The sequence below is a fragment of the Diceros bicornis genome, chromosome 7 (assembly GCF_020826845.1).
Source record: "Diceros bicornis minor isolate mBicDic1 chromosome 7, mDicBic1.mat.cur, whole genome shotgun sequence".
Classification (NCBI taxonomy): Eukaryota; Metazoa; Chordata; class Mammalia; order Perissodactyla; family Rhinocerotidae; genus Diceros; species Diceros bicornis.
Genome location: NC_080746.1, coordinates 86303694 through 86880409, shown reverse-complemented (window position 1 = coordinate 86880409; position 576716 = coordinate 86303694). Strand labels below are relative to the sequence as shown.

Genomic DNA, 576716 nt, shown 5'->3' with positions numbered 1-576716 from the left:
GTTATTAGGCTGAAGATTTTCATAATGTCCTTTTATTATCTTTTAATGTTTGTAAGAATTCTGGTGTTGACTCCTCTTTTTAATCCTGATACTGATAATTTGGATTCTCTCTCTGTTTTTTTCTTGATCAGACTTGCTAAAGTTTATCAGTTTTACTAATTTTGTTAAACAACCAGCTTTTTCTTTTATTGATTTTGCTGTTGTTTGTTTGCTTTTTATATCATTGATGTGTGTTCTTATTATTTTCTTCTCTATATTTTTTATTTTAATTTGTGTCTTTTTTTTATCTTCTTGAGATAAAAGCTTAGGTAATGAATTTTCACCCTTCTTTTCTATTTTGTGCATTTAAAGCTATAAATTTTCTTCTTATCATGCTTTGGGTACCTCTGACAAGTTATGATGTGTCATATTTTCGTTATCCTTCAGTACAAAATGGGAATTTTTAAAGATACGTGTTCTTTAAAATTCATCATTTGCAAATGTTTAATTATCCTGTTGTTAGTGATTTCTAGTTTAACTCTTAATGTTAAATATTTCACAGAATATGCTCTGTGTGATTTTTCAGTTCTTTGAATTTTTAAAATCTTTTATTCTTATGAAATTTTTTTTTTTGTCTCTAGTTATTACTACAGCTTAACGCCTGTTTGATCTTGTATTAATATGAATAAATGATGAGTCTGTGTGAAATATCTTTTACTCTCTTCCTTTTTGTGGCCTAATATTTAAAGTTTGTGTATAGGAAATGTGTGTGGGCTTTTTTTTTTTTTTTTTTTTTTTAAATCTAGTCTGACAATCTTCATCTTTTAATTTACATATTTCTTTTAGATTTAATGGACTTAATATTTTTGAGTTAAGTCTACTATCTTTCTATTAGTCTTGTCTTTTGCCATCTAGTTTTATTTCTTTCTTGTCTTCTTTTGGAATTAACGTACTTTTTTCTCAAATCTTTTTTTCTTCTATTAGCTTGTTAGTTATATCTTTCAGTGTTCTTTTAGTGTTTCCCTGGTGTTTATAACATGAATCTTTGGTTTTTTATCAATTTACGTTTTTTTTTTTTAAACACTTTTATTTATTTATTTATTTTATTTTTTTCCCCCAAAGCCCCAGTAGATAGTTGTATGTCATAGCTGCACATCCTTCTAGTTGCTGTATGTGGGACGCAGCCTCAGCATGGCCAGAGAAGCGGTGCGTCGGTGGGCGCCCAGGATCCGAACCCAGGCTGCCAGCAGCGGAGCGCTTGCACTTAACCGCTAAGCCGCAGGGCCGGCCCTTTATCAATTAACTTAAATACCATTTTAACACTTCTAGATCTGTGCAAAAACATTAATTTAACTCCCTCCTACCTTTTGTGCTATTGTTGTCATAAACATGTACTTTAACATATGTTTTATAGCCCTTAAAATATTTTTGTCACTGTTTTAAACAGTTCCATTATCTTGATCCAAATATGTAGTCTGAGTTCTCTTTGTTCCTTCTTTCTTTTGCCTACCTCATTTTGTTTTTGGGTGAATTACTCCCTTTAGTATATATTTTATTACAAATGCGCTGGTAAAAATTGTCTCAAAACTTGTTTTCTGAAAATGTTTTCATTTTTACTTTAGCTTTTCAGGAATGTTTTCACTGTGTATAGAATTATGATTGGCAATTTCAGCACGTTAGAGATGACATTTTATTTTCGTCTGGTTTTCATTATTTTTTATAAAATGTTAGCCATTCTTTTCTGTTGAACAGACAAAATTATTCCTTTGAAAATAAGATCATCTTTATTTCTGACCAATTTTAAACTGTTCTTATTGTCTTTTTTTTAAGATTGTGTTTTTTAGAGCAGTTTCAGGTTCACACCAAAATTGAGGGGAACGTACAGAGATTTTCCATGTACTCCCTGCCCTCACACATGCGTAGCTACCCCCTGCTATCAACACCCCCTCCAGATGGTACATCTGTAACAACTGACGATGCTGCACTGACACATCGTAATCCCTCCGAAGTCCATGCTTTACATTAGGATTCACTCTTGGTGTTGTACATTCTATGGGTTTTGACAAATGTGTGATGACATGTATCCATTATTATAGTGTCATAGAATTTTCACTGCCCTAAACTCCTTTGTGCTCCTACCTATTCATCCCTCCCCCCAACCACTGATTTTTTTACTGTCTCCATAGTTTTGCCTTCTCATTTTCTTAATTTCAGCAGTTTGTACTGTGCCTGGATGTATTTTGTTTGTTTTGTTTTATCCTACTCAAGGTTTGCTAGGTTTCTTGAATTTGTGAGTTCATGCCTTTTATCAGTTTTGGAAAGTCCTCTACCAGTATTTCTTCAAAATACTGCTTCTGACCTATTCTCTTTTCCTCTCCTTTAGATCTCTGATTATACTCGTTTCCTCTATTATCCACCTGTTTTCCTCTCTGTGCTGCAGTATGATTACTTTCTCCGAAATTGCCTTCTGGTTCACTTGTCTTCTGTTAGGCTGAGTTTAATCTGCTACTAATTCCAGGTAATGAATTTTAAATTTCAGTTATTTTTATTCTGTGGTATGGTGTTGTGTAGAATTTCCATTTGACTTTTTTTATAGATTTCAGTCTCTGCTGAACTTCACCATCTTTTCCTCCATTTTTTTGGAATGCTGATCTGTTATTTTCAAGTCTTCATATGTTAAATATCAATATCTGAATTACCTGTTTATCTGTTTATGTTGTATATTGTTTTCTCTTTCAGTCAGTTTGTTCTATTTTTATAACATGTTTTGACTGATTGCAGTCACTTGTTCCTACTTTATAGCATGCTTATAATCTTTTATTTAATTAAATTAAAAATTATAATAACCCAATTTAAAAAATGGGTGGAGGATTGAATAGACATTTATCCAAAGAAGAGAGAGAAATGGCCAATAAGCATATGAAAAAGCTGTGCAACATCACTGGTCATTAGGGAAATGCAAGTCATAGTCAGCACGAGTCACATGCTCTCTAGGATGGCTATAATCAAAATGTGGACAACAACAAGGGTTATGGGCAAGGATGTGGGGAAGTTGGAACTCTTACACATTGCTAGTGAAAATATGAAATGGTGCAGCCACTTTAGAAAACAGTTTGGCAGCTTCTCCAAGTTAAACACAGCATTTCCATCTTACGCAACAATTCCACTCCTAGATATATACCCAAGAGAATTAAAAAGATATGTCCCACAAAACCTGTACACAAATGTTCATAGCAGCATTCTTCATAATAACCAAAAAGCAAGAACCCAGATGTCCATCAACTGATGAATGGATAAACAAAAATCATATATCTATATGTTGGGATATTATTCAGCCATAAAAAGGAGTGATAACATTGATACATGCTACAACATGTGTGAGCCTTGGAAACATTATAACTGGTAAAAGAAGCTAATCGAAAAACACCACACATTGTATGATTCCATTTATGTGAAGTGTCCAGAATAAGCAACTCCGTAGAGACATGGTTGCCAGGAGCTAGAAGGAAGGGAGGAGGGGATGAAGAGTGACTGCTAATGGGTAGAGGGTTTCTTTTTGAGGTGATGAAAATGTTCTGGAATTAGATAATGGTGATGGATATACTAAAACCCTCTGGATATACTAAAAACCTCGTGGATATACTAGAAACCACTGAATTGTACACTTGAAAAGAGTGAATTTTATGGTATGTGAATTATATCTCAATTTTTTAAAAAAGCCTTCCCACCCCAAGGTTATAAAAAGTATTGTAGGAGTTCTAAATAATGTTGCATTCTTCCTATGAAAGTTAAGGGTTTTTGTTTTGCCTTATTTTCCCGCAGCAGTTAGATAGGTTACTTGAATCCTGTCAAGTGTTGGTCGTATTCTTATTAAAGCTGATCTATTTCAGTTTTGCCCTCAGTTCCAAGGGTAACCTTCCTGTAGTCCTAACCAACATGGCTAACCTTGGAGGCTCTACTGGCATCCACAGGCCAGGGATGCTGCTAAAATCCTACAGTGCATAAGATAGCTGCCCACAGCAGAGAATTGTCTGGCCGCAGATGTCAGTGCTGCTGAGGATGAGAACCCTGCTCTACTGCTCACCTTCATAGCCAAGCTTTTCCGAAGAGTTGACTGCACAAGTTGTCTCCATTTCCACATTTCCCTTTCATACATTTTTTTCAAGTTTTCTTTCCCCAGATAATACTCAGGTGATTTTTAAAGGTCAAATGTTACTACAAAGCTTATACAGAAAACAGCAGTATTCTCCAGCACCATTGTACTTGGTCATATAGTTTTGGCCAGTTAGATGTAGAAGGAACAAAGGTGTTTTTTTCCTGCATAAAAAGACAAAATTAGTAGAGAGTAACTCTTGATACTTCTTCCTTCTTCCTGCCTGTAACTTGGTTGTACCACCTCATGTTAGAAAATAAACCCCTTGTTTAAGTTACTGTTGTTCTAGTTTTCTCTTGTTTGCAGTAGAATACCATCCACACTCGGATAGGATTATTTTTTCAAGTCTTCCCATATATGAAACTTCCTTTGAGTTCCAGAGCTGTAGTTTCATAATGTCCATTTGGATATCTCACAAATATATAAAATTTAACGTGACCAAACTGGACCCTTGATTTTCTATGCCCCATATGGTACAAGTAGAACCATGTGGATAGACCTCCATTTACCTGGTTACTCAATCCAGAAACTTGAGTGTCGTCTTGATTCTTTCCTTTCCTTTGCCATTTGTCTTGCCTGCTAAGTTTCTTAAATCCACCCATTTCTCTCCGTCTCCACTGCCACCGTAGGTGATCTCTTGCTTGCCTGACTGCCCTCCTAGCATTTCCATGCCTGCTCCCATTCCAGGTCTTTCTCTACATAACAATGAGAGTGATCTTAAATTGTAAATTAGATCATGTTACTCTCCTGCTAAAGATCCTTCAGTGGCTTCCCATTACTTAGAATAAAATCCAAAATTCTGCCATACCTTGAATAATCTTACCTATCCCTGGAGTCTCATTCTGTGTCCTTCACACAGTGCTCTGGCCTCTTAGTTCCTGAGCCCACGTGTGCTGTCTCATCTGCCCCTTGAAGAGGGTTCTTCCCACCCTTTCCATAGGTGCTCTTTTCTTATGTTTCAGAAACCAACTTTGAGTATGTCCTTAGAGAAATCTTTCCTGATTCATCCTAAGGAAAGTATGCCTCACCATCATTCTTTATCACTTTATTTTTTTATCTATGGAAACTACTTAATATATTTATGTGTTTATTTGTTTACTGTGTGTGTGACATCTGCCCCAATAAGCAATAAGCTCTGTAAGGGCAGGTGTCAGGTTCACTACTGTATTTCCAGACTGAACACAGTATCTGGTGTATAGTAGCAGCTCAATAAATATTTATTGAATGATTGAATGGCTGAATGGCCATAAGGACACCCTTTTCCCCCCAAGTGTTTCTTTTTAAAAAATTCTACTCTATGATAAAGTTGAAAAAAATAGCTTTATGCACATTCATATACGTTCCATCTGGATTTAAAATAAGCATTTTGCCACATTAGCTTTGTCTGTTCCTCCATATATCTACGTATAATTATACGTGTGTGTTTGTGTGTGTATATGTGTGTTTATAAATTTTCTCTGTGTACATCTGTGTATCTATGTTGGTAGTAGAAGTAAATTGTATGAAAGGAAGTTGTGCACATGACATTCATCTCTAAATAATTCATTGTTTTTCTCCTATGAACAAAATCGTTCTGCTGCATAACCATGATGAAGTTAAGAAATTTCACAGTGAAACAATGCTATATTTTGATTTACAAGCCTTGTTCAAATTTCCCCGTTTGTTCCCAAAATGCCTTTTATTGCCTTTTTTTCTTTTGCTCTAAGGTCCAGTCAAGGATTTCATGTTGTATTTGGTTGTCATGTCCTTCTATATTCTTGTAATTTAAAACAGTACTTTTAGCTATTTTTTCTTTAATTAAATTTATATTAAGTGTCCAAGTTGTTGTCTTATAGAATGTCCACAGTGGATATGTGGAATGGATGGGTCTGAGTGTTCATGCTTAGATTTAGGTTATACATTGTGGCAAGAAGAGTACACAATGATGATGTACTTGTTGCATCATGTTGGGAGGCTACATGATATCAGTGTGTACTGTTACTTATGTAACTAAATTTGATCACTTAGTTAAGGTAATGTTTACCAGATCTCTCCTGTAAAGGTATTTTGTTCCCTTTGTAAATAAGAAATTATTTATGTTAATACTGTGCACATATCCTGTTTACCAACAACCTTTCACCCAGTAATTTTTAGCATCTGTTCATGCCTGAATCAGTTATGACATTGATTTAAAGAAGTTTGTTTTGATACCTCCAACTCATCCCTAATCTCCCTTTCCATATTTGTAGCTTCTTTCTCTCTCATTGAGAATCCTAATTCCAATAATTTAATATATTTACTCATTCGTACTGTCTGAAATACACATAGAATACTACAACCAACAACAAGCCTACTAAGAAAAGCTTAAGATTCATTTGCAAATTGTTTTTGTTCTTAGAATATATCTTACTATACTGTGTTCACAATACTTGAATTAATTCTTTATTCTGTATGGTAGTGTTAGCAATTTGATTATTCAGATAGGCTCATTTTTCTTGTTTGTCTTCAATTTTAGCGTTTTCTTTTGTTTACCTTTCCGTTTTGAATATGTAAAGCATTTTGCTCAGAACTGTATACGGAGGTGTACTCAGAAGTCTCATTCCTATCTTTTTTCCTGCCACACTGTTCCCACCCACCCCCTTATAAATGTAACCATTTCCATTATTTCCTGGCATATTTTTTCTTTTTCTCTGAAAAAGATATTCTTTTCCCTTCTTTCAGAAATGATAATTTACTATAAAAACTCTTTTACACCTTGCTTTTTTTTTTTTTTAAACAAAGAAGTTTATCCTGGAAATCATTTCTCATCAGCTCATAGAATTCTTCCCTATTTTTTAATAGGTGTATAGAACTCCTTTGTGTGGATGTACCATAATTTAGTCAACCTGTTTACTATGGATGTGTATTTAGCTTGTTTCCAATTTTGCTATTTCAGATAATGCTAATATAAAGAATCTTGTATTTGAATCTTGTGTTGTTTGAATCTTGGAGTTGTTTTTTTTGGGGGGAGGGGCGGCGGTAAATTCCTACAAGTGGCATGGTTGGGTCAGAGAGAATGTATCTGCAGTTTTGATAGCCAAATTACCCTCCTTAGGGGTTGTAGTATTTTGCACACCCATCATCAGTGTTATAAGATGTTTGTTTATGAGAATTCCTTCATTAACATCAAATATTGTAAACTTATACATGATAAGAATTGTCCTTTTAGCAAGTGGTGTAGTGTATCATCAGGATCCCTATGGAAAACAGCTGACACTCAAATTAGGCTAATTCAAGGAAGGTTTATACTCAGAAACTAATTACAAAGTTGTGTGCAGAACATAAGGGAATCACCAGGGATGGTACAGGAACCAGCATCAGTGGAGCTGTTTTCACTCCTAGACCTGAAGGGACCAGGGGAGGGAAAGGTTGCAGGAACCTAGGAGAGAGATTCCTGTGTAGCAGACTGCCTTTGGAGATTCAGAGACCTTTGGTCCAAAGACATAGCCAGCCTGAGAAGACTCCACAGGGAAGGAGTCAGGGAAATGCATAACCCTTCCTTCCTCTGACTTCCTGGAGTTCACTCAAAGGGTGCAGGAGTACCTTGATGTAGTTCACATGGGTCAGTTTTCAAGGGCAGAGAGCAGTGTGAGAAGAGTGGAGAGGGAATCTGAAGGGACAGACAAGATATCCTGCACAGGTATGCACGTGTAGATTCGTGGACCCTTGGAAAGAACTGTGCAAACCAGAGGTTTGGACCATCTGTCTTAATCCCCTTCGCTGGTAGAGCTGCCGAGTGCCAGCAGTGTGTGTGGCCACGTCTTATGTGAATGCTGCTTTCCACTCTGAGTTTTCTCTTAAAAAATCCATCAGCTCTTATTCTCAGTTTCAATAGTTCTTAGCAGTGCTCCTCATTGGACTCTCTAAGTATAAAGCCAAATAGTCTTTATCCTCCGATTCCTCTCTAAATAGCTTCAGAGCTCTCTCTTCACCTTAAGAGACTAAGATCCAAAGTAATTTTAGACCCTTCAAACTCCATCCTGTTGCTAGTATCTGTAGGGAAGAAACAGTGTCTGTTAAGCTCTTTCTTCTGATTGCTCTCATCTATCTATCAGTTTTATAATTTTCTGAGATAATTTCATTACAGATATTGTATTTGGAGTTGGACATTGTCTGAGTAATAAAAGAAAAAAGGACTTTTTGGCCCCAATTACTTCTGATCGGAAGTTAATTACAAGCCTTCTCAGTGAAGCAGACCCACTGTATATATAGTTACAGCATCTTTGTATTTTTGAGTGTGTTTTTAGCCAAGTGGATTCTCTTCCATAATCGAAATGATTTAAATTTTGGTGGATTGCTGAGTGATTTACCCTCTCATTTCACCTTTCTGTATTAACCTACTGTATTCACAGTATCTTGTTGGTAAGTGCCATGTGTTTCCTCTTGTTTCATATGTCCCCTCTATAACAGCAGATAAGCTCATTTTTATTTTAGTTTTAAAATGTCATATCCATTTCACTACTTTTTAGGATTTATTCTCATAGATCCCATTTTCAAAGTTAGGCTTTAGGACTTAACCCCACTTTTTCTCTAATTTTATAGTTGAAGCAAAGTAGTATTTAGACAACCTAGTTAACTCTATAGATAATATTTATTCTATTATTATTTTGTCATTTCTCTTAAGAGTCTGTTTGAATTAATAGAGCTTCAGTTATGAAGTTTTTATTTCTAAATAGCACTTATTATTAATTTATTGAAGTCTAAAAATCACTAGTTTTTAAAGTGCATCAGTTATAAATGTAAGCCAGATTCCTGCTGATGGGGGGAGTTGATTTTCATATTACCTGAAAGATTTAATGAGAACACTTTTTAATATGTTATAATTACTTTCTTCAGTGAGTATGACATTACCATGTCTCTTCATTAACCAAAAATCTCAATGGTTCTGATCATCACTTCAAACATTATAACTATTCTATCATACTGAAGGTGTGGAAGGTATAGGAGATTTGGGTTCAGTATTCATTCATTAATTCAGTCAGACAAGCCTTCTATTTACTGACTTCTTTGGTAGGCCCTGAGGATTCAAAGATGAATAATCACAGTCACTGCCCACAGACATAGAAACAAATAAAGTATGTAATAAGGGGAAAGATGTAAACAATGTAGTGTGGTAAGTACTAGAATCAGTGTGTGCTTTAAGGCGGGTGAGTGACACAAAGCCTAAGTAACATTTCCTGGGATGGTATCAGGGAAGACTTGTTAGGGGAGAAGACGTGTAGATGCCTAAAGGTGAACAGATGCTAATTAGTAGTAAAACACTAATAAAAGATGCAGTCCTGTGCTTTGGGCTCTAAAATTCTATTATTTTATTTAAAGATAAGTTAGCCAGAAACTTAGACACTTGAAAATACAACTAATGTTATGAGGTTATAAGGTGTATGCTGATTGCCAAGTGAATGATAGAGTAACTAACATTTATTGAAATACTCTGCTATGCAGACTTCATGTCTTAACACGTGTAATCTTCACTAACTGTCTGATAGGTTCTGATATTAAGCTCATTTTACAGATGAAGACACTGAGACTTACAGAATAACCTCCTAAAGGTCACACAGCTAAAATATGGAACTAGGATACAAACTCCGACAGAATGACTTTAGAAACAGTGTTCTTAACCATAAAAAAATGAACATTAAGGACCATAGGAACTCAGAGGAGAAGGAAGAGCTTGCCTATTGAGAGCTTTTGGAGAAGAGTGACAAATTCGATAGATGATAGATATCATGAAGAATATTCCAGGCATGGTTATTGGCATAAATGAGTGTTCATTGGGCAAAGTGTACCTGCAGGACAAAGCAGTATGGTGGGTAGTCTGCTCATGTAGGAGCATCAGGGAAGGTCAGGCTGGAAGCTGAAGAACGTGAAGGGAAGTACTCTGTGTGGGGTCTCATAGAGAGCTGTGAGGTTCTGGGAGCAGGGGAGTAAGAAGGGAGTCGGTGTGACCTGATGCTTGTCCTGACTCCATCAGTTCCCAGCTCTGGGCTGTTCAGCACATCAGTTTACTGCTCTTAGGTGCCTTTTTCTTATCTATAATGTAATGTTACCTTACAGAGGTTAATTTGTAAAGACTAACAGCAAGAATTGAGCAAATGGTACTTATATTATTGTTGTTGTTATTATTACTGATATATTTTAGTAAATTTAATCTCAGAACAGTGCATAGTAGCCTAGGCCTAACCCTTAGGCCATTAGTTGAGAAATGCTTGAAACATAGTTGTAACAGGTAAATAGGAAGAGACAGATACTAGGGATATTTTAGATGAATATTATTAATAGCTCAAATTTATATAGCTTTTAAAAATTCTGTATATGGTTCTTTATGCTGTTCCATAGTATTGAGGTGTTCATTATTGTATCAATAGTGTATAGTTGACAGATGAATATAACTTTATAATTTACAAAGCACTTGGACATGTTATTGAATTTGATCCTCAGAACCGTTCTGTGAGATATTATTTCCATTTTATTAAGACCCAGAGAGGTTAGATAATTCCTTGAAGTTCACACAAGTTAATAAAAGAGCCAGTTTAAAACTTGAATTTCTATACACCTATTCTAGTGCTTTTTCCTTTATATCATATGATAACATGACAAGAACTGATGTAGTACAGTAAGCGACAATATGGAAAACTGTTATTAGTACCCTGAAAGAGTTAGGATCTTTTCTGAGGTATCTGCCTTAATACCAAGAAATAACCAAGTAATGAAAGGAGACAAACAAGTTCAAAGTCTGCTAGTTATTAATTCATGTATAACCCAGTGATATTTGAATATAATCTTTGTTCAGTAGATCAAAATATTAAGTGGCTCTAATTTACCATTTAAAATATCTTTAGCAGAAATGAAAATAAGCTCTTGGTTTTTTGCACCAAACTGTATCAGGCTTTTAGTACATTCTGGGTGATTGAAAAGTATTTTACAATAGAGCTATTTCTTAAGTGTTTTTAAATAGTACTGATCATGAAACTTTTTGAAATTTACCATCAGGCCAATGGTGGCAGAGCCTACGTAGAACTATGCTTCGTGGTGTTCTGGGAAAAACCTTTCGACTTGTTGGCTATGCTATTCAGTATGGCTGTATAGCTCACTGTGCTTTTGAATACGTTGGTGGTGTTGTCATGGTAAGCTTTTACATTCAAGAATAATCATTTTAAATATACACTTTTTTTAATTGAGGGAAAATGTGTTTTTTCCTTTATTATAATTGAAGTTATTAATTTAATGAATGAAGTATGAATGTTAAAACAAAATCTTTCTAAATTTTGGGATGTAAGAGAGTATGTTTGAATTGGCACTAATATAAAATATAAAAACCATTGCTTTAAATATGGTTCTGTATTCTGTTACTGACAGGGGTGCAAAAGGCCCTGTTAATAGTCTAATAGTAATAGTTTTCACCATTTATTGAATGCTACTTACTGTGTTCCAGGATTTGTTCGATGTTTTACGTTTATTAACTCATTTAATCTTTTCTGCTCTGTGAGAGACTTACTAGAAATCCGTTATACATAAGAGAAAACAGGCTCAGAATGCTTCAGTAACTTGCTCCAGGTCTCACAGTTAGTAAGTAGCCGACTTGGAATTTCAACACAGATTTCTCTGGTTTTCAAAAGTCCTATTCTTTTTTTTTATTGTGAGGAAGTTTTATTGTGAGGAAGATCAGCCCTGAGCTAACATCCATGCTAATCCTCCTCTTTTTGCTGAGGAAGACCAGCTCTGAGCTAACATCTGTTGCCAATCCTCCTCCCTTTTTTTCCCCCAAAGCCCCAGTAGATAGTTGTATGTCATAGTTGCACATCCTTCTAGTTGCTGTATGTGGGACGCGGCCTCAGCATGGCCGGAGAAGCGGTGCGTTGGTGCGTGCCCGGGATCAGAACCCAGGCCGCCAGCAGCGGCGTGCGCACTTAACCACTAAGCCATGGGGCCGGCCCTCAAAACTCCTATTCTTAACCACCGTGTTTAACTGTTGTTAAAACAAATGATTATTCTGCCTTATGTCAGTATGGCAAGGCTGCCCCACACCAGTGCTTTTTCTTCATATCGCATCACGAATCTATCAGCTGTGATCGTAGTAACCTTTTGTCATGTAAATGAAAGAATAAGTTGATTGAATGGCTAGTCAGTGGGTTTGTTGTTGCTGTTGCTGTTTTTATCCGGTTTACCCCAACAGATTCACAGTCGTACAACCTCAGGTTGAGCTGGAGTGATGCAAATAAATATATTTAACTGAAACTCCCCACTTTGATGTTTTAAAGTTGCATCGGTACTTCTACTGGGCTACAGAGGTAGCGCACATAAACTTGCCTTGTGTTCTTTGTTGCTGCCTGAGTAGGAAGTTTGAGTAGAAAGTTTTATTTACCCATAAGTGGAGTAAGTGGAGACTGCCGTATTTAGATTTTTTTAAGTGGCAGTGATTGTTTATAACAATTTTGAGGTATAGATGAATACTATTGTTTTAAGACATACTAATATGAAAATCTTTAAAGTGCATCTCATCATGCCAGTATTTTTCAGTAGAAAATATAAGTTGCAGCCCCATCAAATGAGTAAGCTATTCTCTTGGAAGAGAAGGAAAGGTATCAACTCATTGGGAATAGTATGATGCCACTTAATAAATTACCATCATGGGCACTGCATGAAGTTTGACAATAGCAGGAAAATAAATAAATCATTCATTTATTCATTCAACACATATTTATCGAGTATGAACTTTATGCGAAGCGCTGTTCTTGACCGGGGTTATACAGCTGGGAACACGAGAGACCAGGCCCCTGCCCTCATAGGGCTGACATTCTACAGGACAGCCAAAATTTGGAAGCATAGATAATGTTATTTTATTTGTGTATTATAATGTAATATCAATAAACCATTTTTAATGTATTTGCCTGTGTTTCCAGACTGTGTGGGCACTCTGTAGACTTGAACTTATCTGGGAGCTGCCAGCTTATTATGAATCATCTTCCAAGCTTGAAGAACATTTGCTTGATTTTCTTTCTTTTGAGCCTGCTCAGATGATTTATGTTAAATTAAAAAAAGTTTTGAACTCAAATTACAAAATTACCTCTCTTTTCAGTGTTCTGGACCATCAATGGAGCCTACAATTCAGAATTCAGATATTGTCTTTGCAGAAAATCTTAGTCGACATTTTTTTGGTATCCAAAGGTAAATTTCTGTCATAGATATATAAGTTTATGGTGAAAACACACACACATTGTGTCTTTTCTGCAGTTTAACTTTATCTTTAAAAGCTCTGTTGTAAATAACCAAATTAATGACCATCTAGATAAAATTTTGACTCGAATATTTTCTCTCAGTTTGAGAAATTTTAATAGTTTCTCTAAACACATACAGTCTCTTGGGTCATTGCGTCTCTTGCGTCATTATCCAAAATAGATAGCAGTCCCTTTATAATGTACATTTAAGCCTACTTTCCTTTTTGGGGGGAGAGGGATCCTAGAATGTTTTGAGTTAAGAACTAGGGACTTAGGAACTACATTTACTTATCCAAATCAGTGGTTTGTTTTTTTAGTATTTTCAGTAATCCTGTATTTCGATTAATGACTCTCTTCTTCTCTATAGCCTATGATGAGCACTCAATTTTTTTTTTTTTTTGAGGAAGATTGGCCCTGAGCTAACATCTGTTGCCAGGCTTCCTCTTTTTCTTTTTTCTCCCAAAAGCCCCAGTACATAGTTGTATATCCTAGTTGTAGGTCCTTCTAGTTGCTCTATATGGGATGCTGCCTCAGCATGGCCTGATGAGCGGTGAGTAGGTCCTTGCCCAGGATCCGAACCGCGAACCCTGGGCTGCCAAAGCAGAATGCATGAACTCAACCACTACACCACCAGGCCGGCCCTGCACTCGATGATTTTTAGACTGTGGCTGTCTGTATAGCTGGGAGCCAGAAATCTTATCTATTCTGATTCTCCTGATTAATTATATTAAGTTGAAGAACTCCTTGGCAAATATTGTTTGCCACTCAACCTTTTAAAATCCTTTTCTAAGCAGTGTTTCCAATCCTTGTGATGCTGTTCATTCTACTTAACTCTGTATTATTCCTTCTGAATGAATGTCAAGTATTAATAATTTATTGTATTTTCTAAAGAGCACCTGTCTGATTCCCTAAAATCTTAGGTCCATTAGTTTTCATAATTCTGAAAAAATAAACCAGCTTTCAACTCCATAAACTACAAATTTGACTCACTTGAGCTGGTATTTAGCTTATGGCATAAGTAGTTTCATTATTGACCTTTTCTATATTCTGTTGCACATTACTGAAAAATCATCAAGAATAGGGTAAAACTGTTCTTTGCATTTGCTGATCTTTTACCATCTTAGATTCTTTAGATGGAAACTCTTTCTTGGTCATGCTGTGTGGTCTAGCATGGTCCCTGGATAATAATTCTTCAGATCTTTTACCCATAACAACTTTAAGACACCTAATTGATAGATATGGGGTTATAAAATACAATTTACCCAACAGGCTGTGTTCTAGCTTCCTTTTCTTTGTAATTTATATCAGAATAAGTTAATATAGTCTTTGGATTAACTGGAGAGCTAGCCCCTCTGTAGCATGAAGACAGGCTTCTGTTTTCCATGCTAATGACATGACTTTATTCTAGAGTCCTTGAGCATCCTTAACCAGGAGCTGAACTTGTTGGCTAAGTAGTTTTTGAATGAATAGCTCAGTATTGTCTCTCTCTCTTTTTTTTTTTTTTTGATAGATACTCTTTGCATTCAGATGAGTACTAACAAATAACTACATTCAGTAAGTTAAGATTTTTTGAAGGATTCGTTTTGTATTCTGTTCATTCAGGGAGCCCATTAGGTTGCAGGCCAGCTCTAAATCTGGTGTTTGTATGAGACATACCAAAGTAACTTTTACAACCAGCGTAGTCAGTTGGTAACTTCTACTTGGGAAATACTACTGTCCTGAGTATTCATTTTCTCTTATCTGCAGTACAGAATTCTGAGATTCCTCTTGCCAGCTGCCTGTTTCTAAAGCTAGAATAGCCCTCCACATAGTTGGAAAGTGAAAGTCTGTGTATCTGCTGTCTAAAGCGTGTGGATCCCTTGTACAGTCAAATGCACAGAACACTCATGCTCGAGACACTCACAGTCTCCTCTTGCTGCTTATACGTGATTGTACATTATAGAGAACATGAAGACGAACTGACCCTTTTCAGAAGTTTACCATCTAGTAGGGTAAAAAGGATGTTTATGACTATAAATGAGAAAGGAAAATTTAAGTGTTAGTTCTATTAAGTTCCTTTTTAAACCCTATTTGAAGGAGTTGAGAGTCCAAGGGATATATATTTTGATCTAAGCTCTATGCATATATCTGGTTAGACTACCAGAAGTATAGTCTACATTATTATTGCTTTCTGTAGGGCCGGCACAGTGGCGTAGTGGTTAAGTTCGCGCGCTTAGCTTCGCGGCCCTGGGGTTCGCAATTTTGGATCCTGGACGTGGACGTGTGCACCACTTATCAAGCCATGCTGTGGAGGCATCGCACATACAAAATAGAGGAAGATGGGCACAGATGTTAGCTCAGGGCCAATGTTCCTCACAAAAAAAAAAATATATATATATTGCTTTCTGTAAAAACACCTTGACTAAATTATTTTTATATTGCCATTCAAGTGCACTTTGTTTTTTTAAGGGTCATCTTGATTGTTGGGTCAAAAAACTACCCAAAATCAACTTTGTTGGTATGTTACAATCTTTGCAAATTTGTTCATCTGAACAGTTCCACTGACTGATTCTAATTGGTTGGAAAGAGAATAGTTTATCCCATTTTCAAAAAAGGGCAGCCTTATATCGCCTCCAGATTATAGAATTTAATGTTTTAATGGCTTTCAACTCTTATCAAGAATAGCCTCAAGAAATGACCATTCTGAATACTTTTTCTGTATTTTCTGTAAGATTTCTCATGAAGATGGTGTCTTTTATTCTCTTACATAAGAATCCTTGTTGTATATCTCTTTGATTTAGTTAAGAAAAATTTTGTCATATCTCCCAAACTAAACTTTATTTTGTTAATGATTGCCATGTAATCAGTCATAATTTCTTTTTTGACCTGCCTACCAAAAAGTTGAGAATTCATTTTAATACTTATATATATAGCAATAACTAGGTTTCTGAGTTAACCATCATCTTCCTTTTATTTTTATGGCTTTTGTATTATTTTGTTATATGCATCTTTTATTATAAGTAACATCAAATTATTTATGGAACTAGATACAGATAATAAGTAAATATATTAAATCCTTTTAAATATGTGTCAGTCAACAGAATTCACTGAGTGCTCATTTTATGCAGAATGAGCATTGTGTTCTGTTTGGTTGGGGCATCAGTCCAATATTTTTGTCCCCTTCTTCCTTTCCACTTTTAAAGATCTTCGTTATTCTTCCATTACATGTAGATTGTTACTTCTTCCATGAATCGTGCCTTCCATATGTAATCGTACCCATATTGGTTTTATATGTTGGATATGCCATTTTATCTATCTTTTGTAAAATATGTTTGGGCGACCATTTTATTTGGTTGTGTCTTCTGATACTTTTCTTCAACTATAAGTCTTTGTGTGCTGTACTGTAAATTATCTAGGTTATATAATTTATATGCTATAATTCCTTAATTCCTTGAGCTCTGGGAAAACATAGATGATGTTTCTATCTTTTTATGTGCTTTATAGTCAATCATTACTACTGACTGGGCAGTAAAATTTACTTAGTTAATTTTGTGGTATTTACATAGAATTGTTTTTCCGTAGTTTTGGTTCTAAAAGTTTGGATGCAAAAGTAACACAATAGTGGATACAGTACAAAAAGCTAATTCTTGTGGAATTATCAGAAATCTGAGAATCTTGTGACAGCTTTTCCATCACTCTCATTGTTGGGTTCTGACCCATAAAGGTCCATCACAAAGGTTCTCAAAGTGGTTAGATGTATGGGAGTTGCTCTATGAAGTTGCTTTATAGAAGAATTATAGCTATGCCATGATGTGTTCATGCTCAACAAATAACACTGACATTTCTTTGACTTTTTTCCCTTCAGAGGTGACATTGTGATTGCAAAAAGCCCAAGTGATCCAAAATCAAATATTTGTAAAAGAGTAATTGGTTTGGAAGGAGACAAAATCCTCACCAGTAGTCCGTCAGATTTCTTTAAAAGCCATAATTATGTAAGTAGCACTTCAGTTATGTTACTCATTGGTGTCATGGTTGATTAGCAGTAACTGAACACACAAGGAAAGTGACTTTTATTCATACTTTGAATATAAGTTAAAATGCTGCATTCAGTAGAATTTAAGTATGTTTTCATCAAGAACAACTTGGCCATTATATTTTATACATTTTTAGTTCCTTTTAAAACTCTATATAAACTTCTCAGTAATCATTGTTGCAGGCAGGATTCACCAATGGATGCCAAAATTATTGAGCAAAACTTTGAGGAAAAATAGTATATTTGCATAATGTCAAAGTATCTCTCCCAAGATATTTATTACAAAGGGAAAAATAGTAAGTTCATAGAGGAGAAACCTGGCAGACACCACCTTAACTGAGTGATAGGGGTTAACGTCACCAGTAATAAGATATATCAGTGTAATGTCGCCCCTGAATTGAAGCAGGAGAGGGCACAGCACTTCTGTGTTATTCTTGCAAAAGGGGGTATAATTTCAGTCTAAGCATGAGAAAACGTCCGACCAGCCCTGGTCGAGGTCATTCTGCAACGTAACTGACCAGTACTCTTCAGAAGTGTCAAGGTGATGAATACAAGGAGGAGACAAAGGAGGCTTAAATGCAGTCTGGGATCCTGGCTTAGAAAGTTTTCCCACTGACTTCTTACTGGAAAATTGGATAAAATTAAATAGGGTCTGTGGTTAATTTTTAACAATCCTACTTAAATTTTTAGAGTAGAAATGGTATGTAGCTTTGGTCTGGTCAGCTTGCCTCTCTAAGTAGAAGAGCAGAGCAGGAGTGGTGGTGGCAGAGGGAGGAGCCGATGGCACGTGCCCGCTCCTTTCAGCAGTCACAGGGCTGCTATGACACAGCCATGGCGGGGGAGGCTGGCCTTTTGTGCACTCAGCATATGCTCTTCTTACCTTAATAACTATAACAAGTTTCTAGTTTTCTTTAAATTTTCTGTCACTATCAAATTATTAATAGAGCTGTTACATCTATTAACTCACTTTACCTCTGTCGTCATCCCGTGTAAGCATATAATTGAGTTAAATTGTCTTCATCATTGTAAATTTATTTTGAACTATAATAGCCTCTCTTTGCCCTATAAGTAAGTTTGATCGATAGACTATTAAATAATCTATTATTTATTTACTATCCATAATAGACTGTAGTTCAGCTGTGCAAATGTTTAAATGTTTATTACTACAGTGCTAAACATGCTAGTAATTGTTAGTGGTTGGTGATAATACTGTTGAAGATGATAGTGTGATATCAGGTAACCGATTTTTCTGTGGCCTTTATTATGGACACTGTATCCTATTATTCTTCAAAAATGTCAGATTCTGACATAATGGTTTCAGTTTCACATGACTCATCGTTTCATGAGGCATTCTAGTCACTTCTGAGTTCCTTTGGCAACAAGCATATACTTGAGAACAGAAATAGTTTTGTAGTAGACAGAACAACAGAACAGATAACCGACAGCATCCCTCTCTGTGTACTCACATCCCACACCTGTGTCGTTTTCTTTTGAAGAGTTATTAGAGGAGGAATGTCAGGACAGAGGGTTTAGATAAAATCTCTGCTAAGTAATCAAGAGAAAATGACCAGAGAATTCTGTTTAAGGAGAACACAGATTGAGTTTTTATGTTAAGTGAATGGATAAATTAGAGGAACTGCCATTTTGTCCCAGGGATATTCCATTTTCTTTGGTTTGCATGTTTTTAAGTGTACAAACAATTGTAATAATTTTGACCAGCACTTATGATGCATTTACTCTATACCAGACGCTGTTGAAACTCTTTACAAGGGTTAATTTATTTAATCATCACAACAGCAGCGCAGTGAGTTCAGCAGTCATCGTATTTGACAGATGGGAGAACTGAGCCACAGAGGGTTACATAAATGGCCCCATTTCGCAGAGTTGGTGAGAGGAACAGTTGGGATGCAAATACAAGTAAGCCTGGTTGCATCCAGGAGCTGTGCTCCTGACCGTGCCACTACGTTTCCTCCCCAAATGTCCTTTGCTATCTAATTCTTATTTCTACTCCCGTGTCGTCAAATTGTACTTCCCTTAAAATGTGTCTTCATTATTTTTAAAAAGAAAGGGAACCTTTTCGATCAGAGGCAATGTTGGTTCTGAAAGAGAAGCCAGTGATTTCTGAAGGGTTCTCCACCCTCCAACCCCCCAAGTTTTTCTAGGCTGGGTTATTCAAGCCACAAGAATTGTGTAGCTATTACAGAACCACTTTAGGAAATGTGTTCCATTAATCAAGGTGATTTATAACAAAAATTCATCCAAGTTTGGAGCACTCTGAGAAGATACTCAAACTGTTTGCAGGTCCAACCTCTAGAGTGTTCCCTTTTTCGGCTCTCTCTGAAGCACACTGGGGCTGTGTTTCATGAAATAGGTTTCTTCCCCTTACCTGAGCATCCTCTTAGAAAAATCATTGTTGTTTATAAGATAAAGACATTGCTATTCCGATCTTGATTGAGCTGCATAGTAAAGATGATAAATATTAAATGTGTTTTGAATTTTAGTCAAAAAACGTTTCTTCTCCTAAGTAGGTACTTCAGAAGGCAAAACACAGAAATTGTCACTTGGAACCTAGAATATAGAGTTTAGCATATGAAAGAAATTGCATTGTTCACAAGTTGGCAAAAAAGAACGTAAACAGATCTTTGGTTAAGTGACGTGGAACCATTTTATTCATTCCGGAGTTCTGAAAGTCCACGTGGCAAGCAGCACTTATGCAGCGTGATTTACTTTTTACATTAAGCGTTTGGGAGCTAAGCAGGCCCTGTCCAGGTGCTGCTGCAGTGGGTTTTGCTTATTTCAATGGTGTTGAGGCCAGTAGTTCTTCCCTTGAATTATGGGCTGAGTGTTGCCCACCAGGATATGAGCTTAGTTTGTGACTCTCAAAAGAAACAGTTGTTCTCAGCTCAAACATCTGGATAACTTGCCTGTCTGTACTGTAGGAATTCCTCAGTTTGCCCCTAGAAGCCACTGATTTGCCAAAAGATAATTTAATTGGAAGTGGAAGCTTTCAGGAAATAGGAAATACATAAGATGGACTGGCATTCTCCCGTTGATTTGCACAGCAGGCAAAATGCAAAAAGCCTCGCTACGTTAGTGTGGTCTCTGTCCCCAGGGAGTATAGGGCCAGGGCTCGGGAGGACAGCAAACTTTTGTTGTGAAGCTGATGAAGAGACAAGAAAACGCTTGGTGATCTTTTTGAGGATAACGTCGCGTGGCCCAGGGCTGTGAATTCAATCCCTAGTGTGGCTGTGGTGCTGTTAGGCATTCTGAAGTACAGTAAATTCCTATCAGCCAGCAGACGCGCTCAGACACCTCCCATCTACACAGGCTCCTTGGACACCACAGCCTCCTGTGGGAAAGAGCTGTGCACACCGACTCCACTCAAGACTTTGTCTTCTCTCTTGAACTCATTCTGGTTAGGCTGTGGTCCCCACCACCTCACTGAAACAGTGCTTGTCAGGGGTCCCCGACGACTTCTCTGCTATCAGTCCAGCGTTCACCTTTCTGTCCTCAGCGTACTTGACCTATTGTTACTATTTGAAATAGTTGTTCTCGAAGTCTGGTTTTCCTTAGTTTTTGGGACACCACTCTGCCTAGGTTTTTTTTTTTCTCTCTCTGCTTCTTCTGAGTTTCCTTTGTAGGTTCTTCCAAACATTGGAATAACTGAGGGTTCATATTTTAAACTTCTCTTGTTTATATAAGCACACACTTTACATGACCTCATCCTGTCTCAGGGTTTTAAATACTAACTCAGCTTGCCATTTTTTTTTTTTTTTCACTGAGGAAGATTACCTGTGAGCTAACATCTCTTGCTAATCATCCTCTTTTTTTTTTTTTTTTGCCGAGGAAGATTGGCCCTGGGCTAGCATCCATGCCCATCTTCCTCTACTTTATATGGGATGCTGCCACAGCATGGCTTGATAAGTGGTGTGTGGGTCCACATTCGGGATCCGAACCCGTGAACCCTGGGCCGCTGAAGTGGAGCGTGCGAACTTAACGGCTACACCACTGGGTCGGCCCCCTCAACTCCCAAATTTTTATCAACCACAACCTCTTCCCTGAACTTCAGAATCGTATATCTAATAGGCTGCCTAATATCTCCACTTTAGTATATAATGGTCACTTTGAACTTAATATGTCCAAAACTAAACTCTTGATTTTCCTTCCCAAACTGGCTCCTCCTGCACACTTCCCCATCACAAACAGGCAACTCCACTCTTCTGCCTTCTTAGGTCATAAACCTGGGAATCATCCTTGACTCTCTTCCTCTTTCACCCACATCCAGTCCGTTAGCACATCATGATGACTATCTTCTAAATATAATCAGCATTAGACCACTTGTCACCATCACTGCTGCTATCCCGGTGCAAACCAGAGCCACCCCTCTTGTTTTCTTGCAGGAACTTCTGAACTGCTCTTTCCTGTCCTTTTACCTCCACTGACTATTCTCCACCTTGGAGCTGAAATGATCTTTTTTTAATAATGATGCCTTTGTGAGTAATAATGTTACTCTTCTGCTTAAAGACCCCACTGGCTCCCTGTCTCACTATGGGTGTTAAAAGCCACAGGCCTTACGATGACCTACAAGACCCTACGTGGTCACTCTTGCTGCTGCCTGTTCTTGTCATTAAAGTTTTATTGGGACACAGGCACACTCATTTGTTTACATTTATCTGTGGCTGCTGTTACGCAGACAGCAGAGCTGAGTAGTAGCAGAGACTGCGTGGCCTGCAGAGCTTAGGCTGCTTACGCTCTGGCCCTCTGCAGAGCAAGTTTGCTGACCCTTGCTCTGGAATAGAAGGTGTTGATGGCAGGGGTTTGTTGTGACCATGGCTGATTCCCCAGCACCTAGACTGTGACTCGGCATCTAATAGGTGCTTAATACTTGAAGGGTGGACCAGTGCCTGTATGATTGGTGCCTGACGTATTTTCTTCTGGTGTCGATTCTACTTCTACTCAGTTTCTTCTACTAGTTTCTTCTGCAAACTTGCTCCCCAGTAAATGCGTGATGTTACTGTTTTTCAGTAAGATGGGTGTTACTGTAACCCACCACACCCTGTGCTACTGCTGAACTGGTCAATCTGTGGTCATTCTGGTCTTCATAGAAAGCTTGCAAGCTAAGCTACTTCCATGGTGGGGCTGCCTGACCACCTTCCATAATTGCAGGTGAAAGCTGTGGAAAATATTGGAGTGTCCCTGTTACTTTGTACAGCAGAGCAGAGTGCTGATTAAATGTTTCTTTCCCCAACTGACTTCTGTTTGGACTGAATGATTTTTTTTTTGCTGAGGAAGATTCATCCTGAACTAACATCTGTGCCAGTCTCCCTCTGTATTGTATGTGGGCCCCCACCACAGTGTGGCCACTGATGAGCAGTGTAGGTCCACGCTCAGAAACTGAACCCGGGCCACCGAAGCAGAGCGCACCTAACTTAACCACTAGGACACAGGACCAGCCCTGAATGATATTTTTCAACCCTTTTATTGAGCAGACTAAAAATTCACCTGGCTCTGAATTGACCTGTCAGTTTGGAGTACTCTGAACTAGGTCTAGTCTAAATCTTCTAAAGGAATGGTGGAATTGAGGCACCCTGGACCTACCTTGCTCTCATTTTAAGGGAAGTTTTGGTACCCAGAAATGCTGTGGGGGTTTTGTTACGATGAAGGCTAAGTTGCCCTGGCACCATGCACTGCCTACTAATTAGGTGTGTGGTAATGCGAGTTTCCTGCATTTCCGTAGAAAGGCGTGTGCCTTTTTGACATATTTAACTACTAGACAGGTATTTTGTTCTTTTGATCCTCTAATGGGTTGGCAGATCAGTGATGGGTAAAGTTGTTACCTGTAGTTGGTAAACCTCTGCTTTCCAGTGGTTGTTCATTACAAAATGAAGAATCATTTTTAACATCTTTGAAATAATTAAAACTTTATTGAATTTCAGTTTCTCAACCATAGCAGCCACTCTGTATTGAAGATGGACATATTAATAGAAATAAGATTATGGAGATTTCAGTATATTCCTGTAGTTAGAGCATAGCAATCTTTTGCTGTTGTTACAGGAAACATATCTGTACTTATGAGAAAAATTATGTTTTTACTTTTATCATCAGCCTATCAAAATATCAGGCTGTTTCCAGCTTTTTGGTTCTTGATACCACAGATTGTGGTGTCACAGACAGAAGGTGAAATGTTGCTCACCGCATGATGGTCTGCACCACAGTGGAGTGGTGCTGGGTGAGTAAGGAATGTAGCACTTCTTACATTTTTCTTTTTGAATTACAGGGTATGTTAATAACATCATTATTTTTACTGGCAGAAATGTAGGAAATAGAGACAGTTTTACATTTCAGAAAGAACTGATGAAGTGTCCTCAGGACGCACTGGTGGCATAATGTTCCAAAAGGAGGACTTGGAAATGGGACAGTGTGCCAGTAATAAAGCTGTTTACAGTATGTGGGAAAATGTTTAAATTGATTGACAGACTGAAAAACAATCTTGGTAATTGCACAGCATCAGAAAATGGTCACTTTCTATAGTGACCACTAAGAGCCCCTGAATGTGTCCTGTTTATTTAGGTTGTAGTTCACATCCTTGAATATCCTAATGCTGTTTTTCTGTTTGTTTAAACGTCATTTACTTTAGCTAAAGGTCACAGCCATATGGTCTTCTGTTACCACCTGTATTATAACAGAAGAGGTACTTCTGAGTGAGAGAGAGGGCTTGTTTATTATAAGCTGCTGATCCACTAGATCCTTATGTCATTTAAATAGAAGAACTGCCTAATAATGTCACTTACTACATCACACGGCTAAACAGGGGCCTTGCTTTTTGCAGACTGTGGTGATAAAAACCTGTGCTGCAATCCATTTCTCAGCAACGCTCCCAGGTAATTGATCACGGCACGCTGCTCCCGCCCTGATTGCGCTGATGTGGGGGATGTGTGTTTACTCACTTGCTCAAGTGAAGCTCGCTGCAGAGATGACGCGACTGTTTCATCCTATAACACAATTCTGAAGATAAATTTGACTTATTGTTTACAATTCTGAGGTGTTTTTCTTCAGATGTTAATGCTGAAGAATCATCTTTGAGGTCCCCACAGCTTAAGTATTTTCTGAATGTTCTCTGAACATTTTCAGAGTAATTTGATCTTAGTTTAACAATAATATGTAGTTTACAGCATTTTATTTTGTATAAATGTATTTTATCTTATATGAGTTATATGAGAGCTCTATACTTTAAGCTTGCCTTGGTGATTGGGAGAAATGATGAAGACTGGAATTGTAACGCTGCTGTGCAGTGTGAGCATCTGCGGCCGACCCCACCTCTGCTGTAGTGAAGAGAGTATTTTCCAGTGTCTTGTGGCTTCCTCGTTGGATACAGGGGTCTGTGAGGAAGCTGCTGTTGACTAGGCGGAGTATGTTCACCTGTCTTTTGAAATAAGCAACTAAGTGAAGTTCTCATGTTACCACTTTGGGTAATTAAAATTCTGCCGCTTTCTGTGACCCACTTAATCTTAGTCCCTGAAGGTGTTCTGGCTCCACCAGACCATTCTCTACCTAAGAACAGAAAAGAGGAAGAACAGAAATAAAAGCAGGTGTGCATGTTACAAAACAGTTGAAGATAGTTCTAATAGCAGAAAATATTGGCATTACAAGCCATGTTACTGCAAACCTAGATATAGCCACTTTAAGAAAACTTGGGGTCATTTAGTCTGGCACAGCTAGTGCTTGTGTCCCCACTGAACACCCAGGTAGAGCCAACAGGGAAAGGAGACGAAGTACTTAAAACTACAGGGTAATTTAGAATTCTAAGACACGGCTTAAGATTCTGATCTACTTCCTGTGCACTGTGTGTATCAATCTCTAAATCAGGAGGGGTGAGAGAAACCTGTTGTGTGAAGAGACCTGAAATGTGACCTGACTTCCCTATGTGAAGAAAGTCAGAGTAGGTCTCGGGACATGGACCGATATGGACTTCTGACCCTGACTGCAGTGTCCCTAACCCCAAGCCAGTCCCAGCATTCCGGCATCCTCCCTCAGGAGGCTGTGCCTCTGGAGCAGCCGGAACCACTGGACCTGGGGGGCAGGGGCGTGGGGTGGGAGAGAAGACTTACTGGCCTTCAGGAGGCTATAGGGGTGGGCCGAGTTTGCCAGACATGAACTTAACAACTCTCCTTTGACTTTGATTTATTCGTGCATTCATTCATCCCACAAACGTTTATTAAGTGCTTGTGTCAGGGCCAGCGCCATGTTAGAGCAGACCAAGTCCCTGCCTACAGCGCCATCCACCAGAACTTCTACAAAGACAGAATGTTTTATATCTGTACTGTCCAGTATGGTAGCCACTAAGCACATGTGGCTATTGAGCACAGGAAATGTGGCTAGTGTGTCTGAGGAACTGAATTTTTAGTTTTATATAATTTGTAAAATTAACTTAGCCACATGTGTTACTAGTGGCTGCCATATTGGACATGACAGCTTTAGGAGCTTATAGTCAAGCTGCAGGAGCAGACAAGGAATTACAGTGTGGTGTAAGAGCATTATATGCAGTGATGAGACACAAGAGGGTATTTAGCCCAGCTGGGGAAGCAGAACTTGAGCTGAAGTTCTAGAGGGTAAGTAGGAGTTAGCCAGAGCAGGCAGCATATTCAGAGGCCTGGAAGGGAGAGAGCAGCGTTGTGCTTTGGGCACAGCTGCCAGAAGTATGCTGCTCTGTCTGGAACTTAACAGCAGGCAGGGGTGGGTATTGAGAAGAGATGGAAATGAACAGGGCTGCTCAGTTCCTTGTATGTCTCAAGGAGGGGAGTAATATTATCAGACTGTGTGAAAGGTCACCCTGATATTAGCATAGACTGATGGAGGATGGTTTGGAGTGGGGGAGACCGGAGGCTGGCAGACCAGTTAGTAGGCTGTGAGTAAGAATAATAGAGATGATAACATTAAGCGTGGAAGGCAGTACAGAGTCTGGAGAAAGACTAAGGAACTACCTAGACACGATTGGATGCCAGAAGAAATGGAATTGAAGGGCTCAAAACTAACCCAAGTTTCTGGCATTAGCAATAGGGTAGGTGGTGCATTAAATAGGGGATTCTGAGTGAGATGTTAATTTGGGAAATGGAGAAAAGATATATTCAGTTTTGGAGTAGTGTAGAAGCCTATCTAAGAAGCCTAAATAGACTACTTTAAATGAATGTAACGGCAATTAAATTATTATAGGAAGTGGGAAAAAACAAGTGGTTTTCCCAGAGTGACGTCTGGATGGTATACTATTCCCTCCTTGATGTCCACAGTGTGTTTCATGATCTGTTAGTCAAAATAATGTTTTGATGCTCTCAGCCCCCAGAGAGCAATCATTCTTTTTAAAGATCATCAGCTATTTTCTTTGTATCTTATATCACAAAACAAGTAGTCTGTTATCCACCTACCTAATCTGCAATTTTGTATTCACAAAGCTAGATTTCATTCTAAATAACTTCCAGGGTGTGGAACATGAGAGTTCTGGTTTGGATGAATAAAACACAAGTAGAAGTGTCTGTCAAAGAAAAACATGTAACAATGCTTTTTTTAAGGCATTAGTAACATCAAGGACAAAAAGATGTACGTGTTTTATTTTGATCATTTCCTTTGTGGAGTATGGACTCTTTCCTACCCCTGATCTTCTAGTTCTAATACCATTTCAGGTGTAAATCATATTTCTAGCCAGTCTCTGTGTGAAGCAGTTATGCCTAGGGCTGCAGAGATTCAGCTATAGGAGTAAATCCAGATAGGGGTGAGTTTTCACTTTGGGAAAAATTATTTGAAGTCCCAAGAATCGAAATTTTGATGGAAACATATTAGTACATCTTTTGTACAGTATGAATCTGATTTACCAACTATTTAGACTTTTTCTGAGAGAATGGGAAAACTCATTATTACATACTTACCACTATATTCTGCTCTCTGGATACCCCGTGTTTCATTAAGTTAGGCTCATCTTTTGGAATATGAGAACCAAAGTGTGTACATCAGGCTATAATACAACAAAAATACAGAGATAGTCTTGAAATGACAATATAAGATGCTTCTTTTAAATACTAATCCAAAAACAGAGCAGGTAACATTGTTTTACAGATAGAACAGAAGAGAAGGCAGAGAGCAAAATAATCCGTTGTCCTAGGAAAGTCAGGTGGGATTTGGACAGTAGTAGATGGCTTAGATGGAAGGGCCTGTTTACTGGCTTCACTCTCAACACTTCCCCTTCCTCTGCCTTCTTACTAGTTGGTAGAGGGTTCTGAAGAAGTGAATGCTTCATAAGGAAGAGCCTGAGCATTTGATATTTAATAAACATTGCTTGATGAAGATGCCTGTTAAAAGAATAAAAATGTTAGTCTTGACTACATTTGGATGATTTGGTCTTAAAAACTGAATTTCATTAAATTAGCATAATTAATATGGTACTTGTTCACAATTAATGCTCAATAATGAAGGAGAACCTGTTAGGAGGAAGCATCCCCATCATTACCCCACCCCAGTAGCCTGCTGGAACTTTTGTGTAAATTCCTCCTTGGTGATAATTCGCCATGAACCTAAGGTGGCACCCTTTTTAAGTAGGGAAGGACAATAACAGTCCCCAGGAATGATGTGGATAGGATGGTAAGTCAGAATTTAAATGGAGAGAAAAAGCAGGACTGCATAGAAATAGTCCCCATTGAAACAATCAGTGTGTTAACAGTCCAGGCCTGGTCATCATAACGGGAGAACCTCCGTCAGGATCCAGGTATGCCACTTGGGTAGACCCGTGTGGGCAAGGAGTTGAGGCCAGGAGAATGTCAGTGAAGATAGCATACTAATGGAACTGTTCCTTGAGTTTCGCTTTCAAAGATACCCATAACTGACACTTGAGACACTCCCATTTTTTTTTTTTTTAATTAAAGATTGATAATGTTTTCTCAGCTTTGTGTTCTTAAGAGCTCTTCTACTTGGTTGCCTCTCGGGGGATTTAATGCTTCACGTTTTGATGTGTAGTCTTTATTGCTTTTGTTGGTATTACAGGGTAAACTCCCACGATTATTTACTGAAGGTGTTTCTAATTTTGCTGTTCATGAGTCAAACACTGGCTTTTATGAAGTTCTTTAGAACTTTAGAATTAATAAATTAGTTCATTTTCCAAATGTTCTCTGCCGTAGTTTGTGTGCACAGCGTCTTAACTACTACGTTTGGTTATAGGAGTTGGGATGAAGCAGAGCATCATCAGCCACATGGCGCTACGGTAATGTGACTTGATCCTGCTTACCTGGAATATAGCAACATAAAGACAGTTGTACGGGCGTTGATTGTTGGATGAAGATGACATGTTGTGAATGGATAGTCATCATATGGACTGTCTTCCTGGCAGGGAAATTATGCATTTCATATTTCACATTTATCATTCCATTAGACAGAAAACAAAATCTTTAAAATATATGTGGAAAATGAGATACTTTTAAGATTACAGTGTTGTTGATATATTGCTGCCATTTGCTTTTGCCAAAAAGAAACAAGGCTTTATCTGATTGCTTCTGTAAAAGGTGTGTGCTCCTCCTTTTCAGGGAAAGGGAAAAGTAAACCTGTCAAAGAAGGATACTGAGAGCTTTGCCCCTCTCCTCGCCCCTGTGATTTGGGTCTGTTTCTCTAATAACCACTGTTTCCTCTCCCTGGCGTCATCTTGGAGGAAGTGCTGCAGGGGCAGGAGCAGTTGTAGCAGGGCTGGCGCACACCCTGCTCCCGCTGGTCTAAATTATAAAACACAGCAACAGGGAGTTGTTAAAAATCAGCCTGTTATTAGGATTTTCTGTTTTTTGAAACTTTTGAAAGGGGAAGCATGCAAATATCTTACTCTTCAGTCAGAACTTTTTCTTAATTAGATATTCTTTGCTTAATCAAATAAATGAGTTTGATTACAGTATAGTAAATGTGTTACTTGATATTGTGGACTCTTTCGTCAGATTTCACTTGCACCAAGAAAGGTAACACCTGTGGGTTGGTTCACAAAAGCCCCTTTTGTTAACTGGACACCCACAGGCCCTGAGGCAATTACGTTGTTGCCTGTGCCATAAAGGAGGCTCTTAACAGACGGACGTGTAAGGAGAGCTGAGGACTGGGGGCCCGTTCTTTGTCCAGCCCGAGATTAGGTTTGGTCAGGGCTCAGGGAGGAATCTCTGACGCAGAAAGGACAAACAAGGATGATTTAAGAGTTCTTTTAATGCTTTAATAATTAGCCCTAAAGTTGGCTATCTCTGGACCCTGGGAAAACTCAGATTTGAACAAAAGTAAAAATGTCTATGTGGCATTCATTGTAAACATATTCATATATTCTTATTCAGTCTCATGCATTCATTCAAGTTGGCGTGGCAGATTGACCAAAGTATAAAAACGAAAAGTAATCTAGCTATTAAAAGTTTTGATTATAAGAAGTAATGAGCAAAGACATGGAATTAGGGATTTCCATTTTTGGCCACTTGCAAGACATTTATTATAACTGTGTTTATTGGAGTTCTTTTTTACTTTATGGGAAAGTTATAACAGCTTTTTAAAAAATACGTTTTAAATGTATTTTTAATCTACCATTTTATCTGTTAATATTATAATATTGCTATGGAATTTTTTTCTCTTAGCTGGTCTGAATTTTCAATTTAGTGATAACCAACAGGTTAATTCAACAGATAGTAACTGTGTTTCGAGATAGAAAGGAAATTTTTGTTCTGTTCCTTGCCTCACTCCATACCAGAAAGGTTAGGTTTTGAGTTTTGGAGCCATAACAAAAATGTGTTGTGCTTTCTGTTTGTTTAAATAAATGAGTTCTTAGCTAGACTAATATTTTAGTTATCCAGAGATCTGGTGACAGTACTGCTACCAGTCATTTACTGGTACCATACCACAAAACAGAGCCTGCTGTGTGGACTGGAGATCAGGGCCCTCTCTTTCCACACTACCAAAGAAAAAGCGATTGTTAATTCAACAAAGCTCTTCCTAACCTGCATTGTGATGCGGATGGACAGTGTTCCCTTTTTAAAACTGCAAGTATCGCTGAAGGGCTAGGCGTGTTACGACACACATATATGTGTGTGTGCGTATATATATGTCTGATTTAAAGTTATCTAAGTAATACATGCTGGTCACAAATAAAACCAAGTTGTGTGGGTCTTTTAAGCATTTATACACATTGCCCTGCAACTTACTTTTTTCACTGACTATATTCCTGTAAATCTTTCCATTAGCTTTTTTTTAGCCAGCTGTCTACTATTACATAAATAAATTATATTTTATTTAACCTCTGCCAACTGAGGCGTATTTATACTGTTGCTGAGTCTGAGATACAAGCAGTATGCCACGGCGAACTTCCTTGTTTGTACATAACTGTATGCTGAGTTTGGCAGGTCTTTTCTAGAGGTTTTGATAGGGAAAGGGTAAAAGGAAAACCCACAGGGGATGCCACTGAAGGGGATGATGGTGGGAGTGCCCAAGGCACACTTGACCTTCATCAAAACTTGCAGTTCTCACCAAAAGGATTCTTCTCTTCCTAGAGTTATGAAGGGTGATCAAAAAATAATAGTCTTCAAAAAATTAGATAATTTGCACATCTGCTTTTGGCAATGATGGAGTAACTAGTGCTGAACTTGCCCTCCTGCCATAAAGAACTAGAAAATTGGACAAAGTATGTGAAACAACTGTTTTCAGACATGGCACAGCAGGCGTTTCAAGACAGATCCCCCAGAAGGGAACCAAGACAAGCCCTACACTCGCCCCGGCTTCTGCCTAAGGCAGAAGGTACAGGAGGGACAGTTCAAAGCATGGTGGTCTTGCTGAGTTGAGGAGACAGAGACTAGGGTGGAGGGAAGTTAAGTGTTGGAATTTATGGGTCAAACCACCAGGGAGGACAGAACCACAGAAGGGCCTCCAGAAATCCACATGGGTATTCTCTTGGCCCTTAGGCTAATGCTCAATTGTGCCTGGGAAGAGACCCAGCAGAGAAGTAGTGAGGGCCGAGAGTTCCTGAGCTCACACGCAGCTGCGACGTGCCGAGTGGACAGATCTCATGACTACCTGGAGCATTCAGCAGAAACCCCGGGATATCAATGGCTAAAGAAGCCCATAGGTGTAGTGTGAGATAGACCCCACCTAACGAGCTTCAAGACAAGGCTAGAAAGGAATGAGCTGGTCCACAGCTAACCTAACTGCTTCCACACTCTCTAAAGAGAGACAAAGGAATGCCCAGCTCAAACCACTAGATACGTGAAGAAATAGGAAAACGTAACCCATAACCAGAGGAAAAATTAGTTACATAGATCCGGAAATGAGAATGGGATTCACAGGCATGCGCTCTAAAATACCAATTCTAAATATTTTTCAATGATTTAGAGGATGAACATAATGAGAAAGAAATGGTAAATACAAAAAAGAACCAAGTGAAATTTCAAAAATACATTGTCTGGTCTTTACAGTAGATTGTAAACTGCAAAAGAAAAGATCCCAGACTGGGAGGAAATATTTGTCAAAGGACTTGTACTCAAGGTATATGAAGGACTCTGAAAATGAGTAATAAGAAAAACAACCCATTTTTAAAATGGACAAAATATTTTAATAGACATTTCACAAAAGATACACTAACAGACACAAGGAAAAATGCTCATCAGAGAAATGCAAATGAGAACCACAGTGTGATACCAGTAGCCGCCTAGGATGGCAAAAACTGGAAAAACTGAAAATACCAAGATTGTGGGCACCAGGAGCACTCGCATGTTGCTGTTGGGAGTGTAAATGGTATCGCCACTTTGGGAAAGTTTAAGGTTAAGCATTCACATATGACCCAGAAATTCTACTCCCAGGTATTTACTGAAAAGAAATAGACTTATACATGAATGTTCATAGTGCTTTATTTGTAACAGCCCAAAACTGCAGACAACTCAAGTAGCCATCAACAGGTTCGTGGATAAACATTGTGATTTACAGTGGAATACTACTCAGTAGTAAAGGGAATGAATGACTGATACTTACAGCATGGATTAATCATAAGAAATTGCTGAACAAACGCCAGATATAGAAAGTATATACTGTGCAATCTCATTTATATGAAATTGAGGAGGGCCGGACCCGTGGCTTAGCAGTTAAGTGCGCGCGCTCCGCTACTGGCAGCCCGGGTTCAGATCCCGGGCGCACACCAATGCACCACTTCTCCAGCCATGCTGAGGCCGTGTCCCACGTACAGCAACTAGAAGGATGTGCAGCTATGACATACAACTATCTACTGGGGCTTTGGGGAAAAAAAAGGAGGAGGATTGGCAATAGATGTTAGCTCAGGGCCGGTCTTCCTCAGCAAAAATTAGCATGGATGTTAGCTCAGGGCTGATCTTCCTCACAAAAAAAAAAAAAAATAGAAATTGAGAAACAGGTAAAACTAGTCACTAGTAAAAGAAAACAGATCACTGATTGCCTGGGACCAGGTCCAGGGGTGGGAGGTTGACTAGAAGAGATGGGAACTGTTTTGCACAAAAGAAAGTCTACATCGGGATTGTGGTTGGTGGTTACGTAGGTGTGCACATTGTTCAAACCAGTGTCACAACTTAAGTGCGCCACCCTGGATATAAAGTACACCTCTATGAAATTGATCTCTGAATGTCCACCCTTACCCCATACCAAAAATAATGATGTTTCAAAAGTGGAATGATTTCAAACATGAATTTTTTACTGGGCAACTGAGTAATTGACAGAAAGGTAGGTCAGCAAAGGTGCTGCTTTGATTTTAAAAGACCCACTAAACGTAGAGGTTTTCCTCTTCGTAGAGAAGCTCTTACTAGATCAGAGGTACCCTCAGTGGTCAGTTGTGTCCTCGATTTGTGTCCTTTATATCAAGCACGAAGTCTGAGATGCAGAGGTTCTTTGTTGCCTGTGCCGGCACAGGGGTTATTCCCGAGTGTGGGCTCCAGGTGAGGAAGTGGTATGTCCCCTATCTGCACCTGCTGCTGCTGCTTCTAGGAAATATCACTGACAGACTTCACAGGTCGTCGTAAGGATCAAATGAGGGTTTTTTTCCTTAAACCGGAAGGTCCTGTATACACACTGGTTTGTGTCATTCTTCCTCTTCCTCCCTTTGCTCCACCCCTGCAATCAGGGATCAGGGACCAGGAGTAGACAGCCCAGGTCACACCCTCCAAAGTCTTCAGGGATGTGTTTGGCGTCCTCTAAGCAGACTCCTTTCTGTACTTGTTAATTTTATTATACCAGAGATAAAATACTTCATCACTGCATTTAGCTAATTTGGAAGAAACTTCAGTCATAACTGACACACAAGTGATTGCACTTTTCAAGAATTTCTGCTTACTTTGGTTTATAAAGAATTAAGATCATGACATGATTACTCTGTTGGCTTATTCTGTCATAAAATAGGTAAGACTTACACAGAAGCCAAGCAGGTGATACGATGTTATAATCCAGGGCCCCAGACAAGGCCAACTTGAATATGGCAGGTGCTGTAAACAGTCGAGAGGATTTGGTGCAGGCAGGCAGGGCTGGGGAGAGCTTCGTGGAGAAATGGAGTGGACATTGGATGCTGGTTTATGGCCATGAGATGGGCAGAGAAAGACCTTCCTTGATTCTAAGTATGCTGCCTTACTGGTTTTTAGAATTTTTTCTCTGCTTTTGCTTTTACTGGTGTCTCTATCTTGATGATTTTATGTAACTACTCATATATATTATCTATTTTTAGAACTCAAAAACAAACTCATACTCAAAAACAAACTCATATTAAGGAGAAACTATGGAAATTTAAACATGAAAGATGTAGACATTATAGCTTCTCCCAAGGCAGTACTTCAGGATATGCTAATAACATGGCTTTTCCAAATACTGTTTATTCATTTCTCTACTTGAGCACTTAGGCTTCACTGCACAAAAATCCACTTATTATATAAGTAGGAACTAGACTTGCTGTTGGCCCTAGAACCTATAACTAGTTCCCCTAATAAAAGTGAGTGATCTTATCTGATAGTCTTTCAGGAAACTTTTGTCCTTTCTCTACAAATAGGCAGATTTAACATTTAAGTGTATCTAAATGAAAATAATTAACTTTATTCATTCTTGGCAAATATTCTACATGATATAAGACATTCCAAAATTATATAATCTCTGATGTAAGATTCAAATTTTACATGCTTGTATAAATTTGTTTTTCCAAAAGGTAATGTGGGGCAGGGGTGGGTAGAATGAATAGGCAGAGCACAGAGGATTTCCAGGGCACTGAAAAGCCTATGATACTAGAATGGTGGATACATGGCATCATACGTTTGTCCACATCCATAGAATGTACAGCACCAAGAGTTAACCCTGAGGTAAACTGTGGACTCTGGGTGATTATGACATCAATGTAGGTTCATCCTTGGTAACAGATGTGCCATCTGGTGGGGGATGTCAATAATGGGGGAGGCTGTGCCTATGGGGGGCAGGAGGTATATGGGAAAGCTCTGTACCTCCCTCTCCAATTGTGCTGTGAACCTAAAACTGCTCTAAAAAATGGTCTGTCTTTTGAAGAAAAGTAATTTGTGACATTTGAAAACAAATGCAATCATTTCTTATTAAACCCATTAGGAATATTTTCCTTCACATAAGGTTTCCTATTGCTAGTCAAAAGAACAGTGAAAATTAATTCCTTCCCAATAGGTCATTTTGGTCTGGTCAATAATTCAACTTTCTTGGGTAACAAAAACTGTAAAATAAAAACTTTCAAAATGCAATTTTAAAGATTGTTGCTGGAGAGTAATTTTTGAAGTTTATATTGGACAGATATTAATGGGCAAATGTCTCATATCACAGAAGGCATTATTTTTTAAGTAATGTGTTCTGTTCTAAACATGCTTGTGATTGTCATTGAGTAAAAATTTAAACTCTTATTTACCAATTAATATATAGGACATGGAGGAGTTAAGGTCTTTTCATTTAGTAGAAGGTCACCATCATTAATTTTACAACTGATGATTTCATAATAGGTCTTTCTGGTTCTTGATGGTCATTATTGAAGTATAATGCATTGAAGATACAGCCTGTACAAAAGCAGAACAAGGGTCTTAATTAGAATTCTGACAGGCCCACTCCAATAAAATGATGAGATTATTTGTAATTGATGTCACAATCAATTACCATTTGGTTCATCATGAGCATTCTAATAGGTCTGGCCTTGGTATTGGCCCCAGGATGTTGCTGAGCAGTGGCTGCCCTGCTTATGCTGTTCCTGAGACAGGAGGGCACATTTTCAGTCAGCATCCTAATGACCTCTTTTGAAGTCTATTAAATTAGTGACCCTGTCATACTGTTTTGATCTTTTATAACCTCAGTTCGGGGTTTGTGTAACAAATTAATGTTTGGGAACCATGTGGCAAAAAAGATAGGTCTTGTAAAAAGTTGAAACCTTAATATTATTAATATTTATAAAAGTTATTTTGTTGGCCAAGAAATAAAAGCAAAAATGCAAATCATAGGGTTTGTATATATTTTATAAGAACTTCAGGACATTTCTCCCTATCTCCAAAAGACATGCTTTTTATTTATAGTACCCAAATTGTTTTTTTCTTTTTTAAAGGGCTGCTTTTCTTCTCTAATTCTAGGTGCCAACAGGTCATGTTTGGTTAGAAGGTGATAATCTACAGAATTCTACAGATTCTAGGTACTATGGACCTATTCCATATGGACTAATAAAAGGACGTATCTTCTTTAAGGTACTGTTTTCTGATGAAAATGTAGGCTTTCTTTTCTGAGCTGGAAAAAAAAAAAGTGTCTTTCAAAATGAATTTTGAAATCTTCTGGCTGTCAGTGAACGTGGCTGTTGCAGTGACTGCATGTTATGAACATGTTGGCCTTCACAGCTATAAACATCACCCCTCCCCACTGAGATGGGTAATTGAGAATAATTTATTGTCTGATAATCAAGTTCAGACTACCTTAGTTGTAGCATAAGAAGCCTTTAATTTGAACTTCCAAAAATTTATTCTCATACCACTTTTACAACCATATTCCTATATATTTGCAGAAGAGCCTCTAGCGTGAGACCGCCCGTCCAGTGCAGTGAGGGAGACAGCGAGGATCATGGCTGTAGTCAGTACCATTCGGAGGAAGGAGCGTTGTTTTCACTGGCTCCTCCTCTTTGTCACAAGTAGTAAGGAGAGAAACAGACCCGAGTACTTGGGGCAGTTGGATAATTTACAAGATTCTTTACACTTGAGCAGATGTTATATTCAGGTACTTAGATTGGAAGGTTTTAGTAAAAGAAGACACACACATTCACACATATATATTCACATGCCACACACATATAGTTTCTTGTATAATGTTTGAGTTTAACATTTCTAAAGTCTTACTTTCATGTAGAAAATGTGTTCTCGACTGAAGAATAAGGAGAACGTGTTTAATTATCTGGCATAGAGAAAAGGGATAAATGAAACAAAGGGAATTCAACGATGCTGTAACATCACTTTCATTAATTGTCTTCAATCCCATTTTTTACAGATTTGGCCTCTGAGTGATTTTGGATTTCTACGTGACAGCCCTAATGGCCACAGATTTTCTGATGATTAGCAAGCATTTATTCTTTTGATTTGATTATTGTCTCCTGCTCAAGTGAACTTATTATTGCCACTGAAACCATGTATTTACTAATAAACTATTTGCTATTCAGTTTTAGTTAGTTTTATTATTTATTTTTGGTGAGGGAGATTCACCCTGAGCTAACACCTGTGCCAATATTCCTCTATTTTTGTACGTGGGACGCTGCCACAGCACGGCTTGATGAGCGGTGCGTAGGTCCACGCCCAGGATTCGAACCTGCAAACCCTGGGCCACCGAAGCAGAGCACGAAAACTTAACCACTACACCACCTGGCCAGCCCCCAGTTTTAGTTACTTTTAATTGTTAAATGTAAACAATAAGCAACACACACTCTGCAAGCTATATTAGTTCAAAATATATGCATAAAAATGTAATCCAAAATAAGTCATCTAAATTTTATGATATAAAAATATTTTTAGGGGGGAAACCTGGATGACCACCTCACTTTTGAATTTTTTGTTTTATAGGTATAATTATTACTCCTCTTGAATATGCCTCATATTTTAGCTACATCTGCAAGTCAGAGTAGTAACTTGTCTTATTTAGAAGTCCAATAGCAAATACCAAGAGTTCAACCTCATAAAAAGCTGCTAAGTCAAATGCATGGCTCACTCATTTGAAATTAAGAAAGTTTCAGTGATCCCATAAAGGACTCCTTCAAGTTTTTTAAATGAGTTCTGACTTACACTGTACATAATATTAAGAATATAGAAAAATAAAATCTTTACAGTCTACTATGATCAATAATAGTCAATTTCATCTTATCAGCAATGCAGTGGTTCCTTATTCATAAATATAGGCATTTAATACTGTATTTTAAATATCAGAAACAGAAAGGAAAGTAATGCACCAGTTTCTTTTTTTTTTTTTTTTTTGGAGAGGAAGATTAGCCCTGAGCTAACATCTGCTGCCAATCCTCCTCTACTTTATATGTGGGATGCCATCACAGCATGGCTTGATGAGTGGTGCGCATTTCCTAAATTACATTTAAAGTTCAAAATGGCAGTGTTCGAGAGCTTACTTATATAGCCACATGAAGAATCTGGAAATAAGAATCTGGATTGGAGTCAAGTCAAGTCTTCTGACTCCAAAGCTATCTGCCGCTTCACCTTCTTTATTCACTCTGAAATAATTTCATGAATTTATCCAGCCTTCATTATGGAGAACTAGGCTCACATGTTATTCACAAAGATTCTAATTTAATTCTAATGACCTGAGAATCGGAGATAGTTGTACAATAGGCCTATAACTAGCAGCTAGAAATATCATGTTACTTTAGAAACTTAGTAACTACAATCATGCATCACTTAAACGAGGGGATGTGTTCTGAGAAATGTGTCGTTAAGTGATCTCATCGTTGTGCGAACATCATAGAGTGCACTTGCACAAACCTAGACGGTACTGCCTACTATACACGTAGGCTATATAGTAGTAATCTTATGGGACCACCCTCATATATGCAGTCCATCAATGCCCAAAGTGTGGTTATGTGGCGCATGACTGTATAAAGGAATATATATTGTGACCCATTAAAAGAGGAGACATACGTGAAGAAGAGGAAAATTCTTATTTTGTACCAAGGAGAAAATGAACCAATAATAAAGCTCTCAGATGGGAATTCACTAAATATAATTTATAATTCAAGTCCCCTTATTTGGTGATCTGTAAACATAAATACATATAAGTAACTAAATTAATTTTCTATTAGTCTGGGGTGGCCTTTGCTCGACCACCTTCTATTTTCTCTGCAAATAACAGAGCTGACAAAAAAAGAACCCTACCTCTTTTTTATCAGCTTTATACATTTGCTTGAAAGGACAAAGTTGGAATGAACTCTCCTCTATGTGTCTGAATATACAGTTAAAGGCTTCCATTTAGTGAACAATTTCAGCTATAATGAAGGAGTTCTATAATTAGTGAACACGTATCACAAGAAATCAGGGTAACAACTTCTGCTTCGTCCTTGGAAACACGGTATTTTCCACCACATCGGCAACTCAGAGAAAAAGAGTGATCATCTGCAAAGAAAACAAAATAATGCTTCAAATGCTTACAAGTAATTACTTTAACACCGTTTTTAAAAAGTCAGTGTATTCCAAAGAAATTGCAAAACAAAAGAAAGAAGCTCAGCAAATATAAAATGTATTCAAATAAGAACCTGAAAAAATTTCTTGTATAGGGGCAATGTTTCTAAAAATTATCTACCAAAGAATCTTGATCTGTAGAAGAGATGGATTGAAGCTATGAATCAATAGTCCAAAGATCCTGGGGGAGAGCAGATGCTCAGAAGCAACCCATGAAATTTATTCGAAGTCTTCTGTTAATTTTCATATAAATTTTACATTATTCTCAACAATGTGTTTGTCTAAAATATTACAGTGAAGGAAAAAGGAAAAGAGCCCTACCTGTCTTACTGTTAAGGAGCACACTTTTGCCTGAACACATTCTTCTAGAGAAAACTCGACTAACTTGACTGTTTATTATCAACTTCAACATCTGAATACTGTCTGATCTGGTATCACACTGCTTCAAGAATCCTGACCCAAATATGTAAACACACACTATGGTGTTTTTCTGTGGGATATGTGTGTGTACCTGTTTGTTTGGTTTGATCTGTGAACAAGAGGACAATCGGTGAAGTGAGATGCCTGAAGGGGGCAAAGTGGTGCGACGTTCAGCCTGCTGGTGCGGATTTTATTCAGTGTATCTTCTTCCTGGGAAGTTGAAATGCTTGTGTCCTTTGACAGAATCTCTGATCCACTGGTCATTCCAGTTTACTGTCACTGAGAAGTGACTGTCAAAGAAAAATCATGACTGATCACGTTATTTTACTACTGTCATAATTTTTTATTAGGGATAAATGAACTAAGCCTTAGGAGACTTGAATTCCTGCCATCAAATATCTTCCTTCAATGCTCAAACTTCATTTCTTAGCACTTAGATCTCATCATATGCCAGTAAAAGAAGAAAGGAAGAAAGGGAGAGAGGGAAGAGAAGGAAGAAAAGCAAAATTCAGTTGCTTTGTATTTGTTCTCTAATAAGTTCAGCCTAGGAAAAATCACCAATTAAATAAGCCAACTTTAAGAGTTTCTTTCTTTTTTTCTTATCAGTAAGGAAAACATGAATTCATTTGCCCAATCCTGGCGTTTATTTTTCACCACAATGCCTTTTTTCTCCATAAAGAAAAATAATTTAAACTTAAATTTAAAAATGTTAGCATCTTCCCTGAGCCAACATATATATGTAGTGGAGCATGCTTTCAAAGTGAATTGTTTTATTATTAAATTGCCTAAAAATGTACATATTCTAAGCAATGGTTTTCTTAAGTTAAATCTCCCTCGTTTTTTTACGACCTCATTGAACAGTGAGAGACAATGTGAGGTGACGTGCTTGGTAAATGATGCAGAGGGCACAGTTTTGTCATAGATGATTCCAAATGTTAATGCTCACTAAAAACTCACACCTTGTTATATTTCTTCTTATAGTATTCTACCATCACTTAATAAAGAAATAATTTAAAATATACCGAGTGAAGACACATGAAATGACCAGGTTGCATGACGGCTACCCAGAAGGGGAAAGGTTCACGTCAGTCTGAGCAGCTCTTCAGGGATGCCCATTAAGCATAACTAAATGCATCACTTCATACTGTCCTTGGATTAGGAAGCTGATATGTCTAAAGAGTCTAAAGGACACTAACACGTTTGATAATTCTTGACGATTTTATATTGTACATTTCCTTCAATATCTTGGTATTTTCACTTGTCTCAAAAGCTCATATATTTGTTGACTGAATAGGTGCTTGAACCACCAATCCATATTATTAATGTAAAATAAAATCTTATATTAATTATATTTTTAAAGGGTTACTGAAGACGGAAAAATTACAAAAACCAGTTTTCACTATTTTCACATTATCAGGAATCACTAGGAAACAAAATATATTAGTCATATCAACCACAGCAAGAACAACTAATTTGTCTAATAAGAGATCAAACTACACACAGACTGATTGATAAGGTAGCAATACTATATTTTCAAATAACATATTTTGCTGGGCAGGTTCTAGTCTATCCCTCTCACGCACCAGCAGTGACAACCCATGTCACTAGTGTGTCCTACTTCTACAGCAGTGGCTCTCCGCTTACTCTGATGAAGCTGTCACCACCACAGAGAGCCCCAGTTACACAAAACCCCAGGTTTCCCAATCACTCACTGCAAATAAGAATTTCTATTCTAGGATTTCATTTGGCGGTTTAGGAGCAGAGTAGCCCATAGGCAAAAACGTGATTCCCCTTCTATGTCAATATAGCTTGTGACCCAACTTCCTAAGAGCACTAAGATTTTGCCATTAAAAAATATTCCAGTAAACTTGGTTTCAGGAAGGATGGGCTGTTTATCCTCTTGCCTATCCACACTCAGTAAATTTTTAGGAATTTGTACCCCAGGCTGAACAGTAAAGTTATAGGGTTAAAAGTATATAAAAATTCTAGGAAATAGTAAGGTTCTCTTCATTTGCCCAGAGAAACATACAAGTGTGGTACTGATGGCTTCCATTTAGTAAAAGGCATTTTCCCCACGTAATGTCTAACCAGAGCAATTCACAGAATATCAGAAAAATGGAGAAATTAGACTTAGGTTTTAAAATTCTAGTAACAGGAAAAGGAAAAAAACATGATGTCATGGAGGATAGAGAGAGTGACAGATTTTTCTCTTCCTCCTAAGATGTAATCAAAGTGAGGGTAAAACTCAGGTTCCAGGTAGAAGAATATGACCTGAAAAGCCCTGCCCTGACAGTTTATGATACCACAGAAAGAAACAGATGTCCTAATAGGAATTCATCTCAAATGTCAACACAGGAAAGATGGAAAAAATGATCTTTGACTTTATTTCCCATATTACACAGATGGAGAGTAAACCAAAGTAGTTTAAAAAAGAAAACCTTATGTACCTAACATCTAATTAGAATAGACCAATAACTGGAAATGAGTCATGTATGGGAACATCAACAATTGAAGTTTAGAATGAAACAAAAATATTCCAAACAAAAACACCCACATGTATATAGTGAGCCAAGCTATTATTTCTTCTTAAGATTTCCAAATATCCTATGTGGGTTTTTTTTTCCTATAGAAAATTGCTGATGTTTTTCTTCACTATAGTTAAGAGAAAAAAAAATTCCAACCTTCATTCCAAGACATTTCTTCAAGATATACTTGAGCATCTACTGGTCCCATATTTCTTAGGTGATCTTCTGTAAAATATAAAATGAGACAATTTTGATGCTTGAATCATAAGCATGAAGAATGCTGAGAAGGCAATGCCAGTCTCATCACTACAATTCTAATTTACTTACCATTTAAAAACTTAGCTTACCAATCAGGGAAGAAAAATAAATAAAAGGTATCAGAATTGGAAGGAAGAAGTAAAACTGTCTCTATTTGCAGATGACGTATATAGAAAATCCTAAAGACTCAACCAAAACATTAGATTTAATCAATGAGTTCTGTAAAGTTGCAGCATACAACATGAACATGTAAAAATCAGTAGCGTTTCTATACACTGACAACAAATTTTCTGAGAAAATAAATCGATCCCATTTATAATAGTATCAAAAACAATAAAATACTTAGGAATAAATTTAACTAAGGAGGTGAAAGATCTTGACCCTAAAAACTACAAGACTGACGAAAGAAATTGAAGACGACACAAATAAATGGAAAAGTATCCAGTGTTCATGGATTGGAAGAACTAATATTATTAAAATTTCAAAACTACCAAAGGCCATGTATACATTGAATGCAATCCCTATCCAGATGCCAGTGGCATTTTGTACAGAAATAGAAAAAAACACTCCTAAAATTTACATGGAACCACAAAAGACCCAAAATAGCCAAAGCAATCCTGAGAAAGAGGAACAAAACAGGAGGCATGACACTTCCTGCTTTCAAGCTATGCTATAAGCTAGTCATCAAAACAGTATGATACTGGCATAAAAACAAACAGACCAGTGGAGCAGAACTGAGAGCCCAGAAAAAAACCCCAGCATGTACGGTCAACTAATATTTGACAAGGAAGCCAAGAATACCCAATGGAGAAAAGTCTCTTCAATAAATGGTGCTGGGACAATTGGATATTCACATAAAAGAGAATGAAACTAGACCCCTATCTTACACCACTCACAAAAATTAATTCGAAATGGATTAAAGACTTGAACTTCAGACCTGAAACCATAAAGCTCCTAGAAGAAAACAGGAATAAAGCTCCTTGACCTGCGTCTTGGTAATGATTTTTTGGATACAACATCTAAAGCACAAGCAAAATAAAAGATAAACAAGTGGGAGCACATCAAACTAAAAAGCTTCTGCACAGCAAAAGAATCCATCAACAAAGTGAAAAGACAACCTACAGAATGGGAAAGAATATTTACAAACTACATATCCGATAAGGGGTTTAATATCCAAAATATATAAAGAACTCGTACAACTCAGCAAAAAAAAAAAAAAATTAAAAATGGGCAGGCAGAGGATCTGAATAGACATTTCTCTAAAAAAGATACATGAAAAGCTAACAGGTATATGACAAGATGCTCTGTATCACTAGTCATTAGAGAAATGCAAATCAAAACCATAATGAGATATCACCTCATGCTTGTTAAAGTGGCCACCATCACAAAAGGCAAGAGAGGAGGTGACGTCAGCATCATGGCGGAGTGAGCTGCCCTACTGAACTCTCCCCCTCTAAGACACAACAAAAAGGACATTCATATTCCAACAGAAGCTACTCACACCACACAGGGGATGTCTGAGGCACCCAGACAGCCATACACCCAAGGACTGAGGGGCTGGAATTCCCAGAGTAAGTGGAAAGAGGTAAGAGGAGCTCCCTTCCTTCCCCAAGGACTGCGACCCAGAGACTGAGACCACGCGGCTCTCAGAGCGGGGAGAGGGGTAGCTATCTGTGGGGAAAACCGGAGCTCTCCAAGACCCCTCACAGCCTATGGGGAATCCCCCTACGGAGGGAGCGGAAATGTTGCGAGGCTACTTTCAACAAGCTAGCCCCTCAGGAGAGCAGAGAGCGACAGTGAGACAAGAAACCTCTGAGATCGAGGAGGCAAAACTAAGTGCCCCTCCCCTTTCCGCCCACCTGGTGCTTCTGCACAGCAGTGCTTCAGCTCGGCCCCGCCCCCAGACGCAGCGGCCCCCACCAGTGGCGGTGGCATGCCCCCACCCCAGCACCAGAGGCAGAGGCCCCCAGACCCCCCAGCAGCAGCAGCATGACCACACGCCCCACCAGAGGCAGTGGCCCCCAGGTGCACAGGCCCCACCAGTGGCAGGGTGTGCCTGCGGCCCTGCACCAGAGGTGGCTGCAGCTCAGGCCCCACCACGCCACAGCACCAGCTGCTCCAGCTCCACCGCACCACGGCCCCAGCTACATCAGCTCGACCACACCCTGCACCCAGCACCTTCGGCTTGACAACCCCCCCCCCGCTCCAGCTGCTTTGTCTTGGCCATGCTCAGGCTCCAGCTGGCTTGGCACCAGTAACTTTGGCCTAGCCGCACTCCAGTTCCAGCTTCTTTGGCCCAACGGTGCTCCAACTCCTGCTTCTTCAGCCCAGCTGCACTTCAGCTGCACCTGCTTCAACCCACCCGCACCTGAGCCCCAGCTGCTTTGGCCTAGCTGTGCTCCAATCCCAGCTGTTCCCACGTTCCAGCTCCAGCTGCTCCAACGCTTCACCCCCAGCAGCCTCCGCTCAGCCTCACTTCAGATCAGCTGTGCTTCAGCTCAGCCACACCTCAGCTCAGCTGGGGGCCGACCAGAGTGCCTGCAGGATGGAGGCAGGCACAGAATACACAGCCCTTGACCCCCACCCAGTGGTGCCAGGAGGAAACTGCAATCATATATTTTCACTATGAGGAAAAATAAGCCAACACTGACAGGCACTATGCAAAAATATATTAAATCTCCAGACCAACAGGAAAATGACAAGCGCCCACAAATAAATCCCGAAAGCACAGAAATGTATAACCTTAGTGACAGAGTATTCAAAATAGCCATAATAAGGGGCCCCGTGGCTTAGTGGTTAAGTGTGCGGGCTCCGCTGCTGGCGGCCCAGGTTCAGATCCCGGGCACGCACCGAGGCACTGCTTCTCCGGCCGTGCTGAGGCCCCATCCCACATGCAGCAACTAGAAGCACGTGCAACTATGACGTACAACTATCTACGGGGGCTTTGGGGGGGAAAAAAAAAGGAGGAGGATTGGCAATAGATGTTAGCTCAGAGCCAGTCTTTCTCAGCAAAAAGAGGAGGATTAGCATGGATGTTAGCTCAGGGCTGATCTTCCTCACAAAAAATAAAAAAACAAACAAACAAATAAATAAAATAGTCATAATAAAAAAGCTCAATGAAATACAAGAAAACACAGATAGACAATTCAGTGAAATCAGGAGTTTCTTCACAAGAGAGAATGAAACTATAGAGAAAAACCAATTAGAAATCTTCGAGACAAAAAACACAATAGAGGAGATAAAGACAAATCTGGAAGCCTTAAGCATCAGAGCTGACAATATGGAGGAAAGAATAAGTAATATTGAGAGCAGCAATGTAGAAATGCTCCAGATGGAGGAGGAAAGAGAACTAAGACTCTTTTAAAAAGAAATGAAGAAAGTCTCCGAGAAATATCTGACTCAATTAGGAAATCCAACGTAAGGATTATATGTATTCCAGAGGGAGAAGAGACGGAAAAAGGAGCAGAGAACTTGTTCAAAGAAATAATAGCTGAGAACTTCCCAAACCTGGAGAAGGAGTTGGAAATACCAGTGATTGAAATAAATAGATCTCCTAAATATATCAACATGAGAAGACCCTCTCCGAGGCATATAGTAATAAAGCTGGGAAAAGTCAATCACAAAGAAAAAATACTACGGGCAGCTAAACAAAAAAAAATAATGTACAAAAGGAATTCCTATCAGGCTCTCAGCCGATTTCTCAACAGAAACTACAGGCTAGGAGAGAGTGGAATGATATATTCAAAATTCTGAAGGACAAAAACTTTCAGCCAAGAATACTCTATCCAGCAAAAATATCCTTCAGATATGATGGAGAAATAATAACTATCCCAGAAGAACAAAAGCTAAGGGAGTTCATTGGCACAAGACCTCCATTACAAGAAGTGCTCAAGAAGGCCCTCATGCCTGAGGAAAAAAAGAGAAAGGGGATTCAACGTTTTGAACAAGGAGGAAAATAGGTCGACAAAAACAGAAAAATTGCAGCTTTCTATCAAAATAGATTAGCAAACACTTAATTATAAAACCAAAGATCAAGGGAAGGTGAGGCACCAAAAATAAATATAACCTCATCACGTTAAACACAACCTCACAACACAAGAAGGAATAAGATGTGACAACAATAACTTAGAAGAGGAAGAGGAAAGGGATCAAATCAATTTAGTCTAAGGGAATAAGAAGCCATCAAAAAATGGACTATCACATCTATGAGATTTTTTATACAAACCTCATGGTAACCACTAACCAAATAATCAGAACAGAGTCACACACGATAAAGAAAGAGAAAACTAAGAGAACCCCCATACAGAACTACCAAACTGAATTGGTAGTCCAAAACACACTGGTCAAGAAACAAAAGAAATTCAAAAGAACTGGAAAATGAGTGATAAAATAGCAACAATAAACCCTCAGATATCAATAATTACCCTAAATGTAAACAGACTGAACTCTCCAATCAAAAGACACAGAGTAGTGGGATGGATTAAAAAACAAGACCCAACAACATGCAGCCTCCAGGAAACATATCTCAGCTCTAAAGACAAACACAGGCTCAGAGTGAAAAGATGGAAGACAGTACTTGAAGCTAATGGCAAACAAAAGAAAGCAGGTGTTGCCATCTTATATTAGACAAAGTAGACTTCAAAATAAAACAGGTAATGAGAGACAAAGAGAAGCAATATATATTGATAGAAGGGACACTCCACCAAGAAGACAGATCACTTTTAAATATATATGTACCCAACATAGGAGCACCAAGGTACATAAAACAACTATTAACAAACCTAAAAGGAGATATTAGCAACAACACAATAATAGCAGGGGATCTTAACACTCCACTTTCCTCAACAGATCATCCAGACAGAAAATCAATAAGGAAATAATGGTCTTAAACAAAAAACCTGACAAGATGGACTAATAGATACATATAGAGCACTCCATCCAAACACAGCAGATTACACATTCTTCTCAAGCGCACATGGACATTCTCAAGAATAGAAAAAGAATGGGAAACGAGGCATGCTTATACAAATTTAAGAAGATTGAAATCATAATAAGCATCTTTTCCGACCATAACACCAAGAAGCTAGAAATCAACTACAAGAAAAAAACTTGAGAAACAAAGTTGTGGAGACTCAACAACATGCTACTCAATAACCAATGGATCATCAATGAAATTAAAGGAGAAATCAAATCATATCTGGAGACAAATGAAAATGAAAATACACCATACCAACTCATATGGGATGCAGCAAAAGCAGTCTTGAGAGGGAAACTCATAGCAATACAGGCCCACCTTAACAAACAAGAAAAAGCCCAAATAAGCAACTTCAAACTATGCCTAACAGAATTAGAAAAAGAAGAACAAATAAAGCCTAATGTTAGCAGAAGGGAGGAAATAATAAAAATCAGAGCAGAAATAAATGAAATTGAAATAAAAAAACAGTAGAAAGGATCAATGAAACAAAGAACTGGTTTTCTGATAAGATAAACAAAATTGACAAACCCTTAGCCAGACTCACCAAGAGAAAAAGAAAGAAGGCTCAAATAATTAAAATTAGAAATGAAAAAGGAGAAATTACAATGGATACCAGAGAAATACAAAAGATTATAAGAGAATACTATGAAAAACTATATGCCAACAAATTGGACAATCTACAAGAATTGGATAAATTTTTAGACTCATACAACCTCCCAAAACTGAATCAAGAAGAAACAGAGTACCTGAATAGACCAATCACAAGTAAAGAGATTGAAACAGTAATCCAAAACATCCCAAAAAATAAGAGTCCAGGACCAGATGGCTTCTCTGGAGAATTTTATCAAACATTCAAACAAGATGTAACACCTGTCCTTCTCAAACTATTCCAAAAAATAGAGGAGGATGGAACACTTCCCAACACATTCTATGAGGCCAACATCACCCTGATACCAAAGCCAGACAAAGACGATACTAAGAAGGAAAATTACAGACCAATATCCCTGATGAACATAGACGCAAAAATCCTCAACAAAATATTGGCAAACCAAATACAGCAATACATTAAAAAGATCATACACCATGATCACGTGAGATTTATACCAGGGACACACGGATGGTTCAACATCTGCAAATCAATGTAATACACCACATTAACAAAACAAGGAATAAAAAGCATATGATCATCTCAGTAGATGCAGAGAAGGCATTTGACAAGATCCAACATCCATTTATGATAAAAACTCTCAACAAATGGGTATACAAGGAAAGTACCTTAACATAATAAAGCCTATTTATGACAAACCCACAGCCAATATCATACTCAGGGAAAAACTGAAAGCCATCCCTCTGAAAACAGGGACAAGACAAGGGTGCCCACTCTCACCACTCTTATTCAACATAGTACTGGAGGGTTCTGGCCAGAGCAATTAGGCAAGAAAAAGGAATAAAAGGAATCCAAATAGGCAACAAAGAAGTGAAACTCTCCCTGTTTGCAGATGATGTGATCTTATATATAGAAAACTGTAAAGAATTCATTGGAAAACTATTAAAAATAATCAACAACTACAGCAAAGTTGCAGGATACAAAATCAACTTATAGAAATCAGTTGCATTTCTATATACCAACAACAAATTAACAGAAAGAGAACTCAAGAAAACAATCCCATTTACAATTGCAACAAAAAGAATAATATATCTAGGAATAAATTTAACCAAGGAAGTGAAAGTCCTATTCAATGAAAACTATAAGACATTACTGAGTGAAATCAATGATGACATAAAGAAATGGAAAAACATTCCATGCACTTGGATTGTAAGAATAAACATAGTTAAAATGTCCATACTACCTAAAGCAATCTACAGATTCAATGCAATCCCCATCAGAATCCCATGGACATTCTTCACGGAAATAGAACAAAGAATACTAAAATTCATATGGGGCAACAAAAGACCCCGAATAGCTAAAGCAATCCTGAGAAAAAAGAATAAAGCTGGAGGTATCCCAATCCCTGACTTCAAAACATACTACAAAGTGACAGCAATTAAAACAGCATGGTACTGGTACAAAAACAGACACAGATCAATGGAACAGAATTGAAAGTCCAGAAATAAAACCTCACATCTATAGGCAACAAATCTTTGACAAACGAGCTAAGAACATACAATGGAGAAAGGAAAGTGTCTTCAATAAATGGTGCTGGGAAAATTGGACAGTCACTTGCAAAAGAATGAAAGTAGACCATCTTCTTTTGCCCTACACAAAAATTAACTCAAAATGGATCAAAGACCTGAAGGTGAGACCTGAAACTATAAAACTCATAGAAGAAAATATAGGCAACACACTATCTGACATTGGTCATAAAGGAATCTTTTCAGATGCCATGCCTACTCAGACAAGGGAAACAAAAGAAAAAATAAACAAGTGGGACTTCATCAGATTAAAGAGCTTCTACAAGGCAAATGAAACCAGGATCAAAATGAACAGGCAACCCAACAGCTGGGAAAAAATATTTGCAAACCATATATGCAACAAGGAGTTAATCTCCATAATATATAAAGAACTCACACAACTGAACAACAAAAAAACAACCCAATCAAACAATGGGCAGAGGAAATGAAGAGACACTTCTCCAAAGAAGATATACAGATGGCCAATAGGCACATGAAAAGATGCTCAACATCACTAATCATCAGGGAAAGGCAAATCAAAACAACACTAAGATATCATCTTACACCCGTTAAGAGTGGCTATAATCACTAAGACAAAAAGCAACAAATGCTGGAGAGGCTGTGGAGAAATGGGAACCCTAATTCACTGCTGGTGAGAATGCAAACTGGTGCAGCCTCTATGGAAAACAGTATGGAGATTCCTCAAAAAATTAAAAATAGAAATACCTTAGGATCTAGCTATGCCACTACTGGGTATCTACCCAACGAACCTGAAATCAACAATCCAAAGAGGCTCGTGCACCCCTATGTTCACTGCAGCATTATTCACTATAGCCAAGACATGGAAGCAACCCAAGTGTCCCTCGACTGATGATTGGATAAAGAAGATGTGGTATATATATACCATGGACTACTACTCAGCCATAAAAAAAAGACAAAATCATCCCAGTTGCAACAACATGGATGGACCTGGAGGGTATTATGTTAAGCGAAATAAGCCAGAAAGAGCAAGACAAACACTGCATGATTTCACTCATATGTGGAAGATAAACACGGACAGGTAAAACTGATTGGTGGTTACCAGGGGCAAGGGGGGTGGGGCATGGGCACAAGGGATGAAGGGATGCATTTATATGGTGACTGACGAACAATAATATACAAAAATTTCACAATAAAAAAAAAAGATGAAGAAAAAAAAGCAAGAGATAACAAATGTGGAGAAAAGGAGACACTTGTGCAGTGTTGGTGGGATTGTAAATTGGTGTAGTCACTATGGAAAATAGTATGGAGGATCCTCAAAAAAATTAAAAATAGAAATACCATATCATCCCACAATCCCACTTCCAGGAATACAGCCACAGAAAGCAAAAACACTATGTTGAAGAGCTATCTGCACCTTCATAGCAGCAATATTCACAATAGCCAAGACACGGAAACAACATACGTGTCCATTGATGGATGAATGGATAAAGAAGTTGTAGTAAATATATATACAAGGGAATATTATTCAGCCATAGGAAATAAGGAAATCTACCATTTGCCACAACATGGATGGACCCTGAAGGCATTACGCTAAGTGAACGAGAAAGACAAATACTGTATGATCTGACATAGAGTAGGATAGAGTAGGGAGGGGGAATTGGAGGAAGTTGGTCAAAAGGTACAAACTTCCAGGGGCCGGCCCGGTGGCGCAAGCGGTTAAGTGCGCGCGCTCCGCTGCGGCGGCCCGGGGTTCGCTGGTTCGGATCCCGGGCGCGCACCGACGCACTGCTTGGTAAGCCATGCTGTGGCGGCGTCCCATATAAAGTGGAGGAGGATGGGCACAGATGTTAGCCCAGGGCCGTCTTCCTCAGCAAAAAAAGAGGAGGATTGGCGGATGTTAGCTCAGGGCTGATCTCCTCACAAAAAAAAAAAAAAAAAAAAAAAAAAGGTACAAACTTCCAGTTGTACGATAAATAAGAACTAGGGATGTAATGTACCACATGATAACTATAGCTAACACTGCTGTAGGATATATATGAAAGTTAAGAGAACAGATTCTAAGAGTTCTCATCACAAGGAGAAATTTTTTTCTTTTTTTTTATTTTATCTATACAAGATGATGGATGCTAGCTGAACCTACCGTGGTAATCATTTCACAATATATGTAAAGCAAACCATCATGCTGTGTGCCTTAAACAGTGAAGTATGTCAGTTATTTCTCAATAAAACTGGGGGGAGAGGGACAACCCTAGCTTACCATTTTTGGCAGTAGTTTTAAGGCTACCTGACTTCAGCTGACTAAAAAATCCAGAACATACCACTTCTTATAAACAGTCAAAATGTATCCTATTTTTCACAAATACATAACGTGTAAAACGAAGTTGGTTTTGATAATTTCTTGTGATCAACTAGTGACCTCTATTTTGTGAGAGATAAGGAAATTTTTTGTCAAACTATACAGTCATGAGTTGCTTAACAATGGAGATGTGTTCTGAGAAATGCCTCATTAATCAATTTCGTCCTTGTGTGAACATCATAGAGTGTACGTACACAAATCTAGATGGTATAGCCTACTACAGACCTAGCTATAGGGTACTAATCTTATGGGACCACTATTGTATATGCAGTCTGTCATTGACTGAAACATCATTATGCAGTGCATGACTATCTGTAACTAAAGAAGGCAGCACACAGGTAAAAATAACTGTATTTGAACCCTAGTTGTAATATTTTACTACCTTCCAATCTTAGGTATCTTGAGTTATCTCTTCCTTATCTACTTCAGAAGCGCTGGTATGGACTGAACTGTGTTCCCCCCAACTTCCTATGTTGAAGCCCTAACCTCCAATGTGACTGTATTTGGAGATAGGGCTTTTAGGAGGTAATTAAGGTTAAATGAGGTCATAAGAGTGGAGTCCTAATCCGGTAGAAGTGGTGGCCTCATAAGAAGAAAAAGAGGGGGCCGGCCCCGTGGCTTAGCAGTTAAGTGCTCGAGCTCTGCTATTGGCGGCCCGGGTTCGGATCCCGGGTGTGCACCGATGCACTGCTTGTCCAGCCATGCTAAGGCGGTGTCCCACATACAGCAACCAGAAGGATGTGCAACTATGACATACAACTATGTACTGGGGCTTTGGGGAGAAAAAGGGGGAAAAAAAGGAGGAGGATTGGCAATAGATGTTAGCTCAGGGCCGGTCTTCCTCAGCAAAAAGAGGAGGATTGGCACGGATGTTAGCTCAGGGCTGATCTTCCTCACAAAAAAAAAAAAAAGAAGAAGAAGAAGAGGAGGAGGAGGAGAGAGGTCTCTCTCCATGTGCACATAACAAGGAAAGTATCACATGAGGACACAGAGAGAAAGAGGCTGTCTGCAAACCAGGAAGAGAGATCTCACCAGGAACCGTACTCACTGGCACCTCAGCCTCCAGAACTGAGAGAAATAAATTTCTGTTGTTTAAGCTCCCCAGTCTATGGAATTTTGTTATGGCAGATGGAGCAGACTAATACAAGGGTGTTCTTCCATTCAAATGAGATCAGGCTCAAAGTGCTTTAAAGAATAGAGCTCTGCCCAATGTATTTTTCATCTTAGGGGCTGTTTGTTAGTCATCTAGTTTTTAATTGCTTGCAACAGAGTAATAGGTAACTTAAAGAATTACTTCAAAACATTTCAGTAACCCTACAATACAACTATATTGTGTTGATGTTCCATTGCTGTTTCCTGGGCCAAAGCTTTCTCTACAGATGGAAGGTCCAAAGAAGCCTGGAATTCCACCTAAATTTAGTAAGTGTAGGTTCAGGTAGTATACTCACATACTCTTGCTTAAAACAAGAGTACTGAGGGACAAAGGAAGCAAGTCCAGGGGAGAAGGACTTACTTGTCTTTGTTCTTAAAAGCATGTTCTACTACTTCCTGTATGCTGGTATTGTTCTTCTAGAAGTCAATGCCTAAAAGAAACTACTCAAATCCACCCCCCACCCTAATGAAATTTTCTTCAGCTGTCTCACTAGTCTCTTGTTCACTTGCTGAGAATGCTTCCCTTTGTTCTGTTGTGTGAATGCCTGCAATTTAATTATATTTAATAACTGCCTGTTCAAAATTTATTGGTGAGTTACACAATGTTAAATAGATGAAAAGATTATACAATATTTGGAACTCACCATAGTTTTCTATTAAGTCATGTCAAACGTCATATCACTACATATTTACTGGGTACTAACAGTCTATTAAACTGTCCCCAAAATCTAGAGACTCTGCCCAGTGTTCAGGGGTAGCTCCTCCATCACTGTGTGCCCAATGAATATCTTCTGCAGAGTCTATCAGTATGCAAAGTCTTTCTGAACAAAACAATTTAATTTCCACATTCTATATAAAGCTTAATAGGCTATAGGTTATTCAGTATTCCTAATTTAAAAAAAAATTCTACCTAAAAGTCTCATGGATGGAGGAAAAAAAAAGTCTTATTACATGTTTCAGTTTCGTACTCAGAAGGACCAGGATAGTTTTCTTGAATGGGGACTGGGATTTGAGGGATGGGCTAACTGGCACTTAACAGACCCTGTTTAGGGGAAAAACAGGTGTAATAATGTACAGTGAAGTTGCCTACATTCCAGGTATCTTACAAGTATCTTAAGTAATTCTGAAGCGAATTAAAGCAAACCAGACCAGGCAGAGGTGATGACCAGATGAAGCAGCCTTCTTACTCTGCCCCATCTTGGACACCTGTGATACACGATTATACAGAGACAACCCATTCATATGTATCCATTATGCCATTTGTATTTTAAAATAATAAATGAGAAATAACTGGCAAATAACTGCTGGGCAAGTCAGGTTTGTATTGTTCATATTATTCGTATTGTCCCACTTCTCCACTGGGAAGCTCTTGTTATTCTCACCTAGTTACTATTTCATGTGGAACCCTTTCTGTTATTCCACCTACTCAAAACCGTGGCTTTACATTTTTATTATTCTTTCTTCTTTACAGACAGGAACTTCAGAGTAGCCACTCATTTCTTAGCTGGAAGATCAGCTTAGATCACATCTCATGGTAAAAGGGAAAACAGAAGGCAGAAATGGTTCGTACTCTGCCCAGGTCAGAGTTAAAAGGAGTCTATTAAAATGTTCTCGTGTTCTTTGGCTGTCTAAACACCTATGTATCGACCGGATTATTCAATACTCTGTGTACGTAGTCCACGTTTCTGCGGGGATTCTGGTTTTAAAAGTCAGTATGTAACACAAAGGAGAACACACTGTATGATTCCCCATTATATGAAATGCAACAGGCAAAGCTGGCCCACGGTGCTGGGCATGGGGGCGAGTGGTGAGTGGAAGGAGTCACAGGGCCTCTGGTTGCTACAGATGGCGTGTATCTGTGAAACTCCACCAGGATGCACACTCGTGGCTGGTGCACTTCTTGACATGCAGGATATGTTTCAATAAAGTTTAAAGGTAGTGTGTTGAGACTCTAATGCTAAATTATTTTAATAGAAATAAGGAAAGAAAAGTTGGGGGAAAGAAGTTAAGACCCTCATAAGAAAAGACAGTAATCTAAGCTTCTGAAAAAGGCTGGGGCAATTAATTCAGGAAAATGGGATCCCTGGAGAAGTGAATAATGAGCCGAGGTACAGACAAGGAAAAGGTGGATGTAAATGCGGGTGTGGGGAGGGGACCACGTCCTTTGTTGAGAGGCAGGTGTCCAGGGAGTGAGGCACAGCAGCCCCCCCCACGATGACAAGGAAGGAGCACAAACAAATCAATGGCTTTTTTTTCTTTTTAAACAATGATCTCTGCTTGTCCACTATTGTAGTTATAATTAGAAAAGTTAATTCATCCCTAGTCCTTAAAGTAACTCACAGGGACCCTGGAATTAGCTTTGATAATTGTCTACTCATCAGGCATGGCATCTGCAGAACAGATAAGTTTATTTTCTTTTGAATATCACATATTATAAGTATTTCTGCTCATTACAATGAAATATTCTAATAAGTATCTCAAAATGCAAATCAAAGTTTTCCTGTTCACATGAAACTACTAAAAATGTTGAGAAAATATAAACTGATTTAATTAAAGTGATTTCATGAAAGGCACAGATCCAAGATTTAAATCTGGAATCTGAGCTACAAAATGGTAATAACTAAAACAAAACAGAACAAAACCGAGCCATTTGGAAAGAAAACACATTTCTGGCATTTGTGTACTCTAGAGTCCGGTGACACTACATGATTCCTAATTCTCTTGAAGTGAATGGGTTCAGCTTTTTCTAAGGCATCTAGGAACTTTAAGGTCCCTTCACACCCTGTGCTGTGTGCTCACAAGCTTAGTCAAATATGGAAACAAGAAAAACTTCCAAATTTACTTACATATTGAAAGCAATGCACTATAGTTGAAGAGGATTCCTGAGGAATATAATGATAAAATCAAATAATTTATGTGGTTACTTGAAAAAGAATCTTCCAGCCTTTAGAAGTATAGGCCCTTGTGACCTTGTGTTCTATTGGATTTGTCTGACAACAAGAGGCGAGAGAATTCTGTGGCTCCATTGTCTCACGGTGGGATCTAAGAAAACACTGGCCAGACTCATCAGAGAGGTTTATGAGCCTGCAATTCAAAGAGATTAAAAGGAAAATCTACGGAGATTCTTTCACACTAAAGAATAACATTAAATAACTATTAGCAGCTTGGTTCAGTAAAGCTTACTAGAGCTCTCGCTGGGTCATTCACAACTTTCTAAAAGAGGAAAGGTTTTTTTTCAGCTCCATTTGAGAATCAATAAATATTTCTTACTTCTTACCAGACAATGGAATTCCAGTCTTTTTAAACTTCTTCCTAATGACAGTAAAATTTCTAAAACAACTCTTTGTTTGCTGCCTAAATAATTACACTTCCTAATCCCAGGAAACTTTTTCTAACTGTAGCTACAATTCAAATAAATAAATAAATAACAGAAACAAAAAGCTACAGAGGAGAGGAATTTAACTTTATTCATTGTGGCCGAGATATCTAAAAGTCTCATTCAACCCACTACTGGCCAAAAGATCAAGTCTATCTGCAGCGCTGTCCCTACTATTCATGTGTAGCAATGTTGTGTTACTTAAGTGGTAAGCCCCCAGAAGGCTCTCATTTAGCAATTAGTCCATTGTATTTATTTTTATGCCATTTAAAATACTTAAAATTTATTTCAAACTTAAAGAGATCATCTGTGTGTGTTAAAAGCAAACAGCAGTGTTTTCCTTTAGATCTAACTTAGGATCTTCCTTTTTAAAACCAAGTAATTTAATTTTAAACAATCACCACACTCTTAAAAATCATTTCACTATACATAATTAAATTTTTCATATAGGAAATAACTTGAAGGTAATCAGTTTCCTTGTCCTTAAGAGTCTCTGTTCTTGAAACAGTCTCCCTTGATAGGAGATTCAGAATCAGGCAACACTTAACTTGAAACCTGCTCATTAAATCATAAAGCTCTATAATCCCTTCCCAGAGGAAATTAAGAGTCACAATTGCAAGGCTTTCCATATAGAAGAAAAATGACAAACTTGGGGTTTAACTATGGACTTGAAGAATGCGGAGCTTTTATAAACTGAGCGTGGACCCAGCGCTCCCGAAAGGTACCAAATGACACCTGGAAATGGAATTTCATGTTTCACGGCAAAACAGGCAGACCAGCAGCAGGAGGAGGCCTGACCTCTCCTTCTGACCCTCAAACATGCCTCATTCCTGACTATTTGGAACTAAAAATAGTAGGTTGTACACACCTATTCAAAACTTGGCAGCCCAGCACGGTGAGTAAGAGTCAGAGAATGGCTTTGAATCCCTCCTCTATCGATTACTAACTACGTGACCTTATTCAAATTAACCCCTCTGAGCCTCAGACTGCTTCTCTGGAAAATCTTCCTCACAAGTTTGTGAAACAATGATTAAAAAAAAGACATAGTTCTAGTGCTCAGTAAATAGCAGCTATCTTAACTGTTATTATTAGCTCCTAATGTTTGTGTTGACCTGTCTACACCAGACCATGAGAAAATGACAAACCCCAATCCATTATTAAGGAGGAAGCCTCAGGTACCACAGTGCCCCTGTCTGAATTTATAACACTGTTAAGAAGTTGGAAGGTACTTCACCATTGTCAGTCCCATTACAACTGACCCATTATTATCAAAGCCATAGTCCATATAATTATTTAGTCCTTCTGAAGTATCAAACAGAACCAAAAGATGGGAACCACAGAAAAAACAATTCAAAATAATTAATTTGTGGATTAAATTCAGAGGGTAGAAATGACGGTGGATTAGAATGTCAGGGAGGGTGGGATGGGAGCACTCGACTTGAACCAAGTATAAACTGTGAAGAATCAGAACGGGAGGGTGTCTGAGTAATGGCAAACAGCATAAGCAGATGTGTTTGGGAGTCCCTAAAGCAGACCAAGGGAGAAGATTCACATTAGCTCTGGAACTGGTGATAAGGTGGGAAGAGTAACTAGGGACAAACTTAAAAGCTTCTGCTTCATTTAAATTCCAGGTGAATGGATGAATGTTGTGTTGGGGAGGGGTGGTTACAGACGAGTGAGAACACAGAAAGAGAGACCAATCTCAGTGTAAGCAACGTGGGAGAAAGCCAAGCAGCGGTCATGGGAATAACGTGGGTACATGCTGTAATAGGGGTATGGATGACAAGGTAGCTGTGAGAATACAAAGATTACATAGAAAAGAACATAAACAAGAAACGTCAACACTCATTTCTAACTCTTTGGTTCTATATTGGGCAAAACAGAAGTAATCAGAGCGTAACAGGAAGCAAAGCTTTCAAATCTAAGGGGAAAAAACAAGCAACGAGGAAGAGGACCCAGTCTTGGTTTTGGACCCACTGATTTCAACTGAGTCAAGTACCCAAGGAGAAATTAGGAGAGAGGTTAAAGTCGGAAACACAAACTTCCTAAATCCTACATCTCATCCATTATTAAACCAGAACTCCAATGATGTCCAAGTATACCAGAATTGTAACTGTGATCTTGCCCATAGGTTTCTACAGCATTATTTGAAACTAGCCAAATTTTTATTCAAAATCACTGAGAAATGATCTTAAAATACATTTTCATTGCAAAAACAGTTATTTGCATTCAAGTAAAAGTAACAAATAATGTGAGTAGTCACCTTCTTGTGACAAATAAGATGGAGCAGGAGGACCCCACAGATAGTTTTATCTATACTTGCTTCTCCCTCTGAAGAAAATGCCAGTCTTGAACTGTCTACATGGATTTTCTGCATCATTTCACATACTTACTTTTCCCAGAAACAGTCATCAAAAAAACATGCCCCCTGATGCTTATCTTCAAGTTTTACCTGAAGCACATTTTTTACAGCCAATTTTTAAATTCCTAAAATCAAATGGAAATACTGATATGACCATAAATGGAAACCCTAATCTCACAAACACAGTATTTTGTAAGGGTCAGTTTTAGCACATAATTCACACAAACATCTACTGGCCTGAAGTCATTATTCCTAACAGTTGACCCAAATTCATATTATCTACAATTAGAAGTATTATTTCCTCTCTTTGGGAGCTTATCAGTCTTTAGCATTAACTTGCTTTTCAAGAAGGATTCTCATTTTGAGCTTAAGAAAGTACATGTTGAGTCAGTTATCTGACACATAAATGTTGGTGGGGTTTTAAGACACGTTCCTCATTTGGTCCAAGATTGACTTGCTTGTCTTCCATTTGCAAATATTTATCCTAATAAAGAGATGAAGTGAACTGTATAGCACAGCACCAGAAATGACCTTTGTACCTAGCTAAGGGAGAGGAGCTGACTAGTTCTGAGTAAAGACACTAACTTCAGTGTCTGGCCCAATCCCCTCTGAGCCAGGCCGTTTCGGGTATCCAAGTACTTGGCCAATGGTATAGAGTAAAGGTTCCACATGACCAAAATAATTCACTAATAGAGAACCAAGATACATCTTAATATAAAATAATACACCACCAAGGATTCCAGACACAATCCACTTATTTTTTTTAAAACATTATTTAATCTGACTGATTGCATCTCAAGATTTGTTCCTCTCCAGGTCACAGAGAAGTAACCTAACTCAGAAGCTGTGTCACTTGATAGCACCATTGAGACATCAGAGATCTGTGTGACTGTCACATTACAAAGCTATGGAATCATGATCCCTATTATTTTCCCATGATATACTTCTGATGTGTTTTCTAATGTGCTTAATATATGAGAAAACTCCTCACAAGATTTATAAAGGAACCAAAATCTATTCAACAGATATTATCCATGTGAACATTTTATAAACCCTGAACAGATCTTCTGAAGCGCTCATCGGGTTGTCTGACACGGGAGGCCTAATCTTCAATACCTACGTGCCTTTCAAGAGAACAGGGGAGCAGCCTGTGGAAGCAGCCTTAGTAAACATGCTAACTGGGAATGAATTGATTAAACCCACTGGTTAACACTGCTTTCAAAATATATCATATCTAGGAACTGAATATTACTCATCCTTTTTTAGATTTGCTTTTCTTCAGCCTGGCCAACATTGCCCCAAACTGTGAACTAAGAATACAGAAGTGGAAATGAGGGAGAAAAAAATATGTGTATTCTACTTTATCTACCTTAGACGTTTCTTTATGAGAACTCATTTGATAATTTCCTTTGTGAGGCAAAGAAATATGGACGTCAAGCGCTCCCTTAAATGATCTTTTAGAGAAATAAATAGTTGTGGGCAATACTGAGGAGTCTTTCCTCACAACAAAGCACAAACTCTAATACATAATGTGAAATACAAGAAAGCATTCAACATCAGCCAATGAAACATCTCCTGCCTCCTTCCCAAGTATACAGAGCTCAAACTTACTTCATACTCAAGCTAGTGCAAGGCAGGAACAAACTTATTTAGAGCAAACCCTACAATATGAAAAGACAGTTCTACGATGAACTGTCACCACATGCAGAAAGAGTTCTGACAACACAGCCATCTCCATGTCAAGGGGTGACCCAGAAAAAAAGAGGGTTCTGACCTGCTTATAACAAATTCCCTCTCTCGTAGTAACCTATCCTGTCTTTAACAAATTATCACTCTCAAAGGTTTCCTTCTATCAAATCTAAATCCTCACTGTTAGAAGTTCAAGTTCATTTCCTTCTTTTGAGGAAGCATATATTGAAGATGGGTCAAGAAGGAAAAAGTTATATCAGTATTCGAAAGAAACAACAATACAAAACCAGGTTTATTACGAGATTTTCTAAACAGCTCTAGTATGAAAGGCTTAAAAACAGCAAGTTATATTTGGATAAGAGACATCTACTTCTTATCTAAATGGCAAGCCGATCTCAATTTAAAACAGAAACAAAGCATTCCCACTACTTGGAACCTCTGGTACAGAAGGAAATATTTAGTACTTAGATCTGAGGTACTAAAATGTCATAAAAAGTATTTCTACTGTCCTTCTAGAATAGCTCCATTTAGTAATCACCCACCTGAAAAACTTGCAAAGCCAATTGACATTATATAAATTCCAAGCAGAAGATCTGCCTGTTTATCTGAATCATGAATCAGGCCCAACTCTCACTGTACTTGTTTGTCTAAACTGCTGTGACCTCATGAATGACCTACAAGAGGCTCCTGTGATACAGGAGGCCACAGTTCTTTCATTAAAACCCAAAAACTAAGGACTGAAAGCTCAAAAGAAATCCGTACTTCCAAGGACTTCTCAAAGGCGATGAGAAAGACTTGAAGACGTTCTGTTCTTCCAGTATCTCTTACACCACCCTTCATGCAATTCCATTGCTCACTTGTAACCTGGTTTCCTATTTCTCTCCATTTCTGGTCTACCCTACCCTACACCCTAGCAAGAGAGAATAGTTTTTGATGCCTGATCTCTCCTGCCTCTCCTCTCTGTAGGCAGCAGGCCCTAGTGAGTCTCACTGACAGGATCTTAGCAGCACACAGCCTGTGGGTAGGATAAGGAGAGCACACCCTCCACGCCTCCAGGTGCAGCTGTGTGGACTACTCTTCTTCCAGGCACGTGGGCACCCTGCCTGTAGGGTAAAGGCTGGTGACGATGCACAAAAGCACCACGGAGAGTCATCATCTCCAGCAGAGCCTGGTCACCTTGAGGACACAGGTAACTTCTCACACACAACGCATTCATGTGTATTAGTTTCAATACTTTCATAGAAATTCTATCATGTGAGCCAAGGTTAAAAAGATATATCTATGGATAGAATTCATCCTCAAATGGAAACACCTCTACATGCTTTTGCCAGCAAGTACAAACACGTTTACAAAAGAAATACAACATCTGAAAGATACACATATACGCACCAAACAGAAGTAGGACCCAATATTCAAGGCACATTTGAAAATTAATCCCAATTCATTGCAAAGGTTCTCTCATGAGTTTCTAACATTTTAAGAGTAAGCTCATCAGTCATAAAAAGGCAGGAGGGCCTCAGAGCTGATTAGTGTCATAAAAGTCACTACTAAAGACAAACCTCCAGCACGTGAGCAAGCAGCCCTGACGTTTTTACACACAAAGGCATCACACCCTGGCTGTGGATGTGACTGGTACAACTCCCTCTGAAAATAAATATGGATATTCTATATATATCATTGGCTTTATCCTATAATGCTGTGTTTTAGCAATAAAGCCTTGTTTCTCAAGTCAAATATTCATAACCTTAGTAATGGGAGCCTTACAATCGTTTTGTTAGGTTTGATGGTGTGCCAGTGCAGGGTACAGGCGGGATTCAATAATCAACCACAGAGACAGCGAGCTTTTATCAACACTCACAAGTCAGTGCTGAGCCGGGCGCCGACTGCAGAGTGCACTGCATGTTTCCCCACAGGCTGTACTGATTATCGACTCCCCCCATTAGCACGCAGGGTGCAAACTGAAGGTTCAGAGAGAAGGCTGAGGGACTCCTATCCCAAGGCCAGTGCTGAAAGACAGCCTATCACTTCGTGTAACTGCAGTCCATGTGTGACAAACCTGACCTACATTTCTTCCTTTCTTTCTCACAAGAGCTTGTCACTGTTTTAAGAAGCTATTTTCCAAAATGCATAAAAGAAATGACTTTTAAACCTGCTTAGGAAATGTGCATTCCTAAAATATCATTTATAGCAATCTTATAAGGAATAGTTTATCCAGGAGATAATCAGAAACCTGGCCTAAAACAAGCTCAGAGACAGGAAAAGAGTGCTTTATGAGGTTATCCTATGTAGCATCTCCCTTTAGATTGTCATTTATATAGCACATAGCTTAAAAATGCTACCATTAAAATTTTAATCAGCATATAATTAAATTTAATAAAAAGTTTTTAAACATATAAAAACATATTAATTAGGAAGTGTAATTAAACATTTTTCATTAGTTATAAAAAGTAGCTTTCATGGCTTCAGAAGAAGCCACATCCTAGCAGTTCTGTGAACTTATCAATGAAACACAATGATCACTACTAAGGACAGGTCATAATTAAAAACAATGATGGAGGGAGCAGTAAAGAAGGAAGAAGAACTTGGTGCAAATGCTGGGAACCGCTCCCCAGCAATGCCAGCAGACGGTGCTTCCAAGGATCCAGGGCGCAGTGGTTCCTCCCCACAAGTACCCACCATGTCGCAGCAGGTCATACTCCTTTTTGGTCTCCTCGTTCCCTAGAATTTTCCACGCCTGCTCAATCTCGATGAACTTCTGTACACACTCCTCCACTGCTCCTGCTGGCGCATCTGCACTTTGTCTGTCTGGATGATACTGCCAATCAAAAATAAAGGCGGTGGTGAATAGAGAGGGGTTGAAGGGGGTAGTTAAAAAAAAATGTAAATCTGAGCTTTAGTTAAGAGACAAGGTAATGAGAAGAAGAAACTAAGATGCCAAGACAACAGTGTTGGGCACAGGAGACGACTGCCAGGTTAATTAGACCACTGGAGTAGCTATAAATCCTTCAGTGACATGATCTGTCACAACATGCAAAGACAGCATTTCCTGGATAATTTGCTGATGGAATCACTGGTCTCATGGACAATTTACCTAGAGAGGAAGACTAACACAAACAGAAATAGGTACGTGCAGACGAGCAGGACATGACAGAGGAGGAGCACAGACTGTGCAGAGTGCAAGGCTTTCCTGATAGAATGTGTCTGGCTGCAGTAGCATTACAAACGATTACTAGCTTTTTCTTTTGAAATTAGATTATACAACCATACTTGAAAATAAAACATCTTTCATCTTCTGGCTCAGCCCTGAAGATTTTAAAGTTAAAAGTCCCCAAAGATAAATTTTTATTGAGAAATGGTTATTCTAGGGTAGATTTGTAAGAAACTTTAAAGAACTCAATGAAACATTTGAATATAAATTAACTCATTAGTAAATCTTTCTTACATGTTTTCTAAGTGTAAAAAGCGTTTAAGAATGTTTTCAATACGCAACAATTTCTTCATACTGACGTTGTATGCTGTTTCACCAATTCTCCAGGGCCAGCGTGAATGTGGCTTCCTGGACACCTCTCTCACAGTGTCCACTTCCTCCTTGTTTCCTGCATTCTCTGTGGTTCTCCCTTCTCTTTTTATCTATCTGTTCTTCTGAAACAATCAATACGTCAGTTGCTTTTCAGCAGTCTCTCAACAAACAAGAGAGAAAAGGTTATCTGAATTTAGAGACACTTCACTTAAATAATCTGGGGCTAACAGCAGCAGATATTCAGACATGTAATTTTTTCACTCTCAAGTAAATAAGGAACCACTTGATAGTATTCATCCAGAATCTTCAACCTGCAACTACCCTGCACGTTTTATCAAATGTATCATAGACATATTTTAAGTTACCTTGGGAACTTACTGTGAACTGGTAGAATAGTTTTTTCTCTTTAGTTCTTACTCTTTTTTTTCAAAGTTTTTACAATAGAACAGGCAAATCATCATATTCACATTTCATGACACTAATGTGCTTAGTTCACATACTCATCAATTAATGGTACAATCATTTAAATTCTTTCATTGACCGCTTTACAGACACTGAAAGAGCACAAAACATTTACAAGTACCACATCATTTATAACCCAGGTTGTTAAGGCCAAAGTCACTCAGTGAGGTATGGCAAGTACATGAAGTCAGATGCCTTCAATTCTCCATCCAGAACTCAGAAATCATGTAAGTTTTCGCCCACAGTGTAGACTACTGGCTTGGACAGTGAGGTTGCTTTCATGCTGCACTTCTCTACACTGCTGATGATCCTCACTAGCAGAACAAAAGCTACTGTGATATTTGTTTGCACAGAAGAGCTAATGAACATCACGCATGCTGGGAGAAAGATTACAGGGCAAAGAGAAGTAGGCTTCCATTTTACCTCTGGCAAACTATTTCTCTCTCTGTGCCAAATCTATCTATTATCAACATTTAAATATTTCAGCTAACTCATATAACTAACTGCAGAAAAAAGGAAACTAAAGCTTTATTGTTTCATCTTTTGGGGGCCATGATTTTCATCAAATGATGCTCATACAAGTTATTCTCATACTGAGGTTTAGGCAGTCCCTAAAGTTGGGATAGTAAGTAATATCCCAAAGCCAAAATAGAGTTGGCTACATTAAAGTCCTCTAGCTGACCCATTCCTCTAACACCATGTGAAGATTTGTGTAACAAGCTTGGTATGATTGAATGTTATTACATGCAACGTGCTCAGATATGTTGCTAGTATACATTTAAGATACACTTACATGTGAAAACTCAGTCTCAATATGCCACAAGCATTGAGAAGGCCCTAGAGAAATCATTCTAAACTAACAGCCATATAGTAGAAGTCCAGACTAAAAGATAGGTAATTTCTAATAGGCTACTATAGAAAGTCTACTTAGTACAATGAATAAAATAGATTGGGCCTGATCATGCACCAACCTGACCAAGAAAGCCCTACAAACCCAAGAATTAGTTCCTGCCTGCCCAAAACTAAAAGCTATCACTAAATTTTATTGAGTCATATATCAGTTCTATGTTAGTCAAAGCACAATTCAATCTCTTTCACTAATTTTGTATTTTCCTGACTACTATTTTAAATAAATAACTCACCATTTGAGGCTTTTGGGTCTATTCTGTTGTGCTACTAGAAGGTAATAAATTTCATTCCATCGTACAGGGTTCAATTAAAAATGGTAGTTACAGCAAGTAAATAAGTACATCATTTGGGAGCTAAATTAGTCCAATCTGTTTTGACAGCAAGTTCCAGAACAAAATGAAAGTCTAAAAAAGAATAATACATTCTGTGGTAGACTGATAACAGGCCCCAAAGATGTCAGGTCCTAATCCCTGGTACCTGTAAATGTCACCTTATTTGGAAAAAGGGTCTTTGCAAATGTGATTAAGTTAAAGATCTTGAAATGGGGGGATTATCCTGAAGTATCCAGGTGGGCCTTAAATACAATCAAAGTGTTCTTATAAGAAAGAGGCAGAGGGAGATTTGACACACAGAGAAGGTGATGTGAAGACCGTGCAGAGAGACACAGATTTGAAATACTGGCATTAAAGATTAGAGTGATGAGGCCACAAGCCAAGGAAGGCTGGCAGCCACTGGAGGCTGGGAGAGACAAGGAAACGACTCTCTCCCTAAAGCCTCTAGAGGAAGCAGGCCCAGCCAACACCTTGACTTCAGCCCAGTTATACTGATTTTGGACTTCTGGCCTTCAGAACTGTGAAAGAATAAATTTCTGTTGTTTTAAGCCACCAAATATGTGGTCATTTACTTTGGGAGCCACAAAAAATTACACACTTTAAATATTTCTAATGGTTTAAAACTGTAATACAACAGATAATACAACTTTTTAAGATGTTTCAATTACAAGGTCTATTAGTAAAATGGCGTCACTATTATGCCCATTCTTAACTTCTAAATCTGCAATGATTCTTTATTGCCCATGGTAATACAAGCCCCTAAGAGTAGGTTTCAAGACTTTCCCATCCCAAAATGAATGTTAACCTTTTTCGTACTATTTCTGTATCTGTGCCCTCCCACGGGAGGTGGGCTCCAGCATTCGCTATCACCCTGAGAGACCACAGTCATTTTCCTCTAGTTGTCAGGTTTATTTTGTTCTTTGTCCTTCTTTTCTTTGATCCCCACTAGCCAAACTTTCCCACGGTTGAGAGCCCAAAGCTACTACTCCTGCATTCATTCACTGATAAAATGACAGACAGATAAAACCTAAAGCATCCTGTGTTCCAGGGGCTCACTCTCTAATTGAGGAGCCACAAACAGCCACAAAAAGATAGCATAGACTCCCTTACACTAGAAAAAACACCAGCTGAATCACACAAACAACAGGGAGTTCTGAGGAAAACATCACCAATCCAATAGAGGAAATGCTGACACTCTTCATTACCAGGATAGTATGTACAAAAATCAATGTTGCAAAGTTTGTGTGTTTATTTTAACTGACTTCTGTTTGCTTTCAGTACTAAACTGAAATGCATTTTGCTGGAATTGGACAAACTTAGTCATCTGGAAGCAAAGAACTTAAAATTAAGAAATCAGCAAATCTTGCAATCAACAACTGGAAAATAAAAGTTTAAGAAATTATCACTTACAATATCCTCAAGAAAACAAAGGAAATACTTTGGAATAAACCACATGGATGATGTGTAAGACTTCTACACTGAAAACTACAAAACACTATGGAGAGAAATCAAGGACATAAACAATGGAAAGAAATCATATGTTCATGGATGGGAAGATCACGTCCATTCTCCCCAAACTGATAGATAAATTTAGTGCAATTCCTATCAAAATCCCAGTGAGCTACTCTGAAGAAGTAGAAAAGATGATTATAATATTTATATGGAAATACAAAGGATCTACAATAGGCAAAGAATCTTGAAAAACAACAAAGCTGAAGGATGTACATTACCTGATTTCAAGACTTACTATAAAGCTAAGGTAATCAAGACAGTAGTACTGGCATAAATACATACAAATCAATCAGTGGAACAGAATAAAGCGTCTAGAAATAGACCAGACATATACAGTCAACAGATTTTCAACAAAGGTGCCAAGGCAATTCAGCGAGGAAAAGATAGTCTATAACAAACGGTGTTGAAACAACCAGAGGTCCATGTGGAAAGAAGTCAACCTCGATCCCTATCTCACTCCATACACAAAAATTAATTCAAGATGAATCATACACATAAATGTAAAATACAGAAACATAAAGCTTCTAGAAGGAAACACAAGAGAATATCTTCGCCCCTTGGGTAGGCATAGATTGCTTTGACAGAAAACATAAAGCACAAACTATAATGACACAAAATTCATAAACAGAAGATCAAATTTTAAAACTCTCTGCTCATCAAAGACACCATTCAGAAAATAAATAGACACGCCACAGACTGGGGAAAAAACACTGGCTAAATATATATCTAACAAAGGACTTGTATCCAGAATATATATTTAAAAAAATCCTATATATTGATGATAAAAAGACCCACTAATTAGGTCAAAAAATGCAGAGGATATGAACAGATGGTTTTCCAAAGAAGATATACAGAATGCCAATAGGCACAAGAAAAGATGTTCAACACCACTAATCATTAGGGAAATACAAATCAAAACTACACTAAGATATGACCTTACATCTGTTAGAATGGCTATAATCACCAAGACAAAAATAACAAATGTTGGAGAGGAAGTGGAGAAACGGGAACCCTCATACACTGTTGGTGGGAATGCAAACTGGTGCAGCCTCTATGGAAAACAGTATGGCGATTCCTCAAAAAATTAAAAATAGAAATACCTTAGGATCTAGCTATGCCACTACTGGGTATTTATCCAAAGAACATGAAATCAACAATTCAAAGAGACTTATGCACCCCTATGTTCACTGCAGCATTATTCACTATAGCCAAGAAGTAGAAGCAACCCAAGTGCCCACTGACTGAGGACTGGATAAAGAAGATGTGGTAAATATATATACAGTGGAATACTACTCAGCCATAAAAAAGACAAAATCATCCCATTTGCAACAACATGGATGGACCTGGAGGGTATTATGTTAAGCGAAATAAGATAGAAAGAGAAAGACAAACACCGTACGATTTCACTCATATGTGGAAGATAAAGTAACACATGGACAAAGACAACAGTTTAGTGGTTACCAGAAGAGAAAGCGGTTGGGGGTGGGTACAAGGGGTGAAGGGGCACATTTATACGGTGACTGACAAATAATAATGTACAACTGAAATTTCACAATGTTTTAAACTATTATGACGTCAATAAAATAAATAAATTAATTAATTAAATAAATTAACTCAAAAAAAGAAAAAAAAGACAGACTAATTAAAAATCAGGCAGAAAAAACTTGAACAGACACATTTGAAAAGAAGATAGATGAACAGACAACGTGCACATGAACATGTGCTCAAATTTTTTCATTAGTTATCAGAAAAATGTATATTAAAATCACAAGATACTACTAAACACTAATAGAATGGCTAAAATAAAAAAGACTGATAATGCTAAATGTTGACGAGGATACAGAATAACTGGAACTCGCACATGTTGCTGGCAGGAAACTATCTGCCATTTCTTATAAAGACACACATACAAGGCCGGCCCCGTGGCTTAGCGGTTAAGTGCGTGCACTCCGCTGCTGGCGGCCCGGGTTCGGATCCCAGGCGCGCACCGACGCACCGCTTCTCCAGCCATGCTGGGGCCACGTCCCACATACATCAACTAGAAGGATGTGCAGCTATGACATACAACTATCTACTGGGGCTTCGGGGGAAAAAATAAATAAATAAAATCTTTGAAAAAAAAAAAAAGATACACATACATCTACTCCGTGGTCAACAGTTCCACTTCTGTATTTTTATCTAATAGAAATAAAACATAAAAACATATGTCCACAGAAAGACTTATAAAAGAATGTACTCACAGTCTTATTCATAACAGCCAAAAAGTGGAACCATAAATGTCTATCAATAGGAGAATGGGTAAACAAATTATAGTGTATCCATACAGGTGAATACTTTTTAATAATAAAAAAGAAAAAACTATGATACACTCAATAACACAGATGAACATCTAAAGCACTACATTGAGCAAAGGAAGCAAAAACAAAAGGGTACATATTAGACGATTACATTGATACAAAATACAAATTCAGGCATAACTAATCTACAGGACAGAAATTAAAACCTGGTTTCCAGGTGGGAATAGACGGTGGACACTAACTGGAGAGGGGCACAAGGGAATTTTCTGGACGAATGGAAATATTCTATATCTTCTTCGGGGTGGTAGTTACATGGTATCAAATCTCACCAAACCGAACACTTAAGATCTGTGCATTTTTCATTGTATGTTGACCATATCTCAATAAAACAACATCTTCAGACATGTCTAAATTTTTTTTAAAGGAATTGAGCAAATCTTTCTAAGCCATAAAGGAAAAATAAGAAATTTCTTCCAATATTAATAGAGAGAAAAGTACAATAAAATCATAGAAAATTAATGAAAAGACTAATATGAATTAGTTCAAAGTCTGAATTACAGACTAATATGTGGAAATATAGTTTTATTACTCTGAAGTACATATACCAACCTCCAAAAACTTGAAAACATTTTTAAAAGTTAAGTATTGCTGACCAGAGGACTAACGTACATTCAGAATTAAAGTATCATCAATAACGTCACGATACTAAAAATACTGAGTGTCCCTCTGTGCTTCTTTATTAGAACAAAGGTGTCTGTCTCCTTTAAGTTTTAGCAGACTCGTGTTTTATCCTTTCTCAGATGATTCTCACAATGTTATGATCTATGTAACTTCCTCACATTTGGAGGAATTTTTCAATTATACAGACCTATGTTCTTTAAATGTTTTTTTTTTCCCCCCGAGGAAGATCAGCCCTGAGCTAACATCCATGCCAATCCTCCTCTTTTTTGCTGAGGAAGACCGGCTCTGAGCTAACATCTATTGCCAATCCTCCTCCTTTTTTTCCCCAAAGCCCCAGCAGATAGTTGTATGTCATAGTTGCACATCCTTCTAGTTGCTGTATGTGGGACGCCACCTCAGCATGGCCAGAGAAGCGGTGCGTCGGTGCGCGCCCAGGATCCAAACCCAAGCCGCCAGTAGCGGAGCGCGCGCACTTAACCGCTAAGCCACAGGGCGGGCCCCAGACCTATGTTCTTTAAATCCCCATGCCATTTACTGAGGATGAGAACAATGAGCACAAAGAGAAGATTCAGAAACTGTCTTGATACAAAAGTATAGGATCACTGATGATACTACAAAAGACATACCTATAGAAAATGATATAATATTTTATTAGGATTGGTATGTATTCCATTTCCTAACTGACTAACTGATAACTAACGCTTTAATTATGGACTCTTAATTCTGACTAGCTGAGATTTTATGGCAATGGGTTGTCCAATAGGGAACATTTTATTTAGATTTTCTCCATATAATAAATACAAGTGCTTTTCTAAATTACTAATTCTGGAGTGACTGTCACAATGTGTCAGCCCAGTGCAACTCAAAATGTGGTCCTCAGATTTGCAGCATCAGCATTATTCAAGAGGTCATTAGCAGATGGCCCCCTCCCGAACCTACAGAGGGGGACACCAGAATCTGTGTTTCACCAGACTCTCCAGGCAATTATTATGCACACTAAGGTCTGAGAAGCACACTGTTAGCCTCTACTACTTAAATCACGGGATTAGTTGCAAGTCAGAAAATTAGTGCTTCGTAAAAATTCGCCCTTGACAGACGCATCCCTCCAAGTATGTACCCAAGAAAGAAAATGCTGAGTAACACCCCTCAGCTGTAAACCTGTAACACCACAAAGAAAGTCACAGTGTCCACATCAGACATTTGTTGATATTCCATTCCTTCTGTTCACTAGTCATAAATGCCAAACTCTCTGTTTCATTGTCTGCACAAATGCCAACTCACTTCAGCGAGGAAGATGCTGATGAAATCTCAACAACATCCAGTGGTATTTTAACCTGTTGAATTTTTTTTAAGAGGGGGATATAATTTGTATCAGGTGCCAGCTATTGAACACTGCAATGGTGTCCACTGATAGGTTTCACACAGACAAGTGTTTTTCTACTAGAAGGGAAAAAAATTGAAGTATGTATATAAGTTGTGAAAAGAGCATAATACAATACATTGTGAAAATTCTAGCAATTGCTAAAAGTTTTTAGCGAAAATTTATATATTCATTAGCTCCAAATGACTTTTTCTATTGGCCAAGCAACACATAAAGTTGGAATAAAATAGTATTTCTTTAAAGTAAATGCAAAAGACAATTTTATGGTAAATTGCCCACTACACAACAAGGTAATATTTCACATCACCTACGAAGAGGTCCACCTGCTTTAATGCCTCTTTTATATTCCTCTTTAAAAGGAAATATTGCTTTATTTTACTAGTAGCTTGCTACTTAAATCTTAAATTGAATAAAAACTTAGGAAGGTCATACATTAATTCTTTATTACACATTTGCGATTATGCTGTTTTGATTTATAAAATATTGGCTGCAAATAGGAAGTAAAAATCAACTATGGAAAAGACTCTGGGCAAATCTGATTAAACAAAAATCCCAAATCATCAGGCTGCTATCTGATCTACCAATGTGGCCTCTGAGGGTTCAGCACTTTGTTTTTTCTCTACATATTAAGATGAATTTAGTACCATTAACAGGATGCTAGCTTTCTGTCTGTGGCTTCAAACTTTCTTGAATTCCAGAACGAAATTTCAAAATACCATCTAAAAGCTATCTCAGCACTACAAGTTCAACATGTCCAAAACCTGATTTATCATCTGGACTCTAATAGTTCCTCCTCCTGTTGAAGTCCTTGTTCTGTAAAATCATCACCATGCTCAACACATGCTGAATGAATGAATGAGAGGAAAATAAGTACATTTCCTAACAATCCAGGCTGCAATATCAGGGTAACCTCCCTTCCCTTGTACCATTAACCACCAAATTCTGTAGATTCTACCTACATAACGTCCTTTCTATTCCCAATGCCAAACCTAGCTCAAACAACAGTAGATCTACCTAGTCTTCAGCATTCATCTTCTAACAGCTCTCCAGTCCACCCACCTTCTTCCAAATTCACCTGCAACCCTGACCATGTCCTCCAGCTCAAAAATCTGAATGGGCAACCTATTGCATAATGAATTACAGTCATATTCTTTATCCTTACAGGTAAAGTCCTCCAGTAAAAGAACCCCAACCTACCATTCCAGCATTACCTATTACAAGTATTATAGATACACCACCTAGGTCAGTCTAGTCATTCTAGACTAGTCCTTCAGATAGCACCTCTCAACACTCACACCTTTTTGTTCCCATGCCTTATTCATGCTGTTGTCTCCACTGGAACATCCTCCACCAGCTCAAATGCATCTCTTCCATGAAGCCATGTTTAATATCCTTATCCAGAGGGGATATGTGTTTGAACTCCTTCAGCATTCCTAATTCTCAAGGAATTTATAGTTACTTGTGGACTCAGCCTCCCCTAAGAACAGTGAATACAAACACTGTGTCTTAACCATACCTGGATCTCTGCAGTGATTAGCACAGTGCCTCTTTGCATGAGTATCCTCCCTAAATACTTGTTTATTTAAATTGTATGTGTAATACTTTCCCCAAAAGTACAAAATCTGAAGCTTCCTGATTTTAGTCAGCACTGGGGGGAGGCGCAAATGTCAGGTTTAATCAGAGGTTTTGCACTTTGGTGTCTTTTCTCTCGTAGTCTTTCCTAGTAAACAAGCAGTTACTACGTCATTCTATTCAGCTGACACAATGAATAGACATGACATGGGGATATGCTTCAGCCTAATGGTCATCTTCAAATACTTTCCAAGCTGAGAAATGAGATACAGAGTAAACAAATACTTACTAAGAGGAATACATTCAAAATAGTATACTTGAAAAAATGGATGTACACAGTGAGACTTACATATGGGAAAGGCCAAATCCTTAAAAAAAAAATCCTTGATGTCCCTTTCTCTGCCCCTCCTAGTTGTCCAGCAAGGAAAGTGTTACTGTTTCTCATACCAATTCTGTACTACCAAAAAGAGAACATGTGTCATAACACCAGCAGATCTTATCAGTATCCTTGCAAAAAGAGGGTTCGGTAGCATTGTGGTTTTTGCTCTTTTTGCTATTGAACTCTGGGAACGGAATCCCATTCAAGTACTATCTTGCCAAGCCCCAAAAGGACCAATGTTGAATTTCCATGATATCAAAACAGATACACGTACCAAACAGATGATAATGCAGAATACTACTGAGGAACTTCAAAACGTGCACACATATAAACACTGAATAAAAGTTTATTGTGGGTTATTTTTATTTAGACTACTCATGCTTTTGTGAGTCTAGTCATCACTACATTTTGAGGTACTCATCACCTCTAAAGATAATAAAAAATCATTTCTTTGGATGTTGGCTGTGAAATAAAACTGAAGAGGTCAAGTTGAGAGTATTATGTGACTAGTAAGGCATTAATAAATCTGACCACAATAATATCTGACAGCTAAAATAGCATTCCCCAACATTTTTCCTGATAAAGAACTGCTTTTAATTTACCAAAGTATTAAATATAGGCTCTATTAAAATATTTCATGAAAATTCATAGATTCTTACCCTTTGATAATTTTATAAAAACCAAGGACCTTCTCCTCAAAAGTGCTTATCACATCCCTAATTTTCTCTCCTCCCACAAGACAAAGAAAAAAACAACAGTTCAGTCACTAAAATTTAATTCCAAATAACTCCATCCTTTCGCTCTTATTCTTGAAACACCGTGATAGCCAGAAGTGGCCCTCACCAACCTTCCTAAGCCTCCCCTGCCTGCCTTTCCACCTACTGCTCCCACACAGCAGCTTCTCATGCTCTTCTCTCTTCCAATCTCCCCTCAAAACTCTTCCAAAATATGTCCTGGACCCAAGAGGTCTCGCACTGTAACACTCCCCAGGTGAAGAGCTCTGGTGGAGTCCTAATCCGCTGGTGCCACCTCACTTTCCTTTCACATGTGAGAAAAGTAGGAGGCCTGAATTTCTGCCTGTCAGCCCCATTCTGCTGTGGTGTCACCACTGGCACCACCCGCCAGAAAACAAGAATCAAGTGGGTTGGAAGGAGAGAGGCCATGGGCGTGAGTATGCCCCACCATTGGGCCCCTGAAGCTTCTAGAAGGAGAGGATGCAAACAATGAGGTCTCCCTTGGCCAAGTGGTAAAGAACTAGGCTGTGGGAGAGCAGTTTCTTCTGCCATTTTGCAACACAACAAACTTCCCTAACAGCCCTCTACAGAAGGTCCATGTAGGAAGAAAACAGACGAGGAAGCCACAAAAGGTATAGGACCACTGTGTCTAATATTCCTCAGGTCCAGGGAGGTCTTCCCACAAGTCTCCTGGATCTCCTGCTCGCTGTGGTTGGCAATGGTTGTTATCCTCCCAAATGTATAACGGTGTGGGAAAAAAGACTGTCCCTTGGATCATCAATGAGAACAGACAGCACAATTACGCATATCAAAACCTAACTTTTCACCACTTTGGAAAACTAGAAATTCCTAAGTTGATTTAAAAAAAAAAAAAAAAGACAAGGAAGAACAGCCCCTTTTCCTAAATAGATTTTCCCTAGTTCATCGCTATCTACCTTCCCAAAAGTATCAAAAGAAAGTATATCTTTCTACATCTGTTTTTTTAAATGCTGAATTACCTATGTTTATTTGCAGCTTGTAATCAACAGACCTCTTAAACAAAACTTTATGTTTTATATTTGAAGAAATTGAAAGACTAAATATCTTGTCTTGTAATGTTATTCAAATGAATAATACGTTAAAGTATTGCTTTTAGGGTCATACCATTTGTGTGACTACAGCTGATCCTACAGAGTAGGACCCATAGTATTATAAATCAGTTAAGTGTAATTATTAAGAATCAAAGTTAGCATAGCTACTCTCCTTTTCAAAACTTATTGGTTTTTCAGATATAAACTTGTGTTTTTAATTTTCTCCCAATCCTTTAAACTTTATAGGTATGACCCTCACTTTTTTTTTAAATAACAGCTTTATTGAGATATAATTCACATAGTATAAGATTCACCCTTTTAAAGGGTACAACTCAGTGGTTTTAGGATATTCAGAGTTGTGAAACCATCACCACTACCTAATTTCAGAACATTTTCAGCACCCTCCAAAGAAGTCCTACACCCATTAGTAGTCATTCTGTTTTTCTTTCCCCTACTCCAGGCTGATCTACCTCTGTCTCTGTGGATTTGCTTACTCTGGACAGGAATGATGGCTACACACACGCACATATCACATATACATATACATATTAATTATTTTAAAAGCACATCTGGGACTTTAAGTATCTATAAAAGTTAAGATTCCTTTGGGAATGCTGGCGAATCGCTAAGAACATCAAAGAGTACACAGAAAGGAAACAATGTGCTCTCCTGGAGCTCACAACTTGGCTCCATAACATAACAACAGAGCTTACTAAGGAAGTCATTGTGAACAGTCCTATGAATGTATTTACAACAGAATCCCACACATAACATGCTCCAGTGGTCCCCAGAGAAAGCCTCCGAGTGGGGCTTCAGGGTGATAATGTGGCAGGTGCACAGACAGACAGGATGAAGAAGCATACATCTCTTGGGACTGCCAGAATTGCTAATGATTGCCTCTAATCTCCAAGAATTATTTTAACACCATTAATATTTTTAAGAGACCTTTTGGCCTGAACATAATTATTTTAAAACTTCTGCTAAATGTCACTATAACACTGACTGCCTTTGAAACCACATTAAGAGACTCATTCTGAGATCAGTGGCAGTTCCAAGAAAAAGGGGTAAAAGAGAAAAAGGAGGCAGAGGAAGGAGGGGGAAGAAGAGAAGACAGAGTAAGGGAAAGAGAGGGGTAGGGAAGAAAGAGGGGTCTGTAAGAGAAGGGGAGGGAGAACGGAAAAGGAAGGGCAAGGAAAACACGAGGGAAGAGACTGGAAACATTGAAGGGAAACACTGCCGTGCAATATTGACGGGAAGTACGGATGTTTTCCAAATAAAGAATTCAGAGGGAGGTTGTAGGGACTAGATTCACAGAAATGAAGAAATGGAAGAAGCAGAATGACATGAGGTCGAGTAACCCAGTCCATGGCAAACCTTTTCAAAAGTTAAGACTGACCTCTGGAATATACTGTGAACTGTGCAATTTACTAACTCTAAAACATAAGCAGGCACCAATTCCTTTTGCCAGTCACACGCCTTTTCTTTGTTGACCATATGCAAGTCTAACACAACCTCTGCTTCTCTGCTTGTACAGAAGATATGAAAAAAGTTTAAACCTTAAGCAATGGGTGACATTATATTCAATCTAAGTGTAAAGTCAGACTCCCCGCCACTCCCAAATCATATCAAACAAGTCTTCAATGACATACTCAACACGAGCCACAGAGAGAATTCCAAGACGAACCCTCAGCCCCCGATATTCCCCAATAACTAGCAGCAGGGCACTGGCTGACTTCACCTACCCTCTGGGTTCAGGGAAGACATGGTTTTCATAGTATAATTAAAGACTTAAGAAACTGATGCCAAACTAAAGTGATCCCTGCTAAACAAGGGTGCTGACAAGTATGTACAGATCCTACACAGCTGCTCCCCTGCAGCTACTCTGGGCTGTGCTCTGTGGCCATCAAGGCACCACACGCTAATTAAGTAATGTGTTCTGTCAATGCTTTCCTGCTCTTCTTCTATTAATTGATCATTCTGCCACATTAATGATACTAGTGCGTTGGCTTTGAATTCCCTCAAGTGCTTTACCCCTGAGAGATAAAAGAAAGTAAAGATAAGAGAAAGAGAAAGGTCCCAGATTTACTTTACCTATCTCATATTTGAATCAACACTAAAACTGTTTCCTCTGCAAGTCATCTATTTCTTTTATTTGCAGAAGTGCTCCTGTGGACCTAAAATGTACAAATTTTCCTTAAATAAACTGTAACTTCTATTGATTTAACTCTATAAGCTATAGGAAACTACAACGGAAATGAAAAGTATACTAAAAGCATTGACATTTTCACATATAAGTATTCAAAAATTAACGGTGAGATGAAATGCATAAGGCTGGAGAGGTGGTGGCAATTCTTCTTAATTCTAACTACCTAATGATGAGAGAAATTCACCTAAAATGAAACTCAATAAACAAGAGAAGTAACCTTAGCATGACAGAAACTGATGAGTAAAAAAAGAAAAATAAAGCATTTAATAACTGTAGTTAAATTCAATGAACTTAATATATCATTTTTGAGACAAAGGCCTAAGTAAGCTTCTCAGGATGCTGAGAAAACACATATCCTCTGAGATAATTTTTGGTTTTCCTTATTGCAAATCACTGTTATTACGAAGCAGCCATTAACCAGTTGGTGAGGAAGTGCTGTTAAGACGGTGCAGTAGTAATTCTCTAGTGCATCTGAATACAGTTTAGGTAGGCAAGAGAGGGCACACTGACTGACACGGCTGTTTTGGTGTTTGTTTCATTTTCTGTAAGATGCCTGCTAGCTTAAAACCAGATCATGTTACAAAAGTATAAAAGTACTGCAATCGTGTCCTTTACACTTTGACACTACACTAAGACGATGAAAGCTAAAAAACAATTACAAAGGTAAAATCAAGTACAACACACCACTGCCACCTAATGCGTGGGAGAATATTGCCGAAAGAAGCAGTCAACAACTCAGGTATCATTTTATGCAACAGTTAACAGCTGAAACATGCTTTTTAAAATATGTTTGAACATTTTTAAGATTTTCTGATTCAGATAGAGAAAATATAATCCACGTGCAAGATCGGTAGCCCAAAAGTGTGTTTATCCATTCAAAAAAGGCTTATTAACCATCTCACTACAAGTCAGACACTGTGCTAGCCAATGAGCACCCAATGATGAATAAAACAGGATTCCTGCCCTTGAGGGACCCACAGTCTAGTGGGGGAGAACAGATATGTAAAATTATAATACAATGGGAAGCATGAGGTGCTAAGAAAAGATGACAGCATGAAAAAGTTTTTAACTTAGAATGAATTAGGGGAGGTTTCTTAATAAAGGTCACATTTGACTAGGTTTTAAAGGATGAATAGGAGTCAGCCTGTGGAATTGTGGAAGAGTGGGAGGGGAAAGGCATTCTAGGCAGAGAAAAGCAAATACAAGACAGGAAAGTACTACGATGGATATCAGAGTTATGACTAGCAGAACTGTGCGCTACACTGGGGATGAGTCAAAGCACAGATGGGTAGGAAAAGTAACGACCAGAGTCAGACCACAAAGGAGCTTTTTAGTATGCTAGGAAACGTGGACTTCTCCCTTTTTAAAACTCCACATTACTTGCATGACAGGGACATAATCATATTTTTGTTTCAAAGACAACAAACTCTAACGTGATGGTAGGAGGGAGTGGGGAGGGGACAGGCAGGGGCCTGGCAATAAGGAAACTACTGCATTTCTGCAGCATCCTGAGGACTACGATAGGGATACTGAGGATCGAAGGCAAGAGGAGTATGACAAGGGAAAGGCGGGAAGCTAGGACATGAATCTGGAAGTCACCAATGAAGCAGACAGAGCTACAGGAATACATAGAGAGCAGTCCTTCTCAACTCTTCTGAGTCATGAACGCCTCTAAAAATCTGATAAAAAGCTGGGGAAGGGAGATACACAATTTTGCATATAATTGAGGGATTAACAGACCACCAAAAGCACTAGAGCCTCAATTAAAGTCCCTGATTTGGTGATGAGTGAAGAAAGACAAACATAAAACTCTGGAGGACAATAACATTTCCATCACATAGAGGAAAAGATGCTAGAAAAGAAATTAGAGCAGTGAGCTACAAAATAATCAGGCAACAGGCTCCATAGAAGCCAAGGAGGAAAGAGTTTCAAGGCAGATGAAAGACCTGTGACAGTGGCAAATGTCACAATAAATCTACTGAATGTGGCAAGTAGCGGACACCGGCCACTTCGGTAGGCACCACTTAGGAGAATGGCAGTGGTGAAAGAGAGGGGGTTGAGAAGCAAATGGACGGCAGTTGAGGAAGAGAGAAGTACCAGCCAGAGTAAGAAAGGCCAAAGGAGGATGTTTCTGAAAGACATTTCACTGGATGAGAGGGAAAAGCTAATGGAAAGAATTCAAGACAGAGAGAAGAGAGAACTGGAGCAGCACTGACCATAAGCTATGAAAACTGAATTCTTATTCTGGCTTTATTACTAGTTAGGTGACCCCCACCTGAAAAATGGAAAGAATGCTTGCTAAACTTTAAGCTACTCATGAAAGTGAGGACCTTTGTCCATCGTATGACCACTAACTACACCTGCAGCACTCAGCCTGGCACATACAAGACACTCAATAAACACTTAATGAATAAATTATCTGTCCCTGTATCTTAGTGGTTTGTAAAAAATCAAATGACACAAAGTGAGTGAGCATATTTTGAATACAATTTAAATTTTTCAAAAAATGGGCTGTGGCAGGAGAGGAGGGCCATAGCAAGCCCTCTAATATAACATAAATACAATAGAGCCTCATTATCACAGATTCTGTATTTTCAAATTCATCTACTTGCTAAAATTTATGCGTAACCCCCAAATCAACACTTGTGACGTTTCGCATCATTTAGATATGCACAGAGTGCTGAAACACTTGAGTCACCCAAGGCGCACGTCCCCGGCTGAGGTCAAACAAGGCCTCATGGTTCAGCTCTCAAACCGTATGTAAATAAGTGTTCTTTTCAGTCTATTTAGTGCCACATAGTTTGCATTTTGTGCTTTTTGTTGCAATTCTGCTGTTTATAACAGCCCCCAAGCATAGTGCGTGAAGTGCTGTCCAGTGTTCCTAAGGACAAGAAGCCTGTGATGTGTCTTACGTGGGAAAATACATGTTTTAGGTAAGCTTCTTCCTTCAGGCATGAGTTATAGTGCTGTTGGCCCTGAGTTTAAATGTTAATAAAGCAACAATATATATTAAAGTGTCTTCAAACAGAAACACACTTAAAACAAGTTATGTATTGATCACTTAACGAAAATGTTTATGTTGTGACCAGAGGTCCGTAGGATCTTAACTCTTTATTTCTCCTAGGAGCAACAGTTCAGAATTGCTAATTCAGTGTTGTGGCAACTTTATAGAACACAACTACAGCAAATAAAAAGAATCGACTGTATAATAATCTAAATATATACATTACACTTAATGTACACCCCATCCCCTTTAGAGCGCTCTCTGTCCCCTCTCTCCTGCACAGCCCATGAAGCCTTTAGCTAAGACGATCTGCCTGTGAAGATCCTATGCCCCTTTTCCAGCCACGCCCTCCCCCTTCTTTTAGAGGCTCAGGACACATGAACTCCATGCCCAAACAGCCTCAGGGCAGAGGAAGCGTGGACTGCGTGGACTACGTGGACTACGGCGAGGGGGACTACGGCGAGGGGGACTACAGGGAGGCCTCCACTTGGGGCAGGAAGGGAAGGGGCGGGACAAGCAGTGGCTTTCTCTGTCCTGCTGCGTTTCAGCACAGAACGCAAGGACTCCAAGGACCCTAAATTTGATCCTGGCTTTCCAGGTCAGCAGGAAAGTATACTTGCCAGGAAAGTATATTTTTCAAGATAAGATAACATCATATTTTATTTAATATTATCTTAGCTTGATTTATAACTTTTAAATATTTAAGCATCTGGTATGTAGACTCCCATTTGTATCCTTTCTTTGGGCCTAAAAATATTAGGAATGGCCCTGATTAATATTAATTTTTACTACCGTCTTTTCACAACCTTAGCAAAAGAGGGAGAAAAAACATATTCAGGAAACTTCTTCAGATTTTGTGACCTCAGTGGTAGTTTACTTAACTTGGAAAAGAAACAAATCTTTCAACGATAATTTAATTATAAGATTAGTTCCCAGAGGGATCAGAGTCAACCATGGCAAAACCAAGAGTGATTTAACTTTTACATTTCTAAGACCTTCATACATTTTAATACAAAACAAACCAACAGGTATCTTTTAATACATAATTCATTTCAGATGCTTTTACGGCACACTCCTCTAGTATGTGTGTAAGATGGCACTCACGGAACAGGCAGGAACATCTAGATAGTCACCAGAGTTTGAGAGAGTTCTAGATGCAGAAAGTTCACTATAAGAGTAAACTCTAAAATGTGCCTAATGTATCTGAGATTATGCTCAAACAACACGATTCAATAACCAGCTTTTCCAGTGTTTTTACTATGCAACAGTAAACTGCTCCAGTCGAGTACCTCCTGAAGCTCATTTTAATGCTGACTTTCTAAAAGCCCAATACTAAGATTGTAGAATAATTTGTCACACTATTTTTAGATAATTTTTTGAAGTACAAGATAGTATGTAAGAGTCACTGTGATTATGAAGCAGTCATGACCAAACCAAAAGATGTACTAAAATGAGTAACTGAGGCTTTGTAAAAGCTTTTTTCAGTCTTATAGTTTTAATGACTATTAATTCCTCTTTCCTAAGAAAAGTCTTCTTTAACTTAATAAACCAAAAACTATACATTTATACTCCATATTTTGTTTTTCAGGTACTGTCCTTTCACTAATACATTTATTCTTCTTGGTCTCAATATTCTCTTCTACAACACTATTTAAAGTTCTCAAAAACATGTCTTCAGACTATTGAAAACCTAAAGTGAAAACGGTTCCACACTCTTGGCTGAATTATTAAAAATGAAATGTAACAGCTGGACAGCCTCGGAGGACAGGTGTAGACAAAACATTGGCTCAAAGATTGCCACAGGTCAAATCATTTCACATGCTGTGGCTCTATTTTGTCGTCAGTTCACATGGGTCAAGGACTATCTAACATCATCAATGAACCCATAAGGAGTAACAGAAAAGGGAGAACAGGACTGCGACCCACACAGAGAGGCCAGAACAACAGGAGCCAGCTCCATTCTTAACCCTTCTTTTCTATTTCAGCAAAATCCAGTGCAATTCAACCAATGCACGTAGTGAGTCTTTCATACAAAAGTACACAAAGCTAGAGCTACCAAGGACAGAGAAATAACCAAGACAGGATCCCTGCCTTCAAAGACTCTACTTCTAGCTGAGAGGTAGCCGTAGGCATAAGTAATTACAGTAAAGACAGCATGTGGTCAGTGGGATGACAGGGTTACAACATATCAATGGAACACACAGGGGAGCCTTTTTTTGACTAGCTATAAGGGAAAACTTTAGGAAAGAGTTATTGAGTTGTACCTCAATGGGAAGTGGACCTCCTCCCATTGAATGGGAAGGATGGGGGAAGGGGACTTACTGTGTCCAATGGTGGTGGGGCTAGGTTATTCAAATCAACCTGCCCACTGAAAACAACTAAAAAACCTGGATAAAATCTTTTTTAAAAAAAACTCTTAAGAAGCATCAAAGAGTTGACAAGACAGTCAAGAATTCCAGATAATCAAGGACAAAGGATGAAAGGTGCTTTTGCTCCCAGGGTATTTCCCCTATTCTGGAAAGTGTCCTGGAAATGAACTTGCACTTTGATAACCCCATTTGGCTTAAGGTGGTCACAGACATCAGCGAGGAACTGACTGGAGGAAGACACGGAATAGAAGACATGAAAGCTGCCACTGAGTCCAACACCCAGCTATGCAGAGGAGGCCCATTCTGTCACATTAGGATGAGGGGCAGAAGCCAGTGTGGCAGGGTATGTTCTACACTTACTGGCCCTTCTTCTCTCCTCACAATATAGCAACCCAGGGGGCATTCTGCTTCCACAAACTACAAGCAAAACTTGCTGTGCAACCTTGTTCTCCCATTCCTGCAGTCCAGTAATAGCACTAATTTCCAAACATAGCACTAATTTCTCTAACTGAAGACTTAACCAAGAAGGAGCAGTTTTCATAAGTGTTGAGGTCCAAAGGCAATGTGAAAATGCCATTTAACCAAAACTACTCTTGAAAATCTTTAAATTTTCCATTGAGTATAGTATTTGAAGTTTCACGAGTACAACTCTATACCGTAATACAGAGATAAATGCATAACATATATGAACACGATAAAAGCATACATCCAAAATATAACTTTACCATTTTTTTTTGCTGAACACTAATAATTAAATTTGCATGATATCATTAAGCTATATTTTTATATGGCCGTGCATGGCTCTCTAACTGCATTTTGCACATAATTTCTGGTGATGATAAACTATAATAAGGCACCACATGCAAGACACGGGCTAAATGCTTTACATTCATTATTTCACTTAATCTTTATGAAAAAAAGAAGAATAAGAAAAATCTTTACCTCAATTTTTGCAGATAAGGAAACTGAGGCTCAGAGGGGTAACGTCACTCCTCTTGGGCCACATGGATGGTAAATGGCACAGGTGAGGTTCAAACCCAGGGCAAAGTAATACAAAGCCAGGACTCTCAATCACGATGCTACACGCAGGCTTCCCCATGAAACCACACTTTAGAATTTCTATACTGCATACATCACAGCATTTATTCACCAGATACTAGTATTTAAACATCTGTCTTCCTCCTAACAATAAACTCTGTTAGCATCTACAGCACCTACAATAGTGCCGAGAAATACAGTAGGTACCAACCCTAACAGGTTAACTGAATGAATGAATGAATAACTGAAGACAAACTCAGATTGTTTCAATCCTCATAAATAGATCTGAATCCATACATTTAACAATTTGAAAAGTATAATTCTCAAACAAAATATTTTGGATTACCTTCAGGGATTGTAAGAATTGTATTCTGTATTTTAAAATACTTTGAGATAGCCAAGTTGCTTCAGAGAACAAGACACGTCTTTTCCAGGCTATCTTATTCCACACACTGCACCAAGGACAATGCTCAATTTACAGTTAATATTTCAAAAAGCCTAATAGAATGAGAAAGGGTTTTATATTCCATTACTGAGTTTGAGAATCTATTTGATCTTTAATTAGATAACAGTAGATAGTAGATAACATGAGCACAACAGCACAGAAACTAATTCAAACATACATATATGTAATATAAATTATTACCATTATTAAGAATAAATGAATTTGAAAATAAAGGAAAAATTAGTCAAAACACAACCGTAACAAGTAAAAGGGGTTTAATGAGCTAAAACCCGTGATTTACTTGAAGGCAAATTTTAAAGGTGCTTCATATCTCAGATGGCATGGTTCTATGAATATCTTGCAAGATAGAGATACTATTTTTAAATCATATAAAACCCATGCAACTCACTTATACCCTAACTGTACTAACTAGACTTCTTAGACAACTTTTCTGTTGAAAGCATATTATGTAATATGCTATAGTAAGGTTTACTCTTCAGGAACAGTTAAAAGGATAAATTCATCTCTCTTTAAAAATCATAACTGTGGGCCAGCCCCGTGGTGTAGCGATTAAGTTTAGCATGTTCCGCTTCAGCGGCCTGGGTTTGTGGGTTCAGATCCCTGGCATGGACCTACACCACTCGTCAAGCCACACTGTGGCAGCGACCCACATATAAAGTAGAGGAAGACTGGCACAGACGTTAGCTCAGGGCTTATCTTCCTCAGCAAAAAAAAAAAAAAAAAAAACTAATTTCATTCATTAAAGGCCAAATAAAACATCAAGAAATTTTCAGAGGCTAAAACAACAACTAAAGGAATCTATAGTGATGGTGACAGCAGATCCATGGTTGCCTGGGGAAGAAGGAGAGCATAAAGCAACTTTCTGGGATGACGAACTGTTCTGTATCTTGATATGGTGGTGGTTATACAGGTATATTCGATCAAAACTCACTGACATATACTGAAATAGGTGCATTTTATTGTATATAAATTATACTTCAATAAAGGCGATTTTTTAAAAAATGCCAAAAAGAAATGTATCCTAAGAAACATAATAAAGTTCTAGCTATTTTATACAGATAAAAGAAAGTGAAACAACAATACTCTAGTGAATTTCAACACTTTAACAAAAGTGTGATGTTAATTCCCTTGGGAAGCACTGGGCAAAATGTGTTTTTGTTTGTTTTTTTTGTATCTTGCCATAACTGAAAATAATGTACATCAAATCATAAGGAAATTCTAAACGTAAATGTATTTTAAAATGAAACATTCACTTTTCCCATTTCCCATTCACTTTTTTCTATTTTTGTTTAGCATTATTATTTTACACAAGTTTTGAAAATGATTTTTGGTCTATAACTTCATCATATTATTTGATTTTGAATATTTAGTGTGTATCTTTGTCTCACCTTTCTGTGCTCAATACTTTCATTTCCCCAATCTAAGTCTTCTGCAATAAAGGTTCCTTTATGTTCGGACATTCTATAATTCTTTTAGTTAGAGTCTCTGAAATTCTGATTTTTTTAAGCCAGACTATGATACAAACATAACAATGCCCCAAACTACTCATCATAGATTTGCTATCAGCTAGACAAGTCAGATCATAATTAGAAAGTTATTTTGAGATTTCTTTCTTATACTTTCTGCAAAAGCAAATGGTGAAGCACTTATACCCAGATTAAACTTTAAAAGAACTGTCAGTGATAGAAATCTAGGCAAGCCTGTGAAGGGAATTTTTTTTTATCTTAAACACATGGAACATTGGAGGCAGATTACCATAGTCTCAACACTATTTATTCTGTCCAGAGTGCATGCATCAGGAGTCAACAAAACAATCTTAGATCACCAAAAGAAAGTTACTTTCTGTATGGTAAACTAGGAAAAACATTTTCAGACTTGGGGAGTCGAATTAGGTGATAACTGAAGACATAATAAGAAGAAAAAAATGGAAGAAACAAATTCTAGAGCTGGCTTTAGAAAGTAGCACAGTATGAGCATCTCATTTTTACAGATGAAAACTCAGGCCCATGGAGTTCATGTGACTTAAGACATATCTTAGTTGGCCTTCGGCCCAGCACAATTCTAATGGAAACGGGGAGGGTAAGGGAAGATGAACTTTTTTCCTCCCAGCTTTAGTAAGATATATTTGACACTGTCTAAGTTTAAGCTGTACAACATGATGATTTGATACACGTATATATTGTAAAATGATCACCACAATTAGGTTAGTTAACATATTCATCACCTCACACAGTTACTTACTCTCTAAGCAACTTTCAAGTATACAATAAAGTATTGTGAACCATAGTCACCATACTGTTATTACACTCCCACAAGTGAATTCATCTTATAACTGGAAGTCTGTACCTTTTGACCACCTTCACGCATTTTCCCCACCCTGCACTCCACCTCTGGTACCCACCAATCTACTCTGTTTCTATGACTGTCAGTTTGGGGTTTTTTTCCGATTCCATGACGAACTTTTTAAAGAACTTATTTTTACATTCCTCAGGAGTTGGGGGAAGTATATGTCATTTATCAATAATAAGGCGTTGTAAGAACCCAGGTTCCACAATGCCATCCTCTCACTTTTTACATCTTCCACCAAGTTTCTGGTGTAATTTTCACTCATTTCTACCACTAGTAATGCACTGGGTCAGAATATGCAGTCTTTTAAACAGGGGAGCTAATTCTCCCAATTGTTTTCAATTTTTAAAACATTCAGCCAAGGCTGTTATAATCAAATCAGAGATTCCAAGGGTTGCAGGTGGTTATATTTGACTTGTCCTGCAAGAGAGCCTACTAATTCTGTCCAATTTCAATTGCTATTCTGTGTTGCTTACTAGCACTCTAGGATTGCCAATGTTTTGAGTTGCTACATCCAATGGACTGGCCCCTTAACAATATTTGCAACTCTTGGCCACACCGTCTCTCCTCTGTTAGACTCCTATTATCTCTGGCCACTTCCTTTCAGTTTCTTAGTGAAGAGCCATTCCCCAAGGTTCTGTGCTAGGAAGCCGTAACACAATATATCCCCATCCCCTTGGCCATGGGTAATCTCACGGAAGCAACGTTCAACGTACAGCTTTTAGCCCCAACCTCCCTTAAGTTCTCTCTGCACTACCACTTGCAAACTGGAAATCTTCACATGGCTCTTCCACAGACACATCCCATTCAATCTGCTCTTTAATGAACCAAACATCTTTTTCCAGAAAACCTCCTCCTCCTCTGTTCCTTATTTTAGTTAAGAACATCACCTGCCTTCTGTATCTTAAGCACAAATTCATTTTCAACTCCCCACTTTCTGACACATTCAATTGTCACTGAATCCACCTCCATACTCTCTCTCATCTCCCTCTTCCTTTTCACTCCCAATACTAATGCAATGGCTCAAGTCTTCATTATCTCTTGGCTTAACTGTCACAAAGGCAGTATTCTTTCTGCCTCAAGTTTCTCCCCACTCCAACATATCTTACTCACAGTTATCACTATGACCTGCTAAAATATAGATCTAACCTTGCTCAAAGATATCGCCAGGACCTACAGAATAAAGTTCAGACTTTACAGCCTATATGCAAAGCCCTCAATAATTTGACTTACGACCCAATATTTGCAGCCTCATCCTCTACTATTGCTCTTATAAATCCTTCCACTTGCCACCAATGCACCCTGAGGGCCACTACACCAGTTCTTATCAATTTCCTGAGCATTCCTTGCCCCTGGCTCTATCAACTAAACCATGAACCCCTAGAGAGAAGCCATGCTTCAGTCTACATGCCTTTTTTAGAAATAACATGTAATAATGTTCATACTTACCAATACCTGCAAAAGTCATGAACCAGGAAGTTACAAAAAAAGTCTCCAAGCACATCAAAAATAAATCTAGAAGAATCAAAACCTGAAGGTAGTATCAGCCCCCAAAGTTCATCAATCAGAAGAACGATGTGTTTCCATGAGTTGGCAATGGCCTTTGTAAACCAATTAGTGACAAAGATGCCTGGGAGAAACAGCAGCAAAAGAGAGAAAAGACACAAAAATAAGAGAAAAGAGACAAAAATAAAAAAGCAGAGAGAAGAAAGGCAGCAGAAAAAGACAAAAGAAATAGTGACTAACGATGAGAGGGAGCAACAGGAGTAATGAGAAACAGGTCAAAAGGAAGGAACAGGAGACAACAGATACAGCTCCGGAGGAGGAGGAAGGGTATTTCAGCAACAGGGAAACAGTATGGCGACATTCAACACAGCAACACAAGAGCCCTACAAACCTCCACAGTCCAGAGTAAAGGAGTCACAAAACAGCACAACAGCATGAATTTAGTCAGCAATCAGCCTAACCGAGCTAATCGCCTCTAGAAAAACACAGGTTTTCCAAAAGGTACAATATTACATGATGGGTAACAGTATCTCCAGAGCTCAAAAGTAACTCTCTGTGCAAAATCTTTTATTTTATTCACTTGCTAAAATAAATATTTTTCTGACATATGACACAGTCCCCTGCCTTCTTAAAGAATATATACATACCACAACTGTATCCGTTCATGACAAACAGTGCAACACTCAATACTACCACCACACTGTGCAAGAAGCACAGTTCTAGACCTGCGACAGGAGCCCTGCCATCAACTGCAAATGCAGGGAAGTCCAAAACCGTGTGACCCTCAAAGCACAAAGACGGATGCTTCCTGAGGGCACACCTGTGTCTCAGCTGTCTTAACATTTTTCACAGTTAAAAGAAAAAATGCTAAGCACTCCCCCGCCTCCTGGGTCTGTGGTAGAGACTAGGTTGCCAAACTTTGGCCATTCTGATCTATCTTCATGATTTTTACTACATTCTCATACTATTAATACCCTCATTTACTGTTTTTTGATAAACAGACTTTAAATCACCTCATTTTATTACTTAGCCTCATCTTAAAACCAAGCATCCGCTGTGATATATGTATGTACATATAAAATATTTTATAGTAAAAATATAACTATTCACATAAAAATTGTTCACCTATGGACACAGGGATGGTTCAACATCTGCAAATCAATCAACGTGATACTCCACATCAACAAAAAGAGGAATAAAAACCACATGGTCATCTCAACAGATGCAGAGAAGGCATTTGACAAGATCCAACATCCATTTATGAGAAAATCTCTCAACAAAATGGGTATATAGAAGGAAAGTACCTTAACATAATAAAGGCTATTTATGACAAACCCACAGCCAACATCATACTCAACAGGGAAAAACTGAAAGCCCTTCCTCTGAGAACAGGAACGAGACAAGGCTGCCCACTCTTGCCACTCTTATTCAACATAGTACTGGAGGTTTTGGCCACAGCAATTAGGCAAGAAAAAGGAATAAAAGGAATCCAAATAGGCAATGAAGAAGTGAAACTCTCACTCTTTGCAGATGACATGATTTTATATATAGAAAACCCTAAAGAATCCATTGGAAAACTATTAGAAATAATCAAAAACTACAGCAAAGTTGCAGGGTACAAACTCAATCTACAAAAATCAGTTGCATTTCTGTATGCTAATAACAAACTAACAGAAAGAGAGCTCAAAAAGATAATACCATGTACAATTGCATCAAAAAGAATAAAATATCTAGGAATAAATCTTACCAAGGAGGTGAAAGACCTATACAATGAAAACTACAAGACATTATCGAAAGAAATCGGTGATGACATAAAGAAATGGAAAGATATCCCATGCACGTGGATTGGAAGAATAAACATAGTTAAAATGTCTATATTACCTACAGCAATCTATAGAGTTAACGCAATTCCAATCAGAATCCCAATGACATTCTTCACGGAAACAGAAAAAAGAATACTAAAATTCATATGGGGCAACAAAAGACCCAGAATAGCTAAAGCAATCCTAAGAAAAAAGAACAAAGCTGGAGGCATCGCAATCCCTAACTTCAAAAGGTACTACAAACAACAGTAACCAAAACAGCCTGGTACTGGGGCCGGCCCCATAGCATAGCAGTTAAGTGAGTGTGCTCTGCTGCTGGTGGTCTGGGTTTAGATCCCAGGCGGGCACCGACGCACCACTTGTCAGGCCATGCTGTGGCGGCATCCCATACAAAGCAGAGGAAGATGGGCACAGATGTTAGCCCAGGGCCAGTCTTCCTCAGCAAAAAGAGGAGGATTGGCATGGATGTTAGCTCAGGGCTGATCTTCCTCACACACACACAAAAAAAGCATGGTACTGGTACAAAAACAGACACACAGATCAATGGAACAGAACTGAAAGCCCAAAAATAAAACCACACACATACCGACAGCTAATTTTTGACAAAGGAGCTAAAAACATACAATGGAGAAAGGAAAGTCTCTTCAATAAACGGTGTTGGAAAAACTGGACAGCCACATGCAAAAGAATGAAAGTGGACCATCTGCTATCGTCATTCACAAAAATTAACTCAAAATGGATCAAAGACCTGAAGGTGAGACCTGAAACTATAAAACTCATAGAAGAAAATATAGGCAACACACTATCTGACATTGGTCATAAAGGAATCTTTTCAGATGCCATGCCTACTTGGATTAAGGAAACTAAAGAAAAAATAAGCAAGTGGAACTTCATCAGATTAAAGAGCTTCTCCACAAGACAAATGAAACCAGGATCAAAATGAACAGACAACCCACCAGCTGGGAGAAAATATTTGCAAAACATATATCTGACAAGGGGTTAATCTCCATAATATACAAAGAACTCACACAACTGAACAACAAAAAAACAAACTCAATCAAAAAATGGGCAGAGGAAATGAACAGATATTTCTCCAAAGAAGATATACAGATGGCCAACAGGCACATGAAAAGATGCTCAACATCACTAACCATCAGGGAAATGCAAATCAAAACAACATTAAAATATCGCCTCACACCCGTTAGAATGGCTATAATCACCAAGACAAAAAATAACAAATGTTGGAGAGGAAGTGGAGAAACGGGAACCCTCACACACAGCTGGTGGGAATGCAAACTGGTACAGCCTCTACGGAAAACAGTATGGAGAGTCCTCAAAAAATTAAAAATAGAAATACCCTATGATCCAGCTATCCCACTACTGGGAATCTATCCAACGAACCTGAAATCAACAATCCAAAGAGGCTTATGCACCCTATCTTCATTGCAACATTATTCACTATAGCCAAGATGCGGAAGCAACCCAAGTGTCCCTCGACTGATGAGTGGATAAAGAACATGTAGTATATATATACAATGGAATACTACTCAGCCATAAAAAAAGACAAAATTGTCCCATTTGCAACAACATAGATGGACCTGCAGGGTATTATGTTAAGTGAAATAAGCCAGAAAAAGAAAGACAAACACCATATGATCTCACTCATATGTGGAATAGAAACCAACACATGGACAAAGAAAACTGTATGTGGTTACCAGGGGCAATGGGGGTGGGGGGTGGGCACAAACGGTGAAGGGCACATGTATACAGTGATTGACAAACAAAAATGTACAACCAAAATTTCAATGTTATCAACTATTAAGACATCATTAAAAAAATAAAAATAAATAAATATAGCATGGTAAAAAAAAAAGTTCACCTATGTACCATCTCAAATTTTTTCATATCACCAATAATGTGTACCACACTTTAAGAATTAATACAGAAAAAGATTATATGTATTTATGATTTATGTAAGAGGAGGTCTCATTGAAAAGATTAAAACCCATATTTGCAACTATATTCTAACCAAAAAGGATTTTTTGAGCCAATATGATTAAATGATCATTGTACATTTTCTAAAGAGTAGTTTCAGCATTTCCAAATAAGCCATGTCATGAGAAAGATGGATACACTGGTAACACTACTAACCAACTAAGGAAATCCTTCAGAGAACCCATCTACTAACATAATGTGAAACATTTCATGTTACTTCAATTTAGCAACTTAACCAAATTTACCTGAGCAGTGAGTTACAGGTTGTTGGGTTTAAGACGGAGGACAGGTTAACTGTTCCTGAATTTATTCACAATGCAAGACCCAGTATTTTTTTATTTTATAGGTTGCCTCGTATCCTTTCCTCTGAATTACCTCACATACTATTGAGGAACTACCTCTCTCAAACTGTGTGTGGTCTTCCACTACTAAAGCGTCTGCCTGCCCGAACAGAGCCCTCTCCTGCACCTTTGAATTTTGACCAAGGCAGTCAGCAGCTCTTCATCAAAGCAATGTGCCCTGACCAGGCTGTTCCAGCTGTGAAAAAGGTTGCTATGCATCCTGATTCCTTTATTAAGCCCTTTGCAGCCCCTCTGGTTCCTGCTCTTTCTTAGGCATGAGCCCCACAACGCTCGTCCAACAGCCTGCTTTACATTTGGCAGGAGTTGATTTCTACTGCTTTCAAAAAAAGAACCTTAAAGAATACAAAATAAAACCAAATGTTTCACGACTGAAAATCGAATCAATTCAGTTTTCAAAAGTGTCATCTAAGCAAGTACACAGATCAAAAAATTTTTTCAATCAAATTTTTTTGAATAAAAAAATTTTTTTGATCATTCATTTCACTATTTTATACCTGCAATGAAATAATGTATCAGAAGTAAAAAAGCTTAGCTTAGGTTAGCTAATCTATTAACTGTAAAATCAAAATCTTTATCCTGAAGAAACAGTCAAAAATTAGAAATAAAAATTTTTAATAATTTTCTGCTCATTTCAATGATTCAATTTGTGGATAAGACATTATTCAAAGGACAGAATGTTACAGAACTATTTCATGAGAAATTTAATCCATTATAAGGGATTTTGCACCTCACACCTTTAAAGATTCACTTTGTTTCCTTTTTCATTGAGGAATAATTTACATATATTAAAATTGACCCTTTTCAAGTATATAGTTTGATGAATTTCAATAATTGTATATAGTCATGTAATAACCACCAAAATCAAGACTAGAACAGTTCCATCACCCTAGGACTTCCTCATGCTTCTCTGTAGTCAATCCCCTCCGAATACCCCAGCCCCAGGCAGCTACCTAAAGATTTTTTTTTTTTTAAGATTTTATTTATTTATTTTTCCCCCAACGGCCCAGTAGATAGTTGTCTGTCATAGCTGCACATCCTTCTAGTTGCTGTATGTGGGACGCGGCCTCAGCGTGGCCGGAGAAGCGGCGCGTCAGTGCGATCCCGGGATCCGGGCCCGGGCCGCCAGCAGCGGAGCGTGCGCACTTAACCGCTAAGCCACGGGGCCGGCCCAAGATTTTTAACGTTACCTATCTCGGTAGTACTGCTGAATTCAAAGAAAATCTGAGTCACATGTGTTAAAGCGTCTTCTACAAGAAACAGACAAATCTTCCACTTTGCTATAGATCAAGGTCAAAAAACAGGCACAAATTCCCAAAATGAGGAGGAATTCTCCTTGATATACCATCAATAAACAATGATTTAATAAAGCTGAAGTTGACAAGAAGGCCAATGCAGCACAATGTTTTCACGTCTAGAAACAATGTTCTAGAGAATACTGACAGGCAAGAGGGTGAAAATGACAGTGCAGAAGTCTTACCTGGGAGAAAGTTGCTTTCACTTGATCGACTAATCAGTTCTGCAAATACACAGCCATCTATAGATAACACATTCCTCATCCTCACTTTAAGAGAGAAACAAAACAAGCTGACATCTGACATTTTTCACTGTTCCCGATCATCCAGTCTGCATCTTCACAGTACAAAAATTTATATTGACAATGATGATCCTTAAGCCATTGAAAAAGATTAGTGTTATTTTCACTGTTAAAAAACCAGGAAAGTGGGGCCGGCCCGGTGGCGCAAGCGGTTAAGTGCGCGCGCTCCGCTGCGGCGGCCCGGGGTTCGCTGGTTCGGATCCCGGGCGCGCACCGACGCACTGCTTGGTAAGCCATGCTGTGGCGGCGTCCCATATAAAGTGGAGGAAGATAGGCACCGATGTTAGCCCAGAGCCGTCTTCATCAGCAAAAAAGGAGGAGGATTGGCGGATGTTAGCTCAGGGCTGATCTCCTCACAAAAAAAAAAAAAAAAAAAAAAAAAAACCAGGAAAGTGTCAACCGTCAGCTAAATAGAAATCTACTCAGCAGTCTGACTGGAATTACTAGGATGCAACTCTAAAACAGTAACTGGGCATTTACAATGTGCCACCTATCATTTCAAGTGTATAATTCATTTAAGTGTACAATTCATTTAAATCCTTGTAACTACCCTATGAAATAGATACTTAGCTACTAAATGCCTAGAACAGGGCTGGCACATAGCAGGTGTTCAATAAACATCTGTTATGAGTACATGACGATTCACATCTATTCTGCAGAGAAGGAAACAGGCCCCAGAGCTCTGGCGCTGGCTCAGAGTCACAGAACTAATATGCAGTAGAGGCAGAATTCAAACCCAGGAAGTTACCTCCAGAGGCCACGTTTCTAACCCTTCACTATTCCACACCTTTTACATAAACGCCACCTCTTCTCTAAAGATATAATCTATTATTGCCACATGAATGCAGTAGAAAGATTTACCCAAAAAACACTGAAAAAGTAACTCTTGCCTACTTTAATTCACCCAGTTTTCAAAGCATAGAGTGTGTCATAATTTCTTGCCACTAACCAATGTGTTACTTAATCTCTGAGCCTCAGTTTCCTCGTCTATAAATTAGGGATAATAACGATATCTCACCGCACAAGGTTAAATGAGTAAATACACATATAGCGATTAGAAGAGTGCCTGGTACATAGTGTTATGTATTAGCTAAAATTATTACTTAAATCTTCACTTCAAATGTCCTATTCTTCCCGCTTATATTTTATCATGGAAAAGAATCGTTTGTAATAGAGCCTCCATGAGATGCCTAAGTAATTTATTGTCAAATATCTTGCATCTTAAGATATGACAATTAGATGACAGCTAAACAGTTACCACATTAACAAAAATTATAACATTCACTACAAGACAAGCTATATATACCCTTCTGATTTTTACTTACGACACTCCCAGACTTTTTCACAAAATTTCTCTGATTGCCTAAGTACCTTTCCTGTAATCGAGCTCACTTTGCTTTGTGATGTAGTCAAAAGACCTGTTTAAAGCGTTGTTCTTAGCTCCCTTCTTTTCCAACGTGGTAATTTTCCTCCAACTATAGCACAAGTGCCCTTTCTACTTTCTTTTTCAAGATGCTAAAATGTATTACATAACTGGCTTAATGCTAATCTATAACCACTTATAATCAAAAGGGACCCTCTGAATGCCCAAATAAGTATTAAGTGGCATTTTATACCCTTCCAACATTAAGAATAAGAGCATCCTGCACACTCTTGCCTCAAATTACATGGATTTTCTTTAAGATTATGGAACATATTGTAATAGCAGCATATAATTTTCCAACAAAATAATTCTTTTCCAGTTGAAAGGTATCCTGTAATATTACCAGCATCAATGGGAAAAGACCCCAATTTTCAATTTGACAAAGCTTTTGGGGGTAAGCCTCATCTTTAGGCAACAGCAATTTTCACATGTATAACTGCAAAAAATATGGAAATAATATAACTAATCATTCTTGACCTTAGACCATTTCAAAACAATGAATTATTATTCAACTTATATTAGTAGAAAACTAAAAGATATTTTAAAAATTGACTCATAAGGAGAAAAAAAGAGCAATGTATTTTTATTAATAAGCCTTTATTAATAAAATGCTGATTCAATTACTTTTTTTTTTTTTTTTAATTTATTGGTGAGGAAAGTTCGCTCTGAGCTAACATCTGTTGCCAATCTTCCTCTTATCTTGCTTGAGGAAGACTGTCCCTGAGCTAACATCTGTGCCAGTGTTCCTCTATTTTGTACGTGGCATGCCACCACAGCATGGCTTGACGAGTTGTGTAGGTCCACTCCCAGGACCCGAACCCACGAACCTAAGCAGCCAAAGCAGAGAGCGCCGTACTTAACCACTACGCCACAGGGTCGGTCCCTCAATTACTTCTATTTTTATATAATTATTAGGCAACAGACTTAACAGTATGTCAAATAAACGTCTTCATGTTAATATTGCTCTTTACATTTATACGTATCTTTAAAGAATTCTGAAATATCTCAATTAGTCAATAAGGATTTTTTCAGAATCAGGACCTTGAATAAGCACTGCATTTATAAAAACTGAAATAAGGAAACAGTACTTACTAAATCAACACGTATTGTAAACTTAGCAGCCTATGATTTAGCAATATTTTATCCCAACAACTAATTATGTAGGAGGTGTTAAATTCCAAGTCTTCTGAACTTGGAAAAGTACACGCAATAAATGTGCCTTTTTACAAAATGAAATACAGAATGGTATTTGTCAAATGTAATTTTATTCTCCATTGTGACATTGTTGAAAAACATAGACTGAGAAAATATGGTAATTCAAATTGGAAAGCAAGAATATGAACTTTAAAAAGTCTGTTTTTGAAAAAAAAAATCTGATAAACATGATAAATAGTATGGTTTTCCCTTATAATTTTCTCCTTCTCAACTCTATTAGAAACTCTAAACTTATACAAAAAGATAAGGAAAGTAAGTTTCACTTCATAAGCCATATATAATCTAGATCCCTTTAAAATTAAAACAGAGAGTAGTAATTATGTCTGAGCTTCCATAATACTTCATTAACTGTGCATGAGTGAGGCGTTCCAAGAAATCCAGAAAACTGACCATTATGCCTTTAAGCAATTGTAAACCCTCTGGTATGGCAATTATGAGAAGTCTGATATAACAGGAAAGAGTATAGAGTCAGAGGATATGTGAGCAAGCCTAGATTTTACCCCTTACTAATTGTGTTTCTGACAAACCACTTAACTGTAACTAAGCCTTGATTTCTCCACTGCAAACATGGGGATAATATTACCTACCTAACAGGACTCTGAGAAATAAAACCAGGTAAGATGCGAAAGCATCTGTAAACTATAAAGTACGAACAGTAAAGCACAATACACGTGCTACTATGTATTTACTACTACATATTTCTGTGCATTCTGAAAGAGAATACATTGAACATAATTTAACCCACGGCCATAATTATAAATATAAATGATTGTGCTAAGCTGTGATACAGGGACCAAAGGCACTGCACTTCAGGCTGAAGGAGGCTGAGATGCTAGGCTGATGTTTTTGGTGCCTCCTTACAGCTCATTGCCTTGCGTAGAGTTAGGTGTTGGCTGAGACTTCTTGCCTCTATAAGTATATTACATAGCTACCCACAGGGAGCCTTCCCAGAATAATGCCAGTTGAAATTCTCTCTCCTATAATTTGCTGCTCCACTTCCTCTCTCATGTTCTTTCAAGAGATAACTTTTCTTCTTCACAGAGGAAAAAAAGAAGCCACTAAACAAAAGCTCATCAACTTCCTGCCACCAAACTGAAATGAAGCAGCTCCTGCATCCATCCTTTCTTCCTTCTCACCTGTAACAACGGAGACAGGTCCCTCCCTTCTCTTACGTAAAGCTAATTCTTCTACCTGTGCTTCAGATTCCACCCCCTTCTGCCTTCTGTCAATTATTCTCTCTCTCCTATAACTTCAATCTTGAGCTTTCTCTTGGCTACTTCCCATAAAATTTAAATATGCTCAAGTCTCTCCCATCTTCTAAAAAGAAAAGAAGGAAAAAACCCTTCATCACACTCCAGCTATCCTCATTCTCCTTACCTAACAGCTATACCTCTCCTGTCCTAGACAAATAACACTAAATGCACCTCTACTGGGGGAGGGTACCCACAAGGAAGGGGGACAAGGTGGGATCAGGGGAGGCAGGGGTTACAGCTAAGATAATTTTGAAACAGTAAGTTAAGAGTTAATCAGGTGAGGTAGGGGAAGGGGCACAGCAGACCAGGGAGAGACAGCAACAAATGCAGAGGCATATGGCTAAGGAAGGGTATCTGGCCCCTACAGGGAAATGAGAATAGTTCAAGGCTTCTACTAAATGGCAAATTCATACACGTATTTATCCCTGTTCCCTCCCAAAACTCAAATAACAGCAAAGGAATAATAATAATTTTTTTAAGGCAAAGGCATAAATGCATACGAACAAATATAACAGGAAAGAAGAGAAAAAGCAGGTGAGAGACACCAAAATTTGAGGAGACAGAAAATTGGTCAATAAATGGTAACCAATTCAGTCTACCTGAGCAAATTAAACCTAAGCCTGAAGAAAGAGACAACAAGAGGTGAGCCCATTCACGCAGAGGCAGAAAAACTGAGGAACTGAAGGTATTAAGTACCTCTGAGAGTGGAGTTGAGGACCAGACTACAGGAAGGTTGGTGGAGACCTTAGAAGAAAGAATTTGACTTCCAGCTCTCCTCCTCATCATTGAGCTGGCATGACTCCCTCCTGCCAGAGCAGACAACCACGTGTACTATGTGGAGAGACAGACCAGAGAAGGTTTTGGATCTAGGAACATCAAGTTGAGGGTAGGATACAATGGTGTACTGAAAACAAGAGGAAATGCATAGCTCACACACGGAGCAGAACAAGCCCAGGTCCCATCTCCCCAGGCAGGAGATGTGAGAATCCCTCTCGGAAATGGGTTCAGATGCTGCACATTTGGGGTCACCCAACAACAAGACAGACCCGACCTGACGAAGGCTCCCAGACGTGCTAGGAACCAAGCTTAAACAACTCATTCTTAGATATGAGTAGATAACCAAGGGTCACCAAACATATGAAAAGAGCCTCTATGACAAAAACAGGGGAAAAAACAAAAACAAACAAGAAGAAAATTTAAAGATATTCTATCCCTAAAACAATAACGGGAGGCCACAAAAAAAAGGAAATTCAGTAAATAAGGCAGAGTTCTCAGAGATTAAAAATACAAAAATAAAATTGCCAACAGAGGAATTAAAGTATAAAGGTGACTACATGCATACAGTTTACTCACTGGACAAATAATTACTGAGTGCCTACTACTTTCCAGAGGTGGTTTTAGTAGAAGGAAGATATCATGTCCTAGAAGATGAGTGGAGAAAATCCATCAAAGAAGAGGGTGTGATAAACTGTGTCAAATGTAGCTGTTATTTAAGTAGGGGTGACCATTTAAATTTATCATCTGCCAAAGTGGGGTCTGCCTAGAAGAAGAGGTCCTGTCCTCGGAACGCCCAGCAGTCGTGTCTTATCCCTTCCCACACCCAAGGCTTCCTCCACAGATTACCAACAGCATAGCAGCCCACCTCTCCATCCCAAAGCAATGCACCCAGCCATCGACACCAACCTTGCTCAGAATCCTCCAGCTCCATGTGGCTCAGGAAGAAACCATGTTAGGAGAATAAACTTTGTTTTTTTTAACTGGGTTTAGTCTAGAAAGTTCTCTTCTCCACACTCCCTCTCTCCACAAGGAGCCAGTAAAGCACAGCTTATCTGGAGACAGCGAGGCCAATCGTTCTTCATTTTAAGTGTCTTCTTCCTTCTTGTCTCACTTTTGTCCTCACATTTGCAGGCACCATAGCACAATACAGTGGTTCCACACCTAGATCAGAACCATCTGCCCAGCTGGTTAAATTCTAGGCATCAGGGGATCAAAAGGCACAAGGAAACTTTTTAGGGTTACATAAATATTCCATATCTTGACTGTGGTGATACTTAAATAACTGTATACAACTACAAAAAAAACTTATCATTTAAACTAGGACACTTCAGAAAGTGAAAAAGGGAGCTATTAATTATGCCAGGTCAATAGGCATAAACCAAACTATTCTGGGAAAACCAGGATAAATGGTCACCTTACTAATAAATCGAAATAAAGATTAAATATTGACCACTGGTTTTAGCAACACAGACATTATGAAATAATAGAAAATACAGATATTGGTCTCTGCCCCCAGTTCCTGGCACAAGGCTCCTAAATCCCTTAAAAATTTCCTGGGTGATAGGAGTGTCTTTTGTTGTAATGACTCTTAGTGGGCTCCTGGATGGGGGTTGGTCACCAGAAAGACTAAGCCATGACTGGAAGCTTGGAACTCTCAGGCCCACTCCCCATTCTCCAGAAAAGGGAGAGGGGCTAGAAATGGAGTTAATAATTGAGAATCGTGATTGGCGTCTAAAGAGGGGGCAGTCTTGTGGGACTGAGCCCCTAACTTGTGGGATCTGATGCTAACTCCAGGTAATGTCAGAATTGAAGTGAATTACAGGACATCTAGCTGGTGTAGCAGAAAATTACTTGATGTGTGGAAAACCCACACATCTCCTGTCAGAAGAAATGTGAGCGTGTGAGTAAAGGAGAAACACAGGAGGACTGTGTGCTTTTCCATTAAGAGATATCATTAGCGATGTTGACAAGAGCAGTTTCAGTGCAGCAGTGGGAGTGAAGTCTGACTGGAGTAGGTTTAAGAGAGATGGCAAGACAGAAATCGGAGAAAGGAAATAGAGACAACTTTTTGAAACAGTTTTTGCTGCAAAGAACACAGAGTTGGGGCAACAGGTGGTAGGAAATGGGTGGAGAGAAAGGGTCTTTTTCCAAAGATGGGAGAAACAATGACACATTTTAATGTTGGTAGGAATAATCCAGGAGAACAAGCCAGATATCCTACAAACTCATAGTTCTTTTAAATAGCGAGCTGAGGACTCAAAGAAACCTAATGAACCCAAATCCAAAATAAAAGACCTGGCCTAGAAGAGAAGAAACCCATTACTGTTTTTATCTCTGGCACAACAGCAGGAGCAGGAAACCACCTTAGACATAAATAAGAAAAAAACCAAAGTTTTAATAAATTTTAAAAGGCAAGTAGAAACTGGCCAGACAATTTAGAATCCCTAGGCATCCCAAACCTATAAAGAGTCTGTACCCACCCACCAGGTCTATCTCACAGGCCCTGCCAAGTGTTCAGAGGAAAGAACAGAGACAGGGCAGCAGAACCAAGACTCACCCCAAGAGGCACAGCACGCACAAGTGGCCTACTGAAGTTGAAGGGCAGGCCTGGAGAACCAGAGAAACCCTCCAAGGAATCCAGACTTTACATGGAATACCAGGCAGCAGTCGTCCACAGCTAAGGAAGGGACAGGAAAACTGAGCAAGACTGAGTGAGAGAGACCACTCCTAACACGTAGGAAGTCTGCTGCAGTATCAGCGCAGCAAGGATAGCTGAGGCAACTCCTGACGGCACTCAGATCCCATGCTCTGCTAAAGGGATGGTTCTGATCCTGCTTAAATCATTTGAAGCCTGTGGTGAAAGGAATCACTAAAGCAACAATCACCAAGAAAACTCAGCTCAATTACAGACTAGGCTGACTTGGACTGCCACACAAGGTGCCTTACAGAAGAAGGGGCATGCCCTTTCCTGGGAATATAGATACTATTTACCCTAGTCTCTACTTTTCATTTACAAACAATTTTTGGCATTTGATAAAAAATGACAAGACATGCAAAGAAGAAAATGTGGTGCATCATCAAGAAAGAATATAGAACCAGACTCAGAGATGACCCGGATATTAGAATGATCAGACAGGGACTTTAAAATGATTATGATAAGTATATTAGAGGATCTAGTGGAAACGGTGCACAATATGTGTGGAAAAAATGGAAGAGAGAGGAAAACGATATAAAAAAGAGCCAGGAGAATGTTAGATATGAAAATTAGATAATAGAGATTAAAAATTTCTTTAATGAGTTTATCAGCAGATGGACATAGTAGAGGAAAAATAAAACCAGTGAACTTGAAGACAGGTTCATAGAAATTATGCAAACTGAAATACAAACAGAAAAAAAGGCTGGGGAAAAAGAACAGAGCATCCAACAGCTGTGGTACAATCTCACTGTACATAATTAGAATCCCAAAAGGAGAAGGGAAGAAGAATGGAGCAGAGAAAAGATGTGAAGACACAACAGCTGAAAATATTCCAAAACTAACAAAAGACAGATATCAATCAACAGAGCCAGGAAGCTCAGTTAACCCTAGGTAGGAAAAATACAAAGAAAACCACATTTTAGGCACATGACAGAAAAACTACTAAAATCAAAAGATAAAGAGAAGATCTTGAAAGCAACCAGAGAAAAATGACACATTAAAAAGAAGACAACGAAGATCTGATTTATGGCTGATTGTAAAAGAAAAAACTATCAATTCAGAGTTCCCTGTCCAGTGGAGATAAAAAATACTTTCCCAAAATGAAGGCAAAAAATGCCAGATGGAAGGGAAATAACACAGATAGAGACATCAGAAAGGGTAAATGTGACACACACACACAAAGGTAACTATGTGAGGTGATGGACATGTTAATTAACCTTATTGTGGTGATCAATTCACAATATATACATGTATCAAATCATCACGCTGTACACGTTAAACTTACACAATGTTATATGTCAATTATAGCTCAATAAAGCTGGGGAAAAATGTAAATGGACTAAACATTCCCAATAAAAAGGCAGAGATTGGGGCTGGTCCAGTGGCGTAGTAGTTAAGTGTGTGCTCCACTTCGGCAGCCTGGGGTTCACGGGTTTGGATCCCAGGCGCAGACCTACACACAGCTCATCAAGCCATGCTGCGGTGGCGTCCCACATACAAAATAGAGCAAGCTGGGTACAGATGTTAGCTCAGGGACAATCTTCCTCAGCAAAAAGAGGAAGACTGGCAGCAGATGTTAGCTCAGGGCCAAGCTCCCTTGCCAAAAAAAAAAAAAAAAAAAGAAAAAGGCAGAGACTGACAGACTGGAATGTCTTTAATGCCCCAATTACTCACTATATACAAGAAAACACACTTTAAGCATAAAAGAGACAGATTGAAAGGGAAAGGATGGGAAAAGATAAATCCTACAAACACTAAGTACAAGAAAGCTGGCGTGGCTGTATTAACATCAAAGTAGACTTTAAGAAGAGTACTATGAGAAAGAGAGAGGGGAATTTTATAATGATCAAAGGTTCAAATTCATGAAGACATTATGATCTTAAATATATATGCACCTGGTAAAAAAGATCCCAAATAAATGAAACAAAAATTAACAGAACTAAAGAGAAAACAGACAAATCCACAACCACGGATGAAGACATTAATGTCCTTCTCTCAGAAACTGTTAAATAGACAAAAAAATTATTAAGGATATAGAATATTTGAACCACCCTATCAACTTGACCTCATAAACATTTATAGAACACTGTACTCCAAAACAGCAGAATACACATTTTTCAAGTGCATGGGAACATTCACCAAAGTAGACTACATGCTGGGCCATAAAAAAAGTTTTAATAAATTTCAAAGGAATGAAATCATACCAAGTATATTCTCTAACCACAACAGGATTAAATTAGAAATCAATAGTAGAAAGATATCGGAACATGTTCCAACAATTAGAAATTAAACAATGTACTTCTTAGTAACCCACAGGCTGATTACAGAGAAATTTAAAAATATTTTGAACTGAAAGTGTGGGATGCAGCTAAAGCAGTGCTTCAGGCTGAGAGAGAAACGTATAGCTTTAAATGGCTACATAGGGAAAGAGGACAGGTGTGCAACCCATGATGTATGTTCTACATTGCTAAGCTAGAAAAAGAAGAGCAGTAAGAAGAAAAAAGAATATAATAAAGTTAAAAGCAGAAATCAAGTGAAGAGAAAGTGGACAAACAATTTAAAAAATCCACATACTAAAAGCTGGTTCTTGGCAAAGATTAATAAAATGGATAAACCTCTAGCAAGACTGATCAGGAAAAAATAAATAGAAAACATAAATTGCCAATATAAAGAAAGAAAGGAAAAACATAACTGCATATCTTACAGCAATAAAAGGATAATAAAAGAGAGAATATGAATGTTATGACAATAAATTCAACTTCTTAAATGAAATGAACAAACTCTTGAAAAATACAATTCACCTACATTGACAAACAGGAAATCGAAATTTGAATAGCCCTGTAGTTTCCAAAAATAATTAAATTCATAATTACAAAATTTTCCACAAACAAAATTTCAGGCCCAGATGACTTCCCTAATAAATTCTATTTTAAACATTTAAATAGGAAATAATAGCAATCTTATACAAACTCTTTAAGAAAAGAGAGAAAATGGAATCAGTCCCTAATTATTTTGCCCAGCCAGCATAACTGTGATACTAAATTTAGACACAGAAATACAAGAAAAAAAAATTACACCAATACATCATGAACTAAAATTACACCAATACCTCATGAACCTAGACATGAAAATCCATAACAAAATAACAGCAACTAGAATCCTGCAGTATACAAAAAGCATAATACTTCATCAACAAGTGATATTTGTTTATCCTAGCAATGCAAAATAGATTTAACATAAGAAAAATCAATGTAATTCACAGATTTTTAAAAGAGGAAAATTAATACATGCAAAATTTCACTAAGTGTAAAAAAAAAAAAAATCTAATCAAGTTCAATACCCATTCATGATAACTACTCTTGGCAGACTAGGAACAGGAAGAATTTCCCTACCCTGATAAAAGGCATCTTAAAAAACACAACTAATGTTATACTTAATGGTAAAATATTGAAAGTTCTGCCCCTAAAATCAGGAACAACGCAAGGATATTTGCTCCTACCACTTCAACCGAGCATTGTAATAGAAGCACAATAACTAGTGCATTAAGGCAAGAAAAAGAAATAAAAGGCATACATATTAGAAAGAATTAAAACTTTCTTTATTTGCAAATGGCATAATTGTGTTGGTAGAAAATTCTAAGGAATCTACAAATACAGCTATGAGACAACTAAAAAGTAAATTTATCAAGATTGTGGGATACAAGACCAGTATATAAAAATAAACTATAGTTCTATATACTATCAACCAACAACTGGAAATAGAAATTTTTAAAAAATACCATTTACAATGGAACAAAAAAAATTAAAAAACTAGAGATAAATTGAAAGAAAGATGTGTAATACTACACTGAAAGTTCTAAAATATTTCTGAGAGAAATTATAGATGACAAGTAATGAACAGATATAATAATTCACAGATTAGAAGACTCAATATTGTTAAGATGGCCATTCTGCCAAAACGGATATATATTCAATACAGTCGCAATTAAATTCAAGAAGGATTTTTTTCGTGTGTGTGTGTGTGTGTGAGGAAGATTAGCCCTGAGCTGACACTCGATGCCGATTCTCCTCTTTTTTGCTGAGGAAGACTGGCCCTGGACTAACATCTGTGCCCATCTTCCTCTATTTTATATGGGACACCACCATACTATGGCTTGATAAGACGTGCATCAGCACACGCCTGGGATCCGATCCTGCAAACCCTGGGCCGCTGAAGCGGAGTGTGCGCACTTAACCACTACGCCACAGGCCCCAGGATTTTTTTAATAGAAATTTACAAGCTGCTTCTAAATTTCTATGGATATGCAGGGAAACTAAAATAACCAAAATAAACATGAAAAGAAGAATAAAATTATAGAACTTAACTTTACATGACTTTGACTATAAACCTACAGTAATCAAGACAGAGGTATTAGTACAAGGATGGACAAATATATCAAACAGAATACAGTCCAAAACAGACCCACATTGCCAAGACAAGCCAATGGAGAGAGGAAAATCATTTCAACAAACGGTGAACAACTGGATATTCATACTGAGAGAAAAACAAAAACACAACTTCCCATCTCACACCATACACAAAAATCACAGGTCTAAAGGTAAAAGCAAACTATAAAGTTTCTAGAAGAAAATGTAGACTATTTTCACAACCTTTCTAGAGAAGGCACAGAAAGCACTAACCAGAAAACAAAAATTTGATAAACTGTATTTCATCAAAACAAAAAACTTCTGCTCATTAAAAAACATCAATAAGAAAATGAGCTGGCAAGCCATAGGCTAGGGGAAAATATACACAATATGTACACGAGACCAAGAATATATTTAACTTTGGGGGGCCAGCCTAGTGGTTAAGGTCTTCACGCTCCCCTTGGGCAGCCCGGGTTGGGTTCCCGGGCGTGGACCTACACTACTCGCCCACGGCCATGTTGTGGGGTGACCCACATATAAAATAGAAGACGACTGGCACAGATGTTAGCTCAGGGCGAATATTCCTCAGCAAAAAAATATATTTATATTTAATTTTTTAAAAAAACACTTTACAAAAGAAAATTATACAAATGGCTGATAATCACATTAAAAAGTGTTTAACGTCATTAGTCATCAGAGAAATACAAAATAAAACCACAATGAGATATCACTACAAACAGATGTGTACAGTGGTTCTCAACAGGGGTGGGGAGGTTGGCAATTTTGACCCCCAGGAGACATTTTTAGTTAACCGGCATCCAAAATGCTGCTAAACATCCTACAATGCACAGGACAGCCCCACGTAACAAAGAATTATCCTGCCCAAAATGTCAATGGTGGCAAAAGTGAGAAACCCCATTGCTGAAATGAAAGAGACTAACACCATCAGAAGTTAGTGAGGATGTAGAGCAACTGGAACTCTCGGACACACTGCCAGCGGATACGCAGGACGGCTCCTTCACCTCGGGGCCTGGCAGACGCTGGCTTGCCGAGCGCAAACGGCTTCTCCCGCAAATTTAAGGCCAATATGGCCAACAAGGCTCTGCGGGATCTAGACCCAGTCCACTTCTGCAGCCTCATCTCCCACTTCACTGAGGAACAAGGACGACTCGCTATCAAGAAATTTTTCAATAAAGTCTACTTGATTTTATTCTCAGAAATCTTAAAAATTCTGAGACAAAAGAAACCTTAACATCACTTCCTTCAACTTATCACCCAAAGCAGGGGTATCAATACATTCCCAACAGTGAAATATCTACTCTCTCTCACAATAAACGCTAATAGTTACAGCAAAATCTCATAGATCCGTTTAAAAACTAGAGAAACGGATGTTACGTAAGTAATGGTCCTCTACTCCTTTTGTAAACGGAATTAATTGGAGACCATTATAGAGTTACTGACATGGGCTTAAGAAACATACAATACAGGTTGAAAAAAACTAACACAACAGTTCAGAGAGATACTATAGATTTATAAATACCACAACTCATTCAACTCCCTTCACGAGTGGAGTCCGTGAAAAACTGTACAAACGGCCTAAACTGGCACTACTGAACAGAAATATAACGTGACCTATAAACGCAAGCCACACATGCAACGCTAAAAAAAGCAAAAAGCAGATGAAATCAACTTTGATAACATATTTATTCTACACGCAAATGCTTGTGCATGTATTACGTCCAGAATACGCAAAACAGCCCGTAAATCCCCAACACTGCCATGTCAGTATGTAAGCAACAGGACAGTTATTTCTGTTCCTTTCTTGTACCGAGTCTTCGAAACTCTGTATTCTCCACCACAGCGCATCTCAGCCCGGACGAGCCGCGCGGCCGGCGGCGCCGAGGCCACGGCCGACGGCAGCACGCGCCGCTCCGCGCTCTCCGGGGGTCACGCACTCGGCCTGCTGAGGCGCGGAGCGGACTCGGCGCGGCGACAGCCCCGCGGCCCGCTCCAGCACCGCGCTAGCGCCCTCCCATCAATGTTTGCCACAGGACCGCAACCCTCAACTACCAACCGACGCCCCGGTCCCTGCCCCGGCGTCACAGCTTCACTGCAGACAGGCGTCTGGTCCCGTGAAAACTCCCTCCCCGCCGCCGAGGCTCCGACAGGACTCACCCTCAGCGCCAGCGCCCGGTAGCGCCGCCTCAGCTCGGCCGCGCCGGCGGAGGGCTCGGCGCCCAGCACGCCGTACCAGTCCTTGTCCGCGGGCCGCGCGCCCGCCATCGCCCGCCCGCGCCTCGGGAGCGCCGAGGGGACACGGCGCGCACGCGGCACCGCGGGCTCGGCCCGCCGCCAGGCCGTCCGCACCCGGCCGCCCGGCTCGGCGATGACGCAGACCCACGCGGCCGGCGTCTCCACTGAACCGCCCGGGAGCCGCACGTGCGCGCGCAGACGGTCTCAGCCCTGTCAGCGGGCACGGAGGGCGCTCCCGGGAACGGCCCGCCGCGGCCCGTGCAGCCACGCGCCCACGCGGGCTGCTCCTCAATACATGTTCACACAACCAGCCAGTGTCCTCTAAAAAGATAAACAGACACTAACAAAGTGACGTGGACGCGGGGAGGCCCCTAGTCTCCCGGGCGCCCCGGCCCCGCGGGCCCCTGGGAGAACGCCGGGCAGCAGGCAGGCCGGGGAAGCCTCCGGCTTCCCGCGCCACCCACCTCACCCGACTCCACCGGCCCTCCTCGCCCGCGGCCACCGGCCGCCACCCGCCCCGCGTCCCCTTCCGCCGGAAGCCAGTGCGCTGACGTGACCCCGTTTCTAGTCGAGCCGTAGCGGCTGCGGCACCGAGCGGAAGCGCCGCTCCGCCGCGCGGACGCGGTCGCTATGGAAACACGGCGCCGCGTCCCGGGAGTGGACAGCCGTAAGTGCCGGGCGGTGGGAAAGGCGCGTTCCGCCCGGGGCGCGCGGGGCGAGGAGGGGCGGCCCCGGGTCCCCGCGCCCCCTCAGGTGTCAGCCGGGCCGGCGCACGTTTGTCTTCGCGGTGGTGACACTTCTAGAAAGGACGCTCCACGACTCTTTCTGTCAGATCTTGGCAGCGCTTCCAACACAGACGCTGCACAGTCCTGTCACACCCGCGCTCCGCTGTCACCTCGGCCCCGCGGGGAGGAGGAGGTGACAGGATGCCCGCCGTGTCGGGCGGAGGCGAAGCAGGACGGGGCTGGACGGGGCCGGACGGGCGGGGCTCTGAGCAGGTCCGGCGGCCCTGCGGTCTGCCCGCGTCCAGAAGAGGCCAGATGCACGGCCTTGAGCGGCCCGCAGGCCGGCGGTGGCCCCGCGGCTCGTGTGGGTGGCCCCGCCCCCGCCCCTCCCGGTTCCGGTCCCTGTCTTCCCGCCCGCCGCGCCGCCTGCCCTGCGCTGACCCTCCCTGGCCCGTCCCCGGAGGCCGGCCTGAGGCTTCTTTCTGAGCAGCGCGGTTTCCGTTTCACTGCGAGACGTTAGGGTAGCTTTGTTGTTGTTACCGCTTAGGTTTGTTTCCCATCTTCCTTTTTATCTTCTATCAAATCTCAGTTCGAGAAACAGTCACGATAAACCTAAGCACATTAAATGAAATATTTTAATATGGTCAATGATTTAATGGTGGTATGGACCTCAGAATGAGTGAATGACACAGGAAAGTTAAAAAATCTAAAGCGAAAAGTATAGGTTAGGTTCTCCATAGGATTTCATGTTTAAAAGTCCACACTAAGAGCATTACACTAAGTCAGAGGATCTGGTTTGAGTCCTGGTTCCAAAATACCTTCTGTGTGGCCCTAAGCAAATCCCTAAAAGGACAGAATTCAGTGCTGTTTTAGAGACCTTCCTACACAGTAATGTCAGAATGACACCCCCTCCAACTTTCCAGGCCCTCAACCCCCTTCCACTGCCTAGTCCTTCCCTCTGTTGACAGTTACGCTCAGGTCCTTCAGGTTTACAGCAAGAGCACTTTATTTTGATTTACGATTCCATTAGGGTATTGTGTTATCTCTTTTATTCCTTTTTTAACCAAATTCTGAAAAATCTAATCACAAAACCTCAGTTTTCTCAATTCATGGTTTAATATTTGTATTTATTTGGATTTGGAAAGAGATAACACTGATTTTTTCCCCCAGCAAACCCTAAGTTTCTGTCGTTGCATCTTGACATAATTTAGTTTTCGTCCCTAAAGCGCAGTTGCCAACTTTTTCTTTCATCTCCATAATGTCAATATTCGGCCGAAATGATCAATAATTCATTGATGTCATCCAATATCTAGTCCTTCTTTACATTTCCCTAGTTGTCTCAGACATGTCTTTTTATGGTTGGTTTGCTTGATCAGGATCCAAAGTCTACACGTTGCATTTGGTTGTTCTGTCTCTTAAATGTCTTTTAGCTATAGCAGTCCCACTTCTCCACTACTACCTTGTTTTTTGTCTTTTCCTGATATTGACTTATCGAAAATCTAGATCGGTTGTCTTACAATCTGAATTTGTCTATTTATACCAGAATAAACTTCTTAAAACACATTTTACGTGAACCCAAACTCATTAATCTTCCTGCTTTTTTCATTTTCTAGAGCAGTACTGTCCAATAGAAATAAAATGTAAGCCACAAATGCAAGCCACATATGTGATTTTAAATTTCCCGGTAGGCACATTAGGAAAGTAAATAGAAACAGGTGAAATGAATCTTAATAATACATTTTATTTAGCCCCAATACATCCAGAGTATGGTCATTTCAAATGTAATCAACATAAAAATTATTAAAGAAATAATTTACATTGTTTTTCCTACTAAGTCTTCGAAAGCTGGTGTGTATTTTACTTGTACAGCTCATCTCATTTTGGACTAGCCTTATTTCAAGTGCTCAATAACTACATCTAACTATTGATTATTGTATTGAATAGGGCAGGGCTAGAGGGAATGTCCTAACTCCTTAACCTGGCATCCAGTTACCTCCCCAATATGGTCTTTAGTTTTCTGGCCTCATCACCTATTACCTCCATACGTGAAACATTTAAACAATTGAATCTTTTCCTGGTACTTCATCCCTAATTTTGTTCAGATGGTTCCCCTAGCTTATAACACCCTAGCCCTTTGCTTCAGCCTATCAGTTTTATCCCTCCTTTAAGACCCATCTCTTCCATCAAGGCTTTTATGATGGCTGTACCTTAGAAATTACTTCCTGCTCTCAACTTTCATAGCAAGTCCTATGTGTACTCCTCATTTGCATGTATCCTATCCCACGGGTACTGTTACACACTTTAGATGCATGTTCTGATTCCCTGCTTGAATTGTAGGATCTCTGAAGGCAGGAACATCTGTCAGAGAAACTGAGCACCAGCTATCTTGCCACATTCTCTGGAGTTTTAATGATGTGTATCTATTATAGGATTGTTTCTCACTATGTTATTGTAAGAAGGTAATTTATCCATTTATGTAAAACTAATGTAGCAGAAGTATAAACTATGTTAGCATAGACTCTGGAGTCAGATTGCATAGGTTTGAATCAGGCTCTGCCTCTTAATGGTTATGTGAACAGTTTAAGTTAATCTCGCTGCCTTGGTTTCTTCCTCTGTAAAATAGAAATAGTAGTAGTATCTCCCTCATACGTTTGTTGTGAGGATTAAATGAGATAATACTGCCTGAAAGTAGTATGTACTCAGTAAAGATTAGCTGTTGTTATTATTAATAGTGAAATATTTGTTGCTCAGTTTTGATATATTTGAACATTAAGAATTTATAGCAGTACTTTAGGAATTTCCAAACAGAGCAAATGAAAGCCACAAGCTATTGAATTGAAACAATGAAACCAAACCCAAATGTTTGTTGAACTATAGTTTAGTTTGCAGCATAAATTAAAAGCATGAGTAAAAATCTCTTAATTCCTGTGTCATCAGCATCTAACATAAGCAAGGTAGGCATACGATAAATATTTGACCTCAACATGATTGATCAAGTACTGTATCTAGAGTTGGATATAGATATAGATATAAATATAGATATAGCAGGGATTTAAAGACCCTTGGTTGTTGTGACAGCAAAAAATCACATTCAATGTCCACCACACATCAACAAACTCTTAATTTGAGATCGTATTAGTAACTTGTGCTTCTTATTGATGGATAATATATGCAGTGTACTTCTGCAAATTTCTTAATCCTAGGATTATGTTTACTTGGTTCTTTCTACTGATTTCATCACCAACCCTTCTTTAATTTCATTGATCTTATGTATCTTATTTTTAGGTTTTCATATCAGTAAACTAAGCTGTATTTATTTTTAAGTACTACAGAATGTTATGGTTATGTTCTGAAATTAGATGATTGCCCCTAGAGCAACTTAGAATCTGCTGGGAAGGTAGAAAAACCACCAAGAATTAGCTAGTGCTGAGCTTTAAACAACACACCATGATGTAGTACGTGTATAGCCTTCATTCGTTTATTCATTACATCAACAGATATTTATTGAGTGTTCACTATGTGTCCCACACTCTGTTACAAGAGACACAAGACAGTTGGCTGTAGCTCTCTCAAAATCTTAAAGCTTTTCTGGGTGGACAATTAAACTGTGGGAAGTGCTGTGCCAGAGGAAATACAGGTGCTATGACAGTTAATTCCTCGTGGTTGCACAAATAGAATAAGGCAGGTTACTGGAATGACAGAAATCCTTGAGTCAAAATGGGGATAATCCAGGAAGATGTATGGAAGTGTTAAATAACATTTTGACGGAGAGGTGAGATGAATGGCTAGAATTAGAGAAACTTCTTTGTTTTCTATTTTTTTTTTTTTGGCAGATTATCATAAAGCTTTAGACAGTATTGAGAATCAGCTCTAATGAACAACCCTACCTCATCTTTTAGAAACAGTTTTTTGTTTTTACATTTTTTCCCCTTGCCGGTTGTCTTCACTTGATCTGTTCTCTCTCTCATCTTTTCAGCGGTAGTCATCAGTGAACCTTCATTGAGTTTGAGCAGGACAATGCACTGAGCAGGAGAGATGGAGGTAAATAGTTTTTGCTGTCAGCACACCTGTTGCTGTGTTTTTCTTGTTTGTTGAAGTTCAGTTGTGTCGGTGTTCTTTCAAGCTTGCTTCAGACCCCTGAAAGGTCGTTATCTTATCTGGAATTGTTGTTCCTGTCTTCCTAGCTTCTTCACATCTGATGTTTTAATCTTTCCATGAACCTATTAAAGATACTGTATAGAATCCATCTTCTGTTTCTCTTCGGAAATCATAATCAATTCCAACTTATTATTCCCCCATTCACTTCTTTACCCTTTCTCTTTGTTCTTATGACCACTTTGGCTTTTCTGTGAGCTTTCCAGTTACCTCGAAATTTGAAACCTTGTGACGATCTCTTCCAACCATGTGGTGATGTGCATTTATATGCTATTTTTTGAACCAGCATTCTCCCTTCTGCATTTTAGTTTTTAAACCTGAATTTTTTTAAGTTTATTTTTTCTTTTGTTGTGTACTTGACTCACAGAAGAAAGGTTAATCTGAACAATCAAGGAGTGTTAATTTGTGGGTTAAAATGTGTTAAACAGTTGATATGAAGTCTGTTTAAGTCAATTAGAGAGTATAATGAAGATGTTTCCAGAGTGTTGTGAAACCTTTTGAAGTGAGCTTGGAGTTCACTTGTGTGTATCAACCATGGCACCTGGCTAAACATGCCACTGCATTTAGGTTTTTAAACTTGTGTATATACCAATAGATGTAAATTGGTCTACATATTTATAGGAAGTTTGACTTTATTACTAAGATTCTTATGTTTTGTTATAAGAAATAAATTATAAGAAATTAATTCATCATTAGCAAAATGGAAAACATAATTAGTAACACTGTTATCCTTGTTACTCATATTTTTTTCTAAATGTATTTTCTAAATATATATATTTGTATAACAAACAAAACATTTCTGAGTTTTTGTTTGTTTATATGCCTCTTTGTTTTTAAAACGAGATTGTCATTATCACAGGTTTTTTGTTTTTTTTTTTGTGAGGAAGATCAGCCCTGAGCTAACATCCATGCTAATCCTCCTCTTTTTGCTGAGGAAGACGGGCTCTGAGCTAACATCTATTGCCAATCCTCCTCCTTTTTCCCCCCAAAGTATCATAGGTTTTTTTTAATACTAAGTACCTCATATAGAAAGGTAGCATTGAAAAAGACGTGTAATTTGGCGTGGTCGTTTAAAGAAATGATTTGTTTTTCCCTCCAAAATTATTTGAAGCAATGTTGTGAAACATTTTAGTGTTAGTTAAATCTTCAAAAATTTCAAAATAATGTTGTTATGCAGAGTTTAATGTTATTATGCTCAATTTCAATAGGTGAATATAATTTTTACATAATGATAGCATTATTTAAGAAGAATGAAGCATTGCAACTTCAGCAGTTGAAATCCATGGAGATATGAGGGTAAAAATCAAATTTTAACATATACTCTTCACTTAGCATTAGGGTTACTATAGTACTACTTTCTATTATTTGTGTCAGTTTACTAGTAATAAACATTTAGCATTTCAGCTTCTTGCAACCTTTCAGTTTATTTAGAGACTGATGAAAAACAAGTCTTATACGCAAGGGGATTTCTGCAGTGATGGATTAGATGCCAAAATAATGAAACCACACAGCTTAAAAAATATACTGAAGAAGAGATGTTTTCTGATGAATTTCCACAAAAATATCATATTTTAAAAATATTTTAAGCAATTCATAGTAGTACTTTTTAATTTACTATAGAAACACTGTGAGTCTAGTCTTTCGTAGCTCATTAGCAGTTTCTTTAATGAGTTTTTTTGTGTGATAGATAGTTAAAGTAACAGACAAATGACAGATTGTTTGCCTTTAATGATTTCCCTGTTTCAAGCCCATTACAAAGCAATTAGAAATCTGACAGCATTTTCACTCTGCATTACTGATCATCTAAAGTGATGAGGAGTGAGAGGTGATGAATATTAATTGTATATTTTCATATGATTATCATAAATTATTACCTTGTCTGATTGCTGCAGGTGAAGCAGGTGCATTAGAGAAAGTCAAATATATTAATTTGAAAGACTATATGATTTTTTTATTTTTATAGTATAAATCCCGATCTGCAAGGTTAGTCTTTATGAATATTAAATGAATTATTTTTAGTTTCTATCTATATTAAGGTGACAAGTTTTTTTATTTCAATACAAGAAAAGGAAAAATTATTCCGTAGTATGATGTACATATATGTATTTAAGTTCAGAATTTTAAAAACCTAATTTAGAAAATGAGATAATGAATTTTGTTGATATACATATATATAATATTCAGATATCAATACAGAGAAAACTATACTTAGAAAAAGATCTTATATTAGTCTTGGGTTAAAGACAAGTAATCCTGCAAAAGAAGAAGATAAGAAAGTAACCAGATGTAAAAGGAGGTTTTTTCTGGGTCCTCTGTCACAGTTCTTTTGGTCTTAGTCCACAGTGTATCTTGTTTCGCCACTTTCTTGCTTCAAATAGGTGAGGCTAAGCTTTTCATCAGGCCCCAAGTGCTGCTGTTACTGGGTTCCCAGCCTTGGACTTGGGACAAAGGTGGTCCAGAAACTAGATAACAGTCTTCAGTATAGAGAGAACTGACAAACCTAAAGCATTTGAAACGATTAGAAATATATCTGGATCAATTTTACTGAAGTAAATTTATATTTTAATATCTCTCTAATTATAGGTAGTAGTTGGTAATCAATACATACTTAATGAATTGAGTTGAATTTCATTTCACTAATGAGACCGTGTCTTGCTTCAGTCCTGTCTTTTGGACCTTTTTGCTGTGTTTTGCTCTGTGGCATACCACCTCCTAGAGAGGCAAGCCATCCTAGATCCATCTTTATTTGTGAAGGTCATAATCTTTATGATAATATGATTATAAATCAATAAAAGTGGATTTTTTGCATGCTTCTTAGAAATCATTTTTCTTGTTTTATATAGTCCCATTTTCCGTCACACTACCTTAGCTCCCATGTGTGAAAGCTGTTCTACTAAATGGCTAAAGTTTTAGAGGCAGAGGAACTTTACAGTTGCCTCATTCTACCATTCCTCCACATCTTTTTTAGACAGAGAAAATGAACCCATGCAAGTCCAGGATTTACCCCAGATCTGGCCCAAAACTAGGATCAGAACTTCAGAATTTCTTGGCCCAGTTCCGCTGTCTTTCTGTTACAATGCACTGCCTTCATGTCTCCTAAAGCTACAAAACTATTTTCTTTCGTTTTTTTTCTTCAGTTATTAAAATAAGTAAATTATTGATTGTAGTCTTGCATTGGTAAACATAAGTATTCTTCCTCCGTTCTTACTGTTTTTTAGTTATAAAATGAAGTCAGTTATCTGGCAAAACTTTTTCATAATGTAAGTATCTCCACTAAACATTCTGGAATGTGCTAAGGTAAGAGTGGAAGAAAAGAATGTGACTGCCTTGTGTTGAGAGAGCATAATGGAGAGGTTGGCGATAGTTACTTGCCCCGATTTGCTTCTTGCTGCCCCAACACAAATAACGCCCGAGGGGTGCTCTTCCCACTCCAGTTTGGAAGCATCCCTGATTGATTGTTTCTGCAGTAAACAAACAATTGAGTGACAAAATTTTTTTCTTTCTAAGATATGTAACTTATTATTTTAAATAGTAACAGAGGTTGGGAAAATAGGGATGTTAATTACATAACAAGGAACAACAATTCTCCAATAGGCAGCTCAATTAAATACCATGTTAGCTCTTGTCTGATGCCATACTCAGACCAAATGTTGTACTTCCTTTCCTAGTGGGGCTGCTTTACTCCGCACTTGAGCTTCTAACCTCCTGTGTGCTCAGCCGGCGGTCTCAAGACACAGAGACTTCTCTTCTTACATCATCTCCCTTTTCTAACCAGATAACAGCTATTCTTCACACACTTCAACTTCAAGTGTTTCTTTGAGCACTTACATTTAAACACCACTTTGTTACTTCTCACTTTCTCTAGTCATGGAAGATCCTTTTAATTCATTCACAAAGCATTCCCTCTTTCCCTCTCAAAATTTCTACCTGAAATGGGTTTGTATCTTGTTCCGGTGCAGCACCACTTAGTTAAAGCAACAAATCATTTAAGATCCTTAGGGAAAAGAAAGGCCAACAAGTTGGAAAGAAAATTAAGGAAATAAATTTTTTAAATTTCACAGACCTCAGGGATCTGACGTGATGGAGCTAAAACATAAAGGAGGCCAAGGTTCCTGACTAGTCATTAGTAAAGATGTTGACTCAGTTCTAAAACAAGTCCTCAAGAGAAAGGAGATGTGTTAACAACCATTGGTTTAGCACTGAAGCCAGTTTTTAAATTCTTTTCTTCCTAAACCATTTTTTCCTATTCTGGATTGAGGAACAGAATAAAAAGGCTTACAGTACTGAAATAGGTTACACTGTTAACATCTTCCTTGATAATATGACCTGTCATTCTATCGGAAAAAGATACTAACTTTATCTGGCATATTTGCTTTTCAAATACTGTGTTGGTTGTTTTCCAGTATTTTATATGCTTCTAGGTGTTACTAATTGATTGTTTTAATTTGTTATTGTATGTTCCCAGGTTAAAGTAAGCTGCCTAATTACAAAAATCATTTTCCCCTTGTTTTAAAGATGGGTATGTTTTCCCTTTTCCAGTCTCCAAGGAAATCTTTCCATCACTTTAAGATGATGAAAGCAAGGGGAAATGCTTAAAAGGATTGGGAGAGAAGACGAATAAAAAGATCATATTCTTTTTTCCTTTTGCAGTAGTCATATCATCCATGTGACCTATTCTATTTTGATAGTCATAAATATTTGACTAATGTTTTGTTTTGTTTTGTTTTTGTTTTTGTGAGGAAGATCAGCCCTGAGCTAACATCCGTGCTAATCCTCCTCTTCTTGCTGAGGAAGACTGGCTCTGAGCTAACATCTATTGCCAATCCTCCTCCTTTTTTTTCCCCAAAGCCCCAGTAGATAGTTGTACGTCATAGTTGCACATCCTTCTAGTTGCTGTATGTGGGATGCGGCCTCAGCATGGCTGGAGAAGCAGTGCGTCGGTGCGCGCCGGGGATCCGAACCCGGGCCGCCAGCAGTGGAGCGTGAGCACTTAACTGCCAAGCCACGGGGCTGGCCCATTGACTAATATTTTAAGTAATTTTTTGGACTTCTTAAAATTTAAATTGACTGTCTCCCCCAGGAAAAAATACTGATTTCTCTTCAGTGAAGTAAATAGGATCACGTGTATGGGTGATGAAGATGTTCTGATGGCAGGCTAGTTCCGCCAGTCCTTAGCCATTACAGTGCAAGGTCTCTTTATCAAGGAGGGAGCACAAAGTGAGCCCTACAGCACCGTTTTGTCACCTCACATGTGGCACCCTGCATAGATAGTGATCTTTAAAATTTTTAAATTCTCCCTCAAGGTGAATGTTACATAATAGTTGTATTGAAACAAATTGGAAGCCCAAATTTATGTAATCAGATTTGAAGGATTTGTTTCCCAGTAATAGTTGAGCAACTTTCCTGTTCTGTTTTGATTGGCTTACCAGTACCTTTCAATAGATGGCAAACGCCACATCATGGCTTATAGAACTACTTCCTTCTCCAGCCCTGTAACATGTGTGTTAAATTCTCTTAAGCTGTGTGTGTAAAATTCAGAACACTTATCAGTGTACGTTCTGTGTCTTCTAGGGTACCTATTAACAGGAAGATTGTATTTTCAGGAGAGGAAAAAGGAGAGAACTCTTTGAACTCAATTTAGCACATTGGTATAAAGATTTTTGGATCATTTATTCAAGTAGTAGCTCCTGGGTTAGCTTAAACTTCTTGTGTTTCTTTGTGATCAACAGGGCTTTCCGGTTTCCGTGGTCAAGTGCTGCATTTAATGCATGTGCACAACAAACTTATGCAAAATAAAAGAGAATCTCAAGCATGGGAGGCAAAGAAGTTTATGTGCTGTTTACCCTTACCTAAAGAACTGACCATCAGAGTAATATAGGATGAAAGTTTTTTTTCTTTCTTCATTTTGGAAAATTGACATAAAAATCTTAAGATTTCACCGATAGCATTTAAAAACTTTTTTGAGCCTGCTCCATTGCTATGTGCTAACCTTTTATTTCTAAAGAATTAGGTGTTTCTCTTTCTAAAAGGGGAGCTAAAGCAAGGATTGAATAATCTTTTACCTATAAAATATGCATATTTATGAAAAAAGTGTATACATTTGAAAAATTGCACATATTTTTATGCTCCTATTTACTTGTTACTGTGGCAACCAGCACACTGCCTAGTATTTATGTTGTCTAAGATTCAGAGCACCTTTTCAAAAAAAATAAATATGCAAGAACCATGTATTGTATTTACTTTGGTGGTTAGAAAAATATTTATTCTAATGCATATTTTTCAAGAAAAATAGCAATAAATAATGTAAACTTCAGCCTGGCTTAAATGATACCTTTTCACGTAGTATGTTTTTAAAATCAAAATAATTACATTTTTCTTTTCCTTGTTATAAAAATCAGAATAAAGAATAGAAATAATGAATTTTTAAAACTCATGAGTCAATCTTGAAAGGTAGTCTCTTGATTTTTCTTATTTTTCTGACTTAATATTTTGATTCATAACAAATTTCTGAAAATATAAAGCATAAACACTTAGACAGAATACTTAATGCTAGCTACATAAATCAGAAAATGTAAATAGTTTGCCTTTCTGATTACAGATACTTCTTTAATATCTATGAACAAAAGATTTATATTTTGTATTTGAAATGAAAGGCATGGTTGCTATTATTTTTCTTAGTTTAGTTATTTAAAATGTTTTCTGACATGTGTGATCCATACATATAATTTCTTAATGTTAAACATCAGAATGGAAATTATGAAACATAAAATCAGACATGTTTCATGTCACATATTACCTGCTAAGAAAAACTGCAATACAACATTTAAGTACAACAGAATAGTGAGCATATTGTCTCTGATACTTGTAAACAGGATGGATCTTCAGTTTCACAGTTTATGTTGACAGTATCTTTGTGGGAAATGTAATTATCAAATGAATTATAACATGTCCTAGTATTAAGATTATTAATAGTAATTTTAATTGCCTTTTTCAAGATAATTGGATATGTTCTCATAAGTGTATGGGAAAGGGGGCATTGGGCTAATTAGATATTTTGAACTAAGTTATCATTAAAATATCTGGAAGCTTAACATTATATTCTATATTTTAGAAATTTCTTATTTTAATTAAATGGTTTTCTAAGTGGACTTAAAATAATTTATAATCCATAAAATCTCACTGATTATCCTTTGATATCCTCCTTGAGTATTATGATGAAAAACTTAAATAATGACAATATTGAAAATTAAATTTTCACTACCAGTTAGAAAATTATTCTAAAATTGGCCAGGTTAAGAAATAATATTTTATTTTAGTAATGGCTGCTGTTAAATGGGCTTTCATATAACATTTCTGGTAGTTTTAGAAATTGGCACATTTATAAAAAGCACTTCAATTTGGAAATACACAAAGCCTTAAAATTGTTCATATGCTTTGATTTGGGAATTTAATTTCTACAGCTTCTTAAGGAACTGTTCAATGGCTTGGTCAGAGGTGTGTGTGCAAGAACCACAGCTTTTTTTTTTACAATAGGAAGTATTTAGAATCATTTAGAACAACTAGCTAGGATACTAACAAGTAATAAAAAAATTATGTTCTCAACAAATAATAACAGCGGAATATTCTTATTAAGTGATCACAGCTGTATTTAAACTGTGTATTTAATATGGTCACACTTTTGTTTAAAGAAAAGACTATATTTCTATAAAGTCATAAATGAAAACCTGAAAACAAATATTCAAAAATTATAATGGTGGCTAACTCGAAGGATAGGAGATCATAAGGGATTGTATTTTTTTAATACTTTTCTTTCTAATCTTCATATGGGCATTTCTGTAATAACTCCAGTTATCGACGTTCAAATTGTTTTTAATAAGACAAGTTAATTAAAATTGTGTTTACATTCATTATAATGAAAATTCAACTGGTGGAGGAACAGTATTGTCCTGTTCAACATTGAGTTTACAGTCTTTTTTTTTAAAGACTGGAAATAGCTGGTATTCAGTAAACAACTGATGGTTGAATGAATGGATGATGGGATGAGGAATTAGCAAAGTGGTTTTGGGGAGAAGGCATCTGGAGGACCACAAAGCTGCCTTGTTTATGTTTAAGTAAACTTGATTTATCATAATTACAGGTTAGGAAAGTGGTGAGAACACACAAGACCTGCTCTGCTAACTATCACTCTGGTAGCAGGGAGCAAGGCCCCACCAGATGGCTGGCTTTATCCTAGGACACTTAGTTTGTATGCTTGTACAGTTATAGCTCTTAGAATAAAACCAACAGCAGAAACTTTTATCATTGGAATTCCAACTGGAAAAATAACTTATTTGAGAGCGTGGAACTCCAGTCCTTAACCTCCTCACTTTTTTTTAATGCAGTGGGCTATTTTTTTTTTCTGAGGAAGATTCACCCTGAGCGAACATCCGTTGCCAGTCCGCTTTTTTCGCCTGAGGAAGATTAGCCCTGAGCTAACATCTGTGCTAGTCTTCCTCTATTTTTTTGTATGTGGGACACTGCCACAGCATGACTGATGAGTGGAGTACATCTATGCCTGGGATGCGAACCCGCGAACCTGAGCCGCCAAAGCGGAGTGTGCAGAACTTTAACCATTCAGCCACAGGGCCGGGCCCTGGGCTATTATTTTTATAAAATGAGTTTTGATAACACAGGTTTCCTCAGGAATACAACTATTACGTTAGAGAAGAATAGACTGTTCTGTAATAAGCTATATTTTTATTGTCACAAAATTAATTTTAAAAAGAATAATTAGCAATCTAGGTCATTAATATGTAATTTACATGTTTATAGGACACATGAAGGTAGATTTAATGAAGACATCAAGAGTCTTCCTTCTCCGAATTGAATGGTCAGCCTTCTAGACCAGCTCTGTGGGTGATGGGCCTTTACAAAATGAGACATCTGAGAGGACGGCTTTCCAGGTGTCTCCTAATAAGCTTGAGTGTAGCAGCACCTTACATGATCTCCTGAACCAAGGGTCATTGTCTATCTTGACAGTTCTTAATATACCCAACAGTGCAATCACGGGATCTAACGGCTTCTAATCTGGTGTGGAGACATTTGTTTCAGCACTGGGGGAGGTAAATGGCAATTAAATCAGTGAAGCCAAGTCAAATGGCGGGAAATATAGTATTCCACTGCTGGAGTGCTACGGTAGTTCTCAAGGGACAGATAAACACTCTGACTTGGCAGAATTGGCCAAGAACTCTACCTGAGGATTTTCAAATATGTACTAGTTATCTGTGCTGGAAGCTGGAGGACAATGATCTGAAGCCTTCTAAAAAAAATTATTATTAAGACTTTATTTGTTTAGAGCAGTTTAAGGTTCACAGAAAAATTGAGGGGAAGGTACAGAGATTTCCCATATAACTCTTGCCCCCACACAGGCATATCCTCCCCCATTTATCAACATGCCCCACCAGAGTGGTATAGTTGTTACAATTGGTTAACCTACACTGACACATCATTATCACCCAGAGTCCATAGTTTACATTAGCGTTCACTCTTGCTGTTATACAGTCTATGAGTTTGGACAAATGTATAATGATATGTATCCATCATTATGGTATCATACAGAGTATTTTCACTGCCCTAAAATTTCTCTGTGCTCTGCCTATGCATTCCTCTCTCCCACACCCCCAGCCCCTGGCAACCACTGATCTTTTTACTGTCTCCAAAGTTTTGCCTTTTCCAGAATGTCATATAGTCGGAATCATACAGTATGTAGCCTTTTCAGATTGGCTTCTTTCACTTAGTAATATGCACTTAAGTTCCCTGCATGTCTTTTTATGGCTTGATAGCTCATTTCATTTTAGCACTGAATAATATTCTGTTATGTACCACAGTTTATTTATCCATTTACCTGCTGAAGGATATCTTGGTTGCCTCCAGCTTTGGGCAGTTATGAATAAAGCTGCTATAAACCTCCATGTGCAAGTTTTTGTGTGGACATAAGTTTTCAACTCCTTTGGATAAATACCAAGGGGTACAGTTGCTGAATCATATAGTAAGAGTGTGTTTAGTTTTGTAAGACACCACCAAACTGTCTTCCAGAGTGACTGTAGCATTCTGCATTCCCACCAGCAGTGACTGAGCGTTCCTGTTGCTCCACATCCTCACCAGCATTTGGTGTTAGTGTTACCAGATTTTGCCTATTCTAATAGATGGGTAATGGTATCTCCTTGTTGTTTTAATTTGCATTTCCCTGATGACAGATGATGTGGAGCATCTCTTCATATGCTTATTTGCCATCTGTGTATCTTTTGTGAGGTGTCTGTTAAGGTCTTTGGCCTATTTTTTCATTGGGTCTTTTTGTTGTTATTGTTGAGTCCTAAGATTTCTTTGTATATTTTGGATAACAATCCTTTATTAGATGTGTCTTTTGCCAATATGTTCTACCAGTCTGTTGCTTGTCTTCTCATTCTCTTGACATTGTCTTTCACAGAGCAGAAGTTTTTAATTTTAATGAAGTCCTGCTTATCAATTATTTCTTCCATGGATCATGCCTATGGCGTTGTATCTAAAAGTCATTGCTATACCCAAGGTCATCTAGGTTTTCTCCTATGTTATCTTCTGGGGATTTTGTAGTTTTACATTTAACATTTAGGTCTGTGATCCATTTTGAGTTAATTTTTGTGAAGGGTGTAAGGTCTGTGTCTAAATTCGTTTTTTGCATGTGATGTCCAGTTGTTTCAGCACCATTTGTTGAAAAGACTGTCTTTGCAACATTGTATTGCATTTGCTCCTGTGTCAAAGATAGCTGACTATATTTCTGTGTATCTATTTCTGAGCTCTCTATTCTGTCCCATTGCTCTATTTATCTATTCTTTTACCAATACCACACTGTCTTGATTACTGTAGCTTTATAGTAAGTCTTGAAGTCTGGTAGTGTCAGTCCTCCAAATTTGTTTTCTTCTTTCAATATTGTGTTGGCTATTCTGGGTCTTTTGCTCCTCCATGTAACTTTAGAATTAGTTTGTTGATATCCACAAAATAACTTGCTGGGATTTTTTTGGGTGTGTGTGTGTGAGGAAGATCAGCCCTGAGCTAACATCCATGCTAATCCTCCTCTTTTTGCTGAGGAAGACCGGCTCTGAGCTAACATCTATTGCCAATCCTCCTCCTTTTTTTTTTCTCTCCCTCAAAGCCCCACTAGATAGTTGTATGTCATAGTTGCACATTCTTCCAGTTGCTGTACGTGGGACGCGGCTTCAGCATGGCTGGAGAAGCGGTGCGTCGGTCCGCGCCTGGGATCCGAACCTGGCCTGCCAGTAGCGGAGCGCACGCACTTAGCCGCTAAGCCACAGGGCTGGCCCACTTGCTGGGATTTTGATTGAGATTGCATTGAATCTATAGATCAAGTGGAGAAGAACTGACATCTTGACAATATTGAGTCTTCCTATCATGAACATGGAATATCTCTCCATCTATTTAGTTCTTCTGTGATTTTGTTCATCAGAGTTTTGTAGTTTTCCTCATATAGATCTTATACATATTTTGTTAGATTTATACTTCAGTATTTCTTTTTTGGGGGGGTGCTAATGTAAATGGTATTGTGTTTTTAATGTCAAATTCCACTTGTTCATGATTGACTTTTGTATATTAACTTTGTATCCTGCAACCTTGCTATAATTGCACCCGAAGCCTTTTAAGATGGTGGCAATCCTATGTGTCTTGTCTTCACTTGTGCGTTTCTCCCACATGCATGCTTTCTTCTGCTGCCTCTATCTCCAACCCAATGAAAGACATCATGTCTTTGAATTTGAATATTCAATTCTGCCATACAAGAAAACAAATGGGATGATGAAACTCATAAGAAATGTTGAGCATTGGAGTAAGCTAGTAGCTTGTGAGATGCAGGTGAAATTCATGAGATGTGTTAAGTATAGATATTAGTAAACAAGTAGTTTGAGAAACAAAGGCAGAATTCAGAGATATACTAAATATACATAGAAAGCAAGTTAGTAACCTATAAAACATACCAAGATAAATTGAATATATGATGGGATGGACAAGTGTTTATTTATTCAGTAGAAAGATAGACTAAGTCATGATCTTGCCACTTCTGAGCTGACAGCTGTGTCGTCCCTAAATTGGCCACCTACTGATGACATCCGGTATGGTCCAACTCTGGCCCACAGTTCTGTGCCGAAGAAATGCAAGTCAAACCCATAGCTCTTCACCAAGTTAGTTGCTAAGCTACATCTTTGGCCAGGGATACCTGCTTCTTTGTCTCTGCCATTAGAAAGTACGTGCCATTGATCCCTGGTACCCTCTGTCTGGGCCACTGGCTCAAATATCAGCTCTGGTCCTCACAACACACCCTTAGAGGAAAGGCTGATATGAGCAGAGAGAGCAGAGCATGTGAGTGTCAGAACCCGGGATTCAGGTAGCACGATCCCGCCACTCACACCCTATCCTAAGTTGGTTAACTTACTTTATTGCTTATCGCTGTGTGTTTTTAATTTGTTTAGTAAACTGTGTGAATGGAGCACTTTAATTTGGTCTGTGAGCCCTCTGCGTTAGCTTGCCTGGTATGTACTCAGCGGCTACCGTTACTTCAAAGTTGTTTTCCACTTGACAGTACTATTCACTTTGAACTTAAGCAACCCTCCCTCACTGTCTGGGATTTTGAACTAATGCATCTGATCATCACTATCTGGTTTAGGAACCAGAACAAGCTGTGAAAGGAGTGTTAAATTATAGTGATTCTATGGCAATCTTAAGCACTTGGTCTATAATGAATGAATTATGAGAACCTGAATCACCTCTGGAATGGGGCCTTCCTAGGCAAACCCAGGAAAACTGAGTTTACCTGGGGAGGAGTAGGAGGGTGTCTGTGTCAGCATGTCCCATTTAAGTTCTCTCCTTACTCAAAGCTGAGGTCAGAGATACTTCTTGTCTAAAACACTGACCTTCAAATATTTTTCCCCAGTACTCCGTAATAGAATTTTGAAAAATATATACACTTGCACATTTTTCTTTTCTTTTCTTTTTTTTTTTTTTGCTGAGGAAGACTCGCTCTGAGCTAACATCTCTTGCCAATCTTCCTCCTTTTTTGCTTGAGGAAGATTAGCCCTGAGCTAACATCTGTGCCAGTCTTCCTCTATTTTTTGTGTGGGTTGCCGCCATAGCATGGCTGAAGAGTGGTGTACATCTGTGCTCAGGACCCAAACCCGTGAACCTGGGCCACCAAAGTGGAGCTCACCAGATTCAACCACTACGCCATGGGGCCGACTCCCTTCTTGCACATTTTTAAGTTGACATTTAAAATTTCTCATTATTAGCTTACATAGTTGGAAAAGATGTAATTTCTGGTATACTATGAATGTTGACATTTTAAAATAAAACTGTTACATCGGTCTTTTAAGTGTATCTAATAAAATATAAATTCCATATGATTTTTAAAAAAACATTTTGTTATGAACATACTCAAACACACACAAACAGAAAAATAGTGAAACAAACTCCCATGTACTCTTCGCCCAAGTTCAGTAACCTTCAGCGTCCAGGCATTCTCGTCTATACTCCCTTCCACTTTCTTCTGGGAGTATTTTAAAGCAAGTCCCAATCATATTTTACTTACAAATACTTTGGTTTGTATGTCTAACAGATAATATTTATCATAACAATACCATTTATTCATTCCCAATAAAATAATTTCCTTAATATCAATAATACCCAGTTTGTATTCAAATGTCACCAATTGCCTCAAAAATGGAAGTCTTATTAAAGTCGGTTTGTTCATATCAGGATCTAAACAAGGTTTATGCTTTGCATTTGGTTGATATGATTCTTAAGTCTCTTTTCATTTGTAACATCTCTCCCTCCTTTTTATTTTTGTGCCATATCATTGAACATGTTTCTCTACCTCCCATACTTCTTGCAAACTACAAGTGAGATGTAGAGACTTGACTACATTGAGTGTTTGTGGCAACAATACTTCACAGCATTCTATGTCCTGTGCTTATAATCTCTGTGGAATCATATAAGGAAAAACAATTTCTGGTTGTCCTATATTAGTAACATTAATATGGATCAGTGGTATAGGTGATATCAGTCAGATACATCTATTATAGATTTCCCATCACTCTTTCATCTAATGGTGACAAATATTACCTGAACACACATTTTTTTTGGATCCATTATTTCATTAGGGTTTGCACAATGGTGATTTTCTAATTCTTTTATTCTATCTACATTTATTAGCTATGATTCTTCTATGAAGAAGAATTTTCTCTAATCATCTATTTGGTTATCCTGAATTATAGCTTATTCAGGAAAGCAGGAAAAGTACATTTATCATTTTTCAGAACAATAAGTTGGTGCCCTAGCAATCTCCAAAGGTGAATGATAAGATAAAGAAATTTTACAATTTTATTTTAGTATTATTAGGTACTCGTGGATTTTTATACACTTGATGTTTCAATCTTTTACATTTTGTTTTATGTTCAGAGTGCTCTATCTTTGGCCAGTGGAATTCTCTTCAAGTTGATATGTCCCACTTGTGTTTGATAGCTTCCTTGTTTTCAAGCATGACAAGATGTCACGTGTTCATGGTGTATTTCTTGCCCCAGACCTGAATACTATAGGAATTTATAAACATTAAAAACATTAGCAAGGGGCTGGCCCCGTGGCCTAGTGGTTAAGTTCGGCATGCTCCACTTCAGCGGCCTGGGTTCAGTTCCCAGGTGTGGACCTACACCACTCGTCAGCAGCCATGCTGTAGTGGCGACCCACATACAAAATAGAGGAAAATTGGAACATATGTTAGCTCAGGACTAATCTTTCTCAAGCCAAAAAAGAGGAAGATTGGCAACAGATGTTAGCTCAGGGAGAATCTTCCTCAACAACAAAAAAACAAACAAAAATTAATAAGCTCTTCTTCAACAGTTGGAAATTTTACATCCTTTCTTTTTTCTCCTTAAATTTATATTTCCACTCCATTTCTTCCATAGAATTTTATCTTTCAATGCTTGAAAATCTTTTATAGGCCACTCTATCATATAATAACAACAAATTTTAAAAATATTCTGTGACCATAAGTTTATAAGGTTCAAAAGTTCCCTCAGGATTGTGTTTTCATTATTCTAACTATTTTTAGTACACAATTATTCAAAACAGCATGTCTATATTACCTTTTTTTTTTTTTTTTGGTGAGGAAGATTAGCCCTGAGCTAACATCTGTTGCCAATCCTTCCTTTTTTGCTGAGGAAGATGGGCACTGGGCTAACATCCGTGCCCATCTTCCTCTACTTTATACGTGGGATGCCTGCCACAGCATGGCTTGATAAATGGTGCATAGGTCCATGCCTGGGGTTCCGAACCTGCGAACCCCAGGCTGCTGAAGCGGAACGAGCGAGCCACTATGCCACCAGGCCGGCCCTTATATTACCATTTTTGATACTTATTAAATATAAAAAGTAAAGTTTATTGTAAATGTGTATATTAATGATATAGCTTGGTGGGGAGCACTTATAAATTTTTCATTGAAGGAAGTGTGGAGTTGTCCCTTAGTTCCAGGCTCTGGAATGGGCATAAAATAAATGCCTTTCTTTTGTAAAATGAAAGAATGGAGACTTTACAAGGACAAACTCTAGTTGGGACAGGCAGCCTCTTGGGCAGATGCATTTTAGGAAAGCATATAGATGGAAGGCAAGGATCTGGAAATTGATTTGCTTAAAACTATCCACACTTGCATGCCCCTTGGAAAGTCTCCACGTACTATTATTGGTACTTTAGTGCTCCGGGTTTAAGACTATCAAGCCTCTCTGCTCATCAGTAGCTGACACATGGTACCGACTATGTGCCCAGCACATCAGCTCTGTGAAGTGGCTGCTGTTCTTAACTCCATCTTACATATGAAGAAACTGAAGCACAACAAGGTTATGTAACTTGTCCAAAGTGGGCAGCAGGGATGCAAAGCCAGACACTCTGGCTCCAGAGTTCAGGCTCATCACCACTGTGTACTCCAATGCCTTTTTAAAGAGGAAGGAGAGCAGACCTGGGGGGCGGGGGGGCATGAGGGGAGTGCTTATATTCATGTAAAATTATTAAGAAAAAGAGTGGTTTTTCAGTGTGTCAGTGAATAAACTATGTGTGTTAATAAAGCATAAGGTAGTGCCTTTATCTGTACTCTGCTAAAATACCATAGTATTTGGTGCCAGTCAAACTAAAATTAACACATTTTTATTTCTTTAATTTCTAATTAACAATTAGTTCTCATTTAATTAGTAATGTGCAGAAATGTTATCTCAAAACCTATTGTATTCTGCATATTCTACTTAACCTCTTAATATATTCTACTTTTAGTGAGGATGACACTGTTTTTATAGTAACATTACAGAAGAAATATTGCATTTAATAATGCTAATGATTTCACACTTACATAACTCGTTCCAGCATCCTTAAACTATTTTACATGGAGAAAAATAAACTATACTCATCACTAAAATGATTACCTCTTTTGGTGAAGATTAGGATTGTAATCATGTATGAGTAAAAAGTAAAACTATTGATATATTTCAAGAGATATTTTTGAATAGTTCAGTGCAAATTTTATTTTTTTAATAATTGAATTATATAATAAACACACCAGGAAAGTCAAGAGATTTTGTTCTGGAAGGTGATTTACTCTCTAATCATATAATTTTGCCTTGCTATACACAGCTGGATTTCACTTATAAGCATTCCTCAATTAGGAAGGACTCAGCCTGTGAAAGAATTGAACAGGCAGTGGTTATTATGGAAGCCTGAGAAGAGAACCTCAGTCTCCTATTGTGAGGAGCTTAAAGGAGGAGAAGGCATGTGAAGGCCAACATCCCTTTGGTCTCCATTTAGAATATCAGAGGAAAGCCGGGCAGAGGAAAATGCCCTCTCATTAAACTATGTAGAGAGAGTACCTCTTCTTTTTTGATGTAGATTCAGATTCTCCTAACATTTATTGAATGTCTGCCATGTGCCAAGCAGTGTGCCAAATGCTTTCACATTTGCCATTTTATTTAATCCTCACAACCATGTGGATAACCCGGTTTTGCAGAGGAGAGGACTGAAAGCTTATAATACTCAAGTTCACGTAGCTAGCAAGTGGTAGAGAAAGACATGATCTTTTTCTTATATATTATGGGTATATATTCTTCCATAATACTTGTGAGTGTAAGTTATGTTATAGAGTTCTTAGACTCTTCCATGTGCTTAATTACCAGCAAGTCTAGCTTCATACTCTTTGAGCTTCCTGGCTCTGTAGATTATCTAAGAACCTTAGCAGTTAATTGTAGTTCAAAAGAGAAGTCCTTCAGATGCCCTCTTGCCAATGAAGAAAAGCCCTGGTGGCGGGCAGGTTGTCTGTTGGTGCTGCTGGTGCTGTGGGTATTGCTGCCGTTGCCGTAGCTTCTTGCTGATCCATGTCGCCACCACCGATCCCATTGCATCCATCATTTGACTGGCTCTACTGGTCCATGCTTCAGAAGAGTCTTTCTAGCTCTGATTCCAGCTCATCCTTGCAGGCTGGCCTGGTCTTTGAAAGAGGAGTTTATTATTCTCCAGAGAAACAAAACCAACAGGATGTGTGTGTAATATAGAGAGAAATATATGTGTATATATATATATATATGTATATAGAGAGATATATATGTATTTGTAGATGTGTGTGTGTATATGTGTATATATATATATATATATAGAGAGAGAGAGAGAGAGAGAGAGAGAGAGATTGATTTACTTTAAGGAACTGGCTCATGCAATTGTGAAGCCTTGTTGAGTCCAAAAGGCTCAAAACCCCAAATTACGGGACTCAGTTAAATTTAGATTCCAAGCCATCCTAATGTTCTTCCCATTTCCCTGCTCTACGCCAATACCATATATTTTAGGTTCTTGAAAGTAACTTAGTTCAAGGAGTATCAGGAGTTTCAGGATTAGGTTAAACTGCAAGTAACAAGACTCAAATTAACATTGTTTTGAACAAGCTAGAAGTTTATTTCTCATGTAAAATTCTGGAGGTAGGTAGTCCAGGGTTGGTATGGAACTCCATGTTGTCAGAGATTCAAACTCCTTCAGTCCTCCCTGGGGCATGGCTTTCATCCCTAGCCTCATATCAAAGTTAAACATGACCAAGCCATTGCCAGCCATCATGTCTTCATTCTAGGTAGCAGAAAGGAGGAAAACGAAGAGCAAACTCCCTTGCTTTGATCATATCCACTAATATTTCTTTGGACAGACTTGTTCATATGGCCCTTCCTACTTGCAAGGAAGACTGGAAAATAGTCTTTATTTTGGACAGCTATATGCCTCAGTTAAAAAACAGGGATTCTAGGGGCTGGCCCCGTGGCTTAGCGGTTAAGTGCGCGCGTTCTGCAACTGGGGGCCTGGGTTCGGATCTGGGTGTGCACGGACGCACCGCTTCTCCGGCCATGCTGAGGCCGCGTCCCACATACAGCAACTAGAAGGATGTGCAACTATGACGTACAACTATCTACTGGGGCTTTGGGGAGAAAAAAATAAATAAATAAAATTATAAAAAACAAACAAACAGGGATTCTAGTATTGTAGAAAAGGGAAGGGATGGATATTGGCAGACAGTTGGCGGTCTCTGCTATGAAGAATTTATACAAGCATTAGAAGACATTAATATATGGACAGATCAGGACATTGAAATGCAGTGATTTTGATGCATTTGATGCATTTTTAACAAAGCAACAAAAATTATCTTTTTTAAAAAAATCATATTACTTCCCTGTCATCAGGAATCTCGCTTACTTTTTGTCTTTCCGTCTCCCACTTTTGCTTTCATCTGTTTTGGCTTTATTCTCAGTGGTGGAGGTTTACATTGTTCTTAGAGCTAGCAGTCCCAGGGAATGGAGCGCTACTCTCTCTTCTTCACTGGACGCGGAGTTACCAATTGCTGTGAGTGGGGAATGGGGCAGTTTGATTGGCTAGCCTTGGACATGCTCACTTTCCTGCCTGGAAAGCAAGGCCACATAATTGACAGTCCCCATCAGAATCAGGAGAAAGGTAGGTTCCAAAAAGGAAAGGAGAAAGGGCAGACAAAAAAAAAAAAGCATTGTGCTGCACTTTTTAAGAACATATTCCTCATGTTAAGTTTGCTTGTATATAAAAGATTTTCTATTAAACAGCAAAAATTAAAATACTTTGCAACAAATTATCATTTTTTTCTTTCTTAAATAGGATTATACCAATCAAAGACTTAGATTGATAGGTCTGTCTTCCTTTAGCATCTTATCTCTGTTCATTTCTAGTGAGATTTCACATGGAGTAACTGTTGCATGGCCTGGAACATGATGAGAAGTAAATCATGGTTAATGCCCAGCCTCAATTTATAACCCAGGAGGATTCTGCATTTTAAATTGAATAACATTCTTCCTCAATCCTAGCTGAAAATGGCAAATACAGAAACAGAAGACTACAGAGCGGCAGATTCTCAGTCTTCTTTATCACCCTTGACTAAAGCCATGGAGGAGTCACAGCAGAGCAGCCCTGAAGGCACCTTCAGTGTGGATATCGTGGACCCAATTTACAAGTGTATTTCGAATGATTCACCAAGGTAGAAATATTATTTCAGCAGCTTAAACTGAAATCTGAAGGAGATAAAAGCACTTATACCGAGTTATCTCTCGGTATGTTCAGTCTTTGGTGGAGATGATGTCAATAATAACTTGGAGATGTGATGGGCTATGAAGGTTGTTGCCTGGGTTAGAGCCCTTCCATTTTTTCTGTTTTATGGGAAGAAAAAAGATAGATTATGCAATAAACATACATTATCCCTGGAGTCTGACTTGGACAGGTAGCAGAATGATAATAACAATAATGGCAGGGCAGATAATCTTTTCTATGTGCCAGTCACCATGCTAAGCACTTAACCCATGTTGTACCTATTTAGTTCTCAAAACACCCCTGGGAGTAATATAAGGCAGATAGTGTTTTAAACATTTCCACTATACCTCTGAAGAAACAAAGCCCTAGAGAGGTTAATTAACTTGACCAAGACCACACAGCTGGTAGGTAGAGAAGGTACGGTTTGAACCCAAATGGAGCTAACTCCACAACCAGAACTCTTAACTGCTGTACTCCCCTGTGCTTGTCCGAAATATAAAGCAGAGGAGACACAGGTATTTTTCCTGTGTTTTTTCTCTATTACAAAGTGAAAGAACAAAATAGTGTCTGTCAGGTATTGATAAACTATTGGCTGGCTAAATGTGATGCCATAGTCTTTATGTTAAATAGAAAATGTGGACTATAAGAACATTGAAGAAAATATTCTTAAATTAGGGATTATGTTAATCTCCTTATACAAATGCTAGGTCATATTTATATCTTAGAACAGTTTTTTTGTGTGTGTGTCACTGAGTTTAGATGAAAATGAAAGCTAGACTTTCAGCTAATCTTTGTTTTGTCTTATTTCTTTGAGCTATGAGTGCATCTTAGCAGCGTTTGAGATCATTTACACCGTGTACTAGCTAAATGGCTAGACAATTTTGTAGAAAATCATTACTTGATAGTTATATTGTAGAGATGTAAGTTACTCATGATAGTGTTATTCCCAGTAAGACAATGGACAAAAATTTCTGAATACGGTTTTTAACTATTCCTTTATATAAATGCCAATGCTAATATAATGTGTATTTGCACATTTTTTGTTGCTTTTAGAATTTATTTTTATCAATTTTCCTTTTCAAAATGGTACTACATTCACTTTTTCCAACTATCTTTTGTGCATTTTTAGATTCTTTATTTTTTTCTGTTCAAGCTAGCTGTAATTTCATTTATTCAATTTCTTTCTGCTCTTTTCTCATTTTCTTTCTTTGATTCTGAGTCTGAGTCTATTTAACTCTGGCTTCATTTGTCCTTTTTTTATATGTCAGTCTTTCTTTTCATGTGACACTTTCCTACCGCCTGTTTTTTTATAGTTGGTTTCAATGAGCTTCTTCTGTTTCTTTGTCTGAATCCTGACTTCTTTTCTGTCACTATTGCCTGTTACCATCAACTTTGATTATGGTGTACCTAGAAAATGAAGTAACCCTCATCTTGGCAATCGAATGGAAAGTCAAAGACAATACCCAGAGGTCTTGTATTTTCATGAAAAAGAAAATGATGAGTTTCAACCTGAAGGAGGTCAAGTTCATAAAGGCTAATGGCAATCTAAGATCTGTTGGTATTAATATGATTATCAGAGAGAGGCAATTTTATCTGTGAGGAAAGACATTTTCCCACTGATTGAGGTTAAAACTTCTCTTGTCTCATTCTTGTTTTCCTTGCCCCCTTTCTTCCACCATTTTTGTGATCTTTTTATGAAAAATAATTGTTAAAATGCAGTCAATTTGTTGTTCCTATACTTATATCATGGAGATTGTGCTTTTCTTTACTAATTAACACATTGTACATTTTACAAAATATGCCCACATATATTAAATCCCTTCATTGCAAACATACAGTGACCAGTCACTTTATTCTCATGTTATTATCTGATGCTATTAATTTACTCTTTATTATATTTACATTATCCACTCTCCTTTTCTCTCTTTCTGTGTTCTTCCAATGTTTTTCCTCTGTCACTCTATGCTACATTTGTGTGTAACAGCATGAAAACTGCTGTGCCAGGATCCTTCTTCCAACAAGAAAACTAATCACCGACAGTGTAAATGAGTTCAACAGATTGTGCCAAAGAAGATCTGATCCTCCGGTTGTGTGACTTACCACTTGGAGGTCAGATGACTGGAAAAGTCTAACCTCATTCCTGTGGCTACTTCCAGGAAAGCAGCACAATAGGAAACTTTTCCTACCCAGCTGTAGTCTAATGTATTCCCAGGTGACCTGGAGTAGGGCATCTGCCTTTCAGACATGGGTGGCAGAATCAATTATTTATTGTTAACAGGTATCCGAGGGCAGTTCTGCCATTTTATAGAAGGCATCTCCGAATGTCAAGTGGAAGATTTCCAAATTAAAATTGCATTTTAAAATTAAGAGAATGTTATAAACAATTAATATCTCTTTCTATCACACATATAAAATATTTTGTCTTAATGATTTTTAGCTGATGATCATCTAGGGATATAATTTCATGATTTTTATAATAGAAAGAGTATTTTTTTTTATCCTGCTTGCAGCTAAGTGTATTACCAACTCTTTTGGTTCCCCAAGGGGGCAAATTATTTTTAGCACATTAAATGAGGACTTAAATCAGTTTTAAAAGTGAATTACCAACAATTTTTTGTTTTAGGTTATCTGTGTTACTTTTTCACAGACAAAGCTTGCATTTAAGGAGACTAACAGCACCTAATCTATTCACTCACTTTTTCCTGTCATTTTAGTTATCTTGGATATTTTTAATTGGAATGAGTCTTAGACTCACCTTGAAATATAAACATTTGGTTATATCACCTTTTCTAGGGACAGTTTAAGTTTAGTAACTTCATCATTCCAAAGATGAGCTCTCTGTTCCCACCATGGAGTGGGTGGCAGAGGGAGTGAGGGAGAGACAGCAGTGGTGATGAAGCAGGGCCACACCTTCACTGTTTCCACCTCCAGTGCCCAACTATTTACTCTTTCCCTAGTTCATAATTTTTTTCACATTTTTCCTTCAAGCTGTTAAAAAAATCTCTACAGATCTAAACATTAACGTATTATTTCCTTTAAAAATGTTAAAGGAGGGGCCGGCCCGGTGGCACAAGCGGTTTAGTGTGCATGCTCTGCTGTGGTGGCCCGGGGTTCACCGGTTCGGATCCCGGGTGCGCACCGACGCACTGCTTGTCAGGCCATGCTGTGGCGGCGTCCCATATAAAGTGGAGGAAGATGGGCATGGATGTTAGCCCAGGGCCAGTCTTCCTCAGCAAAAAAAGAGGAGGTTTGGCATGGATGTTAGCACAGGGCTGATCTGCTCACACACACACACACACAAAAATGTTAAAGGAAATCGTTTCTTTTTGAAAATTTAAATTTCCTCTGTAAAAGTTGTACATAATATCTATAACTTTTCCCAATTTTAGGTTTAAGATGTATCTTATTTTTATTCCTTTGTACTTTTGCACAATCAGAAGTATTCTTGTTTTCCTTTGGGTGGAGTGATTTATGCCCCCGATCCTATACCCTGAAGATGGGTCCTTCACAAATTTTAGAAATTGCTCTTCTTGTTTAGAATTTCCTTCTACAAAAGCAAACAAGTTCAATTTAACAAACAGTGAATATCTCCTGTAGGGTATGTATGCAGTTTGAACATAATACATTGGTTATTATTCAGTCATTGAGTTGCAAATAAAATTTGACATATTATGTGTTATAAAATAACCTAAAATTGCTCCGCAATTGGGATACCCTTACCAACATTTCTAGGCCAAACTAGAATTATATTTTCCTCTGGTATTAGAAATACAATTGGGGGAGAATTGTTCACTTTTATTATTATTGCTTTTATTATTCACTTTCTATGATGTTTAAATCACATTTTATTTAGCAATAGGGGAAAGTTACTTATATCTTTAGAGGTTATTCGTTCCATCAAGTTGGGGAAAAGGGTAGGATGAAGTTTAATGAAATCTTTGTGCTTTGTGCACTCCAGAGATTTTATGCAAGTTTACATTCACCAAACACATGTGGGGTTATTTCTTTTGTCAGTTGTATTCCAGTATTTTAAGCTGGTGATTTACTATTGAATGTACTTAGGGTCATTTTCCTTTATGTTTACATTTTCTTATTTGTATTTATTCCAATTAGAGAGTTTAATTACCACTAAAATGGTAATGGGATAAAGATAACTTTTACCAATGACAATATTAAAAAAAAAAGCCATAACTCTTCAGGAAGGTTTAAATGCCATAAGAATATAAAGCGAGAAATATATGCTTGTCAAATATACAGTATAAATAAATAATTTAGATGAAAATGGTTGACTGCATTTAACAAAGAGACTACCAAATAATGAGAGGCTAAAGACTGGTTGTTAGATTTGATGTACTTCATTGTATATTGTAAGTAATTGCTAGCCTTAAAAATTCTATGGCTTCTGTGTAAGAAAAAGAGACATTTTGACAGGCAACACTGGTATGAAGCGACAGCAGGTACAAATCCTTGGCAACTGTCATTATCCTGCTGTTGGATTCACATCCAAACTGTGTGATAACTTAGACCTGCATGTTTGTTATTGAGCCATGATCTGTCAAAGTAGCCACACTTTCTACTTACAAATAGAGTTATTAGCCACATGCAGATTTCTGCCATAGAAGTCTAAACTCACCAACAATGCTTAGTTTTTCTAAAAGTTAATAAAAATCTCCATGTCATTTTATGCTTATGCTGAAATTTCTGGTGAAGTGTTCCCGATTAAGTAAAAGTAGAATTTTTAGAAAATACCATATTAGTTTATGTTTTAGCCTATTATAAAATTAATTCAAAGTTAGTAAAGATTTTGAATAAAAGTGAAAGTAAAGCAAACATGATCAGAAAGCTGAGGGTGTAAGTTAGACTACTATTCGCAGAAAGTAACAGAAAACTCAACTGTAAGGGACTTTAAAAATGAGGAACAGTCATTATTTCATAACAAGAACTTTAGAGGCAGGGCAATTTTAGGGTTAAATTCAGTGGTTCAGCAGTGTTGTCAAAGAGCGTGGTTCTTTGTATCTTTCCCTCTGCCATCCTCAGAATATTGGCTAGATCCTTGAGTTTGACTCCTCCTACTTGGAAGATGGCTTATCACATATTCACTCAACAATGTCCAATTAAAGAAGAGAGATGTTTGATCACTGATATCGTTTTTATTAGAACAAAAAACCTTTCCCCAGAAGACTTGTCCTCATGAGACATTGGCCAGAATTGGATCACAAGCTGATTACTTAACTTGCAAGGGGCAAGGGAAATGGAATTACTATCATTGGTGTTAAACCATTGAGGATTCACCCACTGAAGCTGATCGGGGGATACCTTCGATGGGCCTATAAAGAGGATGAGTCTTCAAATGTAACTGAGGCTTTTCATCTAAGGAAAAATCAGGGGAATGACTGTTAGATAAAAGATCAGCATTACCTGACATAGCTCTTGGCTTGAGCTTTATTATATTTTATTTCTTAAATTGTGTTTGTTTCTTGTCGGTGGCATGTTTGTGACACATTTTTTGACACATGATGTCATAATTATCAAAGAATAATTCCTGCATATCAATCACTGATTGAGTTCCTCTGGAATGGTAAAAGATGTAAAACAAAGATCTTACCCTTGCAGAGTGGGATCTGAAATCATCTGAAATCACATAACAAAGCAAACGTATCAATATGCAAAATAGTACATCAGTTCATACACAGGACGTGGGGGAATGATTTGGAATGAGGAATGACTAGGATCTAGTGGGGTTGACTCCTCTGATATATCCTGCCAGCTTGAATAGCTTTGTTGAGGCTTTTCTATACCCCTAACCCCTGAATTTCTCCCTTATAGTAACCAGGACTTTTCCTTCATAGTATTTACTCATCATAGTCAGTAACTGTAAATTTATAATACATGTGACTATTTGTCTAATATTTCTCTCTTGCACTAGGCAATTATTTTTATTATGGAAGAGGTTTCTAGAAAATGTAAGCACCGAGTTCAGGTTACCATTTATTAAATACTTATTTATTGAAAGATGTACAGTAATGGGTAGATAACCACTGGCAAAAAGGCATGCAGGTAAGAACCATGGAAGGCACATGGTGCACTTATACCTGAGGGACATTCCAGGGGGCAAAGAGCAGCACCAACTGGTACAAATCCTTGAATATGAAATTGACAAGTATGACTTTATTACGAGTTTTCCTCAAATTGCTATAAAACGCCATGAAGATTCACTAATGCTATTAAAGCAAAGGAAATGAGAAGAAAAACTGCTCTTTTCAAAACTAGAGTCATACCTTTAAATCTTATTATAGTCTATTTATCTGCTTTTTCTATACTCTTCCTTAAGCATATTTTTTCGTACTTTTAGACCTCACATCTTTACTTAGTTGTTGCTTTGTGAAGCAAAAATTGTAAATTAGATTTAATGAAAACCACAGAGAGTAAAGCGTAATTAAATACTAGCCTGGGATATCAAGGGGGTTATAAATTCCACAATGTATAAGATCTCTCCCTGATAATCTTTTTGATTTTAATAGAAAACCAATATACAGATAAGGTATAGTACTGTTTGAGAAAAGGATAAAAGCTTAGTTAATCTCGTACTATGCCTTCCAGCTTTATCATATCCATTGTATCATATATAGAAATTGTTTAAAGATTCATTTACTTAAAGTTTTACAAGTTTTAATTAACTGTTAGTTTTTATCCATACTACTTTAAGGTTAAATTTTGACATGTTTTACTTCTTCTTCCTCCAAGCACACATACAATCCTTAAATCTTTACATAGTTTATATACATATAGACACACATACCACATTTGTTCTTTGACCTTTTTTATGACCTAATTTCTAATGAATTATTCAAATTGCTAAAAGAAATAATCTTTTTTTCCAATAATTGACAATAAACTAACTCAGCAGCAATGTAGTTGATGTTTTTTAAAAGAAACATAGCAGAACATTTATATCCAAGTGAATGCCTTCTCCCTTCCCCATTTAATATAACCAGTTTTAGGAAGTAATTTAGTCTAATAATAATGCCACTTCTCAAACCATTTTTTTTAGTTCCTCTTTGGTTTTGCCATCAGAATCTGTGGTACATTCTTTTAAAGATCCTAAGGGTTGAATGATGACAAAATTTAATCTTAAGTAATTACATTTGAATTTTCCAGAAAATTAAATATCTGGATCTAAATTTGGTATAAAAAATGGATAATCAAAACTAGGTAATTCTATAGCTAATTTGATAGGCAGGAATTTAATATGACCCCCAAGATTCCCACTCCCTGTTATGTATGCCTGCTATAATTCCTTCCTCTTGAGTGTGGGTGGGATTGTGAATAGAATAGCGTGTCACTCTGATGAATAGGTTACATTATATGGCAAAGGAGATTTTTGCAGGTGTAGTTAAGGTACATAATCAGTTGTTTTTGAGTTAGTCAAATGGGAGATTATCCTGGGTGGATCTGACCTAATCAGATCAACTCTTAACTGAACGTTTAGAGGTCAGAAACAGAAAAGTCAGAGAGGTTAGTTCCTGCTGGCCTGAAAGAAGATGATAGTCATTATGAGTTCTACTGCTTTAAGGAACGAAATTCTGGCAAAACCTGAATGAGCTTGGAAGAAGACCCGGAGCATCAGATGAGACTGCAGTCTCAGCTTCTCAGCTGACACTTAGATTTCAGCCTTATGAGATCCTGAGCAGAGGGTCCAGCTAAGCTTTGCCCAAATTTCTGACCCATGGAAACTGTGTGCAGTAATAAATAGGTGTGTTTTATTTCTGTGTGTGTGTGTGTGTGTGTGTGTGTGTGTGTGTGTAAGATTAGCCCTGAGCTAACATCCATTGCCAATCCTTCTCTTTTTGCTGAGGAAGATTGGCCCTGGGCTAACATCCATGCCCATCTTCCTCTACTTTATATGGGACGCCGCCACAGCATGGCTTGACAAGCAGTGTGTTGGTCCGCGCCTGAGATCCAAACCTGCGAACCCCGGGCCGCCGAAGTGGAGCACGCGAACTTAACTGCTACGCCACCAGGCTGGCCCCTAAATAGGTGCTGTTTTAAGCCACAAAGTTTGTGCTAATTTGTTGTACAGCAATAGAAAACTAATATAGATAAATCAATAGATGATAGATATTTTTTAAGAAAGCGTATTTCTGATGTAGTGTGATTGATGGTCTTATATCGACCTAATATAGTGAGTTTTAGTCTTCAGGCTGGGTAAAAAATGCTTTTCTACCAGTGGCAAAAGAGTAAATAATATAATGATGAATTGGAATATTTAACAGAAATTAAAGTCTAGCATTTTAGATAGTAGGAAATAATCAATGAGATATAGTGATTTCAGCTATCAATCCACCAGGGCAGGTGTCAGTGCAAGGGAAAGAAGAACATCCCTGTATACAAGGACAGCATAGAGATTTTACTGAAGAAGGAAGTGTTTGAAGTCTGTGTATATATGAATTATTTACAGATATAGTGAAAGATTTACAGTAGATACATATCATAGACTTCCAGGAGAGGATAGTAAGACCAACATAGAAATGTTAAAAAGAAGATCTGTTATAAAATTAGCCCAGGTTCTAGAATGTGGTAGAAAGTCTCAATAGTAAGTAAGGACAAAGCAAGGTTATTTTTTAGGATGAAGGACCATTTCCTAAAACAATCAGTTTAGGAATCCACATGGAATTCCTATACCCATTCGTGGAGACTACAGATGAGCCAATAAATAAAAGTGACCATAGCACTAAACTAAATTCAGTATCAGTTGGGAAAACCAAAGTCCAAGAAAACTGCCATACAACTTATTGAATTTTATAAAAGACAGCTATAACAAAATGTAGATTTAAAAGAAATTATAGTGTAAAATTTATGTAATTAGTAATTCATAAGAAGCACAGGAAATAAAGCTGCAAGCCCATGCAAGGCAGAATTTTAGAGCTGAGTTCCCTGCATAAAACCAGGAGCCATGAAAGGTAACTATGCTTATCCATGAAAGAAGGAATAAAAAAGTATTGACCACCAGCCCAAGGAAGCAGCAATAAATGGATATGATATATTCTAAGGTTCTTGCGTTGTCTGGAAAGTAATAAATTAGTGATTTATATTAAAATTTAATAAGGATTCATATTGTAATATCTAGTGTTTCCACTAAAAATAAGGTTAAACAATATATGGCATACAACCTAATAGAAGGGAAAATGAAATAATAAAAAATTATTATTTAATTCAAGAGAAAACAAGAAAGGAATGAAAAGGAACCTAGAACAGATAGGAAGAATAGAAACCAGATCATAAGGTTCAGGCTAAATTGTCCATTAAAAGACAAAAACTGTCTTAGTGAAGGAGATAACTATGTGAATATGTATTAAATATAAACAAGCTAAATTCTCAAAAGGCAAAAACTGTCTTTGGGAGGACGATAACTACGTAAAGATATATATAAATCTGGAGGTGGAGGGAAGTTCATTTTAATAAATCTGAATGTCATGGAATTTCTAAGAGATTTTTGCAGAGGGAGAAAAAGTATCTTTCAAAGAAAAAAGATTGAGAGAAACAAGAGAAAGAAAGAAAAATAAGGAGACTACATTTATGGTGACAAATACAATCTAGAATTAGAGCTACATTAGCTAAAGAGCACTACTGGTTCACTGCTGCTAATATACAACTACTTCCTTTGACTCCCCATTGCCCTCCTGTATTCTAAATTTCAGTTTTGCTTGTTGTAGCTGTTTTCCTGAACTCTTTTGAATGGGAACTTCAATTTTCTAACTAATGGAAAGTCCAAAAGTTTTAGGGTTAATGGGAATAATATTCTAGAATGATGGTTAAGTACAGAGATTGTGGAGCCAAACTACCTGGATTTGAATCCTGTCTCTGATACCTGCCTGCTGTATGACCTTTGGCAAGTTACTCAAGGCCTCAGTTTACTCATCTGTAAAAGTGGGAAAATAATGGGGGGCTATTGGGAGGATTAAATGTAGATATAAATAAAGGGCTTAGAACAGTGACTGTCACAATAACTGCTATGTAGGCATTAGCTAGTAATATTGTTACTATTATCAATATGGAGAGTATATCGTTTATTCCTTGTCTGGCCTGTGGACTGGGTTAGAATCCCTGTAATTGAGCGGGTAAGGGCTAAAAGCTGATGGAAGCTTTCAAGGACTACTCCGTGGAACTCTGCCTACAACTGAGCTGCTTCAGGGTCCAGGTGACTTAGTATGGAATAGGGTTGGAGAGGCGTCTCTTCTCCCTACCTCCGCACTGTTCTGGCATCCTAAGCACTGGCATCTTCGGGAACACTACGAGGCTGCACCTTCGTTTGCACCTCTTTGTTCTTGTGATTGGCAGTGGCAGCAGTGAGGTGGAAAGACGAAATAGCTGACTCTCACCAACAGATTTTTATAGGGACTTAGGAGGCACTTTTAGGAATTTATAATGCAGGATTCTGGGGACTCGCAGAAAATAAATGGGGAGGATTTTGAGGGAGAATCAAGTCCTGTATTATGATGATAGAATTATCACACTGGCGGTTATTTGCTCACCCTGATGGTTGGCATCAAGAAGGACAATCCTACCGTGCAACCCACATCCCTTTGGGCCAACACTGACAACAAACTATTGGGCCAGATGGTCCAGAGACTGGGCTTACAATCTCAATATTACATTCTGTGTTTCTCTGTGATTAGAAGTGAATGACTAATATTAAAATAATCAGAAGAATCAGAACAGCCTTTGAGTAGTTGTTAAATTTAAACACATTTGGTAGAATTTCAATTATGTGATGTATTTTAGTGAGTACTTTTCAATAAGTCAATATAAGTGTCTGCTTGTCTCAGTCTACTAACTAGGCCATGCAAATCTCCTGCCGGTCATGTTTTCCTCTTTGGGGAGGGATTTGAGAGCCTGTCTTACTCTGTCTCCTCTGTACCTTATTATCCTGCTGTCCTACCCAGAGTTTTTGGGCCACTGGTGGGTACTTTCCCATCCACAGGCTTGCCAGTGGCTTATGAGGTTGCCTAGCTTTCGAGTTCTACCCAACAGGGGTGTCCTGTACTGGGTAGTGATGAAATTAAACTTTGGGGAGAATTGAATGCGAGTCATATAGACAGAGTCTGCAGAAAGTAGTGTGGTATAGAAATGGGGAGACACACGGGGAAGTTAGCAGAAGCCATAAGGAGAGAGGAGGAGGGCAATAATGATGTAGGAAGACGAAGCAGGGAGACACAGAAGGAGAGATGAGGTTGCTGAGTCAAAAAATGTGGCGGTCTACTAGAGTTGTTGTTAAGTCAGTAGTACATCCTGGAGGGCAATGACCGGTCTTTTAAATCTCTTTGTGCCCTGCTGGAGTGGTTTTATTTCCTTTTATAACTTGCAATGTATCCTGGTAATAAGCTTCATCACCTGAAACCCAAATGCCTGTCTGTTCCTCAAAAGCTGAATGATCCTAACACCCCCATTTCCAGCATTAATTTAACAAACGAAGTGTGTGGGTTTAATTCCCATGTGGGACAAGTTAGCTTTGCAAGTTCTGTCATCATCCTCTCACACACCCAATGACTAGGAAAAACATCAATTGTTATAAGAAAGAAAAGTTCGATAGTGTGTAAGAACTAGTGCAAACCTGTCATCAACGTTGATAAAATAAATCACAGCTGAAGACTACTGATGGTGGGCCGATAGTGACTTTTTCACATGAAAACTACCCTTTCTCCCCTTTTATATATAAATGACTAGAGAAAAAGCAGATAATAAATAAATATATGATAGAACCATATAGTTTAATTTTATTCTTTTTACCATTTAACACATAAATCTCGTATAATTTATTGTCCTAACTCTGCCATAATCATATGGAGTTGGGAGGGGTGGTGATGGAGACTTCCCCAAAAGAATGTTAAGTGCTGTTACCAGAAGGCAGGAGGAAGATATGCCATCAGATGAAAACAATAGATAACCCCTATGTGACTAGGTTGAGGAAGGCAAAATATACTTGATAAAATATTACATTCCGGTCAAGTCTATAAAGACCATATAGCAGTCTGAAAAATGGTTGTAAAACAGTGTTAAGTAAAAAAAGCAAAATATTGATTTAAAGGTATGATATGGCTGAAACTTTGGAATATAGAAAAAATAATAACCTTTTGCTTTGTGGTGGTGGAATAATAAATTTTACATAAAATCATTAGTATATTTGTAAAAATATTTGACAATAAACAAAATGCATTCATTAAAAACGAAAGACACCCCATTGTGCGTTTCAGTAGAGAATTCCCTTTCTTTCTTTACGTGAGAATTCGCTTTCCAGGTAGTTGTTTCTGGGCCCTGGGAACTGTTATGAGACCCGCAGATCTTCCCTCTCGGCTGCTCTTCCCTGGGTTGAAGAGCTTGGTGACCATGTGCAGCTCCACTGCTGTTGCTGCAGAAGCACTGCCGCTGTGACACGACTGCTGCCACACGCCACCACTTACCACTGCTATCAAAATCTGAGTAGTTCAGCACTGATTGAAGAGACTTTCCTTTCTCCACTGTATGTTCGTGGCTCCTTTGTCAAAGATTAGCTGTCTATAGATGTGTGGGTTTATTTTGGGCTCTCAATTCTGTTCCATCCGTGTGTCTGTTTTTCTGCCAGTACCATGCTGTTTTGATTACTGTAGCTTTGTTGTATAATAAATGTGTTGGGAAAGCTGGACAGTCACGTGCAAAAGAATGAAAGCGGACCATTATCTTACACCACACACAAAAATTAAGTCAAAATAGATTAAAGACTTGAAGGTAAGACCTGAGACCATAAAACTCTTAGAAAAAAATATAGGCAGTACACTTTTTGACATCAGTCTTAGCAGTATCTATTCAAATACCATGTCTACTCAGGCAAGAGAAACAAAAGAAAAAATAAACAAATGGGACTAAATCAGACTAAAGAGCTTCTGCAAGGGAAAGGAAACCATGAACAAAATGAAAAGACAACCCACCAACTGGGAGAAAATATTTGCAAATCATACATCTGTCTAGGGGTTAATTTCCAAAATATATAAAGAACTCATGCAACTCAACAACAGAAAAATGAACAACACAATCAAAAAATGGGCAGAGGGTATGAACAGACATTTTTCCAAAGAAGATATACAGATGGCCAACAGGCACATGAAAAGATGTTCAACATCATTAATTGTTAGGGAAATGCAAATCAAAACTACAATGAGGTATCACCTCACACCCATCAGAATGCCTATAATTAACAAGACAAGAAATAATAAGTGTTGGAGATGATATGGAGAAAAGGAAACCCTCATATGCTGCTGGTGAGAATGCAAACTGGTGCAACCACTGTGGAAAACACTATGGAGATTTCCCAAAAAATTAAAGATGGAAATACCATATGATCCAGCTATCTCACTTTTGGATACTTATCCAAAGAACATGAAATCAACAATTCAAAGAGATTTTTGCATCCCTATGTTCATCACAGCATTATTCACTATAGCCAAGATGTGAAAGCAACCCAAGTGCCCACCGACTGATGATTGGATAAAAAAGATGTGGTGTATATATACAATGGAATACTACTCAGCCATAAGAAAAGACAAAATCGTGCCTTTTGCGACAACGTGGATGGACCTTGAGGGTGTTATGCTAAGCGAAATAAGTCAGACAGAGAGACAAATACTATATGATTTCACTCATATATGGAAAATAAACAAACACATGGATAAAGAGAACAGATCAGTGGTTACCAGAGGGGAAGGGGATGGGGGGAGAGTGAAAGGGATAAAGAGGCACATATAAATGGTGACAGATAAAAACTAGACTGTTGATGGTGAATGCGATGCAGTCTATACAGAAACTGAAATATATAATAATTTACACCTGAAATTTACACAATATTACAAGCCAATATGACCTCAAAAAAAAAAAAATCTAAGTAGTTCAGGTGGTCTGAAGGGAGGTCCTATCTCTGCCCAAGCTAAGGCCCCAGTGATGCATTGAAGACGCTGTTTGCCTCAGTTCTGAACCTGGGTGGATCCTCACAGAGTAGGAAAGGCCCCTCCTCTCCCCAGTGCTGTGCTCAGGCCAGGGCAGACTCGGATAGAAACATGTGATGACAACAACAAGAACAAAATACGACTGCTTGGATCCCAGTGTTTTAGTGCCGTTGACCCACTGCGTCAACTCTCACTTAACCATCCATTTTCTCTGTGGCATGTGACTACCTTTCATTCTTTCAGAGGAAGGCATCAACCATTTTACACACTGTGAACACATAGAGGGCAGGCCAGAAGAAATAATTATGATTATAATGACATTTGTGGATGAGAAAAAATTTGGAGAGGCTGTCTGTGCCGAGCTTCCATACTAAGTGTACTATATTTTGTAATTGAGTAGGTGAAGGGGTTATATTATATGATGGATAAGAACTATTCAACTAGGAAACTGGAAAGAGGCCGATTTGGAAACTGACTATCCTCTATGCCTAATCATCACACAGCTTAATATTCTCAAATATGTCAAGCCTTTCATTTTATCATACCAGCAAACTTGGTACATATTCTGCCTTCCTAACATGGTATTTACAGATCGTCCCAGGTCATATGGTCCTCTGTTCGAACATCATAGTTCATCTTATGGAATTAAAACAAGAGATAGGGGACCCCCTAAAAGAGAAAGCCAAGATGAACTCTTTGTGGCTGACTGGGACCTAAAACAAAACAGAGTCAAGCAGCTGTGCCAGGACCGAGGTGCCGTCACGTACTCTGTTCTCAGGAAAAACACGACTTGCACCTGAAACTGAGTGTTCCTTCCTGATGGATGGCCAGAAGCTTCTGATATAGCTGATTTTAGAACCTCCAAAGCTATAGGGGAACCAATGAATGAGAGGGCTCTTGAAACAATCCCTGTGGTCTGTGGGGTTTTTGCCTTTGTAAGCTCTTCCCTCCCATGCCCTCCCTGGAGTGTACTTCTGATTTGTTCTGCAGGCTGCGCTGTGTCTCCCCTGTTTGCAATAAAGCTTTTCTAACTAAATTCTTATATACCAGATATTTTTGTTGACAATCTCAATACTACTCCTCTAGCTTAAATACCAGGTAGGGTGACCAACTGTCCCCGTTTGCCCAAGACTGAGGGAGTTCTTGGAATGTGTGACTTTCAGTGCCAAAGCCAGACCAGTCCCGAGCAAAATGGATGAGTTAGTCACCTAGTCCCCGGTCTGCTGCGAAGCCTGACCAACTTCATTCCAGCCACACTAAGCTTGCCCTCCAGGAATTCTTTGTGCATTTAAAGTTAATACACATCCATAGTCCTAAGCAGTTTATTTAACATATATTCTCTCTTTATTAGGGGATAGTTGGCAAGTTTCCTGAGAGTAGGAGACACATCTCTTTAATTTTTCTATTTCCTAATACTTAGCAGAATGCTAGTGTTTAATAAATGAATCTAAAAACTTAAAAATTTTGCTTACATTGTTTCAAGCATTACACAAGCTTTCTTCTTTAGTTTAATTAAGTAAAGCAATTAATCCTGATGGTTATTAATGTGGGTTTTATTTTAGGGCAGGTTTGGGTTCAATTTCCCACCCTGTCCAATTTGCCTATTATGTGAGCTTGGGCAAGTTAATTCGACTTTCTGAGCCACAATTTCTTAAATCTGTAAAATGGGGATAAAAATAGCGCCCATTTCCAAGGGATATTGTAAGGATTAAACAAAATAATGGCTAAGTGCACACAACTAATGATTATGTGGTAGTTGTTAATAAGTGATTACAAGTCAATTCACTGTATTATTTCATGCATTATTTCTTTCAGGGGGTGTACGTCATCCCAGGCAAAAGCAGTTATTAAAAGTACTGAAGATTATTTGCAGCCTCAGTTTGGCCCCAACAGACTTTTACATTCAGCGGCAGTATCAGAAGGGTCAGGACTTCAAGATTGCTCCACACATCAAACAATGTCAGATCACAGCCAGGATGAAACATCAGACCTAGATAGCTACAAATCAAACAGTAAAAACAATTCTTGTTTTGTATCAGCATCCAAGAGAAACAGACCTGTCAGTGCTCCAGTGGGTCAACTGAGGTAATCAAAGCTCTTCTCTGTTCTTTCTCACCGACAGTTGAAGCTCTTTCCTGTGGGCAGAATTTATAAGGATTCAATTGATTTAATTCAAACGTAACACATCTCTAGGGTTTTATTCTGTTTTTGTTTTGTTTATTTATTTTCTTTGAAAGCACTAGAGTAGAATGTTACTAATTACGTGGAAAACATGAGATACACTTCAACTGGGAAAATCTGAAATTCTGAGAAGAATATTTGAAGCAGAATCAGGCTAGACCATGAAATATCTTTGCTTACCGGATATGTGTTTAAAAATAGAAATACTTTTGTTATTTAACCAATATTTCAAAAGAAAATCTAATTGAAATGAACTTATAAAACCATTTTGTGTATATGTTTTCACATCAAGATTGTTATCATAAACTGTTGACCTAAGAGTTTATGGATAGAAGAAAATGTTGGTAAAAACAGAAATCAAACCGAGAAACTGATACTCCCATTATTTTCATATGTTTGAATAGTTGGATATATTGTGATTTTAGTTCACCTAAAGTTTTTGCTTTAACATGTTTACTTTGCTCCTGTGGGCTTGAGAATGAGCAGGGTCAGTCAGAGCTCCCAGGTAAGAAATGGACACATTAGTCTTTTACCAGGAACCTTTGCAGAAAAAATCATAAGGTTCGAAACTGGTTTTGACTGAAGGCAAAACCGAGAAATCTTCTTGTACCACTCCCAAACAATCTGAAATGAAAGCAATTGCCATAACTTTAGAATAAAAATTTAGTTATAATCTATTTGAATTTCAAATCTTTTTTAAAAATCAAAGAACTTTGATAAACATGAAAACTTAAGGGAAAATCTTAGCCTTTTACTATTTCATGATGTTAAAACCATATTACTATTTTTAGCTTTCTATCAGAACGTAGCATTTATATATATATGTATATGTAATTTAAAAAATTGAGTGTTGTGATGTTTTATAAGTAAAATGATAAAAATGATTTATTCTGAGATATATATTTTATATGAACAGTTTTGGCAAACTTATCCTATATTAATTTTTTAAAAATATTTAAGTAGATATGGACAATCTTATCCTGTAAAAAGCTTTTTTGAGGAATACTTAGGAACAATCATTAGGACTTATATCAGTAAAATATATCCAGGATAATATTTATTTAAATCTTTTTGCTAATTAACATGCACCCATTTTTTGTGTTTTTTCTTCAGAGTTGCAGAGTTCTCTTCTTTAAAATTTCAGTCGGCCCAAAATTGGCATAGATTATCTCAAAGACACAAACTTCAACCCAGAGTGATTCAAGTAACAGCTTACAAAAATGGATCTAGAACAGTCTTTGCCAAAGTTACTGTACCAACCGTCACCTTGGTAACTAGTGTTCAGAAGTTTTCAGTGCTTTGTTTCTTCTCTTATTCTCTTTATAATATAAAAAATGAGAAAGATGATATTTATTGTGTTAAAATTATCTTTTTAGTAGTCTGAATCTGTAAATTGCTTATATATACATAGATCTCATAGGCATTTCATTCCTTTCCTTTTTTATCAATATATAAATATTATATTTAATTAAACAGATACAATGACTTTTATCTTGTAGAGTTATTAAACTGACAGAACATTTAAGGACTAAAATTAGACAATCATTAGATTTTCTCAGTGCTGTGATTTACCTTTTATTTATGTATTTTCAACTGCTAGAAAATAACTATATTGGTGGAATTACTTGAGTTACTTAGGTTGGCAAGTGACTCAGTGGGTTTCTGTTTTGATTGTTAGCACCTTTTGTTTTGTGGAAATATGTTACTTTGTCGTAAATCACTTTCTCTTACCTCTTGGTTTTTCTAGTTGCTGGAGGAGTGCACGCAAAAGCTGAAGCTGAACGTGGCCGCGCGACGAGTGTTCTTGGCAGACGGCTCTGAAGCCCTCAAACCTGAAGACATACCCCATGAAGCCGACGTTTATGTTTCAGTGGGCGAGCCGTTTTTAGATCCATTCAAAAAAATTAAAGGTAAAAAGGGAAAAAAATACCCTACCCCCACACACAGTAAATTGCTTAAGGGGTGCAATTGAAAAATGATTTTCATCCTGTCTTTTTTGCATGGTTTAACAAAACTAATGTTTACGCATTTACAGCTCAGTAAGAGGATAATGTGCTTAATGAAAGAAAAATCCACTGACAGCCACGTTTATTGCCCTTCATTAGCATTGATGCTTAATTTAATATAGATCTGAATAGACATTAGGGAGCCTGCAGGAGGTTAAATGGTGAAAATATAATAAATTAAATCAGAGATTATTGAATTTACTGTTTAGTTTCTGTGACACCCAACAGACATAATTCATTAGGCTTATTCTCTCAGAAAATAGTTCAAAGTTTCAAGTATCATTTGTTCATTTACACTCTTAGTCTTTTTTTCAGATGGCATTGACATAATTATGAAAATGTGGCCAGTAATGAACATATAATTTTTATATATATGTGTGATTTTCCTAATAAAATTTTTCATGAGGTTAAATGCTGCAGCTTGACTTTTTTTAACTTGAAATGTGTATATATATATTTTTTATATATACATAATATTAATTATATATGCAAAATATAAATAAATATATTTTAGACATATTTTCAGGTAAGGTCTTTTTAAAAAGTGTATTGTTTCTAACATTTCAGAAATGTGGAGATTTTTTAAAATAAAAAAACCAAACATTTTTCTTTCTTCAGTGGGAAAGAATGCATTTTAAGAGAAAATAAAAGTACCACTATCTAAGAATATTCTTCCAAGCGTGTCATACCCGACGTCTGTTACCAAGTGCTGTGTATGGTGATCACATCTAAGTGACATAAGGACTCTGCCATACAGATTCAGTGTGTCTGACTGCTGGACTCCCCTATGCCTTTATACTTTATTAGAAGTATTTTCCTCTGCAGCTGCTATAAGGCTGGTGAACCAAAGGCAAGTCTAGGCAGTAGTTGCGTAAGTAGAAGAAAGGTAATTCTGGAGTTCATTACAAATGAGGTGATGAAAACTCTTCCTCTGTTAACGTTATTATATAAAATGATACTAGGCTTTCTATCTCTGATAATACTTGATCATCAGGAAATAAATAATTTCTTGAATTCCATAGAAAGTTTTAGGTAATTTGGTCTTTGTAAAGCAACTTGTTGCTACATACTCAGTAAAAATTACCTGTGCAATAGTGTAGACCCATATAGTTTTCAAATTTTGCTTTAACTTTAAAATATTTTGTATTCATTGAATCATCTGTTTTGTATTCATTGAATCATCTGTTTGCATAAAAGCATGAGTGTTTGTGGGTAAATATTTCTGTGACTTTTTTATTTTCAGATATGTATGTAATAAATGCTGCCTTAAGATTCTTAATTATTTTTATTAATAAGAAATACTTGCCTTTTATTTGATAATGGTATTATAGAGGAGATATATAAAAATTATTTATAGCTAAGCTTCTTAGAAAATCTCCTGGACGTGTATGCCCAAAATTACGTTACACATATGACTAAGCTTGGTGGATGATTTTTAAACGTACAAACTAATTTCCCCCTACTTTTTGTTTTCTCTTTTATCCTTTTTAAAGCCAAGCCCAGAACAAAAAACTTCTCTGCTTTGTCTGCGTATCTTTGGCTGTATTTCACTATGACATGCACTGCTGTTCTCTTAGCACCAAAATGTTGGCACACACTCCTGAAAATTTCACACCATCTCTTGCTGGATCAGCAAGCTTAAGCCACCAAAATCTGGTGTTGTGCAATGGTTTTTGACTGATAATCAATCTTTATGCCGCTCGACAGTTGTTGCTGGGACACGGAGTAGAGCAGGTGGCAGATGTGCCTTGTCTGTTGAGAAAAGAAATTGCAGGTGAGCTTGGACACAGACTAGCACACACATGTCCATCAGAAAGGCTAGGGTAAGTAAATGGAGAGAAGGCCGCTGGCCTAAGTTACCCTAGACAAGCCTGAAGACTGAAGACTGACTCTTGGCCTCTTCCAGACATTAGGAATAAAAATGTAATCAATATTATATGTACGTACAATGTGGCGATCTTTAACTTGATTTAGATAATTTAGAGGAGTGTGGGGAGATTTCAGGTATCTATATATATATATATCTATGTGTCACCCACATATTCACATATACTTTTTGAAATCAGGTTAAAATTACCTGGTAACCAATAATTTGCCAACTTGTTGTCATGAGTGCACCATAAAAATCAAACATGTATGAATAGCTCTGCAGATGGTAGATAAATTTAAAGTAAGGAGGCATTCTCAGAAGGTGGAAAATTGAACATTCTAAAGGTAAAAAGATAAATTGGGTTTTACTGTTGTATCTTTCTAAATGAGCATGAATATTTTATACACAACTAACCAACAGGCGTTAGAGTCAGGAACTGGGCGTTATTTTCATACACTGATTTTCATTCATTCAGCGAACATTCACTGAGAGCCTGCTATGTGCCAGGTACTGGGCCAGATCAGAGACAGGTGAAAAAAGGGGCTCATAGGCTGATTTCCTTTTTATCATTATTCTTTCATCTCTATTTCAAATCCAATTTAATTCAATTCAACCCAAATTTAAACCAATAAATATTTATTAAGTATCTGCTATGTGTGTAGTCTTGACATAGGAATAGAAGTCCTGGTCTTTAAGGAGCTTAAATTGGGTCAATAAATTATATGTAAATCCTTCAGACTGAGAACACTGTTCAACAATGTAAATTCAGTGGGTCCTCCAAAGGAAAGTTTACTTTCTTTTTGGCACAGGAAGGCCAAATAAGTCTATGTATATTTTGGCAATTATATTTCCATACTTCACTCTTTTCTTATTCTTTGGAAAAGCAGTATACATAGTGAAAATTGCCTTAGAAGTATTTCCAGATTTACTAAGATAGAAAAAGACCCACAGAACATCTCTGATTTTTTAACTACTTTACTACCCCTTTGGAGAGTCACTGTTGACAACCAGTGGCAGTGGATTTAATAGAAAGCCAGAGAGCTATTCATCACATACCTCAAAACACAAAGCTTTCATATAGAGGTCAGGCCAAGGTCAAGACTGACATGAAGCATTCCCTGTTGAAATGCAATGTTAGAATAATTCATACATTTTGAAGTTGAATGCCTAAGCAGAAAGATTAATTGTGTATGGGAAAAATAGAAATATTTTTTATAAAGACTGTTGATGAAGATCAACTGTCTTACTAGGTCTTTTAATTCTGGCATTTGAAGATTCTGAAATTTATTAATGATTCTGCTAGAATTGTGAAGATGTAATTAATGAATTGTTTGAAAAGGCATTTTTGAAAAGTTTTCAGATTCATGGGCATGCAGTTTAGGTTTTATTCACAATTTCCTGAATCTTCTGCTTAATGGTGGCAGAGTAAAAATTCTTATATTACATTCCTGAGGTTTGTAAGAGTTCGGCTCCTTTGTAACTGCTAGGAGCTGTAGGCAATGCAAACCTGGCGTAAGAACTGGCTCGTGCCCTGTAGTTGCTTAAATGTCTTAAAGAAGATGAGGGAAAAAAGCTGTTTGGACCTAATTCATTAGGTTCGAGTTCCATTGTATGGAGTTCTGATTGTCCTAAAGTTTTATATTTCCTTTCTTTCCTATATATCATATTCTGTTATTTGGCTTTCGGAGTTATCATTTACAGTGATTCATTTCAGTCCATAGTTTTGTTAACCAGAAGTGAAATCCAAGTACTATGAATAAGATTTTACATCTTTCATATACTGTATTGTGAAGATGTAGTCACAGAAAAAATTCATGTAGAGTTCTTGATACTACACCTAAGATCTAAATTTAAACCTAGAGATTTTCTGCTAACTGCCACGTGATCCACAAAATGAAGTAATTTGCTGTGACAGCTTGTGATTGACAAGAATATGTGTGAGCACATTTAAAATAGGCCATCTTTTCATGTAGAAGTAAATGTCAGTGAAATGGTGGATTCTCATCATTTTAATTATTGATGATTTGGAAATATTTCAATTCCATGACACACAAGACACATTCTAAATAGCAGCATAACACTTTTTCTCATATCTGCGTCAATAATGAAATGTTCTGTCATATTTTGTTTTTCAAAAAATGCATTAGTTTAATGAACCTGGTTTCATGCATTATATTCTTTTCCATTATATGTCTCCTGAATTTGTTGATTTTTAAATGGTTGTGTTAAAAGCACAAGTTCGAAGAAGTGACCCGCTACCCATATCATATCACACTTTGCTATCCTTGCTGCTGGATCTCAAGGCAACGCTGCAGTGCTGCTTACACCAATGGCTGCTTTAGTCCTGCTAAAGCTAATACTGGGACTCGTGATGCTCACCTGTAGGGTGGCCATTACTTAATTCAGGTAGCAGGAGTTAGGATGGGCTTTTCCAAATTCCCTGTTATCATATTTTTGAATAGTATATGTATTGGGAGAGATTATTTGTCAGTCCATCTTATCTTGCACTTAGATGCATGTACTCAAAAGCAGGAAAATGACATATATAGAGAAAAAACTCACTTTCTTCTGAGCACATGATTCTTTTATCTATTCTACAAGTGAGGGTAAAACTATAGGCATATATTTTATGTATTTCCCTATTCCAAAAGTTTTAAACCTATAAATGAGTGTGTAGAGTGTCCTTACTGTATAAATAGGTGTGAATCTGAAAACAATCGCAAGAGATGGACCCCGCAAAAAATGTCGTTAGCTAACAAGAAAATCTAGAGCATGCGTGTGGCAGCAGCTCCTTGTACCATCAATATCAAATCATTGAGAAACATCTAAATTCTTCACATATTCATGAGTTGTTGAATTATATATGTACACAGAGGCTACACTTGTTTACTAAAGATGACTGCAAACCTATAACTGTCCTGATAATTTGAGTACTTTCTGCATGTCATTCACTTAGTTATGTGCTTTCAGTGTATTATATTTACTCCTCACAACCCCTGAGTTAGTGCTGCAAGTCTATAATTCCTTATATGCAATTCCAAAATCCAAAATTGCAGAAAATTCCAAACAATTTTTTCATAGCTCATTTGGTAGCAGAACCTTATTTAGTATAACTAATCCATTGTTTTGTTGAAAAAGAATTAATGCCTTTGATTATGGGCTGCTCCCCTAGACCTTGCTGGGCATGTTACATAATATATGATATATACACCATTAGGATATATGTGCCATATGAACTTTTTTGAAATCCAAAAGTTTCTATTTACGGAATCACATCTGACCTTAAGGGTTTGGATAAGGTCTTTCTGTCACAGCTGCAAAGAAATCTGATAAATTTTAATTCTCATTAGAATATTAACTCGAAAGGGTTATAAATATTGTCTTTCTCACCTCGAGTTGTTTGCTCCATGGGTAAGGGTGGACAGAGAGAATATCTCCCTGACTAGAGCTAAGAGAGCGTGTGGGAGGTAAAGAAAAGTTAAAGAGAGACCATGCGTTCATTCAGTCATTCCCTCGACTAATATTTATTGGGTCCCCACGATGTTCCAGGCATGGCTGTGGGCCGTTAAGGATCTGGTGTGAACAGGGCAGTGTGCCTGGAGCTCAGGTTCTAGTGAGGTGGGAGGAGCGGCAGACAATAAACCTACAGAGAACTAAATGAGGCATTACTGATGGTGGGAAGTGTTACACAGGAGATAAAAAGGGTGATATCATAAGAGTGATGATGTCAGGGAAGCAAGAGGAAGGAATTTGGAAAGTGAAGCGGTCATTCGCAGTAACTTTTAAATCAAATCTTTTAGGCAACTGTCTGCCTGCCCTACCTGTTCCCTTGTACATTCTACAGTTACTCAGTCAGAGGGGTTTGCCTCTCAACCGTTTTCCAAGCTTTCAGACATCTGTTAGGAGAGACAACAACATTTTTCTACTTTCATCACTGCCAGGGGAACAAACTGCAGTGTGAACCTGGGCAAGTCACTTCACCTCTCTAGGCCTCCGTTTTCTCGTCTGTAAATCGAGCCTAATAGTGTACACCTCATCGCGTTATTAGAAGGAGTGAACAAGGTGATGTATGGAGAAGCCTGCCATATATAATAGGTGTCTACAACATTGGATTTCCACCAGCTTTTCATACAAGCTGTCACAAGTACCAAAGTATTTGCTGGGTCCGAGCTTAAAATACCTACAAGCAGGGGCCAGCCCGGTGGCATAGTGGTTAATTTTGCAAGCTCTGCTTTGGGGGCTGGGGGTTCACAAGTTCGGATCCTGGGTGTAGACCTACACATGCCTCATCAAGCCGTGCTGTGGTGGCATCCCATATACAAAGTAGAGGAAGTGTGGCACAGATGTTAGGTCAGGGACAATCTTCCTCATCTAAAAAAAAAGAAAAAATACATACAACCAAATTAAAATGCCTGCCGAGCACTTGTGTAAACTGCATGATATGGGAATCTGAATAACAGCCTTTGAACTCTCACTATATTGTGCTTTTTGCCTTTAGAATTTTTTCTGAAGTGTAAATCACAATCAAGTCCTTTTGTAAAAGGAGCCCAGAGTGGCCTTGCTCTGCTCTATTCCAAGAGTCATATTTAAAAATATGTTTATGACCCAAGGCTAGCCATAACTTAAGCTGTCATAACTTATCTCAAGAAAGTTCATAGAAAAGTTGAGGGAAAGGGTGACATTTTGATTGGCACAATAGATGGAATGTTTGTGATTTCAATCAGATTTAAATTGAAGACATACTTCAAATGATATGTCAGACTAGTGTTACTGAGTTAAAATCTAATGACAACCACTGTCATTATTAGTTAAATATAGCCATCATGCCTATAGCGATAAATGATGACACTTAAGAACATGCAGAAACAAAGAACGCAAGTATTTAGAGAAAAGGGAGTGACCAGAAACTCAGTTGCACACAGGAATGTGACCTGGATTTAATCTATTTACCAAACATAGAAGCAATTGTATTTTGAGCGGATGATATAATTGAATATAGCAGTATGTTTTCTTACTGTCAGAGCATTTGTATTTTATAAACTTATCTTGCACCCATGAAACGATGTGCTTGTTCATATTTAATGTCATTATCTATACCTACTTGACAGCGCACTAGCGTGTTTTCAAGTTTATTGCCCAACTACAAGAGAATGAATTTTTACAAATAAGAAGATTTTTAATAAGCTCATGGATTTGAAGTTCAAGTTTGCTACTTTTATTCTGGTGACAGAAGAAGGCAGTATTGCCTTGGTACTTGCAAAATGGAAAATCACAATGTGGGGAGCACCAGATTTATTTAATTTTATGACGGGCACTGGCTTTTTTGAAATAGACTGAGGAAATGTAATGATATTGTAGATGGACTTTCTAAAGCAGGCTAGAAAGTGCTTTATCTTTTTCATGGTTTGGTTATAAACCAAACCATGAAAATAAAACAGGGTGTGGATTCTTCAAAATCAAATATAACGTATGGTTGTGGCATAACATTCTCTGAGTGCTGCCGGAGAGTAAGTGTGTGAATAGTCAAGGGCACCTGGCAATCCCCCAGCACCTGGGGTCTGGCCTTTGGCAGAAGTGTTTTCCAAGATTACGTTAAGCTTTAGAACTTCACTAGAGTGCAGCCCCTACTCCATCCTTCCTCAGAGGGCTCTTAACTTTCTGGAGAAAAGTGCCTGAGGAGAGGAAGACTGGGACAGGGCTGATTGCTTTGGAACCCATTCGGTGTAGCTGGCAAGTGTAAAGGAAGGATGAGGTGACAAGGCGAGATTAGGACCCCTTCTTTGATAGTTGGGTGTGTAGAGACAGAGACTTTGCTGAGAGTACTGTCAACAAGGTAGAGATTCAAGAACTCTCCAACGGGGACTCCAAGGTTCCTGCTGTTGAGATTCATGCACAGGTAGGCAATGTATGTGGTCCTACTCTCTGGGAAGCTCCCACTGCATCCTCAGTGTCCCCTTTTATAATTGTAAGGTTTATAACTACTGGTGAAATAAATGTCTGTCGTCCCTTCTAGACCAGGTTCGCTTAGGGCAGAAACCATGGCTGCCTTATTCACCATCATTTTCCAGCACAGGGCCTGGCACTTAATAGATGCTCGATAAATGTTCAGTGGTTGAATGAAGGACCAAATGAAATAGATGCATTGGTGAAACACCCATGTCCCAAGGAAGCGGCAGCAAGGGAGAGGGAAAGACCTCAGTAGAGCAGGCTGCTTGGCTGCAAACAGTGAGTGGACATTTAGGAGTCTATGAAAAATCCCCTACCTCAAATTCATATGCAGATTTGTGAATGTTCCCGTTTGGCAGGGAGCCAGAGTAAGCCAGCCCAAGAATAATTACAGTGCAGAGAGGCTGATGGTTATGCTAATGATTGTCTGAGACCAGACAATGGTCAGAAGTGGAGTGCTGAGATAAATGATTCTCCCAGGAACCTATCCATCCTCTCAGGAATGCCTTTTCTTACCCATTCTCTTCCCTCAATATTTTTTTTTAGTCATGGTGGTGGTGGTGGTAGTGGGGACTCTCTTCTTCATTGAACGCTTCCCTTTATATTTCTCACAGCACCTTGCACTCAGTAGGTGCTTATTAACTATTATTGAAAGTAAGGATATAAGAAAGAGGAGCTGGTGTGACCTCTGGGAAGGTTCGGGGCCACCGCTCACTGTTGTGCACAGCTCAGGGCCTGTAGGGCTAGACTCACTCTTTTCCAGTTCCACCAAGGGGGGTGCTGTTTTCTAATTCCCACAAAAGTACCAGATAGCCTCATCCCTGAGATGTGGGGTTTTGAGATGAGAAAGTCAAGGCAAGACAGAGGTGTAGAAGGCAGTTGTGAGCTATGGCTAGTGTGTTTTCCTAGAAGTTCAAAGTGGATTTAGACGGCCCTAAGTTTCTTGTTTTAGTGCTCGGCCTGGCTCCCTGCCCCACATACCTGACAGTCCCCTCCCCATTTGATTACCCCTCATTCCACCCACTCCCACCTCTGGGGTTAGTGCTCTTCCTCCTCAAGGCTAAAACCTAATTGGGTCTTTGCTGAGCATCCTCAGGTTCTCTGTGCTGGTGTGGAAGAATCAGATTCTACATTTCGTCTCACCTCTGGATGTAATAATGCTTACCCTGGCCGTCAGCCCTCAACCATATTCTTCATATGAAGGCGTATGTCCCTGGAACTGTGATGTACAGTAGAATCACCTGCTGTTAGTAACCATGAGGTAACCCCCTGGTTCTCCAGGGGGTCTTGTGTGGGAGGTTCGTGGCCCACTTTTTGAGACATGGTGTCCATTTCCTCACTTGTCTCAATGGCTTTGTTTCATGGGGAAATAGATTTTGCCTTAATGTAAGGAAGATTTTTCTAGTAGTTGCCCCTGTCCAAAAGATGGAATGCCCTGCTTTGGGAGGTGTGAGTCTTCTCAGCATCGTGCACAAGGCTCTGATATGGCTACTCCCCGCCTTCCTTGCTCCATCTCTGGCCGCTCTGTGTTCCGTCTCCTCCCAGTGCTCCGTCATATTGTCACATGACTCTGGGCATTCACCTATATCATTTCCTCTACCTGGATTATGTTCTCCTTCTTTTGCCCACTCCATGTATCCTGCAAGTCCTACCTCATGTCCTGCCTCCTCTGGGGAGGCTTTCTTTGGCCACCACAAATTGTGGCAGGTGCCCCTACTCCATGCTCCCCCAATGCCCTGTGCACACCTCTGCCCTAGCAGCTGCCATATTATGTGTTGTTTTCCTTCCTTGTCTTCCCAAATAGACCGAGAACTCTTTGAGGTCCTCCCTGTGCAGCATCTCTAGCAGGGAACATGTGGTAGGCACTCACGGCCTGCTTGTTGAATGAATAATTGAGTAAATGAAATGGGTTGTTAGAGTCAATAATGTTTAAAGTTTCTTTCAACCCCAAGATTTTACAGTTCTGAAGCTAATGCACAGTAATGCACTAAGCCTATGACTTTTTTGCTTCTTCCTACTCTGAGCTGTCCTCCATGATACATATGCTGGTTTCTGAGTAAATTCAATGAGGGACATGATTATGAAAAAACTAAGTAATCATGAATATAAAAATGTAATATTTTCTAAAATACAGAGAAAACATAAGTCAAGTTAATATCTACTTAATGAAATAATAGTCATGCTCTGATCTGACACATTTGATAACTATTCTACCAATATTTATCGAGCATCCACTATGTGACACTCACTATTTCAGGCGTAGTCTATGCAGCAGAGAACAAATGCTCACATTGAAAATGTATGATCACCTTTTATTATTTTGTTAAACATCCAACAAGCACACTTGTTTCCAATGTACCAGATACTAGAGGCACATAGATGAAAACACATTCCATGCCCTTGAAATGCTCAGTCTAACAGAGACATACATACAAAAACAGATAAGTTCAGTAAAATGAGGGGCACAAAGGTGAAGCTGTGAAGCCTGAAGAGGGATCGATCAAAGAAAGCTTCCTTGAGGGGGTGGCACTGAGTTGAGAAAGAGGGGAGATGATCCAGTAAAGAGGGAGGGAAAAGGAGTGATCAAAGATCGGAGTTAGAAAAGAGCATGGTGTGTGCCAATAGCTCATTCACCGGCCCCTGCGCCTCGGCAGAGGGGCATTGTCTCAAACTCCTCTACTGCATCGGTTCTCAACTGGGCGTAACTTTCACCCTTGGGGAACATTTGGCAATGTGTGGAGACGTTTTTGGTTGTTCCAACTGGGAAGGTGCTACTGGTATCTGGTGGTTAGGCCTAGGGTGCTGCTAAATGTTCCACAATGCACGGCCAGCCCCTACCACAAAGAACAAAGAAATGTCGGTACTTGCGAGCTTGAGAAACCTTGTTTGACTGCATCAGACTGTCCTGATTGACAACAGACACAAAGATTTGTAAACAGAGTCACAGTAATTTTCATTAGGACATTTTGACCAAAATATAGGCACTAAGGGCAGCTGCTTTTGAGGTGGTGCTAAAGTGAGACTCTGGTGGAATGTGGGGAAGTGTTAAGAAGCAAGGGAAATCCAGTCGTTTTAAATTAGGGGAATTTTGTTATTTTCTTGACACTTGTCATGGGTAAGAAAGCAGGCTCTAGAATCATCCAGCTGAGTCTGATCTCTGATCCACTCAATGGATGTATGAGGCAGAGGTAGTTGCGTAATTTCTCCAGGTCTCGTTTCCTCATCTGTAAAATGGAGATGATAATATTACCTACTTCCTAAGGTTGTGAAGATAAAACGATTTAATGTACAGAAAGCACTTAGAACACTGCTTTCTGTGTGTAAGTTCTTGATGGTAATCGTGAGGATATCACCAATATTTACTGTGTCATATTTGCACATAGGTGTTTTATCTGTAGAAATTCCTTTCATCCATACAACAAATGAGAGAATGGCTATTATTGTTCCCATTTTACAGATAAGAAAACTAAGGCAATGAGATTGGCTAATTTTCCAAGGTTGCAGAGTTAGTAAGAGGCAAAGTTAAGAAACAGATCCGGGGAGTTTGGCCTTGGTGCCTGTGCTCTTAACCCTCCACTCTGGTGCCTCTCTAGTAATTACGAATACCTTTAGTCATTGTTAGTATTATTCGTTAGGCTACTTGACAGATTGGTTTAAAAATCTTAAGCTTTATATATTTTCTATAGGCTTTCCGTGTTTATCAAAATTAACAGAGATCTGGAAAGTGGGGGTATCTTTAAAAAACTAATTTATGTTACAAATGATATTTTCAAATTGACATTATTATGTGGTTTTTCTAGATCCATCTAGAGTTCTTTCAGAAAAACTATTTGGGGGGCTAGTCCGGTAGCATAGTTGTTAAGTTTGGCATGCTCCGCCTCAGTGGCCTGGGTTCACAGGTTTGGATCCCAGGCATGGACCTACGTACTGCTCATCAAGCCATGCTGTGGTGGCAACCCACATACAAAATAAAGGAAGATTGGCACAGATGTTAGCTCAGGGACAATCTTCCTCACGCAAAAAAAGAAAAAAGAAAAACTATTTGGAACTTCAGAAATGTGATCCCTTTTTATTTTAGACTGCATATTTTTTAAGTGAGTAAAGTGGCTTTAGATGTTCTCAGGTAATGGAATTATGAATATATTCTTTTTATTGGAATAAAAAGTAGCTTTATTCCTTAATTCATTCAGCACTTATTGACCACCTACTCCATGCACCAGGCAAGCATTGTGTGTTCAGGCAAGTAAGTTCACAACGATGGCACAGTAGGGTAAGTTCCGTGGTAGATGTTTTCACAAAGAGCAGAAAGCAGAGTGTCCGAGCTGGAGAAGGCTTCCTCAGAGAGGTGGCCCCCAACTGAGTCTTGAGGAGTATGTGAGAATTTACCTTAAGTGTACTTTGAGCTCATTCCAGTCTACTCCACTCCTTCTAGACTTTCATTTGCTAAGAAGTTCTCCTTGGCAGGTTTTCTTCTTTTCCTGAAGAAATTCTTTGCCACTGTGGTCATCCATGATCATCAAGGTGGTAGATCGCTCATACATAAATTCATACTGGGGAGAGCTAGGGAAAAAGATGGTAGGTACATACACACAGGCAATAAAGTCTATTTTGCATCGTTGGCATGTTATGGAAAGTTACATAAAATTGAATTTCTATCAACTGAACATTTGTATGCACAGGAAGAGTTAACATCTAGTAACTATACCATGCGTAGTGAACTTGTCTATACCCTGGAGCAAAGAAGAAATACAGGCTTGATTCCTACCTTCTAAAAGTTTAAGTGTGGAAGCAGAAAAAGGATATATGCTTATAAAACATTTCCATAATAATTCCTGATAGTTTATGCTCTTTCCTTAGTACCCAGCACAACGCCTGGCATGTGGTAGATTCTCAAACATTATTGAGTGAATGAATGTATTGGAGGGTGGCACAGGCTGCAGATGTTCTAAGGATTTAGAGAGATGACAGGTCATTTTGGGCTGGAACAATAAGGGAAGATCTTAAACTAGATCTTGAGAAGGACTTGAGTGAATAGGTGAAGGATGGGGTTAAAAATGAATTTGTTATCCTCAAGGATGATGAACAGATTGGCTTAGGCAGAATAGTGCTTTAGTCTAGGGTAAGATAAAATCAGGAATGTTTGGTAATGCCAAGATTGTTGGCAAACTCTTCTGTTAAACATAAGTTTAGGGGAAGGGACTGTGTCTTCTCATATTCCTTGTGCAGGGTCTGGCATGTAGGATGGGCTTGATAAGGATTTGTTGGCTGCCTGACAGACAGACTGGCTGACTGAGTGGTGGAAAATTTCAAAAGCTACCTCCAATAACGTTCTCTTCAGGCCATGATGTTTTAGGCAAATGTAGCTATAACTGGAGTATGGACTGTCAGATGTCATGGAGGAGGATCAAATGCAGTTTGGAAGCTCCTGCAGACGATAGGAGGCTGAGAGGGAAATGGGCAAGTGGGTCTAGCTGGGGATGGAAAGGAATGATGCTTTTAAGTGTTAATGTGAAGAAAAAATAGCTGAGAGTTAGGTTTCTCTTCTTTGTCTCAGGTCAGGTTCCCCAGAAGCAGGGGACTTAGTACAAGGGACTAAGTGAGGGAAAACTCTCAGGCAAAGCCTGTCAAGGCTTCAGGGAAGCAGCACAGAGCCCAGGAAGAAGCTTGGCCGTGCCCTGTGTTCAGCTGAAGTCTAGCCAGTCTGGGGTGGGAAACACACCAGAGTTGCTCCTCCTGGGGCAAGGGGGCTGGCCCTTGTGTCCCCGAGTCAGTCAGTGGCTGTGGGCTGTCCCCAGGCAGGAGGGAAGAGATCCTCACCTCACAGGATTTCCTGGCTAGGTGGCTGATTCCTTTTAGCCAATGGCGTTTCTCAGCAGAAGGGTCAGCTGTGAGGTGTTAGCAACCAGGACCTACAGCAGCTGGAGTGTGGGTGCACCAGTCGGGTAAAAGGAATCTAGGGCGGCGCCACCAGTGTTGTCTACACTCCGCTATAGTTTATTCTTCATATAGCACCCTGCTGAGAACCTTCCAATGGCTTCCCTCACATCCAGAGTAGAATCCAAACCCTTTGTCCTGGCCTACACAATATGGCCCCTTTCTGCCTCTGTGGCTTTCTCCATACACATTCTCTCTCTATCCAAACCTTCTTTTTCTTTCTCACACATGCCAAGCCCCTTCTCACCTCAGAGACTTGCGTGTGATTTTCACTCTGCCCTGAATGCTCTGACCCCCAGACTTTCATGACTGACCTCTCATCAAGCAGGCCTCTCTGCTCAGATGCCACCTCCTCAGAGACGCCTTCCACCTTCTGTTTCTCCCCAGGAGACTGTGATCTGCACAAGCTGTTCTGTCCTGTTCATAGCTGTCACCTGGTGCCTTGAGGAATGGACACCCGTAAATGTCACTCAATGAGTAAGCAGTTGGTTGGAGAGAGATGAATGGCGGGACGGGTTCGAAATCTCCCTGAAATAGTGGGTAGCTGTGAAAAGGTGGGAGCACTGATAGAAATGAGAAATGGGAAGGGTGTGTCAGCCTGTGGAGAAAGAGAGGAAGTTGTGTCTCAGACATTCAATTTGAGGTAATGCCAGAAGATAGGTGGCAGAGACGGAACAGCAGAGTGATTAGGAGCATGGTTTCTAGAACTAAATTCATGTCACAGAACCACCACCTACCAGCTGCAAGATCCTGGGCAAGTTATTTAACTTCTCTGTTCCTCAGTTTCCTCACCTGTAAATGAGGATCATGATATTATCTACCTCTTAAAGTGTTGAGAGGACTGAATGAGTTAATACCTGTAAATGTTATAAAGTAGTGTCTGGCTAATAGTAAGCATTAGTTTTAGTGGGATTTTAGGAGTTCTGCACGGAGGCTGGGGCTCCGGCGAGCCGAGTGAAGCCCCAGAAGACACAGCTTGGAGGCGCTCACTCTGAGGGTTGTGCCCTTGCACCGCCTGAGCACGCTCCCTCCAGTTTTGCATTCCTGGCCCTTCACTGGCCTCACCCTAATCCTGGACCTGGTCCAAGTGACGAAGGGGAAAGCCTCTGTTGGTCAGAGTCTCTAAGTCTGGGCCCTGCAGCGCGCCCCCGCAGCCTGGGTGGTAGTCGGTTCTCGCTGTGGCTGATCTCTGGGTCGGCCCGCTGTCCTTTGGTTGCTTCTCCATCTTTCCCATCACTTACATAAGCAATTCCCTGGGTCAGTCCCTCTGCTCACACACCTGGGCGGATTCTGTGTCTCTGGTTGGACTCGAGCTCTGCTCTAGAGCTCCTTAATAAGCAGAGAACTTTGGGACGTAGGGAAGAAGCCAACATTCATGGAGTGACTTCACTGTGTTAGGTGCTTTTACCTGTGAGACGTTTAGTCTTCATCAGGTGGTGGAGTGCTGCCCACTGCACACTTCGTAGATGAGAATCCAGAGAGGCAGGGAGGCATAACTCACCTAGGGTCACCAAGTAGCAGACCTGAGATTCAAACCTTGTTTGAAGGTTTATACCCTTTCCACTATGCAAAGCATCTGAGCGGGGAGTGCCCAGATGGTAGGTAAACTCCTATCAAACTACAAGAATTTATTAACTTTTTTTTTCCCAGCAAAAGATGGTTTTTTATTTTCAGGGAGGTACTAACCATGTGTCTTCCTCCTCCTCCATTATTTGTTTATAGTGGTGAAATTCACATAACATAAAATCAATCATTTTAAAGCAAACAATTCAGTGCCATTTAGCACATTCACAATGTTGTACAACCACCGCTTCTATCCAGTTCCAAAACATTTCATCATTTCAGAGTAAACCCCCTACCAATTCAGTTTTTCCCCATCGCCCCTCCTCCCAGCCCCTGGCAACCATCAGTCTTCATTCTCTTTCTGTGGATTTACCTATTCTGGATATTTCATATAAATGGAATTATACAACATGTTGCCTTTTATGTCTGGCTTCTTTCACTTAGCATAATGTTTTGAGGTTCATCTACATAGTAGCATGTATCAGTACTTCATTCCTTTTATTGCTGAATAAGATTTCATTGTATGTATATATGACAATTTGTTTATGTGTTTATACATTGGTGGGCATTTGGTTTCCACCTTTTGGCTATTGTGAATAGTGCTGCTGTGAACAAGTGTGTACATCGATTTATTTGAGTACTTATTGAGTAATTCTTTGGGGCATACATGAGGTCATTAACTTCTATCTTATTTTCTAATTCCTATCAATTTCAGATTGACAACGTGACAAAATACAGTAACTAATTTCTGTAAAAATATTTTTCTTTTCTTAAAGGTTTACTCATATCTATAATCTTCTAGTTTTAATTTATTCTGCAAGTTTTGATCCTTTTTCTGCCCACTGTATATATGTGTGTGCGTGTATGTGTGTGTGAGTGTGTGCCTGAGAGAGAGAGAGAGAGAGAAGTGTTTTTGCTTTTTTCAGCTTTTAATGTAGCCATTCTGGGACTTGAAGGTTTTTTACAACCACTGGCTCAAGTTTCGTATCAATACTAGCAGATTTTATGTAAAGTACCATTTCTAGGTCAAAGAGGCCATGCTTCTTTCAAGGTAAGTGCTAGTAGAGAAGGGTTATTTGGAAATTTGGGCAAATTTTCAGGTATATGCAAATAAAATTTTATTCCTCTCATTAGGACAAATAAACAGCAGATGAGGGAGGGATCCTTGTATTTTTATAATTTATATAAAAAGAAAATATAATCTAAAATAAATTGAAGGCAGAAATAAAATAACTCAGGTTCAAATTATTTATTTATGAAATGAAACCTCTTGAAAAGAGAGGAATGCTGACAGCAACTTAGTATGCAGTATACTAGACCCCTGTTCTTACCCTTACATTTTCAAAATCATACATAGTAATTTAGTTGCATTCCCATTAATATTAGTGGGAGTTTTGAAACACAAATTCCTGCACACACCTTTGAAAATGTATAGGTCAAAGTAAATTGTTAATGAAAAACTGGTTTTCATTCTTAGTGAAGTAGTTTAGTGAAGTAGAATCTCTCACCGAAGATGTCCTAGAAGGCACCTTCATTCTAGTCACAAGAGAAGAATTATGTATAAGGTTACTATTTGGAGGTCATAATCTTTAAAGCAACATGGATAATAAATCATATTTTTTAAAATAGTGTTTTTCTAACACTAAAGAACACGAAAGTTCAGGACTCAGGTTGTTTCATAGTAAGCAAAGGACCCTGGACTCTTTCAATGGACTCTTTAAGCCCAGTGCTTCTGATCAGTGATAGAGGCATGCTAAGGTGAATTTTAATTAGGACTAAATTGTGGTATTACTCTTTCATACCCTGAACATCTGTTCCCTTCAGAAATGATGATTTATGCAGGCTATCAGAGCAGACAGCTTGCTATAGCTTATGTCACGGTTAGTGGGAAGCTGGTGGTAGCATTTCAGAAAACCAGCATCTAAATGGAGACTGGCCAGTGTATATGATATAGGTAATAGGGGGAGGGGAAGCGTGATGTGTCCATTTTTAATTTTGAAGCCAAATATTGACTTGACTTAAAAAAAATTCTCTTCTAGACCATCTGTTGTTAACGAAGAAAGTAACTTGGACAATGAATGGGTTGATGCTTCCTACTGATGTCAAAAGACAGAAAACCAAGCCTGTTCTTTCTATTAGGATGAAGAAACTTAGTGAGAAGACCTCAGTCCGAATTCTGTTCTTTAAGAATGGGATGGGGCAAGATGGGCGTGTGATTACAGTGGGAAAGGAAACAATGAAAAAGGTAATTTTGTGTTACATATTGAAGTATAGAGGAAATGTCAAAGTTTTTATGGCTTTTGAAATGTGTTGTTTTTCTCCTTCTAGATGTCAATGTCAACTAATAAACTGAAATATTAATAAGCCATTTTATAGAAAGCAAAAATTCAGCTGTTTAGAAGTATGCTTATTGTACTAACAATACAAATTACCTTAGTAAAGCAGCCAAATTTCAGGAAATTATTTGGCTAACATAGTTGGCCATTTACCTAGGTAAAAGTTATTTACACTTGGCGAGACATTCTAGTTGGTTACAATATTTTATAAGATGTTTAGATTGAAGCTAGTCTAACCTAGCTTCAAACCTCAAATCTGCCCCTTTTCACCTAGAATAGCAGTAAGACCTACATGCACCTTTGCTCCTCGAAAGAATAAGTGAAGTCCGAAATAACTAAGATTCACTTTAAAAATATCCATGTACATTTTTAAAAGCAAATCTGGATGAGCCTAACAAAAATCATGTAACAATCAAGCAAACTTTAAAAAACACATTTTAAAGTATTACTTGTCATTTAAATGCATGTTTTTTAGAAGGTGCTTGTACTTCCCAGATCATCTTTGATATTAAAAAATATAGAGGAACTAATGGAAATTAAAAAAAACCTCTTTTTTAAAGATGAGGAGTTTTCAACCAATCTTAAAGCAGTCTGATAATAACAACTAAAATTTGTTAAATATGTATTAGAGAGACAGTAAAGCATAAATCAAACTGTGCAGGTTTTAATCCTGGCTTCGTCATCACTGTCTGTAGGACCTCAGACAACTTAGCTTCTCTGAGCCTCAATTTCTTCATCTAAAGAATGAGAATGACAGTAGTGCCTGCCCTGTGGAACTGACACAAGAATTCAATGTGATGTTATGTATGGAGTACAATGCCTAGCCCGGAAGTTCCCAATAAACATTTGCCATTTTTATCTTTAGGACTCATAAATACACATCTAATAGTTAGAAATTATTTTTCTTATTAATGAGAAACATTTATTATGAAACCAAGATAGGTATAAGTCATTTTGTTATACTAGACTATTTTCAAAATAAATATTGCTTGAAACAGGTGAATAGTTGACTAGATTTTGGAAATTTTTATTATCAAAATATCTGTTTCCTCATCTACTTCTATTTGTGGTTGTTTTATAACAAGAGCATTACTGAGGAACCGAGAAGCCGAGTTTTATTTCTTTCTTATCTGCAGATTTGGATTATGAGTAAAACAAGGGATATTATACACACCAGAGCAAATTGCTAAAGCAAGTTGCAGCATCTTCCCTGGAGATTTTGAAAAATAGAGAAGATGGGCACATCTCTTGGATTGTTAAAATACAGTCATTCTTGGAGATGGAAGCTAGATTAGATAACCTCTTGAGTTCACTTCAGTTCAATCTCTGTAATTCTGTGCCTCGGTGGTAAAATTGGGGTAATAGTCACTCTTTCAGATTACATGTTCTTAAATGAGAGGTTGAGTGTAAATAAAGAGGTCACTGCTATTTTGCTTTTTGACTCTAGAGAGCAATTTACTTAAAACTAGATGATCAGGAATTCTTCAGCTTATTTTTTTTTTCTTATTACAACTTGTAGAATTTAAAGAACTTTCACAATTTATAAAACTCAGGGCATGATTCAGTAATAAATGTATTTGTAAATATTTGTCTAAATATCACTTTAAAGAATGAGGTAAACGAAAGGAGGCAACAGAATACTGGTCTTGGGTGTTGATAGAACTTTTTGGAGGGAAAAAATAAGGCTAGCTAATTATTTTGAAAATAAAATTTAAGTTTTGAAAGCTTTGTTGATAATCACAGGATAATACTGTATTTATAGATTAAATACGAAGTCAGTAATAGGAATAAAAAGGTGACATAGTCACAGAATAAACACAAATAAATTATTTTTTCTTTTATGATAAAATATTAGGAATGTTTGGGACTAATAGCTATTTTTAGATTATTACTAAGAAATATAAAACTGAAGTAGAATGTAAAGGACTCTAATATGGTGAAGGTGATTGCAGTGGAATAAAGAGAATTATTGAAGATGGGTGGTAAAATAAGGTAGTTAAAGCATTAAAGTCCTTTCTGAGCTCAGAATGGAGCCAAGGGGAAACAGCTGCATTTCAGTCATAAGTACAAAATCAAAAGGATATCCACTTATTTATTTTAGCAGGTTAACTAATTAAGAAGTTTGAGATGAGGGCCAAAGTGATATGATTCTTTGCTAAACTCTAGAATATCATAACTGTGACCCATACCTTTGAAACTTGAATCAGATGGCTTTAAAATAATTGGTGTGGTTTCAGTAGCCACATAGCACCTGCTACTATGGGATAGGCTGAGCATGTACATCCATGGGTGGAGAAGGTGTTAAGAAAAATTTGTGGGCACAAGATGCAAAGTAAATGGAAAGTGAAAAGTGTCTGCTCCAGATACATAACTTTTTAAGGTTAGCATTGCGGTGTATAAGTTTTATTTTCCCTCAATTATCTCTTGGATTCATGGTCAGAGAAGCGGCATTAAGCTGTGTGGATTATTTTATTATCCAGGATAGCATCTCCTTTATAAGAAATCTTTATTTGTTTCTCAGCAGTTAATAATTATATCTTATTTGTTTTTTGCTTGGTTTTCTATGTACTGTCACTAATGGCATGAGACTACAATGGTGAAGAAAATGATGAAAAAGATAATGAAATGCATGAAACAATGAAAAAGTCCCGTCTCCTCAGTCCAGTTTGAATTGATTGTTCTCTGTGACCTCTGTCTCTCCTGGGATCTGCCTTCACCATCCACCTGAGGATTATCTTTCCCTTTCGCCTGTTGGGTCCCTCTCTCCTAGTTCCCTAGTCTTCCTCTATCTTCGTTTACTCTATTATGCACATATTCCAGTGGCTGTCTGAGAAAGAGAACACGGGAGATAAATTTTTTGAGATCTTGGGAAATCGTTCTTTCCTCCAAATATTAATGCTCCATTGCTTCTTGTTTCCAGTGTTGCTGCTGAGAAGTCAAATACTGTAATGACTCCTCATCCTTTGTAGGTGACCTGCTTTTAATTTTTCCTCTCTGAAAACATTTGGAATCATGTCTTTGTTCCCAGTGTTCAAAAGTTTTTCCAAGATGTGCTAGATACACAGCATGTCTTTTCAGTCTGAAAAGTCTCATCTTTCTCTTTTGAGAAGTTGTGTTGAGTTTTTTCTTTGATAATATCTTTTTTTCTCTACTTTTTCTGTTCTGATTTTAGGGAACTCCTCCTTTTATATGTTGGTTCTTCTGAACTGAACTTCTGATTTTCTTATTGTGGAGATTTCCCTATCTTTACCTTCCAACCCAATGAATTGCTTTGCTTCTGCTCCCTGTGCTCTCTCTGCTTTCTTTAAGTATTTGTTTTGTTTGTTTGTTCTTTTTGGTCTTGCATATTTTGGGCTTTTTTTAAAGATGAGTTAATCTTCTATCAATATTTAAAATGAAGAGCTGAAAGCTGCTTGAAAAGCTCTTGAGCACAGGTGTGTCTTATTGAGGGCTGGGTTTCACTGGAAAGTGTTTTGACTAGGCTTTTTCTTTGGGGGGAGATTCCCTAATTGTCAGTGTATGTCTCTTCTCTGGAGCTGATCAGTTTCTCCAGATAGAATCTGCCAATTTGAGCAGTCTAGTGGAGAAGGGGGCTGAGAGTTGCACTTTCGGTATGTAGATTTTCATCTAATTCCCCTCTTTTCTCACCCTCAGCTCTGCCTGTTGCCTCTGACTCCACAGTCCTCTGGATTAGCCTCTCCAAATGTCCTGTCTTCTCTTCTGATGGCAGAAGTGTAGCTGCCTGCATCCTTGGTGTTGGGAAAGGGCTCTGGGGTTTAACTGCTTTTTATAGAAATAGTCAACTTGTTTTCAGCCCTACTTTTTAAAGATAGGTGAAGACTCAAATTTCTGAACCTTTCAGCAGTTCTGCAATACAAAGCAAGGTTACTTCTACTAACTTAAGTTTCAATAGTTCTGGTCTCTTAAATCTTTCACCACTTAATTATCTTTCTTTTGGCTTCCAGAATTTTTGTTATTGTTATCTCCTTTTTGATTCTCTCTCTCTTTTTAAATGCCAAGCATCAATCTTTTATTTAATGTTGATAAAGTTGATTTTTTTGATGAAAAGATAATTCTAATATCCTCTTCCTACCCCAATGGATTGTTTGGCCCATTCTCTTGGGGTTTGTATTTCCCACTTTGGAAAACATAGTTTTAAGCTACTTATATGAGAACAGAATGCTTCCTTCTGTCTTCTGGAGGCATATATACTTACTACGGGCAGAGACCCTGCAGCGTTTCTCCAAGTATGATCCACACAACACCTGCGTCAGAATCATCTGGACTGTGTGTTAAAAATTGAAACTTCTGGGCCCCACTCTAAGCCTATTGAATTAAGAATCTCTTGAGTGTGGGGCCTGGGGATCTGAATTTGTTGAAATGGAGACATTTCAACAAATGTCTCCAGATAATTCATAGCTCCACTAAAGTTTGAGAACTTTTGTTCTGATATTCTAAAACTTCAAACTTACTAATTAATGGAAATCTTCATAGTCTCCTTATTTGTTCTCCTATACATCTCATGTGGTTTAAGAGAAAAGAAATAAGTTGTGCGACAGAGAAAACAGGATATAGGAGAGAGATCACTGATTGCTAGATTAGAACTAGTGGATAAGAGTCCAAAAACCAGGAAAAGTCTGCGTGTTAGCAGGAAGGGAGTCGTCTAACTTAGAAAAGTAAATATTCCCTTAATATTTGTATGTAGACATTTTATTGTAATGACTTTTCCCTGTTATTACTGAAAAAGCACATAAATATCGAGGGAATTACTCATATATGACTGTCGAAGTATAAATAAATAGTAGACTATCAGATGCCTTTAAACCAGAGGAAAATCCAGACTTCTGTGATATTCACCATTTGTCACTTTGAAAAATAACTCAATAAGCCTAAACAAACAAGAAAAAAGTTTAAGAAAATTTTCAAGTTTAAGAAAGGCCCAATTCAATTGAAAAAAATGCAATATAAATAGCGTGATTGTGATGTTCACACACAAATCAATAATTATAACAGCAGAGATTTTCCCAATAGTGTGGGTAAAGTAATTGAGAACATTTTAAGAGATTCAGAAGAGAGCACCTGGAGTAACAAAATTTGATTGAGGATGCTCAACATAGATTCCGACAGGGGAGGTCATGCATAATTATTTATGTTGGAAGTTCTTTAAAGAGCTTTTTATGATATATGAGGAAAAGCCAATTGATACTATTATCATTTTAAAAATTAGTCTGATGTTCACACCGGGGATTTATATCAGATTAAAAAATATTAAAGCAGATGTTTTTAAAATATGGAATTTGATACTATAGTTTATTCTCAAGAGGCCATGGATAGCCAATTGTCTTCTATTTATTTAATGTGAAGTTTAGGGTTATACAATTGGATTATTTCAGAATATTGTAAGTAATTATTTAGTAGTCAGAATTTTTTTTCTTGAATGAAATCATAAGGAAGAAAAAATGTGGATTTCCTTAGCTGAAAAGAAACAAATGAGAATTTTCAGTCTAAAGATTTATCTACTTGACGGATGGTAGTTAAGGGCAGTCCTTATTATGCCTTAACTCCCCTTAACAGTTAAGATATACCTTCCCATTAAAGTATCTTTGATGAACTTTGTCTAATTTCTGGACATTAGAACCACAGAATTTTAAGAAATCATTTAATTAAGCAACTTAGAAAATTGAGACCTAGAGAAGTTAACTGCCGTATCCAAAGTGGATCAACTGGAATAGCCAGGACTAGAATCCATTAACTGACTTGAAGAACAATATTTTTTTCATTATGAGAAACTGCCACAAATATACTTTTTCTTACATTTTAATTCCTATGAGTCCTCACTTAGAAATGAGTTAACATAACCATTAAAGAAAATATGAAGCACCTGTTTACAGTCATAACACAATAACTAATATCAGACTAGCCGTCCCATTTTAGACAACTGAAACTGGACAAAGTATATGAGACAACTATTTTTAGACATTAGATAGCGAGAAGCACCAGACTGTAATGCCTGAGAGGAGAGGAAAAGTTGAAGTGAGTCCTACAATTTACCCCATCTTTATACCTGGAGGCGATTTTTAACTATGGTGTAGGGAGAGAGCACCCAAAAAAACCCCAGTGGTCTCCACAAGCTGAAGAGGAAGACATCAGAGTTCTGGGAGGCTGAAATGGCTGGAATTTACCATAAAATGCCACAAATAAAGGAGCTATTTGGAGAGTAGTTTCTAAAATTTGCCTAAGGGTCCCCTTATGTCTTTGGCTAAATATCAAGTTGCTCCTGTACAGGGTGAACGCCACAGGCCTGGCACAAACAGCTACCAGCGAAAGAACAACTGATGGGGATGTAAAAAGGAAACAACTCTGCGCGTATGCACAGGGTAGGGGCATTTGGAGCAACTCTGCAAGTATGCACCGAGTGGGGGACCTTTGGATTGTGACCAGTCAGAGGGAAGGAGTTTTGTGGAAAGTGTGGGGAATTCATGAAGATCCCAGAAAATGTAATCATTATCCTGGAGAAAAGTCAATCAATAGAAACAGATCGCCAAATAGAGTTAACAGTAAAAGGCATTTCAGAAGCTACTATAAATATATTCAAGGAATTAAAGAAAAACATGAATATAATGTGAAGAGAAATGGAAACTGAAAATAGAACCATGGAAATTCTAGACCTGAAAAATACAATGTCTGAAATGAAAAAAAATTACTGAATGAGTTTAACAGCAGATTAGACATTAGAAAGAAAAGATCAGTGAATCAAGACAGGGCAATAAAAACTATCCAAACTGAAGTACAGAGAAGAAAAAGGAAAAGTCTGAACAAAGGACAGAGTGTCAGTAATTTGTGGAATTAACATCAAGCAGTCTAATATGTGTATAATCACAGCCCTAGAAAGCCTGGGGAAAGGGTGAATATATTTGAAGAAATAATGGCCAAAATTTTTTCTGAGATCATGAAAAATATCGACCCACAGATCCAAGAAGCTCAATGAAAACTCAAGAAATGTAAAGGAATTAGAACAGCCAAGTTTGGAGGACTTGCACTACCTGATTTCAACATTTATTATAAAGCTAAAGTAATCAAGAGAGAATGGTATTGGCATGAGGATACACATAAAGAGCAATGGAAGAAAATAGAGAGTTCAGAAATAGACCCACACATATAGAGACAAATTATTCTTGATAATTCAATGGAGAAAAGACAATCTTTTTGAGAAATATTGCTGAAAATTGGATATCTGTATGATAAGAAATTACCTCTATCCCTACCTCATACCATCACTAAACTTAATTTAAAATTGATCATAGATCTAATCATAAAAAACTAAAACTATAATAGTTCTCAGAGAAAACATAGGAGAAAATCTTTACAACCTTAAGGTAGGCAAAGATTTCTTAGATAGGACTAAAAAGTATGCACTAAAACAAAACAAAAAAAGATTAAGTGTACCTTATCCAAATTTTAAAAACATTGGCTCCTCAAAAGACAGCATTAATGAAATGAAAAATCTAGGCCTGGACTGGGAGGAAATATTCAGAAAACACACATCTGACAAAAAACTTGTATTCAGAATATATAAAGATCCCTGACAACTCAGTAAAAAGACAAAAAACTCAATAAAAAAAGGTCAAAGGATTTGAACAAGCAGTTTACTAAAAAAAAAGACATAGAAATTGACCATAATCACGTGAAAAGATGCTCAACATTATTAATCATCCAAGAAATGCAAATTAAATCCACAATTAGTTACTACTACACACACATTAGAATGGCTAAAATTAAAAAGACTGACGATACTAAGTGTTGATGTAAATCTGGAGTAACTGGAAGTCTCACATACAGCTGATGAGAATGCAAAATGATGTAGGCACTTTGCAAACCAGTTTGGCAGTTAAACATACACTTATCACACAATCTATCAATCTCATTTCTAGGTATTTACCCAAGAGAAATAATATATGTCAACATAACACATTCTAGGTGAATGTTCAGAGTAGTTTTATTCATAATAGCCCCAAACTAGAAACAACTCAAAAGTCCATCAACAAGTGAATGGATAAACAAGTTGTGATATATCCATACCAAAGAATACTCTTCAGCAATAAAAAGGAACAAATATTGTGGTAAACTAAAGAAGCCAGATACAAAATATTGGTGTATGATTCTATTTATATGAAGTTATAGAACACACAAAACTATTCTCTAGTGACAGAAAGCAATCAGTGGTTGCCTGGGGCCAGGGGTATGGAATTGTGATTGGGAGAAAGCATGAGGAATTTTGGAGAGTAATGGAAATATTTTATATCTTGAGTGTGGTGGTGGTTACATAGAGACATTTTTCTACCTGCATTGAACTGTACACTTAAAATAGGTACAGTTTATTTCATGTAAATTATACATCAAAATAGTCGATCTAAAAAGTAAACAAAAATAACAGCATGATCAAAATTATAAAAATTTAAAAGTAATGTGGGCTATATAATTTTTCTTAAGAAGAGATCAATTCAGGATAAAATATCCAAGGAGTATGTATTAATAGATTACTTAGAAAATCTCCTCTGGTTATCTACTTTCATTCATATTTTAATAATAAAATGCCAGAACACTTACATTTCAAATTCACAAGAAATAATTGCTTTTTCAAACCATAGTCATGTTCATTACTAAGTAAGAGCAAATAACGAGATTTGGCATGCATTGTATCACCTACTTTTATGAGAATAAGACAAATAACAGGCCAGTAGATTTATCTCCAGGATTTATTCAGAAAAGTACCTTTAAGCTGCTTAATAAGATGGATATAAATCCAGCCCAATCTCCTGGCATCTTCAGGTTAAAATAATGATCATAATTTTTTTTTTTTGGTGAGGGGATCAGCCCTGTGCTAACATCCGCCAATCCTCCTCTTTTTTTGCCGAGGAAGACGGCCCTGGGCTAACATCCGTGCCCATCCTCCTCCACTTTATATGGGCCGCTGCCACAGCGTGGCCTGCCAAAGCAGTGCATCGGTGCGCGCCCGGGATCCGAACCAGCGAACCCCGGGCCGCCGCAGCGGAGCGCGTGCACCCAACCGCTTGCACCACCGGGCCGGCCCCGATCATAATTTTTATTATAAGTCATTATAACATGTTGATCTTAGCAGAGAGTTATGCCAAGTACATTTTATTACATTTTAATTCTTTGAAAATTTGTAATGTATTTGACAATCTTTCAGTTACCAAAAAACAAAAAAAGTCTGTAAGAACAGATTCCCTTCCTCAAAATATTTATGATAAATTGTAGTTCTCTACTGAACAAGTACAATTAATTGCCAATGGTGAAATATTTTTAGTAATACAATGAATTAATTTTATAATTATCCATTCATTTTCAGCTTGCTAAATTTCTTCTAAAATTCTTCTCTGGCTTCTTAATTAAATGATTTGCTTCTTAGGTTATATAGTGAATACTGATGTAATCTACTTGTTGTACAAATACTCATTGAGTTAGCTGAAACAGTCTTCCTCATTTAAGGAATCTGTGCCAAAAAAATTTTTTTTCCTCTACCAGTTAGGATGACTTTAGCTGCAAATAATTGAGAATCCTGACTCAAACAGATTTAATCAAAAAGAAAGCAGAATATTCAGAGATAGGGCAGCTCCAAGCATGGTAGGACAGTATTCCAGTTATGTTCTCTATAATTTTCTGGATTTTGTGCTCTTTCGTGTGTTAGTAACAGAATGGCTGCTACACAGCCTGGGACAACATTGTCCATCTCTTCGCTATGCCTGAAGAAGCCTTTCCCAGAAGCCCCTCCTCATGTCACACTGGCCAGAGCTAGATTGTGTCCACCTCCAAAGCATCCCCTGGTGAGAGGCATGGGATCACCATGATTACTTAGACCAGTCAAGATGATTGGAGCTTTCCTGAGTCAGAAGGAGGAAGGGTGAACTCTTAATAAAAATCAAGGCAGCAAGGATGACTTAGAGATGGATATTGGGTGGGCAACCAACAGTACTGCTTGCAAATATGAAGAGGTTTTCTCATTTCATTTCCTAAGGACAGCACAGGGTCAACTACTCTGGTACTAAAGAGAATTTGTTTTATTAGAAAAAATTTTTTCTGGAATTATACATATTGTAGTTATAGCATAATTTTGTAAAATTGGTCAGAAATTTTATTTTCTGGGTTTATCAGACTCTTAATAACAATATAAAAATTTATGATTAAACGAGTGTAAATTAGACATATATTAGCTTTCACTCATTCATTAATTCATAATATTTTTATGACTCCTAACATCTGCCAAGCACCCGGATATGTGTGTGCACAAAGCCAGCCATGGTCTTGTTCTCATGGAGCTTTTAGTCTAGTGGTGGAAAAAGACATTTGTAAAATGGTCACATTATTGCTTGTGGAATAGGTGGCACAAGGAAGTCTTCAGAGAAGAGATAAGCAGGATTTATCTGGGTACATACGGAAGATATTGAGGATGGTAGCCTTTCAAGTAGAGAGCACAGAATGTGAAAAGACTCCATGGCAGAATAAGCAGGATGAATTCCATGAATTGAAAGGTCAGTATTTGAAGGAGAGAATGGCCTTTTAGGAGAGGTTACAGATTTTTGCCCCTCTGCCCCCTAAGAGAGCAGTGAGAAGTCATGAAAGGGGTTTTAGTTAGGTGCGGAAGAGTGGGTAACCTGATTTATGTTTTTGAGTAGATCACTTTGGTGCTCAGTGGAGAACAGATTGGATGGCCTGGGTAGACGAAGGGAGACTGTTAGTTAACTATTGCCGGAGTCCCAGTGACAGATGATAATAGCTTGGACTAGGGTGTAGTAGTGGAAATGGAGAGAGTGGATAGATTTCTAAGATTTTTAGAAGATAAAACCAACAGGACCTGATAATGACTTGAATACATGAAGTGAGGGACAGTGAGGTGTTAAGGGTATCAAGGATGACGTTGAAGTTTCTGGTTTTCATATCTGGATAGATGGAGGTACCTTTCCGTAAAACACAATGTGGGAAGAAGACTAGGCTTGAAAGGAAAGAGCAGGGATTCAGTCTTGAACGTGTTCGATTTTGAGGGATCTTTGATCTGTTTAAGTGGAGATACTGAATAGGTTTTATATAGTGTGGAGCTCAGAGGAGAGCCTAGGGGTAGACATACCAATCTGCAAGTTGTGAGATGGAAGATGAAAAGGTGGGCACTGATTAGGTAGCCTGAAGAGAGAATTCAGAGTGAGGCAGGGAGAGGGCTAGGACTGACCTTGAAGAACTCTGATGAATGAATAGAGGAGGATGAGCCTATGAAGACAGGAGAAGCCGGAGAAAAATTAGTGGATTACTGTATTTCAGAATTCAAGGGAAAAGAAGGTTTGAAGAAAGAGGAAGTGGTCAAATGCTATTCACAGATCAAAACAAATGAGAATTAAGAAAATATCCTTTGGATTTGTCAACATGGTAGTGATTGGTAATCTTTATGAGTTATTTCAGTAAAATGATACCAAAAGCCAGACTGGAGTGGCCTGAGAATGAGTGGGAAGAAAGGAAATGGAAACAGAGAGGTGGACAAATCTTTTACGAGATTTAGCTGTGAAGGGGAGGAGTAGCTAGAGGGAGATGTGGGGTATGGGAGGATTTAATTTTTAAGGTAGGAAAGTCTTGATCATGTTTAAGTGCCAGTGGGAAAAATCTAGTTGAGAAGGAGAACTTGAATATACAAGAAATGATGGATAATATGTACTGCTTTAAAAGCTGAGAGCAAACATGGTTGAAATCATAGGTAGAATATTGGCCTTAGATAGGAGCAGGGACTCCTGTAATGTAACTAGAGAGTAAAGGAGAGGATGGGGTACAAGCAGGGAGGCTTGTAGCTTTGGTAGCAGGAAGATGAGGCTTCAATTTTCTCTCTGAGGTCACGCCATCTGCCGAAAATAAAGAGGGAAGTAGGGGAGAGGAGGCTGGGTGGAGACAAGCAGAGCAGAGATGGTTTGAAATATTTGTTGTGGCAAGTGGAAGAGAGATTTGACCAAAGAAAGGAAATAGAAGCGACTGGGCAGTACTAAGAGACAATGGAGGTTGGTGACCATGGATAATAGTAATGCTGATGTGTTCATTTGTGTGACTTTCTCCAGGAGCACCAGGCTTCTTCGTGTGTGCACAGAGAGTGGATAGTAAGGGTCACCCAGAGTTAAGATTTTTGTGGCAAAATTTACCCATGAATGAGGAAGAATGACTAGAGTGAGGAAAGATGGCACACTTGGAGGTCAGGACCCTGAGGGGGAAGGGTTTGTTCGTTTGTTTGTTTAATAGGAGTCTTGGGGAGAAATTATCTTGAAATAGCATTGCAAGTCAACACCACTTCCCAAACCTGAGGCTGTGTGATATGAGAAAGTAAAATCCTAGCCTTGAGAGGGCTCTGGGGACATTGCAGGGGAAAGTCTGGTTTCTTTTAAAAGCTATTGAGAGTTTTGTTGATTGGGGAAGCGTTTTCAGAGTGCAAAATGCAAAGATTTCAGAAATGGATGAAGGAGTTGAGGCTAATATATGAAGGACAAGAAAATATAGAACTTTATGTGAATGATGACGATGCAGTAGACCAGGGGTAGGCAAACTTTTTCTGTAAAAGGCCAGACAGTAAATATTTTTGGTTTTATGGATCATAAGGTCTCTGTTGCAACTACCCAACTCTGTTGCTGTAACGTGACAGCAGCCATAGAAAATACGTAAATGAACAGTGTGGCTGTTTTCCAAGAAAACTTCATTTATGGGCGCTGGAAATTGAATTTCATATACTGTGAGCATAAAACAAAATGTTATGAATCTCCTTTTGAGTATTCTTTTAACAATTAAAAATGTACAAGCCATTCTTAGCCTGTCCACCATACAGAAACAGTCTGTGGCCAGAATTGGCCCATGGTCTATAATTTGCTGACCCGTGCCATAGAGGATCTTTTGAAGAGAGTGTGTGGGCAGGTGTAAATCAGGGTGTACACTTCTGGACATTGACTCATAAAAACATGTTCAAAGGTGTCAAAGTTCTCTGTCTTTGAGGAGGATGGACATTGTTGGGTCTGATGGCTTGTTAACTGGTTCACTTGGCCTGGGGTGATGTTGAGCTCAGCATACTCTCTAACCTGGACTGGGGTAGTGGCAAACCAAACCCAGAGGTCGTAGAGTATGTGACCATACCGCCTCCATGGCGGCCTTTCCAGGAGCTGCAAACTCTGTCCCTGGTGTGCCTGGGGGTGGAGCTGACTCCCAGAACTGTAAACAAATGGCTTAAACTAAAAAGAGTTTGTGGAAAATCTCTTCACATGTCAAGAAGAGTCTGGTGTTACAGCATGATAGTTTTAAATTTCAGTATCAGAAGGGTTCTCTACAACCTAAGCTGTAAGAAATTAACAAAACGTGAATTTGTAAAAGTGATGTTTTAACAAACTTAATGGGTACAGATTAGTGGAAATGGTATTTTAATTAACCTTAGTATTACAGCAAGATGGCACCATTAAATATTTTTCAATTGTGAATTATAAGAATAGCCTTACAAATAGAGGCTTCATTTCAGGGCATTTGACAGAAATTTATATAGATAAAAATCCATACTACTGATAATTTATTCTGAGAAAATGATTACTGAAGGCTGGCATTGCTTAAACACTGCAAGGATCTTTCATCCTGAACATAGAAGAGAATGACAGTGTTGCTGATGCCTTATTAATTTCTAGTATCTGATTTTCTAATGCCAGTTTTGAAACTCATTTAACTCCTAAAACTTGGCTTGCACAAACATTTTAGCATAGTGAAAAGTGGAATCTTTGAGTTAGAAAGCCGTGTGATTTTACTTGATTGATTTTTTTAAGACTCAAAGGCAGCAATATTTGAAATAATTTTAAAAATCTTTGAAATTTTAGTGAAGTAAATGGGACTGTATTTAAATAGCTCATATTTTACTTAGTTTATTTGGTAAATTATAACTTTGGAGGATATTTAGATATTTGAACCTTTACCAGTAACTAGGGAATATAATTTGTGCCAAAGGACTTCATTGAACTTTTAACTAATAAATTTGTAACATTAAGAAATTGAGAACTGAACATAAAGAATGGAAAGATAAAGAATGTGGGGAACCTAAGGAAGAGTCAGTGGGACCAGCTGTAGATCTTAATAGTATTCAGACATGATTGGCTAAGGAGGAATGTGGACTGAATTATCTCGCTTGAGTATTTCTGTCAGCGATGGTAGTAGTGGTGGTGGTGATAAAAGGATGATTTTGGGGCACAAAGTCACATGGAAGAAAGTGACCAATAGGAGAATTGTGCTAGTCAGAGACCAACTATTAATTACTTAAAGTATTAAAAAAAAAAAAACGAGGGTGGATCCCATGCCAAGGTCAGTCAATATGTTCCACTCTCCTTTCTGTCTCAAGTCACAGACAAAACTCCAGTTTCTTCTTCTGATACCTTCTCTCTTATATTTTGAATATTGTTTTCCAGGCCTCTTTAGTAAGGTTTTGGTCCACAGGAGGGGATCTTAGGTGAACTTGTGTGTGCTAGTCACTAAAGAAATTGACCAGAGAGAGTGTGAGGGAAGGCAGGAGGGGTAAAGGGGTAACATTTGGAGAATCACCAGGTTATTACTTTATTTGATTGGGTAGGCAAGGGCCAGTGCCTGCCATGGGCAAGGGGACTAAGGGGGGCAGGGCCAGTGATATTAGAGGGGCTGTTCCAAGTTGGGGAGCATCATGTCTGACTTGTGAGGACACAGGGGATTGGTTGGGATTGAACTCCTGCGTTGACACACCCCACGTAGGCAGATTGGAGGTCAGCGGATTTTCTCCACTGGGCAGTGTTTACAGTCGCTTCTGAAGTACACTGCAAGTAGGTTATTTAGCTAGGTAAAACATTGATATTGTGACTATTTCCTTTATGAATTAGAGGGTTCAAGATTATTCTTGTAACTTCATATCTTAATCAAGATATGCCTTCTTGATTCTGAGAAAAACAGCAGCAGTACATAGTTTCTGAAGAATTGTCCAAAGCTCTGGATTGCAGCTGGTGTGCAAGAAACACATAATCCTGTGAATGCCCACGGGAGTATGTGGCACGTGGGAACACTACAGGTCATGTATAGGAGCAGAATAAAGGCTGAAGACCTCTGCCAACATCCAGTAAAGGCCAATTTGTCAAATTAAATTCGTCAGTTAAATATTTGCCTTTTCAATGCAGCACATCACTTGATACAGCAACTGGATAAACCAAATCAGTCATGATGTTTGAAGTTGTTCTCCAGACTAAAAGGAAAGCGCAGCTTTGCCTCTCTCTATATTAAGCTGTTTAAACTTGTCCATTATCACGAAGACAATGAGTTGACTGGGCTGGGACTAGAATTATGCACTCCAGTTTTAAAGTTGGGATAAAAATGAGCAGAAATGGAGATGATGTGGTGTCAGCCGTGGAAAAATGTTCTTTTTACTGTGTAATCATATAATGAACATTGTCCTTCAGTAGTTCTTGGTTATGCAAAGGCAATAACAATATATTATGGCTATGAATAGTAAAAATGAAAGACAGAGTACTTTCAGTTTGGATTTGGAATGTATTATGTATTTTTAAATGAATATGGTGAGTTTCAGAGTCACCTTAGAAAACCTAAAAAAACCTGCCTCAGTTTACCTGATACTCCCAACCCCTCTGTGACTTAATTTTCCTCAGCTTGTGAGAAGAACTTTCACTCCACTGTTGCATGTCTGAATCTTCCCTGAGGTCGGCCAGGTGATTGTTACACCTTCATAAGGGCTACATCAAGAACAGGTCAAGACAGTAAAATATTAAGAAAAGAGCTTTAGCAGATTAGAAACCATTCAAAATGAAGTTCCTGAAATTCAGGCTCATGGAAAACCTTGAAATGTGGTTTATTAATTCCATTTTTTAGTACCCAAACAATGTAAGTTATCAAGGTGAATTGTGATTAGACTTTATGTATAATTTATTTTAGGACACTTGGAAAGAATTGAAAAACTAAAGAAAGTACTTAAAACCTAATTTAAAAAGTCATGTCCTCCCATTGTAAAATAAATGGAAAATATAGAAAATAACAAGAATAATATAAAAATTTCCCAGAGTTCTACATTTATTAAATAGCGTGTAACCACTTTTTAATAGTTGTTGCATCTCCTTTTTCTTTTTTTATTAATATTTGTGAATGTATTTTTAAAATACAATTGGAATCTAATTTCAACTTCCTTTTTAAATTTCATATATTAGAAACACTTTATAAATCATCAAATTTTATTTTACAATATAATTTTTAATAGCCATGTAGTATAGAAAAGACTTTGTGTATTCAATTTAGCCAGAGCTTACTGTAATAAATTATTTATAGTTTTTTTTTCTGTGTAGATTTTAGATACTTGCACAAAGAGAATGAATCTAAATTCACCAGCCAGATATCTTTATGATTTGTATGGCAGAAAAATTAAAGATATTTCAGAAGGTAAGTGGCAAAGATTTTATAAACTGTATGATAATATTTTGAAAGGTATTTACATAATTTTGTTTTTACTTTATACATTTAAAAGGAAAACAGATATAATAGAACAGTTTATAACACAGACAAATATGTCATTCTTATACAAAGGGGAATCATGAAAGGGTGTTAAAGTTTTAGGAATCTGTTATTTCACCATATCTTAGTCCATTTGGGCTACTATAACAAGAATACTATAGACTGGATGGCTTAAGCAACAAACATTTATTTCTCACAGTTATGCAGGCTGGGACATCCAAGATCAAGGTGTGAGTAGATTCAGTGTCTGGTGAGGGCCCTTTTCCTATTTTGTAGACGGCTGGCTGCTCACGTGGTGGAAAGGCAAGGTGCTCTCTGGGGTCTCTTTTATAAGGACACTAATTCTTCATGAAGGATCCACCCTCACGACCTCCAAAGGCCATCACATGGGGATTAGGTTTCAACACACGAATTTTGGGGGGACACAAACATTCAGTCTATGGCATAGCACAAGCTTAGATTTTTAAAAAATTGATGGAAATTTTAACCTTAGTAAGCCATAACTTAATAAACAAAAGTGATAAATTTTCATAATTTAACAGACAATTTTTATGGTATACAGCTTTCAAAAGAGAAAAATGAGAAATTATTTTACTGTATGCTTAGATAGAGATTTTTTAAGTGTTTTGGTTAACTTTTAGAGGTTTTACACAAGTTATGAAATGTGCTTTAATACAATTTTATTGTATGTCTCTCAAAATATGAGATATCCATCTATATTTCTATAGGCACTGATTTGCTAGTTTTTGAAAGCAAAAATGCCATGAATTCCACATTTGTGCTACTACTAAATTACTATTGGTAGTAATTACTACTATTACTTTACTTTTTACTTTTTTTAATATACATTTTATTACTTTATTAGTAATTACTATTTTTTTAATAGTGCTCCTATTAGCACTAGTAAATGTGCTACTATTATGGTCCTATCACTTCGTCAAAACTTTCACCCCATATGTGTGAAGGGGGCCAAAATCTTAAATGGCACCCTTTAACTGCAAGGGTACATCCAGACAACTGTAAATGCTTTTAGGACATGGCTACATGGATACTCCCATTTGTTTCTAATATCCTCGCTTTTGCTATATAAAAGCAAAATATTTCCTTGATTTTTCATCCTTAATTAATACTATTGAGTGATTACTGTATTTTGATATTTATTATTTATTAATTTTTTTTTGGCTAAGGATTATATATGTGTGTGTGTTTAGAAAGTAAGTCTATTTTTCTTGGTCATTTTTAGTGTTTGTATTAGATATAGTAATTAGTTTTCGTTTTAGTAGGGATTTTTATCTGAAGATTTCAGAGCGTGTGTAGACACTTTTCCATCATCTAGAAGCACTAGATAGTTGTTTACCTGTAAGACGTATGTAACACGGAATCCTTCCTTATGGTCTTTTTTTAGGGGGTGGGGAAAGTGTCATCCTTAAAGTTGATTTCTTCTTTTTTGCATTTTTGTTCCCTTCTTCATCATGCCAGCTAACGTTTTCCTTATGATTAACAATATTTTAAAATCACTCTAAACTTGCATTGATAAAATAAATAAATAACACGTTTTCTTAAGACTCTCTCTAGCTTCGGATTATTTCCAGCTCACCTGGAGTTAAAAAATTAGATTTGAGTAAACTGCTAGAATTGAAACTATAAGGAAGTCTGGTTAAGATGAGAGATTTATATTTAGAAAGTTGATTTTTCCTCTCCCAAATATGGTGTCCACACGGAAAGCTCTGACTCTGATGCAATTCTTCATGGATGCCAGGGGCATGCGCTCGTGCCTCGTGCTTCACGTGTCTCAGACTGTGCTAGGATCACACTTGAATGCATGCCTTGCCCTGTGTTTTTGCATATTATAAAAGCTCATGCCAGCTGAAATTAGCCTATGCAACTACTAACATGTGGAAGCATAACAAGTTCACTGGACTTAAATACTTAAAGAAGCTAATCCTGTTGGAGGAACTTCCACTCTGTAGCACCCTAGTCACTTAACATTAGGTTTTTGCATTTCTTTTTTCTTTGTTTGTTAGTGTGATTTTGTGCATCAAATGATTGAAGTCCCTAAACTTTTATGTTTGACTGTCTTCTGAACTTCAACTTGGGGAAGGTCAAGTGTTATGTGAAAGTTATCTTTTAATTTAAATAAATAAATGCTTATACTCATTTGATGTATGATTTTTTTTGCTTGCTTGCTCTGTATCAGATCAGAAAAATAATTTAATAATGTCTAAAGTTAAGATCATAGCAATTACTTTTTTTTTTTTATAAGCACAGATTCGAAGTGTAATTGTACCAAAGACTAAAAGTAACAGAAACAAAATAAAAAGTTTTCTCCTATCTCTTGCTTCTTGTTTGGAATTAGATATACTTTCAAGTTTTCCTCCTATGCTGTGAGAAATAAGCACATTTGACATGACATTAAACTACTTTTACTTTATCAAGTCTAGCAAAACCTTAAAAAACCCATAGGATTCATAAATTACTTGTGTTTTTAGATTTCTAAACTATCGAAAATTTTAACAAAGAAATTTATATTCTTACATGTGGTAAAGTTCTTTAGTTGTGGCTCCTTTCTAGATCTATTCTTTCTAGAATAGAAGAGAACTAACTACTGTGTAAAGATGCCATATATATGTATATATATATAGTCAACATGCTAGTACAGCATTTCTGCTAGAGCATAATATATGTGTGAAAATGCATTCTGCAAAGTCATGCCCACCAAAATTACAGGGCCATGGGAAACTAGGGTTGAGGAAGACCGTTCAAAATCTGTGCACCTTTAAAGCCACAATGCTAACTAAATAATAATTGTTAACTTAGTAGATAATGTAAATAGCCTGGGTAGGCATCTCAGAGTGCTGCTTCAGAGGATATTAAAGCTGCACAAAAACCATAGAGTGGGAGCCAACGCAGAAGGAAGTCAACTGGAGGTTTGAGCCAGTGGGGCTTCCTTTAAGCAAGGCACAGGAGGAAGCGAAACTCCCACAATCAGAGTCATGCAAGGCAGGGGTGAAGAGCACCCCAGTGTAACAGCCAAGCTAGGGTCTTTTTTCTCTCTTGCCAAAGGATAGACGTCTACTCCCATGCTGTTGGCCTCCTTTGCCTAGGAAAAAGCACATATTCACCAACCAAACTTCCATCCATCTTTCCCCCACTCACCAACCCTGTATGAGCTATTTGGCCTTAGAGGAGCACATCACGGTGAAGAGCTGTTATGCAGACAGTGTCAGGTTTGGACGTAGCTGTTTAATAACACTCTCATTCCCCCAACATTGTCCGGCTTTTGTTCTCTTAACTTCTTTGGCTTAATCATTGCCTTATGGTGAACCAGAGGAGTCACTCTCCCTCTTGAGAAAGGAGATCCTCACTCTCTTAGGACCTTTTGAGGCTGCTATTCCATAACTAAACCCTTCTCCTTTGTGGATCCTTCTAGATCACAGTGGGCAGTGTAAAATTTACCCCAGAATATTCTGAGATGAGTTAGAATAGAACATTAATTAAATTGTTGAATACAGGGTTGTGCCATGGAACATTGAACGTTCACTTCCTACCCCATCTCCTACCCCAGATTATGCCCAGCAACATTGTCCAAAATAGCTGTTTTCTAACAAGTTCTTCAGAGATTCTGCAATGAGATCAAATGACAGGATTAACATATTTCAATGACAAAATTCCAATAACACAGAGATAACTCGAATTTGAATGTTAACTCTTTCCATTATCAAATGTTTGTAGAGAAATTAAATTCAAAAAACAAAATCCCAAAGAAATTAAAATCCAGAATTTTTAAGTTGACACAGAAGTGAATTCCAAAAATCAAATAATCTTAACTTTGTGAGTGAAGATCCAATAAAAGTTCAATCTCCTCAAGTTAAAATTGAAAGAAATTAAAGTCCTTCCTAATTTTTATTCTTCCCAGTGTCGGCCCGATGGCTTCTGGCTCCTGGAGTGGGTATCATCCCTCAGGACCTCAGAAATTGAATTGGGTCTACCCCAACTTTCTCACGTGCCCTGCTTCCAGCTGAACTGAAAGATGATCCCCACATCAGCTCTCACCCAGCACGTCCGGGACAGAGCCAATCCCCGATTTCTAATGTGGTCATTCCAAGTGAAATGATGTTTCCAGGACCCTGTGTTTGGCGTGATGCAGACTGTGTGACTATTGCCAAGACTATGACAGAGACTAAGTGAAGGAAGGCAGAGAAGAGAAAACATTCTTTGTGTCAGTCTTTCCAAGATGCCAGTCAATCTGTGCTGTTGAGACGAGTCTGTGACCTGTGACATAACTCATCGGGAAGCAATCTCCCATCAAGGCATTAGTTATAGCATTATGCATTTATAATATCTTGAGGGAAAAATTGACCAGTGCACACTGTCTCCTCTCTCAGAGAGGCTGCATGAGGTGTTGGTTAAGTACTCTGATTTTGGAGCCAGAGTTCAAATTCCAGTTATGTCGCTTCTTGTGTGACCTTGGACAGGTTATTTAGTTTTCTGAGAGTCAGTTTCCTCATCTGTAAAATAGGAATTATAGTATTTACCTTAATAGGTTGTTGTAAGGATTAAGCGAGATACATGTAAAGTCCCTAGAACAAGTGCATAATACTTGGTAAACATTATATTGCATTATCATCATTACTGCTGTTAATATTACTATTACGTTCTCAAAAAGGGTGCCGAGAGTGTGGCATTCTTGCGACGTTGGGAAATTTACATTGGTGGCAGTCCCAGCCATAACAACTTGTCGAGGTACTGTTCTTTGCCTTTGTAAAGTACTCCAAACGTCTTATGTTCTTTTCCCTCTGAGTGTCATGTTTCTGGATCCCGTGCTGAACTGAGTTTGGGCTCTGTCTGGTGGTATACTATCCACCTTGTCCTGGCAGCAGTATTTTCAATGCTGGGTCACAGTGGCTGCTGTAACAGCCTCTGGCTATGAAATTGTTTAAGCCTAAGAAACCTTCATGGGCACAGCTTCCTCCTCATCTCCACATCTGTTCCAATTGCAGAATAACTTCTGGTGGATTTCTGAATTGAAGCAGCTGTTAGTGTTTCTGGGGCTCCTGTTCTTAGGTGCCCAACGCGGACCAACTCTACTGCCATTTCCTCCCGAAGACGTGGTCTCTCCTCCGTTTTTGAATGCTCCTTGTCTTGAGTTAACATTTCTGTCCGGCACCTCTTTTTCTGCCGTGTTTGGGATGTGCCTCTCCTGTACTCCTTTTCCTGTAGAAGAGCCCTCTTTTCTCGCAGGCTGGGCTGTGTGGTCTGCTGCGGTTGAGGACCTGCTTTTCTCTTATGTTCTCATCCATACTTGTGTTTTTCTAATATATTCCTCTAGATAGTTTTTCTTGCAGGGACTCTCATAGTGAGAGATATGAAGTCAATAAGTTCCAAGTTTGTCAATAGTGTCCTTTGTTCAAACCAGTCTTCTCCATTTTCACCTCCCTGAGGTAAAGAATCCTACCCAGGATGTATTTTCCCACAGTTTGACATCTAATTTAGATCTAGGCTCCTTGATCTATTATTGTTCTGCCTGGGTCCCCTGTAATGTAATTCATCTTGTCTTTTTCTTTCCTTAATCTTAGGCCCATAAAATTTTGGAGTTCACTAAATACATTTTTTAATAGTTTATACTAACCTTCTTAGTATTCTCTTCCCCAGTTTGTTCATATTTTATGTGCACTCTTAGTGTAACTGTCCCATCCTCCAAGAGGTTGGCTGATGGCTCTCACCGTTATTCTGTCTGCAGCATCAATGCTGCCTCTTCCCAGTGTTGGGCTTCTGCCTCCTCTGGGCTTGTGCTGAGTTTTCTCTCCATGTCTTACCTCTATTCCTCTTTAGGTTTCACTGGGCCCCAGGTACTGCTTCTGATTTTGTAACAGTTAAAATATCTTCCCCTTTCATAATAACTTCTGTGAGAGTATCAGACTTGGATGTACCTCCTGCACCCACCTCACTGGCCTTCAGGCCTCAGTTTCTCTTTTTCCTTCTCTCAAATGTGTGTGCTCAGATCTAAGGCTTACCTTTTTCAAGGGAGATTGCTTTCGGCCTCCAGCTAAATGAGCCTGTCTTCTTTGTTTGTTTTCATGCACACACGGCTTTGTTCTAAGATGGAAGCATATTTTAAAATCACTTTACTTTCTCCTTGATTCCTTCAGCAAATCTGATTCCTAGATTTGTAATACTTTCTTCGAGTTGTTTCTCTACCTTAACTGAAGAAGACAGAGCGTCCTTTTTATAATAAATCTGCCACTTTTTTGTAGGTTAAGCCACAGTTTGAGTTTCTGAAATTTAGAACCATGGTCAAAATTTATATGATGAATAAATTTAGAGCCAACTTTAATTCATGGAGGCTCCTTTAAAAGCTTGTGGACAAGCCACGTGAATTGAAAGTTAGCTCATGCACAGCTCCTTTTGGGCCCAGAATGCAGCTTAAAATAAGAGAATGAAGGCTAGGGTTTGAGGCAAGGACCTAGTGCTGCCTATCTAGGCCTGGTGCTAACAATTTAAAGAGAGAACCTCACTGCAGCGTGTGTAAGACTCAGCTGCCGTGGTACCTTCAAGTCCTGGCCTGCAGACTTAGCCACAAAACACAGAAAGGCAGCAAGTGTTGTTTCACCTTCCAGTGCCTAAGTGATAGAATCCCAACCTCAGACTTGCCTGCAGTCAGGTGAAGTTCACTGCCTGGTGCAAGTGTGAGTGGCAGCAGCCTGCACAGTACGGCAAGCACAACCAGCCTGGTGCTGAGGCATCCACAGCCCTCCTCAGTGGACTAAAGCCATCACTGCCCACCCCTCCTACCCCCGGCTGGCATTTTCTGAAGGCCAAGGCTGTTGGAAAAGAATCTCAGCTGCATTTAGTTGCTGTGACCCATCAAGCTCAAAATTCTACATAGCCCTTGCTTATTATACAATTTCTTCATGTAGAGGCCCTTTAGTCAAAACACAGCTAAAACCGTAAATTCAACTACATGACCCAATATAAGCTGCCAGGCACCCCCAAGGTTAGAAAGCAGACACACAGACAAGAATCCACACCGTCCTCGCATGTTGAAGCACCACCAAAGCATGAAGCCGCCTAGTCAAGGTCCCTCTGTACGTCTCAATGTTTTTGTGTTATTTGCTCTCCAAAATTACTTCTTATGCATTTCTCAGGGTTCCTGACCAACTTGGTCCTGTAAATATGCACTTTCCTGAGTTTTGTGAGATTTTCTAGCAACTTATTGAAACTGAGGAGGTAGTGGGAAGCCCAGAATTTAAGGCAGCTGGTCAGAAGTGAGGGCAGTCTTGTGGAGTACTGTGCCCTAACTTTCAGGTTGATAAACTCCTTGCATTGGAGGACTGATCCTCCCCAATTCAAAACTTACTACAAGTAAAGCTACAGTAATTAAAACAGTGTAGTGCTGCATAAGTGGAGACATATAGACCCATGGAATAGAATTAAGAGTACAGAGATAAACCAATATATCTATGGCCAATTGACTTTCCACAAGGACGCCAAGACCATTTAATGAGAAACGAATAGTCTCAGCACTCAACAAGTGAGTGCTGGCATAACTGGATATCCACATGCAAAAGACTGATGTTGGATCCCTACCTCATACCATATGCAAAAATTAACTCAAAATGGATCAACAACCTAAATATAAGAGCTAAAAACATAAAACTCTTTCAACAAGACATAGGAGTAAATCTTCATGACCTTAGATTTGGCAGTGGATTCTTATACTGACATCAGAAGTATGAGCAGCAAAAGAAAAAAACAAGTAAATTGGACTTCATCAAATTAAAAAAATTTTGTGCATCAAAGGACATTATGGAGAAAGTGAAACGGCAATCTACAGAATGGGAGAAAATATTGGCAAATCATGTATCTGATACAGGTTTAATATTCAGAATATAAAAAGAACCCTTAGACTCAACAACAAAATGACAAAAAACACCATTAAAAAATGGACAAAGGACTTGAATAGACATTTCTCCAAAGAAGATATACAAATGGCCAACAAGTACATCAACATCCTTAGTCATTAGGGAAATGCAAATCAAAACCACAATGAAGAACCACTTCACACACACTAGAGATAAAATAAAAAGTAAAATAAAAATCACACACACACGGACAAAATGGAAAATAATAAGTGTTGGCGAAGACATGGAGAAATCAGAACCCTTGGATATTGCTTCTGGGAATGTAAAATGGTACAGCCACTTTGGAAAACAATTTAATGGTTTTTCCAAAAGGTAAACAAAGAATTACCATTTGGCCCTGCAATTCTATTCCTAGGTATGTACCCCAAAAGAACTGAAAACAGATAACCAAACAAGTACATGTACATGCATGTTTATAGTAGCACTGTAGATAATAATCAAAAGGTGGAAACCAAATGTCCATGAAAAGATGAATGTAGAAACACATGGTGGCGGGCCGGCTCCGTGGCTTGGCGGTTAAGTGCGTGCGCTCTGATGCTGGCGGCCCGGGTTTGGATCCCGGGCGCGCCCCAAGGCACAACTTCTCCGACCAACCCGAGGCCGAGTCCCACGTACAGCAACTAGAAGGATGTGAACCTATGACATACAACTATCTACTGGGGCTTTGGGGGGAAAAAGATGAATAAATAAAAAATCTTAAAAAAAAAAAAAAAAAACACATGGTGGCATATACATACAATGGGATATTATTCAGCCATGGAAAGGAATTGAATACTGATAATGTTACACATGGATGAACCTTGAAAACATTATGCTAAGTGAGAAAAGCCACATACAAAGGGTGCCATGTTGTATAATTCCATTTATATGAACTATCCAGAATAGATAAATCCATAGAGATAGAATGCAGATTGGTGTTTGCCAGGGCCTGGGGGGAGGGGAAAATGGGGAAAAACTCCTTAATATATAAGGGGTTTACTGTGGAGTGATGGAAATATTCTGGAACTAGATAGAGGTGGTGGTTGCACATTGAATGTACTAAATGCCACTGATATCTTCACTTTGAAATGGTTGATCTTATGTTATGAGAATTTTGCCTCAATAAATTATTAAAAGAAACAAAGAGACAAGTGGAGCAGAAGCGATTTGCCCCAGTTGTCTCAGAGGTCACCCTAGATCGGCTGACAGGCAGCTGATTCCAAGATGCGTGAGCAAGCCCAGCCAAGACCAACAGAACCACCCAGCTAAATTGCAGACTCATAAGCTAAATTAATGTTTGTGGTTTTATGCCTCTGTGTTTTGAGGTGGTTTGTTATACAGCATTATTGTGGCAATAGATACCAAATAGTTAGCTCTTTGTACTTCATAGATATTATCACATTATCTTTATTCACTAGACTGCTAAATTCTACTCCTAAATCTTAATCCTTTATGTTGCCAAAGAATAATCTTCCTAAAATATCCTGTAATTTTTTTTTCTTGCTCAAAACTTTACATATCAAGAAGTTTTCACTCTCTGTATCCTGACATTCAAGAACCTTCATTATGTGGTCTTGCCCTACCCAAACACCTTAATCACCCACATGTCACAACTCCCCACATGCACCCGTGTCATGGTGAGATCTGTCCCTCCAGTGTCCCAGGCAGTGTGGTGCCTCGTGTAGCACCCAGCTTCCTTACCTTCACTTGTGCTATTTTATGCCCACTCAATAATCTTTCTCTTTTTCTCCATTTGTTCAAAGTTCAGCAATTTGCATCAGTCAGGATATATTATATTGTTTTGTGGTAACAGATGACTCCAAAAATCTCAGTGACTCATACAAAGGTGTGTTTTTCACTCATCCTGCATGTCATTGTGGGTCGACTGCACCTGCGCTAGCTTATGTCAAAGCAAGTCACACGCATCTCCTTCATTCAACTGTGTGGGGTGTGTAATCCTTCTCGGGAAGGGCGTTGTGGGTCACATGGCTAAGCCTGACCTGAATAAGGTGGGAAGTATAATTTTCCTTCAGGGAGGGCAGCAAATATTTTGAATAATAATGGAATACACGATACTGTCTGTTTTCCAAAATCCGTATTAGTTATCAATTGCTGTGTAATAAATTACCCTGAAACTTAGCAACTTAAAGCAACAAATATGTATTATTTCACAATTTTTGTGGGTCAGGAATTCAGCCATGGCTTGGCTGGGCCTTCTGACTCTGAGTCTCTTATGAAGCCTCAATCAAGCTGTCAGCTTGCAAAGTTTTAAAATGTTGCTTAAATCCCACTTTATTTTGTTTACTGATACCCCTTTTTATAACTTCTTTTGATACCATATGTCTGTACCATATGTCATAACACTTGTTTATATAGTATCTCTGTTTTGTGTTTAGAGCTTATCTTTTTAACTAAAGAGAGATTTTGTTTTTATACTTAAAAAAAAAAAAAAACTCCCCAAATCTCCTAATATCTATCATGGGACTGGGCATATAGTAGACCTTCAAAAATTAATATTCAAATAAATAATTATTAAGCATAGTTTTTATATTATAGTATCTATTATAGTAAGTGATGAAAAATACTTTTAAAATGAATGAATTAATTACAATTCAAAAAATTTCTTTGTTGAATTGAATTTGCAACAAATTGCCCACTATTGACTACTTTTTGTTGGTAGTTCTCATTGATGTCACTTACTGATTCACCACCCACTCTGAGTGGTATTTTGTCATATTCCATAGAACCTTAAAAGCTTGAAGATTCTCATTTATTAGATGCATAGTGCAATATAAAAACAAATGATAATGATGATATTTTTTGATATCCACTTCAGAATAGCGTTGTCTCTTGGTTTACTTTGGATTTCAGCATCAGAAGCATCTTTGGTCATCCCCCAAATCTCACTTTGTCATGAATCCCCTCTAAATCATCTCCAACAAGTGTCTATCCAGTCACTGCTTATTCCATTTCTGACGGCTATAATTTCTTTAAAAAAATCTATATTATAGCTAACTGAAATCTATTCTTTTAAACATTTGCCATTGGTCTTGATTTTGTCTTCTGGAGTTACATAATATAAATTAGTTCCTAGTCTATGACTGCCTTTCAAATATTTGAACATGTATGATTTAAATATTTTCCAGGTTAAATACCTCTAGTCTCTCCAACTATTTCTCTGGCTCCTCCCCATCCTGGTCACTCTTCTCTGTTCTGTCTAGTTTTTTGGTCTTCCTCTGGGTGGGACCCCACATTGTATACAATGTTCCAGGTCAGTCAATGATGAGAAAAGCAGCCCCACTTCCTCTTTTTTTAAGGTCATGATATAACCCACAATTGCATTATTGTTTCTGTTAGATACATGATGTCACTGACCTAAATTGAACGTAAAGTTAACTAAAGCCCCCAAGTTCTTGTTCACAATTTGCCTTTAAGCTTCTTTGTCCTCATGCTGTACTTGTCCTGCTGAATTTTTGGATGTGTCAACAGAACTTTATACATTAATTTCCTACTCAATTTCTTCTTATAAGGTTTTTATTTAGTAGTTTATCCTTGTAAGATCTTTCAGATATATAATCTGTCACCCAGGGATTAACAGTTTCTCCCATGATTGTTGTCTCTTGTAAATTTGGCAATACCAACTTTAACGCTGTCCAAGTTGTTGATTAAAATATTGACTAAGCTGTGGTTAGGGACAGAGATCTTTAGCATCTAATAGAGTCTCTGCTTCAGATTTCTATTAATCTTCCATGGATATGGCTGTTCATTTAGTTATGAACCTACAAGCTCACCTATCTCCATCTTAGACATGTCTTCTAATTGCCTCACTCTAGCAACACTGTTTAAAAAAGTTATTTTAGTCTATCATGATTGTCATGCTGTACCAATGCTTTCAATCTTTATCATGGCCTGAAGGGCCTTCATGATTTGGTCCCTACTTGACTTCTCCATCTTCACTGAGTACTATTGGCCCCTTCATCTCTGCACTCAAGTCACTTTGTTTGTTTCTGTTCGTGACACACTTCATTCTCCTTCCTGCCCCAGTACCTTACCATATAATGTTTCCTCTGCTTGGATTCTCTCTCACCCTATCCTCCTTGCAAGCTATTGCCTACTCATCTGAAGGTCTTGTTTTAGCTATTTCTTCTTCTGAAAAGCTTTCCTGACATAGCCCTCTTCCTATCTGACTTCTCTCCCATGTCTAGGATAGGTATCCCTGTTACATTAATAGCACCCTGTATGTAGGAATTGTCACAATTGTAATAACAGAAACTGCTTGGGGAGTTATTTTTTTAATATCTATCTGTCATCTAGACTGTAAGCTCCATGAGAACAGAGATTTTGTAGTCTTCTCTGTATTCCCATGTTTAACCCAGGGCTAAATAACAGAGTAGGTATTACAAAATAGTATAAAAATTAGGGATGCGGCCCTTCTCTGGGAAGCATTGTACTTAGATTCCTTTTGATGTAAGTGGAAAATTCAGGCACTGAGAGAGAGTCTAGTCAAAATGCTTCCCTCTCCCTTAATGCCCTAAAAATGCCTGGTACTACCCTTGTATTGCTGGTACTGCTCCTGCTGCACTAAATATGGAATTCTGCAGTGGTCCAGATGGTTTGGGCCTTGTAAATGGCATTGCGTTCTTAGCTAAGAGTAGGTCACTCAGAAGGGCATATACCCTGCAGCCTACAATCAAGCCCCCTACAGGGACAACTGTGTGTGTTTGTTCATTCAGATTCCCTTTATTACTTTCTCCAGGAAAGAAATTGTGAGCCAAGGCAGCATCCACTCATAACTTTCTTTTGCCTTGTTTTGGATACTAAGTGCCATATTTCTCTATCATTTTTAAATAGAAACATCAAAAGAAGGCAATAGTGAATTCTAAATAGAGGACGTAGACATTATACGTTCTCGTACGTTGTTGCAGATATGCTCGTTTATCAGGGAAGGAACACACAGATTTAGCAGTACCTGGCTTAAGGACAAAAGATGCTAGCCACAGTCTATTGGGACCTGCTTCCCACTGGAAGAAATAGTGGTTATATGCTGGTGTTGGAGATCAAGAGTCTCCCTCTCTGCTCATTAAATATTTGTTTAATATGTAAATTACCCCATGTTCGGTCCTAATGATTACTGTTTATTTTTCTAAAAGTTCACAAACCATTAATTTTATAATCTGTTCTAGAACTTTCCAGGGAATTAAGTTCAAACTGATGGCTAAAATTTCCTCTTTACGTAAATTTGCCTCTCTTTTGTCTTGGGGTCCCTCTCCCATGTACCTTTATTTCTCAAATTCTAAGAAATGTGGAAATTGCCATCTCTGGCTGAAGAGGGTCGCCATACGCTGGTGGTTATTAATCAGCCCTGAAACCTCTCTGGAGCATGTTGGGATATACAAAGGCAGCCAGTTAAGAGCCCTTTAGTGTAGGAAAGGTGTGGCTCAGGAGGAGTCTTCAGACCTTCCTTGGGACTATGTCCCCGTGACTTTGCCCCAGGGTTCCTCAGACATGGCCCCGAGGGTCTCCTAGTGCCTCCAGGCATCAGACATAGGCGACTCTTATTGCTTGGACAAAAACAGAAAGTGCTAATCATCACTGGTTTATACTTCTACTATTGATCTATAGAGAATATTAAGAATTATGTTAAGGCTTGATTAAAAACAAGTATTTTTAGTGGCAGTTGGAGAACTCCCATGATAATTGGATCACTGTCATCTTTTATTAAATATGGGAATGCAGAGTTGTGTGATAGGAACAGTCACAAAGCAGTCCAATCTGCTCAAGACTCGAATATCTGTCAGAAATTTCCTTTTGAAGTCTTTAAAACAGAGACTCTCTTTTATAATCATGAAGACATGATCATCACCCCGAGGTTTTGTTGCGCTGAACGTGCTTCAGTATTTATATGATTTTGTAAACAAGTCCTTGCTCTTTCCCTCTTCTTGAGTTTGTTTTTCTGGCTTCTGGTTTTTATATCTCTTGTTTCTCAGTCTTTGAACTCTAACACCAAAAATCTTACTCTGACTCTAATGACTTGTCCATGATCCTAGAAGTCTGTTATAAAAAACATTATAGTAAGTATAATTGCCAATGAAAACAAATAACCTAATTTTTACTACCTGTTATAAAACATTTTTTTTACAAAGCTCTCCATGTAAAAGAACATGACTCAGCAGACTGGTTTTCTTCCTCCTGAGTCTTTAGAAGACAGATGAAATAGTGGACAAAAATGTGTAATATGCTAATTATAGAAGATTCTACTTTTGTGAAACAAGCATGGAGAAATTAATGTCAAAAGGAAACCCTCCATTATAATTGCTGAAACTATTAAGACTTTTTAGTTTATCACTTAAAATATACATTTTTCATGACATATATATATTTTACATCATAAATAAAATATTTAAGTGTAAGTAATATGTTGACTTAGCATTTACATCCGAGGAGACCAAAACAACTTTACCCACATTGTCTGACTCCTAGGTCTCGCTAAATTAGGTATATGTGTGCTAGGTATTATTATTCCTGCTTTTGAGACTGAAAAAAAGAAAGAAAAAAAGAAAAAGAAAAAGGAAAAGGATCCAGCTACATTTTAAAAATTTGTATTAGTTGTGACTTTACAACCTAATAGTAGAGTTTTGAGACATTTTACAGTTAGCTTGCTTTTGAATGTCACTTACATACATGAGTGCTTTGTATATTTGATTGTGTTTCAAAGTTTTACTATGTTTTCTATTACATCTTTTCCTACTGGGTCAAAAGTTAATTGGTGCCTTATTAACACCGTTTGGGTTAAGCTTTTCTGAATAGTAATAAAAATAAAAAATAATAATGTAAAAAAAAGTGTTATTACAGCAAGCAATTACATAATGACATTTCTAAAGACCTTTATTTCTCATTTTTGTTGGTTTTATTTATTAAGGTCCATGCATTGTACTTTCCAAAATTAACTCTAAGATAATAATTTAAATTTTTGTGTAGAGCTTTAAAGTTTACCAAAGCAGATCATACATATTCAATTATTATGTATTAGTATAGACCATCCCCGCATAAAAACAGATTGGATATAGTTAGTTCTCAACATTTCTTTAAGTAACCTTAAAGTTGTACATTGATTTGATTGAATTGATATTCAATTATTTTACATTATTAGTAAATATCAAATATTTTAGATGCCCAAGAAATTGAGTTCACAAAATACTTGTATTCCAAGACACACACACAATTGCTTTTGTTGAGGGGGAAGGCAAGACTCAGATAATAGAATCTCAGCTTATTTCTACTTCTATGAACCAAGTTATTTAAATAAATGAATTGTGTATGCTGACCTGTTCTCCCAGTGTGCCACTGGGGGTGTATGAAAAAAGATGTGCGTGGTGGTGGAGTAGAGAGAGGCATAAAGCCCATTGGAAAACTACCAAATGTCCCCTGCAAATGGGCCCTATTCAGAATCAGTAAGCGTATGATGAGTGAAGTGGTTTTGAATATCGCCTTTAGATTCCATGCTGTTACAAGGCCAGCCCTGAACATGGCAACTCTTATTTCCACACACAGTACCTCTTCACTCTCAATTTAACCCCCAAATCTGATGAACCCATTACTCCATACTTGATTTCATGGAACAAGGAGTAGATATAGTTACAAATGATCAATCACGAGCCGTGAAGCAAAGCAGCAAGGCATTAACAATTCACGCCCTTTGGGTCCACTTGCTCAAGCAGAAGGTGTGCAGCGTGTTCAATGCACAGCTGCTTCGTGCCGCTTAAGAAAAGACGGGGCTCAGGCTGCATTTTCACAGCGGAGGAGACTTCCTGAGATTCATGCTTGCTAAGCCCCATGTCAGCGTTCACCCACATTTCAGCAATTAAAATAACCAGGTGTTCTGTAAAGGTCACAACGTCTAGAGGAAATTTTACTCAGGTAAAAACAATATGACCTATGAAATTCCTCCCCCCAGTGCATCCCTGTTCTGTTGGAGCCTATCATACAAATCACTGTCTCTTACAGCAGTGTTGTAGCACTGTAGACCCCACGGCAACATGCCGTCAGTTTAACAGGATCACCGAAAACTAAAGCAGCTGTGAAAGATTGCTCTAAGTATGGCAACCGTGTGCCTGTCATTTTGCTCAGTGGAGGAAAAATCCAAATTTGGGTAGGCATCGGTATTTAAGAAAATAACGGCTAAATCTTTTCTCCTAAGTACCTTAGGGACAATAAGATTTGACATATAGCATGTAAACAAAAGTACACCCCAGCTGTTAGTTTAGTTTTGTCTGGATAAAAATATAGTGATATAACTCAAGCAACATAGGAGACGGTATGCTCTCCATCATTCACTCTTTCCAGCAGACCATGCTTTTGAGTGGCGTCTGCTGGTTGCTCTGGGACCGAGAACTCCAGCCATTACCTAGAGCTGGGTACGGAGCGTTAACACACACACACACACCCCCCTTAGCACTAGCTCGGACTCCCTGTAGGCGTCCCTCCTGGGTGGGAAGCAGTCAAATCTTAGCTTCCTTTAAGAACTCACTTTATTTCATCCAAAAAAGAGTTTTTAGATCAACTTCATTTTTAAAGTAAATTTCATTTGAATTGGTGGGAAATTTCCAAATGACATTCGCTGACAATAGCTGAGTATTTTTGAGCCTGGGGTCTGAAACTTGCTGCCTCAGAGCCTGTAGAACTTTCTTTACAGGGAATTATGCTCCGGCGGGCTCTTTTTTCATAGTTTCATGTACTCTGACTGAAATGTGAAAATTACAATCATGTGTAAATTATGATTCTGGATATTTAATTGGCATGAGTTTTAATTTTTAATTGGAAGCAGGTTATTAAAGCCTTTGATTATTTCCAGTGCTTTTTGACAATATATTAATTAAAAAATCCTCTTTTTAGTTTTCCATTAATAGAGTCAAATGCAGGATGCAAAGTGTGTCTTTTAATGTAAAATGTTGCTTTTGGAGAGAGATTATATTCCCTAGGTATAGAACTTGACAGGATGTTCCAGTCTATATCTGCTTGGTAAGTTTCATTAGCTTTGTGATTTCTCTTTAGAGGGATTTTTGGCTCCTTGTCAAAAATCCTTGTACTGCTCCCATCATGAATCCAAATAAGTTCGAGCTTCTTATCAGTAAAGAGTGGTTTTGATATAAGGTTCTCTTGAAGGCTGAACAGTTTATTTTCTTATGAATAGCATTTGAATTCATTGTGTTGAGAGTTCTTAGAGGGAATTACCTTTATTATTTAAAATAGCTATTTTGACCTTAATCTAATATTATTGCTCTGTTATTTAAGTTTTATTGTGTTGTGTTTTTTTTTTTTTGCCCCATAGTAGCATGATTTATGACAGGGTAGGATGAAGCACATAAGGATTTTCCAAGACATTTTAATACGCACCTCTGGCCTTCTCCTGGCTAGTTAATGCTTCATTGCCAAATTGTATTGTTTTCTTTTTATATTTATTTTCCTCCTTAGTCTTCAAGATAATTTTATAAGGAAAATTAAAATAAAACAGTTGTACATACCCTAAATGTGCTTCAAAATTCTGTTATATCATATTTATGTATCAAATTTTGATCAGATTTTCATTTGGTCATAGAAAGTTACAGATTCTAAGAGATTGTGTGTAGTTGGACTTGTGGTTCTTAAACTTAAACTACCTAAAAGACTGCAGTATATCCGAAGTGCCATTTACTCATCCAGCAGACCTTACCGAGCACTGCTTTTACCAAACTGAGAAACACCATGTCCTCAAACCCCAAAGGGTTCATGATTTACTGGAGGATGGACGTGGGAATGGAGAAGGACTAATACAAATCGATAACGGAAAAATAAAAGTATAAACAGTGCTCTGGGAAACATGGAGGAGGGAACAATTAGTTCTGCCTACATAACTTGGAATATTTTGCCAGAGGAGTTAACATTTGATGTGAGCCTTGAAAGACAAGAATATATTAACAGGTGAAAAGAGGGGGAAGAAGTGCAGCAGAAATAGAACAGCGTGAGTGAAAAAAGTACCAGTTGATAGTTATGAAATTAATATAGTTACTCCTTTTAACCATGTGATCCATTTACCCATGATGCTCAGTACTAACTCTTATCCAGTGAAGTTACTCCTTTTGGTTACATGATCTATTTACCCAGCATCCTCAGTCTTAACTCCAAACCCATTGAAACTATTGGATTAATTTCAGTTTGCCCTATAGTCATAACTTGAGAATAAACAAAATGGATAAAAAGCTATCATCCATATAAGTTTACCTTCCCAGTAGTGGAATCGATCCCAATGGAACGATCACATTTGACTGATCTATGCATTATTGATAAATTTGAGGAATGATTAATTTGCAAGCCATTTATCTAATAAAAATATTGAGGACTTGCTTAATGAAAATACTGAAATTACAGAAAAGCAAAGTTCTTGTTGCAGTCATGTAAATAGGCGCAAATAGGTAGAAGACCTGTAACAAGTCCTCAGACGTAAGAAGATATGCTGTGGGTGGCTGTGCACACCAGTGTTAAAGGAACATAGGATAGTAAGAGCCAGCTTACCTTCTTGAATGAGGCAATATTTCTGAGTAGCAGTTTGAAGGAGAAGCTTCAGAAACAGAGAAAGGGAGAACTCTACATAAAAGAGAGAAAACCATTGATTTAGACCACTTATGAGTCTTCTTTGGTATTAAAAAATAATTCACACTCATGTTAAAATCTATGGTTGGAGTTGAAAAGTCAACTGACTTCTTTTTTAATCAATTACTCTGTTATATTTCAAAACTATCATTTTAGGCCATGCCTTCTTTTTTATGGAGAGTTCTTTAATTCTAACTGATTCATAAATTTTATTTTTTCAATATAGTAAGCTTATTTATACTTCCTTTCTAAGACTTAGGCATATCATTTTCTTATGTTTTCTGTACCTTCCTAGTTAGTGGAAACATTGTTTGTTCTTGGAGTGTGCTTTGTCTTCCTTTTCAAGAATATCATCAAAGTTACTAGTTTGCAGCTTCCAAAAAGAAAGGGCCTTCTAATCCCTAGTTCAGAGGCTAACCTTTATTAGCACTCTCGTGGTTATAATGAGGACCCTGCTTCCAGCAGGGAGATTCTGGAATACTGAACAGATTATTCAACAAGTTCAGAGCAGATTCTGAAGTCCCTTATAAAACCTGCTTGTGAATACTGCTTTCTTTGCTTTGCTGTTTCTGGTTTCCATAGTATTCCTAATTATATAAATCATGTGGAACATGGGGGCTTTTTTCCATCCTACATCAGTTCTGACACTGCTTGCGTTTTGATACAATCTATATATTTTTTTCTAAGCTGTATTTTGTCTTAAATTCTTATGGAGGGTACAAACTATGAAAAAAGTAGAGTTTTGTGTTAGAAGATCTATGAAATTCTTCTTTGGAATCCCTTGTGCTGACATAAAGAATTTGGAAATTATTTTGTGACAACCATAGATGAATAAGGCTGTAAGACTAGAGAATCTGATAAAATTTTCTCAGGTTTATATTCAAGATTCAATCTAAATTGTAAATCATTCAACTTTATCACCTACTTCTCAATATGTAATGCCTTTCCATGTTCAAAAGCTATACTACGTTCAATGAGTGTACCAATTAAAAGTTTGCAAATTGAAATCCAATACATAGTAATATATGAATGTTGTAGCAGTTAACTAAAAGCGCCGATGATTCTTAAGCTAGGTTTCTTTAGGAAAAATTATGATCAAGATTGATTAGTATACATTTTTTGAAAGATTGAAGAGTTATCATTCTAAAAATAAGTTTATTTCTCTTTTGCTTTTTATTTCTTTTATAATATATGTGATCTATTTTTAAAAAGTTTGAGGTATTTTTTATGATAAAACTTGTAGAGAAAAGCAGTTGCTTTAGGAGTATAAAAATGGTTTGATATGTGAATTTTAGGAATTAATTTCTCAGGCTGGGTGAGTGAATTTCATGCACACATCTAAAGATGTCTAAACAGTCATTGGGTCATAATTTCCTTTTAAATTTGTTTATAAAGTCTTAGAACATCTTAAGCTCTATTTCCAACATTCTCCTTAGTGTTGACTATGTTAGAAAGAATTTAAATTGTGCTTTGGTAGGGAGTTGCAGAACTTTGTGCCATAAAATGCATAACTTTCTTACTAAGAGCAAAATTCAGCAGAATGCCAGTCGCAAAGGCCGTTTGCATAAGTCAGCTGCTTAGCAGCTCAGCTGAACCTAATTGTAATTCAATTTCCAGATTGCTATGCTGGGCCTCTCTGCATACAATATGCAACACATAACATAACCAGTTCTTTGCTGGTGATCTATTTAATTTCCTTCCTAGTAAGAATATGTATCAGAATAAGGTAGCCAAGCCATATAGTTATTTTGTATGTTTATGTTGTGTCACATGTACACACTTAAGTAAAGACCAAGTTAAAAAAATGATATACTTTCATTTTTCTGGGTTCCCCAGTCTTCCTAAGATTTTTAAAAATTTCTTTATTTCTGGCATTTCAGAGGGAACTTAAATCTTGAAAAATGTTAGCTAGCTGCCATATTATTTGACTGTTTTACACTAGAAAGACTTTATAAGCTAATCATCTGCAAAAGTGTATAAACGTCTGTCAAGTCCATATGGATGTTGCGGTACAGGCCCACAAGTAAATATCTTCTATCTGTTGGCAAAATGTGCACGGGAATAGCATTCCTGAGTCTCTGACTAGCTTATATCCCAGAAACTTAAAAACAAAAGAGCATGACAAAATGCTTGCTTAAGTTTCTCCCCCTTATTTTTAAACAGCCTTGCCACACTGTTTTATGGGTTATTTAAGCAATGGCAGTGAAAAGACTTAAATAGGATGGCTTATATCAAGGTGTAGATTATATTTTATGAATAATTTCCAGATGTGATGTTTTAGGTATATAGACTCCCCTACGGGAAGCTATACGCAGAAACAACATGGATCTTACAATTTTATCAGGACAATGCAAGTAGATTTCAGCAAGGTTGGTTCCAACTCATCTGTGATAAATGAGAAGATAAGGCAATCACTGCACACCATGACACTCTGTGCAGCTAGTTAGGCACACTTCAGAACTACTCAGGTGTGCTCACAGAGCTTATGAGTCTTGCATGGGGGGTGTCTCAATATAAATACATCCTTCATGGTGGCCACTAGTAATGCCTCTGTAAGACTTAACCCAGGTCAGATATAAATAATAGATGTTAAGAGTTAGCTCTGGTATTGAGGCTGTGTTCCAGGCAGTGTATTTCAGTTGGGTCAAAAGAATTTATTTTCTCTTATTTTCTCGCATAGTTCCTCTGCTTGATAAATGCCTGCAAAATTCCATCACACCTTTGCGGGGACCAGTTTGGGTCTCTAAGGGAGAAGGTTTCAGCCCCTCAGGAGCTAAGATGTACCTTCAAGGAGTTCTTTTGGCCTTGTACCAACGATTAAAGTCTGCAGAAAAATATTATAAGCAGGTGAGTCATCCCTCTTTAAAAACTGCTTTATTATATGTTTTAAAATATACTTGGTTGTTTAGAGACAATGGTTGGCATCGTGTCATAAAAGAACTGCGATACGTATTTTGTGAGCTCAGTGCCCGTTAGGAAGCCAAAATGCTTCTTCTGTAATCTCAAAGCCAACAGGAATGGGGCTGATGTGTCTGTCTTTTGGTATAGGATGTCATATGTCTCGTCTTTTCTTGCTGCATACTGTGCAAAGGGAAGGCAACTCCTTATGTAGAAATCTATAGACAGTTACTTTAAATAAGAAAATGAGTAGCTCCTAAGGCATTTGAAGGTTTAAAGTTTCAGCCTTCTTTTTTATTTTATTTTATTTTTCAATATGAAATCAGAATTGCTAATTTAGAAGTTGGGCTAAAATATAACCAGTTATATTTTGGGAAATTAAATTGTGAATTAACTTCACGTCAAGAGTAACTTACTTCATTTATGCTTATTTAACTTGCATGTTTCAGGAAAGAATAGAAATAGGATTAATGTTTTTGAATCAGGTTAAACTAGATTTTGTCCTTTAATTTCTAAGTATCCATTCCATACTTGTGATTGTGTGCGTGTAAAGACTCTGATATTTTTATAGCTATTTATAGGGACTGACCATCTAAAAGCAGAGTTCACGTTGTAAAGCAGACGGTTCGATGCCATTTATAAAATAAGAATGGACTTGCCACATTTTTAGAACCCTCTTCCCACTTGGTCTTAAGCATACGTTTTACCACGTTAAAGAAGGGCTGGGTTTTGCCTTTCTAACTGGGAGGCTCCAGTCTGGAACTGGGCTCACTTTCTCAGGCCACCGGCTGCTGGAACACGAGTATTTTGAAAGCATCGTGCTGTTATTCTCTGAGTGCAGGGGGCGGGGAAGTGGGAATGAGACTCAGTCCTAGTGTACACACAGCGCCTCCTGCTGTCTGCTTTGGAAAAGAACAACCTGTGTTGACTGCAATGAATTCTTGGACTAAGGTATCCAGAACTAACAAGAAACAGCTTCCCGTGAGAAACTTTTATTCTCAAAATGTGATTGGTTTGATTAGTTAATTAGTTTCAGTGGATTCAGAAATGTAATTAATAATTAACATATATAAGGCTATTTATAATAATAAATATGAAAAAATAAAAATCCAAACATTTTTAATCTTTATTAAGTTGATATCATATATAAAAACTGGTGTAAAATATACTTTATTGTATTTAGATTAAACTATTTTAACTGAAATATTATTTAACCTTTAATATATAATGATATTATAAACTGGATTATGACCAATTTAATTGCAATCATTTGGTATTAAATGGTTTGATTCCACTTATTAGACGGTTTAAAATTATTTAATGTTAAAGAAAATGTGAGACTGTTTTCCAATGCCGGAACACTACTGTTTAAGTCAAATCTAACAAAAACTTAGTAAGTTTTATGAAAAATGAGGGTGTTAGAGATAAGAAACAGCTTGGAAAGTAGTTATGGCATGTTTTTTTCTTCCATTGTCCTAAACGTTTAAAATTTTAATAGATGTAAAGAGTTGGACTAGATTGAAAAGAGTTCTGTGTATTGTGAGAGAAGAAAATGCTTTAAGAATTACTGCTTTGATTTTAACTTTATGACTCAAAATTGATGAAAAATACATTTTATTAAAATAAATATTAAATGTAAATATGAGCAAAAATTAACATTTTTAGCATTTCTAGACGTCTGAGCATCTGAAATTGTCTATATCATCAACATTATGACTTCTAATATTATGCAAAATTTAGGAATATTTAAAAATCTAGGATCTTTGCCTTTCCTAACTAAACTTTTTTTCTTTTGCTCAGTTGTAATAACTTAAAGCTTGCACTCAACAGTTTTAATATGATACTTTGTTTTATTTTAAAATATAAAGATGAAGAAAAAGATGTGGAAATTTGCCTATTATGCATTTCCATGCAAATTTCTGTTTCTTTTAGATATGCTCATTTATATGTATTCTTGAGTCTCTTTTGTATTGTTATATCATGACAATTTAAAATTATTTGCGATGTTTGGAAAAGTCACTGTAGTGGTACCATTATCAGGTCATCAGTGGTTAAGTGTTAAGACTGGCAATAGCTTTATTTGTGAGAAGGATTTCTTAGTAGATATCCCTATTAGCATTCATGAACTTTATTTGAACTGCATTTACTTCGTTTGACCTTAGGGATAGCCTTTTTTATTTGGTTTTATATAGGATTGTGTTAAGGAATCAGTAGATAGGTAAAATGGAGATAGATGATTCCTGTTCCCTTAACAAATCTAAGCTTATAAATTATAGGATTATATGAACTCTTGATATCATTTCCATTTATTCTACTTCTGAGATCATACATAAAAACAATGATATTGTTTTGCTGGGATTCTGTCAAAAGATTATAGACTTTAAATTGATGTTTTGGAATTCCCAAAGGAAATTTCTTTTAAATAAATTGTAATAATATAGCTTTAAAAGAAAAGTCAGAACTACTGGTTTTATGTTATGAACTTATTCATTTCTCAGTTTTTAACTTTAACGTGGCTATTATAGCATGCAACTGAATTAAGCCCACTACATTAGTGTGGTCTTCAATATATACTGATTCGTGTATATAAAATGAGATATTATATTTAGGACAGCATAAAGTCACTTAGTCTTACATTTATCACATTTATTTCCTTAAAAGTGGAAACGTCTTAGAAATTCCTCAGAGCTAAGCAGAATCTGTTTAATTGGTAATCTTTGAAGTGGCATAAACGTGCTCCTATGAAATGCAGTTAACACTTTCAGCGATGGCTGTTCTGTCTCATTAGCATTCTCGTTGTGTCTTGGTGCTGTTGGTGGGGGTGTTGGAGCAGGAATGCCATTGTGTCGAGTTCCAGTGTTTGGGGACAAACACTGCTGTGGAAGGAACGTGTGAAAAGGCCACAGTCCTGTCAGTGAATGAGGAAGGCTGTGCTTTCTGTGTGCTTCAAGCAGGGAAGCTGTCATTCATGGGCCTAACACAACTAAACAGAGGCCAAAACACAAGACTGCACTACCTTTTAAAATGATATTAGTGATTTTTAAACATGATCTTCTTTATTTATGATCCTACATAGAGCTTTCAGTTGCTGTTAGTACACAAAATGTATGTCAGTCTGCTCAGAAGCACTGTAGAGACGCGTAAAAGTCCGTGGAACTGTGCCAGGAGGCCATGTAAATAACGCTTCAGAACGGCTGATCTTAAGTACAAATGGAATTTTGGGGAAACATTTATTTCTGGAAATGTCTTCTCAATTTTGATACTCTTTTGAATTATTTTCCCCCAACCAACAAAATTCCTGGAGTTTTATGTAATGAATGCATTGCACTCTTCTAAGATAGGGTTTTTAAAAGAGCTCATAAACGTACAGTTTTAATCACTGAAAGTGGTTCACAGTGTAGCTTGGCAGTTGTTATAGATTGCACGGTCGTTTCTGAAACTCAGAGAGAAACAAAGGAAACGAGCGTCTAACCCTCATGTCTTAACCACCATGTGAATTATGAAGAAGGTCATAGTCCCCGTGGTGGTTAAGACATGAAAACATTTGAAGGAATTTTTAATTCTACTCCTAATTTTCAGCACTTTGGAAAGAAATGATCAACTTTGAAATTAAATTTTAGCTTGCTTGCTTACTTAAAAAAAATGAAACAGAAAAACACCCTCAAATATTTCTTAAAATCTGGCAGCATTTTTTAAACTTCAGCAGTGTGTTGAAAAAAACTGACAACTTCTCTTTATGTCTGAAGCTGCAGGGAAATGTTTTATTTCTGTAATTTTAATCTGGAAATATATATGTGGGCTATTTGTAATAGATCATTACTTACTAAAGTTTGTTGAAAACTATAATTTTCTACCTGAGTGATTTAAATTTTTTTGTGTGTATATGGTCCTTTTTGTTTATTAATTTAAGGAAAGTACTTTTTCAAATGCTATTAGATGCTATTTCTAAATGTTTCATGTTTGATGCATTGGGTTTAAAAATCTTAGATACTAAATTTCTATTTCAAAAATTAGGTTTCAGTTTTTAAATTGGAACTGAACTGTAATTTTATTTAGTGGGCATATAATTAGATGAGGAAATGATCATCCAACTTCAGCATATATTGGTTTTGCAGTTTAAAACTGAAATGAATTTTGTTATCACATTAAACTAACCTCTACCAAAGCACTTAGATTTTATTTAAAAAATTTCATAAGTTAATGTTGGTTCACTTTACCCGCACTTGCAATAAGTTTGGTACTTAGATATCAAACCAATAATAATAATATAATTCTATTCAGAATAGATTCAGTTCAAAATATGCTGAATTACATTTAGTGCTGACAGAATTTATTTATTGCAAAAAACATTTTTAAAAGAATCTTAGTATTTTAATTTCCTATGAAAGAAGTGTTGAAAGTTTGTCTTTTTGGTTCTTGTGTCTTAGGTCAATCAAAATCATTTATTAGTCCTAAATTACTGAAGGAATAACTATTCCTATTTCATTTTCTATATATACTTTTTTTTTAGTTTGCCAGCTACATTTTTTTCCAGCTTTTTTGAGATATAATTGATGTATAACAAGGTGTACAAAGTGATGATGATTTGAAACACTTATATATTGCTAAATGATTACTATAGTAGGGTTAGTTAACACCTCCATTGCCTCACGGTAATTACCATTTCTTTTTTGTGACGAGAACATTCAAGATCTACTCTCTCTTATCAACTCTCAAGTATATAATACAGTACTGTTAACTATAGTCATCTACTGTACATTAGATCTCCATCTGTATATACATTAAAAATTGGGCTGTTTTCTTGATTTTTGCCTTCCTGGGTCAATATTTCAAAATATTTCAGCTTTGAACTTCTTGATGTCCTTTGAAACCTTGGAACAAAATCTATAATATATAAACGTAACTTACTCTTAAAAGCATTAAAATAGTGTTGCAGATGTTTCAAAATGAAAACTGCTTCTAAAAGCTCTGATAGATAATTTTTTAGAATATTAGGTTGTTTGTAGATGTGAGTGATTGTTGGATTTTTTTTTCCTGAAACCAAGCTGCATTCTAGTTACTTGAAGTATTTTAAGAACCTTAAACTTGTGTCTTTTTCTAAGTGTCATGCTTTGAGCAGGCCTAACATCAGTTAAATGAAGTGAAAATTGCATTCTTGTCTTGATAGAGATGAAAATGGATTTCTGGTCATGAAATAGATGTAGTTGTCACTTTTTAAAAAAGGTGTCAGCAGTTTGCTTCAGCGAGTAAGGTGCCAATTCAGTATGGCAGTAAACTTGTGATCTGAGCAATCAATAAAATGCTTCAATAACTTCTGCTTCATTACACTTATAATAAGAGGCTATAGATCCGTGGCACATAAAATGTTGATAAAGAGGATATGTGAGGACCGACTGTGACAGTTTTCTTGAAAGTACAGTAAGTGCAATGTTGCCATCTAGAGTTTGTGCATAGGTAATTATTACAGAGGGGGAAAAATGACAATGAGATAAAACAAGAAATAATATTGAAATACTGTTTATTTTCCATCATTTATCCATGACACATTTATCTTAATGGAACATTTCATTTGACTTGTAATAAAGCCATTTAGGTCAGCAGAAAAATTTTAAAATCTGTATTTTTCTCTAATTCTCTTAGAATTGTACTACCAAATGTCAAATATGTATCTCTGGCTCAAAATTGAACTTTTTACTGTGAAAACTATTAAATAACTCATTTTGGAAAAAAATTAGACTTAAAAATTTTCCTTTTTTTTGGCATAATAATTCAGTTATATAAAAACAGAGAGCTTTATTGACATCTCAGTTGGATACTTTTCAACTAAAAATATTATCTTTTTAAATATTATATTAAATACTCTTTCAAAAAATAAGAGCCAACTTACTTTAAAAATGGTATTTTAAAATAAATATATAGAAAGATAGACTTTCCTGCTTATGTGATTATGAACATTTTAATGAAGAGTAAGTTCCATTTGAGGATTGTCTAAGAATATGTCTTCATCTTTAAATCAACACTTTAAAAAGTATTAGTTATCACTTTATTTTTCTTGATTAAAAGACTATTTAATTTTATATTTTTTGAATAAACTAATATGAAAAATACATTTTAAATTAAGCATTATTGAGCTCTTTCTCCCTCTGAATTTGTGACTGAAAATGCCAATTGTGTCAAAGAAAATTTTTAAAAATCTGCATTAAGAGTTTTATGATAATATAAAGGAAACTTAATAGGATACAGGTGACTTAATAGGGAAAGTTAACTAATCTGCGAAGGTTATTACTTCTGTTCCTCCATTTATCTATTTTCAATTTGTATAGATAGTTTTTATAAATTTGTAGACCTAGGCCTTCCGATTTCCTTGAGAACAAATAATTTGGCATTAATATATTAGTAATGAGTTTTTTCCTAATATACTGTTTAGGTATTTTCTGTTCTCATACGTTTATGTGAGGATAACTTTCATAATTTTAAAAAATGGAAATGATTGTAACAATTTATTTTCCTTTTCTGGTCAAAGTTTTATCCTCAAACATCCTAATATTATATTATCTCTACTTATATTTATGACAACTCTTTAACTAGATGAAGAGCTCTAATTTAAAAATTTTTAATCATACTGAGTAGAAAATGTTGCATTTTAAAACCTCCGAATAAGTATGGAATTGTTCTGGTAAAGTAAGTGAAAGTAGACCTGACAAATTTTCTTTAAATTACTCAACCACCTATAGGTATTATTGCCTATGACTCTTTTGAAATGAGAATAAATTTTATAGAGTTACAGCAGCAAAGTGGAAGAGTGTGTTTGATAGATTTCCTGAGCAGTTTCAACACCCACAGGTATTATTTGTAAGAAAACAATCATGCCGAGTCTTCAGCTGGTTAGAGAGGGCACAGCACTCTATCTTCACCTGACATCCTGGCTGTTCCGTCAACATTCAGGGCTCCTGCCCGCCAACCCCTCGTCCCCAAACAGTAGTGCTCACGGAAAGATTTGTGTGAATGGACAAGAATAGGAATTTTTTTTTCTTTTCCTTGAAGAACTGCAACAGTATTGAAGGCAAATTCTTAGAGGTAGCAGCTAACTATCTTTAGGATTGACTAGTATTTTCTATTCAAGTTGATCAGTATTGTCAGCGATAGTTGAAATCTTTGATTATTAAGTCTGACTACTGGTTGATGAAAGGGAGACTCTTAAGTGTATAAGTTTTGAAAATCGTTATTTTGCTTTATTTTATTAAGAGACATGCAGTGTCCTCTCACTGGTTGTTGTTAAAAGCATTGGCTTGAAGAAACATCATTCATAACAACAAATTGCTGATTTTCAAATAATGTAATTCCTTATTTGCTTATATTTCGTATATGTAACATGAGACAGAAATGAATAAAGCATTAATTTATTACTCTCTTCAGTCAAATTTTCTCAGGTTAACTATGTCAGAAAATCAATTTTACATAATTGCCTAAAAAATAGTCAGCATCTGGTTATATTTTAAAAAGATTTCAAGTTCCTAAAAAGGCCAATTGTTCATGGAAAAAGGATACGATAAGAGTCCATTTATCAACACTTAATATATGTCCCTAGGAGGTAAATGTTGAAAGTTTCAGAGAAGAGAATGATAGCGCAAGTAGAGGTGCTGGAAAGACCCTCGTCCTCAGCCGTGGCCAGCCAGGGGAGACACATCTTCTGGAGCGGTGCTGCCCAATACACTCTCCCCAGGTGGTTTTTAAATTTAAATTAATTATAATTAAGTAAAATAAAAAATTCTTTTCCTCAGTCTCACTATCCACATTTCAAATGCTTAGTAGCCACATCATCACTGAAGATTCTATTGGACAGTGCTGTTCTGGAAAGAAGAAATTCAGTCTAGATGCCCCAATTATACTTGTATACTTGTATATGGGGTATACTAGATACCCTGTATACACACAGATATATAATGTATATATAATTATACATCTGGCATTGGATTTCACATTCTATGACTAACAAAGTAACAAAGGATCTTTTAACATGATCTGGATTTTATTCAGTGTGGGGTAGATGAGGTAATCTAGTCTTCACAAAACAAAATAAATTGTGGGGAAAAAAAAAACCTCACACAGATCACAACCTATTCGCCCTCTAACCACCAGGTGGACACCTTTAGGACTGTCAGTGTCTCTCAGGAGCCCTATAAATAAACTATAGAGTGTGGTATCCTTCCGGATTGTGATTCTGGCGCTGAATTAATCTTACTTTGTCTGGTGAGAAAAGATCCCCTCTCCCTGAATAAAAATTAGACGACCAAAGAATACAAGCTGAAATGGTGAACAGTTGGATACTCCCTGTGTGCTCAGTCTGTGTTAATCAGGGTTGAGGATGCAGGTGAACCATCCAAGACCTGCCCTTAGGAAGCTTACATTCTTCCTGGGGATAAAGTGTACCCACACAAAACTGTTAGGAAATGTGCCTATCAGTATATAACTAAGCGCTGAAAATATATGGTACAGACTCTATGTATTATGGGAACTTAATTAAAAGAAATATTAAACAAAAGAAAGATTAAAAATAGAATGAAAAATAGAATGGAAGCGTTTTAACGTAGAAATGAACTTGAGAGTCCATCTAATCCAGCTTTACTGAAGTATAAGTGACAAGTAAAATTGTAAGATGTGTAAAGCCTGCATTGTGGTGATTTGATACGCATATATGTTGTGAAGGGATGCCTACTGTCTAGTTAATTAACACACTCATCACTGTATAGATTATTTATTTATTCCTTTGGTAGGAACATTAAATTCTACTTTCTTAGCAAATTTCAATTTTATAAGTGTTATTTTCTACAATGTTATCAACTATAGTCACCATGTTTTACATTAGATCCCCAGACCTTAATCATCTTACAGCTGCAAGTTTATACCCTTTACCAACCTTTCCCTGTTTCCCCTACCCCCTACCCCCCCGCAGCCCCTTTCCTACCCTCTGTTTCTATGAGTTTGACTTTTTCTTAGATTCCGCATGCAAGTGACCTCTTATTACTAATATTACAGATAAGACAGTTGAGAGCAGTGGCAGTAAGAGAGTTTGTCCAAGATGAGACAGCAAGATAGAGAAGTGATGGGAGTAGAGCCTGTCCTCGAGGTTAGAGTAGACGAGGTGAGCTTCCTTAACTGGGGCCCTGGGGGCTGAAGAGGAGACACACAGGCAGGGACGTGAAGCTGGAGTGAGAAAGATGTTCTTTTCTTTTCAGACAGGTTATATTTGATACAGAAAAGGTATTGGTGACCTTTGAAAGATAATGAAAACTTAGAGTGAATCAGGTTGAAGAAAGAATTGATGTTGAGGAAGTAAGGGCTGTGAGTGTAGATAAGACCTCTCAGAGGCTGAGAGGCCCATAGTTTTTTGAGTGCACAGTATATTAAATAATGAAGAAATGTCAAAACAGGATTTTAAAACCACTGGGTATATTTTACATGATAACTCTTAAAATTAACTCTAACGACCCCCCCGTATGACATAATTGTTCTAAATTTGCATGATAATTACAAGATTTATAAAAAATATTAGTTCATAACCCATATAGGTAGCATGGTCTGGTGATGGGACAAAAGTTTTATAACAACTGTGTTCTTGGGTTGGTCTGTCTCTGTATGTCTTTGACTGTAGGTGTAACTTTATTTGGAGGTAGGGAAAAAGGCTAAATTTGTGGCCCATTTTGAAGGTAAGACTGAGGCCAAAAGGCTTCCCTAGCCTCAGGATTAAGGCACCTGGTATCCAGGAGTGGCTGAGGACTGTGGATGGGGAATGAAAGTCACTGACTTTGGAAAGCATGTGCTAGAGTTTATTTTAGGAAGGAGATACGTGTTTCAAGAAAGCAAATTCACACAGACACTACACAGGATATGCAAAGGAGTATGTTTAAAGTTTTGTCTAAATCTGATTTGACCTTTCACACAAGATACCACTCATGGTAGTGGGGGAGAAGTGAAGACTAAATTTGATGCAGGCCGAATAATTTAACCAATTCTTTAGGTAACACTCAGCCTTTTGGATAAAGAGGCTCAGGTGTTCGTATTTCTGGCCTTCTTCTGTGTTCCTTCCAAGAAGGCATCTGGGTTTATGGCGTAGGGGAGTTAAGCACAACTGGGCTGTTCTTCTGCAGGTGCACAAAGATCAAGAGGGGTAGTTTTAAGGAATGAATGACTAGATTCTCAACTTCCATACGTACTTTCTACTAAAATTATTCTGCCCGAGAATGTGCCTGTGGTGGAAGGTGCATGCCATTTCTCCTTTCCCATCTTCCATTGTCCTTAGTCAGACACCTCCTCCTTCATCCTGAAGCTACTCGGTGCTTCACCCTGGAGTGGTTAGCAAAGGGACACTTGGAAATATTGGTGCCGTAAACTTCTCGTAAGACTCTGAATCTTTCCTTCTTGTTATATGTGTGTTTCTGTTAAGGAGGAAATGGGATATAAATATGAAGTTGAGGAGAAAAAGGACCATGTAAACTTTCTGATTGTTAAAGAAGAGCTTTTCTGTATATTTTTAAAAATAGAGGATGGTTGATAGAAAATTGCTCTGGTATTTAATCTCACAGGACAGATTTAAAAGAAAAATTTAATAGTTTTATTTAGTAATGCCAATGTTTATAATATGCCAGAAAAGACATCCTTTGCAACTGTTTTTAAGCTAATGATAAAAAATTTTAAATGTCAACTTAAAATGTTGGCACACAGTTTTCTAAGTGAGGGGTACCTAGTTTTCTAAGTTGTTTTAGATAGCATGTGAGTCAAGTATTTTGGCGTCCTCGTGGTGCAGGGAGGGAAAGTGGTCCTTTGAGTGGCATGGTCTCCGACTGGCCTTGTCTGTTACTGAGCTCTGGAGCTGACGTCATAACTCCTGAACCGCTGGCTGCCCCCTGCTTGGCCGCGAGTGCTCCCTGGAGGTTTTAGTCTTAGCTTGGCTTTCACTGACTTTCCACCACATTCTCCGTCTTGCCCACGGCCTGAGCAGGTCACCCTGCAGCTTCTGCAGTACGGGCATTGTAGGCATTTGGGCCTTAATACCTGTGGCCCGTCTAGCTTACAACTTGCTACCTTTTGGTTTCCCAGGGGCCATGTGAGAATTTGTGGGTCTTGTCCATACCCCAACTGAAAACAATTCAAGAAAGCTACATTATAGCCTCTTTCTGCCTCCTACACACTACTCTACTGCATTTACTCTGCGACCCCATCCCCTCACTTCTGCCCAAGGTTGGTGAATGGGGCAGCCTAAGTCCATTCGCCTCCCAGAATATCAAATGGGAACCCAGGTGGAAGACTGTTGTCCTTAGCCTTCTCCTCAACTTGTCCAACACACCTGCCCCTCTCTGGGCTGACGGCAGATGGTCGACCAAACCCCGGGGCTTGCAGCGCTGCCTCCTCCCCCACCTCCATCACTTTCCATCTTACTTCTTTCTTACTTCTCTTCTGTATGATCCCTTGAGACCCAAAGGGGTGAACTTGGAGCTTTATGCTTCTTCTACATTCGTGGCTTTGAACTTCTTTGACTGCAATCCATAATAAGGAATATATTTCATGTCATAACCCACAGTAAAAAGTACCTATTACATTACATTTCAGTATTATATATACATACCTTTTCATATTTGTATATAAAACAGAAGTTTTTCAAAACAAGATTTAACCTTGCTCCACGTGAGGCACTGTTGAAATGCTGACGTGGACCCACTGAACTGATTGCACAGCCACCAGACATTATGTCAGGGCTATATTTTCTCCTGTACACCTTAACTTGGCTTTGTAAAGTCAAACATTTCCCTAGTATTCTATTATTAAATTTTTCAAAGATACAGAAATGTTGAAAGATTTTTACAGTGAACACCCATATACCTACCACCTAGAATCTATTAACATTTTACTCTACTCAATTTATCAAATGGCTGTCCATCTATCCATCTCTCTATCCATCCATCAAACCTTTTTTTTGATGGATTTCAAAATAAGTGACAGACATCATGTACTTTTTTCTCTTTCTTTTTTTACAAGCTGGCATATGTTGTAATTTTTTTGTATCTGGGATATGCTAAGTTGTTAAATATTTTAAACACTACTATGAACCAGAGGTAGAATAGAAACACAAAACTGTGAGCAGAACTAAAGCCATAGGCCTGCTGAGCTCCTGGCTGGAAACAATCTGTGGTGCCTACTGGTGGAGAACAGGGACTTAAAAGGCTCTATGTGAGACAGAAGGCTAGGACCTGCCTCACTGTGTGAAGGTGGGGACAGGGCTCCCCAATTCTCCCAACTCCAGTCTTGGTCTAGCTCAGGAAAGCAGACTGAAGAAATTTTCAGACCTACTAACAGGACCACTGGCCTACTGAGTGAAGGAGGAGCACAAAGATATGGTTTGATTTCCCAGAACTGAGCCACCCGCCTACTGCTTCTGAGACCAGATGTACACTATTCATAACAGCATCAGCGAGTAGGCACACTAGGCAACCTTTTAGGACTTGATTCTGGGAGCTAGGTGGAGACAGTTGAAGCTTTCCTGGATAGAGGGACGGGTACTCAAGAAGGAGACTCAGGAAGCATTCAACTTCAGGAAGAAGAAAAGTGAGTTGAGAAGAAAGGCCACAAATTCAAGAAACAAGTGACTATATAAATTGATAAAATAGAAGTTTATCAATGTTATTGATATTTTCTAAGAAATGACTTTTGATTTAGTTGACTTTCTATTTTTTGTTCGGCTTTTTACTTCATTGATTTTTTTCATTATTAATTCCTCTTCTCTGCTTACATAGGGCTTAATGGAATCTCCTTTTTCTAGTTCCTTAAAGTAGAAGCTTAGATTGTTGTTTTTAAACCTTTCCACTTTTCTAATATAAGCATTTTAATGCTATAGATTTCCCTCAAAGCACTGCTTTAGCTGTGTCTACCTCATTTCAATATGCTGTGTTTTCATTTTTATTCAGTTCAAAATATTTTAAAAATTTCCTTGTGATTTCCTCAGCTGTTATTTAGAAGTATGTTTTAAAATATCCAATTGTTTGGGGATTTCTATATAACTTTCAGTTATTGATTTCCAGTTTATTTCCTTTGTGGGCAGAGAACATACTCTGTATAATTTTAATTCTTTGAAAAATGTTGAGATTTGTTTCATGGCTCAGAACATGGAATAAATGAGTGTGCATGTATGTTCTGCTTTATTGGTTGGGAGTGTTCTTCCTATAAATGTCAATTTGCTCAAGCCGTTTGATAGTGTTGCTCAGATCTTTCATTATCCTCACTGTAACTGTGGAATTGTTTATTTCTCCTTTCAGTTCTATCAGTGTTTTCTACATATACTTTCTGTTAGTGGAGCCATATACATTTAGGATTGTTACATTTTCCTGATGAATTGACTTTTTAAAATCATTTTGAAATGTTCCTCTTTATTCCTGGTAATATTTTTAGTTCTGAAGTCTACTTTGTTTTATATCAATATAGCTACTCCAATTTTCTTTTCACTAGTATTATCATGAGATATTGTTTTCAATTCTTTTACTTTTAAGCTGTGTCTTTATAAAGTGTTTCTTGTAGAAAGAATGTATTTGGATCTTGCTTTTTCCTCCAATCTGACAATTTCTTACTTTTAATTGGAGTATTTAGACCATGTGTATTTAATATAATTATTGATATGATTAGGTTTAATCTTGTAATTTGTGTCCTATTTGTCTCATTTGTTCTTTTTTTCTTTTATCTTTTTTACTGCTCTGTTTTGAATTAAGTGCACTTTTAATGAATTCATTTTATTTCTACCATGGGCTTATTAGCTATGTATCTTTGTTTTGTTTTTTGTATAAGTGCATGTGTAGTTGCTCTAGGATTTATAATCTACATATTTAACTTTTCATAGTCTATCTTTGAATAATATTTATTCCTATATTATAATCTAAGACACTTATACCAATATATTTCTATTTATCCCTCCTGTTCTTTGTGCTATTGTCATATATTTTACCTCTACATATGTTAAACTCAGAAAATCTTATTTTCTATTTAAACACTTATCTTTTAAAGAGATTTAAAAATGAGAAAAAAGTATCTTTTATTTACCCACATACTTAGGTGTTTTGACACTCTTTATTCCTTAACAAATCCAAGCGTCCATTTGGATTATTTTCCTTTTGCCTAAAGAATTTCCTTAAACATTTCTTTTGTTAAAACTGTTTTTTCTGAGAAAGCTTGATTTCACCTTTATTGTTGACAGATATTTTCACTGAGTATGGAATTCTAGGTCAATAGGTTTTTTTCCCAAACTTTGAAGTGCTGCTCTGTTGTCTTCTAGCTGTACAAGTTTCTGGTGTGACTTTGGATATCACTCAACTGAGTTTCTCTTGATTATGTGAGTTTTTTTTCCTGCTGCTTTTGAGATTTTATATTTATCACTTTTTTTTCAATTTGATCATGATGTGTTTTTTGTGTTTTTGTTGAGGTGGGGGAGGATTTATCTGTTGGAGATTTCTTGAGCTTCTTGGATCTGTTGGGTTCTAATATTTATCAAATTTTTGGCCTTTATTTCTTAAAATACTTTTTCTGTTCCTAACTCTCTCTCTTCTTTTTCTGTAGTCTAGTTACACTTATGTTAGTCTGCTGGGTTTTCTTTTCACAGTCCTTTTTCTCTGTTTTCTTCATTTTGAATTGTTTCTGTGGTAACCATTCGGCTAAGCTAGGGAACAAACCACTTCCAATTCCACAAGAAGCCATTAGAGAAGAAAGCTGCAGCTACGGCAGTGTGCCTGGAATTAAGGCATTTAGTTGCAAAATTTCAGATATAAGAGGAAATTATATTCTAAATTTAAACACTATCTTTTCACAGATATTCCTCTGCCTGTTTTCATAAGTTTTCCATCGTCAAGACTCTTACCAGTTCAAATTTCTCTCTCCTTACTCCTTAATTCTAGAATCTCTTCTGAAGTCAAGTTCAGTAATCACACCACACTCCTTCCTAGCTTTGTGTTTCCCATTCTCCTATAAGGAATGGAAATGTCTTTCTTATTCTCTGTATTTTAAAACAATGAAATATTCTAAACATAAAAGTTTAATATAAACATTTGTGTAACCCAAATCCAACTCTATCAAATCCTTTCTTCATATTTTTATTTTTAGGAAATAAAACAAATACATCTCTTCCCCTCCCTTTGCCTCCTTTTCAGAGATAATCATTATCCTGAATTTCTAGGCATGTTTTACATGATTACACACATACTCGCTCTCTCTGTATATATACATGTATACATAGACATATATATAGAGAGAATAATCATATAAAATATGTATATAGTAATCATATACAATATATACATTTTGTGCTTTTTCATACTTTATATAAATGGTATACTATGTATATCACTCTGCACTTGCAACATTATATTTATGAGATGTATTCATGTTGATATATAGAGCTGTTATGCATAGATTTTTAACAGTTATTCAGTATCCATTGCATGAATATATGCAATCTCCTTATCCAATTACTTGTTGACAGTTTGTTTCCAAATTTCGCTGTTAAAAACAATGCTCTTACAAACATTTGTGTATGTTCTCCTTATGTACATGTATGAAGATTTCTCTAGGGCGTATATCTAGAAGCAAAATTGTGAAAAGATTATGCACATTTTTGTGAGTTATTGCCTATTTTTTTAATAATACACAGCTATTATGTCAGTTTATACTTTCATCAACACTTTATAAGATTCCTATTTCTCCTCATCTTTCCCACACATGCATGCCTTCTGTGACTCATTTATCTAATAACAGTAATGATACTTTTGAGCAATGCTAAGGAGGTCAATTATGGTTATGTCATATGGTATGTGGTAGTTAATTTTATGTGCCAACTTGACTGAGCTAAGTGATGCCCAGATAGCTGATAAAACAATATTTTTGGTTGTTTCCAGAAGAGGTTAGCCTTGAATCGGTAGACTGAGTAAAGAAGATCACCCACACCACTGTGGGTGGGCATCATCCAATCCCCTGAGAGCCTGCCTAGAGCAAAAAGGCAGACGAAGGGCACGTTTATTCTCTTGCTCGATCTAGGACATCCATCTCCTGCCCTGGAACGTTAGTGCCCCTGGTTCTCGGACCTTAGGACTCTGATTAGGACTTACACCACTGGCTTCCCTGATTCTCAGGCCTTCAGGTTTGGACTGGAATTATACCATCAGCTTCCCTGGGCTTCCAGTTTGCAGACGACCGATTGTGAGGCTTCTCAGCTTCCGTAATTGTGTGAGTCAATCCCTCCTAATAAACCTCTTTCTCTGTATCTATAGATATCCTATTGGTTCTGTTTCTCTGGAGAACCCTGACTAATACCCTGTACTTAATAAGCATTCTCCTATTGTAATGCAATTATATTGGTTTTTTTTCTTTTCTGTAATAAACTTCTTTGTAATTATTTGTTTAGAATAATGCCCAGAATGAAAATTATTGTCTAAGTTTATACAGATATAAAGCTCTTGATAAGTCTTTCAAAAGGGTTGTATCAATGTAACCATGTCAGGGTCTGGTATTAATATTTTAATATTTGGTAGTTTAATATATACATATTTAGTTGTTTTTATTAGCATTTGCTGTATTACTCTGGAGGTTAAACATTTTCCATATACCTGTTAATTAAACAAATATCTTCTTGTTCAAATGGTCCTTTGCACATTCAAAATAGATTTTTAGCATTAATTTAAAAATCATACCTGTGTTGAATCTCTAAAAAGTTTGTCTTACTTAAAATTGTAATATAAAATACAAAGTGTATTTACAACATAATGCACCAGATTTAAAAAACAAACATCAGAAATTACAAGCCTCTGTACAGTACACAGCTTTCAATCTTGTGAGGTTAATTTAACAGTGCTGCTTTGCTCAAAATCATTTGGGATTTGCCTTAGGTGTATTTGTTTGAATATCCTCAATGATAACATTTTCATCTTTGTATATTGAATTTAAATTTTGGGAAATACAAAAAGTCATTTTTGTCAAATCTGGTGAAAAACTTAGCGTTAAGCATCAAAAATAGTTTCATCAAGAACATACTATGAAACTAAGAATTTCCATTAGAAACTAATTTCTAGATAAATATTGACCATTATATGTTTCAGAGAATCTTCCAAATGCTTCAATTATATGTAAGAATTGTTATTGAGTGTTTTATCTATGGAATGAAGTGTGTATGAACAATGTCATTTATGTCAAGGAAATAAAATCGTTTCCGCTTGTGATTTTGACATTGACTTCTTGGAGGATAGGAATATTGGTACCAAGTTTCCACTCTTTCTGTTCACCCAGAGTTCGTAGCATGTTCAGAGTACTTTAGTCATTCTATGGCCAAGCCAGTCACTGCACTGCTTGAGGATGTGGGGGCTGAGCCAGACGGCCTGGGTCCAGTCCAGCTTCACTATTAACCAGCTCCGGGGCCTTGGGCGTGTTAGTTAACACCTGTTTTTCAGTTTTCTCATCTGTAAAATGGAGATAATAATAGGATTGTTGTGAGATAGTGTTTATAAACAGTTAAAAGTGAGATAATACCTAAAAATAGTAATGTCTGTATGTGCCTAAAGCAGTACCTGGCACATAGAAAACACTCAATAAATGTTAGCTGCTATTATTATTATTATTAATCATCTTATGATTCCTTTCTCATATTCAATCAGTTGCCACGTTTATCTAGCGTAGTGCCTTGTTCTTAGTTGGCAGTAAATATATATTTATTGATAAACCAGTGAAAGAGTAAAAACTCTTGTTCAAATTTTCTTTTAGTCCTTTAGTCTGATTCTTTGACTAAATGTACCTGTTTAGTCACCTTTCTTTCAATTATCTCTTTGGATGCACTAAGCATACCTTCAGCACTGTCTTGGGTGAGTGGTGTCCAAGCTTGACAACGAGAGACTCAGATAGGTCCCTCCTCTGCTCCATTCACACTCAGCCCACCTGGAGCAAGACCAGGAGTCTCGTTTATCAAAAACGCTCTGGAGATGATTCTGATGCTCAGCTAGCTGGAAGTATCATGAGAGTCTTCTCTACTTTCTTGAAAACCTTTTTGAGGTTTTTGACGTCAGTTAAAAAAAAATCTTTTTGACATAACTTTATCCCCTCTAGCTTCTTTTAACAGGTCGTGTATTCTTTTGCAGATTTAATTTCACATACGAAAAAGTTTTTAAATCTAAATTTATTCTAAAATTTTTACTGTAGAATTTTTTTTCCTGGAAATTTTTTTTAACTCTAAACCATCTGTTTCTGGTAGGGGCTGTGTATGTGTATGTGTGAGGACGTGCGTGGGTTTCTTTAGCACCCTCTGGGGCCTGGGGGCTGTTGCTCCAGGTTGGAGCTTGTTGAGACTTGTCCCTGCTGTGCTCACTCCCTGCCTGCTTCTTCAAGCCACACGTGAGAACCAGTCTTATTGCTTTAAAGGGGCAGCGCACATGCTCAGAAAATGCTGCTGTCCAATTTCAGCAAAATTATATATCTACCCACCACATTTTACAGAAAATAAGACCTTGACATAGAATTGGACTGTTTTGCAGGTTTGGTGCCAACCAATATACCAACTGATGGAAGTGGGGGACGGAGGATGAAGGTGGAATGCTTTAGATTAAAAGTCAGAATCTAGGTTTGGAGTGCTTCTATCAATTTTTATTAATGTTATTCAAAGTTAGACTCTGAATTTTTAATCTTTTTCAACCCATCATCTGTTTGACATTTAGCTGTTACAGCTTACTGTGACGCTTTTTTCTTTTTACAAAACTGTATTTATGCTGATATCATAAAAGGTAGAGTTTCGTTCTTGAAACCCTCTGCAAATGTCATTGGACACTGGGCAGTAAATGTAGCCCACATAACCTGATGTCAGGAAATATAACCATCAAGGTGGCCTTCTAATGACAACGGCTTTAAAAAAATTATGTCTGTTTAAGGAAAGCAGTCTTTTGTTACTGGTAGTAATGATTGGAAATTAGAAACATAGAAAATAGGACTTGAAAAGGAAGTCGTTGCTTTAATCTTTTTCCTTTAAATATTTATTCTTAGAGTATCAAGGGAAAAGCTTTAGGGGAGAAGAATGACAATGGTGATGATGACTATAGTATCTTGTGTTTTTGTACAACGTGTAAACCAGTTGCATTTATTTCCTGGTGTTTTGGCTTTTGTGAGACCTTCAGTACACGTTAGAAATGCTCTCTCTCATTGCTCTTCCTATGTCCTCATTAATTAAAAAAAAATCTCTCTGTACTTACACTTGTATATTTTCTACTTTGGCAATATTTATATTATGACTGATGTTTTAAAAGTGAAAGACTAAAGGACAAAAATACAGTGTGAAACCTTTCTCCATTTAGTGGGAACAAACTTTAGAGAAGAGTTATTTCTGCATCTTGTAATGCTTATATTTTTCTGAAATATATAACATAGATTTTCAAATAATAGCCAATTGATAAATACAGGTTGATCACACAATCTTTGTTAGAAGATGTGGACGGAAATATACAGTATACATTATAGAAAAGAACTATTCTTTTAGTTGAATTCCACTTACATATTATTTCTCTAATAATTCTTTTCTACAAAAATGAAATGACATTACTTTAGTGACTTTTCTTTTTTTAAAGGTAGAAAGAAACCCACATAGAATGTATATGTTACCAAATGTTGGATCATTTGTAATGGTATGTGTTTCACTACTTCATATTTTTAAAGTGTCCTGTCTTATAGTAATTAATTCCCCTTTAAGTCGAGTATGTACTTGCCTTAGACAGGATAGTTTCAGTGTACAGTCATTGGAATGACACATGTAGAACAGTAAGACAGTTTCTAGTGGCAACGTTGGGATCTGTTCTTGCAGTCACTTGTGGTTTTCTATCAGATGTCTAATTTGCACATGGATTATATGGACGACTTTGTGCTACTCCTTTGTACACACATATACTTCTCTCATTTTTGATTTGATTCACTAAGACACATTTTCAAAATCTACTTGAGTTGTTTATAGCCCTCCTGATCAGAAAATCTAAAAATGTAGTTTTTTCATAATCTGACTTAAAATCATTTTGAAGTTGATATATTTCAGCTTGCATTTACAAATAGACCTACCCACTTTCCAATGTACCAGTCAGCACAGACCAAAGGTAAAGACCTCTCCCCACTCCTTGCTGTAATTTCTTTACCTCAGTGGACACGAGAGCTGCTTGCTTTGGGGACGTCTATGAGTTAACACTGGGGTGTGCCCCCCGCCCCCTTTCTGTCCTGTCCTCCCTGTTGCAGGCTCAGGGTGGGGGAGGCAGGTGGAGCGGTTGTCCCAGCAGGGAAGAGTCTTCCTATTGCCCTTCTCACCCCATTTATGATCTGGTTTCTGAGGGAAATGTATTCTGAATCTTCCGCTCATTAACAAACACAGATATTGAAACAAAATCCACTTGTAGTGTTAAATAAAAAAATAAAGATTTAGATCCAAAGACTGAGAGATGAGTGGAATTATTTTACTGCTGGGCATGACACAATCTGATTTGTGCTTTAGAAAGATCCCTCTGGCCGCTCAGAGAGTGAAAGCAGGAAACCCAATCAGCGGAGTCTAGGCTTGGACACGAGGTCCAGGGAGGGAAAATAAGGTGGGTGTTTTCCAACCAAAGGCCACACACCATCTCTGTCCACTTGGGACAGCTGAGTCTTTGAGTGGCCAGCACTCTCTAGCCTATCTGTGAGGTAAGTGCTAGACGGCTGGAAGTGGTTTCTGCTGCATGGAACGTGAAGCCCTGCCTTGGGGTTATGGTCCAGCTGCCTCCGCTGATCTGGCACGAACAGTGGTTTTATGACATCTGCTTGTTGTTTCAGCAGAAGTGAGGCCTGCAGTGGGCTTGGTGGTCAAGTTAGGGTTTTTAAGTAGTTTGGACTCTGAGGGGTGGATCTGCCTCTTTTGCAAAGGATACTGTCGTCACCTGTGGCTAAGTCAAAGTTCTCAAGGGTGCAGAGGAGTATCCCAGCTCATCTGTGGATTCTGAAATCTGAGTTCAAGTGGTAAAGACTTTTCCAGCATAGATTCACCTCAAGAATTTTGTATGTGTGCACTATAAATTAATAATTGATTTTAAACTTTCCTAATTATTCATATGCGTTAGGAAACTTATCCATGTGTCTAAACCTCTGTCTATGAATCATCTATCTATCCATTTCCGTCTTCTGGGACCCCTGCCACGAGGGGAAAATAATATTCAGATTATTTCAGATTATTCATATTAATAGTTGTAGCCCCTTTCTGCCCAGATTAGGAGGAATTCCAGTGTTTCCTCTGGAATTCTCTCTTTTTGGTGTCTTGATGTCCTTTCCTATGAACACATCTCAGTGGGGACCATGCCATTGCATTAGTGAAGCTGTCCTCACAGCTCTTATCCCTCTGCTGCGAAGGGCTCAGGAACTCCATCACGTTCTGCCCTACATGTTCCTTGGCTCTGCATGCAAGTATGGAACGGGTAGCTTTGTCAAGCCGCGGGTGAGGTGTGTGACACCCTTCTCCCAGAGCAGTAACTACCTGTGTGCCTTATGTTTGTGAAACTAACAAGGGCCACTCCAGAGCTTCTTTCCAAAACAAAGAAGGCCTGCTCTAAGGAGATTTGCTGCCTCCATTTTTAGTCAGAGAAGTGGCTGACAGGTTTAAAATGGCAACTAAAAAAAGATCATAACATTTTGGCTAACTGGGGATTTTGTGAGTACACATACACACAACAGACACACATATGTTGTGTATGTATATCATATCTGTACAAATACACAACATATATCATAATCTCTAGATTACGAGTGTTGAACAAAAATTTGTATTTTAGTTGTTTGGACATGCTTAAATTTGCTTTAGACAAATTTAATTTTTTAAATTTGGGACTGATAACCCTATTTTGGACTTGGATTTGATGAAAGAACTCACCCATATTCATCAGTTAAATATATAACTATTAAAATATCTTGCTTAATTTTTATTTATACTACTTATGAGTATGTTACAATATTAAATGTCTATCAATCTGCATCTTTACATTTAATTGCATAAGTGTTTACAGTAATTTATTTCTTGTATTACTAAAGGTAAGAAACAAATTACCCTAAATTAGCATATCTTTTAAATTTAGCTGCATTATATAGCAAATAATCTCCTTTTCCTTCACAAGGAAACTTGTATTAGTGAACTGAAATGATAAAAACACATTTCCGTTATCTTATTTGTAACCTGTAATTTCTGAAGACCAATTTAAGGTATATTGTCTCTTTAAATGACATTAAATTAGACCTCAGTCATCTGTTTCCTGTCACTTCCTATTATTCTGCGCTTGTTCATCAATCCTTGGGGGAAATCAGAGCCTGTGTGGCTCTCTGATCTGCATAACGCTCAGTGAGGGCGTGGTCGGGGCGCCTCCTCCCCATGCTGACATCCTCGCCCGTCTACCCCCACTGTGAATCCCACCGGGTCCTGGCCCTGTGAAACAGAATGAACGTGACTCGTAAAAAGTAACTTTAAGATTAAACTCTACTATTTTAGATGTTGAAGTCTACTTTTACATTATACATTTTGAAATTTGGTCTTTTTTTGGTTCACTATTTCATGCCTCATCAACTAAGTTTCTTATGGTTAAAACATTTTCCCAAGATTTTCACCTTGGAAAATCCATGTGCAAATGACCTCATTTTGTAATAGTCTGGGGGATTATATATGCACATATTTCTAATTATAGAGACATATTGTTGGCAACTGTAAAACAGAAAGAAAAAAAATCATGTCCCCATGTGGTCACCTGATCACCCTCTTTTGGTGAAAACAGCTCTTCTTTTTCACAGTGAATTAATGTCTTTCACTCATTTTTTTAAATGTAGGAGCTGTCCCATAAGTGAATAAATGATCTTCTATAAAATTACAGAAATTTATAAAGTATATAATGAAAATTTCCCAACTAAAACCATTCCCCAGAGATAACTGCTGTTAATAACATTTTCTAGGCATATTCGTATATATGTATGCATACATATACATATGTATACATGCTCAAAAATATAAATGGTTACTTTCTTCTTTTAAAAGTAATATTCTGTAATTTGTTTTATTATTTACTATAGCATGGACCTCTTTCCACACCAATACATAGAGAGTGACCATTTTTTGTGGCTGTATGTCTTCCACTGTGTTAGGCTTTGAGGATCTAATAATTCCTTGTATGTTGATAAATAGATGAATAGATACTTTGATGAAGAGACTCAGGAGCCAGGCAGGAATTAAAATACAGTCTCCACCTTACTATTGATAAGGCTAAATTTGGGAAGACGGCTTTGACACGAGGCTGGAATGGCCCCTGAGTTGGATTCAGCCACCCTGCCAGGGGTGAAGTGACTGAAGAGCTGCTCGCTTTCCGTGGAGGACAGGAAGTCACTGCCCTGGTGGAGAAGGAGAAGCATGCCAGCCAAAGGAGGGGAGAAGGAGAGAGAACGGGTGTGTGTGTGGGTGCACTTCTGCTAACCATGCTGAGTATGCACTCCTAGAATAGAATTATGGGAACAAATAATATCCACACTTAATTTTTCACAGATATTCCTAATAGCTCAACGAGAAGTTTGAGCCTGTTTACGTTGTGTCCAAAGATGAATTAATGCACCATCCCCTGCATCCTTACTTTTACTCACCTGTGCCAGCCTGGTAGATTAAAAAATTGTCTCACTTAAAAAAATCTGTTGACTGATTATTAGTGAGGTTAAATATATTTCTGTATGTTTATTGGTCACTTGTATTTCTTTTTTAATTCATCCATTCATAACTTTGCCCAATTAGCTATGTTCACCTTCTCTTATTGAGTTGTAAAGATTCTTTATGGGTTAAGTGTATTTAAATTATTTGTCATATAGAAATGTAATACATTTCTTCCTAAGTGTGTTATTTATCTTTTAAATTTTCTAGTGTCTTTTGACATATAGTAATTAAATTTCTATTTTATCAGCTCCAAAGTAGTTTCTTGGTTTTGTATCGTGCTAAGCAAAATTTTCACATTCTAAGGGTATAATTGTTTTCCCCTAGTATTTTTATTTTTTTACTTTTAAATCTTTAGTGCTGGGAGTATAAAAGCCCATACTTTCCTATTATAAAAATTAATTCATTTCCCTGTGTCATAGAATTTTTAAAAGTATTAACTGTGCTTAGCTTTTTGTTTTAAGCTCATAAATGAATTGCTCTGGAAGTTTAGTTATTCCGTAACACCTTGTATTGAATTTTAACTACGACTGCATATAGACTCTACATTTAAGTTCCTGTAGCAGAAAATACAAAAAGGAAAACTGTACCAATAGTGGCTTGTATGTAGGAGGCCTTCAAAATATTGAAAGTGATTACTCCATTTGGATTTTTTTTCTGATTCAGGAACAAAGTACCCAGGCATGTCTGTAAGTAATTAACTCATCTAATCTTGATCCAGGAGGCATGTTTGATTCATCTCATATTGAAATGAACTATCAAACCCACAGCCTCACAACTTAAAACAGTGGAGGTGGGATGGGGAAACAGGGGAAGTATTAAATAACAATTCAGCTGGCAGCCAATGTGGATAGTAGCCACTAATTGGTTGTTTATAAATACGTATTTGTTTCTGATAAGTATAGATAGTCTTAAATGAATAGAAGAATGAGAAAATCTTAATCTAGCCAGTTGAAACATCATATATTCTTTATCATAATAAATTATTATCACACATTGGTAGGTTTTTATTGTTAGGATAGTTGGAATAATGTCCTGTGAGAAATACAAAAGCTTAAGCTTGTGAGGGCAATCTAGCTCTGACCCCCACGCTGGACTCTTGAATATGCTTGTTGAGTCATGGAGGATTATGGTCTATAGATGAGAACAATTACCTTCTAGAATTTAAAAGTCATAAATGTTTTCTGAAGTAGATCATGGATCAACCAGGCAAATTAGGCCTCCTGAAAAATAGGCTTCCTGAGAATTTATGCAACTTGCCTGCCTAGTGCAAAGGAGCAGATTCTAGGGGAACAGAGATATGTACTCTGTCATGGATCAGGGAGGCGCAGAATCAAGTCACTGTGAGACTGTGAGTAGAGTAGATAACCTCTTTGTGCCTGGGGAATCTTATTTATTGAGTGAGAATAGCTATAGGGGTCTGTGAATATTAATGAGTTAATGTATAAAAAGGGCTTGACCAATTCTGAGCTCCACAGTAAGAGCTCAGTAAATGTGAGCTATTATTCATCCATTCAACAAACATTCCTTTAGTACCTACCTTAAACCTCATAGAGGAAGGTAGTACCTCTTAGGAATGAGAACACTTGGTGGTGAGTGGCATGGGGTCTCCGGCCCTGTAAAACGATTTTCTATGAAGAACTACCTTCTCTTTGCTTTGGAGGGCACTGGCTTGGGTCATTCAAGAAAAGCTGAGGAAGCCAGGGAGTTCTAGCAGCCTGAGGAATGGCACACCAAATTCTTGTATATACTTGAAGGATGATTGACTTCTGCTGAGAAATATATGGGCATGGCTATGGGGAGAGACTAGGATTTATTGAGCACCTCCCATGTGGCAGACACTGGTGACATTTATGTTTGCTCAGTGATTAATAATGAAAATGAAGGGAGGAAGAAAGGACTCCCCTTGTTGCTGGCTAACCCCTTCATTTGTTGTCGCTGGTTCCCTCCCTTCACCTCTGATGGACCTTCTCTCGTTCTTGCACTTTCCTGGTTCTATCCGTCTACGTTGGCTTCTCTCCCCCTCATGCTTATTCCTCTATCCTAGAAGAAATCCCACCACAATGCTTCTGTTTCTTTGACATGCCTTGTGTGTGAGGTGTGAGGGAAAAACAAGAATGGGAAATGTGTCTTATTTGACCTGAGGCCAAAATGTTGGTCCCATTTACTGAAATGAGAAGACTAGGGTGAAGGAAGGGGCAGGTGCCATTAGATAGTTAGGTGGAAATGTTGAGTAGGCAATTGGATATACAGAGAAGAGGTCTGGGTGAGAGATACAAGTTTGATAACTATTAGTATGTAGATAGTATTTAAAACTATGGTAATAGTGAGATTACCAAGGGTGAGAGGGTAGACAGAGAAAAGGCAGATGACAGAATTTGGGATTCTTCAGTGTCCGGAGGCCTGGTAAAGGAAGGATCAACTAAGGGAGCTAAGAAGAAGTAGGTGATTATTAAGGCACAGAGCTCAGAGAAGAAAATGTTTTAAGAAGGAGGGAATGATGACTATGTTAAATGCTACTGAGGATTATTTGGGAAGACAGTGGAGAATTACCATTGACCTTGACAAGATGTTGATCATTAGTGACCTTGATAAGAACCATTGGGTGGTATGGTAGAGATGAAAACCTGATTTGAGTGAGTTGAGGGAGGTAGGAAAAAGGAGACGGGAAATATAGACAACTTTTTCAAAAAGCGTTGTCATAAGCAGAAGAGAGAAATGGAAGGGGCTGAGTGGTCGCAGGGATGGCAGTTGTGGGGGTAGGGGTTTCTCAAAGTGAATTGTATTAAGGCATGTTTGCTGGCTAATGGCAATAACCAGATAAAAGAGGAGAAATTGATGATGCAAAAGACTAATTGTGTAATTTCAGGAGAGTGGAGAGTTCATCCAGTGAAATAGGGCAAAGGATGGAGTTTGTGAGCACAGACGCAGGTGGGCGGGTCGGCTAGGAACGGTACAGCTCAACTAATACTTATTTGTGGCACAATTTCCAGTTGGGAAGAAAGAAATTATCAAAGAAGTGACATGTGGATAAACTTCTGCTTAGCTTGGTTTTATACCTTGTATATTTTATATTCAGAATTGACACCTTTATAATATTTAGTTTTAGTAGTAATACTTTATGCTGCTTCTTATGTGCTAGCCATAGATCTAAGAGCTATCTAAAAGCTTTTACATATGTTATCTCACTTAATCTTTGCAACAATCCCACATATAGGTTCTGTTATTACCGCATTGTACAAATGAGGAAAGAGGCGCAGAGGAGTTAAGTAATTTCCCAGGTAGGCCATGCTATACTGCCTTTCATTGTGGTAGCTATAAAAGTATGTATTACTAAGTCTTTTGTGATAAAAGATTCTGTTATTTGTAACATTTTTAGTAACTTTAGACAAGACTCTGTCTCTCATCCCTGATTCTATTCCAAAGTTGAGTGTAAAAAATATTTAGATGTGTATATACAACTGTAATCTTTTATGAAAATATCTGTGATTTTTCTTGTTGACACAAGTCCCGGATATTGCTAAACCAACTGTACTCTGTTGTCTACATTTATAATGGAAGTAAGTGTTAACTTTTAATTAGAAGTTAGAGTAAATAGAGACTTCACCTTTTCCCCATCCAAGGTCATGAACCTCCTGAATTCTATCCACAGACCCCTTAGAAACTCGTGGGCCCCAGATTCAGATTCCCTTATCTAAGTGCTTGGATAGATTCAAGTTAAACCTTTTTGGCAAGAATAATTCACAGCTGATGCTTTTCATTTCACTTTGCCTCACATCACAAGGCATTTAATGTCTGCTCATCCCATTCTCAGCAATGGACCTTGAGGAAAGGTTGCAAAGTTATATTTTCCCCTTGTGACCAGCAAGTAACCAATGGATTGATACTTAAGTACCATGAAAATATCCATTTTCCTATAAACTTTTCACTTAGTGGTTTTACTATCCATTGATGATTCTATATCCATTTGCTTTTAAGGTATAGGTTAGTGCATATTCTAAAAGTTTGGTTAAAATCGTCTGAACTTCATCTGTCCCAGGAATGTTCGTAGTCCCTGGGGACAGCAGCAGATGAGTATAGCTCAGCTTTTGCGATAGAGGTAGGATTGCCGGATAAATGATAGGGCAGCCAGTTATATTTGAATTTTACATAAGCAACAAATAATTTTTAGTATAGTATGTCCCAAATATTGTATGGGACATACTTATATTAAAAATTATTCAGTGCTTATCTGAAATTTAAAATTTAATGAGCATCTTCACTTTTTATTGGAAAATCTGGCAGCTCTAGAATGTTAAGGCTAAGGGGCTCAGATGAGTGGTGGGGACTGGGAATACTTGGGTACAGCCCTAGCAAGACAGACTATAAATAGATTTTAAAATACCATTGGAACTCATGTGGTAGAATTAACATTGGCACTCACGCAACATGTAAAGTTTACTTCTACTCTTTTTTGGTCCAAGGAATAAGAATTGTACTTAAAAGAAGTAGACCAAGTGTTTTTGCTTTATTTTGATTCAGTAGAATTAACCCTGGAAATATCACCCTTGTGCTACTTATAGTTAATTCTTACCCTAGAAACCCAAAGCTAACTTCTTAAATATGTTTACAGTATGCTTATTTAGAAGGCAGCATATATCTTATTCTAGACCAAGGGTCTACGAACCTTTTCTGGAAAGATTTAGGTAGCAATAGTTGAGGCTTTGTGCACCATACAATCTTTGTTGCAACTGCTTAACTCTGCTGTTGTACCATGAAAGCAGCCATAGACTATATGTAAATGAATAGGTGTGTTCTAATAAACTTTATTTACAAAAACAGGCAACAGGTTGGGTTTGGCCTGTGAGTTGTAGCTTGCTGAGCCCTGTTCCAGACAAACAAACAGTAATCTGATGATTATCTTATACATTACGCCCCAGAATTCTTCCGGCCCAAGGGTTCCGCAGGGTGACGGAAGGGGCTGCTCAGTTAAGAGAAAGCTCTGATGGGTATGATGGTGCCTGCAGTGATGCGCCCTTGGGTCAGAATCCAAGCCCACTGAGAGTGTTGTTGGTGCTGACTCTGCCTTTATAGAGTCGAACTGGCGTGACTGAATTTGAAGGCTCCTCAACCAAGTTGAGAAATGTTCGATACTCTCACCTTTTAAATAGCCATTTGGTTGGTTTAGAGGAAAGGTTTTCAATTTATTCAGATCCCACTTTTTTTATATTTAGGCCCCCTTTTTATAATAAATTCTTTGTAATGCTTCCTTTTACAAGAAGTGAAATTTACAACAATGACCAAACTGTAACGTGAAGGGGAAAAATCTTTTATATTTTGACAATATTACGGTTGTAAAATAGTATCACAGTGTTTTTAAAATTGCATTTCTCTTATTATTTGTAAAGTGAGCTTATTTTCATATATTTCTGGTCCATTGATATTTTGTCCTCTTCATATTGCCTGTTTGTATGCGTTACCTATTTTTCTATTAGATATTTGATTTTTTATTCTTGATTTGTAGGAGTTCTTTATATATTCTGTGTACCAATCCTTGCATTGCAAATATCTTCTCCATGCATGTCTTATCTTCCCCAGGTTCATAAAGGCATTCTATATTTTCTCTATTAAAGTTTTGCTGTAATGTCTAGGTCTCTTATCCATATGAAATTTGTGATATATATGTGATCAGGATCTAAATTATTTTTCCATGTGAAAAGGCATTGTGTTTTAGCAACACTTTATTATTATTATTATTATTATATATTACTATTCTCGATAGATTATAATGCCATCTCTGTCCTAGATCAACTTTTCCTCTAATGTTTGTATCTTTCTTTGGTTTCCCTTTTCTGTTCCATTATTCTGTTTTCTAGGCTCTGGGCCAATTCCATGTTTTCTAAATCACTATACTTTTAGAATAAGTCTTGATCTTTGGTGGGCAAGTACTCCAACTGTCCTTCCCCCTGTGTTCTTGAAAGTTGCCCTTCATATTTTTGACTATTTTCTCTTCTACAAATCAGCTTATGAAATTCTCTGAAAAACCTTGTTGGAACTTTGATTATAACTGCACTAAATTTATAAATTGTATTTGGGGGAGAATTTAATCCCAATATCTGAAAAAATGACTGAAGATTTCCCAAAATACAAGAAAAATGAAGGATCTCAAGTTGCAAGGACCTTCATGGTGTCACATAGGATATAAGTCAAAACCAACAGATTTCCCATATATTATCAATGATGACGTTATAGAAAAATTTTTATCTAAAAACAGCAAATTCTAGAGGGTTTCTAGGAAGAAATTTAACAAAAGATCATAGAAGATTGAGATGCAGAAGAATGCCTTCAAAAATGTCTATGTCCCAATCCCCAGAACTTGTGAATATGCTACTTCACATGGAAAAGGGAATTAAGGTTATAGATGGAATTAAGATTGTTAATCAGTTGACCTTGAAATAAGGAGATTATCCTTTAAAATGTTTGCTGCAGGTGTTTCTTAGCCGACTACTAATCTTTTTCTAATCAATGAAAATCTATGTCTATGTCATCTATTGCTTACAGGTTTATAAAAAGTACCCTGTAAAACCTTTGGAATAGGTATCTGTTGTGGAAGGAGACATTTGCTTACTAATCCAATTTTTAAAATTTTTTCCCAGATTTTTCTAATACTTCTTAGATAACTTTTTTGTAATTTATATCTAGAAAATTACCATTTTTAGTAATTCATAGTATTTGCTTGTGATTTTTAAGATTCTGTACTCTGTTTTATAATGTCTTCTTTTTCATTCCTAATGTTTTTAATTCATGACTTTTCTTTTTTTTGTGACCAATATTTCTGAGTTCAGTTTATTTTACCATATTCCTCTCAAAGATTTAGCTCTAGATTTTCTTGATCCTTTCTGTGTTTCTTTGTTTTTCTATTGCATGAATTTTTGCTTTCTTTAGATTTATTCTGTTATACTTTTTCTAGCCTCTTAAATTGAATACTTTAATTATTTTAGGTCACTCTTCATGTCAATCAGTATATTTAGAGGTATGCATTTCCCTTTACGTAACGCTTTGCCTCATCCCACAAACTTTGACCTGTAGTAGCAGTGTGTGCTGCACTCGACTGTTGTGCTCACAGGAGCTGCTCGTGTGCATCTCTTCCCAACTCCACAGTCACATCATGTACCTTGAAGCTGGCCATGAGGGGAGCATTTGCACCACAGAAATTGACAAGCACTAAAAGGCGGTTCTTTGTTTTTCCCCAGAAAGCTTGACTGTTAAAAACATTTACCAGCACAGTACTATGTAGTATTTTCATCATTGTTTAGTTCTAAATATTTTATAATGTCAATTGGGACGTCCCTTTTATCCCACAATTTATTTAGGAATGGATTTTTAAGTTTTCAAACATGTGGGATTTTTTCTCCTTAAATTATCTTTTAAGTGCAGATTAAGTTAATCTGCAATTAAAGTTAATTAATTGCAAAATTAATTAATTTTGCAAAAAAATTAAGGTCAGATAGCATGGTCTGTATCTTAGCCTAGACTCCCCTGGAAGGAGAGCATGAGGGAGGGGACTTCTGTGCTATTATTTGATTAGTGAGGGTGACTCCGGGAGCAGAAGTAGTGGATAAGCGGGAGCAGGGAAGGAGGAAGAGACCACGCAAAATGAGTCATTGAGCTGGCAACCATGAAGTGTGGCTCAATGCTCAGTTTGTTGAGTTACTCCCTTAAACAGCCATGTGAACTACATCTCAGGACTGTTAGCTCTGTAGAAGAGAGTGGGGAGAATTTTCCAGTGGTTTCCTTTTGCCATTGGTCAAAGGTTAGCACTACAGAGCATCAACTGTCCCACACTTCCGGGTTATACGTATGAGAGCACCCAACAGGCTCCCGTGGCATCCTGTGCCTCAACACCAACAAGGTAGCCACTGGGTAGGAGTGAGAGGTCCATGGCTAGGCCTGGAGACAGGGGTCTATCAGGTCATGCCTATGGATGACACGGGGAGGCTGGAGCAGCTGTTATGTAGGTGCCTCAGTCTGTAACCCGTGGCTGCAAACTATCCCTGTGAGCCCAGAAACAGAGCAAGTCACTGCTTGGGCTACTCTGGTCAAAAGACAAGTGCTCAGATCTGGGGGATGGATGGAGCACTGTATATATATATTTTACAAAGCCACATTTATTTTAAAAATCCATAAGGTTCTGTGTTATCCTTTCTATGTTATTCCCTTTTGCACTGACATGTTTGTTTATTTGGGATACATTTTTGTATAAATTATGGTATTTTGTTGTTATGTTATGCTTATGTGTGCTATTATGAGAATTTTTTTTTTTTTTTGTGAGGAAGATCAGCGCTGAGCTAACATCCATGCCAATCCTCCTCTTTTTTTTGTTGAGGAAGACTGGCCCTGGGCTAACATCTGTGCCCATCTTCCTCCACTTTTTTTTTTCATATGGGCCGCCGCCACAGCATGGCCTGACAAGCAGTGCATCGGTGCGCACCCGGGATCTGAACCTAGGCTGCCAGCAGCGGAGCGCACGCACTTAACCGCTAGGCCAGGGGGCTGGCCCCTATTATGAGAATTTTTAAGGCTAAGATTTATAGTAGAGAGAATTAAAAAAATGTCTTTGTTATCTTGAAAAAGAGGGAGGACCTTCAGGCCTTCAGTAACTGCATGTTCTCACACTCCCTATGGAGCTGTCTCCTGGATTTGGCTCTGGGCTTGCAGCTTCAGCTCTGTCCTCATCCTCTGCCTGACTCACTCTGGTCAGAGGCTGCACTTGGGCAACCACCTTTGGGGCAATACCAAGAAAGTATGCATAATCTTCTCTAAAGCCCAGAATCAACATTTTAAAATTAACAATGATTGTGTCATTCAAAGAGTTTGGGGACCACTTTTATAAGTAATACATTAGATGGTAGCTGCTTGGGAATGCAGCTAGACTTTTATATTAATTCTTATGAAAATAATTCTCCTTTTTGCTATATTTTGGCATTTTCCTAAAATATAATCTTGACATAAAATGATGTCACTCCATAAAAAATTCCAAAGTAAAAAATAAGTGAATTGAAGATTGTTTTTTCTTTAGGATTACATATGTCATTAATCCTCTCCATGCACATTTAAGTTTTTTTTTTTGAAGAGATTTTATTTTTTAGAGCAGTTTTAGGTTTGTAACAAAATCGAGAGGAAAGTACAGAGACTGCCCATGTAGCCCCTCCCCCTGCATATGCATAACTTATCCCCATTATCATACATCTCCCCTTAGAGAGGTAAACTGGCTACAGTTGATGAACCCACACTGGCACATCTTCTCACCCAGAGTCCATAGATTACGTTACGGTTCACTCTTGGTGTTGCATATTCTATGGATTTCGACAAATGTATAATGACACATGTCCATCACTATAGTACCATACAGAGAAATTTCACTGCCCTGAACATCCTCTGTACTCTGCCTACTCATCCCACCCTCCCCGCTAAATCGTGGCAACCACTGATCTTTATACTATCTCCATAGTTTTGCCTTTTACAGAGTGTCAAATAGTTGGAATCATACAGTATGTAGCCTTTTCAGATTGGCTTCTTTCACTTAGTGATATGCATTTAAGCTTCTTCTGTGTTTTTTTGTGGCTTGATAGCTCATTTCTTTTTAGTGCTGAATAATATTCCGTTGTCTGGACGGACCGCCGTGTATTTATCCATTCGCCTGCTGAAGGACGTCTTGGCTGCTTCCCAGTTTGGCCAGTTGTGAGTAAAGCTGCTCTGAACATCTGTGTGCAAGTTTTGGTGTGCACATAAGTTTTCAACGCCTTTGGGTATGTACCAGGGAGTACAATTGCCAGATCATATGGTAAGAGTGTGTTTAGTTTTGTAAGACACCACCAAACTGTCTTCCGGAGTGACTGTAGCATTCTGCATTCCCACCAGCAGTGACTGAGCGTTCCTGTTGCTCCACGTCCTCACCAGCATTTGGTGTTAGTGTTACCAGATTTTGCCTATTCTAATAGATGGGTAATGGTATCTCCTTGTTGTTTTAATTTGCATTTCCCTGATGACAGATGATGTGGAGCATCTCTTCATATGCTTATTTGCCATCTGTGTATCTTTTGTGAGGTGTCTGTTAAGGTCTTTGGCCCATTTTTTAATCAGGTTGTTTGTGTTCTTATTGTTAAGGTTCTTACTGTTGAGTTTTAAGAGTTCTCTGGATATTTCGGAAAATATCCAAATATTTATCAGATATGTCTTTTGCAAATATTTTCTCCCAGGCTTGTCTTTTCTTTCTCTTGAGTCACTATATTTTTCATTTCTCAGTGTTTGTAATTGATTATTTTTAGTATCTACTTGCTCTAGTTTCAGTTTTGCCTTTTTTCCTGTTGTTGTTGTTTATAATAAGTTATTCCTTCATTTAATCTCTTGCAGCATCCCGGAATACTTATTTCATCTAGACTGAATTCAAGTTTCATGGTGGAAAATTTTTGGCTGTCTTTCACGGCCTTTTATTTTTTCATCTGGGTTGGCGTTTTGTTTTGCAGGCGCCTTTTAAGTGGAAGTTTTGTTGTTGTTGTTTTCTCTCCTTTTCTCTGTGCTCCCTCTTCATTTTCAAGCAGTTTATGATTGACCTCCTGGCCTTGCAGGGAATCCAGAAGCCAGTCTTTTGGTGCGTGTCCTACCAGCAAGGCCCCATCCCCTAGGCTTCCTATAAGATCATGTGTCCAAAGCAGCAAATCAGCTGCTGGGCTTCTTCTAGCCTCTTTTCTGGGAAATTCCCTTGCTGAACCCCTCACTATGGGGAGCAGCTTTGTCCTCAGGATTCCACAGGAACCAGACTTTCAACAGCCTCTATATGCTTCCACTCTTTGGAACCAGCAGGCGAAGAGCTTCAATCCTTTCTTATCTCTAAAGTTCTTTATCTTGGTTTTGAGACTGGCTATGTTGTTTGCATTTTCTTTTTTAAAATTTTATCTATTATTGTTATAAATTTGAAACAGTGTGAAGTTATCCTGGTGTGAATAGCTTGGATAAAATCACATAATTTGAAAGTTCAGTCATTTGAGAAAAGTTAAAGGAGAATGGCCAGGATGGGAGGCCCACAGGGCCCACTGTCCCAGACTGTGTCTGGAGTGGTGGCCAGCATGGGAGGACTGCAGTGCCCACCGTACCAGACTGTGGCTAGAGTGGAGACTGTGGGCGCCTGGTGCATGGTCCTGAGTGCCTGCTATGTTTTTATGGCTCGTGATTGAAGCAACTTGTGAGATTTTTGACACTGTGATGCACTCTGGAGGCAGATTCAAAATTCACAGTCACTGTACTTCCTCACCTATATCAAACTGAAGCAAACGGGAAACCTAAAAAGGATTTATTTAAAAGCAAATACCATTTGATACTTTTAAGGCACACAAGAAGGAAAAAAGCCCTGAGAGGCATTAAAAAAGATGTGCTGGCTCTGACACATCCTGTCTGATGATGATGAGCTACTACAGGTTTCTAAGGATTTTAAATGAATGGCTTGTCTAATTTTTACCCCACCTGTCATATATCATACTTTTAACCCATCTCACTTTTGTGGATTTCACAGTCGTAGTTTGCTTAACGTGGCCAAACTTGTTCTGATTTCAAGTGCCTCATCTTGCATTTCATTCTCTTCCACCCCCCTGCCCCATCTTGTTTCTTAGTTTGGACACTCCTTCTTAATATATTTGTATTTAATGGTTATTTTAGGTAAGATAGGTGGAAAAAAGGATACTGGCTGAAAATGACACGTGTCAAGAGACTTTAAGAAACTCTTCTGGGTGCAAGTGGTAATTGTCGGTATTGGGACACTTTCTTCCTAATCTGAATATCACGTTTTCTAGGCTTGATATCTCTTTAAATACTCAATACGTTCTTAAAATATTCAAGTTATAGGTGGGTAATTAATATGACAGATGTTCAACTTTTGCAAAATGACCATATAGAAAAAGTATATAGCTGATATATATTTACTAATAATATTAATATGTTTATATTATAATATATATAATAATATAATATAATAATATATTGCTAATATGAATTTTAATTCAATAATATTCGAAGTATTATGTATTTTATATACTAGCTTATTCAAGAAGTATCTGAGTCAGCATACAATAAAAGACAGATACAAAGGAACCATTGAAATAAGAAATAAACTAGGAGGAGACACATTGATTCATTTATTCACTGGGCGTTATTAAGTACTCTCTAAGTCTTGGGACAAAACGATAAAGATGACAGGCCTGGCTCTTGCCGCAGTGTGGTGGGGCCGACTGACAATCACCTGACTTTGTGATGTGTGGAAAGTGCAGGGATGGCCTGACTGGAGGAGATGTGGGGGCCAGAAAGTCTTTCTCTTGAGAGCAGGTAATGCTCAATTCGGTAGTGATCACATAATTTCTCGAGTGCTTGGGAGCTTGCCATGTCATAAAAAGTGATATGCAAAATTTTAAATAATTAAATATTTTTGTAAGATAAGAAACAGAAGCCAACCAATAAGATGGCTACTAGTAGCCAATTATAGCATGCTGTCAGTCATTTTTACTTATCTTAATGAATTTGTCACCTTATTTCTTGAACTAACACAAGGTATAAAATTGTTACGGTAATCCATCTAAACAAAATTATCAGAAATTCATGGCTTTTTAAAAACAATGATGCTCTTTTTAATGTGAAAATTAGATATTTGCTTGAATAGATGAATAAAATATCTAACCTTATTAATTTTTACATTAATTATAGCTCTAGCAATTAAATTGACTTGTGTTCCTTTTTAACTTGTTGAATTACTGATTATGACATAAAGGAGAGTTTTTTCCTTATTCAAAAAATTATATTGTTGCCACTATGGTACTTTTCCCTGGTTTTTCAAAAATCCTTTTACTTTTTCATTTAAAATTACTAAATATGTTCTGTAATGCTTGTCACACATTAATGTCAATGACTGTAAGCTATGTTTAAGTTATCCACTGGCATCTAGTAATTATCCAGAACCATGAAATGTAAGGCAGTAACTTCTGATGTGTAAAATTTCAATCCCGAGGAGAATTCTTTAATTTAAAACACATCTTTAGACAGTTGTAATTTAAACTTTTTTATATTTAAAAATTATAGATACTTTCCTTAATTAAAGTTCTCCTTTCGATCAATAGTTTACTAGAGTGCTATGTCTCCAAACATATTATAAATTATTAGAGAGATGGCATAATTATTAACAGGGTCATTTCAGGTCCTTTCTTAAAGCTCTCAGATTTTTCTAAGCAGATTTTTTCATTATATAAAGATATCAGATTCCTTATAAAAAGTGATCAACTATATATGTTAAAAGTAGTCATTCAGAGCAAATTATCTCATATGGAATTTTAATGTTTTGCAAAAACATACATTCTTCCTACCTGATAAAAGAACATTGAAATAGCTATTTTGTCATGAGGACTTTTTAGCTTAATTTTATTTTCAGTCCTCTTGTGAACTAGCATTAAAAACCTCAAACACCCAAACCTGAGAACTATGTTGGTATCAGACACAGAGTACGTGAATTCTGGTACCTTTTCATCACTTGTACACTAGGAATTCTATTTTTTTAAATGATATCCTGCCAGCTTTTTCACAATCCATTAATTCCTGGATCAACATCAGAAGGAATGTCAGAGCAGAGTGAAAGTCTTGTAAGACACAGACGTCAGGATCAAAAGTCAGAGACATTCTCGAAGCAGCAGGGAGCAAACCTGTTAGACTGTAATCGGAACAATTAGCATCTGCCATGTGACAGTCTCGATGTCCTACCTTATATTTCTGTTGAGTTCCAGGCGTGCTGAAAGACAGAGTCCTCTTCCAAGTTGATGGAAAATTTCGTGAGCTGTTGGTCTGATTATTTTTGGCCAAGATTCTTAAGTTTTGTTGATCCTTTCCAAATTTCCTTAAATGGTAAATTATTGATACACTCAGACTAACTAGGATCCAGCTTAGTATAGGGACGAATTTTCGTCTGCTCTGAGTGCGTGTAACACAAAGTGACTAGCTTTATGGATGTTTGTGGTCGTCAGTACCCAGGAGGCTTTTCCAGCTATTTTACAATACCTCACAGAGTGAGAGCTTTTATGGTCTGCTCCCGGATTGCTTCAGTGGATGCTCAATACATGTGAATCATTGATGAAGGAAAAAGTAATTAAAGTTGGATGTTGAGATTTTAGTTAAAGAATTTCTTTGAAATCAACTATTATATCTTGCTTGTGTCTTCATTAAACCAAAATAGGCTTCTTTGAATTAAAAAAAAAAAATCAGTTGTTTTCACTGCATGTTTTCAATAAACTAATTTGATTCTTTCAATTTTTTCAGTAATAAGTTGCTCTGAATTTGCAGTCACCTCTGTGGTAAAAAATTTATAACAACAATTTATTTATTTGGAGGTCAGCTTTTAGGATGACCTCAAACATCAGGAATGTATGTTAAAAAACACTTTGGCAACAAGGAATGGTTTTTTAAGGTGTGAGCAGTAGTGAAAATTTTGTTCAGGAGACCCAGACACCACAATTCTCTCTGTTGTGATAGGATTGATAGAAAAGGGCCACTCTTAATTGGCTGGTCATAGCAGTAAAAACAAGCCCAAAACCATGGGAGAGAGTGTGAACTAAGGAATAGAGAAGGAGCATCGAGAGGAGGCCAAGAGCAGGATGACATTGAAAAGGGCGGGGATCTTAGGTGGTGGCACGGCTGGCGATGGTGGGCTCTTTAGCGGCAGAGGCTTAGCCCCCTGCTGTCTCCATGAGTCCTCCAAATACTGTTAATGTTGTATTTTGATATGACCTGCAGATACTTTCTCAAAATTATTTGAAGTGTGAAAAAAACATCTTTAGAATTCATGTTTTTATTGTTCTATAACATTATCTAAGTAAAAATACACACTTGCCAGCCAAAAATTGCCTTCGAGCAAATCCCATGATCACCCCTTACAACTAAAATTGTTGCCTTAGACGTTTTTTTATGTAAAATTCTGGAACTACCATTGAGACAGTCTTACAGTTGAGTGAAGGAAACTCTAGCTAGAGCTGTAATGGAAGGGTGGGTGGTTAACTCTGTGAGGACCTGTGCATTTATCCTTTGGCAGTAGAGGCAGATTATTGCGTAGCTTTGCCGTGTGGAGGCTGTCACGTATGCCTATCAGTACTACTTAAGGGCCTTATTAGTGTGCATTTTGATATGATGATGACACATAACAGTTGTAGGGTTCACAGCTGTCTACGTCATCAAACGCTTGCACATGCATCGTACCAATGGGTTCTTACAGCAGCAGTGAAGTAAGCGTTATTTAATGGTAAGAGATGGTGTAATAGGCTCAAAGTAGTTAAGTGAAGTGTTCAAGGTCACTTGGCTGGTCAGTGCTGGGGCCGGTATTGAACTCTATACCCTGTCCATTGTATCGTCACTTCCTCAAATGGTCCAGATGCGGCAGAAATGGCAAAATGACAACCAAAGACTTGTACTCCATCAATAAAGGAAAGATTTAAGTAAATTATGGTACATGCAGATGGTGGAATTGCACAACCATTAAAATAATGCTTATGGAACTATTTTAATGATGCAGAGAAGGCTCACAGTATAACATTAACTGAAAAGTTACAGAACAGAATAAAAAATATGGTCTCAGTTATATAAAAATGTTTTTATATGTAAGGTAAGACATATATTTTTCTAAGTTGTGGGATAATAGGTAACCTAAAATTCTTTCTTATACTTTTCCATGTTTTCTAAATTTTCCAAAATGAGCATGTACAGCAATCAGAAAAAATTACCCTGTATAATAGTTATTTAAATAAATTCATATTGGTTGAGTTGGTGTCATCAGAAATTCAGGTAGAGAACTTATGGGTAAATGTGGGGTGAATGATTCTCCTACCAATTGTAAACGTATTTCCACTGTACCCATGCGGTCAACACTGAATCAAAGGCAAGGGCTTGTAACATCCTGAAAGAAGTGTCCAATCCTGGTGTTATACAACTTTCGTTTTTGAAGGCTTTTGTGGCTAAATGATGGCAATGGTGCTAGAGTGGAGGTTGTCCGTGCATTTATTTCCTACTCTTCTTCCTGGTTCTGCGAAGGACAGAGCTTATAGACTTTCCCGTTAACATTATGATCAAGAGCTGGTCCAGGCAGGCCTGAATCTGAGCTCCTGTCCAGCTCAGTTTCACTGTCTGCGGTCATTGACTTGCTACATGTGTCCTGTTAAGAACTAGCATGAGGGCTTTCCCCAAATATTCTTTCTTTGTCCTGGAACCATAAATTTAGGCAAAACATTTCAATCCCCAAGACCTGGGTGGTATCAAGTAAGTGATTCTTTCTGTTGAGTCAGCATGGTCAACAGAGTATTCTCCTGGTTGTGTTCCCCAAAGGCTAGTGAATGGCTCTCAGGGTCCGGTGTGACGGCCCTTTCTGCAGGAGGGGAAGTCGTTAGGGGCAGTGGGTACTTACCTGGTGGCCTATGTGCCATCTAGTATTTTTCCAAGGGGAAAGAATCAGTCGCTTTGTTTGTTAACCATATTTTTTGGGAACTTGCCCCTGTGAACCCTGCACAAAGACTATTCATAAGAAAAATTAAAAAATAGAAACCACAGTTCATGCCCTGGAAAGGCTTAGAACCCAATTAGAGCATTAAGCCACATACTGATAAGAGAACATGTGCATCACCATGTATGAAAAAGCAGATTGATGTACTCAAGCTGCACTAGTGTGGAGAGACCAGCACAAGGGCGCAGTTGCCTTTACCACCCAGACTGAAAAAATGATTTGCTCGTGTCTCTGGCACAGGGGAGGGACCTTTTGTATTTGCCTTTTTATCTCTGCTGTACTTGACCCACTGCTCAGCCTGTGGCAGGAGCTCAACAAATGTGTGTTTAATGAAGGACTTAGTGAATAATGTTTTTGCCCTTGTAAAAATTTCATAAGTCTTTTAAATCTGTGTTAATCTACAAGTTCTTCCTTCTCCCTTCCTTTTTCCTTCCTTTCAATTTATGTTTTGAACAACCTAGTTCATTTGACCTGTAGAGTTTTCTGCAGTCTGGATTTTGCTAATTGCATCTTCAAGATGTAGTTCATCCTGTTCCTCTGTTCTCTGTATTTCCTGTAAATTGGTTATGGATCCAGAGGCTTTATGAAAGTCAGGTTCTTATTTTTTGGCAAAATTATAGGTGGCAGTGTGTTCTTTCATGAGGAGGCACGTATGTCTGGTTGTCTCTCTCTTTGTGATGTTAGCAGCTGTTGATGCTCAATGCCCAGATCCATTAAGTTGTTAGGTTTTGCAAGATGGGTATAATAATTTGTTTGTTATTTAATTATTGGTGTGAGTCCACAGAGAAACATTTCCCCTCTTCTACTATTTGGTTACCCAGTGATGACAGAACATAAATTCTCAACTCTTTCTCTTTATTTACCAATTTTTAATGATTTAGTTTTCTATCATCTTCTAAAGATGACCAATTAGGTTCTTTGTTATCATTATAACTTACTTATTTAAACATATTTGATGTATTTAAATCCATTGCACTCATTATCTTTATTGAAGCTCAAATAACCCCATTTCTGGCCGGTGGGATATATGAATAATCTGAGTGAGTGAGGATTAATCAAGGGAGTCTGATTTAAAAGAAGCTATAGCAACTATACAAGAAAAAAAGAATACAGTCAATAAACATTAAACTTTTTACCAATAGCCAAATTATCATCTAATATTTAATGCCCAAACACATGCCTTTATATCATTGCAATGAGGGATACATGTTTTGGGAAGAGTCTTCATTTATTACTAAATATTATGCATTTCTATATCAACATAATTTACATTTTTTTCATTTAAATTTTTAATCGTTTTTTCCCACTTTAAAAATTGAGTATAACCTACATAGAGTAAAGGACACATATCGTAAGTATATAGCTTTATGAAATTTTAAAGAAGTAACGCACTCCTGTAACCACCATCTAAACTAAGGTGTAGAACATCTCCAGCAGCCCAGAAGGTTTCTTCTTGTATCTTCTCATTCAAAGTCCTCTGAGGTAACCTCTATTCTGACTTTTATTACCATTGATTAGTTTTGCCTGTTCTTGAACTTTGTACAGATGGGATCATACTTTGATGCCTGGCTTGTTTTGTGCAGCATAATGTCTGTGAAGTTCATCTACGTTGTTGAGTATCTTAATTTATTCTTTTTTTTGTATTGCTGTGTAGCATCCATTATAAGTTATACCACACTATATACTACAATTTATTTGTCCATTCTCCTGTTGATAGATATTTTGGTTCCTTTCAGTTAGTTTTTGACTATTATGAATAATAATATGTGTTCTTGTACATGTGTTTGGTGGATATATTTACTCATTCCTGTTGGATATACACATCACAGTGGAATTGCTAGGACATAGACAGGCATATGTTTAATAGATACCAACAAGGCATTTTCCAAAGTGGTGGACTGATTCATACTCCTACCAGCAGTGTATGGGAGTTCCAGTTGCTCTATATCTTCACCAACACTTGGTTTTGTCAGTCTTTTTAGTTTTAGCCATTCTGAATGGCGTGTAGTGGTATCTTGTTGTGGTTTTCTAGTCATTGTTAATAGCTCCATATCCATGTGCTACAGTTTCTTAGGTATAACTTTATTGTTGTGTTTGGGGATTCATTTCCTTTAACAAATATTTATCAAGAGCCTACTGTGTGCCAGGGACTGTTCTAGTTGCTGGAGACTCAGCAGTAAACAAAACCATTAAGTTTAGTAGGAATGTCTTTTCACACTGTTTTGTCTTTAGTATCTCCCACAGAATAAAGCTTTATGGCTCTTTTTATATATTGCCAGATTTTTAAAGAAGGCTTTGAAGAGGAAGTTTGGAAATGGACAGGAAGCAGCAGTGTAGGTTTTCCCTCCTGGCGTCTGACCTGAGAATTAGGAGACTTGCGTCTGCCACCGGTTACTCTTTGATCTTGGGCATGTCTCTTTATTTTCAGGCTCAGTTTTTTACATCTGTAAATCAGGAGGCTGAACAGGATGAGCTGAGGTCTTTTTCAGCCAAGAATTTGCCTCACTGATTTGTCAGAATTCAACCACGTGGAGTTGAACCTCAACATCATTCTTGGGGCCTTAGATGCTGACCAGCTAGGTGCTCAGAATTACCCTCTAGTGCAGTTTTTCAGTCTCACCTGTGTTTGTAGTATTTTTGTCATTATGTGTTAACAGTGCCATATCATTATTTCTATATTTTAGGTATGTTGGGGGGGAATGTTAAGAGGTCTATGTTAAAAGGGTGAATTAAAAGGATTTAGTGCACAAAGGAGAACTGCAACCATTATTAACAAAATCTTAAAAAAGAAGAATGAGATGATTTTCTAAATTCCTACTAACCTTCATATTTTACTTCCCTTTCTTAGGCCCAGGAAGGTATTCAGTGACAACCAGACAAGGCCCCACCCCCGGGGGCTTCTGGTCAATTTTTACTGATCAGAGGCCTAGAAACCCTGTCATTCAGGCCTTACAACCCCAAATTTGAATAGCACTTTATAAGCATCACTTTCAAAATATGTGGAGTCATGTTGTACCACACTTACTTGTGACCCAGACACTGAGATGTGGCGTCCTCACCTTGTTTAGTGCTTTGATTCTGCTCTGCGGAGCCCGTGACCCTGAGATGTATTGAGCAGCTAGAAAATTGCACGCCCCTTAACCTTGTCTCTGGAATACTCAAAATAGCTTTCTGTTGTTCGTGTTTTCCAGCCATCATAACTTCCCCACAAACACTTCTGCATCTTGGGCAGGGCTTTAAAATTACCCTTGGAAGCTCAGATCTAGCATTTTATTGTCTAGTTCAGGTGCTTACTGGGGTGGAAGTGAGTTGCCAGAATATGACAGAGTTTTGGTGCAAACAGGATTGTTCTCCTTTGTATTCTCTTTCTTGTTGCTGTAACTAGTCATGGAGACTAGTAAACTGCACGTAGCAGGAGGAGGAGTTCACTTTCAGAATTCTACTGCCATATAGTAGAAGGGTGAGAGGATCAATCAGTCGACAAATATTCATGCATTCATTCATTCAACAAACATTTACTGACACCTGAGTGTGTACCAGGGACTTAGAGGGTAAGAGTGAAATATATAAAAATGGAAGTGTCAGGCCCTGGCCTGAGATGCTTATGATTTAATTGGGAGAGGCAATCCTGTAATAAATATGTTCAATGTGCTGTAACAGTTGCTGTAATATACATCTGAACAAGGGGCTATGGTGGTACGAAGTAGGGAGTGACACATTTTCTGTGTGTGTGTGCATGTGTGCTCATACACACATTCCAGAGAAGGCTTCCTAGGAGAGATGATGTTTAAGCTGAATTGTGAAACATGAGTAGGACTTAGGAAAGAGGGGAGGAAATTCCTTCCAGAGGAATGGCTTGTGCCAAGGAACAGTAGGTTAGTGGAGCCGTGGAGCATGTGGGGACTTCTAAGTATGGAACCGAGAGAGTTGGATGTCTGGTTGAGATATAGTTGATATAGTTGGAGCATAGTTCAGTGGAGAAAGATGGTGGGTCAGACACAGCTGGAAAGGCAAGCAGACACTGGACCATTAAGTCCTTGGGTGTCATGCTAATCAGTTTTCCTGTGAAGGTTTTAATTAGGAGGTTAAAGGGTTAGAATTGAAGTTTTAGGAAAAAATTTGTCAATATAGAAAGGGATAAATCAGAGTGGGCTAATTTTGGAAGCAGAAAGAATAGGCAAAAGGCTATTGTGATAATCCAAGTGAAAACTGATGAGGACCTGAATTAAGATGATGAGAGTGAAGATAAAGAGACAGGGAATGATTTGAAAGATTTTGGTGAGTCAGAGTTGGTGGGACTTTGTGATTGGCTGAATCAGGAAAAGGAGGGGGTGGGTCCCTGGTTTCTGGTCTGTGTGATCAGATTACACCATTTACCTATGTAGAGAAGCCTGCCTACTTATAGAGGACCTACTATGTGCTGGTCATGCCAGGAGATCCCATGAAGTTTACAATATAGCCCCTGCTTATTTACAACATATGCTTCTTGATAGTAGTATATATTAGACAGGTGGATGGAGGGAAAGGGGCATGTTAGATGTAGGAAAGGAAGATGTATGGTCAAGCAAAGGCACATAGATTGGAGTGCATATGGTGCATTCTCAGTCCCCTCAGAAGACCTGCTGGACTGGAGAAAACCTGCACCCTCCATCCTCCATCCCTTCACCTCTTTGCTCCAGGTGAAACCTAACCCTCCAGACATCACTCTTTCTTGTCGCCTCCATTTGAGTTTGCTCTTGTATCCACTCCTCCCCTCCCCGCTCACTATGGGAAGAAGACTGAGGAACACCCGTAGACCCCACCCCTTGATCCTTATCTCCTGCCACCATCAGTCAGCAGCGTTTCTTTTTGAGAGTTCACGCTGCTCATCTATATCCCCCTTTCCATACCCTTTGACGTTGTCTATGGTCTCTAGAACACTCTTTCATCTTCTTTCATAATATCTGCTTGTGATTAAAAAAAAAAACTTAGTAAGATTTATCGTTAAAGTAGGAAAAAAATCAAAGACAAACAATAGACTAGAGACAAAATTTGCAGCACACATGACAAAGGCCTAATTTCTGAATACACAGAGCCCTTTCAAGTCAATAAGAAATAGATGGACAGTAGAAAAATGGGCCAAAGTTATAAATAGTAAATTTACAGAAAAGAAACACAAATGGCCATGAAAATATTGAATAATGTTACTTGAACTTATAGATAATTTAAAAAATGAAAATGAAAACATTACGTTTTCACCTAACAATATGATAATGATTAAGAAGTTTGCCCATATCTAGAGTTTGTAAGAGTGTGAGTAAAATAGATATTTCCATACTCTCTTAGTGAGAGTGTAAATCAGGACAAATTTTTTAGAGGGGGCTTTGGCCCTATGTATCAAAACAGGGATTTATATTAACAAATATTTGAAGCTAGTGTTCCATGTCATTCATTATAGCAGTGTTTGCAATTACAATTTGGAAACAACCTAAAAGTCAATTCATAGGGAACTGCTTAAATTAGGGTAAATAAATAAATTAGGGTAAATAAATTAGGGTAATGAGTTGCATGTATGAGATGATTAGCATGATCTTGAATAATTATTGCTACTCCTTTGCTCTTGCTTTCAATTTTTATAGATTGAACACATTCCGTGTTTTGTCTCTGAATCCAGTCTTTGCTTGAAACATGGAGTCATGCTGAAAATCTGACAGAGAAGAATAAGACAGAATTACATTTTCGTTTGGTGCCTTTACAACTCCTAACTGTCATTTCCTCATGGACTAAAGGTCTCCAGAATCTCTTTTCTTTCCAGGAATTCCCACAAGCCCACTCACTTAATGAAATCAAATTTCTTTGTCCAGGAACAGAACATATAAGTTATGATGTAATTATCAATGTTTCCTACTGTGAAATAGAGGGGAATTACAGAGTTACTGACAGATGCAAGTATCTCATTGAGTGTAGGTGAGACATTCACATTGGAAGTACGCAGCACAGGGAGAAAGCAGAGGTTTTTCAGTGTCACATCGGGGTTCAAATTCTTGCTCTGCCATTTAGTAATTCTGTGATGTTGAACATGTTATTTATCTTCTCTGAGCCTCAGTTTCCTTATCTATAAATAGAAATAATGTAGCTAACCTTTTGGTTGTTTGGAAGATTCGATGATATAATATGTTAATCATCTTGCATGGAACTAGCACACAATACAGGTCCTCAGGGAATCCTGACTTCTTAATTGGTGGAACGTACCCTTAAAATAAGTAGCTCAATATTTCCATCTATGTTACATCACTGGTCACCATATTTATACAATTATCTGGGAATAATACCAGCATCAGGAGCCCTTCATCATCACTGGTTATTTTGGTTGACTTTGGTAAATGTGGTAGGCTGGATATGGCCTCTCAAGGATGTCCACACCCAATCTCTGCAACTGTGAATATGTTACCTTATGTGGCAAAAGGGACTTTGCAGATGTGATTAAGTTAAGGATCTTGAGAGGGGGAGATTATCCTGGATTTTCTGAGTGGCCCTAATGTAATCACAAGGGTCCTTATAAGAGGCAGGCAGGTGCTTCAGAGTTAGAGAAGACGACGTGATGTTAGAAATGCAGGGAGAGAAGATGATGTGATGACAGAAGCAGAGGTTGGAGTGATATGGGGCCACGAGCGAAGGAATGCTGACAGCCTCTAGAAGCTGGAAAAGGGAAGGAAACAGATTATCTCCTGGAACCTGCAGAAGGAATGCAATCCTGCCAGCCCATTTTAGACCTCTGATCTCTAGAACTTTAAGATAATTAACTTGTGTTGGTTTAAGCCACTAAATTTGTGATAATATGTTACAGCAGTCCGAGGAAACTAATCCAGTGGGTGTTTCACTCCTGAGACAATAAGGAACTATGAGGAAACAGAGGTCCCAGCTGGATGGCTCTGTGAAAGTTCACAGTGATGTGTTTGGTCCATAGCAGCCTGGTTGCAGAAGGTACACCAATCATGCCATTTTTAGACTGTAGGGGACACTGTTGTCTACTTTTCCAAGTGTGCATTTAATACATTTTAGATTTTTTTTTGTGCCTTTGGAATGATGTATAAGCATTCCCATATTTAGGTCCTTTCCATGGCCTTGGATAATTTAGTTTTATGAAGAACCCATTATATTGCTTCTCATCTTCCCTTGGATGGTGAACATTATCTCTCATTTTGTCTTGGATGGTGAAAATTTTATCATGAGCCGTAACTGGATTGTAGCCCAGCCTTTGGGAACCACTGCTGTAAGGCAGAGCTGGCCAAATATTTACACATCTGATGTCCAAAATGGGAGAGGTCAGATGATCACCCGTTTATTTTGACCACATGACACGCAGCATCAAGGTGTTTGGACATTATGATAAAATAGCCCATTTGACGTGGACCTACTGAAAATGTCATATTTGGCTTTTGGACTAATTTCATCAACATCATCTTAGAATTATACATTCTATGGCAAGTTGTCTATTTCTTTGTCATCTGCCTTTCTGTTTTTGAATTTAAGCTCCACAAGAACAGAGGCTTTTTCTTGTTAGCTGTGGCATCTTCAGTCCCTAGAATGGTGGCTGACACATAGCAGGCACTAAGGGAATTCTTTCTTGTTGAATGAATGAATAAATGGGTGGATGAATAAATAACATAGTTTTATTGTTGCAGTAGATAATGTGCTCCTCATAAACTGGTGCCTGGAAATGCCATGATGGAGCAGAAAGAGTGGGCTTGGAGCAGAAAGCCGTTTACTCTCTTTATGATATCTTGTTATCTCTCTATTTCTGCCTATTTTTATAAATGGGAGAGAATATGCCTTTCTTATAGGGTTGGCATAAGATTAAATGAGGTGATAGAAATACAAGTGCTATGTAAATTATGATAATATCAAGCGTTATCATTTCAAATGACTCAATCTTTACTAACACTTCCCTCTTTACTTGGAATGGTTAATAAAAATACAATGGGCCAGTATTTGGAGCAGGGATGGATTCCTATCGTTTTGATTGTGTTGATGGATGATTAGTGATTAGAGTATGCATCCTTGGCTGTGTAAACAACGAAACAAATATTGTGGGTTTTTTTTAACCAACTCGGTGAAGGAGAATAACTGTGCATTTTGATTCCCTGACTAGTGTGGGACTTTAATTTATTTCAAAAGAATCACCTTTATTTTGTGCTGCTGCGAGAAAGTTCATGGCCATTTATCCAGGACATTCTCTTTGATTTCTTTTTGACCTTCTAATAAAGTAACAATGGTCAGTGTATATTTTTAACCTTATATAATCATTTTTTTCATGAATTTCTGATTAATTATTTTTGCTTATTTGTTTTGCCACATATTTCTGTCCACTTTCTTTAAGCTACTTTCAAGAGAAGGTTGTGGCTAGGAGTTTCGAGTGATTTCTTTTTCCTGTTATTGCCAATAATTTCCAGTCATTAATCTTGCCAGTGCTTCCCAATTCATTGATCAGTCAAATTATTTATTTTCTATTATTTTATTGAGGTCATATGGTTTATTACACTGTGTAATTTCAGGTGTACATTATTGTTTATCAGTTTCTGTATAGACTGCATTGTGCTCACCACCAATAGTGTAATTTTTATCCGTCACCAAACATATGTGCCCCTTTATCCCTTTCACCCAGCCCCAACACCCCTCCCCTCTGGTAACCACTAATCTGTTCTCTTTATCCATGTGTTTGTTTATCTTCCACATGCAAGTGAAATCGTGTGGTGTTTGTCTTTCTCTGTCTGGCTTATTTTGCTCAACATAATACCCTCAAGGCCCATCTATGTTGTTGCAAATGGGACGATTTTGTCTTTTTTTATGGCTGAGTAGTACTCCATTGTATATATATACCACATCTTCTTTATCCATTCATCAGTTGATGGGCACTTAGGTTTGCTTCCATGTCTTGGCTATTGTGAATAATGCTGCAATGAACGTAGGGATGTATAAGTCTCTTTGAATTGTTGATTTCAAGTTCTTTGGATAAATACGCAGTAGTGGGATAGCCGGATCATATGGTATTTCTATTTTTAATTTTTTGAGAAACCTCCATACTGTTTTCCATAGTGGCTGCACCCGTTTGCATTCCCACCAGTGGTGTATGAGGGTTCCCTTTTCTCCATATCCTCTCCAACATTTATTATGTTTTGTCTTGGTAATTATAGCCATTCTAATAGGTGTAAGGTGATATATCGTTGTAGTTTTGATTTGCATTTCCCTAATAATTAGTGATGTTGAACATCTTTCATATGCCTGTTGGCCATCTGTATATAGTCTTTGGAAAAACATCAGTTCATATCCTCTGCTCATTTTTTGACAAGTTGTTTGTTTTTTTGTTAGTGAGTTGTATGATTTCTTTATATATTTTGGAAATTAACCTCTAGTTGGATAGATGATTTGCAAATATTTTCTCCCAGTTAGTGGGAGAAACCACCACACAAAAGTTGTCTTTTTGTTTTGTTCATGGTTTCCTTTGCCTTGCAGAAGCTTTTTAATCTGATGTAGTCCCATTTGTTTATTTTTTCTTTTGTTTCCCTTGCCTGAGTAGACATCATATTTGAAAAGATGCTGCTAAGACCAATGTGAAAGAGTGTACTGCCTATGTTTTCTTCGAGGAGTTTTATGGTTTCATGTCTTACATTCAAGTGTTCAATCCATTTTGAGTTAATTTTTGTGTATGGTATAAGATAATGGTCTACTTTCATTCTTTTGCATGTGGTTGTCCAGTTTTCCTAACACCATTTATTGAAGAGACTTTCCTTTATCCATTGTATGTTCTTGGCTCCTTTGTCAAAGATTAGCTGTTCATAGGTGTGTGGTTTTATTTCTGGGCTTTCGATTTTGTTCCATTAGTCTCTGTGTCTGTTTTTGTGCCAGTACCATGCTGTTTTGATTACTATAGCTTTGTAGTATATTTTGAAGTCAGAGATTGTGATGCTTCCAGCTTTGTTCTTTTTTCTCAGGATTGCTTTGGCTATTTGTGGTCTTTTGTTGCTCCAAGTAAATTTTAGGATTCTTTGTTCTATTTCCATGAATAATGTCGTGGGGATTCTGATTGGGTTTGCATTGAATCTGTAGGTTGCTTTTGGTAATATGGACATTTTAACTACGTTTATTCTTCCAATCCATGAGCATGAAGTATCTTTCCATTTCTTTATGTCTTCTTTGATTTTTTTCAATAGCGTCTCATAGTTTTCAGTATACAGGTCTTTCACCTCCTTGGTTAAATTTATTCCTAGATATTTTATTCTTTTTGTTGTGATTGTAAATGGGATTGTATTCTTGACTTCTCTTTCTGCTAGTTTGTTGTTAGTGTATAGAAATGCAACTGATTTTTTTGTGTTTGTGTGAGGAAGATTAGCCCTGAGCTAACATCTGTTGCCAATCCTCCTCTTTTTGCTGAGGAAGATTGGCCCTGGGCTAACATCCCTGCCCATCTTCCTCTGCTTTATATGTGGGACAGCATGGCTTGATAATCGGTGCATAGGTCCACACCCAGGATCTGAACCTGTGAACCCTGGGCTGCCAAAGCAGAGCACTTGAACTTAACCACTACACCACCAGGCCGGCCCTGAAATGCAACCAATTTTTGAAAGTTGATTTTGTACCCTGAAACTTTGCTGTAGTTGTTGATTATTTCCAATTGTTTTCTGATGGAATCTTTAGAGTTTTCTATGTATGAAATCATGTCATCTGCAAACAGTGAGAGTATCACTTCTTCATTGCCAATTTGGATACCTTTCATTCCTTTTTCTTGCCTAATTGCTCTGGCCAAAACCTCCAGTACTATGCTGAATAGGAGTAGTGAGAGTGGGAACCCTTGTCTTGTTCGTGTTCTCAGAGGGATGGGTTTCAGTTTTTCCCTGTTTATTATTATTATGTTGAGGTAATTTCCTTCTGTACCCATTTTATTGAGAGTTTTTATCATAAATGGATGTTGGATCTTGTCAAATGCTTTCTCTGCATCTATGGAGATGATCATGTGATTTTTATTCCTCATTTTGTTAATGTGGTGTATCACATTGATTGATTTGCGGAACTATCCCTGCATCCTTGTTATAAATCCCACTTGATCATGGTGTGTGATCCTTTTAATGTACTGCTGTTTTTGGTTTGCCAATATTTTGTTGAGGATTTTTGCATCTATATTCATCAGGGATATTTGTCTGTAGTTTTCCTTCTTAGTATTGTCTTTGTCTGGCTTTGGTATCAGGGTGATGTTGGCCTCATAGAATGTGTTGGGAAGTGTTCCATCTTCCTCTAGTTTTTGAAATAGTTTGAGAAGGATAGGTATTAAATCTTCTTTGTTTGGTAAAATTCTCCAGAGAAGCCATCTGGTCCTGGACTTTTATTTTTGGGGAGGTTTTTAATTACTGTTTCAATCTCTTTACTTATGAGTAGTCTATTCAGATTCTCTATTTCTTCTTAATTCAGTTTTTGGAGGTTGTATGAGTCTAAGAATTTATCTGTTTCTTCTAGGTTATCCAATTTTTAAATGCATAACATTTAAAAAACAGGAATATCTCTCCACTAATTCTCACTATACGTCTCAATTGTAAATTCGGCACTGTTGTTTATTTGCTTCATAGAGACTGCATTAATCAGGATTCTCGAGTGTGATACACAAAATCCAGCTGGCCACCTTAAAAAAACAAAACAAAACAAAGCAAGTAATGGAGTAATAAAGAATCAACAGAAGATGGAGGGAGAGTCTCAGAAAGTGGCTGGAAACCAAGAGGGCAACAGACGCTAATGCCCTTTTTGTCTTTGGGTCGCTTGCTGTGGGTGGGAAGTCCAGGCAGGCATCTGAGGGGCTGGATGTCGCTCTTGTGTCTGCGCCCTGTGCTCCCAGGAAGAGTCCTCTCCGGGCTTCCAAGGGGAGAGACAGAGCACTATCCCCCATCAATATTGGGTTCAGTGGGGAATGCTTCCTAAATTACCCCTAAACTGAAAGGGAGTTTGGATATTGGATAATTTTTAAAAAGAAGAAAAAGAAAGGAAAAAAATTCACTGCAGAGAGCATTGTGTTCCCAGCACCTAGGTTAGTGTCTGCATTTAATTGATAACCTACATTATTACTTAAGGAAATGAATGAAGTTTGTAATAACCTCAAAGACAGTGGCTATTGTGGTGGTCTCCCTGTCTTGATAAAATGACCTGGTTTCTTGAGCCACAAAACACAAATCTAAGTACAATTTCCTTCATCACATATAACAGCTAGAAAGAGCTATGATCTTTTTTTTTTAAAGATTTTATTTATTTATTTATTTCCCCCCAAAGCCCCAGTAGATAGTTGTATGCACATCCTTCTAGTTGATGCATGTGGGACGCGGCCTCAGCATGGCCGGAGAAGCGGTACGTTGGGGCGCGCCCGGGATCCGAACCCGGGCCGCCAGCAGCGGAGCGCGCGCACTCAACCGCTAAGCCACGGGGCCGGCCCAAGAGCTATGATCTTTAACAAAACTCAAAATTTGGTAAGGTCAGCCATCAAGGAGCTCTCTTGGAACTTTCCCCCACTTTCCTCTCCAAGTAAAGTTTAGGGAAACACCCAATAGGCCACAATTCATGTGACTTTCTCCTGCAATCACCTGTGATTCAATCTCTTGTGATTCAAAAGGCTATTTCACACAAGAAGTCCACAGCTTTTGTGGCTGTGCCGATAATGTTTCAGAGTTCTGTAAACTGACGTGGCACCAAAAATCACGTTTTGGAGAGTAAAAAAAATCCTAAATTTATTTTTAAAAAATAGCATCTGTGAAATTGTGAATTAAATGTTTATTCAAATCAAGAAGGCCACATAATGCCATTTCATGGCATATCTATACAGACAACTCATTCATGAGAGTGGATCTTCCTTTGAGGAGTGTGTACATCCTAACTTGATGCAAGCTTGGTCAGATTTTCTTTTTTTGACTGCCACCTTCAGCCATCTAAAAAGATGTATGTGTGTGTGTGTGTGTGTCTGTGTATGTGTGTGTAGAAGCAAGGGGAAATCCTATAGAGGTGATTATAGTAATTTTATATTTTGGTCAAGGTTAATGGCGCTTGTTGAGAAGTGAGCTAGCTATTCCATGTATCCAGGCAAGTCTGTTCCTCAGTAAGCTAAATTTTTTTTATTTTCTGTACATACACTTTGAAGGCCTGCTGTCTGCCAACTGAAATCATACCTGAAGGCAGATTGGAAACCCTCTGATTTGTACAATCCAAAGAAGGAATAAACTTTAATTCAATGAAATGGAGGATGTTACAGAAATAAGTGTTGGAGGGTTTGAAATTCCTTTTTGGGTATTGCATGGCAATAAGTAAAGAATCAGCTTTGATTTTTATATACCTGTCTTAAAATGTGAAACTCTTATTTTTATCAAATGCAATGTAAGTAATATACCTAATTGTACTGTGCCTATGTGAATGAGCAGCAGGTGATATAATGTTGTATACCGAGTTATTGGGCTCACTCCAAATTCTTCCTCCCTTTATTATCTTCATATCTCCTTTAACAAAGTAAATTCACTTTCTGTAGTTTTTATTGTAAAAACAAAAGATTTTCCCAAATTTAAAATTATATTATAATATCAATGTGATTTTGAAAGTAGATCAGCCTCTGTCCTTCAGGCATTGATATAGAATCTTCGTGGTCACCTGTCTTTCCCTTTGAGAACTGAGTGGTGTAGAAAGTTGGACTGATTGCTTCACAGGTCTCTTCCAGTTCTTAGAGTCTATGATTCTATTTCTATGTGCATCATATCTTTGGAATTTTATCATTTGTTATTAGCATGTGTGATTGGGGAAGTCTTTTTTTGTAACTACTAGTTTATGGACTTTATATTGATGTCAGTAAGTAGACAATAATGTGGATGGAAAATCTTATTTTCAACTTAATCTCATTAATTTAACAATAAATAGCATTTTCAGGAAATGTCTCTAGTTCTTTTAAAAATTCGTATATAACTTCTAGTATCTATTCTTATCATTAAAATAATCTTAGAATTCTTAGACTGAAGCAGATAATTACTTTTTTCAAAAGCTATTTGGAAAGAACAATCTGGTTGATGGATATTAGAAGGTATCATCTTGGATCTGAAGTTTAGATAACAGGGAAAATATATAATTTTTAAAAATTATTATTAAGAAGCATAATGAGATCTATAATTATATATATGTATATCTAAGCTATTTTACATGATGGAAATCTGTCACTCTGACCATGAATTATTTCATTCAATCATTTACTTTCTCTTTTATCAATTACTCGTCTTTAATGTATTACATAAAGTGAAATATGCCAAGTGAATTTCTCTCAGAAGAATAAATCTTTTGAAAGATCATGAGTCTTTCAGCTATATCTATCTAGAATGATTATTAGATCAGTTGAAATGTATAAACTTACCTTGAGTGGCTGCAATTTGTCGGTGTTATATACATGATACTTGTTTGAATGAAAGAAAACTTTTCCTGAAGCAATATTTGATTTAAACTAGGTTCCGGCAGTCACTAATGCTCCTTGCCACATATTTCAGTCTCTCTGCCTTCCCGAGATCATATGATTATACTAGGAAGACCCTGGTGATTAGGTGAGCCATGTGGCTAGTTCTGGCCAGTAAGTTGTAAATGGAAATAACGTTTGTCACTTCTAGGTGGAAGCATTTGATTTCCTGTTTGAGACCCTTCAGAACTTTCTTCCCCTTTCCACTTTGCTGGTGGGGATGGTGGCTGCTCTATCATTGTGGGTCCTGCAGTGAAGGGATACAGTGTATCCAGTCAACCTGTAATGGACATGTAGGTTGAGAGAGAAATAAATCTTAGTTGTTATAAACCAAGGATTAGCAAACTACAGCCCATGGGCCAAATCTGTCCTGCAACCTGTTTTTGTAAATAAAGTTTTATGGAAACACAGCCATGTCCATTTGTTTGTGTATGTCTATGTCTGCTTTTGTACCGCCAACACCAGAATTGAGTTGTAGCAACAGAAACTCTATGGCTGGCAAAATTGAAAACATTCATTATCTGGCCCTTTAAAGAAAAGTTTGCCTACTACTGTTCCAGTGATGGATCCAGTGGTCTCTTCTCATGGTCGAAACTGTAGAGAATCAGGTGTGTCACTGTCACAACAGGATGCTGATTTTCCCACCTTGTCTTGTCTGAGCCTGACTATCGAGGCTTTGATCCTGATAGCATCTTGTGCCTAAACAAAGAACAAGTATAAAGTAGGCAACAGCAGTCTTTGATCCTGAAGTGCTTTTGCCTTTGGGGAATGTGGGGCTGTTCTGTGGTTGAGGTGACTGGATAAAACATCAGGTGATAGGACTCGAAACACAAATTTGTTGTTGTTCTTGTCTCCAAGTGAATAGAATTTAAGATGTTTTATTTGAAGAATATTATTATTCTTATAAAAATAAGATAAAGGTTTTGCCGAAAAGGTTGGAAAATAGAAGGTCAGATGTCCTAATTAAATCTGGAAGCAATGATGACACCTACTCCCCCACCTCCAACCCCACCGCCACCCCCTAGTCTTCAGCATCAACATAATGTGTCCCACATTGTCCTTCTTTAGCCTTAGCTTATGCTGCCTAGGGAGGGCAGGAATGCTCCTTAACCCACTCTCTGTCTCTGCAAGGACCAGTTTGGTGGTAATCCCTTTCCTAGAGTCATTTCTTATTTCTCCCTCCTACAAACTTCTGCAATGATTGATGCATGTATCTCTTATGTCAGTACAGCCTTCTGCCTTGTTTATTTGCATGCTTTATCGCCCTCACTATACCACACACTCAGTCCAGGATCTTGCAAATAATAATAAATATTTGTTGAATGAATGAATGAATAACTCAACTGCCCTTTTCAGTGTGGGTAATGACACAGAGGGGAAGAGGGACAAGAGGAGGTGTGAGTCGTTCTCTGTTGAGTTCTCTGTCTGCCTTATGGGCCACAGAGCCTGAGGTGAGGGCCTTGCTCTGAGTAGGTGCTTAGTTTTATTTGAACGGCCACTTTATATTATTGTACTTATTAAACTCGTCTGAATCTACATCTCCAGTCTCCCCACAGTCATCAAAGTGCTCATTTTATTCTTTCAATCTTCAGTGTTAATTATTTCATTGCCTTTAGCCAATCAGTAATGACTAACATTTATTAAGTGTTAGTTAAACATTTATTAAATGTTATTAAACATTTTCATGCCAGGTACTGTGTTGTTTTATATATATGTGTGTGTGTTCTCATTTAATCCTTACAACAACATGCGAGTAAGTACTATTATTAATTCTTTCTCACAAATGAGGAAACTGAGGCTCAGGGATGTTCAATAACTCCGTCAAGTAATATTACTACATAGTAATAATAGTAATATTACTCAAGTAATTTTACTACATAGTAATAATAGTAATATTACTCAAGTAATTTTACTGCATAGCTAGTAAAGTATAGGAGCCAAGTGGGTAACCCAGTCAGTCCATCTCCAAAGCCTAGTCTTCTAATTTGTAGAAAACTGCTTCTTCAAAGGAATTCCCTTAACTCATCTCCATTTTTATACTACATCAAGTCTGGTTTACATATCAGTAAGTGTACGTTTAAGCATCTAGCATTGTGCTGAGGGTAGGGATATACCACAGAGGTATAAAACCATGTTCCTTTAAGGGCCCTGTACTTGGTTGGCAATAGAAAATACATAGATAGCAAATAATTAGTGCAAAACATCATCTTAACGAGCGCTAAATTGGACAGTACAGACAAATCATAAATTCATAGATTGGTAGAGTCAAAGGAAGGAACTTTCGAGGTTAACTGGGCCATTGTGCTTGCTGTACAGATGAGCAGCTTGACAGCATATAGTGAGGTGCTAATTGTGTGATACAGAAAAAATAACAGCCAAAGGAGCTTAAAGAGATTGGGGGTGGGTGGGTACATCAAAGGAGTAGAGGAAAGGGAGATTGGTGTTGATAGTTGTCATCAAAGAATGGTTCACAAAGGAGGTGGGACTTGACTTCAAACTCAGAGGATGGGTAAGTTACATTTGGGGGGGTTGTAGGTGTGTGCATGCGTGTGTATATTAGTGCACACATACTCAGGGCATTGTTTGAATGAAGCTGTGAAGGGACTGGAGTTTAAGATTTGTTCTGTCTGCTGTTCACTGTTGTCTCTCTAACATTGATTGGTGGTGGTGGGTGGGGATTTTAAAATCCTGAGCCTCACCCAGATTAATTGAATCAGAGTCTTTAGGGGTTGGCCTGGGCCATCAGTATTTTTTAAAATCTCTCCAGATTGTTCTAATTTGAAGATGGGATTGAGAATTATGGAAAAGTATGGACATAGTGTCTTCTCATGATCTTATCATTTAGCAGAGAGCTGAGATATACAGGAGTTAAATAAGTGTGTTGAAGAGGCTATGGCCAGTGCTCTATAGGCAGAAAATGGCATAATGAAATGGAAGGATTTGAGATGAGATGATAGAGGAATGAGAAGGGGGAGTTGGAAAGACCATTTAGAAAGCAATTGTACTAATTATGGATTAGAAGATTGAAGCCTAGCCTGGGGTGGTTTTTCTGGAAATAGAAAGGAGAGGTGTAATCTGAGAATTTTCACAAAGGCTTGCTGACTGGTAAAATATAAAAGATGAGGAAAAAAGAGGAGTCCAAGAGATTAAATGGCAAATCCATGACAAACGAAAAGTTGCCTTATTAAACTTTTTTAGGATGATGCTTGGAATATGAAAACATAACATTTACTAAAAAACTAACTTCTAACTTTTAAGTCATCGTTTAAGACTAATGATTTTTTGATGATTTTGAGATTTCATATAGACTTGTAGTAAGAGTTATTTTCTGTTGATACGTTTGCTTGGACATCCAATGATTTTTCTTATATTTGTGCTTCAACAAATTTATGTCTCCTTTTTCAACCCCTTCTCACCACTAATGGAGTGAAATATAGTTGCATAATAGTTCCACTTACAGAAATTCATGACACGTGTTTCCTGGACGTATTAATTAGTCTTTGATTTGACTGCAGTATCACAGACAAGCTACTTAACTGTGGTTTAAATCACTCCGTGAGAAGTCTGGAGGGAGACAGTGCTGACATTAGTGCAGGAGCTCGAGGCTATCAGAGTTGAAGTCTCTCACGGTCCTCTCACGTCCAAGGACAACTACTGGAACTCTAGTCGTCACATGTATTTCAAAGACTGGGAAGGAGAAAGTGTGGTAGAGCATAAAGGGTTTTCTTGCAAGTCCCACAATTTGCGTTTATATCTCATTGGCCATTCCTATTTGCAAAGGAGGCTGGGAAATTCACTTTCAACTGGGCGCATTGCTCAGGGTTCTGTTAGTGAGAAAGTCGCAGAGGCTAACCATAATTCCATTCTCTCTCTCTCCCCCCTCCCTCTTTCTTATATACTTTATTTGGAAAAAAGAAACCCCACATACTAAGCACGTACTATGTGCCAGGCATCTTTTATAGTGAACAAGACAAACACGATCCCTCCTCTCGTGGAGCTTAGAGTCTGGCAGGGGAGTGACAAGAGGCGAACAACAGCACACACATTTAGTTAATTGAAGGTGTGATAAGTGATAGAGGAAAAGTAGAAAAAAGTCATTTAAATTATTTCTTATATTCTTCCTTTTTAACTTTTTTCTTATTTTATATTAATCTTTTATTCTTTTTTATATGCTATCTTACATTATTTTGAAACAAAGCAGTTGTATGAATTAATAAATATATCCAATCTACAAATAAAACCAACAGGTCCACTTTTATTTAATCTGTTTTTGAATGCAATTTCAAAGACCCAACAAGATATTTAAAATTTGGTGTAAAATTATGCTTCTGATCCCTTGATGAAGTATCCCAACTCATTGGGCTTTGAGCATTAATGAAAATCAAGGTCTAGAACCATTTTCAAAGCTGGAAAATTGTGGGAGGGCTTGTGAAGAGTCACATTGCAGTTTGCCAAGAACTGAAAGGTCTGAGATTTCTACTCTATTTGCAAGCTAACAAATTAGACTACCACAGTCTCATGGATGCTGGCAGAAGACACAAGACTCCTGGGTGAGAGACAAAGGACTATTACTCACAGCTCAGCAAGAGTCCTGAGCTTCCTGCTCTCACTGGTGTGTCCCCCTCAACCCCGGTCTGATGAGGGTGATGCAGAGTGGCCCAGGAGGATACTGTATAGGCAGCAAGTTTGTATCACAATTGAGGAACCCTAAGGTAGGAAATCCCCAGTCTTATAAGGCGATTACTAACAAAACTACCCAACGTTTGCCCCAGAGAGAGAGAGCTATTATCTTTATTATCCTATTCAGGAAACAAATCTTCACTCCAGAAGGAGACACAACCTCTATCTTTCAAAGCTGTTTACTGTACAGACATCCTTGAAAAGATAGTCCAGAACAAAAGCTGTCAGTGCCTCTTCTTGTAAGACATGCAGAAATGCTAGAGAGACACTCGGGTAATTGTTTTCTAACAAAGTCCTGCCTATCAACATTGTCAAATACTAACTTGAGCAGAGATGTTGCTTTTTGACTAAAAAACAAAAACTACCATGAAATCCTGCCATTTTGGCAGCATTTTTTTGCAAATAACGCTTCATTAGAAATATGGGGAAGTGTAATTGTGAAAAACAGTTGATCATTCCTGTGACAGGGAGACAATGTTCACCCTCTCTGACACGGTTCCAAGAAAATGTTTCCTGAGGGAATCTGAGGTGGCTGCTACTTGCAAAGATCTTCAAAACAAGGCAATGAGCAATTTGTGATAGCTAGCTTACAAATAAAAGCTGGAAACGATCTATGATTTCAGTTGAGAGTCCTGTCATCAACAGATGGCACGTCAGCTCGATTTCCAAAAGGGAAAATCTGATAGTTCCCTTTCCCTGTCTCACCTGCCTGTTTCCACCTGTAGAAAACCTCAAATGGGCATCCTGGTCGTTAGCCTTTCTCCTAGCATCCAATGTGCTTTTCAGGTGCCGACAGAGACCAAGTGGTCTCCAATTTCACATACAATTACCTCATTGGAGGCTGGGTGGAATTCTGCAGGGATGTTCAAGAATTCAGAAGCAGGTCAAGGTGTGTCTGAGGGAAAAACTAACTTCTTTAACCTGGAGAAAGGAGTGGGGATGGTCTCTGAGTGGGAAGTGGCAATAATCTGAGACTCTCGGGGCGACTCAGCTAGTTCCAGTTTCATCAACTTTAGTCTTTGTCTGGCGGTTTTAATCTGGATAATAACCCCCAAAAGACAGAAATTATGGTAGTACCACCTAACCCGTGTAGTATCTGGTATTGCAGCAAGGAATGTAGTGGCTGGGATTAAAATTTCCTTCCCATTTAATGAGCATTCTTTTAGTATCCACTGTATTATATATTCTGTGACGCATAAATTGGGCTTCTTCCTAAGGATGTGTGGGTGATTCAGTAAAAAATTATACCCAGTACTGATGATATTGCTGGCATTCTTCTAAGTGCTTTACTTTATTAACTCGTTTACTTATTTAGTAACTTTATTCACTCATTTAGTTCCCACAATTAAAGGTGGGTGCTGTTGCTCTCCTCATTTTACAGACAAGGCAACGAGAAACACAGCAAAGTCCTAGGTATTTTGTCCTCTAGCCCCTTGTAATTTACCTGAAAAGACAAGATCAGCATTCTCAAGGTAAAGTGACCATATTAATAAAGGAAAACGTACTGTGGTAAAAACACCTAAATCGGGGTTGAGGTGCCTGGAATAAGAGGAATGATGTGCCTCAACATGGCCTGCAAGGGCTCTGCCTGCGTCCCCAGCCACACACGGGTCCTTTTCCTCGTCACTCCACACGCCTCAGCCACCCTGGCCTTATTTCCTCTCCTCAGATACCCCGCTCCTCCCGCCCAGCACAAGCATATATAAATGTATGTACACACACATTAGCAAACATAGGGTATGCCTGTATACGCTGGAGGAGATTTTAGTAAAAGCCCGTATTCGAATGTTTAGGTGCCCAACTTTGACCTGCTGCAGAGAAACCAGCGCCTTCCCTTGTACTTCCAGGGGAACTTCATTTTGTGCAATCTCAGGTTAAACTTCTTATAAATTTGAGCGTGTTTGTTTGCTTATGTTTTAATTTGAATGGGAACAATTTGCATGTGGTTAAAATCATAAACAATTCAAAAAAGTCACAGTGAAAAATTGGTCCTACCCTGTTCCCTGGTTTTGGAATTTACACAATAGCTTAAGTAAGATCAATTCCTGACTAAACTGAGTATTGGTTTTTTTTTTTTTTTAAATGACAAACTCTTTTTTGGCTGGACTCATAGGAGGTAGTTAATTCAAGTACATAGTCACTCATTGTATGAATAATATTTCTTAATCTTTTTAAGAACTACTTTTTTAGGTAAAAATATAATGCACTTGGTAGGAAATAATCAAATAGGACCAAAGAGTGTACTGAAACAAGAAATCTCCCATTTCCCAGCCCCTGGAAGCAACCTCTGTGGTTGGTCCTTGGTATCTTACAGGCACGTTCCGCTCGTAAGCAAGCTTGTGAGTATATATGAACTCTCTCTTTCTCACCCTCCTTCTCCTCCTCTTCTTTCTCCACTAATTGTGCCATGGTGTTTGCACTCTCTGGTACCTTTTTTCTGTTAACAATGTATTTTGAGAAGCATTTTGTGTTTTGCATATCTGCCTTATAGTGTACGGATGTACCATGATTTCTTTAACCAGTTCCCTATGGATAAACATTTGGTTTTTATCCAGTCTCTGGTTTTTACAAACAATGCTGCAATGAATATTCCTGTGTGCACTTGTTGGGACCTTGTGTACCTATAGGTAGTGTTACTAGAAATAGAATTGCTAACTGAAAAGGAATCAAATTGTTTAGATATTGTCAAATTGACTTCCCAAGACAACAGTACGTAAGAGTATCTATTTCCCCTATTCGTTGATGATATATCAATGTTTTAAATTTTGTCAATCTAGTAGGTAAGCAATCTCATTGAGTTTTATTTTGCATTTCTCTTATTATAAATGACGTTGGACATTTTATGTGTTCCAAAGCTATTTTTAGATTTCACTTCTTGTGAACTTTTTCTTCATGTCCTTCGCTCATTTTCTATTAGGTTATTAGTATTCTTCTCCTTGGTTTGTAGAAACTACAAATTAAGGGAATTAGCCCTTTGTTTTTCATATATACACTGCATAGATTTGACTTTCTTTCAAATATGCTATTGATTAGGAGGGTGTAGTCCTAGAGTGACCTTTAAAATAATTCGAGCTCTGCATGCAAAAGAGCCTAGAACAAGCTCTATCTTTTAGTATCCATGTACCCTGCTCATGGGTCACACCAGGTAAGCTTCAGGCAAATTCACATAATAAATGTGCTTATCATGGTCTAAAATTCACTTGAGCAGTACCATGTCACATCATGGTAAAGTTCTGTTAAATAAACAACCTAAGCTGTACAGTATGATCATGGCTCTAATGAATGCAGTTCCTGAGTCCTACCTATTCATTTTCATTTAACTGGAATTATTTAGTACCTACTGTACTGTGTATAGCTATCAGGACATAAGTATAGATAGTTTCATTGCGTTTTGTAAGTTCTAGGTGTTTTTGATCTGATTTTAATTTTTATGATAATAAATTCAAGCAGTCGTTCCATATTGTTGGTGATGCAATTTTGAAACAAATGTTTTCTGTCATTCCTCTTTCGAGTTTTTGGATTTGTTTTGTTGAAGAGTATCCTGAAGTTGCAAGGAAAGCTATTTTAAAACTATTATTATTTGCAACTATTTTATATGTGAACTAGAGTCATCTCAATGCTATGAAACAAATTGAAATACAAAAATAAATTGGATGCTAAATGTGATATAAGCACCATAGAACTTTACAGCAGAAGGAGTGCACCTTAATGTATGCACGTTAAAAAAAAATTGAGGAGTTTAGGGGATTCCAGGATGTAGTGCAGACTGTGACAAAAGAATCACCTGTATTTCAAATGTATGAAACAACCTCCCTGAAGCGGGTGGGAGGAAAGGATGCTGATCTAAGTAACTGATAAAACTAAATACAAAAGGAAGTGCACATATTCTATTGATAGGCACATTTTCTATTGATAAAGTTGTTTCCACAAGGGTCTGGAATAACAATTCCGGAAACACTATACATATATTAGAATCGAATAATTAAGTAAATAAGTGGCAGATGAGAGAGTCAGGTTTCTAACTGTTGGAGTGGGAAGTCACAGACAAGCAGAGGAAGAAGGCTGGGATGATCCATGTGGTGATGGATTAGAGTTGGAGACGTTTGAATTCATGTTTACCCTAATGTAGATACAGATGGCTGTTTCTTAGCAATATTTATAGATATATGTATATAAGTGGTTTAGTAAACATACATATATGTTTTTTCTCCATCAGCTGAGACAGCCTAAAAGTAATAATACTCCCAGTGTCCAGATCTTGGTTTCTAATTCTGTTCTTCAGTAGAAGAAACCAGGGCTCCTTGGAGAAACGGCAGATTCTAGGACTGGGGCAGGGAATATGTGAGATAAACCTGGAGTATCTTATAGTGCCTAAAAGTAAGAAACTACTCAAAAAACACACTGCGATGAGGGGTGTCAGAGGGACTGAGGAGCTAACTGTAAGGGACTGAAGAGCTAACTGTAAGAGCCCCCAGTAGCAAAAGCTGGAGTAACTTGAGCAACAAAACAAAGTAGTTTAAGATTACAGTTTATAACCCAAAATAAACCCACTATCAAAGAAATATCTATGAGTCTATGGTGTTATAAAAATGATGAAATGAATAAATAAATGAAGGAGAATAGACAAATCTTCCATGCAGAAAAATTCCAAATAATTGACGTAGACACTTCTTCCTCGAGGACATAAGGCATAACTTCCTGCTCCTTCAGTGTGGGCTGTGCTAGTGACATCCTTTCAAAAAGGACAGTATGGAAAGAAGAAAAAGAGTGACTTTACAGTGGAAAACCCTGATGAACCCTCCCTCAGCCAGTGACCAAAGTTGATGTCAACAATGAGAAGCCGTGTTGACAGTATGCACCCTCCATATGGTGTGATGAGAATAGCGCTTTACCTCTGTGGTCCTCCTCCCCAAACCATCACCCCCCTCTCATCGTGAGAACAACCGAAGAACATGAACTCCACGAAAGAATTCCAATGGAGGGACAGGCTACAGAAACACCTGACCAGTACCCTTGGAACTTTCAAGGTCATCAAAAACAAAAAAAGGTATGAGAGACTGTCACAGCCAAGAGGAGCCCTAAGGAGACGTGATGACTAAATGTCATGTGGAATGCTGGATGAGACCCTGGAACAGAAAGGGGACATTAGGTAAAATCTAAGGAAATCTGAATCAAGTATGGACTTTAGTTAGTGATAATGCGTCAGTATTGGTTTGTTACTTGTGACTAATGCACGACACTAATGGAAGATGTAACACAGTAATAGGAGAGGAAACGGAGTGTGGAGTACACAGGAACTCTCTGTACCGTCTTTGCAAGATTTCTGTAAAACTAAATCTACTCTACAATAAAAATGTTCATTTAAAAAAGCAAAAAATAAAAACCATAATGATAATATTTTTCCATCACAAGATCATTAACATATATGTAGGTGTATGCTGCCTAACCACGAGGCTTGAATTAATATGTATTTACATTAGTAATTTATGAAACTTTTAGAAGGTAGCAAAATTATTTATACCTCTTGTGGTAAACATTCCCAGGATTTGAGCTTTATGTTTTCTAAATTTTAGTCTAAAACCTCAAGTAAATATCATATTGATAGGATTTGATGGCAAACTGTTTGCCTTTTGCCTCATAAAGTTTCTCATCCTCAATTTCTTTGGCCAATCATTCCATTCCCACGTAACAATAGTGATCCACTGTGTTATTTTACTGTCTATTGTTTACAGATGGAAGTAAGACTGGATTAAAATAACCTTTGTTATTGAGAAACCTATTTACTAGTGGAAAGAGAGTAAAACAATTATCTAAAATAAAAATGAAAGAATTTATTTATGTTGTTATGAAACACTGGTGCTCACAAATAGGAAAGCGAAAAGGTCGTGGAATGTAAGAGCAATTCTCATTCTTAGGACCATGGATGTTTGGTTATTTGAAGCCTTGGGTTATGTTTTATATGCTGAAAGTGTCCACATGAGAATTTCTAAACGTATTTCTTAGAAAACATAACATCTTCCCTTAAAACAAGTTAGATTAACAAATATGTTTAAAACATATGAACATATGTTTTTTTGGCACATTTCAATGTGGATTTTATACGTTTTACTATTTCAAGCTCTCTTTTAGCTTCCTTTAATGTTCTAAGGGATTTGTGATCAAATCTTAAATATTTTCTCGTAAGAATGTAGTTCTGCAGGGCTAATTAAACGTCTGTGAACATTATTTAAACTATATAAATTATACCAGAGAAATATACAAACTCTTTCACCGAATTAGCATTATGGTGAAATCACAGGTTAGAATAAAATTAATGAATAGGAATAAAAACAAACAAAATCCAGAATCCAAAAAAATTTTTTATAGAAGACATTCCATTTTCTGTGTTCATAAACTCCCCTCCACACACACACATTGATTGGTACGATAATAAGTAATTGTTATATCTTGGAAATCATAAAATAAGAAATATTGCCTTTATTTGTTTTGTATATTGAGATTCCAAGTAAAATATTGTTTGAAAAAATTATTGGCTTGAGTTGGGATCCTAAACGGTGCCCCCGGGCCCCTCAGTGGCTGCAGCAAAAGCACAGGGCCCCCGGGAATACCTTACATGTTTGTTCACCTAGGGCACTGTGAACTGAAGTTTGGGGACCTCTGGTTTTTAAGTAAAGACATAGAAACATCGTATGGTGAGAAGTGTCTGGAGAGTTGGCGGAGTCGCTTTAGCAAAATGTAATCGGGAGTCAAAGGCTGTGACGCGGAGCTAGTTTGAAAAGCAGCAGATGTAGGCGGACTTGTCTGTGTCAGTTTTCACAGCTGTGCTAATTTTTATATGCTGTGTAGTTTTTATGATTGCCCTTAAACAGGTGTAGATGAATGAGATCCACTCTTCTTATAAAGTACAAAATATACCTGTAATCTTACGGTGTTAGTGTTTTACGAAAATTGTTTTGTAGACGATATTCTTGGGAAAAAAAATGCAACAATAGTTTTAGGTAAAATTCTTGGGAAATTCATTGATGGTTTTGTTTTATCTAATTCCTGTAATTATCTTTAAATAAACCCCCATACACAACCAGTCAATGCTATGACTTCTCATGCAGTTAATGATTTAGCTGGGAAGATATTTTAAATAAATATGATATATTTGAGTCATATTAGACCTACAGAAATTGAAAATATGATACAATTTTTAGTAACAAATAAAATAAAATAATTGTAGGTGAAACCTTTTCCCAATGAAATATTAATTATTCAAGCTATAGGTGTCTGAAAATAGAAATTAAACTGAGCTGTGTTAGCTGTAGTTATAACATCAGTTTTGAACGGTTATTTTGCATCCCCAGCTGCAAACGTCTATATTTTATATTATAAGGGTTGATCAAACTCCAAGCAGTTCACCATAACTCATTCCTTAGGTATAATTACCAAAATATCTAATTCCAAATGCTAGAATGTAAAGAAATTTGAATGCACGTTTATCTTTCTTTTAATGCAAATAGGATGACATTGTTTTCCTTTATTTGAAATAACAAAATAATTCAAAATTATTTTCTGTCTATAAAACTACTCAGTTTCTTTACTTACGGAAAATCAATTAATCCCAATTCAACTTTTGCCTATTATGTGTACTAAAACATGAGGTTAACTACTGTTGCCTTTTAGAAAACATGTATTTTTTTGTTAAGATGATTTGATTAATTTTTGAGTACTAAACTGTTCCATTTACATTAATTTATGCTTTCCGATGTGTTTGAGCATTTTTTTTCTGATGGCCTCTTTTGTTAAGAGTCAGAGTTGAAGCTTTCCTGGATGGATTGGCCACATTGATATGCCATTAGGATGCTAACTAAAAGTAGTGATTTAAAACACCACCACCACCACCACCACTGGTCCTGAAGATGTTTGCCAACACAGAATTTGTTCCCTCACACAACGCATTAGGGCAAAGTCCTTTGAAGTCAGAGGCCGCTGATTGTACGTGACTTCTTAAAAAAAAGACCGCTTTTTAGTCAAAGAAGCAGTCCAGTGTGGGGTATCGATTTGGCAACATCACAGCTGCTTCTGTCTAATAAGGGGGTGGAAGGGCTGTGTCTGTGGGGCTGGAATTACTTTTCGATTGCTGGGGCCACAGTGCTGGTTCTCTTATTTTGCTGTGCCACCTTTCCTGATCAATACTGCATCACCCGGCAGATAGTAATTAGGTTTCAGAGAGCCATTCAGCAAAGATCTGTGTTGACTGCGATAGACAGAGCCAAGGAAAAGGTCACACAGAATCAGCAGCCAACTAAAAGGTGATGGGTAAAGAAAAGACCCCTTGCCTGAGAAGTACTTAGCTCTTTTTTAATTACTGTAATTTTCAACAAAAGTCAGAGAGTGAGATGATGAAGTGAAGCACTTTCCTCCCTGCTGTTCCTGATGAGGCTTGATAGGCCTCGAAATTACGCATTGACTCCCCGTTTGATTTCTCCCAGTGTTTAGTGCTAATAACCTGTAGGGCCTCTTTTTTTCTTTGTACCTCTCAGTCCTAGTGTCACCGCAGTAATTACACTGTGTGAAATCTGTACTGCAATCGCAGCTGCCAGCTTCCAGCTTCGCAGGCTGGGTCAGGCTGAGAGCGGCAGAAAAAAGCTAATAGCTAAGAAAGAGGGAGGATTTTTTTTTAATTCCTGCAATGTTCTAATGCATTTTAATAGAATCTCATCATTTATCAACTGTGTACAAACAACGAATTCCTAGAAACAGTAATGGTTGGTTGGTGGCTATGCTCTTTTCTCCTAAACAAACTTCTGCAAAAATAAAAATGCAGCCAGCACTGGAAACACACGTAGATTTCAGCATTGCTGATCCTTTGTTAATTCAGGAGTGTCGGGAAATGGATCCAGGACTGGATTCTTCTAAACAACGCTGAATTCTGTGATAAAGAACTTTTAAAAATGTTTCGCAGCAATACTCATCACCTTTTCAATAAATGCCCTTTACTTAAACTATTCTCTTGTCATCCTGAGATGTGTGACCTTGGGTACTCAAGTAGCCCCTGCTGGTGGAGTCAGGTAACAACATTTTCTTGGATGTTGCTCCCTTGGGGAGTTTCCTTGGATATTTCTTGGATAGCGCCTTCTTTGGGAGTTTTGAACTCAGGTTCAGAAAAAACAACAATAGCAGCAGCAACAGCTCTCTAGAAAATCGGGGATAGTCTTTTAAAAACTGTTAATTTTTTTTAAGGCAAAGGGGTAAAATTTTCAGTTATAATTCAAGTTATTATTCTAGCAATGCAAATAAATACATCTGTAATCCTCCACAGAACTGTTGTACAACACCAATTGCTAAAGCATGTCACATTTACATAGTATAAATGTTTTATATTAAAATGCTAAGATAAAGGGTTATTAGAAGCACAGTTGTCACAACTCAATTAATATCATAACTTGGGAAGCTCTGAGGTATGAATTCTCAATCTCGTATCTTATGGATATCACAGTAAAAACAAATATTAAAAATGTGCTAAGTTTGTGTCTTCTGTTGATTAGATTATTTCGATATACCCAAAAAAATATTTAAGTACATATGTTTAAAAATATGTGATCAGTCTTAGACACTTTATTCTTGAAACATTCATATTTACTTATTCAGTGTAGCAAAGGTAAGTCTTACATAATGGGTAAGGGCTTATAATCACCTATTAATAAGTTTTTACATCATGAAAATTGTGCAAATTTTATGGAAACTAAAGTGATGGTAAAATTAGTTGCTGAAGCATTGCTGCATTAAAGTCACCAGAAATTAATGAATTAATGTAAATAAAATTCCGTTATTATGACCATCAACTCAAGAATTGCCTGGGGTTATTGTCAAGGCGCCTGGTGGAAATGAGCTGGATGTGTATCACATGGAAGGACAGAAACACAAGACGTAGACTGTCCTCTCAGGATCATGTCACCTACACAGCTAATCCATCCATCTTTTTGGTGGAAGCAGTATCGCGAATGCTTTGTATTTTAGAACCAAGATAAATTTCCCCTCCTCCACAGTTCCTCAGGCAAGTTGCCTGATATTTCCTATTAAAAGAGAAAAGGAAATTCCTTCCTGACCTTGCAAATGATCCTTTTCTTTCTTGAAGCATGAGATTTGATTGCCCTTGCAATCTGGGCTCACACTTACTGCCTGCATTGTGAATAACAGTTCCTTTCTCAGTCATAGTGTTTGACTCTATGACCTCCCACAGAAATGAATTCCAAACACAGGCTGAGCCTTGGAAAATGGAGATAGGAGTTCTTTGATACTAGATGGTAGAAGTATTGAGCTGGGAGCATCCTGCTCTGAATTCTCTATAAACGCAAATCTAGCTGGGTCAGCGAGGAGATAGCCAAAGAGTTTCAGGAAGCATTTGTCCTATGAAATTGTACTTAAAAATCCCAGAGTGGATACCAGGGTAACTTTTTGTCCCTACATGGCTTACGGAAAATGGAGAATATTTTGCCAGTGAGCTTGGCTGGAGGAAAGCAGCCATTTTGGTAAATTATTAATTCAGACTTGTTTTCAGAATATGTGATGTTTTGGATGGAGCCAGGGCAAAAGTTGACCTTTGCTTTATTAATTCTTTGATAATAAAACTGTTTGCATGTTGCCTTGTAGTTTATGATGTGATTTTTCTGGGTTAAAGTTATATTATTTTATTTTCTTAATAGTCCTCAAGATGGGTAAGTATTATTGTTATTGGTCCAAATCCCCAGTAATTGTGAAAGTAATATTGGGAAGGAATACGTAAAGTACTCAGGAAAGCAACTGTTGAGTGTTTTCAGACACTTTGGAAGGGCGTATTTACATATAAACAGAGTGCTCACTACAAATCAAACTTACCAGACTCTTTATGCATCCAGAGGAGTTTTACCACAGTTTGAACAAGTTGATGTCGTTAATCTTGTTTCAGTTGGTGTGCACATTAGAATAGAAAAAAATGACATTTGAAAACATTTATAATTAAACTTTTCAGTATTTCATGTACTTTATCTAATTTGTGTGAGTTTGAAAGGCTATACTGTACTCTTTCAAGAGAGATTTTTAAAAATAAAAATGAGTATTTTTCTTATTAAAAACATGTTATGCCTACTTTTTTATTGTGGTAAAATATCATAACCTAAAATTTTCTATTTTAACCATTTTACAGATCTGTGGCATTAGGTACATTCACATTGTTCTGCAACCATTATCACCGTGCATCCAGAATTTTTTCATCTTACCAAACCCGAAACTCTGTACCCATTAAGCACTAACTCCCCATTCCCCTCTCCCCCAGCCTCTGGCAACCGCTGTCTCTATGAATTTGATGACTCTAGGTCCCTCATATATAATGGAATGATACAATATTAGTCCTTTTGTGCATGGCTTATTTCACTTGGCATAGTGTTTTCAAACTTCATCTGTTAAATTGTAGCCCGTGTCAGATGTCTTTCCTTTAGGACCAAGTAATATTCCACCACACGTATACACCATATTTGTTTATCCATTCGTCCATTGCTGGACATTTATGTTGCTTCCACTTTTTGGCTATTGTGATTGTAGCTATTTTTAATTGGAGAATTTTATTATTTAAAATACTATTGAGTAATCTTATTGGATACTTATTTTTTATAAGATGGTTGAAAATGTGTGTATGATTATTTCCATAATTATTTTTATTATCATCCATTATTATTCCTTTGACATGCTCAGGTATTTTATTTGGAAATATTTATTGCCTTAACTTGAAAGTCTTATAATTTATTGAGCCCATGTGAGCTATAGCTTAGATACTGAAAAGACAGACGTGGACAGAGGGCATAAATGTGGGGAAGGTCATTCAGAATTAGTATGCAGACTTGAATTGTTTGACCTGTAGAGTGTGTATAAATTTTTTAAAAATTAGTTGCCAACATCTAGAAATTAGGAGATTTTTACATTGAATTACATTGAACAAGTACAGCTGTGCTGTACTTGACATGTGACTAGTCCAAATTGAGACATGCTATAAGTGTGAAATTCACTCTGCATTTCAAAGATTTAGTATGAAATAAGATAGTGAAATATCTCATTAATAACTTTTTTTGTGTGTGTGAGGAAGATCAGCCCTGAGCTAACATCCATGCCAATTCTCCTCTTTTTTTTTTTTGCTGAGGAAGACCAGCCCTGAGCTAACATCCATTGCCAATCCTCCTCCTTTTTTTCCCTTTTTCTCCCCAAAGCCCCAGCAGATAGTTGTATGTCATAGTTGCACATCCTTCTAGTTGCTGTATGTGGGATGCGGCCTCAGCATGGTGCGTGCTCGGGATCCGAACCTGGGCCGCCAGTAGCGGAGTGCTCGCACTTAGCCACTAAACCACAGGGCCAGCCCCCTCATTAATAATTTTTGTATTGATCATATGTTTAAATGGTAACATTTTGGTGAAATAAATTACTAAAGTAAATTTAGCCTGTTTCTTTTGACCTTTTTTAACACAACTACTAGACTATTTAAGATTATGTTTGTGCCTCACTTAGACTTCTGTTGGACAGTGCTGCTCTCGATGTTTATGGACTGATAAAGGAGTTGCCAAACTATAGCCTGTGGGCCAGATCCCACTGGGCGCCATTCTGGTGTGATCCACGGTGCAGAGTGGTTTTCACAGATGAATATTTCCAACTTGTTTGCTTATAGGGAACACCAACTTTGAACCCCAATTAAGTGAAATGTTATTCCCCCCTCCAAGCATTTCATTCTTCTCATCAGCAGAAGAATTTCTGTATTACAAAATATTGTAATCAATTTTTATTATTATATTTTGAATTTCATCACAAAGTTTATGGAAATTTGTTTTTTTCTCTTGTTAAGTTCCTATATTTTATCCTTGATTCTGCCTCTTCGTGAGCAAAGCCCAAAAACTGTTTACTATCTGTCTTTATGGAGAAGGTTTGCTAATCGCTGGTCCAGTAGGGTGCTGATGCAGGCAGCTTTCGGAGGGAGCTGAGCATAGTGGGAATGCTGTGGAGTCTGATGGACGAGTGTTCCAATCTTATTAACTGATCCTATCTCTGAGTCTTAGTTTTTTCATCTGTGAAATGGCAGTGATGATTCCTTTCTAAATGATTAGATAGGATACCATATGAGATGTTTTGTGGAAGAGTGACTCTAGCACTTCCTCTGCCTAGAACGCTCCTCCTTGTCACCCCTGACTAGGTTACTTGCCCGTCTTTAGCTTAGTAACATTCTAGCTCAGAGAAGCATTTCCTGCTCTGGCGCCAAGCCTAGGTTAGCTCTTCCTGGAAATCCTGCCTTCTTTTTATGCTTGTCATACTTTCTGCTGTTTGTCCCATGTCTGTCTGCTTTCTAAGATTTTAAGCTGCAGAGGGAAGTGTCTTGTTAACCACTGTTTCTGAGGACTGACACATAATAAGTATTCAATAAATATTTCTTGAATGACGTTGATGATGCAAAATTCTATACATATGACACAAAAAACAGAAGGATTCAGAAGGAGGAGATTTTTTTTTTTTTGGCAGAGATTTCAAAGTTTGTGTCTAGAGATTTGGGTCATGTTTTGGGACAAATAGTTTAAACATACTGTACTCTTCCCTCTACCATGCGTAGATTTCTCTCTCACCTTTCTTAAAGGTAAGTGAGAAATGCGAGTAAATACTCAGCATGGTGCCTGGCACCTCGTGAGCCCTCAACAGTTCTCCCTTCTCTAGTGATGGATGATGATGACGAATCAGAATATTGACCATCAACATAATCAGAGTATCTAGAGGCTAGATAAAGTTGAGAGGTCAACAATTTTGGAAAACAGAGGGAATCCATTTCAGAGTAAGGATGTTAATCATCCCAGCATCCACATTCAAACCACTTTCAACCACAAAAGTCTTAGCTTTTTTTTTTTTTCTTTTGCTTGAGGAAGATCAGCCCTGAGCTAACATCTGTGCCAGTCTTCCACTATTTTGTATGTGGGATGCCACCACAGCGTGGCTGGTGAGTGGTGCAGGTCCGCACCAGGGATCTGACCCTGGGAACCCGGCCGCCAAAGCCGAGTGTGCCGAACTTAACGACTATGCCACTTGGCTGGTCCCCTTAGCTTTTTTTTTAATGAGCAAGATTTGAAATGTAGAACAGTAAAAAGTTAGAGTCCAGATCAAGTTCTGAAAACCAAAACTAAATTAAAAATGTCCTGAGTTTATCTGTTAGTTACAAGTTTATGAAATAAATGTCTGTTTGCCTACAATCACTTTTGGTCAGAATGACAACTGGCAGCTGTGGCTACCGTCCCCTCAGAACAACGAGGCTTAACAACTCGGAAGAGGAAGCACAGAGCAGGGTCCACATTAGGCTTTGCCAGCAGGAATGGACACTCAGGTTCTAGAGAGGATGGAGCTGACAGTAAATAACATAATAAATAATAAAATAAACAGTAATAAACAGTATAATGATATGATAACAAACAATAAAATCTAGCCTCAGGGTTCCCTCTTATAACCTTTCCTAACCTTGTAATGAAAGTCACCCAACTTATAATTTTAAAAGACCAGATTGGATGATAAAGATGGAATCATTATCCTTCTTAATTTTGTATATATTGTGCAAAACTTTGGGGCCTTCTGGAATTTCTTTTGAGAATACTATATATCCCAGTCACAGTTTTCCAGGTCTTCTGTGCAGTTCTATTCGGTGTAACCAGTATTCGTCAAGTATCTGTTCTGTACCAGGCGCTAAGGACATAGAGATGGATATAGACTCAGAGCCTACTTTAGAGCTGCTCAGTCTGATACCAACTCACTGCATTAAGTGCTGTGATAGCATCCTGCACAGTCACTGTAGGAGCACAGTGGAGGGTATCAAAGATGGTTCCTGTGCCTGGGACTGAGAATGAGCCAGCGGGCTTCCTGGAGGAGGCAAACCAGAGCCAGGTCAGAGTGTGTGCGTGTGTGTGTGTGTGCGTGCGTGTGAGTGATACAACCTAGAGTTAGGGCAATCTACTTTTTATACTTGTATGTTTCCCAACCCACAATAGAATTTGGGGTTGTAACATGGTAACTATGCTGGTAATTCCCAGTGGTGGGGGAGGTGGCTCAGAGTGGGATGGGGATGTAAAGAATGGATCTTGATCAATGGAACAGAATTGAAAGCCCAGAAATAAAACCACACATATACGGACAGCTAATTTTCGACAAAGGTGCTAAGAACATGCAATGGAGAAAGGAAAGTCTCTTCAATAAATGGTGTTGGGAAAACTGGACAGCCACACGCAAAAGAAGGAAAGTGGACCATGTGCTATCGCCATTCACAAAAATTAACTCAAAATGGATCAAAGACCTGAAGGTGAGACCTGAAACTATAAAACTCATAGAAGAAAATATAGGCAACACACTATTTGACATTGGTTTTAAAGGAATCTTTTCAGATGACGTGCCTACCCAGACTAGGGAAACTAAAGAAAAAATAAACAAGTGGGACTTTATCAGATTAAAGAGCTTTTATAAGACAAATGAAACCAGAATCAAGATGAACAGACAACCAACCAGCTGGGAGAGAATATTTGCAAAACATACATCTGACAAGGGGTTGATCTCCATAATATATAAAGAACTCACACAATTGAACAACAAAAAAACAAACAACCCGATCAAAAAATGGGCAGAGGAAATGAACAGACACTTCTCCAAGGAAGATATACAGATGGCCAATAGGCACATGAAAAGATGCTCAACATCACTAATCATCAGGGAAATGCAAATCAAAACAACACTAAGATACCACCTCACGCCCGTTAGAATGGCTATAATCACCAAGACAAAAAACAACAAATGTTGGAGAGGATGTGGAGAAACAGGAACCCTCATACACAGCTGGTGGGAATGCAAATTGGTGCAGCCTCTATGGAAAACGGTATGGAGATTCCTCAAAGAATTAAAAATAGAGATGCCCTATGATCCAGCCATCCCACTACTGGGAATCTATCCAACGCATCTGAAATCCACAATCCAAAGAGGCTTATGCACCCCTATGTTCATTGCAGCATTATTCACCATAGCCAAGAAGTGGAAGCAACCTAAGTGTCCCTCGACTGACGATTGGATTAAGAAAATGTGGTATATATATACAATGGAATACTACTCAGCCATAAAAAAAGACAAAATTGTCCCATTTGCAACAACATGGATGGGCCTGGAGCGTATTATGTTAAGTGAAATAAGCCAGAAAGAGAAAGACAAACACTGTATGATCTCACTCATATGTGGAATATAAACCAACACATGGACAGAGAAAACTGGACTGTGGTTACCCGGGCAGTGGGGGTGGGGGGTGGGCACAAGGGGTGAAGGGAGTCATATATGGGGTGATGGACAAACAAAAATGTACAACCCAAAATTTCACAATGTTAGAAACCATTAAAACATCAATAAAAAAAAAATTAAAAAAAAAAAAAAAGAATGGTTCTTGAGATTCTCTCATAATTTCAGGGTGTAGGGGCACTGATGAGTAGACCATGAGGATTGCTGTGGCATAGCATAAGAGCATGTCAGAGTTGCACAATGAGGAGCTTAGGTTTTTATCTTGTAGACAGTGGGGAGTCACTGAAGAGTTTCAAGTGGACAGTGACATGATCAGATTTTTGCCTTAAATAAGAGCTTAAAAACAGGCTAAATCCAAAGTGCAGATGTGTATAGTTTGCTGTTCAAGACTTTGTTGGTGAGAAAGATTGTTCCTGAGCTAACGTCTGTGCCAATCTTCCTCTATTTTGTTTGTGGGTTGCCGCTACAGCATGGCTGACGAGGGGTGTAGGTCTGTGCCTGGGATCCAAACCCACGAACCCAGGCCACTGAAGCAGAGCATGCCAAACTTAACCACTACTCCGTGGGGCTGGCCCTTTAAGATGTTTTTTAAGGGACATGTGAAGGCATTGCCATGTAAAAAAAGCAAATTGCCAAATGATATGGCAGTGATATCATTTTCGTAAACATCAAACCTGTATATTTTACATGTATTTATATTTCTATATATGTGCTTAGGAGGAGGTCTAAACTATTACATACAAAACTGTTGATAATACCTCTGAGTGCTCATGAGTTGTTGTATTAATTGTGTTAGAATGCTTTAATAGACACTTTCAGAATGGAAAAATAACATTAGGTGTTAATTTTGATAGTTCTAGAGGGGAAGTAAAAGTTAGGTAAGGAATTATTTCCCAAGTGACTTTAATATGTTTCATTAATAATTGCTGACAGTCAATGGATGTATATCCAGTTGTTTCTGTACAAAACTCAAAAATAAATTCTCTTCGACTAAAGTCCCCAAATACAATTTATTTTCTTATTATTGTCATCAAAATCAATTCATATTAATAGAATTCTGATTTTTAACTCTGGACTTGTATAATCATATGCTTTAATATGAAGGAAAAATTTGCCAATTTGTCTTACTATCTAGTTATTTCCTGCATTTATTAATCATATTTTCTGATGTATCCAAGATGTAATTAAAAATCATGGGCGCTAGAGTCAGACATGCCTGGATTTGAATCCTCGTTCTTCAGTTGCTTTTGCTTCCTGTTCACGAACAAGTCCCTTCACATCTTTAAGCATCATTTACAGGACGTCCTGAAGCTCTGTTGAGGACTTCCTGGCTACAGTGCGTCTGCAGTGCCCAGAATAGTGTGACAGGTAGATAGTGCGAGTCCCACCTTTATCTGCTCTCATCTCAGTTCACTTTTAAGAAGCAGTAAATATAGTTTAGTGCAGTTATTAAATCAGAATTCATAAACCTTCCATTACCCTACATTAATTTACACCTCCCATTCTCTCAAAGTTTAGTAAGCTGTTGGCAATTTTAAAAGCAAAGGCGATAATAGTGTTTTATCTTCTTTTTTGTCTCTTCTTGTAAACTTTTGTTTTCTTTTGAACTATATTTTATCTTTTAAAGATTGGATAAAATGAGGGAAAAGACAATTAAGTTGGAGTGAATGTGGACAGAGAACACATTTCAAAAACAAGTAGTACGTCACATATTGTTGGGTAACGAGAAAAGAAGCACTATTAAAAAGAGCCTATTTTTAATTAAAAGATCCCTGTATGTATATGTATTAATATTGTAGAATATTTAGTTTCTAGAGATAAGCTGATATAAATAAGAAAAAAGAGAACTATACCACCCACAATCTCACCCAGAATCCCAAAATATTCTCAATATTTTGATGTATGCCCTTCTTATATACTGATATATATTTAAAATTTTATTTACTTTTTGAGACTTGATTTTTTCAGTTAATATATTGTTACCATTTCCTGTCATAAAATATTCCGTAGCAGTACTTTAAACAGATGACGATATTCTCTCTATAGGTTTATTTTACTAATCCTTTTAATTTTGAACATTTACGTATTATGCAGTCTTTTTACTGCTGCAAACAGGGTTTTGTCAATCCTGTTAGTCACTTTTGGGTTGCATATCCATGATTATTTCCTGTTGTAAAATTCCTGGAAGTGGAATTTCTGCATCAAAGTTTGTGCACATTTTTAAGGTTTGCTCTGCACTGCCAGATTTCCCTCTAACAAGCTGTAGCATTTATGTTCTCACCAGCAGTATGTGAAAATGCCGGTTTCCCCGTCTTCACTGTTCCTTAAATTCACTAATTCTTATCATTAGAAGATCTTTTGACCACACAATAAGTTAAACCTGTCATCTCATTGTTTTTAGTTTGTTTTGTCAGTAGTAATATTGGACTTTTTGTGCCTGTTTTTTTTCACCATTTGTATTTTTTCTTTTATGAATGATATATTCATTTCCTTTGGTCCTACTGTCTTTGGTGTTTATCTTTTTCTTAACTATTTGTGTAGATTACCTACACATGTTCTTTACTTATTAAGGATATTAACCTATTGTCACATTGCAAATAGATTCTCAGTATATTGTTGCTTTTCAATTTTATTAAAGCTCCTTTTTGAGGTATAGAAGTTCAGGACTTACATTTAATTAAATCTAGCCATATTAGACTTAGAAAGACCTTTTCCTTTCAGATTTTATGAATTCAGCTATATTATCTTCTAGCACTTTTATTATTATGTTTAAATCTTTAAGTCATCAAAAGTATGTTAAGTAAAAAATGGATCCAGCATGTTTTTCTAAACTCTTAGTGGGTTGTCCATTCCCATACTATCTATTTAATAATCTACCCTTTCCTTGTTGATTTGAAATTCATACCACAGTCTTTTATCTAAACCCCATGGGGCCAGATGTATTTCAGAATTCAGAATGTTTTAACTTTAGAAAAGTAATGTAGTACATGGACCATATCTTATGTAACAACCCCAGTGGGTCTGAAACAGGTCCCCGAAACAAGGCACTTGAACCTTCCACAGGGAAGCATTCACATTAAGTGGGATAAGTAAAGGCTGTAAATCAGTCCTTGCTAGGATTTGCTGCCTGATGAGTTCTAAAAAAACATTGTTTTCAGAAATTTTTAGATTTTGGAGTTGTGGCTAAGAGATTATAGACGCGTATCAAATTTAACTTATAGTAAGCCCTAGGTATCTAAGCTGTGTCTATTTTGACCTGATATTTTGTTCTGTTATCTGTCTTAGGCACTGTGATACACTGCTTGAAGGATTTTTGTTTTAATATTAGTTTTACTATTTCTTCTTGTTTCCCACAATTTCTTGGTCGTTTTTTCGGATGTATTGTAGAATATCTTCTTCAAGGTCCAGACAAAGAACACTGGAGAATTCGGGTTGACTTGAGGGAAGCCCAGCAGGTAGGGCTGAGCCACGCTGGCGGGAGGACAGAGCTGTGCTCCTGCGTCTGGGTTCTGAGTCGCTTTGTCCTCGCTCCTGGATAAACTCGGAGAGGTCCATCCTCAACTCAGCTGGAGAATCGCTGGTCTCTTGACACCTTCCCAGAAGTATGTCTGGCTGGACACCGCGAGGAACTCTCGTGGTCATTAACAGCGTCTTTCAGCATACTAAAGGCTCTTAGGAGCCATGCTATAAAGGAGCCCACTTACCTTGGTTTAACTTAGTGTTTAGGAAAATTATTTGACCACAGAATCCCTGTCACCTGGTACCCAGCACATAGTTTAGAAAACGGCTGTTTAATGAAGAATAAAAGCACTTGGAATCCGAGGATTCTCATCCATCACGAGCCCATCACAGACACTTATTGACCGTGTGCTCCCTGCCTGCTATGGCTGCATTTACTGGGGATATAAAAGAGTGATAGGATATGGTCTTTTACCTCAGGGACAAGTGCGAGGGAAACAGCGAGGGAAATGCTGAGTGCTGAACTGCAGTTCTCAATGGACTGTTAGCCCTCGGAAAGTACAGACCTATATCACCAGGACCGGTGCCGTGCCTTGTTCATCTCAGCACTGGCGTTCAGTAAATGCACTGGAGAAAAGAAGGGAGGGAGGTGGGAGGGACACCATCTGTAATAAATGGCAGTGTACTTTGGCTCATGTATGTGTATGGGGAGACGCCAAAGCCCAAGTGGGCTTCACAGATGAGGCTGGACCAAAGCTGGGCCACAAAGGATTGAGGGGGACGGTTTCCCCATCACTGCAGGAAATCATAATTGGAAATAGGCTTATTGGAGACGTAAGGTTCATCACACCCAGCCTTCCCACGTTCAGATACTGTTCTGTAAGGATAGTGGCCTCTCTGGCTTATCCTTTCTGGGCCCCAGAATTCTACCTACGATTCTCAAGGAGTTCTCTGATTCGAGATAGCTGCTTTAGTGGGTGAGAGAAAATGTGATTCGTTACCTTACACAAAGTTTAAAGTTTACACGTTACACATTCTAGTGCCAGAAATGGTGTCAGATTGGGCTAGCTGAAGTGGTAGGTGAGCAGACATAATACAGAGGCAGCCTGCCACACGCGCGTCTCAGCTGAATTCTCAAGTTATTTTGGAGAACCCATAAACAACTAAAATATTTCTTTGATACTCTTAATTGGCCTACTCCATTTGGTAGGTGCCAGCTTATCACTTTCTCTGAAAAATTTACAGTCTGACTGTATTCTATTTTCTCCTTTGTCTTATAAATCTGTTTTTGCCTGTGTTCCTTGGCACAGTCTGTCAACAGACTCTCTCATATGTGTGTATACAATTTGTGTGCAAAATCACTAAATGACGCAGAGATATTTTCTGACATGAATGTTACTTTCTTCCTGAGCTCTCACCCACTGAATCGGGGGGAAAATAGCTGAATGTCCAATTCCGTTTAAAGCTTAGTCTGATCTGATCACTTAAATAGTTATTTTAGGTTATTCTTTCTCTCAGATAGACTCTCCTGTATCCTGTTGGTTTCCTTCAGACAGTATATGGAACACGGAGTTGTGTGGCTTTCAGTCCTCAAGGCGAGGGGCCCCTGGCCTCCTGCCGGCCCATTGGAACGTATGCGTTGGCATGGCTGCTGGCCAGTGGAAGGGCATCCCTGTTCACCTGGTTGCTGGGCGCTCATCTGGCCTGCGTCGTGTGAACTCATAGCCTGTTCTTTTGACTCAGGTACTTTTTCTAGTGTTGCTTCCTGCATGATCTAATCTAAACTTGACTTCCTCTGGTATTAGAGATCCCCTCCAAGGTCTGACTGAGACCCCCATTTGGCCTGGCTTGAGTGGAATCACTATAAAGCCGTGTTTCCTCACTATCCCGATAGCCTGTGGCAAACTTCCCAGCCTAACACTCAGTTACTTCCAAGTCCTAAGACACACAGATACCAAGGGTGGTTTGGGAAAGGTAGACCTAAGGCCTCCCTCTGCCTGCCTGTACCATGCCATCTTGTCCAAGGCTGTGTCCTAGGTTGCTAAGGACAGCTTCCTCAGTGTGTCCATAGTGACGGCAGGGGAGCAGAAGAGCCCTCTGCCCAGGGACTTGTTTCCACTTACCTGACAGTTGCTCCCTCCCCAAGCCCCGCTCCCCCCCTCCCCCATGGAAGGGGAACTTAGGACTTCTGGCTATTTACTTTCCTGCCTAGCCCTCTGAGACCTCTTCCTATACCTCCTCTAGGACAGAAGGAAGTAGGCTTTTATTTTGTTTTTACCTTGTATCTTTCTTATTCCTGATTTCAGCAAAGGCTTAACAACAGTCAGTCGTTACTCCTAATTTACAGGGTGAAATTTATGGGCTGAGTTTTCTAAATTTAGCTATTTATATGCTAATTGGGAGGAGTAAAGGGTTTTCTTGAGAGGCAGATCCTCTCTCAAGGCAACAGTCTTGTTTGCAAGGATATTGTTTTGTTGCACAATTCTATTGTACATGTCAGAAACAATATCATTGTGACAAATCCTAGGGATGCCTCGGGTAATTAGGGCTCTTGTACTTGGAAAGGACAAAAAGAAAAGCATGTTGATAATTTTTAAACCGTTATCCCTGTTACATTACCCATTTAATACCTGAAAGACTTCTTTAAACTTGGCACACTATTAAGACATTTGAGTTTCGAGGAATAGAGACTCATTCAGATCTCCTAAAGTAATGGGACATTTACTGTGAAGACCTACATGATGTATCTGTTAGGGTTTATTGGTTGCAATCAATGGGATTTGTCTTAGGCTAACTCAGGCAAAAACTGAATTTAATGGGATTGCGAGTGGTAGCCCATGGAATTCAAGGAAAGACCAAAGATAGGAGCTCTAGAAAGAACCAGAACAGCTCCACACGTCTGGATCTAAGGGAAAGTCTCTTCAGGGTGCTGTTAATGGGACAGATTCTCTCCAACTGTAGGGTCTCTATGTGGTTCCTCTCGTGACTCTGTATCTCTGAAGAGAGAGGCCGATTGGTCTGGAGTTGGGAGCCCACCCTTGGCCAGTGTCTCCAAAGTTGCACATGGCAGTGGAGGAAGTGGAGGAGAGAGGTGCTTTGAGAGGGTGGGCTGAGTTCAGCTTGGGGGTGTGGCGTTCCCAGTCGTGACAGAATGTCTAGGCAGGAAGTTGATAATCTGGCTACTGAGTCAGGACTAACTCATGCCAGTTTCCCAAAGAATGTGGAAGGGCTAAAATTTATGATTACTTTTTTTAAAAAACAGAAAAGAGAGGAGATTTTAAAAGCAATTTAAGTTTCTTTAAGTGTTAAATAAATTGAAGGTGAAGTATTGTGGAGAATTCTCTTTTACATCCTTTTAGACAAACTATAATTATTTTAAAATGTTACTATTTTAAATGGTTGTGATTTTTTTTGCTGGTTTTCAAATATAATGAAGATTTCTTTTATAAATTCTCCCTTAAAACAAACTGTCCTCAAGAAGCTACAGGCTGTGGTACAAGTAGCTTTTTTCAAAGAATTAGCAATGTTGGGAGAGGCATCCCTGGCTTTGGAAGACCTGGGCTGTGTGAACCATCACTGCTGCCCAAGGCCTCAGAACTGGTTTGTGGCGGAGCCAGAATCCACAGCCCGTTTGAGTTAAGGATTCTGCTCCTTCCCTGAGTCTAGAAGTAGCACTCTCGAATTTTTTTATAAAAAGGACTTCAGTGAGACAACTTGGTTGGAAGTGGGGTAGGTCAGGATTTACGTAAGGGATCTCGAAGACTGGAACTGAGTTAAGCATAAATAGCTTGAGAGGATGGGGCTGAGCCAAGGCAGAGCTAAGGACTGAGTCCTCGATTGTGCCTTCATTATAGGACTGGCACTTTGCATATATGTATCCCCACCTTACATTTAAATTCAGAAGTAGATTAGGTACAGGGCACACTAACCATCCAGCCCTCCTTCCCCCGTATGAAACGTTCCTTCCAGTCGGACCATTGCCTTAGGCTAAGTGAGCTGGATCAACTGTGCTGTGTCTCTCTGCTTTTCCTTCAAGCCTCAGCTTGTCCTCTCTCCTCCCACTCCCAAAGCCGTGTCAAGCCACTTCACTAAGTGTATGTAGAATGAGCTTCATTGTGTAATTAATTACTAACTAGTAATATTAACATTTATTACCAATACGGCCCCATATCATCACTTCTCCTTTTCCTAGCAGACACTACCCATCGTTTATGCCTTCGCATCTCCAATCATTCCATCCCCAAATAATATTGTTGTCCTTTGTGCTTGTAGATTGTATTGCTCAGACCTCCATTTGACAGTTAATTATGCTTTACCTCATGCCCTATATTGTTTCTAACTTTTTAAAATTGTCTCTTCAACTATGTTGCACATTCTATTAGCCTATTTGTGCCTAGAAAAATGTCCAGAACAGTGGTTTATGTGGAAGCATGTTATGTCATTTAATGCTGTGGTTTTCTGATTTGTGGGGGAAATGGGATCAGCTGGATTCAGTTCTAGGTTCCCAACTCTCTCCTTGCCTACAAGGCCAACTTTGTCTAATTGGTGAGCTTTTGTTGAAAGATTTCAGAGACTACTGCCCTCACCCCATGAAGACCATTTACTAAACAGATCCACATGCATTTTTTATTTGCTCAACCCAAATATAAACTTTTAATCCTGGTTTGGTGCTTCTTCACAGTTCCTGGTTTGATTCTGAATAAATAGTAGGTTTTTAATAAATATTAAGATGAAACAAATAAGAATATGATGATATTTGTGTCTTATGAATTTTAGGTTCAGTTCACTTCCAAAGCATACTTAATTTTTAAATCAAATATAGTTCAGATTTCTTTAACTTATCACAAGTGTTGAGCACATAAAATCATTCCTTAAATTCACACACACACACACACACACACGTACACATTGAAAACCCCATTTGAGAGTCCCAAGAATCGCCCCTAATATTCATGGCAGGAATGGATAGTATTTGTTTGACATGTTGACCTGTTCACTAGTTTGGTTTTGTACATTTGAACTTTTCAAACCATTGCCTATATTTTGGTTTCATCTTTGTTGATAGGTAGGGAAGCGAAAATATCCAATTTAAAATGGATATTTTAATATCCATTTTATCCTGATCCAATTTAAAATGATACAGACTCATTTAATTCCTTTACCACATACTTTTGTGTGTGTGGCCACTCTTTATCACTTCCATTAATGTATTTCCAGACACAAATTATTTAGGTGACAAAATTCAGAGTTTTTCCTGGACACCCATGATACCAAATCGTGGCTTCCCCCACGCTCGTAGCAGCCACCTCCTGTTCCCATACATAAATGGCAGCAGCAATGGCTGGAAACAAAGGAGGCTCTCCCAGCCTCTGAATACAGTGACATTCATTCTGAGAGAAGCAGGGGCAGCTTTTTGAAAGCCGACTTCTTCAGCTCGACAATAACACACAATGAGTTATTGACTTGTTTATATACGGAGCTCTTTTCAGTAACTAACTCTGACTCCCACAGTCTGGACAAATGATTGATTTCGTGGTTAGAAAAAGAGAGAGCTCTTGCGCTAAACTCTGTAGTGCAAACTACTTCTTCCCCATTTGTCCCTAACTGAATAGGACCTTATTAAAATGCACTTCCCAAAAAAATACCTGCAGCTGGCCTTTATAACCATGTTTTGTATGTATAAATAAGTAATTTGTCCCAGTCTTTTGTATATTAACAGACCATTGGGGAACTTGTCGCTATATATGAAGGCTGATTGTCCTGTTGTTTATGCTAAACTGTATTGTCTGTATTGATCTGCATGTAAAATATGGATCCAACAATTTATTAATAGATCAATATTTACAGGTCAAAAACAGATTTTTGATAGAAAGATTCAGTGTTCTTGTTGGGTTATGTTGATTTATGAAGGATATTATACACAACACATATCATGTACTTTACGTTTGAATCTCTAGGTGTTCTGAATACAGAGGAAAATATATGCAGGACTACAGTTCGGGGCACTGAGAGTTTGGTTGGACTCATAGGCTCTTCCCTCTTTGGCTGGTACCATTTGGAATGTCAGTATGAATTAGGTTGATGGAACACACCAGCTTGCTAGATTACTGTGCCTTCTCTAAAGATATTAATAAATGGACTTAGAGTTTACTTTAGAGTTACTTTCCCCTGTAAAATAGATTTTATTTTATGTTACTATCATGTAAAAATTTTACACAAAACTTTAACTCCCCCCAAAATATTAAGGGGAGTTAAGAAAACAAGAAAGAAAAGCCACACACTGTTGATGACGCACGTGAAACGGGGTCCCTGCTGTTCTGTCTGTGTTTCTCCAGCAGAAGGTCTTGGGCCTGTTTCCCCTCTAGGACAGCCATAGTGGGGCTTCACGAGCCAGCAAATGCTTGAAGAACTCCTCAAAATTAAGAGCATTTTCTGTTACAGTCACAACAGGCTGCATGTTTTATATGATGGAACTATTTGTTTCTAAACTATGACCCGGAGGGCTTTAGACAAAGGATGCTGCCAGCGCCTGTAGCATCAACAGTTTGAGTAGAATGGATACAGTCTGAAAGGAACCACCTCCAGAAGTCATTTCACTGGACTCTGTTGGTCTACTTTTGTGGATTTTTCTTTTTTTAATTCCTGAACAAATCCTTTGAGGTGAACTTATCCTTTTTCACCTTGTTTCTCTAACCAGACCATTTTCTTGCAGCATTTTTGTTCAGTTTTCTTTGACAGAACTGTTATGTTTTTTGTTTCTTACCTTTCTGCACTGGCCTTAATGAGTCGCTTGATTGCTCTATTCTGGCTACTTTAATATTGAATGAGCCCGACCTGAACCATATTTTGGATAGCTCAAGTTGGTTACTTACATATTTTTAAAATCTTAACAGCAAAGCCTGACAAAAATGGTGTATTAAACCTTCCTATTTAGCTTGTTAGATTTCGATGTGCACAGTGAATGTTTGGGGTGTTTTCTCACATTCAAAAAGGACAAAGATATTCTGAGAGCAAAGCGACTCGGTTTCTTTCGCCCCTGTTTGGTAGAGATTTGGCTTTTCACAGTTACATACAAATTTTAGTCATCTTTCTGTTTTTTTTTATTGAGGTATAATTGACATATATAATAGTTTCGGGTGTACAACATAATGATTTGATATTTGTATGTATTGCAAAATGGTCACCACAATAAGTCTAGTTAACATCCATCACCACACAGTTACAGAATTTTTTTTCCCTGTGATGGGAACTTTTAAGATCTACTCTCTTAGCAACTTTTAAATATGCAATGCAATATTGTTAACTATAGTCACTATGCTCTACATTACATCCCCATGAGTTATTTATCTTATAACTGGAAGTTTGTACCTTTTGACCTCTTCACCCATTTCCTGCCCGCCCCCTCACCGCCCGGCACAACCACCAGTCTGTTCTCTGTTTCTATGAGCTGGGTTGTTTTGTTTTGGTTTTCTTTAGATTCCACATTTAAGTGAGATCATACAGTATTTGTCTTTCTCTTCTGACTTATTTCACTTAGCATAATGCCCTCAATGTTCATCCTTTCCGTTTGTTTTGATTTTTAATTTGAAGTTTCTACCCTCTTTATACATGAAAAATTAGTCTCAGAAATTTCAAATCCATTGACAAAAATGATTTCACATATTTTAGATGAGAATAGCAAATCAAAAGCAACTAGTTTTGTCTTTATGAAGAAACAAGATGTTCTCCTCCAAAGTGACAGGAGAGCAGACTCCCACGATTGTTATCACGTGGGCTTGAGGGAGAGGTGCTGTTAGCTCTGCATGTTATTAATACCTCAGAGTGAAAATGACTTTCTTAATTTGACTTTTTACTTACAATAATTTTCTCCTAAATGATCGTATTAAAATATCTCTCTTGAAATGGCTGGCCTGTTTCCAGAAAAGGCCCATGTGTGTGTCCTTACATACTGATGATCATTTGTCTCTCAGAGTCCTGCTGGATTCCCTGTGTGGTACTATGCATATGGTGCTTTTCAGTACCGTTGATATGTTTTCCCTCAGCTTGTGTAGATTAGTGTAGTGCTTCTTTGGAGGTTGAGTATTAGAATGGAAGTGATTTTTCCAACTGTGGTGCTTTCAGTGGTAAAGAATTCCCACCTTTTAAGAGTTACTTGGAAGCAGTCCCAAAGTCATGGCCCTGGGAGACCTTGTTAGAACCCGACTTACTGCTGTGGCACCAAAGAGTTTCATAGCTCTGTTGTTGTTGTTTTATTTCTCTTCAAAAAAGGACTGCTCTGAATGGTTTTGCATTTAGAAATTAAATTTTTAGAGAATAGATGAGCTTGGTGAATATTCCCTAGTCGCTCTCCTTCACGCCTGTCTCCCCCTGAGATGAGAATCCTCCATGAAGAAATAAACAGAGACCCAAGACAAGTATGTGAGCCACAGTTTACACACAGGCTTCCACGTGTGGGAGTTGAGCTGGGTATTTGATGTTTTATAATATTATGTTTCTGTTTTACTTCAGCACAGGAAAAATACTCCTTGCGGAGAGTGGTCCGAAGAACAATCTCACACGATGATTTTTTTTAACTCTTTGTCAGTGGTTCTCAGTCTAGAACAGGGGTCGGCAAACTGCTGACCAAATTCAGCCAGTCACTTGTCTGTTTTTTGTTTTATTCAAGTATAGCTATGCTCATTCTTTTAAGTACTGTCTATTTCATGCTGCCAGGGCGGAGTTGGGTAATTGAAGGAAAGACGGTATGCCTCTCCCTCCCCACGCCTAAAATATTTACTGTCTGGCCCTTTATAGAATGTTGTTGAACTCCTTATCTGGGGTGATCATCAGAATCACCTCAGGATCCCTGGACCTTTCGCCTTTACCAAAACAGAATCTCCGACACACTGAGCTGTGTCACGTGTCCATGGATGAGGTGTTGGCAGGTCAGGTGCTCTTCTTCAGCGTTTGTGCACAGCTGCATCGAGGAAGCCACACTGTTGAGGGCACCCCCGCTTCATCCCAAGTACAGGAGTGGGTTTTCAGGCAGGTGTGGCTTAAAGATTCATGTTAACTCAAACATGGTTAGCTAGGCCTACAGTTGAGAAAGCCTATTTAAAACAACAGCAACATGAACAAAACAAAACAGAAAAGGGTCATTATTCGTTTTTAATCCTCAATAAGGAAGTACAACATGGCACGTCCACTGCTTAAGAATTGTTAAAATTCTAATTCAGAGGGTCTGTATCAGGCTCCTGTTTTCCTTCTTTCTATTGATGCCAATCTGTTGAGTGAATATTATTGTGGGAGTTTAGCTTTTTCTTTTTGTTGAAAATAGCATTTTGTTTCAACAGAGATTTTTATAAAGAAATATAGAATGGGCCACGTCCGCCTTTTTACAACATATGAGTGAGCAGCAGCAGAGAAGACCTTCATCTGGCTTTGTAAATGGAGCAGGTCAGGGGTCACTGTTTAGGTCTTTCAGGTACATTGTCCTTTGTCATGAAATATTATAAATCATTTTGCATCGTTCTAGAGTGTTTCAATTGACATTTACTTTTGGTTTATGTCCTTGAATTCTTATCCTGACATAACAGCCGCCAATTTATTTCCTACTGGCAATGAAAGATTTTAATAGAAAATATCAGCCTAATTAAAGAAAAAAGTTGCTATGCTCATTTTGATAAAGTGCTTTGAAAAAGTATTCATCGGTGTGAAATATCTGCAATTGAGGACCCCCTCTCAAGTCATATTTTAGTAAACTTAAAAACAATAAAAGTGGAAGTGAAAAATTCAGAGTGTTAAGTGTTTTAAATATAAAAATGAACTTTCAACTTATTTAATCTAAATGGAGTTCATTTTCACATAAGTATGGGCCAAATTAATTTCAAATCACCTTCCACAATTATGCTAAATTAGTTGTTTGAATAAATGTTGCTATTGGTTGTCAATAGGTGCCTCTTTTCATGTCATTTATTTATTTTCTAGTTGAACATGGCCATGGATGAGCAGAAAGAGAAAATTACTGAAAAAGTTATTCTTTCCATGACAGCAACGGAACACCATAAGGCACAAGAAGAAGTAAGGAACTTACTTTTTAAACTGTATTACAAAACTACAATGAACTAATTTTAAAGTTAAGACAAATTTTACGTGGGTCTGGTAGTGAACCAACTATAGTTATCTGATAACAACATAATGGAAAAAAATTGGTCAAAACTGAAAATCATTTTATTCATATAGGCAGCTTGAAAAATAATTATATGCTTGAAAGAATAAATCATATTATAATTTTCTGAAAAATGAGTATGAGTACTTTCTCATAAATTTCCTAAATTAGGAAATTATTGCATGCAACTTGAGTCTGGAAATTATAGAAGATGCTAACAGGAAAAACATTAAAATTTTGTTGAACTTTGAGTAAATACTAAATCTTGTTTTTATTTTATGACTTTCTAGGAATAGAATTATTGTTCTGAATTTTAGAAATGCTAACAATGTTACCACTTATTAAGGAAAAACTGCAGTTTACAAATGTCAAGCCTAAGTGAGCTAGTCATCAGGTTCCGGAGGCAACCTTGTAACGAAGGACACAGGGCAAGCCTTCTTCTCTCCAGAGCTCACGCTGTGAAGTCAACGGCAGATTCCATAAATGAAATAATGATACAAAATTGGTGTTAGACAGAAGGGGAAGATGATTTTCATGTAGTTCCTGGAATGCAAAAGTATTTAATCTTTCTGAGGAAAGATCATGAATTTGCTAATTTCCATGTACCACTATCAGTAAATAAAATCTATAAGCAACTTAAAGAATAAAACAGTATGAATATTTAAAAATTAAACTTTCATGTAATTCTCTTTTGACGTTTTGGAAGAAATCTACCCAAGCTTTAGAGTTTTAATATTCTTATCATTGTGATTGCATCTCCTTTGCTATGTATTTTATAACAGATGGACAGGTACAATGCATCAAATTTTCCTGAGAGAATTCAAGTCTTACATTAGAGACTACGTTAATATTTGAAACCTGTTTGAAACCTATATATGTCCAGCATTAAAGACTATGTTGTAAACATTGATTGTTAACCTCAGTAGAGATATTTCATAAGAAAAATTCAACTTGCATAATTCCTAAGGTGTAACAAATAACAATTGTGTAGATTTAAGTTATAGTCCTGACTCATTCCACTTAATAAGTTAAAGACAAGGTTTTTAGTTATAAATTTAAAAAATATTGTCCTCAATTCATTTGAAAAATGTTTTTATCACAGTTGGAGAGTTTTATTACATTTTCCCAGTAAGTGTAAGATGATTTTATCATGTATCTTGATACGGTAAACTTTAGGAAATGCAAATAAGTATCTCTAGTTTAAATAGTATAATTAAAATTATATCTATCATAACACAAATTAATACTAGAGGTTAAATAGAAAATAACCTAAAAGAATGAACAGATTAAATATTTTGTGCCTTTTAAATATTGTGATTATTTTGCTCTTTGATATTTTATGTAAAATTACAATTTCAATGGAACTGAAAACTTAAAGTGGCCCAGGAAAATGATCATTATGCTAAACATATCATTTTTAATGCTACTTTGTTAGTAATACTGGAAATGAAAATTATCTTTTATGGAAAATTCAACAGTATTTATGCTTATTTGGTATTTTTTCTTTATTGTCATCTTAATGTTTATTTAATACCAATATACTTCAGTGTTCTTCCTACACAGTACCTTATGTGGTCACATATTTGCTTGACCAGCTATGGCTCCAAATGCCTTTTGTTTGCTTCAAAAATCAAATACACAGTAAAGGGAGTATGTATTTGCGTGTGTGTGTGTGTGAGAGAATGTGTGTGTACTAATCTCTAAATATATTCCATATGCTATGAGAATAATTTCCATGTCATTACTTTGAAAGTGATTATATTAATCTTGATGTGTAATTTCTAGTGTTTTGGTTAGAAAAAAATCGGTCACATCAAGTTTTGGCTCTAATTCATGTACAAAGATGTAAAATTGTGATGGTGGGGAGAAATGAAAAATTTGTGGGGAGGGGTTGCTTCAATGTTTATTTTTGCCCACAGTTTATTTTTTTTACAAAAATATTATATTTCTAGACATATTTCAAAACCCAAGCTAAACATCTTAAAATCTGAGATTTAGATTTAGATTTCTGCTGCCTATAGTTTTATCTTAAAAATCTTGGTGTTTTTCATGTAATTTTTCCATGTGAAAACTAGGAATAATGATAATGTATGCATCATAAGATGTGTATGGATTTTATGAGAAGAAATGCCTCTGAGAGGAAATGAGGAGAGTTCTGGGTAAGGCTGGGAGAACTGCCAGACTGGAATGTGGGCTTGAACTTGACTGAAGACGCGAGGAAAGGAAGACGGCGAAGCACCCCCCAGTGCTGTGCAGTCTAAGGAAGGTCCAGTGAAGGCGTGGGGTATCCTGGGGCCAAAGTGGTCCCTCAGAGGAGTTCTGTGACTCCCAGGGGCACCTGCCTTAGTATCCTCAGCCATTGGCGCCACCCTGGCCGTGGCTTTCAGAGCACAGTCACTGGGACCGGTGGTCAATTATGCTTCTGCACTGAGGGGTCTGTGAGGCATATTCTCTTGCTTCCTCAAAAGGTGTAGTTGACATCATCCTTCTTGCCATCATCATAGCCCTGTTTTCAGGTGAGTTATAGACATCTAAAATGTCTCTATTTTCCATCGCCCCTTCCCCTATGAGTGGATGGGGATGTTAGACTCTTGAATAGGCTTAAAGGCAGCACATGAGGGACCTCTGGCTGGAAACAAGATAAATCTCTTTCCAAAGTATTTTCCATCTCTAAAGGGTTCTAGGAAACTATTACAAAGTTGGAAGTAGTTGAAGTGGCAGGAATAAGAGGTGGTACCCACTCCAGGTTTCCTGGAGCTCCCCTGCAGCCCCTCCTTCCAAATCAAGAGACACTTCAATTTGCTCACAGGTTCCCATGTCCTTTCTAGTCTTTGTTCCTCAAGTCTGCGTTATCGTTCTCTTCTTAACCTGAAAAACACTGTACTCTTGGGCCTGAAACAAAGAAGAGAGTTTAGGAAGTTTAAAATACCCATTTTCATCTCCCTCCCCCCTTTCTGGTTCTTCTTAATTATGGTGTAAATTAGAAAGTTTCTTGGTCTTAAGTTTAAGCGCTGGCCTTGTTTGGAGACCATCCTGTATGTTACATGCCCAGATGACACGCCTCGCAGAGAGGCTGCTGCCCTTTGTGCTGATTTCAAGGGACAGTTTAGTGCAAAGTGCTCTGGAGTCCTCCTTCCTGACACAGATGGACTCAAGGCCACACAGCATTCAAGCCGACAGCCGAGCTCATCACTGGAAAAACCAGGAGCTCCTCAAAGAGACGTTCGTAATAGAAATGTTCTGTTCAAAGTACAGTATTCAGAACCTATGGTTCAGAATGTGCAGCTTCAATATGCATACCTTTTAGAATGGTTATAAACAGAATAATATTTTGTGCTGACTAAATCATCTTGAGAATTTAATTAAATGCAAGGATTGCATAAATGCATCATAAAAACATGACCAAACTGCCCTGCATAGGTTTTTATGCAGAAACCCCCCGTGTATGTTTGTAGACAGGTGTGCATTTGCATTCCTGCAGAAGTTTGGTTTGTTTTCTCAGAATACTCAATTTTTCTTTTTTGCTACCTTCTGCTCATTTGTCACTCTCCCAAATTGTGTACAAGTGTCACTTCCGTGCTGCATTTCCACAGAGAATGAAGAGTAGAATGTGTAGGCTTTCTGCTGCACAATGAGATGGTGCGTTTTTCAGCATATGCATACGTAAGCCTTCTTTTGTGAATGGGACTGATAGGGTCAGATAATGTTTAAAGGGAAAGTCTTTCTGTCTCTCAGGCCTCTATGTTTCCACATGGGTGCTCCCACACACACGTAGATTGAATTATGAACAGACCCATTAATGCTGGGATCACAGAAGGTCAAGTTTTGTCTTCTTTTACCCCTATTCACGTTGCCTTTGTAGAGAGGAAAAAAAAAGGATTTGCAGAAAAAAAGATTCATGATGAAGAATTTTAAAGAACATTTTTCCCCTTCTAGCAACATCTGTGATTTGAAAAAAAATCATATTATGTAAAATAATTCAGGAGTATTGTATTACTTACCCGATTTTGGTATATGAGTTATTATGTGTAGGGTTATCTTTAAGGATAACATGTTATCATAATAACTGAGAACAAAATGTAGAACTTTGACGATAGAAGACCTTATGAATATGTAAAGTAAAGTTTTAGTAAAACTGGATGGAAACTTTATCAAAATGTCAGTGGCAGGATCCTTGACATATTTTCTTCTATGTTTAAGATAATTTATTTTTGCTAAGGCATCTTATTTGATAGTTTTAAGTTCTTTTTAAAATAAACAGGTGATGATTGGTATAATTATGCTTCACATACATTAACAGGTAATCAAGGGACCAATGAAAATAGCAAAAAAGATAGAGAAATTTTTTGAAGTAACCAAGAATTCATAGGAAATGAAACTTTTAAGGCTTTAACCAATAGCCTTTTAGAATGCAAATGACATCATCAATTGTAAGGTTGGTTGATTTCTGATGTCACATGAAATCCCCTATCAGTGAAACGCTATGGATTGTGACAGTAAAACCAGTCATGTATAAAAATGCTCTCAAATCAAAGCCTGAAATCCTCCCTTTTTTGTTGTTGTTGTTGGCTTACTATAGCACAAGGTGCAGTACATAAAACTAAAGAGAGCAACGTTCCTGATTAGCATAATACATTATGTGATGTTTAGTATACTTTAAAGACTACATAAAATTATATCTTCTGGAATTGTATGATGCTGGGCAGAGAAGATCAGTGCTTTCCAGAAATGAAGTCTTCCTACTTAAGGCCTTTGGTTCTTGGATTTTATTTATTTATTTTTTTGTGAGGAAGATCAGCCCTGAGCTAACATCCATGCTAATCCTCCTCTTTTAGCTGAGGAAGACTGGCTCTGAGCTAACATCTATTGCCAATCCTCCTCCTTCCCCCCCCCCCCCACAAAGCCCCAGTAGGTAGTTGTATGTCATGGTTGCACATCCTTATAGTTGCTGTATGTGGGACATGGCCGGAGAAGCATGGCCGGAGAAGCGGTGCGTGGTTGCGCGCCTGGGATCCGAACCCGGGCCGCCAGTAGCAGAGTGCGCACAGTTAAATGCTAAGCCACGGGGCCGGCCCTGGTTCTTGGATTTTAATTTTGTCAGATAACAATAGGAGCAAGTCACTTGGCCTGTTTTCATCTCTGGTTTTGATAAATACTGTTATTCATCATGTTTGAGGATAATACTGCTGGAGGGTAGTATTGTGAGATGAGGCTGAAAACATTGACTAATATTGGATCATCTATCATTTCCATATTTTAAATGTTACTTCTTTCTCATAGGGTTAACAGTACTGTGGAAAGCACAGAAGTTCATTCCAGAAAGTAAGAAAAGGTCTTGAATCTTGAATACCAAGCTGAGGAATCTGGGGGAGCAACTGGAGGATTCAGTGTGCTATTGGAGGTCGATTAATGTGGGGGAGGTGGCAAGATGGATTAGAGGGGGAGAGACCAGAAACAGGGAGACCACTCAGTAAGTGTTTTGGTAATGCAAGTAGGGGGAGGGGACGAGGACATGAGAGCTTGGACCAGAGTATTACTTTTAAGAGAAGATAGGAAGGAGAAAACATATATGTATTTGGAAGAAGGGCTGGCAAATACAGCCCTGGGGCCAGCTCCAGCCCATCACTTGTTTTTCTAAATAAAGTTTTATTGGAACACAGCCATGCCCATTTGTAACATATTGCCTGTGGCTACTTTCAAAGTACAGCTGCAGGGTGAAATAGTTTTGATGAAGACCTTATGGCCCACAAAGCTGAAAATATTTATCATCTGGCCCTTATAGAGAAAAAGTTTTCCAACTCTTTATTTAGAAAAACGGATCGTTTAAAGGGAGTAGATGATTGATGGCATAGGAACAAATAAGAGAGATACAGGAGACCAAAGAAAAATAGGAATCACTAAATTAGCTTGTGTATATGCACATAATGCTTCTAAAGTTCTTGGGAAAAGTTAAATGTAATTGAAGTTTGAACTAGGTAGAGTAGAAAAATAAATCTTCAAGTCCTAAGGATAATAGTACAAACTTGCTTTCACTAACTTCCCTGAAATCCTCTGTGTCAGGGATAGGAATCATAGATTTAACATCAGAGTTGAAGTGTAGGCTGGGCCAAATACCATCTTTTCAGCCGAGGATGAGGTGTCAGTATGTGGGAGTCTCTTGGAGAAGGATTTCCCATTTTTACTGTGGACATTGAAGTGAGATGAGAATCTAAAGTTTCAACTTTTTATCTGCTTTATGTGAAATAGGAGTAGGGACAGGAAAGAGACCAAGAATAACAATTGAAACTTGATGTGCAGAGAACACCTAGATTTAAAGAAGAAAATACTATAATAATATAACATGCATGAGGCACCAATTGTAGCTTAGACATTGTGCTGTCCATTCTTTAATCTTGTTTAATTATTAATATGGTGAGGTCAGTATTATTCTTCGTTTATGGATGAGGGTTTATTACCTATTCAAAGTCTCTCACTCAGTAATTGAGAGAACCAGGATTTTAACTCAAGATTTCAAAAAATCCATGCTCTATTCAGAGTCATTCATTATTCTAAATGGGTCTAATTTAATCACTTTAAAGAATCATGGATAAGGTGAATTTCTGCTTTTCATCTCTTTTGGTCACTACCATATATCAACTAGTGTCTAAGAATCCATTTCTATTAGAGTGAATATGAGTTTACATAACACAGTGAAGAGTCAAAAAATGATACGATTTTTAATTTGTAAACTATATAGATTAAAATATTAACTTACTATTTCTGAGTCCTCAGCATGTCTTATTAATAATCTGTAAGTCAAATTCATATGTCTGTCTTAAGTCTGCTGATTAGAAATCTAGAAATTTAAAAATAAAGGGTACATGTTTCTAAGCCTTTACTACTTTTGGAAAAATTCTATGCTTTATTCAGAAATTGATATATTTTCAAAACATCATCTAGAATAGAGAATTGTCTTTGAAGTATGGATATTTTTGAAAATTGTATTTATGAAATTTGGAAAATTATATTTTTGGAATATTTGGAAGGAAGACTGATTTATTTAACAGGTCAACAAAATTTTAATGAATTTAACATATGAATTAAAATTTTAAGTGAAACATATAGATAGTAAAATAAAATATTCTAAAATGGAATGTACATATAATAAAATTAAATATTCTCATTGGCACATGTATTGGATTAATTAAAGTCTTAGGAAGGTTTTACTCTGTTAAGCAGTTTACAAGTCTTTGGCAGTCTTGTCAGATGTATGTGTTTCTCTTCATATCCAGAAATATTTTTCATTCAGCAATTGTAAATGGCTACCTATTCTGTATTACTAAAGTACAAAGGTTAGAATTTTCCCATAAATAACATTTGTTGATGAAGGAATGCATGTCTCTTTTATTTACTTGAAGAGAGTTCTGTACTCAAATTTTCGTATTGAAGTCATTTTCCTCCCATCAAACTAGGTACTCAAAAATCTAATAGGTGTGACATCAACAATTACTTCTTGCTAACAACTCTCGTAATTTAACCCCTTCAGGTGAGCAGGCTGATTGATGAATTGGAGACAGCTATCAAAAGCAACAGAGGTCATCTCTCTAAACTTGGCCCCCAATTACAGGCTGAGCAGGAGCAATTCTCCTCTTATGTCTACCAACACATTAAAAGCCTTCCAGCAAACACTCTTATCCCAAGAGGCCTGCGGCTCAAGGTGGGTGTCATTCTGCGATTCTCACCGGGTTCAGCCAGAGACAAAAAACGCTCTGTGCTCCATTTGAAGACCCTGTAACAATGCCTCTCGGCTCAGATTTCTTTTCATGTTGTCTTCCTCAAACTGGAGTTTGGCTCACAAGTGCTAATATTACCGTTCAGAGAATACGTTTTAAAAGAAAATGCCTAGAGGCCTTTGAAATGTGGATTTATAAACTTTAACTAGTTTTCAACCCAGAAAAATAATTTAATGAAGAAATTTAATCATGTGAACATTTGCATACTTTCCCAAGAAACATATTTTTCACAGGAGTCACTATCTATTTCAGTTTTTAAAAACAACTTATTTGGAGAAATGGGCGAGCTTTAATCATTGATGGACAGAGGCACTAGGAATTAGAGGTGGAAGGCCAGGGACTGATCGATGTTCACACGGCATTTCCAGGGAAAAGGATCTGTGCTGGAGAAGTGTGACACAAGTCTGAGCTCACTTGTGAAATCAATACTTAAGAATATACTGGGAAAAAAGGTGAATTGGTTATTTGTCAGGACAAGACAGCTAAATGTCCTAGACTCTTTGCTTTCGCATCTTTGGAGGAGAAAAATAACTCGTACTTGGCTAAAGTGGATTAGGTACTGAAGCTTAGGGAATTTAAACACTTTTGTTTATCATGATAGAGTATCAGTGTTAAGTCAATATTGGCCTATAATTTCACATCCCATATTTCAAGAGACTATAATTAGTAAAATGTGAATTTTACTCTAAGTATGGCCCTTTTCCATCTAAGGAACAAACCATTACTACAACTCTTCTTTTCCTTTTGATTATATTTATATTTGAATGTGATAACATTCAAAGTAGTTATATTTTGATCAGCCTTTTTCTCTACAATTCTTCTTAATATTCAGTTTTATTCTGCAAATAACATTATAAACAGTATATTTTCTATCTATAACTTTCTTAATGGCATTTCCATGTTTGCGTTTTTCTTTTACTTTTTTTATTGCTGATGAAGATTCGCCCTGAGCTAACATCTGTTGCCAATCTTCCTCTATTTTGTATGTAGGTCACCACCACAGCATGGCTGCCAACCAGTGGTGTAGGTCCGTGCCTGGGAACTGAACCCGGGCCCTGAAGTGGAGTGCACTGAACTTAACTACTAGGCCACAGGGCCAGACCCCATGTTTGCATTTTGAATGAGAATGTTACCATGTAAAAATTGACCTTTAGGGAAATGTAACTCCACGATAAATATGATAATATATTTCTCATAGTCTGTGCTAGTCAGCTAACTATTTAGGAAGTGATGTTGAAGACATCAGGTCAAGGGTCGCTCTAGTCCAGTAGTGTTATTCTTTTCCAGATTTTTGACTTGGTGACAGATCCATTCCACCATTTTTCCAAGTACTTGCTATTGATTGAGAGAAGAGCTAGGTGAGGGAGCCTGGTTGTCTTAATACCATTCATCCCGCTCATTTGTATCAGCAACTGTCCTATGACTTGTAAAAAATGAAAGTGTTTTTTTCCTCACGTTTGTTGCACTTCTGAATAATTTCTATCACTCATTCACATTAGCACATGGGCTTGATAGCAAATATTTAACTTTAGGATCTGAATTGTTGCTCTCATATATTCCCCTTTGAATATGCTTCAAAATTCTTTCCATATCAGCAAACAAAAGAGGAAATTTATAAACGCAAAGACGCCGTATCGTTGTATCTGCTTAGACTCACTGTGCTGTCCAGTACAGTAGCCACTAACCACATGTAGCTATTTAAATTTACATTAATAAAAATTAATTAAAATGAAAAATCCAATGCCTCCAGTAGTATGCCAGTGACTTTCCTGGTTTTAGCACTGAAAGCACCACATCCAGGAAACGTCTCAGTCCCAGGCAAAACGGCATGGTTGTCACCCTGGTCTTGTCTAAGAGTTCCCCTCTCCTTCCTCCAAGGCGTTCTCCTGCTTTGTGATTCTTTCCCCATGAAGTACTCAGCCTTATTTGCTTCTCCCTCCTTTCTCCTCTGTTTTCTCCTTTGGAACATGCAATTTCTCTCAGAGAATAAATTCCTCTTGCCATATTCCAGGAAACCTGGACATCAGCCCCAACTTCTGGCCTTAGCACAGACCACTGGTTTTTCAACCTTGGCTGCATATTAGAATCATCTGGAGACCTTTTAAAAAACACCAATGCCCCCACCTCCAGAGATTTTGATTTAATTGTTTCGGTATGCTGAAAATTGCTTCTATTGGTTTGTAATTGCTGATTGTTAAATTTTGAGGAATTTTGTGAGCCAATTGTTAAATACAGCCATTATTTAAAATTAAAGTATATAGACTTACAATTAAATAGATCTTATTAAAAACAAAGGTATTACTCTTCACTTCTTAGTTATTGTATTACATTTTATGATCACCTCTGCCCCTTGAAGTAATTTATGCCCACGGTGTCTGTTTAGTGGAAGCGGGTAGTGGTGTGGTGCTGTGCATCTCTCCAAAGTTTATGTTCAGTGATGGCCTGTTGTAACTTGAAATTGTTGGGAGTGGGTGTTTGGACTGATGGAAAAGACACTGAGATCCGGAGTTTTCTAAACTAGTTCCTACGTCTGAAATAGCCAGTCAGTAGAGACAAACTGGATTAACAAAGAATACCCTAAATATTCGGAATTGCAAATCTCTTAGAATTGAGGCATTTTTCTGTACTCCCTTTCAGGTGGGGTGACCTTGCTAATTCCACCTGAAGCGATGTTGAGCAGAGGCCACAGCTCACCATTCTTTGCTAATTCCAGAATCAGTTCATGTCAGATGCCTGGCCAAACTCTAATTCCCCATGGGGTGTGGATGAGCTGCCTTTCCATGGAGCACCATCTCTGACCCAGTTACCTCTGACTCACTGTGGGCCATGGCCGTGTCTTCTCTGGTTATGAACAACTTTATCCCACCTTATGGCGTGTACTATGCAGTGTTAGATGACATATCAAAAAACAGATGTAGCGTGCACTGACGCACCGCTTGACAGGCCATGCTATGGCGGCGTCCCATATGAAGTGGAGGAAGATGGGCATGGATGTTAGCCCAGGGCCAGTCTTCCTCAGCAAAAAGAGAAGGATTGGCAGATGTTAGCTCAGGGCTGATCTTCCTCACAAAAGAAAAAAAAAAAACAACAGATGTATTTTCCATTTATAACTGAAAACCTTGGCTCTAGTAAAACTTATTTTTCCCCTTTTCTATATATTTTGATCTTAGAAAAGTGTCTGATAAAAAAATGATTTGGGATGGTCATCTTTCTAATTTTCTCTATCTGATGATTTGCATCACTCTCATATACATAAGCCCATGGCTCAGCTTCAAGAACCGAAGTGATGGATTGCAGCCTCCTGGTGTCCTAGAGCAGTGGTTCTCAGTGGGCTGGAGACAGGCTGTGATTCAGAACCCCCAGTGCTTGTTCATGTTGCATAAGGTTGCCTTCACCTCTTCACTGAGCTTCTCATCCTCATCATGTCTTTCATTGATAATTTAAAAATAGCAGCTTTTAATTAAGTCTTAATATTAGAAGGTCACCTCTTTAATGGACACACACTTTCTGCATTCCATATTGCCTTGGTCCCATTTCTGCAGTCACATGGCGTAAAGCCGTCCTAAGTTTAGATGGGCAAAAAAGACAAAGGACTGAAAACAGCTCAAGTTTGGATGTCTATCCTGCCATGGAAAGGTTTCTTGTTAAAAAAAAAAAAAATTTGAAAACAACATGACAACATTAGAGGAATTTTAGGAAAAAGTTATGTCACCCGTAATCACATTATTTGTTATGTGACTATTCTCACCCTTGCATGTCACTTCCATATGCACTCAGATGCCCTACATCGTCACAACCGCAGTGTGCACTGTTTTTGTAGTCTGTTACATTCTCTTGCCATCACATCATAGCACCTTTTAAGTTGATGAGATTTCTTACTGTTTTTACCTTTTGTAGTCACTCTCAATGCACGCCATAGTCTGTGAAGCCCTTCAGGTAACTAATTTTGGGAGCCATTGCTTATTGTTCTAGACCTTCTCTTACCCCGTATGGCCTGTCACTGCCACCACCGCAGCCACTGTGAGAACATCTGCCTTAGCCATGGCTCAGTGACTTGTGCCTCCCCAGCCCTGCTCTTCCCACAACTCCGCCTCCTCTTCATCCCCATGGAGATGCTGTCAGGAACGCGCAGGAAAGAAAGGATTGATAGGGGTGGGTATTAGCAAGTCTGTAGGGGATGGTGGGTGGAAAACTAGGAGGAAGGTAGGTGATCGTGACAGAGAATTGATGAGCAGGAGTGTGGGGTGTGTGAGTAGGTGGGGAAAACCTGGGATGAGAGCAGGATGGGTCAGCTTTCCACACACAGTGGTCAGTGGTGCTCTGGGGTTAACTTCCGTTTGCTGCCGGTAGAGGCAGATCCACTTTCTGTGGGGTCTAGAGCTTGTAAAATTTGGGGGAGAGGAGCCTCCTTAAAATTAGGCCTGAAAGTGGATATTTATTTAGAATGAGAAAATAAATCACAACAAATTAATGGAGGCTTGAAGATTCAGATCCTTTCTTCTGAGATCTTTTTATGGCAGCTTTTCAGAAAAACTTACATAGAAATACTCCCTGATTGCTAGCTGGCTTCCGGCCCCCACATCTGGCCAGCTGTAGCTCTCAGCGTCTCCCAGTGCTCTCAGGGGTTGGAGCACGTGAGGGTCCCAGAGCTGAGTCTTCATTAACCTCACACAAATCCACTCTGGCACGAGCAAGGGAAATACAGTGGGGTTTACAACCTAGACAAAACACGATGCAGACGGCTGTGATTTGGAGATTTTTTTAGCCTTTCTGTTTTTATATCGTTTGGTTATAATATTCTCTTATAGCTTTGGTAAAGGGATAATTCAGAGATTTATTCCTTAAAGAATGTCTTTGTCCAGCATCTAGTTCATCCTCTGGGTAGTAGAGTATGCATCTAACAATTTTTATTCTCCCAATGACAGAAATAAAGAAGACTTCAAGGGTATAGCCCAGTAAATACACACATTATCTGATACGTATTGTCTACAAGGCATTTTGCGAGGTACAGTGGGAAGATGCAGAGATGCCTAGAACAGCTGGGCCCCAGCCCATGATTATTTTCATACACTTAGAACAATACGACACGCTTTGAAGACAATAAAACTAAAGTGTGTGTCTTCTCAGCTTTTTACTACAATTTCATCATTTTAGTTTATAGGCTTGTAATTTATATTCAGAAAACGGGGTAATTTGATTGATAACAGAAAAGATGCTAACTTTTGTCTGTAATACCCTCCCGGCCTTTCTCGTGCTGTGGGTATTTGAATTTGCCTTTGGAATCTGCTCTACCAATGGTACAGGAGCACCACGAATCCACCTGGGATTTACATTCTACTTCGTGGTCATTCAAAAAAAGCTTCAAGTTTCCTAACCATATGTAGTAATAGGAAGTTTATTTAAATATTTAGGAATCTGTGGAACAGTTAAAAGAATAGAAGGAGGTAACTGAGGTCAGTTATCCCTCACAGGGAGGGATAACTGGGGGTGGGGGTGGGGAGGTGGGCATTCCAGTGTATTCCCCCAGCCTACGTCCTGACAGGCATCTGCAGCATGGTGTACGTCTCTGCGAGCATGAAGATGCAACCTTCCCTCCTAGACCTGCTGAAGAGAAAACCTGTGTCTGTACCAAATGCGAGGAAGAGCACTTGGTTGGGGCGCTGGCTCCCATGCAGAGCCAGCTGTAGTGAGACAGGCCTTCCCTGCGCGCCTGACAGTCCTGAAGGTGCCCAGAGAGTTGCCAGGTGGGCAGTCAGCGGGGCAAGTCCACGGGCCGGAGCTGGATTACTGTCCCTGTAGTTACCGGACTAAATGCAGCCACTGAGCCTTGCTGCGGCAGGCATGCGCTCTCTCGCGGGGAGAACGTCCTTCTCCATAGCAGTTAATTTGCTCTAACCTCTCAATTAGCTTTTTCACAGTGTTTGAGACACTCCGGTCGCTGAGGTTCTCTTGCTGCATATGCTCCCGTCCCCTGGATTACCACTGACATCTATGTTAGCCCAGCTCACCGTGAACGCTATCAGGTGTCAGTTCATCACTGAACACAGAAACGAATGCAGATTCTCTAGTAAGTGCAAATGAAGCGATGCATTTACACCTACTTGAGTCCCACTATAGTTTTGATGTTTTATGATAAAAAATGGATTATTTCTTAAAATAGAAATGTATCACCATAGACTAAGCTTTTGTATGGGTTTTAGTTACCCAGAGTACTTATTCATTAGGGGAAAAATTATATTTACAGGCATATTTGATATATTTTTTAAAGAAGCTGAATGGCATTAAAAACATATACTCTATCCAAAGGTGAGAATGTGATCTCTGAGGCTGAGAATTGGGGAAGTCTGATGATTTGATTCATATTTAATCTTATAATGTTCATTTCCCCTAGTAAAATAGAATTTGGGGGATGTGACTATGTTTTTCTCATCAAAAAGCCCTTACTTTCTGTGAGAAGAAATATATTGAACCCAGGAATTTCCAAAAACCTTTCTTTACCAAGCTCTGGTATATAATACATCATATTATGCTCAGATATTGACAGGGCCCACATACCTGCTATTTTAATCCCAATTAAATATAATTTTAGGCACTAAATTAATTTAGACAAGAGATCCTTCTTGCATTTCTCCTTAAAATATTTTCATTTATAAAGGGCTTATTGAAATTACTCAGTTTAGGACATGACAGGCAAGGAGATTTACCTTGCCACTGCCTTCTAGATAATTTTGAACATTTTCATATGTTGAACTTAGTGAGAATTGTAATTGGATACAAAGAGAATATTTTTGTGGAACCATTCACCTTGTTTTAGAAATTTTACTTTGTCAATAGACACAGAAAAGGGAGTGTGAGAGAAGCCCTTTTAAAAATATATTATAACAAAACAATGAAATGTGACTTGAGATGCTTACAGGAAAGGAGTGCAGGCCTGCTCCCAGGTAACTGTGGAGCCGGTGAGGACCATTCTGCAGGCCTCTTCATCCTCCGCCTCCCTTGGCCCTTCCTCTCCTCCTTCCCGCCAACCCCCAATTCAGGCTGTCGGGTACCCTATGTTCTCATTGCCACCCTTTTTTCAAAATTTGCTTTTAGGAAAAGGGCATGCCACAGTTTCTTTCAAGCTAAGACAGTTTTCAAAAGAATATTTTTCTTAGATCGAAGTTCTTTCTTGGAATCTGCTTAAAGTAAAGGAAGTAGGATCTACCCTGTTTGCAGCCAGGATGGTGGCTGCACCACAGCCTTGCCCATCAGCTTTGATCTCCCACGTGGGACCACAGACCCCACTGACCCCCTACCCACCAGCCCCACCCCAGGCCCTCTGAGGGCTTCCAGAGAGCTGAGACTGAAAATCATGGCCTTGAAGGATCAACAGCCACTGAGGCTGAATATCATTTCTTCTGTGGTATTTAAATTATGACAAAGGAGTAAATCTCTAACTGGAATTTCAAGTATTGGCATGTTGGTGGGAGAGATATTTTCGGGTCAGAGTCTCTTGGCCCACACCTAAAATCCTACCCCATAGGCAGTCACCCAGTTTGTGTCTTCTAAATGGTGGGCTTTGCTGCAACTTACAGAGGAAATTTAAAGTGTCTCTTTTAAAATCAATTATTTCTTAAGTATACCTCTTCTGGGCTTAAAAAAATGCTATTTGATTTTTGGTTCAAGTACCATTTGGATTGATGAAATTTAACAATTGTATAATTTGTTTTCATTTAAGTGCATTTTCATTTCCTGGCATGAAATATACTGGCTCCTTACCTGTTAAATACCATTTAAAGACATCTCCATTAGGCGTTAAAACACTTTTTCTTACATGTAGTATAAGCATACTAATTCATTATTAAATTTTTATTGTCTGAATCCCATAATTTTAATATTTGCTTTGTGGTTCTCACTTTATCTGAATGTTAAAGTTAGACGTGTTTACTGTTTGATTTATAATATACACTTGAGAAAATATGGATATTTAAAAAACTATTTCGCAAGTCTATAAAGATGAAAAAAGTAACAGCACATTTATTTGATTTAATGTATATATAATGTTAATTCATTTCAAGTTGATTTTCTGTCTCCAAAAGTGACTTTAAATTCTGATTGGACAAAGATGTTTTTCATGGCTAACCAGCTTCTCACATAAGACAAATATTTCATTTTAATTTTCATCTTCTTTGACTTAGGTAAAAAAAAGTCTACTATGAAATACTTTTCTATGCTTTTAAAATTTTTCATATTAAGTTTCATATTTTTAGAGTCTCTAATTCTCGACGTGAGAGTAAATTTGGATGTTTGTAATTAGAAACATCGCAGGGCTTGATTCTACAGCTCTCCCCACCCCTTGTGATAGATTTGCCCCGCACGTCATTAGCCTCCCTGAGACTCACCTGTGAAGTTGGGTTGCTGCTCTGAGTACTGAGTTAGTGTGTGTGACTGTGCACTCTACACCTGGAATACCGAGTGTGGGTGCGAGTGTGCACACTACACCTGGAATACCCAGCGTGTGTGTGGTGGGAGCAGGGCTGCACTGCTGGGGTCCCGTCTTTAGCACTGAGGTACCCACCCCCAGCTGCCATGGCTATATGCTTACTGGACAGCCGCCCTCTGTGTGAGGGAGCTGCTCCTCCCAAGACTAGGCCCTCATCCTGGGGGCAGCTGCATCCAGCGTTTGGTTGGTGGGCGGCAGGAAGACCTGGCTCCCTTGGCTCAATTCTGGACAAGACTCAGGGACCATCCTGGCCCCAGATCTCCCCCCCGGAGGCCTCTGGTGCAACTGCATTGTAGTTTGCCACCTCCCCTGCCCACGGCTGCTTCCCGCCCCGCCTCCCGAGGACTCTCTGGAGGGTGCTCCCCAGCCAGCTTCCCACAGGTAAATCTCCATCCCAGAGCCGGCTTCCTGGGGGCCCCAACCCAAGACATTGCGTGTTAACCTTATTTCAGCATCTTTAGTGGTGTTCATCTGAAATATGCCACAGAGTTTCGTGTGGTTATTTTATATTCCTTTCTTCACCAGATCTCTAGCAGTAAATCCTGTTACTGCCTTTTGACAGCATTGCATCCTGGGCCTTGGGAAGCTTAGATGCTTGGCTTTCGACTCACGCACAGAGGAGCCGCCCCGGGGGTCTGCCCAGCAGTTATGGAGAGTTTGGGAACCTGCTGTCCCCAGAGCCAGCCTTAAGCAGAGTCAGCATTAAAGGCCGGGTAATGGTCTGAACCAGGCTGTACACGAGTCCTTAAATGGATGTCATCAATGATGCCAGGCTAATGCCTCAAAGAACCACATTAGCTCAAAACTCCCGGTTCAGGTCATCTTACCCCAAACGGTTTAAGTTTTCGTCACTGTCTCTATAAAATCTTCACAGTAAATAAAATTCTTTTAGTATGTTGTTGACATTTTTATGCCTTCACAAATACTGCAATGCACAGTTACGTTTAGTTTGATTTATTTACACCCATAGATGAAGACTTCATGTTTCAGAAATATTAGCCTAGCTACAAATTTTATTTCCCAACCCTGACAATAAACAAATAAGCAACTAAAATTCCTGTGGAAGGAACATGGGAAGTGGACCATTTCCTGCAGCGTCTGTGGCTGACACTCTGGTTTGAGCCATGTCACCCACCCTTGGGTTGCCTTTGCTCCCTCCAGTCTGCCCTCCAGCCAGCAGCCACATGCTCCTTCAAACATGTGGGCCAGATCCTGTTGCTGTCGGGTTCCAAGCCCTCCCAAGGTCCCTCTGAGTTCATGTTCCTCACCCTCCTATCCACCTCTCTGCTCCCGTCGCACAGCCTCTGTGAGGTGCCTGGAGCATGCTGGACTCAGTCCGGCCTTAGTTTCTTTGCCCCAGCGGCTCCCTCTGCTCTTGACGCTCTTCTTCTGGCTCTCTGCTTGGCTGCCTCTCTCTCCCTGTCTTTACTCCAGTCTCTCCTCTCTGACGGTCTGTTCCATCACCTGCTTCACATGGTGACCACCACGCCCGTCCCACTCGCTGATCCCAGACCCTATATCCCCTGCACTGCTGTGTTTTTTCTTCTTTACCTAGCACTTACCACCTTCTAACCCCCTCAGAGGTGCATTTACCATAAAGCTGATGAAACTTAAGTTTCAGGGCCCCTTCTCTGTGTAGGCCCCTTCCAAAACCCCGGGAGAGGCCCTGGCAATGTCTGCATGTGGCCACATGTTCCTGTAAAATTTGCAAACATAATATATTTTAACTCTAATTGGTTTAGGCCGTTGTCTGTTTCCACTCCAACTTCCTCTCTGTCGAGCTTTCCCTTGCATCAAGTGGTGTTGAAGTGGCAGCAGGCATTTTTGAGGTCTGGCTAAGGGGAAATCAAGTTGGAGATACATTTAGTTCATCTGTAGTGGAATGTAATTAGTGGTTTGCAGTCACTTCCCTGTATAGTTCGGTTAGTGCTAGCCGTGTGTGGGAAGAGCTCCCAGGAAGATGGCTACTGCCCACTGACCATAGAGTACGCAGCTTCCTGACTGTGACTAGTGTGCCCGGCATCGCAGCTCTGAGTGGTGGAGGAGAAACGTGGTGTGATTAACAAGGCCAACTAATTTGCAGGAAATTCTTCCACATTTTACAGCTCATATTTTAAAGAAATCTGATCAAAGTTTCCCCAAATTTGACATCAATCCTAAAAATTTTTATGAAATGACCAACAAAGTTGTGAAGCTAAGAGAGATTTTTCTAAGCAATACTAAAAAAATTTTTGATTAACCATGCTATAGGGAAAATGGAATTATCGTTCTATTCTCCTTATAGAAAATGTTACCAAATTACTATATGAAAAGCTGATCACAGACAATTCAGCCAAAAAATGTATTTTGGATAGTTAATTAATGAAAATATTTTCTGCCTTCTTCTGGATTTTGTAATGTTTTTGCTATGTGTGAACTTTTTAATATGTGTAAATTGTGATTACTTTTCTCATTTTAAATGAATGTTTTATATCTAGTTTTACATTTGTAATTTTGCATTCTTTTTGTTAAAGAAGGCCCACTAACTTGTATAAACTTCAGGCCTCGTAAGACCTGATGTACCCCGACCATATTGTGTGATTTACTTACTGTCCTGTTCCTTAAGAGCAGGCAGCTTAGTTCACTGGTGCGTCTTAAGCACCCGAGCAGTGCTTGGCACATGGTAGGTACTCGATAAATATTGGTTAGATGAATGAATCAATTAACAACATTATGACGAAACATTGGCGTTAATTGAATTTAATCCTGCTCAACAAAAGTCAGTATTGACATGAAGGAAAGTAAAAAGACTGTAGTTCATGGAAAACACTCCCCCTTAAAACTCTGTACTTTGTGTAACTAAGGCCGTAGAAGTGAATTCCTATTCGTAGGTATTTTCTGCAGTAGTCGTTAGCTACCATGTTGTTCAAGAGGATCTGGATCATTTTTTCTTAGGTTCTATTACCTTACTCCTTGGGACTCAAGACCGGCCTCAGCTGGCTTTTTGCTTCATCCCACTCCAAGGGTGAGAATTTAATTTTAGAGCTGTAGGGAGGTGAGGCCGTGCAGAGAGACACTGGGAAGCCAATACAGCAGTCGGGTTTCCGTATGCAGGAAAATAAAGGTAGACTTTTTTTAGTTTTCCCCTCACTAGTCAATCAAAGAAATACTAGAGGACTGTCTTTTTTAGACATTGGACAGTAGAAATAAAAATACATCTTATCAAAGGAAGAAAAAAATAAATATAATCCCTAGATTTAGAAAAAAATGGGCCTAGTAATATAGACCTTAAAAACAAGAGCTGGTCCTTAAGAAAAGCAGACTCTTGTAGGATTTCAGCTTGGGGAATTTTTGTTTTTGTAGAAATATAGAAAAAACATATTATGTGAATGACTAGTGGAGGGCTGCCTTCTTTCACTTAGACACCTAAACTTTTAACTAAATACTAAGACACCTCTTTTTTTTTTTAATGGGCTTATAGGGCTTTTGGAGGCCAGCGCCTTTTTTTTTTGAGAACACTTTCCGGACATGGAAGGGAAGATATTAGGGTCTGAAGAAAGTGGTGAGCTAATGAAGGTCTTAGGTGCTGGCCAAGTCCTGCTTGGTTTCTGGTCTGGCAGTGAGCACTGACACTGCTATTTCTGGAATACAATTTGCTGCACTCCCATTCCACGTCTAGCAAGTCTTGACAGAGCAGTGTCAATAAGTCCCCAAAGTGAGCTTTTGTCAACACTAACCTTGCAGAATGCCTGCCTCCTAGACTCGTGACCGTCATTGCTAATCATTGCTAAATGTCTCTGTTGTTTAAGAGTTTTGTTCCAGATTAGGGCCCTGAAGAGACTGTTGGTATGGTAAGATTCTCCTCCCACATTATTTCTATAGGTTTGCAGTCATCAGTTGAGTTTACAAAGTTCCTTGCAAAAGCTGAGAGATTTCTTGCTCAGAATTATATCTTTACCCAGAATAGAGATTTAAAAAAATCTCCATTAGCAAAAGATACTGTAGGGTGTGGACTATCAGCGCACCGAGGCTGACAGCTGTGCCATCTCCACTGCACTCTCAGTGCGAGGAAAAGCACCGAGTAGAGAAAAACCCACAGTTCTTCAACGTTATTACTCTTTTTAAAAAAAATCTCTTTTTTTGCTAAAGCCTAAGGAGGTGCTATTAAAGCACATTATTTCCCAAATTAAATAACTGTCAAACTGTCTCAGAAGTAAAACAGATAGTCTTTTTTCTTTTTAACTAAGGTATTCTCCCAGATTATCTGCTCTGGAAATAGCACTAGACATAAATAAAATGGCTACTCTGATGTGGTAGGTGTATCAGAAAGGGAAGAAAAGAACTTTTGAGAAAAAATAAAACAAAAAGCAAGGATTTAAATTATTCATCAGGCCTCGCAGCCTGCGTCTTTTTGTGCGTGGTGAACGGCACATCCCGAGTGGGTCCTCCACTCGGGCCCTCCTCGAGGTCAGAGGGTGCTGTGCCCCCCGGTGGAGGCCTCCTTCAGCACTGGTTTATTGGGAGACTTTTGACCAGAACATTTGCCAGCATTTTCTTTTCCAGCAAGTATTGCGTAATGTGATGTTATGAATTTTATCTCTGTTCTCAACAACTCGTTGCACATATGCACTTAAAATGGATGGCTTTCATCGTACTGTTATGCAATAAATCTGTCAGGTTGAATTTCCTTTTAGTGAATCAAAAGATGAGCCGAACATTGATATATTTTAAATATAAATCAAACATTCCTCACGTAATTTGTGGCTTTATGTTTCTCAAGAAGAATGAAATGAGGTAGTTAATTGGTTGCTCGCTGACCTTTCCTTGACCCTTGCCCCATTTAAGCATCCAGTGAAGTCTCTGATTCCTCCTTCAGGCCAGTCAGGGTAAAGACACTGAAATCAAAAGGAGAAACAAGGGGCTTCCTTTAGACCCCGCTGGCCTGTTGATTTTCGTCGCCAGTTCCTTGCACATGTTCGTACAGGCCGTCCTTGCTTTGCACAGTTCCCATATGCACAACTTTGAGTCGACACCGTGCTGTGCAAAGCCAGGACAGCTTGTGTTTATATATGTACGTACGAATATGTGTACGTATGTGTGTGTGTGCTTGTATTTATTTTTAATTTTGAATGCATTTATTTTGCAGATATTTGAAAATGGTAAGGACACTGGAGAAATCTCTGTTTCTATCAGCAAAAAGGATCTGGGGTCTAATAGTCCAGCTCAAACCGGCGATATGATGGAAAGAGTGAGTTTACCGACTGTTTATTTATGACTATCAGTGTCTTCCAAGTTACTTGTAGTTAATTTAGACAATTATGTCTTTAAAGTTGTTGAGAAAAGATCAATCATTTGCTGATCTGTGAAGACTGATAGTCTCACGCTTGACTTCTGAATTCCTCAGGCTCTCAGCTTTAGTGTAGTGTTAACTCCCGGCCTCTTACTTAACAGCATCTTAACCTTCATTATGTTTGGATTTGGAAATCTGGCCACACTGGATTCTGGGATTGCCCTCTTGTTTACACTCTAAAAAGAAGTGACGTGATGTTCAGTGGAGGGTGTTCTGGGTCTAGGGTGTCTCTGAGCGCCTGACACGCAGCTTGGTTTTCTCCTGTGCCCACTGAGAGCAAGTCCAGAGGGTTTATCTCAGGCATCTTACCTTGGCCTATTTTCCAAACAATTGGGATGTTTCTCAGGCAAAACCGACATGTTCAGGCTCTTCATTTTGGGTCTTTGTCTTGCATAAAAGGACACTGAATACCCTGTTGTTTACAAATTGGGGTTACGTGCCCACCCGACAGCACACCAGTGTTTTGGGCCCTGTTGCTTGGCCTTTGTTCAGAAACTTGCTCCTTTTTTTCCCTTCAGCTCAGCACCCTCACACTTACCTCTCCCTGGTGGTATCCGTTACCTGGCCTTTACAGTCAGTCACAAAAGTTGCATAGAATTAGGAGGCTCCCATCTGATCATTAGCTGGGCCCAGAAGAGATGGGAAATGCTGCCTTGATTGATCAGAGAAAGAAGGATCAAGAGCCTTGGCTTGTTTCTTTTTGCTATCACATCCCTGACTGTACGAATCACCATGATACAAAAGCCGTCCTAGAATTCTCTACCTGTCTTCCTTCTTTTTCACATTAGAATATTTTACTTTTTGGTTCATATTAAAATTGAATTGGCATTTATATTATCTTATATAGGAAAATATTATTCTGTAGAAAGTTTTTGTATTGGCTTATGGCACACTGAAATTGGTCTGTGCTTTGCTTCTATATGCAAGTAAATCTGGGGAAAAACCTTGAATTAGGGGCACTATAAAGCTCTTTGTTGGGGAGAGCCCTTGGACACCTAAGGATGACTGTTCCCTTGGTGCACACTCGTCTCAATCACTAGCCTAAGATGTTTCACACTCTTCTCAGGTCCCTGAACAAATTCTTATCCTATAAAGGCCTGGTGATGATAGCTTTAAAGATGAATGGGTGAAGATTATCACAATTGTTATCACCATGGCCCAGCCCTAACCAATGGCCTGGAGATGAAAGGCACTGAGGCCCTGCCTCCTGTAGGCTGTCGAATGCTCATCTTTGAATACCTAAAATGCAGTCTGTCACCAAGTTGAGAAAATAGAGATTGCAGTGCAACTCCTGTGAAAGTGAATTTGGTTAAGTGGTCGGGTGTTCACGTCCCTTCCCTACCACACACTCCTGTTCTTTGTGTACACGTTTCTCTCCTGCATCTGGCCTTAAATCTTTTATATCTTTCCCTTTTACAAAAGTGATGCCTGTAAAGCAAAATCACTGTGATTTAAAAAATGATTAGCATTACATGTTTTCTGAAGTTATAGGAAAGCAACAAAAAATGAGCTCAAGGGCTGAGGCCACACAGAAATAAACGTAGGGCTTCGTAAATACAACCCGTAGATTTCAAAATATGTTTGTGGTTCCAATGAAAAAACCAAAAGAATATAGATTTCTGTATTCTTTGCCTGTTATACTCTTAAAGAGAATAGTAACCATTATTTTTAATTCAAAGGGCTTGGCTATGCTGGATGAGAAGAATTAACTTTAATGAAATGAAAACATGTCTTCATTTCCAGCCTTTCTGATGCTCAAGGCTAAAAATCTGGTCAATGTCGAGCTGATGAAGTGGAGATATGATTATTTGTCTCTAATTAGGACAAAGCCTAATTCTTAGGCATTCCATAAACATAGTTGCTGGTCAAAGAAAATATCTTACTCGGTCAAGAGTTTGTGGCCAATAGGCGAGGAAACCTGAGACATGACAGGGTTGCAGCCTTCTCTTCTTTCCTCTGGGCCTCGGCATTTAGCACGTCTCAATATACCTTCAGTGGGAATTAATAGAAGGAGCAGGACAGGCACCCCGAACAGCAGCCAGGCAGGAAAAGGCCACAACTGTATCGGCATCCCTGCTGAGATTACAGGGTAAGAAGAGATCGAGAGACACAGGAACTGACAAGGGAGGAAGAAGAGGACATGTGTGACAGCAGGCTGGGGGGAGCAGAGTGATGGAGGGTGTGGGCGCAGAGCAGGAGAAGCAGAGGCCTGAACACAAACAAAGGTGACCGATAATCACAGAAAAAATTCCATGTGTAGCAGAGTTCAGTTGGATTTACTTTCCTCTGAAATATACCTTAAATCAGAAATAACTTGATAATGTAGAGCCCCTAAATGTGAGAAGCAAACACTGACAACGCTGTTATTTAAAGTATTACGTGACAGCGTTTCATACTTCACACCTCAATTATGTCCTATTCACAACTTCAGAACATCCGTTACTGAAGCTGCTCACGGGCTTGTGCAGGACTCTTAATTAAAATGCAGCCAGGGAGAGTTCTCCTGAGTGGACCGGCGTGGGGTGAGAGCCCTGTTTATTTTGCAGTCCCGTCGGGGGTGAATTGTTGCACCGTTGGTTATCTGAGGTTAGTTGGGCACGGGGGGATTGCCGATGGTAGAACCTGAGCGCGCTGTGGAAGGACCCTAACAAGGTGTGTAGCTCGGCCACTTGCCAGAGAGACTGTTACCGTGCGTAGAAGCAAAATGCTGTCTGTAGACGGCCTCATCCGCTTCCCAGCCCTGAGCCGGAGGGTCAGAGCTCAACCACGGGCCTGTGGCACCCCCTGCTGGTTAAAGCCGCGCTCATCTTGTTCCTTGCCGCTGAGCTAAACGTCGCCGTCATTTCACACTCGTTTTAACATTCTGTGTGAATTTAATTATCATTTGTCTGGACTTCATTTGTTACAGAGTAGAGACGGTTTATTACAGATGTTCACATTTTACGTTATTTCTTCTTCATTTTTTTCCCCCACCACCAGTTACTTCTCAAGATTCATCAAAGGCTTCAAGGTTCTTCCATCAACCCACTAGGCCTCAATTTTCCTTCAACCCGGCTTTACGATGAGCATGGTCAAGAAATTAAGAATCCACTTTTGCTGAAGAATGAGCAAAAAATTTGGGTCTCTTATGGTGAAGCATACAGGTAGGAGTGAGTGTTTATTCCCTGTCTGTCCTCAATCTTTCCAGGGGCAAGCTAATTTAAAAGGAGAGTTGAGAAGCCAAGTAGCACCCTTTATGAATTTTTTTTTATTTTGAATTCCAATAAAATATCAGGGGCGTTTTTTGTGAGGCAGTATTGTTTGTGGGATATGACATCTCTCTCTCTCTGACTTTCTGTCTTAATGCATTGTCATAGTTCTTGAAGTCTGCCTGTCAGCACAGCAAGTGGGATTTGTTCATGTCTGAGTAGTCACCTTAATGATAGCAGATGGAAACGCCACGGGGGGCCCAAGCCCATCACACTGTCATTGTCGCACGCTGCCCTGACCTGTTTCCACTCCTCTATTTTTTTGTCCCTTTTTAAAGGAGAAATGGATGGTAATTGAAAAGGATCTTAAGCAAGATTTATGAAGCTGTAGACAACATGATTCCCCACTCTCTCTCTCTGTTTTCACAAATAAAGTCTTAACCTTTTAAGCACCAATGACAGGACAGCTAAAGATATATTGGTGAAGCTTGTAAAGCCCTATCCTATCAAAGTTATATTCTGCAAAAGCGCCTTACATCACCCCACAATAATTACTGGTTATTGCTGAGCATTGTGTAAATTTTTGTAGATTGGTAAATTCCTGCATAAAATTATCTGTGTTTCTGAGAAAAGTAAAAGGCTGCAGTCTGCAGGCCCTGATGAGCTGGGCTGTTGTGTTGAATATCTGGAAATTCATGCATATTTTGACAGGACACATCCAGATGAACTCTGAAACTGCTTGTCAGGAAACACACTTTTCTGCCTACTTTTAATTTTTTCTTAGGTCTTTATTTATCTGTAAAGCAGAATAGGGGAAATAGGGAAAAATAATTTTGTTTATAGAGTATAATTGATGATATATTAATTATACTGAAAATAGCATAGACAGAACTAGGAACTGGTTGTATTTGATATATATTCTATTAGTCAAAATGTCTAATAGTGAAACACATCTACCCAGAAATCCGTGGAGGTTTTGGAAGGAGCTGGTAGGGTTAGTTGTGGGTAGCATATTACAAAATTTGATTTCATCCTTCCCAGTAGAGTGAAATTAAAATGCTTAATAATTTCTTATGCTGTATAATTTATAGAATTAAAAATATCTGTAAGGAGTGGTCTTTTTTTCCGTAGGCAGATTTCAAAATATAATTTAATTACATCGTGACAATTGTTTTTCCAATGATAGAAACAGTGATGAATTTTAAAGCGGCAAGAATTCTTGAATAATTTAGCAAGCTCCTCCAGTTACAAGGAGAGGCTTTAATAAAATGTGTGTGTAATGATTTCTTCTTAAATATCGTTGTTAAAGTGAAAGCAATGACTGACTAATTTTGATGTTTTTAATGATGTTCGCTATAATGCAGTGTTTTTAATAAGATCAAACATGTTCTTGATTAATTGGATCATATCTGTGGAATAACTAGTAAAATGCTAAATATCTGGAATAGTCTAAAATCAACTGAGGATTGTAGCTAGAGGAATTCATAAGTGTGTATATTTGTTTGTATATCATTGTTATTTTAATAGGATAATGTATTTTTTTCTGGTTTTGAATCCAGTATAAAGCACTAGGGAACCATTACAGCATTTTGTTACTATTGGAACTTCTAAAATTTATGTCTAAAAAGTTATTTCCATCTAGTTTAAAATATATTGAGAATGTGCAATATATACTAAGTAAATGATATTAATTTTCAAGGAGTAATTCTAATGTGTCTAATTATGTTGATGTGGGGCATCAGGTTACTTATTTGCAAAAGATGATTTTGCCAATATCTGCTTCTATTTTGAGTTCTTTGATTATTTTTCTCTCAATTTTTATTTTGAAAAATATCCAATCTACAGAAAACTTGAAAGAATAGTACAATGAAGATCTATATATCTTTTACCTATGTTCACCAGTTTAAACAGTTTGCATATTTTTTTTACCTCTCTTATATCTCCCTCTCTTTTTTTTTGAACGGTTTGAAATTAATTCCAGACAATCACTAAAGTTTTACTCCTAACTGCTTCAGGTCACATCACTGAAGGATGGGATGTTCTTGTATCTCACCTCATTATCCTCCCTAACAGGGTGAGGAATAATGTAATATCATCTAACGAATAGTCTGTATTCAGACTACCCAAAATGTACTTTAGAGCTTTTTGTAATCCAGTACCCAAATATGCTTCATGTATTGCATTTAGTTATTTTCTTTAGTTCTCTTTAATCTAGAATATTCCCACATCTTTTGTTTTATTTTTCATGACGTTGATTTTTGTGAAGAGTTCGGGTGCTTTTCTTGTAGAATGTCTCACATTCTGGATTTGTCTGTTTAAATATTTGTGACAGTACTACACAGGTGATGTGGTTGACTCCTGTAATTTCAGGGTTAAATAGCAAATCATTGTCACCAATTTAGAAAAAAGAGGCTCATAGTTGAATAGTGGCTGTTATTTTTATTTAAGATATTTTCCATTTAATTTTAATTCTCAAATAATCAAATTAACTTAAAACAATATACCTAACGGTATATCACATGAAAAATCAAAACAGGATAGCATTTACTGAGCTCACAAAAGAATAGCTGTTTGTACCCAAATATTAAGGATTCATTTAATTATCAGCTCCAAAGATTATTATGGGTATGTTACACTGCAGTTATACATGAAAAATGAACATTATATTAATGACAATTGGTTGCTTTTCTCAACTAAATACTTCGCTTTTGTTATTGAAATTATTTTTTAAAATTATATGTGTTGCAACTATCGTTGGCGTATTATAAATCAGCCAAATAAACTAAAATGTGCATTTCAGGTGTCAGTATAGGATAACAACAATGGTGCTGTATAATAGGAAATTCTCTTATTTCTGGATTTTATTAGACACTGATATTGTATGTTTTATTGTTTATTTGTGCTCAAATTTTGGTGTTTGTATAATTTTGCAGATAGGTTTGATGTTTTCTCCATTTTTCAGATCTCCACTGAACCCTGTTTTGGGTTTGACCTTTGACCAGGTGACTGCATTTGCCAGAGGTGGCATTACGGTTGCATATAAAACCTTCTTGGATCCTAATGCTGTTCTGCTCCCAGGATGTGACAAGTAAATTAACACGTGCTTGGTTAAAGTAATCTAACTTACCTAATTCAGATTTCCCAGAGTGAGAGATCGAAACACTAAAAGTTGTTCTTCGAATCATCTTAAATAAGCAATTATTTGTTTTATTGACTTATTTTATGATATAATGAGCTAGTGCCTAAAAGACTTATCATTAACTTTTCTTGAGTTTTAAAAAACCATATGTGCAATGAGCAGACTATAGTTCCTGGTTTGCAGAGGTATTAATTTTATTTGAAACGTAAAAAGTGTTTTTAGTGGATGTTTCTGAATTAATAATTTTGGATGGAATCATTAAAATATTAAACAATATGTTTTCTCATATGAGTATTCATACTTAAGACTCATTTGATGATGATATATTGAAAACAAAAGCAATATGCTGGAGGTGTGGTGGGATAGTGAGAAGAAGAGCAAGAATCAGAAGATGTGGGCATCCAGCCCGTCTCTGCTCACCATTGTCCAGAAGCAGATGGGTGTCAATTTCTTATCTGTAAATAATGAAAACCCAGCATTTACTGAATGTTGACCATAGGCCAGGCACAGTTCTAAATGAATTGGGTAAGAACCTATTTAATATTCAAAACAATTATTTTAATCCCATCAGTACCTATTATCCTGTTATTACTCCATTCTACAGAGACAGAAACTGAGCCACAGAAGTAAGTTCCCAGTCACAGAGCTGCTGCAGATAGAGCCCAGCTTCTAACCCAGATTGTCTTTCTTGAGAACTGAGGGCTTAACCACCATCCGGCACAGTCTAATAGAACTTCCTGTGATGGTGGAAACATACTTTGTGACTATTGAGCACTTGAAATGTGACTAATGTGACTGAGAAACAGAATTTTTAATTTTGTTTAAATTAAATTAATTTTAGTTTAAATAGGCATATGTTGCTAGTGGCTACCATATTGGACATTGCAGCAGGATACTGATACTACATTGGATTGGGTGATCTATCTATAAGGACCCATATAGCTTTAATATTTTGTAATTTAACAAGTTACAACTTTCTTTAACGTACAGGTGAAAAGGCCGAAGTGGGGGCTAGAATCAGAGAACCAAGAGCAGTCTGATGAGGTCACTCAGTCTAGCCAGTGTCAACCTGTTACTAAATATGTCTAGAAAGACAAACTCCCTGGTCTTCCTTGGTAGTTATTTAAACAATGATTCCACCCCCCAGTGACTGCCTGCACTTTCCAGGAAGATCTGAGTCTGTTTTGTCTTGTTCTCTTTTTCTTTATAGATAGAAAATAACTCATCAGCATTGTTTCTTATAGGCATTCCCATTTATGAGAAAGTTTATTTCATTGCAATAATCTTTCTTCAATCTGTTAAATTTGCCTAAACTCTTTCCCTTCAGTTTTTAGCTAGGAGTTTAATTTTTAATTCGTATATTCCTTCTTAATTTTACTTCCCCAGGTGCAATGAATACTGTTTTATTGAATGGATTCATGTTAGATCTACGTCCCTAAGTATAACAGTGTGAAACTAGCCTTACTGAACATAAACTAATTTGAAGATAGTTTACTTAATTTTTTGTTTCCATTTGCATTTTCTTTCTATACTCTAAAGTGGATCATTTGAAATCTTAATAATTATATTCTTATTTATATTTCACAGAGTTTTGGAAAAAAAATACTGTTACCAGTCCCAGAACTGGTTTCTGTTGAATAGCGTGCTGTATGCTATGTCTTAACCTATCAGTGTTGAGCAAGTAATTTTCTTTAGGTAAAGATTGGCTTACTTTTAAAATAAGTAATTTGGCTGAACTAAGAATCAAACCCGACCTCTCCACTTGGTGGTTGGTCCATGTGCCCACTAGACTGTGCTGCCTCTTAAGACTCTCTTATAAATACCAAACTAACACACTTAACACAACCATTGTAGGTACAAGAAGATCCTTTATTATTCATGGTCTGGTGTCTTTAGAATATACATTTAACAATGCAGATGGTCTCCACCATGAGTGATTCTGTAAGATTAAAAATCATTTTTCTTTTCTTTCTTCTATTAATAATTAATTAGGCATGGAATCCCTCAATATCATAAATAATTGCAAGGTAAAAATTTAAAGCCTTCTCTTTCCCAATTATAGATGCCAAAGCACTTTACAAATTTCTGTTTAAAAAGATTATGAACTGTAAATTGGTTTTTCTCTCACTAGTAGAGTGTAAGATGCATAAATTATTATACCAGTAGATTAAAGAGTATTATAATTAAATACATTTTATTCTAACAAAAATAATTAAATGTTTTACTTTTCTTAGTTGGAAAGTTTGTGAGGGATTTCCAATTAATTTCAACGGCACCAGTCAACAGATACCTGATCAATTTGAAAAGGTGGACTTGGGAGACCATTTCCTACAGAACAAGGTCAGAATTATTTGTTGTACTTAATAAGGGTATTTTATTGTATTGGACACTCAGTCAACACATGGTAACTGAGTGGATATTTGTGAAAGTTTTTGAAAACTATAAATTATTTTACAAATGTTGGGGCAAGTATTATCTTTACTTACTATTAATTAATTAAATACTTTAAAACTGAACCAATGTATAGCATTCCTACTTGAAAAAATTCTACCTGAATTATGTTATCCAGGTACTATTGTCTAGCATATTTTCTTTATACCAATTGTATTAATAAGTTGGAGTTGTTTCAGCAAGTCTTTCAGGTGGCTGTTATCTCTCTGTACTTTAGGATTGCATCTGTTTATTGGCTCTATGGATCAATGTATCTAAGGAACAGGAGTTCTTTAGAAAACCCAACTCATGACAACCCAATCCAGAAGGTCTACTTATTAATTTACACTTAGAAATTTATCCTACCAGTAAAGAATTTTTCTCCAACTGAGCTATGACAGGCATTTTAAACATGTCTCCAAAGAAGGAATAATTCTTTTGTTTTTCTCAGCTGGGAAACTGTGTAGGGTTGTTGATCATTTTAGCTGCATAAGCTTTAGTTTTTGAACTCATGAAATCAAAACCAAAAAACACCCACAGAGATAGAGATGCCCAAAGAAAGTAGAACTTTCTGTCAACTGGTCTGGGCCCTTTCTTTCCAAGAGACAATGCAAAAGACACGTTGTCCCAACCTTCTCTTTTTGCATTTCTCCATGCTGCCCATTCAGTCTATTATGTCAAAATTTATACTGAAAATATTAGTTGTTTCAAGGCACATATCAATCTAAATAGTAAAATTATAAAAATAGAATAAAATAATTATTTCTAATCTTGTCTATTTTTGAACAAATTTAGAAAATAAAGTTGAATGGGGTCTAAGTGGTGTAATGTAAGTTGAATGGTATACTAAGAATTAATGCCTCTTATATTTTATATTCATCTGATGTTAAGATTTATTTACCATAGTTCTGATCCTGTTGGCATTCCTTCTTTAGGTTTTTGCTGTAACATGATTTTCTTGCTCAAAAAACTTGTATGCCTGGCCATTGTCTACTGAAGTTGTATATCCTCATCTGGCCTTCATTGATGTCCATAATTCTCTTCCAGTCTTCCTCCACTCTCAACTTGCCTTTCTAATCTTCTCCTCTTCTCGATCTTCTTTTTACCCTACACTACAGTCAGAGCTCAGAAATTATGTTGCATTACATGCCTTCACTTTGGTATACCTGTGCCATAGCATGTTGTTCTTTGCCAGAATTATACCCCCACCATCACCATTCCTTGCCTTTTAAGGCTTCATTCAACTTCCTCTTCCTCCATGAAGCCTTCTCAGATCCTCCAGAGAGGGGATTAACCTCAAAATGTTTTGTGTTCTCAGAACTCTTTTTGTCCTGTGAAAACTGTTTTTAGAGTTTGTGTTTTGGTGTAGGCGTTTGCTTTTGTGTCTTTCTCCTCCACTGAATTGAGATATCTTTGGACACAGATATTATATCTTACTCATCTTTTATTCCTGAGTGCTAGCACAAAGTCTTGAACATAGGGCAAGTGCACAATACATTTTTGAGGAATGATTTTTTAAATTTAGCTATAACCTGTCTTTCAAGGCTCACTGTTCTATAATATGTTCTTTCTGTGTTAGCCAAGCCAGATTGTTCATTCTTTGTTTTCTGAAAGCACTCTATGATATCTGTTACTGTGCCCATGTGGATCCCTCTGCCTGGAATTCAACCTCCCTTTCTTTGTCACCACCCCTCAGCCTTCTCTGTCACCCTTGTGCCATATCCTAGCACAATGTCTGGCATATAGTTGGCATTCAATAAATGCTTGTTGAAATCCTGCCCATCATTCTAGCCTTCTCTGATTTGTGCCTGCTTCATGGACTCTTTCCTTACCCCACCCCCACCCCCAAACCAAGTGTGATGCTTTGGGCCTTGATCCCCCATTGCATCCATTCTGTGCCATTTATAACAACACTGAACTCGATGCTGTTTCTCTTATGTTTTTTTGTGTGATTTGAAGTCAATCAGTGCTCCACGTTTGGGCATATTTCAGGTCACATTGGGGTAGAAAGGAGAGAATGGTAGATTCCACTGAGAAACTTAGGATCAGATCATAAAGGGTCTTCACTCAATGTTAGGGATTCTGGATGTTGTTCTGCAGAAAACAAGGAACCATTGGAAATATTCATTCAGAGGCAAGATCTGATGTGATCCTTCTGTTAGGAAGATACCTCAGGAGGTCCTTGTCTTATCCTCCATGCTGGATTAGAAGCTCCTGGAGGGCAAAGGGCATCCTGATCATCCTTGTCACGGCTGCAATATCTAGATGCCCAGAGTTAGCTAAATGGAATTGAATTCACTAGGTAACTAACTCTTTCAACAGAAACCAGCTCAAACCTGAAAAAAAAATTGGATATCAAAGAGTTATCACAGGAAAAGAACCCAAAGGAGGCTTCTTTCTTTGATTTTAGGTCAAAGTAGGACTTTAAAAGAAAACTGTATTTTCTAATGTTGAAAAATGAGAGAATAACAATCCACAGTTTTTCATCATTATTAATTGGTTCTAATGATTCAATGGAAGTGATAAAACACTCATTTGAAATAAAAGTTTGTACTCTATTGTATTATTAGAAGAAGAAATTTATTTTGAATAAAATTTCAGTCCAAGCAAAATAGTATAAGAAAGCAAAGATTTGATAAACTGGCTAGTAAAGAGAAGCTTTCAAAGAAAAATGGCCTTCCCTTAGCTGTGAAACCTTTAAAATCTTTTCAGAAAAATGTCTCCAATTATGTACAGGGAGGTGATCAGTGTCTTGGAAATAGTAATTTAATCACCTGAAAAGGAGCACTTTTAAAGGGAGATGTAGGCAGAGGTGATGGTTGTCCACAGGGCCTTTTATTGTAGGATCTTGATACTCATTGCTGTAAAGAAGATACTAAGAGGATTACAACAGCGTAGAGAGGAGGGAGGCAAAAGCCGATATTCTTGATGCAAACGCTTTAAAATGGGCTTGAGAGAGAGGTGTCAGTGCCCACCCCTGACTGTTCTTTTAAATCTCTTATTGACAAGTAAAACCTTTCCTATGGAGAAACGTTTGGAACATATAATCCCTATTAGTAATGTGGGAGACAGATACAACCCCGACAATTACAACCTGTTGCTCTTTTATCCATTGGAAAAAAAGATTTGGAATCTAATACAAATGGACAATTTGGCGACTACATCTTTCAACAGTTCTCTATTGTTACTTAAATTGGCAACATTTTTAGATCGCCTCAGTTTAAGGGCAATAAAATTATATGTTTCCAGGAAATGGATGAGATTTAAACTTCGTGGTAGTTAATATAAAAGAAAAAGCATTTCATAAGAAGAATAGTTTGAGGAATGCCTGGTTATGCGAAAATATGGCAGAAAAATTGACTCCAGTGTTTGGCAGATCATGTATTCTGCCCAAATGAAAAGGAAACTTATTTTGATCCTAGCCTTTTAGTATGATTAAACATCAGGAGGACATTAGTGACAACTTTCAGTATGGAAACAGCAAGAAAAACACCAAGTTATGATTTTAGAACTATGGCATGCTTGTTATACGTTAACTTGTAAATTCAGCAGTCATGGGTGCTAGCAGAATGTATTGTTCTGCATGTCACAAAGGAGCTGGGAAAAGGCAAATGGTTCTTTACTGTCCTATTTCTTTGGAGAGCAAGACATTGAGAAATAGTATTTTCTACGAATAACTCATATTTGAGAATATACAAAATTTTAATTTAAATTTTGAACTGATTGCCATTAGACTAGGACATAGGACTACAAATAAAATCCCAACTCCCTTCCTTATTTTGAGAGCAACAGTTGGAAGCGATGTGAGGACTGCATACCTAGTCTTAGATATTTCCCTTGCTTGCTTGCATGATTATGTACTCACTAATATTTTCTGCTTTCAAACTTTCCTAATTCTTGGCCTTGGAGCTGAGTGGATTGATCAGCTATAGATTTAGAGAATGTAAACTGTAAGAGTGAACATCGGGGACATGAGAAAAGAGAGTTTAGAACATTTCTTATAGTTGTGATTTTAATTTGTGTATCAAATTATTGCACTTGGCCCTAAATTGACTATCAACTGTGAAAAATCTTATAAAATTTCTATGTAGAAAAGCAAACAGTTTGTTTAGAATGAAGGTTTTGATCTATGAGCGTCTTTTTCAAGGAAAATTTTATTGTCTTGTATTTTTTTCCTCAGTAGATCTGCAAGAAGAGACCATAAGTGGTTCCCTTATTATTTTGAATTTGCACAGGAATATTGAAATTAGTGATTTGGAAAAAGAAAATTAAGCAGGAAGTTTTAACTGGCCCAGCATGTACATGCATCGTTTTTATCACTGGCAGCTTCTACATCAGCACAGTTTATTCAGAGAAGCAAAATCATAGTGGTCGTTTAAAGGGAGACATGTATATAGGTATGCAAGAGAGTAAAAGAGAATTTCTGTTTCTGATTCTCAACAGGACTTAAAAAGGTTTTCTAATGACGTGTATGATGATATGTATTTAGAGACTAGTCTCAACATAAATGCTTTTATACACCTACCCGTGCATGCACCTGGGCACACGTGCGTGCACACAGACACACACACGGCATATTATGTTGCAGGTTGTCAGAGCACTTTTCTTTTCTGAATTCCGGGTTTCACAGTTTTTATCTTCCCCACCTCTATAAATGTTTGGTCTAAAGCTAAGCTATCAGATTAAATTAAAAAGAAAAAAGAAGAAGAAGTTACGAAGAGAAATTTTATGGCCATTATCAATTTTAAGTATATTAGAACCCCAGGCTTGGCAGGATTTTTTTTTTAATAACACGAAATGAAGCTGAGTTAGTGGGCCTGTCTCTGTCTGGTCCAAGTAGAGTCACTTGGGAGCTGTCCAGCAAAACATCTCTCAGAGAACAGCATGGAATGAATACTGGGTGCCAGCCCAAGACAGACACAAAGGACCCCTCCGTTCTTCACCAATAAGCCAACTGTTAAAAGATTAAACCGTGTTGTGAGATAACAAGAATTTAGGCTGGCAGCAGGTGCTGTACAAAGAAGCAGTTGGCAGTATGGTTCTTCTGTCTGACTAATTCCAGTCAAAACAATCTTCCTCCCAGTTGCAGAGGAGAGTTTTGAGTGTGATGGCAACTGGGAGTTAGGAGGGTGAGTAAGAGTGCTACTTTAAATGCTGAGTCCTGCGGCGGACGGATTAGTAGAATATAATTTATCATTGTTCAGAAGCTGTGGGGGTCTCCAGAATCCAGTCACTACTGCCTAACTGGGGAAGACACAGTCAAAGAGCTGTAAGTCACATCTGCTTATGTGGCGGTGTTGCTGTATTTTTTAAATTTTACTTTCACATATAGGAGTCATATGACATTTCCTTCTCTTGAGAAGTGACTATCTTCCATTATAGAATAATTACCAAATATATTGGTTGTACCCATTTATTAGTGCCTGATCACATTGTAAAATATTACCTGTTAAATTACGTTAAATTTTTGTTTTTTAAAAAATCATTTGCTACTCAACAAATATTTTGTATTAGCAAAGATTTAGAATAGACTTTTTAATATTAGAAAGGAATTTAAATTGTTATTGAATCAATGTCGTTTATTGGGTTTAAAGGATAAATAGACGTACTCTCATAATCCTATACAAATAAATATTGACACCTAAAAACTTAGCATGATTACTCGGGAAAGTGATCATGTAAGTTAGGAGATAAAGTTTATTGAATATGAAGTGGTGGAATTCCCACAGGTGATGTGAATGCCTGTTAATTTGACAATCAAGTCTAAGTGCGAAATGCCGGAAGGTGCACAATGCCTTTGACCTGTGTAATCTGATACTAAACACAGGAGCTGTGGCCACTGTCTCCCCGCTCGGCCCCCTCCCATCCATTCCCACAACTACCACTGAAGTCTCAGCTCATATCCTTTGTTCTTAGGAGATTGTGAGGACTCCCACCTGTTCTCACTGCCTCTCACGTCTCCGCTGTGCAATCCGTTATGTCTACCCTTGCCAGATCAACCTTACCAAATAGTAACCTGTTGTAATCCAGTCCCACTTGCTTGAACGCTCTCGCTGGCTCTCTGCTGACACCTAACTCCATAGCCTTATACTTGACTCCTTCTAGGTTTGGCCAAATTTACCTTTTAGCCTACCAACAAATCCTGAGACACATTGATTGTATCCTGCCTTGCCCGTGCTTGGAATACCTTTTTATTCTTCACTGTTCCTCTCAAAATGTCTTCATCCTTCAAGGCCTGGTTCAGACATTACCTCTTTCAAGATGCTCCACTATTTGTTGCTTCGGCAGAAATGAGCCTACCATTCTTCGTATACCTTTTACTGTTTAAGCATCTATAAGGAGCTTAACATGAAATTGTGTGTGTGTGTGCGAGAGTTATTGCCTCTACTGTTGTAAATTTCTTTAGGGCAGGAAAAATATTTTATGACATCCTGCACCACGCCATCTAGGGCCTTGCATATCAGAATCAGTGCTCAAAATTATTAATTGAATTTAATTAAATGGGATTGAGCACTACTGTTTCAAAAGAAGTCTTCACAATCAGAAACATATGTTATAGAATAACTTATTTTGAGTGAGTGTGTTGAGGTAGGTTAGCAATCTGTTTAACTTTCAGACTATAGTTAAAAACATATACCTCTCTTCACGGTGTAGGTGGATCCCAACATTGTCCTTCATGCCTCTGTTTCCGTTGGAAAGCGGAGTTCCTCGAGGAGTGACGTGAGCAGTGGCAGTCAGGTGGTGCCGTCCACCCTGTGGCCTGCAGCCAGCGTGTGGCTGATCACGAAGGTACCCACGAGTGTCTGCTCCCCCTGAGTGACTCCTCGGCTCCAGCTCCTAGCGTCATCATGCACACAGGCACGCAAGTGAAAGCGAGATAAATGGTTGGCTGTTGCAAACACTGCTTCTCTGTTCTCAGTGTTGCTTAGTGGAGAGGACTTCTGTAGGCTGCCACGTGAGCGGTTGTTCACTTTTAGATGCGCTGCTTAGTTCACACTCCAGAGTGTATTTAAACCCAGCGTAGAGCCTCGGTATGGGCCACAGACCCGCCATTTTCGAGAGATTTGTCTGAATGTTATTTGCTTCTGCGCCTTATCCTTCACTGTTGGGCTTCACAGAACCTGGTGGATTAGCACCACGTTATGGTGGCATATGGTCTTGTAAGGACAGTTTTAGAAGAAACCCCTTAGTATAAAATGTGAACAATACCGAACTCATTTCATACCTGTGTATTTAATTTTTTTACTTTATTATTATACACTTGGGTCTGATTTAAGTTGAGAGCATATAATTGCCCTTCCCTTTCCTCTTACTACTGAAATATGTCTTGTAATTGCCACCGAATATTTATGTCTGGAAAGAGATGGTGCAGCTGGTATCTACCCTTCTTGTGTCTTATCTCCCTTTGCCTCCTCCCCATAGACTATTTGTCTTCTTTCTAGCACTTCCAGGGTGCAGAGTCACCCAGGCAAGTTTGCTGCTACAAGCTTGGGGGACAGGGGGTTGAAACTATTTTCTCAAATGCCGTTTGGATTGCCCTTAGCTATTGTTCTTTGATTCTCTGAGAGTTGAAAACAAACCTATACAGTAATTAAGACACCGGGGTACTAAGAGAGATTATTTGTTTCATATACCAAGGCATAATGAGGTTAGATGAGACATTTCTTAAATCTTCTTCCAACCTGGAGACTCTATTAACTACCAGCCCTTTTAAAGATTTTATCTATTTATTTTTTCACCCCCAAAGCCCCAATAGATAGTTGCATGTCATAGCTGCACATCCTTCTAGTTGCTGTATGTGGGACACGGCCTCAGCATGGCCGGAGAAGCGGTGCGTGGGTGCGCGCCCAGGATCCGAACCCGGGCCGCCAGCAGCGGAGTGTGCGCACTTAACCGCTAAGCCACGGGGCCGGCCCTACCAGCCCTTTTAAAGTTGTATTTTGTTTCTGATTCAATAACAACATCTGCTATATGTTATGCATCTTATACACGTTTATTATCTCATTTAATCTTATAAAATGTGCAGATTTTCATTTTACAGCCAAACAAACTGAGGCTCATAAGTGACAGAGGAAGGATTCTTGGTCTGTCTGCTTCAAAACCTAGGCCTTTTCCCTGTAACATAAAACACTGCTCCACATTGACCAGTTTGTGAGCGTGGTGGCAGTGATCTAGTTTTAGCACTGCCATTCAATGCCTGTGTGACCTCAGGGAAGCCACATACTGTACCTGGGCCTTAGGCTTCTCATCTGAAAAGAGTTGGACCAGCTGATATGAAAGTTCCTTTCCTAGATCCCATATTCTGTAATTCCATCGTATCTGTTTCTAGAATTTCATGATGTCAAAAACTGTTGCTTATCTAAAATTTCCTCAAAAATAGTTGAAATGTTTACTGAAGAGTGTGGGTTTTGGAGTTAGATAGATCGGGACGGGACTCTCTTGTGTGACCCTGGGAAAGTTACTCGGCTGAACCACTGTTTCCTTGTCTATAAGATGAAGTTAATCAGACCTGCCTTGCACAGTTGCTGTGGAGATTAAGAAATGGGAAAGCATGTGTGAAGTTCAAACATAGAATCTGGTATACAGAAATGGCTTGTATAATGTTGATTCTTTTTCTTCACCCCAAGCAGTTTCCTTTCTGTATAGACAAGCATGTTCAAGTGAGTATTCCATTCAGTGCTTATTAGAAACAAAATTTTTAAAGAATACTTTTCTTAAGTCATCGTATATTTCTTTTCCATACAACAAAAATATGAGAAATAAAAGTTACATGCTAAAAAGAAAACAAATTTGAAAATCGTTTTAGATTGAACCGTCTCTCCTTTTTTCAAAATAAATCTTTTTACCTAGTAAGATAGAGAATTTTGCAGGCCAAAAATCCTCAATATGCGTAAATAAATTCCTCAGTCGGTTGTCACTTATTTAAAATGTTGTGCTGATTCTCTAAGTAAGAAGATTGTTAAATGGCCATTCAAAAAGTATTCCCAATCCATTCCTTATCAGAGAATCCTAACATTTAAAACAAAAGCAGTTCACAAATCACCTTAACATGTTTAACCTGTGGTATTTAGATGCAGAGGAAAACTTTAAATTGGTACAAAGGTTAAGTATTTGTTTCAGTCTTTTCAGTTCACTGCATTTTTTTTGTGTGCGTACATATTTCAAATAAGCTCCGTAGTTATAACTGTAACAAGTGACACGTGATGGACCCAAAATCGCTGCACTGTGAAATATGCACAGAGAAAAAGGACAAATGAAGATATCAAGGTTTGTTTTATTTTGCGCTGAACTGTGAAATGTCACCCTTGTCGGACAGGAGATCGCTGGTTCTGAGCAGGGCTCGCCGACTGCTAAGTTGTGGGTAGTGTTTCACTTGCGGCAACTGTTAATATCCGGGGTTATCCAGGCATAATGACCTCACTATTTGTGACACATTGTTGAATTTTCTGGTTCTTTTAACTTATTTAGACCTTTCTCCCCCCTGTCTCTTCATGGGAAGACTGGAATGATCCTGAGCCGAGCAATAACTCAGGGCTGCCTGGCTGTTGGTCATCCAATCAGAGTCAAGGCTGCTGAGGGACCATCACTAGATGGATATAAATTAATCCTGCAGAAAAGGTAATGCTTACGAACGATTTAGCTCAAAATAATAAATGCTAATTTCAAGATTTCTGAGCAGTCAAATCACGATGCCTTCTGGCTCAGATGGAATGTTCATTAGGTGTTTAAATTTGTGTTCATAATATCAATGTTAATTTTTCTAATCGAAAATAAGCTTGAAAATGTATGCCACTTAACTTGGTAGCATTTCTTAGATATTTTCAAAAGTAACCGTTGGCCTTCAGCGTGTACCTATGTTGTAGACAAGCTGCTGCTTTCCTCTGTAGTTTGGAACTCATTTCTTTATATTCATTTTGATTGCTAATTAAAAAATTTGGTGTTCTGTGCATATTCCTAACCTTTTCTCTATGTTCTAAACATGAAATATTGAACTGTGAAAGAAAAATCAAGGAGACAAAAAATCGCTGGCTTGTAAGGCACCAAAAGTGTCCTTCTTGTTTGTTTTTTCTGACTTAAGAAGATAAAATTAAAATTAAAAACTAAAAAAAATTTAGCAATGAGGAAGAAAGTTGATTTCTCGCCAATGTTCTGGAAATATTGTTGCCTAGATGCTTTCTTTTTGTTGCTCGTTTAGCTTTTGCTTTCACCTAGTGTTGACAGAAACAACCTGCTGTGCTTCAGGACGTAGACAGCTCTTAGCCAGCTGCTGGCGTGGTAGGCAGTTAGGATGCACTTGGGGCTGACGCGAGAACTGGAGCACGTGGGCAGCAGAGAAGGTAACCCAGCCACAAATACAGAAAGGAAGTTTTCTCTAGCGTGCAAAACAGCTTGTCCAACAGGAATCAGAATATCACGTAGTGGTTAAGAATGGGATCTACAGAGTCAGATTTCTAGGTGTAAATCCTGGCTGTACCTCCTTCTCGAACAAAAAAAGATTTCTGAGCCAGACACTATTCTAATTTCTTTATATTGTATTATCACATTTAATCCTTTCAACAACCTGATAAGGTATGTATCATTGTTATTTTTACATGTGAGGACATTGAAGTTCAGAGAAGTCAATCATCGACTCAAAGTCATGTGTGCTAGGCGGCTGGGCAGGAATGCAAACCCAAGCAGCCAGACTTTGTAACTCACTCTTAGGCATCACACTACACTGCCCGTAGGTCAAAGTCCAGTCAGACAATTGCCACTGAGTGCCAAATGTGGTAGCAGGTATCTCGGTGGATGAGTAAGCTACGTTAATTGATAAGCCCAGGCAGAAGGGAGAGGGAGGCAGTAGCTTGGCAGCATGCAAACTGGCCAGTGCTAGTAGGGACCCGAATACATAGCTCCCAAGGAAGCGCAAACAAACCCAAAGCAATTCTCAGTTTGACGTGGTGCTGTATGTGGAGTGGGTAAGAGGGTTTCTGGAGCAGAATCAGTGCTGTAAACTGGAGACATATCAAGAATCAATTTGAAATGATAATGACAAGGCCGAATCATGGACTATGGAGCCACAGATACTTCAGCTCATTTAGTCCATGATTCTAGCAAAGAGAAAAACCAATCAATTGTAACTGACCCAGAAATGACACGGATTATAGACTTAATAGACAAGATATTAAAGCAGTTATTATAACTGTATTCCATATATTCAAGAAGCTAGAGGAAAGGTTAAACATATTAAGTAGAGACATAGGAGACATAAAAAGACTCAAATCAAATTTCTAGAAATGAAAACTGCAATGTATGAAATGAAAAATATACTTAATGTGACTAATGGCAGATTAGACATTGTGGAAGAAAATATTAGTGAACTTGAAGAGCTAGCAATAGAAACTAATCACGGTGAAAGCAAGAGAGAAAAAAATATTGAAAACAAAATGGACAGAGCATAAGTGAGATGTGAGAAACTTGATATAGCCTAATCTCTGAGTAATTAGAGTCTCTGAAGGGAAGAAGCAGGGAACAGAAAAATATTGGAAGAAATGATGTCTGAAAAATTTCAAATTTTGTGAGAACTGTGACCACAGATCCAAGAAGTTCAGCAAATTCCAAGCACAAGAAACATGAAGAAGTGAAACCGAGGAAAATCATAATAAAATAGCTTTAAATTAGTGAGAAAGAGAAAATCTTAAAAGCAGACATGGAGAAAAGACACAGTATGTAGAAGAGGAACACAGATAAGACTGACAGCAGGTTTCTTGTCAGCAATAATGCAAATGAGAAGGCAGTGGGAGAACATCTCTAAAATAGTGAAAGAAAAAAGCTGTCAGTATAGAAATCTTTTCCCAATGAAAATGTCTTTCAAATATTAAGGCACAATAAAAACTTCACATATTCACAAACTGAAAGAATTTATCATCAGCAGATCTGTGCAACAAACAATGTTAGAGGAAGTCCTTCAAGTAGAAGAAAAATGATACCAGGTAGAAATGAAGAGCACTGGGAATAGTAAGTACACAGGTAATATGAACACCTTATTTCTTACTACTTACGTCTTTTTAACATATAATTTATTATTTAAAGCAAAAAAAATATATATTATGGAAACGATAACATGTGGAAGTAAAATGCGTGAAGACAATAGCCCAAAGCCAATTAGAGAGAAATGGAAGACAGGTTCTTACACTGTACTTGTCAAATGGTGTGATATCAACTGAAAGTAGACTGATAAGTTAAAGACGTATATGGACAGACCCTAAAGCACCCACTAAAATAGCATAGCAAAGAGTTATGATAACAAGCCAAAAAAGTAGATAAAATGAAATCTTAAAAAAATTCTCAATTAATCCAAGATAAGACAGATAAAGAGGGAAAGGGGAACAAAGAACAGATAGGACAAAGAGAAAATAAATAACAAAAAGGTAAATTTCAACCTAACTGTGTCAATAATCACATTAGATATAAATAATCTAAACATCCCATTTAAAAGTCAGGTATTGTAAGATTAGATAAAAAAGCAAGATCCATCTGTATGCTAACCTTCAAAAAAACCACTTTAAATATAAGACACAAATAGGTTAAAAGTAAATGCATGGAAAATGTATGCAATGATAATACTAATTCAAAGAAAGCTAGAAAGCTAAATTAGTATCAGACAAAGTAGACTTCAGTGCAAAGAATATTACCAGGAATAGGAGGATCATTTCATAATGATTAAGGAGTTAATTCATCAAGCAGACATAACAAACCTATACATTTGTTCACTCCTTAACACAGCTTCAAAATACATGAAGTGAAAGCTGATAGAACTGCAAGGAGAAAGAAAAATCTATAGCTATAGTCAGCAATAACAATATCCTGTTTCAATAATTAATAGAACAAGTGGAAACAAATCTGAAAGGACACAGAAAATTAGAACACCATCAACCAACTAGTTGATATTTATAGAATAATGCACCCAACAGCAGCAGAAGACATATTCATTTCAAGCGCACAGAGTGCTAACCAAAATAGAAGATATTCTGGCTATAAAACAAGTCTCAATATATTTAACAGAATTTAGGTATTATAAAATATGTTCTCTAACCATAAGGGAGTTAAATTAGAAATCAATAGCAGAAAGCTTTCTGGAAAACCCCAACGTATTTGGACACTAAGTAACACATTTCTAAATAACCCACGGATCAAAGAAGACATCCAAATGGAAGTTAGCAAATATTTTGAACTGAATGAAAATGAAAACACAATACGTTAAAATTTGTAGGATGTTCCTAAAGAAGTTCCCGGAAGAAAATTTATATAAATGCCTAATAAGAAAAGATCAAATCGATGACCTCAGCTTCCATTTTATGAAACTAGAGTAAGAAAAGCAAATCAAAAAGTAAGCAGAAAAAAGGGAATAATAAAAGAGCAGAAATCGATGAAATGGAAAACAGAGAAAATCAATGAAACCAAAAATTGTTTTTTTTGAAAAGATCAAAGAAACTGATAAATCTCTGACCAGACTGTTCAGGAAATAAAGAAAGAGGACACAAATTTCCAGTATCAGGAATGAGAGAGGTGATATCACACTGTTATTAAAGGGATAATAAAGGAATATTTTGAACAACAATGTGCCAATAAATTTGTCAACTTAGATGATAAGGACCAATTCCTTAAAAAGCGTAAACTATCAATATCTACTCAAGAAGAAATAGGTAACCTGAATAGTCCTATATCTCTTAAAAAAATTGAATTTTTAGTTGAAAACCTTCCCACAAAGAAAACTCCAGGCCCAGATGGTTTCACTAGCTTTACTGGGGAATTCTACCAAACACTTGAGGAAACGATAATACCAGTTCTACACAATCTCATCCAGAAAATAGAAGAAGAAATACTTCGCAACTCATTCTATGAGGCCAGCTTTACCCTGATAACAAAAACCAGACAGAGATTACAGGAAAAGAAATCCCAGACCAGTATTCCTCATGAACATAAATGCAAAAAGTTCTTAACAAAAGTTTAGCCAATTGAATCAAACAATATCTAAACGAGATAGTATATTATGACCAACTGGAGTTTATTCCAGGAAAGCTAAGTTGGTTTAACATTTGAAAATCAATCAGTGTAAGTCACCATATTGGCAGAATAAAAAGGAAAGATGATATGAACATCTAAATAGATATATAAAAAGCATTTAACGAAAGTCAACATCCATTCCTAATAAAAACTGTCAGAAAGTTGAATACAAAGGAATGTTGTCAATATGACAAAGGGCATCTATGAAAAACCTACAGATAACATCATATTTAGTGGTGAAAGACTGAATGCTTCCTCCCTAAGGTCAGGAACAAGGCAAGGTTGTCCACTCTCACCATTCCTGTTCAGCATGCATGGAAACTTTCCCTTATCCAGTGTAACAAGATAAGGGAAAGAAATAAAAGGCATCTAGATAGGAATTGAAGACATAAAATTGTCTTTATTTTCAGATGACATGATTGTCTATGTAGAAAATTCTATAAAATCTACAAAAAATTTCTAGAACTAATAAATGAGGTTAGCAAGTCTGAGGTCTTGAGCTCAGTATACATATGTTAGTTGTATTCCTATATACTAACAACAAACAAATTGGAAATTGAAATTAAAAAATGGCATTTATAATACATCAAAAGTATGAAATACTTAAGAATAAATCAGATAAAATATATGTGCAAGACTTGTGACTGAAAACTATAAAACAGTGCTGAATGAAATAACGAAGACCTAAATAAGTGCAGACATATACTGTGTTCGTGGATTGGAAGACTCAATGTCATTATGATGTACATTCCCCTCAAAGTGATCCATAGATATAGTGCAATCTCAATCAAACCCCAGCAGCTTTCTTTTATAAAAATCATCAAGCTGATTTTAAAATTCATGTAGAAATGCAAAGGACTTAAAATAGTCAAAACAATTTTGAAAAAGAAGAACAAAGTTGGAAGACCTATTTTACCTGACCTCAAGACTTATTATAAAACTACAGTAATAAAAACAGTGTGTTATTGGAACCAAAGTAGGCAGTTAGATCAATGCAACAGAATAGAGCATCCAGAAATAACCCCGAACACATATGGTCAGTAGAATTTTGGTGAAACTGCAAGGGAAATTCAAAGGAGAAAGGATTTTTTTTGACAAATGGTGATGGGACAATTGGATATCCATATGCAAAAAAATTGAACTTTGATCCATACCTCATACCATTTATAGAAATTAACTCAAAATGGATCATACACCTAAATGTAAAACCAAAAACTGTAAATATTTTAAATGAAAATATTTATGGAGAAAATATTAATGATCTTGTATTAAGCAAAACTTTCTTAAGTATGACAACAAAAGCATGATCCAAAAAATATAAATTGATAAATTGGACCTCGTTAAAATTAAGAATTTCTGCTCTTTGAACGACATTGTTAAGAGAATGAAGAGACAAGCTGCACCCAAGGAAAAAATATTTGCAAATAATGTGTATTTGCAAAATATATGCATACAACTCAAGAAAACATGGGCAGATAAATTATTTGGACCAATACTTTAGCAAGGAAGATATATAATTGGCATATGAAAAAATGTTCAACATCATTAGTCATTAGGAGAATGTAAAATAAACCCACAAAGAAGTACCACTGCATATGCAGTAGAATGTCTAGTGTGGAAGTGACTGAACGTACCAAGTGTTGGTGAGGATATGGAGCAACTGGAGCTCTCATACTCAGTGGGTAGAAATATAAAGTGGTTCGGTAACTTTGGACAACAGTGGGTACTTTCCTAAAATATTAAATGTATCTACCGTATTACCCAGCCATTCTACTCCTAGAAAGTTACTCAAGAGAAATGGAAGCATTTGTTCTTACAAAGACTTGTGCACAAATGTTCGTAGCAGCATTATTCCTGAAGCCAAAAGTAAAAACTGGAAAGAACGCAAGAGTCCATCTATAGGTGAAAAGACAGATAAATTATGGTGTATCTGTAACCAAGGGCCCTCCAGGACCAGTTCAACTGACTCCATCTCTTATCAACAGAGTGATTAAGAATTGTCTTTAAGAAAATCTGCAGAGTCATGTAGCCAGGGCATGTGCAAAAGAAGAAATCGTGACCTGAAACTACCATGGAACCAAAAGATCCTCCTTCCCAGGGAACCCAAGGACCAGGACATGACTGGAACTGGAAAGTTGGACTCTTATCAGAAGTGCGGAGTCCCTCATTCAGGAAGATCCGGTGTTAAAATTCCTTCCCCACTTCATCAAAAATGTTTAGAACCCTATCATAAAAGTTTTGAACATCACCATAAATATTTAGAACCCTGTCATAAATATTTAAAACCTTACCATTAATGCTTGAAGCCCACCAATCAAAACCTGTCCCACCAGCATTACCATGTGCCAGCGTGTTCTCCCTAACCTCTTAAATTTTGCCCCAAATCCTGAATCAGGGAGACAGATCTGAGGGCACATGCCCCCTGTTCTCCCTACAGATCTGTCTCACTGAATAAAGCTGATCTCTTTTCCCAAAGGCTGATGCCATAATTAATAGGCTTGTTTAAGCATATTGGGCAGAGAACTCCAGTTTTGTGTGGTAACATGTCTATGTGATTAAATATGAACCAGCAAGAAAAAGGAATAAACTCTTGATGTGCACAACAATATGGATGAATCTCAAAGTAATTATATTGAAAAGAAGGAGTAAAACAAAAAGAGTATACATTGTTTGATTCCATTTATATAAAACTTGAGAAAATTCCAACTATTCTAGAGTGATAGAAAGTGGATCAGTGTTTGCTTGGAGAAAGGAGGATGGGGAGGGAGAGGAAGGAGGGACATTAAGGGGCACAAAGAAGCTTTGGGGTGGTTCTTGGGGTGATGGATATGGATATGTTCATTATCTTGATTGTTGTCATGCTTTCACAGGTATATTCACCTTTCAAAACTTATCAGATTTTACACTTTAAGTGTGTGTCTGTCAGTTGTACAATATTTTATAATATTGTATGTCAATTATTTCTCAATAAGCTGTTTTTAAAAAGTACTATAAAACAAACTAAAAAAAAAAAACCAGACAATCAAAATGATGGGTAAGGAATGACTAAGTGGCTGCTTCAGAGGGAAGCAGTGAGGGAAGGCTGTCAGTGGGAGAGCTGATGAATGACCTCGGTCCAAATGGCAGGTGTTTGCAAAGGTGGTGTATAGCTCAATGAACATGCTCATCATGCCCAGGGCTCTCCCTGGGCTCAGTGGGTCCTGAAGCTAGTGCTGCTCTGGTCTGAGCCCACTGAGGTTTCCCTCCTACTCTGGCCAGGAATGTCAGGAAATTGGGTGGGGGGATGAAGCTGCAAACTCTGTGTCCTTGTTGTCTCCAGAGAGGAGAGCTGGGGTGAGGAAGCAGGGGCTAATTAAAAAAAAAACTGTAGTAAGTTTGACTTGAAAAATCTCTATTTACAAGAAAAGGTTTGATTTGTTTTAGAAAGGAAGGAAAGAGGATGGAGTGGGGGAGGAGAAAGGCAGGAGGGCTGGAGAAGGGGAGGATCCCCATGCAAAAGAGGATTGTTTGCCTTTGTGTGGGTGCAGCTTGCCTTTACCTGAGGAACAAGATCCATGACACATGGAGGCAAAAGAGCAGAAAGTCCGGAAACTAGAGGTTCTCACTGACTGCGAAGCTACGTTTCGTTCTTTAGAAAGCAGTAAGGACCAAGGTTTTTAGAGCTTACCTCACTCTAGGTATATACTTTCAAATTTGTTTATCCCTTCTGGAGCGTCTGAAGTGCCTGTGTAACTTGTTATTTTTTAATACACAACCATATTTCATTATAAATAGCAAATATCCTCATGTGACAGCAGCTTCTAGAGACATTTTTCTCTCTTCTCCAAAGCAGTATAATATGATTTTAACAAAAGCTATGAATCAAGACATACCCTATTATACACTAAAATAGTAGAACTAGCACTTAAAGTAGCAAGCTGACAACTCACAAAGAATATGGTAAACATATTATGCCTCATTAGTTCAGTTATGTCTCATTTGGTGTCACTCATCTTATTCTTATTCAATAGAGCAAATGCTTGCACATATTTCTTTTAAATATTTTTTCTGTGATGTGCACCTGATCATGAGTGGATGAAGCTAAATCAATGATGTCATTACCAAGTGATCTGAAAATCATAAACAATTATAAAAATCATAAACCTCAAAATCAGAGATGCTTCTTTCCAAAAGATATTTTGGACATCTTGCAGGCAAACCAGCTGAATCAAAGATTTTTTTTTTTCAGGCCACCATTTAATATTGATTTTGCTTTAGTTTTGAAAGAATATGGATATATAGGATCTGGCCTTTAGTGTTAAATTCATAAACTAATTAAAGCCTCACACACACACAAACATCTACACACAAAGGTTAGATTATAGAGACTAAAAACTGGGGACAACACATTTTGTTTGGCCTGCACATTATTACAATTTTTTTTGAATTGGTTGTGAGCCTATAGAGATAGGAAAATTTCACACAAAAATTACATATTTCTGGCTTTTCTTGATAAAACTCAGAAGATGGTCAGCACTAGACCTTCATTGTCTCACGACACCAATCGTGCAGGAACTGATTCCCCCTTTGGATGGAACATATACCCTTTAGATGGAACATATACCCTCCAGATGGAACATACACCCTCCAGATGGAACATATACCCTCCAGATGGAACATACACCCTTCAGATGGAACATGTACCCTTCAGATAGAATACGTACCCTCCAGATGGAACATATACTCTCCAGATGGAACATATACCTTCCATATGGAACATACACCCTTCAGATGGAACATGTACCCTTCAGATAGAATACATACACTTCAGATGGAACATATACCCTCCAGTTTGCTCTATTTTCCACCATTCCCAATAGCAGCCCTGACACTAGCTCTAGCTTGCTTCATTCATTTCTATTACTTATCTGGTAATGTTTACTGTCTTCCTTATTTAAATGATAATCTTTCAGTTATGATATTTTGCATCTACTTCCCCGCCCCACCCCCGCAACTTAGGTCTTGCTGGAAATAGAGTGTTAACTGGCCAACATTAATCTAGGCTAGGTTAAACAAACTCTGCTTTAAGGACACCATTAAATACAGCGAACAAGTGAAGCCGTGAAATGCTAGGTACAGCAGACAGAAAGACAGACAGGTAAACACACAGCACTTCACCAGGTAATCAGAGAGATTGAAAATCATCTCCTTGGTCAAGTCTTGAAGTTTAGGAGGCTAAGAGTTAGACTAAAGCACAGTGACAAACTCTAGCAGGTATGTAATATAGAAAGGACTGTTTGCCATGCATTGGACTGTTAAGTCACACATATAGATAACACCATTATAAATGTCAACATCAAATAGAAAATTGTCCTTGTGTAATTGCATAGTATGTGGATTGATGAATGAAACTTCTTATCTCTGTTCTTACTATGTTAAGAATCGTGGAGGGGAAAGCCCTTTCCTCCCGTTCTCTACGTGGATCTTACTTTTGGTCCGGATAGCATTGGAAGACACCACTTGAGGTGTCTGGGAAAATAGATTTGTAATTGTGAAGCATGGTGACAGTCCCTGTTACAGTCAACTGGGAAATGATGAGCATTAGCCTATGAAATTTTCCCCAAACTGAACTGCGGCCATGGGCTGCCTTCTTGCCCCTACCCTCTGATAAGTGGAATATTTCACAGAAAAAAATATTTGTGTGTGCATGTGTGTGTTTATGTGTGTATATATATATATATATATACACACACACACACTCACACACTTATTTTTTACATTCACAGTAGGAATACTATCATGCATATGTATGCTTAATGAGGCTACAATGAGCAAGTTCCCTGGGCAGATAGTCCTCAATTTCCTCACCTGTAAAATGAGTTTATGTGACTAAATAGTCCTGGAAGTCATGTGCTTTCAGAGAAGGAAGGACTCTGAACAGCATCTACTTCAAACCTGTCTTGAATAGTAGTGGTGGTGATGATGATATTATTATTATAAGAAATTCCAAGGCCACCAGAGACTAAGTGATCTACCAGTGGTCAGATATCTGGTTAATGTCAGATCCAGGACCAGAGCTCAGGCCTCCGCCTTAGTCCTCATGTGTCTTGGTGTTTATGACTGTGATCCTTGGATGGAACACTGCTCCTTCATTTTCTCCTCCTTCTCACTATTGATGTTATTATTGCTATTTTTAAATTTTGTTTTTGTTTTTTTATAAAAAATCTTTTTAGCTTGGTGCTTATTGACCAAGAAGGGGAAAGTCTATGACATCTCTCTCTAAATCAGTCCCATATGAGCGTCATTGCATAGTCGATCTAAATTTGATTTCTTTACATATAAAATGTCTTGAAAAAATAAACAGATGCACTTTTGTTTGTAGAAATTTTATTTTTTAAAGAAGTTATTATATTTTGGAATATCTTTTTATCCTGCCTAATGTGGATACTACCTGAGAGATTTGTTTTTTATAACTCTGGTAAAATTTAAAGGTAATATTTATAGATCTAAGTAGAATTTCAATGGAAATACTGCTAGTAAGCTCACAGGGCTTATAGATGATATAAAACTGCATCTTGTTAGTAAAATTTCCTAGGCAATTATATGCTTGAACAGAACAAAAGCTGTGATAAAATTTGAGAAATGCTAGGAAATTTGTATTTCTTTTAGATTTATTTCTTATTTTCTTAACCAAGGTGTAATGTATTGTCTTTAGCCACTCACTAAGAAGATCTTTTAAATCCCCTATACTGCCATATATTAAATTTGAAACATTTTTCATGATGGCCTTATTATTAATTTTTAAGATGGTCATATTTGACATTTTATTCGCATATCTGTTTATTCAAAATTACCTTTAATCTCCTATCATATGCCAGGCACTATGATCAGCTTTAAGGACACGCGTGGTCTCTGCCCTCGCACAGATGCCAGTTTGGTGAATTTCTCTTGTTGTATTATTCTTGGAAAGAGACATTACCAATTCAGAAAATTGAAACTGAAATTGACATAATTTATATTTGTATAGTCACATCCATCCTCGAGCCAGCACTATAATCCAATTAAAAGGCAAAATTCTGAATTTTACAGATTTTGATGGTTAGCATCAGTATGTTAATTGCCAACTACAGATGTCTTACACTTTGAAAAATTATCATTGTCCATATTATTTATCTTGAGGAAATATGCTCATAATAATTTATGCAACAGGAGGAATTGCCTGTAAGCAATAAAGTTGCACTGAGTTATAGCCCTTACATGTTAAAATGATCTAAATTTTATCACAACCCAGCACATTTCCATCAAAGCATTACAGCAATCACTCTTTATTATTATTTTTAAAAGGAGTGCAGTTATAAGCTTAGGATTGACAGCCTTAAAGACCAGCAATGTTCTCTTTGTTATTTCTTCGTTTTGTGGTTGACATATGAGCTTTTCAGTACCTCAGGAGAATTTGCAATAGTATGAAGCTATTTAGTGATTATTTTAACACAATGGTATAAAAAACATTTATGTTCATATCAAAGTGTTTTAAGTCACTAAGGTTATGTGTCAAATTATAATCAGTGAGACTAAAATGTTGATTCTATTTTTAATCTTCAAGTTACACAAAATAGTTTGTGTTATAGTTTTCCAATCTAATTGAGAAGATGTTGGGCTGAAAGTCAGACGCTATGGGTTCAGTCCTCCCTGGACCACCTCGTAGCTTTGCGACTCTTACCAGCCCACTTCATCTCTCTTGTCTCGCTTCGTTCACCTATAAAGTGGGGACCTGGCCAGGATAGCCCCTCAGTTCCTGCGAATTCTCGGTCTATGCGGTATTGTCTTGGATAATGGATATTATTATTATAATAATCATAAATGTTAGTTCTGGACCCCAAGTCAAAATTTTTAAAATGCTTCCTTTTCCTTTATTAATTACAAAATAAAAAGATCTCTAGAAAGACTGCCCGCCCCACCCAGTGCTGAAGTTGAGCCGCAGTTACCTTTGTCCAAGGCCTGAGAATGGGCTTCTTAGCCTAGGCATCAGTTACACCTCGAAAGACGCTTCTTAAAAAAATTGTACGTAAGTATTAGGACCCTTCATATTTTCCCACATCTCTGCTTCCCTGTCCTCCTTTCGAATTTCATTTTCTCTTAATAGTGTCATGTTCCTCTTCTTTATCCATATTTGACATCTGAGACTTATTCTCGCCTACTCTCTCTAACCCCTATCCCATTTATTCAGTCACCAAATCAGTTCTCCTTTTAGAATATTTTAAGTATCTGGTCCTTCCTTTCCCCTCTCACATTGCTTTAGTTCAGTGTTTTCCAAAGTCTGATCCACAGACCACACACTTTCCAAATTCCTCAGAGTTCTTATAATTGGAGTCCCTAGCAATACTGGTTCGTGTAGATTTCTGGGGGTCCAGACCTTCAGAATCAAAATCTCTGAGGACAGGGGCCTGCAGACCTATAGTATTATCAAGCACCCATTTCAACGTCTGAGAATTCTTCCCATTTTCTCATATAAACTGGGTGTGGGTGAAAGGCTAATGTGCACTGAACCAGTTTTGGACTGTATGTTCTGCCCAGATCATAGCACCTTGCTTTAGAATAGAGCATTACCTGACACCTCTTATTCTCAGCCATTGATGTTTCTATCGAAACTCAGAGGCAGTAGAAAAAGTCCTGTTTAACATCCCATTACACTTAATTTAATTCATTTTGTCTCACCTTTGTAAGGTTTCTAAATATTAATGAATACATGATTAGTTAATTTAAGCATGATTAGCTTCATCACATTTTAGTTTTTCTTTGTTATTCAGACTTACCTCAGAAAATCTGATATTTCTTAATAAAATTCTCTGGTCTTTTCAGAAACATGTACCTGAGGTTCCTACTTTTCCGTGGTATCTTTTTCCATCCCATCCTCTTAATCTTCATACTGAATCAAGTCCCTTTCTTTCTGTCTCACAGAGGATCTTTCTGGGGAGAGAAATTTCTATAATATTCTTACTGATTCTATTTATTCTCTAAAACTCTTAATCACTGTTGCCGTTGGTAACACACACACATACCACACCATGTTAGGTACCAAAGAAACTGGTTGTCTAAGGGGAGGCTTTAGCTACTGAGGAAGCAGTGACGATGGTAGAATCCTTGGTAGAGGCTGGGCAGTCCTCTTGCTAGGCTATATGGAAAATGATCATTTTATGTGAAACCTACAAAATGTTTCAGTGTAGAGAAAAGTTGTCAATCTTTAAATTACATTTTTATTACAGACATAAAGGAGATGATTCTCAAAAGTGGGTGTTTGGAACTGATGGCTGCATTTATTCTAAGGTAAGGACTTTATAAGCACCAATTTTTATTCCTAAATTTTTCATTTCCCGGATACTTATAAAATATACTATTGTTGAGAGCAAGAAATGATTTTTCTGCACAAATGATTTCACTCTGTGCCCAGAAGTTTGGAATTTAGCTTAATTTAACTCAATACTTTCCTTTGAGATTTTGTTTTACTTTAAAACACAAATTTTCCAAAGCCAAAAACAATTTTCTCTGTTCATTGTTATGATACAACCCAACATTTCAGGGCATCTGTTTTGTTTCTTTCTTTTTTTAAAATTTAATGTAATTTATTTTTTTATTGAGATATAATTGACATGTAACATTGTGTAAGTTTAAGGCATAGAATGTGGTGATTTGATACATTTACATATTGCAATATGGTTACCACCATAGCGTTAGCTAACACTTCTATGATGTCGCATAATCATCATTCCTTTTTTGTGGTGAAAACAATTAAGATCTAGTCTCTTGGCAACTTTGAAATTTATAATACAGTTTTGTTGACTATAATCACTATGCTGTGCATTAGAGCTCCAGAACTTACTGATCTACTAGCTGCAAGTTTGTACTCTTAAACAACATCTTCCCATATGTCTACACACACGCACAGTGGAATATTATATCACATCTTCTTTGTCCATTCGTCCACTGGTGGACACACTCAGGTTGTTTCCATGTCTTGGCCATGCTGAATAATGCTGCAGTGAACACAGGAGTGCAGAGATCTTTCCAGTACCTGCATCAGTTTTCTTGGGAGATTGGCACTTTGGAAAACCGACAATATCTACTCAAGTTGGACATGTCTATACAGCCCAGCAAGTCCCTTCCTAGTTAAATGCTAAATAGAAGTACTTACATATCTTAAAGGAAAGATATTTACTAAATGTTAATAGTCGCACTAATTGTAGTAGCCTCAGCGTGGAGATTACTCAGATGCTCATCAGCAGTAGACTGGATAAATTAATTGTGGTGTTCATGTTCAATGGAATACTATCTAGCAGAGTGGGGAAACTGTAAAGGGCCAAATAGATACTAAATATTTTGGGCTTTGTGAGCCATATGATCTCTGTCCCAACTTCTCAGCCCTGCCTTGGTGGTGTGAAAGCAGCCACAGACAGTGTGTAATTGAATGATGTGATTGTGTTTCAATAAAACTTTAAGAAAAAACAGTAACAAGTGGTCGGCCAGATTTGGCACACAGCTATAGTTTTCCGACCCTTCATTATAGCAATGCCAATGAACAAACGACGATTACACATCACAATGTGTATGAGCCTCACAAACGTAGTAGTGAACAGAGACAGCAGGTGCAGGAGAGTGCACCCTGGATTTAAAGTCTGATGCGAGGCCAACGACAAACCTGTCGGATGGAAGTCAGGGGAGTGGACACAGCTGAAGGGGACCTGAGACTGTAAGGGGCTGTGAGGGGCACTTCAGGTGGGTGTGTGGTGCTCCCTTCTGACCCAGGCTAGTTAGACAGGTGTTCACTGTGTGAAGACGGATTGGATTCTACACTTGTGAGTTATGTGCTCTGCTGTGTGTGTATTGTATTCATATAAAAAGTTGACTGAATAAAATGAGGAGATTGGCCTTCAGTTCTCAAGATTTCCTTCCTGTTCTCTGATTCCAAATCTAAATGGAATGTTAATCAATCATCGATGTTTCAGAAAGGCAAAAATTAGATTCATCACATGATATCTGTTAATATTTGCCTCAGAATCTCACCATCGTGGTCTCAGAAATGCTAAATTAGATGAATAAGACTGGAAATACACAGTGTATTAATGTCCCACGCCTGCTGCAACAACACCATAAACTAGGTGGCTTAAAACAAGAGAAATGCACAGTTCTGGGGGCTAGAAGTGTGAAGTCAAGGTGTCAGCAGCGCTGTGCGCCATCTGAATCCTCTGGGGAGGACTCTTCCTTGCCTCTCCCATCTCTGCAGTCTTGGACATTCCTTGGCTTGTGGCAGCGTCACTCCAGTCTCTGCCTCCATCCGTACATGGCCATCTCCCTCTGTGTCTGAGGCTTGTCTGGCGTTCTCCTCTCTGTACATCTGTGTCCAAATTCCCCTCTTCTTATAAGGACGCCAGTCACCTTGGATTAGGGCCCACTCTAATGACCTAACGTTAATTTGATTATATCTGCAGAGACCTTATTTCCAAATAAGGTCACATTCATAGTATCAGCGGTTAGGACTTCAACATGCCTTTTTTGGGGGCACAATTCAACCTAAAGCACGTGGTGTGCAAGTTATCGATTTATGCCCTCTCAGTTCCAGATCTACCGTTTGTGGCCTGGCCCCTGCCTCCGGCAGCCTCACAGCAGAGTCCTGCCAGTGGGCACCTTCTTGTGAACATTTCCTAGAGCATATTCCTCTTGGGTGGCTTTTTAGTGCATTGTCACCGACTAAGCATCTCCTTGCGGACAACTTCCCCTGGTGCTCCAAAGGCAGATTTATGGTGAGTCTTGCTAGGGCCCTGCCTTGGAGACTTTTCAACGTCCAGTGAGCCCCGGCTATGCCCTCTTGAGGATCTGGATCTCAGCCTCAGGTCAAGCCTCTTCCCTGGGCGTTCTCTCTCAGGCCGAGGAGTAGTGGCTGTTCCCTCTAGCTGCTAGTCCTCCATTCCTCAGTGTTCTCTCTAACTCTTACTGGCCAATTTCCTGTCACTCTAATCCTCTGTTACTAATTATATTAAACTTTTCCTATTCAAATTACTATATGGTTTCTCTCTCCTTATTGGGACCCTGACTGGTAAACATGGTATCTGTATTTCTCTAGTGTTCTAGAATTACATAGTTGAGTTGTATTCCTTGACAACCTGTGCCATTGCAGATATTTAGAGAGTTTGATACCATTTAAACTTTAAAATTAATAGCATTTCCCTGAGTAGTTATTTTTTGGCACACTGGCTAAAATCCCAGCCCCATTCACTGACTCAACTGAGACTAAACACTTTTAGCTCTGTTCCTAAGCAGGGAATTTGACATAGCCATCGAATTTCAAAGCATTTAAAAAATTACCTTTATCTAACTTCCTTCTGAAATTTGCCCCAGCTTTCCCCTTGTGTCAGCGTCTGACTCTGCTGCATTCCTGAGCCAGAGTGAGGCTCTGGGTTGGTGGAGAGGTCGTCACAGAAAGACCAGAGCTTGTCCCTCTTGGTAAAAATAAAAAGTGGAATTTTGAGGCTGTACCAAAGTATCCCTCCGGCTTTTTGGCCTGTGCCTGCACATGAGGACTTCATCCTGAGACACGTCTGAGCAGGGCTGAGTCCTGTCACACAAGAGCCTAATTCTGTCTTCTGTAAGTACTGCCCATCACACCAACAGACATGGAAGAACAAGACTTAGGTTTAAGTCTATTTTCTTCTTTTCTTTCGCCAAATTCAGGCACCTAAAAACCCACTTCTACTCTGCTGTCCTTTTTCTCACAATTCATAATTTTCTAATTATTCCCAACAGTACTATTGATAGCTAGCAAATAATGCATACTGTTGTATTTCAAACACAAACTATTTTTAAGAAGATTTCGATTCTAAAAATTTTAGTGTTCTATTCCCAAACACAATCGCTGATTTTTTATTACAGTTATTCTAGATTCGCACAGAGCAGAACTCTTTATTAATGAAGTGTTTCATTATTTTAGAGGTTTAAAAATTTTGATTAGATCTAAATTCAGTCATATCCAAAACTATATCCATCTAGTTAAGGCTAAAATGGAGGATGATTTGATAATTATTTGCAGCTGGATCATAAACGGAACTCATTCCATTCAGTAAAAAGAGAAAAGAAGTACTGCTTTAGGATATCAATAACTAATCTCGGCTCCACTGCTTGTTAGCTCTGTGACCTTAGGCACATCATTGAACCTTTCCAAGCTTTGCGCTCTTTGTCTGCAAAATGGAGATATTAATACTCGCATTTTCAGTATTTGGCACAGATTCTGCCTATCAATAGATCTGACATATCAGTTCTGACTAATTGATAATTTGTAAATATTAATGATATTAATAAAGAACAAATTTAAATACAATATTGCATTTTATTATATTGTTTTTACTTGGATAAGTTTTTTATCTTTTTTTTTTTTAAAGTTAACCATTCTTCTATTCATTTGCAAAAAGATAAAGTTGGATTACTTCTGTTATACAATCCACCAGTTTCAGCTAAATTAAAGATTTAAACTTAAACACGGAGCCGTAAAATATCTAGAAGAAAGTAGAGATTAAAGCATCTAACCCAGAGTAGTGGTGACATCTTCATGAGCAAGCAGACAGAGATAGAATCCATAAAGGAAAAGACTAATGTATAAAAGTGTATGAAAATATAGAAACTCCTAAGTCTGAAATAGTACAAGCAAAACTGAGTAGGGAAATATGACAAATAGGGGGTCTTTGAGATGTAAATATCAGAGAGGGGGCAGATACACTTAATATACAATGAGCCTGATAGGGCAATAGAGAAGAGCCAGCACGTCAATAGAAAAATGGGCAAAGTGTATGAGGGTTCCCTTCTCTCCACATCCTCTCCAACACATGTTGTTTCCTGTCTTGTTAATTATAGCCATTCTGGCGGGCGTGAGGTGATATCTCATTGTAGTTTTGATTTGCATTTCCCTGATAGTTAGTGATTTTGAACATCTTTTCATGTGTCTGTTGGCCATCTGTATATCTTCTTTGGAGAAATGTCTGTTCAGGTCTTTAGCCCATTTTTTAATTGGGTTGTTAGTTTTTTTGTTGTTGAGATGCATGACTTCTTTATATATTTTGGAGATTAAGCCCTTATCAGATATATGGTTTGCAAATATCTTCTCCCAATTGTTAGGTTGTCTTTTCGTTTTGTTGATGGTTTCCTTTGCTGTGCAGAAGCTTTTTAGTTCGATGTAGTCCCATTTGTTTATTTTTTCTATTGTTTCTCTTGCCCGGTCAGACATGGTGCTTGAAAATACATTGCGATGACTGATGTGATACTACTCAGCCATAAGAAACGATGAAATCCGGCCATTTGTGACAACATGGATGGACATGGAGGGTATTATGCAAAGTGAAATAAGTCAGAGGGAGAAGGTCAAATACCGTATGATTTCCTTCATTAAGTAGTGGATAATAACAACAATAAACAAACACATAGAGACAGAGATTGGATTGGTGGTTACCAGAGGGGAAGTGGGGAGGGAGGAGGGCGAAAGGGATAATTCGGCACATGTGTGTGGTGATGGGTTGTAATTAGTATTTGGGTGGTGAACATGATGTAATCTATGCAGAAATAGAAGTATAATGATGTGCACCTGAAATTTATACAATGTTATAAACCAATGTTACTGCAATAAACAAAAAATTAAAAAAAAAAAAAAGAAAAAGAAAAATGGGCAAAGGACTTGAAAAGGAAAGGGATGAAGAAGAGAAAGGAGAAGAGCTTCCCAAGAAACAGCCCAGCCTCCCTGGAAGTTAGACAGATGTGGGACAGTGAGGTTGTCTTTGCTCCCTATTAGATATGGGGAGATGTAAAACTAGGCATAGCCAATGCTGATGAGAATGTGAGGAAACAAATGTGCTCATTCCCTTTTTGTGTGTCTGTATCAGTTACCTATGGCTGTGTAACGAATCACCCCAAACGCAGTAACTGAAAACAGCAAACGCGTGTTGCCTCACGGGTTCTGTGGGCCAGGAGTCTGGGAGTGGGTTAGCGGGTGGTTCTGACTCAGAGTCTCACATGAGGCTGCAGTCACTTGAGGCCTGACTGGGCTGAGATCTGCTTCCGTGCACACTTACGCTCTGTGGTCCAGAGGCTTCTCCACGGTGCTGCTCACACTGTGAGCTAGTGATCCAAGGGCAGGAGTGAAAAGAAACAAAGTGCAAGCTGCAGAGTCTCTCGTAACCGAATCTCAGAAGTGACATAGCACCACTTCTGCTGCCTTCTCTGGGTCACATGGGCCAATCCTGGTACAGTGTGGGAGGGGACCACACAAGGGGATAAATACCAGGAGGCAGGGAACATGGGGGGCTATCGAGGAGATTGGTGCAATATTTCTGAGGGTCAGTTTGGCAATATTTATCAAAATTTGTAAAAAATATATATTCCTTTTGACTCAGAAATTCCACGTATAGCAACCAACCCCAAGGAATTAATCAATAGTATGCACCATAATAGATCTTTAAGGATGTTCATTAAGACATTGTTTAGAATAGTGAAAATTGAAAACAGGTTAAGTAATCAACAGTGAGCTTGTATAAATATATTATGGTGTGTCTTTATTATGGATACTATATAGTGGCATTACAAATAATGTAAAATAAGTTATGATGACAGAGGAAAATGCTAATGTCGTGATTTGAGAAAAACCAGGTAAGAAAACAATATTTATATTGTATCAAAGGTGTGTGTGTGTGTGTAGAAACAAAACTGGAAGTTTACACATAAAATGGGTGGTAGGAGGATGGATAATAATTTTTTGAGTTTTTCTGTATTTTCTAAGTTTTCTATAAATGCATTTATAATCAGAAAAAAAAAGAAACACTTTTCAAAAATATGCATGATCATGTACTGACCAAGAGGAGGACAGGGCATCTAGAGTTTAGAACATTCCAGGTGAGATTCTGCTCACCTGCTTGCTATACTTCCCACAAGGACATAATATCCCTGTGCAGCCCCAAGTTAGGTCAGACCTGGGGCCTTTCTGGTATCTAGGGAGGGAACATCGTGGGGGTGATGAAGATGCTTCCCCAGCTCTATTAGGTTGAAATAAATCTCATAAACAGATAGGATCCTTTTTAGCAACCAGAGAGTTGCTATTGTATCCTGAGGGTGAATTTGGTCAGTGTGAAATTCTGAGCAAGGTCTTACTCAGTCTTCAGTAGAAAACTTCTCCCTTGGGAAGTGGAACTTACAGTCACAAAACTGGTAAATAGCACAGCTGGAATTTGAAACCAGGGGCTGTAGGATGTTCATCCATATGCACTGGGGGTACTTTTTAAAGTTTTTGAAGTGGAAATGTTGTGACCAAAGATGTCCTTGATTAAAATTTGTCTTCTGGTGGTAAAAAGTGGATTAGAATGAGAAGAATTCAATGAAGCCCAAGAGCTGATGGACTTAGAAAATAGTGAAGGTTAAGTCATTAGAGCCCAATTTAGGGCAATGTGCAGATGCACTAGAAGGGGGGAAAGTCAAAAGATTAGGCTGTTGACTCCCTAAAAAAGAAGATTAGAATTCCAGGTTTTGGAGGAGGGGCTTGTTGAAATTGGTAGTCTGATGATAGAACTGGCAGGTGCCTGGATAGGGATCAAGATAGTTTGGTCTTGGAGTAGAGAATACTAAAGAACTATGGTATCAGAATGTTGGAACAGCCATCACCTGGGGAGGGAATGGTTTACAATGATTCCAAAGGGGACATGCCAAGACAATTTGTAAGTGTCTCCAGATGCCTGGTGGGAGGATGGATAACAGCACTTGTCACTCTGTTGTTTGTGTATGTCTGCCAGCTTTGCTAGACTGTCAACTCCAGGAAGCGAAGCCCATGACTCTTTCTCTTTTGGTCTTTGCTTCTGCTATGTCTATCAGAATGTTCAGACATGTCATGGCTCAACCTTTTGGTCATTTCCTCATCCATCTCATTGGATATATATTGAAGTTTTTCATGTTCCGGGTACGCTTTCTTTCCAGTAAGAGGGAAATATACCTCAGAAGTAAACTTATATAAAAGATCTTTACCTCTATTAGAGGATGCGAAACATGAAACTACCATCAGAATATGAGGGGATCACAACTGCCAGAATCGGAACCAGGCCGTTTGCACTTATTGTCTCAGAATGTGTCTACTGTTATTTTGCTTTTTATAAATTGATTCTTTTAATGCTGTGATATTTTAGAACACATTTAATAATATATCCCACTACTCACGTTTCCTCTCATATTGAAAATATAGTGATCTTTGTTGCTGAATTTTGGCTTTGATGTTTTACTGTGGAACCAGTGTAAAATAATCCATTTCTCTACTGCCCATCGTATTCACTTCACAAGACAAGCTGAATTGTCTTGAACATATTTAAGACAAAAAGCACTGACATAAGAAAAAATAACATAACACAATAGATATGACATAAGCTTCAAGGTAAAATGAAAAATCCTAATTTTTTTAGATTCAACTTCTTTTTGCTAATGTTTTGGGTTAGCTTAGTGATTCAAAAATCTCTTTCCAAGATTATCTGACTAGTATATACAGTAAAGACACTATTTTTAATTGGGTCTTTTAAAAAATATTTATTTTTTATAAAAGTTATTCATGAACATCATAAAAATTAATATTTGAAAAAATATACTAATGAGAGGTAAAATCTCTTCTTCTCAAACTGTAATTCAATTTCCCAGAGTTATTCACTAACAGCAGGTTTTTGTGTATATTCTCAGAAATTTTGCATATATTTGCCTGTATAGTATGGTTTCCATTTAAATAATACAAGTATATTAGTTGTGAAAAACCTTCCAATAATTCAGACCTGAATAAGCAAAATTATCTCTGAAACCTATTCCTCAAAGATTATCATTTATAGTATATCATTTCTGATTAATTTTATTTATTATATATAATAATATATATTAAATCTAATTATATATATACATATAGGTATGTGTATAAATAAATTATGTCTATATAACTTTATGACCTGCCTTTTTCCACTCAATAACACGTGGCCGTCTCTCCTTTTTGAGGTCCATGTCTGCTCTAGCTTTTAAAACTTCCCTGAGGATGCACAATTAGACAAGTAGGAACCAGGCTGCAGTGAACGTCTTGGGTGTGCGTGTATGTTTGTTAAATCAAAGGGAATGAGGATTAACATTTTGATAGTCATTCATTGATTAACTCAACAAAAATTTCTATTTACCATGCTTTTAATTTGTATCTTTTGTCTTTCTTCCTGACTTTTTCTGAATCCCCTCCCTCTTTTTTTTCCTCTGCTGGTTCAAAAGCTATACTTTGTGCTTCAATTTTTTTTTTCTATTGAATCACTTACATTAAAAAAAAACAGCTTTATTGAAATATAATTCACATACCATAAAATTCTCCCATTTGAAGTGTACCATTCAATATTTTTCAGTATATTCACGGGGTTGTGCGTCCATCACCACAATCTAATTTTAGGACATTTTTGTTTTCCCTTAAAGATGCCTTGCACTTCACATATTCCCACCGTTCTCTCTGCCCCCCACCCCAGCCCTATGTGTCTCTATGGATTTGGCTATGCTGGACATTTCCTATAAATGGAAGCATACAGTATGTGGTCTTTTATTACTGATTTCTTCCACTTGGCATAATGTTGTCCAAGTTCATCCATGTTGTAGCATGCGTTAGTAATTAATTTCTTTTTATTGCCAAATAATATTCCATTGTATGGAAATATCACATTTTATTTATCTGCTTATCAGTTGATGGACATTTGTTTGTTTCCACTGTCTTGGCTACTGTGAATGATGCTGCTATGAACATGTGTATAGAAGTTTGTTAGTGGATATATGCTTTCATTTCTCATTGGTATATAACTAGATGTGGAACTCCTGGATCATATTATAACTCCACATTTAACATTTTGAGGACTGGCCAAACTGTTCCAATGTGGTTACACCATTTTATATTCTTACCATCAACATATGAGGGTTCTGACTTCTCCATATCCTTGTCAGCTTTTGTTATTCTCTGTCTTTTTGATTATAGCCATCCTAGTGGGTAGGAAGTGGTATCTCACTGAGATTTTTATTTGTATTTCTCTAATGACTAGTGATGTTGAGCAGTTTTTCATGTGTTTCCTGGCCATTAGTATACTTTTTTTGGAGAAATATCTTCTACTCAGATCCTTTGCTTATTTTTTAATTGGGTTATTTGTCTTTTTATTATTGAGTTGTAAGAGTTCTTTATATATTCAGGATGCACATCCCTCTCAGACATATAATTTGCAAATATTTTCTCACATTCTGTGGGTTGTCTTTTCATATTTGACATTGTTGCAACATAAGAGTTTTAAATTTTGATATAGTACAATTTATCTATTTTTCTTTTGTCACTTGTACTTTTGGTGGAGTCGCTTACTTTTTTTTTTGTTCACTGAGGAAGATTCACCCTGAGCTAACATCTGTGCCAATCTTCCTCTATTTTGTATATGGGTCACCGCCACAGCATGGCTGGTGAGTGGAGTAGGTTCACACCTGGAATCTGAACCCGCGAACCTGGTACACCAAAGTGGAGTGTGCGGAACTTTAACCACTCAGCCGTGGGGCCGGGCCCCCTTACATTGTTTTAATAAACTGTATTTTTCAGAGCAGTGTTAAGTTCATGGCAAAACTGAGCAAAAAGTACACAGAGTTCCTGTATACTCCGTCCCTACACACACAGACCTCCCCCACTATCAACATCTCACACTGGAGTGGTGTGTTTGTTACAATTGATGAGTCTACATTGACACATCATCACCCAAAGGCCATATATTACATTAGGGTTCACTCTTGGTGTTGTACATTCTATGGGTTTGGACAAATGTACAATGACATGCATCCACCATTATGGTATCATACGGAATAGTTTGCTGCCCTAAGAATCCTCTGTTCTCTGTCTATTCATCTATCCCCCCTTCTAACCCCTGGCAACCACTGATCGTTTTTTACTGTGTCCACCTTTGCCTTTTCCATAATGTTGCATAGTTGGAATCATGTGCAATATGTAGCCTTTTCAGGTTGGCTTCCTTCACTTCATAATATGCATTTAAGATTCTAGAGTCCCTTACATTTTTAACATGCATATTTAGTTATAAGTTTTCTAACAGAGTTTAAAGTTATTCAGTATGTCTTTTCCCAGAACAATATAAGGATCTTAGTGCCCTTTGATTATCCACTAAACACCTCCTCATATTTTTTGTTATAACTTTAGTTCCACACTTAAAAAAAAAGGTTTATATCATACTTGAGGCAGCGTGTCTAGGCTTTATGGACTAGTAAACAAGCTGGATGACACTGAGCAAGTTTCTTAACCTCCCTGTGTCTGTTTCCTGGTCTTTAAAATGGGCGCAATAATACTACCTATCTCAAAGTGCTGTTGCAAGGATTAACATGTAAATATGTTGTCATGTGGGAAATTGCTATGATGTGATGGTAGCCTCCAGTATGCTCCTCGATAGGCTATCCAGAGCTCATGGAACAGAAAGGTGCACAGACCAAATTAAATGCTTAGATCATGATTTATTGAATCAATTTAAAACACAAAGCAAGTGTGGGGAGAGAGAAGGGCTTGCTTAAGGTGCAAGTGGGTTGCAGGGCCGCATTACCTGAACCTCTGCAATGCCGACTCATCCTCTCTGTGTCGCGTCATCCTTTCCTGCCGATGATGTGCTCACAAGGACCAGCGTTGACCTTTGAGCAAGGGGGCCCAGCAGACCAAGGTGCCCGAGGCAGTGACACACACCTGCTCCAGGAGAGAGCCAGTGGCAAGTGCCCTCGGCCAGTAGCTCTGCTCCCCGGCTATCCTTGTGGGCAGCTGTGGATTTTATCCAGCAGAGGAGCCACAATGAGAGTCAGCAAGAGATGGCCAGCTAAAGATCTTGTGATCATAGGGTGACTCATGTGCTTCATTTGTGTTTAGTGTTTCATCAATATTTGTTTCTTTGTTTGTTATTTAGTAAATCATGACTATGAAGTGTCTATTTTGTCCTTCTACCCCATTCTATCTATGTTCATAGACAAATGCTCTATTTACTTCCTGTCTGACACCTCTTAGGTTACTAACTTACTGTGCTTAGTGCAGCTAATGAATTTCATCATTCCGTTTGTTTTCTTGTCTTCTAGAGCAGAATTGAATATTTCTAAACGGTACAGCAATTGCACATTACAAATATGTGATGTGTTTACGGTAATACCTTTTGTGTAGAAATAACTCAATAAATGTTAGCTATTATTATTAACATATAAGATGGCTTTAATATTTTAATCTTATCTATCTATCTATCTAAGGGTGAAGATTAGCAATCTGGTTAAACTTGATCAGATTAAACAACTAATTAGAAATCTTAATATTAAAGTTATTTGGCTAGATTTTGATCTGAAATTGATAATAAAGTACAAAGTTTATTAGCCAGACCTTTTTACTATTAATCTAATTTATTCTCCCATCATTCCAGTTGTATAGATTTTTGGTTGTTGTTTACAAGGGTTGTACTACTTTTTTTTCCCTTTCCTACAGGCTTATCCTCAGTTTGTTCTGACCTACCTAGAGGAGCTAAATGCACAAGTGGATGTGACCCAGACAGAGTATCACGTTCACCATGGCGCCTGGACCAGGGCTCATCAGGAACACGGCAGCAGCTTAGCAGAAGAGGTCAGTGAAGTGAGCTGGAGGCAAGACAGAAATAGATCTCCAAAACGCGTTTGGAAAAGAGAAAAATGTTCAAGTTGTTTTTAGGAGGCAAGCATGAATTCACGTCTTAATGTTACTCATTGTTTAAAATCATACACACAACATAAATATCTATATGCACATTTATATTTATGTAAACATCTCTCTATATATATTTATGTAAACATTATTTTATCTGATAGACGGTGACACGCTAGCTTTTCTTAAGGCTGCCTTCTTTTGTTCTGGCCACAGAGAAATGATTTATGTGCCGGATGAAGAAGACTGAGGAACTATGAAAAGTGTAATTTTCATAGTTAAATTTTTGGCATGTATAGTTTAGATATTTTCACTCAATGAAAATTAGCTACGTTATTCCTACATTTCATTTATTAGGTTCTGCACAAAAGTGCCAGCATCCCTGCTCTGAAGCAACTGCCAGAGCCTCCAGACGCCCATTTAATGCCGGAAGGTTCTCCTGGGGAGACGGGGCAGCTGACAGTGGCGCTGGTGAGGAGGCTGGAGGGGAAACGTCCTCAGGCCTCTGCTCAGAGGTAGGGCACTGGCAGAACGGAGCTTGATTGCTCAATGACATTCGATGCTTTCCTTCAGTTTCACGTAAGATTGATTTCTGGAAGATTATTGAAATATCTCAAAAGCCCTGTGGCTTTCAAGCACAATAGTTTTCGGGTCACATTTGATGAAGAGAGGTGACATTTATGTGTATTTTGTTAAAGATGGATGTATGGTATTGTTTATAGGTATCCTTAGGAAGGGTTGCTGTCCTGGGATCTCCCTAAAATACTCTCAAATAACATAATTAGGGCCAGGCAGTACTGAGCATATATCCAATTGTGAAAATACCAAGAGGTCTTGAAGAAGGCCACAGTCATGGACGATCCTTTTTGTGTTCCATGAGGAGAATGTTTTATTGTTTAGACCTGAGGATAAGTGCACAGTAGATGATCTTAACTAGTGACAATTTAACAAATTGACATAATTTCTATTCCTAGAATAAAACTAATGTCCATGATGTTACTAACCAATTGAAAGTCATGCTTGGTTGGGAAATGGAAACTATTTCTCTGATCCTCTTCATTTAATTGGAAAACTAAAGTTTATTGTTATTATTATTTTGTTGGGTTTGGTGGTGTAAATCACAAAATGACTTTATAAACTGCAAATGTAATATATAGCTGTTTGAAATTAACTTTGACTGAAGTACTCTTAAAGGAGTAATACAGTTCTTACCATACTCACCAAAGTTCAAGAGAATTCCTAAGTTTAGATATTCTAACTGTAGATAGAAAAGCCAATTGCATGGAAAAAGAAAAGGAATGGCAACTTTTAATTTCTTTAAAAAATTTTTTTTCCAGCTTTATTAAGATATAGTTGACGTATAACATTGTGTAAGTTTAAGGTGTGCAACATACTTTTTTATTTCAATTAAAAGCTATCTTAGATTCTTAAATTACATATTCTTGGCTCAGATTTTGACAGGAGGGGAACATTCCTGATAACCAAAGTGACTCTTCAATTTATTGTCTCTTTAACGTGTTATTTAAACCTCAAATCCTTTGGCTTTGTTGTTTTGAGTAAGATAGGGCACAGAGATAACAAATTGAGCCCCTCACTGTACCCAGTAGGGGGTGCCTGGGCCTGGATGAGACTTTGCTCTGAGTCTCCGTCCCTGCTCCTGCTTTTAATCACACGTGCGGTCCTCTGCTCCCTGATGCTCCACCACATGCCCACTGGGCTGCAGCCCACAGCCAGGCCGGTCTCCAACCAGCTCACTAGAACATGAGTCCTCGGGGCAGTCTTTGAAGTTTTCATGTAAAACAAGAACTCAGGGAACTCTGGGGCGCTGGGGAGCTCAGATACTATTTTATGAGCCCAGTGTTGCCTATCTTTGTAGGCTCACCGGGCAGCCATTTCTACTCTACCATTTTTGAGAGAATGGGGGCTTGTCATTGTGCTGGGTTCTGCTCAGTGAGGCGCGGGCTCCTCCTGCTCTCAGACCTCTGAGCTCTATGTGGGGTTTCCGTGTTTGACTCGGGGGGGTCAGCATGCAGGGATGGATAATTCACCTGCTTCCCTGTGACCCCCTCCTTCCTTCCCCAGCCTGGAAATATTTGCTCTGAGGGTCGAGGGCGTTGGTTGTTCAGGATTTGTCTTCTGTCTTCTGCTGTTGTGTCTCCCTCATGAGGCGAGACAGTCTGATGGAACGTTGGGAGAAAGGCATATAGCGTTAGGAAATGTGAGGCAAAACCCAAAAACAACCACAAAGCAGTTAATGTCAGTTAACATACCATAATACCTGTTCCAGTGAGGAATTAAATGAGATGTCTTTAAATTTCCAGGAATGTAGTAAACGCTCAATAAGTAGTGGTTGTGAAAATGTTCTGAAAACAAGTAGAGATAGAAAAGAGGGTGTACACCTTTAATGGAGGATTTGTCTTTTTTAGTCAATAGGAATTGACTGGTAAATATATTCAGGATTTTACTTCGTAGAAATTTCCCAGGGGCCTTTCTTAGCCGCGTTCCTCAGGGCTATGTCCTGGGCTCCAGCAACTCTTCTGGCCACCTTCTCTGCTCTCTCTTAAAGCCACAGGGGTTTATCTGCATTCTCCTCTCCACCCCCACAGTTTGCACAATAGATGTAATTTCAGTTTCTCTCCCTCTCTTTCTGTTCCTTAACAAAGATATTTTGAGTAAAGAGTAAGTACTTAGAGCAGTTACTTTCCTCCCATTTTGGAAGGAATTGTGGGGCAAAATTAGAACATGGTACTGAATTTGGCATATTGATTACTTTGAACCCTGGGTTGTCTTGTTAGGTTACATGCTCTCCAAATATAAGAGAACCAGTGCGTTATATTATCACAGCTTCAGAGAGAGCTTTACATTTTCTTCCTTTTGGTGAGGAAGATTTTCTCTGAGCTAACATCTGTGCCAGTCTTCCTCTATATTGTATGTGGGATGCCTGCTACAGCATGGCTTGATGAGTGGTGCATAGGTCCATGCCCAGGATCCAAACCTGCGAACCCCAGGCTGCTGAAGCGGAGCGCACAAACTTAACCACTATGCCACCAGCCAAATCCTACATTTAGTTGCTTTTATCAATGATAATTTTACAAAATAAAGGATAAAATCACTGCAAAAAATAAAGTAATAATGTGAAATGATCTGAGTTGTGGAAACTGGAAAAAGAAATAGAATTTTAGAACATCAAGGAAAACATTAAAGAGCAAATAATCTGAAAAAAGAATATGTAATTGAAAAGAATAAGAAGATACAGAGATATAAATGTGTGTACTTTCTTAGAAGTAGCCAAGGAAGGAGAGAAGAAACAAATAGCCAAATTTGGGGAAAGACAGAGAGAGTGGTAGTTAGTGGCAGGTAATATGTGAAAATGAAAGCTGACATTCTATTTTTCTTTGTGAGGAAGATTGTCCCCGAGCTAACATCTGTGCCCATCCTCCTCCACTTTGTATGTGGGAGGCTGCCACAGCATGGCTTGATGAGCAGTGTGTAGGTCTGACCCAGGATCCAAACCTGTGAACCCTGGGCCACTGAAGCGGAGCTAATGAACTTAACTCTTACACCACTGGGCCGGCCCCTCGCATTCTATTACTAACAACATGTACTGACTTTGTTTAAGTGCTGTATGTGCCTTATTTCCCAGTAATCTATGAGGTATGTACCACAGAAGAATTAATCTCTGTTTTTACTGATGAGGAAGTTGAGGCACAGAGAGATTAAGTTACAAGGCTAAGGCCTTCCAGCTAGTAATTTAAGGCAAGCCTGTCTGAGCCCAAAGTCTTACTCTTAGCCTCTACGCTATTCTGCCTGACCACTCATGTTCTTGTCTTAGTGATTCTCCAAGTCTTCAGCCTTTCAAATGGGGCCTATTATTTTGATTGGATATCTTGAAAAGTGACCTTTAAATAAGGTGGAGCAGTTTAGAAAGGGAATAATAAAAGATATATCAATACATGCAGGTTTCAGTGAAGACTAAATAAGAAGTAGAAAATATTAAGGGAGACTGTGAACCCCTGATTTCTTGTTGAATCCAACAATCTGGATTTACTGATTTACAGAGGCTTGCACTTAAATGGGTTAGAGATTTTTAAAAACCCCTTTCTGATAAAAACCCCTTTCTGATAAGTGACTCTAACTGGTCATGATTTCACACCTTGAATGGGGGTTCAGTTCAGCTTTGTATGTACTACATTTGTGACAGGTAACTAATAGCTGTCAGTTTTTGAATACTTACCATGTGCCAACTGCTCTTCTGAGTACTTACTCATCCTTGTAATAAGGTGATGGATTGATTTACTTGTTGTCGTGATAACCTGGTGGTGAGGTACTCTTAATATCCATGAAGACGCAGCAGTGAGGCTCAGAGTGGTTCCGTGGTTGTCCAGTCTCACGGCTGGTTAATGGGGGACATGGGATTTGAACCCACATCCATTTGGATCTATAGATCGTGTTCTTAACCACTGCTTTTTTCCTCATTCCTGGTCATTTTTATTCTATTGATTTCATAACAGAATGTCATCGTATTGAGTAGGCATATTAAGTCATTACTAAAATTTTATCTGTATTACATCATAAAAGATTTGATTAGACTATTTCCATTTTGATTGGTGTATTATTTTGAATTATATCCATAAAAAAACCTACAACAGTCACCACAAACCAGACTCTCCTAGCGACAGAATCATTTCGTTTAATTTACATCTCAGTTGTGGAAAGCAATCTGATTGTTGATCCTTTTTTTTTTTTTTTTTTTTGTAATGTGGAAAAATTCTTTTTCCCACTGAAGAAAAGAGAAAATCTCTTACTGTGTAAGGTCTTTAATGTGAGGTTCTTAGTTTGTGATAGGTTATATTTTTGTGTCTGCTTTAGCCACACTTAAAATGTTCTTGCTTCCTCTATCACTGATATAGAAATGTGGTTCTCTTTTTGCTTGGATAACGTAAGTTGTATGTCTAATTTAATTTAATTCTAAATTTGGTCCAAAATAAAATAATTGCCATATTCCAGCATCTTTAAGTATCTGGATGTGTTTGTTTACATTAGCTTATCCAGTGGATCCCTTACCCTTATTTAAATTGAATGGGGGGGGGAAGGACTGGGACAACGACAAAGCACACTGACCCAGCTTGTCACCCAGTGACCTGTGAGAAGGAAATAATGAACTGTGAGTAGCTGTCATCCTAACCGATTCTGACAGTTTGCCTTTGGGCACATCTGTGTTAGTCGCATCGGAAAGGCCTTTGTTCTTTTCCCACTAGTGACTTGGCTGAGCACTGAGGGCTTTGCCAGCCACTGTGCTCCTAACGGCCCTTCTGCCCAGGGAAGCAAGCAGCTGCCGCCCAGCACACTGACATTTCTCTTCATGACTCGACTCGGCATGTACTTCACTCTTTAGAAGAGAGTGTATATTTAAAAGTCCTTTGACTTTTTCATTTCAAATGTACTTTGTCTCATGAGTTTTGATACTAATAAAAAAGCAAGTTATAAAATGCGTTTAATATTATCCTGATTTTATATAGATGAAGGTAAAGATAGATAGCTAGCTAACCAGATGGGCGGGTGACTCGAAGGCAATGTATCAAAATATTGACAGTTGTTACTGAGTTTAAACTTTTTATTTATTGTTTATTGTCCAAATTTTAGCAATTGAATATTATATTTGCAATAGGATGAAAATCAATATATGTTATGAAAAGCATTTTTAATGTAGATGCCTGATGCATGCTTTATTAGTAGGAATGTTTGGACTAAAATAGGTGAGGATGTGCTATATTTTGGTTCATATTTTCCACTGCTACTTTTTAAATAAATTTCTAGCTAATAATTTAAACTTTAAAATATTGCAGTATTTACATTTTAAAGTTAATCTAGTACATAAAATTATTATAATCATTAGGAGATGTAATTTGGTAAGAAACAGGTGTTTCTGTCCCCCGGTTTCCTGAAGTATCACTACTATTTCAATCATCACGAAAGCAGAGCATTCTGAACAATGTGTATCATACCCTAAGAGAATTGTTTAAATTAAAACCAAAACTTTCTTTATAAAATATAATTCCTGAATCAGTTTTAAAGCTTATCTACATTTTTATAATTGCTGTAAAATCAGTCCTTCTACTATGATGAAGTCTGGCTGCAGTCAGCATGCAGTGAACACGGAGCATTTGTACTCACTTTATTAGATTTTCCCTTCCAAGAGAATAGAATCCAAACTCTGCTGCACTGGCCATTTTCATAACGCCTTTTCCTCTGACAGAATAGAAGAAATGAAGCTTGAAAGACATGACATGCTTTTTTCTGCATTCAGGGTTTTTCTCTCTGAGTAACAGGTTTGAGATGCACTAGCTAACAGAACTATTACAGTCTCCTGCTTTTCAAAGAAAGGTCGATTAATAGTAATGAGAAATTCTGTAAGCAGACAAATGATGATCATGTCTATAGAATTATAAATTGTAAAAAACTCACATATTAAAAATTGGAAGAGTCATATTTTGATTTTATTGAGTACTCAATGGCATATGATTTATTACTCTATGAAATCATGTAGGTAGTTTCGCATATAGTTGGTTATCTGTACCCATCTTATTTGATTAGAACATTCTTCTCATTTTGTTCATGAAATATCAACACAATTTTTGTAGAGACAGTGAATGCACGGGTCAGTTTATAGTCAGACTTTGTCTTTTTAGGGAAAATGGACTGTTTAAATTGACACACTAAAATTCTTATTCTAGAATTCTTACCAGCAAAGACAAATGTTAATATAATAATTGCTTTTAATATTCACTAAATCCAATTACACTTCCTAGGAATAAAATCTCATATTAGGTTTTGTTACTGTTCCTGGCTATTGAAAGGCTCAGCCCTAAGCATCAGCCTTTGGCTTTTGTACTGTATACAAGAGTGTGGTGTTGTATTTAAGAACATGAAATTATTGTGTGTTCCAGAGATGCAGAGACGTGTTTATAATTCTTTTTTTTTTTTTTAATGAGAAAAGCCAAATATCTTGATATTGGCTGATACTGTTTCCTGTTGGCGTTTTGCTGTATTTTAAAATGAATTCCCATATGTTCTCTGTGAATCAAAATAAAATGAACAAGTAATCTAATTGCACCTGCTTCTTTGAAACAAAGTCAAAATTAAGCGTTCCAAAGGATAGCTTTATATCCATAAATTAATTTTTTAATTTAATTCAGAAATTATCAAAGGCTTTCCAGTAGGCATTTTTTTATTTATTTTTGTTCTCATTTACTGCCATGAGGTCCCCAAACCTTCAATTATGCTGCTTAATTTCCATTTTTTAAAATTTACTATTTATCTTTCTGTTTTATTCAATATTGTCTATAAAGCTATTCGAGGTCTGAATGGGAAACTCTGCTCCTACATTCTTCAGACTTGTAGCCCCCACACTGGACTGTCCATCTAGTATTGTAATAGTGGAAGTAGTAGGTAGTGAGGTTCTAGATTTGAGTAATGGGGATGGACAAGGGGGAGACTGGTGGTGGAGCTATTATTAGGCTACAGTATGTGGAACTGGATGAGAGCAGAGTTCAAGCAAAGTGAGCTATAGGTTAGCTTCCCAACTTGTCTCTCTCCTTCTACCCTTGTCGCCTACAAAGCAGAGTAATCCTTCATATTCATAAGTCAGATCATGAGAATACTCAGCTCCACATCCTCCAATGGCGTTTTATTTCCTTTAGAGTGAAACCAAAGCCTTCAGTACATGCTGCAAGGTCCTACTTTACCAGGCCCTTGGTATCTCTCTGAACACCGTTCTTCCCTCCCTCCCTCCGCTCCAGCCAGCCTGGCTTCCTGTAGTCTCTCTGACATACGGTGGATACCTACACCCCGTCACTCTCTTTCCCTGCTTCATTTTTCTTCAGGGCACTTATTACTGCCTGTCACGTACGTATTTATTCACTGTCAGAATTGCCCCATTAGGATGTAAACTCCATTTCAGCAGGAACTTTGTCGTATTCACATCTGCACCCCCAGGACCAGAACATAGTAGATACTCAATACAAGCTTATTGAATGAATGAAGTAATGTGATTAATGGAAATAAGAAAATAGAGAGGGACCTGAAGGTGAGACTGAAACTGTAAAACTCACAGAAGAAAATACAGGCAACACACTATCTGACATTGGTCATAAAGGAATCTTTTCAGATGACATGCCTACCCAGACCAGGGAAACTAAAGAAAAAATAAACAAGTGGGACTTTATCAGATTAAAGAGCTTCTATAAGACAAACGAAACCAGAATCAAGATGAACAGACAACCCACCAGCTGGGAGAGAATATTTGCAAAACATACATCTGACAAGGGGTTGATCTCCATCGTGTATAAAGAACTCACACAACTGAACAACAAAAAAACAAACAACCCAATCAAAAAATGGGCAGAGGAAATGAACAGACACTTCTCCAAAGAAGATATACAGATGGCCAATAGGCACATGAAAAGATGCTCAACATCACTAATCATCAGGGCAATGCAAGTCAAAACCACACTAAGATATCACCTCACACCCGTTACAATGGCTATAATCACCAAGACAAAAAACAACAAGTGTTGGAGAGGATGTGGAGAAACAGGAACCCTCATACACAGCTGGTGGGAATGCAAACTGGTGCAGCCTCTATGGAAAACGGTATGGAGATTCCTCATAGAATTAAAAATAGAGATGCCTTATGATCCAGCCATCCCACTACTGAGAATCTATCCAACGAATCTGAAATCAACAATCCAAAGAGGCTTATGCACCCCTATGTTCATTGCAGCATTATTCACCATAGCCAAGAAGTGGAAGCAACCTAAGTGTCCCTCGACTGACGATTGGATTAAAAAGATGTGGTACATATATACAATGGAATACTACTCAGCCATTAAAAAAAGACAAAATTGTCCCATTTGCAACAACATGGATGGGCCTGGAGCATATTATGTTAAGTGAAATAAGCCAGAAAGAGAAAGACAAACACTGTATGCTCTCACTCGTATGTGGAATATAAACCAACACACGGACAGAGAAAACTGTATTGTGGTTACCAGGGGAAAGGGGGTGGGGGGTGGGCACAAGGGATGAAGGGAGTCATATATATGGTGATGGACAAACAAAAATGTACAACCCAAAATTTCACAATGTTAAAAACTATTCAAACATCAATAAAAAAAAAGAAAATAGAGAGGGAACTAGTCTGAGCATTCTTATGTACATTTCAAGACCTTCCCTGCCTGCTGGACACCTGTAGCCCTATGACCTACTCATGTGTCAATCCAAAACTGAGCCCGACTCTTACAGTGGTTTTCTAACTGATTTCTGCATCTCTCATTTCCTTCATCCTTTACTAATGCACAGATATTTATTGAGCATTTTCTATATTGCAAGCACTATCCTGGGGATACAGGCACTGGGGATACAGTGTAGAAAAGGCAGGTGCACTCCCTCGCCTCACAGAGCTGTCCCACAGAATCGAGCAGGGAAGAGAGCTGTCAGACAAATGGCTCCGGCAGAGAGAGTGATGAGTATGTGGTCGGGAGAAGGTGGTTTATCCTGAGAGCTCCTCCCTGGTGATGTGCTTTTGAAGTTTGACTCTGAACATCGCGCTCACTGACTCGAGTTCTTCAGCCTTTACCCACTTGCTACTAAGTCAAATGAAATGTCAGCTGGCAGGCCCACCATACGGTGTTCTGTCTCAGAGCCGCCCTGGACTTATCCAGGCCCTGGCTGACCGTACTTGGATCATGCTGGTTTCCTTGACCAAAAGACCTGTATCTCCTGTTTCCTACCTAAAATCCTACCCCCTACAAGGCCCATTTTCACAGATTTTTTTCAGCCTTTCTTCTTTTCTGATATATACATTTAAGGATATAAATTTACCTATAAGCATGGCTTTGGCTTCCTTCCGCCAATTTTAATGTCATATTTTCACTGTCATTTCCATTTTGTGAGAACCTTTGATCCTTGGATTACTCAGAAGTATATTCTGGGCCGGCCTCATGGCTTAGTGGTTGAGTGCGCGGGCTCCGCTGCTGGCGGCCCGGGTTCGGATCCCAGACGGGCACCGACGCACCGCTTCTCCGGCCATGCTGAGGCCACATCCCACGTACAGCAACTAGAAGGATGTGCAACTATGACACACAACTATCTACTGGGGCTTTGGGGGAAAATAAAAAAAAATAAATAAATAAAAAAAGAAGTATATTCTTAATTTCCAAATATATGAAACTTTTCTGGTTTGTATGTGTGTTAATGACTTCTAAATTAATTTTACTGTGGTTGAAAACATTTTTGGTATGATCTCAACCCTGACGTTGTTGAGATTTGCTTAATGGCCTACCCAATATCTGGGCAGTGTTTATAAGTGATCCATGTGTACTTGCAAAGAATATGTGTTCTGCTGTTTGGGGGTGCAGTGTTCTATATATGTCAATTAGATCAAGTGTGATAAATGCGTGTTCAAATTTTGTGTATACTTACTGATATTTCATCTGCTTGTTAGATCATTTACTAAGAGAAACATCGTTAAAATCTCCCACTGTAAATGTAGATTTTTCTGTTTCTCCTTTTGTTAGTTGTATGAATTTTTCTTTTCTGTAATTTGAGGCTATTTTTTAGGTGTATACAGTTTTAGAATTTTTATATCTTTCTAATGAATTCAACCTTATGTTATTATGGAATGCTCCTCTTTATCCCTAGTAATGCTGTTTTTTTTGACTTAAAAGTTTATTTTGTCTCATATTAATATAGTGACTCTAGCTTTTTGGTAAGTGTTTGCGTGATATATTTTTGTATCCTTTTATTTTCAAATTTTATCTTTATATTGAAGGAATGTTTCAAGTGAAAGCATATAGTTTTTCTTAATCCAGTGTGACAATCTGTCTTTTAACTGAAGTATTTAGTCCATTTACCTGTAACATAATTACTGATGTTTGGGGTTTAAATCTAACATGTTAACATGTTACTATTTGATTTCTTTGTGTTCCATCTATTCTATGTTCTCTTTCTCTCTCTCTTTTTTTTTTTTTTTTGCCTTCTCTGGGATTCATTGAGTATTTTATCTTACTTCATTCCCTTCCTCCCCGTTATCCTTGGTAGTTATGCTTTCTTTTATTATTCCTGTAGTGGTTATTCTAGAGAGTACACATCCTTCCTTGACTTATCAACATCTAATATCAACTAGTGTTTTTACCACTTCTCAGACAATTCAAGGACCTTACACCTCTTACTCTCCGTGTATACACTTTCTGATTAAATGCTGGTGTATGTTTTAATTCTATATGTGTTTCAAACCCTGAAAAACATCATGATTATTATTTTCTTAGTCAGTATTCATTTAGTCTCAGCCACAGTTTTACCCTTCCTGCTGTCTTTATGTCTTCTGTTTCTCTGAATTTCTATCGGGAATCAGTTTCCTTCTGTTTCAATAACATCCTTTAATATTTCCTTGGGTATAGGTCTGCTGGTAATGAATTCTCTCCATTTTTATTTTTCTTAAAACATCTATATTTCACTTCCGTATTCTCATTTTCATATTTTTACTAAGTGAGAAATTCTAGACTGTCGGCTATTTTTTTTTTTTACAACACTTTGAAGATATCATTCCATTGTCTTTGGCTTCCATTTTTTTTTTTCTATTGAGAAGTCATATATCAGTCGTGTATTGCTTCTTTGAAGGCAACATGTCGTTTTTCTTTGGCTGACTTTAAGGTTTTATCTTTCTATTTGATTTTAACTATGATTTTCGTTAGTGTTTTTTTGGTGGTGTTGTTTTGTATTTATAATACTTGGAGGCTTTAGGACTTGAATCGGTGGCTTACTGTGTTTTATCAGTTTTGGAAAATCCTCTGCAATTATTTTCTCAAATATTGTTTCAGTTGCATTTTCTCTCTTCTCTGAAGGAACACTAATGACATGTACATTAGAACTTTTTTTTTTTACTGTAAACCCTATGTCTGTTATGCTCTATTTTGTATTTTCCACTGTTTGTCTCCTTGTGCTTTAGTGTGAATATTTTCTTTTGACCTCTCTCTCAGCTCATTAATTCTCTCTTCAACTTTTTCTAATCTGCTGCTAAATCCATACATTGAGTTCTGAATGTCTGCTATGGTATTTTTCAGGTATAAATTTTCCATTTGGTTTTTATGGCTAATAACGTTACCACAGTTTACTTAATCATTCCTCTGTTGTTGAACAGTTAGGTAGTTTCCAATATTTCAAGTTTATAAATTGCACTATAACAAATATCTTTGACTCTTGTCCTAAATGCATTCATTCAATCTGTGAACATTTAATAAGCACCTTTTTTCCTGCCTGTAACTTTGTTGGACACTAAGAATATAAAAATACATACAAAAAGTCCCTGATTTTCATGATTCATAGTATCATGAAACATTTCCCTGCGAAGTTACTAGTGAGAGTCTGATTAAGGTTGTGGAAGTTGTATTGATCATGAAGTTTGTTGAGTTACTGTTTTTATTTTCTGTGTTATAAAGTTTATAAGTCAGCTGATCAAATAAGGGGCCTGAAATTATACTTTCTAACAGCATTTTATTTTCTTTATTTTCTTATGCAAACATAAGCCATCCTTTATATTTTTCATGTTTTTAAATTGGACTACAGAGTTAGCCAAACTATAACATATGCGATCTTAGAATTATTTTTACTTTTTTAAAACAGAAATACCAAGTATCATCCTTTGATAATAGTCTCTGAAAATATTTATGAAAAATCAGTTGTCTTCAACTCAGTTATTTAAGAATAATTATGTTGTAGTACATATAATCATTTCAGTTGCCCATCAATTTATCATTTGAATACAAGTAAGTGACACTCCTTTTGATTGACTTGTTACTGTCTATATGTTTGTCACGAGTGCATTCTTCTTGGATGAAAAGTCTCTAGTTGGCCATTTGAATTAGAGGCAAGAGGATCACCTGAGCAGACAAAACAATACTCCAGTATTCATATGCTCAGAACACATTGGTTTTGATTTGGTGATTTTAGCATCGAAATTTATATCTTTAACTCCTATTGCTAAACTTTGTTCATTGTCTTCTCTCCTGTTCTGTTGTTTGCTAATATTTGAGAGTCAGTTCATATAAATAATAAGCATTAATCTCTCACTTTTATATTCATTCACTCATTTGATAAATGCTTTTGAGGGCTTGTTAAGAGAGGTGATACAGCTTCCTGATTGACATCTCAGAATCTGGAGTCAGATTTGCCTGCCCTCTAGTCCTAGCTCTTCTAAGAACTCGCTATGTGAACTGGGGCAAGCTGTTTAATATCACTGATACTCAATTTCCTCATATACAAAAAGGGGGTAATAATTACTTTGAAATGTAAATGATATCACAAATGTTAAAGTTTACCCAATTCCTGACACATAGTAAATACTCAGTAAATGGTAGCTTTTTTGATGATAATAATGTGCTATTATTAGTCTTGATTATTAGTATTAAGTGAAAAATATCATCAGAATACAGAGCAATTCCTGACTTTAAAAATTCTGAAATCTCCTTGGGGAGAAGCTGTGCACTGCTGTATTTTTTTTTTTTTGGCTGAGGAAGATTTGCCCTGAGCTAACGTCTGTGCCAGTCTTCCTCTCTTATGTATGTGGGTCGCTGCCAGCATGGCTGCCAATGAATAGTGTAGGTCCGCACCTGGGAGCCAAACCTAGGCTGCTGAAGTGGAGCGTGCCGAACTTAACCACTAGGCCACGGGGCTGGCCCCTGCACTGCTGCATTTTTAATGTTATTCAAAAAGTAATTTTTGAGTTCTCATGGGATGTAGAGAATTGCACTGCATAGTATTTGAGTATGTCTTTTAAAAAACATCCCTCAGACCTCAAGGAATGTACATATACTAAGTACAGTCATATGCCTTATAATGACATTTTGGTCAATGACGGGCCACATATGACAGTGGTCCCGTAAGATTATAGTGGAGCTAAAAAATTCCTATCACCTAGTGTATCTGGAAGAAGACCCTCAAGAGATTCGCCCATGACTTCAAAGGATTTGCCAAGGATGAGGAAGTTGCAAAAATCAACAAAGCTGTGGTTGAGATGGCAAACAACTTCAACCTGGGTGTGGATGAGGGTGACATTGGGGGGCTCCTAGAGCTGCTTCCTGAGGAACTGACTAATGAGTTGTTGGAACTGGAACTGGAGCGCACAGCTGAAGAAGAGGCAAGATAAAAGGAAACTGCAGGAGAAAAAGAAGATGGACACCCAAGAAAACTCACAGTGAAGGGTTTAGCAGAAGTTTTTGCAGACCTCAATAAACTCCTCAAAAAGTTTGAAAACGTGGACCCCAAGACCAAATAGATAGGAATGTTCATGGTGCATTATCCACTTACAAGCAAATCTATGATAAAAAAAAAGAAACAAACCAAGCAAACCACCATGGACGTATTTCTGAAAAGAGTGACGCCTCCTCAAGAAGAGCCTCTGGCAGGTCTTTCAGGAGGTATTCCAGAGGAAGGCGCTGTTATCACAGGAGATGACAGCTCCACGCGTCTTATTGCCCCTGAAGACCTTCCAGTGGGACAAGATGTGGAGGTGGAAGACAGTGACATTGATGATCCTGACCCTGTGTAGGCCTAGGCTGATGTGTGTGTCTGTGTCTTAGTTTTTTTTTTTGTTTTTTTTTTTTTTTTTTTTTTTTTTTTTTGTGAGGAGATCAGCCCTGTGCTAACATCCGCCAATCCTCCTCTTTTTTTTTTTTGCTGAGGAAGACGGCCCTGGGCTAACATCTGTGCCCATCTTCCTCCACTTTATATGGGACGCCGCCACAGCATGGCTTGCCAAGCAGTGCGTCGGTGCGCGCCCGGGATCCGAACCAGCGAACCCCGGGCCGCCGCAGCGGAGCGCGCGCACTTAACCGCCTGCGCCACCCGGCCGGCCCCTCTGTGTCTTAGTTTTTAACAAAAAAGTTTAAAAAGTAAAAAAAAAATAAATAAAAAATTTTTTAAATAAAAAAAGCTTATAGAATGAGGATATAAAGAAAATATTTTTGTACAGCTCTACAATGTGTTTGTCTTTAAGTTATTACAAGAGTCAAAAAGTTAAAAAAATTAAAAAGTTGATAAAGTATAAAAATTACAGTAAGCTAAGATTAATTTATTATTGAAGAAAGAAATATTATTTTATAAATTTCATGTAGCCTAAGTGTTCAGTGTTTATAGAGTCCACAGCAGTGTCCAGCGATGTCCTAGCCTTCACATTCACTCACCACTCACTCACCGACTCACCCAGAGCAGTTTCCAGTCCTGCCAGCTCCACTCATGGTCAGCGCCCTATACAGAGGCACCATTTTTTATCGTTTATACTGTATTTTTTACTGTATTTTCTTTTTACTTTTAAAAAACTTGTACTTTTAAAAATACTTTTACCGTATTTTCTATGTTTAGATACACAAATACTTACTGTTATGTTGCAGTTGCCTATAGTATGCAGTATAGTAACACGCTGTACAGATTTGTAGCCCGGGAGCAATAGGCTGTACCACAGCCTAGGTGTGTAGTAGGCTGTACCATCTAGGTTTGTGTAAGTACACTCTATGATGTTTGCACAACAATGCAATCGCCTAACGATGCATTTCTCAGAGCATGTCCCTGTCATTAAATGACACATGACTGGATGTATATTCATAATGGAGTAACTTAGTGGTGAGAAGCAATAGTCACACTATAAAAATGTGTTTTTAGTCTCTGTGAACAAAAGAAATTGAGTATATCAAATCACCTATATCACCGAGTTGCAGGATATAAATAATTATGGTAGTCTGTTCTTGAGAAAGTTGAAATGTAGTTGGAGAGACAAGGCAAAAGTATTAAAACTTTAATGACTGTTATTGTTTTTTTATTATTCATGTTTATCATTAAACTTTTGGAAAAAACAAACAGAAAATAAAAGGAAGGGGAAAAATACATAATACTGGATTATTAATTTTTTATCTCTCTCCTTTATGTATATTTTATTGTTATTGTCATAGTTACATTTACAAAAATGGGGGGGACATGCTAATTTTGACAATGACAATGCAATAACAGACATTGATATGTTCTGTAAACATCTTTCCACAATATTAAATATATGCCTGTATTATCATTCTTTCATGAAAATCTTAATTTGTGTAACCAGTGCCACATTGTAGGACTTTAAGATGTTTCCAGGTTTTTTGCTCTCGTAAACAAGATGGCAATAACCAACAGATGGAGACTTGGAACACCATGTAGATATTCAACAATAAGAATCTTGGGTAGAATTTTCACGCAGCAGTCCTTGAGAAGTGCCACCTCACAAATGTCATGAGTTGGGGAACGACCGGAGGGCTGTGTGCTTGGAAGAATTGTGGAGAGGGCCCGGAGCTGAGCCTAGAAGGAGAGTGGGGTTTGTTTTGTTTGAAAGTAAAAGAAAGAGCATTTCATGAGGGAAACAGTAGGATTCTTTCTTATTGATGAAATGATGGCTCCCGTAACAATGATGCATGCCCATGCAAAGTTTTTTCTTGTGGAAATTGCCATCCAGCTCTGTTGATTTCAGAGTGGATCTTTTTATATGTGGCCCATCTTACAGAAACCTAGGACTGTTTTGGATCCTGTTTAAGTGAGCTCATAGATCAAGAAGAAGGCTTTCGTCACAAGGTAGCTCGTAATTTCCCAGCAGGAATAAGTTCTCTTGGAGGAATTAGGAATTTTTTTCTCTTTTTCTTCTCTTAGCTTCACAGATATCAACCTTTTTTTTTCTTAGTGAGGCCAGTGAGCTCTTTAAGGTTAATAAGAATCTTAATTTTGCAAGATTTTAGTTAGTTGTTTTTTTGTTTTTTGGTGAGGAAGATTAGCCCTGGGCTAACATCTGTGCCCGTCTTCCTCTACTTTTTATGTGGGATGTTGCCACAGCGTGGCTTGATAAACGGTGCATAGGTCTGAGCCCAGGATCTGAACCTGCAAGCCCCAGGCCGCCAAAGCAGAGCGTGCGAACTTAACCTCTATGCCACTGGGCCAGCCCCTAGTTTTTTTTTTTTTGTAATGAATCTGGCTCTGGCATAATTGAACCCATGTCTTTGCCACTGTGAAAAATTGACAGTTGAAAAAGTTTCCAGTGCTGAGAGATAAATTGGGGAAAGTATGTCCCATAGTGTTTATTTGATGCATATCATATGTGGCTACCACGGTGCAGGGATTCCCTGAATATGCCCGAGACCGTCGGGTAGTGCTTCAGGTTGAAAATAAAAATCCTTTCCCTATGAATGGTTAAAACATGGAATACCACTCAGCAATAAGGAATAAACTATCAATACACACAGCAACTTGGATGAACCTCAACAAAATTATGCTGCATTAAAAGAGTCAGTCTCAAAAGGATACACACGTCATGACTCCATTTATGTAACATTCGTGAAATAACATAATTATAGAGATAAGGAACAGATTAGCAGTTGCCAGGGGTTAGGGATGGGGGGAAGGATGAGCTATAAACACACACAGGGGTGCACGCGTAACTGGTGACATCTGAATAGCATCCATGGATGTAGCCGTGTCCGTTGCTTGGTTTTGATACTGTACTGTAGTGTGTACTGTAGTTGTGTACTGTAGTGTGTACTAAGATTATCACTGAGAGAAACTGGAGGAAGGGTTAATGGTACTTCTCTGTACGTTTCTTTGCAACCTCCTGTGAATCTATAATTACTTCAAAATGAAACATTTAAAAAAGAAAAACACACTTTTCCCAAGTGGAAATATCCCGGACTGAGAGGAACAGAGACTCCACGCGGATGGAGAGCTCTTCAGAAAAAAGGTCACTGGACAGCGCTCGATCTAGGCAGGCACAGTACTCCTAAGAAGAAAGCTTTTTGTTTTTTAAAAATAAGAATAGTTATATGGAGACTGAAAGAAAGGTACCGTTAGAACTAGACACCAAGTGTTTCTCTATATTTATGGCAGTTCATATTAACATTTTTAAAAAGTAAGCTACAAAGCAGCTACAAAATGAATCTTTGGTTCTAGCAGCAGATGGAGGTATTTAGCATATTTCTAATAGAGAGTCCTGGGCCCAGCTCTTTAGAGACTTACACTGGAAGTCTGTTTCCCCATAACAGCAATAAAGTAGGGTCAAATTCAATAAAGTTGTGGGAGAGGGGAGGACTTTGCCTTACATTGTTTATGAGAAGTGGATCAGACAAACAGAAACTTCTCTGACTAGAAAGAGTGAAAACTAAAATCCTAAATTGGAGATTCTTTTACCTGTTTTACTCGTAAGAAATACATGTAGAAAAAAGTGCGTGTGTGTGTGTGTGTGTGCGCGTGCGCAGGTATGTGTGTTGGTGAGATTGAGTGCTCCTTTTTTATATGGAAGTCTACACACACACACACGAGTATATTTATAAGACACAGATATGTATGCGCCATAAAGTCTCATGTTATTATACTTACAGGTCTTGTAAAATGCTTATTATGGTTTATTGGGATGCCATATTTCATTATTCCAAAGTTAAAAAAGGTATATCTAATATCTCTCTCATGAGATCATGCAAGTCCAAATAACTGGGTTATCATTGTCCTAAAACATCAGCATCACACACTGCTGTAGTAATAGCTGCCTGTATTAGCTATCTATCGCTGGATAACAAAATACCAAAAACAGCATCTTAAAACATTCATTTATTCCCTCGCAGTTCTCTAGGTCAGAAGTCCAAGTGTGCTTGCCGGGTTCTCTGCTTAGGGCTTCTCATGAGGCCGAAATTTAGGTGTTGGCTAGGCTAGATTCTTATCTGAAGGCCCTGGGGGAGAAGCTGCTTCCAAACTATTCCAGACAGTTGGTCAAATTCAATTCTTTGTGGTTGTGAGACTGAGTCCCCCTTCCTTGCTGGCTGTCATCCAGGGGCCACTCTCAGCTCCTAGAGAGTGCCCGCATTCCTTGGCACACGGCCCTTTCTACCTTCAAAGCTAGCAATGGTGTGTCAAATCCTCCTCGTGCTTTGAATCTGACTTTTCCTTCTGCCACCAGCTGGAAAAACTCTGCTTTTAAAGGGGTTCTCGTGGGTAGACTGTGCTCATCCAGCTAATCGCCCTGCCTGGAGGTCAGGTGTGCCGTCTTACAGAGAGTGATCGCGGGCACGATACTCACCTTCACAGGCTCCAGGACTAGCGCAGGACATCTTCGGGGCCATTTTTAGAATTATGCCTACTACACTGCTGCTTCCAGGTAAAGGACTGGTTTAGACAATTTCCTTATTTGTCTTGTAACTGTAGAATTCCTGTCATGGTCAACACTAGCACAGAAAGGAAAATATAGAAGATAATTTTTATAGTGTTCAAAAAAAATGACATACCTAACAGCTGAACAGTTTAGGCCAAACAGCCACAATAATTAAATATCACATACAGTAGTTAGAGTAAGGCTTGCATTGACAGCGGGGAGGAAAAAATGCGTAATTTGTGTGTGATGTAATGACAGTACTGTAATGGACTTTCCATTTTACTGACCGTCAAGAGTTTGAGAACTCAAGGTATGACCAATGCCTATTTGTATTGATTTGGACTCTCAGTTGCAGGTGATCAAGTTCCCAGTATAAACTGGTATAAGCATGTAATCTGAAGAAAGCCCAGGGGAAATGTCAGTTTAGGTGCTCAACTGATATTATTAGACTCCATTTTTCTCAGTTCTGCCTTCAGGATTCCTAGAGAAGGAGTGTGGTGTCAGCTGCTTCTGCCCTTAAATGTTCTCAGGTCTCAGGGCCACAGAACCTCCCAGAAGGACCAACAGAACTTGTTGAATTATCACAAAGCCTGGTCCTATTGGGAAGGGACCACTGTGATGTGTGATTGGCTTAGACCCTGGTCACTTGCTCCAGCCCTGGTGCTGGGGTGGAGTCAGCTTCACCGGAACCACGTGGACTGAGACTGAGGGAGAGCTGGTGCCCAGAAGGATAGCAGGATGAGTGACCAGACGATGGCGAAGGATGCTGGGCGGCACAGGCAGGAATGTCCACAGCAGTGTCTCCCATTCAGAAGATGTTTGCACAGATATAGCCGATACCTACGGGTATATTCAAATGTTTCAGCTCACTTGCTCCCTAGAATGAAGCAGCAATGGTGGCTGATAGGAAACCTGGGGAGCCGTGTTAGTGGCATTCACACCGTGCTCTGGGGAATCTCAGTGTTCCTCTGCTGCTGAAAGGGAAGGAATGGAAGGCTTGCTCCAATTCACAGAAGAAACTGTGCATAGGCTTCTCTTCTTTTTTTTTTCCACAAAAACCTTTTTTAAAAAAATAAGTTTGGCGTTTGCTAGCATTTGTTTGTTCTATAACCTAGTATAGGATGGTAAGGTGGTCTCTGATTTAGCACAAAATTATATATGTGGTTATTACAAATTATATAAACATTTTACTACAGTCTCTTAAAAAGCATAAAAATTCTCTATGTTCTATTACATGAACAAGTTTGAGGACCATTGATGTAGTCCTGTCTTCTCAAATTGCAGGGGAATAAGTTGAGGCCCAAAGAAGTTCAGTAACTGTCCAAGGTCACCAGGTGGTTAGTCAAGAATCCTGGCTTTATGTCTCATTCTAATACTTCTGCTTCCTCTGTGCTTAGTATTTTAATATTGTTGTCTTAATTTATCTTACATGGTTGGAGAACTTGATTGTTGGTGGAAAAGATGGTGAATTGTAGGGATAGGAGGACCAGAACGTAGTTACTAATGCTTAGTAAATGAATTGTATTAGAGCATAAGTTGTGTTTGCGGGCTTTGCTTAAAATAACTAATTTAAGAGGGTGTTTGGTGACAAAATTTAGAAACGAGGCTTAGTTCTTTAACTTTTTTTTTTGTGAGGAAGATCAGCCCTGAGCTAACATCCATGCTAATCCTCCTCTTTTTTTGCTGAGGTAGACCGGCTCTGAGCTAACATCTCTTGCCAATCCTCCTCCTTTTTTTTTTTTTTTCCCCAAAGCCCCAGTAGATAGTTGTATGTCATAGTTGCACATCCTTCTAGTTGCTGTATGTGGGACGTGGCCTCAGCGTGGCCAGAGAAGCGGTGCGTTGGTGCGTGCCCAGGGTCGAACCCGGGCCGCCAGTAGCGGAGCACGTGCACTTAATCGCTAAGCCATGGAGCCGGCCCTTTAACTTTTTGTATGAACGTATAAACACAAAATCATCTTGTTTCTTTTAGTGCTTTTATTTCTTTTAGTTTTTACACCGTGGTGATTAGAAGTCGTCTGGAGGCAGTAAGATGAAGGGTCACCAAGAGATTGGAGTCAGACCACCTTGGCAAAGCCCCCTTTTCGCTTTGAGTTTTAGTTGCCAATTGTAGAAGATAAGGTGTGATTCCTCAGATGGTAGTTGTGAGGATTAAATAAAATAATACATGAAATCAAGCTGCAAATATTAGAGTAGGTCAGAGCACAGACTTGGGAGCCACATTCCCTGGGTCCAAATTCTTACAAGATGTGTCATCATGGTCTAGTTAACCTCTCTGCTCCCGTTTTTTCCTTTATAAATTGGAAATGATGATAACACCAACTTATAAGATTGCTGTGAGGGTTGAGAGCATCGGTGTTTGCACAGCATTTGGAACAATATGGGTACGTTCGTGTAGCTCAGGCACTCATGTACAGGTGAGTCAGTGCAGAGAAACAGTGCTCACTGTGAGACCCATTTGACATGGTTCCTGGTCACACCTTGTCACCTGTTTTCTTTCCCTCATAGCACTTACCGCTGTCTAAAATTGTCTTGTTTACTCATTTGTTATGTCTTAATGTCTGTTGTTCCCCTTGAAAATATCAGCTGCGTGAGGACAGGGACCGTCCCATCTCTCACCCCTGTACACTCAGAGCCTGGGGTGTAGCTCTACACAGACTGGACAAACTCAAGAAACATGGCTGGATGAATGAATGATTAAAACTAACAACAGAAGCATAAGTCTCCCTAAGGACTTTAAATGTCAGACTGCTACATGATAATGCCTCTGGTGAGAAGTCGTCATTATTTTTCAGTCTTTGTATTTCTAAATGAAATGCTTACAAATTTCTTTGATTAGCTGTGCTAATTTGGCATTTATGACATGCATCAGAATGCGTAGTTTCATTTAGGATCTTTAACATACTGTGAATATCTTGAGCAATTGAGATCTTTTCACCTATTCACATGAATGCGTACAATGCCCTGGCGTTTTACCACATTCACCCCAGAGGAGTTGCGGTTTCTTGGTGCTATTGACTTACCTTTTCTAGCTCCCAGCTGTTCCCTGGTGCAATGTTTGACCTCTGGGATAAAACAGCGTTTGGGATACTTTCTCATTTGTTCCACGTTTTGTTTTGTTTTTTCTCCTGAAGTATGGCTAGCTGAGAAAGTCAACTGTGAGATTACCTAGTATTTTAGCACCAAGACCTCTCAGGTCTAGGCCTTACAGGGCTAAATTGTTAATTATTCATGATTTCACAAATAATAACAATTTTTTGGTACAAACTCCTTTTTGTCTTTCAGTAGAAAATATATCGACTTTTATTGTTATTAGTTAAGATCATAAGTTTGAAATTAGCAGTGCATATAAACTCAGCAAATTTATGAGTTCTTTCTGTGTGCCAGTTCAGTGCTGGGCACTTTCAATATGTTATCTCATGTCATCTCATAAAAATTCTTTGAGGTTACTGTTATTTCTTCCATTTTTTTTCTTATGAGGAAAATGACACCCAGAGAATTTACCTGATGTTCTCAGGTCACCTGGTAACTGGCAGAGGGGTGATCTGAACCCTAAGCTCCAGAGCTAAATTGCTTCTTCTTCCCACTACAGCAGCGAGTCTCAGACCAGCAGCATCAGCACGTGCTGGGAACTTGCTAGAAATAAGTCCTCAGGTCCCGCCCCAGATCTGGGTTGGGGTGGCGGCGGCGATCTGTGTGTGTCCTCCACATAATGCAAGCTAAAGTCTGAGGACCATTGCACACATGTACACCATTGGGCTGAGCCAGGGGCATGACTGGGCAAGTTAAATGACTTTCATAGTTGGAAATTTGTAACCTTTATAAAATTTTCAGTTGCATTTTTTTCTCAAAACGTAAGGCTCTGTTGTGTCTACTCTTATAGACCTTTATTTTAATTTTTTCATCAAATTCAGTTTTGACCATTTTTTTGCATAACCATATCCCCATCTTCGAGTGGCCAATATTATTTTCAATGTATTTCTGAAATTTTTTATTGCTATCGCTTGACCTATCTTTATTTGATATTTGATAATGTTAAATTTCCTCTTCATTAGTTTGTTATCAGTCTCCCTCACCTCCTTTTATTAATTTAACAAATATTTATAAAACAACTACCATGAGGCAGGCACTGTTTTAAGTGCTTGTTATTAATACTAATCTCCTGGTTGTTTCTTTTAAAAGAGTATTCAGTGACTATAAATAATCTATGGCATAATACCCATTATCTTTGTAAATATTGCATCATTTCTTAAAATTGCCCATATTTTTTGTTGTTCTATAGGCACTTTATTTAATTTTCAAAGGCTATTCACATCTAAAATTCCTGACTCGTTTCCTCCTGTCTCTTTAAAAGCCATACAGTGGTCCTTGCCTATCTGTGGCTTCACTTTCCAAGGTTTCAGTTACCCACGGTCAACTGTGGTCCAAAAGTATTAAATGGAAAATTCCAGAAATAAACAATAAGTTTTAAATGTGCGCCTTCTGAGTAGTGTGATGAAGTCTCACACGTCCTGCTCCGTCCCAGGTGGGATGTGACTCATCCCTTTGTCCAGCGGATCCACACTGTGTACGCCACTGGCCTGTCTTGGTTCTCCATCTTAGTTATCAGATCGGCTACTGTAGTATCACAGGGCTTGTGTTCAAGGAACTCTTATTTTACTTAATAATGGCCCCAAAGTGCAAGAGCAGTGATGCTGGCAATTCGGACATGCCAAGAGAAGCCCTAAGTGTGTCCTTTAAGTGAAAAGGTAAAAGTTCTCAATAGGGAAAGAAAAAAAATCATATGCTGAGGTTGCTAAGATCTATGGTAACTTTTATTACAGTATATTCTTATAATTGTTCTATTTTATTATTAGTTGTTATTGTTAACCTCTTACTGTGCCTAATTTATAAATAACTTTGTCATAGGTGTGGATATATAGGAAGAAACGTAGTCTATATAGGGGTCGGTACCATCTGTGGTTTTGGGCGTCCCCTGGGGGTCTGGGAACGTGTCACCCTCGGATAAGGGGGGACAACTGTACTAAGATTTACGAAGTGCTTACCACGTCTCAGGCCAGGACTCCACTTTGAGTTTATCACCATATGAATTTAGGTATTAAGATTATCCCCAGTTTACAAATCAGGTGACTGAGAGACAGAGCGTGAACTAGTCTGAGGTCAGAGAGCTAGTAGGGGGAGAGCCGGCATCTGAAACAGGTTGTGACCTCGACCATGAGCCCTTACAACATCCTGCCTCCCGTTGTATTTAAAGCCCTGCTTAAATCATTCTTTTCATAGGTACCAAGAAAAGGAAATTTTGATACATTTTCCTTTGACTATTTTTATTTTTCATTTCATATCCTGAACTTAAAGGAAAAAGTTCTCTAATGTGTAAAGTTTCGTAGACCAAAGCTGTAGCCTATAACCGTGTAGCGCACATTGCCAGTCATAGAGGGGTTTATTGAGGGATGAATAAATTCAAAGAATAGTTTTGGACACAACTTTTAATTTAGCATTTTATTGTATTCATACTAATTATCATTTCACTTTTAGCTTCTAAACTTGCTCTTGCTTCTTTCCTTCCTTCTTTTCTTTCTTTCTTTCCATCAAAAGAGAGACCTCTTTTTAGGTATATCAGGAGGAAAGCACTTCCAACAATAGAATTGTTTCCCAGCAGAACTGCCCTGTGTTAGGGCATAGGATTTGAGTCAAATGTACTGTTTGGGTCTTCAGCCATGCTCCATGCCTAGAGCACTACTAACCACAGGGGCACGCCTGCCGAGAGGCCAGAAAGTGAAACAGGTCAAACAAAATAATTTTTGGATACTTTCCTCTTCCAAAACTCTGTTATGGAATCTAGAATTGACCTCTAGTGTGTTTTACGTGTCAGTTGACCCAGAGAATCAGGCTTCATCTTCATAGCATTCACAGCCCAAACAGATTCCTATAACCTCAGACTCTCCTTGAGTCTTGTTCTGTTGTTCAAGGATTTGGCAGACATTACCGTGGAAGTGTGCACAAAAAGTCGAAATTACACCAAAGAATCACATATTTTTCAGTTGATTTTAAATATATAGTAAGTAATCAAGAAAATAAAATAAGTATGGTGCTAAAAAGAATGAAAATATTAATAAATATACTTCAGATATACAAATGCTTAATTCTGATGTGTGCATTTACATTCATTAACTGAATCAAATTTCTATTTCTGCTCTTTGTTGTTCTAGAAAACACTAAATAAAAGACTAATGCTTGCTTGAATCACCTCTAAAGCCTTAATGAAAGGTGGGAAAAGATTAGCATCTAGGAAGATAAAAATTAGAACTGAAGATAATCCTAATAAGGGGAAGAAATATTCAGATGCAAACCAATCCCATTCATTAGGAAGTTGTGGTAGTTCAGTGAGGAAAAAACAAACAAACAGATGTGAAGTTGATGATAAGCACATTCAGCAAGGTAAATTCTGGGACATTGTAGAGATAAGAGACTTTCAGGAGGCTCTTAGAAACACCAGATTTTAGAGAGCCTATTGGCTTCTATGCCCTTTCATCATGCCCCACATTTATGGTGTACACTTGTAGATCTATGGGGTCGTCTACTACCCATTTGCCTTAACACAGAATCCACCCTGAGTAGAATCCAGCTCTGGACTCAGCGTCAAACCTGAGGACTAACGGGATCCAGTGTCGAACTTGGGTTTTCAGATTCTCTTCCTCAGAGCCCCTGATTCAGGGACACTGGGGGTGAGCCTCGAAGGGAGGCCAAGCCAGCATTCCATTCCTCTGTTTCAGCAGGAGTAGCTCCGCTTTGTATGTGGAGCTCCTGCAAAGGAGTGCAGTGTGAGGGTTGAGGGTGCTGGTGCTGTGGTCAGGCGTCCCGGTCCAGATACTGCTCAACACTCCTAGTTCCTTGACCTGGGCAAGTAGCTCACCTCTGTCTCTCCGTTTTCTGTGTCTGTGGATGGTCATGATGGTGGTACCTAACGCTTATAGTTAGATTAGCGCCTGACACACAATCAGCACTTGGTAAGTAGCTGTCTGAGCAAAGAGTTCTGCTAAAATAAAACAAATGAAACAAAGAGTAAACCCTTGGAGCCATTAATTTTAAGATAGTTATAAAAACTAAGGGTTAAAGGCCCCATCCTACTTCTGTTATTTCTTTACTAAACTGTTCTGCACTGTGCTATTTTAAATCATTATATTGATTTTATATTCCTTGTTTTACTAAAGATTCATAAAGCATGTATATTGTGTTTGTGTATTATATTTTTGAATAGATCAAAGGGCGGGGGGGGGAAGACACTCCTGTAATTAGCTTTTTATGGTATCTGTTACTGAGACATAGGTGGGTCAAAGTTTTATGATGGCTTCTTAAGGATGATAATGAAATAGTATTGATAATGTCTCTAACAAATGGTCAGAGCAACTAGGATTATTCTATATGAAATGAGAAAGAGAGCAGTGATTTAATAGTGAACATGTTTTTAAAGACAGACACAAAATATGGTGAATAGTTTTTACCTTTCTCAAATTCATAATAAATAAGGGGAATAAACAAGCATTCAGCTGAAGCACATTCAACAAATGCCTGTCAGTTGCTGTTCTGCTTGGTTCTAGGAGATTCAAGATCGGTCTCAAAGGAGTATGTGGGTTGTCAGATGAAATACTCAGTTTCTGTCAAGTAGAGCACCTTCAGACTGATTACTTACTTAAAATAGAGTTGATTAGTGCCAGCAAGTATTTTTATTTAAAAGTAAGATGGAGGCATGCTGAGAGGGCACAGGAGCGGATCTGAGAAAGCTCTCAATGGCCAAAGCTGGAGCAATTTGAGCAAAAAATAAATATAAACCAAAGAATAAAATAAATATTCGAGAGTTTATACTTATATAAATACATACCCCAGTGAGTAATGGAATGGGGGAGAAAGAACAACTCTTCCTTACAAGAGAACTCCAGTTATAAATGGAGAAGGAAGGAAGGAACTAGAAAGTTGTCCATAGAGACCTTAGCAGAAATTGCTGCAGGTGAGAACTGTCAATGGAGGCTAGAGTTAGGGGTGCAAGTTTAAGGTAAACAGTGTATTTCCAAATAAGTTTGAGGAGCATAAATATTTAAATATTTGTTAGTTACAAGGGACAGTACAGTAGTTTTACAGTGAGGAAACTTGGCAGGCAGCATCTTAACAAAATGATCAAAGTTAACATCACCAGCAGTAAGATACCTGGACATCACGTACCTTCTGAAATGATCTGTGGGATTCTTCCCTAAGATCTATTACCTCAGTCTAATCATGAGAAAACATCAGACAAACCCAAACTGAGGGATATTGTACTGATTAGTTAGTCTTCTTCAAAAGTTTCATGGTCTCGAAAGGAAATACTGATTAACTGTCACAGATTGGAGGAGACTAAGGACAAATAACTAAATGCAATGTGGTATTCTTGATTGGATCCTGGGACAGAAAGAGGACATTGGTGGAAAACCTGACGAAATCCACATAAAGCCTGTAGTTTAGCTAATAGTATTGCACCAACGTTCATTTCTTAGTTTTCATAATCATACAATAGTCATGTAAGATGTAAACATAAAGGGTAACTGGGTGAAAGATATACGGGAACTCTCTGTACTATTTTCACAACTCTTCTGTAAATCTAAAATTATCTCAAAATAAAGAGTTAAAAAATACAGCTGATTATTTAAAAATTCTGAGATTTCTTAGATATGGTTCTAAAACAAGCAAGGGCAGAAACTAGAGATCTACAAAAACAGCTCTAACCTTGTGATTTTGTAGAGTTTTTCTGGACACTTTTTCATGTTCCTGAAACCTCAGAAATGTATTATTCATCTCACTCCCTTTGCTAAACAATGCCCTGTTGTTCTGAGTCAATTAATGTGCATATACAAGCTGAACAGGGAGACTCTGTAATGTAGAGGTAAGTAGCCATTAAAAACTCCATATCACAACCACAAGGTAACTTGCTGCCTTCATTTAACATGTTAGGCTACTGAAATCTTTGAAACCTTCAGATAATAAATGGCCGTTCCCAGTCGGGAGATAGAATTCCTCAGAATTTGAATATGGGGTAGATGTTAAATTACGTGAAAATAGAAACAAAAATAGACACTTGTAAAACACAGAATTTATATGTGTAAATTTTTTTCTCATAAATTGTCTAGCATTTCCTTTTGACAAAAGCTGAACTTGTACCTCTCTACACTCGGAAGAGACCTCTTTGGGCCAGCTTTGCAGCGTGGGCAATTTTTGTGCCTGTAATTATTGGGCAACATACAATCTTGCGCATAAATCATTGCTGCTGCAATTAGCTCCTTTACCACTTCTGTCCTGGAAACAGAGGAAGCCGCCCCTCCCTAAACAGCTGGGGTGGAATTGCTGGAAGGGCTGTCTGTCCCTTTTGATAAACAGGCAGGGCCTCCCACCTCTGCCAGGTGTGTCTTCTTTTACACGGATTCGGGGAGGGGCAGGAGCTGCTCCCTTTTAAAATAGAAGATCCACTAAATTGCAGGAATTGATTATGTTGGATCTAAAAAGAGTAAGATAATTGTTCTTGCAAGCAGTTTGGGATTTATTTTATCCTCCTGTAAGCTCTTTAAACTCCACTTTGGTAAACTAACTAAAATAAGAAGGAAACTGTCCCCACAGCTTCAAACCAGCTCTTCTTTCAATGGGAACAAGAAAGTCCCTGCTGATGAGAGCACGGGATTTACGCCCAAACCTGCCCGGTGTTGTTGGTGCTCCTGTCCTGATGTTGGCCCCGATCACACCTTCAGTTCTGATTTTTGTTTACTCTGAATCATTAGTATTTTTTTCTACGGGATTTCTTACTCCTCTATCTGAGGCATAATTGTATTATAGCAGTCTGAAGTGTTACTTGCTTCTTTTCTCTATTAAAAAATGTCTTCTTTCCATAGACTCTGACTTTTTAAAGGGAATTGAACAGAAAAACATTAGGGAATATAGTATACAAGACATGAGCTGGTAAATGAAAATTAAAATGTGCCATATCACATAGTATTTGTGCTTAAAATGCTCATGGAAACGAATCGTTCACTTGTTATGACCTATATCCTTTTGAAATATGTGGTGTCTGAGATGTTAATCTGGAACAGTATTTCTTGGGAGTTCATTCAGGCTTCTGCTCCGTCTGAACTTTGTGGGCCTGTCATTGTTTGATGGACATATAAAATATGGGTAATGGACTCGGCAAGCCAAATTTCTTATGGATTCAACCCCACCTTCAACCCTGGCAGGAAAGAGGTTGACTAAGAAAAGTCTACTCTATTATAATATTATTCTCTACAGAACTGAGTTTATAGGCAGTGGTATCATTGTGTCAATTGATTTAACTAAATATATCTTACTTAGAAAAATACCATTTACAGAATTTCAAGCATATTAAAAGTCACGATACATGTGTAGTATAAGATCTCATAATTTATTTTGTCCATGACGACATAGAAGAAAACTATAACAGCTGTTTGAGAGTTATAGGTTCTACCGTGTGAGTTTCATTGTCTTTCTGGACTCAGCTTATTATTCCAGCAGAGATTTGGGTTCATGTTTATGTGAGAGAACTTTCTTTTAAATTTTATATAATAATTCAGTGACGAGTGAAATTAATTTCACAATATTTCTTGCTTTCTTTATAGTAATCAAATTGATATATGGATTTCATTATGACATCCAGGGATGGAATTATTATATAGCACTTGGGGGTTTGTGCTTGAAAATTTTCCCTTTCCCCAAAAAGTGGTAAAAGTGACTTCTGCAGGACAAATTTCCAGCATTTTGCTTCTTAAATTCTTTTTTTGTTAAGATTATGTTAACATTATAAAAGCTTTTAAAAAATTGGAGTCACTAGGGGGCCGGCCCGGTGGCGCAAGTGGTTAAGTGCGCGCGCTCCGCTGTGGCGGCCTGGGGTTCGCTGGTTCGGATCCCGGGCGCGCACCGACGCACTGCTTGGCAAGCCATGCTGTGGCGGCGTCCCATATAAAGTGGAGGAAGATGGGCACAGATGTTAGCCCAGGGCCGTCTTCCTCAGCAAAAAAAGAGGAGGATTGGCGGATGTTAGCACAGGGCTGATCTCCTCACAAAAAAAAAAAAAAAAAAAAAAAAAATTGGAGTCACTACAATAAGCATTTTTATAAAAGTGTAATATCTAGAATTAGACTGTGCTAGTGCTTAGTGAATTATATACACAGCTCTTTAATCTTGGATATTTTAACATTATCAAGTGAAGAGATTTTTTTTACAAAAGCATAATGATATTGATTTGAGAAATCATTAATGAGAATAAAGTTTTAAGTATTTATACTTTTAAAAGAAAATACATTTCTAGTATTTGCTGATTCTTCTGAGGTTCAGAAATGACAACCTGTTAGTTCCTTCCAATCTGTTTTACTTCTTGTAAACCTTTCCTGTAATTCTTACGTGTTCCTGATTCAGAATTCTTTGATGAAGAACTATCCACGTCTCCTGTATTTTTAAGATTGCCTGAAAGATAAACAATTCTGAAAATAATTCATCAAAAATTGTAATTTGTAATCCTAACACCTTTCTAAAAGTCATGTAGCCTTCACTCACATCCCGAGGTTCAATAGGTATGATTTTGTTGTACTGAAGCTTAGACAGACTCACATAAAAATAACTGAGTTTCAGTGTGGTTTCCTCTGTTTTCTAGTCTCAGAGGGGGGAATTTCTAGATTAGGTTTTTTTTTTCTTCCCCTAGGAAATATACAACTGTCTATGTTATGGCCATTAATGTTCAGTAATAAGTTAGTCCTCAAATACCAATAAGATGGTGTGGGCTTGATGGAAGTTAAATGTCCCTAAATCCTATGAATTGATCTGCAGGAGCTGTTTTCCGCCTGAGTGGTGGCTTCACCCAGGCAGACATCCGCAGAGCCGTGGAGGTCAGGGTGATGGAGGAGGAGTAGGTTTGGCGGCACATGTGCACTCTGTTCCTGACAGTGTCTTGCTTCGGCAAAGGGAAGTGAAGCGCGTATACCGTGCTCAGTGGCATTTCCAAATGCAGCTCAGCTGGGGGCCCAGGCTTATTGCATCAATGGCACACACCGGGCAAAAAAGGAAATACATAATTTTGTAAAAGTAGTAGATCACAATCTACCAATCCTTCCCTCTCCCTTCAAAATCATCACCCCCACACACTAATAGCTCTAATAGATACAGACTTGATGCATATTTCAGTCACAGCAGTATTTCTAATGCATATGTGAAAGGGTCCTTAATTTATGTCTACCAACTGTGTGGTGCCCTTCTTTTGGGTAATGTCATCATCCTAATGGTGTTTCTATTATACTCAAAGGTAGCAAATGAGGCTTATTGCAAGAAGGTAATTGATTTTCACTGAGTGAAAATGTAAATAGCCATAAGAAATCCTATGAAAAATAAGCAGTTCAAAATTGCCAGAAAAAAAATGATTTGTATACATGACTTATTGGTCCAAGTGTATAAAATGTTTCAGAGTATATAAAACCATTTTATTTCAAATTGAAGTAAAAATGGAAGAATTTTGATGATCTTGCTTTTACCAGTTTGTGTATATTATGAAAATTATCATCCTGTATGGAAGGGGACTTCCTTTTGTCAGTGTGTCTTTGTAATAGAAACCATGTGACTACAATTCCTCTTATGGATTTTTAAAGATAAATAATTGTTCTTTGGACTTTCTGTAGTATGAAAAGTGTAGCATCTGCAAAAATAATGTATTCTTTAAAAATATATAAGCCAAAATCTCATTGAAAGTTAGTATAAAGAAAAAAAAGCAAAGCTTAAAACGTATTTTATTATTATAAAGAAGGATTAGGTAGAACCACAGGGGCTTAAGGGCTTGAGCTGATGTAGATACAGCTGTGGCCAATATCCTCTCAGCAAGTAAATATAATTCTCAAAGTTCATAGTAGCAAAAGAAAAATTGATAAAATGGAATATCCGAGACAATGAAATTGTTTGCTACAATAATGCCATTCTTTTTGTACGGTAAAGAGCTTGTAAAATGGTTTTTGTTCCCTCCACAAGTGAAATATAGACATCTGTACATTGCTGTTATAACCAATACTACTTGCATCACCACTGCTATTTTCTGATTCTAAAAGATATCCTTTCTCTGAAGAGCCGCTTATCAGAAAAGCAACTTTCGTAATTTTAATCACGAAAGTCTCCTTTTTTACTTAAATTTTTTGTAGTGGTAATTAATAAATAGACTATACATTTTTTCCGCCTCCCTACCCTATCTTGCTAATGATTTGAAAAGGACTCTTATTTCAGGAATTATAAAGTATATAAGGAGAATGCTTTTGAGTTCTTGCCTTAGAAAGTCACTTGGATCAATACGAAAGATATTGGGTTGAGCGTTGAGTTGACAGATGGACAGATTTGATAAATGTTATTTCTGTGGGAGAATAGGAAATGGGGCAGGAAAAGCATCCAAATTCCTTCCTACTGAGGGAAATTTAGAGGAGCAGTTCTTTCCTTTCACTGTCAGCATCGTCAGATGCAAAACCTTTAACATCTGTTTTATTCTTCATAACATATGTGGCTAGAGGCAGGTCTGACTTAGCAATCAGTGCAGACTGGGGGTGAACTGAAAGCACGTTGACTTATTACACAGTGCCATGAACAAAATATACTCTTTAATATGAATTAGTCCCCGGTTGTGTTTGTTACAGTTCTAGATTCAGAAGGGCAGGACCCCCCAGGGACACAGATTTCATTAATCACTTCCAGAACCATGTAAAAAATTCCAGTAAGTAGAAAACACAAGCTCAAAATAGGCAATTCAACTTTATGGGGTAAATAAAACCTTGTATGTTTATTTCATTAAGAAGAAAACATCAAATAGGTTTATCACAGTGTGACTTTGCAGTTTCCACATTCCAAATTTGCTATTTCATTAAAAAAACCCAGTTCTTTAGTATGTTCTCTCTGAATTTAACTTACTCAGATTTATTATGCTGTGAGTAAATAATGAAAACAGGAATCGTTTAAAGGCTACTAAATAATTAGTACACTCAGATAGGAAGTTGCGGTAAAGGTGATGGGCAGGACACAATCACTCCATTTAGAGTATTTGGTGGCGAGTGAGCAGTTAGGAGAATTGTAAATGGCGCCCACAAATATGGATCTGATGAACATTTCAAGAAGACACTTGTTCTGTTTCTAATGACCTTAAAACTTCTTAGAAATATAAGACAAAGGTAAAATTAGACCAACAGAAAAAGTGTTTGGATAATATAAAAACGAATCTCTATTTTTAAAACAATCTAATAGTTTTATGCATTTGTATTTAAAAAAGCTTATTTTGTTTTTATTTTGAGATGCTTTTAGGAACTAAAAGTTATTTCAACAATTTTTATCTGTGGTGGAAAAGGTGGCTTTATTGTATGTCATTTTACAGTGTCCAAAATCTGAGATAATGAATATTCTATTTTACAGAATATATATAATTTTTATTGTTTTTTATGCTAATTCTCTGCTTTGGATAAAAAGAGAATAAACAATAGTGTCTCACAAAGATGTGATTCCAAATCTCGGGTGTAATCATGGGTGCAATTTTCTTTAAGATTGAGATGAGAATGCTGTTGGCGGTAGGTAACTATGGTTCAGTCCCGAATCCTGGAAACTTGAATTCAGGTGCATTGTGGGCACAGAAAATTTGAGTTCAAATGCTTTTAAGAAGTCGTGCCATTATGTCGTTTGACACTAATTTTCAACCCAGCATGCTTTAGCAATGACTGAAATTAGTTCCAAGTGAATTACAGCTAAGCTATTTTCTACCATCTACAAGAAATTTTTTATGCCAACTGAGTCAAGAGAGGTTTTTGAAATTTCCTTTAGTATCATGGTATGGGGCTCATCGGTGTAGACAGTCAAATGTCATGATTGTACCCACCATTGAGATGTCACTGAATTGCTTTTTTGCTAATATTGTTCAACCCCAATTATATTCTTATTGGTAGGAAGAAACATTACTTGCAATTCTCTGCTCTCTTTCCAAGTCATCAACAAGTGTTATTTCTGTGGAGTCCATGAAATAGATACTGATTCTTTGAAAATTGGACTAAAACCATCAGTTCATTTCCCTCATGACAATAAAGAGTCGCCATTAAATAGGTCTTCTATCTGTCAGATTGGAAAAAGTGTTCTATAGAGGAGTGCATCATAATTCCACCTTTGTGCCCTTAACATGTACAGTGGAGACTTGAATTTTCTTGAGAGTTGGAGGAGAGTATTTAGGCAATGTGACTATGAAGAGATGTCATTTGACCATAAGGAGAAGTTTCTAGGCCTTAAATAAATTGAATCTTAAACAAATAAAGAGAAGCTTTTATGGACTAATTTGAATATTTTGAATTTTCAAGTCATTTCTCCTAGTCTTTAAAACAAAAGTGATTCACGGTGGATAAAGATTTTATCTGACCTCCACATTTTGTAAAGGGTACAGATGATGTTATTTTAGTTAGTATTCATGTAAAAGTAACCACATGTTGAGGGAAAATATTTTCCCCTCATGTTGTGTGATCAAATTTAAAGTATTGAATTCAAAATACAAGGATCAAAACAATAGTGAAATATATAGTACTTCACTGTTGTAGAAAAAATTCAAGATCAGCTTCATAGATAGGGTTGCTGTGCTTCAAAGATTAAACATAATAACAAATTATGTCAACTGAATTAAGAAAGTTCCTCAAAATGACTTTTTTCTTGCATAATATTTTCCCATCAAAAAGGCTAGAGTCTCATAATTTGGTGAAAAGTTCAACATTTATGTATTAAGACTGTCTGCCGTTAACAATTTAAAACCTTCCCTCATGATAATTTACACACTTTAAAACTATACCAATAAAGTGGTTGAAGTAAATAAATAAGTAATAAGAAGCACATCAAAGTAGTTATGACGAGACAGCCAGATGGTGGAGAATTGCAGTACTTGCTGTAATTTTATCAAAATTACTATTGTCATGGCATGTTAGTTTTCATAAGAATTTGTAGGCACTGATCTCATACAGACAAATTAATTTCAGGTTCTCTCATGCGTAGTCACGTAACAGCTATACTTGAGCACGCACAAAGGAAAATTAAATAATCATAGTCACATAAACTTGAAGGCAGCACAATATCTTAGGTTTACTATTCCATAATGTCTTGGGATCAGTGATCGTTTCTGTTATGTTAGGCTCAAATTGATCTACAGTGGTACAGCCATTATGTGCTTTCTGCTATGTTTAGTCTTCATTATATACAGGTACTGTGTCATGGGTTCTATTAGTGAAGAATTGTTATTAAGGCAGTAATGTTGTAATTCCTACATTTATGGCCTTTCTTCAAGTTTCAGTCTTTTGTCTCTTTTCTGTCTAAGGGATAACAGCTTTTCATACTTCCCTTTAAAGATAAAGACAGATATGAATTCTCAATGGTTAATGAGTATAAATGATATTTGAATTAAGAATGTTTATTACAGGTTTCAAATGTTCTCCTTCGTTTCTTTGTCACAGAGTTATGAAACGACAACCTGACTCTGTGCGTTATGCATATCTCTGCTGTTCACATCCAACCAGCAAGTTTCAATTCTAAAGACTCCTTCCTAAAGTCACTCATTGTCATTACCTCATTCCTACCCTGAGTTCCTTCTACTCTGCCATGTCACACTCTGTCAGGTCTGGTGCATCATTGATGCACACTGGGCCTCAGTTTCCTGCTGTATTTACAGACATTGGAGGTTGCAATAATAACTTAATGTTCATTAAAGTAAGTTTTAGTTTTTATGACCTAAAAATTGAAAAGATAAACATTTTCACTAGCTTTTTCAATGATCTCAAACAACTTATTCAAGCAAGTATAAAATACATCATCTGGCAGATTGATAACAGTCATAAATGTCTGAGGAAAGGTCTCATTAAATACTTTTTTGCTTTGGTGAGGAAGATTGGCCCTGAGCTAACATCCCTTACCAATCTTCATCTTTTTGCTTGAGGAAGAGTGGACCTGAGATAACATCTGTGCCAGTCTTCCTCTATTTTGTATGTGGGACGCTGCCACAGCATGGCTTGAGGAGTGGGGTAGGTCTGCACGTGGGATCTGAACCCACAAACCCAGGCCGCCAAAGTGGAGTGCACCAAACTTAACCACTATACCACTAGGCTGGCCCCTCGTTAAATACTTTAATCTTTTATTTTTTTTCCACCAAAAAAGTGCTTTGTTCAACTTTATGCTTTTGGTCCTAAAGAGAAAGAGTTGCTTAATTCACTGGATTTTAGTTATCTGTGCTCAAGTGCTTTGTGGTCTTAAATGTATATGTAGCTTTTATTTCATAATAGTGTTTTCATATTAATGGTATAAATGTTTTAGAAATTTCAATGTGTAAAATTTCATTCTTCAAATATATAAACTATAGGTCTGTTTTTCTTATGAAAAAAGTTACTCATTTTAGAATGTTTCTGGCTTTTTAAAATTTGAGTTAGCACTTTTTCTACTGGCTTTTTCTCGGTAGATGAGATGGAAACTTCAACATCTCTTCTTTTGGGAGAGGTTGTACTTTTGGGAGAGCCTGTGAAACAATGCTTCATACATGTTCTATGACGGTCTTAAATGCTGCTTTTCTCTTTAAGATACTGCTCATGTTAAGATGCTTTAGATGAAATTACTATAGATGACATAGTTTTGGACCCAGAATTACGAAGACTTTATGTATGGTGAAATGCCTCTGAGTTATATTACTAAGTTATAGCTTCAAAAATTAAGTGACTTACTGGGAGTTTATAACAAAGAAGTTAATGAAATGGAGAGATAAGTGTTCACTGCAACATTATTAATGGATTAAAAATTATTATCCTGGAGATGGATATTTAGGTTGTTTCCTATTCCTGCTATTATGGACAAAATTTCAGTGACTATTCTCACCCATTTACCTTGATGCATATTTCTTAAGATAAACTCCTAGGACTTGACTCATTCTTCAACAGGTGTGACCATCTTTTATAACACTTGCTGTGTACTGTCCTGTGCTATCACTTATTGGTAATAGAACCAGCAATGGGTGAGTGTATTGATTTCTTTTCCATATTCTTCTGAATTGAGTGTTTTAAGTGTAGATCTTTTTGTTATATTTAGTGGATATTTAAAAAATCTAGGTTTCCTTGATTTGCATTTATTTGATGACAACTTGCTCTGTATCGGTATTCTAAGATACTTTTCTTTATATGAAGAGTCTGTTTGCAATCTTGTGCCCATTGGGAGTTTTTGAAATTTTTAAAAATACACCCGAATACACTAATTACACATTAGAGAAACGCTTTGCGTGTTATATTTGATGCAAATAATTTTTACAATATGTAGTTGTCCTTTAATTTGCTATTTTTCAATATACAAGAGTTTAAAAGTTTATATATTCTAATCCAGTGATCCTTTCTTATGTGATTATTTTACTGCTGAAAATGAGCAGTGTTTTCCAATATAACACAATGACACACTGTCAGCCTCATATGACATGCCTCATTTGTAGGTACTTCATTATTATAAAGTACGTGATAATGTGTTCCTAGGATGGATATTTAGGCTGTCTTCCTCATTTGGTGTTCTCTTTCTGTGTCTCGCTTCTTTCTTCCACCCTGCCCTTCCCTCTGCTTGTACTTTCCTTGCACTTGCTATTTAGTAGTGTCTTCCTCGTTGTTCCTTGTTCCACCACAAGTCTCTGATTGCCCGTGATAGAACTGAGACAGCAGTCAATTACCATCTTGTGCTGCTGTTCGTATCCTACTGTGATCTGTTGGTTTAATGCCTGAGAAACCTCTAGCCTTTGTTTTTATCAGAATCAATTCATACATTATATATATATGCATACATGTGGATATATGCATGTATTTTATTTTGAGGAAAAGCAGCACAATTCTAATGATAACTTCTTTGTCCATAATTATAAACTGAAGCAAGGACTTGTCTTGCATCTGGACAGCTGGACATAAAGCTGAAGACTAGATTGCCTCCCTGTCACGCAATTACCTCCGTTCTCGGGACCAAGTCTCTTATTTCATGATCCTTCCTTAAAGTGCAGCCTTTGCTGTGTGGGACTCATGAGCTACTTCTGCTTCTGGATTCTCATACTTTGAGTGACCCCAGGAGCCTCCTCTTAGCTCATTGAAAGGCTGTCGTGATGGACAAATGATTGTTAAAATCTGTTAAAGTCGCAGTGTCTGCCTTCCAGGACATCATTCATTCAACCCTTCATCTTGTCGTTTTTGAGCCCCCATCATGGGTCTAGCGCCAGGCCAAACAAAGTTAGGAGAACACGTCTTTCCTGCCCTTAAAGTATTTGCAATCTCATTTGGGAGACCATATATATATATAAAATAAAAAATATGTAATAAAAACATTAGATGAACTAGTTGCTAGATAAACAAGAGAGACTGTGAGAGTGCAGATCTATATGCTACAGAATTTAATATCAGGGGAAACAGTCTAAAAACAAGATGACATCAGCTAGAGAAGGTTTTGTGTGTTGAGTTGTGTCCCAAAAAGATATGTCGAAGTTCTACCCCTAGCGCCTGTGAATGTGACCTTATTTGAAATACCAGAGAGTCTTTGCAAATGTAATCAAGTTAAGATGAGGTCATACTGCGTTAGGGTGGGCCCTAGTGTGATATGACTGGTGTCCTTATAAGAAGAGAGAAGAGACAGAGACACAGGTACACAAAGGAAGAACTCGATGTGATGATGGAGGATAGAGGTAGAGACTGAAGTGCTGCAGCTGCCAGCCGAGGAATGCCAAGGATCGCTGGCAAACCACGAGAAGCTACTAAGTGGCCAGAAAGGATTCTTCCCTACAGGTTTCAAAAGGAGCATCCTCCTCTTGACAACTTGATTTCCGACTTCTAGTCCCTAGAACTGTGAGACCATAAATTTCTGTTGTTTTAAGCCACTCAGAAGGTGGATATGAGACTGTGCTCTAAATGAAATGTGGGATTTGGACTGACAAAGTGAGGGCTCCACGGTGGGGGAAAGCTCATTAGCAAGGGTAAAAATGACTAGATAGGGACTGTAAGAAGACTCGGGTGATGGTCTCTGAGATGGGTGCGAGATAAATTGAGCGGATAACGTAGATCCAACTGTTGGAAGACCTTTAGTAACCCAGTGAAGGATCAATCCGTTTCATTCCCCCACTCGTACATTCAACGTTTACTAATTGTTTACTGGGTATCCAATTACTAACAGGGAGCCATTTTGGATCCCAAACAGAGTTCTTCAAGAGGAAAGGAGGTTGTTGGGAAGCACTTTCTAAGCTTTTCTTTTTCTTATCCTTACCACCAAATTTTAAAAATCAAACAGGTGCCTGGTGACGAGTTTCCTGTCTACCACTCCCTCTGCCTTCCCTATCAGGCCACTCCCAAGCCCACTGAGAAATTACTCCTGTTCGCTGCTTGTGGGTCTCTCCAGGGACTTTGTTTATGCACAAACAGGGAAATGTGCATATATACCTCAGTCCCTTTACGCAAGTGGCAGTGTTCCACAGGGGATTTGCACCTTCTTTTTTTTCACTTAACAACATGCATTAGAGATTTTTCTGTATCGGTAAATAAAATGTGCTCCTTCATTTTTTTTTGATGCATATTATTCAATTATGTGGATGTACCATAATTTATTTAAGTTGCTTTCAACTGGTGGACATTTAGATTGTTTCTAATCTTTTGCTTTTAAAATCAATGCTGCAATGATTAACCTTGTACTTAGTTCATTACACACATGTGTGAATATATTGGAATAGGTTTTTTAAAGTAGTTGGGATAAGGCAAAGAGTATGTATGTATGTATGTAATTTTTATAGATATTTCCAAATTGTTCTCTAAAGAGACTGCACAGTGTACATGTTCTCCAGCAACATATGAAGTGCCTGTTTCATATATAGCCTTGATAATGCAAGATATTATCAGACTTTGAAACTTTGCCAATTGGCAAGGTAAAAAAATGGTCTGTTGCTGTAATTTTAATTTGCTATTCTATTATTTTAAGTAAATTTAATCATTTCCATATGTTTAAATTATGTTTCCCTTTCTGTGAACTGTCAGTCTTTGCCCATTTTTCTGATGAGATTTTAGTATTATCTTATTGATTTTCAAGAGTTTTTTATATAGGAGAAAACAGCCCTTTGTGACTTGAGTTACAAATATTTTCCCCAGATTATAGTTCTTCTTTTTCTTTTTGTTTTTTTTTTACTGAGGAAGATCTACCCTGAGCTAACATCTGTTGTCAATCCTCTTTTTGCTTGAGGAAGATTAGTCCTGAGCTAACATCTCTGCCAATCTTCCTCTGTGTTGTACACAAGTCACCACCACATCATGGCTGACAAGTGGTGTAGGTCTGTGCCTGGGATCTGAACCCGTGAACCCAGGCTGCCAAAGCAGAGCGCTCTGAACTTAACCACTACACCACAGGACTGGCTTCTTATAGTTTTCTCTTGACTTTACTTGTAGTGGATTTTTCCATGCAAAAATTTACTTGGATTTTGTGTTAGAAATGCTTCCCTACTTAAAAATTGTAAAAGAATCTGAGAAATATTTTCAAAATATACATTTAAAGTGATGAAAGTGGAGAATGAGAAGTGGCCGAAGATTACTTCTAAATGTTTGAGAGTCTAGGAAATTGGAGTCCAGAGTTGCTCTGATGACTAGAGACAAACATCTCTGTCTTTTCTGATGTATTTCTTACAGTTGTTATGGGTACTGGTTTTGTTTTCCTAGAATTTTCTAGAACAGCAGAAGTGAGGAAGCTATATTTATGAGAACAAAATTATATTGCCTGGGAAATCATCACTGAGCGATAGACAGTTAGTTTTAAAATAGTGTGGGAGGTCTGTGAAGTTGTCTGGCTTTGGAGTTGGGGGAATGAGAACCAAAGGAGCTGTCTTATTTGTTGATGTTATGGATGAAATCTCTGTTTCTTGTATTTTGATCCTTCATTTGTTCAACTGGCAGTACGTATTGTGCACCTGTCCTTTACCAGATGTTGTCACTGCTGTGGCTCCAGCAATGAACAACAGCGACATGGTCATGTCTCATGTAATTTGCACTGTAGTTGGAGAGTGAAAAATCAACATGCTCACAGATTGTAACGTGTGCTGTGAAGGAGTTAAAAAGGAGAAGGAATCACGAGTAAGTGGAGGGGAGGTGCTGCGTTAGATGGCATACTTGGGAAAGGTTTGAAGGCGAGATTTGAGCTGAGGAATTGCTGGTGATGCAAAGACAGAGTAGAGGTGGAGGGCGAGGTGGAAGTGTGTCCTGCAGAAAGGTTAGCAAACAGCCTGAGGCAGGGAAGAGCTTGGTTTGTTCCAAAAACAGAAAAGCGGAAGATTTGGCTGGAGCGGGAGGAGCTGGAGGGAGAGAGTAGAGCTGTGAGGGAGAGCTGAGCCCTGTAGACCCTGGTGACGGGTTTGGATTGGGTTTGATTGGAAGAGCACGGAGAAGTATTTCAACGGGGCGTGAGTTTCATTTTCCACAGACCACAGCAATCGTGTTGTTATACCACGTGAGAAATGATGTGATGTGACTGACTTGACTGCGAAGAAGAAATCTGAAAAGTCTCGTCAACTTTCTTTTTGCCACAATGGTTGGCAAGTTTAACATGCCCCAATTCAACCCTGGTGCTCTTAATCACATTACCCTGCTTATCACTTCACAGAATTTATCTCAGTCTGTAAATGTGTTATATATTTTATGTTCTTACTTCTTCAGGACTTTTACCTCAAAGAACCTTTACCTCCACACACGTTGGCCATCATTTGCCCATTTGCCCTGGCCCACTTTGGCTGTTGTCTTCAAGTCCTTCCATCCCTGAGAGCTCAGTAATGATAACGGTAATGACAGTAGCACCGACTGTTTATTGAGCTCCTTCTGTGTGTCTGAGCAGTTATACCCGTCAAGCTCTTTCTGTGAGAACTGCACAACAACTCAATGAGGCCATGTTATTGTAACTCCCATTTTATAGGTGGTGAAACTGAGGTCAAAGGAGGTTATGTAACTGTCTAAGGTCACAAGACAACTGGCCAAGTCAGGACTCGACCCCAGGCCCATCAGATGGGAAAACCTAGTATGGTTTTGCCCTCTAAAGCATCTCCCTCCCACCGTCACACACTGAGCCTCACTGAGCCTCCGGTCCCCTAATCTCATCCTTCCTCCGTTTCAGCACATGCTTGTTCCCTTACCTGTAAAACCTGTAAACCCCACACCATTAAGAAAGCTGTTACAAAAGCTCCTTTGCCAATATCCTAGACTTCTCCAGCCCCTTGATTTTTCTGTCCCCTCTGTCTAATTTCTAACTCTTGAATTGCCAATATGTGGAAGAAAATCACAAAATTATGCTATCTCCCACCACAAGTGTGACTCTCCAACTGCCTCTGAGCATTGCTCAGGAAAACGCTCTTCACTTCTTGTGGTCTCCCTAACAGATTTCTCTCAGTAGCCTTTGCAAGCCTTTTTCTAAGCTCTCAAGCATCCGGTTCCAAACTTTTCTGCTGTATTGTTAGTACTGTAGCTACTATCTGTGAGCCTAGGTGTCCTCACTGTAACACCGAGATGGAGATACATAATAAACAGGTTGTTACAAACAGCAAAGGAGGGGCCTACGAGGAGCATGGGGTGCCTGGCACTTACAAACTTAGTAATGTTCACTGGATCTGCGTTAAATCTCAGTGGCCTTGTCTCTTTCACTTGAAGAGGAGATTCTCATCTTTTCTATCTCATGGAAACTGTCCCTTTCCTCCATTTCAAAACACACTTAGAAACATGAAAACATATTTTATAGTTTGTTTAAAAATGTTCCAAAATGTGAGTCCCCGTGTGTTTTGAGCTTATTCATTAAAAAAAATTTAATGCCCTCTGATAAATTTGTAAGATCAAATGATAGACATCAGGGCAGTTTAAAATTACATAATTGAGGATGAGTTTGAAAAATGAAAACATGATTATGTTCAGCCAATGATGCATTTCTTCCATTTGTATTACGTATTTTGGAGAAGTTTTGGTTTTAGGTAAAACAACCCTTAAAACCATGTTACAAAATATCTGCCATGAAAAGGAGACTTTGAATCTCTCTGTTACAACACGTCAAACCAAGATTGTCACAAATGGTGGAGCATATCCTGTCTTATTGCTTATACAAAAATAATATTTTAATAATTTAGTGAGAAGCAGAAAGGTTTTTTTTCTTACCATTAATAAATAAAACTACTTAAAATACTGTTTTATTCTTTTGCTAATCGATTTTTTATTTCTACTTTTCTGTGTATAATATAACTATATTGTACATGCCACATTATTACAAAAGTACATGTATAAGTTAATGAATAAATGCATATATACACACTTTGGGGTGCATACCAACTTTTCAAATTATAGGACCATACAACAGTTTCTGGACTTGAGTATAAAGTCCAAATTCTATAGCATGCCACGTCACGTTCATATCTTACTATTTATCCTACACTCAGACAAACAGAACAACTTACAGAAAATTAATATACCAGTGGTTCCCAAACTTGTGTGCTGATTAGAATCTCTTAGGGGTCCTTTAAACACCTCAGAACCCAGGTCACACTCCAGACAATTAAATACCAATGTCTGGGGTGGGGCACAGGTGTCCCTATATTTGAATCTCCCAAAGTGATTTCAGTTGCAGGCAAGTTAGGGCACTGCTGACGTGCCTTGGTGTTTCAAGCCTAGGGGCCTTTGCACATGCTTTCCCTTGTCCCCTGAGTGAATGCCTCTACTCTTCATTAAAGATCCAATTCAAATGCCTACCTGTGAACCCTCTTTGATGCCACCACCCCAACCCAAGTCACATAGTTAATTAATCCATTTTTAGTTTTCACAAACACTTTATAAATGATCACCTTCTTTACTTTAGTGATGTATTTATATTCCGTCTCCTCCACATATACGATTTTATAGATGTCACTGCGTTAAACATCATGTAATGAAACACATGGCAAACGGAGTGATTTAGCCCAAACACTTAATGGCAGCCTTAAGATCTGAGAATTAATGGAAGAAAAAATACATTCCTCTTGTGTCATCTGAGGGAAATCTAGCACTTTCCTTATTCAGGCTGCTCTCCTTTCCACCACTGCTTTGAGGAATTTAAAGGAACCACCATTATTTGAGCACTTTCCATGTGCCACACACATTGTCTCATTTAATGATTATTACCACTCTTTATTGTTCCCATTTTACAACCAAAGAAAATGAGGCCCATAGAAACTAGATGATCAACACAAGGTCTTTCAGCTAAAAAATGACAGAATGGGATTGAACCCAATCCCCCTCTTTCCACTGTGCTTGTTTGTTTTCCCTTCAAAAATATCAAGATCTAGATGTAGTTTGCCAAGTAAAAGATGTTTAAGGACACAGAGGGTTTTTTGAAGTGAGTCTATCATTTTGACTTTTGCCTGCATGGTAGACATTTAACAACTTAGATGGTCTTGATCAGTTAATGTTCTCAGGATACGTGGTCTTGCCTCTTACTTTCCACCACTACAGTCTGCACTTTACATGGTGGCCGACATCCAGTTGGCTTCACCCACCTGGAAAACCACTTGTGCCCTAACTTTGATTGAGATATTGATTAAAACTTACCACGGATAACCATTTACCCTGAATACTGACATCACAAAGCATGTTATTAAGAATGTCTGCATCCTTCCATCTAAATTGCTTTATTCATACTCTTGAAGTAAGAATCCTTTCCCCAAAGGTTCTGCAATTATCTCTTAAGTAGAGTTCAAGCTTACATCAGTCATTTCAGAAGGTAATGATGGAAAGGCAAACTCATAAATATGGTAAGAAAAATATGGCTCTCACATGCCGTCAGATGGGTTTGTTACTATCAGGAAATATCAGAGCAGAGAATATCAACAAGAGAAAAGGAAAATTAAGAAGTAATAACACAAGCAGCTGGAGAAAGGGAAACAGAAGAGCAGCTGATGAGTGGGAGAAGAGGAAAAGTGAAGCACTTCAGTGAAAACCCATTATTACTGGGAAACAGTTTTTAATATGGCTAAAAGTCTGTTTCACAGTAAGAAGAGGACTTAACTACATTACCAAAAATAGAGAGGAAATTCTAGAATCTAAATATAGCTAACATGGGATCAAGAAAGGGAGGAGGTAAGATGCTTCTTAAAACTTTGGGATAATGAATGAAATTTAAATCACAATTGAGGACCACCTAAAACATAGTTTCCACCTGGATATTGGAATATTGGTGGGTAGAAGATGAATAAATGTTAAGATGCTGATGTTCTGTAAAAGTTGTGCCTGTATAAAACTGAATACTCCTTATGGTTGTGCCTCCATCTGGTAGGTTGATGGTCCTGAAGGATTATAGTGAGGACAGTGGTTTTTAAACATCATGGAATAAACATGACTGGCATCACATCAAATAGATAAATTTAACAGCAGACTTTTAGGCTGGTTTTGAATAAAGTGGTATGTTATTGATGAGTAAAAAATTATCCCAAACTTAGTGGCTGTCTTAGTCAGTTTGGGCTGCCATAACAAAATACTGCAGACTGCCTGGCTTATAAATAACAGGAATTTATTTCTCACAGTTCTAGAGGCTGGAAGTCCAAGATCAGGGTGCCAGCAGGGTTGAGTGAGAACCCTATTCTGGATTGCAGACTTCTCATTGTATCCTCACATGGTGGAAGGGGCCAGGGAGCTCTGTGGAGTCCCTTTTATAGGAGCACTAATTCCACTTGTGACAGCTCCACCCTCATGGCCTAAACACCTCCCAAGGCCCCATCTTCTAACATCATCACATTAGGTGTTAGGATTCCAACATGTGAATTTTAGGGGGAACACAAACCTTCAGACCATAGCAGTCGTTTAAAACAACAGATGCTTATGCTCTAACACAGTTTCAGAGTGTCAGGAATCCGGGAGCAGGTTAGCTGGGTGGCTCTGTCTCAGGGTCTTTCGTGAGGTTACAGTCAAGCTGGCAGCCAGGGTTTCAGTCATCTGAAGGCTTGAGTGGGGATGGAAGATCTGCTGTCAGGTTTACTCATGTGACTGTGGGCAGCAGACCTCATCTTTGGGCCACCTGGGCCTCTCCATGGCGCTGCTTATGATATTTCAGCTAAGTGATTGGAAAGAGAGAGAGAGAGAGAAAGAGAGAGTGAGAGAAAGAGAGAGGGCAAGAGAATGCATCCAAGACAAAAGGCACAGTGTCTTTTATAACCTAACATTAGAAGTGAAATACCATCACTTCTGTCATATTCTATTGGTCTCACAGACCAAACTTGGTACAATATGGGAGGTGTGTTCGTCAGTCCAGGCTGCCATAACAAAATACCACAAACTCGGTGACTTAAACAATAGAAATTTATTTTCTCACAATATGGAGGCTAGAAGTCCAAGATCAAGGTGCCAGACAATTTGATTTCTGGTGAGGGTTCTCCTCCTGGCTACGTACTCTCTCACTGTGTTCATGTGGAGAAAGAGAGATCCCCAGGGTCTCTTCCTTCTCTTATGAGGCTATCAGTCATATTGGATTAAGATCCCATCCTTATGACTTCATTTAACCTTACTTACCACCTTAAAGGCCCTATCTCCAAATACTGTCACACTGGGTGTTAGGGCTTCAACATACGAATCTTGACGGGGGCCGTCACAATTCAGCCTATGACAGGAGGGAACTTCACAAGGATGTAAACACCAGGAGGCAGGGATTTTGGGGCTGTCTTAGAGGCTGACTACCACAAGCAGGATGGTGGTGTCTCCTGGACTGTCCCTGCCCTGATGGCTTCTGTGTCACTCAAACAGACTCACCAAAAACCTCTCCTCTTCAGAGTTACCTTTGGAGTTGGTTTGGTATCACTTTTTTTTCAGGTCCGCTTGAAGACAAAAATGAAAGCACCATTAACAACATTCTATTAAAATATGAAAATATAAGTATATAATATAATTACATATATATTCATCATAGGTGTGTGTGTGCGTGTATGTGTGGCCTCCCTGAATAAATATCCAAGCATGTGTAAATACCAGGGAAAAGGTTGTTGTATGGTTTTAAAACTATATCCATGCTGGCCTCCCGTTGTCTTCAATAGTGTACTCTTACTTTCCTGTGAGTATAATTTACTCTGTATATGAAGGGGCAGGTAAAGATCACTACGCCTTTATTTTTGATGGTAAAGTGGTGACAGTGCTTCTTAAGAACAAGATGGTCGTGAAGGTAGGAATACCTTTCCAGTTCTGCAGTGCTGGTTTTGCTTTCTAAGAAGTGTAACAACAACAGTTGCCGAGCAGGCGTCATGCGTGTGGGCCTGCTGCCGTGCGTTGGGACAGAGGGACAGAATAAAAAGAGAGAATCCCTCCCTTCAGAACTTGACACTTGATTAAAATTTACTAAAACAAAAAACCTTCACTTATGATGTCTTTATTCTAAATATCAAATGTCCCCATCAAAGTGCTCTTGAAAACCAAAGGTTATTCACTATTTTCAATGCAAAATAAAATTAAGAAGGAAAGAGCAGTGAAGTATATCAGACATTTTACAAAAGGACAAACAGGGAACCAAAGGGCAGTACTGCGGAAAGATCTGGTAGGCTGGTTCTTTCAAAAGTTCTGATGAAATATTTCAAACAAGCAGAAAAGAATGCAGAATAATGTAACAACAGCCAGTACTGACTACGCAGCTTTAATAGATCTTTAACTTTCCCATATTTGCTTTATTTTTTTCAGAAATTACAAATTGCTGCTCCGTTTGGAGCCCCCAATGTACCATTCTCTGCCCACATTTCCTCTTGGTCTCCCCGTTATACCACTATTCTGAGCTGGTGTCCATTGTTTACATGCACGTTCTTATATTATTATTCTATAAGCAAATAGTATGGTTTTGCCTGTTTTCAGTCTTTCTATAAATGATCTCATGCTGAACATACTGCTTTGTTCTTGCTGTCAGTGGTCAACATGTTTTTAAGATTTTCCATGGTTATGTATAATCTCTATTTAAGTTTAATTCCTGTATGATTGTGAGTATAGCACAATTTATGTATTTATTCTCCTTTGGTAGACATTTGCTATTTGTGGTTTTTCACTATTACATTTGGTAATTTGCTTTCTTCGCTCAACATTATGTTTTTGAGACTTGTCCATGATGGTGGATGTGAATCTTTTATCTACTAAATAATATTACTGGTGTTCATTACTGGTTTTAATTACTGCATAATATTATGAACAGTGAATATTCCTTGATATGTCTTGTGCTGTGTGAATGTAAGAGTTTCTCTAGGGTGTAGACATGGAGGTGGAGTTGCTATGAATCAAGTGCACGAATACTTTCAAATTTATTTGGTATTGTCAAAAAGCTCTCTAAGGTGGTTCTTTCTGTTTATAGCATAAGGGCTGGCATGTCATCAGACTTGAGTTTTGCTAATCTGGATGGATGTAGAATGATACCTCATTATTATTATTAATATTATCATTTGCCCTTCTCTGACTACTAGTGAGGCACAGCGTCTTTTCATATTTATTGGTCATGCTGGCTTCCTTCTCTGTTGGTTTCTTATCTATATTGTTTACCTATTTTCTATTCTGTTGTTTGACTTTTTCTTATTGATTGGCAGTGGTTATTTAAGTATTTTAGACAATAATCCTGGTATGCTTTGAAAATATTTTCTTGGAAACTTCTTTTTGTATCTTTTGTTGAACAGATTTTTTAAAATTTAGTAAGATTTATCAATATTTTATTTTATGGCGTGTGCTAAATGTCTTTTAAATATTTTAACGTTTGTCTTAGAGCATTTAGGTTTCAATCAACTTAGAATAGATTTGTGTGTGTGTGTTTGCGTGTTTGTTTATTTCTAATAATGAGGTATGATTCTTTTGTTTTATACTTGCAAAATATTTCAACTCTACAGGAAAGTATAAAAGAGAATTTTTGTATGTAAAATTAATTATTTCAGCAGCATTTATTGAAGATTCCATCATTCCCTCCTTAGAATTTTTTAACACTGCCTCTGTAATAGATCACATTTCCATACATGTGTGGATGTGTTTCTGGGCTCTGTTATGTTCCATTGATCTACTCATTTGTTTAGTAGGTTTTTAAATAATAAAACAGATAAATAAGTGTTAGTTTACATAATCCAAGTATCTCTTCTATATTCATAATGAAAGCAAAAAAATAGAACTAATTGAAGATTACTTTAAAAAATTTACATTCAAAACATTAGCTTTAGGTTAGAGCTATTCTAAGGAATTTCTTGGTCATGTAAATATTCATACATTTTAAATTTTTATAGTATTAAATAATTATAGATTACTTTTGAGAATTCATTGAGATAAAAATATTTAAAGGTTAAAAATGAAAAACATTTAAAATATTTGTCATTAAATATGTTTTTCACAAGAAAATTGGTTACGTCAGTTTATCTTTTCTGAGGGACACACCATAGGATGGGCCTCAATGCATGGTGATCTGTTGAATGCCCTTCAGTGTGGGCAAACCTGGGACTTGCTTCTAAATCAGAGAATATGGCAAAGACGGTTGGATGCCACTCCTGGTTACAGAACATTATAGGAGGCTCCGTCTTAGCAGACTGGAGGGAGAAGCTCTCCTACTGCCCTTCTAGAGGCAAACTGCTATAATATGAGCTGCCTGTGGAGAAGCCATGAGGCAGGGAACTGCAGAGGCATCTGGAAGGGCCTTAGTCACGCAGCTGCAAGAGAATGGGTTCTGCCAACGCCCAGGGAGCTTGGGAGTGGATTCTTCCCCAGTGGAGCCTCCAGGTGAAAACGCAGCCTCGCTGACATCTTGACTGCAGCCTTGTGAGCCCCCGAGCACAAGACCCAGCCTGTCTGCTCCTGGACTCCACGCTCATGGAAACTGGGAGATAATAAGTATTTGTGTTAATTTGCTAAAGCTGCTAAACTTGTGATAATTTGTTGTGAAGCAATAAAAAACTAATGCATCTTTGATGTCACTGATACCTGGAACAGACCTTCAAGATTATCAATAAATTTATAAACGTACAGAAAGAACTAAAGATCTCGGCCGTGAACCATTATTCCTTTAGTTGTTCTTATTTTTTTTTATAATAATAATAAATCTTTTTTGCAGGATAAAGGTGGACTTTTGATTTATTTGGACTTTTAGTTCTTTTGTATGAAGGATTTTTCCTTGAAGATGATAATATGTCTTGAAACAAAGTAATCTAAAGTCTTGTTATTGGGCATGGATTTTATCTTTACTTCTGAAATCTAATATTATTGCAGTAGTAGTCTTTTTATCTGTATATACCCTGAGCAAGGAAGTAATTACCTTTGACGTTTCCACCTATGCTTTTTCCACTCCTATGCTGTGAGCACTCACGTGTTAATAGTCCCCTTTCATTGTGATTATCTTTCCTGCATCACTGCAAACTTGCCACTTAAAACATTTACATTAAGTATGAAATTTTAATTTTTATTTATTTATTTTTTACTTATATGGAAATATTCTCTTGCTCTAACCAGTTTAAAACATGCCCAGTCAGTCTTGCCTATAAAAACAGGCAATATAGTTCGTGATTATTTCAGTGCAACTTGTTGTTGTTCACTTGCAAGCATCCCAGTTCCTTGAATCTAAAACCATTGTCTTTGTCAAACTGGCAGCTTGGTTTAATGTCTTTTGTGTGTAGAGGTATGTGCTACGTGCGACACAAAAGAAACAGACGGTGGAATATTGGCTCCCAAGAAACTGTCACACGTGGAGATATGAAAACAAATAAAAAGAAACCTTTGAGACACCTACAGCAGCTCTGAAAACCAAGCGCATACTGGAGCTCCTTACTCCTTCGTGCCCACCTGCTCCCTCCCTCTCTCCCATCTCCTGGTGAATTATAAGAGGCTCCCATGTCCTCCCTCCTCTAGGACAAACCCCATCCTACCTCCTGCTCTGTTTCTTTTTGCCAACCCCTATAATACAAGCTGTAGGAGCATTCTCTCCCAGCCCTCTCATCCCCGTAACTCTCTGCACGTCCTCCTTGACCCGCTCCCCCTCCACCTCTCACTCCTGTGGCTTGTGTTTTGCTTTCTGGGACTCCCAGCTCCTGGTCAACAAATTCCCTTCTCCCTTTTCCCTGAAAGTTCTTTCTACTTCCTTCCAATGGATCTAATCATGCTCTAAGAACTCTGCTCTGCTCAATCTTCTCAAAGGAGGTCTGATCATCCTTCTGAGGAAGGGAGATGGGGTCAGTGTCCTCTGCACTCTGTGTTTTCACTGCTTATTCCATGCTGTCTTAATAAATCCCCAGTTTTCTAGAAGGATATGCCAGATGTCCGGTCTGGGCTGCCCTCGACTCATACTTTGTCACTGTCTACTGACATAAAGTTAAGTCCCCTTTTGGCACCTGGATCACAGTTTTTCCCTAAACACAAGTTCTATTGTGACCCTAGGGAAGTTGAAGGAGCACATAAAGGACCCATTCAGCCCCAGCCTCAGTCCCTTCCTTCTTCCTCTCCAGTGACATTCCCTGAACTCTCACCCGCCAGCCTCTCCTACACCACATCGTTCTACCTCTTGCAACTGCAAATTCCAGTGTCCCGTTCTCGGATTGTTTCACCACCCTTCAGCCTGTTGAGGCTGAGGAACAGGTCACTGTATGAGACAGGGGCATGTTAGGAATCCTCACTCAGCCTTCTCCAGTGGTCCCATGTCAAGGCAAGCTTCTAAGTCTGCTTGTCTTTGGAACCAAGTTCCTTGTAGTTGGGTTATAGATGTCACTCTCTGAGGTCCTGATTAATCCCTCAGCATCGATGAGATGAAACATTGACTTTTCTCTAATTTCCTGTAAACTCTTTTTCTTGTCCAATATCTCAGTTCCGTAATAATGTGACTTCTCTTTTATTCTTCCTGTCTACGTGGTATGTGTATTTTTAAATAGGACAACTGCCTTTCAAAGAATTATTGAATTTTAGAACTTGTTTAAAAAAAATAGAATCCAGCCTTTTTGAGTTACCCATGAGGAAACTGAGGCCTAGAGAGACTGAGAGAGTTACTAAGATCTTATAACAAGTCGGTTGTAAAGCAAGGTCTCTGTCCTGGCACCATACTTCCACCTTTACAGAGTTCTGTCTGTGCTGTGATCTTGAAATGGACTGAGAGGTGAAAGCCTTGGTGGGGTAAGGAGTAAGAATGAAGAGTAGGGAGCAGAGAGAATAATCCTTTAATAAGAGAATAGTCAGAATTTGGTTACTAGATGTGAATACTGGAGAATAGTGTTGATCAAAGGTAAAGCTAAGATTTTGAATCTAAACAACTAGGAGAATTATAGAAGACAATAATCTTAGAGAGGTCTTTATTTGATTGGGAAGGTTTTTCTTTTATTTGACCATTTGGTTTTTATTTACTGTTGTGAAATTTTAAGCCTGAAGTTTTATTAATTTATTATTGATATTGTTAGAACTAATATTGATATTGATCATAGGGTTGCATCCTATGATCTAGCCAAAGTATTGTCTGTTATATGGATAACCTCACTGAATTCTCACTACCACCTTATAAGGTAGGTGTTATAATTCCCTTCAGTTTAAAGACAAGGAAACTGAGGAATGGAGAGATTAAACAACATTTCTGGTTACACACTGCTGTTAAGTGGCAGAGCAGGAAGGTGGATTGAGGTGGTCTGTTTCCTCACCTCTGATCTTTTCAGTAGATTGTTGTGGACAAGGAGCTGGGGCATGTGAGACAATAGGCCTGGGGTTGGGGCTCTGGGAGTCATCAGCACAGAGATGAGCCAGGAGAGTATATCTGTTCTCCATGGGAAGCAATAGAACCAGAAGACTGAGGGCTTAGGACTAACCTTTGGAGGCAATTCACAATTCAGAGGAAGGGAATCGTGAGACAAACCAACCAACCGGGAGGTGGTGGTTGGAGAATTGTAAAGAGATCCAGCCCTTGTGTGAGGTCATCAAGCTAACTGCAGAGAAAGTTTCCAGAAGAATTGAGTGATACTCTGTATGCATGACTATAGAAACATCAAGGAGAGGGAGAGCAAGGGAAATGCTATTGACTTGGTTGATAATGAAGATGTTGGTGATGCCTAGGAGAGTAGTTTTGAGAGTATGGGTGGAAAGAGAATTGTAGATGTAGGTTGGAATGGAAACCAAAAGTTTTGGCAGTGAAATGGTCAGGTGAAAATAAAGACTGGGCAATAGGCCCAAAGATTCCTTTTAGGAAGAGGAGCTATGTGCATGTTGGAAAGCAGAGAGGAAAAGGTTGAAGATATTGGCTAAGGAGGAGATAAATGTGAAAGGAATGTCACTTCTAAGTAGCAGGAGATAGATCAAAGTCAAGAATTTAGAGAATGGAGGGAAACATTAGAGAGAATGAGAAGCTAGAAATTTATAGAGGGGGAGAACAATATTTTTGTCAAGATTTATATCAAGTAGCCATGATCTTAGTAAGCTATAAATTGTGGTCACTGGCTGAGGGTGAAGACTGAGGGAATGGTCTGAAGGGGAAAAGAAAAGCTCTGGAATCCCATACCATTTTACTCATCCCACCTTTGAGGCATTTGCCACATATATTTTACTCACCTGATAGACTATAAGTTCTTTGAGAGTGGGGTTGGTCTTGTTTTTTTTATCCTTTACTGCCTAGCAAAGTGTTCTGCATATAGTATATTTTTGTTAAATTGGCCTGAATTGAAATGAATTGGGATGACTAAGAAGATTGCTGAGAGTGGCCAGAGTCCCATGAAGTTGGGCCATGTGAATGTATGTAGGGTCAAAGTTGGAAGAGAAGGGTGAAGGTTGGAAGAGTGGGGTGATGATTGCAAGAGTGTGGTGAAGGTTGAAAGAGTGGGTGAAGGTTGGAAGAGTGAGGTGAAGGTTGGAAGAGTGGGGTGATGCCTGGAAGAGTGGGGTGAAGTTTGGAAGAGTGGGGTTATTGTTGGAAGAACTATGTTTTATTGCAACTGTGCATGGGTTCCAGGAAAGGAACAGCAAAAACAGAGAGTGATCTAGCAAGCAACATAGAAGGTCGGGGCTGCTAACGGGGCTGCATTGTGTCTGACCACGTGGTCCCAGTGGTGTGAGGAAGCCGTTGTTGCTGGGGATGGACACTGACAATGAGAAACAGTGATGGGTGCAGGTTCAATGGACCACTTGATGGAAATAAGAAAGGAGAATATTCCCAACAAAGAAGTTGTCATTGTAGACAATCAACACCATATTTTAGTTTGTTGTTTGATTGACCAAAATAAATATAATATACATATGTATGTAAAATAGATATAGCAAGTCAGCCTTTTGAGTTTTTAATTATGTTGGAGAGAATACAAAATATTTTATACTGCACCAGGAGATATCTCAGTTCACTAAGACAATATATGTCTTAATATTCTTAATTTCTGCAGGGTGGGTTCAGGGAGAACCAAACATACATCTGTTCAGGTGTGCTAATAGTTGTTATAACAATAGTGGCAAATGTATGTTCAATTCTTACTAAAGTGCTGTTCTAACACTTCTACATATTATCTATTTTAAGTCACACAACATCACAATGAGGTAGGTATTGTCTTGTATTCCATTTTATAGACAGGGACATTACACTAAGCCACAGAGAGGTTAAGAAACTTGCCCACGGTTACACTGCTATTAAGAGGTATTTGAACCCAGGAAGTCTGACCTTAACCGTATTCTTAACTATTACAACATATCATTTCCCAGCCAGGCCTTGAATCCTGCATTCCAGTGAAACGTGGAAGACAGCAAGTTAGTCTTTTGATTCAGGCATTCCAGATTAGCTTCTTATAATGGAAATTTAATATTCTGTGTATTGAACATAAATTGACCAACAATTGCAAAGAGTTTGTATACTAGTTGACAATAGGATAATTGCAGCAAATTTTGGTTCCATTTGGGCACAAAATAAAATGTATTGTTTCCCTCAACATTTACAAGAGTGGTTCTCAAATATCCCCTCATAAGTAATTAGGGAGAAAAATTTCTTATCCAATAGGCAGTTGGGTATCTCCTTTTGAATCTTCCCAGGAACCACATCTCAGCATTTCTCGTACTGATCTTCTTATCATTCTCCCCAAAGTTCCCTCTCAGTGAGTAACATCACCAGCCATCAGTCGCCCAAGCAGAAACCTAGCCACCATCCCTACTACCTCCTCACTCCCAATACAGTCGATTTTTAGGACTCTAAATCCATCCACTTCTTGAAAATTTCTCTTGCCTTCTCATTGGTTACCTTTCCTTCAGTCTTAACACATTTTCCACACTGTTGTTCTCTCTAAAGTACAAATCTTAGCCTGTGGCTCCCCTTTTTAACATTCTTCGATGGTTTATACTGCTGAACCTGGGCTGTACCATGACTCATCCTGTTTGTCTTTCCAGATGTGCCATTTTCACTCTACACCCCAATTCTCTCACCCTCTCTGACATGCTATGCTTGTTCATCCAGGCCTTGCCTGTGAAGTTTCCTCACAACAGAATCTTTTCTCTCTTTGTCCCATTAACTCCTGCTTATCCTTAAGGTCTTGGCTCAGATGTCAGCCATGGTGCTGTCTCCGCTGGGAAGGTCTTCCTGACTCCCCGAGGTCATATCTCCTGTCCCTCCTGTGTGCTTCACAGCACCCGTGTTTCTCCCGTCATAGACTCATCGCAGTGTGGGTGGTTTGCTTGTGCTTCTCATGACTATTTTTGCGGAACTCATGGTGGGAACCACAGGAATAAATTATAAAGGTAGAAATATGGATGAGAGCGCTGTTGGGTCAGTTCTTATTTATTAAGCTGCCCCTCCCCCATAGTGGAAATAGTTCCATCGTTGTTTCCAACAGCAATCTTATTAAGCGCCTACTAAAGTGCTTTGAGGCAGCTTATGAACTTAGGAACTCTGAAATGATTTGTATGATTCAACCAACTCTACCCAACTTTATGGAGAAAAAGGAAGGAATATTTTTGTATGGATACCCTTATATATATATTTAAAGATCTCTGGGCCATCCAAATTATGTGAATAAAAGTGTCCATCTAAATTTTAAAAAGACAATGTTATTGATGGATAAGATTGTTGGTTTATTTCTATTACATTATGTTAGTTTTAGGTCAAGTTTATTTCATAAAGTGTAGGGCATGAGGGCCCTTGGAAGTTTCTTATATATAGCACATTAATAATTGCTTAAGCCTAGGACACGATTTTACTATTCTAAATTATTATGGAAATTTATAGTTGTTACAACTCTTTCTGGGATATAATTTTGGTGACGTACGATTCATTTGATGAGAGTTTTTGGTCAACTGTAATCTGATTTCTATGAGAAAATAAACTCTATCTTTCAAAAATCTGCTTTATAAGTTTTGATTTATAGAACTGCAGTATGGCTAAAAAAGGAGACAGTGCATAAGAAGATTAGAGGAATAACTGAAAGATTGTTTAAGCAGTAGAAATTGTAGCGTGATTTGAGAGCTAGTTTCTTGCTAACGTGAATTGTTGATCTTCTCTGCACCAAGCTGATGCTGGGCCTTCTGGTCAGAGCGAGGCTCCTCTGCATGTCTGTCTGGTGCCTCTCCCCTGCTCCTCTGGGGTGACCACTGTTGTTGGTCTTCCAGCCAACAGTTGGGCTCTCAGCAGGTTGTCTGGGGGTTCTTTCTTGACTTCTGGAAACGGCACTTGGTTAGAACTTACATATGAGTTTAATTGCTTGATTTGTTGTCTCTGTGACATAACATTTAAGTACCCTCCATGAACCCAATGAAAAACAAAAATGTTAGGAAAAGGATATGTTAAAATAATCTAGTTATGCTTTGATAGGAATCGTTCAAATTCACATTCACTGACAACTCATGAGAAAAGCGTTGTCATAATTATTTCTGTATTGGATAAAAGTATTATTTCCTCTCCAAATTATACTATTTGAGGAGAAATTTTTATCTTTATGTCCTTCCTGTATCTGTTAATGTATAAGAATAAGTCATTAGGTGACCTCTAAAAATAACTTCTGCCTATATTCTAGCATGAGTTTACATTTGGGAAACTACTTTTCTGGCTAATCATTGCTTAATACATTTGGGGGAAATCTAATTTATCTATTGTATTTTCCCTTGTGAAATAAAGACTACTCATGACTTTAGTTTTCTAATTTGGCCCAGTGTTCACTGGACATAGAGTCCTTACGTTGAGTACTTAGGATCCTGGAAATTCATTAGAATAGGAGGAATCACTGTAGCTTCCAGATCGGGGAACTGTTACTGATTCTTTAATGTCTGCGAAGGGAAACCAAGCCTATAAAGTCTTGCTAACCACCTTACATTGAGCTGTCACCTTCAATGTACCTTTGATAGACTCGCTTTTTGTTAAAGGGGAAGATGGGAAACAGAAAGTGTATCATTTCATTCACACGGACTTTGTCTGGAAGTGCGGCTGTGATATGATTTCTGTCAGAAACAATCTGCTTGATATTTCTCTGTCTTTGCTGGGAACACGGAGGGGCCTGTCTGTTTTCTATCCCTGGGTGCTGGGATCTGCTGCCTTGTCAAACAGCATTTGTCTGCACCCACTACCTGCTTGTTGAGTGGAGCTCAGCCTCGCCGTGGTGGCAGAGAAAGCCTTAGGCTGCTCAGCATCTGTCTCTTCATGTAATTAACTGCAGCCCTGGAAAGGGAGCAAAACAGAGATTTTCTGCTGTGAAAGAGTAATGTGTCTGGACAGGAGTTTCTAAGCAGGGAAAAGATTTGTTAGTGTTTCTGTCCAAACAGGAGGACACAATTTTTTGCCTCAAAATGTTTTGAAGGCAAAGTAACCATTTGCTTCCAAAGCAAACTTTGGAAAACTCACTTAATGTGCCTTAAATGCTCTTTCAGAAAGCATTCACTTAACAATTTTAGCATCAAAATAAATAATGATAGTAATGAATTATAGAGCATTGAATAAAATAAGAACCCATAAGTCAATACTGACATAAATAAATGAATAAATAAATAAAAGATGAAAATAGGCTCTTTCTTAGAGTAGAATACAACCTAGTAAGTGTTGAAGGAAGGACTGAGTTAGAAAAATCACCATTTCACAACCGTCATGTAATAATTGGTGTGAGCGAGACTCATCAATGGATGCCGGTACTAGTGGATGAAAGTTTGTTGAGGGTCAGGGTATACACAGTCCCAAATTATTCCTCACAAATTACATATGTAGATATGTAATTCAGCCTGGGTAAAGGATATATGGGAGCTTCTTTGTTTTCTTTTTGTAACTTTTCTGTAAGTTTGAAACTATATCACAATAAGTAAGTACCGAAAGATAGTATTTGCTTGTACTCTTTTGGTTTTCTTTCCAAGTAGTTGGACCATGGCTCAGTCTTGGCTCTTTTTAACATAGTATTAGGAAAAATGCGTTATGCTACCCAGAAGCCTCACTCACCAGCTGCCAACAAAGCTTCGTTAACGTAACATGTTCCGCAATCAAAACCTGCCCTCTCTTGGGAAAAGAGTGACATTCTGAATATTCGCCTTTCAGAGCCCCACGTAGAGACGGGCAACCCATGAGGATTCCTAAGTGAAACGTGAGTGTCTGCACGTGTGGCTCCCTGACACATTTTATAGGACCCTTTGACTTTTCAGAAAAGGGTCCTGAAATTTAGAAAACGAGCGCTTGTGATTCTTCCTATGTCATTCTTAACAAGCGTGCTTTCAGGACCTAGAAAGCAAAGGATCTACTTCTTCCTGTGTAGCCGTAGGAGCCCTGAGAATTGCTTCAATAAGAAGAGACTAAATATTATAATAAAGACTGCAAACAGTCTTTCATACTAAACTCTTTCCTGGATATTTTTGGTCTTCATTTAATATAGAGCCTTGTGATGCTTGAATGAATGGATTTACAATTTAACTTAAAAGTTGGAATTGAGCAGTTCAGCCTGCGTCTGAAGGAGCAGTCATTGCTCCTGACCTGCTGATCCGGTGCCTTCAAGGTGTCTTCACACAGCAGCGCCCTGGTGTCTTGCTTGTGGTGGTGCTGGGCCTGACCACGCCCTCCCAGCCAGGAGGGACGGTCCCTCTCACGCGACTTTGGCTCGTCTTGTCTTTCTGGCTGGTGACTCACAGGCAGGTTGACCCCTGCTGAGGGGGATGAGTGAGTTCTGCGCATCAGTCTCTTGGTGGTGTGACCTGGCCGCCAGCGCTGTGCCTCGGTCTCTGGTGTGCTCCCAAGAGCTCCACGAACTGTTTACTGACAGTTGTAGTTTTGGTGTATATTTTACATTGAAAAAATACTTTGAGTTTTATATTTTCTTAGAAATATAAGTTCTCCTCCTCCGCCGTTTTCCATTTATTTTTTATTTACTTATTCTTTGTGATTTAAGAGGTCTACAGGAGTCATGTTGTTTTAGGAATAAAGTAAGGAAACTCCTTATTTTAAGGATTAGGATTGGGTCCAAGGGATCCCCAAATTGCCTGGGGATCCTGCTTGTTGGCAGGCTGGAATTTGGGCCAAAAGCTTCAGGTTCCCAGGCTAGTGTTATGCTCACATGTTGCTACTTCCGTAACAGCAAAGAATCTGTTCAATTTCTTGAAAACTCTTGGAAAACAAAAGCATAATAAATTTTAAATACAATATCTAAGGAAACTAAATTATATATAATGCTTTCAAAACATTTTATTTAGAGATAATTTTAGATTCACAGAAGCATTGTAAAGAGAGTACAGAGTTCCTCTAACCCTCACTCAGCTTCCCCTAATGCTAACCATGGTCCACGGTCACAACTCAGGAGTCAGCGCTGGTACAATAGTATTAACTGTCCCCTAATGCTAACCATGGTCCACGGTCACAACTCAGGAGTCAGTGCTGGTACAATAGTATTAACTGTCCCCTAATGCTAACCATGGTCCACGGTCACAACTCAGGAGTCAGCGCTGGTAAAATAGTATTAACTATCCCCTAATGCTAACCGTGGTCCACGGTCACAACTCAGGAGTCAGTGTTGGTAAAATAGTATTAACTATCCCCTAATGCTAACCGTGGTCCACGGTCACAACTCAGGAGTCAGTGTTGGTGCAAGAGTACTACCTAGACTACAGATCTTAACCATGGTCCATGGTCACAACTCAGGAGTCAGCACTGGTAAAATAGTATTAACTACCCCCTAATGCTAACTGTGGTCCATGATCATACCATGGTCCGTGATCACAACTCAGGAGTTAGCGTTGGTGCAAGAGTACTACCTAGACTACAGATCCTAACCATGGTCCATGGTCACAACTCAGGAGTCAGTGCTGGTAAAATAGTATTAACTATCCCCTAATGCTCACCATGGCCCACAATCATCCCGTGGTCCATGATCACAACTCGGGTCAGCGTTGGTGCAATACCATCAACTAAACTACAGATGGTTTGGGCCTCCCTGGTTTTTCCCTGATGTCCTCTGTTCTCCTCCTGGCTCCAATCCAGGACCACACACTGCCTTTAGTTGTGTCTCCTTAGTCTCCTGAGTTTCCCAGTATTTCCTTGTCTTTCATAGTCTTGACCCTTCTGAAGAGTGGTCGGGTATTTTGTAGAATGTTCCTCAATTGGACTTTGTCTGAGGTTTTATTATGATTAGACTGAGGTTATGCATTTTTGGGAAAACTATCACAGAAGTGATGGTCCCTTTACATTACTTTATATCAGGGTGTGCATGGTATCCATATTATGTATTCCTGGTAGTGTTAACCTTGATGACTTGGCTAAGGTGGGGTCTGCCAGGTTTCTCCACTGTAAAGTTACTATTTTTCCTTCCCATACTGTATTTGTCAGAAGCAAATAGTTCAGCCCACACTCAAGGGGAGAGGAATTAAGCTCCTCTTGGAGGGAGGAGTATTAAAAAAATTTTCAGGGCCAGCCCCAGTTGCCTAGTGGTTAAGTTCAGTGTGCTCCACTTTGGTGGCCTGGATTTGGTTCCCAGGTGCAGACCTACACCACTCATCAGTGGCCATGATGTGGCAGCAGCTCACATATAAAATAGAGAAGGATTGGCAGCAGATGGTAGCTCAGGGTGAATCTTCCTCAGAAAAAAAAAAGAAAACTTTCCAGACATAGTTAAGACACCACAATAATTATCAAATATTTGAGGGGAGATACCTTGAGGCTATGCACATACCCAGTTTCTCCTATGTTTTGCTCACTCATTTAGGATTCAGCAGTAGATCTTGCCTGCTGCAATTATTGCTATGATGTTCTAATGGTGATTTTCTATTCCCCTCACTTTTTCTACATTTGTTAATTGGAATCCTTTTGTGAGGAAAATTGGTCCATTCTCCTCCGTTTGCTTATTCACTCAACCTATTACTTATATTTATATGGGCTTGTGGGTATTTATTTTATTCTTTGGGTGATTGTCCAACACTATCATTATTTGTTTATTTTTGCTCAAATTGTTCATCTTGGCCATTAGGAGCTGATTCAGGTTGGCTACTCTGTCCTTCTGACCTGCACCATTCTTTTTTCCCCTTCTTTTTAACTCTTCCTTACATTCTGATAGCATGAGATGATCCAGGATCATCTTGTGTGTTCCCTGCCTCAACCATAGAATTCAGGAATTTCTCCAAGAAATCTTCATTTCTTTTATTGGAGAAAGCTATTTAGAAACCAAGGTCTGGGTGCTAAGTGTGCTTAGTGCTATGGGGGTGTAGTTCTCGTAGGCCCCCTCGGCAGACAAGTCTAGGAAATATATGTATATATACCATCTTTGTAAACACTTGGATTTATATTTATTTCTGTATCTATCTATCAGTACATATGGTAAAGTAAACATGAGTTCACACTGATGTATTTGACTCTGATCTGGTGTTACAGGGTTCATTCTAATATTCCCATCTTGGTGATTTATAAGGTTATTTGAAACTTCTTTCTTTGACAGTGAGAAACCTGGCTCCTATCATGTGTAATATATTTTCTTATTTGTTCAGCTGTAATGTATATGTAGCAGAGTGTCAGAATTGCCAAACCTTGCTATTATGAGAAACAAATTTAACAACTAGAGTGCAATGTTTGGTGCAATTCTTTTTGCTGTTAGCTTTCCAGTATCTAGACAAAACACTTGTTTTGCACAGTTGTTTAGGTAAGCTCCTTTCTTCCCCACCCCTTCAGTGAGATTGTATTACACATTTGTAATACAGTCAGGTTGATTTATCACCCACAGTCTGCATTCCATCCTGATTCCCTCAAAATCCTGGTTGGTTTTGTTTTTTAATTTGCACACAGTAAAAGTCGCCATTTCTGGTGTACAGTTCTGTGGGTCTTGACAAATGCATAGAGTTGTGTACTCACCACTCCAGTACCGCAAAGAACAGTTTGATGGCCCTAAAATATGTCCTTGCATGTTGCTTTTGTAATCAAGGCCTCCCCTCAACCCCATTCCCAGGCAACTGCTGATAACTTTTCTGTCTCTACAGCTTTGCCTTTTCCATAATGTCATATAAGTGGAATCATAGAATATAGAGCCTTTTAGGTCTGGCTCTTTTCACTTAGCAGAATGCATTAAAGATTCATCCATATAGCTGTGTGCATCAACAGTTCGCTCCTTTATATTGGAACTGGCATTCCGCTACGTGGATATACCAGAGTTTCTGCAGTCACCATTGAAAGATATCTGGGTTGTTTCCAGTTTTTGGTGATTATGAATAAAGCTGCTATAAATATTTCCATACATGTTTTGTGTGAACATAAATTTTCAATTCACTTGGGAAAATACCTAGCGGTGTGATTGCTGGGTCATGTGGTAAGCGCACATTTATAAATATGTGCCAAACTGTTTTCCAAAGTGGCTATACCATTTTTCATTCCCATCAAAAATAAATGAATGTTCCTGTTGCTCTGCATCCTCAACAGCACTTGGTATTGGCAGTTGGGTTTGTTTGTTTCGGTTTTGTTTTATTTTAGTCATTCTAATAGGTGTGTAGTGGTATCTCATTGGGGTTGTAATTTGCGTTTTCCTGATGACTAATGATGCTATGCCTCTTTTCCTGTGCTTCTCTGACATCTACATGTCTTCTCTTGGTGAAGTGTCTGTTTAAACCATTTGTCCTTTAAAAAATTGGGTTGTTTCTTTTCTTATTGTTGAGTTTTAAGATTCCTTTATATATTCTGGGTACAAGTACTTTATCAGATCTGTGATATACAAATATTTTCTCCTCATCTGTGTCTTTTCTTCTCATTGTCTTAATAGTGTTTTCACAGAGCAAAAGTTTTTAAATTTGCTAACATCTAATTTATGAATTTTTTCTTTTATAGATTGTGCCTTTGGTGATGTATCTAAAAACTCATGGCCAATTCCTTTTTTTTTCTCTAGCTGTTTTAAGAATTTTACATTTCTCGTGTGGTCTGTGATCCGTTTTGAGTCAATTTTTATATAAGGTGTGAGGTGTTTATCAAGGTTCTCTTTGTTTTGTTTTGGTTCGTATAGATGTCCAGTTGTCCCAGCACCACGTGTGGAATAGACTATCCTTTCTCCATTGAATTACCTTCTACCTTTGTCAACAGTCAGTTGGTTGTTTTTGTGTGGGTCTATTTCTGGTGTCTCCATTCTGTTCCATTGATTCATATTTCTATCCTTTTACTAGTAACATACCATGTTGATTACTTAACTGTGTAGCAAGACTTGAAACTGGGTAGTGTGTGTCCTCCAACAGCGTTCTTTTTCAGAATTGCTCTGGATATTTTAGTTCCTTTGCCTTTCCATTGAAATTTTAGATTCAGTTGTCAAAATCTACAAAAAATCTTGCTGGGATTTTTATTGGAATTACATTGAATCTGTAGATCAAATTGGAAAAATTGACATTTAACATCTTAATATTGTTTTCCAATTCATGAATATGGTGTATCTCTTCATTTATTTATATATTTGATTTTTTTATCAGTGTTTTGTAACCTTCAGTATATAGATCCTGCACACATTTGAAAAATATATATACCTAAGTATTTTATATGAATATTTTCTGTAATTGCAAATCTATTGTTTTATAATTTAATTTCAAATGCAAGTTGTTCATTGCTGGTATATAGGAATGTGATTGACTTTCATATATTGATCTTTATTCTATAGCTTTGTTAAACTCTCTTCCTAGCTCTAGGAGCTTTGGTAGATTCTTTGGTATTTTCTACATAGACAATCATGTTATCTGTGAATTGGGACTGTTTTATTTCTTCTTTTCCAATATCTATGCCTTTCATTTCTTCTTTTTCCCCTCTCTCGGTGCACTGGCTGGGACTTCCAGTACTATGTTGAATAGGAATAGTAAGAGATGACATCTTTGCCTTATCCTTGATTTTAGGGGGAAATCATTCAGGCTCTTACCATTGAGTATGATGTTGGCTGTAGGTTTTTTGTAGATGCCCTTATTAGGATAAAGAAGTTCCATTGTATTCCTAATTTGCTGTGAATTTTTATTATGATGTCATTAGAATTTTGTTGAATGATTTTTCTCCATCTTTTGAGATCATTATATGGTTTTTCTTATTTGGTCAGTTATTATGGCAAATTACATTGATTGATGTTCAAATGATGAACCAGTATTGAATTCCTATGATGGCTTTCACTTGGTTATGTGCTGTTTCATCCTTTTTTTATATTGCTGGATCTGATTTTGTAATATTTGTTGAGAATTTTCTGCATCTATGTCCATGGGGAATATTGCTCTGTAGTTTTCTTTTGTGAATAGATCTTTGTCTGGGTTTGACATTGGGATAAGGCTGGCCTCATAAAATGAGCTGGGAAGTGTTCTCTCCTTCTCTATTTTCTGGAAAGAATGTATAGCATTGGTATTGTTTCTTCCTTAAATGTTTGGTAGAATTGGGTATATTTTGGAAAAGTAATTTTATATAGTTTCTTTACATGGAATTCCATTTTAACTTGTAACTAAATAAAGCTTAGTTAGTATTCAGGAAAGTTAAACCTACTTTGTGACTGAAAATCACAATTAACTTCGTTGCTTTAGAATCTGTTGCCAAATATGCAAGCTGAATTGAGTTCACCATGAGCTGTGCGTTATACTGTGGGATGAAATCAGTACTCATCTTCTTCTTAGAATATAATACATAAGCACAATTTTTCTCTAATTTTATTTTAGATTCTTTATATCAAGACTAATATTGATGATCAGGGACTAGTAACTTTCCCCAAAACGATACACACTGTCTTACAAAATACCTAGAACAAGAAGTCTAGCTTTTGGACTTTTTGGTTTTCAGTCTTCTTTGTGATTAAACTTTTCAGTCTTCCTTCAGCTGTGTGTCTCAGCACCATCAAGGCCTCTTGTGCGTCTTCACAGTGTGCCCTCTGAGGCTGGCTGAAGGTGTGACTCACAAATCGCCATGGTGATGGGAGCCAGAGCCAGGCTGTGGTGGCCTCAGTTGTGTCTGAGGCCATTTCTTTCTCAGCGCTCGCAGCAGCCTGCTTTGGAGTCCTGTCCCAAACATCTTGAGTCTGAGAGGTCAGGTTGGTACCATTTCTGGCAGGGTTGCCTCGCTGAGTGTGGGTTTAAAGGATTCCCTGGAGATCAGATCCTCGCTCGGCTGCAGGGAGGACCCTGTGAAGTAGCCTGGCTTTGTTTGTCTCCTGTCATTGTTGGTTCACCACAAGTGTCAGTTAACCTTCATCTAGACGGTCACCATTTCAGGGCCTTGTCTCCTGAAAACAGCATTCAGGATTGTTAGTTGGACATATGGATACATTTTTTAATGTAAAAGAACAGTAGAGCATTTCTTTTTAAATGACTTGATGTTAGGCATTTTACAGTTAACATGAATTCAATGAGATCTTATAGAAATAGGTATAATTTTATTTATGTCTTTCTTAAGGTACCTTAAGAGAGAGCATTTTGTATCACTCTTATTTATTTGTGTAATATTTCTTTCTTAGAAAGCCTGAGGCAGGGAGCAGACCCCTGTCATCTGTATTTTCCGACAGTATCCAGTAGTGTGCAGCATGTGGTAGGGGCTGAGGAAGGCTTGTTGAATGAATAATAAACATGTGGATGAAGTATATGGTGGTCTTTCTTCCTGTCTTATCCTTATCCTCCATTTTTAGTAAGTTTAAATCTTTTCCCAAAAAACTCTTTTCTCTTTTTCTAACATGCTTGCTATGTGTGTCTGAGAGGATACAATTTGCCACCTATCTTATTTAGAAAAAATTTACTTTTGTGTTTATTGGTAAAATCTTTCATAAATAAACCTGTTTTGGTGTCGTGTATGGCAGAGACCTCCAGAGCGTATATTTTTCAAGCTGGAGAAGACAAGGGAAATCAGGAGAAAGGGGAAGAGGTCAGGTGTGCAGGCTTGGGCACCTGGGTTAGTTGGGTTTCGAGTGAGAGCAGAGCCCCGTGGCCTTGGTGGTGCCTGGCGGCCGTGAATGAGCATCTTGTCCAGCCTCCCTCCGCAGGCTGACCCCCTGCAGCAGACGCCGAACTCGCCTTCGCGTTCCTCAAAGGCCCCTCTGCCTTTCGCCACCGATACAATTCAGCCTTTAGAGTCAGACGTCTGGAATCCGGACATTTTGCTTGTTGCGAGTGCCCACCCAAACCTGGTGACCTTGCGTCGGACCCTTTGTCCCTGTCTCGACCCCTGTGCAGCGGCTCCCTCCCGGGCGTCGGGCGGCCTGCCCCCGCGACAGCCTGTCCCGCGCCCCCTCCCGTCTGCTGGCCCGGGCGCTCGTGCCAGCAGCGCCTGCGCCTCAGGCCGGCCTCCTCCTGGGTCCCGCGGTGTCCCCGGCCCTCCCCCGGCAAGCCCGCGCGTCAGCCGCCTCCCGGCCTGGCAGCACCTGCTTTTGTGCCGGCAATATTACAGCTTTCTCACGTCAGCTTCTCCTCGCTCAAATGTGGCTGTGTCATCCCGGGAAGCTCCCCACCCCAGAATTATTTCGGAATGGCGTAATTTCAAGTCTCCTGGCCTGGAAAATGTCACAAGAATGGGAAATTCTCACCCGTGTTACTCGCTCCAATGTGAGTGTGCTCCGCTGCGCTGGCGTGGTTAGCGTCAGGGGACTGTCTGCTTGCGGCGCGTCCTCACCAAATGACTCCTTAAATACAATCCCACTGGGTGAAAAGCTTGAGACAGCTAATAGGAGGAAAATAAACGTAGAATTGTATGATGAAAACACATTTGCTTTGTTATTCGCGGAACCTAAGTGTCCTCAGACCTCGCCAGCCTGGGGTACAAGTGAGGTCTTAGGGCGAATGGCCGTGCTTCCTGGATAATAGCCCCCCGGCCACCTGGAGCGCCTCGGCCCTCCTTCCCTGTCTCCCCGGTGTTCCTGAGCCTCTCCATGGTGTCGCACGTATATTGATGGATCGTCCTCCTGTCGCTCTATTCTTTGGCTAGAGCTTCCTTGTTGAGGGCATAGGGCCCACAGAAAAAGTTCTTCCAGTGCGTCGCGCGCTGAGGACTCCACATGCCGGACAGCGCCGTGCCCCTTCCGCCTGCACGGTGATGGCACGGGGTTATGCTCCCCGGAGAGGAACAAGAATAGTTTCGTGTCTCTCTTAAGGTATCTGAGGTGTGTTACATTGCATACACACCGGCAGCTGCGTCCGTATGTTCTGCTGCAGTTGACAACCCAGCTCTGGGCCGCCCTTTGTCACTTAGATTCTGAAGCAACACTAATGGTGCCTTGTGTTTTTACAACATCTCGGGAAAACATCTCCTTCACGTGGACAGTTTCTTTCTCGGCAGGTTTGGGGCTGGCTGGAGTAGAGATACATCCTTCTTCAGTTTAGCATTTCCAGTGTCTTGGGCTCCGGCACCCACGCACATATGTGCGCACACGCCTGGTCACGCCCCACCTCTGCAAACCACACACCGGTGTTCCTCCGACCTCCTCTCCCGCATTCACATCGACTTTGGTTTCTAGCCGTCATTTCGTAAGAGCAGTCATGGACCAGTTTTATTTTTGACATCTCATGATGCTCGTTTTAAAAAAATAACCTAGGGGGGGCCGCCCAGTGACGCAAGCGGTTAAGTGCCGCGCGGTCCACTGCTGGCCGCCTGGGGTTCCCAGGTTCGGATCCCGGACGTGCACCGACGCCAATTTGCAAGCCATGCTGTGGCGGCGTCCCATATAAAGTGGAGGAAGATGGGCACGGATGTTAGCCCAGAGCCAGTCTTCCTCAGCAAAAAAGAGGAGAGATTGGCAGATGTTAGCACAGGGCTGATCTTCCTCACCAAAAAAAAAAAAAAATTGGTTTCTTAGATAACGGTATGAGAAATATCTTGCATGTGTAATATTATAAATAGGATATTTTATTCAAGACTCTATGAATACATTCTTGAGTAGATTTGAGCAGAAGTAATATATTCTGCCTGGTAGAGCAGCCTTAGATCCAGGGAGCTCAAAATGCTTGTTCCTGGTGTGTACAGCACAGAAGAGAGCTGTCCACTTACATGGACTTTCACTGTGCTTATTTTGATAATTTTGATGTGATATTGGTGCACTTCTGTGTGTTGGAGTGAGGATAAGCAGGACATCAGATCTCAGGTTGTTTTCCTTTTTCAGAACCCCCAAGGACAGTGGGAGGGCTCTCCCGGTGACTTGGAGCAGACAGAGTGGCTGTGTTCCTCTGGACGGTCTTGTTTCTTCAGGAGTGAGAGGTCTTGGTTCTGGAATGGTGCTCACTCACATTAGAGACAATCTGGAAAACCAGCTGCTTTTCCTGCCTCACGCGGCCTCAGTCTTCCATCGGTGGTTTCTCTGTTCTTAAATGACCTTTCAAGGCATTTGACACGTGTAACTACTTCCTACTGTGGAACGCTTTCTTCTCCTGCTTTCTCCCCTGCCTCCCTGGACAATCCTGCTCAATCCCTTTTGCTGCCTGGTCTTTTCTTTTCGTTCTAACTCTCAACATGGCTGACCCCAAGGCTCTGCTGACCCCAGGGCTCTGTCCCCTGACCATTTCTCTTCTGCCTCTATACTTCGTGGATGAACTCATCTGCTCCCGTGCCTTGAATGCCGTCAAGGTTCCCAAATCCATAGCTCCGGTCCCAGCCTCTGCAGACTCATGGGTCCACTTTCATAGCAGACATTTCCACTGGAGGAGTAACTGGAATCTCAAATGGACGAAATCCCAAATCGGAGGCTTGTTTTCCTTTCCCAGACTTCCATCTCCATCATCTCCATCTATCCACATCCTTGGGCTGAACACCCGGGAATCTCCTCACTCCTTTTTCCATCACCAGCCCCATTCCAGTACCTCATCTGTCCTCACGCTCAGCTGATGAACCTGTTCGTTTATCCCGTGCCTCGGTCCTGCATCGGTCCATGAACTTGATTTCCACTAAATTTGAGTCCTGGGTGCCATCATCTGTTCTATGGCTGTTGATTCCTGTCTGCTTCTGCTTCCATTTTTTGCTCCCCTACCATCCATTCTCCATCAGCAGACAGAGTCATTATTTTTAAATGAAAATCAAATAATATCACTCTCATCCTTAACACTCTCCATCATGTTTAGAATAAAATCTCAACTTCTTATCTTGACTTGCCAAACCCTACATGGTCTGGTTCCTGCCCACTTCTATAACCTCATCCCTTAAAACTGACTGCTGGCCCCACCCCTGTCTGCTCCAGCCTCCCAGCTCTCCTTCTGCTTCTGGTAGGTACTAAGCGTTTTCCATCTAGTGCCTTTGCACCGGCTTCCTCTGACCCACGTGCTGTTCCCACGAGCATCACGTGGCTCTTTCTTTCTTGTCATTCAAAATCTCAGCTTACAAGTAGCTTCCTAAGAGGAATCTTCCCTGATGACCCCACATGAATTAGTTACACAGTCACTCACCATCATGTTAACATATTTTAGTTCTCTGCATAACACTTACCATTTTCAGACTTAATTTGTTTCTTGGTTGTAAGCTCCATAATAGCAGTAAATGTGTCTGTCTTACCCATGGCTATATCCCAATTCCCAGAACAGTTCCTGGCATTGTAGACACTCAAGAAATATTTATTTGAATGACCCAATTTCATTTATAATTTTCTCTAAATGATCATATATCTGTTTGTGTGTGTGTATATATATATATATATATATATATATATATATATATATATATATATATATAAAATAGCTTCCTATATTTTTTAACAGTAGGAGTTATTTTCACTAGTCGCTTTGGAAAGTACTATTCTTTTGGATGGTATTTTTCAGTGCAGTGAATTAATGAGTTCTGATTATAAGCAGAGCTGTTCAAGTTCTTATATATATTTGGAGTTTCTTAGATTTGTGTTACTCTAAGTGCTTAAATGGATCAATTTTTTTCTCCCTGGAAAAGAAACTACTAATTGTCTGCCAAACTTCTATTCTTCCTTTTCTTTAATTATCAATGGTGGAAATGGGTCTAGCCCCAATAATAAATACCGTAGTCTCCACTGCAGTTATAGGTGGTTCTGATATAAAAAGTGGAAGTCGTTAGGTGAAATTCTTGGGAAAACTATTTAAAAGGTACTAACTAAGGTATTAGGCAGGAACTCCTTTACCCTTGCTTTTTTCCTTCTTGCTGCTTCGGAAATGGACATGATAGCTGATGCTGCAGCAACCATTTTGTGATCATAAGGCATCCACAAGGAAAGAAAAGATGTAAGAGAATAGTGGGGAAAAAAGAAAACAAAGTCTGGGTTTCCAATGACTGAGTAACTGTGATCCCAATCTTGGACTGCTAATCTCTGGATTTATGCATAAGTAAAAAATAAATTTCTATCATGGTTAATCCATTATTATTATTTGAGTTTTCTGCCACATGCAGCTGAGCCTAATACTAATTTCTCTCCCTAAAGAAAAATGTGGCATCCATTTGAATGTTGAGTATATCAGAATATCAATTTTAGTCAATTGTTCCATAAATGTTCTTTCTATTCATTTTAAATAAATAATTAAACAAATAGTTTAGTTTTGGAATTTATTCCCGTAAATGTTGATTTCTGCATTCTCATCATCCTTTCTTTCGATAGAGGCACTGTGGTTTAGTGAGAGGGATGCGGTCTTTAGGCAGATGATCATGGGTTTGAAACTTAGCTTTGTCACCTGTCTGACCTCTGGCTAGTTTCTTAGTTTATCTGAGCCTCACTTTCCCCATATCACCTTATTAAAACCTTATATAGTTGTAATGAGAGTAGAGTGAGTGATGGAGGTATTCTCTCTCTTGTTGGGATTGTGCTTCTGCACAGGTGTCCACATGTGTAAGAAGTCACTGGACATTTAAGATTTGTACATAAGTCTATGTAAATTACATTAATTTTAAAAATTGGCATAAATAGGCACGCCATAAATGAAAAAAAAAGAAGCCCACATACTCTACTGTTTCAATATGATTCCCTGATGTCTACAAAAAAAAGACAGATGATAGTTCTGGGGCATTTGCAGGCGTTTACCTGTAACTTCAGAAACCGAGGTGAGTGCATTCTGCCAGAAGTGTGGTGCCCACTCTGGGCTGAAGTTTTCTCTTCTAATTTCTGTAGAAGATTGTGGTTAAATGCGTGAGTTGTGGGCCGGCCCCGTGGCTTAGCGGTTAAGTGCGAGTGCTCCGCTACTGGCAGCCCGGGTTCGGATCCTGGGTGCGCACCGACGCACCGCTTCTTCGGCCATGCTGAGGCCGCGTCCCACATACAGAAACTAGAAGGATGTGCAACTATGACATACAACTATCTACTGGGGCTTTGGGGATAAAAAGGAGGAGGATTGGCAATAGATGTTAGCTCAGAGCCGGTCTTCCTCAGCAAAAAGAGGAGGATTGGCATGGATGTTAGCTCAGGGCTGATCTTCCTCACACACACACAAAAAAGCGTGGGTTGTCAGGCTCCCAGGAGCCCTGGATTCCCACTCCTGTTAGGACCAACTTTATTTCTTCCCTAAGTTTGTGACGTGTCATCCCTAAAGGTTTTCTCCTTCTCCAGTCCTTTGTCCTGTTGTCCCCAAATGTACTCGTCGACACGTGGGGAAGCAGCTCCCCCGTCATTCAGGAGGCGCCACTTTACTCCTGTGAGAGACGGGCTGGTTTCCACATCACACTGGCAGCTGTCCTGCACTTTAAAGACAGCTGTGTGGTTGCCACGGACCTGCTTTCAACCAGACAGCGATGCCTAAAGTCAGGGGTAGAGTTGGTAAATTCTCGGGGTTAAGAGTCGCTTTACGCCCACCTTGTCTGGGAACAGGAAAGGTCCGGGTTGTGAGCTGTGCGAACTGCTTCCACCTCTGCCTGAATCACAGCAGAGACGGTCTGTGCCGGCTGTTTAGACCAGCTCCCCTGAGATCGGACTAGGGGGATGTGTGTGCTCCAAGAGTTGTGAGAATCTGGTTATTCTCCTAGTTCATCCACTGCTTACCAGGCGAGAATGAGGACATTTTTGTGAGAGAAGCACGTCTTTCCCAGGTTATTTATGAAATGAGACAGAGAGGATATAAAGAGGAATCTTTTTTGTGGAATATGGTGTTGAATGGCATGTTTTTGTTGGTGAGGGAGAGAGCAGGCCTAGTGACACAGTTCCCTATGCACACATGCCCAATCACACACACATACACACATGCTCACACATACACGCTCACACGCCCAATCACACACACATGCTCACACACACTCATGCACACACCCAATCACACACATGCTCACATGCCCAATCACACTCACACACACATGCTCACACACACTCACAAGCCCAATCACACTCACACACGCTCACACACATGCTCACATGCCCAATCACACTCACACATGCTCACTCACATGCCCAGTCACACATACACACCCACATGCCCAATCACACACACACGCTCACACACACACGCTCACACAGAGCCGTCTCATGTGGAGTGACTGTGACTATGGATTTAGATGTCTTTTATATCTGTCTTCGTGAAATAAACTCTAAAAGCCATGGAATAAACTCCATTTATTTTTGCTCTTTTTACCTCCTCACCTGTACGCTGCACAGTAATTTAGCTCCCCAGGACAGCTTTTAAGATTCTAATCTTGTTCCTGTCCGGCACTTTTCTCGCAGCAGTAAGGAAAGGATTGGCATTCCTCTACTATTGTGTATAAAGGAGAATCTGTTCTTGGGAATAAGAGCATTGTTTATGTTGAAATTCCCTTAGCTTAGCTGAACCTTCGATTATATCGCCCATTCAGATAACCAGATTTTTACCCCCTGTGGTCGTTTCCATTCTCGGAGAATTGTCAACAATTTATTTCTGCTCTGGCGATTATTTTCACGAGTGAGAGAAAGAGAGACATCTGGGAAGATTTTGATAACTGAGTCATGTATATGAAACTCTAGGCACACATTTAAAAGATACCGTATGAGAAAATACGGCTTTTCCTAAAAAATAGCAAATTGAACTTAGTTACTGCTGAGGTGTCATTCGTAAGCTATGACAATTTATTTATATAAACTGCGCTGTTAACTTGATTCCAGGTATCATGAAAACCTTGTTATTTATAGTTCATAAATCTGAAGAATATTATTATTTGAAAAATTCTAATGTGATTTTTATAATTTCTGATGGACCCCAAATGCAAATTAATAGCTCTATTATTTTAGTAGAAGTTTGGTGAGTTTAGACGTAGATTGTATAGATTAGATCTAAAAGTGCTATGTAAATTTTATGCAGCATAATACTGACAACATAAACCCCCAACCATAAACTGAGATTTGTCATTTAATTCTGAGACATTTTGTTTTCCCTCATATTTTTACTCTATTCATTAGACACTTTCATCCAGAGGCAATAGAAAGTTGACAAACACATGTAACAGTCAGTATGTTCGCTTACTGGGAAACACTTCTGATCATGCACTCAGAAATTGGGGAGATGGTATTTTGTACACTCTTATTCCCGTTGCTGAATATTTACAAAGATCAGAATATATTCAAAGCAAAGGCAAGTTTTTTTTTGGATTTTGTTAAGTTCCATGTTTATGGCATTGTGTACAAAATGCACATAAAAGGCATTTTCTTATCTGTTCCTGTTATATTAGAGAAGTTCATGCCCTGCTCTTAGCATTTTCCAACACAGCTGTAGAGTAGTTTAAAGCCTATTTTTTAAATAAGCGATGCTCAATTTGTCTTTGATGATCCGGATGATTCAGGTGAGATGGGAGCACGGTCGGGCCCTTATTTGCATAAAAATTAATCACAGAAAAATGTAAATTGATAAAATTTTGCCTGGCTTTTTCCCCCTATTTGAGAACCCGTGGATGGCTCCCAGAAGCAATCATCTCAGTATGGGGCCGCATTGGATGCTGTACAAATGATCACATTTGTGTTGAATACTCACTCATTTAAATGTCAGCACCGATGGGGCCATACATCAGTAGAAAAAATGAAAAATAAATACACAGCAGCTGAAGACTATCAAATCCGTGGGCACTCTTTAGAGATATATGATCTAATGTGAAAAAATTGCAGATTAATTATCCTTTTTGCAAAATGGTAATTGTTTTAGTATCACACCAGAAAAAAATCTGCAATTTATTTGGAATCAAACAAAAAACAGTAATGTTAAATACGTCATTACGTCATTGTGTTTATTAGAAGCCTGCAATTAATTCCTAAGGCTCCTTCAGTCTTTAAAGCTGCATAAAATGAAAAAAAAGAATGTTGCTATTAATTTTCAAACAAATCCTTGTCTTTCAGATCAGTCTGATTTATGTGGAAAAGGAGGCAATGTTATGAAGTTTGGTGGATGTTGTGTATTAACTTAGTTTCATTGTGCTGCTGACACTTCTGATAATATATTCACAGATCCCATTAAGGTTGTAATGTTAACATTTGAAGGTTTTTGTTTAGTGGTGTATAACCTCAGCTCACCATTGAAGAAGTTGTGGAGAAGTGTCTTTTTAATAAAAGACACCTTAAGGAAGACAACAGCAGTACTACTGATGGGGAAAGGAGTCAGAAACTGTGCGTGAGATCCGAGAAATAGAAATTCTTTGGACTGCTTTTAGTGTGCCGTTAACATGTGTGAGTTTTCACACAAGTAATTTATGTGAATACTTGAGGCTAAGAATTTTATGTTTAGCTATTTCAAGGAAAATGATGAACTCCTAAAATTTTCTTAAATAAAAACAAGTGTAAGTGATGTCATTTTCACTCTAAAAGATGGGTGAACATTATTATTTTATTTTATTTTTTTTACGGTGTGTACCGTCCATTTGTCTTTGTTTCTGGAGGCCCTCCATGCCTCCTCTGTTCGGCTGCCTTGGTGTGCTTTCTCCCTGTGCAGGTCACATGCAGCATTCTAGCAAGATGGCGATTAGGTTCTTTCTTATTATTCTGTAGCTTTAGCATAGGTTTTAAATGATTGCAACGTTGAACACATCTTCATTAGCCAGAGAAGACAGAGTTAAAACACAGCCTTTCCACCTGCTGACTTACCAAACTCCCACTAAATTAATGTTACATTAACCAAAGTTGATTGTGGCAACACACTAAAAATATTTTGAGATGAAATCTACTGTTATTGCCAGAGTTGCTTTGTAGTTAGCTTAGAGAACAGCCTTTAAAATTTGAATTGACCAACATTTGGAGACCATGGCTGTTTTCGAGATGGAATATAACTTGGCATACAGTAAGAATAGCTAACACTATGGGTCACACTCTGTTCATGTCGTTTAACAATAACACAACATTTCACTCTGGATGTCACCCCTTCCAGAATGCTGACCAGGAGCTGGACACTGTTCTATTCCTTTACAAATAGTGATGTGTTTAATCTCTATAACAGCTCTCTGAAGTAAGCATCTCATTGTCCCAAGAGTGACAGGGTCACCCAGCTAGTCAGAGGTGAAGCCAAGACTCAGTCCCAGGGGTCTGGCGTCAGGCTGCTCTCACACTCTGCTCTGCTGACCGATGCCTGCTGGGCACCTCTAGGTGCCAGATCTGGTGCCATGGGGAGTCCTGACAAGAGGAAGTGCTTTATTTTAGTGAATTTAGAATTTTCTTTTTGTAATTGAAGTTTGAATCTTGTGATTTCTAGTGAGTATGTGCTGAGTGACACATTTTAAAATTTCATTTGATTGAAGACTTTATCTTAAAATCTACATTTTGTGTCATTTTTAGACTGAAAGTTACAGAACTGCCGTTTTGGCCGCTTTAAGATGTCTCATGAACAGTCAACTATTTTTCTGGACAGTGTTATTACTGTGGAGATGGGTCACTCAAGACACTAAAAGAGGACCTCGTCCAGCTTGACAGAATTGGCTGTCATCAAAACCTTGGGGAAGGCCCATGTGCCCCGTCCGTTTCTCTTTTCCTGGTATATTTGATTGGTTCATGTAAGTGCATTGTTTTCGTTCATTTATCCATTCATGCATTCATCCATACATCCATCCGTACATCCATTCACGCATCTATGCATCTGTCCATCCATCTATCTATCTATCCGTCCGTCCATCCATCCATCCGTCCATCCATCCATCCATCCATCCATCCATCCATCCATCCATCCATCCATTTATTCAACCAAGCCTCTAAAATTTGTGGGGTTGGGATAAGAGCACAAATGGAGGCTTTCTGCCCATGGCCTACCCACCTTCTCTTCACAGCCCCGGCTGTATCCAGCACTGCAGTGGGCATCCAAAATGCACAGGTAGCTACATCAGCCCCATGTCCACTCTGTGCCCCACCCCAGACAGCGCTGTCCCTGGGCCACCTTCAGTACTAGGGGCTGCATGCCAGCAGCATGGTCTGCAATCAGGAAGGAGCAGGGAGGAGGCTGTTCCAGTCCCTGGAAGCAAGTTTGGGGCTGTTTGGCCAGGAAACCCTGAGGTCTCAGAGAATTGTCTGTGAGCGGGGAGGGGCGCATGGACTCTAGGTGGACCTCCCCTTGGCTCCACGGACTCCTCGCCCACTGAGTGAAGCAGGAGGAGGGCAGAAGTTGGTAGCCCAGGTCTAGAGTTGGCGCTGCATCTCACACCTGCTTATTCAGTGCAGGCTCTGTGCCAGATGCTGTTCTAGGCCCCGGGGAAGCCCTGAAACAAAGCAGGCAGAATCCCCATGGAGCTTACGTGTGGTAGAAGCAGACGTCATTCTGGCACACTGCATTTCATGCTACCCACAGTGTCATGCGTGACATGGGCAGATTGTTTACCTGTGTGTCTGAGTTTCATTTTATAATGCACTGCATCAGAAGGGAATTAGGACCATTTCAAGAGGCTCAGAGACTATGGGAAGTTGCTATTGCTTCTTGCCTCTCAGAGAAAACTCATATTTTCTGTGAAAGAACAGAGAGAGGACCCTCTTACATCCTGATTTTAACAGTTTACTTGCACACATTTACTGGGCGCCTCCTTTGTAACAGTTACCTTCGACTTGAATTGTTAAAATTACTGCACCAACTAGGTTACTTTCTGGGCATTCAAGGCTCTTATCTAAAAGGCTGTTTTTCCATGTGAATTGTGTGACTCAGTGAGCTCTGGGGATCTGAGTGTACTACAAGCTCTTCCTGTAACCAGCTGGGTACCTCTTACTGGACCTCCTTTCCCTCACTGAGAAATGATAGGTTCCTAAAGTACTCCATAAATTCCCTTCAGATCCACAGGAAGAACCCTCCGGACCTGAAGGCTGGTAAGGGTAAGGGAGGCGTTCCCGATCCACCCTTGGTCACAGTGAGGAGGAGGAAAACAGTGAAAAGCAGTTGGTGACATGCAGTGGACAGTCCCTGGCATGTGCTGGTTCAGTATTTCACTACCCTCCCAGGGTGGTTCAGAAGTGCAAGATTAATGCAACTTCCTGCCAGTTATGTGAGTGTCTCTGGGTGGGTCAGCTAATCCTACTAATAAACATCTACCTGATTTACCTTCATTATGGCCTAATTTGGAAAGTAATATGACATTAGAGTGCTTGAGAGCCAGGTGTGTCTCCACAGTGACCTACAGGGGCCCAGAGCCTGACCCATGTGCCTGGCCCAGAACGGAAAGGCCACACCATGGATTTGCAGCGGTCACAGTGACGGGGTTGGGAGAAAGAGGGAAATGGGAGGAGTAGGAGGTAAGGGGGTCAGTTGAGTTTGTATTTGCCATTGCCCCAGAGGGATGCTTTAACACAACTTTATTTGGGGATCTAACATTTAACATTCGCCACTGAGGAAACAAGTAAGTTGTAAGAATGAGGAGTCTTGAGTGAAGGCATATTATGGGATTAGCATTTTAGTCAAATACAGACCCATGTAGGCATTTAAGGCCGTCTATACGGGCAGAGGTGTTCCTAATCTGCTTGCTTCTTAAGTCATTCTCTAAATTCCCAACAAAGTACTTTTACTTTTCTTCTTTGACCCGTGATCTATTCTATCCCGTGCAGTCAGTTCAGACTGGTTGTCCCGCGTTGGTGTCCCCTGCTCTCAGCTTCTGACAGACTCTCCGCCTCTCACGTCTTGTTACATTCTCCTAGACTGCCGCAGGGCTGTGCTGTTGAGCACTTCCAATGCAGCTAGTGAGACTGAGGAACGCATTTTTTATTTTATTTAATTTTAGTTAATTCAAATTTGTACTTAAATAGCCCCATGTGGCCAGTGGCTACCATATTGGACAGCGCGGCTGTGTTGAATCATACTTCGCTATGTGTATCCTGTCTTTCCATCCGAAAAGGAAGGTCCGACATTACATTTGTATACTTCTTTTTAAATGCCCACAATACTCAGCGCAGGGTTATGTGTATGTAGTATCTGTAGGCACTTGATGATCATGCTTGTATTTTAAGAGATCATAAGGAATGAATTACCCTCAAATACAGAGGTGGGAACTCTGATGTTAGAGCCTTGAACTCCAAACTAGATGACTGTCCCCACTCAGCTTTCCTCCCCTGTTCATAGAGGAAATGCCATCCGCTGTCTCCTGGGTCTATTATGTTTCAGATGCTCTGCTGGACGCTGGGGATACGGCCGTGTGGGCTATCCGTTGTCCCCACAGACCTTGCAGCTTAGTAAGGGGAGCAGAAAACTAAACAAGCAGTTGTTGGTTTCATCTCAAGTGGTGCTTGTTAAAAAGGTCCAGTGCACAGAAGCACTGAATCCAGACAGTTCTGAGAAGGTCACACTAGGTCTTTAGATACATGTCATTATAGGTAGATCACCTACGATTGACGTGGATGCCCATTTAACTATTAGAGAAACTCTTTATTTTGGTCACTTGCCAAATCAGTGTTAAGTAATTTTAAACACTGTGGCCCAAACTACAGATGTTGGCCTAATGACTTCTTTTACAAAAAAATATTCCAATCAACACCACTCCTTTAGAAAACAATATGGCAAGAAGAATAAAAAATTTTAAATGCTAATGTACTTTGACTTAGCAATTACATTTCTAAATGTCTGGCCTGAGGAAGTCATCCTAAATATCGAGGGGGAAAAAAGCTTTATGAACAAATGTATCTATTTCAATGTTTTGTGTAATTGTAAAAATTAGAAACGATCTCAACACTTAATAATAAGGAATTAGTTAAGAAATCTAAGGTATATTTTTTATAAACTTTTATTCAGTTACTAAGAATAATGATTACGAAAACCGTGGTGATAGTGAAAAACATAATGTAAATATTATAAGTTAGTTTTTAAAAAAATGTAAGACATAAAATTTTAAATGTAGTTTGATTACAATTTTATAACTCTTTTTATAAAAGGAAATGAAAGAAAACCACTCCCAAAATCTGTGGTAAAGAAGATTAGCTGGAGAGGAATATACAAATATAATCATGAAATCTCCTCTATTTTTATACTCAGAAACTTATTCCAAAACACAGAAGCAATTAGTGTTGATCTTTGAAACTTATTTTGAAGAATATGTATTCATTTCCAGTGCTTACTGTAACAAATTACTGCAAACTTGGGTTAAAACAACAAAAATGTATTCTCTCACAGTTCTGGAAGCTGGAAGTTTGAAATCAGTATCACTTGGCCGAAATCAAGGTGTCAGCAAGAGCCCCCTACCTCTGGAGGTTCTGAGGGAGAGTCCGTTCTTCGCCTCTTCCAGCTTCTGGTGGCGTGGCGTTCCTTGGTTTGTGGTCTCATCACTCCAGTGTCTGCTTATGTGGTCATATTGTCTTCTCTTCTGTAGGGTCAAACTTCCCTCTGCCTCTCTCTTATAAGGACACTTACTTTGAAGGCCCACTCAGATAATTCGGGATAATCTCTCCATCTCAAGATCCTTAACTTAATTACATCTGCAAAGTCCGTTTTTGCCTTATGAAGTGACATTCACGTGTTCCGGGGATTAGGACATGGATATCTACTGAGGGGCCATTTTTCAGCCTACTACAGAGTATAATGTACTGACCCTTTGTCTTGCAAATCTTGCAATAGCCTTGGCCAAACAACTAAATCTTTGTTTCAGCATAGAGAGATTGATTGGTAATGATGGAATTTCAGGATCTAGTTTTGAGAAGTAGGGGGCTGTTCTGGTATCTGCCAAATCATACTATACTTTTCTTTTACTTTGCTTATATGTAAGGGAAATCTTGAGTGTTTGTTTATATTCTCTCACTTTAGATTTAAGGATTCAAGAATTTTGAGTATCAATAAATGGAGAATTGAGAGTCTAGAATTCAGTAGCTGGATTTTACATATGGTCCAGGTTAGCTCATTCATTCATTCAGTAAGCAGGCAGAGTTTGTCCTACGAGCCAGACTCTGAGTCCTGGGAAATCAAATTCCCATTTCCTCCACATTAACCCCCACAACCCTCAGGAAGCGTCACTGACCCCTGGTCGGTTCTCTGCAGTACCTTGTATAAACCCTATGATTGCCCTGATCGTCTTGTGTCACTGGTGCTTGTTCCATTGGTCCATCCTCTCACCAAACGGACTCCTCGGGGATAGACACTGTCTCAGTTCCTTGGATCCTTAGTGTCCAGCAGCATAAATGTAGATGTTGAAAATGTGTTCGACGTTGCTTCCCGAGACTGACTTTAGGCAAAAGATCCTGATTACATGTGTGGACTTCCTGTTGACAGTTATTCTTTTTCTGGGGCTCTCACACGTCGTCGTTTCTTTTCTCTGGATAACAGCTCTGTCCTTTGCATTTGGCATCTCTGCTCTGTTCTTCTTTCCCTGTCAGTTGCTTGCTCTTCTTTTCTCTCAGCTGTTTCCTGGGAACTTTGATGCAGAACTAAAATGTGACTAGAATGGACAATCTGTAGACCTTAAAAGCTGTTTGGGGAAATATTTCTGAAAAGGAAATACTTACAAAAAGCTATCACTCAGTCTTCATGCCTGCCAGTCTCTCTGGACTGTCGTGAACAGTGATGACTGAAGTCCATCCCACAGTTCCCTGGGAACCCACACAGCACCACCCTTAGACCAGACGGGTGGGCTCCGTCTTTTTAATGCCAGTATTTCTGAAGAGCTATCACTCACTGCCTCTGAGAACGTTCTTGAAGAAATCAGAGAAGGTGACCATTAGATAAAGCAGTGGGCAGACATCAAAGGAAGGAATGTGTAGGACAGGAGTTGATGAAAGCAGCAGCGAGAATTGGGAGAGATGAGTTATCAAGGGTGGCAGCCACCCATGAGAATTCCTCAGAGGTAGATAGCAGAGAAAGCAGAAAGAGGTTCAGAGGAAGCACAGGAAAAAGTAAAAGACTGAAGCAATGGAAATGACCAGATTATTCTAGAAAGCGTGTAGGCTGAGCTGCTGTGATAGATGCTCTGAAACGTTTAGGCTTATGCAGAAACTCATTCCTCTCTACATGGTTGTTTACAGATGGGGGTGCTTTGGAGCTGGTAGGCAGCTCTGCCATTCTTATCATGTGGCCTCCACCTATCGGTCTGAAGTGGCTTTCCAGCTCTCACCATCTCCCGGCCAGCGGGAGGGAGAAAAGGGACCAGGGGAGCACACGTCCGGTGCTTTGAGGGTAAGGTCTGCAAGTGGTGCTCACCACGTCCACCCACAGCCCATTTGGCCAGAACTTGGATACCTGGCTACACCTAAATGCAAGCAAATCTTCTTTAGCTGGGTAGTCATGTGCCATCTGGAAATCTACTACTACAGCAGGAAGGGAGAATTGATTTGGGGGATAACTTTTTCTTCCTGATATGGATAGACAGAGGCAATCAAGAGCCTTAATTGGCGACACACTCTAAGCAAAAGAGTTGGCTAGACATAACTGAGACTGGGAAATGAAAATCTGTAGATACAAACCACTTTCTCTTCTAGCTAGAACTCTGGTCCTTAAGAAACATGGATTTTGGAGTTATTATATAATACCAAAAGATTGTATTCTTTCTCCAGCTCTTGAAATGACATCTCTCTTCTTCCCTTTCACTATCTCCAACTCTTTGTTCTCCATGTATACAAAATCCATGCATCCTTCAAGGATCCCCATTCCCCTCTTACAGTTTCTTTCCATAATATAAAACTCATATTATTTTCTTTCCCTTAGGTCTACCTGTTATAACTCTCGTTGAAAGTGCCATTTTTCCTCATTACATATTGTCCTGTATTGTTTTCAAAAAACTTTCCCAGGTATATAATTTTTGCTTCTTTCTAAAATGCTGTGATTTTCCCGAGGGCAGAAGCATTCTCTAGTTTCTTTTGGATTCTCTGTAGTGCCTAGCATGGTGCTGGGGAGAGAGACCAGGTGCCCAATAGACAGTTATTCATTTGCCTTATTTGCACAAAAATCGATGCAGAAGCTTCAGGTAATGGATCCTGCAAATTCTGAGATACCAAAGCGAATATATCAGGCCCAGATAGGTGATAAATTAAACAGATTCAAGAACTCAAGGATCACATGAGGTTCCACCATAAGCAAGTGTTGTTGAAGGAAGAATGGTTTTTTGTTTACAAATCTTGCACTTAATGGAGATTTTACTGTAGTTGCAAAGAGAGCTTTGCTTTTACGCAAGTACGAAGCTCTGACTATGGGAGATAATGATAGGTTTTTAGTGCTGAATGTAGATTACTTCTATGTATCCAGAATCTAAATAACCAGGAAGCTCAATCAGCTAGAAAAAGAAAACAAAATAGAGCAGGTCAAAGACATTTTAAAAAGCAAACTTGCAAAAAATGTCAGGTTTGACTTTATATCTATCTGTAATCCATTTATTTTTCTAGACTAAATACGTATATATTGCTGGCAATTATCATTAATGTACTATAGGTTTCTACCATATTTCATAATTGATCTTTTAAAAAATAACTTTGGATTGTGTTAAAAGGCTTAAGTAGTGATCTTCAATTGAGAGGAATATCATATAAAATCATGGAAATTATTATGAAACAAATGTTCTTTTCAGTGTAGTTGTTGGAAAGATTTCTCATTGTTAGAAATTCCCAGTTATGCACGATGGAAACATGATCCTAGAGTTCTCCCCTTAGCCCTTAGCTGCCATTGAAATCCAGTCTCTGTCTTATGTAAGTAGCTAGTTGTTAAAATAATGTAAAGAGATAGAGCCAATGGGAATATATGACAGAACAAATTCCAAGTGTAGTTATTAGTTTATATAAAATATTCCAAGAATAAAGTAGAATAATGTAGAATAGTGTTTAATATACAGAAGTTACCTGATCTTTGTAAATTTTAGCTTATAAATTAATAACACTGCAGTCTTCAGTGCCTTGTTTCTGTTAAAGTTATTTAAAACTTAAATCTTAAAAATAATTATTTACATACACTATTAAGTTTACCTTTAATATTCAGTATAAATTGCAAAATAAATGTAGCCTAAAATATTTCATACAGTGGTACTGGTAAAAGACGAGAGAGTGATGTGATGGATCTAGGTTTCCAGCTATGTATCTAATCTTTTAACCCTTACACAGTGTTTAAGGTTAGCTGTGTGTGTAGTTCCCAATTTTGAATATTTCTTCCCTGTCTAGAGACCCAGACCCTTAGAAAGCCTCAAAACAGTTCCCATCCATGGGAATTTGTTGGGCTGTGATTAAATCCCATCAAAGCAGATAGTTACTATTATTATTATTATTATTACTGCAATCTGCCCATTTCTTTCTCCTATCCCTTTCTTTTTTTCAGAGATGAGGTACTTAAAGTTAGTCTTGTAAACTGATTTCTATCAAAATCAGTCCATGGAGTCTATTATTGTTCTATAAGAATAACATGCTTTCACTGTTTCTGAGGAACCATGCAATTTTAAATTAATTATAGATGAATTTTATGTCTAATCTTGTTGCTTAGATAACCTTAAAAAATGAAAAGTGACCAGTTAAACAAATAAATAGGTCCTAGTGTAAGGACCTAAAGAGTTAAAGAGTTTCTTTGACAGTTGTGGGATGTGAATCTGATCATAGGCATGTTTGTTAGACACTGCTGATTTAAGTTGGAATTTGCCAGAGTATTTATAATTTATCAGATCCAAATATATATTTATGTCATATTTTATTACTATGTTCAATATAACTGTGTCCTGATAGAATGTGAAAAAAGACTATTTCTCTTCATCTGGGGCAGATTTAGGTTTGTTTTTATTTTAGTATTTATTTCCAGGAGTACAAAATAACACCTTTTGTCACAGTCTCACACAATTTCTCATAGGCTGCCACAATGCCAAAGTCTGTCAAAGGCACTGGACTCCAAAAACATTATTGAGATAAATTGTTTTTGTTTCCCATGCCTTTATGAGATTAATTGACTAGAGCATTCTGGTGGCGCTCTGACTCCATTAATCAGACTGAAATCGATCTGATCAATTCTGGACTTTGTTTTTGTGGGAGGGGATATCGGTCAACCAAAATTTTGAAGAACGATCCTAATTTTTGATCTTTTAGGTTCAGATAAATCCAGGAGGATCTTTTAACTTTGGTCATACTCCTGTCCATGGGGGTAGATACTCATGAGGTATCGTATATAGAATTTTGCCTTTAATGGAAAGGCAGGGGTAATAAAGACACTATTTTAAATAAATAAACTTGCCTTTGAACCTTATTTGGCTACCTTGTAGGGTGTGTGTGTTTTCTAGTAGGTCCTTCTGAAGCCTGAGATGTTTTATTATATATAACGTTTCTATTAAAAATACCAATTGTTTAAGAACAGCCTTTTCTGCATTGAAGAGAAGAATGGAAAATATTAACTAGAAATCAGTTCTCAAAAGGCCGAAAAAGGCTGCCTGCAAGCGTTGCACGAGTCGCTGCCTCCACCTAGTGCTGACTGTCAGAATGCAGATTCCAGAGTCCTTCCTGACGCCATGAAGTTCTGATTTCTGTTATGCACACGGGCAGTCGTCACAGCTGGGCCGGCTAGCGCCATTGCAGTTAGGGGTCTGTCAGCTCCGCATTTATGGAGCAGAATGTTCAGAGGTCTGTTGCTTTTACACGAAAGCTCACGCGCTGGGCTGGAACTCTGCAGCCTAATGGCCTTTGCTCTGTGTGAATGTTTATTAACTGTGTAAGTTGAACTTGACCAGCTCCTTTTAAAGACACCCTGATGGGCTGAAGTTATATGGCACTGCAACCAGGAGGATGAATTTTTTCACCAAAATCCTGTCCTTCACCTTACAATGATGTCCCTCCATGCATCAGACCAATGGACATCTAAAAACTCGATTGATGTGGCAGGCCCTGGATTTTCATAGGATTTATTTCCCACCATCTAGCACACATTTGGGGACTAACAATTTTGGCTACTAGCATGGGAGAAAATTAGGAGAATGTGGTTTCGTGGAATTCAAGTGAAGAAAGTGTTTTAAGGAGGGAATGACCATTTGTTAGACACGGCTGTTACTTCAGTCAGATCTTAAGAAATGACCTTTGGCGTGGGTAATGTTAAGACCCTGATGGGGAAGTTTCACTGGAGTTCAGACGTGAAAGTGTAATTGGAATTCGTTTAAGAGGAAAAGGAGGAGAAGAAGAGATGAGTCCTTTAAGGAATTTGCTGGAAATGGACACAAAGCAGTAAGGCGATAAGGTGGAGGTGGATGTAGGGTATAGAGAATGTTCTTCTTCTTTTTTTTTTTTAATGATATCAAGCTGTCAGACATTATGCAGATGGAATGACCCAGAAGGGCAGGCAAATTAGTAGTTCAGGGCAGGAACAAAGTTCTAGATGAGAGAGGATAAGGATCTGGGCGCAGGCGGGAGTGTTGGTCTCAGATCGGAGCACAGACAGCTCTACAGTCATGGAGGACAGGTTCTACGTCGGTAAGGCACAGGTCTTTCCTGCCACCACCACCCCGCGGTGTCCCGGCCCCAAGAATTTCCAGCAAGCTTATGGGAAACCTGGGCCCTCGAACATAAGGTTGAATGCTGCAGATGGTTCTGATGGGGCTGGGCGATCTCAGAAAACTTTCGGGCTCAGATGACCGTGACGTGTGCTAGAAAATTATGAGTGATGGCTGCTCCTGTTTTCTCATTCATTAATCAGTGATTTGTTATATTAATAAATGTCCATCACTTCATTTCTAGGCTCAGTATTACTTAACTAGAGTGATTATTCTCTTGTCATAACGTTAAATATTATTGGCTAATATTGATTTAGGAATTTCACATCTTTAATTTTAAGTAAGATTGCCATATTACTTCTTAAATTACCAGTGACTGACTTTATGATGAAGCTTATCTCCCCTTCATGGAATGCATTAGCTAGTTTTCTATATCTTTGTGGTTTAGAATATTCTATATTGCATGAAAATGAACTATTCCGTGACCTGTGAAGTTATATGAGCAAGAGTATGTTTTCTATTTCAAATCTATGAGTTTTTTTCAATTTATTTATTTCATAAGAATTTTTGCATTTATTAACATACTCATGCATAATATACTCTTAACCTTCTCTATGCTAAATATTTAGCTCAATCTTCTTATTTGGTTTGTATTATATTTTTATCAATCTAGATTTATTTGCAAGATATTTGCTATTTTATTTTTTATTTCAAAAACATTTCTTTGAACCATTCTACTGATGTTCTATTTTATAAATTATTTCTTTCTATTTGAATCTTTATTATTTCCTTCATCTTTTTTCCATGGGACAAATATATATATTATATATATATTTGAAATAAATTATTGAGTTGAATGCTTTTTTAATTTCCCTTCTCTATTTAGCTCTTATTAAATAAGCATTTAACATTATGAATTTACCTTTGAATATAATTCTAGATGTATCCTTTAAATTTTCATCATTATTATTTTTGTTGCTTTCTAAATAGGTATTGATCATGCTATTTTTTTCCCCTAACTGGTATAATGGTATTTTGGGAGAGAGACTGTTTTTAAAATTATCTTGTGGTTGAAATTATAAAATCAAACTTTCATTTATATTTAATTTTATTCTCTCATTTGCCACAAAGTGTGGCTTGTTCAATTTTCATTTTAAAACTGTATTGAAGTTTATTTTGTTAGTATGTGGCACATATTACAAATGTTCCAAGAATTGTTGAGAAAGACTGCAGTGTATATAAATAAATGGTCATATTACATTTATTAGTTATAGCAGTCAGATATTTTATGTCCTTATTTATTACTTAAAAACATTTACCTGGGGGGCCAGCCCAGTGGTGTAGCAGTTAAGTTCACGTGCTCTGCTTCGGTGGCCTGGGGTTCGCAGGTTCGGATCCCGGGCGTGGACCGATGCACCGCTTATCAAGCCGTGCTGTGGCAGTGTCCCGTATAAAGTAGAGGAACATGGGCACGGATGTTAGTCCAGGGCCAGTCTTCCTCAGCAAAAAAAAAAAAAAAAAGAGGAGGAATGGCAACAGATGTTAGCTTAGGGCTAATCTTCCTCAAAAAAACAAAAAACAAAAAAATTTACCTGGTAGTTTATAATTTATCGTTCATGTGATGATGTCTCCCGTAATAATTATATCTACATCTCTTTGAATGTCTAAAAAGTTTTGCTTGATTTTTTTCTGTTTATTGATGTGTAAGTCATTGTTGTTATAAAATGACTGTTATTCTACTTTGCCTTTTGCCTCAAGTTCCACTTTCAATTATTACATCTCCAGTTTTTCCTGATTTTTAAATTTTTATTTTTTCATTTTAAGAATACTTTCATTTGTGTCTCTTGTGCACAGTAAGTTATCAGATTTGGATTTTTAATTCACATTGAGTCTTTACCTAGTTCAAGAGAAGTGCTCAATGAATATTTTGGAGTGATATTTAACCTTGCTAAATCCCTTTCTGTCTTTTATTTTGTTTTAGGTGGGCCATAAAGCATGAAGGGAACAGTAAGCCAGGCCAGTGGAAACATTCCAGAGTTGAAAATCCTCTCTGGAATAAGCTCACCTACATGTGGCCGGTCCTTCCCAGCGGCCGACTTAATGAGGTGGTATCGCTCGGTATAAGACGTGATTGTTGAGACTTATCTTCAGGCCCAGGACGTGGTCACTGCTTATGAGAATCCCCTGCAGGTTTTGATTTGCAGTTGTTAGGTGTGAGAGATCAATTAATTCTGTTGTTCAATCAATTAATTAGGGAGAATGCATTTAAGTCTTCCATTATGGAGATTAATTTATCTATTTCTTCTTGTAGTCTGTCAAATGTTACTTTATGTGTTTTGAAATTTAGATCATAGACACACATGTTCAAAAATGTTATATATCATTGGTGAATTGAAACCTTTATCATTATGTAGACTCTCTCTAGCTCCCCTAGAAGTCTCAATTATCTAATACTAGTAGAAATAGCTTTTTTTGGTTATTTGCCTCGTATATCTTCTTTCTATCCTTTTACTTTCTATATTTGTATATTCTTCTCTTTTAAGGAGTCTCCAGTAATCAGCATCTAGTTAATTTTAGAATATGGTCTGACAATCTTTCTCTCTAAACTAAAAGATTTGGTCTTTTCTATTTATTGTAATAACAGACATATTTGGATTGTTATTTGCTTTTTATTTGTTTTGTTTTTTCTCTGTTTTATTTTTTCTCCATTCTTATATTCTTTCAGAGCGTTTTTTTCCTCACAGTTTTCTCATCTACTGGTTTTGAAATTGTATCCTCTATTTCCATTCTTCTGTTGTGGGTGTTACTCTGAACATTTTAGCTTACATGTGTAAATGATCAAAATCTGAAGTTAACAGATACATTTACTCTTCTCTCAGATAATTGAGAAGATTAGAATACTTTACCTTGATTCATTTGATTTGCAACTTATACACTTTTGTTGTCATGTATTTTAATTTTATCTTTGTAAAAATTTCCACAAGATATTAACATTGTTGTATGTAGTTAATATTTATTTAGATTTACCCCCAATTTTTCCTCTTTCTCCTTATAAATCCTTCTTACATCACGGTCCTTCTGACTGGGGTTACTTTCCTTTGCCCAGCACACTCTTCTGTCAGCTACTGGTAGCAAAGTCAGTTTTTACTTCTCTGGAAACGTCTGTGTTTTGCCCTCATTCACAGAAGGTCTTTCCACTTAGCAAGTGAAGATGTCAGGGATGCTCTGACATCTGCCCTTATTGTCGTTGCTGAGGAGTGGGCTATCGTTCTAATATCCCTTTGAAGGTAATCTATCTTTTCTCCTTGACTGCTTTTAGAATCTTCTCTTTTCTTTAGTATTCTTCAGTTTCACCATATTCTGTCTGAGAGAGGATTTCTTTTTGTTTTTCCTCCTTGGGGTTCTTGAATCTGTGGATTGATGTCTTGTATCATTTGTGGAAAATAATCACCCATTGTCTCGTCAAATATTCTCCCTCCTGTATCCCCCCTCCATTCTTTATAGAAAACTCTGATTAGGTGTATGCTAGACCTTCCCATTTTGACCTGTTGTCTCTTAACCTCTCTTTCATATTTTCCATTTCTTTGCCTCCTTCTGATGCATTTTTGCTTCATATTTTCAGATATTTTTCTTTCAGATTACTAATTTTCTCTTCATATTTGTCTATTTAAACTCCAGGGGTGGGTCAGCCTGTGGTATGAATTCACAATGAAGATTACTTTTCTCTTCCACACAGAGAAAATGTTTGATGTCTGTTTTACTTGCAACCACCTGGAGAGGTATCTCTCTGGATTGCCTTTGCAACGAAATTTATCCTATTGTGATTCTTGTTTTATGAGAGGAGAGGATCTCCTGTCAGACTTCCCACCTAGGCTCGGCTCTGAAATTTGTCCCCTGCAAGACCGTGGAAGCAGCAGTTCACTGGGGTTTGGAAAATTCCCTCAAGTTAACCAGGTTTCCTTTAGCATTCACCTTTGAGATAAAACCCAGCTGCAGCCCTGTGTTTACCTCTCTGGGTCTCTAGGCTGTCTTGCTTTATTGCTAGGCCAATTATATGTTCTAAAAGATTTTTAAAAAATATTTTATCCTGATTTTTTAAGTTGTTTTATCATATTTTCTGGTCTCAACCAAGTTTTTCTTTCTCCTTAAATCACAATTCCCTGTGCCTCCTCACTGATTGAATCAATGAGGCTCACTGCTGTAAGGGAAGTAAGGATGGGATCTGAAACTAAGAAGTCCTTGCTCAGGGCCCCAAAGATGCTCTTTTTTTTTTTTTGTGAGGAAGATCAGGAACTAACATCCCTGCTAATCCTCCTCTTTTTGCTGAGGAAGACCGGCTCTGAGCTAACATCTATTGCCAACACTCCTCCTTTTTTTCCCCCAAAGCCCCAGTAGATAGTTGTATGTCATAGTTGCACATCCTTCTAGTTGCTGTATGTGGGACGCCGCCACAGCATGGCTGGAGAAGTGGTGTGTCGGTGCGCGCCCGGGATCCGAAACCCGGGCCGCCAGTAGCAGAGCGCACGCACTTAACCACTAAGACATGGGGCCGGCCCCTAAAGATGCTCTTATATTTAGACTGTAGTGAAGCAACAATCTAGAAAGCTGACCTTTGTTGAGAGAGGAAGGAGTTCTTCAAAACACCAGAGGCTGTGGGTTGGGTGGCCTGAGCCAGTGGCTAGATGCGTTATGATCTCAGACTCAGGGTTTGCAGCAGTATTGAGAGACAACGTGGAGCCAAGGGTGGAGGGGTGGCACAGAGAGACCAATAGGCCAAGAGAAAAACCATGAATTGTACTAATTGTAGATTTTTCTTCAGAGGTTCAGGAAGGGCAGAGGCTGAAACCCAGAGAGCATGAAGGATAACTTTCTCCTCAACTGGTGGTGAGCAAGTGCCAGCAGTTGCCTAGTGGCTAAAGAGGACAAGAGGCATATCCTTAGGGGTCTCTGAGGATCGAGGACGAGTACCCACAGTATAGACCCTGGGCCCCTTTCTCGGTGGTATACGGTTCATTGAACTTTCATCTACACCCAGAAACCACGTTGGGGAAGGGGAAAGGAGGGGTATATCCTTGAAAGGAAACAGCAGTTCTGGTAAGAAGTTTGAACCTTCAATTCAATTGAATATGTATCCGAAAGCACAGAGCTAAAAAATAAACAAAAAAGGCTTTTCCAAATTGACAGAAACTGGGACACCTTGAACTGGAATATCAAGTTTCCTACCCACCTAATGGGATGGGGGTGGACAGGGATGCCTGGTAAGGAAGTGTACTTTCTCATATCAGGAAAGAGAGAAAACTGTGACTATTGCAAATTTCACAGATACTGTGCTTACAATTTTTTAACCTCAGTATACAAGTAAAGTAATTCAGTTAATTAATTCATTGATTTAAATGATGAATGGTACTTTCATTAGGAAACCTAATTTAACCAGGTTCCTTTTAACATTTACCTTAAAAAAATAACATTTTTCTAATAGTCTGGGATGTGACAGCTAAATGATCTTAGGAATGAAAATGGACTACTTCAAAGTTCTCCAGCCATTCAAACGGCCCAGTAACTTTTGGGTGGAGTGGAGAAGTCACTATACTTCAACAAAAGTCTGGCCCTCACTTGTAAACTGAAGGGAAAGGAGTAAGGCACTAAATTAGCTAAAGTGAGACAAATTGACTATACATTTCAGAATGACTCAGCCTGAGGGTCCTGCTATTTCTTGAAATGTTTGAGGAAGAGAAGAAAATACTTACCAAGCAGGGAATTCAGATAGTTCTTATTCAAATTAAATGCAATTTGTTTTACTTGAAGTCTGGATCCTTCTTATCTGATGGAACGATATTTTTCTCCAGTCCCATTTCCACATAATTAATTTTTTAAGCAAAAGGATGATTTTGTCAGTGTATAATTAAATGAAATTAACATTTTGTTTGGAAAGACTTTCCATATAAATAAACTGCAACTAGGAAGTGTGACATTCATATTGTAGGATTCAGAACACTTTGGTCACTGTAAGAATATATGTGCTAACTTTATTCCAGATTTAATCTTCCAGCCTCACTACTTATCTAACCATTATTTATTGTCTATTTAGTCAATGCAGACAGAGCAAAGAAGGAGATAGACATGGTTCCTACCTTCATGGAGGTCACAGTTTAAGAGGTATAGGCTGTGTGTCAAAAAGGAAGGAACCAGAAAAGAAGGAGGCAGACTTGATGAAGAAGGACAAAGAAGGGAGAAAGAAGAAACTCACAGGGAAAGTTTGGTGCCCAGAAACCAAGGCTGTTGCTGAGCCAGCTTGTTCAGTCACACAGCCCGCATGAGGAAAGTTAGCCAGGCCGATTGTCTGAAAGGGCCTGAAAATTAAGTCAAAAGATTGAGTCTAGGAAAACCGTCTAAGAAACACTATCCTGAGTGAGACTCAAATTCTCCTGCTAATTCCTTGACAAGAAACTTTCAAAATAAACTGATGACCAAGGGAAGATTTAGGGAAATACAGACAATGTGAATTATTTTTGGGGTGACCCAGACTGCATTAATACCAAACTATTTACCTCTCAGTGGTGACAGCTGCTCTTAGAACTGATTTCATGCTGTTCTTACTCTAAAATATTGTTCATCCTAAAAGGCAATTGATACTATGTCTTAGGAGCAAATAGAATTTCATGTATCTTAGGATATCAGTATTTTAAAAATATGTTAAAACTTTCTAAAAACAAAAGATTAATGAATTATTTTAGTTTATTCTGTGACTAAGTTCACTGGAATAATTTCTAGGAACTCAAGTTATTTTCTTACTCCCTGGGGAAAAAGTTGTAAATTGAGAAGTTGTAGTTGTAAACACTTAAAGGTAAGGAGCAATGGATTTTCATATTCAAGGATGAAATCAGTGCAAAAAGTGAGTCTGAAGAGACTTAAGATTTTGGAATGAGCCACTGGATAGTGATTTTAAAATTTCTAAGTTACTAAATGAAAATATATCTATTTGGAGGGGCCCATGTTAAAAGAAAGTTAAAAGCACACATTTTATGAATCTGTTAAGAAATGATGATAATTAGCTGTCAGTATAAAGGGAAAAAAAGGAAAGTTAGGAAGACCCAAGAGAGAAAATTGAAGAATCTGTTAGTTTATTAATAATAAATAGATGAAGGTGGGCCAATTTCACTAAGAAATTTAGATCACTGTTTAGGAGAGAGAGGAGAAAAAGGAAAGCAGAATCATCAGTGTCAGGAACCGGCCCCTCAAAGGTCTCTTGACAGTGTGTCTGTGCTTGGAGGAGCCGGACACAGAGAAAACCAGCAAAGAAACCAGTGGAACCTGGAATCCCAAAGGGGAGAGTGGAGGGGAGGAAACAGCTCTCCAGCCAGCTTAATCCACGGGTGTTTTGTCCTTCATTATCCTGGCGCCATATTTCTCTTTCTATGAAGGACAAAGTGAAAGTGCCTGAAACATTAGAACAAGGTTTAAAATCCCTTAAAGGGTGGGGCCGGCCGGGTGGCGCAAGCGGTTAAGTGCGTGCGCTCCGCTGTGGCAGCCCGGAGTTCACCGGTTCATGATCCCGGGCGTGCACTGATGCACCACTTGGAGAGCCGTGCTGTGGCAGCCTCCCATGTAAAGTGGAGGAAGATGTGCACGGATGTTAGCCCAGGGCCAGTCTTCCTCAGCAAAAAGAGGAGGATTGGCTGATCTTCCTCACCAAAAAAAAATATATATATCCCTTAAAGGAAGAGCTGCCAGGGAGAGCTCACACATTTGGAAAAAGTTTTGAAACCCATGGAAATTCTTCATCTCTTTGGTTGGGTTTCTGTGATGTCTCATATTAAAAAAAAGAAGACTCCTGGGCTTCTGTCACCTAACTGGAAAGCAAAGGAAGCCTCCTGAAGCCAGCAGTGCTCCTGAGGTGCTCAAGCCACATCTGCAGTGGTTACCACTCGTCATGGCACATGTTTAGGGAGTGGAAGGATCTAAAAATAACTAGGAGCTGAGATAGCACATTTCAGACAAGTTCAACAGAATTCTAACATGCGTGGAATATTGAAAAAAAAATCTTAGTTTCACATCCTAACTGTGAGCTGACTGTTCGCACGGACTAAGCTCAAGGGAGAATCCTATGTCTCTTGGCTTTCCCTTCCATGGTTCAGAAAAGACAGAAAGGGGGAAAGATTAGCTATTTTACACCAAGACTTCAATGTGACAGTAATTTTGTAATGCGAAGACTGTTCTCCTCCGTCTCTCCCACTCTTGCTTCATGATAGTTTATGTCTCAAACTAGTGCAAATGTTGATTTGCTCTGAATTGCTTAATTTCTTTGTTGTATGAGAGTTACAGATCAGTCCCGAACTTACTTCTTGAAGAAGTTATGCAATCCACTCCTCCACCACTTCGCATGTTAAGTAAAACCTTTATGCAATAGGAGAGTTTCCGATGAAAATATACAATTAGTTTGTCCTCACCTTTGGTATTTCTTCTCAGTAACAGTAGTAAGAAAAAGTGACCCCATGTTGCTCCATTCGTAATAATAGACACATATCCAGATAAACACTTGATAGTCTGCCCTTTATAATTTAAATTCCATACAGGTTCTCAGTGAAGGTCAGGAGTACAATAAAACTTCATTAATTTAAATTTCTCTTTTTTAGAAGTGTGATGTTAGCCTCATTGTATGTCACTGTTATGAACACATTTACTAAGCAAAATATTATATTAAAAAATAAAGGAAAAAACATTAGACTGAAAAACATCATGAGATTTTTAAACATTTATTTATACTGCTTTTCTCTTAATTAAATGCAATTAGTGTTATTTACTCAGTCATCTCAAAAACAAATGAGAGCATTATAATTAGATGCCATTTCAGAATATTTGATCTACACAACTTTCAGATAATGTTTATAATTTATTTAAAACACATTTTCCTGAACTTTGTGATTGTTCAGTATAATTGCAAGTGTTTAACGATTTTTCGAGGGGATATAAGCTAGTAAATTATTACTTATTGTACTAGCTTTTTAATAATGTTCTCCTTCCATAAACTAAAGGCCACATGTCTTGGTCTTATTGGTCTACATGCCAGCAGATGTAGAGGCCCTATACCGGGAAATTTTAAAAGCTATTTTAACTAACTCATAGGGCAATGAAGAAATCATCATGAAAATTTCAAAAAGAAATATTTAGAACCAAAGTAAAATGTGCGGGATGCACCTAAAATGCATTTGAGGGAAATTTGTGACCTTAAATACTTATATTGAAAAAGGAGAGGAGCTAAAAATTAATGAGATAAGCATCCAACCTGGGAAGTTAGGAAAATAACAGCAGAATGCGCTCAATGAATTAGAAGGAAGGAAATGGTAAATTAGATGAGAAATCGATACAATACATGATACATATAAAACAGAATCAACATGTCAAAAATTGGCTCTTCTTTTAAAGTATTAATAAAATGGATTTACCTGGCCAAACTAATTAACAAAAAAAGAGTAAAGGTAAGTAATATTAGGAATAAAAGAAAGATATAAATATAGATGCTGAGAGATTAATAAAATAATAAAAGGGTATTATAAGTAACGTAATGGTAATACATATTATAACATAAATAAATAAAATGGTCAAATGCTTGGACAAAAGTAATTTAACAGAACGGAGTCAAGAAGAAATGGAAAGCCTGAATAGTGCAATAATCAGAGAAGAAATAGAAGCAGTAGTTAAAATCTCCCCACAAAGAGAACACCATGACCAAAGAGTTTCACTGGCAAATTCTTCCAAACATGGAAGAAATAAGTATTTCAGATGATTACAGAACAAGCAACACTTCCTAACTCATTTCATGAGGCTAGGATAAACTTGATACCAAACATTGACAAGGATAGTATAAGAAAATTACACATGGAGCCAGCCCTGATGGCCCAGCAGTTAAAGTTTGGTGTGTTCCGCTTTGGTGGCCCGGGTTTGGTTCCCGGGCTTGGACCTACCATTTGTCGGCGGCCATGCTGTGGTGGCGGCTCACGTAGAAGAACTAGGACTTACAGCTAGGATATACAACTAGGTACTGGGGCTTTGGGGAGGACAAAAAAGAGAGAGAGAGGAAGATTGGCAGCAGATGTTAGCTCAGGGGGATTCTTTCCCAGCAGAAAAAAAGAAAAGAAAAGATATTTACTTCGGAAGGTAATTATTTTTTTAAAAAAGAGAGAAAATTACACGTTAATTTCATTTATGAATGGACATGTACAAATCCTAAAGAAAACATTAGTAAATTCAATTCGGCAATCTATTAAAAAAGATAATACATTGTGACCAATTTGGATTGATCCGGAATGCAAGATTGGTTTAAATTTTAAAAAATTGATTAATGTAATTAACACATAGCTGATGAAAGGATAAATAATCATATAAGCACATCTCAATAAATGCAGGAAAAGGAGCTTTACATGATTCAACACACATACAAGAAAAAAAAACTTACCAAAATGGAGTTGATAGAAAATTACTTCACTTGCTACAGAGTGTTTATATCCCAAACAGACTTAAAAAAAACTAACCCAGCTGACTTTTAAATATATACGAAATAGCCAAAGGCCAACGAGAGCCAATTTCCAAAGAAGGATAACAAGGTGGAGGTACTTGCCCTACCCAAAGTCAAGACTTAGCAGCAGGTGTACACGAGGCAGTCTGGTCCTGTACAGAGACAGAGAAACTGACGAATTGAAGAGACCAGAACACACAGAAATAGACCCACGCTTACATGGGATTGTGATATTTTACAGGATGGTTACTGCAGATTAATGGGGAATTAAATGCTGTCAGGACAATTGTTTATGCAGATAGAAAAAAAGACAGAGCTGGGACCTTGCCTCACAGCATCATGTCTGATCACCCCTGCCCTCACTTACTCGTCTTCCATAATTGTCTGTTTCTGTGAATGGCAATACCCGGGAGAAGCTACAAACCTGGGAGACATCCTTGCTTCCTTTATCCCCAGACGTCGTGTTCTGTTAATCGCCAAGTCTGGTACAAACACTGCCCCATCCTGTTACCCCTCCCGTACTGCACCAATTCCTACCATGGCTGCAGGTCTGTTACACGGCATTTCTGAGTTAGGTTCTGGTCCTATGTGGTCCCATCACACCTCGTACCCTGTTGCTGTTAGACTTATGCTATTGTAATTGCCACTGTATTTTCAGGTAAGTTTCTGAGCATTTGCTAGAAATTCCTTGAGGAAAAGTATCCTGTCTTGTTCATAGTTTTATTTCCAGTGTTTAGCACTGTGTCTGGAGTATAGTAAACAATTAATAGATATTTAGATAATGCATGAATTAATAAATAAATGAATAGATATAAAGTAACTGAATTCTACAACTGAAACATCTGAAATTTGTTTATCATCTCACTCTGTTTTTTGGAGTGTTCGCCAAATATATTCTTCTTTGTCAAATAGATTTAGTTTAAGAGAATATTATTTCAGGTTGTAAAACCGCTTTTCACACATTCTTCCTTTCTTCATATTGATTAAAGGTATTTCACTCATGAGCAAAAAACATTCCAAGTTCATCCAGTTCTATTTTTATAGAATAATATTTCTCTGAAAGGGAACAAATCTTCCATGTTGTAAAATAACACAAGTTTTACATACTTTCAAAAAATTACTATCTTTCCTCTTTATTCAAATAAAACATTAATTAGAATTGTCTGGAACATCTTAGGGGCCCAATACATATTTGATGAATGAATGAAAGATGAAAGGGATAAGCAGTGAGTTTTATATCTTTATATCTATTAGTTTTTATGTATCTATTAGTTTATTTTTTATATCTAGAAATGACTCTTCTTACTTATTTACTATCAATTTTTTGCCACTTCTTTCTGAAGGAGTTTGATTGGCCAATAGAAGGACTGCTTGTTCCAAACAGCCCTCCCCTGAAGAAACCCGTCTGGAAGACACCGGAGCCATGCGTGCCCTTGAGACTCAGAGTTTTGCGGAATGGAGACAAGAATAAAAACAGAGCCCTTATTGTAACCAGTCCAGACATCTCACCTGGGCGGAAAATGCAGTAAGAACAACTTGCTCATGTTTTTCATTAAATACACTCTCTAATTTCTACAGATTTTTGTCTTCTTGATTAAAGATGTTTTTCTGGGAGAATTCTGTGTTTATTTTTTAAAAAGGGCTCTCATATTGATATTTGGAGATGAAATAGATAGTAAGATTCATTTAGTTTCTATGTCAGCAACTTAATTTGAATTCTGCTGATTTAGGGTAAGCATGGGAAAAGTAATGAGTTGGAAATGAGTAGTTCTGATTAAAAAAGTTTTATGGTCAATGTCTCTTTTGAATTGGCATTTTTGTTTGAGTTTTATTAATGTATTTTGATATAACTGAGCTCATAAATTGCTTCTTAAATATAATTTTGTAATTCCTTTTTGAAGTTATTATTACGTACAATTATTTACATTGAGATCTTTGGCATATTTAATGAATAAATATAGTTCTCAAAATATAACTTTATATAATTTATATCCTTGGCTTGAAATAACATTTTAAAAGCTTATCCTAGAAAAGCATCAATCTGCAGTATAGCTTATGTTATAAGATTGGGATAAAATCTTCCCAAACAGCCAATATTTCTCCAACTTTGGAGAAAAATCACCTGCTATGTTTTCATTACATTTTATGACAAAAGGAATCATAGATCAGTGCAAAGTTCTGATGTAAAGAATGAGTTAAACACATTGTTTCTCATATTATTAGCAGTGATATTACCTCTTGACCTTTCTTTTGAGATGTTTAGAATATTTGAGGCTGCTGATAACAGTTTAATATTACTTTCTTCACGTTGATTAAATATACTTCATACATCGCTGAACAAGGAGTAACATTCAGATGGGCTGTCCACTGAACTGCCTGTAAAGATGATAAAGTAAAAAATTAATCTTCAAAGTAAAGTCAAGCCTGAAATTGAAATCTTTGACGCATACATTTCGTAATTAGCTCGTTCTGCTAGGTGTAAAATGTGAGGGCCCTTAAAGTAGAATATGACTTTTTTTTAATATCCAAAGTTAACAAATAATTTCTGTCCCTTCCTACATTTATTTTTTTCTTAGTCTGTATCTTTGTGGCTCAAAATTATGTACAGATTTTATCTTTTCACATTAATGTTTTAAAATGCATGGTTCGATCAGGTGATCCAAATGTAGTTTGAGGGCTTTGTTAATTTGGACAACTGTTCTATCAGAGTGTGTGTGGAAGTGTCCGGGGGTCTGTGCCACTGGAGTGGTGTGTCCTGGTTCATGAGATATTCACTTTGTTCACTACATGAATTAATTATTCCCAGATAATTAAAATACACTGGATACGCTGGATGCTAAAACCCTAATAAATATAGTTTAATTTTTCTTGGCTGATTCAGAAAGTTTTCTACAAGGTCAATAGCATTTTTTCCCCCAGAGCTTTATGTAAGCCCTGGTAACAGAGGGTTAAATGGAAAAAGTTTCGGCTGACGTTACAGGGCGCTGTGTTGCCCAGCTCCAGAAAGCACTGTTCACATCGTGTTCTGTAGGAACGGCATCGCAGAGTTGTGCATGGTGGAAGCCCTGCTGTGCTGTTTTAATGTATCCAAGTTAAATATCTTCTCTTCCAGAAGAAGTAAATGCTAATGACATATAGGGCTACAGTACCTGCATTAACCTGAAACTTATTTATAAGAAGAAAGAGGGTTGTGCTAGGTAGTGTCTTTACAGGCAAAATCATGCTAGAATGATAAAATATACATCCATTTTAACCAAATCCTGCTCTGTAGCATGCTAGCCTTTAGTTATTGAATAATTCATTCTAGGCAGTTTTGAGGAGCCTTTGTTGTTGTTGGTTCCTCCATCTACAAAGCCAAAGGAAATCAAACAGCATTTGATCATGACTTAGTTGATCATTACCTTAGTGGGTAACAAGATCCTGTCAATTAGTCGAGAGAATGAGTCTGTACGTCATTTCTAGATGTGACTCTGAACTCCACATTTCCCTCCCCACTCCCGAGCTGGCTGTGGCTTCTGTGCCCTCACTTGCTCTGGTCACTGTGGGCTTTCCACCACCACAGCCCCCAGCACTCTGCCTTTGATTATCTGCTTCTGTCTCCAACCAGGAGACAGAGCGCAGGGGTGACGTGTTGTTCCCCATGTCTGTGCTGTCTGCTGTGGAATGTCAGGGACGGTGCATCCCGGTTAATCGAGTGTTAGGTCATGCACTACATGATTTAGGAACCACAGTAGGCCCTAAATCAGTGCTTACTGAATGAATGAATGAATGAATGATGAACTATATCTGATTACCACTTCGAATGAATGAATGAACTAACAACTATATTTGACCACTATTTCTTTCATTTAATAAAATATAGAGATTCTGGAAATACACAGAACAGTTTCCTAACTTGAAAATTTGAAGAGATGTCTATTCCATTAAGCATCCTTTTTCTATGATCGTCATTGTTCATTCTTCAGTTTAATAATTTTTAGGTTTGGATTAACAACCTAAACAATATATGAATGATATATGAATAAACATATGAATATGAACAATATATGAATAAAACATCACAGGTGAAGTGAATGTAATCTCTGCATTTTCTTTGAAGTTCATAAATTTACATCTCAGCATTCATAGAAGAGGATTAAAATATTGAAAATTTCTTATGTAAATTGCTCAGAGTATAAATGTTTATAAAGTTTAATATTTAATCGTGATAGTTTTTGAAAGCCTATTTTTTTTTAAGAAAGGCAGATTGTTTTGGGGAGAATCATGATAAATTAAAATCTCATAATTTTTTCACATCTTTAAACAATTGAAAGATAATTGACCATATATGCTGACATATCAATCAAATCTTGGATCATTTGTTTCAGAAAGGTTGACACCGAAAGGAAAGAGAATGTGAAAAACTATGTCACTAAATATTCTGAAACAGAAACAAAGCAGACTAAATTTCACCAGCTTTTGGAGAGGTAAGTACTTACTGTCCTAATGCAGAGGTGTTTTCCACTCACGTGCCTGAATGACTGTATATAACGCATAACACAAAATACATATGTACCTACATAAGAAAAGAGTTGTTAATGTAACGTTTCTGGAGTTTTTAATCTGTGAAGTACGTCAACTATGTGAGTCCATGAAACCAATGCTAATTAATACATTTTTTCCCAAAATTTGAAGGCAATTGCCCCTAGCTTCTGAACTACCAACTCTGTAAATATAAAGTATTCCCATTTTTACAAATATATTTCACAATTTTACAGGACTTTTCTTTAGTTTATATTTGTTTGAACTGAGGGCTGGGCAGTGATCTACTTTAAACCAATGTTTAAATGTTACTACCCTGTATCTTATTTGTGAAATATGTTGTAATTTTTCTTTTGATCAGTATTCTCCTTCCAAAACAAAAATTATTCCCGTGGAATTTGATAACTGTTCAAAGTAGAGCATCTGGTCTAAACTTTTTTGCAAAATATATCTTGTTGAATATGAGGTGGCAGTCTTACAGAATTTAAGGGAAATTATACCATCCTTTAGTTATTTAATAATTCACGCCAGACAGTTTTAAGAGTCTTTTTTTGTTGATGTTGGTCCTTCCATCTACAAAGCCAAAGGAAGATCTAATAGCATAATAAGCCCCATTTAAAAATATTAGATACAGAACGTTTTTGTTGATCCCCAAAGTTGCAGGCAACATGGAGTACTGGAAAGACCACTGGATTTGAGTTAACCTCAGGTTTGCCAGTAACAGGCCCGAAAACTTCAGCAAAGCACTGCCCTTCTCTGAGTCTCATTTTCCTCCTTGTGGAATGGGAGAGTTGGATGAAGAGTAAGAAGAAGGGAAGAAAGAACTGGATTCTTTTCAGTATCTGTTGTGTTCGTATCATGGGCATCAGCCAGTGTTGGATGTTCTGCAGGAGATTTAAAAAAAAAAAGGCGAGACCTTCCTTGCTCTCAGGAAACTCCTAACTTGTTGGGAAGACAGCTTGCTTATTGAAACAGGCAGAAAGCCACCCAGGGCAGTATTTAATTGTACAGAAGTGCAAATGATCAAGGGATCATTTCATGTATAACCAGGAGGGAGAGAGAACCTTGTGAGGGCAACTGTCAGGGAAGGCCACGTGGAGAGGCGAGAAAATGAGAGAGATGCAAAAATAGAGATAAACACAGGAAGAAGAAAGATACAAAGAGAGAAGCAAGCAGGTTCCCATAGCTTCTCGTGGGTTCTGTTACTGTTTTGGAATAAACTGGAAGCATGTAGTGGGCTCCTGGGAGGGGCGTCCTGGTGAGTGATTGGAGAGTGAAGGCTCCACGATTGCAGAGCTGTGGCTGTCTGGGGACCGGGAGACACAGCTCCCGCCTTCTCTCGCAGGGCGTCCTGGGTGGTATAGAAACGCGTCCTCAGGGAACCAGCTCCACCTGTCGCTCCTCCACTCCAGTCCTGAGAAAGCAACGTCGGAGAGAAGACCCTGCTTTTCTGGACTCTGTGAACCCAAGCAGCTGTGTGTCCCCGCCCTGACTCCTGCTGTGAGCGTCACAGGACTTGACTTCTAGGGCCTTGGGCTCCACGTGACAGAGGAATCCTGAACTGCTCTCTCAGCGTCTCAGCCACAGTCTCCTCCCTTTGTAGATCTAATATCTCATTATTCTGTGATGATGCCCTCTCAGGAGGCCATGGGATGTAGTAACAGACCCAGAGAGATTCAGGTTTGAACTTCAGCTCTCCTGCTAAGCAGTTACGTGACCTGGGCAAGGAACTTGACCTCCAGGCTGTCTCCTCATCAGTACAATGGGCCTCTCAGAAATGGCATGAGAAGTAGGTGAAGGAGCAGACGTGAAGTGCTGTGCTTGCAGTGCTTGGTCCGTTTTAATAAAGTGTGGCTGGTTCTTTGTGTGCCAGGCACCCTACAGGTACGCCGACATTTCATCTGTACAATAGCCCTGTAAGCTAAGTACTGCTGTATCTGTCTTTTACTGATGGGGCAAATGAGGCTCAGAGAAGCTAAGTAACTTCTCCAGGGTTACGCGGCCGGTCCATGAGAGGGCTGGAATGTGAACCCAGGCAACCTGACTCCAGACTCCACAGTCCTTGTTAGGGACCTGAGAGCCAGTTCTTCTCTCTCCCCTCCCCATTTACGTTGCCTGGCGTGTGAACTAGGTAGAGGAATTAAATACAGAGGAAACAGCTTATCCCAATCCTCTCCAACCCACCTCCATGGGCCAATCGAATTTGGCACTTTTAAAACTAGAGTTTCTAAAAAGGAAGGAAGAAAGATTCATCAACCAGCCATTCCTTCTGTTCTCTCACTGGTCGTCCTAAAACAGGACACTCCCATAGGCCAGACATTCTCCCAGGAAAATTTGTGTGGAGGCAGATAATGATGATGGTAACTCTTCTCAGGTCCTGCTGTAAATGCTTGGACTTGTAAAGATATAGATTTGGGGACAGTAGAAGGAATTGGGTTGGGTCTTGGGCAGCACCCAAAGAGAATCAGGCACATCTTGTGACTGGGGCTCAATCCTCTCACAGTTCCCTCCCACTCCCCTCCCATGAATGCCTGACGTGGCCCAGGCCTCACTGGCCCTTCAGCCTCCAGAGCTGTGACTTGAGAAGCAGAGATTTTCCCACTGGCTTATTTCCTTCTAAGACCCCTCAGAGAAATGGAGGGCTGAATTATCTGCTCAATTGCTTTATCTCATCTAAGGTCATAAAATGGAGAAATATTCTTCATCAGCCGAGTCTTCCTGATGAGCATAAAGTCACTTCTAATTCATTTGCTATAGACAGTAGATTCTAATATAAAGTGTACTTAGCAAGAATCTTTCACTTGTGCTCACCCGATGGCAGGGTCCTCTCAACAGCGTTCTTCAGGAAATGCTCCATCATCTCCTCTGGCTGTACTTCCTCTCCCACGATCCTACCTCTGTGTCTCTGTCCTAACTGGCTAGACAGACGTCAGCCTTTCCCACCTTCAGCCCATCTTCCAGCTTTCTGACAGTTAACTTCCTAAAGAGCAGCTCTGATAACAGCACACCTGTGCTCTAATACCTTCAGTGACTTCCGTCCGTTTACGGGACAGAGGCCATGGTCATTAGTCTAATATCCTAAGTGCTTTCAGCTGGTTCGTGGCTTCTTTTCCAGCTTTACCTGGCTCCTCCTCCTGTCCATACACTCAGCTCCAGCCATACAAAACTTCTCTGGGTCCCACCTCTTCTTGAGGAACTCCTATTCATCCATCAAGTCCCAGCCCAGATGTTGCTTCCTTCGATAAGGCTTCCCTGGAGGAATTCATTATTTTTCCTCTGTGTTCTCACAGGATCCTGGCAAGGTGCCTATAACAGCACCCACTGCTTCATGTTCCCCAGGTTGCTGCTCTGTCTCTCCACCTGACTGGAGAGGTTGTGCCTCAGGGAACAGGGAGACTGCATCATTCATCTCAGTATCCACAGGGTCGGCCCAGTGCTCATTTGGGAAAATAATCACTGTTTAATGTCTAACCGGGCAAAAGTTCCTACTTCAAAGGGAGTTAAAGGGCTATACAGATCCCTTCTGGAGGAGGGGGGTGAGGAACTGCTTGGTGATGGGTGTGACTTTGGAGGAAGAGTAGAACCTCCACAGAAAAGGCCGAGGCAGAGGTTTCTCGCAGGAGGAAGAGAGGAGCCAAGGCCCACAAATAGGAAGTGGGGGGCACAGTGAGGAGAGGGCAACGCGCGATGGTGCGTCTGCCAGGTTCCCTGTCATGCCTGGCACCGGGCTGACTGTTTCTCAAAATCAACCCATAATTCTCACAACAACCCTGGGAAGTAAGTCATTCAGGCTCAGAGAGGTGCACTAATTTGCCCAAGTCCCACAGCCTGGAGAGGGAGATTGAGACTGCAAGGGTCTGATGGGCTCCTGGGCCTGGCTCTTCACTCACAGTCCCACAGAGGGACTGGTCATGAATGATCGGGCCCTGACTTCTTTGTTTTCTCTCTTCTCTGCTGGAAGCTCTCTGTATGCAAGGTCCATGCTGTGTCTCTTGTTACAGGTGCACTGAGACTTTAAATTTACCTTCTGCAGCTCGGAGGTTGTTCAGTGAAGAAGGTCAGGAAATCTTTGCCCTGAAAGACCTTCGGAGAGATGAACTGGTAAACACACGATGTGAACTAGAAATATTAATACTTGAATACTAGTAACAGAAAAGAGTTTTAAAATATACGACTCTGCTTTCTGTCTTTCCTCTTATTTTCTCTCAGAATTACTGCAACTCAGCAACCGTCAGAAAGTAACACCCAGAGCTAACTCTGAGAGCTTACTGGGTGTCAGGCGTGATTTTCAGGGCTGTACATGAATTAACTCACTTAATGCTCATCACGGCCCTGTGGATGGATGCTCTCCTTATTCCCACTTTAGAGATGAGGGCAGGAATGGGGAAGACTGAATTATTAACCACTTGTGATTCCTTCCTACTCTGAGGGAAGTAGATCCTCTAACTCTTTTTGAGGCCTTCAAAATGTAGTTGTTTAATGATTTCTTACTTAATGATAATTTCATCTCTCAGAAAAAAAAATCACGTCTAGTTTTTCACATACTCTGTGGGGGTGGCTGGAGAAGGCTGAGAAGTAGAGGACTTGAGCAGCCCTGCTTTTTCTCCCATTTATGCAATTTGAGGTGTCAGCTTGAGAAAAAAAACCTGCCTTGATTGATGCTGAGATTCTCTACGCAGAGAAGCAAGCTTGCAGCGTGTTATCAGAGCTCGACTCAGGTTCTGGGTGTAAAGACCCCTTGATAGAGTCTTCACTGAGGTCCCCAGGACCAGGATCAGAGGCAGCGGGTTGGTCCCCAGGACCAAGATCAGAGGCAGTGGGGCAGAGCGAGAGTCTGTGCTCTTGGAATCTGGTGGATCTTGTTTGAATTCTATCACTTCCAAGTTTTTGCTTTGTTTGCTTTTAATATTTTTGTTTGTTTTTGCTGCTTTGCTTATTCATTGTTATTTTAGAAAGAATTTAGGGTAGATTGCATTAAAACATATGATACAAAAAGATAAATTTAATTATAAGATAAGTGGGTGAGGCCACCAGGGCAAAGGGAGGGGAGGGTGGACCCAGGTGTGGTTGTTGTTACGGGATCCTGTATGTAGAAATGAACCTGTCCCTGTTCTGAGCAGCCAACATGAAGGTTGAAACAGGAACATTACGTGATTAAGTTTGTCCATAGGAGAAAAGGAAACTTGTTGTTCAAAAAGAAGACATTTTTGAGAAAGTTTTCCCTGTAGGAAAATGTGTAATGATCAGGGAGTGGCCTCAATAAAATGCAGCAGTGAGTTTCTTTTTCTTCTTACTGAGTCTTCCTCAATATCTCACTCTATTTCTTCTTGCTTCAAAGAAATATATATTCATTTAAACACATTTAAGAAATACATTTAAGCAAAATGTAGAAGAAAAAGTATCACCCATAATCTCAGCATCTACAAATATCCACATTAACATTTTGGTGCATATACTGCAAGTTCATTTACACCAGGGGTTGTCAAACTGTTTCTGTGAAGGGTCGGATAGTAAATATTTGTAGACACTGTGGTGTCTATTGAAACATCGACTCTGTTGTTGTGGCGCAAAAGCAGTCACAGACAAGGAGTAAATGAATGGGCATCACTGTGTTCCAATAAACTTTATTGACAAAAACAGGCAGCAGGCCAGACTTGGGCCTCAGCCATAGTTTGCAAACCCCTGATTTATACCTACCTACCCCGTCCCTCGATCCCTCCCTCCTTTCCTTCTTTTCTTTAGAAAAATATATATTTTTTTAACTTTTTATTTTGAAATAATTATAGATTCAAAGGAAGTTGCAAAGATAGTATGGAGAGGTACTTTGAGATCCATGGAAGTTGTTGTGTTTGTCAGTAGTTTGTGCCTTTTTATCCCTGAGTATTATTCCATGGTGCCAAAGTTTGTTTAACCATTCACCAGTGGGACATTTTGATTGTTTCCAGTTTGGGCTGTTACAGGTAATGCTGCTGTGTACAAGCGTACACTGGATCAGACGCTCATTTCCTTGATAGGTGTATGTTTCATGTGGAGAACGTTGGATCAGTCCTGAGCTGTCCATTGCTCAGCAAAAGAGGCAAATCTTCCTGAGGAACTTGGCATCAGATGTTTCCAAAATTCAAACCTTCTGCAGGACACATAAGACAGAGGGTAAGCACTGGAATTATTTACCTTAATATATACAGCCAAAATAAAATACTTGATGATATTGCTTTTTTAAAAAAATCCAACAGGTCATATTTCACCCCTGCATCTTGCTGTTTAGCTCTTTGAACTTAATTTTTATATTTAACAGAGTTGTGTATTTTAATTCCCACTATACTTTGGATGTGCAAAGAAAACATAATTTCTTTATGTTGTCTTTAGCAGATCGGGCCTTCTTTGTGAGCCCCAGGTACCCCATCAAGGAAAACATTAACTGTCCAGTCAGGTGTAGGTTTTGTCCCACCCATTAATTTAACTGGTCCCTTTTGGAGGGCTTTCAGGTTTCCTAGTGTCCAGAGTCCCGCTTTAGTTCCCCTCCAGGATAGAAGGAAAGAACTTGGGGTACAGATCCTCTTGCTTTCTGGGCCCTGCCAGCTAAGGTCCACGGCTGGGTGGTGGTGTCCATTCCTTTGGTCCAGACCATGCTTTGGGTGGGTGTGCTTCCTGTCTGCCTCAGCCTCCCCTTGCTCCCTCTGGCCCTCTGCAGCCTGGGTGTGGCTGGGCAGCCATCTCTGCACGTCTTTGCTACAGACCCTTGGCCTCTGCTTGGCAGACCTTCTGGACAGCCCCCCAGCATGGCTCTCAGTGAATCCTGGGTCACGGCTGCATCCCCAGAAACAAGACCCAGGTTCACGTGGCTGGGCCTCAGACTGGAGCGGCGAGGGCAGCTCCGGAGTGACTTGTCACAGTGCTCTGAATGATGGACAGTGCCTCAGCGTTTCCTTGCTACAGTCAAGATGCCCAAAGTGAAGCCTGAGGGAAATCAGATGCCCAGTGCTGGTTTTCTGCCTCCCTCTGTCTTCCCCCTCAAATCCCCTCAGGTCCAGAGATGGTGGGTTTTCTCCAGGTCGACCCTGAGGTTAAACCCTTGATATGCTAAATGGGAGCTAACAGCATTTGGAAAAACCCCCACTCATGACGGTGTCACCCTGACTTACGCGGCCATGGCCATTGTCTTAGGGAACATGCTGGGCTTGAATGTCAGAACATCTTTGTGCTTCTGCTTTCCTTTGTAACATTTCTCATCTCCTCGTGGTCTTCCTCCTCCCCTCGAGGCTGCACCAGGAACCAGGACACAAAGGCCCAGAGAAAAATCATTAGTATAATTTAAATAATTACCCTATTGCATATATTGAACACTGTATGGTAAGCTTTGCACGTGTCTCTCAAGGCATGGGGGACTTTCACTGAAGAGTTTGGGATCCCAGAGAATGTTCTAGAGACCTATATCCAAAGACTGTGGCCCATTTAAATAGTTAGAATTTACAATGACTTACGTATTTTTGGACAGACCTATTTTTAGTACTTTTAACAAAGAATATCCTGAGAGGAAAGAATCTACAAAAATCAAGTGAAATCCAACTTATTAGTTTAAAGAGCAACTATCGATTACTCCTAGAATTTGTTTTCTTATACCAAATAGCTGGAAATTTTCTGTGTTTTTCTTTATCATGTGTTTTCAAATTCCTAATTCTCTGCAATCACAACTCATGTGTCCCTGCAATGTTTGCATTTCTGCTCAGCTCTTGTTTTAGAAGTCCAGAGTGACATTGTTTCTGGAGCCAAGCTTGCTGTGCAGAAACCTGTAGCAGTTTTTGGAGAAGAGAAGCAAATTAGAGAACCAGCGGAAAAGCAAATCCAAAAAAATGCTGTAACAATGGAAAATGCTTCCAGCACAATTCTGTAAGTAATCAATGTGGCCAGAAAAGCTACCTGGTTGCTATTTGAACTCAGCTCGTTAGCTCGATGGCAGCCCGGAGCCCATGCAGGGAACCCACGCCAAGCGTGTGACACGATGTCAGGCGAAGAGCTGGTAGTTAATTGGTTTCTTGGCAAAAGGATAGAGCTAGAGCTTCAGTGTTCAACCATCACAATGATCTACTTTCAGTAATTTTGTTACAATGTTACTATTTTTAAAAGGCTAGAATCTTAGAAATGCAGACATTTGTGTGAAGAATTCATCATGTTCTGTTTCCATAAATGTGGACTTCAGAAACCGTTAAGCCTCTTCCCTGATGCAGGTTCAGGTTGGACGAGTGTGGATATGTAGTTATCATCCAGGATCTCTGAAGCAGCTTTCCGACTGGTCCTTATCTCCAGGATCTCCTCCTTCCAGTTCACCTCCGAGTTCCGTCTTGTTATCCATCTCCAGTTGTCTTTCTAAAACACAATCGTTTTCTGGCAGTTCTTCAGTTGCTTCCTATCGAAGGAAAAATGTTTATTGGAATCCCAAGCCCTTCTGACCCTGGTCTAGGCCGTCATTGACCCTCCTTTGTACCCTGTGCCCGCCTCCACCCCACGCTTTTTCTCCTGCCACATGAACTCCAAGCTCCAGCTTGGCACCTACCGGCTGCCCCCTGAATGTGGCATCCTCCATTTACGTACTATCGCAGGCTCTGAGCCTCACATTTGTGTCTCTCCACCTGAGCGCTCAACCTGCTGTCCTCATCTGTGGAGTGATTCTTCGTCACTGAAATCAGTGAGGGCAATGATTGCACATAGCAATGTTCCCCCACCCCAACAACCAGCAACCCGGGAATTCCTCGAGGGCAAAAACCCTGTCATGTGTGTTCTGTGAAGAGCAGAGAAACTGACTTGAATCATTATTTACTGAATAATTGAAGGAATTATTGAATGAATTATAAAATCAAAAGTAGCTGGTCAATTACCATTGCAATAACTATGAAAATTAATTTATATATCATTGTTACAAACTGTTTTAAAAGACTGTTTCTATTCTCAGTTCTAAAAAGATCAACTATTGTTTTAGGGAACCGAACATCCTCATTTTGCTCAGTGATTCATCTGGTCCTGTGTCCTGACACTAACAAAGGCACCAGAGGCCTCATTCAGAGAAAATGACTGGACCTCTGCGGTGCCTTCCTCAATGGTTAGGGAGTTGACCACGAACTTTCCTAACATCCCCTTTCATTCTTCTTCTAAAGGAATATATCATCTAGTCTCTCGGTTATTAGACTGCACTTAAAAAAATACTAAACAGAAAGGAAGAAAAAAGAAAGAACATCTTTGAGAGCAAAGATCCACATTGTTCTGATTCATAGATTTCATCAAGGCCGGGAGTCCTTGAGGTAAAAGTGATTGAGTCCACTCAGAACATAGTGCAGGAATCTCCTGCACAGTCCAGGCCCTTTTGGTCGAATCTCTTCTTGAATACTCCTAGTAACAGGGAGATGACTGTTGCACAAGGCAGCCCATTCTAATGTTGAAATAATTATTTAGAACATCTCCATCCTACAATTTCATCTGTTTCTCTGTACTATGTCCTATTCCTCGTTTACTTAAAAGTCCTTAAAATATTTGACGCTCACCATCATCAGCCCACTGGGTTATCTCTTTTCCAGGCTGACTTTCACTGGTTCTTTGAACCACTTCTATGACTTGATCCCAATCATCTGACATTAGAAAGTCTGTCAGATTTCCCTGGACTTCCTTAGGTAGGTTTGTTGGGAGGTTTTCACATGTTTAAGAAATGGGATAACTTAAGAAGAGACATCCGTAGAGCAAGGGGCCAGAACATAAATCTGGAAGGAACCCTTTTGATAGTCGGGTTCTATGTAAAGATTTCTAGTAAAAGCAATAAGAAGCAAAATGGAAAAGAAACTCTGGGAGCACTAACCCCCGCTGTGATCCTTGATGGAAGACAAGGCTCTCCGAGCATGGAGCTCGGGGACTGTCTCATTTCCTCCTGTACCACCGGCGGGCCCCGCCCCTCGTCAGCTTGTCTCCCACTGCCTCCGTCTCACTCACTGCACACCTGCCACTCGAGGTCCTCTGTTCCTCACATGAGCCAACACACTCTTACTTCAGAGTCCTTCCATTTGTTCTTTTCTCTGCCCGAATGCTGTCCCTCCAGGTCCTCTGATGGCGGGCTCCTTCCCGTTGTCCAAGGCTCAACTCAAACATCACCTCTCAGCGGAGCCTTCTCTGACCTCGTTGCTAAAGTGGCCCCACCCACCCAGTCCGTATCTATCACAAGATCCTGTTTTATGCAGGATGCACTTACGACACTTACCTTGTTTGTTTATTCATTTACTTGTCTGTTCTATCTTCTTCCCAGTAGAACACAAGCTCCATGAGCCCTGAGAACTTATTTGTTTTGTTCATCCCTGTATCCCTGACATTTAGAACTCTGTGCCTATCATAAAATGGATGTTCAATAAATATTAGTTAAAGAAAAGAATGACTAACTAATGATGATTAGTTCTAAGAGTGAATGAATGGACAAAGGAAAGAATGAATAAAGTAAGATGGACTTTAAAATGGCTAAGATTGACTTGACTGTACTTCATTTGCCTGGAAGCCCAAGAGCATATAGATAAATTCCAAGTTAGAAAATGAAACATCTGGATATGGGGGAAGAATGTTGTTTACACCCTGCTAAATATGTTAAAACTACGAGTGACATTTTTTTCCTCTTTTCCTCAAGGAAATGGAGTTGGTGGGAAAGCTATGTTTTTTATTTTCGACACAAGATGGCACTGTTGTTTTTTAACTGTTACTGAGATTTTTGACTTGAGAAGCTGCTTGTGCTGCAGTCCTGGTTACCCACCAATTTCGGATCCGCGTGTAGCACTTTTGTTATGTTTGAAAAGTGTATGGTCTGCCCTGGTAACACAGCAGTTGTCCCTGAAGGTTTTGGAATTTGATATTGTAGATCGTTACCACAGCGCCTTGCCCGTCGCAGCCCCCACAGAACCTGATTGGCACATTCGCGTGTTTGGAGGGCAGAAATGTGCTTGCTTCTCTGCCTGTGTATTTATCCTGCTTTCAGCAGAGCAGTTCCCGTGTTGTGTCAGGATTCCAGGGAAGGCCAGCGTGCCCCGGACAGTGGTCTGGAACTTGATCCATACAGGTCTGTACGGCGGCTATGCTCCCGTGCTCATCTTCATCTCAGTAAGAAGCCAGAGGCCAGCTCAGTTATTCAGACTAGGACTGTTTACTCTCAGTGTTTTAGTGCATTATTCTCTGTCAAAAGCTGGCGTGTTTTTGCCAGTGCTATTTGAGTCTCCTTAGATTTCTCTGTCGAGAGGAAAAGTTAAGTTAATTAAGATTCCTTTAACATTGTCTAGTGAGTAAACTTTATGGAACGCAGTAATCTAGGCTGTGCTGTTCCAGACAGAGTTATGACCCACTTACCGGGTAGGCAGAAGGAGTCGCATTATACATTTGTTATGAATTTCTTAAACTCCTAAGTAGTCTTAATCTTATAATTTTTGAAATATAATACATAACTTCATTCTTTTCTGAGTAAATATAACAAAAAAGAATGCTATTTATTATGTGATTGGGGAATTTTATTTGTAGCCTCATATTAGAAGACCTAAATTATGCATTAGAAGGGTGTGGATTTACAGTGTTAGGCACCATTATGGCAATATGATTTACAGATCCACAATATCCTTCAGGATAGGATCAGACCACACCTCAGAGAAGTTCTGTGGGTGTAAGTCAGAATGCTTAGACTTGTGTTTGCTTCTGACCTTGACAGGGATTCGCACGCGAGAGCCCATCTCCAAGTGGAGGCCCGTCACCCCCTTGTCAGGTACGCCTGGCAGGAAACCTCGCGTAGCTGTGGCGAGCATGACGGTCCTCCAAAGAAAAGGGAAGAAGAGCTCTTTGACAGTGTGGAACCACAGAAGAAACACAGGTAAGAAGTTGCAAGGGATTCTGTTGGAGATTTCTACTAGGTCTTAGATTTGCTCACTTGAGGGCAAAAGGATTCCTGAGGGTTTGCATTACTGTTAGCTGCTGTTTACATCAACATACACATTTTTGTCTTTCTTGTATTTTTGACTGAAGTGTTGCAGGTATTGTGGGAAGGCCCTTCTTACCTTAGCTGTGTACTGTAATTTCTCATTCAGTGTGTGTCTTCTCTGTGGAGACAGTGAGCTCACCCATCTTTGCCCCTGAGGACTTAGCATGGAGCCTGTATATCTGTTGAAGGAATGTGTGAATGAATTTATGAGTAAGCATCTAAGATGCCCTGATGTCTTTAAGAAATTAGTAAAATGTGATTTCTTCCTTTTTAATTTTATTTGTTTCTGATTAATGTCCAATGAAATGACAGAAGTCTATAATATTTTGTATTATTCCATAATCTTTAGACATGTGCTTAATGTTGGAGCAGTTTATATGAATTAAACAATTTTGGCATTTCAACATTTAGCATTAGTCTGTGCACATAGTAGGGACTTAATAGATTTTTATAAATTAATTTAATTGCTGATGCATTGTGATGGTTAATATGTTTAAGTCTGCTTAATGCCTTAAGATCCTTGAGTAAGAGATTGCTTTAATGAACTCACTAGCATATAATTTTCTTTTATGATATTCTATGAGTTGTTCAGGAAGAATGAAAACCGTGCAGAATTGAATTCTCTTCACCAGGGGTCCTGTGGATAGAGGATAGAAACGGCCCTGCTCTGAGCGGAGCCCCTTCGTTGTCCTGTGCTTTGATTCTGCACGCCCCTCTCCTTCTCCTCCCTCGTTTCCCTCTTTAACTAAATTATCTCTTCAACTGAACTCCTTTTTTCTTTGCTGATGAATTTCTCATACTCTCTTGAATAAACATTTGCTTCTGTTACAAAATGCACTCAGACTTCCACGTTTTACGTTGGCCCGGCAGGGCAGGGCAAATAGCATGGCTGGTGTCGCGGTGGCCCTGCCTCCCCATTAGAGGTGAATGTGGTCCACGCGGGTCTCTCGCCGGCAGAACTTGCAGTCTCCAGCACATCGGTGTAGGGGACATGTTTCTGCCACTAATGGGATTCTCTGTGTCTCAGCCGTTCTCCAAGGCAGAGTCAACTGCAGAAGCTTTGCCACCAGCAGTTTGAATACAGAGACGGGCGAATTATAAGCCAGGCCGCTCCTCAGCTAGTCGTGGGGGTGCAAGGTCCTGACCTACATGCAGGCATGGAGGTGGTCTTGGTGGAGAAAAAAGCGGATGATAGTCGTCAACGCTGGATGCACAAGGAAGACAGCAGGTAAGCCCATTAGATTTGGGGGTTAACATATCAAAAGGTGAATGGGCACCTAGGAGATCCACATGATCCTCAGAGCAGGCAGTGTAGATTTGAGGACTTTGGATTTTCTGTTTAACATGGCCAATAATTCTTATCCTACTCAAGGTGAAGAAAGAGTGAAATCAAATTGAACCTCACTCAGAGTCCGCACACAACTTCTCCACTGTCGATTCAGATAAGAAATGTGAAATCGACCTCCTGGGCTCCTGGTGTTAACTGGGCATTGAGGTCAAGAGAAAACTGGACTCATCTAATTTTATTCTTATGATATGAAGGGATCAACTAAGACTCCAAAAAGTCCCCATTTTTAGAAGTTTGCAGTACTTGTCATTAACTCATTCTCCTGCCCCCCTCACCCCCGGCAAGCCCTCTCTCCCGCCCCTACTTCCGTCAGATAACCAGCTGATATGGCTCACACGCTGAAGGAGGATTCTTACCTTAACAAGTACATCATCCCAGTCGGATGGGTGGCCCTTGTTTGGATTCAGATTCAGGCCGACCACTGTCAGTAGGTTATTTCTGAGATAATCAGAGGAAATTTAAAACAGTCCACTTACCAGATGTAAGTCTTGTTAATTTTGTTGGTGTCATAATGGTTTAATGGTTATGTTAAAAAACAGAAAAGTCCTGATCACTTGGATAAATATTGTAGTATTTACAGATAAAAACTAAGAGATATCTCAAATTTGGTTTAAAATATTCTAGCAAAAGCAAACATTTTTAAACTTGGTAGGGGGGAGTGGATGAAATAAGAATTGGCAGAATGTTGATAGCTGTTGAGTCCGTAGAGGTTTCTTACACATTTCTCTCTGTTTTGTGCATGTTCGAACATTTCTTCAACATGGAGGAAAACAACTCCTTGGGTTTTAGATTGGTTTACATTGGTTTGCTTCAAATTCTACCATTTGTGTTACATGGTGGAACTTCAGGGGCCTCTTCAGTCTCTTGAAATACTGTACAAAATGTGTGTTTGTGTATCTGTGCAATATATATATATATATTTTTTTTTTTCTGGGAAAGAGCTATGATTTTCATTGGATTCTCAAAAGGTGTGTAATGCAAAAGGCTTAGGAGTCGCTGCCTTGAGAGAGATCTCATGAGCTTCAGCAGGCGGCAGCAGCAGCCCCACATAGGCAGGAAAGGAGCTAGCCTTACTCTATTCTCTATCTGAGATAAGCAAAGCCGCCAGCGAGGAACAGTTGCTGGGCTTGTCTTAGAGAAGGCTGAAAAGCCAACGTGTAGGCAGACTTGTGTGTTCCTTAGCCCCATTAATCCTCGCTAAGCTGTCTTTACAATGGGGAGCTGGGAAGTGGGTTTTTGTCCCTGAGAATGGTCTGCCATCCAGAACCAGAATTCATTCCTGCAACTGCAGAGGGTTATGCTTGGGGCAGTGTTTTAGGTGCTGGCCCTTTAGGAAGAACAGGACAGATAAAAATCCCTGCCCCTACGAAGCTAGTGCCTCCCCTCTCTACCTTTCTGGAACTTAGCAATCCATCCACTGCCTCAGCTTTCTGTATTACGGTTGAGGTCCCTCCTGAGCTAAGCTAGAGTTGGCGCATGGCTGATGACTGGGGTGGACACACATGGGAACGAGAGAAGTGACCCTCAGGTAGGAGGAAGCCAGGCTCAGTGATGAGTTTAAGTCAGGAACGCTTGGTCGTTGGAAGACAGGTGAGTGTCTGTCACTGGTTTTGTTTTTCATCCCGAGTGCTGTGGAAAAAGCAAGAGGAGAGGAGGGCTGTTCAAGTAAAAGCAGAAAGAGAAGTTTGCCTAAAACTCTGTGAAACATTGGACCACGACCAGCACTGCTTTGGCAAATCTAACCACGTGTAACAATAGAGAGGAGAATGGTCTCTTCCAATGTCCTTCCACTTTCCAGAACACTCTCCAATGTTGTCATCGTGAGGCCTCGCATGGCGAGCCGTAGAAGAGAGGGACAGTGGGTGGGAGATGGAGGTATTGATTGATCCCTGGTCAGAAACATGACAGTCCAGAGAGAAGAGGTGGAGCAGTGGAGGGGATGGACAATGAACAGAATTGCTCACGAGCACACGGGTCACAGTAGAGGGACTCCCACCAGCGCTTGGGCAGGAGAGGTTTGCAGAAGTCCTGGTGAGTAGGTGTGGGTGCGATTCAGAGGAATATGTGTCCTATGGCAGAAGTGTGTCTGCAGTGACGATAATTCTGAGTTTTCTTCTACATTTTCCCTTGGCATTTTGCTTTGTTCTCTTTCATGTAATTGAATATTGAAACCTGTTTGTTTTGATGAGCTGGTGAGGCCTGGAGAATGTTGGGTTGCACCCTGTAGCAGAAACCTGTAGAAAGTTTTGTTTATGTGAATCACAGTCTTTTCATCCTCCATATTTTGCCCAGACAGTAGGTTCGCATTTAGGGAGGGAACTGCCCATCCAGAATTTGTATTAATAGAGTGTAGGCAGAGTCGCTCACTGCCAACATAATGGGAGATACCCAGTGGCTGCCACTGTGCCCAGAATTTTCTACCGTTAGTCCTTTCATTCAGTCCTTTGGGTCTTGAATTACTCTTTCATTTTAGCCTTCTATTTAAAATAGAAAATAACTTGGAGATCTGATATCTTAAGCAATTATCAGCAAACCTCTTCAGGGAAATTATGAGAGTGGGAACAAGGCCTTGCTGTGGTCGTGCACGGTCTAGGCTAGAAGTGCAGGAGAAGAGTGAGGGGGCCTGAGAGGTGGTGGGGAAGATCCAGAGACACTCATGCGAGAGGATGGTCCGGGTCAACTTTGAGATAATCTGGCATCTTTCTCCCATTTGCAACTCCAGCACCATCTGAATTAATCAGTGGTCTCTAAAGGGAAGTCTGAAAAAATCCTCAGGGATGAAAATCCCCTCAACAGGACTCAAATTTATACAGTGTCATGGAATTTGGAGCTGAAAGAGATCTTAAAAATCTCTGGTCTTAGTCACGACTCCACAGCTCGGTGAGCTGAGGCTCAAGGAGATTCAGTGACTTGCGTGGGCTCATGGTGCTGGGTAGTGGGGAGGCCATGCTGGGTGTGGCTGGGACACAGAGTAAGTTCTCCCTTTGCTGTTTGGCACATAGGGGGTTTTATGTCGAAGTCTCCCAGCTTGGGCTTCTGAGAGAAGGTCAGCATTCCTGCTACTGGCAAGTGCCAGTCGCCGGCATTGTTCAAAAAGGAAAAGAAAAGCCAACACTGTAGTGGCTGAGCGAGGCACTGGAGCCTGGGAGAGGTTGCCCTATCTTTTCTAGACAGCAAAAACTAATCCTAGCATCTCAAGAGGTCATTGCATGAAATACACAATCATTCATTCATTTGAATATTGTTGAGTGCCAAGAAGAATGCAAGATGCAAACTATGCAACATGCGGAGGCCACAGAGACAGACAATATAGAACACCAACTCTCGTGCAGTGTGGTCTTGATAAATGCTGAAAGGTTATTTGACAAAATTGAATAGCCATTTTGGATTTAAAATGATACTTCATTAACTAAAAGTAGAAGGAAGAAATACATTGTAAGATTAATAGTCATTGTCTTGTAGGAGTAAGAGTAATATTCAAAATTCTGTGTAATTTGTACTGTATTTTCCAGTACTTCGTAAATTCTTTACAAAGAGGATATATTGTTTTATCTTCAGAGATTTAAATTAAACATCTGGAATTTTTTTAAGTCTTGAAAGGAAAAATACATTTTTATAACAGATCCCCTCCCACCTTCGCCCCTCCGCTCCACTCCCACATCATTACATTTTATGTTCAGGACAAGTTATATTTTCCACAGCAGAAAATGCCGCTGGTCTGTGACGTAACTATGTTGACAGATATAAAAAGCTGGCTTTTCTTATACAGATAAGAGTCTTGAATGTTTGGTTTATTTTTACTTTTAAGGAATGCAAGGAAAAGAATTGGAGGGTTTTGGCTCAATAACTTTGTTTTTTAGTCAAGGAGGCTTTATGCTAGCTTCAATATCAGATCACTTAAAAATATTCAACGTATATCTTGGACTCTGAGGGAAAACTTTAGAAAGAAAGAATTTGAGGAGAAGCTATAAAAAATCACAACCATTAATAATAGTAGCTAATAGTAAGTGCTGCGTGCCAGACAATATTCTGTGTGTTTGTATGCATTGACTCGTTTGGTTCCCTCGATGGTCCTGTGAGGTGTGCACCATTCTCCCATCTTACAGATGAGGAAACTGAGGCACAGTTGTTAAGCAGAGCCAAGGAGCTCTTGAGAGGTGGACCCAGGATTCACACTCGGGCACTGTGGCTCCAGCTTCCATGTTCTTAATCACGCTGCCTTACTGCCTCTCCGAGCTGCAAAATGGGTGAGGAGTATCAGTCCTGGTCCGATCTGCAGGCAGAACCATGCAGCGATTTATACAGGGGAGCCCTAACATAAAGAATCATTAAATGATGATAAAAAGTAACTCTCAGATATTAAAAACAAACAAACTCTATACGTACTTAAGGGCTGAGGGAGGGGTCCAAGAAAGGACGAAGTTGGAATCGGGGCCCTACCCACACCTGGAGCTCAGTACCCACTGGGAAGAGTGTGGTTGCAGCCCACTGGCTGGCAGGGAAGTTGCTGGTTTTCCCAGCCAGATGTGGTCTGTGGCTACTGGGCAAGCAGGAAGCAGCTGCTGGAACATGTGTGGGGGTACAGCTGGTTGCTGGGCACATGGGCATGCAAAGGGAATGGGGGTGCTGGTGCAGCAGAAGGCCTGGAGCCCGTGATGGCCGTGTCGGGGGACTGCAAGCAGATGATCAGCAGGCCTGGCAGAGCTGCGAGGGTGCCGAGGGACCACACATTCTGGGCACCTGGTGGGGCAGAGTATCACTGGATGTTCTCGCCCCATGAGCAGCCAGAAGGAGCAGGAGAGCCCTTCCTCCTGCAGTGTTCATCCAGCCCCTCTCCTGAGAAAGCTTGACGTCTGCTTTCTGTGGGGGAGAAATGCTTAAAGGATTCACACCCATCATCACAGAGCATGTATGGGGCCAAGAGGCAACCCTGATGGGTGACACAGAGCGAGCTCTAAGGGGCTCGTGCTACTTTGTAATGTGCCTCATCCTGTTTTCCCAAGGACCTTTCACCTGGTGAGAGACCCGGAGCTGGTGCTGGCAGTGTCGATGACCAGCGCTGGGAGAGACCTCTGTGGCTTTCCAGTTATTGTGCAGGTAAGAGATATATAGGCCAAAGAATAGGCATGGCTCTTTCTTTAGTTAAATGAAGTGAAGCTCCGTGCTTCCCTGTTGTGGAGAAAGAAAATGGCTGTCGTTGAAACCTATCTTGAATGCTACTGTTAAAATATTTACAACAGCCTGTCTAAATTTCAAATTGAGCATGTTCATGTAATTCTTAATTTAGTTTAATCCAACAGATGGTGATTGTGGGCTTGCTGCATGTCAGGTGCTACGCTAGTTACTAGAGTCAAATCCAGTGGCGAGCATGAGAAATTGTCCCAGGGCCTGCCCAGTGGCATAGTGATTAAGTTCGCGTGCTGCACTTCCGTGGCCCCGGGTTCACAGGTTCAGACCCAGTGCACAGATGTACACACTGCTCACCCAGCCACGCTGTGGCGGCGTCCCACATACAAAATAGGGGAAGATTGGCACAGACGTTAGCTTAGGGACAATCTTTCTCACCAAAAAAAAGAAAAAGGAAATTGTCCCAGTAGCATTCGTGGAGCTGCCAGTCCCCACGGTGGGTGCAGCCGGGTGAATGCCGTTAGATGCACCTGTTTCAAGGTTGGTGACGGGGGACGTACGCCAGCCCCCCCTTACCTGGCTGCTGGAGGGAGAGAACATGGTCAGAGAGGTCTCCCTGAGAGCGTGAGCTCATCAATGTTAATTCTACTGAGACACTCATTTGAAATACACTTTTAACATACTTTTGCAAATGCTTATAGCAGCCAGACAATTTTTGGAGACTCCAAAGAAGTCTGGTTTCAGCTGAGTTTGGGGTGAAGACCTCAGGAGCTCTTCTTGCATGCTTGTCTGTCATCTTCACTTACGTGCAACCAAAGACACTCGTGTGTTCTCCTTGCTGGGCGGACGTAAAGTTGAGGAGCGTCCCTGCTCTGCATTTGCTTTCCGTATCCTCCACAGTATTTATCGTCTTCTTGTTGAACAGACTATATTGTCTCCAAATAACATTTGTTTTGTTCCATGTTTTTAATAGCAATGAGGCAACTTGTTTTGTGGGTCCTGAATCCAAAATTGGAACATAGCAATCTGGACAAATATCAAAGCTTAGTTAAGTCTTCCATCCTGATGAGAAATAGGGATTAAGCTTATGCCAGGAGACACAGTGCACAACATCACCTTCTTCTCTGTCAGGTGCCTCTTTGTACAGATCACAGTGAGATAAGACCTCTGCAGACACGAATTTAGTACCATAATCAGTTTCATAAAATTATAGATATGAATGTTTTCCCCTAAGATTCCCATTTTGTAACAAATGAATTTGATCCCAAGGTAATTTATATTACCTTTCAAGATTTTTTCTTTGCTCGTATTTCATTTTTATTTCTTAAAGCAATCAGTTGATGAGAAAATATTAAAGTTCATGTAAAATAATAAAATGAGGCATGTTAGGTTAATGTTGTTAGACCTCCTCCCTGTTCCTTGAAATACAGTCTTTGTTTTCCATACCTGTGAGGGATGCTCTGTTGTCTGACCTAGTAAATCAGTTCTTAAGACTCATGTATTTTCCTCTTTACTATCAGTCTCTCCTGGTAGAGTAAGTGTTATTCACTATGAAGTTCCTAGAGGCGTCAGGATATGCTCAGCTAGCACTCATCTACTGGCTTGTCATTAGTGCTGTGGGATGGATTCCGACTCCTAGCGTCCCTGTGCACAGCAGAGGGAACCCTGCCCGGTCTTTTGCACCATCCTCTTACCTTCCGGCGCTGTATCAGACAATGCTCTGCTGGTATTCTTAGGGTTTTCGTGGCCAGTTTTTTTGGAAGTGTGTGGCCAGGTCCTTCTTCCTGGTCTGTCTTAATTCTGGAAGCCCTGCTGAAACCTGTCCACCATGGGTGACCCTGCTGGTATGTGAAATCCTGGTGGCAGAGCTTTCAGCATCACAGCCACATGTAGCTGCCACAGTATGAAAACCCACAGACAGGTGATGTGGTTCCCTGACCGGGAAAAGTACCTGGGCCACGGCAGTGAGAGCGCCAAATTTTAACCACTAGATCACCAGGGCTGGCTAGTTTACTGGTTTAAATTCTCTTAAATTGATAGTACTCATTTCTTTGCTTATGCTTGAGCCAAGTTTTGTAGTTAGAATAAATATACTGTTTCTATTACAATAAAACTGATTGTACTCACATTTTGAAACAAACCTCCTTGATAACCAGTGAAAAGTAAATTAAAATATCAATAAGGTACTATTTTTCATTTATTACATTGATGATATTTTGGCAAGAGTGTGAGGAAAACAGGCCATTTCATATGCTATTGGTGTAAATGTAAACTGGAATGACCTTTCCAGAAAGCATTTTGTATGATAAAGCTTTATATGACACATCATAACATTTAAAATTGATCATGTTATTTTATCAGCAATTATACTTGAGGAATTTGGGTTCTAAGGAAGTTATCATGGATTTACACAAAGATTTGTTTATATGGTTGTTCATTGCTCTTTTGCTTATAATAAGGAAAATTTGAGAAACAATCTACGTTTAACTATTGGGGATTGGTAAAATAAAATATCCCTAAGATCAAATGGTATTTGTCCTTAAAAAAATATTAGGAAAAGATTTGTGGAATATTGTTAAGTTAAAAAGAAAAACAACTAATGTAGTTAACCAAATTGTATGTATTTTGTGATTCCATTTTTGTAAATTAAAGAATGCATATTTATAAATATAAAAAATATTGTGGGGGCCGGCCCGGTGGCGCAAGCGGTTAAGTGCGCGCGCTCCGCTGCGGCGGCCCGGGGTTCGCTGGTTCGGATCCCGGGCGCGCACCGACGCACTGCTTGGTAAGCCATACTGTGGCGGCGTCCCATATAAAGTGGAGGAAGATAGGCACCGATGTTAGCCCAGGGCCGTCTTCCTCAGCAAAAAAAAAAAAAAAAAAAAAGAGGAGGATTGGCGGATGTTAGCTCAGGGCTGATCTCCTCACAAAAAAAAAAAAAAAAAAAAAATATTGTGTATATAATCTCAAATATCAATTGTGATTATCACTATGTAGTAGAATTATGTGTAATTTTCTGCACTTTCTGAGTTTATGCAGTGAAAACTCTGCTATAACCAACTCATGAACTCTCCTATTTGACTCCATATTTCCAGAAGTATAAACCATATAAGAACGGGGCTTCCAATCAGAAGTGGAAGTACGTGGAAAGGACGAAAGCTCTCGTGGCCTTTCATAGCACTCCCCTGGACAAGGAGACCACAGCGGCACATTATGCTGGTGTTTGCACATCCTCTGTGATCAAAGGGGAAAACGTCCATCAGCCAGTGAGTGGTTCCTTCCTACTGAGGAGTAAAGAAAAATAGGGGAAAATGGGGTAATTTAATATAGCAAGAAAAATTTTTTCTAGAAAACCTTATGTTGACACCAATTGAGCACTGGTTTGTGAATGAAGTTGCTTGGACTCTGTGACTCTGGTTAGGAAGGAATGCGGGAGTAGTGGTGTTACCCTCTGCTTACGTTGTCTCGGGCGCTCCCCATTATCAGTACCACCTTTGCTTTATCATCAGTTCACCAGAACATGCATGAGGCAGGATAGTCACACGTCTGCTCTCTCCCAGGGGTGCCTGCCACACCGGGTGTCCCTCCACTCCAGAAGTTTATGAGAATGCAAATGATTGTGACTCTAACTATATCACGTCATACCAAGCATAGGGCTAAGCGTGAGTAAACTCTAATTTCTAAAGGAAATAATTTTATCAAGTTTGGTCCTACAATTTTTATTAGTGAGGAATTGCTTGCACTATACTTGACAAACGCCTGAGATATTTGTGGGTCAGTGGGTCAAGCCACCTTGCTATTGTTGATGACCTTCGGCCTACAGAAAATTGAAATCTCATAATGCACATAAGACCCTCCAGACCCTCCTTACTCTGCTCCTCAGCTGTCTCTAAGCTGCTGCATCTGCTTCACTCACTCGTCGTTCCCTAGCTCTACTGAACGATTCACGGTTGTACCAGTGTGCCATACCATTTTGCATGTCACTGGTTTTGGCTGCAGTGTCCCTCCTTGCCCTTTCTCCTTTTTCTGTACATTCATACCAGGTAGCAAATATGCTGTCAAAGACGACTACAGTCATCTTAAAAGGAGTCAAGTCAACTAGAGAAGGCTTCCAGTCCACAGACGAAACACTCGAAGCATCAATAAGACTAATGAATGTGGTGGATTGACAAACATCAGATATGTTTAAATCTGTATGTTTATACTGATATTAAACAACAGCAACAACAACTCCTCATTGGTCATAATTAGATGATGCTAAGGAACCAATTCATTACTTTGAAAAATGGGAAATGAATCAAGCATTTATTTTTTTCCTTCCTTTGTGAACTGTACCTCAGCATAACAAAATAGTTGATAAGGGGAAGTTTCACTTCATAGACATATCCAAGCTAATAAATGAATAAGGTATGAAAAAATCAGATATCACTATGTTGTAAACTTTAGTAAATTAGTGGATCTAGGCAATGATCATCAGTAGCCACTAGCATTACAAAGAGACATAACGGACAATACGTGCCCCTTGATGGGAGCACCCAGTACCACTGATGAAGTGTTCTAACCCCGAAAAAACTAAGTGGAACTCAATCAAGTCTTTTATTCTAACTAATAATTTACTGGAAATGCAAGAGATACAGGAACAATTTGAAAGACACAGAGACCTTGTAGTCATCAAAGCCCTAACTGAGAGAAAGTCTACAACCAACAAATTACGATAAAAGAAAAGAGAGAAAGAGATATAGGAAGACCATGGAGATTAAAAGAAAAAGAGGTATATAAACGTTTAATTGTAATGTGTGGACCTTATTTTGATTCTGTTTCAAACAAACTGTGAGAGAGAAAGAGCCGTGGAAATCTGAATGCTGACTGAATATTTGATTGTGTTAAGGTATTATTAGTTGTTCATTTTTAGGTATTGTTGTTATGATAACAGGGCCCTTATCTTTTAGAGATACATTCTGAAATAAAGAATGAAATGATACGATGCCTGGAATTTGCTTCAAAGTAATCCAGGGTAAGGAGAGAAGTAGGTGGGGTGCAGATGAAGCAAGATTGGTAATTGTTGATAATTAATGAAGCTGATGAGGGGAGACGGGGGTGCATCGTGCTTTTGTGTATGATGAAGATGTTTCTAGTGACGTAGGACTCATGTTTTTACCGAAAGAGGCAGGGCAGCTGGACTGTAGAATTGGTGGGAAAGGAACGGAAGGAGTGATTAGGATAGACTGTAGAATCTAAGCTGAGTGAGAAGGGTGGTGGCATTAAAGGTGGGACCACAGTGAGACAGTGGCCCCTGGGTTGAGGACTCAGTGGGTGGGCATCTTGATGCTCTGCTTAAGAAAAGGGTAACACTTTAAGTACCAGAATTTTCTGCTTGACTCTTTTGTTGGAAATATTTTTGAAACTATTTTGTGTACTTTTCCTTAAATTGTGTAGGCAGAACACCATTTAACCGAGTCAGGACCATCAATATGCTGGTTACAGTGCTGCACAGCAGAGAGCGGCACGTTGACTTTAATCTGAACTCATCCTAGACTCGTACATGCAGCTTGCTTTCTTCAAAATAATCCTCGAGGGCCATTTGCTTCCCTGTCATTTTCCTTCCTGATAGGAGCCTAGTGTAGAGGATGCATCAGGATGACTCCTGAGCAGGAGTAATGTAAAATGTGTAAAATGGCTCTTTTTGCAGAATGAGTTCTTAAATCAGAGACTCAAACGGCCTTCTGAGTTGTTTGCCTAACTTAAATATAGCTGCCACTTTCAGTGGCTTCATCAGTAACTGCAGATTTTTAGCACTCTTACTTCATCCCCAGTGAACGCCTCAATTTCCTGGGCCATACCTATCCAGTTATTCGTTAATTTTATTTTGTGGCCATCTTGTGACTTTTTGGATATTTTCTCTATCGGCCTTTACAACTTGGTTGCATTTTAGCAATTCTAGCAAAATGTAGCTTCCTTTTTCTTTAACTTTTATTAACATCCAGGTAGTCTGTTGGAGCTGAGTATGGGTACATGGGGTTTGTTATTCTGTCCTATTTTGTATATGATTAAGATGTTTTATAATAAAAAGGGAAAGGAAAGAAAGAACTCCTAGAGCTTTGGCCTCAGTGTTCATAAAACTGGTGCCTTTCTTTGAACTGTGTGATCAGATGTTCTTTTATTTACGTTGATCACAATACAACTTCTCGGTTTTCAATAATGATTCATTCTAATAGATTATAACTGTCCTTTCCCGAGAATTAGATGATAGTTGATCTAAGTTAATGTGATTAATTTCTGAAGAGTATCATAATGTATCAGTTCTGGGATTCACCGATTTATAAAAATGTTCTCTCTCTTGGGCCTGGGAAAACCAGCCCTCTGTACGAAGGCTCTAGGCCAGGGGTTAGTACCTAACATTTTGGAGATGCAGACCTCTTTGGGAGTCTTGTCAAAATTATGGGTATTCTTTTCCCAAAAAATGCACGTGTGTACACACTTTTTGTAGAAAATTTTAGGGAGTTCATAGACTGCCCCTGAAATCCAATTTGGATGAAGGGTAAGAACTCCTTCTCTAGACCTGGATGCATTTGCTTGGATAGCTTAGAAAAAGAAAACTAGTATGAAGTAACTATTATATCCTAAATAGCTACTGTATACTAGATACTAATGTGATATTAGTTATTTTCACATCTCATTTAAATAATGAATATCAATATCAATAAGTTAATTAAATTGAGATTGATGAAAGAAACTGAATAATTGATTCACAGTCACGTTAGCTGCCACCATACACATAGTAATGATCATGTTCATCAGACACACCCGGGTCATAGACCGTATCTGTATAAGGCCGAATGAACAAGTCAAGTGAGTCACTTCAATAAATCAAGGAAATTTTAAAGAGAAAAAAATTAGTTAAATCAGTTGGTTGGTATTCTGTACAGAGAGCCAGCAGCTGACTTACTGAACTTTTAAACTCTGTTTTCATCCTGCAGGCACAGCCTAACCCTGGGAACTACCCAAACGTATTGCATTTTTCTTTTCATCAGCATTTTCATAGCAGTATTAAGCGTGAATGAATTAATCAAAAATCCAGTTTACCTTGTGTACATGCACCATTGCCAGAATAGAACAATTTGGAGACCATCAAAATGGTAGCACCACAGTCATGGGGATTGGTGTCTTTATGCATGAAAAATACATTTTCTGTCATGTAATAAGGAACATCATTGGTACACGATCTGTCATGAAGCCCATGCTTTTCTATACAAACGATTCTGCACATAATGTTCATTCAGTTCCGCCTGAGAGAGGATATTTTAATTTTTTGTCTTCCAGTAATTTGTAGAAAAGTGGAAATCATGTGTGCATATAGAGAAATCCGTATTGGAATTTAAGAATTGCATCTTCTACAGTCTGATCTAAGTGTTGCCTTTGGACTGACAGCTCTGCCTGCTCACAGGGAGTGGCTGGAGCAACAAGGCAGAGGCGAGGAGCTAAGAGCGCGGGCTCGGTCACAACTTTGTGTTTCAGCTCTGCTGTGTGCTCCTTGGGGACCCTTGGATAAAAACTTCCACTCGGAGCTTTTGTGTTCTCATCTGTAAATTGAGAATGATGATGTTAACTCTGGCTCCACTTAACTTTCAGCCTTGTGAGGAAGAAAGCAAATTAGAGTCTATATAAAAGCACTTTAAAGGTTTACTGTGGAAATTTTCATACATATACTAGTGTCTCAAAAGTAGAGACGCTACTATAGTAAATTCTCATATACCTATCAGCAAAAGTCCACTTTTATCAAGGTTTTGCAACATTTAAAAACCCCAGACATGATATCATTTCACCTCAAACTTAAACATGAGCCTCTAAAAAATTCGAACATTTTCTTACATAATCATTATGGCATTATCACACCTAACAAAATTAACAGTAATTCTTTGGCCCTCTAGTTATACTCTGTTCTTAATAAAATTTCCCAGGTTCTCCTGAAAATTTTTCTTATGGTTGGTTGGTTTGAGTCAGGATTCAATCAGTCAAGGTCCCTACGCGACATTTGGTTGCAGAATCTGCAGAATCCTTTTGCAGAATGCCTGTTATTTGGATTTGTCTGTTTGCTTCCATGGCATCCTTTACCACCCTGTTTCTCTAGCCCCATAATTCTTGTAAACGGAGTTGGGAACTAGGGTTGTAATTAGATTTATGTTCAGCTTTTTTGGACAAGAATCTTCTAGGCTTTACTGTGTGTTTCATATTTATCACTTACACGGGCAAACAATGCCTGGATTTTCCATTTTTCGTGATGGCAGTTATCAGTGGGTTCAGGTGATTACAATCTAATCCCACATTAAAAACATTCCCAGTGCCTTTTCCTCTAGTGTTGCCCTTTGGTGATCTTTGCCTAAATCATTAGGAGTTTCAAAAAGGTCAATTTTGTCTAATTCTATTGCTTTTCCTCACATTTATTAGCTGAACTTTTAATGTAAGGAAGAATTTTATCTCTTCAACTAGGTATTTGACTACCCAAAAATATGATTTGTAAGGGAGGGTAGGATAAATGCTTAATTTTTTCCATCTCACTTATCCATTGTGGTGTAACAAACCACCTGAAAACTTAGTGACTTAAACCAACAACTGTTTTTGCTCTGTGGGTCAGCGATTTGGGCTGGGCTCAGCTGGGCTGTTCTGCTGGTCTTGCCCAGGGTCACTAATGTGGCTCTGGTCATCTGGTGGTGCTTCAGTAGTTTGGTGGTTCTGTGGGGACTGGGCGGTCAAAGACAGCCTCCCTCACATGTCTGGTGCTTGGCAGGCTCTGAGCTGGGACCTTGGTTCTCCTCAAGGCTCCTGGAGCAGGCGAGCTCAAGTGCGTTCAGATTGTGGTCTCAGGGTTCCCGCTGCAGCTGAAAGCTACAAGCTCCGGTGTGCAAGCACTTCTTACGTGTCTGCTTGCAACACATTTGCTAATGCTGCGTTGGCCAGAGCGAGTCACATGGCCTTGCCCAATTCAAGGAAGAGAGAGAAGGAGAAAGAAACTCTGTTTCTTGAGCGGAGGAGCAGCAAAGTCATGTTCCAGAAGGGCCTGCAGACGAGGGTGGGATGGCCTCATGGTGGCCATCTTTGAAATAATCTGCCACACTTTCTAATGGCCGGATTCCAGAGTTATAAACTGGTGCCAGTTTACTTCCAATGGACTCCGTTAAGTTGTGGTTTTGTTGTTTGTTGTTGTTGTTGTTGTTTTTACTTATATTTTTAGCATCGTCATGAACTAAGGATTTTACATATTCAAACACATTCAAAGTGTTTTGTTTGTCATTCTTTTTGTTGTTCCCACATTGTCCCACTTTGGGCCAGTGAAGGCCCTTCTCTTTGGCTCCCGTGTAATTTTGACCTGACTCCTTTACTCTTGGGGGCTTCTTTTCCTTCTGGGTATCACATGACAAGCTTTGCTTGTTTTGTATGTATATGTCTCTTGCCTCAAGTCTGGAACTGGCCATTCCTCCAAGAAACCCTGATTCTGGACACAAGTTACACAGATTGATGTTGAATGGTCGTTGCCTCTAGGCTTTTTCAGTCAACGGAATTTGGAAATATGTTCTTTTTAAATGTAATTATTAGGGAGCAAAATAATGCATTCATGTTGAGATTTCAAATTTAGCATTTGGGGGTTGTAGAACTGCTTTATTTGTATTATAAAGTGTTCTACAAAAATGCTGTCATAATTGAGATGTGCCTATATAAAAGCATCTTTTCCCTTTTCAGGGATACTATTATCTCTCATCCGCTGGAAAGAAAAAAATGATGCTCTGCTTGGCATGTGGACAATCCAGGCAAGCAGAGAAGGGACTGAAACAGTTGCTTCCTGGGCTGCTGTTCCTCTGTGCCTCAGGCTCCCAGACCCAGAAGCCCTTCTCAAGAGGGCCTTTCAAGGTCATCAAGGTGGCTGAGGTGTGTCATGACCGGGCTCTGCTGATGTGTATATGGCGTCAGTTTGGAAACGGTGGTGCACTCGTTATCTGCCTGCACTCGAGTTCCTCTCCACTCCTCCGACTCGTCTTCCTCTGCTGCCCCTTCCCCACTACACCTGCATTGATTTCCTTTTCCCCCTCATAATTTAAAATACATCGTCTATTAATAGTTCGATACACTCTTTGAAGTTAATTGGGCACTTCTGCGGCTTTAATCATCTTCTGACACCTTCTCCTGCTCTCCGTGTTGCTTTTAGAGGAGGAAGTAACTGCAAGTCTTTACCTAGTGGAGTGGCTTTCTGCCTGTACCTACAAGGCAAACACCTTTTTACTAGGATGGAACCTTTCAGGGGGCATTTGACATGTCGTTGTTAATGACTCTTCGGGTTGGGTGCCTGAATTCACACATCCATGTCTAATACTATTTATAGCTCATGGAGAAAAAATCTCTGCCGCTTTCCTATGATCTTAATTTAAAATGGCACCATTTAAAAAATTCTTTCCTCAAGTTTAGAAGTGAGACGTGCTGAGGGGAACTTACACACCTGTATGAGAAGGAGATTCCTAAGAGGTGGGCAGTCTTCTGGCCTGGTGCTTTTCAGGGCCTGCCCACCCGTTCCCAAACCACTCTCCTCTCTCCCCCGAACCCAACACGCATTGCAGGGAGGGGTGGGGCAGTAACATCACCACAAACATCACCGACACAGTGACTCTGAAGGAGACAGGCAGTCACTCCTCTGGGGGAGTCCGAAGGCGTTGTCCTTGCTTTGCTGATAGTGGGGCAGCGTTGAGGATGTGGGTGAGTTGACTGAAGAGAATCCCCAGTGTTAGAGCATCTGAGACAGAGCTTCCCCTCAAGAGTGGGGAAGGAGAGGGAAGGGAGCAGTGTGGTGTCCGCTCCTCATTCCTGTGTGGTTGAGGCTGCACTCATTCCCCTCCTCCTTCCTCAGTATCTGCCACCTCAGGATGGCATCGTCCTGAAGGTCAAGATGGAGAGAGTGTCTGTAGTGCTGGCGTCCCGTTCCTTCACGCCCAGCTCTGTCTGGCCCTGGCATCCTTCCTCATCTCCTGTCACAGGAGAAGGCCAGAAACAAGAGGCCCAAGTCACCTAGAGACTCAGTGACAGGGCTGGGGAGAGAACTGAGTTCCGGCCCAGTGTCCCTCCTGCTGCAGCATCCAATACCTGTCACACGTGGAGTGAGCATTGCAAAATGTAGACGCCACACGCCTATTTATTAAGTTAGAGACTGAAGTATACCAAAGTAACAGAACTAAAAGAAAAAAGCTTGAGTAGACCTATGATTTTTTTTTTATTCAGGCTGATTTATCTTCTTATGAGGCTGAGAAAACTCTAAGTTATTATGAAGACCGTCTATTATCTTTACGGATGAAGACCCGCACACAAGTGGTATCTCATAGTGGTATGGCAGCTACGCACCAGAAGGCACTGAAAATAATTGCATACAAAAACGGAGATGGATATCGAAATGGGAAGTTAATTGTGGCTGGAACATTCCCCATGGTAAGTGGCTATCACTTAAATGCTTCTCGCCTCCTCAGAGGTAATAATGGTGATTCTTCTGACAAGAAAAAAGCAGTGGGATTGAGTGATAAATGTCCCCAGCCAGTTTTACCAATTTAAGCTGATGAGATCAAGATCTCTGGTTTCTTAAAGATATTCCTATTGATTGTATTTCTTTGGATACAGACTTAGAAAAGTGAGAAACCAGAATATGGTGTTTAGATTAGCTCCGGAGCAAAGATGTACAAAAACAGGGGGAACAAAGCCACCAGATTTTCTTCCTTCTGTGACAGACAATGCCTTTCTGCCTTCCTCCTATTCCAGCTTCAAGCTGCATGTTGTCTGACTATTCTATGAGCCGCCCCCTCATCTGTCATTGGAGAATCTGAGCACTCGTTTGTTGACAGGGTGTTTCCCTCCATTTTCACACTGGCGAAGCAGGAGTTGTGCCAGGAGGGAATATGTGGTTTCCTTCTTAGAGGCTGTCCCCATGGTCTCAGGGACGGAGGAGAGCCCAAAAAGCCCAAACCCAGCATTGTGCTTCCATCCCTGGGTGATTATCTTGTCTGTACGTTCTGGCCGATTCCTTTTGCAGCACGTTTTACAGGCAGTGTTAAACTTCATCTGGAGTTAGTTACCCTGGAGACCTCCTTGCAGACACACCCGCATACAAACTCGTTCACACACCTCTTTGGTTGAATACAAGCAGATTTTTTTTTTTAAAAAGATGTTGTTCAACAGACTAAGCAAAGTACAAAAGTTAGCAACTCCAAGATTCACTCTGGGATCCATAGCTGGCTTTTGTGGTCTTGGGCAAAGATATTAACCTTTCAGCCTGTTTTCCCATCTGGACAATGGAAGTAATAATATGTGTCAGTTCTTGCTTTGAAAGTCAATTCATTTATTTTAAAACGGTTCATCAGTAGGAAGTGTTACAACAATTTATACCTTATAAGGCAGCCAAATTGAAAGTGGATTTCTAGGTTGAACATTTCTTAGGAAATAGATACTCTCATGATAAAATGCATTAACAAATGTCAACTGCTGGGTTAAATTTCTGGACCTAAGAATTTTCACAGCTGGATTGGACTAATTTTGTGAGATTATGTAGGATAATCTAATATCAAAAATTGTCCCTAATCAAAGATCAAGTCAGTAGTTGTTGTTCAGCTTTCTATTTTCTCAAATTAAAGGATTTTCTCAGAGATCTAAAAATAACAAGCTCTTCATGATTATTCCCAGTTCTCTCCCGATTTCCTCTCAGTTCTGTGTGGTTGGTGTTATGTAGCTTCTTACAGAATGCACGGAACGGCTCGGTCTTGCCAGAGCAGCCTCCAAAGTGTTCACCCAAGACGGAACTGCAGTCCATTCCTTGCTCGATTTGATTTTATGGGCTCTTGACAAACCTTTTATCCAGAGAGACTCTGAGGAACCCAAGGAAGAGGCAGCCCCTGTTGGAACAGAAGAGACAGCAGTTAAAACTATGGAAGGTTGGTTACATTCTACAGGATTTAGCCAATTCTACTTCCATTTGACCACAAAAAGTTAAATGTGATTCCTTCGTTCAGTAACCCCTTCTAGAACTAGTCACAGGAAACTGCTCTCATATGAGATTCTCATGTCATCTTTACCTTGCAGAATAAAAACAAAAATAAAAAAAATTGTAAATTTGCTTTCAGAACCAAAACAATACATAAATTGCCTAGAATGTATAAAATATGTTTGACAGCTTAGCTACTTGATGCAACACAAGCAGCTTTTGTTCTTCAATTCAGAACCGAGACCAACTGGAGGCCACTTGAGAAAGTGGAGTTGGGTTCATGCAAACCTCTTCCACTGTGAGAAGTCGCGTGTCCACTCCATACCACCTGCCTCCCACATCCTGCCTGCCCCCCGCCTCCAAGGCTGCTGTAAACTCCCAGAGGCTCCAGCAAATGTGAAATGTGCCTCTGTCTGTTCACAGCTTTGTGTGTTTCGCTGGACTGTGCACAGCTTGAGGGCAGGGACGTGGCCCCAACAGCAGTTTGCTTAGAGAAAGAGTCTCGCTCGCAGTGACTCAGCAGTTATCTCAAGTGTCCACTGCTCCTGTCTTGACAGGCATGGTTCAGAGGTTAAGAACTTGGATTTTGGAGCCGGAATACCAGGGTTCACATCCCAGCTCTGACACTTGCTAACTGGACGATCTTGGGCAAGTTGCTTAACCTCTGTGTGCCTCAGTCTCCTCATTTGTCAAATGAGGATGCTCATAGTCATGTGAATATGTACTCATTTGGTCCTCATAAGTATGAATATGTACTCATAAGAATATGTATGAATCTGGATATGTGTATGTGAATGTATATGTCACCTAGAGCAGTGCCTGGTTGATGCTTACCAAACATTCGGTGAGTGTTAGCTATCGTTACTGTGCGTAGGATTGAGTAGGAAAACCCACATTCCTCCCGTGTGTCTCCTTTACTCTCACACTTCTGACACACTCACAGCATTGCCAACACTAGTTGTACGGAGTTGTTTCCCACACCCAGCAATTCTGTAGCACCAGCTGGGTGCCCTGCCGTTTAACTAAACACCGACACTGTCTACCTGGGGGTGGCATCAGACCCCACAGGGGAAGTCTCAGTCCACAAGACTGCGCCCTCCTCCCGCACCCCCCACTTCAGACACCACTCACACGTCGAGGTTGTTACCTGTGCTTCTGACCTATTGGCTATAATTTGGAAGTTCCCACAACTCCCTCCTCAGTTCAATTAATTTGCTAGAGTGGCTCAGAGAACTCAGGCAACAATTTACTTAGTAGATGACCAGTTCATTATAAAAGGATATGAGAAAGGATACAGTGAACACCAGATGGAGGAGATGGGTAGGACACGGTGTGAGGAAAGATCACGGGACCTCCACGCTCTGTCTCGGGCACCACGCTCCCAGTACCTCCACATGTTCACCAGCCCAGAAGCTCTCTGAACCTCATACTTGGGGGATTTTATGGAGACTTCATCATGGAGGTACGATCAGTCATTAACTCCGTTTCTAGCCCCTCTCCCCTCTCTGGAGAATGAGGGGATAGGGTTGAAAATTCCACACTGCCAGTCATGGCCTGGTCTTTCTGGTAACCAGCCCCCATCCAGGAGCCCACCAAGAGTTGCATCCTTTGAACAAGACACTGCCACCACCCTGAAAATTCCAAAGGATTTAGGAGCCCTGCACCAGGGACCAGGGGCAGAGATCAAATATTAGAACAAGAGGTGCTCCTAGTGCTCTGATCACGTAGGAAATTAGAAGGGTTTTAGGAGCTATGTGGCAGAAACCAGGGGCAGAGACCAATACACATATTTTCTATTATCTCACAATGATATTATTTGTTTTGTTTTCTAATGAGTTTTTAAAAATAATTATGTGAATATTTAATGCTTGGCTGATCATAAAGGATATAGTTCTGCCTTTATTTGGCATATGGAATATCTGGAAGATTGCAATCTCCAACACTCTTCTTTCAAATTTTTGTTTAAAACCTGGTTGGAGGTAATGTTGTTCGTGCAGGACTACCAAAAGGTCATCGCTTCCCTTCTTTGTCTAAAGGTTATCCTTGAATCAGGTAGGTCCATTAGCGGGCTGCCCCCTTTACTGAATCGTGGCTTGGCGTTATGCTGTCAGTTTGCACTGAGCAGCTGTAAAGAAACAGACATCAGTCACAAACTCAGCATCATGTGCACTTTGGAGGCAGTGGTAAAGGGCACAGGCTCTGGAGGCAGACGGCCTGGATTCTAACTCTGGCTCTGCCACCGCCTAGCTATGTGACTAACTCTCAGTTACATTATCTGTAAGCTAGGCTTGGACCTACCTCAGAGGATCATTTTGAGCATTACGTGAGATAACATATGTAGATGTCTTGGTAAAATGCCCAGCACATAGTACATTCTCAATGTATGTTAATTTCTATTGCAGGCTACTGTTAGCTATATCACAAATAACTCCTTTATGAAGACCCTGAAATAAATCTCTCTCAGATCCCAGGACCAGGGAAGGTGTATCTTCTGAGGAGTTTGTCTGTCTGTGTGGGCCATGTGAATCTTAAAATTGTGTTTTCCTCTTTGCTTTGGCCACTAGGAAGCTCAGAGCCCAAATTGTGATTTATCTCTAGCAAATAAAAAATAGTATTCATTTCCATTTAATGATGAAAGTATTATCTAGCATTTTTTTCAATGCCTGCCTAATTAAATAGACCCAACACTATTTATTCTAAGCACTTTACTTTTTTATTCTTTTAATCTTCCCAGCAGCAGAATGAGATAGATACTATTATCCATTTAAAAGACAAGGATACTGACGCACCTTATGTCTGGCTTTAGTCTATTTCTATACTCCTTTTCCCCTTTGCTTGGTTTTCTTATCTCTTTATCCCTTTTCAGAGTAGATATTTTGGTAAGCTACCTCAAATTTCTTTCAGAACTAGGTGAAGTGTAAGAAACAAACTAAAACATATATTTATAATCAGATTAGTTTAAATTCTTTGGTTGCATGTGAAGTTTCTGATCAAATTTATATATTGGAATCTGGTTTGGGTATTGCCTGTTTAAATCAAGTCATTAATGAAGAATGAAATGTTTTGAATAAGCAAATGAATTCAGTAAGCAAATTTATTCGTTATTCATTGAATAATGGTAAACGTGTCATTTGTTCCCCAGAAAACCCAAGAATGAAAGTGAAAACCAAGTTGTTTCCCCCGTCTGTGCCATCCGATAGTGTGGACAGTGTAGATAAGTCTTCCCTCGCTCTCGTCCTCAGAGATCCTATTGCCGTCTGGGTGTCTTGTGGGGAACAATTTCTATCTCCGAGCGGTAAGTTTTTTGTTTTTGCTTTCTTTCAAGCAAGTGTAGGAAGGGAGAGAGAAACAAATTTTATGTCGCTGTAAGAAAATGAATTAAGTGTGTGTAATGTCAACATAACAACATCACATTTATGCAAAACACAGGGGCCCCCCGATTACCCCGCGCACAAGGACAGCCGTGCTCCTGTGTTTGCACAAGTGCCTGCTCCTTTTTCCTGGAATGGAGTATTCTGCATGGGAAATGTCTAATTTAGTTGATAAAGAGATCCTTGGTCTCTAAGACTGAGAATAATGATATACATTAGAAAATAACAAATGAGTTTAATTCACACTGAAGACGACCTGTCTGCACATTTTCATTTTTAAGAATTGCACCCTTTAGGCAGTAGGTGGATGTTTAAAAAAATGAATGGTTCCAAGCCAGGCTTTCATCACCTCCAAATAGTTTGTAAAAGTGGAGAATGAAATATGACTATTGCATATGGTAAGTCTGTAGAATAAAACAGCGCTGTTCTTCTTTCCCCCTCATTCCGTGAAGAAATGCCTTAAGCCCTGTCATCTTTCAAATGAGGGTTCTTTTAATGACTCTTACCTTTTAATTACCTGTTTCTAATTGACTCTATTTCTTGGAGCAAAAAGTTCTTTATAAATTTTGGCTTGCATGATAAATTATTGTTGATAAAAGAATACAAGACAAAATATCATGTATTTTTATTATTTTAGCTTTGCAGAAAGCAGAAAAACTAGAAAAACAGAACTGGCTAAAAAAGGACAAAATTTTGGCTGATCTAGACACCATGAAACACAGAATGAGACAGTTAAGAGGTCAGTATGAACTAAATCAAGTACCGCCATGTTTAACTCTAAATGTAACCTCAATTTGCTTGCAGTTTTTTCTACCACTAGATACCAGATGTTTACCTGAGTACTATATAAACGTGTGTTACGAAAGTCACTTGAGCAAGTCTAAAACCTAATAGTATATCTTTTGGTACTGATTGTATATTTGTAAATTTTATATTAAAATGAATATCACATGGTTTATGTATACATTAACAAAACTAGGAGGGTATCTGTGTCCATAACCACCCTGTGGTTTTCCTGGCCTTATGTATTCCCAGCACTTAAGATATCAAATGGTTCTTTGGGGAGAAAATGTATTATGGCCTTTAGTCTGGGAGGGAATACATTTCAGGTTCTGTAATCGTCACAGCAGGATTTCAATTCCTGAGTATGTGCGCTGTCTGGTGTCAAAAACATGTGACTCTTACTTCAATAAACAACACAACTAGTCCTAAGTGCAGTGGACAGAACTCTGGGTTGAAATGGCTATTTTCCAGTTCTTACCAAAAGGATTGTTGGTTTTAAGTGAAAAGCATCTGTTACTACTGCTAACTTCTACTACTCCAGCTACTAGACATTTTCACTTGAATGTCCCATGGGCACGTCCAAGACTCAAGTCATCGTATTGCCCCACACCAACACCTCCTTCATTGCTTCCAGCAGTGGGCACTACCACCACCCACCCAGGTGTTCCATCTCAGAACCTGGAAGTCACCCTAGGCATCTCCCTCTCTGTCATTTTCTCCAAGCAAATATCAGAAAGTCTTGTTGCTTTGACTCTATTAATAATGAGTTCTATCTTAATTCCCACTGTCATTATCCAAGTTCAAGCTATTGTCATCTAATCCTTGGATTACTGGAACAGCTTTCTAATTGGTCTCCTTCCCTACAGTCTTGACCGTAGTTTCCATTCTATGCATAACAGTGACATTCTGGAGCTGGAGGGGTCACGCAAATGTGCAATGGTGTTATGGTCCTCCAGGCATAAAACCTTCAAAGCTCCCTATTATCTTTAAGGTAAAGTTGAAACTCCTTAACGTGCTTCTCGCCCTCCTTGCCCACTCCACTCCACTCCAACCATTTGGACTTTTTTCAGTCCCCCAGACACACTACGTGCTTTCTTAACTTTGAGTTTTTTGTACAATTCAGTTCCCTCTGCCTCAAACTTTTCTCTCTCTTGTCCTCTTGGATTGCTCCTACTCATTCTGTACTTTTCAGTTGACTTCTTGTTTCTTCCCAAAGCCTCCTCTGACATGCCAAGTCAGGGATAATGTGGTTTATCACACCCTGAACTTCCCCTCTGATCATCCTCATGACATTATAATTACCTGTTCCTGTGACTGTCTCTTCTATGTTATATTATGAATTCTATACCCTTCTTATTTGTTCTCTGAATAGTTACAGAATGATTGAATTAAAGAATGAATGGAATTTCAACCATTCACTCCAGTGAGTTTTCTAAGCTCTGTTCCTGTATCCAGTTAAATCAATAGAAGGCAACATACTGAAAATAGCACCTGGCAGAGCTGCCTTTACTGAATTCTGATTTTATATCATGTCTTGAGCTTTTGTTATAATTAAGTATTAAAAAAGGCATTTAAAAGTTCAGTTAGCATCATCCCTAATACGTCTGTTGAAAATAGTCTCTCTTTGGTCAGATGGTGTCCATTATGGAGGGATCCACTGATGTATAGTTTCTCTTAGAATTTAGTGCTAGGATAAATCTTGTCTCTACTGACAAACTGGTATGTTTTCTGCAGTTAGATGTAAATTCAATAGATGCTTATCAAATACCTACTCTGAGGAAGGACTTGTCTTATTGTTAGGAGTGTGAGGATAAGTAAGGACAAGTCTAAACTCAGTTCACTGCAGTCCCTGTTAGATTGTGAGCTCCTGCGAGCTCCTTGGATGAAAGAGGAGGTGTGGGGTATGAATAGTTGCAGAATCGATTATTTCCTATTCTTATAGCCATGGGTAAATGCGACAGATGTTTATTGAGCATATACTATGTACAAAGTACTGTGCTAAGATGATTTTACATTTCAGTTATAAGCATGATCCTTGCTAATATTAATTGTAATAGTAGTAATTACTTTGTAGAGTTTTTATGATTAAGTAACAAATGTCAACTATTTACTACATGCTCAGCACATAATAAATACTCAATAAATATTAGGATGGGGTTGCTGAGAAGGCAGCCTATTTTCCTGCTTGGGGTCTTAAAGACTAATAAATACAATTAAGGAATGGCAAGTCAGGCCAGAGCGTCACCTTTGTTAGACATAAAGGCAACACTGGAGCCTTTTATTTAGTGTGAGGGCCCAGGGGGTCTGCTAACCGAAATCCCCAGTGAGGTGGACCTGCCCTCCCAGGCTGCTGAGGAGGAGAGCTGTCCAGGTGAGATTTATAGTCTGAGAGAATAGCAAAGCCCTCGTGTTCTCCAGCGTTCCCAGGAATAGTTAGCAATTATCATTGCCATCCCCTGATCTCATGTGAAATAAAATAGCATAAATGGAAAATGTAATAAGAAAATAGAAAATAATTTATTCAATATGTTTTTGCTTGGTTTCGATTTCTGTTAGTCTTACCTACATAAATAATAGTTTTTTATGAAAACCTTTCCCAAACAAAAACCTTTTGTGAAGTCATTATGTCTCCACGAAAATTATAGTGCAAATGCATTCATTTGCTTAAGACCATTAGAAGCAAGTTGACAAAAAACAACACATAATGTTTTTCCTCTTTCCTATATTCAATGCTTGGCTCTTGACAGTATAAATGATAAACTATTGCTGAACTCTCTTTAGTTGAGCAAAATTTTAATGTTCAAAGTATATTGTAAATAAAACATTTATTGAAATATTATCCATAAGAATGTATGTATCATAAATTAATGTTATCTGCACTTTATGACTAGAGTTGCTAAAAACTATACTCAGTGTAAATTTGTGTTATGATTTTTCTGTGGCCACTGTGGTCTTCTCCAAAGCAAGTTACCTAATGGCACTGTCACTGTAACTCATTGCTGATTGATTCAATTATGCTTTCTCCACATCCATAAATTGCATATGAATGCTTATTAGGTACATAGAGCTCTAGTTTCCCTGACAAGTCATTGCTGCCACTTATTTTTATTGCTGGATCTATTTCCACAAACTTCAGCTATAAGAGCACAAATGCTTTATCCTCTGCAAGTATTGGACTATTTTCAGAGTTTTGTTTGTAGTCGGAGTCTGAAAATCTGCACACCAAGAGTCCTTTGGTAACAAAATTAGGATTCAATTTCATTTTAGTATTTCTGTTATTTTATCCACCTGAGTGTTACTGTCTCTCGAAGCCTTCTCTGACACCTCAGACTGGGTCAGTGACCCCTGCTACATGCTTTTATGGGCCCTGTCCTTCCCTGGTGAGCACAATTGTGATCAGTTATTGGTGTAATCATTTCCGTGACATCTGCCTCTTACCAAACTTGAGGCAAGCACTCGATCTTGAACATGTTTGTATTTGCATTGTCCAGCACAATGCCTGACCCATAGCTGGTGCTCAACAGAAGCATCTGAAAGGAACATACAAGAGAAAGTGTTGTTCTCACTTAAGATGGACGTTTAAAGATGAGTGTGAGACTCGGTGCTGAGTATCTCTTCAACACAGAAAGAGAGCAAGTTCATCAGTATGACTTTTAAACCTCTTTTAGAACGATTTCACGTGGTCTAGTTGAAAGAATGCATAAATTCAGATCACCACACTTATTAAATTATGCCTGTGATTCTTTAGAATACGGTATTCCAATAAATATTTTCTCTTACCACAGCTTCTTAACAGCCTAAAGGGCACAGCAGAGGTGTCAGAAACTAATCGTGCTCGTGGGGTATTATTAGATAGAAAAAAAGGCCTCCTGTCTCTTGGGTTAATATTATTTTAGAAATACTTAATCCCCAGGCTGCTAAGCTAATTGTGGGGGAAAGACTTATTATTAGCGAAGAGAACAAAACATATGTTCCATGACTGGAAGAGACGATGGGCTATGTAGGTCACAGATTCTGTTTGACTAAATTACCGCTGAGCCATGTTGTGGATAAGAGACTGGGGCCAGTGTGGAAGTCAGCATGTTATCTTTCTTTTCTGTCTGTACAGTGAGTATGCATATCCTGGCTGTTTAAAGCTGCAAGCTCCCATATGAAGAGGCAGTGTTAGATATTATTACCCTAGGCATCTTTGCTTTTATGATATATTTAGTATTTTAGCCTATGTTCCCAAGTGGAATGATTTATGCATAGAAAGCCAAACCAATTTATTTGAAATCTGAAAGCCCATCATCAGAAACAATATTTCCAGAGACTTCTTTCCCCAGGGCGGCGAGAAGCAGCATGTCAGCCGGCCACCATGGTTCCCAACAGAAGCCCTGCGCGGCCGGTGGTGGTGGAAGGAGGCTGGGCTGAGCAGACTCAAGAGGAAATTAAACTCATGGAACTTATAAGACATTCAGAGGTATGTTCTTTAGGACTCCAGGCATTCAAGACTCAGCCTCTTTTATAAGCTTTTAAAAGTACAGTGTTGAATTTTTAAATCATGCTATTAATATATTCTCGGCATCTGGTCAGTTATGACCGCATAAGCATGTCCAAGCATTGAGTTGGCATTTGGAGAGCAGCTATCTAAGAGACAGCCAGCTCCTATGAAAGTCTGTTTTGTTTGAATGGAGACGAGAAATTATGACCTTAGCACAGAAGAGAAAAGACCCAGTGGATATGTACAAAGGTAATTACAGTAAGTGTAGTCAAGTTGAGCCTTATGGCTTCATTGCTCATCACTCCTAAGGGTATGTCTCAATATGTAAAAAGAGCAAGGAGCAAAATACTAATTGCAATGGAGACATTCAGAAGTGAGGAATTCAGAAAGCAGTTTCAGTCCAATTGGTTAATCCTTCAGGATTGCCAGACGTAAAAAGTCAGGAAGAGAAAGGTCAGCTGCTGAGAGAGGATTTGGGGATAGAGACCTGGGAAAACTTTTTGCTTGTGAAGTTTTTCATCAAAATGAAATGTTCTTATTTAATAGGGTTCTTCAAATCATGAAATGTGTTCAATCAAAATCTTAGGCATGTGTCCAAGTCAAGGTTACTAGAAAAAATGAAATTGACATTGCTAGAAATATGACTTCTTGCCAAGCTAAGAAGGATAAATCACTGACCAGGGAACGAATGCAGAACATTGAATAGGACCCACTCGAGGTGGGTGGAAAGCCACCCGGCAGGGATCTGGCAAAGCGCAGGGTGGCGGCCGTATTTTAAAAGGCAGTGAGTGAAGACTTAAACAACAGTCACGCGCACTCCCCTAAGCATTCCTTGGCTAAAGGAAATGATGTTGTGATTCTAATAAAATATTCATTTGTTAGATGCAGAGAAATCGCTCAGTAGGAGAACCACTGTGCAGAAATCCAACAACACATCTCTATTCATTTCTCCAAATTATAAATGAAGGTGAAATGCTTTGCCAAAATAAGCGCCTTATTATTATTACTCTGTGATTATTATTGCCCTTAGTGGTTCAGGGAAGCAAGGGGAATTTACAGAAGAGTCAGTGACAGGAGAGCATAATGTACTTCCTAAAATTTTTTCAGTGTAGTTTACAGTTATAAGATATTTCTATCTGTCATTACATTCTTCACACATACGCTAACAGAGGATTCTCTAACCAAGGCCTTCACTGGGCTTTTCTTAACAGGCACACCTTTCTGAAGTCCAGGAACTGCAACACGAGAGAAATCCTCCAATTGCAGCTACACGTGTGGCACTCAAGCAGAGCAGCCTGTATAAGCAACCCAACGCCAAACGAGTGTGGATCTATCTGAGTGGGGGCAGACCCGAAGACGGCACTTATGCCTGGGGCAGAACTATTCCAGAGGTCAGTCTAGTGCGAAAGGAAGTGTTCCATAGTTCTGGGTTCAAATCCCAGCTCTGACATGTCTAGATCATTAGGTCAGGCAAGTTATTTTACCTTCCTAAACTTCATTTTCTCATCTGTGAAATGAGAATAACACTTTCCTCACAGGGTTGACATGAGGAGTAAATGAGCTCCTGCATGTGAAAACGTGGAGTCCAGTGCTATCTGACACGTGTGAATCAGAACTCAACATTTGGCTGACAGAGAACAATGATGGCCAAAGAGTAAAATCTAAACTTTACAATAGGTTTCCCGTTCCGTTTCAAACCCAGTTCACAAAAGAGTGATTTCCCCCATCAGGAATTACTCACTAGACACATTTTCTGTAGGGAAAACAACAGTGTTCATCAGGGAAAACGCACCGTGTTCTTACAACCCAGTGCCCTGGAACCACAGCCGACTTTCACTTTCCAAAGTTGAAACATTGACTAAGGAAAAGATGAGTGCAGTTCACGTCTTGTTTGCAATATCAAGGATATAATTCTAAAGTCTGACATTTTGTCTTAGTTGTAAATACAACTTTAGGTACCTAATCAATGGATTTTCACAGACTTTTTAAAAAGTCTTATCTGTTGCAGTGATATCTTGAGTAGTTGTTTGGCTTTTTTATTTTGTGAAATGTTTTTATAAGTTTTTCTGGGACCAGAGGAAGTCACATAAAGATGAGACGTTGGCAGGTGAAGGGAAAGGCAAGATGGTGCAATAGACCAGCCGAGAGGAGTCATAGAGGCTGATGAGGGCACGGGGAGTAACGGCACCTCAGAGGGGCTCTGCTCTGAAGATGGTGATTTCAGAGTGCGACGGAGACCACTCCTCTTTGACAGGGTCTTTGAATAAGAACTGTGAAAGCTATTGCATCTCAGAAGTTGACAACCAATTTGCTGTACTTGAGAAGAGAGAAAAATGCAGAAAATGTACTCAAAACCAGAAAGGGACTTCACATACATGGCGGGGGGGGGGGGAGTGATTTTTAAAAAGAGAGTGAAAACTTTTTCAGTAGAAAACATTCTAGAAGAGGTTCTATAAAGAGCTGAGATGTTTCTCTCTTGCTGTTTTCTTCAAAAATCTCAGAGTTCATACTGTAGATGCTAAGTCTTAAAATGCATTTAACCGTTGCAACTACAACTGACACATTAGTGAGGGACGATAAAGGGATTAATAGATAGGTAAAGGGTAGAGCAGGGGCAATAAGATTAAAGAGTGCCTATCAGACTCAGGATAGCAGAAACTTAACAATAACTTTTATAAAAATTACATATATCTGGTGGAGGAATGACTTTTAGACTCATGTGACTCTCATGTAGCATATAAAATGCACCCTATAAGTATTATTCCATGATCATATAATTTCTCTAGGAACTTTGTACATGAAGGGCACTGTGATAGATGTTGTAAGGTATTATTCTAATTCGGTATGTGAAAAGATTTTGAGGACTTTACCCTGCAGTACAGTTGACAGGTTAACATTGATAGTAGTGGTAGTAGTAGGAGGAATAAATAAAACAGTCTGTGCTCTCATTAAATTAATATTTCAAATTGGCAAAGCTTTTGAAAATATATCAAGGTTTACTTGGGTGTAGAGAAATGGGCACTCTCCTGCTGATGAAAGTACAACTTTTTGGAGGACAATGTGGCTATATATATATCATAAGAAAATATACTTCTAGAACTTCCCAAGGATATTTTCATGAATCTATGCAAAGATTGTTTGGTAAGAATATTTATCACAGGGCTATTTATAACACAGATAAATTCGAAATAATTTAAACACTCATCAATAGGGAGTTGGTGAAATGAATTATAGTACATTTAAATCAACTTTAGAAAGAGTAATGACAAAGATGTTCAAGGTATACTGAGTGAAAGACACATAACATAAAGCACGTGGAGTGGGATTCTATATACATCCATGCACACACCTAGAAAAAAAGAATGGAAGGATTTTAGTTTTGGAAGTATTTATTGGAGGTCTTGTTATTGGTGACCCAATGAAGGTGGTATTTCTTTCTTATGTGTTTTTCTGTGTGTTCCACATTTTGTTATGCTGAACATGGATTGTCCTTGCAAGAAAAATGTATTTGCTAAGGGAACTGATGTTCCTCTTAGAGAAATACTAACAGCATGTGATAAAGTTCCAGTCAGCAGCTCAGGCAGGAAGTCCCATAGGAGTTCAGAGGAGGGGACCCTGTGCCCACCTGGGATGAAGGAGAAAGGTCCACAGAGGAATCAATCAGGATTCTGATGGAACTTGAGAAATGGGTAAGATTCAAAATCTTAGGCAGAAAAAGCATTAACAAGGATGAGGGGCACCACACACAAAGGTAAGGGCGTTAGAATTTGTAAATCATATTAAGTAGATGTGCTTGGACTGAGAAATAGGCAGAGATACGTACAACTGGAGAGACTGTTTATGTGCGTGTGGTGGATCCCACATGCTATCTGTATGAGTCTACTTGGGCTGCCATAACCAAATACCACAGACTGGGTGGCTTAATCGACAGAAACTTATTTCTCACAGTTCTGGAGACTGGAAATTCCAAGATCAAGGTGGCAGCAGGGTTGGTTCTGATAAGGACTGTGTTTCTGGCTTGCAGATGGCCACCTTCTCACCGCTGTTGTCCTCACACAGCCTTTCCCCTGTGCATGTGTGGAGAGAGAGAGAGCTCTGGTGTCTTTCTCCTCTAATAAGGCCACAGTCCTGTCGGGTCAGGGCCCCACCCTTACGACCTCATTTAACCTTAATTCCCTCCTTAAAGGCCCTTTCTCCAGATGCAGTCACTCTGGGGGTTAGAACTTCAACCTATGAGTTTTGGGGGGACACAGTTCAGTCCATCACATATCCCAGACTGAAGTTTGAGCCACAAGTTTTCTCTGAATAAGGAATGGCATGGCAAAGCAATATCTGGGGAGATTGATGTGGCCTCAGGGTGTTGAAAGATACTTAGGAAATGTCTAGAAAGTTTTCTGCACCTTATTTCTTCCTTTGCTTTATTTTTTAAAAATGTTCTTCTAATCTCTTTCCTGTCCTTTCCCATGCTGTCTGTTTTGTTTTTAGAGACCCACCTGAGCTCTTTGTGATCAGTTAGAAATGTATCCTTCCAGGCTATCAGGCTGTAAAGAGTACTCCTGAAGAGTGGGCTGTGTGAGTGAAACAAATAGACCACAGAAAGAGTAGGGCTCAGACTTCACTGGGGACTCTGGCCAACGACTGCAATTCCAGAGAAGCTCAGAGTTTCTGTGGTTGGTACACTTACGGGGAGAGTGAGGAACAGAACACATTTCAAAGTGCTTCCCTCTGCTCTCTGTAATGAAACCCCCAGATGGTATTTGAGTCCCATCTCGTGCACACTTCCCTCCACTTCTTTCACTGCGGTGGCTATTCTGGATGATTTAACCACATTCCTCCCGCTCATTCTTTGAACATTGCTAGAGCAACTTTCACCTCCGACTGGTGTAGCTCATCTGTCATCAGGGCTCCAAGGCGGCTGCCTCTCCAGGGTTAGTGGCTCTTTTTTCAGGGCCAACATCTTTCTCTGATTTATGATTTTATGATTGCCCGGGCCCCTCCGTGTATGTCCTGAAGCATTTGTCTTCTCCCATCCCTGCATCACCTCTCTGATCGTACAGAATCTCAGAACCAGGGTGTTCTCTCTCAGCGTAGCACAGTTCTAAATTCGTGCACGGAAGCTGAAAACACGAGAAACAGGTCCCTCTGATTTGTGGAGACAAGTACCTCATGCCCTCAGAGAATGCGAGATAGTTCTGTGAGGCTCAGTGCCCCGCCCTGGGAAGACCTGGTCTATGAAAACTAAACTCACAAAATAGACATGGGTGAGGAATTATGTGTAGAACATTGTTCCTTTATTGTGAGCTTTTGTTATTGCAAAAATTACAAACATTTAATTTATATTACCCAGTTTAGATACATTTGAAAAACTGAGAATTAAGAATGTCATTAAAGGTTGTAAGCTGACTAGATATTTTAGAACCTAATTGTAATGAAAGTGCCTTATTGTCAAAAGATTTTTGTAAACCCATTAACTTTGTCTAATATAAATAGATCTTTGTGAAAACCAAGTGAAATAGCTATAGATTTAATTCATATTTTGCATTTAGTGTATGTTTTTATTAAATAACATTCATTTTTCTGATTATAAACAGGAAACACAATGTCTATAGAGTAGTGACATTTTAGTGGTAAAGTAGGGAAAAATATAAGAATTGCCTTTATGTAGGATCTTTTCTAGCTGCAGGAGTTTCTCCCAGAGACCTATCTATGCATATTTCTAGGCCAGCCCCCCAGTGCTCCCAGCTCAGATAGAAACTCAGCTTTCATACCCTTTGGTCGCCTTGGAGAAGAAGGAAAATTGATAACTGTTATGGACTGAACTGTGTCTCCCAAATTCTTGTGCCGAAACCCTAACCCCCAACATAACTGTACCGGGGGAAAGGGCTTTTAGGAGGCAGTTAAGGATAAATGAGGTCATAAAGGTGGGGCCCTAATCTGATAGGAAGACGTCCTCACAGAAACCCAATCGGCCAGCACATTGATCTTGGACTTCCAGCCTCTAGAACTGTGAGAAATAAATGTCTGCTGTTTCATAGGCACTCAGTCTATGGTATTTGTTTTGGTGGCTGGAGCACACTAAGACAGTGACTATTGTCAGGGAAAGTTTAGAAACATCACAAAGGAAAACCATACAAGTCTATTGTAATCTCTATGAAGTTTTTGATTATTTGAATAACATTTATTCTGTTTTCTAATTATAAAACAACATATAGTCATTGTATTAAAATTAGAAAAGAAAAAGCACCAAGAAGGAATGAAAATTCTATCACCCACAAATAACCACAGTTATTATCATTTTAGTGGATATATTTCTATGGTTTCTATACAGTGACAATTTTTTTGCCATTGTGATCATAGTAGCTGGTACGGTATATACAATTTTGTAATCTGCATTATTCACCTGACAAACTGTTGTGACTTTTTGCCCATATAACTTAACATTCAATGTGATTGTTTTCAGTGGCATCATTCTCTTCTATCAAATGGACAGATTGTTATTTATTCATCCAGTTTTTTATTGTTTGTCATTTAGGTTGTTTTTAAATTTTTGCTGTTCTAAAGCATGCTCCAGTGAATGTATTCACATATAGATCTTTACTTAACTTCCTGATTATTTCTCCCAAATAAATTTTTAGAAGAATTGCTAAGTCTAACTATATAAACATGGTTGAGAATTTTGATAGCTATTGCTAAATTGTTTTCTAGGACTATTTTGGGTGTTTACGCTTCCACAGGTGGTGAATGAGGTTCCCATCTGCAGGTGGTCAACACCAGAGAGCAACACCACTCAGTCCGGGCGTTCAGAAACACGCACACTCAGGCTGGATAGAGAAAATACTGCATCTCTGATTTAATTGATAATCTTCTTTAAGTACTTATAAGTGATTTTACTTTGTTTTGTTCTGGTTTTTTACTGTTTATTAGTTATCTGTGAATTTCCAGTTAAATTTTTTGCAATTTTTCTATGGCAAGTATTTTTCACACTGATATGAGTTTTCTTTAAGCAGATAAGCCTATTATGTGTAACTTTATCATATTTATTATAACAAATTTCCAATTTTCCATTGTCTCTGAGATATTTTAATGTACAGAAATTAATAAATTTTATAAGTTTGTTCATTGCTTTCAATGTTCAAATAGTCCTTTACCATCCTGAGGTCATATAAACATTCATCTGATTTTTGTTCAAATTTTTTATTATTGAGTTTTTTCTGGTTATAAAATTTGAGCGAAGCTATGTTCTCTGCTTTATTTGTTGGCTTAAAGTGATCTCAGCCCTTCTTACTGACTAACCATTTTTGTTTTCCCCACCAAGCTGGAATATCAACTTTATAATACACTGAACTCTCGTGTATACTGGCTTCTGTTTTTAAGCTATCTACTGCACCTAACACTTTTAGAATTATTGTGGCTTTACGGTATATTTTAGTATGACAGGAGTTGCCAATTGTTGCACCTTGTTTTCAGATTTTACTCGAACACTCTTGCCTGTTGATTCTCATAGATGAGTTTTGGAGTTGCATTTCAACACCCTGAAATCATCCTGCAGGGGCTTGGGCTGTAGCTGTCTGAGGCTATTCATTAATTTAATGGGAATTGACATGTTTTATAGTGTTCCGTCTCTGTGGCCAGGTTGAATTCTGTGGCACTCTTTTATACACGTCTTTCTCTTTCTGTCCTTCAGTAACATTTTATAATGTGTTATGAGAGCCTTACATGTTAAAATAACTATCATTCCCAGTCAGTTTTGCTGGCTGGCTGGATTCACCTCACTATATTTTCTAAATGCCTGTTTTTGGTGAACGAAAAATTATTGATGTTTTATAATTTATTTGCTGCTTAGCCACGTTACTAAGCATTCTTCTTTTTGTTATTAATTTCTCATTTGATTCACATAAATTTTCTAAGGATGAAATCATGTTAAGTTCACATGTTGATGATCTTGCCTATTCCTTTAGAAGAACTATTTCTCTTATTCTGATTTTATGCTGTATTGCATTGGTCATAATCATAAAAATAAATATTCTTAACAAAGGAAAAAAGAAGAAACAGCATTTTTTGCCTCCATGAATAACTAGGTTAGAATGCTGTGGTGTTTCTTTTCCTTGCCCATATCCCTTTTTGGTGATTTTTTACATTTTTTACTTTATTTTTTTCTCTATGAAGACTTATTTTAAAATTTTTAGTTCATTTATTTCCTGACCATTTTTGTTGCAGTTGTATCATGTTCCAGTGGTCTTACTGCTTAATATTAGTCATTCTATCTTATGACTTTCCCATGGTGAAGGAATTTCATTTATTTCTTAATAATCTGAAATGTATGTGGGTGATAGGTTTTCTGAGTTTTGTATACATGAAGATATCTTTTATTTCCTGTAACCAAAAGTAATAATTTAGCTGGGTACTGAATTCTTATGTTAAAACCTTTTCCCCTAAAAACTTCATAGATTTTGCTCCATTTTCTTTGGTATTCATTGTTGCAGAAAACAGGTCTAGACATAACTGAATTTTTCCCCATGTCTGAAATTCATACTTTTTATCCAGTTATATTTAAATGTTAGTCAATTTTTCATTAACTTTGCCTTATCCTGGGTTAGCCTATTTGGCCTGAAGATGTGGCTCTTTGTTTGGAACAGGAAAGTTTTCTTCTATTATTTTGATAATTGTTTAAGTTTAATTTATTCTGGATTCTTCTCCAATAACACCAATAATGTACAGGTTTAATACCTGATGTCTCGACATTCTAGATGTTTGACTTTTCTCTCATAAATTTTATGTCTAATCCTTTCTCTGTATCCTGTGAGATTTTCTCAACTTCATCCTTCCTAATACTGGTTTGATTTTCTACAATATTGACTCTGCTTTTTTCTGCTTCTAAGACAGATTTTAATTCTACTATTGAGTCTCTTATTTCCTTACCTTTCTCCTCTTCTCCTTCAGCTCTCTATTCATCCCAATTTGAAACCCTGTTCCTTCTTTTACTAGCTGTATGACCTTGGTTATGATATTTAACCTTTCTGTTCTACACTTTTCTCATCAACAAAAGGAGAGTAATAATTATTTCCATAAAGTGAAATTAGGTTGTCCTTGGAAACATTGAGAAAAGTTCTTAGCCTATAGAAGTATGCCAATAAGTTTTAACTGCTATTGTTGCCATCGTCATCATCGTCGTCGTCGTCATCATCATCGTCGTCATCGTCGTCGTCGTCGTCATCATCATCGTCATCATCGTCGTCATCATCGTCGTCGTCGTCGTCGTCATCATCGTCGTCGTCGTCATCGTCATCATCGTCGTCGTCGTCGTCGTCTCTGCTTGCGTCTCAGCAACGTTCCTTTTCTTTAAGCTGTTGTCCTCTCACTTCTGTGTGTGTGGTTATGGAGGTCATATTTTGTTGAATTTTGGGGACACAATACAGATACTCGTTAAAATGTGCTACTGCCGTAAATCTTATCTAAGCCTTCACTTTGAGTATAGTGTACCCCTTTTTATGTTGTAGAATATTTTCGTAAGCCTAATATTGTTGCTATTGTTCATTTTTCTATTTATACCTCTTTGTACAAGGTAAGATCTCCTGACAGTAGACAGGATAGACTAGTTCTCTTCAGTTCCCCTAAATTTTGACTCGGGAACTGTCAGAATCCTCCTCTTGGTCTTAGTGGGAGAGGTGGTCAAATTGCTGCTGACTGGCTTTTAGTTAGCAGGAGGGTAGGGCTGCATTTAAGACCACCCTCCCTCTGCTCTTCTCTGACTGTCCACTCTGCAGAGGGAGGCGTACTCTTGGTAATTTCAACTGTTATTCAATTCAGTCCATTTGTCCCTTGCTCAGAACAGTGGGTGAACACTGCACTCCCTGGACTCAATGGTCTCATCACTCTGTCTTGCTTCATGTTACTGATTCATTTTCCAGATGCAAGATACCGTTGTGTGCCCAGTTCTGCCCCCAGCCAGGCTGCATTGTTGTGAGCTGTGGCCCCTAAATAGAGCTAAAAAAGAAGTGCTGATGGTGACTGGGGCCGATGTGGACCTGGCTCCTGCATCTTTGGGGACAGTTGTTTGCCCTATATGACAGGTGGAAGTCATGCGGGCATGTGTGCTGCTTCTTGCTTGCTTTCATTACGTCGTCTCAAAGTCCTATTCTCACTTAGATGGAACTGCCCTTAGGGGTCTGGCGCATGCTGGCTAATCTTTCTAGTACTGTTGATACTTGGCATCTGTACATGTGTTTTTATGAATATTTCAGGGAAAATTGAGAGAGATTAAATAAGGCCCCTCAAGATAGTGTTAAAATTTACCAAGTAAAAACCACAACAAAAAAGACTTTCGAATCATAGACTCACAGAGTCAGAGAGGTCTTAGACCAAAGCTTTGACTTTATAGCTGAAGACACTCATTTGTGGGGGCACTGCCTGACGTGAGGTAGGACAGAGGCCAGCGCCCCCCAGGCCTCCTTAGCTCGAGGTCAGTGCTTCTGTCCTTCTAGCCCCTTGCTCATTGAAAAAATAATAATTTAAGCTATTCTGACAAGTTTGGATTCTCAAACCAGAGCTTTTCATATTTAGGCATTTCTTATGCGGCAAGAGGCCTTCTTCCACGTGGAAAAATAGAGAACTACAAGAAAAAGGCCACTGCAGACCACTGAAGCTCCTCATTGTTCAAGCGCTTTAGGGAACTTCTGTATGCCCCTCTTCCCACCTCCTTCTGTGCCTCTTTCCAACCGGTATAAGTACAATGAGTGTTTGAGTCGGATGATAGTTCTCTTAGAGGAGTTGATTCTTCAACACGTCATCACGTTGTGACAGTCCACATTCCAGCATCCCTCTGTGTTTCAGCTGCTGGATGACTGCTCCTTTCGCCTCAGAACGGCCCAGCCAGCCAGGACACTGTACACCCCAGACGGAGAGCCACTTCGCTCGTGGGACGACATAAAGCGAGACATGGTCATCTGTGTGTCCACAGGACACGGCCTTATCACCCAAGAAGGTATAGGTGACAGTTGCTTTTCTATTAAGTTTTTGAAGAATTAAAGGCATTCAATCTTTTCTTCAGAGAGCTTACTTACTGAATTTTATATCCCAGCATGATGATTTTTAATAATTATCCTCCTCCACATTTTTCTACTCCATGTTACTGAAGTTAAATTTATATATTAATTTAATGTATTAAATTATAGTTAGTCTTGAAGCCTTATCCAAGGGGCTTATTGCAGACGCTCTAAAGGGCGTCATTTGAAGGTGCAGGCATACCTCAAGAGATATTGTGGGTTCAGTTCCAGACCACCACAATAAAGCAAATATCACAATAAAGCAAGTCACATGAATTTTTTGGTTTCCCAGTGCATATAAAAGTTATGTTTATATTATACTGTCGTCTTTTAGGTGTGCAATAGCGTTATGTCTAAAAAACCAATGTACATACCTTAATTAAAAATACTTTATTGCTAAAAAACGCTAACCATTGTCTGAGCCTTCAGTGAGTCATAATCTTTTAGCTGGTGGAGGGTCTTGCCTCGGTGTTGATGGCTGCTGACTGATCAGGGTGGTGGTTGCTGAAGGCTGGGGTCGCTGTGGCAATTTCTTACAATAAGACAACAATGAAGTTGGCCACATCGATTGAGGCTTCCTTCCGTGAACAATTTCTCTGTAGCAGGCGATGCTGTTTGACAGCATTGTAAGCACAGTAGAACTTCTATCAAAATTGGAGTCAATCCTCTCAAACTGTGCTGCTGGTTTATCAACTAAGTTTATGTAATATTCTAAATCTTTTGTTGTAATTTAACCAGTCTTCACAGCATCTTCACCAGGAATAGACTCCATTTCAAGAAACCACTTCTTTGCTCATCCATAAGAAGCAATTCCTCATCCATTAAAGTTTTATCATGAGATTGCAGAAATTCAGTCACATCTTCAGGTTCCACTTCTAATTCTAGTTCTCTTGTTATTTCTCCCACATCTGCAGTTACTTCCTCCACTGAAGTCTTGAACTCCTGAAAGTCATCCATGAGGGTTGGAATCAACTTCTTCCAAACTCCTGTTAATGTTGCTATTTTGATCTCTTCCCGTGAATCACAAATGTTCTTAATGGTATCTAGAAGGGTGAATCCTTTCCAGAAAGTTTTCAATTTACTTTGCCCAGATCCGTCAGGCAAATCACTATCTATGGCTGCTATGGCCTTCCAGAATGTATTTCTTAAATAATAAGACTTGAAAGTCAAAATTATTCCTTGGTCTGTGGGCTGCAGAATGGATGTTGTGTTAATAGGCATGAAAACAACATTAATCTCATTGTACATCTCCATCAGAGCTCTTGGGTGACCAAGTGCATTGTCAACAGGCAGTAATATTTTGAAAGGAATCTTTTTTTTCTGAGCAGTAGGCCTGAACAGTGGACTTAAAATATTCAGTAAATCATGTTGTAAACAGATGTACTGTCACCCAGGCTTTGTTATTCCATTTATAGAGCACTAGCAGAGTAGATTTAGCATCATTCTTAAGGGTTCTAGGATTTTCAGAATGGTGAATAAGCATTGGCATCAACTTAAAAGTCACAAACTGCGTTAGCTCCTAACAAGAAGTCAGCCTGTCCTTTGAAGCTTTGAAGCCAGGCATTGACTTCTCCTCTCTAGGCATGAAAGTCCTAGATGGCATCTTCTTCCAATATAAGGCTGTTTTGTCTATATTGAAAATCTGTTGTTTAGTGTAGCCACCTTCATTAACCATCTTAGCTAGATCCTCTGGAGAACTTGCTATGGCTTCTACATCAGCACTTGCTGCTTCTCTTTGCACTTGTGTGTTACAGAGATGGCTTCTTTCCTTCAACCTCATGAACCAACCTCTGCTAGCTTCAAACTTTTCTTCTGCAGCTTCCGCATCTCTCTCAGCCTTCATAGACTTGAAGAGAGTTAGGGCTTTGCTCTGGATTAGGCTTTGACTTAAAGGAATGTTGTGGGTGGTTTGATCTATCAGACCACTAAAACTTTCTCCATATCAGCAATAAAGGCTGTTTCCCTTTCTTATCATCCATGTGTTCACTGACATAGCACTTTTAATTTCCTTCAAGAACTTTTCCTTTGCATTCACAACTTGGCTCATTGTTTGGCGCAAGAGGACGTTGTCCTTGTCTCAGCTTTCAACATACATTCCTCACTAAGCTTAATCATTTCTAATCATTTCTAGCTTTTGATTTGAAGTGAGAGACGTGAGACTCTTCCTTTCACTTGAACACTTAGAGGCCATTGTAGGGTATTAATTGGCCTAATTTCAATATTGTTGTGTTTCAGGGAATAGAGAGGCCCAGGAGAGGGAGAGAGATGGGGAAACAGCCAGTTGGTGAAGCAGTCAGAACACACATAACAATTAAGTTTGCCATCCGTCTTAAATGGGCGCGGTTCATAGCACCCCAAAACAATTACCATAAGAGCATCAAAGATCACTGATCACCATAACAAATATAATAATAAGGAAAAGTCTGAAATATTGTGAGAATTAAAATGTGACACAAAGACACGAAGTGAGCAAATGCTGTTGGAAAAATGGCGCTGATAGACTTGCTTGACGTAGGGTTGCCCCAAACCTTCAATTTGTAAAGCACAATAGCCAATAAGCACAATAAGGAGAAGCGCAGTAAAACGAGATATGCCTGTATTCCCTTAGCGGAACCCTGAGCAGAGTGAGGCTCCACTGACTTCCTACTTTTCAAGTTATTTAAAACTTAATGTTTATTAACCTTAACTATACAGTTTGCAGATTTCTTTTTTTTGTAATAAGTAAATATATGCTTGTTTTATTATCTTGTCTATTCCTTGATAATTTTCTTTGATAAGTGACAGAAATGGAAAAGAACATATATTTGTTATTAAACTAACTTTTGTCCTTTATCCTATTCATCTTGAGGAATTTAAAGCTCTTTTAGGGGGTAGGCATTTATTAGCAAAGACATAATTGTCAGGAAATTCTGAAGAACATTGATATTACTTTAAAGGAAATTAAAAGATTATGAAGTGAATTACCTGGGATCCCTAAAATAATGCTAGATTATTCCTTTTAGAAGTCACCATAGAATTATTATTACTATGTTATATAAGGTACATAAACCTAAAACTTTAAAAGAGTTGCAGTCATATTTGTACATTTAACCCAGGAGGGACAAAAGTACAGGCATGAAGACTAAAAAATAGGAAGGCAAGGATTTATTGGGACACCTGGCGCTATTCTGAGGGAGGCCACAGATATTCCTCCAGCACCGTCCTACGTCAAGGAAGAGGCTGCAGTCTCTGTGATCTTTGTATTCTGTTGTCCCCACCACTCACCGTTACCCCTCCCCCAGCTCTTGGTGACCCTCACCATGTGGTGACTTAGAAGAATGCGCCAGTGATGGAGTTCTTATCGTCAGTAGGTATTTCTGAATTCCCAGAGGGCAGAGCCTATAAAAGAAACATAAGCCAGGTTCCCTCCCTGAAAGAATTTTCAATCTAATAATGTATAAGAACACACTTGAAATATTCTAGCACAATCGAACAGTAAGCAAACAAGTAGTGCAGGGGGAGCTACTCTCCCAGTCCTTCCATTACTTCTGCTTAATCTTGCACCCTCTTGGGAGGGCCTTCTGTTGCCTGGACCCCACCCTCCTGGCCATGCTGTGTTCATTAGGCCTTTCTGATAGATAAAGCTAAGTGTGCTTCAGGCAACCCCGCCAAAAGGGTACCCAAAACACAGAGAGAAATGCAGGCCGCCTTCCCAGAAGCAAGCTTGTTACCAATAAAAACTGAAGCGTGGAGAGAAAATTGGAAGTGCAAATATGACTCCCTACCATTCCTCCATGTTAGTTCTGTGGACCTTCGACGAGGCTGTGTAGACAAACATTCGTTTCCGCATCTTCAGTTCTGTCACCACATGGATTACTATGAGGTGGAAGTTGATTCTTTTCCTCTGAAAGTAGGTCCCCGTATTACGTATTATACTCATGGTGAAAGGTTTAGTGGTTTTCTCTAATTGTCTAAGATCTTTTCCATGGGTGATGTATGTTCCAGGAAATCTGATTGATAGCAAAGAGTCTAATTTAGTTGTTCTTTAGAAACTTATTTTACTATATGAGTTGCCATTTTATTGTTTTTCTTGAAATAATTAAGTTAGAAATAATCATTTAGTAGAAATCTAAATATTCAGAATGCTTTAAAAAGAAAAGAGAGAAATGCTACTAGCATATATATACTTATGAAGGGACATTTAATTAATCATTCTATTCATAATTTTTCTGTGACCTACTGGCTTAACTATGTAGCAGAAAATAAGGCAGCCAGGGAGTTTCAGAACTAAACCCTCTATAATGAGTTATTTTATGTACTATACTGTAAAAACATTTAGCATGTGGACGTTAGTCATCAAAGAATCACACTCAGTTTTTGAGAAATGGATTTGTTTTGGCAAAACAAATAAGACTCTGTTAGAATGGTTTCTTTCACACAAACCTCCAACAAAATTAAAAGAGTGCTTTATGCCATTTGTCATCAAATCTGCACACTGTTCTCACTGCTGTGTTTACCGTCTTTTCAGTGGGTTCAATTTTTAGACCTCTCCTAGGTTAGCTTCCAACTCAGGCTTTATAAAAAGCCTGGAATGAAGCCCTCTCTAGCAACTGCCGTTCAGTAGGAACCCAAAGAATGTTAACACAGATCTGATGCGATAAGCAAGTCAAGTGTGTAATGAGAGAGTCTAGCGTGGGAGTCGAGGGTTTCTGAGAGATCTTGGAGTGTTTCATCGCCCTGGACCTTTAATTATTTTCTATAGATACGTTGACTTGTCTCTCAAAATAATTTTTTTAACAGAGCTAAAGCAACGGATGGAGGTCAGAGCAAATTATGCCAGAATCCGAAGGCAGCATGGCCCTCAAGCCACAGACGTTGTGGTGTTGCCGTCGGCGAAGCTGCCCTCTCCCGTACGTCTACCAGTGAATTCCTGTGGGAGCTGGCGTGTTGGGTGCTGCATCTCACTGGGGTAGCCTCTGCGTCCAGGCTCGTATGCTGGCTGTGACGTGATGATCACTCATCCTTTCTAATTTTAGCCAGTCTCTTTTAAAAGTTATTCCCTCCACATTTTACACAGAGTGGCATTTGATGCCTCATATCTGTTCTTGGAAAGGCAACAGAACTAGACAAAGCAATGCCAATAAAATAACTGTCAGGTATATTTTCTTCCAGGGAAAAGAAAGGAAATTACTAGTTATTACTGAAAAATAATTTAGTGGGTCAAGTAATATATACACACACACACACACACATATATATATACTTTAGTGGAGTCAAGAAGTATATATATTATATTTAACATATATAACATATATATTATTTGGTAATAAAATAGACTCTTTGACCACCTAACACTAAATTCGACCCAAACTAACATTTTTCTGGCTCAGCCACCGCATTTTCCAAACCTCCATGTTAAAATCCTACATTTACTGAAGGGAGATGAAGTGGCCGGTGGCCGTGGAACGCCACGTGAGTGGATCTTCCCCCTGCAGTCTGGCTTGCAGTAACAGTGCAGGACTCTTTGTGGGGCACAGCTAGATGTTGTTCATGAGCGTGAAGCTGGATAATTCCTGACATAAACTCAGTAACTGAAAGTCATAGACTGTGTCCTCAATGCAGAAACTCAGGGAAAGGATGTATGCCCTCTTTGAAAGAAAAGTCAGGTAAGGATTGTTTATAAGGCACCCAAGGAGATTCTTAGCAATCTTAGGTATCAATCCTACAGGAAGAGAAGAACTTACCTGTTAATTTCTTCCTGCAATGAAGAAAGAATCGTTTTTTTAAAAAAATAGCAGTGACAGATCAGAGTTTGGTTTCTGGTCCTGGTGGAAAATTTCCCGAGAAATGCTCTTCTTCTGTCTCTTCCTCTGAAAGCCACTCTCAGCTCTGCCTGAATATTGGTTGCAGCCTGGCTAGGGGTGTCCAGAGTGGCTCAGCTGGCCCCCTCCCAGTCTCCCGCTCTAATGTGCCACAGGAAGGCGTTAGATCACAGCTACCGAAGGAGGCTCTTGGTCATCGCCACAAAAAGCCTCGTATTCACTCCGGGTCTGCCAATCAGTGGGGCTGTGTGCATCAACTCCTTCTGCCTCCGACGCCGCTGACAGCAGAGCACGTCACCTCTGCAGCAATTGGCCGTCTTGCAGACGCTGTCTCTGTGTGTTGTGCGATGTTAGGTGGGAAGGCATTCCAGGACGGCTTTGTGATAGAAGGAGAAAAGGCTGCACGTGACGCCCACTTTGCCTTTCCTTTTTTAACAAGAATGTTGAAACAAGAAAGGTGAAGGACTGTGCCCCGGTCAGGAGGTGGGCCAACAGAAGTCCTGCCTGCCCAGCCTCTCCTTACAGTGACTGGGTCACAAGCCCCGGAGACACAGCACTTTTTATTTTTTTCAAAATTCCTTGAAAACGAAAGCATTTCTCTAGGTGCAAAAGCTGCCAAGGAAAAGTTGATCTGCTATGAAAATGGCATAATTTCACCCTGGATCAAACGTGCAAATTCTTGTGAAGCCTTCACTGTTGCATGTGAACATGCCTGAAGTGAAAATTGGAAATATCACACACGCTGTCTGCAGCACCAGGAGACGTCGGCAAACTCTGAACTGAACTCTCCCATTACCGGTAAGTGGGATTTCAGATGAAATGTAACAGCCATCAACACATCACGCTGCACCAGCAGGGCAGCGACACTGACTTTGTTGACGACAGCCTGCCGGGTCTCTTGGCAGTTCGTAACCATTTTAACTTCGACCAAGAGCAGCCCTGCTCTTTCCTTGTTATTGGCCTTCCTCTTTGGTCGGCTGGGAGGTGGACGGGGGGCGGGGGGCGGTTACTCCACCTTAGCCGGGACTAGAGGATAAGACCATTGTAATTCTGTTCAGCCCTCCTAGGCTTTTAATAAACCCCGTAATTTCCTTTGGGGACATGTTTATCAAATCTGAGTCCGCCTCATCTATATAAGTCACATTTCAATATTTTTCTATCAACTGGAAACCATTTATTATTCAGTACTAAAGCAGCCATCCCCAAGCCCGTGGCCTTCTCCAGAAATTTATTTCCTTCGCCTCCGCAGACATGCTTAAGGTGATCCAGATGTTAATCAACAGCATACCCGCATTCGTGATTGTCCTCAGGAGAAAGAATTTTCTGGATTTTTCTGCCCCACCTCCAGCTTTTGTTTCCTGATTGAGTGTTGGGGTGAAGTTGCATGTTTCTAAGCAAGCTGACTAAAAGCAATATGCCTGCAAGTTTGACAGACGTTTTGAGGTTAACTGACAGCATTTGTAGAGAGGAAGCATTGGATCTGGCTGCTTAAGTCAGCTTTGTGAAACACGACACATTGGTAATGATTCAAACGTGAAGGTAGCTCTGTAGAGAGACAATCCTGAATTTCCATCTTTTTCTTGATTGTTCATGATGACTAAATATTTTTTCGTGGATCAAGAAAACAAAGCAACAGACAAACAACGACAACGAGAGGGTGAAGATAGATTTGTTCTCAGTCGTGGCCAGTGGCTGCGGTGGTGGAGAACGGACCTGCCAGAACCGCCCAGGTTTGCAGAGAGTCAGCGAGGCTGTGGTCACCAGGGCAGCAGACCCTTCCTGGCAGCGTTTGGAAGGGAGCGATCAGACCCACAGCTCTGTGTTGCTCTAGCTCATCACAAAATCAGATGCCGACGTCCTCAGGTCAGTGCATCTGGACCCACTGGTGGTCCTCAGCTGTTTTATCACACCACTGGCTCCAGTTCCCGCCTGCCTCCGAGCACATCTCGCCCCTCCGCAGGCCGCAGGCTGGGTGAGCAGGAGGAAGGAGCAGCAGTTTTGTTCTCAATATGGTGACCTAGAATTCTGCATAAAGGGCGTGGGTTGGGCTGCTTGGCCATGAGCAACTACAGAGCAAGATCAGCGGAGACTCGGGCGAGCGCTCACGAGAGTCAGTAGACGAGGCACGGCAGTGGGTGTTCAGTGGGGCCTGCTGCCAGCGGAAGATTTTCTGATTCTGCGCGTCTGTAACGTGAAACTACCGTAGTAGGCTGTTACCCTGTACCGTGCGTGCCAACAGAAATGTATGAGGAGGAGGAAGTGCTCGTGCCATCATGCGACTGGGTTGGGGAGGCAGGAGGGAAGGAGACAGGAAAGTATATTTTGTGGCAAGTAAAATTGAGATTCTGAATTGGCTGTGCTGTCACTCATCGTCTGCAGTGACCCTACCGGTTTAGGGGTGGGTATGAAGTTCAGTCAACAGGGGATCCATCAGGTCCTGGCTTCTCAATCCTAGAAGTTTCGGACTTAAGAATTAACATTGGGGTTTCGGCCCAGTGTGGATACTCAAGCAGCTTTGTCAGACCAGCCGGGACGCTGGGCAGGCAAACCCTAGGGGCCGCCCTAGGGTTTTAAAGGAAATGGCCCAGAGGCCCCCTCTCCTTATGTAAGGCTGCAGTCTGTGCGGAGAGGCACAGAGGGCAGGAGGGCCTCCAGAGCTGCTGGGTCGGTGCCCCAGAGTGTAAGACCTGACGCCCTGTCCTTCCCACCGCTCCCTCCCCTCTTCCTTTCTTCTCTCTCCCTGCTTTTGACCTTCTTTCCTCAGTCTTCCCTGCTTTTATCCTCTCAGGGCCTGCAAATCCCATCTTTCATTTTAGAAACAGTGCTCGCTGGAGCGATTTGTGGATCAGCAAGGGATGCATCCTTATATGAGTCTCAAAGTTTAATGTGCACGAGAATCCCCTGGGGAGCTGGATAAATACAGAGTGCCAGGCTCGATGGCAGAGATTCTTGCTTCTTAGCCTGAGGTGTGGCCCGGGGATGGCGTTTAGCAAGCCCAGGACGCAGCGATAGCTGACTGCACTTAGAAACTCAGTGCCTGTCCTGGGCTGGCTCCAGCTCCAGGAACACTGAGGAGCCTCCCCGCTCGTGTCCGGGGCTGTGAAGGCGAGGCAGCAGCCTTACAAGCGTGCGAGCGCTTGTGTGTGAGTGTGAGTGTCCTCATGTTTCTCGTCACCACTTTGAGAAATCACAGAAATGATCTTGGGTCGGCACTCACCACCCATAGGTTGTAACCAGGACCGGACGTTGGAGGGAAAACAAGTGGGTTTGAGGAGCTGAAGTTCCATGTTCATGAAATGCCTTCGGTGCTGGTATTGTGAAGGCCACAGGGTGAGGTCAGGGCTCTGGGCCAGGTGTCCAGGAGCAGAGCAACTTTGCGGGTGGGGAATTAGCCAGCTTTCTGGAGTTTTCTTACGCATCTTTATATGTACAAAGAGAGAGCTTCGGAGCAGGGACCGGGTCCTGTTTGCCAAAGTGATCCTTCCTCCAGTGCAGGAGCTGACCGTTGAGGGAGGCCAAAACTCTCTGCTCTGTGTCTGCTCTAAGTCTGCTTAGTGCAGGACTGAGCCACGCTTCCTTGGCAGCTCATCTAAGAGAGCAGAATCCACAGGATGTTATTTCAGTTCCATAAGTGCTGCTAGAAAAATTAATTTTCAGAATAGTTCTTTTGTCCCATAAATGATATAGATTGGGAGCTAGATAGATGCTTTCCTTATAAGACAGAAAATACAAAGAAAATTAGTTTTTCAAAGAACTAATTCATATGTATACCGTCACGCGCTGCATAACGACATTTTGGTCAATGATGGACGGCTTATACGACGGTGGTCCCATAAGATTGGTATATACAGCCTAGATGTGTCGTAGTCTGTACCATCTAGGTTTGTGTAAGTACACGCTATGATGTTCCCACAACGATGAGATCGCCTAATGACGCATTTCTCAGAACGCGTCCCCATTGTGAAGCTATGCACGACTGTATGTAGACAGGCACTCAGTGCTCTGGGGGCCGGGCATGCACAGGTGAACGGGACAGGCGTGCAGGTGCCTGGACAGTGCAGGGGCCTGGGATGTGGCATAACAGGCATGGGGTGAGGTGGGAGCCGGGCATGAGCCAGGCTGTGGGGGCCTTGTGGGTTGTGCTAGGAGTTTGGATTTTTCTTTTTCAAGTGCAGTGAGAAGCGTTAAAGGGCGCTTACGTGAAAGCTGGACTAGACGTTGAGTATTAAATTAAGCTCACTCAGGCTAGAAGTTACAGAGACGTGCTCGGTTTACCTCTGGGGATGGGGGTTTGTTGCGGGGCTGACAAGGAGGTGAGGAAGCCCAGGGAAGCCTGGCACGCAGGTTTCACGGTCCCTGTTCAACATGCACGGCCTGTCTGTCCAAATGGCCTCCCAGTCCTCTGACTTCCCCGTTTCTGGGCACTTCTTGCTTCCGCTGTGCATTTTCTGCTTCTCCACACTAAGATGCTCACCTGCCTGCTCACGGCTTCTGCTGTTTCCTGCCTTCTCTTTGTATTTCGTTTGGCTCCAGGGCCACTCTGCCATCTGAGTTACTTTCTTTGTGTCTTCTAACGGAAGACTCAATGGTGGAGGCCAGCCAGTAGCTGCCTTTTACTCCTTCCCCTAGACTCGGCTGTCAGGGTCACGTGGTACAAAGCACAGCTTGCCGTGTAAGCAGTGGTGTGGCTGATCTTTCCTCGGGAAACTGTGGACGGGGCTGGCTTTCAAGGATCCATGGTGTTTTCAGGATAGACTGTAGTTCTGCCCTTGTTATGGCCCTTTTCTCCCTTCCCCACTGAGGGATGAAATTAGCAGTGGAATCTAGGCTGTCACTATTCCTCTTTGGTCAGTGAGAAGCTTGCCCTTGGGTGTATCCTCACAACTAGCCTTGATGGGGTAACCTCCATGACCTTTGCTTTACCAACGACACAAACTTGAGGTTGGAATCTGTGACTTTGGCTACAACATCAGGTTGGATATCAGTTGGACTCTTAAGTTACACTTCCGAATACAAGCAAGTCTATCTGAGCAAGTGGATCTTGCCGAGACACCCTGGCAAAACTCAAGACCCTCTGGCCCCCAAGCAGGTTTTCCAAATCAATTGGGAATGCCAACGCTATTAGGCTCCCCTCGCCTCTGTTTAAAGCAGTCATTTTAATAGGCTGAGTTCGGTGGTGGATTTTGATTTTTATTACCGTCTCCCCCTCGCCTCCACTCTGCGAGGCCAGCCTGGGTAACAATGTTCTCAATGTTGAAATGTGAACTCTCCTCGCTGGGCTTGGCAGTGTCTGCTGTGTTTGAGCTGTAAGCCCCGTTATGCTCCTGGACATCCATGGAGTAACATTAGCTGTGAGATAACGCCTAGTTCCCATGACAATGCTGATCTGGGCCACAACCACACACTGAGTCAGGGTTACATGAGGTCATGAGGGTGGAGCCCCCGTGAGTGCAGCTAGTGCCCTTGTAAGAGTCACAGGAGAGAGCCTCCCTCCTCCGCTCTGCCCTCTGCCTTGTGAGGATGCAACAAGAGAGAAGTCAGCAGTCTGCAACACCAGAACCTGACTATGCTGGACTCTGATCTCAGACCTCCAGCTCCGGACCTGTAGGAACTAGATTTCTGTTGTTTATGAGCCTATGGTACTTGGTTACAGCAGCCCGAGCTAAGACATGCGTTACCACGTCAATCCATAGAATACCACGGAAGCTTCTTATAGAATAAGCTTTGCACTTATAAGACAGTATACACTGATTAAATTTCCTTTATCACAAGGCAAACCAAAACAATGTTGATTATGGGCCCTTCTTTGCCAACCATAGCTTTCAAAATACTCCTAAGGCCTGAGAGAGCAGAAAACACTCTCCTCCCCTCCCTGCCCAGACGGACCCTTAACTGCCCAGCCGCTTCGGCTGCAGGCAGCGTGGCTCGGAAGGGGAGACACGTCACCCCGTTCTCAAGTGTGATGATTTGTGGCTGAGAAGGGAGAGCCTGCTCTCTGAGCCACATGCCCCCTGGTGCAGGCAGGCTAGGGAAAGATGAATGGCATTATAAGATGGACATCTGAATGTTTCATATTAAATTAGTCCCACAGAGTGCCCAGAATTCTCATTCCATAAATCACAAAGCAAAGTAAACTCACTCCCAGGTTCGACTGCTGTGACTTTGGCCTGTGGTGTCATAGATAATCTGAGAACAGTTCAACATTTGTCTGGAATAGTAATAATTTTCAGCATATTTACTCGGGGCGTAGAGGTGACCCAGACTGAGCTCTGTTGCCAGAAACAGCATGTAAATGGGAGTCGCCGGTTTAGGAGGTTTCCAGACAAGAGCCCCTGCTCCTCCTCCACCTGGCCTGAACCTGCGTGGGCTCCCTCAGGAGCTACTGGGTACTGGGCCCGGATGGCCAACCTCCCCGCAGAAGGCAGGCGCCAGGACACTGGGGCGCGCTCACCCCGCACTAGATTGCAGCTGCAGCACGATTTTGAAATCCGCCTTCACCTCGTCTCGGTCTGAACATCACAGAGCTAGCAAGGACCGGGATTCCACTAATGCCACATTTCTCTTCAGTGACAGAGGTTGATTCCGAGAATACTTTACACATCCTTGGATCTATTCCGGATGTCCATTCCTGGGCTGGCGCTGTGACTCCTGGGACCCGATAGAATGGAAGGAACATGGGCCTGCGGTCCGTGAGACCATTCGGCTCCATGCTAACTGGCCGAGGGCCCATCTGAGCTGCTGCTCCTCTTCTGTAGAATGAGGACAGTGGACGCTTCCACCCCTCGAGTCCCACCCAGCTCTCAAAGTGTGATTCTGATTCAGGACTGAGATGCGATTGGGCACCAGGAGTTGTGACAGCCAGAATTCCAGAATTCCAGCCGGCCCAGGAGGCCTGTCTCTCACTTGGTAGGGCTTTTCTGCAGGTGTTCTAGGACCTGCATCTTGATCATCTTCCACCTCAGAAGCCCAGTGCAAATTTTGCCAGAGCGACGGAGGGCGGCCACCACCCAGCCTCATGGTGGTTCCTCCAGGAAAGATCTCTGGACGTGGCGTCAAAGGCCTGAACTGAGCCTGCCTCCTGCACTGATGAGCGAGTCCCTTGGTATGAGGGTCAAATAAGGTCAAAAACGTGGAAGCGGAAGGGCACTAACGGCGAGTGTCTACACGCTCTGGGCACCAGGTTGCACTTTTACACTATTGTCGGCTGTTTCATGCCACACTCGTGACCACCCTCAGAAGTAGATAGACTTTCACATTTTCCGAACGGGGAGCTGAGCTTCTGAGAGGGGAAATATCTTGCCTGAAGCCACCAGCCAATACGTGGCAGAGCTAGGATTTGAACCCAGATCTGCCTCGCCTCAAAGCCTTGTTTTGCCATTACACTACCCTAGAAACCCGGTAAGTTTTCCACCTGTAGAAATTTTGGGTATGGTTATTGGTAATTCTAAAACGGAGTTCACTGGATGCCTTTAAGGAATCAATTGGTGGTTTAGTTGCTGCCTACTTGGAGATTTCCCATATGACAGCTAAGGTAGGCAGAGTGCGCCAAGCGTGGATGGCCAACCCAAAGTGGGAGGGGCACTGCCGTGTGCCTGGAGAGACCGTCACCCGCTCTCAAGACACAGCAAGCCCTCAGAGGTCACGCTTCTCTACCCAGTGGCTGTATTCACCATGAATTCATCAGCTAGGGCTATGTAACAAAGTACCACAGACTGGGTGGCTTACACAACAGAGGTTTATTGTCTTACAGTTCTGGAGGCCAGGTGCCAGGAGGATTGTTTTCCTCTAAAGAGTGTGAGCAAGAGATTCTTCCGTGCCTCTGCTCTAGCTTCTGGTGGTTTGCAGACAATCTTTGGCGTTCCTTGGCCTGTAGAAACATCACCTCAGTCTCTGCCTTCATCTTCACGTGGCATTCTCCCTGTGTGCCGTCTGTCTCCAAATGTCCCGTTTTTGTAAGGACACCAGTAATGCTGGATTAGGGGCCCACCTACTCGAGTATGACCTCGTCTTAACTTATTACATCTGCAATGACCCTGTTTCCAAATAAGATCACATTCTGAGATGCTGGGGGTTGGGCCTTACCTCAACATGTGAATTTGTGGGGGGACACAGTTCAACCCATGACAATCGGTAGGAGAAGCCCAGCTCTCACCCTGCGAGCACTTCATCTGAGCACAAGTGCTCCCCCGGTAAAGATCGCAGCCCTCTTTCTTGATGGCACGTCTCTTTCCCTTTTATGTCTTTCTTGGTTCTTACTAACACCGAAGTCTGATATTAATGGACAAACCATTAAAAAAAAAACACTGTTATCCTATGAGGTAGAGTGAACGCACTCGACTGTAGAGGAGGAAGACTTATCGATCAATTTCAGTTCAACCTCGCTTGTCCGACACTTTGCAGCGAAGGAATGTGTTTTTATTGCCTGGCCAGATAGTTCAGATTTCCGGTCAGTCTTAGTAAAGACCCCTTTTATAACATTGATAAAATTTTATCACAGAGCTATGAAAACAAAATTAGATTTCATAACTCACAGCAAGCCTTGAAGGAGATGCCTCTATAAATTTTACAAACCTTATCAAGTTTTAATGCACCTATTCTGATAAGTATTTTTCAAATAGCAACTTCTACTGAACTTCATATGTATGTCTGTGTGTATATAAATAGGCATATGTGTGTGTATCTGTGTGTGTATATATATATATTTTTTTTCTCTTTCTACTTTACAGGAAAGAAAACTTTCTTCACCTACTTGTAAACAGAAGACTGTGACAGAAAGGCCAATTATTTAGATTGCTGAAGACTGAATTTAAGAAAATCCACTTCTATAAAAAAAAGTCTGTGTAGTTTATTTAAAATTTTATTGCTAAAATTTATCCTTCAAAATAACTGGGTTTTTCATGGGCAGATTTTGAAGAATTACCAACAGTGATAAATCAGCTACAGATATCTGTAAATTCATAACAAGACACAGCATAATCAAGGGCCATGTCTCGGCGTTTCATTTCCGTCAGCTGTTCAGGAGCTGCAATCCTCAGACTCAAGTCAAATCCAGCTACAGTGGGATAGTCCCTTCTGCCTTTCAGAGGGAAGAATCACTTCTCAAAATCGTGCAAATGAAATAAACGTCGTGGTTTAAACTTGGCATCTTGTATTCTTAAAATGTATCTTTCATGATTTTACATTTTGGTTTCAAATGCCAGGTTTGAAGAAACATCCAAAAATTATGAGAAGTTACTTATAAATGAATTGACAACATTCAAAACATTAAAAGACTATTGTAAAGGAGTTCTCAAACAATTTGGTTCATATACTCCTTTGAGAATCTTTTGAAAAGCCATAAACTTACAAAATGCTCATACAAAAAAAATGTTTTTTTCGTACCATTTCATGGGGTTCACAGACCTAGCTGAAAAACATCCTTGAACTTGCAAGTAAAGAACTCCTAGTATCACAGAAGATATTTCTGATTTCTATAATCTTTAAGGTTTAGGGGACATAGGATCCATATCTCTCAATGAAGATTTCAAAATGCCTGTCAGACGAAGCAGATTCTTTCACTGTGGTAATAGATTGTCTCGTTATATTCAAAAACAATAAACCAGGAAGATTTTGTATCACCTTTGAGCATGATTTTTGCATCTATGAATCTTAAGTGGGAAAAGAGAAGGAAATACAAACTTCCTCAAGCAGTGTTGTTAATTTTGGGCATCCCTTGGAGAAAATACTTATTACCCGGAAGATAAAAGCTAATTAAGTTGACATTTCTTGTAATCACAAAGCCATCTTACTTGCCACTCTCACAGGCAGAGGGAGATGCGTGCTGTTCCCCTTTTGTCTGTCGGGAGAATAGTGGGGACACTGACGAGGCTGGCAGGAGAGTGGATGTCCGGCCTGCCTGACTTCGCTGCTGCCTGGCCGGAGGAAGACAGTGCCTAGGGCTGGAGCCCCGGGCGTCTCCACTGCTGCCCGTTCAGTCGCTTACAGAAGACAGGGATGTTTCCTAACAGTCGGATCACTTTCTGATCATTTTATTCCAAGTCATGTCACAACTACCCTTCAGTTAGTTGAGGCAAACCTGATTGTGCTCTCAGAAGGATGTTAAAATGCCTTCTAACTCCCTTTAAGGTACCATTTAGAAACCTCCTTAAAACTGTTAAATTTTTATGTGAGAAATATACTGGCTCATGATTTACTGTTGCTGCCCTTGGCACAGTTCTCAGACTAGAAAAGGAGCCGTAGTCGCCCTGCAAAGCTGCCCAGTGTGTTCTCCGCTTTGTCCCCAGAGCCCAGCACGGGGCCAGCAACACGGTTGGTGCCATTAACTCTCTATTACGTATCAGACGAGGAGCTGAGTTTCAACCCTGGCTGTGCTTCTTACCACCCATGGGACATATCTATTTTCTCATCTGTGAAATAAGAATAATATTTCCTTCTACCCCCAAAAAGTTGTTTTTAGCATCAGATGAGATAAAGCATGGAAAAGCATTTTTCCATCTTTTCTGAAAAAAGGAATAGTCTTCAAAATTAGGTGTATAACCTCATACAGATATAATAGAAGTAAGTGCCACCGTATCATTGTAGGAAAGAAGAGATCACAGACTTAGAACGCAAAATAATACATTTTATTTTATAGAATTTTAATGCTGAAATGAAGGAGGGGAGTGTTCGGTCACCAGAAGTGAGGGGCCACCACACCCCAAGCCTTAATGCATCATGATTATGAGCTTTCTTTAATTCACGAGTACTACCGGAGGCATCTCAAGCTGCCTTGCGACCAGTGGGAGAGGGGCGACATGCCAATCGTGTGAGTTGGGGAGCAGGGACCTTCTGATCCTCAATGGGGGTGGGGGAGGCAATTATTTTAAAGGGGTGCTGATAGCATACATCTATAGGATGTGGTTTTGAGACGTATTTGAGAAGCAAGGAATACCCAAACCCAGAGGAAATTGGCATCGTTTCTTCATGTAACCTGTATTTATGGAATGCCGGTGACGTGCTAGCCCTGCTCTGGGGGCGAGCCCACAATGTGGAACAGGCCAAGTCTTAGTTCTCCTGGACCTTACTGGCCTAGTGAGGCCCACAGCCAATAAACAGGGGAACTGAGGGACAGGTAGGATACAGCTGGTGACAATGCTGTGCAGGGTGGAGGGACAGAGAGCAACTGGACCATTGATATTCAAGTGCACACAGCTGTCAAGAGCATTTGTTGAGTGAGTAAGTAAATGGTGACATAAAAATATCATTGCAGAGGATAATGGCTGTAATTTGCTACTTTGGAAGGGCTCTTTTATGGAGTTTGGAGGGGAGCAGTGGACTTGCAGTTGGTAAACAAGGCGAGACCTTTGCTGCACTCATGAAGCTGTATGACCTTGGGGCTCACCTGTCCTATCTGCGTCCTGATGTAGATGGGCAAACAGTGTCTGATCAGCAGAAGACTCCCCACTCTCAGATATGCCAGCTTCGGACAGAGGCTGAGTATAACCGAGTGTGTATTTATTTCTCTGTGTCCCCAGGAGAGCATCATCATGACTGTCACTGCCGCCCCCTCCACCACCACCGGGGTTATCGGGAGGGCACGTGTTGCCCATAGGTGGGCAAATAGGTCAGGGGCAGTGAACATAGCTGGAGGCTGCCCTCCGGGTGTCGGGCACTGTGCTAGTCCTTCACATCCACTAACCTGTTTAGTCCCCACGGGTGTTATTAGCTCCATTTTGCAGATCTGGAAACTGAGGCGCTGGTGTTCAGTGACCGGCCTGCGGTCCCAGCTGAGAAGGGCGGAGTGAAGGCCTGGGCACCAAGCCCCACAGTGCCCCTTGTCCGTTTATTCACTGACCGCATGCCACCTGCTGAGGGCTTGTTGGGTCCAGGTCAGTTCAGCGTTAAGCAGATCACCCTCCTTTGTGTCAAGAGAAAAGAAAGTGCACAGAGGAGGAAAAAGGAAGGTGAGCACCAAGTGTTCCCTGGACTGAACTCAGGAGAGACGACATTTCTCCTGCTGCCACTCTGAGCTTCTGGAATCGCCCTGTCTGCTCTCTGTGTGAACCTGGGCAAATGTGCAGCTTACATTTTCTCTGTTCCCGGAGCTTTCAGAATCCCATGGCATTTGGTTTAGATTAAACCCGTTGATCCAGGCATTAGACTTCGGCTTCAGCACAGATGATCCCGTCTCCATCTCCTCATCTAACCTCACTGCTTGTTGCCGTCCCAGCACACTCGTCTGGGGCAGGGGCGCGGCCGGGGAGGTCACTCAGGCTGAGGGCCCACATGCACACAGCACCGTGTCTTTAGCATCCGGAGGAGTGGATTCGTAAAACCCAGTCAGAGCCTGTGTATGCATTTATATAAGCCTTTTTTTCCGCCTGAATCTGAATTATAGAGATTTTAATAGCTCCAGTAATTAGACAAGTACGTGGTGAGCCCCGTTGTGTTCCTGTAACACCGCACTCCCCAGGGCCCCTCCCTGCTTGCTGGGCTCCCTGGGGCCTCCCTCCTGCTCCCCCTCGGGGAGCGTTTCTCTTCAGAGAGCTCACTGTTCACCCCGGTTTTGTTCCCTCAGTCCCCGGCCTGGGTCTGCTCTCTCAGGGGCTTCTCCGTGCCGCTGTCCTGTGTAAGAGGGACAGAGGTCTGGCCGTTCGTTTGCACCCCACAGGGCCCAGCGCTGCACGGCGGTGCCGCATGGCTGAGCACGATGAGCCGCACAGGTGGGCACTTCAGAGCTGTTTACAGTTGAGTCTGTTTACGGAAGTCTTCATGGGTCAGTTACTGACCTTCGAGGAAGCAGAACAAAAGGTCTAGATTTGCTGTCTTAAATCAGGAACTCTTCTGCAGAAACCTGCCTTGCTAGCTCCCTGACTGGCTCCCATTCTTTTTGTCTCTTGTGTTTGTAACTTCCTATTCTCCATAGTCGTGTTTTACTCCATCAGCACAGACAATGTCCCTGCAGCTGCTGAGGGCTCAGTCTTGAGATGTATTGGACATCTTGGATTTTTCTTATTGTTGTTTCCTCTAGCACTACAAAAAAAAAATCTTTTGGTTATTTGAAATTAAGGACAGGACATGCTGTATTACTAAAATAATGCAGTTTATCTAAGCAGGAGATTGACTTTTTCCATATGCATACACATATTTTCCTAGGGGCTGTCAGAAAGCAGCTTTCATCACCATTTATTTATTCATTTTTTTTTTCATGAAGACATTTCCAAAGGAAGACGTCTGGAGTTTAGTATCCTGAGGTCACCTTTTCCTATCCAGTCCCCCCACCAAAAAAAAAGAAAAGGGAAAAATCTGTATCAACTATCTTTCCTTCACAAGGACCTGAAAATTGTCCCCTGAAAGCAACTCTAGAAATCTATGAAGTTGGCCTCCAAACTGCTTGGAAAAGGAAAAAAAAAAACAGCGTAAAATCAAAATCTTATAATTGAGTTCATTATAATTGGCAAACGGATGCTCTTGTCTCTCCGAGTGGGAACCAGACAGACGGAAGCAGTGGTGTGGCCATGGTCGGAGACCCAGAAGGCAGCGGTGTTTTCTTTTCTGCAGAGACAGATAAAAGGATAATGAGCTGAGGTATTTTTAAAGGATTCTCACGGTTTACAACTCAAATAAATCTAGTTTTAACATACCTGTGTTTTTAGGCTCTAATGACTAGAAATGTTAAACTGAATATTTTGCTTGAGCGGGAGAGATGAGGGGGTGGATGAACGAGTTAGCATGCGTAGAGCTTCCCCTGGAGGGGGTGGCTAAGTCTCATGCGACGCGGTCTTGTCGCTCCTTGCAGAAAGGCTGCCCTGGAGGAGCCCAGCGTTCAGCATTCTGCTGCTGGTCGAGATTGGTTCCAGATGTGGGAGGCGAAGGCTGAAAGGGGGTTGGAAAATGGAGTGGAAATGAAAAACCCTGCAGGCCGTTTGAGTGCTGCTGACAGACGAGGTGGTATTTTCAGGTAACTAATGAACTTGCTGGAGCTTGGAGAGGGCCCAGTCCAGGGGATATTGAGTGGGCGGGAAAGACCCGGCTGAGATGCCGTGGCCGCCCTGTGCACCGAGAACCGGGAAGCGTGGAGTCCTGATGGTAACCCGTAAATGCCAAAAGCTGAGACATGGCTGCTCTATAAATGAGCTGAATTCCAGTCTTTTCCTAAAGCCAGTTCATAGGTTGTAAATACATGTTTGTTTTTAACTTCCTATTATTTGATTTATCGTGACTATTTCGTTATTTGAAGAAATCTCGTTCGCTGTGTGTCGGTCGGTAAGGCAGGATAGTAGAGTGATTACGAGCACAGATCTTGAGTGACCCAGACTTGGGTCTAAATACCAACTCTGCCACTTCCCAACTGAATCTTGGGCAAGTTGTGCTAAGCCGCAGTTTCCTTATCTTGAAATGAGTGTAGTAGTAGTGTTTATTTTAGAAGCATTGTTGTAGGAGTTACGTGAGGTGATGTAGAGAAAGCACTTAGCCTAGTACACAATTAATGCTCAATAAGTGTAAAGCTAACGTAATAGTTGTTATTCTAGGAATGGAGGTTGGACCAGCAGGTGATACATTATCTCAGCATGGAAAAGGTTTATTCTCTAGCACCGGAGATTTTGACTCACATGCCTTTCGTTTTATTAATAGACGCTGCTATCTTCATCTTTAATACTGGTATTTCAGTTAGAGTTCTTGGTTGCGAGCAACAGAAATTTGCTATTGACAGCGAGCAAGCAGGAGATCACTGGAAGGCTAACAGGATTGAAGAGATGCCAGAGGACGAACCTTGGAAATAGGCAGGAAGCAAAGCAGGAGATGCAGCAACCTTGGTACCCAGGGCAGCCGGGCAGGGGGATGTCTTCCTTTCATTCCCTTTGGACCCAGGTCACTAGCTCAAAATTCCAAGTCTCAGGAGAGGAAGTCATGCCCATTTGGTCAAGCTCAATTTACATGCTCAATCCCTGTCTGTATGAGGAGCAGGGAGGAGAAGAATCTGTGGAAGACCAGTCCCTGAAATTCCACTATTACGTCAATCCTGGACACGAGGGGAAACGGGGGTGATATAAAGAAGGAAGATGTATGTTGGTAGCCAAAAGCTGTGAGTGTCCATCCTTTTGATGGACTGATCCGACCTTCTGTAATGCATTCCACAGAGTTTTCACTTTATTTTAAGCCACATGCTCTTGGGTATAACGATGTTGTTGCTCAAGTCACATTCCCAGGTTCTAAGGGCTGAAGAAGATGTAAAGGTGACCGCCACTTTGTCTTGAGCGACTCTGCAAGGGAAAGTAGTGGAGGTTCCACCTCCAACTTCTTCTTCTCTGAGACTTACCGGGTAGATTGCTGAGAGGTGACAGTGTTCTGAGGAGAGAGACCAGTCTACACACAAACACACACACGCTCACTGGAAAGGACAGAAAGTTAACGCTCAGGTCACCTCATACATTCTGCAAGTTCTCCACGACACAGGAGTGCCCAGCTGAGAGGGCACATGGGGGCTAAAGGTCTCTCTTCACTCCTCTCACCACACCTCTGCCCAGGGGAAGAGCCTCCTTCTTGTAACTTTCCTTAAGACGCTGCCATCTTGCTGACCCTGCATCAGCCTAGAGTGGATACCATTTTCTAAATTCACAAAGGTGTTAGGGGCTGGTGGTGGCTGTCGCTCAATCCCACACCACCCGGGAAGAAGGGGGAAAAGGAAGGAAACAGGGATGGCTGCCTCCCTCCATCTCTTGCCTCTATCACTTCTTTCTTGTCTTTCTCGTCTTCTCTGTTATAGGATGAGAGAATCTCAGGATTGAAGGAGACTTGGGCAATCTCCTAATCCAGGGCTTGAAATGTAGCCCTATCCCCACAACAGAATATCCATGACGACTGGTCATCCAGATTTAAACTCCTCCATGGACAGGAAATTTACCACCTTCCCAGACAGCCCATTCTAAGGAAAATTCTTTCTTATAGTGGCCTGAAATATATATGCTTCTAACTTCTACTCAATCTGATTCGTTCTACATCTGGGGCTACAAGGAACAACCTGACCTTCTTCCACGTGACGGGCCTTTAAGGAGTGGAAGTCCAACGGGATGCTTCTCCAAAGCTGTAATTTTCTCATTTAGAGCTTGGGCCACACAATTTCATATTTCTGGTCAACAATTCTTTGAGTTTCCTCTCGTTTATCATATCATAGCCCTCCTACAACGTGTTGTCCAGAATTGAATGCGGTAGCCGAGCATCATCCAAATAAAGCTCACGATGGTGCTAAATAGTGATGACCATAAAAGTCATAACAATAACAGCTAACTGAGCTAAATTTAAAGCCTACCCTATGCCAGGCCTTATGATAACACTTTGCTTGTGATACTTAATTTAATCCTCACAACAGCTCTCTGAGGGGTTCTGTAAGTAAGTGGTAATAATGGATTCAAACCCAGTGTCCCTGAGACCAGAGCTTACGCTCTGTCTACTTCACTAAACTTCTCCTAACATAGCCAAGCACCCCCTTAGCCTCTTTGCCATCCCTCCCGACCCGTTCTCACTAAGTGTCCCCAGACTTTAACAACCTATCTGGACCTGCAGCATAGGGCTCTCGTTGCTGGTACAGCTCACTTGCATGAAACGTTTTTGATGGAGGTTATAATGCTGGGTCCTCAGACTGAGTACGACCGAAGTAGGGAAGGTTGTGGGGAAGTAGGGAGCACCGTGCCTGCACTTTCCTAAACTCTTTTTTAATGAAAGCATCAGGTTGTTCTATAGATTTAGATTTCTTGGCAGTTTTGATGTTGGTTTCCGGTAAGTGGTTGGGAGCCAAAGGGGAGTTGAGGGCAATTGCTGCCTCAACCAGGATGATAGAACAGCAAGTTCAGCTCGCTTCCTAACATCTTCCCCTTCACTTGCGTAATCTTGGGGAGTTATCAGAATTAGGGTGTGCACTGAACTTCAAATTTGGTGGACATTCGTCCTTTCCATTGTCCCAAGCCCTTTTAACTGCTTGATGCAAGGGCCTTATGGAAATGATTCACACACTCCACCAAAGGTGAGCAACTCTCAGCCAACCCCAGGGGAGTACAAAGAGTTCTCCCAAAGCTCCAGGATGGCAAGATGGTGAGCTTGATCTAATCTTTAGTCAAAGGAAAGATCGAACTGCTTCAATGAGTTCATTGCCATAGATGCAACGACTCTGCTGAGAGCCCTGGAATTCTGGAAAGTCAATGGGCTCATATCATCATAGCAGAGTTCTCTTTGGCCTTTAGTAACAGAACAATCAATTCCATTAGGATTGCACCAAAGAAAACGTGGGTGAAAGAGTGACATAATGCTAACTGTAAAATTAAGTAGCGAAATCCAGAATGTTTCAAAGTGGTGTCTCTCTGCTTCCTCAGGGCAGGGTTCCTCATCAGTCTTGCTTGTTATTCTATCTCAGTTCCCTGGCTTAGTGCTCAGCACATGGTAGACGGTTACTAAACATTCTCTGAGCGTCAACCAGAAGAACATCGAGGTGTGTTCAAGATGCCTAATCCTGTAAGAGGTTGTGAAATGCATCTTTAAAATTGTTGTCTTCTTTGAATTCTGCAGTCTGGTTTTCTGTTTGCTCCAAATCTTAATAACCTTAGATAAAGCAGGCTACTTTTATTTCTCATCAACTTCTCTTCCCAGAACCACCAATGATAACCCCAAACCAATGCCTTTGATGCAGATATTTTCTGATATTCTCCTTCTAAATCTCCCTTGATAGAGTGTTTAAAGGGAATTCCAAATTTGGTCCCTTTCTAGCTGAACCTATGCTGAATATATAATGTTACCTTTTCAAATTTAGAGATTTCACTAGCTAAGAAGATTTGTCTCTCGGACCCCAAATTTTAGGAAGAAAATGTTAGATTATAACTCTTAAGGCGTTAGTTTCACTTTTTGTGCACAATGTAGTCCACCAGGTGGCATCTCAACACACAGAAAGCTGGATCCGTGCGTTGGAGATGAATCCACTGTACTGTTTTAAAAATAGGTTTTAAATTGCCTTGAGCTATATGGTTGTGATGTTATTGAAAATCTCAGCATTTGTGAACTGGAAGATTCAGTGGTGAAGGAACTGCATTTCTGTATTAGATAAGAGGTCTTCTAATAGAATCCCACTGCTCTGTCTGATGAGTCCTGTCCTGAAATTGCACCCAAGGATGGACAACCTGGTACAGAGGTCTCCTCTCAGGTAACTCCAGTTGCTGTGAGGTGTGATTAAAAGACATAGACACCAGCAGAAAATGTGACACAAAAGGCATCTAAATAAACAATGGTGTCATTTAGGCCAGATTTGGAAGCACAGTAAGGCCCTCCTCTAGCATTCAGCACTGTTGGGCTCAGGAAACAGAGTGGTTTGGATGAGGAGAAGCATGCTCCCAGCACAGGCCCTCCTCCAGTGGCCGCACTTCCATTCATGTGAACCTCCCGCTGCGACCCTTATCCTATTTGGATGACTAGCCTTTTGGTCAAGAGGACATTTTAAAGACCTTCTGCTGTTTTTTCAAATTGAATAAAAATATCTTTAATTTAATAGCCATATGCTTTATGAAATAATATTTATCATTTTCATCTACAAAAATTTCAGTTCTTCAGAAATTTTACCCAAAGATCTTAGAACTTTATAAAGTCTTTCTTGACTTCCTAGGCCTGGGTAAGTTGCCCCTCACGTGTGCTCCCATAGCACCCACCCTTCTGCCGTCATGGCCTCCCTTACACAGGACTGTAACATGTGTCCTCCTTCTGGACTGTAAGCTCAGGGAGGACAGAGAACCTGACTGTCTTGCTCACCTCTGTATTCCCGGGTGGTACATAACAGTGCCTAATACTCAAAAATATTTTCTGAATAAACAAATGAGTTTCTAGGGAAGAAAAAAGAATGTGTTGACCTGTAAACTAAAAGCCTTGAAATGTTTGCATGGACTACTCTATCACATACATTCAAAATAACTTCCCCTTTTCCTATATTCCCACAGACCCCAATCTCTATTACACTGATGATTCTGGCCTTTTGCTTCAAATCACCAGTGGGAGCAAATAGCATCCAAAGGCTGCCGCTCAGAAATAACTCTGGGCTGTTCAAGCAACATCAAATGCCTTCATTAAATTAACATTTATTGACCACCAGTAGATGTGAAGAACCAAAATTTACGTGAAATACTTGATATTCTACCCTCACCAGGGTGTCCCCATCAAAATGTCTTGTCATCTTTCTTTAATTAGATACAGATGGATATATAGGAAACAGTACATGTTGTATAACAAAAATTTTTTGTAATTTTTGTCGCAAAGACAACCTTGCAAACAAGCCTGGAGCTTTTGTCTGCTTCTGGCAAGAAAATTTGATAAACGAGCCTTTGCCGCAGAGGTCAGGGTCTCAGGCTCTGGCGTTGTACCAACTGGGTTGGAATCCAGCCCCACCGCTTCCTGTGTTGAGATGAGTATTTTACTCAACATCTCATAAAGCTATATTTTTAAAAGGGTAAAAATATCATCCATCCTATAGGGTTGTTGGAAGGATTACATGAATTGATATGTATAAACTCAGCGTAGTGGCTGGCCCCTAGTGAGAGATCAATAAACATTAGTTTTTTATTATTATTATCGTTATTATTTATCTGAATGGCTTTCGTAGAAGCCCTTTGTAGTCAGTGACAGCCAGAATGAATATCCCATAGGTTCTCTCTATATATTTTGGTTCTGTCCCTTAAATTCTGACTTTGTGGCAGTAAATAATTATAAATGAGCCCAGGGATACCTCAGCTTCGTGTATTTAAATCAGGAGCCAAAGAATGATGAGTCACCTCCCTCTCCTTTTTGGACTAAGTTTTACTCTTTATTATAATTTCCAAGATTAGGTGTCCAGCCACTGCTCCCTCCCCCCGCCCCCTCACCCCCAGTTATCTATTCTCCATGTGTCCATTCAGTAGGCATTTATCACTGAGTGCTAGATGTTGTTCATCATGGATTCTACTGCAGAAAGTTTACAATCTGGAGGGAAAGATGAAACACACACACGTAACTGTGAGGAGAGTTAGAAGGTGATGAGAGTCAGAAGGGATGGACGTGGCACAGCAGAATCCAGGGGAGCAGAGAGTCACTGCCATTCAAGAGTGCATGCTGTGTGCCCGTGTAGATAGAGAGATGCCGGGGAGGGAACAAGGGAAATGAAAGCCACTGTTCTTGTGCCTCATGGATTTGGAAACTTCGAGGGAGACAGAACTGAGCCATGAGTGATTTCAGGCCGTCCCAGCATCGGCACCATGCCTGGCCCTCAACAGACCTTCAGCTGAAGGTGGAAATGTCTCAAAGGGTATCTTTAAAAAAAACAGCATACTGCCTGGATAAAGACCCTTTGAAGGAAGAAAATTAAAGTAGCACTTACCGCCTTACCACTGAAGGCAAGAAGGGCCGGTAACGGCAGGCACAGGATGCTTTTGTTGGTCCCTGTAACACTTGGCTTCTGTTTTGGTTTGCTAGGGCAGCCATAACTAAATACCACAGACTGGGGGGCTTAAACAACAGAAATTTGTTGTCTTGCAGTTCTAGAAGCTAGAAGTCCAAAATCAGGGTGTTGGCAATGTTGGTTCCTTCTGAGGGCTGTGAAGGAAGGATCTGTTCCAGGTCTCCCTCCTTGGCTTAAGATGGCCATCTTCCACATGTCTTCACATCATCTTCCTTCTATGTGTGTCTTCTCTGGGTCCAAATTTCCCCTTTTTATAAGGGCATTACTAATATTAGATTAGGGCCCATCCTCATGACCTTATTTTAACTCGATTATCTCTCCAAAGACCCTATCTCCAAATAAGGTCACATTCTGAGGTATTAGAGATTAGGACTCCAACGTATCTTCTTAGGGGGACATAATTAAACCATAATAGCTTCCCAAAACTGAAGGTGTGTTCACCAGTCAGTTTACCAAAGCCATTGATTTAAATGATGCCCGATTATCAATATCAGTTAAGTTCAAATGAACATATACTTATTGAGTGCCTGGCATGATCAGAACATAATATTAGATGCTGGGGTAACACACAGATGTAATGGAGATATGGACACCATCCCTGCCTGCCCATCCCTGGGAGAGGACATCAGAGTCAAGCGGCAGAGACAAGGTGAGATGGGCATAGATAGCCATAGCACGAGGTCTGCTGTGGCAGGTTCTCCAAGGGCAGCATGAGCAAAGGGCTGTGGAAGCACTTAAAGGACAGGGGAGGAGCTCTGGCTGGGACTCTGAGGAAGGTTTCACGGAGGCCACTGCATTTCATCCCGGCCTTGAAGGACTTGTAAGGCCTCAAAAGATGGTGTTGGCAGGAAGAGCAGTTCAGGAGGACACGCTGGAGCAGAGACGTGGAGCAGGGAGATTGCCGGGTGAATTGGGGTGTGGTTGAGCTAGAGAAGTACTTTTCAGACTTTATAGAAACACAGCATCCTTCTTGATGTGATTGATCCTTCTGAAGTGCGATTCTATGCAGACCCACAAAACGTTTACAGCAGAGCTGCTCTGGTCTAAAATCCTGGCTGCTCCAGAGATCCACAGAGCACAGTTGAAACCCCAGGGCAGGGCACTAGAGCAGCAGGAAGTCAGCTGCTGGAAAGGCAGCATGTGGCCAGGCTGGACACCCAAGCATGGCTGTGGCCTTGGGGACAACCAGGAGCACTGGGAGGTTTCCTAGCAGAGAAGTGGCTAGACCAGACTCCTCTGGGGATGATACATGAGATGGTCAGAACAGGGAGAAATAACTTTGTCTTGAAGCAATATAGGTTTATAGAAATTTAATAAGAAAATTATGTATCATTATGTATCCAAAGAGCTATAAAAAGTGACCAAATCCCCTGCCTGGGCTCTTCTGAGGCTCTTGTGGCAGCTGCAGCTATGGAGGGACCACCCCATGCTGCCCCGGAGAGAAGAGTACAGACTTTGTATTTCTGGAAACCGCTGTTGATAACGATGTGGTTGAAGCCTGGGATGTGGACTCGCCCAGGCCTGTGTGAACTCCAGCTTCTACAAAGTTCTGTAGACCTGAGTGTCGATTTTCTCATCCACAAAGTAGAGACCATGATATCAGTCTCATGTGGTTATTGTGGGGATTAAGTGAGGTCATTTATTTGAAGTGTTGAGCATAATGCTTGGCAATAGTTAGCATTCACAGTGTGATTATTCTCTAGGACAATTTAACCAACCACATTTGAGGGGAAGGGGGCGCACAGTATGCCTGGCGGAGACATTCACACTGATGTGGTTGCTGGGGTTCTCTGAGCTGGACACGTCCTTCCCTTTGTTGAGCAGAGTTTCTGCTGGCCAAGGCTCATTACTGGGGCCCTGTCTGCATTTCTCCATTTCATCCCCACCCTCTTTTAGTGGAGACCACTCAGCTTCTCTCTCCCTTGTGCTGATCTGTGTAGCTCATTTGGTGACTTGAGCCTACAAAAGGATTCCTAGGCAACAAAGGAGAGACATGACTTTGTTCACACTATCCAGTGGCCTGCTTTGTGGGTACTATCAAGACAGATTGTGCAGCAAATTGGTGAAGGCCACACAGCATGTCAGAATGTGTGTACAGTAATTGAAAAGTATTGCTTGCACACTTTCAGTATCTGGGCAATCTCCCAGGAGACAACAGCATCAAGGGATAAGCTGCACCATAAAGGATGGATTCCAGCTGCATCCAGGACAGATGTCATGCACGTGCACCAGGGAGTGTAGGAAGGGCATCAAGTACACTGATGGTTCCGGGGAGCTGATGTTCCCGTCTTCCATGAGGCAGAGACGAGAAAGGAGCTTTGTCAAAAACAACCTCTGTGCTCACATGTCCCATCTTTAATTTAGCTCAGCATTTTAAGCTTCCTCGGATGCCCACCTGAGGTGTGTTGCTGGCTGTCACTCAGGTGTCTCCTGAGAGTGTCCAGGGTTTCCATCCAGCTCTCCTGCTGGTCCCGAATTCCCATCCTCAGGGCTTGAATCATCAATTTCCCCAGTGTTTCCCACTCACGGTGGTTGCACCTTGTTTCCACAACCACCAAGGGGATGGAAAACGTGCTTTTCAGAAGACTGAGTGAAGACTTTGTTTTGCCTTATGAATTTGTTCATTTGGTGTCCTTGGCTTGGGCCTGCATGGATGGGCTTTGATTGGATTTTAGACTTGAGATTGAGTTTCTGTGAACTCCATTGGGAGCCAGAAGAAGAATGGAGTGACAGAGGGACTGCTGATCTTTGACCCCAGCCAATTGACGGCTGTTGTCATCACTGTTGGTGGCTGCTCTGAACAAGAATGCATTGTCTCTGTCTATTGTGGCCTCACCTTCACAGTCAGTCTTTGCAGGATGTACCCCTTTACTCAGGGAATGTGTTCTTCCGCTTAGGTCAAAGGCTGGATGGGGAAGGCAGATCAAGCAAGTGTAACAATTTTCCAGAGTCAGGACTTGAGAAGGAAACACTAGTGTGAAACGATAATGTTAATAAGAATAACAAGGCCTGGTGTTAAGAGTTAAAAACTCGCATTTATTGGATAGCTACTATATGTTACATGTTTGCGTTTGTTGTTTCCTTTAATCCTCTCAATAACCCTGTGAAGTAAGCACTCTCCCACTTTTCAGATTAAAAACCTAAGGTTTAGTCTTTTTTCTTTACATAGGCAATAAGCCAGGTAGACCTATGATTCTATGATTTGATCCCAGGCACTGAATCCAGCATCTGAGAATATGAGTACTACCTCCATGAGTCAGGAGGGCAGTTGGAATCCAAAGTGACTTAGGAGCTCTGCCAGCCCGTGTGGAGCTAGGAGCTGAATGCGTCTGTGTGAGAAGTTTCTTAGGTTCCTTCTTCCTTCAAGGCTCTGGTCAGCGCCCACTTCTCATCAACTGCTCCCTTGAAAGATTTTCTGAGCCCCCATAATTCTTTCTGTAATAATCACTTCACCCAAATCAGCTTGGGAACTCCTAATAGCAAAGCTATTGCTAGTTTTTCCATTTTATAAGATTAAAAATTGATCTTAGAGAAGGTTCACCTAAGATCCTATTTCTAGCAAGTCGCTGAGCTTGGATTGAAGCCAAGAGAGCTGACTCAGTCACTGGGCTTTATCTCTGTGCTGTATTGTCTCCTTTCATTTAAAGACTGTATGCTACACTTTATCAATCAATCAAGTATTCTGTATTTTCTGTTTTTCTGTCTAGAACCAGAAGATGTTATTCTTGCTCTCAGAGAACTTGCAATCCAGTTGGCAACAGCTTCTGTTTAGGTCTTCATTGTGTAAATAAACTATCAGAACACTTGGCATTTGGGAGAAATCACAAAAGGGGGTATGGGAACTCCTGATGATGTGAGGGAAAGTACTTGTCATGACCCCTCTCTTACACGGGGTGTCGTCTCCTGAGCTCACTGTTTCCTCGTTGTTGTTGTTTTCATTAGAATCTGTGATTCACATTGTTAGAGAAGATCAAAGGAAAAGAAACTGCCTCGTGCTGAAAGTGGGGAGACGTCATCTTTTCTTGATTAGGGCCTATGGCAGTGTTTTGTTTTCTTTAAATCAAATCAAGTCTGGCTTCTAGACCCCACTGTAGAGTGGTGAAAAATTCAGTCTTGGTAATTACCAGGGTCCTAGTCCCCTTCAAAATGACATCCTACTTGGAGGCTTCCTAGTCTGGAAAATGGGAAGAGGGTGGAAGGAGAAGGGATTGGAGGACTTCTGACCTGTTACATAAAACCAGCAGAAACTCTATAGGGTAATCCCCTCAGGATGTGTACTTGAAAAATAAAGACTTGCTCTGCAAAAAGATGCTGTAGGAGTCCATTAACTTCTGGGTCTTGGGTCTGTGTAGGAGTGGGAGAAATGTCTCTCCTAAGGATCTAGAACCAAATCCACACTCTAGCAGATTTAGGCCTAAAAATCCACAAGGTGAAAATGTAGTTTAAAGGGTCTCAAATCACAGCACCCCCAGATGTCTGGCAGAAACTGGAAATACTGTTTGGGAGACTAGACTTTAAAGATTCAAAAGAATTACTGTGGATAGTTGTTCTAAGGAACATGAGCCAGCAATCCAAAATGACTAAACAAATAGTGAATAAACCACCGTGATTGAAAGTCAGTAGAAACAACAAACTGTAGAATCTGACCTGCAAGGACTACACATGTTTGCGTCATTTTATATAGAACATAAAATGGTTTTGTTCAATATGCTTAAAAATAAAAGAGAGTATTGAAATGTTGAGGACTGCTAAAGACGAAAACTGTGAAAGATGTTTAGAGACTTGGAAGATAGACTGTGAAGGTCCAGTAAATGCCCGTTGGAGTTCCAGAATTGCAAAAGAAGAGAATCGGGGAAAGTCAAATTCAACAAGATAACGGCTGGCAGTTTTCTAGAATTCATGAAAGATACCAATCACCAGATTCCAAAAGTCCAATGGACTTTGTAGCAGAACTGTAGAATACCAAAGACAGGGTGAAAATCCTAAAACCAGCAGGAGAAAAGATTAACTATAAAGACACAACAATTAGAACGACACACTTCTTAAAAGCAACAATAGAAAACAGAAAACAGTATCTTCAAAATGCCGAAAGAAAATCTTTGTCACTCTAGAATTCTATACCTTCAAAGCTCTATTTCAAGAATGAGGATTCTGTCGAAACATTTTCAGGTAAAAAAAAACTATGTGCTACCAACAGATGCTCTCTCACTAAAAGAACTTCTGGAGGATTTTCTTCTGTGAGAATCTCAGAAGGAAGGTCCATGATGTCAGGAGTAATTGTAATTGTTAGCAAAGAAAGTGAAACACATGAGGAAATCTAAAGAAACCTTGATGTATAAAGTAACAACAATGTTTAATCTGTTGGGCTAAAAAATAAAGATATAATGAAAACCCTGCACAATAGTATTTAAGTCAAAAGGGAGATGAATGAAGTTAGTGGTCTAAGCTCTCTCAAAATGATTCAAAGAAAGGTAAACATATTGATTATCTTTAATCAAAATTTTATTTTCAAGCTTACAGAACAGGTGTAAGGGTATTATAAATAACTTTTTGTCCTGAACCATTTGAGAGTAAGTAGCAGACCAGATACCCCATTACCCCTGAATGCTTATGTGTGATTCCCACAGATGAAAACATGTTCCTCCCTGGCCAGATTAACCATCAGAATCAGTAAATTAACATCAACACATTACTACATCGAAATCCTCAAACCTATTCAAATCTGCCAGTTGCCCTAATAATATTGTTTAGAGCAAAAAGATTCTGTTCAGAATCATGTGCTGCATTTAGCTGTCATGTCTCTTTAGTCTAATTCAGTAATTTATCCCTGACTATCATGACCTTGACACTTGAAAATCACAGGCCAGTTATTTTGTAGAATGTCCCTCGTTTGGATTTGTCTGACGTTTCCTCCTGATTGGATGTAAGCTGAGGCATCTTTGGCAGAAACGGCCTAGAAGTCATGCTTCGTCCCCTTGCGTCCTGTCGTGTATCTGCCCTTTGCTGGAGAAGCTAAATCTGACCACCTGATTAAAGTGATATCTGCCAAGCTTTCCCACTCGCTAAGGAAAATCTACATTTTCCCTTGGTAGTTCATAGGTACTTGATGGAAGGTGTAATGAAACTACTTAAATAGCCCATTCCTCATCAAACTTTCAATTTATTCCTTTATTTATGTCATATGGACTCATTTTTTCTTATTTTATTAAATGCGTTGTAGTCCATTGTTTTCGTTAGTTAATTTGATGCTCAAATTGTCCTCAGTTTTATCAACAAGAGCCTCTTCAATCTGGCTGCTGTGTTATTTTTTTATTTTACTTTTTTTGTGAGGAAGATCAGCCCTGAGCTAACATCCATGCTAATCCTCCTCTTTTTTGCTGAGGAAGACCAGCTCTGAGCTAACATCTATTGCCAATCTTTCTCCTTTTTTTTTCCCCAAAGCCCCAGTAGATAGTTGTATGTCATAGTTGCACATCCTTCTAATTGCTGGATGTGGGATGCGGCCTCAGCATGGCCGGAGAGGCGGTGTGTTGGTGCGCGCCTGGGATCCGAACCGGGGCCACCAGTAGCGGAGCCCGTGCACTTAACCGCTAAGCCATGGGGCCGGCCCTGCTGTGTTATTTTGAAATGTCCCGATCATTCTTGGAGCACTTCCCTACTCTGTGGCACAAAAAGATGTTCCAGGCTCATCTTGTGATTTCTTTGCAGTCCCAACAGGAAGATCTTACTCACCTCCTCTGTCTCTGACACCTTCTGTGGGGCCATCATCCTGGCCAGAAGCCCTTCTTAAAGTCCGCTTGGACTTTGACCCCACAGGCTGCCTTCCCACGTGGGGCTACTCCCTTCACCCCTCTCGAACTTCAAGACTCTGAACGAGAAGCCTGACTTTATTCCCCACCCCGTATGGAGACCTCCTTCCCCTGCTTAGGTCTCCTTCCAGGGGGTAGCCAGCTCACCCACTCAGACCCCAATATTCCTTCTCTCCATGGGGTCAAGCTACTCATTCTGATCAGGCTCCAACATGTTGTTCCAGGCAGCCCTCCCATGGGGACACCCTACCCCCCACATGGGCCCCAACACCTGTGCCAGGCTGTCATACCGCATGGGGCTGCCCTCGCCCCCGTGGAGATACCTTCTTTCCCCCGTGGGCTCCACCGCCTCCACCTGGGGGGACACTTGCCTTGTTAGGCCCACCTGATGGATTTAGGACCAAATGGCCTGGGAAGGGAAGGGAGGGGAAAGCAAAGGGGGGAAGAGAAGGAAACAAGAGAGAAAAGGAAGGAAAAGGAAAAAGAAGTGCAAGAGGAAGAACTTCATCTGTAAAGCTCGTTATACTAAAAATGCATGCTGAAAATTTGAAGGTAATCCCTAAAACGATAGTGATGGAGTATCTAACATCCAAACCAGCAGAGAGGAAAAGAAATGGAATAAGGGGAGAGAAAAAACGAAGTCATTCTAAGAGAAGGCAAGAAGGGAACAAAACAAGAAACAAACAAGGGGGGATGCAAGTAGGAGGTCCTAAATTGGCAGAATTTAAATAGATTAGTGATCAAAATCACTGGACAAGAACTAACCTCTCTAGTTAAAAGATAAAGATGATCAGATTGGCTGCAAAAGCAGAATCCATGTACACGCAGTTCCCAGGAGCAGACCTGGAACACTGGGCCACAGAAAGTGTGACGAGGTGCTGGGCTGTTTGCCCCCAGAGTCCTGTCATTCTCCTGCTCTGAGGAAGCAGGAGGTGTCAGAGTGCAGGCAGCGAAGGAGGGCTCTGCTCGGGATGGGGCCCCGTGTAAGGGGTCGGAGCCAGGGCAGGTGAGGAAGAAGGAACGTGTCAAAGGACACAGCAGCCAGTGTGAAGGGGCTCCTGCTGGTCAAATCAGAGGGGTTCGGATCGCCAGGAGCTGCCTGCCCCAGGCAGGCTGGCTTCTGTCCGTGGTTGTCAACGGGAGGCTGAGTTTGCACTGACGGGGAAGGGCAGTGGCCAGGGCTTTCTTCCCTCCTCTGTCCTTGAGGCCGAGTCTCCGCACCGCGGTCTGTCCTGCCACAGCCCCGTCGCTGGCACTGTGCTGCACTTCTGCTGGTGGCCACGCCCCCTGGACTCTGGTATCACAGTGTCTCCCTTTGTTTCCCCACCAAAGTGTGGTAGCAGCTTCTTGCTATTGCTCATCTCCAAGCTCTCTCCCTGTTGAGTTCCTCAGATCTTCTATAACGTGTGTAACCTTTTCCTGAATTAAATTCCCTCTGTTTAGATATTTAAGGGGGTTTCTGTTTTCTTAATCAGACCCTGACTGATACTACAGACAAATATTGGCAAAAAGAAAGATGGAGTAATTATATTAACATTAGACAGGAGAGACTTCAAGGAAAAAAGCAACAGTGAGGTAGAGAATATAACATAATTCTAAATTGTATGCACCTAACGACCTACCAAAATATATGCAGCAAATATCAACAAAACTACAAAGAAAGATGGACAAATCACCATCAGACTAGGAGATGTTTAGCACATTGTCAGTAATTGAGAGCTCATGCTGTCAAGGAATAAGATATAGAAGATTTGTACAATATAATTAAGGAGATCTAGCAGACATTATGGAATGCCACAGCAATAGCTGGAAAACACATATTTTCCCCAAGCACACATGGAGCCCAGATCACATCTTTAGCCGTAAAGGAAAGCTTAACAAATTTCAAAGAGTACCATGCTTACAGGGAAATTTAATGCCATGTAAATGTCCATATAAGAAAAGAAGGAAAATTGAAAATTAAGAACTTTGAACTAGATCAGCAGAATAAACCCGAGAAAAGTAGAGGAAAGAAAATGTTAAAAATAGGAACAGATAATAAAAATAAAGGAAAAGATTGTTAAATTTGACTACACTAAAATTAAGAAATTCTGGTCATCAAAAAATATCACAGAGTGAAAAACAAACACAGGCTGGAAATGGCACTTGTGACGTATATTAGAACCAAAGATCAGTATTCAGGAATTCTTTATGAATTCCTGCCAATTGGTAAGACAGACAACCTGACCAGACACAGGCAAGAGAAATAAACACTTCACAGATGAGGAAACTCGCATTGGCATAAACGTATGAGAAGATGCTTCACTTTATTAATAATCAGCTAATCGCAAATTAAATCCACAAGAATGTTCATTTGACATCCAGAAGAATGACAAACTTTTAACATATGACCATCACATGTCAGTGAGTGTGTGCTGCTGGCGGGAGTGTACACTGAGACAAACATTTTGGTGAATAACTTGGCATTACTTAATAAATTTGGACACACAGGTGCCATACAACTGATCAGTTCATGTTCTAGGCATTTCCTAAATTAACTGATGCACATATGCACCAGTAGACATGTACAAGACTTTCCACTGAAACATTGCTGTTTTTTTTATAGATTTTACTTTTTAGAGTAGTTTGAGGTTCACAACAAAATTGAGCAGAAAGTACGTTCCCATATGCTTCCTGAAAACATGCACACCACTTTCCCCAGAATCAACATCTCACACCACAGGAGTACATTTGTTTCCTTCAACAAACCTACATTAACACATCGTTATCACCTAAAGTCTATACATTACATTAGGGTTCACACTTGGTGTTGTACATTCTGTGCGTTTGAACAAATGTATAAAGACATATATCCATCATTGTAATATCACCAGAATAGTTTCACTGCCCTAAAAATCCTCTGTGCTCCTCCTACTCATCCATCCCTCACTCCTAACCCTTGGCAACCACTGATCTTTTTACTGCCTCCCTTATTTTGCCTTTTCCAGAATGTCATAGAGTTAGAATCATACAAAATAAGCATTTTTTAGATTGACTTCTTTTACTTAGTAATATGCATTTAAGGTTCTCTGTGTCTTTTCATAGCTTAATAGCTTATTTCTTTTTAGCATTCAATAATATTCCATTGTCTGGATGTACCACAGTTTATTTATCCATTCACCTACTGAAGGGCATGTTGATTGCTACCAGGTTTTGGCAATTAGGAATAAAGTTGCTATAAACATCCGTGGGCAAGTCGGTGTGAACAATGAACAAGTTTTCAACTTATTTGGGTAAGTACCAAGAAATGTGATTCCTGGATTATATGGTAAGAGTATGTTTAGTTTTGTAATAAACTGCCAAACTGTCTTTCAAAGTGGCTGTACCATTTTATGTTCCCACCAGCAAGGAATGAGAGTTCCTGTTGCTCCACATCCTCGCCAGCATCTGGTGTTGTCAGTTTCTGGATTTTGGCCATTCAAATAGGTGTGTAGTGGTGTTTCATTGTTGTCTTAATTTGCATTTACCTGATGACAGATGATGTGGAGCATCTTTTCATATACTTGTTTTCTTTTGTATATCTTCTTTGGTGAGGTGTCTGTCTCATTTTTTGATCAGGCTTATGGTTTTCTTCTTGTTGACTTTTGAGAGTTCTTTGTATATTTTGGACACAGTCTTTTATCAAATGTGTATTTTGCAAATATTTTTTCCCAGTCTGTGACTTGTCTTCTTCTTCTCTTGACATTGTCTTTGACAGAGCAGAAGATTTTAATTTTAATGAAGTCCAGCTTATCAGTTATTTTTTCATGGATTGTGCCTTTGATGTTACATCTAAAAAGTCATCATCATACCCAAGGTCATCTAGGTTTTCTCCTATGTAATCTTCTAGAACTTTTATAGTTTTAGGTTTTACAGTTAGTTCTGTGATCTATTTTGAGTTAACTTTTATGAAAAGTGTAAGGTCTGTGTCTAGGTTCTTTTTTTTGTTTTGCAAGTGAACATACAGTTGTCTAACATGATTTGTTGAAAAGATTATCTGTCCCATTGTATTGTCTTTGCTACTTTGTCAAAGATCAATTGACTATATTCACGTGGTTCTATTTCTGGGCTCTCTATTCTGTTCCATTTATCTATCATCTGTCTATTCTTTTGCTAATAGCACACTGTCCTGATTACTGTACCTTTATAGTAAGTCTTGAAATTGGATGTTATCAGTCTTCTTACTTTGTTCTTCTCCTTCAGTACTGAGATGGCTATCCTGGGTCTTTTGCTTCTTCGTATAAACTTCAGAGTCAGTTTCTCGATACCCATAAAATAACTTGTTGGAATTTTGATTGGGATTGCATTGAATCTGTACATCAAGTTAGGAATAACTGACCTCTTGACAACATTGAGTCTTCCTATCCATGAACATGGAATCTCTCTTCATTTATTTAGTTCTTTTTTGATTTCTTTCATCAGAGTTTTGTAGTTTCCCCCATATAGATTTTGTACATATTTAGTTAGACGTATACATAGATATTTCATTTTTTTGGTTGTTAATGTAAATGGTAATGTGTTTTTGATTTCAAATTCCACTTGTTCATTGCTGGTTTATAGGAAAGTGATTCACTTTTGTATATTAACTTGTATCCTGCAATCTTACTATAATTGTATATTAGTTCCAGGAGGTTTTTTGGTGATTCCTTTGGATTTTCCACATAGACAATTCTGTCATCAATGAACAAAGACAATTTTATCTTCCTTCCCAGTATTTTAGCTTTTTTTCCTTTTCTTATCTTATTGCATTAGCTGGTACTTCCAATATGATGTTGAAAAGCAGTAGTGAGAAGAGAAATCCTTGCTTTGTTCCTGATCTTGGTGGGAAATCTTCAAATTTCTCATCATTAAGTACAATGTTAGCTGTAGGTTTCTGTAAATGTTCTTTGTCAAGCTAAGGCCGTTCCCCTCTTTTCTGGTTTGCCGAGAGGTTTTTATCATGAATGGATGTTAGGTTTTATCAGATACTTTTTCTTCGTCTATTGATGTGATCATGTGATTTTTCTTCTTTAGTCTGTTGATGAAATGAATTACGTAAATTGACTTTCAAATATTGAACCAGTCTTGCATTCCTGGAATAAATCCCACTTGGTGGTGGTGCATATTTCTTTATACACATGGTTAGATTTGATTTGCTAATATTCTGTTGAGGATTTTTGCATCTATGTTCATGAGAGATATTCGTCGGCAGTTTTCTTTTCTTCTTATGTCTCTGTCTGGTTTTGGTATTAGGGTAACACTGGCCTGATAGAATGAGTTAGGAAGTATTCCCTCCGCTTCTATCTTCTGGAAAAGATTATAGAGAAGGGGTATAATTTCTTCCTTGAATGTTTGGTAGAACTCATCAGTGAACCTATCTGGGCCTGGTGCTTTCTGTTTTGAAAGGTTATTAATAATTGATTCAATTTATTAATAGATATAGGCCTATTCAGATTGTCTATTTCTTCTTGTGTGAATTTTAGCAGATTGTATCTTTCAATGAATTGTCCATTTCACCTAAGTATCAAATTTGAAGGTACAACACTGTTTCAATAACAAAAAAATTGGAAACAACTCATATATCCATCAACATTAGAATAGATGGATAAGTTGTGGTCTAATCATCTAATGAGATACTATATAGCAATGAAAATATATGACCCACAGAGTATTTCTTAACTCTTTTCATTATCATGCCCCTAAGAAGTGTCTTTAGACATTTTTTCCTAATAGCCCCCCATGAAATTATAATACCACAAACTATATATTTACATACTGTGTATATATCTTGCTTTATACATTAAAAGAATAAGAGTTTTCTGTACTCCTGGAACCAACTTTCACCCCATTAAGAGTGCAAGATTCATTCATTAATATGAATGAGTCCTAAAAACATATATAATTCTCTTTATATTATGTTCGAAACAGGCAACACTCAACAATATGTTGTTTAGGGAAACAAACATGTGGTAAAATTAGAAAGAAAAGCAAAGTTATGATAAATATAAAATTACTTTAGCAGTTGCCTCTACAGGGCAAGTAGGTAGAGGGATGTAGGAGTCAGAAATTTTTAAGTTATTGGCCAATTCTCTTTCTTAAGCTATTTGGTTGGTACATAGGTATTTTTAAAATTATTATAATTATGTAAAATGTACATACAGGTTACATGCATTCTTTTACATGTATTCTATATGTTGCCAAATAATTGCACATAATGTGCTCAGTGAGACTGCAGAGGTGGATTTAAGTAGATAACACAAGATTCAGAGAAGTTTTAGGGAGAGGAGGACATGAGGGGACAGTTTTGAAGGATGCACAGGAGTTTACCAGGTAGAAGCAGAGAAGGGCACTTTATGCAGAGGGTTCAGTTGCATAAAATAGCTTGCACTTTGGAGGAACCACATGGCATTCAATATGCTTTGGAGCATCGAGTATGGGGGAAATGTGAGTTATTGATTCTTGATAAATGCAGAAGGATTAAAACAACAAAAGAGGGACATCATTTTGTGGATGCAAATAATCCATAATCAATCTATAAATCAAAACTGGGGTGAGTTTATTATGAGCCAAGTTTGAGGACAATAGCCTGGGGCCTTCTTTCCCAAGGAAGGAAGGGCACCAAAGAAGTGGGGTGTACAGAGTGGTTATATATGGTCTTGGAACAAGGAACATACATCACATATGACAGAAATATCTCTTTTACTGCTGTCACGAGATGCTTAGCTGCCACAGCAGGTCAGTGGACAGCAGGTCGGTGGTCATAAGGTGAGCACAGCAGGTTGGTAATTAATCCTTAGTTTCCAGGAAGAGATGCTTATCCTCAAAGAAATGCCAATATGGGGGGAAGTGACATCTCTATCTTTAAGGGCATCATTCTTGTCTTTGGGACATTGTAGATGTTTAAAGCAGATGTACAATGCGTGCCCAACAGGCCACATCAGACCCTTTTGGAAAAAGAAGGTCAGGCCAAATTAGTTTTAAACCAAGTGGCTTCCTCATGTGCTCTAGTATATCCTGTTGCTTTTTATTTATTTATCAATTTCTGTAAGTTTCTTCATGATAAGTTTTAGCTCATGCCTGAAGCAGAATAAAGTGGTCTGAACCTTTCTTTTAAACAAAACTACTAGCCCCGCCTAAAGCTTAGAGTTCTGGTCCTCGGCTCAACAGGCTGTGGCTTCTGGCACTGCCGTTTGCCTCCACTCAGCCTTCTTCCCATTTGGCCTGGCAAAATTGTTCTTTCTCAAAGTTCGAGATTTTTATCCCTCTCAGCAAGGCCTCACTAATTAAAGCCCAAACAACCTTAAAAGCAAATGAGCATTTGGGGCCACTGGGCACCATTCCATGGCTCTGGAGCCATTGTTTGGTTTCTTAATACTCAAAAAGACTTCTTTGTTTAATTCTGAGCTTCCAAAAGTACCTTTTTCTCTCTTTGAGTCTTTTCCCTCCCTTCTGCCTCTAGTTTAACTCAACACAATCAGGCTAACAAAATTCTACCAGAAAGAAGATCCTCTTCTGAGGCCACATGATTCGAGTCTCTAAATAGTCACACGTACACCAAGCCCTCAGCTCAGTCGCCGCTTGTGATCGTCTCTCGTGTCCAGTTTCCAAGACAGAAAATATAGGTGCAAAGTGTGTGCTAACTGCAAAGAGCAGTGCACCCTGATAAAAGAAGGGAGATTTGGCAAGTAACCTTTGATGCCCTGCATGGGGATATTTCAAGGAAGTCGTGGTTCCTGGGTAAGCCTTTCTCCCCGTCTGGTTTCCACTGTCATGTCTGGGAAACAAAAGCAGGAGCAATGGAGAAAGAAGGAGGCTGTTTCTGCCCTGGCCAGGTTGATAATGGGTCATCAGTGGAATACAAGCTCTTGATACTCACTTGGTGGATTACTAGCAAATAGAGGAAAGAGAAAGAAGGCATCTTGGGACTGCCCAAACTCTTCAGGGTTAAACGCATCACATTTTGATCTTGCCTGTCTCATTTTCCTCTGTATCAAGCCTTAACTTTCTTACCTTTGATGGGATAGCATTTTCATTCAAAGATTTTTCCATTGTTGTAAGTTAAATTGTTTCTTAAAAGTAATTGCAATGCCCCTTGCTTAGCAAGTCAATAAGACAAGAAAGTGTCCATCATGCGGATCTTTGTCTCCTTAAGAACATAAGTAGCATGTGTTATACAAATTAACAAAGTTCAAAACAATGTAATCATTTTGTCTCTTTGCCCCGTGATCAGATAAAATCAAAGCCTCCCTACTGAATGCTCCCCCATTCTCTCTTCAGATCCGAGATTAGTCCTGTCTCTGGAAGCATCGATAGGCCTCTGCATAACAGAAGGATCCCTCCCTGCCGGTTCAGAAAATCCTCCACGCTCAGTGTACTCTGACACCTAGGAGGCTTCTGGGATGCTGTTACCTCCTCCACCATTGGGGAAGCAGCCATCACCACATGGACACACTCCCTGGGTATATCCACCACCCGGCAGCCCAGGGCGAGGGCTCCAGGCTGTGGTCATCATCTGAATTCACTTAGAACGGCAGCTTTAGCAGTTCACATACCCTATTCGGATCTTGAAAATAAACCCTGTAACCCCAAAACCAGCCTAAGCTGGGTCACCTTGTTTTACTGTTTAAATTAAAATGGTTCAAGCCCCCACCTCACAGGTCAGTGGGAAACCAGTACCACGCGACCCCTCCCTGGTCCTCAGATGTCCCTGGAGATTCCCAGGGGCTAACGAGTCTCTTGGTCACCTTTGCTCTTGTGCCTCCTTCCCCTGCAGCCTCGTGTTCACAGACATCTCCTCTCCCGCAGCTGGTAACAGGGGGTAAGAATCTGGGGTCACTTGTAGCTGGGCAACTGCGGGCAATCCACTTACCCACGCTGCCTCAGTTTCCCTACCTGTAAAAATGGGCAAATAGAACACCTCTTCAGAGGTTGTTGTTGGTGTTGCCTGAGCAGAGAGCACTTGGAGAAGGACCCTGCAGAGGAGAAGCTCTGTCAGTTATTCCCCTCCCTGCTCCTCACCCACCCAGGGACGCAGCCCTTTTCCTCCCCTTCACTGAAGCAGCCTTTGCAAGTAGGAGTGTTTGACTTGGGTCTCAGGGGTCATCGAGGCTGGTGTTTACAGTCTGATCTTCCAGTGACTACAGTTCCCCCGCCAGTGAGAGCAGGCTCATTGACCAGCTCCTCCGTCCTCCCATCTCCAGCCAGGGGCCTGGAGCTGCTCTCCTGTGCCCTTCTCACTCCCTCCTCCTCCTTCCTTCTTCTTGGCCCCTCGTTTTCTCGGCTCAGGCTCCCCTGGACCCTCCAAACCCTCCCACTATTTTGCAGAACAGTCCAGCATTACTCTTTGCCCAGACGCGTTGTTCAAGTCATCCCTTAGAAGCTTCAGCGTTTAGCCCCTAAGACTTGCCAGGCATTTTCCTAAATAAAGAGCCCTTTCAGGAAAGGAAGCCTGCCACTCCCCTCAGGGCAGAAGCACCTGCCAGCAGTTGTGATTTTTAAAAGCCACTTTTCTCTCCATTATACTAATACTAAAAATAATCATGAGTGGAGGTGGTCAAAGGTACCAAGTTCCAGCTATGAGGTAAATAATTCCTGGGGCCGGAACGTGCAGCATGGTGACTGTGGTTAACTGTGTATTTGAAAGTTGCTAAGAGAGTAGATCGTAAATGTTCTTATCACACGAAGAAAAAGCTGTAACCATGCAAGGTGATGGATGTTAACTAGACTTGTGGTGATCATCGTGTAATACACATATCAAATCATCATCTTGTACAGGTAAAACTAATACAATGTTATGTGTCAGTTATATCTCAAGAAATCTGGGGAAAAAGGAAAAAAATAAATACCTAAACAGCACTTTGCAAACATCACAAGTGCTCCACATCTATTATCTTCATGGTCCAGTGAAGTGTTCCTCAAACTTTCTGTGCCTCAGTCTCCTCTTCTGAAAAATGGGGAAAATAATAACAACCCCCATAGGGTCATTGTGAAAATTAAGTAATGAAATACTAGCACGGCCGTTAAAACAGTGCTGGCACTTGGCGAGTGCTGAATCCCTGCGGCTGTTGTCCCTCCCAGCCCCATTCCACAGAGAACGAAATAGGAGCTGGTGCTGTTGGGTCCCTTGCTCATGGTTATGGAGGGACAGAAAGGGGAGGTTTTGTCCCTGGCTACCCCGCTTTGAAGCTCATCTTCTGCTTCCCAGACCCAACAGTACGGACCAAACCCACAGGTGTAGTTTCTGAGTTGAGTGATGTGAATGGAGGATTCGACTAGTTAAAAAAGTTAAATTAGCTGTGAACATTCAAACATTAGGGAATTTCATATAAAACTCTAGATAGAGGATTTCCCTTTACAAAATTGAAGCAGTTCACCCATATTTGGGAGTGGAAACTGCCAGTGAGGGCCAAGTGTCGTTTTCTGGCCGTGGCCTCCCAGTCTCCAGTCTCGGCCACGCTTTGCTTTGTTATCTCACAAGCTCAGACCCTGCCGACATCTCATCTGTGCCCCGTGCCCTGCCTGGGCTGACCTCAGTAAAAATGCCACATTTATGAGAGTTTAACTGAGTAATTAACAAATCACTCCTCTACCGGATTCAGCAGAACCTCCGGGAAGCCCTGCTGAGCTGAGTCTGTCGTGCCACAATAAGAAAACACAAAATTCCTTCCAGAGCAGAATCCTCAGCTGTCGCCTCCGAGTTGCCTCTCCCTGCCCTGGCCGCTGCCAAGTACGCCGAGAGGAAGGAGCCTCCACCCGCTCAGGTCGTGTACTCCAAGAGCTCTACAGAGGCTCTGAGACTTCTCTAAACATGCGCGTGACACGGATTTGGACACAGCTGAGGAGGCTGTGGTCACACTCACGACAGGTCTGCTTGAGACGTTGTCCAGGGAGTGTTTCCTCGACTCACTGCAGCGGGAGCTAACCAGCCTCCCCACCACCCATTCCCGTGGCTTCAATTCATCCCAGAATCAGCTCACAGAATAATCTGCCTCCAACATTGATCTCACTGCAACCCTTACCTGCTCAAGACCCTGCAGAGCCCCCCATTACTGCACTCAGTCCAGGCTTTTCAGTCTCGCATTCCAGGCCTCGTCCATTATGCTGTCCCTGGGGGCACATCTCCAGCATTATCTCAGATTTCTCCTTGACATGGCCCTCTGCCCCAGGTAAACCAGTCTGAGCCCTCTGTACCTCTGGGTTTCCAACGTGTTGCACCTGCCAGAAGCCACCCCTCAAAATCATCACACTTTTTTTCTCTGTCCCTCATCCTGAACATATTTAATAAGGACTCTGTTCCTGAAATTAGCTCAATTTTCATGCTTTATCCATGAAAGCATATCCATGCTTCATGAAATTTTCATGCTTTATTTGTACACAGAGAAATTCTACACTAGCTTGCACCACTCCCCACTCTTGTGCTGGTAACAGACATCACTAGTCAATCACAGGACATTTTCCTACTGAGCTGTTCACAGCTTCTGTATCCTTCTCTATGTTAAGCTCCGGGTAACCACTGCAGGCCAGCTAGGGTAGGATACAGCATGCAACCTCACCGTCGTCTCTGTTCTAGATTAGCGTCATTACAGTTCCAGATGGCGAAACGGGAAAGTTCAGCAGGAGGATGGGGCGGAGAAGAGGGCCTTATTTCCCCTTGAAGTTCCCGGCTCTGTATTGGGGATGAGTAGGTCATGGTCAGTAGAATCACATTGTCCTCAAGATTGGTGCCTACTCCCTACCAACTCATCTCAAAGCCTTCAGACTCTCCTCACAGCCTCCAAATGGGGGCAGCAGGTCCAGTCCCTCCCGTGTCTTGTCAGCTTAAAGTTGAGTGGGAAAGAGCAATATTCTTTTCCCAGAAGTTGGAGAAAATTTCACCGCATTTCATCAGCTCTGACTGAGTTGCATGATCACTTCTGATCTGATCCCTTGGCATGTGGGGGACATGAAATGACGTTCTCATGCTCCACCCCTAAAGCTGGCATGATCATGCAAGAAAGTTGAGGGTGCCAGGTACCAATTATCTAAAAAATTATGTATTCCTGTCTTCCACATAAGAGACATCAGTCCAGCTTCTGGGGACACAGCAGTGAGCAAAACCAAGTGTCATTGCCCTGGAGCTCATTCTGTAGCTGGGTAATACAGAAAATGCACAAATAAATGTGTATGTAACAAGCCAGATGGAGATAATTCTACATCAAGGTGTAATGTGGGATAAGCAGTGCAGAAGGGCTCTGAGCCAGGGGAGGGAGACACGTGACCATCACGTGGTTGGAGAAGGCACCTCTGTGAACTAAAGGAGCAAACCAGACAGAGACACCTGGGGAGACAGAGGGGACAGCAGGAGCAAATGTCCTGAGGGGTAGCCTACGTGGAGTTTGAGGACCATCGAGGAGGTCAATACGCTGGAACAGAGTGAGCAAGGAGGAGAGAGGTAAGTGATGAGGTCAGAGGTTAAGAGGTGGGAAATGGGACAGGGAGCAGATGGTGGAGGGTCTTAAGGCCATTGTGAAGACTTTGGCTCTTACTGTGAGTGAGCTGGGAAGCCACAGGAGGGTGTTGAGCAGATGGCCATATAACCTACCGTATGTCTTTAGAATCACTTTCATTTCTCTATGCAGCCGGGTAGGGTAGAAGGGACGGGGTGGCAGTAGGGTGACCAGCTAGGCGCCTACTACAACTTTTAGGCAGAAAATCGTGGTGGCTTCTACCAGGTGGTAGTGATGTAAATGGTAAGAATAGAAGGTGGGACTTGCGGAACATTCTGAAGGTAGAACAGATGAGATGTGCTGACAGACTACATGCGGGCATGTGGAAAGAGAGAAGGCAAGGATGACTCCAAGGGTTTTGGCTTGAGCAAAGGAAACGATGACGCTGCCAGAGGGAAGACTGAGGGAAAGGTAAGGTTTAGGGTGGAGTGGATTTGAATATCTTAGATGTTAAGAAATTTCAAGTCAATTACTGATGTGTGAGTCTTAGATTCAAGAGGGAGGTATGGGATGGAGATTTAAGCTTGAGAGTTGTTGACATCAAGATGGTATTTAAATCCGTGAGAAGAAATATGGAAACCAGGGAGTTTGTGTAGATAGATGAGCAAAGATATCCCAGGTCTGAGCCCTGCAGCCCCCACAGCAGGACCTGGGGCACAAATCTCCGTTAGCAGTGTCCCTGAGTGCTCCCCTTCCCAGGACTGCACGATTAGAATCATTTTTACCTTCAGTTTGACTTTTTGCTGAACTCTGATTTCCCTATTTGAATCAGACCTTTCTGTTTCATTTTAAACCTTGTGAATGTTTTCCATCTTAGCCCCCTAAATGTTGACACTCCAGGAAGGTCAGCCTCAGTTGAACTGCCAAAGCAAATGCTGAGATAGCCAAGAACAGAACTCTGGTTTATCTTGGAAGGCAGGACCCCAGGCCTTGGCTTTCAAGGCCAGACTGACCTGCACAAGAGCAGAGAGGGCTGTTGGCACAGGATGGACGAGGCCGTAGCCAGGTCCTAACACTGCCCGGGCCCTTGGATGGGGCATGAGGTCAGTTGGGTCAGGGGTCCTATATTGGGGCCCCCAGGAATCTGATCAGCATCATGGTGACTCGTGCCCAGGAGAACAAAGGGGCTCCTCTGTCCCTACTGGTCTGATTAAGCTGGCGCTCTGAAGCGGGGGGCGGATAAAAGAGCAGCACACCTGTTTTCACTTGACTCCAATCCCGAAATAATTCTGTGGCTCCTACAAGATTTGAAACAAATTAAATTTGAAAGGGCAGAGAGGGCAGCTTTGAATGGTTGGCTCTGTCGAGAAATGTGGGTTTTTGCTCCAGGAAATGACTTAACTGAGAGATAGCATCCCCTGGCCGTGGTGGCTGGGGTGGCCACGGTGTGTGACCGTGACATGGACCTTGTGTGGTGGCTGCTTTTTCCCTGCTGTCTCTGGCATTGAGCTTCTGCCTTCTGGACTGTGATAATGTCAGAGGAATGTTATAATAGTCTCGACATGAAAGACGCTTGTTGAGAGGAGAAGGCACACAACACTGTTTAGGGAACCTGTGTTTTAAGTAAAGACACATCCCTCACACAGGGCGGCAGTGACAGACATGATTCTGCTCAGCCCGGGGAAGATTATTGTCAGAATAATTTGGCTCATCCTTGGTTTTAACAAGCGAGGAGACTGACGTCTGAAGGAGTTACTTCTGTAGGCAGAGCGGGGCGTCTAAAGTGGGCTTCCAGGTTGAGCTCCACCTGCACTCCTTTTCCAAGTGGTCCCCAGGATAAATGATGGGAAGTGTTGTCCAGAGAGTCTCAGACTTCCGTCTGCCTCCATAAGAACCTGAACCTATTCAGGATCTTGGGACTGGAGAGGCAGGAGTGGCACAGGAGGAAATTTTCCCCTATGGACCAAAGGCCCAGGAGCTGCAGTGATGGAAAGAGAAGAGCCCGCAGGGAGTCTGGGTGGTCCCTCCCTCCTCCACTGCTCACCCTTCACCCACCAACGTTTCTTGAGCATCCTCCAGCTGCCAAGAGTGGGCTGCCAAGATGGAAACTGGCAAGTGGGCCTGTCTCGTACTTACAGGCCTATCACTCTGATCTTTGTTATAGACACAGCCCGAGGTGACCAGCATGACAACCTGCCTCCTTGATCTGTTGCCAACTAGGGGCTTGACAGAGAAGTTGAGAGATAGGAGGTCACTGCCTTTTATGGTCTCTGCCATTATCCCCCTTTGGCAGCAGGGAGGATTTTTCTGCCTGGGACCAAGGGCAGCTGATTAAGCACTCCTGCTAGGCCAGGGTCTGGTCCTGGCTGATTCTAAGGCCTCCCTTCATCCCCTCCACAGAAAGAGAAGCCAGAAGACATGACTGCAAGGCCACGTTGACCTCTGCTTCGGGGCCCTGCAGGCCGGAACAGCTCAGTCAGGCCGGAGCACAGAGCCCTCTCTAATGAGGCCTTGTCAAGCCCTTCCGTTTGATCAGAGGTGGATGCTGTCGCTGTGTCAATTTCTCTTCTCACCGATGTCCCTGCGGCCTTTGATAGCACAGATCACACACACACAGGTGTGTCTTTCATGCTCCTGAGCCTCTGGGCAGGGGTCTGCCAAACTGTCATTAATATGCACCTCAGTGCAGCTGGTGGGGAAAGTGATAGAAATAAAGGAGCCGCGGTTCCCTTTTTTGTGACTCAGGAACCCCACTGTACACATGTGCTAAAATGGAGACAGTGCTCCAGAGAAAAAGAGACCCAAGAACACATTGTAGCCACTCGCATCAGTGGCATTTCAAAGCTAGAACTATTTCCTGTCTTCTTAAACACAAGAGATTCTCCTTAAACATCACCCAGTCCTGGACCCTCTCCTGTACCCTCTCTTCTAACCAGTCACCATATTGGTGGGAGTGTTTTGGTTGTGAACAATAGAGGCCAATTCTGGAAAACTTAAGCACAGAGAGTATTTTTTACAGGCTGAAGACTAGATTTAGAAATAGGACAGAAACCAATGTGGTCTAGATAGGAGCAGAAGTAACTATGTAGCCAGCAATGCTAAGCAATACTTCTGGAATAAATGTCTTCCACTCATTTTCCCAGACTTCAACTTTTACACAAGGAGAGAGAGGCTGTTGGAACCAGCTTGGGTGATGTGGTTACTCCTTGGGTGGCAAGGGCCGGTACATGCAATGGAAGAGGTCATTCTTCAGAGGATACCGGTGGTGCTGTTCGCTAGAGGGACTGGTTGCCAGGCAGCCAACTAAGTCCACACCTCTGCTATAGTCCATAAGCCCTATTCATTCTATTTCCTTCTAAGTCTGTACCTTTCTGTCCAGCCCCATGGCCTCTGTTATGATGATGTCTGCCTCAATAGGGTTGCTATCAGGAGTAAAAGAAATTTCTTAGCATAATATCCAGCATTTAGCTGAAGGATGTTATTAACTGCATTTGAATTTGAATAGATTTTCTCAGTGATCTCTACCCACTGTCTCCTTCCCTCCAATCTATCCTCCATTTCACTGCCAGAGTGAACTTTCCGAAATGCAAATCCAATCATGTCATGCTCTGCTGAAAACCCCTGATGCCTCCCATTGCATCAGAAGAGTCTCAAATTATTATCCGGATATAAGACTGCATATTTACTCTTTCATTTAGTATTACCTTGGTAAATGTTTAATAACCAGTGCTCTGGAGAAGAGGGGCAGGAAGTTTATGGACACATATACATACATTAGTTTATTATAAGTTGTACTGATACAACAGAAGTGTAGCACAAGTAATAATAATAGGAGACTACTCGAAGGTGTGAATACCAGCAGGTGAGGACCGTGTGGGGCCATCTTGGAGGCTGGCAAACACAGCCTTTAACAAACCAAAACTCCCTTCACTTTTCCTATCTTTGGACCACTGTAGGAGAAGGTGAGATCTTTTAAGTTGCTTCACATTTGGCCTTGGTAAGTTAAAGTTCCTGGAATTAGTGACTTTTAGAAACCTTGGTACTATAACATAAAAGTCTTGGCTGTTAGAAATTCAGATACGGTGGAATAGTTTTTGGAAGATGCAGCCCAAACTTCCCCCTTGGTCTCTAAAAACATGCATGCTGTAGCAATCCCTTTGGTGCCTGTTGGATTTTCACAGTGAGAACATTCTTCCTGAGCTGAAGTGAAATGAGGCTGTGCTGGGCAGTCCACAGCTGTCCTAATCTAACATCTACGCTGTTAAAGCAGGTGCCTGTCCGCAAGAGGAAGGACAGCTCAGGGGGCCAGGTTTCTCTTGGAGAAGTTGGCAGAACTGACATCATTTTCTTCTTGTGCCCTCTGGGTGTTTCCACCTGGTGAGAACTGGTGCCAGCTCCTTTGCTCCCAGTATGGCAACACCTGGACACAGGGTATGGCCTCATTGAATTGGAAAGTGCTCCAACTGGAATCATGTATCATTTCTCTGGCCTTCTCTCTTTACTCATCGGGCTATTTATCCTCTTCTTGCTCCTTTAATTCTGTACACAGCCAAGGACAATGTATGATTTAGGTGAATTGACACCATGCAGGAATAGGGCAGCACTGGAGGCTCTGGAAAACTACTCCACCCCACCTGCTCCTCAAGCCCTGCTCATCCCCTCTCCCCTCCTGTGGTGCCTGTCACCAGTCTCAGGCAAGAAAATTCAAGACCATCATTTACGGCAAAACATCGCCTTGGGCCGTAGGCTCTGGGCTGCAGTTTTATTTTATGTTATTATTTCATTTGTGCTTCTCAAGACTTGACCTGAGATTTTCTTACAACTTTTTGTGAGCATCACTCTTTCTCAGGGGTCATCACCGCTTTATTTTAACAAGCATTTACTAAGCACCCGCTGAGTGCCAGCAGGGCGAGAGGCACTGGAGACCTGGAGAGCTGTGGGCTGGTGGGAGAGGTATCTGAGTCAGTGTGCACTAAGCCTGTGATGAGGGCCTGTGTCAGCAGACGGCCCAGAGGAGACTTCTCAGAGGAGACGACCAATGAGTAGAGTCTTTAAAGAGAAGAATATTTCACCAAAATAAGAAAGGAGTTGACAGGATTCCCACCACCTCCAGCATATCCAAAAACGTGGAGATATGAACCGGAGGGGCCATGTGGGGGCAAAGGTAAGAAGTGAGGCTACTTTTGCTGTGAAGCAGGGGAGGGTTTATAACACGTTTTGGCTGAGTCTCCCTCCCTCCATCTCCTACTCCACAGGGAAGTCGCTAAGTTATGCTACAGAGCCAGTGTCATCCAGAACGGAGTTTTAAGAACAACTGCTATGCACAATGGGAAGCTTTGAAGGTTTTTGCGTAGGAAAGTTAAATTATCGTGTGTGTGTGTGCGTGTGTGTGTGTGTGTGTGTGTGTGAGAGAGAGAGAGAGAGAGAGAGAGAGAGAGAGAAGTAACTGTCAGTAGCATGGGGATGGGTTTGAAAGTGAGACCAGTTAGGAGGCTGTATTAGTCAGAGTCCTCCAGAGAAATAGAACCAACAGTGTGCATATATATACACACACATATATATATATATACATATACACATATATATATACATATACATATATACATATACATATAGTATGTACATGCTATATATATGTAGTGTGAGTGTATATATATATATATACACACACACAATTATATATATATATGAGATTTATTATAGGAATTGGCTCATATGGAGGCCGAGAAGTCCCATGAGGTACCATCTGCAAGCTGGAGGACCAGGAAAGTTGGTGATATAACTCGGTCCAAGTCGAAAGACCTGAGAACCCAGAGCACCGATGTCCAAGGGCAGAAGACGGGTGTCCCCCCTCAGGCAGAGAGAGTGAATTCACCCTTCCTCTGCCTTTTTGTTCTGTTCTGACCCTCAATGAATTGGTTGATGCCCACCCTCACTGGTGAGGGCATCTTCTTTACTTAGTGTACAGATTCAAATGCTGATCTCTTCCAGAAACACTCTCCCAGACACACAGAAATAATGTTTTTCCAGCTCTCCAGGCATCCCCAGCCCAGTCAAGGTGACATAAAATTAACCCTCCCAGAGACTGTTGCACTAGTCCAGGCAAGGCTCATGGGGGCCTTGGCAGTGGAAATCAGCCTCCATCCAGAAACTTATCTGCTTGCCTAGCTGAGCCTGGGCTCCCCTTCATGACCTCTGCTTTATGCGACAGCTCAGGCCTGCTTGAAGACTGCAGGTGACAAGGGACTCAGTGCTCCTGCTGGCTTGCTCTCCCTTGGGATCTACCTCTCCTTCGGCGGCTTCCTTCTGCTGTTCCTCTCCCTGCTCCAGTTGGGGAACCGCCGTGAATTCTCTCTCAGTGGCCGCCTTTGCGTGGTCCCCTGTCTTCTCAACTCAACACTGGTGAGGTTCTCAGCATACATCAGGCTTTATGCTGTGTAGTAGGATTGCAAAACGAATAAGCCCTTACCCTCAAAGAAAGTACCGCCTCTTGGGGGTATAGGGGGTTAGGCCCATAATGGCATCATTGCTGTGTACCTATGAGGACACTGAGGAAGCAGTAATGAAAGCAGCCTGATTTGGGGTGGGGGTTGGGAGGCAGGAGAAGCCAAAGGGAGATGACGTTAGCTTGTTGCTATGTAATGAGTTGGATTTAGTTTTATGAACAGAAGGGAGAGAATGGAGAAGATGGTAAAGAGAGACAGGCAGTATGGGAGAGGGGACAGCCTGAGCACGCACAGGGAGCCGTGAAAGTCCATCTGCAGGCTCCACGTCCACTTCCTCCAACCGCTCAGTCCACAACGGGACTGACCAAATAGCAGTGACGTGTGTCCTCTGCAGTCAGGCTGCCTGGGTCATGACCTGACCGTTCCACGCACTAAGCTGTGCAGACTTGGGAAGGTTACCTAAACTCTCTCTGAATTAGTTTCCTCATCTGTAAAATGAGGGTAGTAATATTGCCTACTTTACAAGGTGGTTGTAAAAATTAAACAAGTTGACCCACGTAGAGCAATTAAAACAGTGGCTGTCTCAGTGAGGGCTCTGGAAGTGTTCTCCTGGAGGCTGGCATGCTTTGAACGTGCAGCAGTCCTGAACTGCAGGTTAAAGAGTCCACAGGAATTAAAGAAACAGGTTCATCTGGAGGTGGGGGCTAGCTGGATGTAGAAAGTGAGAGAGGCCAGAGAACTGAAATTCACCCTGGTGACCACCACCCCCAGATGTACTATGACTTCGGTGTCCATTTGGTGCTGGGCCAAGGGGTCAGCTCAGCACAGATGACCTGCCTCATCACTCCTGGTTTCCCAAGGGCCTTTTCTAAAGGTACATTAGGGCAGGCTCAGGAGCAAGTTGTTCCTCCGATGGCAGTTGGAGTTCCTGGCACAGGGAGTGTGGATTCCAGGAGAAGCCAGAGAGAGCGGGAGCCTCTGGGGTTGGCATGCCTTTGAAGTTAAAGCCTCTGGGCATCTGTGCACTTAGGCGGAGGCCAGAGGCCACTGGGCCGAGCAAGGTCAATGCTATCCGAAGCATGGGGACAGCATGCCCTTCTGGCCCAGAGGCTAGCCTGAAGCCCTGGCGTCGATCACGTAGGCATGGACGTCAGGAATCAAGCGAGGCCAAAACGGTTTCCACTGTGGTGTGGTAGAGTGAGCACTGACGCTGGAGCCAGAAGCCCTGGCGGGTGTGATCTGAACTAGCCATTTAAACTCCCTGGGTCTGGGTCTCCCTTTCCTCAGCTGTAAAGGAGAAGGAACAGTGAACCCAGCTCTACCCCCTATACCCTCTGTCCCGGAGAGCGACTGTGGGGATCAGCGAGATCATGGGGGTGAACGTCCTGGGGAAATGGGAGACCACGCGCTCCTGACTGTGCTCTTGCCTCCTCACTTTACCCGTGATAGCCAGAGACCTCTCTACCGTGTCGTCACCCTCCAACCTCTACGCTTTCTCTTCTTTCTTCCTTCCTCCCCTCTTTCCTTCCTTCCCCCCTTTTCTTCAGTCTTTTGAATCTCAGCTTAGTCATTGCTTCCTCAGAGAAGATGTCCCTGTCCCTAAGACTAAGCTGGGTGCCCTTCCTGGGTCCTCCCACATAAAGCCCCCTGTACTTTCATTATCATAATACTTTGCACACTCTATTGGAATTGCCTTTCTAACTGACTGTGTGAATGAGAAGATTATATTAGCTTCTCAAGTGGGGTTTATGGCATAATCCCTGTGGGAATCCCAGCACTGGAACAGTCTGGGAGGCACATTTGAATCAATGAATGAATGAATGACTAAATTGTTATGCAGATGTAAAGGGTTTATCATAATATTGTTCAACTGACATTTAGAGTGTGACTCCCTTGATCCAGATTCTGTATCAGGGGCTGGGAATACAAAGATGGAAGACCAGAATCTTCTTTCCCCTTCCCACTCACAGTAGAGTAGGAAAGACTGGCACATAAGTGGATAGGTACCACAGAGTGCAGTCGGTGGACATTGAGAAGTGCAGACCAGATGCTGTGAGCCTTCGGAGTGCATCGTGAGGCCTGTCTGATGTAGAGCCGACTGGTTGGCACTGCCTTATGGTGTATGAGAACCAAAGGAACAGGCTTCCTCCTGTTGACTGGCCATGGGATTGGGCTCTGCTCACGGGAACAAGCAAGGGTTGTGAACCATCTGTGGTGGGCAGGTGAGGAGGAGGCTGACGTTACAAGAATATTTCTAACAAAATCAAACCACCTATTACTTGGGAAAAAATAACTTCATAAAATGATTCCAAGCAGCTGAGACAATGTTAGGTGTGTCAGGGATGAAAACACCTCTTGTCCATCTCCTCCCCCCGTAAGAGGTTTTTCTTTCTTGCTCCTCCTCCTAAAATAGACTCTAGGAAAAGTGATGACATTCATGTATTTTAGGAAGAATACCAAGGTTCCAGCATCCTCCCCTAGACTTGTTTTCGATTAGGAATATCTTCTAGATCAATCTTACTTTCTCCATGACTTTAGTGAGCTTCTTCACCCAATTTGTCTGCAGAGATGGAATGAGCAGGCTCTCTACTGAGAGCCAAGGAACTTTCTCTCTAAGCCAACTATAATTAGCTCTGTGACCTTTGACAAGTCACTTAATCTCCCTGGAAGATTCTTCATGTTCCAGCAAGGTCTTTGATTCTAGGTATGGTTGTAATCAGACCCAAGTGTGAGGCCTAGCGTGGTCTTTGAGGTCTCATTTCCTAATTATCACTCTTCCCCTCCACAGATGTCCTATAAAAATCTTGTTAATTTTTCATTTACAATCTTCTGTCGTCATCACTTTTTTGCCATCCCCAACTTTAGTTTAAGATCTTACCAAGCATACATCCGTTGTTCTGAGGCCTCTCAGTAGGCCTGCAGCTGAGGGGCAGGAATGAAGAGGCAGAGTCCAAAGCAGCATGTGAAGAGCTGTTTTGGGAGAGATGTAGGTGTGTAGGATTGACTGGAGAGCAGAGAGCATCTGGTGTTGGCACAATTGGGGAAAATTGCCATCTCCCATAATCTCAGGAGAACCCAAATTCAGACCAAGTCTTGGTTCCACCCTGGCCCTCAGGTCCAGTGGGGTAAGACAGTGGAAGAAAGAAAATGAAAAAGAGAGAAGAGAAAGGGAAAGACCAAAACAGGAAAAGAAAGTAACAATTGTTATGGGGTCAGGATTTCCTACTCCTTGACTCAGCAAGACGCCACAGCTCCCCAGGAGAGGCGGGTCTGTATCATCTGTGTGCACTGGCCACAGCAGTGGAGCTCCTGAGTGAGAGGCAGGGTCTGAGTCCAGGTCTTTAGACTCAGCGTTCTTTGTGACAGGAGGTGAGCAGCGCGATGCGCACTGGAAACTCTTCTCAACGTTCTGGCGCCACGGGATTTTTTCCAGTCTGCTCTCAGGGGGATGTCAAGCCTTTGTTGGCTCAGGCCGACAAAGTGCCATCTTTCCTTTTTTAAAAAGATGGGTCTGTGATCCTGGTATGGGTGGGAAGGTTGCATTTTTCTGGGTGATATTCAGTCAGGTGTTCATCCTACTTGCTTTTGTTTTTGATCAGACTCTTGCTTCTGATATACCAGGTTCAACCATATACTAATTTGTGCTTCACTCTCTGAGGCCAGACAGGAACATCTGATGAACCCTACCTGCCTTTTCAGATTGGAGCTAAATTAGGCATTGAAATATGGTCACATACGTGAGAGCACCTGCACTGAGTCGTCTTCCCGCTTTCAAATGCTAGCCTCAAGTCTTGGCTCTTATCTATATTTAAAACTGACATTGTTAAATGCATAAGCACATCTGAATTATTTATATATAGGTTTATACAGTCTCCAGCTGCAACCATATATTTCAATATCTTTAAATTCCACGTTGCCATCTGGACCAGATTGCTGCTAAATCAAATCAGATAAACGTTACCTTTCCGTTACCTCTGATTTATATCAACCATTCATTTCCAAAAGCACAGCCCTGTTAAATCCAATCTACTTTCAAAAAGCTTATGAAATTAGCTCGGTTTTGAGGATTTGATATTCGTTCTCTAAAGCTTCAGCTTTGGAAAGGCCATTTGAGTAGATGGAAAAGCAGAGCTAGCAGCACTGGGTTTCATTGATTGTTGGGCAAATCTTCTGAGCCTGACTTCATCCAATTACTCGAGACTTCTCTCTAATCAAGTTATTGTGAGCCAGTTTATAGACCACAGAAATAGAATATGCAGGTTTTAAAGTGTTAGGATAGTCTCTATAATTTAACCTGGCATCTCTCTGAGATGGAGGAGGGCTTTAGCCAAGTATTTAAAAGGTGGATAGAGAGATTGAACTTTTAGAATTGTATTTTTGTAGTCTACTTTACACTGATACTTCTTTTCCTGGAGAAAAAGGGTGGTTATATACCAAACAAATTCGTCTATCACTTTCCACTTTACACTTCTCCAAATTAGAGACTAGGTCTGACATCCTCATTTATTGGTGAAAACAATAATGGCCTATAAGTTTATCAATAAACAGAGTCAATCTATATATGCCTCAAGTAAAGCATCAGAGTGTTTTATAGAGAAAGAAAGAAAGAAGAGAGAGAGGGAGGAAGGAAGGGAAGAAGGAAGGAAGGAAGGGGGGAAGGAAGGAAGGAGGGAAAGAAGGAGGGAAGGAAGGAGGGAAGGAAGGAGGGAAGGCAGGCAGGTGGGCACAAAATGTGTTAAAACACCAAGGTGATGGTTTGGAGCCTGGATGATACACACATATTACATTTATTTATATACAGTCACTTACAGATATTACCTTTCTCTTTTTCAACCCATATAATTCCAAGTCTGAACTCATTTAGCAAGTCTAATGACTGGAACATGAAATATTTTCCAAATGGCTCCACTGAATGGATCTGCAGTCCATCAGCATATACTTGGAATGATGTCATAAATGGTTACATTTTAATCCTTCCTGTATTTTCTAAAGGGGAATGGGGAGGGGGAGGCTGGGAGAAAGTGGTTTGCATGTGATATTCAGTCTAAGCCTGAATAACTGAATACAAATCCTAAACGTAGGAATGGAAAAACTGTTCTTTCTCGGTATGACTTAGTGCTAATTTTTCTTGCACACAAAAAGAGGAATATGCCAGTCTTTAATGGTAAATTACCATTTATTGTAAATGTGCCATATGAAGGAAGCTATAAATCATTATTATTGACCTATTATGATTCATTCTGCTTTACCCTGAATTAAATAAAAACGTGCACTTTGGTTCATTTTAGTTCAAGTGTTCTTTTATTGGACTCGTGCCTGCTAGATTTCCCAGTCACACAGCTTTGGGGGCAAACACTTGTCTTACAGAGTAGACATTTCATCATTATCACCAGTTGTCCTCCATTTCTGTCCCAAGCACAGGAGATGGTTTTTAATCTCTGACTTAATGGCCTCTCATTGCGATGTGAGAAATCAAAACTTTCATCTAGACTGGAAGGAACGCTGAGCCCCAAGTATGTTGGTTTTGTGTGTAGTGCAGGATAGAGGAGGAAAGGCCAGGCAGAGAGATTCATTTAGCTGAATGGAAGGTGGATGTATTCAGAGAATGTAGGAGAAAGTTATTCTTGAGGAACAGATAAATCACAAATTAGACTTCTTAGATGAAAGAAAATGCAAAAACACCATAAAACGCTTGAGAAAATATAAACCTTACTCCAGGAGAGAAAAATAAAAATTATACAGTAGAAAAGTAGAGAAAGGGACTTAAAGGAAAAATTATTGAAAATATTCAAGAGCAGTAGTTATCTCTGGGTGGAGGTAATACAGATGGTTTTATTTTCATTTTCTTAGTATTATCTGATATATCTACAGTTAATATGTATTTCTGGTTTAAGGAGACATATATTTTAAGGATAATTTTACTTTTCCTAACAGGGTGTGTTCTGGTGACTCGCATCCAACAAGCCAATTTCTCATGATTGTCTGATGATGTAGAAGGTACCAAGCAAAGATTCAGCACTCAGAGGAAGAAGCGACTGACTGCATGGACTTGTAATCGAGACGGTGTTTCTGAGACGCGCTCCAAACGTGCAGGGAAGGAGTGTCGGAGCTGCTGTCTGTGCAAAGCCACAGAGTCTTTGTTCTGAGGCCAGAACGAGCATTGCAAAGTATGTGGATGGTAAATGAAAGAACAGCAAAATCAAGTAGCCACGCGTAGAAAGAACTTAAGGCTGTGGCTCCATGGCTGGATGGTGATACTTCTTTGAAGAAAAGGGAGAGCTGGGGGCAACCATTCCAGAAGCAAAAAGGATCATTTGTAAATGAAGAGTCTAAGAACTCAAACTGTGTTCAAGGAAAATTGACGGCGTCTTGCCACTCCCAAGACCTAATATGGAGCATGACCAAGGATGAGATGTTTCCAGAAGAGAGAGATGGAGGGTAAATAAAGGACAGACCAGAACAATTATTATAGCATAAAAGTGTGTGTGTGCCAATTAGTAATAAATATTGTAGGAATAAAAATAGCCTTCGGCATGAAGAAGGAAGGCTACTTGTTAATTAAGGAAATTGAGAGGCTTATTGGACATCTAAAATATCAGGAAGGAAGATAATGAAAGCATAATTGCAGATAAAAATTATAAGAGTGTCAAAAATGACTGAGAAGCACTGAAGTTGCAAATGAAATGGAAATATCAAAGCCGTGCAGATAACATATTACTTGTGTCTTAATTGCTGTAGGTAAAAAGCCACAGGGAGAAATAATGACAGCAGGTGCAGAGAGAAAGTGGAGTTCTTTCTTTGCGAGCCCTTGCCAGAGGGCAGAACTTGAAGGGACAACCCTGGACATGATGAAAACTGTTTATTCACAGGTATTCATTCTCAAGATAGTCAATTTTTAAAAGAAGGGACAGTCTGGATATTGTCATTTTTTTCCTCCCAGATGCTATTAGGTTGAACCATATGAAATTACTGATCCTCAACAGTTATTGAATTGGCCATTTCATATGGTTCATTTAACAGAATGTACGAGGGAACCACTGCTTAAAGTTACAATCGGTCATTTGTGGAACATTTCTTGGATCCTTTATGCAAAACATATTTTTGGAATTAAAGAAAAATAAATCATTTATAGCCCAAAGCTAAATTTTTCTTTAGCACCTACTCATTTTTCTGAACTTGGACCTGTGTAGCCTGTGAACTGCTGAGGGGGAGGTCCCACTATCTTTTCAATGTATTTCCCAGGTGCACAGACACAAAAAGATGTCTGTCACTGTGTAATCACTGTAAATAAGGCCCCAAATAAAGTTTTGCTGGACTGTGAGATGAACTATGTCTTTAAATGGAAACAACTGTGAGCTTTTACAGGGAAACCTGCACTGTGTCCTAACACACCTTTATGGGTGGTAATGGTGTGAAATGTTAACAGCCTTTCCATGACGTTCTCTCTATATTGGAAGTTCCTTAACAGTAAATGAAATAAACCACCAATACCGAAAATCATTAAATGAGTCTAATTCTGCTTGATGGATATTAACAAATATTTACATTAAGGGGAACATTTCAACATCCCTCGAGGGGTTATTCTAGAGACTAACAAGACAAGACAGTTATTTTCAGCAACAACCGAATAATTGGTATTTGATAGAGTTGTCTGATTCACTGATAATTAAAATTATAAATGGGTCTTGTTTGGCCTGAGTGATTCTGTTCACGCTTTGGTGAGTCTGCCCTTTCAGTCCTGGGACAGTAATTAGACCCCTCTCTGACCTTTGGATATCACGGTGACCACATTCAGGCTGTGACATCCGTGGCCTAGATAAATGCTTGGAACCAGATGGTGTTTTCAGACAGAATTAACACGGGCTCCCATTTCTATTCCTTGGTTCACCCTACCCTACAGAGAGAATAACTTAGGAGTGTCACATCTCCAACACGTTATGCTCCCGTATCCCAGAACTCACTTTTATTCCCTGAAAAAGTTACTGATACACAGATGATTCAAAATATGTTTTCTATAACATCCCATTCTCTCTTCCTTAAATTGTTTTTCCACTGTGTCCTATATAATAAACCCTTACATTAGGTACTGTGCTGTGTGTGTGTGTTTAGTTGTGACTGTCTGTATTTCTCTAGATACTATTAGGTTGAACCAGGTGAAATTGCCAGTATTCAACTTGCTTATGCCACCCGCCCGTCCAAGCTGGATTCCCTGTATGTGTCTAGATTTAGAATCACAGCATCGTAGAACTTAATACTGGCTGCAAGAGTGTATCTACTCCAATCCTTTCATTTTACTGATGAAGAGATTGAAGTACCAGGGGTTGGAGGTTAAATGATGTGCTGAAGAACACTCAAACTCCCATCTCTCGATTCCACCTCTCTAGCTTCTTTCTTTCTAAAGATGACCCACAGGTGGTGAGAGGATGTTGAACAGTTCCTTCCATTCTAAGTTCCCCCAATACAATATTTCCAAACCACAGCCTGTGAAGCCCTGGGTTCCACATTCTTTTTTGGAGATATCACACAAGATTATCTAGTGGTAGGATTCAGAATCATCTTAGGCTCCAAAATTTTATTGTGAGAGGGCCTTAGGTCATGGAGCCATTTCATACGAAGGTGGTGGTTGGGTGGGGAGAAGGAGAGAGCCCATCTTACTTCTAACCAAACAGTTTCACTTTCATCTCCTTTAAATATATATTTATGGTCCACATAAGATTACATCTTTAAAAAAAGTTTAGAAATCACTAAAATTCATCAACGTACACAAGCATCTAGGTTATCCTCTGTGATCAGTTTTACCTGAATCCAAGGTCCCACTAAAACAGCAGCTCACACTACACCCAGCGTTTCCCCAGGCCTGGAACAAGCAGGCGGGAGACCCCCCCGCAACACACACACACACACACACACACACACACACACACACACACAGTTTTTACTAACTCTAAGTGCATTCTGATTTGCAGCCGCTGCTGAAAGGAGACATTGCATTTTGCCACATTTCGTTTGTAGAATTCTTTTAACCGAACAGTTTCTGACATTTATTTTAAACGAAAAAAACTATTTTTGTACCACATAGAATTTGAAATGTGGGCAAATTTCTTCGCTACTAGATCTGTTACTGTCACCCATTCTCCTGGGAAAGCCTCCCTGACTAGCTTTTTAAGTAATCAGACCACACGTGAACTCAGCTGATGAGAAGCCGGTGATGTCCTCACCACACACAGAAATTCTCATTTCCACCAGATATCCAAATGCAGGAATCAACCCGTGTGCTCACTGATGTGACACTTGCGGTCAGTACACATCAACCCAGAGAGTGAGTTACCTGCGGTTTACAACAAGAGGTCATAAGGTTTGTACCCACTGGAGAAGTAACTGTGGGGAAAGAACAGGACAAGGGCAGCAGACCGGAGTTAGCTTATATAAAATGACCCAAATGGGCAATTCTGAAAGAAAAAGATGCAACCTGTCTCCCACATCACCTCTGCCAATGGCCCGCTAGTTCCAGCGCCACTCTGAGCGACTAAACACTGCCAACTAATGCAGTTTGTTTTCTTGACATTATAACAGCTAAATTATGATACTGATGAAATTATGGTAGATCAGCATTTGAGGCATTAATTAAAATCTTGATGAGGGTGAGTCTTCCGTCACAGAAACAGTCCAAAAGGGAAATCATATCTTAAATACTACGATAATGGTAGTACTCTTGGTACTCTTGGTAACTACCAAGAGCAAATCTCAAATAATGGTTGAGATTATTTCAAGATGATTTAATCTGAATGGCAAAAATTAAGTTATTTGAGTGAGCTCTTTATTTGTTTTTTCAGTTCAAGTAATACTACAAATATCAACTGATAAAAAAAAAAATCAACAGAAGGAAGATAACTAAAATAACAGCTACCATTTATAAAATATTTAGTTATATCCCAGGCCAGCCTCTTTACTTATTAGCTCATTCACTTCTCACAAACTTTCTGAGATGAGGCTTCATTATCTCATGTTGCGGGGAGGACACAGAGACAAAGAAAGGCGCAGCAACCTGCCCAACATTCCACAAAGAACAAGTGGCCAAAATGGGATTTGAACCCGACTCATCACCCTCCAGACCAGCGCTGTCCAGCAGAACTTTATGCAGTGATGAAAATTCTCTCTCCTGCACCGTCTAACACAGTGACTACCAGCCGCATGGAGCTACTGAGCACCTGAAGCGCGGCCAGTCCCACATTTATTAGTAGTTTCATTTTGTGTAAACTGATTTCCACTCAGATGGTGGCTATGGACGGTGGCACCATGGTGGACAGCACAGCTCTGGCTGTGTCCTGACCTCTGTGCTTCACTCCTCTGGGGCTCTCACCCTTTCAGAATGAGAGGGGTCAGCCCTCAGTCAGACGGTATATATACATATCCTGTTCGTTCTGTTTTTCTGGAGAATCCTGACTAATACACACCTTCTCCATGAAATTTTAATGCCACAGATAAACTGTATATCTTTCTGTGCACTGTATGTATATCTGTGCTTTACACATAAAACAAGTAAGATCCCATGCCCTGGAATCAATTTCCGCCTTCACCCCCTTGTGTACGACATCACCCCTGATGGGAATGCGTGCTCTAGACTGTGCTGTCCAGTATGGTCAGAGCCAGTAGCCACG

The 576716-nt window shown here is 39.1% G+C and overlaps 3 protein-coding genes across 8 annotated transcripts in view; 2 read left to right on the top strand and 1 right to left on the bottom strand.

The window, feature by feature from the left end:
- The window catches only part of IMMP1L (inner mitochondrial membrane peptidase subunit 1), an 80763-nt gene extending 43715 nt beyond the window's left edge, over positions 1-37048 (top strand). For 3 of the 6 annotated variants that reach the window (XM_058546193.1, XM_058546190.1, XM_058546189.1), the window contains 5 exons: positions 11141-11274; positions 13227-13315; positions 17210-17336; positions 35983-36093; positions 36881-37048. In XM_058546193.1, coding sequence (XP_058402176.1) covers positions 11170-11274; positions 13227-13315; positions 17210-17336; positions 35983-36093; positions 36881-36949 — 501 coding nt within the window. In that variant the 5' untranslated portion in view covers positions 11141-11169 and the 3' untranslated portion in view covers positions 36950-37048. Of the gene's footprint in view, positions 1-2382; positions 2498-11140; positions 11275-13226; positions 13316-17209; positions 17337-24206; positions 24259-28576; positions 28620-35982; positions 36094-36880 lie in introns of those variants that run through there. The other 3 variants (XM_058546191.1, XM_058546194.1, XM_058546192.1) reach the window with 3 other exon arrangements.
- Positions 37049-38591: 1543 nt separating this feature from the next.
- On the bottom strand, positions 38592-108376 carry DNAJC24 (DnaJ heat shock protein family (Hsp40) member C24). The gene is made up of 4 exons (XM_058546186.1): positions 107833-108376; positions 63007-63145; positions 42165-42233; positions 38592-38997 (listed from the first exon to the last, which is right to left on the bottom strand). Exons 1-4 carry the CDS (start codon positions 107938-107940, stop codon positions 38867-38869), a joined length of 447 nt encoding a protein of 148 aa, XP_058402169.1. The 5' UTR covers positions 107941-108376; the 3' UTR covers positions 38592-38866.
- A 23829-nt stretch (positions 108377-132205) lies between these two features.
- DCDC1 (doublecortin domain containing 1) lies at positions 132206-526454 on the top strand. Its single transcript, XM_058546317.1, has 39 exons — positions 132206-132369; positions 148208-148477; positions 149687-149843; positions 150321-150483; positions 167932-168137; positions 184605-184698; positions 205978-206144; positions 295380-295472; positions 303086-303256; positions 316940-317041; positions 320123-320286; positions 323294-323419; positions 325705-325810; positions 332555-332689; positions 335400-335518; positions 349189-349249; positions 361476-361610; positions 362025-362182; positions 449951-450074; positions 459826-460007; positions 467005-467104; positions 469018-469153; positions 470731-470890; positions 474717-474875; positions 476011-476211; positions 481335-481428; positions 484554-484724; positions 491194-491379; positions 492718-492921; positions 494210-494411; positions 497604-497756; positions 498470-498571; positions 502941-503077; positions 504310-504489; positions 513929-514079; positions 518920-519029; positions 520097-520346; positions 521563-521913; positions 526192-526454. The coding sequence occupies exons 1-39, from the start codon at positions 132206-132208 to the stop codon at positions 526452-526454; spliced, it is 6207 nt and encodes a 2068-aa protein (XP_058402300.1).
- Positions 526455-576716: the final 50262 nt, after the last annotated feature.

Bases quoted from the DNA above. Each gene is read 5' to 3' on its own strand.
- DNAJC24 (XM_058546186.1), bottom strand. From the start codon at position 107,940: ATGGCGGGCGCGCGGCCCGCGGACAAGGACTGGTACGGCGTGCTGGGC. The intron at 42,234-63,006 runs GTGGGTACTTGT...TATATTTTACAG, and splicing joins GTATGACCTGCTGCGACATG to AAGATCACCTAAGAAATATG. The intron at 38,998-42,164 runs GTTGGAATTTTT...TTTTCTTTGCAG, and splicing joins AGAAATGTCTTGGAATGAAG to ATGATCACTCTTTTTCTCTG.
- DCDC1 (XM_058546317.1), top strand. From the start codon at position 132,206: ATGGCAAATACAGAAACAGAAGACTACAGAGCGGCAGATTCTCAGTCT. The intron at 320,287-323,293 runs GTAGGAGTGAGT...TCCATTTTTCAG, and splicing joins TCTTATGGTGAAGCATACAG to ATCTCCACTGAACCCTGTTT. The intron at 521,914-526,191 runs GTGAGCAGGAGG...CTCGGGGCGTAG, and splicing joins CTCCGCAGGCCGCAGGCTGG to AGGTGACCCAGACTGAGCTC.